General features: G+C 41.2%; 7 protein-coding genes, 1 long non-coding RNA gene and 2 pseudogenes across 21 annotated transcripts; 7 read left to right on the top strand and 3 right to left on the bottom strand.

Moving 5' to 3' along the window:
- Positions 1-54,115: 54,115 nt before the first annotated feature.
- Positions 54,116-59,925, bottom strand: LOC121828862 (uncharacterized). Its single transcript, XR_006071491.2, has 3 exons — positions 59,567-59,925; positions 58,909-59,157; positions 54,116-56,275 (listed from the first exon to the last, which is right to left on the bottom strand). It is a non-coding gene; the product is annotated as an uncharacterized LOC121828862 (long non-coding RNA).
- Positions 59,926-226,644: 166,719 nt separating this feature from the next.
- On the bottom strand, positions 226,645-237,254 carry LOC121828861 (uncharacterized). The gene is made up of 3 exons (XM_076568423.1): positions 237,042-237,254; positions 233,027-236,854; positions 226,645-226,791 (listed from the first exon to the last, which is right to left on the bottom strand). Exons 1-2 carry the CDS (start codon positions 237,252-237,254, stop codon positions 236,126-236,128), a joined length of 942 nt encoding a protein of 313 aa, XP_076424538.1. The 3' UTR covers positions 226,645-226,791; positions 233,027-236,125.
- Positions 237,159-296,783, top strand: Jag1 (jagged canonical Notch ligand 1). Of its 3 annotated transcripts, XR_013050788.1 has the most exons (28): positions 237,159-237,754; positions 238,189-238,494; positions 246,900-246,951; positions 251,889-252,143; positions 253,708-253,768; positions 257,456-257,586; positions 257,926-258,045; positions 258,868-258,981; positions 260,160-260,273; positions 260,892-261,005; positions 261,773-261,819; positions 262,116-262,289; positions 262,747-262,897; positions 263,878-264,042; positions 264,473-264,586; positions 265,114-265,227; positions 265,321-265,434; positions 265,601-265,717; positions 266,189-266,216; positions 266,670-266,755; positions 267,849-267,962; positions 268,554-268,663; positions 268,754-268,987; positions 269,196-269,327; positions 269,481-269,631; positions 270,486-270,966; positions 293,783-294,050; positions 296,609-296,783. XR_013050788.1 is itself a non-coding variant. In XM_076570717.1 (27 exons), the coding sequence occupies exons 1-26, from the start codon at positions 237,674-237,676 to the stop codon at positions 270,941-270,943; spliced, it is 3,657 nt and encodes a 1,218-aa protein (XP_076426832.1). In that variant the 5' UTR covers positions 237,159-237,673; the 3' UTR covers positions 270,944-270,966; positions 282,296-282,451. The 3 variants fall into 3 exon arrangements, 2 of the variants coding, with proteins under 2 accessions (XP_076426832.1, XP_015857720.1); XM_076570717.1 differs by lacking the exons at positions 293,783-294,050; positions 296,609-296,783 and adding an exon at positions 282,296-282,451; XM_016002234.3 differs by lacking the exons at positions 293,783-294,050; positions 296,609-296,783 and having other exon boundaries at positions 270,486-272,745.
- Positions 271,602-461,299, bottom strand: Slx4ip (SLX4 interacting protein). Of its 9 annotated transcripts, XM_076570724.1 has the most exons (11): positions 460,302-460,470; positions 456,879-456,977; positions 441,775-441,832; positions 425,997-426,203; positions 347,419-347,508; positions 344,522-344,602; positions 342,727-342,847; positions 315,716-315,793; positions 312,832-312,920; positions 288,313-288,413; positions 284,025-286,804 (listed from the first exon to the last, which is right to left on the bottom strand). In XM_076570724.1, the coding sequence occupies exons 7-11, from the start codon at positions 342,788-342,790 to the stop codon at positions 286,060-286,062; spliced, it is 1,077 nt and encodes a 358-aa protein (XP_076426839.1). In that variant the 5' UTR covers positions 342,791-342,847; positions 344,522-344,602; positions 347,419-347,508; positions 425,997-426,203; positions 441,775-441,832; positions 456,879-456,977; positions 460,302-460,470; the 3' UTR covers positions 284,025-286,059. The 9 variants fall into 9 exon arrangements, with proteins under 9 accessions (XP_042132264.1, XP_076426839.1, XP_076426838.1 ...); XM_076570723.1 differs by lacking the exon at positions 344,522-344,602 and having other exon boundaries at positions 460,302-460,469; XM_076570722.1 differs by lacking the exons at positions 344,522-344,602; positions 425,997-426,203; positions 456,879-456,977 and adding an exon at positions 400,158-400,274 and having other exon boundaries at positions 460,302-460,471.
- A 193-nt stretch (positions 461,300-461,492) lies between these two features.
- Mkks (MKKS centrosomal shuttling protein) lies at positions 461,493-477,272 on the top strand. Of its 4 annotated transcripts, XM_076570718.1 has the most exons (7): positions 461,493-461,606; positions 467,625-467,852; positions 468,251-468,385; positions 470,482-470,580; positions 474,432-474,607; positions 476,072-476,182; positions 476,366-477,272. In XM_076570718.1, exons 6-7 carry the CDS (start codon positions 476,090-476,092, stop codon positions 476,804-476,806), a joined length of 534 nt encoding a protein of 177 aa, XP_076426833.1. In that variant the 5' UTR covers positions 461,493-461,606; positions 467,625-467,852; positions 468,251-468,385; positions 470,482-470,580; positions 474,432-474,607; positions 476,072-476,089; the 3' UTR covers positions 476,807-477,272. The 4 variants fall into 4 exon arrangements, with proteins under 4 accessions (XP_076426833.1, XP_076426834.1, XP_042132248.1 ...); XM_076570719.1 differs by lacking the exons at positions 461,493-461,606; positions 468,251-468,385 and having other exon boundaries at positions 467,813-467,852; XM_042276314.2 differs by lacking the exons at positions 461,493-461,606; positions 467,625-467,852; positions 470,482-470,580 and having other exon boundaries at positions 468,252-468,385.
- LOC143266731 (uncharacterized) lies at positions 467,646-467,852 on the top strand. The gene has a single exon (XM_076570726.1). It carries the CDS (start codon positions 467,646-467,648, stop codon positions 467,823-467,825), a length of 180 nt encoding a protein of 59 aa, XP_076426841.1. The 3' UTR covers positions 467,826-467,852.
- LOC121828857 (uncharacterized) lies at positions 470,524-470,873 on the top strand. The gene has a single exon (XM_042276316.2). It carries the CDS (start codon positions 470,524-470,526, stop codon positions 470,674-470,676), a length of 153 nt encoding a protein of 50 aa, XP_042132250.1. The 3' UTR covers positions 470,677-470,873.
- A 31,565-nt stretch (positions 477,273-508,837) lies between the features above and the next one.
- Positions 508,838-510,199, top strand: LOC143272652 (tripartite motif-containing protein 43 pseudogene; annotated as a pseudogene).
- Positions 510,200-514,962: 4,763 nt separating this feature from the next.
- On the top strand, positions 514,963-516,324 carry LOC143272651 (tripartite motif-containing protein 43 pseudogene; annotated as a pseudogene).
- A 23,041-nt stretch (positions 516,325-539,365) lies between these two features.
- Positions 539,366-540,730, top strand: LOC143272650 (tripartite motif-containing protein 43-like). Its single transcript, XM_076568422.1, has 2 exons — positions 539,366-540,022; positions 540,104-540,730. The coding sequence occupies exons 1-2, from the start codon at positions 539,366-539,368 to the stop codon at positions 540,728-540,730; spliced, it is 1,284 nt and encodes a 427-aa protein (XP_076424537.1).
- The last annotated feature ends 35,986 nt before the right edge of the window (positions 540,731-576,716 follow it).

The raw sequence follows: 576,716 nt of genomic DNA, 5'->3' as shown, positions 1-576,716 counted from the left end.
TACAGGACCAAGACAATTACCAGATGAATAGTAACCTCTCTGCCCACTCCCTGACAGGTAACAAGTATTAGCCTGGACCAGCTTGATTTCTGCTTCTCCCCTGTTTCTTCCAGGAGAATATGGCCTTGCCAAAGAGATATTTGGAGCTTACATGTTACAGAATTGAAACGCGTGGAGGGGGAGTTAGATATTCAAGCCAAGCCAAATTCAGAATCTTTAAATAAGGGACCCTGAGAAGAAAGGCACTTTTGGTATGCCAGGGAACATTAAAATTGTTAAAAGGAAATTTGAACTTATGTTCTTAGGATATATTTTCATACTCTTCACAGTACATAAGAAATGTAAATAACTTATTTCTAATTTTATTTTTTCTCCAGTTCTATTGAAGGATAACTAAGAAAATTAGTATGTGTTTATAGAGTATAATATCTGTTTGATATATTCGATTGTGAAATTAATACCATCTTCAAGCTAATTAACATATCTACTGCTTCACACAGTTACATGGTTTTATATGTATGAAGAGAGCACTTAATATCTATTATCTTAACAAATTTCTTCTGTAAAATGCAGGATTATTACTAGGGTCACCATATTATAGGATGCATGTTTCCTACATAGCTGATTGTTCAACTTCTCCCTTTTCTCCTACTCCCAATGCATGGTAACCACTCCTCTCCTCTCTGCTTCCATGAGCTGGACTTATTTAGATTCCACATATAAGGAAGATCATGCAGTATTTTTTCTTTCTGAGACTGGCTTAATATCTTCCTAGATGTTGTATGTTGTCATAAATGACCAACTTCTTTACTCTTAAAACTAATTATGTCTTCCAGTAATACCAGAAGCTACACTCACAAAGTCTCATCAACATAATCAAAACATAAACTGAACAAGGATGACCCTAATGGACATGCCAAAGTGGACAGGAAAAGCCCATGAGGCCTCAACCCTACACAAAGAACTACAGGTGTTAGAATTCCTAGCCACTCCCCCAGCTACATGACCTCACATGCACTGTCCATAGCCAAGCAAGAGGCTTAGTCATCCTAGGGCCTTATGTCCGATGTAATCTGTGCACTGCATGATCACATAATTTGTGTGTAGCATGATCATATAATCTATGAGCATGCATGGCATAGCTACATAAGCCCATATGCACATGAGCAGGGGAATCTATAAAAGCAAGTCCCCCATAACTCTCCCTCCTTCTTCCTGCACAATTATTCCCATAGGCCTAAGTACCCCCTTCTGTTCCCTTCCCTTAATAAACTCTTATAATGGGTTTTGTTGTACCTCATGGCTTTTCTCACAAGGTAAACAGCGCCACTTAATGAATGACATTGTGCCACTTAATAAATAACAATAGGCTACCGAGGAAAGCTGGGAGCAAGAAAGGTAACATCCCCAGGAAAAAGCACACCCACTGGCTGTTCAGTGCCAAATGGTCAGTCCTGAAAATACATGTAAAGTAATATTATATGGACTGAGCTAGTCATAGTTATAAATATATGTCGATATACATACATGCATGCAATAACAATAAATGAAAGAAGCCATGTATTTGAAAAAGAGCAGGTAGGGATGTATGGGAGGGTTTTGAGAGAGGGGAAAAGAAAGAAAGAAATATTGTAATTAAATTATGTTATAATCTCATATATATGTTAAATAATATTCCAACAATGTGATTTGTTATGTTTTCCTACATGTGTATTGTTGTATGCTGCTCAAATGATTCCCACTCTGGTGAATTTTCTTTACCCATTCATCCACTAACAGATACTCAGGCTGATTCTCTACCTTAACTATTGTAAATAACCCAATTTCGTCTTGAATACTAAAGTGTGTGTGTGTGTCTGTCTGTCTGTCTGTCTATCTGTGTGTGTGTGTTTGTGCATGCATGTGTACACATGCACCATAGTCTTATCCTAACCAGTATACCCATGGAGTACAGAAGTATGCATTCACTTTCCCTATTACTCAGAGCTATTAGGTATTAAGGTTTAAACTTACTAAGGTTTCTTGATCATTATTAATATCTTTCACTTTTAAATATATTCCAGTTTACATATTAAGTTCCCACTTATTCTCTATCAACTGTTTCTGTTGTTCTTGTTCTTTTTAATTTTAATCTGCAATTGAAGTTGTTGGTGCTACATCATCCAATCTGTGCTTGGAAAAAAATGTTTGTCATAGAGTTTTTTAGCAAATAAACTAGTACTTCAACAAATCAAAGCATCACAGAAACAACTTACTCTATAAATGCCAGCTTTGTGTGAATTTCTCTTCACCATGTGAGCCTCAGTGATTGATGAGCTCATCCTGCTCTCAGACAAGACTTCCAAAGAGTTTCCATGAATATGTCCTCTATATTCAAATTAGACAAAGGTCAGGTAGAAAACTTAGGACAAGTCATGTTTGTATTGTGGATATTGTGTCCTAAAGAACAGAGAAACTTAGGGTTGAGGATATAGCACAATGGTAGAGAACTCCTCTGACATGTCTAAGGCTCAGGATGTCCAGCACAAAAGAAATGGTAGGGAGAAGAATGAAATTTAACATGACAAAGTCATTACCCCTCTAGATCTTGAGACATAATATGTAAGCTAGTCACAAAAGCAGTGTCTTGGTGAAGATTAATTACCTATCATCCTCATTTTTTTTGCCTTGTGCTCCTCATATTCATCCAGAATTAGGATAGTCATAAGCCAAGCTAGACTAGTCTATGAGGGAAAAAAAGTAACAATAACATTCCAAATCAGAAATTGAGATACATGTAAACATCATGTAATATATGCTCATTTTGCTTTCTGAAAAATGCAAGGCATATAAGAATTTTAGTGGAAATATTTGCATTTTATGAGTAACATCCTAGGATACCAGGCAAAAATGGCTTGTCATGGGGTCTGGTCTTAAGTAGGGTTACTATTGCTGTGATGAAACACATGACCAAAGCAACTTGAGGGGGAAAAGGATTCATTTAGTTTACACTTTCACATCACTGTTCATCATTGAAAGAAATCAGGACAGGAACTCCAACAGGGCCATAACCTGGAGGCAGGAGCCTAGATGAGAAAAAGAACAATATTGACTCTATCCCATTGAGAGAACATGAAGAAGAGTCATGGGAATCGTGAAGGTATCCAGAAAAAGACAGGCCAGAACAGCTCCATCTTTCTCCTAGTAGGGAGAGGAGAAGCACAACCTCACCCCAAAAGTACCCAAGCAAAGATAACTCATAAAGCAAGCCCACAAGCCCACAATCTGAAAACCCAGTTGTGGGACTTGCTGAGATAGTAAGTTCTTCCCTAACAGGATCAACAATGCAGAGAAGTTTCATTTGCTCAGGCTTTATGAGTGAGAGGAATCACCTGGGCACAGTCTTAAGAATTCAAAACTGACATACTCCTGGGGGTCTGAGAGCAGAACATCTCAACAGGCCAGGAAATCTAGTATGGCTGACCACAGCCCAACAGTGAGGGAACAAGCAGGGAGGCAGGTTTGGAGGGCAGGAGGGAAGATGTGGAGGGAAGATGTTGGCAAGCCACAAGATGCAAGTAGCAAAAGACTTGGCTCCGGCTGGGAAGTGACTAGCGATGATGGGCCTGGCCATGTCTGTGAGCAGACCTTATCAACTGAGACTAACCTGAAATTTGATAGCTCTGAGCCTGACATCAGTGAATGGAACAATCTGAGAGTCACCTATCTGTCCATTGTGAGAACACTAAAGTTCTGGCGAGGCAAGTGACACCTGCAGCTGCACACCTCCAGAAGGTTGATTGACAACTAGAAGGTCTTGAAGGATCTCTACAGTACAGACCACAGTGCTCTCGTTGTGCTGACACACTCAGTGAACTTGAGAGAAGCAGAGCCCACCTGCCTAGAACACTGCTCATCCTAAGAAGCAGGACCTAGGGAAATCTCTAGAGGATGGGAGACTCTGCCCAGCCCAGACTGCAAAGTTAAGTGTAGAAAACAGAACCCCTTGGTATGCGAAGAAGGGATTCTACCAACAGGAAGAAAGATCTGGTGTATATCAGACTTGTCTAACAGCCTCAGTAATAGCATAAACCATAGGGAAATAGGAGTCCACATGTTCAACTGTCCCCCATCTGTAAATATAACTTCAGTCTCAATATTCCAGCACTCAAAAGGTGGCCACTCTAACATGTCATCCTTTTCATTTATTTTTGACCCTTGTAGTCCTTTCTTATCATTCTGACAGTATTTTTTTTTACATTTTTGTATTTTTAAAAAAAATTTAATTTACTGTATGTGTATGGCCGTTTTGCCTGCATGTATGTCTGTGTAACACATGTGTGAAATGCTCCCAGAGGCCAGAAAAAGGTGTCAGATCCTCTGGAACTGGAGTTACAGGCAGTTGTGAGCTGCCATGTGGGTTCTGGGTACCAAACCCAGGTTCTTTATAAGAACAACAAATGCCCTTAAGCATTTAGCCATCTCTTCATAATTTACTTCTTTATCTACTTTTGAATGTTTTTATTTTTTCCTTTTATACACCCGTCTAATATTATTTCCTTCTATTTAGCAGTCTTTTTCCTTGTTTTTCTTTTTACCCTGTGATCACCCATACCCCAAATCTACACATTTTAATCCTCCCTCCTATACTTAGTAGTATTTTGATTTGATCTATTGACTTTCTTAAAACTCCCCCTTCTTATATTTTTTGAGCTTTTTATATCTTTTTTGAATTTCTTGCTTATTTCCTTCCCCCTCTGTCATATTCTTCTCTATTCCTCTCTTTCCTTATTTTGTTGAACTTTGTTTTTCTTCTGTTTCTCTCCTTTCCCTAACTGCTTCCTTTCTCTCATTCAGTTGCTAACTCAACACTTAACTCTAAATAATTTTTATGTTCATTACACATTCTATAATAGTTTTGTCAGTTTCTATTTTATGAATTTTGGTGTTATATTAGAAGAAATACAAATGTCCCATAAACACTTGAAAAGGTGTTCAATATCCTTAGCCATAAGGAAAATGTGAATTAAAACTGTTTTGAGATTGATTCCATCTCATCCTGGTCTGAATGGCCATTATCAAGAAATCAGAAAACAATCAATGCTGGCGAGTGTGTAGGGAAAGAAGAAGCCTTGCACACTGCTGGTGGGAATTTTAATTGGTCCAGCCACTGTTTAAACCAATATGGATGTTTCTCAAAAGGTTAAAACAAAAACTGCCATATGACAAAGCTTTATTATTCCTCAATATATATTGAAAGACTCTAAGTCAACATATCACAGATATACTGGGACATTGTGTTTATTGCTGCATTAGTCACAATAGCCAGAAAATGAAGCCAGTCTAGGTCCATTGCCAGATACATGGATAAAGACTCTGTATGTATATAGTAATGGAATACTACTCAACCATAAAGAAAAAAATAAAGTCATGGCATTGTAGGAAAACTGATAGAACTGGATAAGAATTGTGTTAAGCCATAATAAGCCAGACTCAGGAAGACAAATGGTGCATGTTTATTCCTCTCTGTGGCACTAATTTTAAAACTGTGGGGGTAGGATACTATGAGTATATGTATATGACACCTTCTAGGGGGTCTTGAACAGATGGAAGAGATCTTAAAGGATGGGGAAAATGAGAAAGGAAAAGGGACAATCTAGGTTTAGGGACCTGCTAGGTGGGAAGTAGATATGAACTGAACAGTGAGACTAAAGGATGAATTAGAGCAATGCATAAAAAAAATGACATGTGTATATGAACATGCCATAATGAAACACGTTACTTTGTGTGCTAGCTTTAAAAAATTAATAAAATTACCTTTTAGTGGAGATAAATGTAGATAAACATGGAAACAGGAAAATTTGGGGGTTTGCTAAATGACTTGTTGCACAGTTCAGGCCCCTGCAGTGTGTCTTTCCATTTCCCTGTCTCCTCCCTCTCCCTGGGATATCTAAGCCAACCCCTATGTAAAGTTTCCAAAATGTTTCTTTGACTTAGTTCACTAACACTGTCAATAAAATGTGCCGAGTACCTTGGGAGTATATCTGGCCATGCAGTTCCATACTCATATTCCTAGGTAATATGTCACTATTCATTTAATTGGACTTAGTGCTCAGCATGAGCTAAAAGAAGTTGTCCATGAAAGTGGTCAAGATGACATCATTCACCAGCTTTTCAATGTCTTCTCAGGAGACTTCTATTTCAATGACAAACAGAAAGTTACAAAAAAACCTAAAAATTTAAGCACCTCCAAAATATAAACATAACTCGGTTCAGGGATGCATGTTAAACAAGGAACTCAAAATACTTATTTGACTGGCACTGTCCTGGGGGAGGGGAGGGGTGGAGAAATCAAGAATAGGGCGAGCACTTCCCTGAAGGTATTAAGAAACAGGTAGCATATCACAGTGAAAGCAACTGCACAAGGCTGTGTGTGAAGACTGACAAGTTCCCTGTTCTGATGCCACATATGTGTTAGACATCATCAGACCTACGAAGCAGGGCAACCTATGAGCACACTCATTTGCAGGTCTACAGTTGCATTCATTTCTACATAAACTTTGTCAACTTGTGTTCATTTGTAGGTAAACCTTATATGATGGTTAGTTTTTGACAACTTGAAACAAACTAGAGTCGCCTGGGATTGATTGGTGTGGGAGGGCTCAGCCTCCTCTGGGTAGCACCACTCCAGAGCAAGTGATGCTGGTATGTGATGGGTAGCTGAATGTGAGCCTGAAAGCAAGTGAGTAAGCAGCGTCCCGTCATTGGTTTCTGCTTCAAGCTCCTGCCATGAGTTCTTGTCTTGGCTTCCCTCAGAGATGAACTGGGATGTGAATGTAAAGCCAAATAAACCCTTTCCTTTCCCTTTGCTTTTGGTCATGGTGTTTATGACAGCAATAAAGAGTAAACAGAACAATCTTGTTAAATTTAGTTTTGATTAAACTATTATCATATTTTCTACCATGTACATACTCTATTTTTAGAATCCTCATCCTAATATTTGGAAAACCATTCTTTTCTTTGCTAAGCTGAACTCTTCATTACATTTTTTTCTCTGTGTAATTTGTCTACCAAAACTTTAAAATAATTCTTGGGCTATTGTCATAAAATCATGTTCTCTACTTGTCCACCTCTGATTTTACCATTGTCCCCCCAACTCAGTGAAGAAGAAAAACTGGATCTGCATGCCAACCTCAGGAAATTAGCACAAAATCAAACTCTAAGACGGTGTGTGTGTGTGTGTGTGTGTGTGTGTGTGTGTGTGTGTGTGTGTGTGTGTGTGTAAAGGTAGCAATCTACCTTCAAGTTCTCTGTCGAAGCCACATGACTGCACATTTGCTTCAGTTTACCTTATGCTTCTGGAAAACTCCATGAGAGATGCTCACTGGATACTGCAAAAGGAGGAAACAAACACTGTGCCTCAGATTGGAATCAGCATAAACTCCTAGCACACATGAAGCCCAGCCTCAACATGGGTAGAAGGAAATAAAATTTCAAAGAGAAAAAAAAATACTTTCAAAAGAATTTTTAAAATGTAGTACTGCAGGGAAAAGGGCACGAGGAAAATTGCATGAGGGTGGGACCACAAATGGCAGATGGACAAAGTTAGGTGTGGCCGAGAAATACAGCAAAGCCTTTATTAGCAGATTCAATGATACATAGATCTCATTGTTACATAAGACCCAAGGAATTTCTCCCATGCTTCACACCCTTCTTCATAATCACCCCAGTACCTGGCTAAGAAGCTTGTCTATGGGGGTTTCTCTGGATTTACAAGCATTCTGTGGTGAACATAACTTTGCTGGAAGCTATTTCCAGTTCCAGATATTTCTCAGTTCCAAATCCCTGCCCTGTGGTGGAAATTAAAACAGGATAAACTCCCTTTTGGTAATTACTTTGATAAGCAAACAATACCAGACTGTAAAACGTCACTGAGGTTCCAGACGAAGGTCAGAGGTAGCATGGGCACTCTCATCATTCACCTTTCCCTCCATGATGTCCATTAGACAAGGAAAAAAGAGAATCCTGGGGCCAAATCAGAAGAGTCCAGATACAGTGGCCATGAAAGCAAGCCCTTAGCTTGTGAGATTTGAGAAACTTAGCGAGGCCTTGCTGTTTATTATAATACCCTGTCTAGCTGCACTATGATTTAAAACATGTCATTCACAGAGACTCCAAAGGCAACCATTACAAAACTCCCAATTACTTGCAAAACCAGATAAATGAGTCCATCCAATTAATTTCTGCAATAGAAATATATTTTGAAACAAAAAGTAGAATCTGAATATCATTGGGATTTGCATGGCTGGTTTTGGTTTGAGCTAAAACATAACCACATGCACCATATTAAGATTGTCTGATTTTTAAGAGGCTTTTTCTTTTCAGTTTAAGGGAAACACTGTAAAGAAAAGCCATGTTCTTCTCCTCATCTGTGTCCCAAGGCTCCAGGAGGGCAGGGTTACACGAGTTACGAAAACTGCAAATGAAAGGCCTTGACTTTCCCAAGAAAGTTCCAAAATACAGTATAGCAATGGATATTTGTTCAGCAAAGCGTAAGCCATGGAATTTCAGGCAGGCAGTTAGGACTTGAGAGAAAACAAACAGGGCCAGCCCACAGCAGAGCAGTGGGGCCGTTTAAGCCCATCTTTGCCTCCCCATCCTTTCTTTCAGCTTTCATTCCTCGAAAGCAATTGGCACTCCCCAAACCTCTCAAAGATCTTAGACGGGAATGGCTGAATGCCCTTGAAAGTCACAGAAATGCGTCTGTGGTTGCATGAGGTCAGTTCTTGGGAAGTAGAACCCCAGATGGGGATTCTGATACAAGTGCTATGCTGAGCGAGAGCTCACTGGAGAAACCCACAAAGAATCAAAGGGAATCTGATGGGACAGGGGAGAATCAGGCAAAGTTGTGCCTTCATCCTGACCCTAGGCAGCTCTGAAGAGTATATGGGTCTCCCTTATTGAAGGAAGACATGGCAAGTGCTATTAGCAGCCTCTGCTTGAAGACCCATAAGACGAGTGCCCAGAATAGTGAAGTAAATCTACATGGGACACATAGAACATCTATCACAATATGTGTATGGTCAGCCATGTACAAGGATGGAACATCCTCAAAGAGTTTATTTTGCACAATCTTGACACTGTAATTATTTATTGGTATTGTTTCCTGTTGACAAAAATGGGGAGAGGCTTTTTGCATCAAGGAAAATTGTATCTTTAAGATTAAATAAATTTATTTATTTAATAAATGAATAAATTTATTTCTCTGTGGCCCAGGTTGCCACTAGGGCCCATACAGAGGCCCAGAATCTGAGCCAGAGCCTGTGGCTTGGTTAGAGTCCGGAGGCCACACCACAGCAGGGGCCATACAGATATGGGTGGCACATGCTACTACTACCCAAGGCCATGATGTCATTCAGGCCCAGACAGCTGCCAAGGGCCATATCTGGGTCTGTGGCCCTATAGCGGCCAGGGTCTGGATTGATGTAATGTGGCTCCTGTTGCCAACAAGTACCATGAAGAAGCCCAAGGTCAGATCAACTACCTGAGTCCAGCTTGTTGTCCAAGGACCAGGATGCATCTAGATCTGAGTGGCCTGCACTGCTTCTCAATGTCATGGTGATGTCTGGGCCAGAGCTGCAGCTGAGGGCCATGTCAGAGTCCCTGACCCTACTGCAGCTGAGGGTCATGTCAGGGTCCCTGGCCCTACAGCAGCTGAGGGCCATGTCAGGGTCCCTGGCCCTACTGCAGCCAGGGTCTGTGCTGATGTCTGATGCTCCTTTTTCTACTGAAGGCCGTGCAAGATAGAGGGTCATGTTGGTGTCTCAGGGCTACACTTCTGCCAGGGCAGTGGTGACATCCAAACCCAGCTGCCGCAGAGGTCCATGTCTGGATCCATGGTCCTACTTCAGCAGGGGACTGAACTGAAATCTGGTTCCTGCATTGCCACCAAAGGTCACATAGAGGCCCAAGGTTGAGGCTGCAACCTGAGGCCTTGGTGGCGTCCGTGGCCACCAAAAACATTCCCACCTGTGTGGCCATTCCTTCCACTCAGAGCCAGGATGTCATCTGGACCCAAGCTGCTACCAAGGGTCATGCCTGGGTCTGTGGTCCAGCAACAGCTAGGGTGTGTGCTAATGTTTGAAACCTATGTCACCTCAGGAGGTCTTAGGAACCATTTGAGATGGAATCAGAGGGTCCTGCTGAGCCAGCCCCAACCCTCATTGCTATGAAAAAGCTGGCCTTGCCTCTCGCTGGACACTACAGCAAGAGGGCTGGCCCCAGAACCCAGTAGAGGTGTTCCCCACCTCTCACCACAGGCAAGGGTGAACCAACCCTGAGGGCTGCATGCAGGGGAGCTGATTCTGCCACTCACCTGAGGCGGGTGATCCCAGTGGCTTGGACTGACTAGCTTGACTACCACCCAGGCCCACAGCCGGGCCTTGCGCTGACCCACCCTAGCATCTACCCCATCTAGGACTTGCTGGAGCTCGTGAAGGGAATTGTCCTGTGGAACGATACTCACAAGATCTCCAAGACTCGGGGTGGCCACAGGATATCCCAGATGAGTTCTGATGAGGATCCAGTGATGATGGTGTACCAGAAACCAGAGGCCTGGAACCAGATCAGTGACACCCTACAATGAATATTTGCCAGTAAAACTGATGGTACAAAAAGATAAACTCTATGGCACACTGAAGCCTCCAGTGCCACCAGAATGAATGAAAGGTTATGGAGAGGCAGGAAGGAAGGAGAAGTAAAGAGATTTTACTGTTGTTGGTGAGGGTTTTGTTTTGTGTTGTGTTTTTTCTTGGGGGGGGAGGGCTGCTTTTGTTTGCTTGCATGCTTACTTTCTTTTGTTTCCTTTTGTGGGGGGCACTGCAGGGGTGAAGGGAGGGTATGGGGGGACCAGGAGGTGAGTAGAGTTGGGGTGCATGATGTGAAACTCCCAAAGAGTAAATAGTGTCATTTTGTTCTTTTTAAAATAAAAAAAGTTTTATTTCAATCAGTTAATCATACCACATAATTCATTGAAATTTTTGTATTTCTTCTCTTCATATGAATGCCATGGAGTTCAGATGGATCCCACTCTCCAGTTTAAAGGATGACTATATAGCTTGTCAGTCAGAGCTGACATCCCTTTAGCTTCATGGATTGCTTGTCCAAGAGGATTTTCTGAGAGTGTTGCAGGCATGAATCCTGAGTGGTATGTACTACACAGTTGTTAGAGATGAACAGGGATGGTAGGCAGATCTGGCAGTATGCAATTATCACATAATATCATATACTAATTCAGCTGTTCATCCATTTAAAACATATTTATTGAAGTTTTACTCCGTAAGTCCCTCCAATGGGGCAATGAACAACCAGATAAGGTCTTAGCTAAATTAGGTTACCATATTTGTCTACAATTATGGCAAAGACAGAAGCAAACTAATAATGAGACTGATAATTTATATAGAGAAAATAGATTGTAGAATGAATGAAGCAGGGGTGGGCTCAGTGGTTGTCAGAGATGGGCACTTAACCAGAGACTAAGATGGCATGAAGAAGCAAGCCGCACAGGAATGTGAGAGCGACATCCAGGCACTTGTGGTCAACTTAGGCATTAAAAGCAAAAGGTGGGAAGTGGGATATGGTGCATAGGGATCCAACCTTATAAAAGGTTTGGTACATTTACAATCCATTTGTGGAAAGAATTCCTTAACCTGTGTTAAGATGGGTAAGATGGCAAGTTGTCAGGCATTGCCTTGGGTTTGCCTAACGTCCATTGGATGAAGATTTTGTTGTGCAGATTCATGGGAAAAACAAGGGAAAAAATTGAGACTGAAAGACAGCCCAGCTTTTCAAATTCCAGAAGCACTTCAGGTATTTGAACTAAGACATCTTATATGGTAATTATGGGAAATTTTCCTTGCTTTGTTAAAACATTCCCAAGATTTTAAAAGATACAGTTGGACTCAACCTTCCTTTGTCCTTGGCAATGTGATAAAACGGCATTTTTAGAAAAGAATGCAAGTTGGAATGGACCTTGACTCTACCCAGGAAGAGTTATCAAGGTCACATTTTTGTTAGTTTGTTTTACTGTATTTGGTATTAAAATGAGTCAAGAAGAAAATGGAGACCATGGCTTTCTTGTTCTATGTTCTGTCTTGGGTGCTGAGAGTAAGTCTTCGATGCTACTCTCTATCCCAACTGTTAGACATATGGTGACTTTCCTGATTCTTCTTTTATGGCACTAGAGAAGATGCCTTGCTTATCACAAACGTTGTTTTCTAACCTTTATTCTCAGAAGAGACAATACATACAAATCACTGCTCCTCCCAGAAATTGGTGAATGGAACCCAATGGAATGGTTTTGGAAAATGCAGAAAAATTGGATTTTCTGTCTGATGTATTAGGTCACTGTCAAAAATCAAGATTGGAGAACAACTGTCTAAACTATAGTAAATTTAACATTTCAAATTAGAATGAACTGAAATCTAAGTAGTACTTAAATTCTTTCTAAAAATGGGTTTTTCATATGGTTTTGATTTAACAAAGATTCCAAACCATTTCGACACACTGTTGTCTGTATCCACTCTTGCCCCTACCCACTATGAGAGCCCACGCTTAATTGAAGAAGAACTTAACCCACATGTTTCAGATTCATTTGTGTAGTGTTCTTTGGTAAGAGCTTTTTGGTGTCCAAAGAGTCTTATGGGAATGAATTCTAGTCAGGAAATCATATTTTCCAGCTTATAGTGCCTTCCATAATCAGAAAACCTTGAGAGGGCAGACATGTCTGCCTCTTTAGCACCAGGTAGGAACTATGCTAAGGTATCAGATGAATAACTCCTGCTCCAAAGGGGTGAAAAAGAGACCAAACTAGGGGAAGGCTTGGCCTTGCCATGTTTTTCCATTTTTAGAAGCGACCGTTGAAGTCCTATATGGTCCATAAAGTCAGATTCACTTCATGATGTGCCGCTGGACCAGATGATTTCTAGCTGGCATTGCACATCTTTGAGCAAAGCAGGGACTGCCAGGAAAGCTTTCAGATTCCTAAAGAGAAAAAAGTCTTCATTTATGAGCAACTTCACAGTTCAGTAGCCAAGCTTCCATTTCTGGAGAGCAAAAGAATTGCCAGTTTTGGAATTGAACAAGCAATGCCATGATGAACTTTGGGCTTTTTAGGGACAAGCAGACAACTGTGTCACAATATCTGTGAAAGTATTATGGTAACCTTTCTCCCAGATATACTGTGGTGTGTGTGTGTGTGTGTGTGTGTGTGTGTGTGTGTGTGTGTGTGTATGTGTACTGTTCATGTGAATGCATATTTGTATGCACATGTTGTGGAGGCCAGAGGTTATTATCTCTCTATATATAGCTCTCTACCTTGTGTGTGTGTGTGTGTGTGTGTGTGTGTGTGTGTGTGTGTGTGTGTGTGTGTGTGTATGTGTTGGGGGGGAGGGGCAGGTAGAGTTTCTCATTGGCCAGGAGCTCACCAAGTAAGGCTGGCCAGTAAGGCTGGGGGATCCTTTGTCTCCACCTTCCCAGCACTGAAATTATGGGCTTTTACTTCCCTAACCCATGTTTTCTTTTGGGTGCTAGGGACATGAACTTAAGCCTTTATACTTGTGAGGCAAGCATTTTGCTGACTGAACTGTCTTCTTAGTCCTCCAAACTTTTTTCTTTTGTAATTTCAACAAATATTGTATCTTAAATTTTTTTTCAGCTCAGTATATGAAAAGGTCATTTCCTCACAGAATCTTCATACATATCTTTATTTTATTTTACTCTTATTTGTTCCCTTTCCCCCTTGGTCCAACTCCTGGCACCAGTTCCCCAATCCATCTTACTTTAACCACTCTTTAAGGGCCCTTGATATCTCTGGGAAAGGATAGTTTATAAATCATAAAATATAAATTTTAAAACAATGAAATTAGCATTGTATAGATAGCCACCAGAAAATGATCACTGAGAGCCAAGAGCTAGAAATCATCATAGCTTGTGTGTATCTTACTCCTTTTGAACCATAAATGTGCTATGCTATCATAATGCCTTCCATCATGTTTCATCATTTTCATAGTGTGTCAATGTCCATCCATCCTGAAAAGCTTTCCAGTCCCACCAGATAGGAGTAAGATGGTTTATAAAGCAAGGGTAGAAATGAAACTCCTGTCTCAATAATTGCACTATGTACTTTTCCAAAGATGGAGAAAACAGTCAAGGATTCTTTTCTTTCAATGAAACAACAATCAGCACTTTTGTTTTTGTTTTTTGTTTGTTTGTTTTCATTGTAGTTGTTTTTGCTTCTCTGTTGTGGTTTTCAGGGCAGCAATGGTAGTATCACTGGAAAATTTATTTGAGATTCAGACTGAAGCATTAGAGTTGCTGTTCAGTAAACTTCCAGTGACCCATCTGCCTGTTGAAGTCTCAGAAACATTGCTGGACAAGATCTCCTCCCTCTGTGTGCAACACTTGCCTGGATTGTGTCATTTTCCCCAGCCCTTAGCTTTATCTTCCTCGAGTCTACTTCCAATTTAGTCACCAGAGTAGTCTTTGGGAAAGACAGGAAATATAGCAAACAGCAGAAAATAAACTCCATGGCTTTTAAAAACTCAGCAATATGTTACCTGTTACATAAACATGTCTTGCCATCACTTGAGAGACCTAGATGAAGGGGCCTCTACCACGCTTTCTGGTCTATTTCCCAAGCACACTAACCTTTCTGGATAACATGCATAGCGGAAGTTTTTCTTCTACCTGGTGTTCTTGGGAAATTTTTCTTTGCTCTTCCAGCCATTTTATTCTGTTTCATCACAAACATCACCCAGAAGGAACTACTCTTGTGCACTATATTAACGCATTTGTGCTGGTTCATAAAACAGCCAAGACTGCAAGATTCTAAAATTGAGATGTGCTTCCTCTCAGTTCTGGAGAGTGGAGCATCTAAAATCAAGGTGTCAGCAGTGTGGGTATCTGGTGAGGGCCTAAGGCTCTGCTTCCAACATGGCTGCTAATCATTATCATCCAGAGGGGGATCTCTGTGGATGGTGAATCCACATGCTGGGAGGGATGGAAAAGCTAATAGGAAATGCCTAAACTAGTTCCCTTCAGGCCTGTTAAACAGTAATACATAATTACCTCCCCAAATGCCTAAAGTCTTTTTACCCCTACAATATGGATTAAGTTTCAGAATGTGAATTTGGAGGGACATTCTAACTATAGTAACTACCAAACTTAAATCTATCTCTTATCTCTCTCTATTCTATTTTTATTTTATTTTTTAATGCTTTCTGTGCCATATGAAACGGCCTTGCTTCTTTATTAATGGGCTATTACCCAGAATGTCTACTCTGGGAAACAATTCCTCCTCATGTCAGCCAAAACTGACACATCTGGAACTTTACCAAGAATAGAAACACTTCATACATATTTGTTTAATAAATGAATCAATGATTTGATATCTATATAACCTCCACAAAACTAAGTATTTTGTCTCTCTTGTTTCTTCCTCTTTCTTTTCCTTTTCCTTTGAAAAGTATTTGTTAAGCATTTGATCTATTCCAGGTCTGATTAAGTGGGATGGAGAAGGATCAAACCTAGTCAATGTCCGAGGGGGACAGGGACAACACACTTAGAGGTGAAGGGGACTGATGTTACCAAACTCAGAGCAAGTGTCCTACTGAACACATGTGTTTTCCTAATCATCCCAAAGGAGCACCAAGAGCTGGAGGCTGAAAGGTGAATGTGTGCATGATCATCAGAGAATGAATCAAGTAGGAGGGGAGGGGTACTTTGTGTACGAAGATAGCGTATCTACAGGCAACACGGAGGAGCATCCAAAGGAACTCGAGGAGGAGAAGGAGGGCAGAGAGCAAGTGCTGGACCACAGGCAGGTAGACAGGCTGGTGGAACTGTTTGGTAGGGTGGGGTAGCAGGAAGCCTTGCCTTGTTTGAGGGAACAGCAGTTTATATAAGGGATCTGCTCCAACGATTAATTTCACTCGCCTTTATTCTCTACAGTGTCTTGGTTTGAATGATAAACCATGTGGTCAGTCTTACAGGCTGGCTCACAGGCATCTATCCTCAGAGGCTTACCACAAAGACTTGTGATTAAGAATGATGACTCTGAACCCAGTTTTTCTGGATTTAAGTAATGGTTTCTATTATTTACGTTTTAAATCCGTTGGCAAATTCCTAAACTCTGAGCCTTAGCTTCCTCATCAGTAGAACAGGCATTCAATGATTATTGTAGCCAAGTCAGAGGTTTAGTCAATCAATTTTGTAGCATACTTTTCTGACATATCATAACTATATAATAAGTGTGTGCTAGTTTATTATTGTTGTTAGTCTTTCTAATTTTTGTGTTTTGTGGATGTATTACACTGCTTCTTAATTATGGGGTAGGTATCACATGATAATTAAATGCATGTATAAATATGTAATGGTCAAACCAGGGCAGTTAGGATTTTTAATATATGAAGAATAATGGTAGCCTATAAAAGATATTTCAAATGGTTCACACGGAATTGTATTTTGTAAAAAAATTATTTAGACATTTTTGCTAAATAATGTTTAGAGGGAATAACTAAGGGGGTAAATGCTTATACAGTTCCTCCTAAAGCATTTGTACAATCTAAGTATTCAATAAATAGAAAAATGAGTAATAATCTACTAAAAGTAAAAACATTTATAAAAACTAACTATAGTTTTAAATATTTCCTAGCAATTTGTGTGGGGGCTGTCTTAGGGTATCTATTGCTGTGAAAAGAAACCATGATCACGGCAACTCTTATAAAGGAAGGAAATCCTTTCATTGGAGCTGGCTTACAGTTTCAGAGGTTTAGTCCATTATCATAATGGCAGGAAGCATGGCAGTGTGTAGGCAGACATGGTGCTGGAGGAGGAAATGGGAGTCCTACATCTTCATCTGCAGGTAGCAGGGAGCAGAAAAAAAAAAACTGTGTGCTGCTGAATTTGAGCTTAAGCATCTGAGACCTCAAAGCCCACCCCCACAGTGACACACTTCCTCCAACTATGCCACACCTACTCTAACGAGACCACATCTCCTAATGCCATCCCTATGGGCCAAGCATTCAAAGACATGAGTCTATGAGGGACATTCCTATTCAAACCACCACAGGGACCAAGCAATTATTTAGAATGTGAGCATCAACAGAAGTACTGTTTTAGAATTTATAGAAGTAGCAACAGAGTTGAGGGGGACCACCCAACTTACTCTCTCAAGTCAAAACCTATCCTGTAACACATCTCCCTTAGAGGGCTTAAACATCACAAAGTTTCCAAAATGTATGCTCTCCTTAGTATTCAGTGATATCTAGGGCCCAAAGTACTCAGCACCTTCAAGAAGGATTGGAAAACTTCAGTAAATTCCTCCCAGGAAGCCTTGATTTGCAATTCCCAGGTCTGGGATATCTCCTCCACAGCTCCTGGTTCCTATTATCCCAGAGGGGGAAGAAGTAATGAGAGCATAAAGGATGTTGGTGGAACATCCCTTCATAGTCACTTGTCACAGGAGTGTAGAAAAGTTCACGTTTCCTGGTGTGAGCAGAAGAGATTGGTTAGTCATCCAAAGACTTGAGGACTACAACTTTCTGACAAAACCTGAGGAAAGGGAAGGATTCACAGAGAAAATCCCTTCACATATGGCTGAGGAGCCTAAGCATTGTGGTAAAGTGTCAACTACTAGCTTAGCCCAGGACTCTTCCCAGTTGAATGTGGCATGCCCCTATTTTGAAGACAGCAGTACCATGCTCCAGGTGCCCACCTTGTAGACTGTATGTCAGAAGTCAGACTTACACAAAATTATTTGTTGATACAGTTTTGTCTAATTCATAAGTATATGAGACAAGTATTTATTTTTTTTAACTTTTATTCTTCTCTCATAAATTACATCCCAACTGTGGTTTCCCTTTTCTACCTCTCCAAGTCCTTCCCCCACCTTCCCTCTCCCCCAGATCCACTTCTCCACCATTTCTCTACAAAAAAAAAAAAAAAAAAAACAAGCAGTCTTCCCAGGTATATTCACCAAACATGGCCTAACAAGATGCAATAAGACTTGGCAAAAACCCTCACATCATGGCTGGATGAGGCAAACCAATAGGAGAAAAAGGGAAGAGTTGCACACACGCTCCCCTCCCCCAGCTCCCATTGTTGGGAGTCCCACAAAAACACCAAGCACCACAACCATAAGGTATATGAAGAGGACCTAGCTCAGATCCATGCAAGATCCGTGTTGGTCACTTCAGTCTCTATGAATCCCTATGAACCAGCCCTGCCTAGTTGATTCTGTGGGCCATGTTCTCATGGTAAAACAAAGATTAAAGGTATGAATGGAGAGAGAAACCCTTACCTCCAATTATCTCCTCCATTGATCATATTGCTCAATACAAGTATGGGAAATAATCTCTCTCTCTTCCTCCATCCCTCTCTCCTTCCTTTCTTTCTTCCCTCCTTTTCTCCTTTGTGGGAGCTCAAATTACTTGGGGTCAGAGAATCTGAGCTTGTTTTACCCTGTAGGGCTGCATAATGGATGATTTGGCCACAGGCATGTTTACCAGGTATTTGGAAGGGTCTACACTTGGTTGTACAGTGTGCTTTGATCTTGTAAGGGGGAAGTCTTTTGTCCTGCCCCTTGGCATATTATAAAGAGCCCTTTTGAATAAATGAAATGACTGTTGGTTATTGACCCAGGCCCTCCCAAAGCTATCCTGTGTCTCTGTCTTTTTCTTCATCATCTAGGTCTATCTTTCTATCTGATACTTTATTATCCCTCTCTCCTCCACCAAAGAACCCTTCAAAAGGTGGGAGCTGGACTCCCATAGATCCCAATAGATGGCTCCCTGAACATGAGGATTAGGTACAAAGGATAAAAGAGAGGGAGCACCATAAATTAAGAGGGCATGCCTGGTAATGAATTAAGTTGAAGCAGTGATATTCTATTCTTCAAGAGTAAAATTGTAAATATAAAGCAGAATAGTTCAAGTTAGGCTGCAACAAGTATCACTCTGTGTCTCTGTTTCTCTATTTCTTTCTCTCTCTCAATCTTTATCTATCTACTAAGTTAGGTCTAAAAGTGTAGTATAAGTAAATCATAGAGTTTGAGAAATGTAGGTTTAGTTATAGGGATATAGTGAAGGTATAATAGAAACTTAGAGTAGATTTTTCCCTAGCATGGGACCTGGGATGCATAAAGCAGCATCCAGTACTAAGCAACTACTGCAGACTTGGCAGTCTGAAAGAGTGGCTTCAGAAGTCCCCACCACAAGTTCAAGCAGCAGCAGGAGCAGCAGCTGACCCACAGGGCATCACTGTGTCATTGGCAACAATGAAACATACAAGGTCTGAGTCTCTAGCAGCAGCACTCTAAGCTGAACAGTGGAGACTCATTGGAGGCCAGCCTGTGCTCCCAGCGTCAGGGTAAAGCATAGGGCTGCCCTGAGGGCAGCAATTGGCCATGCAAACTCTGAGACCAGAGTGCTGAACACAGAGCTGTAGCTGGAAAGTTTTCTCTCCGGGTCCTGCCAAGCCCAGGCAGTCCAACAGCCTACTTATAAAATAAACACACAGATGCTATATTATTTAAACTGTTTGGCCTAATGGGTCAGGCTTCTAGCTATCTAGTTCTTACATCTTAAATTAATTCATTTCTATAAATCTATACCTTGACATGTGGCTTGTGGCTTACCGGCATCTTCACATGCTGCTTGTCATGGCGGCGGCTGGCAGTGTTTCCCTCCGCCTTCCTGTTCTCTTAATTCTTCTCTCTGGTAGTCCTGCCTATACTTCCTGCCTGGTTACTGGCCAATCAGTGTCTTATTTATTGACCAATCAGAGCAACACATTTGACATACAGACCATCCCACAGCACAGAGTCACCAGCAGGGCAGGTAATGGGACCGAAGAAGCCATAGCTCATAGCAGCTGGAAGGTAATTTGAGTCCTTGTGACTTGAGGTGGTTGAGAGCCTCATAGCCTCAGGATACAGGGTCTCTAGGCTGGCAGTCTGAAGATGAGAGCCAGACCAGGACTATAAAAAAAGTAGACTGGGAACCTGCAGCTGAAGTCATTGCAGCTTCTGTTTGCTGGTGGCAGACAAATGCATGGTTCCTTTAGGAGAAAGCTCCCTGGTTCAGCTAGCTAAAAGGAGAACTTTTTCAAGAGGACTCTGCAACCACTCAGCTAAGGTAACTAACACGGCCTTCATCCTAGAGCCAATTTCCTAGGGGAAGGCTAGAAAGCAAGTTGTAGCTGAAAGTTAACTTTTAGAGACTCTTGTTTGAACTGAATTGTTGCATTCAGGGAAACAGAAAAAAGGTTTTGGTTGTGAGTTTCTTAGTATTTGCAACTTTAAGATTGGTATCAGAAAGCTTTCAGTGGAACATTAAGACTGGTATCAGAACTGACTTTTTGAACTTTTCAGACTTAAATGGGATGGACAGGAGTGGTTCAATTGCAGTGGGACAATTTTTATTTCACCTATGTATATATGCTTTGTTAACTGTGGTGACTCACAAACTGTTTATGTAAAAATGGAACTGTTTGTGTAGAAATAGAGAAGTTTGTTTTTTCTGCCCAGGCTCAAGATGAAGTTTAAAAAATTATAATGGAAAGGGGGAGTTAATATTCCCAAGTCTCTTTAATTTTTTTTAAAAAAACAATATTTTCTTGTCCTTTGAGTGGATTGATATCAACTTGTGTTAATGTACCCTATGTTTTGTGTAGTTCTATTAAGAAATTGCTTGTGGATGTTTGCTAAAGTTTGTAAAGTGTAAATAATTCTATTGAGAGTTTGCTTTTGGATGTAAGTTTGAGAGAATTGTAATTATGCATAGTAATATTTATGTTAGAATTATGATGTTAACCTGTTAAATGTTAATGATAATGGTAATGCTAAGTTCTTAGATTTGATGCAGATGCATCAGGAGTTTGCTGATTTATTTGATGCACTTGCATCAAGAGTTAACGGATTTAAGAAAGGGCTTGGTGCAGCTAAGACTGCTATAGACATCTTAGACACATTCAAAAAGGCCATTGTATCTTTATCATCCTCTACTCCTTTACTAGGAGGTATAGTAGCCATAAGGAGCAGGAGTATTGCTGTAATTATTCCAGCTACTTGCAAGGTCTTAGTGGAAAGCTGATTCAGAGCTGCAAAAAGTTAAGCTATATACCCTCACTTAAATTTTTATATTATTAAGAAGGACAAATTTGCAGGAGCACAAATTACTCAGGGTCAGCGAATCTAAGCTTGCTTTACCCAGCAGGGTTGCATAATGGATGATTTGGCCACAGGTGTGTTTACCAGGTGTTTGGAAGGGTCTACATTTGGTTGTACAGTGTGCTTTGATCTTGCAAGGAGGAAGTCTTTTGCCTCTCCCCTTGGCATACTATAAAAAACCCTTTTGAATAAACAAAGGGGCTATTGGTTGTTGACATGGGCCCTCCTGAAGCTACCCTGTGTCTCTATCTTTCTCCTCATTGTCTAGGTCTACCTTTCTATCTGACATTTTCTTATCCCTCTCTCCTCCACCTGAGAACCCTTTAAAGGGTGGGAGCTGGACTCCCACAGACCCCAACACTCCTTTCCTTCCTCCCTCACTCTCTTCCTCCTCTTTTTCTTCCTCCCTCACTCCCTACCTCCCTTTCTTCCTTCCATTAATCCTCTCTTTCCTTGAATTCTTCCCTTTCTTCCTCCTCCTCCTCCTTTCTGCTCCTTTCTCTTGACACAGGGTCTTTGTTTGTAGCCTAGGCTAACCTTCAACTTCCTATCTTGTCTCAACCACCTAAGTGCTGAGATTACAGATGTTAGCCACCAAATCTGAACAGGATTCAGCTCTCAAAGCCCAAAACATTCTGGAATTTTCTTTCTTCTTTTCCCTCCCCTGCCTGTCTTTGTCCTTCCTTCCCAGACACCAAGCTTCTACTGAGAATGTGGCCTATTGCTTCAGGTTGCAATACTCTCCTTTCTAGTCCCCAACTCCAACAGGCAAACCCTCCAGCCAAGCCTGCCATAGAAGCTAGTAGGCCTGTGAAACTGGTAGATGAGCTTCAGATCTTCATTCTCCCTCCTGTCCTCCAAATCCAATCCCCAGTCTCATCCCCAGCTCTGTAGCAGACTACCAGTTGTGCCCTCTCCTCAATATCTTCCCCCATTGCCTGGAGAGTAAGCAGATTCTGATGGAATATCCTGTGTACATCTATCTATCTTTAGTCCATCCCTATTCTTAAGCATCAACTCCCAATACCTAGAAACCCATTTTACCTCTAACCTGCAATGGTCACACCTAGCAAATCTCATACTGGTAACTTAACTATACATCTGAAAGCTATAGAACAAAAAGAAGTCATATCCAAAAGAAGTAAGCAGCAAGAAATGATCAAAATCAGGACTGAAATTAATAAAACAGAAACAACAATAACAAAAAGAAAAAACAACCTAAAGAATCAATGAAACAAAAAGTTGTTTCTTTGAGAAAATCAATAAGATGACAATATAAACTTCTTAAAATTATACATACATGAAGGCAATCTAAATGACATTTCCCAAATAATGGGGGAGACAGAGCCCCAGATGGACATCTCTTGTCACCAAATGAAGCTTCCAGTACTGAGAATGGGCTACATTCAATGAATTTTTGGCCAAAAGGTACCCATAGAACTCCAAACAACCCAAGCTATTGCCAAGACTATAAGTTGCTCTCCACAAACTGACAGCAAGACCCTATTGCTGAAGAAAACACCTACACAAATCATTAAACATGGAAAAGTGAAGCTGATGCCTACAAAGAGCCTTCAACCCTACATTCTAGCATCTTTGGTACAGGAAGGTACTCTGCATGCTACAAAGGATGAAACATAAGCACAAATCCAACTACAAACCATTTTATCTACAGTGGTGACCTGCCTACAAGATAATGTTAATACAATGGTGGCACAAAGCTTGTAGGAATAAACAACCAATATCTGGCCCACTCTATAAGATGGAACTCATAATGGATACTGCTTGGGTGACCAAGAACCTGAGACTAAATAGCCTAGGGACCTAGGACAAAACCAAATATTACTGTTCTACTGAAAGAATATAAAAATAAAGTGACTCTTAAGTATATCTACCATACTTACATATCAGTGTTTTGCTCAGTCATAATAAAAAATTGTTTCCTCCTACAGCCGACGGGAACACATACAGAGACCCACAACCAGATATTATGCAGAGAGTGAGTGACATCGGAACACTAAGTCCTAAACAAGATGTCTCCATCAAATCATTCCCCTCAGGGTTCAGAGAATCCTGAAGAAAAGGATGCAAAGAGAATATAAGAGCCAAAGGGGGTTGAGGGCAAGGCTCTCTAAGTCAACAGGATCAAAGCACATATGAATTGACAGAAACTGAGGCAATGTGCACAGGGCCTGCATTCATCTGCACCAAATGTCATCCTAGACCTAAAAGGAGAAGTGGACACATACATACCCCATCTCTAAGCCAGAAGCTATTACCAATTGATAACCACTTATAAATGGAAATTTAGTTTTCTCCAAGGAAGTCTCACTGAGGAAACAAACTACTCTTTTTTTTCTTTCTATCAATTAATTTTTTTCATTTATTTTACACCCTGACTGCAGTTTCCCTTACTTCCTCTCTTTCCATTCTCTCCCCCACCTTACCTCCCCTCTGCCTGCCTGTTATCCTCCATTCCTCTGTTTCTGTTCAGAAAAGGGCAGGCCTGTCATGGGTGTCAACAAAACATGGCATATCAAGTTGAGACAGGACTTAGCTCCTCCCTTTGATTTAAAGCTTGGGGAGGCAACCCAGTATGGAGAATAGGTTCCCAAAAGCCAGCTCAAGTGTTAGGGACAAGCTTTGATCCCACTGCTAGTAGTTGCACAATACACCAAGCCACAGAACTGTCATTCATATGCAGAGGGCTGAGGTCAGCCCCATGCAGGCACCCTAGCTGTTGATCCAGACTCTGTGAGCTCCTATGAGCCCAGGTTAGTTGTTTCTGTGGATTCCCTTGTGATGACCCTGACCTTCCTGGCTCTTACAATCCTTCCTCCCTTTCTTTTTTTTATTTTTTTATTAATTTGAGGGAAGGGTTTATTTGGCTTATACTTCCACATTGCTGCTCATCACCAAAGGAAATTAGCATAGGAATTTAAATAGAGCAGGATCTTGAAGGCAGGAGCTGATGCAGAGGCCATGGCTAGGCTTACAACCAAAAATATAACAAACTGCTCTTAAGAGCAGCAGATGGCCAACAGAAAGTGAACTCAGGGGCATCTTTAGAGTTTCTTTGTCTCATTGCATCATGTCAGTTGTTTGGTTTTTTTTTTAATTTTTATTTTATTTATATTTTTTCTCTCTACTCTATCCTTTGGGTATATATTATGCATTCCAGTTAGTGTTTTTATTGGATTCCTGAGTGTGTGGACAAGGGCATCTCTGCATCTATATCTATTTCTTGTGCCTTTTCCTGACTTCTTTTCATCTTTGTTTTATCATATTCCAATATGTTAGTTTTTGTTTTATTGTATTATATTTTATTTTATGATTATCCCTCAGAAGTCTGTTTGTTTCCTAATGAGAGACAGAAAGGCAATGAATCAGATGGGAAGGAAAGGAGGGAGGAACTAAGGAGTAGCAGAAGAAACTATTTTCAACAATAGGAAAAAACAGCTTTTCTAGAATTCAAAAGAACTCAAGCAGAAACCTTCAAAATTGCAAAAATTTTTCTTCTGTGAGTCCTGAGAAGTTTTATAATTCTTTAGTAAAATACATTAAGCTAAAAGTAAAATAAAATAAAATCTAGTAAGTTAGAAAATCATTTGAACAACTGAGTAATATTGAAAACATACTAATACGGAAGACACTCACAGATGTGCCTGGGTGCTCACAGCCCAGGGGGGTAGAAGACACCCACAAGCCAACCTGGGTCCTCTCAGCCTGGGCTGGCTGAAAATATCCATAGGCCCACTGAGTGCCTTGAGAAGTCAGGTGGGTAAGCATCATTATGATGAGCAAATATATGGTACAGAAATAGAAGAGAAGGGACCAGTTCATGTGCTGTGGAAAGAGGTAGAACTAAAGAAGGGAAGGTGGTGAGGAACAGGCTGATGTGATGTGGGTGGTGTAGGCAGAGTTTCTCTGTGTCCCAGCAGCCACTCCCAAATAACCACACAGAGACTTATTATTAATTATAAATGCTTGGCCAAAAGCTCAGGCTTGTTACTAGCTAACACTTACATTTTAAATTAACCCGTATTTCTTATCTACAGCCTGCCACATGGCTTAATACCTTTTCTTGGTACAGTAAGTTCCTCTGTTTCTCTCTGCATCTCCTCATGATTCTCAAGACTCCTCCTCTTCACATTTTTTGTCTGCCAGGCCTACCTAACCTCTACCTGTTCAGCTATTGGTCAGTCAGCTTCTTTATTAAACCAATCAGAGTGACATATATTCATACAGTACAAAGGAATATTCCACAGGGTGGCCTGCTTTCCACCTGGGGCCATGGTGACATATGGGCCAAGGACCATGTCTGGGTCCATGATCCTACCCCAACCAGAGTATGTGTTGACATTCATGGCCCATGTTGCCACCTAAGGTCACACAGATGCCCAGGGTCTGGGCTGCCACCTGTGACCATGTTGGTGTCCAAGGCCTGTCCAGCCACCCAGTGGCATGGAGACATCTGGGCCTGAGCTGCAGCTGAGAGCCCTGTCTGGGTTCATGGCCCGACTGCAGCCAGCATCTGTGTTGATGCCCATTGTTCCTGTTACCACCAAAGGTTATGTCGATGCCCAGGGTCTGGCCATGTCGGTGTCCCAGAGCCATGCTGCTGCTGTGTCATACTAATCTGGGTGGCCTGTGCTACCTCATGTGGCCACAGTAACATCCAGGGTTGCGCTGCTGCTGGGTACATGGTCCAACCACAGCCAGGGTCTGTATTGTCATCCATGGCCCATGTTGCCGTCAAAGGTCACATGGATACCCAAGGTCTGGATAGACACCTGAGTTCATATTGGTGTCCAAGAGCCATGCTGCCACTAGGGCCAGGATGATCTGAGTGGCCTGTTCTGCCACCCAGGTCCATGGTGACAGTAACATCTGGTCCCAAGCTGCAGCCAAGGGCCATGCCTTGGTTCATGGCCCTACTGGAGCTAGGATCTGTGTTGATCTCTGTGCCTTCAGTTACCACTGAAGGCCATTCAGATGCCCAGGGTCTGGGTTGCTACCTGCAGCCCTGTTGGTGTCTGAGGGTCATGCTGTAGCCAGGGTCATATATATCTAAGTGACCTTCCCTGCTACTTGGGCCATGGTGACACCAGAGTCCAAGCTGTAGCTGAGGGCCATATCTGTGTCGGTGGCCCCACCAAAGTCAGGGTCTGTGTTGATGTTCATGGCTTCTATTACCATCAAAGGCCATGCAGATACCTGGGTCTATGATCCTGCTGCATTTGGGGGCGGTGTTATCTCTGTGGCCCATATTACCAAGCGGGGGCATAGGAACCATGCATTTTGAAATCCAAGGGCCATACTGTGCTGGCACTGTCCTTCCCTAGCCCTGCCCATCAATAGCCAGTGCAGCAGATCTGGTCCCACTCCTCATGGGAGAGCTGGCCCCACACTCAGGAAAGATGGCCCCATTCCTCACCATGGGTGTGGTAGAGCTAGCTCTCTGCCCCTCACCTGATGGGGGGGGGGCATTCCCAGTGGCCCAGGCTGACCAAATCAGCTCCCACCCAGACCTACATCCAGAACTTTGAGTTGGCCTACCCCAACATCTACCCCATTTTGACTTACCAGAATGCATGAAGGGATTCTGTGACTCAGGGCAACAGAAGGATATTCGAGAGTTTTGGTAAGGATCCAGTGTTAATGGTGCATCAGAATCCAGAGGCCTTGAACCAGACCAACAACTTATCGCAATGAACATTTGCAAGTAAAGCTGAATTTACAAAAGGGTATACTGTGTGACACACTGCAGCTTCCAACGCCACTAAGATGAATGAAGAGGTATTGGAAAGGTGAGAAAAATAGAGGAGGAAAATGGTCCTTTTTGTTTGTCTTGTTTTGTTTTTAATTAATATCGTTTATCTTCTTTTGTGAGGGATACTAAAGAAGTGAGGGCAGATATGTAGTAATTGGGAAATGAGTGGGATTGTAGTACATGATATGAAATTCCTGAAGAATCAATAAAAAAATCTGTTAAAAAATTACTAATATAAAGGTTAAGAAATGAGAATCCCCCTCCCCTTTATTTAAGTAATAAATCATGTGGCCACTGACTCAGTAAATATTTGTGGCTAACCCACTGTGCAAAAGGCACTAACTCTGGAACATAAACTTTCCTGAAAGAAGGTCTTCTCTCTGTCTTTTTGGTTGTAAGCCTAGCCTTTAATGGCTGAGCCATCTCTGTAGCCCAGGTCCTCCCATTAAAAAATTCTCATACGGCTAAAATGAGGTAAAGAAACAAAGCATTCTAATCGAAGCAATTGTATAAGGCTGGAAACAAGCAAGAGGCAGGAAAACCTTGGAGATAGGAGAAAACAGAACTCTAAAAGTATGAAATGGTCCCAGCAAATGAGGGTGATCAAAAAAACTTAGTCTAGACAGATATGTTGCCTCAGTCAAGTTAGAGCAGAGGAAAGGGCACATGATGCTGCCTGTCATTTCCACTCTGTCACGTGGCTTTTCACTTCAAATTCATCAGTCCTGTAGCCACCCACTTATATGTTAAGTAAACATAGACTCCAACTACTCACTGCCTTTATCATTCCGGGAGGCAATGGAACTTTTTAACATACATACATACATACATACATACATACATACATACATCTTAACATGTAGCCCAAAGTATAATAGAGTAATGTCTTGCCTACAGGTCTGTGGTGATACCATTCATTGAATATGAGCTTATGATTCTGGAGATAAGCCAGCATTTTTCTCTATGATGTAACCTTTACATTGGCTAATAAACACTGTGTGCAACATAGAAAGGCTTTGTTACCATATATACCTCACTGGTTTAAGATCTTATCTGGAGGCTTGAGGGGAAAGTAAGACATTCAGTAAGGAAGGCATGTATTGATTACATTTCATGCATCAAGAACAGTGCTGTGCACTGAGGACATAAAGATCACAGTTATACTTCAATTGAATCACACTTTCGGATCCCAAAGAAAACAATTAATTCCACCTCATAGTGCCAGGGAAGCCTTTGGAAAGAGCTGGTGCTGTTCTGCCAGGTCCTTAAAAGATAAGTAGGTGTAAGAAGAGATAAGGAATCCCTGGGAGCCAAAGGCCTGTGTGAAGATATGTGGCCTGGTTTGAAAGTTGTGAGACAATGAGTCAGGCTGAGAAGCGAGGTCTCCCAGCATTTTCTGCTTTTCACATGTCTAGGGCTACCATCCATTTACAAATTCGGTTTTGTGAATTGCATGTTCAAGTCTCCTGCCAATTTACTAATCGGGTCATTTGTTTTTATTCCTTTTTTGTTTACAGGTGCTCTTTATATACTCGAGGTAGGAGCACATAGAAATAGATACAAGTACAGATGTAAAATATTTTATCAATGGGGCCCTCTTTTACTTAGACAATCATTTATTTATTTATTTGTGGCATAATGCATATAATGCATACTGAATAAGTCTGCAACCACTGAGCTATATCCTACATCCTTTTCTTTCTTAATAGTGTCTCTGAAAAATAGGGATTCTTAATTTACCTTAGCGGATTTATCAACATTTCCCTTCATGGTAATCGTTTAGGGGTTCTAACAAATTTAGAGCAAAACTTTATATGAGTATACATTCACAGTTGCCCAAGGTTGGAGGTGACTCAGATGTCTATCAAGAGTAGAAACTAATATAGATGAAGTAAGCATAGTTGAATACACAGTCTATGATTCCATGTATTTAAAGTTCCAAGGGGTTACAAGTTAGGACAAATGACTACCCCTGTGAACTACTAGCTGAAAGGAATAGTGTTAGCTGTGTTCTGATCTATGTCACAGTGGCCATTTTGTTTGCATGTGACCTTCATGATCCATCGAACATCACATGCTTTCTTCTATATTTATCTTATACTCCATTCAAAAATTTATGTCTTAAAATATAAGACCAATGAAGGAATGGCAGTAGCCAAAAACTGAGCTGAGAGAAACAAATGTTCCACATCTAAAGATTCTCTACTCAGGACTTGGGGGAGTACTAAAATGTTTTAAAAGTCCGACTCTAGAAAGCCTAATTTTCTGTGAGGAGGACATATCTGAGAAGATGAGATGAGAAGCAAGGATTTGGAAGCTCTATAATTTTGCAAGCAAGAAATAAGGAGGCCTGGCTGGAGTTAGAGTCAATATGTAGAAATTACCTTACGCTTTCCAACCAATTGTTTCTTTAAAATCCAGTCAGCAGTGTCATAAGGACCAGAAGCACCTGCTGAAAGTGTGGGGGGCAAAGACCTACAAGTCTTTGACAGATGTTGAGTTTTCAAACAATACTAGGCCCTGATAAACAAACCTCTCTCCTGGATTTATTCAGTAGGAGCATTTTTGTCTGGATCTTGTCTTAGATGTTAGGAATGAGTGCTCATACAAATCCACATATGGATTAGTGGAAAGTTATAGAACTCACACAATACTGTTGGAAACATTTTTTCTTTCCTCCTTTCCCGGCCCTGCCGTGCACACAACTCATCTTGCTGGGTGGTTTCTACTTGTCTCCTTAATTCCCTCTTCTGTCTACACAGTCGTTAGGAGGAAGAGTAATTCCTGTCATTGGAAATGAAGAGCTCTGGAAAGCAGAGACTGTAAGGAAATTTAGGTAGGCAGCATGTTCCAAGACAGATCCTAGCCAAGACACCAGGCTCAGCCAATGCTTCAAAGTCTCCCATGAGCACAGAGTGAGGACCACATGGGTGTCACCTCCAACAGTCAGGAAGGGGTGAGGCTAACACCTTGCTGTCATCAGTGTGCCTTCATTATGTTCACCAGCAAATATTTATTGGGTATCTCTGGCTGAACCACCCACTCAACTGCATGCTTCATAGGAAAGGGCAGGAAGGAAACATGAACTCTATCCCATTGCTTACAGTGAAATGATGATCAAAAGAACCATTGCATACCCCCACTACATCCTGCCCCAGGCCTTGTGAAGGCAAGTTCTGCCTGATGAAGATTTCTTAAAGAAAAAGAGGGTAGACTGCAGTCACTTTAATTCAGTCTCTCTGAGAGCAGAACCATAAGCTAGGAAAAAGCAAAGACATCCAAGCCTACAGCAGAGTTTGGTTTTCTCATCTTTCCAAGGCCTCTCCTTGAACTTAATATCCTCACCCACATCCCACATCTGAATTATAGAAGATTTCCTATATACTTCTTCAAGGCTGTTCTATATCTGTGTTTTCCCTTACAAAAACCAGCTCCAAGATCATTTCCATGGGTTTTCTGGGTGACCCTTGCCTAGGAAGTCACAATGTCAAAAACAAATTCAATATGCCTGGGGACAGGGATTTGACTGACACTGGCTCAAAGTGAAGCTTCTATATCTGTCTTTTCTGAAGGCTCATGACCTGTGCACTCCATTTCTCAGCCTCAAGGTCTCCCATGCCTTTTGGGTGGAAATGTCGTTGCTTTCTTACAAGAAAAATTATCTGGCCCCTACTGACCTGACGTGATTCCTAAATCTAACTCAGGCCACACACTTCCAGTTCCAGCCCCTCCTCATGAGAAGATTCCCTCAGACCAGACTTAGTCTGTAAAGTCTCCAAAACAGAATGACATGTAATTCACTCCTAGGACAACAAACATTTCTGTTTCTTGATGAGAGCCACAAAAGCTACCAGTTACTTACTGGACATTGAAATGAGTCACATCTTGGAAGCAAGTTTTGAGGCGACAAACGTCTGATCTTCTACCAGTGGAGTTGGCCACCCCAGTGGTCTTATGAAATATATCAAACCAAACCATCTCATTTTGCTTGTCTCTTCACTCTTCCTGAGAACTGAGCAAAGCATTTTTAGAAGGATTGTGAGCTAATGACATAAACGTTAAAAGTTATTGGAATGTTGCTGCCATTAAAGGTTTTCCTCACGATTCCTCTTTCTTGCTGCATGTTTTGGGTGTTGCTATTGTCCATTTGTTTGTTGCCCATCCATTTTTCTCTAGGTTTCAAACCATTCTAAAATAATAGAGATAATAATTTGGAGTATTTTTTTCAGATACTCACACTAGAGTTGTCTTGTTAATATGAGAGGACACTGTACTAAACCAGAGGTATAAGACCCATATGACCCACCGTAGCCTCATATGACTTCTTTATCTCTAATTTATGTACAATTTATTTACCAGTCTAAGTTACAGTACCCTTTGACATACAAAATCAGTACTATTCTAAGTTAGGCTATTACTTTCAGTTGATGCTCTAAGAACCTGGACCAAGTTCTATTCCATGACAGCAAGAAGCAAAAGATGTACTGCATAAGGTCTTTGAAAGGAGAGCATAATGGTAAATGTTAACTAGCTTGTTGAATTACATTTACAGAAACATGATTATGAGATATCTTATAGAGACAGAAGTAAAAATGAATACATAGAAGTAGGACAGGAGATACCTTATAAACTTTCAGGGAGAAAGAAAACACTGAGAAAATTCTTCCCTCCCACCCCAGGAACTTCCGAATACCCTATGTCTTGGAACCAAGTGAATGGCTGGTTGTTTAGAATGTGAAAGACTAAATCTGGACTTATATGGCTTTACTTCCTATCTCTTTCTGAGACAGAGGACTGTGACCCAGCCATGGAAAACTTGTTCTGCACCTACCTGCCAATACCTCAATACCTCAGAGGAAACCAAATTCAGCATCTTAGTTCATTCCCAGAACTCTTCAGTGAATATGGGAAAAAAGTAACTATCACATTGTAAGAGAAATTTTCCAGATAGTCAGAAGTTGAGAGCATGTAGTTTAGGATGGAGAGCATCTTGGATGCTGAAGACCCCAAGTCTATTTGGTATTAACATTGTCATGTCATACTGTTCATCACAATCTATGCATGGGATTTATATTTCACCACAGGCCTATATGTGCTTGACACACAGACCTCAACAGCAGAGAGAGCCCATAGTTGCTAGTTCCTGTAAATGGTGATGCTTTCTGTCCTCTGCTCATCACAACTCTTAGTGTGTTACAGCAGCCTCTTTCCCCAAACAAAAACTTAGATGAAACAAGAACTACACCTACCTAAGGCACTTGGCCTGCTAGAAAGCCCATTGGTAATGTCCCCAACCACTATAGAATGGTTCATAATCAGTTTATATTTTCATTCTATCTAAGTAATGGGGGCATCAAAGTGGATCCTAATACAGAGATTCACTTGGTAGTGCATTTGTTTGTTCGTTTTGAGACAGGGTCTTGCTATGTAGTTGAGGGTCACCTTCAACTTGCTGTTCTCATGACTTACTTTTCTGGGTACTGAGATTACAAGTAAGTACACCATGCTTATCTAGAAAATCATTTGTTGATAACAAAAATAGGAGGGAAGAGGTCAGAGGGTAAGGGTGTGGTCTCTCCTGGAATCTAGCCTGAGTCAGATCCCATAGGGAGCTCTGAAGCATGGATTACACCCTGTGTAATCCCTCCCTTTTTGAGGCAAAGGGTGCTTTTGTGGCCCTGCATCAGCTAGTCATTGGCTATGAGCCACCTCCAGTGGCAGGGACATTGCAAAACTTCCTAGGCTAGGCAATTCCCCATTTGGTCAAGGGCAATTATCCAAAGGAAGAGGCAACTGTAAGGGCTTAACAGACAATGCTCCTAGCATATGGAGCTATGGAACCCCAGTTTGGTAAAGAGAATGTGGCAGGTTAACAAGAGCATCCCTACCCTTATCTGCCTAAGTCATCCCAAAACAGGTTCCATGGATGGTGTTTGGGCTCCTAATGCTTCCTTTAAGCCAATTCTAGTGGAAATGGAATATAACACATACTAATTCAGACTACTTCTTAAGAGTCTAGTGTATGCCAGGTACTTTTTAAAATGTATCATATTCAGATATTAATTATGAAGTAGACATTATTATCTACGTATTACCTATTATCATAACTTAACGAGTGGCAGAGCCAGAGCTAGAACCCATGTCGTTTTTAAAATTAATTTTATATTTAGAACTTATATTCTTTATGTGTATGAGTGTTTTGCTTACATGCATATGTGGACCACATGCCAGCCTGGTGTGCTTGGAAGTCAGAAGAAGTTGTTAGATGCCCTGCAACTGGAATTACAGATGTTCATGAGCTGCCATGTGGGGCCTAGGAAATATCAGCAAGTGCTCTTAACCTCTGAGCCACCTCCCCAGCTACATAGAATCCTACTTTCTTGACACTGCATTAAACTGCTTCTTTTATATTGCCAAGATGTATCTATCAATGAGAAAGAAACATAAGGTCAGAACTAAAATAAGTTTCTCATATAAGACACCACACCCACGTATGTGATGAAAAAAAAGGATATTGAATTCTGAATGTAAAAGCTTAAGGATATTTAATTCTTGTGTGTGTGTGTGTGTGTGTGTGTGTGTGTGTGTGTGTGTGTGTATCTGTCTGTGTCTGTATCTATGTGTGTCTCTGTATGTGTCTGTGTATGTGTGAATTTCAAAACATGTTCTAGTTTTCTCCAGTGAGTTGATGTTCACCATTTGAACTTTCATCACTTAAATCCCATGAAAGTGACATTGCCTAAGAGATAACTGTGCCAAATGAAATAGTATCTAACATTTGTTAACAGTTTCCATAGGTCAAGCAATGTTTTAAGCAGTTTCATGTTTAAGTAGGTATATCACACAAACCTCAGAACATACCATGAAGCAACGCCCTGGGGAAACTGAGGCACCAACAAAAGTGTCAGAGTTCTATTTCAGAGTGAGCTACTGATCTGTAGAAGTTGTATTCCCAGTTTCATTTCAATGCTATCAGATGAGGCCCAGATGTGTGGAGCAAGGAGTCATGCTGGGAACTCCAACTTTCCTGACTTAAAGATGAGGAAACTGAGGCCCCAAAAGTGCCAATGACGTTTTCAGGTGGCACAAATTCAGAACATTTAATCTTCCTATCAGTACTATCTATATTTTGACAAATACTGTCCGAAGAAAAACTATAAACTTCAATCAACATCATTTAGTTGATAGGAATTCAGGAGTGTGTGTAAATGTTTGGAGTCTCTTCTAGCAATCAAGGATTTCTAAGCATTATTGTTTGAGAAGGCAAGAAAGAAACACCAGTGTCCTGCCTCACATCAAGAGACATTATTAGAGAAGTTACTTCCCATATCTCCACGTGATTCTGACTTCCAGAAACATGAATATTGGTATAACGTGGCTGGAACCTACAAATCCCAATCTCGAAGCACATCTCTTTAGGTAAATGGTAGAAAGCTTAAACATCAGTATTTACTAAATATCCACTATATGTCAAACACATTGCCCATAGCTTTCTTCATACTATGCAAATTGTACATGAAGTTATTCTTGAAATGTGAATGTGTACCAGTTAGTATTTATTTGCTGTATGATAAATCTTCTGAAAATGTAATGGCTTAACATAAACATACGATCATCTGTTATTGGGTGTTTAGGTTACCTGGGTGTTTCTGCTGAGCCATAACAAATGAGTAATTCTTTTAAAAAGACACAGAAGAACGCAATATGTCCATGAATGGGACAACTTTATTCAAAGATTTTAAAATATATCCGATATTGGCTCAGAACAAATATAAACACAAGCAAAATGATAGAAAATCCAAAGGTAAAGCAAGAATATTGGCACAGTGCATCTTTATACCTTCTCTTGGCTCATACTAAGTTATCTTTACATGTTTCTAAAGATAGTATTGTCTATCTTGTTGTCTAGAAGAATCTGAGGCTAGACCCAGATCAGAGTCTATTTAATTTAAGGAAAGCACGTCAGAGCCAGATTAAAGCATAAGAGCAATGATATAATCACACCACCATATGGGAGAGAAAAACGTTTATCAAAATGAGTTCTAGTTGTGACTTTGCTTCTTGTCACTGTGCAAGTTTCCATAGCCCTTCCAGTCTCAAAAATGGGTGTAATATACACATATTGAGTTCATAGTGAAAATTAAGTGGGATACTATGTAATGCATCAGGACTAATAATTGGAACCCAGCCCAGGCTCCCTTGACTTCAGCTATATCAAAGGAAGTAAGGCAAGAAATGATTCTATATGTATATATTGTTATTTCTATTCTACACCAGGAACTATGTTCACTACTGAGTAGAAACAGGATAGGAACATGAGACACAAAGACAGGCCTTTTACATTTGAGGAAAATGGAGTCTACATTTGGAAATGAGGTAAATATGTATGAAATAAGTAACAGCTAAAGAGAACAGTGTAGAGAATTCTGAAGTGGACTCCATGCATGCCATGAGTCTAAGATCACGGCTTCCATTCTCTGCCAAAAGAAGAAATTGGTTTCTCACTCATGGTGACTGCTCCCTTTTCGAGGGATAGTTATTTGAAGTGACTTAACCATTGAAACTTGTTTCATTTTCGAACATTTTTATTTGTACTTGGAGGGTCACCAAATCATTTTGTCTATCAGATATAAAGAATGGGCCATTATGTAAGCTTTAAGCCCTCCCTGAGTCTCAAAAGAGACATGATCTACCAATATCTGAAGTACAGAGAAGAGGGCCACCACCTAGCATGTTGGTGCCATTGTGTACTTTCCATGTTATCATTATTGTCATGGGATATATATTGGACCTTCAATGAGATAGAATAAAAGCGACACCAGGCCAAGGTCTGATGCTTTCAAAATGTTCCCCTAGATGCCAATGCCTCTGAATAATCATCCTTTCTTTCCATTACAGAGATGTCATTATGCAGGAAAGCATGTTCCCAGTTGCCCACAGTAAGCTAGAGGCAGGAGAATACATTGTTCAAAGATAATTCATGTCCCATTAAATGTCAAAACTTGACTCACGTGATTGAGCCACTGCCTCACCCCATTGCAGGCTGGAAAATTCATCTGAGCTAGCACCTCTGTGAGTTGAATGGTGGGAAAAGATGGTGATCACCGAGCTCTACCACACAGCAGGAAACAATGACTGAGCCTTGAGGATGAAGACCTTTGTGAGGTCATAAAGCAGCAGTGATTGCAATTAATTGCTGATAAATATGAAAGAGCCTCTTGTTCCTGGAGGTGAGGCGCCAGGACAAAGTACAGAAGCAGCAGCTTGGAAAGACAAGTCTCTGAACTGTGCTTGTGAGATAGATTAGATGTTATGGGTGTCAGGAGGGAGAGAGGAAGTAAGAGTGCAAAAAGGATCATGAGAAAACCCCAAAGGTGGGTCACTGTCTCCAGGTGGGTGATCAGCATCCCTGGCTACTATTGTTCTTCTTCATCAGAAGATGCCTTGGGATGATTCCCCAATAAAACTGAAAATAAGAAAAGTAAAACAAAACAAAGGAGTAGTTTAAAATGAAAGCAGATTTCCCAGCTGTTTGATTATCACAAGTCTAAAAATAAACAAAAATAAAAGCAAAAACTCTACCAAATCTTTATGAAGTTATTATAACTAAACAGTCCTTGGAATATAGGTTTGGGGAATAAAGTATAGGTGTCATTCATTCCAAAATGGTCTTTAGGTCTTATTAATTCAAATACACAAAGAAAACGGTGAAAACAGATGGTAGTGAGTGCTTTTCTAGAAAGTGATTTCATGGTGTCTTGGATGTCAGCAGTATGTTTTCCCTAATTGCTCAGACTCAGGCTCTGAATATTAGTATATTAATGATGGGAGGATCATAACTGTTCTTCAGTCCACTGACCTCAATGGCTTTTGGAAGTGGTAAGAAATATACAAAAGATCCACAGACACTAGGAAAACAATTTAAAATAAAGGATAAGACTGAGATCATAAGAGATATAATTTAACATCCCTAAAGGACTTAGCAATGGTTTCAGAAGATCAGATATAAATAGAACAAATTAAATGTACAAAATGAAATAATTAAGATGTGTTAAAATATTAATTACCACATCAACTAATTGGAAACTCTGAGAAAGAGGTGAGAAACCTCAAAGTTTCCAGTTTCCACATGATTCTTTATTTTATGGTCTGTCAGAAAGTAAGTTCCTAATTAGGTCCTCTGCAGAAAAGCACACAGAACCTAGTAGTGACAGGGAGGGGAGTTCAGCTTCTAAGACGACATGTGTCCCTGTGTGCCTGTGTCCCTGTGTCCCATACCTTGTGGCACCAAGGGCAATCTGTGTAACAAAAGCACTGGCATCTCCTTGGAGACGGTAAGAAATACAGAATATCAAACCTGTTCTTACCTGTGGAGTCAGACAGGTAACACGTGTTAACAGGATTCCCCACATGGTTCCTGTGCACAAGAGCTTGGGAAGAACTGTCCAGGCCAAGTCACTCAGCCTCTCAGCTGTTTCATTTGGAAATGGTGTTCTTGAATCAGCTGGTCTCTTCCTCCTCCCGGCCCCAGTGCTGCATGCATGACGCCCATCATAGTGAAGGTGCACCAAGACAAGTTCAGATGTCTGAAAGAGAGATTCTGGGGTTAGATATGCACATTGGAACACACACATACACACACACACACACACACACACACATACACACACACACACACACACACACACACACACACACCAGAAACACTTTTAAAGAAACCAGTTAAATAACCAAATTCCAAAGCTTATAATATATACACTCTCACATGGCATGCTGCTCAACCCTGTCAGTTCCTTATTGGGGACAGGAAGCTGAGGGAGTGAAAAGGTTTGTAGATAGCCCTAACTTCCAAGCAAGTCTAGGCGAGGGGAAGCAGGAGATTCCAGGGGGAAGCAGGAGAATCCAGGTGTCTGCACTCCCATCCCTGGACCACCCTGTCTTGTTGTCTCAGCTGCTCTACAACTTTTTTTTAAAGAACAGAACATAATAACAAAAAAAAAAATAGCAAGTGTTTATAAGGGTGGTATACGGACATTTCTCCTTAGCCCCAACCTGGTGCCACGTTTATTCTCAGATTGTCATTCTAAAGTTGATAAAATTCACATGATTGGAATTTAACATTAGGGACCCTTCTTTTAATAATCATACTAATTCTATCCCTCTAACCAGTCCAATGTGCTTTCTCCTTAGGAAGCCAATGTCAAAGAGCTGTGCCTTGCTAGTTCCGGAAGTTGGATCTGTGAATCCTGACTGGCATTCTCTGCTTCTCATTCCAGATATGTTTTCTTTCAGGTTCCCTTCCAGATACTCTGAAAGTTTATTTCTTATTGCAGGAGTTCTACAACAGGAACTGGGGCATTTACACAAGAAGCTATACACCAAGAATCCAGCTCATCTTCATTGCATCATCTTTACAGATGTTGTATCCGCAATAAAATGTATGGAGACAGAGGCATATATACGTATAAGCATTCTTTCCTCTCATTTTTACCTAAATGGTAGTGTCCATGTTTATAGTTATCATCCTAGCTTGCTTGTTTCACTTAATGTATTTTCAAAATTCTCCCATTCCAATAGAAGAGTTTTCACAGTCTTTTTCATGTTGCAGTGTTTCACTATGTTGGTGACTGAAATGGTGTCATCAGTCCTTTCTCAATAAATATTACATCATCACTATCTTAGTAACTACTTCAGCACCAGCTTAGCATGTATGAGTTCCTGGGTTTTATCTCTAGTCTTGCATGTGTGTGTGCATTGTGTGTGTGTGTGTGTGTGTGTGTGTGTGCATTGTGTGTGTGTGTGTGTGTGCAAATGACAATTTTAGGATCAGCATTTAAACACTTGCCCATTTACATTCACACATTTATGTAAGTATAACTATGGGATTTTCTCTTGAATGTGGTGTTAAAAAAAATGTGACTCAAAGAGGACTTGGAACTTTTACAGATAACTGCCAAGTCAAATAGGAGTCAGAGTAATTATCCCATTGTTTTTTTAAAAATGGTATGAAATTAAATGTTTAACTTTTCAAGCTATAAGGTCTTTATTACATTTACTTTGATCTGCCATGATATCCTCAAAGTAGACACAGACCACTTTCTAAGGGTATAAAGACAGAATTTTGTGTAATTTATATGTGCCACAAATAGCTGCTTTTTTTCCCCTGGTGTTTTTGAGACAGCATATCATTAAGTAGCATAAACTGACCTCAAATGCGTTGGTCATCCTGCCTCAGTCAGTGCTGGAGTTACGGATATGCAACACCATATTCAACTTTAATCTTTTTTTATTTTACCATATATATATATATACATATATTATACATGTATATATATAGTGTGTATATATATATATAGTAAATGCATGATTTTTTGAGATACACACACACCAAGCAAGTGAACCTATCACCTCTACAGCTGCCATCAGCATGTGTGTGTGATAACAGCAACTAAAATCTATCCCCATAGTACATCAATGATAGATACAATGTGATTTTTTTTCTTCAACAATTTCAAATGTAAAGTAGAAACCATTAGGTCATGGAAAGCATGAAGTCCTGTGTCGAGCTGGACTTAAGTTTGCAGGCCATGGTGTGCTATGGCATTGCCGAAAGCAAGCACTACCAAACTGTTGAATCCTTGACAGTTTGACACTTGACCTTGAGCCTCAGTCGGCCTTTGCTTTGCAGATCTCCTTTGAAAATCAAAATAAATTATTTTTCCAGTAAAATGTCTTTATTGAAACTTACTATCATATTCATTGTTCATTACTTCTCTGATATGGGTATTATTAGCACTTTGTCAAATTGCAAACATCTTTCCTAGCTTGACACTGATCTATGTTGGTGGTTTTCTCCAGGTGGTGGTCTTCTCCCATCTTGTGTTTTATGACATGGAGAGTTTCTACAATGGTATGGAGATTTTCTGCTTAGTAATTGCATTTACTTATGTTTGATGATTCCTTATTAAATTCTAGGCATTTTATTTATTTCGATCTTGACACACCATCAGGTATGGTGTATTTTTCTGTCTGAACACCATCCATTGAGAATCTTCCCCCATGGATTTTTAGATGCAGCTTTCACCTTATATGAAATCCCTATATATGTGTGTATTTCTGGATTTTCTATTCTATTTCAATGGTGTCTATTTGCTTTGTGACATGATTGTGCTGCCTTAATTAACTGTCAGTTAATAACTTATAATTAATTAGTTCCTGTTACTACTGTTTTTCTCATGTTATTAATTGTTCTTAATTCTTACCTCCCATATCAACTTCAGTATCATTCTATATAATTTTAATATTATTATTTGAATAACATAAAGCTGAAAAATAAAAGAGAGATGCATATATATATATATATATATATATATATATATATATATATGATCACCCTTATTTTGTTTGTTTCTGTGACTATACCTGCACTAGTCAATGGACATATGTGCATCAGGCCCTAAGGCAGACTAAAGGAAAATGGTTTATTTAACTCATAGTTTTGAAAGTTCAAGAGCACAGCCTGGCATGCTAGTGATGGTCCCCTCATTGGCAGAATCCAAAGTCAGCACACAGTCTGTTCAGCAAGAGCTGAAGCACACATGTCTATGTCTAAACCCTATACCTTCCAAAGGCCCAGCCTCTGGACATTTTTAAGAGATTAGAGTCTGTCTGCTTTTACCATGAACACAGGAATTTGGATTGAATATTAACTCTTATATGAGTTCTATGTAGATAAACCACTTTCTAACCTTTCTATTTTCATTTTTATAGTTGCCATTGATATCATCCAACTCTTTATATCTACTCACAAAATTGTTCTCTATTCCCAGAATGTTTCACTTATGTCAACATATTTTTGTTTAAAACTTACTACCTAATGAGGGACGACACTAAAAAGGGGGGAAGCTGCTCTGTGACACATAGATACGAACCTTCATTACATATGGATAAATAATCTCTCACAGATGTTTGTAATAGAAAGTAAGTATTTGTCTCTGTTTCCCAGGAAGAGTGATTGGCAGGGATAGCACTTGGCATGAGAACAATCCCCAGCCATGTCGCTCTGTGTGACTGGCTTACCTAGCATGTGTGAGGCCTTGGATACAATTCCAAACACAGAAGGAAAACCAAAACTTCAAAGAAAGAACATTTCCCATGAATATTAAAGGAAGGAAGGAAGGAAAAATAGGTGGATGGAAGAATAGAGGAATGGATAACTACTACATCATTACATTACTGGGGGAACATGAATAACATTTTCGTTGTCTCTTCCTCACATGGTGCAAAACATTCGTTCAACTTGATATTGATGGAAAGGCAGGCCCATAAAAATGGCCTTTCAAGTGCTGGGCAGTGGTGGCACACACCTTTAATCCCAGCATTAGGGAAGCAGAGGCAGGCGGGTCTCTGAGTTTGAGACCAGCCTGGTCTATAGAGCAAGTTCCAGGACAGCCAGGTATTCACAGAGAAACCCTGTCTCAGAAAAAGGAAATGGTCTTTCAAGATTCCCATCAATTCCTGGATTCTGCAGTGGCCTATAGAAAAATAAATGTTAATTGAATTTCCTTCTTTAAGTCTTTCCTTTATTAACTGAGCAAAAAAAAACTGTTGTAAATTTTGAAAAACCAAATTTAGCGAGGAAAAAGAATGTTGTTTTTGAGTGCTGTCTCTACTGGGGATTCTCCCAAACTGATCTCTTTCCCAATGGACCATAGTTCAGTGGATGTAAAGCATGGCAATAGATGGTCACAAGAAGGAAATTATTTAGTTAAGCCACTGATTGAATTCATATTTTGAATCTATCCTATAGACATGCTGCATATTATGGGGGTCAGGGAAGGAAGTATTTCATAGGAATAAGGGTAGAGTAGATGATGGGTAAATATTTTGCTTGTGAAATTTTAATGAGAACATTTTGGTTTTCCTGTAGGGGGAAAATGATACTTGAATTCACTGATATATATTCTCCATAAAAACCTAGGGCTCGTCAGCCTTGAATCACTGCTCTAATCAATGGTCATTTCATATGTAGTCATCTACCCCAGATCTGCACTGGAAACTCCTTAGAATAGAAGGAAATCAGTTCAGATAAAATCCTATTACAAGCAGAACTCTTCTTGATGCTCCCGCTCACATCCTGTAACACGAATTGCTAAACAGTCTTATAATAAAAACCCAGAGTTTGATACTGAGGTGAAAGCTGAAAGATAAGAGAGTCAAAGGAAAAAGCCACTGTTATGTCTCACCTTGACAACTCCATGAATTCTCTGACTGAATGTCTCTGAGTCCTCAGCCAAAAGGGGTCCAGCAGAAAAAGCCTCCAGCTGAAAAAGATGCATCTGCTGAAAAGCCTTCTAGTTCCCGTCTCCTCATGCCTTATATACCTTTCTCCACCCAGCCATTAAAGGTGTGTGACTCCCGAGTACTGGGATTAAAGGTGTGTGCCACCACTGCCTTGGCTCTGTTTCTCTCCTAGACTGAATCAATCTCATGTAGTTCAGGGTGCCTTTGAACTCACAGAGATTCCAAACAGATCTCTGCCTCCTGAGTGCTAGGATTAAAGGTGTGTGCCACCACTGCCTTGGCTCTGTTTCTCTCCTAGACTGAATCAATCTCATGTAGTCCAGGGTGCCTTTGAACTCACAGAGATCCCAAACAGATCTTTGCCTCCTGAGTGCTAGGATTAAAGGTGTGTGCCACCATTGCCTGGCATCTACGTTTAATCTAGTGGCTTGTTCTGTTCTCTAATCTTCAGGCAAATTTATTAGAGTACACAATATATCACCACAACATCCTAAACTGTAAAGTCATCCTTCCAAAGACTGCACTGTCTCCAAGCAGACCCCATTCATGAATGGATGGAATATGAAGATCGAAGCACATATCCAGGGCCTGGGGCAGCCTGTGCTTCAGAAGAGCTTGTGATACAAGCTGAAACCTTCAGCCTAAAGATGTTGGCATCATTGGGTCCTTACTGAAAACACATAGACATTTTTGGACGTCTTTTCTGCAACCAAAGTATTAAGAAGTTGGAGTTATAGGAGCAGTAGCTCCCAGGAGCAAGGGAGATAGCTCAGTCCACAAAGTGCTTGCTGTACAAGCAGGAGTACCCGAGTTAACCATGTTTAAGAAACCTGTTGTAGTTTTGGTTTGTAATCCCAGCTCTGGGGAGGCAGAGACAGGTAGATCCCTGGGACCCATTGGCCAGTCAGTATAGCTCACCTTTGTGAGTTCCTAGTGAGCTCCATCCAGGTCTATGAGAGACCCTGTCTCAAAACACAAGGCAGATAGCATGTGAGGGATAACAACAGAGGAATATTGGCCCCTCTGGTCTACACACACAGGTACACACACACACACACACACACACACACCACACACACACACACACACACACACACGCACACGCACACGCACACGCACACGCACACGCACATGCACACGCACACGCACATACGAAGCCATTACCTAATAATTAATGGAAGGTGCACACATTCTTGAACTCCTTTGTCACTGACGTGAGCCCACTGTGCCCCACACTTTCCAATGAGCTTCACAGTTCCGCAGGACTCCATTCACAGAACATTACACTCCATTCACTCACTTCAGCAAATATCCTAGCAACAGATCCCTTACTGCTTCCCTTTACCTGTATCTAGGTTTCTACTTCCCTGCCACAGTTCCCAAGGATCATTTCCAAATAAGCAAGGCATCAAATTTTCCTAGTATCAAAGCCTACTTCTGGGGAGACAAAACCAAGACAGACTATGAAGTCAGTACACTACAGGCATACAAGTTTCTCCTAAAATCGTATAATTAGCAAATGAACAAAATAGGAACATTTAGTGTATATTTATAATAAAAGCTGAGACATAAATTCATTTGGGAGGGGCAGAGGAGTCCTGTGACCCCTCATATCTACCATTTTACTGTGCATCATTATATGTTCAAACTTCCTAATCAAGTCCAGATGTCACATGGAGATATGCATTCACACTTCTGTGTTCCTGTGCATACCATTTCCCACAGTGGGAATGACCTCTACACTCAATCAATATGTTCAAGTTGTACAAATCCTGCTGGCGACATAGCTCTGTAGTAGAGACTTAAGTAGCATGTAAGGAGTTCTGGGTTCAATTCCCAATACCACAAGAGAACAGATCTAACTCAAACTTGGCCTCCTTAGTGACATCTCTTATGTCATAACTAAGACAAACAGCACATGAAAAGCCTGTAATTCACAACTCAACACTTAATCATGGGCATTTGTGTACTCTCTAACTATTGTATGCATTGTAATCTTGTCTCTCTAATTAAATTTGACTCTCCTTCAGAATAATAATCACACCTTGTACCTCCATGGGCTTTCCAGGGCCCAAAACAGTATAGCACACACACTTCCTTTTCAGTGGATGATTTACACTTTTCAGTAATAAAGCACAGCCTGTGTATGGCCTGCAGTGATGAATCATCTTTAATGGTCTTCAGAAAGGTCTCTTCCCTCTGCAAACTGCCTGCAGACGGGGTTATCTGGAACATCCTTCTGGATGATCCTTTCCAGGCCTTCAGAAAAGGCAACTGGCCACAACAACACCTTGGTTTCTGCACACAATTTCCCTTCCTGGTTTTTGGGGAATAGTAAAACATAATGCTTCTCACTCGTAAGTAAAGAGAACTTACTTGTAATTTTGATGAAATGATCCGAGGAGTGACTGAAGTCTTTTTCTCTCTGCTGTGATTGTTACCATTATAAATAGACAACCATAAAAGGATCAAAGCAGGAAACCTTTTAAAGGCTTACCCCAAGGCCTGATACCCTCCCTTTATTTTTCTTAGCCTTAATGCTTAAGGAAAACAAACACTTATCAGTGTGTACTGATGATGTTTATCCCTCCATCTGCAGGAGGAGGGTGGCAGTCTTCCAAACCCTGAAGACAGTTCACTAGAGTGCCATGTGAACTAAGGTCAACTCCATCATCTACTGTACCCATCCAGTTGTCCCCAGGCCCAGTGTGGATCTCATTATTGCCACTTGGTTTGCCAGATCACAACTACCCTAACTCGCCTTTAAAAACAACCTATTTGAAGGCAATTATGAAGAAGCAGAGTACTTTCCACTTTGCTCAGGAACTGCCTCCTGGTTGCTCATGCCAGAGCTACTCCAGCAAGGATGGGACCAGGGAAACCTGCTGTGTGGCTGAGCCCTTTCTCCACCTCACCTTTCTCAGTAATGCGGGATGATGCCATGAACTCTACTCAAGGTTCCATTAGAAGGCTTTTCACTTTCTGACAAGGCATCCCTTACCAATGCAAAGTTTGATCACCCTGTTTAGTTTGGAGGTTCCTGAAAGGGCCCAAGGGAAGACATGAATACTTCCTCCTGGGTTTTTTTGTTTTTTTTTTTTTTTAAACATCGCTTCTCTAGAGTAAAACAGATAGAGGAAGTAGCTCCACTTTTTACCCACCTTCTCCTGACTTTCAGCATTTTTGGCACTTATACTGGATGGAGCACACACCCAGAGCAAGCATGTCTGTGGTAAGATTGTGCTTTGGTAGTGATCTGATTCTTAATAGTCTTAGTGTATCCACTGCCCAGTGCCTCTTAGAATCCAGTTACTGAAGCCTCCCGAATCCTTGACCATGGGCTACTTCCTGATGTAGTTCTACAGAACAAGCAGCAACTAGGGAATGGAATACAGACTCTCTTAGGCCAAAATAAACTTCTTAGGAAGGGCTTTTAGTAACTATGATGAGCATGGAACCAATTTCTATTTTTGCTAAAAATTATCTCAAAAGGCAAGAGTCATGAAGGGATAAGATTGAGGTTTTAAGTGCAATCATCCTTCTCATTTGTATAGATTGCTTTTCTTTTTAAAATTACCTTCCTATCCATTATGTAATTTGATTCCCAAAATAACAGAATGGTTTTGTAGTCAGAATGCTGGTTCTAGATGCCTGAGAAAATTCTGTTTTAAACATGCACTAATTTTAAAATTGGACAAATCATGTGCCCTCCACCATGTCTCCACTTTCCTATCTATAACATGTAGAAATTGTGTGTGTACCTCATACATCTGCATGTAAACATATGCATACTCATCATAGAGCACATATTGTGCACGTATAACGATATACAATATGAAAAACTATATCCAGTGTTAGCAAGTGTTAAAGAAATTATCATTCCAGTCTTAGAAGTAAGGAAACAGATTGACAGATTCCATAGCTGGCCTAATAAATTCCTGAAGGAAGCCAAGGCTAAATACAGTTCTTCCATAAAAGACCCTGTGACAAGCATTCTAGTAAAAGCAGTTCATGGGAAAGCTGAAAGAGCAGGGGAAAAAAATAAGATAATTAAAGCTTCATTTGTGAAGAGTGACTACTGTAGCCAAAAGTTTCCAAGAGAAGGTACCCTCTGAATGACTGTAGAACTCACCAAACATTACAGAATTTTCCATCAGAATTCATCCACCAACAGGGGAGTTTATCTGCCAGTTTTATCCTTCATTATTATTGATCACTTCTCATGGGCAGTGACTCCACAGCTATGATATCTAGAGCACCTCTAGGAGGAGCATCATTACTAGACCATATGCACACATGCTTAAAGATATTGGGATCCAAGACACAAGCAGCACATATGACACACAGGTGCATGTGGCCTCTTGGTGTGTCTAAAGGAATAGAAGCAAGTTAGCATTGTATGCATCTGTAGTTTAGTTTTTGTTTGTTTTTTGTTTGTTTGTTTGTTTTTAATCTTCGACCATCTCAAGCATTCAAGTGAATGAGCCTAGCCAGAGGAAATCAACTTCTGGGTAAGGGCACTGTGTCATATTTCCTAATAATTAATTTGAAAGTTTATCAAACTTTTCCACATCCTTACACACTACCTAAAACATATATATATATATATATATATATATATATACTTATATGTTTTGAAATATATATATTGCTTTGAAAAAGAAAAAAGAAAGAGCAAATTTAACAACATATTTTCATTAGTAAAATAAAAACAATCTAGCTAAACAGTAGTAGTAAACCCCCACTAGGAAATAAGGGCATAAGACCTCGACAGTAATAAGGCATTTTTTTTTGCTACATTTACAGTACCAAGCATGAAATCAATCTTGTAGAATGGGCCTCAAAGCCATTTAAAGAGTACTTGGTCACTCCCATAACAGTTGTGCCACTATCTTAAATGGCCTCAAAATGCTTATGTTTATGTTCATAGACAAACATTGCTCTCATTCTTAATCAGAGAAAGTTCTTTTTGCAGTGAAGGGCAATGAATGCAGAGATGTAAGTTGTTTGTGGTACTGATAGTGATAGTAGAGTGTTTAGCCCTTGTACTGGCTGGTTTTGTGTGTCAACTTGACACAAGCTAGAGTCATCAGAGGAAGAAACCTCAGTTGAGGAAATACTTCCATGAGATCCAGCTATAAGGCATTTTCTCAACTAGTGATCAGTAGGGGAGGGCCCAGCCCATTGTGGATGCTGCCATTCCTGGGCTGCTGGTCCTGGGTTCTAGAAGAAAGTGGGCTGAGCAAGCCATGATGAGCAAACTATAAACAGCATCCCTCCATGGCCTCTGCATTAACGCCTACATCAAGGATCCTGCCCTGTTTGAATTTTTGTCCTGACTTCCTTCAGTGATGAACAGCAATGTTGAAGTATAAGAAAATAAACCCTTTCCTCTCCAACTTGCTTTTTTGTCATGGTGTTTTGTCACAGTAATAGTAACCCTAACTAAGACAGCCACAAAAAAGGACATTCAAGACACCCCATTTAAGACTCAGAGATAATATGGTGTGGCAGAGAGAATGTGAGAATTAGAAGATAGAGCAAAGGGCTGGGAAACAAGGTTTGGGATATTACATAGCCAATGTAATAATAACCTCACAGCAGCAGAGGCTGCCTCCAACAGACCTGCACAAAATCGGGCCTGTCAGCAGTCAATATCAATTAAAAAGGGGCCCACATGGCCCTATCCATTTCTGCTGAATTAGGGGCTGTTGATGGATTCTGGGGAAGGGGCAGACATTCTTTTCAGTTGTACACCCACTGGTGAACCCACAGGACTCCTATGATTTGTTCCAAACCCATGGCCACACAGATAGTCCTAGTTAAATTAAGTTGGTCACAAAACAAAACAAAAAAGGCATAAATGCAGGAAAGAGACTTGCAGAGGAGAGGAGGGGAAATAGAGGTGGGAGGGAGCTAAGAGAGGGTGAAGGTGATTGCAATAAGGATGTATTATGTGTGCTGGCTAGTTTTGTGTCAGCATGATACATTAGAATTATTGGGAAGAGGAAATCTCAATTGAGAAAATGCCACTACCAGATGAGTTTGTGGCCAAGACTGTGGTACCTTTCCTTGACTGATGATTGATGTGGAAGAATCCAGCTCACTTTGGGCAGTGCCATCCCTGCATAGATAGTCCTGGGTGCTGTAAGGAAGTAGGCTGAACAAGCCATGAGGAGCAAGTCAGGAAGCAGAACTTCTCCTGTGACAGATCTGACCATGTGTTTTTTAAAAGGGTTGTGGTAGTGTTTGGAGCTGTGGCCTAGAAAAGCCATTGAGTGTTGAAGGCTTTGTGAGCTGTTGTTGAGGAATCTGGAAGATAATGATGCAAGCAATACAAATGATGAAGGCCTGGCTTGTGAAGTGTCAGAGGGACACAAAGACTCTACTGAGACCATTTATACAACATTTTGAGTTAAGAATCTGTGGTTCTTGCTGTGGGGTGTTCTCTGCGATGTGAATGTGTTGCTCTGTTTGGTTAATGAATAAAGTGCTGATTGGTCAGTAGCCAGGTAGGAAGTATAGGAGGGACAAAGAGAGAGGAGAATTCTGGGAAGTGGAAGGCTGAGGCAGGAGACACTGCACCTGCCGCCATGAGGAGCAGGATATAAAGTACCAGAAAGCCACAAGCCACGTGTCAGGGTATAGATTTATATAAATGGGTTAATTTAAGATATAAAAACTAGATAGCAAGAAACCTGAGCCACGCGACCATACAGTTGATAAATAATATAAGCATCTGTGTGTTTATTTGGGTCCAAGCAGCTTCAAGAATGGCAAGTAAGAGAGATTTGTCCTGACTGTGGACCAGGCAGGACCAGGAGATAACCCCAGCTACAGGTTCTGTTTATCTGGGGCTGAAGAATCAGCTGTGATTAACAAGAGATCAGCACCCCTGAAGTGAAACCTTTGCTTTATTGGAACAATTGATGCTAATTAGCTGGAGCTGAGAAATTAGTGGTGATTAAGAAAAGGTCAGCATATATCTAGGAGTATTTCTTCAAAATCAGCACACAGAAATAGTGGTCCAAATGGGATGAAGCTACTTCTCATGCTGGTAGCTGAACTGGGTACTCTAAGTGTCATCCAGATGGTACTGGTTTTGAAGGCATAAAGGGGTCGTGGAGCAGCTGAGGCTTGGCACTGTGTGACAGAGCTAAAGTCTCTGAAAAGAAGTTTGGAGAGGTCATTGGAGAAAGTGCAGCACAGCGGCAGTATAGATTCTAGCATTTTGAAAATGCCAGTACCATGGGACAACCATCAAGGACAGCAGGGGCCTTGGAGTGGAGCCAGCCTGAGCCTACAAGATGAGCTGTGTGTGTTGTGGCAAGTTCTTTGGAGTCTAGAAGATAGTGAATCCCAGAAGTCTGGAACTGAGCTTTAACTGTTGGACTTTGGTTTTGCCTTGATTTACTGTGATTGTTCCCTGTTCTTCTAAGGAAGAACTCAATTTATTTTTACTTTATAGGAGCCTACAGTTAAGAGAGTTTGAACTTTTGAAGAGACTGAAATTTTAGCAAAACTTTAAACTTTAGAGAGACTTTGAAATATTAGAAAGATTCTGAATAAAATCATAAAATAAGATTCTGGACTTTTAAGTATTAGAATTTTTAAAGACTGTGGTATCTATAAATGTTTGGAGTGTTTTGTGTTGCAGTATTAATATTAATATGAGAACTTGCAATGAACCAGGAAGGAACAGTTACGATTTAACATTGATGTGTTTTGTTAGTGTGTCAAGTTGATAAGGGGTCAGTCATACTGGCTAGCTTTATGCCAACTTGACACAAACTAGAGTCATCTGGAAAGAGGGACCCTCAGTTGAGAAAATGACACCACCAGACTGGCCTGTGGGCAAGCCCGTGATGCATTTTCTTAATTGATGATTGATGTGGAATGATCCAGCTCGCTGTGGGCAGTACCACCCCTGGGCTGGTGGTCCTGAATGCTATAAGGAAGCAAACTGAGAAAACTATGACGAGTCAGCCAGTAAGCAGCACTCTTCCACGGCCTCTATATCAATTCCTGCCTTTCAGGTTCCTATGCTGAGTTTCTGCTCTGATTTCCTTGGATGATAGACTTATAATATGTAAAGTGAAATAAACCCTTAAGTCAATTTTAGCCACCATGCTTTATCTCAGCAATAGAAACCCTAACTAAGACACTATATATGTATATACAAAATAGTCAAAAAACAAATTTAAGAGAAGATTTTTTAAAAAAGGTTTTAAAACAATATTTTTAAATAGGGGGAATGACATTACTTATCATCCTGCCAGACGATGTGAAAAGGTTCTATGAAATGAAAGTTTCCTATTCTAAAATGTGACCCTCTTTGAAATGCCTGCCTTCCAATAGGCTGGGCACATTGCATAGAAGCAGCTCCATACAGGTGATTCCTGGGACTGAGTTTTGGACAAATTAAAGTTTTGCAGAACCATATTCAAGACAAGATTACACTTGAAAGTCAGAATGTACACCTGAATGCCGTAGGGCACTCAACTGAAGTCCTCGACTTTTATTAAGTACTTTCCCTCCACTCTTCTCTATTCCTCAGGGAGATCTTTCATTTCATCTGTTCCCTTTCTTCCTGAAGGAAAATTTTTCTTTTCAAAATAAGTTTAAAACAGTGAGAACTCTTATCCACCATTCATTTCTAAATAAAGAAGAAAGGCATGCCAACGCAAAACAACCGAATCAGTCTTCATCTCTCTTTGAATTCTAGCCAAACCCTCTTAATGTGGACAAGATACAGTAAGTGACAAGGATATGGTACAATCTGGCTTTTATGTACTGTGCTGGTTAGGCCCATTTGCAAATAGGCATCTTTACATCTGTCTATGTGGAGAGCTTGTTTTCTCTATATTTGGGCAGAGACCACTTGAATCTCTACAAAACCACTACCTAGATGACGAACTGTGATGTAGACCAGAGAGTCTCAGCCAAGGTCACTGAGGACAGAGATCCACAATGAAACCACACTGTATTCTTTAATTTTTCAAACTTACACATTCTCCTGCACCCCTTTCATTGCATATGATTTATGTTTCGTTGATTCTGCTACAAGCCTGGAATGTTTACACAAAGGCTTAATAGACATTTACTTTGGAAGTTACATTGTGAGATAGAATCAAGGAATTGGCCCATTGCCGAAGTCAAAATGGGAGGCCACCTGGAAGTTAATGATCACTTTGCAAACACCAGAGGCATGGAACAGAAGGTTCCAGGAGAGTCAGACCTCATGTGATAACCATATTGCTCTCAGATTTATCTCTCTGGAACAACTAAGGAGAAAGTCATGTTCAACACAGACATCCAGATAACAATGCTCATGATACACACTCAATAGCTCGATATCTTAATACCATAATTTCATGTTGTGCTGTGCTTTACACAGTTTGTATCCGCTTTATGTGGCAGCTAAAATAATGCTTTACAAAAAAGTTCCTGAAACCTTAAATGCCAATAGTTCATGCTGAGCTCAGCTTGAAATACAAAAGAATTGTGAGTCTTATCTTATAGATGGGGGAACTGAAACAGAATCAGTAGTCCATTTACTCCATATTATGTGTTATGTAACTGGTTAAAAAAATGATAAGGGTTTCTAGAAGCAACTTCATCACTGTCCCTCAGATGTTTGAGGAAGCTACAGCCTTTTTTATGATTCAGCCAAACCCCAAAATATTTATTAAGCAATATTAATTAGTATTATAGAGCTGAGTGTAATAGATGATAAAAATAAATGTAACCTCTTTGAGATTCTAACCTAATTGGGAGAAAATTGTGCATCTTTATGCAGTTTATCTTTGTAGTCAGAGTAAGGAAAAGTTTTTCTAAGAAATTGCCTATATACACCGATATACACAAATAAACATATCCCTTTATGTGACAATCATCCACATGGCATCCCAAGAAGAGTGACTACTTCAAAGAAAACACTCAATGGAATCTTCAGGAATAAAACAATATTCCATGCCCACTTAAAGAGGTGATGCTAAGCTCACAGGCATCTGAGGAAAAGTAATGCTTCAAGAAAGTAAGCAAGAACTTGCAGAATAGAAAAGGCACAACTGAGCTGCTGTAGAAGGGCAACTGATGAAAAATGGAATGTGAAGGGGAGGAGCAAAGCAAACAGTGTGGCCACATAGAGTCTTAGAAGGCACAGGAAAGGGTTAGACTTGGAGCCTCTTCAAAAGGTCAGGAACATGGCCTTGCTTATGTTTCAAAAGGCATCTTTTGAAGTGAATGAAAGGTTAGAAGGCAGAAAGGTCTGCAGCAGGCTTCTGAGAAGGTGACAGTATTTAAAATGGTTGGATTCAAGAGAGTTTGTAGCTATGTCTTCCACTGGATTTTCCAGCAGATGGAAGTGCGAGAAAGGGATGCATCAAAGGGATTAAAAGGGATTTAATTTCTGCAGTTTGGACATCTGGAAGAATGAATTTACCACAATTTTACAGAAAAGACTAAGAGTAGAGCTTGTGAAAAAGTGACTTCTATAATCCTCCTAATGTGGGAGACTGGATGTTAGCAGGGTCATCCATTGAAGCTACAGTTTGGGTCTTTGCACATACTGTCAAGCTAGCCTAACACCCATTACATCTGTGGTCTTTATGGGAGTCTGAACCATGCTTCTTACTTCACTACATCTCTTGCTGGCTCAGAACACAGCAGGTGCACACACTGGGTAACAGAAAATGATAATTCCAGAAATGCAGTGAAGAAAGAGGTCATTCATCATCAAGCTTAACTGTTTGCTTGTTCTTTGGTGACTTTTCTTCCTGTTACTAATTATAAATAAGTTGACATCTTTTCTCCTTTATTTTTCAGGCTTCTGTTTCTGTAGTCATATTATATTTCATATCTAATAAAGTCCAGTTAGATTCTAAGCAAACAAAAAAAGGCATATGGAAGAAAGTTCATTGTGGCCTTAGTCATAATACCCCCCAAATGGGAATGACCTAGATGTCTTCCAGGAGAAAAGAAAACCAAAGCATGGCCCAGTCAAACAAAAGAAAAGTTCTCAGCAATGCAAAAGAATAAACTACTACTATACACAAAACATGGATAAATCTCCAAAGATATGAATGAATAGAAAAGATTAGGCACAAAAGAGGATTACTTTGTGATTCCATTGGTAGGAAGTACAAGAAAAGGAAAAACTACTCCATCAGAATGGAGGTCAGAGCATTGGTTTCCTCTGGATCAACCAGGCATGGTGTCAAAATGAACATTCTCAATATAAGTATTCTGAATTTGGCTGCAGATATTGGTTACACATGATGATGGATACATAAAAGTCCATCCAGTTATGTAGCCTCAAAGTTCACTATAATATTGAATCCAAATTATGTTGTAGAATATTATTTTAAGGTGTGTTACTTTTGTTAATGTTGCATTTGTTTAACTCTGTGAAGCTGTGTTACATGACTGTCCAAAACACCTGATGGTCTAATAAAGAACTGAACAGCCAATAGCAAGGCCAGAAAAAGGATAGGTGGGGCTGGCAGGCAGAAAGAGAAATATCTAGAAAGAGAAATCTGGGAGAAAAAGAGATTTAGGAGCAAGAGAAAGAGGAGGACATCAGGGGCCAGCCACCCAGCTACACAACCAGCAATGGAGTAACAAAGAAAGGTACACAGGAATAGAAAAGGAAAAACCTGGAGGCAAAAAAAAATAGATGAGGATAATTTAAATTAAGAAAGGCTGGCAAGAAACAGGCTAAGCTAAGGCCAGACATTCATAAATAAGAATACGCCTCTGTATGTGATTTATTTGGAAGCTGGGTTGCATACACACACACACACACACACACACAAAAAAAAAAAAAAAGAGTAAAGAAAACAACCAACAACAAAAGTATGCTTTAATACTGCAAACAAGAGATAGGGGCATTACACATTACAATGTTGCCTATCATACACCATAGCATGGAACAATTCTGGAATGAATATTTTGTACTTCAAAACTAGAAATAGGAAATGTACAGACTTGGTCTTCTGATCTCCGTAGCTGAATTTATGTCTATTTATGGCCCTTTCCACAGGGCCTTCTTTCATCCACCTCCCATCATGCTTATTCAATCCAAAGACTGGTTAGCACCAGCCCTTGGCCTGTTCTGCTTCATGTCTAGACCTGATACATCTCAGAGGAAACAGGAGCCATCACTGACCAAGCTGTATTTCTTTCAGCCCCTCTCTGCCATGTCCGCCTGTGACTGGACTGCCCCTTTCCACACTCCTTTTAACTTTGAGTGTCTTCTCTCTCTGAACTTGCAGAGCTCCTTACTTTTAATCTTTAGTCAGCTCTGGGTGTTCTAAACCCCTAATACCTTTCTTGACTCTCAAATCCCCACCACACACTCCTATTAGACTTCCCAGGGGAGTTATGGAAAGCCCTTCATGGGTAGAGTATTCTCTCTCTAAACCTTGTAAGTTAGGTAGGATTTGTCAGATAGCTAACCACTAGAGTAAATACTTCATTGCCAAGGTTAGGACCAGTCTAGTCTATCACAGAGTGGATGAGAGGGAGGGCTTTCTATAGTAAATAAGATGGCAAGTTGAAGACATATTTACCTTCAGGTGGAATTTGTGCCCAGTGGTTAATGGAAATTGTCTCCTGATTTGAATGACTAGCCTTCCTTCACTTCCAAACTTTTGTTGGAAAACAACCAAGAATATATACTCCATAGGAAATTTTGAAAGAAGTAACTTTGGGGCCAAAATTTAAAATTCCTTAAGTCCAGACATGTTGGCACATGCCTGTAACCCCAGCAATAAGGGGCTGAGGCAGAGAGATCATGAGTTCGAGGGCATTCTGGGCTACATAAATGAATGTCTCAAAACAACAACAAAAATACTTGTCTAGGAGCTTACATGTAATTCCCATGGGATGCAGCCAGGAGGCTGACTATAGTCTTGTCCTGCATACCAAGTCACTCCCAACTCTCTGTCCCCCTGGTTCCAGGGTGGTTATACATCAGAACAGTGGCATATTAAACTGACTTACTGTTCTTGCCATCATGAAATGACTAGTAATTTTGGAACAAGGGCCTCACACTGGGCTCTACAAGTTACATTGCCAATCCTGACTTTTTTTTTTCAGCTCAGTTAGCAAACTAACTCACTGCTTATTTTAAAACTCACTTCAAGTCTCTGCAGCAGATAGAAGCTGATCGACTAAGACACTGTCAAATCCCCATGGAGACTAATATTTTCAGTGCGTAACTGGAAGAAGGTTGGGTTTCTAGACCTGGACACTCTCCCAAACTGGAAAAGATAATGACCTCTCTAAAAATCAAAGACAAAGATCATGGATTTTTAAAAAGGTATTGAAAAAATAAGAATTTAATAGAGCTTTCATTCTGCTTTAGGGATGACATGAATTATATACTCATGACTGTAGAACTATCTCATCAGTCATAGTGTCAAGTTGTTGAGCAGCACCTGTTACCTGGAAGATTCCTCACTCCCCACTGATCATTCAAGAAGATGTGGTGATGCCGCTGGATGGGGCTACAAACCAGCTTTGAACTGAGGTTCACAGAAGTGAGAAGAGGAATTGGGGTACCCCAATGCATCATGGTGTCTCCCCATTCCTCTACAGCACTAAAGATATGTCACAGAGTCATTTGACCTCTGGCTACTCAACCAGGCTCCTCTCGTCTCCTCTCAAGCTCTGATCATTGCAATGTCATGTTCCCTGGATATTTCAAAGCAATTCATTTCCCCCTTTTCTATCTCCCCTCCTTTCACGCCTTTCAATGATCTCTCAGCATGTAATGTCCTCTCGCCCTTTGCCAGCAGCACAGTCAAAGGGGCTGGGCAGAGTGAACATGCAAAGTGGACCTTGGAAGCCAGAGGGCTAGGTGCCTGCCACCGCCCCTTTATCATTAATGGGGCCTTTATTCACAGCCTTCTCCGTTGTCTTCATTCTCCTCCAACTGTTTTCTTCCCTGCTTCTTTGCTCAGAGAGAGATGACCTCTCCACCTACTTCCCTGGGAAAATTGAGAACATCTGATGAGAACTCCCACAGTTTCCTCCCAAGCTCCTTCAGTTTTCTTTGGATCATCACCCAAACTTTCCTCCTTCCCTCTCATCTTGGAAGAAATGTTCCCTGCCACATGGACAGGTTAACCCCTTCACCTGCCTCCCACCATGCTGGGCTTCCCTTCAGAGACCATGGTCTCTCTTTTTTCTCTGCTGGTGACTTGTTCAGTGCAACAACATGGGCTCAAATCTTTTCATTCAAAGATAAACAAACATACTCCCACCAACAACGTTCCCCCCTCAGCTACACTCCATGCTAGCTTGTCCTTTTCTACCGGCCTCTTCATCGTTTCTGTCTCCTCTCCGTATGCTCTTGACAAAGCAAATCATTGTCAGATACCAAATTCATCACTAAATGTTGAAAGCATCAGATCAATGGGAAACCTACTTCTTGTTCTCCCTCACCTTGCTTCATTTTCTCTTCTGTTACACAAAATTGTCTTTTCAGAGGCCAAATCTGGTGGTGCATACCTATAATCCCAGGAGGCTGAGGCCAGAATATTGTAAGTTCAAGGCCAGCCTTAGTTATCTTGTGAGGTTGAAGACAGCCCATGTGATATAATAAGGCTCTGTCTCAAAAATAAATAAATAAATAAATAAATAAATAAATAAATAAATAAATAAATAAATAAATAAATAAATAAGAAAAAAGTCTCTTTTGGGTGACTACTACTTTATAAATACAATGTGGCTCTTCCATGTGATACCTTCAGCTTGGTTCCTTCTGTTCTGGATTGTCTTAAACATTCAGGCAGGGTATAGATCTGAGAATTTCAGAACCACAACTTATCTTATTTCTATGAAAACTGGTTGGAATTTTGACAGGGAGCGCACTAATTCTGTAAGTCTTTTAATGTACTACCGACATTTTAACCATGTTTATTGTTTCAATTCATAAGCACTCCGCATATTTCCTTAAGCTTTTTTTCTTTAATGCTTGCATAGATGTCTATGCAATGAAAGCCTCTCACATTAACCAATGAAACAGAAGAGTCCAGAGATGAATGCATAATCCCCACATTTTCAATCAATTGGTTATCAACAATGGTCTATGGACAGTTGAATGACCACATGCAGAAGAATGACATTTAGTTGCTGGGTTTTTGTTTGTTTGGTTGATTGGTTTTGGGTTTTTGTTTCTAGATTGGTTTTCTCTACTTATTTTTTTGTTGTTTCTCTTGTTTATTATTTGTCTGAAAAAGAGTCATACCATGGAGCCCAGGCTTGCCTGGAACCTGCAATCCTCCTACTTCAGCCCCTGCCCCCACCATATTGAAATTATAAACTTGTACTACCACACCCCTTAAAATCCAAATCTTATTTCCCACAATGTGCAAAACTCCTTTCAAAAGCTGAGCAGACCTAGGAGGGCCACCCACTCAGAAGTACCCCATCTCAAGATGAGGCCTTCCTTCCTCTTTTAGTGACGTTAGCTCCCTTCCAACTTCCCCTACTATTCATTTAAAGGGTCCTGCAGTGTCTTCTATATTCTTTGTCTGTAACAACAAAATTTATTCCCACAATACCTCATTGGCCTGCCCTCTGCTCTCCTCACTGTTGTTTATTCCATGGCTCGGTTCATTGGCTCCTACCCTCACCACCCCCACCACCCCCCGGTGCTATAGTTTACTTCTGGTATCAGCCCTAAATTCCTAACACCTGCTAAGTACCTTAGCCTGACATCTTCTGACCTCTTTATGGGTATGGCACACTGGTTCCTCTAGATATAACTAAGAGAATTAGTATGACTTTGATGCAAGGCACCTTGATGTGTGGCTTTAGGGGAGCTTCTATTCTAGCAGGGGCATGCACTGGCTCACCAAGTCTGTATACAAGGTTTCACCTGCTTGGAGCAAAAGCAGGAGGCAGGGGACTGACTCAAAGTAGCAAAGATTCACTTGCTCTGTGTTTGGCATGGTATGTATGTATGCCTCACAGTCCTCTTAAAAAACTACACTGTGCATGATATTGATAGCAGACAGTGACACTTCCTAAAATTAGATAAACATTGCTTGCACACCTAAAGATATAAAACTAATTAGTTACTTTGGCTTCGAGTCAAGGCGCAATGGTGTATGAAACAGGAAGTGATGGGGTGTCTGGCTTGGGCACTGTGGATCAAGAAAAGCTGTGACCTCTTTTCCACTTATTGTTCACACTGGAAATGCTTTCCTTCCATCAATTAAAAGACACATGTGCATTCTGTCCCTCCAATTATTTGTGTCTGTTAATTATCTCCCTCTGATTCAGAATTACTTTCCTTAGTTCAAATGCCTGGCTCTGCTTTCCTAATCACATATCCCCAAGTCCCTAGAAGCTCTGTGAGTGATGCATTTCTATAAGACTCTGCTGTTGCTATTCCCTTTCCCACATTAGGAAAGTTAGGAAGAGTTAAAAAATATTTGGCCATGTATGTGTCCTACCCTCCCACCAGAGGGGAAAATAGCTTTCTTGAACAAAGGAGAATTAAAGAAAGCTCCCTTCCTCCACCAGGAGGCTAGATTCCCATTCAGAGCCTCCAGCTCATTCCAAACCTCGCCCTGAAATCAGGGAGGCCTGTATGTACCCTTGGGATGCTCACCACCTTCTCGGCATGACCTGCAGCATTCACAGCTTCCGAGTATCCTAATCTATTCCATATTCCAGCAGGCCTTCAGAAAGGCAAAGTAATCTTTCTCACACGGTCACTCCACACTTGCTTTCCCACTCACATCCGCTTGGCTTTGAGAGCAACAGGCAAATTGAGTTCTGCTCTCCCTGGTGCTGTGTAGCTCCTCAGCCTTGGCTTAATCGAGGTACTTCTTTGGAAATAAGCCACGTACAAAACAGCCTGCCAAAAGAACAGGGGGAGCTATGGAATTGCCTTCTCCCAGATTAAGTGGAGTACCTAATCACAGCCATGCCACAGCTGTTAGAGAAATAAATATAAAGAGCAGAAAGCAATAAAAGGGCCTGTGTCTACACAATCAGATGCTGCTATTGCTTTCCTCTAATGACCACTGTGTGCCATTTTCAATCAAACTCCACTTCTTTCAAGCTCATCTGCCAATAAGGACATTGGACTTGAGAGTAGAGTACTGATCTGAGAAATTCCCAGGATACAGAGTGAAGCAAGCATTACTCATCAAATTGAGCCATTGGTGTGACTACCTGCTAATCCTGTATTTTTTAGCTATGCCTTACCAATTTATCAGGCCATCCCAACTCCACCTCTGCCATGTGTCCCCAGTCCTGCTTACCTCTACCTCCAAGACTATTTGAACTCAAGGCACTATCAGATTTTGCCTGGAATGTAAAAGTTGGTCAGTGGTTCTTAGTCAGATCTTTCTTTTCCTTATAGTTCGTTCTTCACATTGCAGCTGGAGAAAGCATTCTTGTGTCTAAATCATCGTCCAAAGTGTTCCCAATGCCTTTGGAAAAAGCTTTGTGTCCAGCCCACAGAACTTTCTTTAGGCTGTCCCTGTCTCCCCTCATTTATCCTTATCATAGGACACCATTTCACCCAGTCTGTTTCAGTCAGGCTAATGGCCCTTGTGCTGTTTTCTCATGATATCAGCATTTTCCCAACTGTCATAGCGCCCCTCCCCCGCCCAAGGCTGAGCCTGTAATGAGGATTCTTCTGTATGTGTAGTTTGTTGAAGCCTTACAGAACAAATGAATGAGTTAGGGAAACAAGAGAAAAAGGAGATACCAATAAAAGTTCCTACTAAAGATCATGCTCAACCTTGTAGTCTCATGGCCCTACTTGAAGCAAGAGACTGGCATATTATACCAATCCGCCTTTGGCTATGGTTCCTTCCTGACTCAGGCCTTTTCCTCCAGTGGAGGCAATTGCAATCATGAACAGAGAGCAGGCAACACTCAGAAGAGCTGGGGGTGGCAACTTGCTACAGCAAAGGGGATCTAAGACATCGACCTTTATACTAAATCCACTTTCAGAACTTCTTTTAGTTGCCTCTCTCACTGGAAACACTCTTGGCTCAGATCTTCCTATCTACCTTGTTTTTCATTATCATTTATATCATCTTATTTAAGCAGAAGAACCTGGCAATCCAGGGAAAGTAGCCACCACACTACACTGACCTCCTAGTTTGCCAGTCTCATTGTCTAATATCCCTTTGCACTCTCTGAAATAGGTCTTATTTAATTTTTAATTGACCATTTACTGACTGCCCTCCAGGACCCAGATTTGTAAATCTAACAGTAAAGTCACAAGGCTCTGGAATCAGACATCTTGGTTCATCTCTGAGTCTGGTTCAATTCTGAATCTATCATTTATAAGCTATATAATGTTAAGCCAGTTGATTCATTTCTTGTAATGCCAGATTAATCAGGTTATTAAAATGATTAAATGAACTGATTAAAGTACTTTGGGAAAGTGCCTGATGTATATAAAAATCCTTCCATAAAGGATAGCTTAGGGGGTGCCTAGCATATGAATGAAAGAATACATGAATGAATGGATGAATGAATGAATGATTTCTCTAGTAATTTAAACTATGATTATGGTGGTTTGAGTAGGAATGGCCTCTATAGGCTCCTATATTTGGATGCTAGGTCATTAGGGAGTAGTGCTACTTGAGAGGGATTAGAGGTGGTAGGGTCTTGTTGGAGGAAATGTATCATATCACTGTGTATGTGTGTGTGTGTGTGTGTGTGTGTGTGTGTGTGTGTGTGTGTGTGTGCGCGCGCGCGTGTTGGGGGGCGGTCAGAAGCCCAAGTGAGGCCCAGTGATTCTATTCTATTCCTCCTGCTGCCTGCAGATCTGAATGTAGCACCCTCATCTTCTCCAGCACCATGTCTGCCTGCCCGTCACCATGCTCCCTGCCATGAGGACAATGGACTAAACCTCTGAAACGGTAAGCCAGTCCCAACAAAATGCCTTCCTAAAGAGTTGCCATGCCCGTGAACAGGGGCCTATCTGAGGAGGTGAAAGCAGTGAGGAGCGAGCTGACATGGTAATGTCTGGGATGCAGCCAGAGCCCATGTCTGGGTTTATGATCACCAAAGGTAGAATAGAAGGGGCTGTGCAGAGTTGGCCCCGCCCCCTCACTGGCTACAACACTAATTGGTCCAATTGGTCCTGCCCCTCACTGGGCAAGGCACTCAGAAGAGCAGGTCCTACCCCTTATCTGGGCAGCACAATAGAGATGACCCTGTTCTCAGGAGCAGGGGCAAGCTGGTTTCAAGGGTGGGAAAATGAGAGAGCAGGTTGCTCCTGCCATGTGGTGTAAGAAAGATACCTCCCTCTTGCCCCTGGCCACCTGTAGCAGCTAGGGGATCTGATCCAACCCGTCAACAATTGCAGCACTCAGGAGAACAAATTCTCCACCTGGCCTGGGTAGCAGAGTAGAGTTGACCCTGTAGACAAAGGCATGGCTGTGCAAGTCCTGGGGGTGTGAGAGGGGCAGAGCTGGCCACATCCCCTTCATTTGTCATGTGGTGATAAGGATGAGGGAAAGGTGCCCTCCTGTCTGTACCCCTACCACCTGTGGTGGGTGAAGGAACTGACCCTCGCTCTTACCAGCTGCAGCACAATAGAAGTGGAAAGTGGACGCTGCACCTTGCCTGGGCAGCACAATAGAGCCAACCCCATTGGTGGAGGTATGGGCGAGCCAGCCTCAAAGTTGTGAGCATGGGAGAGCTGTCCCCATCAATCACCTGTCATGTGGCAGCATGGGCAGGGGAGAGATGCCCTCCCCCATCCCATCTGACCCCCACCCATCAATGCCTGAGGCAAGTGGGAGAGCAGGCACTGAGGTCATAAGAGTGCTCCTACTCTTATGTTCCTGCCCCTCTTCAGCTGCAGCACTCAGGAGAGTGGCCCCTATACCATGCCTGGGCAACACAGTACAGTTGGCCCTGAAGGAGTAGGCATTGGAGAACCAACCCTAAGGACTTGAAAGCAAGAGAACTGGCCCTGCCCCCTTGCTCTTCTCTGCAAGGGGTGAACTAGCCAGGACAATGCAGGAGAGCTCACCCCAGTGTTGAGAACAAGGGAGAGCTGGTGGACTGACCAACCCTGCAGACTTTAGGCCCAGAACCAGGGTTATGAGCTGGCTGGAACATGTGAAGGGACCAGTCCTGCAGACCCAAAGCCACAACATCTACACAACACAAGCCAACAACAGGATAACCAAGAGGAGTTCCAATGAGGGCTGAGCATCGATAGTATAATCGAAACCAGAGGCCTCAAACCAGACCAATAACTCTTTGCAGTGAACACTTGCATGTAAAGATACATGGAAGAAAGTGTTTACTGTTCACTGTGTCACACTACAGCTTCCATGATAAGATTGATTTTTCTTTTTTCCCCCCTTAAATTTTATTTTATTTTATTTAGGGAGGGGGTGCAAGGGCAAAGGTTAAATGCAAAGGGATGGGGAAATGAATGGGATGGAAATACGTGATGTGAAAGACACAAAGAATAAATAAAAAAGAAAGTTTAAAAAAGAGACATCACTTCAGCAAATATGTGTGTTCTTCCTGAGATATTCTTCACTGCCCAATAAATTAAAAAGCAGTGATACAAAAAGAAAGAAAAAAATGAATTGCCATGGTCATGGTGTCTCTTCACATGCAACATAACATTGGCTAAGGCAATGACTATGTTATCTATACAATGTAAAGCAAAGACCACTGGTACTTTTGGCTTTTTAACCTTCAAAGCTAGAGAAATTCTTATTTCCTTTCCAGCCATCAGTAGGCCTCCATACTAACTATCCTGGCTAGTGTTATGTCAACATGACATAAGCTAGGGTCATTAGAGAGGAGGGAGCCTCAGTTGAGAAAATGTCTCCATAAGATCAAGCTGTAGGCAAGCCTGTGGAGCATTTTATCAATTAGTGACTGATGTGGGAGGTCCCAGCCCATTGCAGGTGGTGCTATCCTGGGCTGGTTGGTCCTAGAGTCTATAAGAAAGCAGGCTGAACAAGCCCTGGGGAACAAGCCAGCAAGTAACACTCCTCCATGACCTCTGCATCAGCTCCTGCCTCCAGGTTCCTGGCCTGTTTGAACATCTGTCTTTATTTCCTTTGATAATAAACAGTGATGTGGAAGTGTAAGCCAAATAAACCCTTTCCTCCCCAAGTTTCTTTTGGTCATGGTGTTTCAACACAGCAATGATAGTGTCTGTGTTGAAAGGTCAAGCCAGACATGATAGCATACTTCTCTAATCCCACCACTTGAGAGGCAGAGGCAGGTGGATCTCTGTGAGCTCACTGTATAGTCAAGCCTGGTCTATATAGTAAGTTCCAGGACTGTCAGGTATACATTTTTTTTACACTTAGTTCATGTATGGGGGGCAGAGGATGACCTGTGCCATGGTGTGCATATGGTGATCATAGAACAACTTAGAAAAGAGTCTCTCCTACCATGTAGGTCCTGGGGGTTGAAACTAGGTCTTCAGCCTTGACAACAAGCATCTTTATCCACTGAGCCATCTCACTGTCTCCAAATGTTTGTTTTCTTTTGATGCTTAGAGTTTAGATTAAATATCCTGAAACAAGGCATTCTAAATTCTAAAGGAAATCTCCAAGACCCTCAGTTCCCATATCTCAGACATATGAATTCACTCTTGGAACAACTTTGTCCATGGCTACTATCAAATCAGACTTTGCCATGGTATTAAATGGGCTGCCTGTATCCTCAAGAGGGGAAGTTGTGCTGAGTTCCAGATACCATATGAGCTTCAGGTCTGTCTGCAGCCTGGATGAAATAGGCAGAGGATCTATCAGTTCAGTGGCCCTCAGAAAGACAGATTTTATTAGAAAGTAGAAAACAAAGGTGGCCTTTGAACAAATATAAACTGACCACTCTCTGAGAGCAGGCACTTTAGTGAACATAATGATAAATGATATCACAGTATAACATTAAAAAAAAATGAAAAGCCTGTGGGGAGAGCCAACTGCTCTGTGATTGGATTTGAGATACATTCCATGGGAGGGAATATACAACTGATCCTATAAATTTGTAAAAAGCATAGGGCTGGGAAGGGAATGGGTGGGGGATATACACTACCATTGTTTCCCTATACAAACATGTCAAACTGCATCCTAATAGTTATGTTTATACCCATAGACTGGTGGCTCTTAGCCTGGAAGAGAGAAGCTTCTTTTTGCAGGGAATGACAGTTAATGCAAAGACTCATATCTGATCAGAGTGCTGAGAATTAGTGGCTAATGGGTGTTCGGTGTTCAATGAGACACCTATTCCATAACTAGCCTCTGACAAGGTCCAGCATCGTAGAAAAGAGGATGGGAAGAATTGAAGAGTTGCCCTACAGGAAAGACTGTTGTAAAGCACTGCTTTTACAATATGGCATTGAAAGCCTGAGCACACAGCAGCTATGGATACTTGCAAAAGACCCTCAAACTTTCCATCACAGATGCAAGACTTGACCATGAGTTCCCATCTCTTCCTTATGAACTAGTTACTGTCAGTGGTTGCTAGAGGGGTGTGTGTCATTTTCTCTAATTGTATTGTCTCTGGAACACTAAGTAGGAAGAAATAGTTCAGAGAGAAAAGGAGGGGGACAATAGAGGGTTGTGGGGATGAATGTAATCAAAATACATTCTATAGATGTATGAATTTGTCAAAAACAAAGAAAAAACCAAAGGACTCAGTGCAAAAAACAGTTCTCACAAGAGACAGATAATTGTGTGTATGTGAAATTTTTGTAAGGGCACTTGCAACTGTTTGGATGGAAATACTGCATTCCGCAGCTCATTTAACAGCAAGGCCTGGTATAAGCAGAGCATTTGTGCCAAGCAGTGGAGTGTTTGTGTGCCTAGACCAACTAACTAGGACTGAGTCAGGGCCATGCCCACCCTAAAGGCCCAAGAAGGATATATATGAGCTAAAGGAGCCACTGGAGAAGTGCCCTTTGCCAGGGCTTGTGCCAAATGAATGCAGACCACACTCCAAGGGGATCGGGAGTGCTTCAAATGCTTGGGCAACATCTAGAGACCCTCAACTACAAGTGTTGTTTTCAGATCCCAAATGGCAGGAGATGCTCTAATTAACAATATGCCAAAATCTAAGATGGACCTTTCAAAGCACTGGCCGAAGTCTCAGAAATGCCCAGAGAAAGGTACATCGCTCCCAATGTGATCTCACTCACTTTCTTAATGCCAAATCCCGTGTAATACTTGGAAGAATCTTCAGCCTAGATACTCCTTGGAAACTCCAGACCTGCTGTGTTGCTTACAGTAGGCACAAATAACTGGTAACTATGGTGTGCTTGAAATAGAGCCAATAAAACTAAGTGAGTCCATTTTTATTATATTTCATTTTCATTATTCAGCAATGGTAGTGTTGTCACTGGAATCTTTCTAATTATGTTTGCAACAACTTGGGATGGAAATCTGGCTAAGCCGTGAAATTTTCAACTACAGGGGAAAAATTAGCACCCAAATTGGAATGAAGTTAATATGAAAAGGTGTCAAGATTTCATTTTGGACATATGAGGTTAAATTGAAGTATTAATTTCACCTGCTGTTTTTTTTTCATTTCTTTAATATGACTATGAGAACATTTAAAACTTCTAGATGGAGCTGTATGACTCCCACTTCCCTTGGGTCTTTCCCAAGTACCTGGAACAAGCATAGTCAATCTTAGACATTCTCTGTCCACCACCCCCACTGCCTCCCTGGTGTCTTCCCACTTCTGAATTCCTTAAATGCCCTTACTTACCAGATCACTCTGGAAAGATACTTGAGTTTTATCCTTGCTGCTTGCTTCAAAGTCAAGTGAGATGATCAACCTCATCCAGTGAGGGAAGGAGCTGTCTGGTTCTCAGTTGTATCTGCTCTCATCTCTGAGCCAAGGACAGTGTGGGATAAGCTCTCAGTAAAGACTTCCTAAATGAATGAATGTACCAATGAATGGATGACTCATCTTTGGCACGTTTGGGACCTCAGAGAAAACAGAGCAAGTAAAACTGAAAAGAGACTTTCTGGTGTGCTCACCTGAAGCCGCCTGCATTAGACTGCAAAGGAAGCAGAGTCCCACCTAGGAGGCCATGGAGTGGAAATGGGAAAAATGAGCCTCTATCTGCCTCCTGTGGAGGGGGACCTGGAGATAATCAGAGCAGTCAGGAACTTCTTGGTGGATTAAGGAGGTTTTGAGATGTTATAGCTGCTTCCTTAAACCACACCCTACTCAGCTTTGCTATGTGGCCTCGCTGCTGGAAAAGCTGGAAGAGGAATTGTAGAAACAAGAAATCTAGGTCAGCAGAAGCCATGGGAAGATTAAGGAAGGAATGATTTGCCTCTGAGTACCAATTAAGCCAAAGCAACTGCCAGTTAACAGGTCTAACTAAGGGATTAGCTGAAGAAAGTCAGGCCTATCCCAGAAAGGCGGGCCCAAACGCTATCTCACAGCACTATGAGCAGCATTAGCAGCGAGACCTGTCCAGGGTCACTTTAGATTCTCTCTCTCTCTCTCTTTCTCTCTCTCTCTGTCTCTGTATGTGTGTGTCTTTTTCTGTCTGTCTCTGTCTGTCTCTGTCTCTCTGCCACTTACTAACTTACGCAATCTTGCTTGCTCTCACCCTGCCTCTCCATATATATCTATATATGTATGCTTGCATATTGGTGATAAACCTTACAGCAACCACTAGAAACCCTTATCAACCTCATTTCATAGATGGGAAATGTGAGATATGACTGGGATGTGGGATTCAAACCCAGACCATCAGTCTCTAGATGTTGACCAAATTTTGGTTTTGCTATCAGTCAAAGGTCAGTAAAGGGAGGGATAAAGGCTATCCTGGCATACTAGGTAATGATTAGATTGATGGTCTAGCTTCCTATGCTCTATATAGACAGGTATGAAAGCTTTATTTAAGGAGCACATGTGAAACAAAGAAGAAAGGAATTGAGTCATTTGGAGAAAATAAATGAAACTAAAGATCATTATATTAAGTGAAATAAGACAGACCCAGAAAGAGAAACAGCACATTTTCCCTTATATTCAGAATCATTTTAGATAGAGAAGATAGATGACAGATAGATAATACATAGACAGATAGATGATAGATAGATAGATAGATAGATAGATAGATAGATAGATAGATAGATAGATGACAGAGACGACATGAAAGTAGAGGAGAACTAGTTGGGGGAAAGGACGAGCACTAGCAGGAAGGGGACAGGAAAGAGTAATGAGGATGAATGTGATCAAAGTACATATATGTGAATAAAGTTATCATTAAAAAATTCATCACTTTACACAATCAATACATTCTAACTAAACACTAATGAAAAAAAATTCACTCTCTGACCAGACATTACATGACCTTTACAATCTCACTCAAAATATGACTGACTCATCACAAGAAATAAACAAATCCAGTATCCCTCCCCATGGTGATCAAGTACTTCTCAGTGTTGAGGGGTGTACACTACCACTGTGTTGTTCTTCCTTCACAACCAATGTAACTGTCTGCAGTTGATTGTTTGTTTGTTTATTATAAACACCTAGAGAGGAAGACCTAAAATGAGGACTCTGGTTAGGCCACCATCTCCATATCAACCTTTGGAGGAAGGACACAAAAGACACTAAGAGCATTTGTAACTACCTGAAGGCAGAAATAGTGAAAGGGGCCAAGCGACTGCCGTCTTTCATTTATTCATCATATCAGCACAAGAATCAATGGAAGACTGGGTGAAGGAAGAAAATTCAGATCAATAAAGTGCAGTTTTTCCTAGGTATTGAAGCTGGTCAAAAATTAAAGCCCCAGTTCAAGGAAGTTATCATCCTCAAACAAAGATCCCAGAGTGCTGGAACTGAATTAATTTTGAAACTGTTGACCTCAGATGACCTCAGATATTCTGAATGTTACTGACATAGTTATATTAGTAAGGTTAGTATGTAATGCTAATTAGTTAGCATATACTCATATATTAATGCTAACATATTTATAATTCCATAAACCTTACCATATTAATAAAAAGTAAAATTTAATGATTTCTAGAAATCTGTAGAGTTGCATAACCATCCTTATTTAATTCTAAAATATTTTCTCCACTTCCAAAAGAAACTCCAAAACATTAGAAGCCACTCTTGATTCTCTGTCCATTGGCTCTTGGAAAACACTGTGGATGTGTCTCTTCTGGACATTTGATGTGAGTTATACAACACGTGTGTAGGGGGACTTCTGTCACTTAGCATAACATGCATCCATTCTATACCACAAATCAATATTTCATTTATTTTTATGGCTGAATAACCGTCCATTGTGTGGCCATACCATATATGAATTATTTATTCAGTTAGTGAGCATTCTGGTTGTTTTCATTTTTGAGCTCTTGGAAATAATAGAACTATAGACGTTTGTGTTCAGATTGTGTGTGTGTGTGTGTGTGTGTGTGTGTGTGTGTGAAGCTATGTTTTGGTTTCTTTGGGGGATATATCTATACGCGTAGTTACTGGAGTGTAGATATACTAGTAATTGTCCAAAAAACACACACAGCACTTCATATTCCTACCAGGAAAGCTTCAGGGTGCCAACTTCTCCAAACCCAGCCAGCAGTGACTGTTCCCTCTGTGATTACAGCCATCCTGGGTGTGCAACGATGACTCCTCTGCTTCCAGTTTGTGTGTCCTCGTGACTAATAAGGCAGAACACCTTTCTAGGTGCCTACTGGGCACTCACGCACCTTCTTATTTACCCAGACCCTTTGTTCACTTGTCAGTTGTAATCTCTTTTTGTTAAGTTATAATCATCCTATACCATCTGGGTGGGCAGGACCACATCTGACTTCCACTGAGAGTAACACCTGGAAATGCTAGTGAACATCAGAGAAAAGACGACAAGAGTAAAGGAATTTGAAGGAACCCAACATGAATGACCAAGAAGGAAATGACCACTTGCTTGTCTTCCCACCTCTACTACCTAAAACCCCATCAAGTTTAAGTCAGCTGGTTCCAAGGGGAAATTTTCAAACCTTCTTGAAAGGGATTATCTCTTATACAATATGTAACACACTCTAGACTAGATAAAGTTTCTTATTTGTTTATGGAGAAATCATAAATTGATACCAAAACCTAAGAAATAAACTAAGGAAAAAGTACAGAGAATTCTTAGCTATGAACCCCCCCCCAAAAAAAATTAATAAATGCAATTTTAATTCATTAATGCAAGTCAATTAACAAAATTAACAGAAAGAATAACTAAAACATAATGTATTCAAGAAAGACACTGAAAAGAAAAAGTATCTCTAAAATAAACCTCTCGAGGACCTGTGAATTAACAACATAGTAATGTTACCTTGTACCTCATAGCACCTGACATTCAAACATCTGAAACTACTTGTTTAAAACAAGAATGTTGGAAAACTGACGTTTCATAAACTCCTAGTGGGGGTTTAAATTGGTTGAATTATTTTGAAGAACAATTTGGAAGTATCTAAAAGACTCGATAACCTCTGTCCTACATGACTGAGAAATTTCTACTCCTGGGCATACATCCTAGAGAAATTTTTATACAATATACAAACAGACAGATCCAAGAGTTTCCAATGCAAAATTATTTAATGTAGGAAAAATTAAATTAAATCAAGAGGAGATTGAATAACATTTGGTATTTTCAAATATTGGAATCCTGTATAACTTTTTAAATAGTGTGGTTTTCTCAGTTCCTTCACATAATAGGCCTCCCCAAAAGAGACTAAGTAAAAAAAAAAATTAAGTTTCAGATAGTACATTCCTTGATATCTGTGCATAATTTCAAAACAAAAGAGCCATTTATATTAACAACACAATCATATACAAGTATATTAAAATGAGGTGAGGAACAGGCATACACATCTTCCTCTGGATTGCAGCAAGACCAGTACCACAGGAAGATACTGAGCTATTCTCTATAATACTTTATGTTTTCTTTAAGTGAACATGAAACAAAAAGAGTAAAATCCAAGGCAGGTATATGAATGGGTATCATTATTCATTGTATATTTGGATAATTGTTATTAAGTTTTCAAAACGAAAACATCCCCTTACAAAAATAAGAACAGAAGTTACCATATATGATAAAGAACATACTTTAAAATGGAAGCAAGCACCATTCATGGTAGTGAAACACCAGAAACGTTTGCATCAAAATAACAAAAAAATATTAGGACACACTTTTAACTGATGTGTCTAGAGACTCTAGCTATTAAATTGATAAAAGAAAGTAAAGTAACTATATAAATTTATAAGTATGTGTATGAGTGTGGAGATATGTGTATTAGTCGGGGTTCTCTAGAGAAAAAGAACACATAGAATATATATGTATATATTTATAACAAATAGACACACTTTCAACTTTTTAGAGACTCTAGTTATTAAATCAATAAAAAATGTAAAGTAATCTATAAGTATGTGTATGAGAGTGTATATATATATGTCTATTTTTCATGGTTCTCTAGAGAAAAAGAAGATATAGAATGAATATGTATATATATATATATGTATGTATGTATGTATACACACACACACACACACACACACACAAACACATGGAATTTATTAAAGTGGCTTGCAGGCAGTGGTCCAACTATTCCAACAGTGGCTGTCTCTGACTGAAAGTTCAAGAATTCAAAAGCGGTTTGGTCCATGAGGCTGGATGTCTCAACTGGTCTTTGGTTTATGCCAGAATCCCAAGGAAGTAGGCACTAATACCAGTGAAGGCATAAACTTGCCAAGCAAGAATGAAGGCGAACAGGTAATACATCTCTCACATGAGAAAGCACATAAGGCATGTTCTAAATGTGCTTACTTTGGATTTTGAAGTAGATTTTATGCTTATTAAAATGTGATCATGTGATATACTTTGTTTATAGTCTCCATAATACTAGCAGAATAATTTGAAATGGATCATCTACAGCACAACTCCTGAACCTAAGGGAAACAAAAGATAGAAAGATTTGTAAGAGCCAGAAAACCAGGAAATCTGTTGTGGTATGGTACCCCCTAGAAATGAGAGGGGAGTTTCATTCACATATGTATGTAATATGGCTGTCAAACAAGACCAAAGAAGAACCACACCAATAGATATGCTAAGGTGGAAGTGGAAAATCTCACGAGACGCTCTTCTAGACAAAGAACTACAAGCAACCAAGGATTGCGGAGAGCTGGAGAATTGTCTTCTCCAGAGATGAGCCCCCTAATTGTTTATCCAGTACCAACTGGTCGGTTCTGAAACCATATGTATGCAAGGAACAGTAAACAGACTCAACAAGTTTTTTTTTATATTTATGTATATATATGTAAAAAGAAAATGAGGCCATGAATTTGAGAGGGATCGGGGAAAACACTTGGGAGGAGTTGGAGAGCAGAAAGGAAAGGGATAACATGATATAATTAGGTTTAAGTTTGAAAAATAAAATTTACATTAAAAATAAATAACAGCAGAGGCTCAAGTGAGAGAAGCTAGAAGGGAGGGAACATATGATCAGTGTACAATATGGTGGGCTGGCCGGGCGGTGGTGGCGCACGCCTTTAATCCCAGCACTCAGGAGGCAGAGGCAGGCGGATCTCTGTGAGTTCGAGGCCAGCTTGGGCTACCAAATGAGTTCCACGAAAGGCACAAAGCTACACAGAGAAACCCTGTCTCGGAAAAACCAAAAAAAAAGAAAAAAGAAAAAAAAACCAATATGGTGGGCTGTTGAAAAGAAACAAATTCATTCATGCAATTCATGCATGTTGATTAAAGAAATAATTTTTAAAGAGTTTAAGTTGAGAATGATCTACCATTATTTCTACAAATTACGAAGGATCTGCATACCAAATTTCACAGCTAGTTTCTTGCTTAGTACAAGAAAGCTTATAGTGAGACTAAAAGGGGGGAACTGAAGCCAGAGAGCTGAGTTTAAAATATTGTTTTAAAACTATGTATAGACATATTATAGCAAAGATAGGATATTAAGAACTTGTAATCCTAAAACAAAAATCGAAATCAACAAAATTGAATAAGAAAGATAGAGATGTTATGTTATTTATGACCTCGGCACAGAGGACAAAAGAGAGTCGGTCAGGTGTAGTTGCTCCACTCCAGGCCACCGAGTATCTCATTCATTTGGAAGCAAGTAGCCTCTAAAGGCCATGAAGAGCTCCTCCTTGGATCTGTGTATCAGGAGAAAGATGGTGCTCGGTAACAGAGGTGACTCTCTGGTGCTATGTGGGGAAGCTGGAAACTCTCTGTTCCAACCCCCAACACAAGGGTGTGATCCAGAGAGAAGCGTCATGATTACCAAACCTGAGCAGAAATGTCTCACTGTCAAGGAGACACATTCATGGCTTTTGTTCTGCACACCAGCAAAGGCAGCCCAAGCAAGAGTCATCCAAAAGTAAGACTGACAAATTCCTAATAAAAGGAAAGGTTGCTTTCTCACTGTATTTTCCTTTCCCCTGGAGCCTGCGTCAGGCAGGAAAGCAACACCCAAAGGTCAGATCTCAGTCCAAGATGTGAGAGCTCCATTTAGGTTTAATACACTAGGTTCAAGGCACATACAGTCCAGATGGTCCATAAACCAGGAGCTCCACAGCAGCAAAAGGAACAGCTTACTCTCCAATATCAAGTGGCACATTTTAGCTCTTCCCTCTACCCAGTACACCAAGCTGTGATACTCCTGGGTGACTGGCTAAAAGAATCACACACGACAGGGGGAACTCCCACTTACTTCATTTACTTTGTGAATAATATTTTCCACTAATTGTAGACCATAAATTCACTCTCTTTTGATTTTTCTTTTTGCCAAAAAGTTATGCTGGCCACACTAAAAGTCCAAATGTCCCAGAATCTTTCTCAAGTGTGTTTGTTATTCTTCATTTTCTATGATAACTTTAATCACTTCTCTGGAAGAATACCCAACACTGATTAAATTAACTATGCTCACCAAACAATTCACTTCCTTTGACAGGCAAAGGGAGCAAAGTCACCTTCAAGAACTTTGGAAGGTTGTGGGCTTAAAATGAAACAAGTTATCTACTGTTACTCCAGGAACACAACCACTCATTTCAGAAAGTACGCCCCAGCCCCATCTTGTTCCACACCAAAGGGGAAGACAATCACATTATACCTGAGATACACTGACTATGTAGTTTGGAAATCATGAATTTTGCCATTGAAATCACATCTTTGCCATTGGTCCATGTTGAAAAAAAAAAAAAGAAAAGAAAAAAAAGTCATAAGTGTGTTAAATAGAAACCTAATAACCAGAGGGAGATAAGGAATATTCCAAACTTACTTTTTTATCAGAGGCCTGGTATATATATATATATATATATATATATATATATATATATATATATATATATATGTGTGTGTGTGTGTGTGTGTGTGTATGTATATGTATATGTGTATATATATGTATATATGTATATATATATATATCAGCTTTTGAAGAGTTGGGTATGTATAATGTGTGTTGCCTGTGTAGAAAATGGCTCACCACTTAAAACCTTTCTTAGCACATGACAATCCCAGAGCAAGACCTGAGGAATAGAGACACAACAGCATCATATTTTGCAGTTACACCCTAACATCCACTGGCAAAACTTGAGCAATAATCATGCCAGCAGCTCATTCCTATTTCTTATATTCTGTTATCATTTGTAACAACCACTGTGATGGAGACTGTAGCTAGAGTTTTCCTGCCTGGCCCACAGTCAGGACAAATCTCTCTCACCCGCCAGTCCCACAGCCGCTCAGACCCAACCAAGTAAACACAGAGAGTTATATTGCTTACAAACTGTATGGCCATGGCAGGCTTCTTGCTAACTGTTCTTATAGCTTAAATTAATCCATTTCTGCCCGGCGGTGGTGGCGCACGCCTTTAATCCCAGCACTCGGGAGGCAGAGGCAGGCGGATCTTTGTGAGTTCGAGGCCAGCCTGGTCTACAGAGCGAGATCCAGGAAAGGCGCAAAGCTACACAGAGAAACCCTGTCTCGAAAAAAAAAAAAAAATTAATCCATTTCCATAAATCTATACCTTGCCACGTGGCTCGTGGCTTACCAGCATCTTCACATGCTGCTTGTCCTGGTGGAGGCTGGCCGTGATTCCTTCTGCCTTCCTGTTCTTTCTTTTCTCCTCTCTGTTAGTCCCGTCTATACTTCCTGCCTAGCCACTGGCCAATCAGTGTTTTATTTATTGACCAATCAGAGCAACACATTTGCCATACAGAACATCCCACAGCAGAGACTAAGGAAAAGAAGACACAACTGATGAGGAAAAGGTATCTTCCAGCTAAATTAATCACCCAAAACCAACTACTAGAAGAAACTGCTGTTCAACACATTTGATGGCTACTAAGCTCACAGCTGAGATTTGGGTTGAGGGTGAAGAGCCACCATGGAGGAAGTAACATAAAATCACCATTTTATCTGAATTTGCTTCCTGTTGGTAGCTCTTTACAAAGTAGAAAAAAGAAAAGTATTTCTTTATCACCTGCCACACTTGCTGTATCTCTTGGAAAAAATGCATATAAAAATATGTATTTGTGCCCAGCTCAGTCTTCTTCCCATGTCATTCTTCTTCTGTTACCTCCTCATGTTAAGGCTTTGGATATCTATATCGATACTTTATACTTCCTATTTCAGGGACAGCAAGAATCCCCAACTTATGTGGCTCAGAACATTTCATGATATATTTCTTCCCATCCTATTTTTATTTATCCTGCATCTTTATACTGAAAACATATCTTTGATAATATTAATATTCTTTACTCTTTATCATATCTGTCAGTTTATGCCTTTTAACTTGAGTATCTATTAATGTTTATTATAATTATTTTCATTGTTATATAAACTCTTCGTTATTCTATTTCTTAATTTTCCTTTGTTCTTTTGCTTTTATTTTCATTCATTTAAACTAACTATATTTTATTATCTTTTTAATATGCTCTTCTGTTTTACTATTTGGCTATCTTCTTTAGTGGTTACTTTTGGAATTAAAATATATATTTATAATGTATCATCATATGACATAAATTAATACTAAATTCTTTCATATCTAATATTTAAATGTTACAACAGGTTTTTTCCTTCCATCTTTGTTTCACTTCCATCTGTTTGTGGTTGTATTATGTGTACATCCCAGAATATGTACCATATTGAAATAGTCAATGATCTTTTAAAAAAGAATTGGGGAATATTACATATTTACTATGTGTCTATAGTTTGTCAAGCACTTCATGTCTTCCTGTAGAGTTTTGAATTTCTTCTTCCATCCAACATTTGAGAGCTTTCAGTCCTTGAAATAAGCCCAAGAAGAGGTATGGCAGAAAGAGAATCCAGATCAGTGGTCCACTGAAGAACTCACATCAGCAATGCCCAACAGGCATGTGCATTAACCTGCTTGTGATCAGGAACACACTGAACATACAAACAACAGCAGAGATTTTGAGGATACTTGTTCTAAAGGAGAGAAAACACAAAAGCGATGGAATAAATCTCAGAAGACAATCAAGGTAAAGATATAAGCAATCTTTTCTGAAACGCTGAAGTAGGAACAAAGGTTTAGGAAATTTAGAAAATTATTTATACTCAAGATTTTAAAAAAAAAACAGAAAAGAAAAAAGGAAACTAAGTAGATTCAGCATGGAACCCTGAACATTCTCCATGACAGCATTATCTAACCTAAGGAGGCAGCAGAAACAGGGTTAAATATGAGCTCTAGTGTATGACTTCCAGGGTCTGATTCCTATCAGCAACATAACCTTGGACATGTTAATTAATTTTCTGGCATCATTTCCTTATCTGCAAAATGGGTGTGATAATATCGTGACCCATATAATGATGCACTTTATTGTTGAGAAGGGATCACTGGTAAACCACAAGGTGCATGCTCTCTTCTGAGTGTTCAGTAAACATTAGCTATTATTACCATGGTTACTAGATAACCCGACATCTTTCCCACCTCTAAGGATTCTATTTTTCTCAGAGCCTCACTTTTACTGTACTTTGAGTCCAGAGTAGAAATGGGATGTTTGTGTTTATCTTATTACATTCTTCTCTCATTCAACATCACCATACAATTAAGAAATTTTGTTCTATAATTTCTTTTGTTTAAGTTCCTATTTATAATACTAAAGGAATTACTTCCTTTATTGAAATAATTTACCAAGACTGTAGTGGTGACACAAACCCACCATGGGACATTCCTAAAATGATGAAAAACTAATACCCTGGATAGAAGCAGACTAACTTTATGATGTGTGTTCTTACAAAGTGATCTTTCAAAAGGGAAAGAAGATCTGATCTCAACATCATCAGAAAATAAAAACGAGAATGAGTTATTCTGGAGAAAATATTATACATTGGGCACACTTGGGAGATTTAAAGGTCTAACCCTTCTCCATGTAGGACCTACTAACCTCATTTTACAGATGTCAAGCTGAAGTTGGGAAAAGTTTATCACATATTCAAGTACACACAAATGTGTCTTCAACAGCCATACCTGAACTACCAAACCAAAAGCTACAGCATGTTCAGAAGCGATGGGGGGGGGGGGGAACACCTAGTACTTGTCAGGACCTGGAAGCCAAATAGAGGCTTAAATAGACACAGTTCATGGAGTGTGGAGCACTTTTCAGTGTCAGCAAGGTAAGGAAGGAGTGGAGGTTGAGGGGAGAAATCAAGAAGAAGCCATTGAAGTTTGAATCCCACCCCCCACCCCAAAAAGCAGATAGAGTTGAGGACTAAATTCTCTGGTGATTTGGAAGGTACAGAGTCAGTAGCAAGAGTCAAGGAGGCTTCATATAAGTTGGTGAGCTAGTGGCCACCTCAGGGAGAGCCGGTAAAAGTAAAATAGGACAAAGGAAAAGCTTTGGAAATCCACAAAGAAAATGAAGGAATGCCAAGAAAGAGCAGAAACAGAGATGCTCCGTGCAGATCAAGTCAGCCCAACACAGCCTCAGCCCTACAGGCCCCTGGCAGTGGGAGAAGACCCAGAAGCAACTTCCAAAGGTAAGTCTGATGAATGCTGAGCAGGCCTATCCTCGGAACAAGGCCACAGCCCTCATGAGCCACATATGCAGTCATAGCACTTGAGACAGCTTCCTCCAGCTGACAGGTCAACAGCAGAGAACAATCACATTTTGTTGTGCTTTATGCCTGGGAAGGCAGCAGGCAGATGCCATCTTGAAAGATAAGCTATTATTTGATATTGAGCTTTGTTTAGGTAACTGGAGGGAGACTATTTATGGATAACATTTATTTAGTATCATAGAAAAACTAATTCAACAATACTATAATGATAAACTATTCCAATACATCTGCAAATTTTGGCAAATATAAGTTTCATTTTTCTCTTATATGCAGAACCTAGGTTTTTTTTTTTTAAGACAATAAGGCAGGTGGGAGACTTTTGGGGAAAAGAAAAGAGTTAATTGGGTACAAAAGAGAATAATAAAAGGGTAAATGTAATCAAAATATACTATCTACATATATAAAAAATCATAATAAAAGCGGTTGTTTTATATAATTAATATACACTAATAAAAATAATACGAATTCTTCAAAAAAAAAATCAGGCACTTCAGGGACTGAAGATCAAGGAATATCTATAGATTGAAAAGGTTCTATTTGAAATGCTTCAGGGAAAGGAAAGGCCCAGAGAGGCTGTTGTGAAGAACAGAAGGGCCGGATACAGGCTGGGCAAAGGGTACATATGGTTTGAAAGAGCGTAAGAAAGGAACCCTGCCATCAGAGGAATAGGTCTAATCAACTAAAAATTTCCCAGTAGTTTGATTCTACAATGAACTCAAAGTTGAGGGGTGGGGAAGTGCATTATATCCATTCTGCAAAACACATTTGAAGACACCCATAAGCTAAAACAGCCATTCCAGTGGATGTGAAGTCAGGAGCATCTCAGAAGAATGAGACAGTCTGCCCAGCCCACAGAATTCCAAAAAGGAAAGTGGCTTCCATGAAGACATGGCCAACACGGACACTTGTACAGTGCAGACTCAACAGCAGCATGGCACAGTGGAAAGACAAGAGTCCACAGTGGTGCAGTCAGCATGGCCCTCCCTCCTATGCAGATAACCAGCAGTCTACAATTTTGAAGATCAAGAAATAAGCTGCTGTAACATCTTGTTCTTTCCTTTCCTTTCCTTTCCTTTCCTTTCCTTTCCTTTCCTTTCCTTTCCTTTCCTTTCCTTTCCTTTCCTTTCCTTTCCTTCCCTTCCCTTCCCTTCCCTTCCCTTCCCTCCCCTCCCCTCCCCTCCCCTTTCCTTCCCTTCCCTTCCCTTCCCTTCCCTTCCCTTCCCTTCCCTTTTCTCCTACTTTCTTTATACATTTAACAGAATTTTTACCGTATTGCACTTTTAAAATACTTTTATTCTTGATATATTCACCCAGTTTTATTTATGACTGTTTTCATCTGGTAGCGATGGGTTTTTGTTTTGGTTTGGTTTTGTATCTTTTTTTTTTCTTTCCATTTTTGTCCTGCATTTCCTACACTCCCACATCAGCATCACTCTGTACTTAATAATCCCTTGAATTTATCTTCTTGGCTCTTCTTTTTGATGCACTGGTGTTTTTATTTTTTATTATTCTTTTTATATACATCCAATTCACTTTTTCAAAAACTTCTTTTTGCCATTGTGGAAGCTATTTTGTTTTGTTTTCTTTCTTTTTTTCTCCTTCATTCTTCCATTTCTTCTAATCTCTTGCTCTTCCCTCTTCCCCTCCCTGCACCCTTCTCCATTTCCCTTCTTGTTCCATTTGTCTATTTTACCTTTTTTCCTTCCTTTTCTTCCCCTCTTCCCGTCTTCTTCGTTGATCTCATTCATTTACTACTTCCACACTAACCCTATATGTGTCAATTGTCTTGCTGATGTGACAGAACACATGATAAAAGCAAATTAAGGAAAGAGAAGTTTTATTGACTTGGAGTACAGACTGTCACATGGGGAAGGTATGGTGGCAAAAGCAGGAGATGGTCACATTGTGTCTGTAGTCACGAAGCAGAGAAATAAATGCTGTACTCAGCTTGCTCTCTTCTTATTATTCAGTTCAGGTCCCCTTACCCATCAAATATGCAGCAGAAAACCTGATGCACTTTATTTCATTTTTTTTAAATCTAATCCCAGGAAAACGAATGAACAAGTCAAACTGAGGGAATGAGTGGGGTCTGGGATCAAAGGGTGATTGAGGGCGGTAAAGCTATGGAAAGGCACTTGAGCTGTTACACATTGGTGAGAAGAATGCAATATGCTATGGCCACGTTAGAAAGCAATTTGACTGTTTTTCAGAAATTAAACGTATGCTAACATACAATCAAGCAAGCCTGCCCATAAGTGCTTATTCAGTAAAAGTGAAAATATACATGCATACAAAATGTACAGGCTCAATATTCACAGTTTGTCATGAATTTCATGTTTGTCAAAAACTCAAGCATAAATAAGCATCTTTCAACTCCAGAAAGAATCAACAGTGTTCTATAGCCTTACAGTAAAATACTGCTTAGAACAAAAAGAGATGAGTTGTTGATACATATAAGTACAGGTTATCCTCAGATGCAAAGTCGAAGTCCACACACTATGACTCTACTTATGGAACATATTAGAAAAGGCTAGGAGTGTGAGAGCAGGGGATTTTGTGAGTGATGGATTAAGAGTATCATGATTGTGCTAGTGGATACAAGGTCAGAGAGAGAGAAAGAGAAAACAAGGGAATTGTTCTCCACTACCAAGAAATTGTACAGTGTGTAATTTTTTAAGTGAGTCAATTAAATAAACAAAGCAGTGTTTGGTGCTGACAGCAACAGGGAACCTTTAAGTTAAAATCCAAACCCAAAGCATTGGACTCTAACAGATGCAGGGCTCCAGCTGTTGGCAGCGGACTCCTAGGCCCTGAGTGATTGAGATGGTCCATGGTTAAGACAAAATACTTGCAGACTAACAGCTTCTTTGAACTTCCATAAAACTACACCTCCAACTCTGTGACAGAGCCAAATCATGTGGATTGATTGTAGTCCAGGACCACAAAAATGATAATCATTCAGTGAGATAAATAACAAAATTTTAAAAGCAGAATATCAGGTTTTTGAAAGGATGGAAACATAACATCAGTCTCAGAGAATAGGAGTCACATGGATGGTAAAACTGTCTTTGATCGTACATGAAGTATTTAGGGTGGAGGAAGGAACATGGACTGTGGAACTGACAAAATTTCAGTATGAGCTCCAGGTCTACCCTGCTTGCCCCAGGACTGTGGCAGATTGAATTCCAGGCCAAAGTCCTCACTCTTCCCTGAACCGTTCATTTTGTTTGGTTTCAAAGTTGTTCCTCTTCAGTATGGCCACAATGCCCACCCCCAGTCTTTGAATTTGGGTTCAATGTAAAGTCATACTTTAGTTAACAGAATGTAGACGAGAGAGACAACACTGTGGTTCGAAGGATCTTCCTGAAGAGGCCCTGTGAGTTCCTGTTTGTCGTCTTGACCTTTGCCATCTGCATGAAGAGAACTTCTCTCACATAGCCACTGCCCCTACAGCTAGAACACAAAACAGAGCACAGTACTTAACTGTCTACCCTATGAGTGAGAACTGGTGGATTTTGCTTTGAGTGGTCGGGGCTGGTGATTCAGCGTTGCTGGGCCCGGTAGCTACCTGCTGCAATGACCTCGGGTCAGTAAACTTTCCTCCTAGTATCTGTTCATCAATTCGTCATTTATTTAGTATGCTCACAATATGAATAGATGTGAGCATGTTGAAGAGTCTTGCTATCACTGGCAAGTGTAGCCAGAAGACATGGCTTTGGCCAGTCCTAAATCTCCTATTGCTTATAGAGGTCCGGTCCTTTACGTGATTCCCACCAGATGTGTGCTCCCTGGCGCTGCACCATTCTCAAGTGCTCACAGTCTCTGCTCCACTGTGGCCCACTGCCCCGCCTCCATGGCCTTCCTCCCTCTGAACTTCCTTTCTAGGCTGTGCTAACTGTGGGGGTCCCCCAGCACTGCGGGTGCTGAAGCGTTTGGCTGTGATGGGGACTAGGGCCATGTGGCCACTGAAGAGACACTGAAATAACTTGAGATGCATTTAATAAATTTAATTAAAACTGTTTGATATAACTAATTTAAATTTAAACGGTTAAAATTCAGTGCCTCAATCATACTGTTTTTATTTCAAGTGTCCTCGGTGTTCTAGAAACACTACATGAGACAGTGTATAGGCCAGTCTTACCACACACAAATTTGACTGAGCTGTGTCAATTCAGATATGTGAGTGCCTTCTTCCAGTTTGCTCTGCTGTGTTTTTCCTCCTAAGGTTTCATAAATACTACCAGAGCATCACGGCAGCTTTCGGGGATAAAACCCAAACCAACAACAATGCAGCCCCTGTTGTGGTGTGTGCCTCCTCCCACCGTTTCCGTCTGTACTTGTTGGGGTCCCCAGAGTCCCTCCTTAAAGCTTGGCTGCCGCAATAACCTTCTTCCCTGCCAGATGCATTCCAGTTCAGTGATTATCCTTCTACAGGAAATTTCTAGAATTCCATGAAAATCAGTCAATAAACAGAGTAATATAGGGATGTGTTATCATCCAGATCATCCCTCTCCAAGACTACACAGAGGTAGGAATTACAATGAAAGCCGCTCTGCTCAGGTGTCAGGTGAGGAATGCGTGTGCATGCATCATGTCCCGTGTAGGACTCCGGCACAGACCAGACAAGCCTTTTCTCCTGCTTGTACCGCTTGCATTTGAACTGGGTATGTTTTTCTGAGGCCAGAGATGGGCTTACTCCATCACGGTTTACAATTAATTCCCACCCACACAAACTCATGAGTGATTGGAAATGATCTATCAAAACTCTCGCCAAAGGCCCATGATTGCCTCCCATTAACTACCCCAAGGCCACATCCTTTTGCCTCTGGGAGTGTAGAAACGAGATAAATTTCTGATTTAAGAACCTCACTGCACACAGTCTGTAAACCTTTCCAAATGGCTCCAGTCCTTCCTGTAGCTCACCAGTACCTATTTTTAGGAATATACTATAATTATAAAAAGAAAAAAATGCTGATATGTCATCAATGTCTGTATTGATTTTTCTACTTTACCCTCTTGGGGAATATTCATAATCTCAAGAGAAAAAAAGAAAACCAGACGGAGGCTTCACATCGGGAGCCTAGGTTAGTCTTGAAGGAAGAACAGTTAACCAAGAACAAAGCTGCAGAACTGTCTGGTGTTTTTTCCAAGCTCTTTGGAATTTTTGGTCTTGGACAGACAGAGCAGCACATCACATTTCTCCCAAGTTTCCAACCCCAAAATATTTTCTTAATTTTGAATCTTTGAAGAAGAAATGCTACATTTGCTCTGTGAATTTTTGATGGTTGAACGTGCTGCTAGCTTTTGCCTCTTGTCCCTCAAAAGAAGCGGGGGCCAATGGAAAACGCTGAGACGCTGCATATTTCTGCCCATCTGCTGAGATTTTTCAAAGTACACCACACCGAAAATAGCCCTGTTCAAGGAGCTCATCTTTGCTACCTATAGTGTGATAACTAAACAGAAAATACGTAATTCCAAAGTAAGTGAACTCTCTCTGTCCTCCCACGCAAGAGGCTAGATACTAAATACCTTCAGCTGTTCCCTCTTAAAGGGGCTGGCAGCATATATTTGCATTTCCCGTTCTCCAAGAAGCCTAATCACCATAGCAAACTCCTCTGAATAGGTCTTTCAGATGCCAAAGCATCTCCCAATGCTTTGTCTCAAACATCCCAAGAGCATTAAACTCATTTACCCTGCTTTTCTTCTCCTTCACTTCTTCTGATTTTGCATTTCACCATTTGATTTTGTACTTCATCCCATGGTTCTTTTGTTTTTTCCATTCCCTATACCTTCTCTCTCATTTTCTTCTGCCAGTGATATGCAAGATCTCTCATTATTCTTTGGTCTTAGCCATCTCAAGGAATTGTTAAAAAAAAAATAGAAAATAAAAATGAAAACCTGCCAAGAAGCTCGAGAGCTACTCAAATTTCCCTTGCTTTCGTGGCCAGCGTCCAATGTGTCAACATGGTTTGCTGAATTAGCTTAGAAAGTATTGCCAGAATTATGCATGACTAGATCCTGTATTCTACCACTAAGCTCCAAGCCAGCGCCACCTATGCAATGACCTGCTGATTGAGACCTCTGCCTCTCCTTTTATTCTTCTGCAAGCCATTCTTCCAAGGTTAGCTAGAGTGGTCTTCCTAAACACCTTAAGTTTCTTTCACATCCCTGCATAAACTCACCTACAGAAGCCACTGAGACTCAAGAAGCAAAAATCTCTTAAGCTCTTTAGCATGGTTCTGCTGCATCTGCCCTGTGCCTACATGCAACTGCATGCTCTGGGCTCTTTTCTTTCACTTTCCACTTACTCTCTGGGTTCCTACCTTTCCTCTCCACTTCGAAATTTTCAGCTTTCTTCTTGTCTTAGGATATTTCCATTAGCTATTCTGTCTGCTGTAACCAGCCTCTCCCCACATTTCTAATTTCAAACCAATATTTCTTGATCTTCAATAAGGAGTACCATCCAGGGATAATTTAGCTGACCAGTCAATCAAATACAGCTTCCCAGCCAATCTGAACCATGTCTGCCAACATCCACCTTTATAGTACTTATCACTAGCTAATATTCATCATCTTCCTTTCTAAGCTGATTGTCTCTTCTGTTCCATTAGAATATTAGCCCCACTGTGACAGCAAAAGTCTATTGTCTTACATTGGTTTCTGCTGCTGTAATGAACACCATGACCAAAAGCAAACTAGAAAAGAAAGAATTTATTTCATCTTTCAGGTCACAGTTCATAACTGAAAGAAGCTAAAGCAGGAACTCAAGCAGAGGCCACGGGGGAATGGTGCTTACTAGATTGACCCCTCTGGCTTGCTCGTCTGCCTTTCTTATATAACTTGGGCCCACCTGCCAAAAGATGGCATCACTCACAGTGTACTGGACCTGCCTACATCTATTATGAGAGAATGCCCCCCAGGCATGCTCACGGGATAATCAGGTGGAGACAATTCCCCAAAAGATACCTGTACCCAGGTATGTCTGGATTTGTATCAACTCCACAAAAATTAACCAGCATATTTATCTTGTTCACAACGATAGCCACAAGACTGAGAATTGTAGACTGAGTGCATGCCCTTAATCACGCACTCAGAAGGCAAAGGCAAATAAATCTCAGTGAGTTTAGCGTCAGCCTGGTCTACCTAACTAGTTCTAGGCCAGCCAGGGCACACAGTAGAGCTGTGTCTCAAATAAATAAACAACAATAAAAACCACCCTTGAAATTGTTATTAGCACACAGTAGGCACTAAAAGATATGTTTAGTGAATAAATAAATAATCCTACCAGCTTTAATCTTTTCTAATCTGGACTGGGCTGAGGTGGGTGGACAGATGCGATGTCTTTGAGATGACATGCTTCATCTCAAACCAGAAAGATGAAGTCACTCTTTGGGTCGGAAAGTTAACATCAATTTAGGACTTACTCGGAGTGACACAAGGCTTAATCCCTTAAACATGTCATATCATCTGATCTTTATAACACCCCTTTGAGTCATTAGTATTTGTGCTTTCTAAATAAAACTGAAATTACTATGGAAATCAGTAAGGAGGTTCCTCGAGTAACTAAAAATAGAACCCTGGATCCGGCTATACTGCTCCTAGCTATATCACCAAGCAATCAAGGGCAGCATAAAACAACAGTTACCTGCACACCCATATTTATCACAGCACTATTTATAACAGTCAAATCATGGAATTGACCTAGAGACCCATCGGTAGATAAATAGATAAAGAACATGTGGCACATATGCACAAAACCAGGTTTTCAGCCATGAAAAGGGTGTGATTGGAGGTTATTGTGTTAAGTGAAATAAGCCAGACTCAGAGAGACAAATACCATGGGATTATTTCCTTGTACACAAAAACTAGGTAAATCCTTTTTAAAGAAATGAAAGCACAAAGAGAATTATCTGAGGAAAGGATAAAAATGGGAACAAGAAGAAATAATGGGAAGGTGAATGTGATCAAGTTACATTATACGCATGTGAAAATATCACAATAAAACCCAGAATTCTGAAGAAATAATAATTTAATGACTAAAAAATAAAAAAAATAAAGTCAAGAGTCACCTTAGTAAGGGAAATTAAGAAAAATTATAAACTATCCAAATCTACAGAAAGCTATTAATAGATCATCTTGGCATACTTTTTATCCCTTCTGACATTAAAAAAAAAAAAAGGAAGGAGGTTCACATACCTACAGCTCACTGATGCCTCTTCAATGCTTGGGTGAGCCTGAAAATACCTCCTTTGATAGCATGGTTATCCTTTGGCCAAAAATTTATGACCATTATTCTTTTAACCCTAAAAAATTGCTCTTGTAGTTTTTTAAAAATAATATTCTTAGCCATATCTGTAAAAACTGAACTTTAGAGCAGGAATTCTTTTTCAAATCCAGATTGCTGGGCCTCAGCCTTAGAATTTCTGATTAAATAAGTCTGGGTTGAGGAGCAAGAGTTGGAGTGGGACACAGTTGGAGAATTAATGACTTAAAGGGAGTGTATGGTATTTCTAATACTCCAGTCCTTGTGTGTGTGAAGCACATGTTTCTGAGACTCCAAACCTTCTGTTTATACTCCTGCTTTTAATGACAGAATGGGAATTCTTGCCTATGTATAACTAGTTAGGCTAAGCCTGGCTCCTACTAGGTTACACGATTCAACTGTCATCATGTCTTCCCAGCTTCATTTTCAGTGATGTTATCTGGGTAACCTGAACTCAGCTATGGTAACAACATTTATATCATGAAAACTGACAGGCACTACAAACCAAGGCTTCAGGGTTGTTTTCTCCAAAAACTAGTTACTGTACTTTTACCAAAGTCTCATCAATCATAGTCATGCCTATATATTCCTAATTACTTTCCTTTTTCTCCAAAGGAATTCACCCATGAGCAGTGACGATGATAGTGGCTAGGAAGGAATCTCCATTAATACAGACATACAGATATTTATTACCAGTTTTCAAATAAATCTATTTATCTTCTTCTGTTTTTTCTTTAAGGGAAAAAATGGTCCATCCTGGAAATCATGTTCATTATACAACAGCTTCACTGTGAATACTTGACAAATTATGTGAAGTCATCTTGCTTATACTATGCCCTTAAGCATATTTTGAACAAACTTTTTTTTCGGTGTTTAGAGACAGAATTTCTCTGTGTGGCCCTGATTGTAGGCAGGGCTTTTTGTTGGGACTGCTGGCTCCCCAATATGTAGTGGGTAGCCATTCCAGCTTTGATCTGGAAGTTCCAACCCCCATTGAGGCTTCGGTAACTGTCTTGCCTACAAGGCGGGGCCAAGAGAGGACTCTGCCTCCAGAGTGCTAGGATTAAAGGTGTGTGCCACCACCTTCCATTCTTGAACAAACATTTTTTACAGGCACTAAATTAGAAAAAGAAGGTAGAGTTGAAAAGGCAGTGATAGGTTCTGTCCTTGGGAAGAAAATCATTATTTGGATGGGCTTAATGAAACACAATCAACATTTTCAGATAGATGAAATCAGAACCCTGTGGTAGTTTGTATGAGATGTGTCCCCAAATGGTACTGTTTGAGGAAGCTTGGGAGCTGTGGATTGTTGGAGGAAGTATGTCACTGGTGGTGGGCTTTAGGAGTTTAAGACTCATACATACCAGTTTGAATTTGTTCTCTCTGCTTCCTGTTTACTGTTGTAGAATATTATTTTAAGGTGTGTTACTTTTGTTTATGTTGCATTTGTTTAACTCTGTGAAGCTGTGTTATTGTGCCTGTCTAAAACACCTGATGGTCTAATAAAGACTGAATGGCCAGTAGCAAGGCAGGAGAAAGGATAGGCATGGCTGGCAGGCAGAGAGAATATATAGAAGGAGAAATCTGGGAGGAGAGATCGGGACCAGCTACTCAGCTACACAGCAAGCCACAGAGTTAGAGTAAGATTTACAGAAGCAAAAGAAAGGGAAAAGCCCAGATGCAAAAGGAAGATGGCATAATTTAAGGAAAGCAGGCAAGCAACAAGTCAAAATAAGGCCAGGCATTTCTAATTAAGAATAAGCCTCTGTGAGTGATTTATTTGGGAGCTAAGTAGAGGGCCTCCTGAAAGAGCCAAAAAAAAAATCCCAACAACGATTTACTATTTGGGATGTGAGCCCTAAGCTCTTAGCTTCCAGGGCCAGCCACCATTTCTGCATCCTGCTACTATGCTGCTCATATGATTGTGGACCCTACCCCTCTTGAAACATAACCTTAAATAAACCCTTTCTCTTATAAGTTGCCTTGGTCATGGTGTTTTATCACATTAACAGAAAAGTAGCTAATACAAGTCTTCATCTTAGTAAACAGCCTTTTACTAAGGCTAGATTTTATTTTTTACTGAGCAATGTATTTATGTGCAAGACATGGAATTCTAAAAGCACAAAAGAATACTGAAACATAAAACTTCCCAAAACAGTACCATTCGGGGACACATCTCATACAAACGACCACAGGATTCTTTCTTTTATCTTGTTGTACAAAACACACCCTTCCTTCCACCTTCACCGTGGTACATGTGTTTCTGTAGGATAAACTCCTAAGAGGAGAATTCTGGGTCTAAGGACATTTGAATTTTAGTGTCATTACTAGTTGTCTTCCTTACTATCTGTGCCAATTTATATAGCTATCAACCTTACAAAATAATTCCAGTTTGTTCTCATCTTCTCAACCAAATATATCATTAATGCCCACACATTTGCCAGTCTGGAAAGTGAAGAACTTATTACAGCTCTAGTGCAATGATTCTTATAGATAAGTGTGTTTTTCTTTTTTGCTATAGATGAGCATTCATTTGTATCTGTTTTCTAATAAACTGTGCAGTCAGATCTCTTGTGCATTTTTCTATAAGTTTTTTGTATACTATTTATATGTAGATATATACTATATATAAAATATAAAAATTCTGTTTATGTGATATTAATTTAAATTTTCACAAATTACTATTATAAACTAAAAAGCTGGTTAGCCACAGTAGCATCCTCTTTTACCCCCTGAAATAACCTTTATATTTAAACATACTGGGAACGAGTAAGGGCTTGGGTCTAGGAGCCACATAATATTAAATGCATACATCACCACTGAAAACCATAGACCTGTAAAACTGTAGCAAAGGCTAAAGTTCTAACCATCTGACATTAAGACACAGATCTCACTCCTGAACTAACATGGGAGATAATCTCAAAATGCCAGAGGTACTGGAGGGGGCCCAGCTTGAGAGGCTGGCTACCTCAGCAAGTGTCAGGGTTGTTGCAAATGTGTTTGTGAAGGCTTCTCCCTTTTTTGTTTTGAAATGGGTTTGGAGGAAATCCTAAATAAGAACAGACTGACCTATAGAGGCTTCTCCATTGGGGCTAGGGACTCATTAGGTCTTTACCATCACTTGTCTCCATCCAGAACATTTCCATACTGGGGAAGAAGACAGCATGAATCGTCTCTGCATATGAATGTGGGTGTCTGGGCTTACTTTTCATAGCAGCTTTCATTTGTGATTCAACAAATATGTCTCTTCAAAACAGACAACTTCCTGCTTCAACATGAGCTTGCTCACACAAGCTACCAGCTGACACCAGAGCTGTCTCAGCTCCCTCATTCCAAATTAGTACCTGCTGAAGCTCTGTTTGGAGGAGAAAAAGAGGCCATTCTGATAATCAAATCTTGCAACAACTTCTGGCTAACAACATACCACAAACAGGCTCCAAATCCCAATGAGACCCAGCAGGGGAAAAAAAAATACCAAGGAAAGAAGATAAAGCTTTCCACAGGCGCCAATGTCCTGGGGGCTCAGATCATCAGCTCAGCATGAAATCTACACTTCAAGGGGCTCAGAAATGGAACTTCCCATCTCTTGAAAAGTAGTCATGAGCCATCTTCTGGAAAATCCAGTAATCAAGCCCTCAACAGCTATGGAGAACACCTAAACATATATGTTGGATAGATGATCTGCTTTCTGCACAAATCCAGAGCCCAGAGAGTATAAATGGAAATAAATGCTAGGTTAAGCATGTGTTGTAAAAAAAAAAAAAAAAAAAAAAAAAAAAAAAAAAGTACACATTTAATTTGTTTACATTTATTCATTTATTTGAGTGTAATGTGGGTGCAAGCACCATGGCACGTGTGTGTGGAGGTCCGAGAATAATCCACAGGAAAGCATTCTCTCCTTTCACCCTGTGGGTCCCAGGAACTGAATTCAGCTTGTCAGGCTTGGTGGCAAGTGTCTTCACCTGTTGATCCATCTTGCCAACACTCCAAGGTCTGATTTAAGAAGAGGCTGGAGCCAGGCCTGGTGGTCTACACTGTAATCCCAGCACTTGAGTCTGAAGTGAAAGGATCAGGAGTGCAAGCCAGCCACGTTGTAAAACCCTGTCTTCAAAAAGAGAGAAGAGCTCCATACTTCACCCAAACCCAAGCTAACTCTTAGTTCCACACACACAATGTCACATTTGCTGCCTTTATGATTCTTCTCACAAAACAGAGTTCAGGAAGTCAAGAGTGACCACAAACATTCCATGAATATACATCTACCCTGTGCCTGGAGCTACTAGCCACTAGTTCTACCTATTTGGAACTCCCATGATAACTAGTTTATAGGTTGCTCTTTTTCTTCTCTTTTTTTTTTTGGTTTTTTTTTGTTTGTTTGTTTTTTGATTGCTTTTGTTTTGTTTATTTTGTCTGTTGTTTGTTTTTTGAGGTAGGATCTCTCTATTATGTAACGCTGGCTGTACTAAAACTCACTATGCAGACCTGACTGGGTGTAAACTCACAGGGCTCGGCTGCCTCTGCCTCCAGAAGAGTGTTGGAATTAAATGTGCGTGCATCATACCTAGCTTTATAGCTTTTATAGCCTACTTTCTGAAACATCTTCCTAGTAGTCTGCCCCCCATCTCCCTGCCCTAGTGTCTCAACAAGTTCAGAACTTAGCTGATAGTTCATTTTGTATAAAATTTAACAACTTCCTGTGGAAATCTTGATACAACAGCCATATAAGAAGCTTCTTGTGCAAAAGAACTTCTGTATTTACATTCCCTGGCAGCAGACAGAAAGATTAAACTTTTCTTCTGCATGTTCCAGGCTTTTCATGTTGTTCCCTCTGCTTCAAGCATCTGCTCCCTCCATCTTCATCTTTCAGATATCAGCTGCAGTGTTTTCCTCTAGGAAGTCTCCTCTAATGGCCTCTCTGGCCGTTGTCATCATGCCACACACAACTGCTGCCCCATCCACTGGCTGCCTCTCTATCAAGGAGCAATGGCCTACAGACCCCCCATGAAAAACACCAAGTCCAGTGGCTTCAAACACAAGGCCATGGGTGTTCCCAGCTGTGCTTGTTAAAGCATCCACAGTCAGTTGGATGAACACTAGCTGGTATAGGATGATCTTCATTGGCTTGATTCAGTTCTGGCCCACGTGCAGGTAGTCTCTCATCTTCCAGCAAGCTAGACTGAACTTGTCAAATGCAGCTGACTAAGGCTCTGGGAGAGATACAAGAGACTGAGGCGAGACTAGCAGAGACTGTGGAAATGTTTACTGAGGCTGTTTGGGATGTAGCTTGTCCCACCAAAGGCTTATGTGCTAAAATCTCACTCTCCAAAGGGAAAAAAAAAACCTATGTTGAATGGTATCCCATCTTGAAGAGATGGGGGCTAGTAGGAGTTAACGAAGTCATATGGCACCCTCAGAAGAAGTTAATAACCATCTTTCCAGAATGGGGTTAGATCTCCTGGGTCTGAGTTAGTTACTACTATAGTAAGTTTTTAACCAAGCAAGATCACCCCATGTGTTTGACCCCTTCCAGATGTACTACTCAGCCCCTTTTTGCATGCATTCCCATCCCATAGCACCTGCCATGTTATCATGTAGCGTACAATTCACACCAGATGTAGCCACACAAGCCGGGGTGTTTTTACTTTCCAGTACCATAAGCTAGCATGCACTTTTTTTTTCTTTATAAACACTCAGGCTTTGATATTTTCTTATAAGCAACACAATATGTGCCAAAAGCTGGTACAAGATTACCTTTGCCAGCTTCTATTTTCAAATCTAACCACCAATCCAGGTAAGATTTCAGAGTGAGGAAATGTAGTTCTCCTGATAAGAACTCCATCTAGTCACATAGCAAAGGGGCACAATATACACTGTAGTGAAGAGTCCAGTCAGGATAAGAGAGGGTGTGCTATATGTGATCTTTTACCATAGCTTTAGGAAATTGTTCATGAGTTCTGGAAGCCTTGAAAGCCAAAGTTTGTGGGGACCACTGAGATATCACAGGCTTTCCCAAAAAATGTCACTTGGTCCCAACTGATACATCTACAACACAACTCCTACATCTAAGACTTGGGGGAGCATTGTGGAAGAGAAAGCAAAAGGATTGTAAGAGCCAGAGGATCAAGAAATGTGCTGTGGGACTGTGTCTCCTAGAAATGTCAGAAAAGCTTCCCAAATGAAGGCTCATCCACATGGGTGCCCAAACATGACCTAACCAAGAAGAACACCAATAGGCATGCTTGGGTGGAATGGGGAAGCTCATGAGGCCTCAGCTTTAGACAATGGACTACAGGTAACTAAGGAATGCTGAGAATTAGAGACATACAGCCTTCCCCAGGGAAGAGGCCCTCAGTTGGTTATCTAAGACCATGTGGTCAGCCCTGAAATCATACATGTACAAATAATATTATGTGGCTAAGCAGTGGGGGGGTGTGAACACATGTTTGACAACAATGTAAAAATGGCCATGAATTTGAGAGTCAAGTGGGGCACATGAAAAAAGTTGGAAGGAAGGAAATGATGTTTTATATTATAATTTCAAAATTTTAAAAATTATTTTAAAATATCACTTTTTTAATAATGAAAAATTTATGCATCAGAACAAATCTATTTTCCTTTGACACATGCAATTTGACTCCAAAAGAGCACCATATCCTGGCCCCACATTCTCAGTTTTCCCACACGTGGAACCCATGTACATTCCAGGTAGAGTAGTGACGATCACAGAGAGCAAGGTGAAAAACAGCACTTGGTGAGGATCTAGAATAAAGGAATAGGATTTAACAGACTTTTATGGTCCCCAGACTACAGACCTGGACAAGGCTGCAGGCTCCTCTGAGTATCGCTTCAGACTGTAAAGAAGTCCCACACAGCTGAGAAAATGTCATCTGTGCTTTATAAATATTGATAGGTTCCTCATTCATCTTCTTTTCACTCATCTCCATAAAGCAGGAAGCTGCCTGCATGGTAGTGAAAGTGAGTTTCAGCTTCTGAAGCCTGGTTGGTGGGCTTGCTTGGTTTCCCAATTTGTAACTTCCCACCATTATTCTGAGGACACCAGCACCGAGCCGGTGAATAGCATTCTTCTTTATCTATGAGGTCCTACAATCCTAAATGGAACAAAGAAATGCTAGTAAGAGCCTTCGAGATAAGCCTAGAAGAAGGTCTTTTAGTGTCTAAAAAAATCAATCATGTTTTGGAGAATAAGAAACATTATTAAAGATGGTATACGGATTGACTTTTAGTATCACCCCATTATTATGATGTCTAGTTTTTAAAGAGTACCCTGTGTTTTATGGTCATAGAACAGGATACATTGCCAAAGGCTGAACCTCAACCCACAAACAGTGAATAGTTCAATAATCTAATATATTCTCATACTGTCAATCAGCTCTTTAACAGCCCAGTCCCAGGAGAACATTCTGTCTTTCCTTTTCCTCTTCAGAAAATATAATTAGCCCCAAGTTCAGATGTCAAGAATGTAAAACCTCTTTAGAAAAATAAATGGAGTCTATGGAAGAAGATTCACTACTAAATTTAGGCCCCTGCCCAGATGCACTTGAACAGGTTTCAAAGGTCTTTGCGGTTAAATTCTCCACCTTTCCCACCAGGATGGTCATTTAATGCTTGCCATATTTTCACCTAATACTATAAGCCCCGTACAGCCAGACACATCTATAATCTCAGCTTTATCATAAAAGCTCGAGAGGAATATGATCAGTGGTGAAGATTAAGGGAGCTTTGCAAGCAGAGGAAGGCATGTTCCATGCTAATTGCTAATCTGTTTTAGCCAATATGGCACCAGGGACAAAGGCAACAGCCTTATCTGACAAGAAGTGGATGGTGGTGCTTTTCTAAGGTACAATGTGTCTAAACGGAAAGCCACCCAACAACCCCAGGTGACTAATTTCTCTATAAATATATTATTGACATAATAGAGGCCTCTTTAATGGGATTATAACTACCCAGACAGCTGCTGTGCTAGTCAAGGAGAACATGGTTGACAAAAAAGATTTAAAGGAAAGAATAGAAGAAAACAGCAAACCCCCAGCCAGGCACACTTAAATGGACCCATTGCCTCTAAATAATAGGATCACGTTGCAGATATGAAAGGAAAAGCCAAGGTGCTTAAGGCAATCGCTTTTTGCACGCTCACTCTTCACCATGCCTCTCCCACTGCTCTGCTGGGTACCGCTCAACAACAGCAACCAACAGAGAAGCCAGAAGGCCTTGCAAGGAAGAGGCCACGTTATCTGGCCCACCTTCTTTATAGAAATTGTGTTTGCATTTAAAAGGTTTTAGGCTGGGTATGTTTTTACATCTATTGCTGGGCTAAAGTTTTTATAATTAATACAAAATACTTTTCAAATTTCCCTGAGACAAGAAATTTTCTTACATGTCTGCTATCCAAGAGGAATTTATATATATATATAGCTATATTATAAATAATTATATATTCAATATATAATATGTTGTATCATACATAATTATATAATGTATATTAAATTCATAAATTATTATGTAATATATAAATTATATATTATACCCTACATAATTATATGTGGTATATGTTTATATTATATTATACATAATTATATGACTATATATATATATTATATATATGCTGATCAGGAAAGAAAATTTGTTTTTAAAATAACTTCCCCAATTAGCTCTCCCTTGTATTTGAAAACAAGATCATTAAGTAAAGTATGTTTCTTTATTGCTTCCTACTAAGAACCAATTGTGAAAATAATATATCACTTACAGCCTTTAGGCATACAGAGAATATTGCCTTTGGATAAGATGAGAGAAGTTAGAGCTGGAAGCCTGGGCTTATATCCTAACAGAGGAATACCTTAAGTTCGATTCCCATACTACAGATCCTGAGAAGGAGAACCTATGTGGAGGGGAGGGATTAGCTGGATGTAGTTCAGTAGCAAGACACTTGGCTAGCATGCACAAGGTCCTGGGTTCCAGTCCCACTACTGAAGAATAAAATTGTTACAAGGAAGAACTGTCAGGTAAATCCTACAGAGGATGGAGGGACAGAACATAGAGCTGATGAAGGAGCAGATGAAGTTGTGTGTGAAGGACAGCTCAAAGGCAGAGTGCTGTTCCTTCCCAATTACTCCCTACTTCATAAGCACACAATCTTCTCTCAGTTCTTCTAGTGTTAGTCAAGGTCATAAAAATAACAAACCTAAAAATCTCAAGTGTGTTTTCTTGCTTGTATAATCATGCTACACAGGTTTTTTTGATCCAATAACTTTTTCAAGCTCGATTTGGAAACCTAGACTCTTTCTTGTTTCCTCATCATCTTCAAACACATAGAGGAAGCAGGTGGGAAAACCTAGCAGAGGATGCAGCTGGGAGATTGGAGGCCTGGAAGAAGGGCATATTGCTTCCACCCACATTCCCTCGGCCAAAAATCAATAAATGGCCATATTTAAATGCAAAGGAGCTAGGAAATGTCAATCAATTGTGCACATACCTCTGGAACATCTACACAATCCTCTCACTACACCTCTCTGACTATACTTACAGAAAATTGAAAGAATAGCATGCAAGTACCCTTAAGACAAATTTCCAACAGGTTCTGAGCACTGCTAACTGAACGTGTAGAGAGGAATCCATTGTCCATGGCAATCACTGCTGTCCTGGGGGTGAAAGAGAAAGTGAAAGAATGGGAATAGAGGAGGAAGGACCTGTGGAGCAGCATGGGCCTGGTGCTCTAATTTCCACTAACCTCATCTCAGTTCCCCCACCTACCTGGTAGAGAAAACCCAAGAGACATCTATTCCATACATCATGTGAAAATGTTCTGGAGAGTACAAGTAAGGAAACAAAGAACTTAATTCCATTTCAATTCAGAATTTAAGAGCTTTGGCCAAAGTCACAACTAATTAGTAATGTGCATAAACCTCCATGTAATTTTTCAAAACCAGAGTTGGGACTCTTCACTCTACTGTAATGTTTCTCCCAGAAAACCTGGAAGCTGTGAAAGAGGATAAATAATTGCCTGAGTGCAAGAGAGAATTGTTTGTGATTACACAGAAGTGGATGATCATCACTTTTCAGAAGGACATTTAGGGGTGCACTAATCAGTCTACAAAAGATAAATGATGTTATGCCACAGCCAGCTCCAGGACACTGTAATCAAGCTATCAGCTTATTTAATGGAGAATGCTGGTTTTCTATGAAGAAAACATCTCTTCCAAAATGAGTGTTTGCAGGTTGGAGTAAACAAGAGACAAAAATTGGGATCACCAAAGAGTAATATAAAATAAAAATATTTCCTAGACATTGGTATCAGTTCATCAATGGTACTCACCCTGGATGTATACATTAGCATTGCATGGAAGAACTTTATAAAATGTTGGTGCTTGAGTCCCACCTCAAGTGAAATAAATCATAATTTATTGAGTCTTTGATGTCTTTTTTAAAGCAGTCATGTAATTCACACACACACACACATTTGTAGGGTAAAGTATAAAACATCAATGATCAGGTTAGGATAATGGGCACAAGGATCACCTCAAATATCTGACACTTTAGTGTTGGGAAGATTCAAAAGCATCTCTACTAGCTATTTTGAAATATATAATTAGTTACTCTCAACCATAATTATCCTATAGTGCACTGGACATCATAATCATTTCTTCTATACAAATACACATTAATTATTCTTTCTCCACCTCTGGTAACCACTATTACCACCTTCTGAAGTTAACATTTTACTTTTATCTTTCACATACACATGTGTCATGTTTCTGTGCCTGACTTGTTCACTTAACATAAAGTTCTCTAGGCCCACCCTGTGTATCACAACTTACTCTTTGGGTACCCAGGCAAGAGTAGTTTTCAAAGTTTCCCAACCAAGTCTTCTATGCAGTCAAATCAGGTGGACCTTCATACCACACAGAGAAAGAATGAAGACTTTTGAAAAGAACTATGGACTTGGTGAGGCAAATAAGTTGGACAGAGTATAAGAACAGCTGGATGACAATGGGAAGGGAACAGACCCATGGAATGGCCACTAAAGCAGGGCAGGGCTCTGCATCCATGCCCTTTCTTTTGACGTTACCATATGCTGGCAACATTCCTAGGGCCATCTTCCATTCCCATGTCTGTTTGAGAAATATGTTATATAAATTATTTCTGAGCTACTATCACCAGCTTCAGTAAATGCAGTAAGAATTAACAACTGAGCACATGTTAGTTATCTGTGAAGCGTCGGCCAATAGAGCTTGCATGTGGTCCCTCACTTAGCTAAAATGACAATAGTAGAACAGGTATTAATACACCTGTTTTTACAAAGGTAAAACTGAGGTTGAAAACAGTCTATTCAATCCATCCAACTGATCTCAAGAGAACCTGGTTTTAAACATAGACTGTCCTCTTTCAAACTCCTGGCCAGTAACTGGCTATAGGGGCTTATTCACAACCACCCTTCAATGTTGCAACCCTATAAAGTAGAAAGATTTTTTTTAAGCAATGGAGAACTGAGATTATAAAAGCTAAATATTGCATAAATTCTAACACCGGAAAGTCAAAAGTAATATTGTTAATTTTTAAAAAATGTAAAGCCAATTGGTAATAATTCTCTTTTGCACTTATACCCAAAGCAATCACCCTTTTAAAAACTTTACTTTAAAATATGTAAAAAAGAGTACAGTATACATCCCCAAGAATTTTTTCACAAAGATAGTAGAAAACATAGGCCCAAAACTTACTGGCACATCACACACACACACACACACACACACACACACACACACACACACACACGGCAACCTAAATTCTGTAAAGTAAGATATTGTAAGTGAAAAAGACAAATTTTTAATTTTAAACAAATGATCCTAAATATTGCTTTATTTCTGTAGAAATTAGGGTTAATTTGAACAAGCCTCTATTAAAGGCGTGCTTATTCTTCCAGAGACTTGAGAACTAAATGGTCTACATTCTGACAAATCAAACCATTTGCATTGATATTAATTTTAGTATACTATGTATAATTCAACTGCATGTGCAATGGGGGAGGGAGAGCCTCGATTTTTTTCACTTTCCTCTGGTCCTTTATTTTAGGCCTTAAATAACTGTAGCACTCAACTCTTTGTTCCTGAACTCAGTCATGTGATTTATTTCAGCCAATGAAATATCAGCAAAGGTGACATGAACAAGGACTCAAAATGGGCTTATGTGTTTCCATTTCATCCCTGTTCCTCTTTTTCATGTGCAAGCATGCCTTAGCTAGTTTGCTCAAGGAAGAGATGTAGGAAGCAACCCCTATGCATCCCAGTCAAGATCTCATATGTGTAAGGACATCAGTCAAGCCTGTAAAGTTCTTGGGCAAACTGAAGTTGGTAGCAGCACATGAGCACACTCTCTGAAACCAGCGCAGAACCATGCAGTGAAACAAGAGGTTTGCAAGCAAAACTATTGTCCCATGCATGTGAAGTTTTGTGGCTACGTGGTATGTTGCATTCTTGTAGCAAGATACTTGATGCACAAATATAAATATATAGTGTGGAGAGTCTTCAAATACTACCGTCAACTGAAAATTCTAACAGAAGTTATCTTACCCCCTTCCCTACTCCTACTTTTCTTAACCTGCATCTCTCCCATCTATCAATTTGAGAATCAGATTTTTTCTTCTATGCCTTCTCTAAAGGAGATAATTGCTCAAAGCCATATCAACTTAAAAGCATGTGTTCTGTATTCCAGAAGATTGAAGTGACCTAAATTTTGTAGCTCTCCAGGTCCCACCAAGCCCCCGCAGTCCCACAACCCACGTATAAAATAATCACTCAGATGTTTATATTACTTATAATCTGTATGACCGTGGCAGGCTTCTTGTTATCTACTTCTTCTATCTTAAATTAACCCATTTCTATACATCTTTACCTTGCCACGTGGCTCGTGGCTTACTGGCATATTCACATGCTGCTTGTCTTGGTGGCAGCTAGCAGTGTCTCCCTGCCTCAGCCTTCCACTTCCCAGAATTCTCCTCTCTCCTTGTCTCGCCTATACTTCCTGCCTGGCTACTGGCCAACTAGTGTTTTATTTATACAGAGTGATATCCACAGCAAAATTTTCATTTGGGTCCTTTTCTTCTTCATACAACTAGAAGCTGAATTTTTCTACAGCAGTACGCACAGAGGAGACACAAAATTACTTAAATTCATGTATTAGTTATAAAGAATTGATCTTAAATAGTGGGAAACTCAAAGCACCTGAGGTTCTTTTGATTGACAGAAAACCCTAGTCAAGCTGGCTTCTACAGAAACAAGTGTTTCACTGGTTAAAAGAGTCTTTGCCATGGATGGCTGAAGCTAGGAATTTAAACAATGCCATCCCATGAAGACCTGGTTTCTCTTTGTATCATGACCCTATTTCTCACCTACTTGAGTTTTTTTTTCTCTAGCTCTTGTGAGTATTCCTAAAGCTACCATCCCTCCAGAGCAAAGAAAGAATGTTCCCATTACCTCTAGTAGCCCCTGAAAAGCCTTGGGCTGCTCTCTGGGCTCTGATTGTATGGCATGCCCTGTACATGAGCCAATTGCTTTGGGAAATGCAATGTTCTCAGTGGCCATGCTTTGAGTATGTAGGAGGCAGGAGAAGTGAATAGAGGTTACCCACAATGAAAGAAGATTCAAAAAAAAAAAAAACATTGATACTAAGTACATTTATGCTGTATCCCACCAGGTTTCAGAATCAACCAGATTAAACAGGAAAATATATATATGTAGTTATAATATACACACTGTCCCTGCCTTCTCTTGTGTCCCATCTACAATCTTTTACACTGACCCTTCCCACACAAGAGTGTCCAAGCCTTTAACACTGCAATACGATGTTGACATTTGTAAATGTGTCTGGTCACATTTATAGCTATCCTCACACACATGTGATCACTGGGCCACATGTGAAACGAGCTTGCTCCCAGATTCCTGCAGTAGCCAGATGCATGTGCTATAACAGAACAGCATTTCACATCACCTCCATTGTGGCCCTTTAGCTTTTCTGTCTGGGAATTTTTCTGTCACAGGCATAAAAAATGCTAGTAAGAATCCTACCAGTTGCCGTAACAGGTACAAACCTAAAAGGGTAAAGGTGTTAATGACTCATGTAACACCTCCATCATGAAATCTGAGAATCCATGGATAAATATTTCTTCTTCTCAGGAGACCATCCTACACAGTTTCTACAGACAGCAGACTGAGCTCAGCTGACACCAGGGACAACCAACTTAATAATACATCCTGGCATTGGCCTGATGCATTATCTCCAGTCTTTTGTTCCAACTACCCCATATCATTTCCAAAAATAAACTCCTACATATGAATCCTTGCTTTGGGCTATACTTTTAGTTGAAATCTAGGTCAATATGTACGTATATTCACTTATACACTCATGCATCTACACAGACATGCATACACACCACTTCCTGGTAGAGTCTAAAAAGTCAGTTCTCCTTTTACCCTGCTTTCAGCTTGAACTTTATCCCATCCATATCTTCCTGCCCCAAAACATTATGGAGATTTCATGAGAGAATAAAACTCCCCTGAGTTTCCCCCCTCAAGATCCTGTCTCTCAAATCAATCAAAGAGCTTTGGGATTGTTCATCAAAAGGAGCAACAAAAGAACACCAGAAAATTGGAGCAAAAGGCTATGAGTGACTTGAAAGGTAAGTAGAATTTCATGATGTCCCCCCAGAAACAAAGATAATGTCATCTTGGAACATCACCACTGAACTCCAAGAGTGTCCAGGGTCATCATGAAATAAGCAGTAATGGTATCTGAACCACATTGACCTGCCCACAAAGTACAAGCAAAACATCAGACAAACAAAAAAATATTCTTCCAAATTACAGAAAATATAAACAAAGATCCAAACATATGTAACACCTTTGTAATTATATAGTATCTAAGACAGATCAATATCTTATAAAGCACAAAACACTACATTAAATGAGTGAAGCAGGGGAAAGGATCCCAGTATGAACGTCAAATGAAATTGTCAAGCATGAAGATCAAACAGGAAGTCATTTTTCTATCAAAATAACATGAACATTTAAAATAACCATAACCCAGAGTGCCAACGCTATGTGTTGGATCTGTAAATCAATAGCTATCTGTCATTATTATCATGAAACTTAATTTCATTCTCTTTGATCTTACAGTTTCACCTGGGAGAATTTATGAGAAGGAAATAATCCTAGATGCAGTAAAAAAAATAGATATTAATTTATAATTATATTGCCAGCTTGCAGCATTATTATGATAAGGTATATGAAATATTATCTTCTAATAAGAGAATGACAAAGAAAATTACTCTCTGAATGGTAGAATATATTATATAATAATTTTTAATGAGATTTATCAAATTGCTGAAGACACTACATACTTCAGACATGAATCAAGCTGGAACTGACCTGGAAGCCTTCTCCCTAAGGACTAGCTCTCATAGCATCCAAAGCTGCCAAGAAAGAAAAGCAATTAACAGCACAAACCCAACAAATATAAAGCTTATGAACCACAACAATGACCAGCATGGTAAGATATCAAGATACCAAGAGTGCAATAGTGGCACTCATACTTTGGGGGTAACCAATGGTTGTCTAATTTAAAAGCCAACACACTAGGAGAGACTTCATGCCTGCTACTGTAAACTGAGCCATTGACCCACAATTGGAAAGATTATGGACCCTAGAATAGAAAATACTGTCACTTTCCTAAAGCAGTGTAATTTCTAACCACTTCTAAATACTTATCCTTATATCCACAGGTAAAGAAGCTTCCTTTTACAGCAGATGGAGACTATCATAGAAATCTACCTCTGATCAAAACTCAGACAACAATTGCCCATGTAGTACCTGGCCCCAAGAGAAATATCTATAAGACAACTTCTGTACCTAAGTCTCAGAGATCATTTTGGAAGAAGGGTAGAAAGATTTTAAGACACAGGGGACCACAACACCTGCTATGAGATAGTGTCTTCTATAAATGACATGGAGCTGAACCCAACAAATCTCAACAATGTGGTTTGTAAACAAAACCTACATAATGGCAATACCAGTTGACATGCCAAAGTGGATAGGGGAAATCTCATAAGACTCTACTCCTAGCTGAAGAGCTACAGGTCATTAATAGCTACTGTGAGAGGAAGAATCTGTCTTCTCCAGGGAGAGCCTTCTCTAGATTATCTTGTCCCAAGTGGTCAGCCCTAAATGTATAACACATACACATACAAGGAACACCAAATGGACTCAACAGGCTTTATAGATGTATTCCTCTGTGTGTGTGTGTGTGTGTGTGTGTGTGTGTGTGTGTGTGTGTGTGTGTATTAAAGAAGTCATGAATTTGAGAAGGAGTAGGGTACCATAGGAGCTGGAAGGACAGAAGGGGAGGTGGGAATGATATAAATACTATACACAAAATTCTCAAAAAATAAAATGAATTCTTAATATGATATTTATGGTTATTGACTAAAAACTAATCAGTCTTAAAAAATAATGTGAACTTTAAAGCAAAATAAAATCAAATATGCATTACAAGTAAAATTGCATATTAAGTAGCTGAGGAGATAGATTTGTGGGTCAAATGGTTGCTGCACAGGCATGAGGACCTTAGTTTGGGTGTCCAGCACCCACATAAAAAGCTGACTGTGGCTGCTTGTGTCAGTAACCCTAGTGCTGGGTGACAAGAGCAGGCAGATCCTGAGGGCTTTCTGGCCAGCCAGTCTATTAGAAGGGACAAGTTCCAAATTCAGTGAGCGAATCTTCCTCAAATACTAGGGTGAAAATTTACAGAGGAAAACATTGCATTCATGCAAAGAGCACAGACTTGCACATACACATACAATTGTAGCATAAAAAAGAAATAAAAATATAAAGAAATAGGCACAAAATATTAATAGGCATTGCCTTTGAATAAGAGTGTCATGGGTTAAACATCCCTAATCTGAAAACATAACATCTAAATTCTCCAAAATAGGGAATGTTTTGAGCATTGATATAAACACTAACAGAAATGCCAGTTTGGGAGCTGTTTGCATTTTGAATTTTCAGGTAAGGTGCTTGTCCAGAAATAATGTGAGGTAATATCAATATTTGTGGGAGGGAAAATGGCAAGAAAAGCATCTTCCTGGTCCTAATCGTTGCAGATATAAAACACTCAACTTGCACACTTTTCCGTGTTTTTAACATCCTGTGTTCTGTGCAAGTCTAATGTGAAATTTTAATTATCTATATTTAAAATATTATTCGTTAAAAATTTTTACCTCTGTAATGAAAATAAAAGTTATGCAAAAATACATATTCCTGTAGACCATTATTAGGAAAAATAAAACAGAAATAAAAAACAATTGTTGCATTTGAATCCTAGGATTAGGGTGACTTTTTCTCCTTTCTAATCAGTCTACATAACACTATCCCATCTGAACAGGCAACATTGGATTGATCTAAGTCAAGGATGAAATCTTGACCCCAGGAATTAGGGTAAGCCAGTGTTCTCTAAGGTAAAAATCAACCTGCACCCCTCTCAAGTCTCAACTAGGGACAGTACAGAAAACTTGAAGCTCCAACCATGATCAAAACGTGGGCTTTTCAGCTTTAAGACCCTGCTACACTGACAAAATCATCAGGATACACAGCCCAAGAAGAATCATCCCAACACGCAAGAACAGTCACATGGCAAACACATTTGTCTAAAGAAAAGAAGGTCAGATCTCTGTGTCTGCAGCAAGTATTTGGCCATCTTTAGAAACCTGGTCCTTCCTACCTTTGGATGCAGCTAAAGAGAAGTAGCTACTTTTAATTCCTGGATAACAAACAAAGTTTAAGCGCTACACTCCCTGCGACGAGCTTTTGGGAAAGAGGGAGCTTGGGTTAAGCCAAACTGCAGTTCAATTTACTGAAAGCTTCAAAATATTACCGACTCTCTGTTTGAAATGCGTCAGCAACGGGTCATTTTTTTTCTTTTTATCAAAACACATTTAGACTGTGGTGAATGACAGCATAAATCTTAAATAGAAAAGATACAGGGGAAAAAAGACCACCCGGGTAGAACATAACTGTAAATGTGTCCATAAAACTATATTTGAATTCTGATCTTATACACAGAAATGCATTTAACCTTCCCAGCAAGAGGCTTTCACCAACTTCCAAAGAAAGTGTTACCAATTACGCTAAAGAAACTTTAAGAGTCAATTTTAATTATGCTGAGAGATGCTCCAATCCCTTCCGAGCTCCAGTTGAAGTTTTTACTAGAGATGGCTGGAACCAATTTACGTGCTTTTATGTTGCGTCTAGACTTTAATAAGCGGTTTAAGCACGAAGCAAGCTGATGCCAGCCAGCATCAAGAAGGCTGCAGAGTGTGGGCATGTAGAAATACAATAGTACTCGGGTTGGCTCCCTCCCTCCATAGGCCCTTCCTGCTGCTATCAGAGAGTATCACCCTGCACAGCAGTACTGAAGGAACAGGATCCAGCCTTTGTGATAAACGTTTCAGCCTTTTTCTTTAACTTGATCCAAGATCTCCTCTCCCTTCTCAACACCAAATGTCTCAAAAGAGCATCCACTCTTGCCTCGATCTTCTGCTTACAAACAACTAGGGGAAATGGAGAGGGAGGATTTGGAGACAGGTGCACCTTCCAGTACAGGACACCTGGAGGCTGGAATTCTTGTGTGGCTGCCTAATAGAGTGACCTTAGTGTGTCTCCATTCCCGCATTTGTGAAATGAGAGTTCTATTGTAGAGAAAGGCACCAAGTAGGGGGTGGTGGGTCAGGAAAGGGAAGTCAAGCAAAGGTTGATAATCCCTGGCAAATTTCCAGCCTCTTCATAAACCCATGTAGAGCCTTAGAACATAAAATACAACCTCAGAGCGAGTCCTGCAACAAGGTGAAGGAGGTGGGCTCTTCACAGCCCTATCCCAAGCAGTCTTTGGAACTCACTCAGGCTGGGGAAGGAGAGGTGGAAATTCCCTAGATACAGCTCCTGGGGCAGCTCAGGCCATTGCAAATGCCTGGAGGCAAGCTTCTGAAGGTCACAGGTTCAAGCTGCTGGCACGAACAGCTTGGGTTAAGTTCACAGAGTAGGTAAAGGGAACAGAGCAGGGCACAATGAATGTGCCACTCTGCAAACTTTTCGGGAAGTTTCACACAAATAACTGTTTCAGACATTTTTTTGTATGCTTTCTTTTAGAAAGTTTTTGCATGCCTTAGCAAATTTTAAAGGCTCAATTCCTATCACCAGTGTACAGTTGGCAAGCTGAGGCTCAGAAGGACAAAGTAACTTGCTTACATCCAGTCCCCTAGAAGTAGGAAGGGTAGGCTGAGCACTCTACTCTATTTGTGTAAGACCATTGGCCAAAGCCAAGGTTCTTAGCTATTTTACCATTGTTCCCAAAGCATTGAAAACAAGAGCTGGTGCCTAACCCCAGCACTTCATGGAGGAAATGGACATCTTACTTGAGCTAAATAGAAACAACCACCATAATGAATTACTTGTGTCTGGTAGTCACATATGTACCACACATTGCTCACCCCTGATCTAAACTGTGAATGCTCAAGTCTTTGGTCTCTCTGGAGAAGACAATGAAACTGTGGTATATCTGAAAGTCCACCTCCATATGACACTAAGGTTTTGTCTGATTGGCTGTAAATGTGACCATATCCTATGTCATCACTGACTCTTAGTTGCCCAAAACTTTTGATTACAGAGACAGTTACATCAACCCAACAACACCAACCACTTTCCTTCCTTACTCACACAATAGCCCATGACTGCTCTCCTCATACTGCAGCCCACACCCACACTTTTGTGTTGTTCCAACAATATAATAATAGTATGTACTTCATATCATGCCCTTAAATAATCTCCCACCAAGTTGTGCCACATTACTATCTCCTGAATTTGTTACAGAAAAAAAAAAAATAATCATCATTCCACTTGAGACCAGAGCCATTGTGGAGGGTATTAGCTTGGAAATGAACTGTCAAGATAAATAGATAGATAGATAGATAGATAGATAGATAGATAGATAGATAGATAGATATGTATAAAGACCTATGTCTCCAAAACATATAAAATTGGTTAGTTTCTTTTACATACACATACAAAACTAGCAATTATTGGCATTTCCAGTTATTGAAGCCCATGACACATAAGCCATTAGGATGATACACCTGTCTAGTTCTTACAATTATGCAACTGAAATCAGGTGCATGTCTTGGGGACCTTATAATGCATTGTGATATGCCATGCATTGCAATTCCTCTATCAGCCAAAGTTCTGCCCACTCAGAGTTCACTGACAATACTTGACTGAAAGGACAATTTATAAGACTATAGGCAGAGTTAAGAGAACAAAGGAAGAGTGGTTAAGCACACAAAGGTCAGCAAAACTGGCAACCATTTCTACCTCTAGGTTTGGACAAGAGTACTACTACTAAAGTTCTAATGAACAGAGTCTGTGGACCCTAAACCACAGCCAACTAGTAGTCCTAGCTTCTCCCTCCTCCACCATCTTATCTCCTTCTAAGGTCTCTCATTGGCTACATGTAAAGTGACACAAACCAGCATTGGAGCACAAAAAAATGGTTTCTAGAAATCAGCCCATGTGATGTGCTGGTATACCAATAGGCTTGAGAAGGAAGAACTGATCTGGGAGTGAGGAGGTAAATAGAGATTGTCAAGCATAGTCCCTTAAACAGCCAAGCAGCCATATGTTTTGGTCACATGACCATGTTGGCCTGGCCATTGCCCATGATTCTGGAGATTAAATCCTGAGCCAAGGGCAACCATCCAGACTCTGAGCTAGGCTGAGGAAATCGAGCTCCCTGACCAATAGGGGGGTCCCCACTGGGTGGTGAACTCCTTGACTGAGATCTGGAAACCAAACAAGGTCAGGGAAACAGCTGTGGAAAGCAGAAGAGAGGGAAAGTCCGTGTCAGCTGCCTGTAGACAGGCACACCGATAGAGAAAAGAGACAGGAAGAAGCCCTGCCGTAAATATGCGGGGCTCCTTGGGAAGGGCTGCTGTATCCTGTGTGGTGATCATTTGGCACATTTCCTTAAGTGTCTGCATTACTGCAGTAATCCCCGATCACCAGTGTAACCGGAGCCTCTCTTTGATCTTTACAACCTGAAAGGATTCCACTGGCAAAGGGCAATTACTCCAATACTACAACCCAGCTAATTGAACAAGAATTAAAAATATACCCAAGGTGACACAGAGAAGAAGGCCACAAAGGAATCCAAACCTGGTTCTGTCTGTCATCATTCCATGGGCTTTTCACTGAGCCCAGTGGAAACAAAGACAGAGCTGCTCCATCAAATGAATTCAAAGGCCATTCTCTGATTTTCCCAAGGGGGAAACAAACCAATTGTTATAAAACACCCACCACTCTCAACTGATACAACTAGGCCTGGTTGATTCTTGGTGATTGGTGGGGGAGGAGGAGCTTGTTGTTTGGGTTTGGGTTGGGTTGGGTTTTGGTCTAAAGCTCCATCTTTTGAAAATCATTCATAATGGTCTTTAGGACTTAAAACTATTAAGAACATCCTCTCAGTAAGGTTGGCAGATGTTCCCCTGATGAAATAATTTTCTGGAATGTGAGAGAAAGATACTTCACACTGCTTCCATTTCCTCCCCTGGATTCCTGGAGGCTTGAATATGACCCAAGACATGCTTAAACACTTTGTGACATTGCCACAAGAAACAGTGCTTGTATTCAGGAAGGATGGTAACCATTTCAAATATACGCAGAATAAAATATTGCATATCCCCATTACAATATGCAGTGGAACTAACCAAACCATAACAGAGCAAATGTAAGGTTATGGTAGCAGCTGAGGACTGAAGTATGTGTGGAGAAGATGTCAAATGCTAGGAAAGCTTTTGGAGACCTCCAATCTCCTAAAGTCTTACATCCTAAGACACCGAAAGCATGTGTTTTGTGACATCCCCACAGTGAGCTCCTGATGGGCCTGTAATTAATTTGAAGGGCAAGTTCACTTCCACAGGACAAGCCTCATGGTGAACATCGAAAACCCAGTTGAGCAATGGAAAATGAAAACGCTCCAAATCTGTTTTCCACATTCAAACGAGGGCTTCCTTATCAAGTTCATCAAAGCTTTTATTTTATTTTATTTTTTTAGAAAAAAAAATGTAAATGTCTTACCAATTTGCCCAGGAAGAATAAATCTTCACAGCCACCTCAAAGGCTTGACAACTTTATTTTCATTGTGTGGAGCTGGGTGGGTCCCCTGCCCAGACTTCCTAAAGAGACCCAGCCCTTCTTGGCAGTTTCCAGGCCCGCCACTCCAGTGAGCATGATCAAAGGGGAAGGAAAACCGAGCCGCTGAGCCTCGAGGAATAAAGCTAAAACAACAGATTTGTTTCTTGGCTTCTCTCTTAAATACGTTCAGAGTGTTTAAAGCCCTGTAAGGAAACGCTCTGGGGCCCTGGATGTGAGAGGCCCATCTAAACCCTTTCCCAAGAGGAAATCTCTCGCCTCGGTGGGGTAAATTAGCTCATTAAGAGCAGCCAGAAGCAGGCAGGAAACCTGGGAAGTGGGAGCTTTAATTCAAAGCACAGAAAATTATAGATTTCTTTACACATTAAAAAAGCATTTATCTTGGCTAAAAATGAAACAACTTTTCAATGATCAACACATGGTTCAAATCTGCTTTACTAATTTATATCTATCCACCCGTCTGTCTAGTTCAACTACCAGGAAATTCAATTATATCTAAGAATTTTTTGTTGAGCACCTACTATGTGCCTCTGGCATATTTATGCATTATGTAAACACAAACAAATAATTGAAGGCAGGCATCTACTTGTTTAAGAGGTAAGTCACATGTATATCTAAAATTGAAAGAAAAACACCTACAAGCATAGTTTTGGTCTATTAAGCATTCAGCCTTGGTGGATACAATGCAAAATAGAATGCTAAAATGTGCTGCCTGCATCCCATAGGATCCAGTGCTAAGATTTATAAAGTGCTTGTGTGTAGCATGAATCTTAAAAGTTCTTATTAATAAAATCAAACCCGAGGCGAGTTATTGGGGTCCATGCTGGTAGATCAGAGAGACAGAACAAGCCACAGCTATCTCACCTCGCCGGATCCTCGTCTGGTCTTGCCTCCTCAGACTGGAGGCCTCTGAGTCCTCATCCGGAATGGGTCTCAGCTGAATTACTGCTCAAAAGCCTGAATGCTTAACCAGCCAAAATCTTCTAGTTTCTGGTCCTCACGCCTTATATATCTTTTTGCTTTCTACCACCACTCCCTGGGATTAAAGGCTGGCTTTCTGGGATTAAAGGTGTGTGTCACCATGCTTGGCTATTTCCAATGTGGCCTTGAACTCACAGAGATCCAGAGGGATTTCTGTCTCTGGAATGCTAGGATTAAAGGTGTGAGTGCCACCATTTTCTAGCCTTTGTATCTAGTGGCTGTCTGTTCTCTGACCCCAGATAAATTTATTAGAGTACACAATATTTTGGGGAACATAATACCACCACACTTGTGGGTCACAGGAAGCAGGGGACTGAACAGGTGGGTGACATTTCTATGGAAGGTGTGTGAAAAAATCCAGGACCTAAAGACTGAGCCCTGGAAGATCTGCCACTACTCAAGTCTCCTTCAGTTCTCTTGGTACTGATTTCCACCTCTAATATGAATGACTGGACAATAATTACTTCCTTGTTTATTTACACATTGTTTATTCCAGTTGTCATGCTAGAGGGTGGTGACTCTGGGGGGGGGGGATCAAATATGTCCCTTTTTTTCAGATTATTTGGAATATTTAAAAGACAGATCATAGGCCTTGGATGAGAACCTATTACAAACTATTATACTGCTAAATGGACATACTATTAAACTGACAAATAATGACTTACCATTATTGAAATGAATGATAAATGGCGCTGGTTACCAGCAGAAAGGTCACAGTCATGACAGAACCTGGTTGCTTAGTAGCAGAGAGCTTTATTAGGAGGAAGGGGAAGAGGGACAAAAGGACCAGGCCTGGGGAGGAGAGAGAAAGATGGTGGGTTGGGGGAAGAGAGAGCAGAGCAGAGAGAGAGGATGGGGTCTGTGTCCAACTTTTTAAGGGCTCCCAGTGAAGCAGGCTTATGGAGCTACACCATGCATGCACTGATTGTGTGACCACACCTCGAGGACATATTTGTCAGCACACACTGATGACGTAAGTCTCCAGACCCTTTGCTTAACTCCTGAACTGCCCATGTGTAGCTAGAGTAAGGGCAGAATTCTAACAATTATACCTGTAGATCAATGTATCTCTCAACCCTCATCTGGGAAGCTTCTATTTTCAGTAGAGAGTGATTAACATAGAGATCTACCACAAAGAGACCTACAATGTAGAGAATAATAGACTCCAGAATACTCAGTCCTAAAGGGAACATATATATGTGTGGGTGTGTGGGTGTGGGTGTTGGTACCGACACACACACACACATACACACACACACACACACACACACACACACACACACACACACACACACACAAACTTAGGGACCATCATGGAAGAGACACAAAAAGAGTATAAGAGCCAGATGACTGCAAGGAAACATTATCTTCTGGACAATGGCAGGGCAGCTGCACATATGAACTCGTAGAAATTGTGACAGTATGCATAAAACTTGTGAAAGACCAAGCCAGACCAAATCTCAACCTGGAAAGAGGAAATGGACCCACAATTCCACCCCTGGCTGTTTAGCTATTTGGCAATTGTTAGTGGCTGAGAAGGGGAAAACAGTCTTCTCTAAGAGTATAGGCCCTGGTAAATTCATCACATGCCAGTGAAAGATCACATACCCAATAATATATGAGCAGGAAAAATTGGTTGTGGGGGCAAAAAAAGCCACAAAGTTAGTTGGGTAGAGAAAGGGAAAATGGATCTGGTAAGAACTGTGGGGTAGGAGTGGGGATATATGAGTATGATCAAAACACACTGTAGGAAACTTGATGAACTAATAATACATATATTATATAGATAATAGGTAGATAGATGATAAATATTACAAAGGAAACCAATTATATTGAGATTTCTTCAAGTGCTACAAAAACAAATTTGTGGTTTAGAATCATAAACACATTATAAACACTTTAATGATACTTCAATAATAGCTTAATCATACAATTTCAAAGTAATGTTAATGGTACTTCAAGGGCTCCAGTAATATGGAGGTGTCTGTCATCTGTGTAGGTAACAGATCCTATTAAAACCACTTTTTGCTTCCCAAAGTGAAACAAGACAGAAATAAATGCTTTCAATAGAAATTTGTGGCAATAAGGATGTACATTTTTCCATGCATGTTCAGGGACCCTGTGTCTGCCATAACAAATTACCATAAACTTGTGGCTTAAGACAATAGAAATTGGGAGGGGAAAATATATTGAAAAGTTTTATGAAAATTTTAAGACAAAAGATATTCATTCTCTCTTAGATATTAAGGCAAAAGTGCAAAATAAAGGTATCAACACCACCCCCGAGACTCTGGAGAGAATCTTCTTTGGGTATCTACAGCACTCAGAGGTTGTGTGCAGATGTTCCTTAGCATTTAGACACACCATTTCAATCTCTGCCTTCATCTTCATAGGGCCTGCATCCTTGTACTCATTCTATCTCACTATCTCACTACCTCACTATCTATCTATCTCACTATCTCACTATCTATCTATCTATCTATCTATCTATCTATCTATCTATCTATCTATCTATCTATCTCTTCCTCTAGCATTTAAGAATATTTGTAAAGACATTTGAGGCTTATTTGAAAAATCAAATATGTACTCATTCTCTCAAATCCTTAACTCTATTACATTGTTCATCATGTAAGGTAACAATCACACTTTTCTTATGGGTTCTTGAGAACCCATAATTCTCAGAATTAGGAAATGAATATATCTTCAGGGAGATGTCCTATAGATGTCCACCCTAAAAATTCTACTCACAATCTTATGAGAATTTATGCACCCCATATGAAAACTACCTATCTTATATGGAGGCTATGCCAAGGTCACCAGAAATGCATGCATACATATAGATAAACATTAATAGAGATAGATAAAGAGATAGACAGAGATAGATGAGATGCAGACATACACATAGATGATCATGAGACAAACGGAGCCATCATAAATATAGACTTACAGACAGACAGAGACATATGTAGACAGAGATAGACAGAGGCATGGAGATAGATAAAGACATAGACACAGATAGAAATAGATACCCCTCACTGAGGAGCTATGGACAGTGAATGACTTTTGGGAGGGAGAGTCAGTAGGATATACCCTGGATAGATCAACCATATTCCTGTGGATCCCCTCATGAATATATGGGCAGTACCAATTGATCTTAGTGGATTATTAAAAATAACACGATAATACACAAAGTTGAGGTATGAAGCATAGTTGGGTGGGCCTGGAAGGAGGTAGGGGAGAGGAGGGGTTAATATTATCAAAACACATTGTATGAAATTCTCAAAGCGTTTATAAAAATTAAACTAAACAATAAATAAATAATCCTTATTTATTTGAGTCTCTTGCTCAGGAAGGCAATTTGTACAGTAGCTGTCTTGTTCTAATTCCCCAAGAGTCCTTGAGTAAAGGGCTCCTGAGTATAATAAGCTCACAGAATGTTGTGGGTTTAATTGTACCACCCAAAGATAAGTTCTAGTCCTTACTCCCAGCGCTTTTAACGGAGTCCGCCTTTGAAAACAAGATTCTTGCTGTATTAGTGACTTTTCTGTTGCTGTGATAAAGACCATGGCTGAAAACAGCATGAGGAAGAAAGGCTTCATTTTATCGTACACTTGCATGTGACAGTTTGTCACTGAGAGACGTTGGGACAGGAACTGAAAGCAAGAGGCAGGAGCTGAAGTAAACACCACAGAGGCATGCTGCTTACTGACTTTCTTCCCCTGGCTCATGCTCAGCTTGCTGTCCTGTACAACTCATGACCACATGCCCAGGGGTGTACCACCCACGGTGATCTGGCCCCTCCTGCATCAATCAACAGTTGAGGTAATTCTCGACGGTTGTGGCCACAGGCCAATCTGATCTGGGCAACCTCTCAACTGAGACTCCTTCTTCCCAGGCGACTCTTGGTTGTGTCAAACCAACAATAAAAACTAACTAAGGAGGACACAGACACATGAAGGTCTTTTAAATGAGGACACACTGATTTAGGAGGAGCCCTGAGTCAATAACTAATATCCTTATGAAGAAAATAATTTGGAAACAAAACCACACAGAGATGAGGCAACCATGTGAGACTGAGATAAATATTAGAGTGATGCAGATGCTCGGTAAACACAAGGACTCCTGGCTACCACCAGAAGCAAAGAAAAAGCAAGGAAGGATTTGCCTCTGAAGTCTTCAAAGGGAGCACAGCCATACTGATGCTTTGAGTTCAGGCCTCTACCCAGTAGAACTATGACAAAATAAATTTCTGGTGTTTTCAGTCACCTATTCATGGCTGCCTTAAGAAACTAATACAGAATATTTGCACGAGACAGAATAAGGCATGTGATAGCCAACCTGAGCCGTGGTCCCAGGCTCCAGGTTCTGCCACCTGGCTTGCCATGTTGTAGTCTATTCCCCATCCATGTTTATAGGAGGAGCACAAAGTTAGGTCTATGTTGTGAAATTGCTGAGAGAAATACACAGAGGAACATTTCAATGAGGAAAGATTTATTTGGGTTTATGGTCTCGGAGATTTCAGTCCATAATTGGCTGGCTCTGTTGCCCTGATCCGGAGGCAAGGAGAACATCATGGAGGGATGCGTATGGTAGAGAGAAGCTGCTCACTTCATTGTGGATCAGAAGCAAAGAGAGCTTAATAGAAGGGGGCCAATTTAAGATACAGCTCCCAAATACATGCTGCTACTAGTGATACACTTCACCCAACCAAGCCTTGCTGTCCACGGTTGCAACATTTCCCAATAATCTCTTCAAATTTTAAATCCATCAATAGATTAATCTAATCATGCATGCAAGTCCTCGTGACAAAAGTGCTTCTAAAAGCCTCTCTCCTGAGCACTGTATGCACTGTGATAAAAACCCTTTCCAAAGAAGCCTTAAGGATAGTTCAGAAACAAACCATCACACTGCTCAAATGCAAGATCCTCCTGACAGTCAGAGTCCTCCTAGACTCCCATAACCATTGTTTTGATATAAGATGTTAAAGAAAAGTTGTTTCTGTCCAATCTTAAACATGTACGATGTCATGACAAATTCTTATTATTGGCTTCTTATTGTTTGAACTTTTGAAGCTGTTTGGTTCAGTCTAGGGAATCCGGACACTGGATAAGCAAATCTTATTAGGGAAAAGGTCAGAGAACATGTAGAACATGAGGAATTGTAGGAGAAAGGTCATAGTGACTATGGGGCATCATGGTTTTCTGTATACTATCCAGATGAGGTGAGAGTGGGAATAAACACAAATGGGTTTTAACATCACACAAAAGCAGTGGGGTAGCTAGCTCAAAAGAATTTCAGTTTTCCTCCGAGGGAAAAGATTTGGTCTCCGTGAGGAAGGCCTGCTGCCTTGGACTGGATGACCAACAGATATAAAGCCAGAAACAAGAATTAGGCAGCCTGGGAGCTCTTCTCATCCCTGCCACTAGGTCACTTTGTCTACACTGCTATTGTTTGTTGCTCTGTACTTTTCCTATCACTTTAAACAAATGCAAACCAAGAGAAAACTTACACGAGCCGGTGTTCTGGATCACAGTTTAAGTGGATACATTCCATCACAACGGCAAAGTCATGGCAACTGGCCACAACGTGCATGTGCAGTCAAGAGTCAGAAAGAGATGGATGCTGGTGTCCTCCAGTCTTTCTCCCTTTTCCTCTTGCATTTACTCTGAGCCCCTCATCCATACTATGGTGTCAATCAAATTTAGAGTAGCTGTTTCTTTCTCAGTTACTACTTTGTGGAAATGCCTCACATGCACACTTTAAGATGTGTGGTCTGGGTAATTCTAAATCCAGTGAAGATGACAATGACCATTAACCATTGCATCTGCTGAGCCTCAGGCTCCCGATAAGAAAAACAGGGTCTGTAAAGCCTGTTAACATTTTCACCCTAAACACACATCTTGAAAATAACTGAGGAAAAGAAATCAAAATACACGGCATACTTGGCATGAGAGTCTATGTTCTTTTGCTATACCGAAACACCTGAGACTGGGTAATTTATAAGTAGTAGATGATTTTGCTCACAGTTAGTGAGGTCAGGATGTCTAAGATTAAGTGGTCATATCTGGCAAGGACATCATGCCACAGAAAGCACAGGGCAACTAGGCATGTGCAGAAGAGACAAAATACCAGGATCAGCCACAGTCTAGGTAACTAATCAAGTCCTTCAATAATTTACTCTCAGAGAATTCATTCCATAATAGCAGCATTAATCCCTTCATAAAGAAAGAGACTTCAAGACCCAAATACCTGCTAAGACCCCACTCTATTTCAACAATGTTGCACTGAGAACCAGACTTCAAATTGAGTTTGGGATGGGATGAGCCCCATTCAAACAGAGCACCCAGGACAGTAGTTTTGTGTGGCAGTTTTTATTTTCTTACCCCCAGATAGAGATGTATGTTGGTCACTGTGCCTGAACACAATACCTATCTCTTCAGAGACTAAACCGGGTGAGATTAGGAGTTCAAGAGCTTATTCTTTAGTAAAATTGGAGAAAATTCTCTATTTGAGAAAACACTCCATCAATTTTTATGTGAAGGTCCAGCACATCTCACACTGCTCACAAAAAGGCAAGACAGGCACATTTGTGTGGGGGGGGGGGCGGTTGCTGAGCCCAAGTGACTTTCACCATAATTAAATGTCTCACATTGTCTGCTGTGCTTTTGATTAAACAAAATAAAAAGTGTGAACATCTGACAAGTCTAAGCCACCGGCCCCTCCTGCTTGACACTCTATCCAGGCCATTGACGTCATTTCTGGATGCAAAATGAGTGGTAATCAAAGACATCCCATCCCAGTTTGACACAAACAGCATGGTGGTTTATAGAAAACTTCCTTTCTGCACCAACCCACAACCTAAACAAAAGGGCAGAGTCATTGGAGTGACTTCAGAACTGATGGTTTTGATGCAAGCCAGCAATGTGGTATGGATGGAAGCCCATGTGATTCCTTTGCAGGCTGCTGCACTAAGTAAACACCACAAACCCCTACTATTGTTTACTCTGATACTACAGTCAACACTTTAGAATCATTAGCTTTGAGCCTTTGGGTAAAGCTGCTTTTGAAGCTCTTCATTGTCAAGGTCACCGTCGACTGTGAGTAGATCCACGGCTCTGAAGGCCACATCCTCTCCTGGCACACACATGTTCAGCTCTCACAGGCCTCAGACCCAGAGGCTGGATGAAGGCTGCTGTCTCTTTCTTTCTTCTCGTACCTGAAGATTAAACGCTGAGGAGGAGGAGTTTGGGGTTAGCAAATATAAAACTCCAAAGCAAGCATACATCAGAGAGAACTAGAGGTGAAGCCCAGGTTTCCTATCAATGTTATGATACGAAACTGGAAACACGATAAAGCATCATCTGTCAAGATACAACACTTTCTGTTTCAGAAGTTGCTGGTTTATGAAGAATGCAACAGCCACATGTTACCAGTGGGTCTCACTAGTAACCATAATGCATAGCCCTCTTGGCTTCCATGTGCCATGAAAATCACCTAGATACCATCAGAGGAGTAGAGAGAATCCCTCAGCCCCAGTCAGCCATCCCCTGACACTACCTAGTGGGGTGATGTTCTCCTCATGTGTGCTTTCATTTCTTTTATAAAAACAATGTTCTAAAAAAGTGCTCAGAGCTCTCTAATCCTCTGATGTCTAGGAACCAAATGAGAAGATGTAATGGATAAGTCTGTAGCATGAAGAGAAAAAAACTATAAGCTTAAGTAAGTTCTCCTGAGTAGTATTAGGGCCAAATATGAAGCACAGAACATTAATCACCCTAATGATTAACATTGTACCACTTTCAAAGAAAGATAAATTGAGTAAGTACTAAGGTGGCTCTCTAGACAGCTATTAGCACCTGACTGGTACAATAACCATCCAAATAAATGAGTAGTTCACATCCAAGGCCAGCCAAACCTAAGATGTTTTGAATTAGGGAAGTAAGAGGACACATGTAAACAGGAAGCCTAGAATATTCCCAGCCACAGGTTTCACACCTCGGACTCCAGGATGGGGCCAATGTTTTGGGTTCATCTGCACAGCATATAGATGGTATAGTTAGCACAAACAACAGGTGTCCTGGCCAGTCCACAGAAACCCCTCCACACAGAGCACATACCTAAAATACAGTATACATCAGCTTAAGAATCACTTAACTGAGACTTAGCAAATGAAGTGGTTGGACTCTATAAGTCCCCTAAAGGCCCATGGGTCTCCATGTGTCTTGGAAGATGATAGAAGATTTAAGAGGTGAAATCTAGGGGAGGTTTAAGTCATTAGAAGGTTCTCTCTCTCTCTCTCTCTCTCTCTCTCTCTCTCTCTCTCTCTCTCTCTCTCTCTCTCTCCCTCCCTCCCTCCCTCCCTCCCTCCTTCCCTCCCTCCCAGCATTATGCTTGTTTGTTGGTGGCTGGGATTTTTGTTTATGGCCAGGAGTTGAGCAGTTTCACCATGCACTACCTCTATGACAGGCTGTTTTAACACAGGCCCAAAAGTATTAGGGTCAATCAATTGTGACCTGACACCTCTAAAACTGTGAGCCTAAACAAATCTTTTTCTCTTTGCAAGTTTATTTGTCTTGGTTAATTGTTATAACATCAGAAAGCTGACTAATGTGTAGACTATATATCAAAAATAGAGATAAGAAAAGAATGAAGGAAGGGAGGGAGGAAGAGAGAGAGGGAGGGAGGAAGGAAGGAAAAAACTTTCCATTGAAAAGCATCTTCATAAGAAAGCAGTACTTACTTGCTAGATAGAGAGATTTCCTTCATCCTCAGGTGCTGATTAAAGACAGACACAAATAACTTAACCAACATGATTAAGGCAGCACCCCATGGACTCTTCTGCCAATGACCCTTTTGACAGGAATAAATATTATGTGGACTAATCATCTGCCAAACCACGGCAGCAGCTACAGGTTGTGGCTCCATTCCAAGCATACACATTTCAGCATGCTAGTCACACTCTTTTTTTTTTTTTTTTTTTTTTTGATACAGGGTTTCTCTGTGTAGCTTTGCTCCTTTCCTAGAACTCACTTTGGAGACCAGGCTGGCCTCGAATGCACAGAGATCTGCCTGGCTCTGCCTCCCGAGTGCTGGGATTAAAGGCATGTGCGACCACCACCCGGCTCGTTCTTTTTAATGACTGGTTGCTTAGTTAATTATTTCAACTTTTATTTTGATTTTCTTTGTTCTACATAATTTTAACAAATGCTTTTTAGGAATTGCCTAGAGCACCTGAAATAAGACACACTTAAGAAATCAAGGTTGGTAGATAACAGCTATGCTGAAGAAGAGCTCATATATAAAGTCAATGAAGAACCCTAACAATTCTCTATCAAAAAATAATAAGCAAACCATTTTAGATACAATATGTTGTTAATTTTAGAGAATTTCATATATACATATAAAGTATTTTGATTATATTCAGCCCCCAACTCCTCTTATATCTATTCCTCATCTTCTCCCTACTTTTTCATAGCCCATGAACTTCAACTTGTGCTGCCTATATACTCATGGATTGTGGCAATCCACTGGATTATGGTCCATCTAGCAGGGGCCACACCCTTAAAGAAAACTAACTCTCCCTTCCCCAGATTCCATCAACTCTTAATAACTCCTGACTTAGGAATGGGACTTGTTAACTACTCCCCTTCTTTGTTGGAATGGGAGGACTTAACAGGCACTTTACAAATGTGTGTGTGTGTGTGTGTGTGTGTGTGTGTGTGTGTGTGTGTGTGTTTGTATGCAGCCAATATACACATGAAAAAATGCTTTAAAAGATTTGTATCAATGGGGTGCAAATTAAAGACACAGTGAGATGCTATTTCATGCTTATTGGGATGGCTAAAATAAAAGTGAGTGACAACAAGTCGTGAACCAATTGCAACTTTCATACATCACCAGTAGAACTATGAAATAATATAAACAGTAGAAATTATCTGACACGCTCTTTAAAACTTACCCTGTGACCAATTCCATTGATAGGCATTTCTTTAAGAAAAATGACAGTCTAGATTAACAAAACAAAAAAATAAAAAGTTGGACAAGAGCTTTCAGAGATGTCTTATTGATAATAGCTAAAAACTAGAAAAACACCAACTATCTATCCAGGAGACAATGGATAAACTGTGGTATAACATACAATAAAGTAATAACTCAGCAATAAAAATCAACAAATTATTGATAAATCTAATGATATAGGTGGATGAATCTCAAGGGGTATATTGAAAACAGGAAGACATACATGCTGAGTATGTGCTGTGTGATTTCATTATAAAGTTGTAAAATAGGCAACTTGAAGTTATAGTGACAGAAGCCACTATAAGGGAACTGACAGGGAGTCAAAGGAACTTTGTGAGGTGACAGAAATGTCTCAGGGCTAGATGTGGTTAAGCATTTGCAGAAATGGTTGACATTAGACTTAAGGTGTTTGCATTTCACTATAAGCAAGTTATATATAAATTAAGATGTCTGAAAAATAAATGATCCATCTTTGGGGAAAGATGATGACACTGAGATGAAAATGACAACATTCTAGTCTTCCACGACCTTCTAATGACGTGAGAGACATGGCCAGATGAAATGGTATGGGGAGGAAAAGATGGTTACTGAATACACTTGGGAGCACTTATACAGCTTCTATTTTTAAGGCCCTGGTGACTAAAAAGTCTTCAGTTAAAAAAAAAAAAAGTACTTGATATAGCAGCTTTATTAATAATAGCCAGAACCTGGAAACAACCTAGATGTCCCTCAACTGAAGAATGGATAAAGAAAATGTGGTACAATTACACAATGGAGTATTACTCAGCTGTTAAGAACAATGACATGAAATTTGGAATATCCTGAGTGAGGTAATCCAGACCCAGAAAAACAAGCATGCTATGTACTCATTTCTAAGTGAATATTAACTTCAAAGTAAAGGTTAACCATGCTACAATCTACAGACCCAGAGAGGGTAAGTAACAAGGCAGGCTCAACGCGGGTGATGCATGAATCTCACTGTGAAGGGGACATTCCCAGTGGATTGGAGGAGGGATCTGAAAGGGCAAATGGAGATGAGAACAGGAGGGATCAGGTGAGGTTAGGATGGTGGGAGAGTACCAGGAGAGACAATTGGAATCTGGGGGCATCTCTGGGATGAGCTAGAAACCTAGGGCAACCCAGGAATATGAGAGTGACCCTAGCTAAGATTCCTAGTAAGGTGGGATGCAGAGCTTCAACGGGTCCTTTCCTGTAACCAGGTAAGACTTCCAAACAGAGGGACTGGGACACCAACCCAGCCACAAACCCTTCAACCTACAATTTGTCCTGCCTAGAAGATGTGCTGGGGTAAAGATGGCACAGAAATTCTGGAACTGACCAACTAATGACTGCCATAGCTGGAGACCCATACCCTGAGAGGGAGCTCTCCCATGAGGGCCCGAACCCAGAAGTAGGACACCCCAGAGACCTAGGATAGAACCAAACACAAATGGGGAAAAAAGTCAGTGAAATGATTCCTAATGATATTTTACTATACTTATAGACTGTCGTCAGAGAGGTTTCACCCAGCAAACAGATGCAAAGACCCAAAGTCAAACATTAGGAGGATCTCAGGGAATCCTGCAGAAGACAGGGAAAAAGGATTGTGGAAAACAGAGGGGTCAAGGACACCACAAGAAAATCCACAGAACCAACTAACCTGGGGTCATAGGAACTCACAGAGACTGAACTGACAGCCAGGGAGGCTGCATGAGACTGGCCCTCTGCATGTATGTTATAGTTGTGTAGCTTGGTCCTCTTGTGGGACTCCTAACAGTGAGAGCAGGGGCTGTCTCTGAGTGTATTGTTTGCTTTTGGGACCCATTCTTCCTACAAGATTGCCTCATCCAGCCTTAATAGGAGAAGAAGTGCCTAGTCTCACTGGAACTTGATATACCTTGTCTGGCTGATAACCAACCATGCAAGACCTGACTATATCTGAGGAGAAACAGTGGAGAAGGAGTGGCTGGGTGATGGGGTAGAGAGAAGGTGTGGGGCAGGAACTGGAAAGAAGGAGTGGTTAGGATGTAAAATAAATAAATAAATATGCTGGTGGTGGTGGCACACGCCTTTAATCCCAGTACTTGGGAGGCAGAAGCAGGAGGATCTCTGTGAGTTTGAGGTCAGCCTGGGCTACAGAGCAAGTTCCAGGACAGCCAAGGATACATAGAGAAACTCAAAAAAAATAAATAAACAAAACACAACAAATGTGTGTGTGTGTGTGTGTGTGTGTGTGTGTGTGTGTGTGTGTGTATACAGATTATTATTTAAAGGCACTTGATAGATTGGAATGTCTTAGTACATAAGGTATTTGGTAAGGATCTGAATTCAGATCTCTGTTACTCATGTGAAAAAGCCACATGTGGCAGCATACATCTGTAATCACAATACTGGAGGGTAGGGACAGGTAGATCCCAGGGACTTACTCACCAGCCAGTCTAGACAAAACAATGTGTTCTAGATTCAATGAGAGACTCTGTCTCAAAATATAAGGTAAAGGGCAATAAAGGAAGACACCCAACATCAACCTCTGGCCTCTGCAAATGCACACAATGGCAAGTGTACACTTATATATCACACACACACACACACACACACACACACACACACAAAATCAATCAATCAATCAATCAATTGACTAGACAGTCCTTAGTTCCTTAGTGTATATTAGATGATGAAATGAAGAACTAATATGGATTTCACTGGACGGTTTTCACCAAGTTTGCACACTCCACCAACACCATTTTGATGAAGACCACTTAATAGATTGTGTCCTAAGGGCCTTCAGCTTTCAGATTCTCCATTGCACTGAGTTCAAGAAGTTCCATCAATCTCTCATGTAAGGTCCAACAATCTGCATGTGGCCTGAAGACCAGAAAAGTGTCTTCCCCACTGGCCTGTCTCCATATCCAAATGCCTCATCATAAATCCCTGTGAGTTGAAGTAGACATTTACACTTGAAGACTCAACACACCATATCGTACCACAGCCCACCTTAACACACAACTTCTGAAAATGTGTTCTTTCCTCCCTTGGGATGAATCTTCCTCAAATAACACCTTCCTATCCTCCCACAGGCTTTCTTCTGTTATGTTCTGTACACTTAAAGATATATTCAGGTATAAAGATCTATTGAATGATAAATTCAGCCCTCTTCCCAGAGATTGAAAGCAGGACACAAGATAGAGCCTAAAAAGTGAGGTTTGCTCTACCATGAACACCTAGAAACCAGGCTAAGGTAATCAGAGAGTGAGCCAAAAGGCCTAGAATGCTTAGATTCCTAAACTTGTAGATAATTCCCCTGCAGCCATTGTCTGTTGACCACTACTATGGCAGCACCCTCAGCACCCGCTGTGAAGGTTCAGAGTCATTGAGCACCCAGTCAAGCCATCCATCCGCCAGCCTTGCAGGTCATCCTGTCTTGATTCACACATAGCAACCAAGCAACCTGACCAACACAAACAAATGCACTTCAGCCCAACAGGAGATCTGAGAATGAGGCAAAGTTGTGCTTAGCCTTTTCACTAAATGAGGGGGTGGGAAGCAAACCTAAGACTATGTCTACCTGTAGGACCCTATCTCTGCTGAGGTCATCAAAATACCCTCTTCTGTATTTGCAAACAAGTTAGAAGCTGATGAAGGAGGCTGGCTAAGAGATGTTTTTCATGCCAACATTAATGGCTGATTTGTGGTCTAGGAAGGGAACAAGGAGCCTTCATACCTCAGCCAAAGGAAGCAAACCTGAGGAGGTGAGGCTGCTGATTTATGGGGCTGTGATGAGACTAATTGCAAGCTTATGGCTAAAGATAAGGGGAACAATGTTTGGGAGAAGCAAAGTAAAAGTGAGGGATAGCAAAGTACCCAGGGCAACGGTGTAATGAAGAGCATGGTACCTCAGGAACAGACAGCAGAAGCAAAGCAAGGTGATTAAGCCTGGATACCAAGAAAATCTGCTTGAAAACTCCCAGAAACCTTAAAGAAACTTGTATTCCTGCTGTTCAGATGAGGACTAAATGCTAAGTATGTGACTCTCAATTCTAAAGAATGGTCTTTATGTGACTGCCCATACCAACAGGCCAGTATTTCTATCCCAGCTCAACATCCAGATGAAGCAGCTTGCTCAGTGTCCCAGAACATTAGGGTGTTGAGTAGAAATTGTTACCCAGGACACAGCTTTCCCTCGGAAGGCCCTAGCTGCAACTGGTCACAGTGACTTCAGGAGTCAGCACAATGCTGTGTGCCAAACCTGGGCTGGAAGAACCAGAGCACCAAGAAGGGAAGACCTTTCTGTCAATGTGTTCCTGAGAGGAGTTCAGGCTGGAGATGCCAGGGTGACCTCTTCACACCACAGGAATTGTGTTGGCTAGGTCTCAGGAGGTCACAGAGCCCCATAGTAGATCAGGGGGGTCTGAGGGAGAGACCTGCCTGGCTTGCCTGGGCACAATCTTCTCTCTCCAGGAGAGCTGGCCACCATTTGAACTGAAACACATGCTACATTTATTGAAATAGTTCACTTTAGGTATAGGAAATAGGGGTCTGCCTAAAACACAGTGATGTTTTTCCTTCTCTCATTTAAAAGAAAAAAAAACATAAACAAAGGAATAGGCAGAGAGTGGATTCAAGAAGGAGGGGAAGAGAGGCAGGGTGAAAGAGAAAGAAAGGGGGAAAGCAACAAGGAGGAGGGAAGACAGAAAAAAAAAAACAGAAAGAGAGACAGAGAATGAAAAGCCAGGGAACAGGCAGCTGGTGTGAGAAGTAAGGGTCTATTCTCTTTTCCCCTGTCTTTTAATAAATCACTGGAGCAGCCTGTGACAGCTCTCTGTTGTCCCTAAATGCTCAAGCAAACAGCTTTTCTTTGAAAGCATTCAAGTGGCTGCCAGGGAGGCTGGAGCTGAGCAAGTCCAGCAGCCCTCGGATTGCCCCCCAGCCCTGTAATTCAGGTAGAAAAGCGAGCATGAAGTCAATATTCATTGCACAGGGAAGAATCAGAGCAACATAATGACATGGTAATGAGTCAGCTCACAATGAGTGAGCTGGATAATCAACGTTTAAGGAGGTGCAGTGACTATGGTGGCTGCCAGGGACTGGGAGGGTGGCCCAGACACAGCCCCCACCTGAGGAGTGACCCCCAGCTCCCACCATCTGCATGCACTGGCAGAAGGCTGGCTGGAAACCGAGGGATCCTGCCAGACCTTCTTCCTGGCAACTCCCATCTATGTTATCATGGGGAGAAACCTAAGATGTGAGGACAGAATCTCCCTTCACAGCCATTGCCCTTCTACTTGCTACTAGAGGAGTTGGGGAAAGGCTGACAGGCGGGGACATTGAAAATGTTGCAGCTGGATCTGGCGCATGTATGCTAATACACTTTGGGGATCATTTCTTGTCAAAGTCAGGACCCCTGAGCAGAAAGTCTTGACCAAAATCATAAAAACTAGTGTCCTCCGGGCTGGCATGTGAGGCTGAGTAGCTGCACCTGTTGGTTCAAATAGACAAGATTTTTACTTAATACACTTTCCTCTCAGTCACTTTTTTTTTTTTTTTTAGTTTTTAAAATTATTTCCTTAATCTTTTGAAATAATTACATAATTTCTTGTTGGGGGATATTTGATCACACTGTGAACCCTGAGTTTGCATTTGTGTTAATTAAATAAAATTAACCTTGGGTCAGGAGACTGCGTGAGCAACTAGTTGACAGAAAGCACTCATAGAGTATCAGAGGGCATCTTGAAGAGATAGAGAGATGTACCAGGAAGGAAGAAGAAGGGATCTGGAATGGCATAGCTTTTTTTTTGTTTGGCAGAGCAGAAGGATGCTCTCTTTGGGAGACGCCAGCAAGGAGAGAAGATTAGCTACTCAATCTCTGAGCTAGCAGGTTTTTGTCCCAACCTTTGAATCTCGAGTCTTATTTATCAATAGAACAATAGAGATTTAGGTAGAGCAACCTTTAGCAGCAGCAGCAGCAGAGTTGGTGCCTGAAGGAACAGAATTTCTGTCAGGCCACCAGAGAAGAAGGCAGTAACTGCAGAGTCACAATTGCTGGCTGAAATATCAGTAGATTAAGGCACAGCCACTGTGTCGAAGTTAAAACAACCATTTCTCCCTTCCATTTCCTCCTCCATACCTTCCCATATATCCCACCAGGCTCTCCTTCAAATTCATGGCCTTTTTTTTCATTAATTGTTGTTATATAAATATGTATGGATGATATTCCTAAATATATAAATACACCTGCTCAGTCTGTACAATGTTACTTGTATGTATGTGCTCGGGGCTGACTATCATCACTAATTGGTGTACTCTTCCCTAGGGAAGGTTATTTCTCCTGCTCTCAGCATTTCTTGGTTGTTGGTAGGTTTTTGAGGCTTCATAGGCTTTCCCCCATGCTTGGTCCAACTCATGTTTAGGCACTCATGTTGTTGAGATTTCACAGGTGAAGCTCCTGACATTACCAGGAGATAAACTCACAGCAAACTCCCTAGTCCTCCGGCTCTTAAAATCTTCCTGCCCTCTCTTCTGCACTGATCCCTGAGTCTTAGGTCCCAGAATTGTGCTGTGGATGTATCTGGTGGGACTGTGCTCCACAACTCTGCATTTTGACTGGGTGTGGTTTTACATAATAGCTTCCCTCTGGTTCAGCCAGGTTTTAAAATCTCTTCAATAAAGAGAAAATCCAAGAAAGGCCAAAGGAAGATGAAACCATCAGGCCAAGGGCCACATGCAAACTGAATTTAGAATGCTTTTGCTATGGGCATGTCCTGGAGTGATAGATGTTCCAACATTTGAAGGGAATCTTTTTTTTGTGGGGGGACTCCAATTTTGTTTAATTTCTGGTGTCTTCTACCAACATCTGTCTTGAGATTGATCCAAAGTTAGACAGTCTTTGGCAGTTTATAGAGTAAATCTGTGGGTTTGGGTAAGAGCAACACCATTCACTGTGGAGGTATGTACCTGCAGTCATTGTCAACTTACCTCACTGACCTGCAGACCTCCCCTCTGGAAAGCAAATGAAGTGCAATCCAAATAGGGGTGAGAGGAAAGTTCAAGGAAGAAATGAGATGCATGTGAGACTTTGTCTCCTGCCACAATTCTTAGCTTTCTAAGAAACATTCAAAGAGTGAAACTTCTCATTATAACCCCTGGGATTCTGATTTTCGTGGTCTGGAGGCATGGAGGAAGCCAGGCAACTTTTAAAAGGTCCCCAGTGTGGGGAACACAGAGCCATTGCCAGGAGATAATAATTCTTGATGTCCGCATGAAGGACATGGTGTAATTGGAACAAAATTCTCTCTGCAGCCCCTTCACACTGAGAACAACAAACCTGCCACATGAAGGTATGAATAAAGCATGGGAGATGAAGGGAGAGGAACAAGAATTCCAGGGGAAGAACTGGACAGAAAGAGAAGCACATAAGCAAATTATGGGTGTTGAGAAAGTGCTAAGAAAGCATAGACTATTGTGGAGGAATCCAGCAGGACGATAAAAACTGGACTGTGAGGAGTCTTGAGTGCCCTACTCACCATGACCATGAGGTGTTTGAGGCTTCAGTTTCCCTTTCAGTAAAAGAAGGTAAGGACAGTACGTACTGTGCATAAGTGACATTATGTAAAGTGTGTGAAGCATTGTACCAGATCATTACTACTATGGTATGAACACTCCTGTTCCCCCTCAAAAGAATTCATATGTTGAAATTCTAAGTCTCCAATGTGATGGCATTTTCTACTGAAGTTGGCCTTTGGGAAGTGATTGAGTCTGTGAGAGGAGAGATGTCATGAATGGGATTCGTGACCTTATAGAAGAAGGCTAAGAAAGCTCACCCCCCCCCCTTGGGTTATGTAGGCTGCAGTAAAAAAACAGCTGATATGGGGACATGCCCTTGCTAATCACAGAATCTGCTGTTGTCCTGAATCTGGACTCTCTCCTCCAGAAATGTTAGGAACACATTTCAGTTATTTACAAACTACCTAGTTTCCTTGTTACTACAGTTTAGTTACTGACAGTTGACTAAGGATATCACCATTAGTGTTACTATTTTCTATGCAACGAAAGCAAGAAAATAAAATTATTTTCATAATCACATTCCAGGTATGCTGACATGTTCACATATTATGGGCTTGATTCTGTGGGAGAATAACCCTTGAAGACTGTTCTAGAACTAAGCAGTCCAACACAGCATCCCCCCAGATACATATGACAACTTGAACTCAAATTAAATAAAATGTAACTAAAATCTAGGTTGTTTTTTTTTTTTTTTTTAAGTTCACTAGCCATGTACCTCTTACTTAATGGCCATCAGTGCCCGGTGGCAATGATGTTGGTCAGTGCAGATACAGAGCATTCCCACAATGACTGTTCTATTGGCCAACGGGTCTAATAGGGAAGACAGAGATACAGCAGGCTCACAGGGAAGCAGCGGAAGAACAAATGGAAAAATGAGACAGTGAGTAAGAACTAGGAACCCAGGCCATAGGAAGAAAACCAGGAGACACGGGTCCCAGCTCCACCATGGGCAAAAGCCCCACACAGAGCTAACAGGTACCCAAACCAATTACCTCTACAGCCCTGTATTTGTGCTCCCACATGGCCTGAAAAGGACATAGTTTTCTTACAGCCACAAACATGCCCTGAGTTTGGCCCTGCCCACAAAGGAACCTTGAGAAGGACAAATGAAGGCTTCAGCTAGGGAGGCAGAGGCCTAGAGGCTTTCTCTCCCTGCCTTCCCTCCAGAAAAGACTTTAAAATTGTATGCAAACAGAGAAGGCACACTCCTGCCCGTGCCAACACACACCTCAACAACAGGCCGCTGCCTGCATACCTACGCAACTTCCTGTTTGCTTGTGCAATTACTTCAAGTTCACATAAGAATGCATGTTCTGAGTGCAGCCTTTTCTGGCCCACACATGTATGTGCATATTTTGAAGGTGCAAATGAGGCACTGAGCATAGCTCTTTAGTGTAGCCCTAAGGGGTACATTATTCTGATCAGTGCTAACACAGCCGTCCTAAGCTAAGGCATCAGCTTTAGGTCCCACTAGAGGCCACAATGTTAAACAAGCAAACAAACCCAGTTTCCCCATGGCCTACAGCTTTCTCTTGCCCTTCACTCCTGTCTCCTCTTATTAAAGTCCTACTGACTGCAAAGTGCTCCCTTTATCCTAAAAGTAGCTCCAAATTCTTCTTCAGATTCCTGACTCACGCCCCACGATTCTGTATGCATGCCTCAGTGTCTTTCTCTACTTAATAATGACCTTGTCTTTTTAACCTGTCTTTTTAACTCCACAATATCACACATTAACTCCTTAAAACGTGTCCTGGTGTACAGTCTCCTGTATGAGTCCAGCCGGGTGTTCAACTAGGCACTTCCTCTTCCCCTCCTCCCCGCTCCTCTCCTCAGCACAAATGAATCCCATTTCCCAGCCTCCTGTATAGTTCTAGTCTGCCACGTAATCAAGTTCCAGCCATTGCAAAGGTGGGAAGTGACCTAGATTCATGCAGCTATGGCCCTCATCAGTGAAGCTTCTTTTTCCAGTAGACAGTGGTTAATATAGAGACTCACAGCTGATAATGAGGGGAATAAATAATGTAACATCTGTACCATATCCTCTCCCCTGAAGTTTCAGGGAACATGGCAGAAGAGGGGACAAAAAGGTTGTAAGAGGCAGAGGTTGGGAGGACTGCTGCTAAACAGTACCGTCTGGACATGACAGGGATGTTGCACTCATGAGCTCACAGCAGTTGTGATCACCTGTACAAGGCCTGCACAAGCTCAAGCCTGTCAATGTTTCACCATGGAGGGGGAAGGATGCATGAGCCCTCACCCCTAGCTGAGGAGTTATTGGTAGTAGTTGATTGTTAGAGTTAGGGGAGTCAGTTTTCTTCAGGGATGTGGTCCCTGGTAGGTTTCCCCACGTTCCACTGTTTGGCCCCTCACCCATGGCTACATTGGCAGTAGTAATTGTTTTAGTATATAAAAAGATTTAAAAAAAAAAAAAAAAAGACAGGAGACAGCCCTCTCCAGGGAATAGCACACCAATTGGTTGTCCAGTGACAAATAATCAGCTCTGAAAACACACACACACACACACACACACACACACACACACACACACACACACACACATTTATACATGTAATAACAGTTGAAAAAGAGGTTGCTATAGGATGGTCTGTATGTCAAATTGCTCTGATTGGTCAATAAATAAAACACTGATTGGCCAGTGGCCAGGCAGGAAGTATAGGCGGGACTAACAGAGAGGAGAAAAGAAAGAACAGGAAGGCAGGAGGAGTCACTGCCAGCCACCACTATGACAAGCAACAGGTGAAGACGCTGGTAAGCCACGAGCCACGTGGCAAGGTATAGATTTATAGAAATGGGTTAATTTAAGCTATAAGAACAGTTAGCAAAAAGCCTGCCACGGCCATACAGTTTGTAAGCAATATAAGTCTCTGTGTTTACTTGGTTGTGTCTGAGTGGCTGTGAGACTGGCGGGTGACAGAGATTTGTCCTGACTGTGGGCAAGGCAGGAAAACTCTAGCTACAAGAGGCCATGAATCTGAAAGAAAGAGGGGAGGAGTATATGGGTTGGGGACTAGAGAAAGAAAAGGGAAGGGAGAATGGTATAATTACAATACAATCTTAAAAATAAACAAACTAAAAAAAGAGGACAAAAAGTCAGGGGGTGGTACTAGAGGTCTAGGAAGTTAGAGGGGGCAGTAGGAGATAGATTTGGTCAAAATATCTTGTATACATGCATGAAATTCTCGAAGAATAAATAAAAATTTGTTAAAGGTAGATAGTAGTATTATGATACCTCTAGGTTGAAACCATTAAGAACAGGAAGAATAGGCATTCCTTTTATACAGCTGTTTTATATTTTCTCTCTCTCATGTGCTGGCTGGGAGCAGAAGAGCCAGTAAAAGGCTCCATGGTCTTAAGGCAGATGAACTGGATAGAAAAGACAGGAACTGAATGACCTTGTGGAGCAGAGGTTCTCAGACTTCCCTCCCATCTTTATTGAATGATGACAAGAAGAAATAAGCTTTAGTTTGATAAAATCCTAAGATCCTAGATTTGATTATCAAAGCAATGAGCCACAATGCTGTTGGGGTAAACTAAATACCGAATTACCAGTTATTTCTCTGCCATGCCGTGCATTTCTAACAACTCTCATCAAATGTAGAGGTCTGTTTTTCATCCTTTGGACAATGGCCTGGCTAAATAACCAACTTTAAGACATGGAATATAGAAGAATTGACAGTCTGCTCATTCCAAATACAAACCTCAAAAGATCTTACAGTCTTGGCTCATTCTGAGAATTCTATCTTAACCAGATGAACAAGCCAGGAAAGGAAGGGACATAGGGACAAGATACGCCATCCAAAGGTATACTCACCTTCTAAAGTTTCCACCAGCTCTGGATAAGTTAACTGCGAATTTATGAATGAGTTAATCCTTTGATGAAGCTAAGTCTCTCAACATCCAAACTCATCCTGAAGGTCCTGCCTCTAATGATGGCTGCAATGGAGACCAAGCTCACGGGCTCTTGAAAAACATTCCAAATCTAAACCCTAACAGTCACAAGGAGCCTTGTGGAAAAGTTTTCCAGTCCATAGTATTTGTATTTTTATTGAAGTCCTCAAGACTTAATAACAGTGGGGTTTTAAATAATATAATGAATGTCCTTGGCTAGGTATAGAGTTCAAGGGTAAAGCATTTGACTTTTGTGCACAAATTTCTGGCTTCCATCCACAGTAAAGCTTTATATGCATGAACACTTTCTCTTTTTGAGACATTATCTTGCTGTGTAGGCTCAGGCTAGCCTTGAACACTGATTCTGCCTGCTTCAGCCTCCTAAGTGCTGGGATTATAGATGGGTGTGTATGTACCATCCCACCCATCCCAAACACTCTTAAGTGTATCTGCTATATGTCTGTCTTTCATGAGTCCAGAGAGAACACGTGATAGCAGGTGTGGCAGTAAAAACTGGAGCAACTACTGGGCATTCCTGCTTCCTGCTCCCAATTTCTGTGCCTTAACAGCTTGTTTATTCTTCCATATGCTAGCTAATGGTAGGTAAAATTTCACCTGTTGTATTTTGATCTCATAAGGACATACAAACAACTGTAGAGAAGATTGATAACCTTAAATAGAGGAGCTTTGACCACTGGGAATAAGATTCTGAACTAGGATTTCTTCAATTCAAATTTGTGCTCTATATATATTAATTTTAACAAACAACTGAGTAGTCTTCCATGTGCCTATTGCTAATTATATTTATCGCTCATTTTAAGTGAAAGCTTACTTTGGCTTAAATATATTTAAGAAGAAATTCTATAACACTACCTGAAGTAGAAAACCACTGCCTTTTGTTAGAAAGACATTAATGTAAGTAATAACATACTTACAAATCAACCTTTGAATAAATATAATACTAGGCCAGCAAGATGGCTCTGTGAACAACGACATTTGCTTTTGAAGTCTGACAACCTCAGTTTGGCCCCTGGGACCCACATGGTGAAAGAAGAGAAATGATTCTCATAGGCTTTTCTCTAACATCTGCATGTGTACCATCACACACACACACACACACACACACACACACACACACACACAAGCACACAGGAGCATATACATACAAATTAATCAATAAATAATATAATTACATAAATGTAATTTAAAGTAAATGAAAACATGTACATCTGTATACCACCAGAAGTCACTTGTGTATCATCAGGAATACAGCTTTGACTCTTAAAGAAAGGAGAGTAGGGACATTTGTAAAAACATCTAGACTGTAAAAAGGAGGTCTCAACACGCCAAAACCTTCTTCAACATTGATTTAAACTGTTTATCATTTCACTGTCTGGCATGTCTGCAGGAAGGTGAAATTTCATCCACCTGCCCCCCACTAGGAGAGAGGTTGATACTTTTATCTACACTTTAGTATTGATAAGTTTGTGCAGAACATCAGCCTTGGGTTTAGGCTCATCCGTACGAGGTAAAGGAGGAGGCCCCACTCATTCCAGCTCCTCAAGGTCTTCTGCCTCTCCTTGCACTATAGCTTTTGTCTTGTACGTGTTTAGTTCTGGAGGATGAGAATTGCATGGGTTGAGTAGAAATCTCTTCCTAGCCACCTCCCCAGCCGGAGATGGCTTTGTGCAACTTCTGGGTGAGAGGCTCCTTCTCCATTGCAGGAAGCTACTGTTACAGAACCAGTGGTAAAGTGCAGCTCTAGTGAATATATATATATATGCTTTATACTTAAACTGCAAAGACCTGCAAGTGAAGGGTGATGTTTTCATTCTTTGATCATGTCATACATGCATATAATGCATTTTAGTCCTTTTCACTCCCCGTTACTTTCTCATCCTCCCCTGCTGCTCAGAGTTCCCTCCTGCTTTCAAGTCATTTATTTATCTGTCTATCTATCTGTCTGTCTGTCTGTCTGTCTGTCTATTTTTATTTCTTTTCTTTTTTGTTTTGTTTTGTTTTTGAGATAAGATTTCTCTGTATAACAGCTCTGGCTGTCCCAGAACTCACTTTGTAGACCAGACTGCCCTCCAACTCACAGAGTTCCTCTTGCTTCTGCCTCCCGACTTCTGAGATTAAAGGCCTGTGCCACCACTGCCCAGTTATTTTCAAGTCTTTTATGTATATGTGACCCACTGTGCTTCTCAGATCTTTGACACTGCCTTTTAAAGGTTTATTCTCTCTCTCTCTCTCTCTCTCTCTCTCTCTCTCTCTCTCTCTCTCTCTCTCTCTCTCTCTCTCCCTCCCTCCCTCCCTCCCTCCCTCCCTCCCACTCAGAAACAAAGTCTGACTCTGTAATCCAGTCTAGTCCATATGTAGCAGACTCTCAGTGATGCTCTTGCCTCAGCCTCTCTAGTGCTGGTATTATAACTGTGAGCTAACACCTGGCTCAAGTGTTTGTCTTTAGAAATTTAACTTCTCCCAATAAAATTTACTTAGTCCAGTTTTGTTTTACAAATAAGGCCTTCAACAGTCTTTTTGAAGGAAAAAGTGAAATGTCATCCTCATCCCTTATAAATATCTCAGAGTCTCCACCAAGAAAGGTTGATGATGTTTCAAAAACCATACTGACATTTACTTATGTGGGTTTTAGAACAAGAGAAGAAATTTGATGACTGAGATCTACTTGATATAAAAATCTTAAAATGTTGGGTATCTGGACAGGCTTAACCCACATGTATGTCCCTTCATGCAGTAAGGCAATGTATCAACACCAACAGCATCTTCAGATCCATTTATACTTGAAGAGAATCAAAGCCCATTGTTCTTTAAAGTTCCATGTTTGTTTCAATATTTACTCATGACACTAAGCATTATTTTAGATGAAGTACATTGTTGATTATTTGAATGACATCCAGTTTTACACTTGTCTGCAAGGTCTCCTGGAGCAATCTATTTTTGTTCAACAGGGTTTTTTTTGTTTTTTTTTTTTTTTAGTGGTTTCACTGAAGGAAGTATCCACTTGTTTCAAGCAGCACTTCTTGTCTGCATCAGCAACTCTTAAATTTAAATATACACACAAAACACTAGTGAGAGTATTAGAAAAATTGTAGCTCTGGAGGTTGGGCATATAGGTTAGTGTTAATTGAGTTTGTCTAACAGGTACAGGACCCCACCCAGGTTCAATCCCCAGGCTAGAGAGAGATTTCAGTGAGTAGGTAAGGACTAAGACTATTTTCTAGCACTCTTCAGTTAATATTGGGATTTTGGTTCCCAGAAGGGTCTAAAATGGGCTTATACCAAATTGTATTTTTTAACTTTAGAGTTTGACTTAGATAAAACAAGACAGTCATGTTAGAAGATAGGCAGTAGTTTATATACCTGTGATCACAGGCTGTATGCAAGCCTATGAAATGTCAAGGTGTTATCATCTGACTGTTCTAACTGGGGTCAAGACACCAATGGGTGCTGTCCCAGGGAATATATTTTGCATCTAAATAATTTTCTAAATAGGATCGACTGTCCAACTTCTCCCCATAATTCTCTTTACTTTCCTTGGCCAACCCTGCTACCAAGCTAGCATCTTGAAGATAGGCTAACCAAGACTAAAGAATGCACATGTCATTGACTGACCTATGCCTCATGAGAAGACCTGTGAAAGGTAGAATTTTAGTTACCTGATCCACCTTTTCTGCTGGATATATGCCTCTAGAGGCTGGCAAAACTGGGAGGTGTGCTATGCTCAATCAAGGACAGCATGTCTAGAGGCTAAAGCCTCTGGGAGTCTGCGGTTGGGCCCTCAATAGCTTTCATGGGCACCGTTAATTAAGTGGATTTCTATAATCATTCATCTGCCATCTCAGAAGCTTTGTTTCCCATATTTTGCTATAAAAAGTGTCTTCCAAACATGGCGTGGTGATATATCTATAGACAATCTATAGACAACTGGAATATCTAAGGCAAATGTATCATGAACTTGAGGCTAACCTAGTCTATATACTGAGACTCTGGTGCTTGGTTTGTGTGTGTGTGTGTGTGTGTGTGTGTGTGTGTGTGTGTGTGTGTGTTCCATACACTTGAGTGTGAGAGTGCCTGTGTCCATGCTCACATATATGAAGGCCAGAGCAGGATCTTGCATGCCTTCTTCTACCATTGCCTACCTTATTTCCTTGAGACAGGCTCTCTCCTGAACCAGAAGCTTCTAATTTCTTCTAGGTTGGCCCAGGTTTTAACATGAGTAAGTACAATTCAAATGCAGGTCCTCATGCTTGCAAAGCTGGCACTCTCCCTAGCCCAAGACTCCATGTAAGAAAATGTGCTTTGTGTATTGATAGAGAGATATAGGAATCAAATGTTAGGAAATAAAGTGTGACTCCAATCTGTCCTCTCAGCTGGAGGAGATGATGTAACTCATCTTGCCTCCTGGAGCTTCACTGAGTTTCTAGATCTGACTCTTCCACCATTGTAGACATCTCTTCACCAGAAACAACTGTAGATCAAAAGCTGCTCACAGCTAGGGAGCCACATAGGACCAACATCCCTGAAACCATACCCATTTATCCAGGTGGATCCTTGGCCACTGGATTTGAAGGCTGAGAGACATTCTACGCCAGCTATCTCATTTAGCAGAGAGGAAAACAAGGACCTTGGTATCAAGATAACTCCCCCAAGGTCACACAGCTCTTCAAGGACAGACTAGAGACAAGAGTCTGATTAGCAGTGCAATCTTCTGCACAGCTATACCTGGACTTGGGAAAGCCGGTTGGAGAAGTCATGCCAGTATGCACAGCTGCCCTTGTGTGCCAGTGACATGGAGCTCCTCATAGATCAGGAGCAGCTACACACACACAAATCCACAGAAAACACCACACACTCCATCTACCTTGAGCTTCATTGCAGTACCAGCACATAACAAGAGCTCTGTAAATGCCTAATTAAAAAAAAAAAAAATGATGGTCCTCTTGCACTCTCTTACTTCAGAGGAATATATGTAGGTGTTCAGTCTTGAGGAGTGTGGTGGGGGCTGCAGTGCTCTTCCCAAAATCCTTTAGAATTTACCTATAATATTCAGAATGTGCTTACAACTCACTTGAGACTCTGTTCCTTACAACTTTTTTTTCTGGACATAGTGCCATTATTATATGAGTATAAGGCATCCCAAAAGTGCTAGAAAAGTAAAGTCACTAGTGTGGCTCACAGTCAATGGTGGATGAGGAGTTATGGCCTTGGTACCTCAATTTCTTTGCTCTTTGGCTGATGTAGAGTCTACCATGTTTCAGGACATAGGAGACCCAAAGTTTGTGGCGCCTCTACAGGAATGGGAGCCAAAGAAAGCTATGCCTCCAAAGGATCAGGGGCCAATGAATCATAGTAGCAATTACTTTATGACCTTTCCCTATCTCACTTCTCTACTTCCTAACCAGTGTTTCCCCAAATCCCCTCCCAAATAAGCTCATTGTCCCCAAATCCTTCATTTAGGCATGTGTCTGATGAATTCAAACCAAGGTTTAGGATATCAACTTGGTAGTAAATAAAACTTGCAAAGGGCTCTAAGAATTCTCTGACATTGACAACTGAGTTTGTATCTGGCTCAGGCTTCTTTTGGGTTTCCTCCAAAGCAAGCCCTGACAAAAGGATTTGGGTGATGGTTAGTTTATTTGCAGAGTACCCCAGGGAGCAGATGTGAGACAGTGAAGTAATGAGACAGGAAACAGCAAGCAAATACAGAGTGTCTTCATGAGTCACCAAACACTGGGCACAATCCCATAAAGGACCCCTGAGGTTCCATTTGGAAGAGCCCCAAAACTGTCTACTAACAGACAAGAAACTTGGTGTCCATTCTCTGATTTCCCTATATCCCTATTGTGTCTTCCAGCAGGTGGGGGGGGGGGTGTCACTGAACACTCTCTGGCAAAGATGTCAATGTTTAGGGGAGGTGCAATCAAGAGACCACAGGGATCAGTAATATTTCCCTAAGTCCAAGTGCTGCTCTGTGTGACACATACTGCTCTTAATAGCCCTAGGAGATAACCTGGAGCCTCTCCGGTTCTGATCCTGTCTTGCTTTAGTTTCCTTGAATGGGACGCCTTAACTCCTTCCATCCACTCCCACTGCAAAGCGTCCAGGTAACTGAAAAGAAAGCAGAGTCAGAAATGCAACCAGTAGAAGAAAAACGACCCTGAGCCCTGTCTATCCCAGTCAGGCAACAAGCCTAACTAAACACTCAGTGGCCATGTCAGTCCCATGCCTGCCCTGTCTTCAACACCCTTGTCCGGCCGCCACATTTCACCCCAGAGGCCAAGCTGCTGTCAGGCTGGTGGGACCGCACAGGCCCTTTCTTTGATGCCTCCCTGTTCAGTGTCACTGAGACTGCCTGATCGGGGGTGGGGGTGCAGGGGGGCTAGGGGCCTGAGGTCAAGACACTATCAGGAGTAAGGTTTCTTAAGTGCCATGTGTGAGACACCATCTGACACTGTTTATAGATCGATTTAGCCCCTTATTGACCATGGGACAGAAGTTAAAAGCATTGCTTTTGGAACTCAAATGTGTTAACTTCTGAAGTGATGTTTGAATAAGGGTTAAGCAGAGCCCAAAGTTTTGATCTACTGATTAGAATGGGGGAGGGGGCAAAAAAAAAAAAAAAAAAAAAGAACAGAGGGGGGAAAAAAGGAAAGGATATGTACTTTTTTTTTTCCAGAAAGGAAGTCAGATTATTTTGACTAAAACCAAGAGACCAGCCTCTAATTAATTCATCAACTTTGGAGTTGACATAGGATGCCTACTGAAGTATGAGGCTTCTGTAGCCATCAGAATAGATTCTGTTAAAATGCAACTGTCAGGTCCTAGAGCAGACAGTGAAAGAAGCAATCTCCATATTCAACAGGCTAGGATTAGGAAGAAAGGCACCCACTAGAGTTAGACCCCAAATGACTGACTGTAATTTTGTCAAATGTAAATCCAATAAAGCAGAATATCTTGTCTAAAGTCAATTGTTAGTGGCAAAACCATTGCACAGTAAAAGGACACAAATACCCCCCAAAGTGAGGTTGTTGGAGTTAGGGGTGCAGTCCCTGAAACGGTTTGGGGTGCATAACACGAAGGAGCTAGAAAATAAATCCCCCTTAATTCTCTCTAAAGTGGGATAATATGTCTGGAATCTATGTGTTACACTGTGAGATAAACAAATTTTAGCTGATGTGTTTCTTATCTACCATGTGGTATTATAGGAAGGCAATTAAGATAATTAGATAGACGTGTTCCTCTTCTGATTAGGCCCAGAGACAGGGGAGGCTGGGTATCCAACAAGTAGGAATGGCATTTGGCAGGTATGAGTTTGTGCAGACAAATTTCTAGAGTGTAAAGATGGCCACTCTGTTAGTGATGGTGCTAGGACAGGGCAGGGCCTACTTCAGGAGGAGTAGGCTGAGATGTAGCTCCATGATAGGCTGGGACTGGTCTCCCAAGACTGAAAGACAATAGCAGAGAGGATCATGTCCACAGGTTTAAGAGCTTAATAAACTGTGTTGTGTTCTCTCTCTCTTAAATTTGATAAAGTAAATTAAACACGAGTTAGCTTTCAAGCTCAATATTTGTTGAAGAAAAAGCCCACCAGGGAAGTATTTCCTATGCAAATTACCAGCCCTGTAATAAATAGGCCAGAACCCCTACAAAATTAATAAAATGATTCTGTAACTAAAATATCCAGTAAGAAAATTATATGGACCAGGATGTACTCCAAGAGCTAAGATTAATGATTTAATGAACAAGACAAAATTACTTCTATCTGATGCTAGAGTTAAAGAAAACCTAAAAATTTTGCCAAGACAGGTGTGGTGGTAAACATCTGTAATCTCAGCACTTGGAAGGCTGGGCCATAAATATTCCAAGTCTGAGAACAAACTAGCTACCTAGTAAGATCATATCAGAAAATAATAATAATAGTAATAATAATAAATGGAAAGAAGAAAAGAGATAAAAAGAATGTACTCATGCAAGCATGTGGGTCTGAGAGACATAAAATCAGAAGGGGGACTCTGAGGGAAGAAAAGAAACTTGTGAGAAGGGAGGGCAAGAAGGGAGGGATTGATTTAAGCAAATTACAGTGATATTTATATGCTTGAAAAGTCACAAAACCTATTATTTGTATAACTAAAAATAAATTAATTAAAAAAATTAACTTGGTCCAACCTCAATATTCATTTCCTACATGTCCAGTCAAGGCAAACTCTCACTCATGTCTTCATAAGAGTCAAATTACTTTTGTATAAAGCTTTATCTTTTTACACTCACAGCAAACATTGGTAAGGGGGCATTTGTCAAATTAAAAATGTAAAAAAAATCTCAGCTACCATCACACTGGCATTGAATAATGGACTGTGGGATTTCTCCATCTTGACATGTTTGGGCTTAACCACCAAGGGCACTAACTCACTGTTCATTTGCTTAACTACTCACTCCCAAAGTACTGGTCAGTGATTGCCTGCCTGCCCCACAGGAAGGGAACCAGAACCTACCTATATGATTGAGGTGTTTGGGGTTGATTTTCAGATCAGCTTATGTTGATGCATAAACACAAAAGTGCAGGGCTCTGAATGTGAAGATGCAACTCGAGCAAAGAACAGGAAGCAGAAAGGAAACAGGAAAACACTAGGCCATACTTAACAGCTTTACTCGTTAAGGAAAAAACCAAAATTGTTCCAAGGTTGCTAGACAGAGATGTCAATGGCAAAGGAATGTTTTGAAGTGATAAAAAAAAATTCAAAATATATATCTAAACTCATCAAAGTCTGCTATCTTATTATATGGGATGTCTCACTCCACCCCACTCCCCAATGACAGAGCACTTAAGTCACCAGATCAGAGTTATAAGACAATTTATGTGGTCTTCCCTATCTGTATGGATTATATCTACATAGCCTGGTATAAAGAAAAGGCTACAAAAAAGCTCTGTAACTAAACAAGAAAAAGAATCAAGATTAAAATCAGATCAAAGCAAATACAATTACCCATTGTTCCACAAAACACAACAGTTTCTCATTAAGGAAAGTGCTGCTTCCCAATTTATTGTCTATGTGTGACATCATAGTCCTTAGTTAGCTCCTAATAAATGGACAAGCCACACAACCAGCTACAATCAAAGAGCAAGCCAATCTGTCAATGAGAAGATTGAGTTGTTTCTCCTTGTTTACTTCCAAGAACAGGGTCGTTTTGTAAACAAGACTGGCTGGAAACACATGCAAAGTTCCAATCAACACCTGTCTTTGAAAATTCAAAGGGTCTCTTGTCAACAGTCCAACCTCCAGGGTATCAGGTTCCTACTTACCTTTTTGAACATAGGCAATTAGATAGAAAGACAATCCTTCAGGACTCTATTCCACTACATCCTAGGAAGCAACAGCTTGGGTAGCTACTGACCTTGCTCTTAAAGGCTCCTGAAAATAATTGTTATCACACCTTCAAAATGTCTGTAGTGATGCTGGTTCCTCTAAAATTTAATTAACTAATTAAATAAACAGATTTTTTTAAGGTACTAAGGGTTAAATCTAGTATCTTGTATATTCATTCCATGCAGGTACAATATCCAAAGACTTCTTTCTACATTCTGTTTTGAGACAAGGTCTCACTAAGTCATGCAGGCTGGCCTTGAACGTGTGAACCTCTTGGGTCAGAGAGGATTGCAGGGATTAAGCTTTTCTTTTCTCTTACTTCCTGTGAATTATAATAAAAGACACTTTCCTGACATGTTGTCTATAGACAAAGAATGATGCTAATTCTTAATGCAATAACACCTGTCTACATAGTACTGTGTCCCCAAACACCAAGCATTTTCAGGAAGCAACAACTCTATCAAGTACTCAAATCATTGGCAAGATTAAAGCATATACGTAATCCTGATGTGCAGAGCAGGAAAACTGAGACATGCAGAGGTTAAGCCAAGTCTCTCGCTGCTTTTTCCAGCTGAAGAGGTCATGTACTCACTCACTGGGCTGTCCCTTCCAAATAAGGGTCTAAAAAAGCCCAGCATTGGTGGTACACACCTTTAATCCCAGTAGCTGGGAGGCAGAGGCAGGTGGATCTCTGTGAGATTAAGTCCAGCTTTGTCTACAGAGAGAGTTCCAGGACACCCAAGGCTACACAGAGAAACCCTGTGTCAAAAAATGGAAAAAGAAGAAGAAGAAGAAGAAGAAGAAGGAGGAGGAGGAGGAGGAGGAGGAGGAGGAGGAGGAGGAGAAGGAGAAGGAGAAGGAGAAGGAGAAGAAGAAGAAGGGTCTAAAACACAAATATATTCTGACTTTTTTTGGAAAGGAAGAATAATAATGGTTATCTAAGGTGGAAAGAAATAGGCACTGCAGTCACTCTTACCATCTCATCACCATATAATATACACTTTTTCATATCTTTATAAAGTGTCCAGGCAGGGACGGGGTGGGGGGGGGCGGGTGGACGGGACCCAATTATGGTCTGATTGTCTGACTGGGTGGAAGATCTGCTCTACAGTGGGAGGGGAAGGGAGAAACAATGACCCATACCTGGTACTGTGAGCTCAGCTAATAACCCAGGTCTCAGGACTTTGTATGCACAGATGAAGAACTTATTAATAATATCTAACTAAATCAACAAAGCAGCAAACTGCCTTTTAAGCATCTGTGACTGATACCCATTGTCTTAGGTTAGGGTTACTATTGCTGTGGTGAAACATCATAACCAACGGACCTTGGGGAGGAAAGGGTTTATTTAGCTTATACTTCCACATTACTGTTCATCATCAAAGGAAGTCAAGACAGGAACCCAAACAGGGCTAGAACCTAGAGTCATGAGCTGATGCAGAGGCCCAGGAGGGGTGCTGCTTACTGGCTTGTTTTCCAGGGCTTGCTCATCCTGCTTTCTTATAGAGCCCAGAACCACCAGCCCAGGAGTGGCACCACCCATAAAGGGCTGGGTCCATCCCCAACAATCACTAATTAAGAAAGTGCCCTACATAGCTTGCCTATAGCCTGTTCTTATAGAGGCATTTTCTCAACTGAGACTCCCTCCTCTCTGATGACTCTAGCTGTGTCATGTTGACATAAAACTACCCAGTACACTCAGACAAAAGCTTCTGGGGCTTTTCAGAAAAGCTGCTCCCTGAAATGAACAGGAAAAAATGACCAGTAGACTCATGGCTACAGAAGATACAGTAAAAGAAACTCTAAGCTGGGCGATGGTGGCTCACGTCTTTAATCCCAGCACTCGAGAGGCAGAGGCAGGCGGATCTTTGTGAGTTCGAGGCCAGACTGGTCTACAGAGCGAGATCCAGGAAAGGTTCAAAGCTACACAGAGAAAGCCTGTCTTGAAAAACAACAACAACAACAAAGAAACTCTAAACAAGATATTTTATACCACTCATCTAAGACTCAGCAAACATTGTAGAAAAGGGGAGAGAAGTGTGTAAGAGTTGGGAGGCAGGATAAAAGGCTGCAAAATGCCATTTACCAGACTCAAATCAACTATTGTAATTAATAACTCATAACAGCTATAGTTACCTGCACTGGGCCCATACAAGCAGGCCTAGCAACTCTTGTTGTGGACAAGCTGTGGTTCTTAAGACCCTACCCTTTACCTCTGAACCATTGGCTGTTGACAGACTCTGGGAAAGGGAGAAGCCCTGCTTTTGTTGTGTAGCAACTGCTGAACCCATCAGGCTCCAACAAAAAAGGTGAATACCTCCAAACCAATGGGAACACACAAAGCTCTGGTCCATCTCATGGGTCATAAAACGCAGTGAATAGGTGTGAGTGGGACAGAGAGATTTGTGGGGAGGATTTGGAGTTCACTAGAGTGGTAGGTATTTGGGGATGAGAGTGATAAGCATGTATTCTGTGCATGTGTGAAATTGCTTTACAAAACACGTGTAATTAGTAAAAATTGTGCTCACCTCCCTCCATTTCTATGTAAGACAGATCTTAGAGGCTCACCACGAATGTTAGGTAGGACAAGAGAGTTGGCAGGAAGAACAGAAAGAAAGAGATGTTTTAACACAACAGTGTTATCTCCAGCCTAGATACAGAAGCATCCATAAGCAACTCAAACTTAGGCAGCATTTTAGATACTGCATGATGCCTCATCATGACCCAGAGCAATCTAACCAGAACAGGACCTCTGTTTACGTGTGAAGAATATGTAGCTTGGGTAGGTAAGGGAAATAAACAAGGGCCCAGCCAAGAAGTGGCAAACTCTAGATGGTCCCACAAAAGAGGAGATTTACTGTTTCCAAAAGTCCTTATTAAAAAGAATATGCCTTTGGTTTCAAGTAAAGCTAAAAGAAAGAGTCCTGTGTAAGCCAATGTGAGTGCATATGTTAGATAAAACCATCAGAAATTGCTGATGTTGAACTACTAATAACCCACAAGATAGATATGGCACAGTGGATTCAGACCATTACTGCAAGAGTATTTCCCATGTGCTCCCGGGGGAAATACTGCTAAAGTCTGTGTACTAAGGGTAAGGTCAGAGCTGCCTTTGAAAACACAATACAGGGCTTTGATGAAAGAGGCCAGCAGATCCACAACTGTAATTTTAAAATGCACCAGTTCATAATAAGCTTAGTAAGAAAGGGTGTGTTCCCACCACTGGAGAAGAAAGTTTTTTTTTTCCCAAGCCCTTCTAGGACTTTGCATTCCCCATTCATCCTTTCTGATCAAATTCATCCTTTAAGTAAACACGGGAGGGATTAGAGACTTTTCATTGGTTTGGGGGAAGGAATGGTAATCTGAGATGCCTAGGCAGGAACTACCTTGTGTCTTGTGGGAGAGACGCTGGGAGAGAAAAGGAAATGTTTGCACCCTGACAGCCTGTTCCCAGCCGTATAGGACAGCATTCAAGAAGAGGCAAGACTGTGCAGTCATTCACTGAATTTGGCTATGAGCTACCCACATGCCATTTGGCTTTCTTCTTCCATACAAGCTCTCCATGTGTGGAATGGAGATGTTCAGTGGCAACCTGAAGCCTAAGCCAGTGGCTTTCGCATTTTGGCATGTGTCAGTACTACCTCAGGTGGTTGCTATACTCATCCCCAGAGAGTTTGATAGATTGGGTCTGTGGTAGGTCCTGAGGATTTGTGTTCCTAACAAGTTCCCAGGTAACACTGATGCTGTTGGTCAAGAAACAAGCTATAAAAACCAGTAGCCTTACTTCCAGCTGTGTGCAGCTGCATTGCATTTTCTCACTATGCAATGCAATTAACTGGGCTATGTCTGCATATAAAGAGGCCACATCTAACCCAAGGACACAAAGAGAACAGGAGTGAGAGAATGGTGTGCTAATTCTGGCTCTGATATAACCAAGCTACAACGCAATCAATTCTTTGGGATTAGTACTAATAACCTCCAACAGTTACTGGCTAGCTGGTATATGTTGAGAATATGCCATGTTTCTAACCTATATGATCTTGAGGTATATGTGTTGGTGTTATGCCTTTTTTATAAATGTAAACTCTGAACCTCATTAGATGAACCTGTGGTCATTTAACCAGAGACTGACTAGCTGGAAATAAACTCATGACTCTGTTTCAGCCACTGTGTGTTTTCTTCCCTGAATCCTAGAAACAACAGATCAGGAAGACAGGTCTCTCTTCAGTGTTACTTGGTGAGAAAATAAATATGCATGAATGGGAAGTCACAGCTTTTTCTTTACTCTGGGTCTTTATATCTTCTTGGGCAGCTCAATATTTTCTCTTAGCCTTATTCTCACCTTTCCATACCTGCTAAGTGTGAGGAAATGCTTAATGTGTTAAGTGCAGAAGGATGGGGAAGGGGATAATGCCCTGATACAGAGATCCTATCTAGTTTGTTTATCTTTCCCTAGTGAAACAAACACCCAGTTTCTCATGGGAACATCACCCACTGCTTGGCGACTCTGGCGTAGGAAATGATGTTAATGGTTTGGGGCTCTAGGAGAGTTGTTTGCAAGGAATGGGACAACTTGTCCAGGAAAGGACTCTTGAGTTTATGAGACAGAACTCTTTCATTGTCTGCCTTGTCTCTTTGATGTTGGTGGAAGAGAAACAGGAGGACAGAGCCACTGAGACACCGGGCTCTTATCTGAACAGGGGGTTATTTTCACTGTAACCAACCAGCTTTGATGAACTAGTTACTAGTCTCTTAACTTGTTCCTTCATCCTGAAGCTTCCAGCTTCACAGTCTGATCCAAGACCTAGCTTCCAAGAGACTTTTTCAGGACTATGTGTTCCCAGATTAAGTATTGATGGTACTTCCTCTCCATGGGAAGGTGATGAACCTTCTCCCCCCAAAAAATGGACACTTAACATTCAAATTTCATGGACCATATCAATGACTAGTCACTGGGTCTAGAAGAGTAATGCTTTATTCTTCCTCTGTCATAACTCACACCTTCACTTTGCTAGACTAGAGGACATGGATGAGTGGTTACACATGTGCACACATGTCCTATTTTCCCTAGTCAATAGCACTGAATTTCAACCATTCTCAAACTCACTCAGATAGCTCCACATTGAACAGCACTCACCCTTTGGGTCTGTCTTCTGACACTACAACAAAATCCCTAAGGAAAGAGCTTACAGAGAGAAAAGGTTGGCTTCAGATCAGTTTCGGAGTCTAAAGGTCACTGATTGGGGGTGGTGGTGAAACAGTCATAAGGGGACCACAATGCAAAGCTAACCAACTTGTGGTCAGTAAGCCAAAGAGACCAATGTGGGAACTGGGATTCCCAAATTCCCAATGACCTGAAGATTTCTCAAGGCTCCACCTCTTGAAGTTTCCACCACCTCCCCATAGTGTCACCCTGGGGGCCAAGCTTCAGCAAGGACCTTTGAGGAATATTCAATATCCAAATTATGGCACCAATTTAATCCAGACATATTTGGAGGTATTTATTCTACAGACACATCTGTACTTAGGTCAACAAAGAAGCATAGAATTGCCTGTGACATCAAAATATTGGAAACAACTGAATGTAATGAATGACCAATAAGGAACTACTTAAATAACTCAATGGAATACAATAGAAAAGCATATGGTCATTAAAGATGAGACAATATACTTGTGTTAATAGGAAACAAATCACTAAAATGTACCTTTAGGAAGAAGAAAAAGAGGCAAATATAGAATGTTAGTGTTTAGGTAGAAAAGCAGAGTATAAATGAAAAGAGTAAGCCTCCACAAAATCTCTGTAAGGAATCTTAAGAACATAGGAACACTGCTGGTCATTTCAGATAGGCATCACATGACACAAACTAAGTACAGGTTGGACACCCCTACTCCAAAATTTAAATCTGAAACCCAACATTCTTGGAATATCAATATTACGCTTTAAAAATCTTATTATACAACGTTTTATATTTTAATATTTTTAAGTTAGTGACACTCAACCAGTGAGGTTGGGGCAAACATTGCAAAATCTGACAGACTCCAAAACAGAAGTGGCACTCCTGAGCCCGTTTTAGATAGGGTACACACAACCTGACCAAGTGGCGTTTGCTTGGCCTTCCTGAGAGGCCTTGAGATGGAACATGGTCACAGTTCTATGTAGCCTGAAATAGACTCAAAAGGGGAAATGAAATTACATGGAACAAATCTTAGTTTATCTTTGCCTCCTTCCTGCCACAAATGGGACTCTTTATAGTTCTCACTCGGCAGTTTTTAACTACTACTGTACCTTGAAGAGTCTGATTCCATGTTTCTCCCTAGAGAGCATCTCAGCCAGCTGCCAGGTTTGTCTGGTGTCCAAGTTGGAAACCCTCAGTTGACTGCAAGAAGCAGGTGAAAGACTGGATAGCACTCTCATCCCACACCATCCCATTGTCTTCTGCTCTCCTTGCTTTGACAATGTAAAGTGGGGTCTTCAAACATGATAAATCCTACTTAGAGTCACAGGAACATCACAACATTGTCATTTCTGTGCTTCCTACCATGGGACCAACTTTTAAAAGAGCCTGCTTGAGAGTAAGCCTGTTTGGGGGCCTAAATAATGAAACCCATCCAACTGGACTCATATCATAGCAAACCCCCCTATAAATCAAACAAAAGGGAAAGTTCATAAACTGCAGACATTAATTTGTAAACAGATGTGTCCACAATACAATTTCGTTTTTCAAATAATCTAAATTATACTCTATAAATCTAATGCTATTTTTAATGTAGCTTAAGTTTTTACCATTTAATTCTAAAAAAAAAAAAAAAAGAGGATTCTATCTTGTCACATTCATTCATCACTATATACACAGGTAACAGTTTATGACAAGCAAAATTCACACATCACTTGCAGATAGGCCATGTCTAAGAGGGATGGTGAGAAAGGCCCCAAAACAAGAAGGAAAGTTTGCAGAAGACTTTCACTGCCAAACTGGAGAAAATGTTTCCTGCAGCCAATCAGATCCCAGTGAAGCAGCTCATGGAGCAAGGAGAAAATTTTGCTAAATCAAACAAATCCTAATTGAGGGACATTCCACAAAATTGCTGGCCTATATTCATCAAAAATACCATGAAACACAAAGCTCCAGAAATTCTTCCCGATTGAACACTAGACTGAAGACATGTCAGCTGAATACAGCACATGGTGCATCCAGAATTTCCTTCTGCAGCAGAGGATTGGGACAAATGGGAGAAACAGATACAAGTTGAAAATCAAACACCGATAATACGGCAATATTCATTTCTGCTTTAGGTAATGGTAGCATAGTTGATCTTTATTTTTAGAAAAATGTACAGTGAAACATTTATAAGTAAAAAATCATCTGGTCTATAATTTACTATTAAACAGTAGTTCTGGGGGGAAATGCATTTATGAATGTACACATGAAATAAACATATATGAAAAGGAGAGGAAATGAAAACAAGGAGAATTGGTTTTAAAAAAGGAAGAAAATTGTTAATGATATATAGGAACAGTACAACTCTTATGAATTTTCTGTGAGTTTAAAATTATGACGAAATGAAAAAGAGGATATTCTAACATAATGTAATAATTCTTGGTCATCTTAAGATTCTCAGTCATGTGGTCTTGGAACCTAACATATTTTTCTTTAAGACACATGCCAGTTAAAGTAACATTCAACAAATCCTCAGTTTTCTGAAGCATAAGACCTCCCTCTTGAAAGGGGCTTTGCCTCTGGTGCGCCTCTGCAGCTCTGACTCCTCCTAGGAGGATGGGGTTGGTTGTCTCCAAAGGACCCCCCTCACAAGTATTCTAAATGGAGACCACTCTTTCTAGAAGCATGAGCAATACTCAACATTCTCACTCGAAGCGTTGGCTGGGCCTGTTTAATTTGGCTTTCCTTTAGTTTTATTCTGCTATGCTTGGAAAGCTGCGTGGATCTATTTACAGCTTTTGCTGTTGTCTGAGAATGTAGCTTTGACATAGTATCGCAAGCCACTTCCAACATGGATACTAATAATGTCTTGATGATCTCTAGATCCATCCCCAGACCTCCCCCCCCTCACTTTTCCTGGAGGTCTTCTGTGCCATGAAACTTAGCCCAGTACTCTTCATCCCAGGCTGCTCACCCAGACTGCCATGATTGGTCTGCCTTTCAGCAGTTAGCGTGGTAAAATGCTTGACACGACCCTACTCAGGCTTGTCTGTGTGCCAAAATCAACATGCAATACGTACTTCTGAGCTTTATAGAGCTGACCCCAAAATATCTGTTTACCCAGATGTTGACATTCTCATGAGTAATGGGCAAAGCTCCTGGGACACAATGTTGGTGGCAGAGCAGATTTCAGAATTCCACTCAGAATTATAGGGCTGGCAAGAACATAGGTATCGTCACTCCTAAGCTTCGTGTTTTCAGATAAGGAAAATGGAACTGCAAGGGTGAATAACTTATCTAACAAACCTGGGATTAACATTCAGGTATTCTGTCTGCTGCATTGGTATCTCCGGACTTCATCAAAGGAATGAATGCACTTGTGTGAAACGGACTCAGTTGCCTGAATTATAAGGTGGATAGCAAGGAAGACACTCCCCCCATGCCCACAATATATACTTTGGTATTAGGGAGAACAACATTTCCAAATCCTTTTTTTCAGAATCATACACAAAGAAACCTCAAACCCAGGATTCCAGCCAAAAACAATGATTCTCAAGTTCCTATGAGATCCTGCGTGGATGTTTAACTAGGGAATGCACTGGCCGACTCTGATGGCAGATGGGAGCTTCACAGGGCTCCGGAGTTGACACTTCAAAGGGATGGGATGTGAGCTCTTGAGGCTGAGTCACCCTAGTAGGCCATTTGCTCCCATCAACAGGATGAGGAACACAGGGCAGCACAGAGGAAAGTTCTGAATGGCAGTGCAGAACACTTCTCCTCCAGCTTCATCCACATGCTCTTCCCAGCTTAATGAAAGGCTTCCTTAGAGGTTCAGGAAAATCTTCAAGGAAAGTATACGTGAAGCAGCATAGTCCTCTGAAGCCTAACACAAATAAAAAGAGAAAACTCTTAGCTCATTCATTTGTGTACTTCTTATTTATTCACTCACATGGCAAATGTCATCAATGTCTACTTTTTAGGAGGTGACACCCTGGATTACAGTGAGATCTTGCTCGCTAGGAACTCACACTCCTAATCTCCATAATATCTAAAGAGGTACAACAAACAAGAAGAAAAACACTACCACATTGAACCATAACCAAAAGATATTACCGTCTTTCACAGAAAGATGTTCACAGAAGAAGAAACGCAAAGGCTGGCTAAGCACATAAGAGGGTGGTCACCAGGCATTTGAGACACTGAATTAAGAGACACCATTCTTAAACATCATATCCACTGAACCTTAAAATGCTGAAAATATTAGTATCTTAATACTATGTGGATGCTGCTACATTCAGATACTGTAGGCACTGGCGGTGTGAGTTGAGGCAATATTGAGAAAACTATCCAAAATTTTAATGGGCACACCCCTTAACACTTTATTTCCCTCTTCAACTACTTTCCCCTTCCAGTGACAGAAGTAAGAATAGTCTGAGGAACCAATCTGGTCCCCACCCCCAAGGCCACATGGCAGGACAAGGAATGTGTGCCTAGGCTTGGCTAAGACAAGTATATCCCTGCCATAATAATCAATTCAGACATGGGGAAAGTTGCCATCTATCTTCCAGTGGACTTGGAGGTTTGAAGATGGAAGCCCAAAGATCCTGCAGCCATTTGCCACTGCAAAGAAAATGGAGCAATGGAGAACAGTAGAGAGAGCAATTCCCTGTGATAGCTCTTAAACCTTGGGCTGCTGGTCCTAAGTGTAGATCCATCCTCTTAACTACTAAATTTCTCTTTTGTATAAACTACTATAGGTTAACTTTTCTATTGATTACAACTGAAAGGCTGAAAGAGAAATGCTTATATCTACAGAAAGACTGCTGTGTACTCCGTGTGTCATATCACATTAACACTAGAAAACACATGAACTCTCTAGGTGTTCATGTGGAGAAGAAATATCTAAATGATTACAGATCATCACACCACATCACAGAACATAGGATAAGTCATGGTGTAGAATGTGTAATATGAACTCATTTGTTTGAAAAGGCCTAAATAAGTATGTATGACAGTTCATTTACCATGGAATGAACATAGTTCAGATGTATCTACATTTTAATGTACATAGACACATACTGCATACATATATACATATGCATATGTAGACATAATTTTAAGTGTGTAATCAATATCAAGAAAACCCTTGAGAATGCAGATACCAAACAATGGTTACTTCTGAAAATAAGAGATAGATGTTGCCAGATGCCAATATTAAAATTGTTTGTTTTTTTAAATGATGGTTTATAAAATGGAATTGGGCCACAAATTGGAAAACAATTAAGACAACTTGGAAGGGAATCCAGTCATCCATGTAACAAATGATAGCATTAAACTCATTCAGCATTTCCAAGTACTGGAGAGAAAAGATTAATATGAGCTGGCTAGTCTCCCTTTATTATTTTCCTTGCGGGATCCCTTTCGTCCCCATCTTTGCCTTTTCTGTGCCCTGGGAACTTGACTTCTGTGACTCATAGCACTGAACTCCTTTGCTATGTAGAGTTTTGGTTGCCCTTTTTCAACCAGAAGCACTGGCAGAGAGTTTGGAGAGTGGGAAAAGGGGAGTGGCCACAATGACTGTTTCCCAGGCTTACCCTGTCTACCAGCTTCACTCACCACCACTTCAGCCCCCACAGCTGGCCCCTTCTTGCATAGTTCCAAGCACATGACATTTTAAGGAAGTCCATATTGCTGTGGCTTCTGATTTTCTACAGTCATCCCTGGGTCTCTCATCACTTTCTTGGCTTCCCATACCTTCCTTCTGCCATCCAGCCTTTGAGTACTCAGCTTCCTGAATGAACTACAGTTTCTACAGAGAATAAAAGATCCTTTCGGAATATGCTTGGTTAGACTTCTTGATCGACTGGGTGAAGCATGAGGAGTTGGGGAGAGGAAGACAAAAGCTCCCCAGTCTCTGGTTGGAACTGCCAAGCAAAGTTGGCAGCATCAGGACAAGCCAGAATCTCATAGGAATAGGGAAGCTGAACTGTGTCAGGAAACAACAGTGGGTGGAGTCACTCAGGTGGGGGAACATCCTGGACTCAGTTTATCCTGAGACACACCCACTAGAATCCAGGAGTTGGAGTGGAGCAACATGAAGAACTGAGGTATTGAGAGATTCGGAAGAACTGAGAGCCATTAGGAACACAGTCAAGAGACTGAAGGTATAGATAGATCAGTGGTAGAGAACTTGCCTAGCATGGGGCCCTGGGTTTTCCCAGCAGCTCATAAAAGGAAGGGGAGAGGAAGGAGAGGAGGAGATGAAGGGAAAGAGGGAAAAGGTAGGGGAGAGAAGAAAGGGGAAATGGAAGGAAGGGAGGGATGAAAGAGATGGAAAGCAGTTGGAGGGGAGGGGAGGGAAGGAGGGAGCAAGGGAAGGGAGAAAGGGGAGGGAGGAGGGGGAGGTAGGGAGGGGGAGGGAGGAAGGAAGGGAAGGAAGTGACCTTGAGCAAAGCTTACCTGCCTCTGCCTCTCACTCAGCAACACTCCACTCCTTCTCTTAATCCCCAATTCCCTTCATCCCATGTAAGGGTACCCCTCTCCATGTCATAGTCCACATTTTAAAGCCTTTTCGTGCTATCATCAATTTTCTAATTTTATACCCCAAGAGCCTAAGCACTTTGACTTTTGCAAAATGACAGTGAACTCCTCCGATCAAGCAATCCATCCAATGAGCAAATGAATTCATGTATCACTGATGCAAGAGGGCATTTGTACATTCTCAGAGCCAATGGCTGAGCCACTTAATTGGACAGTGAGTGGAGACAGAACCCTCTTCCTCCTGGGGAGACAAGGCAGTTTTTGAAAAGTAGATCATGAAGACCATACAATTAGGGCCAACATCTGGACTTAGGATGAGTAACATTCTTTTTCTTAATGCACATTTGGTGTTTTCCCGGCATGTATGTCTATATGAGGGTGTCAGATCCCCTGGAACAGGAGGTATAGACAGTTATGAGCTGCCATGGGCATGCTGGGGATTGAACCTGGGTCCTCTATAAGAGCAGCCAGTGCTCTTAACCACTGAGCCATCTCTTCAGCCCCTAGCATTATTATTTTAAATAAAGCATAAACATACTATGGAAAGGAAGCAAAGCTCTGGCCAGTTTTAACATAAAACTGAAGCCGCCCAATTGCTTGTCAGAGGCTGATGCTGAACCTGACCTGGTAAAGGTTCTTGGCGGGAAAGTTGGGGCTAGGAGAGTCAGTAGTTTTCCCGGGACTGTCCTAAAAGCAGGGACTTCTGGACACTGAAAAATGAATATTTTAGAGCCAGCAAGTCTTATGATACCTCCATAAATCATGACTCTTAGGCCCACCCAGACACCATGACAATGTCTGTGCCTTAAGAAGGTTTCTTGCTTAGCTGTTTTCCCTAACTTTGGAACATGGTGCATAAAATACCTTTCAGATGATATAAATCCATCCACTATAAGCCTTTTGAAGGTTTTTCTGTTACATACTGTTTTAAGCATGACACAAGAAAATATATCTTGGTTCCAGAAACATCAGCCAGTGAGAAAAAGAATGCACTCATCAACTTCTTGAAGCATTTGGCACCCGCCACAGTCACCAGTAAATCTAAAGTAGACAGCCTGACATTTCCCACCCCAGGTCTCAAAGAATATATGTCCTAATGTGAAAAACGATCAAAGCCCAGCTCACAAAATGAGAAAACTTTTCTTTGTCTAACGGGAACAATAACAACAATAATAGTAATAATAATTATTCATTATTATTATTACATAATTGCTTACCTAAGCAATAATTTGAGCCATTTCTATACTTAGGACTGTTAAGGATTGGGTAAAAGGACATCAGTAATAACTATCAGTAATCTTCAAATTGGAAGAATGTTTACAATATCTCAACTCCTGATTTCCTGAACTTTACCTGTCCCCCAAAAGTACACTGAGATCTTTTTAGCCATTTTATGTAGAGGAGGGCTGTGGAACTGATCTCATCCTTTTCTACGTTGCAAAAACACAGTTGTCAGTTCTGGCCTCAGAAACAATCCAAGTTATAAACAATTTAATAGAGGTTTCCTGTCTCCTCCTTTCCCCTTTAACATGGAGCTTTCCTCCATTGTTTCCAGAGGAGACCTTCGCTTCCCCACCAGGCCCCCACTCCTGAAAACCCTCCTCCTTCACTCCATTCAAATGCTGCCAAGTTCTTCCAAAGGGAGGAAAGGATGTAATAGTCTCTGCCACTTTAACACTCTATCTAGCACTCCTGGAAGGGCTGAAGTCAGGGCCTCGACACCCTCTGAGCACTTTCATTCCATTTCAGCCACTTGGGGAATCTAGTAGGCCTTTGTGATAGCCTGGGGAGATAACCATCCATTGGAACATTGTTCTATAAGAAAAAAAAATGCATCCACAGTTCCAAGGGGCTTTGGGAGCAGAACATTTTCACAGGGTAGGATGTGATCTACACGGTATATTAGAGACTGATACATGATTTCCACACACCCACAATATTTCATGGGCATTTCCTAGCAATGTCACCAAAAATTAATCTAGGAGCCTTTGGAAAAGACTGTGCCAATTGTCTACTTGCCTAAATTATTGTAAGGAAAATGCAGGCCAAGAGTGCATTCTTTGAATGTGATTTTTGTTATTTCATAGAGCATCAAAAATAGTCTTGTTTGAAGAAATTACAATTGCCTTGGATTTCTCTTATGTATCGCATGGCTTGATATTATTATTTTACGTTCTATATGGGAAACCAAGCTTAAGCTAGCAATACTACACAGGCCTTGACACTAGACAGAAAAAAAAAAAGAATTCAACAGTTGTGCCAATACTAGCCTTGGCTTTGGCATCACCTGGCTAACATCAGGTATCCATTTTCTCATGAGTCAGGTTTGCCTAAGAATTTCTTTCAGCTTAACATTATATGATTCAAATCATTTCTCCCCTGTGCTCATACATGGTTCTTCAATGGGACTCTCTCTCTCTCTCTCTCTCTCTCTCTCTCTCTCTCTCTCTCTCTCTCTCTCTCTCTCTCTCTCTCGGTGGGTACCTATAGACTTCCTGGCTTACCTATAAACACAGCTATGCCTCCTGTTTCCATGTGTTGACTTTTCCAAAACCAAGCAAAGTGGCAGTTAACATGGAGACCTCAACAGATATCATCCACTGCTCAGCACACATTATCTGCAAAACATCCTGAGACTTCCTAGGAAATAATGTGAGACTCACAGAATCACAGGTTAGTATTCAGTACCATTGAAGTCCATCTACTGGCTACCAAACAGTAGGAAAAATTCTCCCAATACATTACAAGCCAGTGAGTGTTAATGTTGACATGACCTTTTATTTTAGGAAACAGATAGGAAGACATCTTGGGTTTTAAAAATGGAAAGGTTGGTGTCAGCAAGCTCTGTCAGTTGAGATAAAAAGGTTAAGTTAATGCCTTTTGCACACATGCACTTACTACCCCTCCACTGCCTGTCAAAGGTCTCCTTTCAACAGTCAAAGCATGTTGAGATTAATTCAAGTCTTAACTTTGCAGGGAGGTTTTAATTCCAAGGAACTTTAGATAAAACCACCTGCCGAGTCAAAACAGTTTGCACAAGCTTTGGAATCAGATGAAAATGGGTCAGCTAACTATGGCCTACAGGTCAAAGCTGATTCACCATCTGTTTGTAAGGGTACCTAAAACCACTCTTGATGTTTTCCAAGAGCTGGAATAGAATACCTACTTCTTTACATAATGTGCATGGCTCTCTGACACTCTACGAAATAGTTGAGGATTTATGACATAGGGTGTATTGCTCACAAAGACGAAATATTGACTATCGGCCCCTTTATAGGGCAAGTACCAACCTTAGAAAGTAGACCCATGCTTTCCCTTGATCCTGGCACTAAGCATGTCTCCTGCCCTCTGAGCTCAATTTTCTCAATCTAAATTAAGGAGGAAGATACCTAACTTGCAGGTGTCTCTGATGATGCCTGATATCACACAGGTTGGTTCTCTGTCCTGTCTTCTGCCATGTCTTTCTCTATGTGGCTCTCAGGGGCACCAAGCCAACACACACTGGCAAAGTTCTGATTTGTAACAGAACAGGGCAACTAAACCATATCTGGAACTCTGGGTCTATTTTAATAAACATTATTTTTGGCCAATGCCTGGATTTTCTACTATTTCCCTTTCAATTGAGGTAAAAGTGGCTATTAATTAGTTGGCATCTACGACTTTTTCTGTTCCTCCTGGGGAACTCTTGACCAAGAGCTAGGTATGTTTTAGTTATGAAATTGATAAACCAGATAAGTCAAAGAGTCTTCAAAGTTGGAGGGTCTTGGACATCTTTTCCCATGAAAATTGGAATTATTTATTCAACATGCAATTATTGTGATGCATAATAACTTCCACAGTGAGAACCCACATCACAAAGTCCTTTAAGAATTCCCTGTATTCTCTGGCTTTCTCTGCACCTTCATTCAAAAATTAGCTTACCACTAAGTCAAGTCAAGAGAGAATATAATATTCTCAAACCTCAAAAGGAAAGCATGATGTTTAGAAAATTAAAATAGAATTGGGTGTTTTTTGTTTGTTTGTTTGTTTTTTGTTTTTTTGTTTTTTTGTTTTTTTTTTTTTTGGCCTATGTAAAAGGAATACCTTCTTGCAGAGTGAACTGTGGAAGGGAGCTAGCCTGCTCAGATGTCACTGAGCCTGTACCTTTGTGACGTTGTCTATCTAGTTCTCTAGGCTTTTCAGTCACCATATCAGGGTAATGGGTGAAGTGATTTTTACCCCCAGGATGGATAGGGGTGACAGGAGGTAACTCATCTAGCACATTATGACCTGTCACAATGCCAGCACATAACACTTCTCAGTGATGGTTCAACAGTTTGTTCTTCAGTGCAGACCCAGACTCCAAATAAGGGTTTGGGCTTGCCATTTGGTTATACCTGGCAGCACATAAAAGATGTCAGGAAATATTTGCAAGTATGCTAACAGAATGATATTTCTAGCTTCAGCTTTTAGATGGAAATATTGATTAATCATCCAGAAATAATGATGTGAACATGTTCTTTTCTGTGGGAAATACATAACTCAATGCACTGGACAAGCTGTTTAACTGGTTGGCTCGGCTATCAGCTTCGTTACACAATAGTCACTAGCACTCTCTAGGTCTGGGAAATAATAGACATCTCGCCAATGTCTTTCTAAAAATGTGTTAATGAAATGAAACCTACTTTGCACACTTAAGCACACAGGTCTCTGAATTCTCATGAAGTGAACTCAGCCTCATAGTCAACACCCAGGGTGTGACTCACAGGACTAACTAGCTCTCAGTCATTCTTTCTTCTGGTTGCTACTCTCCCAAGTATAATCCCTCTTCTGGCTTCTAATAGCACAAATCAGTGGTGTTTGGATCTGCAATACATGTCACTCACTATATTCATGCAGTGAGTGATCTTCTATGCTCAGCTTCTTTGTTCATTGCTCTTTATAGGATTTATCTATATAGATTTATATCATTTAAAGTTAGATCATTCATAACCCATATAGTATAGCACCCCATTTTGTGAATATGTTACAAGGTATTTATCCACTCTTTTGCTGCCATATAGATACTTCAGTTATTCCATCTTAAGGACATTAGAACATTCTACATGTTTGTTCAGTAACTATTGCATGTGTTTCTGTTGAAAAAACATCCATAAGTGGCCATGCTGAGTACTAGGATAGCTTACATTTGGCTTTAGGAGATACTGTAAGCATTAGAGCTCAAATGGCAAGGTGTTCTGGCAGTTGGAGGGCAAGGAATACCACAAAGTCACACTGCACAGCAAACCTCATACAAGAGATTTATTGGGAGGGAAAGAATCAGGAGGGTAGCTGCCTCTGCCCAGGCAAGAAAGAGCCACAAACTGACAGGATACAGGGTTTATAGAGAGTTTCTTGGAACTTTTCAGGGTGGAGCTTTCCAGGGTGGAGATTGGTGGAATTTTATGTCCAGAGGTTGGGCTTTTTACTCTGTAGGGTGGGGGCAGAGTTCAGGGGCAGTTAGAGGATTTTGTGGATGGAACCTGGCAGTTAGAGGTCCTCAGGGGGATGGGATGGGCTACTCCTGTGGTTCAGGGGGCTTACAGATACACTAAACATTTCTCCAGAAAGTCTATCTTTTTTTTTATTCCTGCCAGTAGTGTGTCTGGTTTCAGCTGTCCCACAATGCTATTGTTTGAACATGTCCCCCAGTGTCCATGTGTTAGGAGTGTGATCCCCAGTGTGGAGGTGCTGAAAGGTGAAGACTTGTGTGGTCTGTGTCAGGAGGGATCTGCCCTGAAGAATACATTAATGTTATTATGGCAAAAGTAGGTCTATTACTGTCAGGGTGAGATACTTAGGGACAAGTCTGTCTACCTCTTGCCTGCTTGCTCTCCTTTCTCCCTATACACATGTATTGTCAATAACCAGAATAATAATCAAATTTTATTTGATTAATCAGTATAAACTCACATACAAACTAGACTAAGAAAAGCAAAGACAGACATGATTGCCAACCATCTGTATCCTCCATAACTTTTACTGTTCGTTATTCTGATAAATATCTGCATACATTTTCCTAGTCATAAAATATTCTGCTATAAGGATAAAAAAGAAGTAAATACAAAGAGGGCAAGTTAAAGACACATCACAAAGAGTCCACAAGAAACATAAGGGTCCTGAACATGTAACATCTCAATAGAAAGAATCATCATCAAATGCACGTGAAACTTAATTTATACCCTGGCTGACTCAATCCTTCCCCTTTCATTCCATATTTAGCAAAATTCTATAATGAATTACTATTTTCTCATAATCCCACATTTTTACCTCAGAATTGAATTTTCTTTGCACAGCTGCCTGAGTCTCCCAAGAGAAACTTAATGGAATTTGAGATATTGGCAAGGAACAAGTGGGAGAAACAGGTGAAGATTGGGCTCTAGACCCAGCAAGAATCAGTAAATATCAATGTGTGCTTCCCAATGTAAAGGAGTGAGCAGGAGAAGCCTGGACAGACTCAATATGTGTCATCCACAGGGACCATTAGTTGATACATGGAAATAAATACCTTGTATTTGTACAGATGTTTCCAGTTTATAAACTTCCATAGAAATCTATGGGACATCTAAAAAGAAGCAAGTCCTGTGAAAGAAGCATGCTGAAGGACTGCTGAATAGTTGGCCTCACACCAGAACTTGAACTATAGCAGTCAGGCAGGCCTTCCCTCTGTAAATGGGGGCTTATGACAATAGGAAGAAAGGCTTCACACTCTCTTTACTTAGTTTATGTATCTGTGTCAGAGACACCTCTGCTCTCCTTCCAAGACATTTACTATGCAACACAGATCCCTTTTTCTCACACCAACTCAAGGCAATTACAGTTTTCCTACAAAATGTTCTTAAGCACATGGCCTGTGCTTCATAATTCATAACAATAGCTGATAGTTATCCAACACCCACTTCATGCCAGGCAATGTGTTAAGTGAATTACATGCACTGTTTACCTTAATTTGGTTTAATCTCTTGAAATCAGAGTCACAAACACATAGCTCACTAGGCCTCATAAAACTCTAGGTCCATTCTCTCTGGCATCTGGAGCTCCTCTCATTTTGGCTACAGGATCCTGAAAATTTTTTTTCTTTACCATATCCATGCCTATTGACACTTAATGTTCCACAATTGAAACATTTTCCCTGTGCATTTGTCTTAGTTAGAGTTTTCTATTGTTGTGAAACGACACCGTGATCAGGGCAACTCTGATAAGGAAAACATTTCATTGAGGTGGGGAGCATGGTACAGGCAGAAACGGTGCTAGCTACACCTTGGCTTGCAGGCAACAGGAAGTCAACTGAAAGTCATATTGAAGAAAGCTTGAGCAAAAGAGACCTCAAAGCCCACCCCCAAAGGGACACACTTCCTCCAACAAGGCCACACCTCCTAATAGTGTCACTCCCTCTGGGAGCCATTTTCTTTCAAACCACTACAGTGTTTATGCATATCTGATGCATTCATGTTTAATGGTCTTATTATCAACCAATAACACCTCATTAAAAGGAAAAAAATCTTTTGTAACATGGAGACGAGAGATAATGGGTTTTTAAGAATGAACAGGCCATGAACTTCTAGGTAATGTTCTTTAACTTTTAGGGTTTTGTTTTTGTTTTGTAGATTTATTGCAACTACAGGCAATTCCCTGAGACTCTGAGGGAAAAACCAATGTAGTAAGATAAAGTAGATATCAAATTGTTCTTAAAGCTTCAACATAATGTCCAAGTAAGCACCTATTCCATTATTTATTACCTGAAACTAGGCTTAATTATATTATCTACAAAAGTACTGAGTATAAATGGGTGTGGCTAAGAAAATAACATAGATATATGCAAAGTTCTATATAATTCATTGAGACAGTGAGGATTCTTTCATTCCATCGTGGCCTTCTGAGTATATACATTGAGAGTTAACATCAGGAGAAATAAATGTCCATCACTGCCTTCCAGCTCTATTGCCACTGAGGTAGAAAGATCCCCACCATCTCTTTATTGATTCTCTGGTCTTACCCAACTCCAATCCTTTTTCCACACTCAGTCAGAGAGAACTTTCAAAATTGGAGTGTTCTATTCCCTTATATTGGCTACTCTTTGGCTATTCCCTGACTCCTGAGCTAAGTTCCAAATGCTTGATAGTTCCAACAAGGATTCGAGAAGTATGGTTTCCACCTGTTTCATTTGATTTATGTCTCCTCAGCCATGATGTCCATCACACCAGCATTCTTTTGGTTCCTCAAATACATATGAGCACTCACCCACAACTTCCCTATATAGCTCCACTATCTTAAAAATTAAATCAGCTTAGTTCTTATCCTATCTCACCTGATGAATTTAAACATACTCCTTGGACCTCGGGTTTGATTTCTGAAAAGACAAAAACAAAACCTGCTTTGTCAAGTCCTCAAATGTGTTTATACCCCAAGTCAACACCATGTACTAACCTAACTATTTTTCTGACCACAGCTGACTATTTTTTGTGTATCTCTTTGAATATTCTTTTACCACTGTTTCCTATATCTTACCATGAGCCTGGCACTCAATGGCTTCTAAAATATGTCTCCAGGTTAAATTAAATGACTAAGTTGGTCATTCAATGAAGATCATTTCTTTTAATCAAATAACAGTAGATCTCAGGGAAGCTTGCTATTCTCTTTGACATGAAAAGAAAGCTACACTCTGTGTCTTAGGGTTTCTGCTATGAAGAGACACCATGGTCACAGAAACTCTTATAAAGGAAAACATTTAATTGGGTGGCTTACAGTTCAGAGGTTTAGTCTATTATCATCATGGTGGAACATGGTGGCATGTAGGCAGATATGGTGCTGGAGAAGGAGCTGAGAGTCCTACATCTTTGATCTGCAGACAACAGGAAGTAAACTGAGACACTGGGCATATCTTGAGCATAGGAGATCTCAAAGCCCACCACCAGAGTGACACACTTCCCCTAACAAGACCATACCTACTCCAACAAACCCACACACCCTAATAGTGCCTCTCCCAATGATCTTATGGGGACTAATTACATTCAAACTAGCACACTCTGTAAAAGTAAATTAATTAATTCCACTTAGGCAACAAGTAAATATAGGATTAGGAGTCAACGGCTACAAAACTTTCCTTGGTATGTGCAGAATGCATGGTCTACTCCCAAATGGCTAATGTTTTTCCAGATTGCTTTTTTAGCTTATTTCAGAAGAAGGGGGAGAAGGAAAAGAAGCAGAAGGAAGAGGAGGAGAAGAGGAATAGAAAAAGAAGAAAGAGGAGGAGAAAGAGGAGAAGGAGGAGGAAGGAGGAGAAGGAGAAGAAAGAGGAGGAGGGAGGAGGAGGAGTAAGGAGGAAGAGAAGAGGAGAAGAGGAGGAGGAGGAAGAGAAAGAAGAAGGAGGAGGAGGAGAAGAAAAGGAGAAGGAGAAGGAGAAGGAGGAGGAGAAGGAGAAGGAGAAGGAGAAGGAGAAAAGAAGAAGAAGAGGAAGAAGAAGAAGAAGAAGAAGAAGAAGAAGAAGAAGAAGAAGAAGAAGAAGAAGAAGAAGAAGAAGAAGAAGAAGAAGAAGAAGAAGATGATTCAGGCACTCCCACAGAAGAAACCTGTTTTTCTGTCTGCGTTTATATATAAAAAAAAACTAGAAGGTCAAAGCTATACATCCTCAACACAGTCTCCCAAGAGCCTCAACATTGTGTATTTCCCACATGGTCTTCCTGGAGCTGCTGTGTTGTCTGTCCATTTAAGTTGTAGTTTGGTCCTCGTACAAAGCACTTCCTTTGTGGTTCATTTCCAGTCTTAAACTTTGTGTGTGACCACATAAAAGTCCTATAATCTCAAGACTTTTAAATCTCTGTGGCTTAAAGGCATGTGGCGAGTTGAAGGGAAAAGCTTGAGGGGCGGTTCTGGTCATTATAAGCAGTTTACACCCTGGTTCAATATTCTTCACAGCTTCAGGTCTTGCAGGGACAGCAGTATCCTCAAGATGTGGCTCCTGGCCCCTGGTTAATACTTGAGACTCAATAACAACAAGCATGAGGAAATCTCCAGCCTGCTCTTTTTAAAAGATTCTTGTGCAGATGCTGTGTCTGCTGGTTCACTGGCTCGGAAGTCAGAACTGAAAGATGAGAAATCAGCAAGGAGTCAGGACCCCAGAATATGCCTTTGTCCCACAGGAAGTTTTCCCAGGGTTCTCTGGCCCTGGCATAGCCTTCATTTCTACACATCACTGCAGAAAAGTAGGCACCATGGAAAAAGATATCACATCTTCTATTTTATGTTTGAATTTTGTTTTCCTCCAAAATAATTTCTTTGGCCTTGACCTCAGGGGATGATGTATCAAAAAAAATGTATGCTGTTTTAATTTGATGAAAAAAATATCACCCACTTTCCTATTCCAAAGTCATTAAGCTTTCTACACCCAAACACTGCACATATGTTTCCATTATACACATATTTTTTCATATGCATAAATTATTTGTTTTCTTAATGCCAAATTGTTCAGTGAAGTTCCTTTTTATTTTCACTAATCCTCTTTGACTTCTGTTTCTTTGTTTATTTTATTTGTTTTAGTTTTAAAATCCATGCTTCTGAAAGATTATATAAAAAAATAAGCAGCAGGTTTTAAGGCTTATTATAAAATAATAACTGAATAAAGAGGCACAAGATTTTACACACCAAGAAATCATATACCTAGGAGTTAGCTCAAGAACCCAGACCTGTACCCCTCCTCACCAGACCACTCACCATGTGTTCAGCTCTAGGCCTCCAACTTTCAGGTCAAGGACTTGCTTGCAGACAACTGAGTTCCCTCTTGAAAGACCACAGGGGCACTGTGGGAACAGTTGCATTTCCATCCACTCTGCATTTCCATCCACTCTGCATTTCCATCCACTCTGCATTTCCAGCTTGAGTTTATTTGCAGAAAAAACTTCCCAAGGTTTGGCTTTGCTTTTGTCATTTGCTTCCCCTCTGGCCTATATTTGTGCCAAGAGAACACTTCTGGCCCAAGAGAACAATTTTACAAATGGCCTTGCTCACTTTTACTTATAAGATATGAGTAAAACTAAGTTGTTATCACTGGAGTTTTTGTCAATCTTTAAATGAATTTGTTTGTCACCTAGAAATTGTGTCCATAATGTGTGACCATTCACTATAGCTAGTACATAGAACCAATTTAGATGCTCACAACAGGACAAATGCATTAGGAAAATGTGGTATACATTCACGATAGAACATTATTCTACCATGAAAAAGAATATCTGACCATTTTCAGCAAAACAGATCATGGAAATGAAGGATGTTTTATCAAGTAAAATAAGCCAGAGGCAAAAAAAAACAACAACAACAAAAAAAAAAAAACAGTGCTTATTTTCTTTAATGTGTTCATGCTAAAAATTCTATCTGAACGAACAGTAGTGATTACTGGGGGTTCATAAAGTGAGAGGACTGGCGGGAGATTGGATAAAGGGAAGCAAATACAGTTAGAGGTGATAAATTCTAGAGTTCTTAGACTAGTGGGGAAATAAAGCTCAGAAAAATCTGTACATGTGTTGCAAATAACAAGTAAAGGACTGTTTAAAAGGTAATGATGAGCCGGGCGGTGGTGGCGCACGCCTTTAATCCCAGCACTTGGGAGGCAGAGCCAGGCGGATCTCTGTGAGTTCGAGGCCAGCCTGGTCTACAGAGTGAGTTCCAGGAAAGGCGCAAAGCTACACAGAGAAACCCTGTCTCGAAAAAACCAAAAAAAAAAAAAAAAAAAAGGTAATGATGAAAAGATAGAAAAATTAATTACCCTGATCTGATCATTTATCTATCGTGTGTGTGCATTAATAGCATACTACATCCTATACAGGTATACAATGTGATAATAATTTTTAAATTTAAGGAGGAGCAAATGTTAACAACTCTCCATTGCTTGTTACATGATATGTATAAATTTATCACACTCTACATACACACTTTTAGATTTAAATAGCAATTGATTTTTAAAAGTTAAGTGTATGACCCAAAGAGAATTACAAGGAAATACCACTCAGTTTCACATTAAGGAACCTTTTTCCAAAATAAACATTGAAATTCAACATCAAAAATAAAAGATAGGAAACAGGCTAAAGAAATACTTCAGATTACCCAAAAGCAGTGAGCTGGTGTCTTTCTGGATAATGAAAATTGGATTCAGTAGTAGGAAAGGGACATTGGTGGAACAGTTGTTGAAATTTACATGAGACCTATCATTTAAATGATAAGATGACATGACCTTAAGTTTCTTCTGTAGTCATGAGAAACATTGATATAGGAGCAGGATGAGAGCATCTGGATATTTATGTTACATTTGTAAGTTTTATAAATCTAAAGAATTACATGCAAGATGAAGTTAAATTATGAAAAAGCTAAAGCTTCCAAAGAACACTGTGTTAATAAGTATTCCACCACAGATGATCCCTTAGAAAAGACAAAGGTTGAGAGACCATTAAAGGCTTGAGAGTTACTGTATAAAATTGTGGCCATCCTCTCCTTCAGTAAAGTTTATAATCCCATGAACTATGAAATTCAAACTACCACGTGTCAAGATTAACTGCTTTATAATAATTGGCTACCACATAAACCATCAAGAGAGAAAGTACAAAATCAAGCCTGGTGATGCATGCTGGAATCCCAGCACTGGGGGAGAGGGGGACTGATGCTAGGAGATGGAGAATTCAAGGTCAGCTTGGGTGTTTAGGAAGAAGGCAGAGAAGAGAAGGAAAAAGAGAGAGGAAATGTATTTGAAGTTCCCCCCAGGGATTCCCTATCAGCTAGCACATTTGTGTCTACTTGAAATGACTCATTTCTTGTCATTTCCACTAGCAGGAATATTCACACATGCTAGTGTAAATAATGTATGTGATTCTAGATAACACACAAGTCAGTGATCCAAATTACTCATGCTCATTCCAGCTCCAGCTGCTTGCTACCCAGCTGGCTTCCTACTGCTCACCAAAATGAGAGAGAGAGACCTGCTGGGAGGGTGGCAGGAATCAACACACAATGCACTAGGACTGCTGTAGACCCAGAGCACTTCACCTCCAAGTTAGCTTTTTAAAATAGCAAAAAGCACTTACCAAGTTCTACCATCTAAAAGGAAGGTAGAAAGTATATTTGAGTTTGAAAATCAATTATCTGGCTAAGATTAGCCCCTGGACCTGTTTATCATCTCTCATTTCTACACTTAAACGGCGTTGTTTTAAGGAGGAACTCACTGTTGTTTTTACAAAGGTTATTTTCTTCTCCTGCAGGCGCCTGTAATGGTGGGAACCAACTGGAGGCAGCACCCTGGGGTTCTGGTTTTTTCTCTGCCATTCACCAGACCTGCCTTGATTTCCTCTACTGTAAATAGAGAAGATTGGGCAAAAGAGGGGGTAGTCTTAACTATGTGTTATAGACTTATTTGGTACATATGACCTCTTAGGGAAATGTTTTTACATAGATAAGAAGATATATATTTTGCATATGTATGTGCATATGTATATATAATTATCACAAAACTAATAGTATAAAGTACCACATGTAACATAATTTTAAATGTGCAATACAGTCATACGTGCATTTTCATTCATAACACATTTGTATAAATTTTTTTTCAGTGAATCAAGTCAAATAACTACCACAATATCAAAGAATTGATGAGCAAAGCCAGTACTTTGAGAAATTTAGAATACTGCGTTGTGATTTGAAAATATCTCTGATTTCCATTGTATTAAAATCTCAATTATAGCCGGGCGTTGGTGGCGCACGCCTTTAATCCCAGCACTCGGGAGGCAGAGCCAGGCGGATCTCTGTGAGTTCGAGGCCAGCCTGGGCTACCAAGTGAGCTCCAGGAAAGGCGCAAAGCTACACAAAGAAACCCTGTCTCGAAAAAACCAAAAAAAAAAAAAAAAAAAAAAAAAAAAAAAAAAAAAAAATCTCAATTATAGCTGGTGTCCCAGGGTTTTGCTGTCCCCATTTGAAATAGTAATGGTAGGTTTAAATAATCGATTACTGGAAAATGGAAATGAATAATCTCCCCATCAAAGGGCTTAAACCACCTGAGATTCTATCCAAGTATCCTTTGCTTACATGAACCTCTGGACCAGTTGATCTCTAGGGCCCCTTGTAACTCCTGAAATCCTCTAGTCACCTGTATGGATCTGGTGGAACAGCATATGTCTGTATGTGAGAATGTCTTAGGGAATTCGAGTTTAACCAGATATCAAAATATTTCCTTTGCAAGTCTTGGCTCCTGCACAGCTCTGTGCACAGCTGAGCCGGTTTTCCTAGTTGAGAGTGGTCAGCACCAGGTTCATTTGTCTAGCATTTCACAGAATATTTTCCCACATTTGTCCAACTGCAGCTTTCAAGCTGTAAGTAACAATATAAATGTGCCCTACGGTGGAAAGTGTGACCCACTTCCCTGGGCAATCTCTGGGGTTGGTTATTCCCATGCAGATGCTCAGAGTCCAGGGATCTCCACAGATCTGGCTAATTATTCCCCAGACTTTCCCACCAGCAATAAAAATCCCATTTGTTGCAACTTGTTTGGAGAACAGCCCTCATTTCCACAGTGGCGGTATTAATTAGCAAAAACCTGTGAAAAGGACCAGCATTTATATGCTTTAAGGAGAGGGAGAAAAACGACCCCAAGTCACTTCTAAATATTCCTATAAATACCCTTATAGCAAACAGGGGCTAAAAGCCCACTTGTCTTAGACACTGTGATTTTTTAACAGTTGTGGCCCAAAGTGAGAACCAGCTGTTGTCTCCTGTTCCCATTAGAGTACTGACTTGAATAAATTCTGAATACAAAAGAAAATGTCCCTCATACCTATCACCATTTCCTACCTTTACTGAAGCTAGAAGGTGCTGGATGCATCAGGCTCAGAGGAAAGACCATGCCCTCCCATAAACACCCTCCCACCCCTGACCCCACAGCCTCACCCCAACCCACATGCGCACACACACACACCCCTACCCTTCACCCCTGCTTGGCCAGCCAGAAACAAATTTCTCTCCAGGGTTCTAAGAAGTATTCTAGATTTTGACGCTGGGGCTGGGGCTTTGGAGAGAGTAGGGTAGCCCTACCCAGCCTAGACTCTTAGAAAGATCTACAGACACACCAAGGTGGAAGCTGATGGAAGAGGCAGAATGGACTGGAATACATTTGCACCCAAGATCTTAACAAGTGTGTGTTTGGGGCCAGTTTTCTGTTTGTGCCTCTGTTGGTTGATGTCAGAACGCCCTATGTAATAATTCATCCACAAGATTTAAACGATCTGCCCTATTCTTAAAGCCAGGACTGAATCACTTTCTAAGCAAGTATGATTTTAGCTTTCCTTATGAAGAGTTAAGTGGCTAAAGGTTAATAAATCTTTCCTCTTTGCTTTCAGTGACTGCTTTAGAATATTTTACTCCCTAATATCTACCCTGAGCCAACAATCACTGCTGACTTTAGCTAGGAATTCTATTTTTTATTTTTTTATAGCTACAATGTGAGTTTCCCAGGCAGTTTTTATTAACTCTGTTTCATTGCAAGGCTTTGCAAGGAAAAAAAAAAAAAGCCCTTATTTTTATTTGAAGAAATCTATTTCAGTGACAATCTAGCCTCAGGGTAGCTATCTGTCAGTCTCTGCTTTTTTTTTCCCTGTTGAAACGAGCATGGGAAAGTTGCTAGACAAATGCCACACAGGGAAGGGCTGACAGAGGAGGCATACCACACACATCCTTGGTGAGCTCAACAGCAAGAGGTGAAAGAGAAGTGAGTGAAGGGGAAGTCCATCTGTGTAAGGTGCAAGAAAACACCTGTGTGTCCACCGGTATTTGTCTCCAAAAGACGCAAGGTCTTTTGTTCTCACTATGTGTCAACTTTTCCCAGAGATAATGTTATTATCTAAGATGGTCCTGGGGCCCTGGAGGTTAGTGCTTACAGGGGAAAAAATATCTTTAAAAGGCAAGGAGACAGGCTGCAGAGATGATTCAATGGTTAAGTGTCCTGCTCTTCCAGAGGACTAAGTGGAGTTCCCAGCATTCATAGTGTGACTCACAATTGCCTGTAACTCCAGCTCCAGGGGATACAATGCCTTCTTTTGGCCTCTGCAGGTACCTGCCTTTGGTACACACACCTGTGGACAACATGGACCACATTCTACACACCCGCACACACACATGCACATATGCACACGCAGCTTGACATCTGAATCCTCTGTTGCTTGACTGAAACCAGTGTTTTTATCTCTAACCATTAAAGGCCCAAAACACAAATAAAAAGGGAGGTATAAATATCTCTGAGTGAGCCAGATCTTTACATTATTTCACTTAGTCCTCCATCCACACTACCAAGAAGACATCATTTTCACCATTTGCCAGATGAAGATAAGGTTGACACGATAATTAGTAGTCAAGGAAGCATATGTAAAGCTTCTTCTATATCCTCATTGTCTGGCACAGCCAGGAGACAGCAAAGGTGGAAACCAGAGACTCTGGCTATAACACTCACTTTTTAGCTGATGAGTGATTGCTAGAGAAGGTACACATCCAACACACTAGTTGTTCTTATAAACCAGGTTTTATTTGAACATAGTCACATGTTCTCTTACAAACCACCTACGTGTTTCCAATACAAAGGGGGAAAATACATGATCACAAAACCTAAAGTATTTGCTATCTGCCCCGTAACAAAGTCATTTATGAAGCCCTGCTAGAGACTGTTTTGATGACAGACAATAGAGAGGTAGTGAGCTTTCCAAAATATCAACATCCTGCCTTTTCCCATGTATGATGTCTTCTTTCCCTGAAAGGCTTTCTACTTTCTAAAATTTTTTACTTTTCTAAAAAATTATTTATTTATTTTTATTTTATGTGCATTGCTGTTTTGCATGCATATATGTCTGTGTGAGGGTGTCAGATCTTGTAATTACAGACAGTTGAGCTGCCATGTGGGTGCTGGGAATTGAACGTGGGTCCTCTGGAAGAGCAATTAGCGCTCTTAATGGCTGAGTCATCTCTCTAGCCCTGGTTTCTACTTTTACTGTAAAAATTCTGCATGCTCTTGTTAGAGGTAAGTTTATGCTATTATGCTATTCTAAAGATTATTTGTCATTTTATTTTTCAATTAATCACACAAAATATACAAATACAGGTGACTTTGGATATCAAAATTCAGTATTGATCATGAAGAGACTTCAAACATTAGTTCTGGCATTTTTTTTTTTTTTTTGGTCCATTCCTTAGGCTTCTCAGTATAGACTGAGAGGTCACCTTTAAGTACAGGTTGTACTATTCCCATTAGTCTGTATGCCTGCCTTTACATCTCTTGTCTGTTGCAATACTGTGCCCCCAAAACAACGTCAGTAAAAGTGGTAGAGTGAATGCCTGTGGGAGTTTGAATGTTATCGGCCCCTATAATCTCATAGGGAGTGGCACTATTAGGAAGTGTGACTTTGTTGGAGTGGGTACGGCCTTGTTGGAGGAAGTGTGTCACTGTGGGAATGGGCTTTGAGGTTTCCTATGCTCAGGATACTGCCCAGTGTCTCAGTTGACTTCCTGTTGCCTGCAAGATGTAGAACTCTCAGCTATTCCTCCAGCACCATGTCTGCCTGCATGCTGCCATGCTCCCCACCATGATGATAATGGACCTCTGGACTGTAAGCTGCTACCTCAATTAAATATTTTTCTTTATAAGAGTTGCTGTGGTCATGGAGTCTCTTCACAGCAATAGCAACCCTAACTAAGACAGTGCTCTTGTCTTCTTCATAATCTTAAGGAACAAGGCTGTCCATGGTGTTAATTAAATTTCTTTCTCCTTTGATTGCATTGTCTTCTACCTGAGAAGCATTTCTTTACCTTCTAACAAAGTGATGTTTTGACAGAATGAATAAGTAAATGAAACTGAAGTAATGTGAGATGTAGTGTTGACTATAACATCTTCCTACATGTCCAAATGGGCAAGAGTGGACTTGCATGATAGAGAAAAAAGAGACAAAACAGAGGAAAAGCATTTCAAAAGTCCTCCTATTGCTGCTGGTCATTTGATGGAAAATATTAAATATAAGTGTAAAATTAAACAACTAGTTTAGAAAATCTGTGCCTTATTATAAAATGAAACCTAGACTTGTCCTCTGACTCAACAATGAATCTACTGGATATTTATATGGAGAAATGTGTATAGATGCCCTCGAAAGATCGATAAGTGAAACTTCTTGCCAACTTTACATGTAATGATCAAAAATTGAAACAATCCATATTTCCAGCAAGAATTTTTTTTTAGTTGTGGCATATGTCTACAATGATGTTCTATTTAGCACCAAAAAGGAAGAAATTCTTAGCAGACACAGAACACAGGTGAAACTATAGTAAATGAAAGAAACCAGGCCAAAAAGTTCACTTTGGATGGGCCCCTAGGACTTTTTTCACTTTGAATAAGCTCCTCTGGGATTTTTCTCACTTTGAATAAGTTCCTCTGTGAGTTTTCTTTTCCATCTGCCTGACCCTATAGGCTCCTGTCTTCCATCTCCTATCCTTGCCCATCAGTAGGCTCTGTTTCTTCCCATCCAACAGGCCTTCCATCTCTTCTGGGGTCTTGGTTCTCTGAGCTGATTAATAGCCATAACTCTGCCTCACCCTACTGGTTCCTCTGGTATCTACCTCCATGTGCTGCAAAGCTCCCAGCCACTCTAGGACCTTCCATATCCATGCCTGAGATTAAGCTTGCTCCCTCCCACCCGATAAGTTGCCTACTTGTCCAGGATATCACTTCTCAGTCTTCCTAGTACCTCACTTCCCAGCCCCACTCCTCCCTGATGAACATAAATGCAAATGTTCTCAGTAAAATCCCAGCAAATCAAATGTAAGATCATATCAACAAGATCATTCATCACAACCAAGCTCACTTTGTTGCAGAGATACAAGTCTGGTTTAACATACATAAATGAGTAAACGTTGTCTATCACATTAAATATACCTAAAAACAGACATCACATGATCACCTCATCATTTCAAAAGTTAAAAAGGCCTTTGAAAAAATTCAACATCCCTTCATGATAACGATCATAGAGAGGTATCATAGTTAATCTTTATTGTTTACTTGACACACCTGGAAACCTCACTTAAGGAATTATTTCCATCAGATTGAACTGTGTACTTGTCTATTGGGCATTCTCCTAGTTGGTAATAGATATAGGAGTCCTTAGTCCCACTGAGGTCAGTAAGTACCACCATTAGGCAGGTGGGCCTGAACTGTATAAGAAAAGCAGATAAAAATAATCCTGGGCAAAGTCAGTAAGCAGCTTTCCTCTATGGTTCCTACCTCTGCTCTTTCTTGAGTTCTTGCCCTGACTTCCTCATTGATGAGCTGTGACCTGGAAGCATAAGCCAAATAAACCTTTTCCTTCTCAAGTTGCTTTTGGTCATGGCAAACTAGACCAAGTGGCTAGGGATGAAGGGAGACTAGTATAACATAATAAATGTTAGGGCAAATCTATAGTCAACATCAGGCTAAATCGAGAAAAACTCAGTGTTCCCAGTAATATCAGGAACTAGACAAGAATGTCTACTCCTTTCATTTCTGTCCAATACAGTATTTGAAGTCTTAACTAGAGCAATAAGACAAGTTGAATTAATAAAAAAAGGGGGGCTGCAAATAGGAAAGGAAGAAATCAAAGCATCTCTGTTTTTGGATGATATGACTCTATATACAAGACACCCTAAAGACTTCACAAAAACACTCTTAGAAATGACACATTCTTTCATCAAAGAGGGAAGATGCAAAATTTAACATACAAAAATAAATAGCCTTCATATATACCAATGACAAACATGCTGAAAATAAATTCATGATAATCCCATTCATTATAAACACAAAGTAAAATAAAAGCCCTGGAAATATACCCAACCAAGAGTACAAAAGGCCTCTACGGTGAAGAGACTAAAGAAATTGAGGAAGACACCAAGAGATAGAAAGACCTCCCATACTCATGAATCTGAAGAATCAATGTTGTGAAATAAGCTAGCTATCAAAAGCAATCTACAGACTCAATGTAATCCCAATCAAAATGTCAAGAACTTTCTTCACAAAGACAGCAAAAGCAATCTCAAAATGTATGTAGAGAAACAAAAGACCAAGGATAGCCAAAGCCATTCTAACAAAACAAACACTGCACAGGGTATTACTACACCTTATTTCAAATTGTACTACAGAGCCATAGAAACTGAAATAGCATGATGCTGACAAAAAACAGAAACATAGATCTATGGAATAGAATAGAGGACCCAGATATAACTCTATATAACTACAGCTACTTGATCTTTGAAAAATATGTCAAAAGTATACAGTAGAGAAAAGAAAGCATCTTCAACAAATGGTACTGAGAGACCTGAATATCAACATGCTGAAAAAGAAACTAGAGCCTTACCTCCCCTCAAAAAATCTTTGCCAGCAATACATCATATAGAGTTGTCTAGAGTCTACAAAGAACTCAAAACAATAAACAATAAGAAAATAAACAACCCAATTTTAAAAATTAACCATGGAACTACTTTTAGCTGCTTTTATATTGCTGTGTTAAAACACCATGACCAAGACAACTTGAAAATAAAACATTTAAGTTGACTAACAGATTCAGATGGTTAGAGTCTATAATGGTGGATCAAAGGAACAGCTGAGGGCCCACATCTTTATCTACAATCATGAGGCACAGAGAGAGCACTGGGAATCACATGAGTTTTTTGGAGCCTCAAAGCTCACCCCTAGTGACATACCTCCTCCATACCTCTAATCCTTCCCAAATAGATCTACCAACTGGGGACCAAGTATTCAAATATTAGCCTATGGGGGCCATTCTCATTCAAACCACCACATTTGCCCACCATAACTAGATGGTGAGACCCTATTCTTGAAAACACTGCCCACTTTTAGTTGAAGAACACAGAAAAATCAATTTCAATCTGACTAGGAAACTCTCCCTGTTGGCTTGCTGTAATAGTACTGGGAGGTTAAGACAGGTAGGCCACTGTGGAAGAAAAGACATCAGAGGTCTTATCCAGTGCTGGCCTCTGCATGCTAAAATACTGACCAGCCAGGCAAACATAACCCCAGTGCAATAACAGCAAGCCTTGTTCATGAGGTTACCAACTTCTTTTTTTTAAAATTGGATTTGAGATATGGTCCACAAGAAGGAATTTATGCCTACTAGAATAAACAAAGACAAAAACCCACAGTAATGGAAGTCATAGGCCCTAGAGGAGAACCAATTGGTGTTATTTTTCTCAATGTTCTGGTTGTCAAATTTCCTTCTAAATATCTATGCTTATATCCATAGATTTGTTCTCTTCCAATTTTCATCAGAAAAGCTTCTTATTGCAGTGACTAATGGCTAATGCAGAGGTGCATTGCTGTTCAAAATGCTGAAAACAAGTGAGCATACGTATTCACTCATGAATGAGACAGCTATATGGACACCTTCCTCTCCCAACCAAGGCTCTGGGAACATCAAGAAAGAGGAGGAAAGAATGTAAGAGCCAGAGAATTGAAAGAGTTCTGTGAAATGCTCTCTTCTTGACATGGCATGACCACTGCATACATAAATTCTCAGCAACAGTAGTTACCTGTACAAGATCATGTCAGTCGAAAATTCTAGCATGAAGTAGGGAGGGGTTCCTAAAGCCTCTCACCATTAGCTAAGAAAATATTGGCAGTTAATGGCTGTTGGGGGAGAGTCACTATTCATTAAGAATGTGGAAGCTGCTAAGTTCCCTGTGCCCCACAGGATGACCCCATACACATGAGCATATGGACAGCATTAACTGAACTTAGTACATCAAAATAGTAAATAAATAAATAGATGGAAAATGAGGGCATGGCATTGGGAAGGAGATGAGCTGGGATGTAGGTCCTTGAGGGAATTAGACAGGCATAATAATGGGTGGATATGATCAAGATGCAGTTTATACATAGATGGAATTTTCAAAACTCAAAATGTTTAAAGTATACCTTGCTTGATTCTATTTGAATGAAGTTCTAGAAGAGGAAAAACTAACATATAATAGTAAAAACAATCATGTTACATGGGAAAGATGTGGGGGCTGAAATTGATTGTAAAGTGATTAAAAGGGGATTTCTAGGGAAATATGTTAACTCTTGATTGTGATGTATCTGTGGGAGACTATACATGTCACAATTCAAATTCTATGCCTAAGAGCTGTTCATGTAACTGATTTTATACTGAAATGCAAATTAGATTTAGGGGGAAACAATTGTATAATAAAACTGTAATAAATTACTTTCCAATGATGAAATGTTGGACACTGCACTACAGAGAGAGAGAGAGAGAGAGAGAGAGAGAGAGAGAGAGAGAGAGAGAGAGAGAGAGAGAGAGAGAGAGAGAACCAAGCAGAACATCTAACTGGTGCTCAGGAGCAGCACTGTCTGGGAGCTGGGCCCTGTGATCTCTACCAGTAGATTCCCTCAACCAATAAGTGCACTAGGTAAAGGAAGCTTCATGAGTAGTTAGTTACACACCCTTTCTGCCCTTAGATATCACAAGCCATGGACCTCACATCACCTGCAGCCAGTAGCCCGAAGTGAAGAGTCCCTTCCCATGATTGTAAAACCTAATCTGCCCTCAAAACCTCATGGACCCACAGTCTAAATAACTAGACTAATGGTTTAACTGAATCTACACATTCCTGACAACATACCTCTTCTACCAGAGTCAGAGACACCTCTTAGGAAACACTAGCACCACCCCTTGCTTTTCCACTCCTCTCTCCATCAGTCTCACTGGATACAGGGAGGTATTTGGAGGAACAGGCTCTTAGATAATTTTGGAAATGGGTTCTCAACTTTCTTCATTTCTTTTTTTTTTTTTTCCTTTCTTTTTTGGTTTTTCGAGACAGGGTTTCTCTGTGTAGCTTTGCGCCTTTCCTGGAACTCACTTGGTAGCCCAGGCTGGCCTCGAACTCATAGAGATCCGCCTGCCTCTGCCTCCTAAGTGCTGGGATTAAAGGCATGCACCACCACCGGCCAGCCAACTTTCTTCATTTCTTAATGCGTGATAGGAGGCACCCCAGGAAACAAGAGACCAGAGAACACAATTTCTCTCTAAGATGCTAAATCCTCACGCAGATTCACCAAACCCTAGAAGACCACTGTGGTTTCCAAACATTTTGTATTTAAACAAACCAGACGCAAGCTGAAAAACGATGCCTGTTACAAAGCACGCTATCTGTCAGACCACTATAACATGCTGCATCTTGCAGTAATTGTCCCCAGGACTTAACATAGAGCTATGCACTCAGCAGGTACTTACTAAATACTCTGACAAAATCTGTATTAAGATAAGGAATTGTTGGCTTACTTTTATGCTAGAAAGAAGCTTAAAATGTGCTATACAAATTCATTCACCTACATTATTAAAATTCATTGGATCATAAGAATTGTCTACTAGATTTTCCCCCTAAATGACAGTGCTTTGTTTCCTCTGGGTTACCTAAGGGAACACAGGTATCTGTGTCAAAATGTCTATTTTTACTTTCCATCCAAAAAAGTTACCTCACATAAATTTAGGAGCTGGCCTGCTCCAGCATGTCCCCTAGAACACATTACTTTAAATCACTGTCTACCTGAAGCTAATACTTCCCTGTATTTCACGATTATTGTGAAAACCTGAGACAGTGCCCAGTCCCATGTTTAGCAGAAAGTGAGTCTCAACAGTCACATGTGGTTTTATCCAGAGCAGAGCTTCTCTTCCTACAGGCACTTTAGGCAGGTGGCCCTAATCAGTCACCTTAGCCTCTCACTCCCCACCCCATTCCCAGTGCCCCCTTACACTTTCTAAAGCCAAAGTGCTGGTGTCATGTTCTGATCCAGATTACACTTAGGCCCCCAGGGAACAGTAGAAAAATGATGCTTTAAGAATCTGGAGCAAGTAAACAAAAGAGATGGCAGCCTGTGCTCAAAGTCCAAACCTGGACTGAGCAACAATTCTAAAACAGCCCGAAACTGGGACACGGTGAAGCATTATATAACCAGAACTCCTTTATTTATTCCATCGGCAAACATTTCCTGCTTGACTCTATATAAACACGGTGCAGAATTTCCTAGCAGCCATATCTTCGAGGGGGCCTGCTACCACCACTGGCTCATTTGGAAGGCAATCCTCATTGTTTCGGCTGCCCCCTTCTCCCACTCCCTCACACCGGATGCTTTTTTGGGTGAATCGTCTCTATTTAAGAGTCCAGTCTTCAGTTTAAAACCTCTGAGATAATAGCACAACAAGCCTTAGTTGTCCAACACAGCATCAGTAACATGAAAAGGCCCTTTCTGTCAGAGAACTAGGAGCTTGTATAATCCACAACTTTGCAGACAGGAAGATTCAAAGATATGTCGAGGTAGGGCTGAGCCTTGGTCAGACCACATGCATTTGGGACAATGTAGTAGCTCCTAAGCTACTCTAATATACTCATAAATAAATTACTGTTTTTAGATAGGAAATACATACAGAGAGGTATCATCTTATTCTCATTTTATAGACAGGAAACAGAGAATCAAGGTTACATGGTGAATCAATGATAAAACTCAAATTTAAATTGCACAAGGTGCACTCTAGATGGTGCAGCCTTATCTCCCATACCACATTTTAAATGCAGTTCCCCAAAATCAACATAGAACGTAGTTAAGTTGTGTCTCATGTTCCTGCCCTGGTGACATGTTTCCTTCTCATGACGAGACAATATTGGGCACCCCATGGGCTATAGTATGTACAGGATGCAGAATTTAATACAACATAGCTCTTGTTCTCTAGAACTAGAGATTGCAAAACATACTACGAGTCACAGTTAATTAACTGGCTTATAAATTAAATGTAAATAGTAACTGGTATATTAAGTAGTATTGATTTAACTCAATTAAATATGAATCTGTTGATGTAGAATATTTCACTGCAGAGAAAGTTCTATTGACCACCATGCTCTTAGCTCATCACTCAAAGAGGATTCCCTGAAGCAGCAGCATTGGCATCCTAAGGAGCTTTCTATAGATTCAGTCTTAGGACTTATATCAGGCCTATTGATCAGACTCTGTATCCCTGGAAGATGCATATTACCTTACAACTTAAAAAGTACTGCAGTCTAGAACATTTTTCTACTCTTCTGCTTTATCAATAATCCCAATAGCTTTTATTACACACACACACACACACACACACACACACACACACACACACACACACACACATCTCATTCCTTGCTAGAGTGTTCACTGATGATTTTCATGGTAACAAGTAAAGCAAATGGAATGCTTATCCCTGGAACATTTGCTCTATGTTAAACAATAAACTGAAGCTGTCCAGATGAAAGTAAAGAAGAGATAAATATTGGTGGGGCAGGCAGTGATGTTCCACTAGAATTGCACACCAAGAGTGTGGAGTTCCCACGGAGCTAGTGAGCAATGGAGGAAAGGGAGAAAGAACTGGTCTGGGGTGACTGCCATTCTGTGTAATGATGAGGAATGCTCTCACTCAGGCCTAAAGGAACACCCTCTGGAGCACAACTCAGAAAAGACTGGAGTACCATGGGAAGTATTCAGTGAGATGAATTGTTTCTCGGTGCTGGACTGATAACATTTGGGGCTTTAATTCTCATTCCTTCCTATTTTAAACTCTGCAGAGGGAGTCTGTAGCTCCTTTCCTAAATAGGCTGTTTTTTGCCCTTTTCCCCCCTTTGTTCCACTATGTAACCCCATAGTGCCCATCTCCTCTGCCTCTGAGAAGGGCCACAAATCTTATCTGAGCCAATAGAGAGAATCATAAATGACACTAATACAATTCCCAAGACTAGGTTTTAAGAGATCTGAATGCTTCTCCTTACTTTCTTGTGCCTTTACCATTGCCATGACAACATGCCTGGACTCTCAGCTGGGTGATTTGACACAGGTGTATCAGAGAGGCGCAGTCAAAGGCCAATCTGGACTAGCTAACAGGAGCTGACACCCAGGCATGGGACTGAGCTCAGTCAAGATCAGCAGAAGTAGCCAACTTATCCACAGCTGACCCGAGATGTATGAGTCACCAATGTTGAATATGGGAGGCAACTCATATCCTGTATTCTGACACATGTCTTATGTGGTAGAAAATAATGAACATGATCCTCAATAAAGCAAAATTATTGCATATTTGCAAATGCTTCATAGAGAAAGGCTTTGAACAAATCATTGTTACCCATTTCTACTTCAGTACTCACAACAGTCCTGCAATATTGCCTCTTATAAATAAGCAAATCAACCCTTTCAAAAAGTCATTGCCATTGGCCATCATCAAAGGTCGTGTTTATGTGTCAGGATTTGAATCAGACTGTCCAGTTCCAACTTAGAAACATATCTTAAATTCTTAGTGCTTTCTAAACACTGTATGATAGCATAAGAAACTAATCTAAACATCTGCAGTTCTTCCTACTTTAAAAAAATGGATGGGTTCAAGCACATGAATCCCTGGGTATCTATTCCTTCAACCATGGTAGAAGAAGAAGAAGCTGCTCATGTTTTTATTCTGTTACAGTGTTATAGTGCTTTATGTGACTGAGTCACATTTTTTTCAAATGTCTAGATTCTTTCTAGAGTGACCATGTCCAATCTCAGATCTGATAGTCTATGGACTCAGATCTAAATCTGTGAGCACTAAACTTCTGTTGGGATCTTCTCCAGACTTCACTTGAAGTTGGAAACTCAAGTGAACACAGACTCACATTGTTCTCTGGGACTTAAATTCAAAGGATCTGGGTAAGTCTCACTACCACCATGACTTCTGGGGGGGAAAAAGTTCTCTTAGGGCTATGCCAAGCCAGACAAGATAATAATGTCATGGTTGGCCAGGTGGTGGTGGCATACTTCTTTAATACCAACACTCAGCAGGCAGAGGCAGGTGGATCTTCATGAATTCAAGGCCAGCCTGGTCTATAGAGCAAGTTCTGAGACAACCAGGGCTACACGGAGAAACCCTGTCTTGAAAAAATAAAATAAAATAAAATAAAACCAAATGAACAAGCAAAAAGTTAATGTCATGAATGGGTAAGGCAGATGGAGAAAAGAAAGAAGGCTGAAAATAGCACAAAGCCAGACAGAAATGATACTAGTAAATACAATAACAGCCCAAATTTGCTTTGCTTTTCTAATTCAAAAATTGTATATGTTCATATGGAGCCAAGTTATATTTTGATAGATGTATACATTAATGTTCAAATTAGGGTAGAAAACATCTCTTTCCTCAAAATATTACCACTACTTTGTGCTAAAAAAAATCCCTTCTGCCTTAAAAAAATAAAATAGTGCTTTTCATTATCTACAGGCACCCTACTATATGACAGAGCCACAATTTATTCCCTTATCTAACAGTAACTTACGACTTAGAACTCCCTCTGCCCCAATTCCTTTCCTCTACAGCCTTGAGTAACCATGATTCTACTTTCTGTTTCTTTGGTATCAAATCTTGTAAATACACATTTGAGTGAAGGCAACCATTACTTATCTTATGCCTGGCTTATTGGACCTAACAAAATGCCTTCCAGTTACAATCATATTATTGTAAATAATCGAATACCATTCTTTTGTGGTTGTATTCTGCTCTATTGTGTTCTCTCTCTCTCTCTCTCTCTCTCTCTCTCTCTCTCTCTCTCTCTCTCTCTCAATTTTTTGTACAACATATTTCATTCATACTCTTCCCCTTCCCCCAACGCCCCAGCTAACTTCCACGTCGTACCCACCCAACTTCAGGTCCTTTCTTGCTTTCAAAAAATTATTTTTTACATGAAAGAAAAAACCCACCCAAACAAAACAAAACTGAAAAGTACAGAAAAACATGGAGACCATTTCATGCTGGCCAACTACCCCTGAGCATGAGGCTTGTCCTGAAGTCCAGTTGATTTGCCCACTGTCATTCACCTTATCTAAAGCCACATCAATGACTGATCTCAACAGAAAATGATAGTAGAATTGTTGGCCAGGCATAGACAGCTCAGGAAGACTGTGTTACCTTCAGAGTCTATGTCTTATTGGTTAAAACCTCACCAGACTTAAACCACAATTTGACTTCAATTTCCCAATCCCATATTTTAATTCTCTCAAGAGAATTAATCCTTAATAAACATTTGTATTCCAAACGCTGTCTTACAGTCTGCTTCTAACACACTAAGCCAAAGTTACTTTAAGAATCCGTGATCTTAGAAATACCTGGCTCAACCAATTAAAGTCTTATTTTAAAAATTAATAATAAATGAATAAAGAGAAGAAGAAAGGAAAACAGTAAATTCATAGGATCCAATCACTTCCTGAGATTGACAACTAAAAGCCACAGTCTTCAACAAATTGGACCACTCCAGCAGTAGCTGTTGGTAACTCCACCAGCATGGATGAGGATGACAAAAATAAGAGCTGATCTGTTCTGTACTCAGATTACTCACAGTCCTTCAGATTCCTCAAGAGGAAAAAAGTTAAAGTGGGTGGGGGGCTGGGAACAAGTGCCACATGAATCCCAATGTCTGAATGAACTCCCAAGTTCTTTCCTTTCAGTTTGTGGTACCATCTTTTTATGAGCAATAATAATAAGAGATATGTATTAGTCTGTTTCCAGCTAAGAGCTGCCTCTGGTTTACATCCATTATCACTCAGAGCAGCCCTTATGACAGTGACATGGGGATTATTGCTCACTCTCCCTTCTTCCTTCCATGGGAAATGTATAATTACTTACTATTTCATGTTGAATTTGGCTGTATGACTTGTTTGCCTAATAAAATGTGAGTGCAAGTGGAAACTCTGAAAGGGATTGTTAAATGGTTGGCTCATTCTCTTGTGTTTCTGACATCTACTCAGAGAACCACTGCACTTCGAGGCACCTACCAATAGAGTAGATCTGAGCCCAACTGTTGACTGAGATCAGAAGCCCAACAGCTGACCTACAGACATTCTAGGGAGAAAAACCCATCCATGATTATTCTACAGCATTGAAATGTAAAGGGGGTTACTTGTTACACAGCTTTTTCACAGTACTAAAAACTAATTGGCACAGACATGCTCAGTGCTAACTTCTACTTGCAGATGAAAAAGTTCAATTGCAGAAGAATTTATTAACTTAACTAAGCTCATGCACTTACAGTAGTTGTAAAGCTAGAGCTTAAAAAAAACCAATATAATTCTAAAGCAGAACCTCATCCCCCTTATATCACATACACAGTGTTTGGAAATAAACAGTTATGCAACACATGTGAAAGGTTATGAGAGCTTCAAATCCCACCTCAAACCAAGATTTTGTTGTTCTATTTCTTAGGACTTTTTTTTTTTTAGCATTCTTAGATGATACTGCCTATGAATGAGCCAACATTTAACAGGTGGCTACTGTGAATACTAGATAACCAAAGAAATTGCACTAAAATGTCCAATTATATCAAGGACTCAGGAACTATGCACACAGTTTTACAAAAGATAGTAAGTTATCATTGAAAAAAATACCTGATTTTCTTATCAATGGAGAACTCAGGGAAACTTCCAACTGCAAAAAAGATGAGGAGAATGTTGAGGCAGTCTTATATCTAAGCCTTTGCACATTAAGAAAAAAAAATACATGTGCAAGGACTGTACTTGCATTCAATTATACAATTAGCTGAATAATTATATATTTCTGGTTTTTTCCATCACAGTGATGGAGAAATTGTTCCTCTTCTTTTTCTACATTTACAAGCAAGGTTTTGCCCCACCATACTAAAATGTGAACAATTAAGTGAAATGATTTATATGAACACTCCCACCCCCCTACTTTGTCTTTGCTTTTACTGAATTTAGACTATGAGGAATTCCTGAGCCTTCCTGGGGAATATCAAGACCCAAAGAGAACTTCCATGCTCACCCTTCCTCAGGACAACGCCATCCATCACTCCTGCCATTGTGGCTGCTTTCACAGCCCTTGGAATAGATAAACTTATGACCCAGGCTAGGATGTTAGCACTGACTCTTGCTGAGCCGTTGAGCAATATAAAGGGCATCTGGCACTTTAATTTATTCCGTCAGACTTCCCACTGTCTCACATGAGGCTATTGCCACAGTCCTCCCTGCTCTTTCAACTTGAACCATTCATACACCTCACTAGAGAGACATAACTATAAAAGGTCCAAACCATTAGTCTAGATTCTTTCCAGGCCCATTCAGAAGGTATGCCCTAAAGACAATGCCATGTCGTAAATGACCTCAAAAGGAGCCTGCCACAGAATGCTTACTGGAAAGATGGCCAAGGGTGGAGGAGGCATAGCAAAGAGAGCATTTTAAGATTCTGCCTCTAATTGACTGAAATGCATTTTAGCTTGTTTAGTCTGTGAACACCATGAACATAAGGATGACATAATATTGTTCCGCTCATCTCTGTGTTGGATGAGCAAATGGCTCTTTTATGACTCTCTAAGGGTGTCATCAGTGACTTTCAAAAGACAGCTGAAAAGGTAAGGATGCATAGCTAGCTGCAAAGTCAAACAAAGCATCTACCATTTCTGGGCTCTTCTTATGAGGCCAGCTGTAAGCCTGACCCTGCCTGATTAATGATGGGAAACATACAATCATGATCTTTATCTCTTCCTTCAAGATGCTCACAAAGCTGGTGTTCATGCAGCAGATAACTGTGAACAGTGAATTCAAGGTGTGCCATAGTTCCTGAGAATGAATACAAGGCTAAGTCAGTCAATTATCTTGATTTCAAGAAGAGAGAATGTGGGGGGCGGGGGGGGGGGGGCTGGAGGATGGCTCCTTCAGTAATGTGCTTGCCATGCAGGCATGAGGACCTGAGTCCAACGGCCACCACCCATATTAAAAATCCAGGCTCTGTGGCATGTGCCTGTAATAGCAGTACTGAAGAGGTAGGAAGACAACCAGAGTTCACTGGAAGCCAGTATAGATGAACTGGCAAGCTCCAGGTTCAGTGAGAGATATTGACCAAAAAGTAAATAAAGTGGAGATGATTGAAGAAGACAACTGACATCAACTTCTGGCCTCCACACAAACACACACACACACACACACACACACACACACACACACACACATGACATGTGACCAAAAGAGGCCAAGGCCAAGGTCATGGCAGTTGGAGACTAGAGAGAAGAGAAGATGTTTAAGATTCAGGAGAAACCAGTTTGAGGCAGGAACTCTCCACCAAGAAAGCTTTTGAGGTGGGACTTAAAGCAAGATACAGACTTACGAAGGCGAGGGGAGAGCATTCTAAGCATGCATTGAATTCCATTCCAATGCAAAGAATAAAGGAAGGGGAAGCAGACAGGTACCATAACAAGGTCCCTGACCTAGGATTGTATGACATATTTTTCCAACATTCCAATGTTGCTAGAGCCCCATGCATTCAGCCACATTCTGCTTCGAATGTAGAGTTCTGATGCTCTCTGGAGTTTGCAATTCCTACCCTGCAACATGATCCCAAGTGTGAACCACCAACACATCATGTACTATGCTACTGAGCAGGGCTGTATGGCAGGTTACAATATCCAGTATTCAATGGATTTATCAGGATGTGAGCCCATCATAAGTCAGCCTTGGTATACAGAAATAACAGTTAAGTTTGACTCAACTGGAAGGAGCATAATTGCCCGTAATGGGCCATAAGATAAGTAAATTCCTGATGTCCATTACCAGAAGGTTCAGGAAAATGTCATTTATTGAGAAATCTGCTGTGCTCTGGGTGTTGTGAAGACAGAATGGGCAAGGATCCAGGATATTTTTCTGGTGTGACTGAAGTAGCTTGCTTTTATCTAGTTGTCATATTAAAGTTTCTGGGACAAGATTTCATTTGGGGACCAGATATGAAATTGTTGCTGTCAGCAAATGTGAGCTTTGCAACATTTTTCCAAGGATGCCTGACTCAGAAGATCAAATGCCAAAAGGTGAATCTGGTAGCAGTAGTGTGTAAGATGGATTAGAGGGAGAAAAGTAGAAACCAGAGAGATGGATGAGACACGATTGCAACATCCCCAGGTGCAGAATTCAAGGGCATCAGTATGGGAGACTTATTTTAAGCCCTACAAAAAGGTTAGCCTTTTGGGGCCTTAGGAAATAAGTGGAATATAGACAGAAATAGGGGTAGGACTGAGAGACAGCATATTGTCACTATAGATAAATAACACAGAACACAAGACAAGTATGGAAACTGAAAAGCCAACTTCAATTTGGGAAGTATAAAGTTTGAAATCCTGGCAGAATTTCCAGGTGGCAAACATCTTGGTGAAAATAGCTTTCAGCATCTTTCTGTCACTCACTATTACAGCCTCACCGAAAAGCCTGTGAGAGAAGACTGCCCCACCCAACCATGCAAAGATGAATTCATCTCCATCCTTGTCACTGGGTGGTATCTCCAAAGTTTCTTTGTATACACTGTCATCCCAGAAAAAAACAAAAAACAAACAAACAAAACATTACCACCATGATGAGTCACCATCCAAGTTCCCCATTGCTTCTCATTGTGGACAGAATAAAGCCAATGTTCTTAGCCCAGTTCAAGACCATCCATGAACTACCCATGGCCATTCATGATCATTCTTGGGTCATTCCAACAATGTGCCTTTCCACCATGCCTCTCTCTACCTCACTGCCCTGCTCTGCTCCAAGAACAGCCTGCACCTGACACACAAGCATACCTATCTTCTTCCAAGCCTCCCTCACTCACTGGTATTCCTCTGTTCTTTAAGAGAGCATCCCTCCCAGCCTTCACTTCAGCTTACCTGTTCCCATTCTCAAATCTGTGCTATTTCCTAAGCCTCTTATTTCCTTAACCTCTGCTTTGATCCCTCCAGGTCAGCAGCAGTGTTTCATCCCTAAGCAATCAGGACAATGTCGTCCTGTTTGCTCATATGTGATATGGGGATTCTAATTATGCCAATACCACAGAGTTGTTTTGAAAAATCGAGTAAGTGCCCAATAAATAATTATCATATTTTTTGATGTTAGGCTTTGGTCTGGACTATTAAAGAATAAGATGAAGTCCCTGATGTCAAAATCCAATATGGAGAAAAGACACATGAACTGGCCATCCTCTATAGTTCATTGGGGAAAATGGCAAATGATATGAAAATGCTCTGCTCTCTTCCCTGTATGTTCTAGAATGTCAGGCATGGCTCTTCCCATGAGCCCTGAACAAAGCAAAGATGCTACAACAGTTTCTAGTTCTTTAGAACATGTATGTACCTTACTCCCCATTTTTTATTCTTTTCACTTCTACCAGGATACTGTACTAATTAATAATATGTTCATAAACGAACACTTTTGCTCCAGGAGCTGAAAATTTTCTACTCATCTGATTACAATTCAAAATAGTATATTACACCTTCCAGTCACATCTTCATGCTTCTGTACCTGATATTACACACACACACACACACACACACACACACACACACACACACACACACACACACCTACCAAATGTACATATATTCAGAGATATGAAAAATGCACCAAATCTGTAGCCAAAAAATAAATAAATAAAAAACGAAGAAAGAAATTCTGGTCTCTGCTCTATGAGAACAGGGTGTTGTGAGGGAGCCATGCTGTTTCACCTTCTGCATGCTCACCAGAAGGGGCTCCCCGCCCTCCATGATTGTAAGATTTGCACCTGACGGGGTTGGCTTAAATGCATATTCCTGGCTGCCCACCCACCTTGTCAGAACTTGCACAGAGGAACCTGGAAACCTGTACCTCGTGTAATCACTCGCAGTGATTAGGACAATGGGCCACACTTGAGAATCTCCCCCTTCCTATGAGAGCCTGGGCTGGGAAACGCTAAGAACAAGGTCTTGCATCCTTGCTTTATGCTCAGACACTTTTCTTCCCCCACTTCCCAGCTGCGGTTTCTGATCAACATAAACATTCCAGCCATTTATGATTCTTTCACGATGGCAGCTACAAGCAAAGAAAATCTTTGATTATTTTGGTGCCTCTTAAAGGCCTTAAATCTAGCTTTGAACATGTGACACAAAATCTCCTTTATCAGACGAAGTCGTTACAGTTGCTGAATCGCTTGGATCCACTGTGGAGGCAGAACTGTTGCAGTTACCCAACTGGGCTATTTTTAAATCTTATGGGCTCTGGCCTGTTTACAGAAAGATTCATTTAAGGGATTATACTCAGTGTGACTTGCTTTGATGGAGCCTCTTCTATAAAATGTCATCTTGCTGGGGCTTTTGCTCAACTGATTTAAGAGGCGTGTTCCTCCCATCCTCCCAGCATAGCTTCAGGGCTCAGCTCGGCAAAACCCAGCATGGGAGCTTTCTAGACCAAAAAGAGTGTCTAGGAAAGCTTCAGAGAAGCTTCTAGACTCTGAACTAACTTTGTGAAATGCAACCACCCCTTGTATGAAACTCTAATGCATCCACACCCAACAAGAAACTAACTCTCAAGAAAGACATGGCCCTTCCTTCTCAAAAGTGCAGACAGAAGAAACCTGACACTGTGGGGCCCCATTTTCTTTTCTGGTTAAGGGCTCTCAGCCTCTGGCATCTGCCTGCCCCAACCTCAGCATTTGCTAGTTATATTCATTTAAGGTATTCACACTTTGCAGGGATCTCAGTTTCCCCACGTGAAAAAGTAATTCAACATTATCACGATGCTATGAGATTTAAACTAGATATTACATAAAAGCCTTAAATTAAATCATACCACAAGGTAAGTATTTTGTTAGTGTTAGCTACTATTACTTATCCTGAGGATTTAGGATTTGAGGCAAAATAAGTAAAAAGGAGTCCTGTGTTCCTTTTGACTTTATTGTGTTCCCCCCTACCTCAAAAGTTTCTTCACATCAATAAGCCTGCTCAACCAAGGGTTAGCCAGTGTGCCACCATCTCTTCCTCCGCCCCATACTAGAGCCCATTACCAGCTGGACCACTGCCCATTCAGATGATATCTTAATAATCCTTTCATTCCAACAAAACCGGCCTTTGCCTGAGCTCATCCTGTACTGTCACCTTTCTGGCAATTGGTAGGTCAGCATCAGTTGTCCTTGATAGCTGGACTCCAGTAGATACCCAACATGTGCATGGGGTTTCAGATCTGCTCTCCTATACCTCCCACTAAGCTCTCATGGTAACCTCTCTAAGACTGGCCTTCCAAAGGAGAAAAAGGTAAGGAGAAGAGAGTCCATTGCTGAGCCATGGATGAGCATGAAGTGACAGACATTTAAACTAAAATCCATGTGCCCTGAAAGCTGGACAGTTGATGGAGATGCAGAACTACAGAACCCTGAGTCACTTCTAGAAAGGGACAAGAGAGCCCTCCTAGCCTGGTGATGACTTACTTGGCAGAGGAGGCAGGTTGGAACCGGTTCTGCAACAGAAGACTTCGAACAGCATCAGCACTTTGGCCTTCAGCCTCGCAACCTCATTTCCTACTGAGAAAAATGATGCTGTGTGAAAGTCAAACCACACAGAAAGCTGACTGATGGTAAAGTTTCCAGAAAGAAAAAAATCTTAACACCAAGGCAAGCAAAACCTAGATTTCACTTATTTAAACTATGAGATTTTGAGAGTAGGATGATGTTCAGTGAAAAGCAGTTTGAAAGGCTGCTCCAAATTTATTTCAACTATACTTAATTCAGTTCAGCTTATGAGTTACTTTCCCTCAAGAGTTAAGAAACAGAAATCATTAGTAAAACATAATGTTCGAAGTATATGGCAGAGTTGGCTCTTTATGGAGTTTTTATTACATCCTGTTCACTGGAACACAAAAACTCAGTCTATTCCCAGAACCTATTATCTTGGTCAGAATTCTCCTATTCAGAAGAAATTGAGTGAACTTTCGATATTTAGTTCAAATCCAAGGGGAGGGGGCTGGGAACAAACAGTTCCACCCCTGAAAAAAATAATATGAATTATTCAGAACAAAATTCTCATAATGGCTTAATCTTCTCCATTTCCACATATTTATAACTGATGGAGGTTCAGGAAGTAGAGAAGTTACACCCATGCTAGTTCCAACTGAAGGGCCCCATGGCATTGTGGGAGTGGCTTGTTCTTATCAGTGTTACTTTAGAGAGGACAACAGCGCCTGGATAACCCAGTCCTGGGAAACCAGTGCCACTTTCCTACCCTAATGTAGGAGTTTCCTTGGTGAAAAAAAAAAAAATCTCCCAAATAATACATTCCATTTGTGTGAAGACATTAAAGGAGATAGCTTTTCAATCCCAGAACAGCCCAATGCAAAGGTCTTTTGTTTTTTTTTTTTTTGTTTTTTTTTTCTGTTGTCTGCTTTATTTGCTTGTTATTTATGTGTATTGAGGACTGAGCCCAGGGCCGTGGATGTGTTAAGTACATGATCTCCCACTGAGCAACCCCCAACCTGTGAAAGTGATTTTTGTTGTTAACAAAGATGGTATAGGCAGGAAGGGAAAAGATAAAAGAATGAGCATCTATTTATGCACAGGGTTTTGTTTTGCTCCATGCATACTCTTTGTTAAGTGTAAGCTATTTTCTAGACACCCCCACACAAAGAAAAGCAGCTGAGTATGATTGCACTCTGTCTGTTGTCTTTCTGCATGCTACTTGTGGCTCTCTCTGCCACAAAAACTGTGCTATCCAAGGAAGCCATGTATGTTCTTAGGCTGGGTAAATGAGGGAAAGTTGGCACATGGATAAAGTAACCATGGAAACATGAGCAGAAACATCATACAATTTTTTGCATGTAAACAAGGTTGCAGATATTCAAAGAACATATTAGCAGGAGATGAGAAAAAGCAAACTTGCTTACAGGTTGGGACAGAGCAAGGAAGAGAAATGGTTAAAAGGAACTGAGCTTGGCCCCTCAGGGTGGCTGAGTAATACATAGAGTGTTATTAGATCAAAGTTCTCTATCTCCAAGGAGAAAACAACCAAAAATTGGCTTTAAGTCAGTCCAGAAAGATGTCAGCTTAGCTTTTAGGATGAATTCTTGATGTATAAGTTGATAAGTATCAGATTGGGTTACAAAGAGAAGTCTGGAAATGTCTCTCCCAGGAGATGTATGAGACAGGAAAAGCCCAACACTATGCATGACCATTGCAAGTGGCCGGTCCACCCAGAGCCATAGGAACACACTGGAAGACTCTCTGGGGTCCTTAGGGGCTTGGGATTCTAATAATTCAACAAGCATAAAGCTGGAAAGTAACTGCTGCTCTGGTTTAAGTTCAGTGATTTTAGCAAATCCCAAATACTTCTCCTTCATACAAATGAGGTTAGCAACAAGAGCACATTTTACAAGGACATTTTACAACCAATCAGCACCTAATGGGATGAGATAAATGCATGCTTTTGGCTTAATATGGCAAGTGGCTGAACATAGTTTAAAATACAACCAGAGTGCATGGTGCAATTAAAAGAATTGGGGGGCAGGGAGCAGGAACCATGAGCCGGGCAACCATGCAAATGTGAGCATTTCAGGAAGAAAGCTGGTGAACACACACTGTTTGCATGGGGAAATGCCACTGGATTCCTGAACCAAAGTCAGTCTGCCTCTTTGAGAAAATACAGGGTCAGCTTTGGTACTTTTGGTCCCAAGGGAAAGTTATCTAAGCTGCCAGAACATGGGGAAAAAAACACCAAGAAGGAAAATGAATTCCTTTTCTAGTGCTGCTATGGATTCAGGGTGGAGAAGAAATGGATCCTCTGCAGAGGCCTGAACACTTCTCCTGTCGAAGGTTAGACTCACCCCTGCCACACTCAAAAGTTATCGTGGATCCAGGTGCTTACAATCAAAAGAAACTGAGACATAACACTGTCTCCTCCCCCTCCCCCTCTCATCTCCTTTTCCCTCCATCTAAGATCAGTGCTCCAAGAAACATTATTTCCTTTAGTCTCACAAGAAAGTCATACAATACAGTGGAGAAAACTCCCTGGCAGAGTGTCTTGTCTCATGAAGTCCCTATGATGGCCCAATCACCTCTGTCAGAAATGACATGTCCTAGCCGGGCGGTGGTGGCGCACGCCTTTAATCCCAGCACTCGGGAGGCAGAGGCAGGCGGATCTTTGTGAGTTCGAGGCCAGCTTGGGCTACCAAGTGAGTTCCAGGAAAGGCGCAAAGCTACACAGAGAAACCCTGTCTCGAAAAACCAAAAAAAAAAAAAAAAAAAAAAAAAGAAATGACATGTCCTGCTCCCCCTCCACCTGAGGGAAAAGCTGCATCCCAGTCTTCAGAAGAAAGTTCTCAGGTACCCACCTTAATGCCTTAATTACAGAGCTTCCAAACAGCTTGGGCTCCACCTCAACCGTGGCTTAAAAATCTCACACCCACACCTTGAAAATTTGAGTTCTAGCCATGGAATTTTTTAAGACAGTTAAATCAGAAGCCTTGGGCCCATATTATTCTGCCAAATAAGCCATGAACATAGAAGTCAAATTCCCTCCTAAAAAGCTTCAAGCTCTGGCTGGACGTGCCATTAACCCAGTCTCTTCTTTGTTATGCACAACAACTATGCATACAACGATGCTTTTTTTCTGGTTTCTTGACTCTTTTCCAGGTACTTAGTGACAAGCAGAGCTTTGCAATCCCCTACATCTATGACCTCCCTATAAAACAATTCCTATCATCACTAATAATGCTACTCACTGAAATAAAACAACAAAAAAAAAATACATTACTAAACCAAGACAGCAAAGGTGTCCCTCTCAAATGTTAATAAGAGACTTTGAGAAATTCTGCGCAGCTCTTTGAAAATTAGAAGCCCCCAACTTAGGACCTCATTCTTCTTTTGAAGCCAATTGCTTTGAAAGCCCAGAGTCCCCAACTGTCTCCATCTTACACTAAAGTTTTGACCTATGACACTGAAACAATTACAGTTGTAATCATATACACTTTGACTACATAGGCCCCTACATGCCATTTATATTTAAAGAAAAATTATTCTTAAACTATGTAAATAGAACAAAACAAAATGACCCCGAGTGTGACCCAATCCTACACAAGAGTCAGAGCTGAGAATGAAGCAACACTTTTAAGAAGGGAACAAGTATTCTGGAAAGCTCACAAAATTGGAAACAAGGAAAGTCAATAAAATTTCTTCCAAACCACCTTTCGCTGCCCCTGGAAAGCATTTTATGGGATAATGAAAAGCTCTTACAGGGAGCAATGTGATTAAGTAATAAAGGACTGAATTTTCCTTTCTATGTAACTCCACAGGGTGCATCCCGGAGAGTCGCAATGGTCTGTGTACAGTTAACTGTGTGTTGGTAAACCACCAGATTACAGGTGTGTGTTAAAAGAGATCCCACTGAGATTTTTCCCTAGACTGGTTAAACAACAGTTCCATTCTCTGGCAACCTAATTGGTTGGTTAGTAAGTCCTCCCCTCCCTGGGAAGCTCAGATGTACTGCCTAGCCTCAGCAGAAAAAGCAAATGTGCATACACGAAATCTTATGATTCACTGGTTAGTACTATCTGGTTGGAAGAGATTGCATGAAGAATCAACTTTCTCTACACATGCTCCCAAGAGATTGAGGGCCTCAGCCATAACAGCTACTCCAGGCCACTAAGTGAAGATATATGACCACCTGTCAGCTCTAGGAATCCGACACTTAAAGGATGGAGAGTGAACTCCTTCCTGGGTTTAATCTCATCTTGTTCCCTTCAGAAGGATGCTTAAGGGCACACAGGTTTGACCCAGACTGTTGCTCTGCAGGTTCCCAGTAACACAGAGGTTAAGCCAGCCAATAAATCAAGCACCTAGCCAGGGCTTCATCACCCTGCACCCTGGACTCTCAGAGCTTTGCAGCCATCTGATATTTCTTTAATGGGATTATTTTGATAGGCAGGGAATTTCTGGAGTCTGTCATTGTGAAAGGACTGCTTCTAAGAATATTTATGACACAATACTTTTATGGCTCTTCCTCATGTTTTCTCCCAATATTTGAGCTTTACACATTCCAAATTTTCTCTGAAAACCTTTTCATTGCAAAGTATACATGTATGTTGTAGGGAAGAGTTGTAAGGTTTATTTTTCAAGGTTTTCATCTTATTTTCAAATATATAAAAAAATTGCAAGAATCTTATAAATAAATTCCAATATTCTTTAAGTAAATTTACTAAGTTCATTTGCTTGTCTGCTTTGAGAAATGCTGAAAATAGAACCTAGGACCTAGTACATTCTAGACAAGCATTCTACCAGCATGCTAAATCTCTAGTCTCCAGACTTAAAAAAGCTTTACTGTTTTGCTAGATTTTTCTTAATATTAGTCCCTCTCTCTGTGTCTCTTTCTGTCTGTCTCTCTCTCCCTCTCTCTTTCACTCTGTGTATGTGTATTTACACATACACTCAAAGACAGTTATTTCTGAACTATATGACTATGACTAGGAGGCTGTATGCATTATGCCTTTCCTCTACAATATCTCAATGTACATTTTCTAAGAATTGTTATATAACCATAGCACAATTATCACATGGAAGAAATTTAACATTGAGAACATACTCTTATACTTTCATAATATACAGACCATGAAAATTTATCCTGTCTCCCCAGTAATTATTTTTCTAACAAGTTTCTGTCTAATAAAGGATTCAGCTGAGTTTACAATGCTCAGTTTTATCATCTCTCTGTAGAATCCTTTAACTGCAGAACACATGATAGCCACTTGCCTCTTTTCAGTGCTGGTGATTTCTGTCTGGATTAAGATATTGCCCCATTTCTTTACTGAACAGTGATTATTTGTCCTTGTTTGCTTTTGAATAATTTGAGATGCTATAAGTCTTCTCTTTCTTACTGAATGTACACTTTTGGGTTGAGCATTCATGAATGATTGCTGCCTGAATTATTTGTTACTCTGCTTGCCCTAGCTTGCTTCTTAAAGACAGATTTCAGGAAGTTAGTTCACTGACTACCACTACCGGGGTGGAAGGAAGGCTCATAAGATGCCCACCCTCCCTCCTTGAGGGGCTATTAGCAGGTAAAGATTGCTGGGACACACATTTTCCTCAATGGTGTAGCTACTGGTAAGTTGTCCATGCTGCTATAAATAGCCCATCACCTGTGCTCATGGAGGCAAACTTAGTTAAACTCAGACTCATTTCGAAGAAGTGAGGGATCCACCGGAGGAGGAAGGTGACAAAAGAAAGTAGTGAGGATAAATATGATGGAGATATACTGCATACATGTTTTCAAAATGTCATATAAACTCATTGTTAAATGCAATTAATATATGCTGATAAGGTCAAGAAAATTTAGAAGATACATTTCAGAAACTTTGTTCAGTGACTACCTCTACAGGGCAAAAGAAAACATCAGACTGCCTGAGCAATCACAGGCTTCCTCATTCCCAGGGTGACCACACTATAATGGGGGAGGGAAAGACAGGCTACAATGAGTGCCTTTAGCTACAATATGCTTTTCTTTTATCCTAGTTTCTTAGCTTCTTGAGGGTGGGGGCGGGGAGGGGGCCTGACCTCAGAGGTGAGAGTCGAAATCTGAAATCACGACACCATATTCCACGCCTTTGATTCAGTATGAAACGTTTTTTATTATGATTACAGGCAGTCTCTCATCCAGGGCATTTCCCCCCTTTTGTTTAAATTGTTTCTTGAATAAACATCTCAAAATTTAGGATGGCAGCCAACAGAAGATAATCTCCCAGGGGAAAATGCTGGAATCCTTACAATTTCCATCAGCAATAAGTGGAGGAAAATGAAAAGTTGCCATTCATTTCCAGAGAAATTGCACTCTACAATAAGGTCTTCCACCTTTCAATCCAAGAAATGAAAGGTAGTTTTAAAAAATGTTAGATTTTATAGGTGGCAACACAACCAGGCTATAACATTCCCAAGGAAACACACACACACACACACACACACACACACACACACACACACACACACACACACTTACCATGTTCATTTGCAAAAAGCTCCTTATCCTTGTATGAGGAGTTGAGCTTCTCAGAAACCTGATCTGTTAATTACCAATAGAATACTTTATGAAAGAAGTTGTAGCCTACTACTTAAGGGAATCTATCACCTACCCCCTGTGGGGTTTTTTAGCATGTTCACTAAAAATAAGCATATTTCCTTCAGGACAGATGGGAAATGTGAGGTGACAATTCATTCTCCATGAAAAAAATGCAAGTTCTCGAGAGGCAAATTCTCACCTGAAAGTGTGAATACCCACATGCATAAAAAAGAAAAATCAACTCAGAAATCTGTCAGCAAGAATGACTGCTGAAGAGGAATTATTCCAATAAAGCATCTTGATGGAAAAGAAAAGTAATTCAAAACCAAGTGATGAAGTCCAACCTACAGGTGCTACTATGGCCGATCACACCTTCCTTCCTGCTGTGTAGAATCCTGACAATGGGAGTGAGATTTATGTACCTGTTGTGGTCATATATACTGTGTAAACATAATTTATCAAACACTTGCAGCCCAGAAACATGAAAAAGACGATACATCTACACATGGAGCAAAACAAGTTTCATCATGCTGCAATGTCTTACATTACAGGCTTTATGTATCTTAGAGGTAGATTGTATTTAAGGTGATCTAATTTTGTACTCAATACCACATAAGCACAGTTTTAATTCATACTCATATAATCTATAGATGATTCCTTTAGGTCACCAGCCAGGTGCAGTAGTGCATATCTGTAATCTTGGAGGCTGAAACAGGGGGATCACAAGTTCAAGCTGAAAGAGTTTCAGGACTACTCAGATTGCATAGTAAGACCCTACCTGAAAAAAGTTATATACAAATGAATCATAGGAAATGTGGAAAACTATAGCATCTCATTTTAGGGCTTTTGCATTTTCACATATTGGTATCTTGGAACCAATCCCATATAGGATGACTAAAGATGCAATCCCTACCCTCACAAATACTGCAACATATGCATAGATTTTGTTATTATAACATCATAGTTTATTAAAAGCATTCATAAACATCAATAATGTCCATATAAATATATTATGAATTATTTATATAACTTTACTATATTGAATAGATATATTTATTTTAAATGTAAAAAGAAATAAGCAAAATTAATTTATATGATTAATGTTTCCCAATATGTCCAAAAAATTTTCAATACAAAAAATGATATAGTCATCAATAAAAGCTATTTTTGTTTTTTGTTTTGTAATATTGGACACTATAGTTAAGACTTCAGCATGCTAGACGAGCATTCTATCATTGAGCTATAGCCTCAGCCCTTATTGATATATTTACATTGCATTTTTTCATATTTAATCTTTAAAAGTTGAGGCATGTTTTACACTTCAGACATCTTGATTCAGGCGATAAATCATCATTGGAAATATTCTATTTACCTTTTTTATTTCATAAAAGCTTGTGGTTAAAAAAGATGGACAACAACTAGAGAAGTGCCTGAGCAGGTAAAATATTTTCTGTGTAAGAGTGAAGACTGGAGGAGCTGGAGAGATGGCTCAGTGGTGAAGCATGCATTGCTCCTGCAGAGGAGCCAGTTCAGTTCCCACAACCATGTCAGGTAGAACACAACTGCCTGTAACTCCAGCTCAAAGGAGATCTGAAACCTCTGGCCTCTTAATGCATTTGTACTCTTGAGCACACATAGACAGATTGAGAGAGAGAGATAGAGAGAGAGAAAGAGAGAGAGAGAGAGAGAGAGAGAGAGAGAGAGAGAGAGAGAGAGAGAGAGAGAGACAGAGAGAAAGGAGAGGAGAGGAGAGGGGAGGGGAGGGGAGGGGAGGGGAGGGGAGAGGAGAGGAGAGGAGAGGAGAGGAGAGGAGAGGAGAGGAGAGGAGAGGAGAGGAGAGAAGAGAAGAGAAGAGAAGAGAAGAGAAGAGAAGAGAAGAGAAGAGAAGAGAAGAGAAGAGAAGAGAAGAGAAGAGAAGGAGGGAAAGAGAGAGGGGAGGGAGGGAGGGAGGAAGGAGGAAAAAGAGAGAAAGAGGGAGACAGAGAGACAGGGAAAGGGAGGGAATTAAAACTAAATCTTTTTAAAATTGAGTGTACAGTTCAGATCCTAACACCCATATGGCAAGCCAGATGCATCCCAGTACACACCTGCAACCTCAAATCCTGGGAGTAGCAGAGACCAGAAGATGGCTGAAGTTGGCTAACTACCAGCCTAGCTGAACAGAACCCAGAAAAGTAAGGCAGCAAGTGATTGGGAAAGATACCTGAAGTTCTCCTCCACCCTGAAATATGCACAGGCAGAAATATACACCAAGCACCCACCACATTCACGCAGTATCTTTGGACAGATCCAAGTTGTGTCCAAAGAACAGTTTTTCAAAGAACTGAAGCGAGTAGGTATGACTACTAATCTGGGTTGTCAGCTTTATTACATCTGTAATCAATTAAAATCCAAATACCTGGGGCATGCCTGTGAAGGATTTTCTTGATTGGATCATTTGAGGTGGAACATCCCACCCTATAGCAGGGCCACACCTTCTGGTGGCAGCTCACATAAAAGTGCACAGAAGAAGGAAGCTTTTGCTTTTTGCCTGCTTGCCCTCACTCTTGCTGGCAACTTCGCCTATCATGCTGCTGATACATTCCTTCCCTCATATTAGAACCCATTCCTTCAGGTTCCCAGTATAGACTGAAGATGACTACTGACACCACAACCTGTAAGCCACTCTAACAAACCCCTTAAAATATAAGTACATTTTATATACATATGTATATATAACCCCATATACATATATATGTATATGTATATATACATATATTTATATATACATTATATCAGTTCTGTTCCTTTAAAGAACCCAAATACAATAATGAAGGACAATGAGAACATGGGACCAGTGGCTGTTGCATTGGTGGTATAGCTCTGAACACTGTCATTTCATAGGAAATAGAGGCACTAAGCAGGACACGCATGCCTGTCTATATTGTACATCTGAAAAACACACAGTTTGGGGCTACCACATGACACATCTATAGCACCTATATGCTTCTGCGCCACTGCAGGGAGTGGTGAAGTCAAACCTCAGTTCCAAGACTTCTACAGCTCAATAAGCTTACCTTTCTGTATTACACATGAATGTTTGGTCTTACTCTGTTCATAGCTCTATGTTAGTTCATAGAGAGCCTTAAATGCCTGGATTTTAAGTTTGGACTAAAACCAGCTCAGATTCACATCAAAGAGTTGACTCTCCCCATAGTCTTGTTCTGTTGGCCAAGTCCAAACTGTCTTTCATAAATCTGAAGTTGAGTGTTTCTCAGTAAAACATGTATGTTCTAGTTTTACTACATGCTCTACCACGCCCATCACATATGCCATAGCCATTCAGTTTCACTCACTCACAATTCTCTCCCAAACCTTAGATGCATTTGAACTTGCAAATTGTGATAAGAATGACTCTCATAGACTCATAGATTTGAATATGTGTTCTTCAGCTAGTGGAACTGTATGGGAAGGATTAGGAGATGATGTAGCCTTGCTGGAGGAGGTGTGTCACTTCAAAACCCCGCCGCGCCCCCCCCCCCCCCCGGCCCCTGCCACCCCAGTGAGCTCTCTGCCTTCTGCTTGCAGTTTGAGATGGGAATTCTCAGCTGTTCCTGCTGGGATGCTTTCTCTGTGCCTTCATGGACTCCAACCCTCTAAAACTCTACCCCCAGCTAAAATGTTTTCTTTCATAATTTGCCTTGGTCATGGTGTTTTATCATAGCAATAGAAAGTAACTAATACACAAATTTAGTGAAGCAGGAGGCACAATTAAGAATTTGCAAGCCAGGGATGACCATGAGCTAGTATTGCTTCCAGAAGCCAGCCTGTACTACCTCAGACCCAACTGGTAACAGTAGAGACTGATACCAAAGGGATTCCTTTAGTACTATCCTCTTCTAAGTCCATTTCCTTCTTTCAGATTTGTCTTCTAGTTCATATCTAAATCCTTTCTTTTTGGATTTGAATGTGCTTATAACTATTTATTAATTTTTAAATTAAAATAAAAATATAAAATATTTTTTTAATCACTAGACTGTCTTCTGGAAATTTTTAGCCAACGATTCCAGGAAGTTTCTAGTGTAATTGCGCCCCACCATTATAGATATAAGATCAAAAGAACAAAAGTAACTAAACAAATAAGCTGATTCTATCAGGATAAGTGTATTAATCTGATCTGGCTATGACACATTATAACTTAGGGGAAGGTAATAATTTGTTTGAAATAATTCCACGTACATATTTTATACTGATTTTTTAGGTGAGTATACAAAGTAATTTTATGGGTTAATTACAGAAATTTAACACATATGCCATTGTGCTTTGTTTTCATTCATATCTTCCCCCACTCCCTTACTATATTAGTTAGGTTCTCTAATAGAAAAGAACACATAGAATGAACTGTGTGTATTAAAAGGGTATTACAGTGGTTTTACAGGGTAGTCCAACAATGGCTGTCTCTCAATAGAAAGGCCAAGAACCTTGTAGATGTTTAGTCCACAAGACTGTTGTCTCAGCAGTCCTGATCTGGTGCCAGAGTCCTGGAGAATTCCTAGAGAGATACTCATCTTCAGTCTACGCTGGGAAGCCAAAAATATAGATTCTAATATGAGGGAAGGAATGTGTCAGCATCATGATAGGTGAAGTTGCCAGCAAGAGTGAGGGCGAGCAGGCAAAAAGCAAAATCTTCCTTCTTCTGTGCACTTTTATGTGAGCTACCAATATAAGGTGTGCCCCTGATATAGGGTGGGTCTTCCCACCTCAAATGATCCAATCAAGAAAATCCTTCACAAGCATGCCCAGGTGCTTGAGTTTTAGTTGATTACAGATGTAGTCAAGTTAACCAAAATTAACATGCACACACACACACACACACACACACACACACACACACACACACACACTTTACATATAGAATGACTGAAAACATCTGATGTTTGTTTTAGTGAGTCTGGCACATTTTGCCTAACATAATGACTTCTAGTTGAATTTATTTTTTCTAGAAACGTCATGATTTCATTTTCTTTATGATGGCCTAAAATTGTATATATCTACTGCAGTGGGATATTCTGTATGCTGTGAATATGTGTTGCTCTGATTGGTTGATAAATAAAGTGCTGATTGGCTGGTAGCCAGGCAAGAAGTATAGGCAGGATAAGCAGAGAAGAGAATTCTGGAAAGAGAAAGGCTGAGTCAGGAGATGCCAGCCCACTGTCTAGGGAGCAGCATTTAATGGCACACAGGTAAAGCCATGGAATACATGGCAACATATAGATTAACAGATATGGGCTGAGTTTAAGTGTAAGAGCTAGTCAGTGGTAGCTTAATTGGGTCTGAGCAGCTGGTGACTGGGTGAGACACAGGAAAACTTTTAGCTACAATGTACCTCTTTTTTTTTATCCCCTCTCTCTTTGATGAACATCTAAGGTGGATGTCATGAATGGTGCAACACTTGGAAAAGCAGGCATCTCAATGATTTGTTAACCTAGAGTACTTCTGGAATGAAGCCAAAAGTGCCATATCTGGGACATAGGCTAGCTTGATCATTAGTTTTTGAAAATTTTTCTGTGGTGATTTAAATAAGAATATTAAAATGACCCCCATATGCTTATAAGTTTGAATACTTGGTCTCCAGTTGGCAGAACTATTTGGGAAGGTTTGAGAAGTGTGATTCTTTCATTCGGTCCTGGGATTACTTCCCAAGCTGCGGAGTCCTTTTCAGAAACCCTTGCCAGCACCCATGTCTTGACATAGTTTCTCTAGCAGCTTCTAAGTGTTAAGTTTTGTATTGACTGTTTGGTGCATTTTAACTGATTTAATAATCCATGTATATTCGTATATATTTATAATTAATTTCAGTGTATTTTTAAAATATTAAACAAATGCTTGTTTGCTTGGACCTACATTTTTCAATGATTACCTTGAGTAGGAAAATGTAATACAGAGATTCTCAAACCTGAGCATCAAAATTGTAGAGTAGGGTGTGGAAAATGATTCCAAAGCAATAAATATTACTTACTTCGGCTACAAAATTTGGGGTAACTTGCATTGTAACAATGCTACCTGACATATAAGACTAATACTTTAACCTATGTGGTGATATTGTGTTCCCCAAGATATTGTACACCTTAATAAATTTATCTGGGGTCAGAGAACAGAACAGCCACCAGACAGACATAGAGGCCAGAAAATGGTGGCACACACACCTTTAATCCTATCACTTGGGAGGCAGAGATCCATCTGGATCTCTGTAAGTTTAAAGCCACACTGGAAACTGCCAGGCATGGTGACTCATGCCTTTAATCCCAGGAAATGAGCCTTTAATCCCAGGAAGTGATGGCGGAAAGCAGAAAGGGCGTGAGGACCAGAAACAAGCCTGGTTAAGCTTTTAGGCTTTTGAGCAGCAGTTCAGCTGAGATTCATTCTAGATGAGGACTCAGAGGCTTCTAGTCTGAGGAAACAGGATCAGCTGAGGAACTGGTGAGGTGAGGTGGCTGTGGCTTGTTCTGCTTCTCTGATCTTCCAGCGTATACCCCAATACCTGGCTTCAGATTTGTTTTTATTAATAAGACCTGTTAAGAATCATGCTACAAACCTCCATCTTTTCTTTCAGGCAAATTTAAACAGACAACAATCCCTACACAGGAGAGAACTGTTACTTTGACAGATGAACTCACAATTGGATACACACTATTTGACTTCAGTAGGTTTTACCATGGCCCTCATAGTTCTCCCAACATTAATGGATCAAGATGATGACCAAAGACACATCCTAAGATAAGGAGCAAAGCCAGATTCCAAGCAATTAAATAATTAAAATAACAGTATAAATGATATTATTTTCAATTTTATTTCATATCTATTTATTGTGGTTCACATGTATATAGATTTACATTTCATGGTGTTTATGTGGAGATTTAGTTCTCTCCTTCTACTTTGTGGGTTCCAGGTATTAAATTTAGATTATGAGACTTGGTGGCAAGCACCTTTATCTGCCGAGCCATCTCACCAGTCCTATGATTGTTATTATTTAAAAATCATCGCACAATTAAAAGATCTAAGTACAAAGTTAGTAGAGCCATTTTATCAGAGTTCCATCAGAGTCTAGTTCCTTGGTCATAAAAGGACAGAAAATATATGCAATCTATTTTTTTGAATGAGAAAGAAGATACATGTAATCTGGTATTTGTCATATTTCCTATAAAGCCCATCTGGCCCACTTATACTCCTCAAAAGCTCTAAAATATGGTCTGTCAATGCTTTCCAAGTGCGAAATCAAAATTAAGCTTTTGTAATAATTCACATGTATTTTTGTTGACTCTCACCACTGCTGAATCACTCTAAGCTGCACCATGTAATAGAATCAGAATACCAGAGAGGCTAGGTTTCATAAAGAAAGCGCATCTCTGTGCTCCTAGAATATTCATGGTTTTGGAATCAGCTGCATCACCCTCTGATTATAAAGCAGTGCCCATGGCATAGCTCTTAAGCAGTAGGCCATAGCAGAACACCATATGTTCAGCAGGGTGCCCCACAATGGCTGTAAGTCAAGGGTGATGCTTTGACTATGAATCTCTTTATAAACTCAGCTTAACATGAATGTTAATGTAACATGAATGGGTACATTACATTTACAGGGCAAAGGAGTTACTTCTTTTGTTTGACAGATAATTATTTCATGCATACAGAAGGAAGAACAAAGCCTGTCAAAACCTTGATCTTTCCTCATCATTGATCATGTCCAACACACAAAAAGAGAGATGAGCCTAAGAAGTCCATTTGCCCACTGGAGCAAATATTGGCCCCACTGGCCTCATAAGGTTTCCAAAGCTTTCTTAAAGACAGACTCTTTAAATACAAAATCAAAATGCCCTCCAAAAAGCCACAAGCTTAATTTTGATTTTACACTTGGAGAGCATAGACAGACCATATTTTAGAGCTTTTGAGGAGTATAAATGGGCCAGATGGGCTTTATAGGAAATATGACAAATATCAGATTACATGTATCTTCTTTCTCATTTAAAAAAACAGATTGCATATATTTTCTGTCCTTTTATGATGAAACTACATTCCATCATATTTCATACAATTATACAGAGGTTACAAGATGATCCTCTATTCCTTATAACCAATTTCCTACCAGGTATAGGTCCTACATCTTTAACATAATCCCCAAGCAAGAGAAGTCTCGTTGCACAATCCTCATATGTGAAAACAAATACCAAATCTATCCCTATACATACACGCTCACATTTGCAGAATATTCATAGCCATTTTAATATTAACCTAGAGTGCATCAGGATTTTTGATTGTACAAATCCTGACGTTAGGCTGTTTTACTAGAAGCTCAGGGACTTCAAGCTCAACTTGCCAACACCCTAACAGTGCCCTCTTAGTGTGAGCAGTCAGGGATGATTAACTGAAAAATATTTCCAAGTTAAACATTGATTTGCTTCTGCCTCCATTTATTCCTATCGTGGATGACCTTTCCATTTTTTTTTTTTTTTTTTTTTAAGAAAGCAGGCACCAGTAGCTTTGGATTTCTTAGTATGGAGCAGATTCTGCATTTGTTAGTTCATGTAGTTTTATCCTATAAAGAATGAATAAAGAAAGCTGAGGCAATTCAAGAGATGTTGTACACATTCACATACAGAGTCACACAAAAATACACCTAGAACATAGGCAAGCACAGATACACACATACGTCAAGATACACATACAAATGTAACATACACACAAAGAAAATACACACAGATAGCATGCATACATATCCCACATACACACCAGATAACACACACAGACAGCATACCCACAAACACATATCTTATTTACAACTTGAATGAAGCCCTTTCTACAGTCACATTTCAATTACTATGTTACTTCAGTATTCAGTTGCTTAATGTTTAAGTTAGTTTCATTATTTTCTTGTTTTCTTTTAATAAAAGGGCTGGGCATGCATTTTATGCCCTTTAAAGGGGCATATTATTTTTTATTAATGTTTTTAGTTAGCATTAAAGTAATGAGTTTACTCATTACATTTTATAAATTTGTTATTGTAATTTTGTTCATTTTTACTACTGTCAGTCTTTCTCCCCATTTTTTTCTCTTCTTCCTCTCAAATAATCTCCCCTCTGCTTCCATGCTATATATGTAGATGAAAGAGAAAAACAGAGAAACACACAACACTTGTTTTTCCTCTTCTCCACTGTCATCCCTCATCTCCCCATTAGAATTTGTGTGACTCCCCTTTTACTTTTATGTCATATGAATAGTGGGTGTCTATCTGTCTGTCTGTTTCCTCTCAAGACAAGTCTCACGTATGCCAGGCGGGCCTCAAACTCACTATGTAGCCAAGCTTCTGATGCTCCCTATACTTCCCAAGTGCCGAAATTACAGGTATGAGCAGCCATACCTGGGTTTTTTTTTTCCTCCTTCAGCCTGGGTGATATTTTAGATATGAACTCTCTATATCTCAAGCCATTATATGGATTCATCACCAAATCCTGCTGAGTTTGGATTTCAGACAAACTCCAAAGCCAACAGAGTGTTTCTTGTTGGTAGTGTTTTGTTTTTTGTTCATTTGTTTAGAGGGTTTGTTTTCATTTTAGATAACACCACACTGAGAGAGAGGGTGTGAAAGACAAGGCCAAGAAGGACCATGCTGAGAGGCAGCATCATTGGGGCTGTTTCCTTCTCTCCAATCCTCTGAACTATCCTCAGAATCTGATATAGAAAACAGCAGCATCTACAGAACACATATGAATATCTTTGCAAACTGACGCGTAGTATTACATCTACATTTCCCACACAAACATATTTTTCTGATTTTTAATCTCTTGAATAATATTTGGCACCAATTTATATAGCAGGAGGCAAGCAGCTCTGAAAATAAGGCTTTTGTGATCTAAAATCCTCTCAAATATACCATACGGAAAACTAAATCTAAAAACCAGGCCAGATCTTCACAAATTTTGATTATGAGAAATTTCATAAAATGACTATTTTGGTAGCAATTAAGGAATTATTGTTAATATTTTTTTAAACAGCGTTTTTTGTGTAGCTCTGGCTATCCTAGAACTAGCTTTGTAGACCAGGCTATCCTTGAACTCACAGAAATCCTTCTGCCTCTGCCTCCTGAGTGTTGGGATTAAATTTAGGCACATACCACCAACCCCAGGCTATTAATATTTCTAGACATGATAATGTTGAAGTTTTTTTGTTTTGTTTTGGTTTGACTAAAGAGTGTAATAGCAAGAAATGAAACCTGTTGGAGTCAGAGTTTGGCCCCTAGGAAGCAGGTTAGTGCCTTTAGCTGTAAGATTATTGAATCTGAGGGCAGGAAAATTTTGCATTTCTTCAAGTTTCTACATTAAATCAATACTTTTCTGTTTGTTAAAAACATTCCAAGTATGACACACTTGCTTCCTTTAAGATAAACCTCTTTCCACGTGACATTTCATAAATGTTTCCAAAGCTAAAGGCATGCCATGCAGAGGCTGGGTATTGTTTCTTGGGGTCTTTAAGCCAATTACCACCTTTTCCTGACAGATCTAGTGGGCTCGGTTATTTTGCTCCTCTTTCACACATTAACTTGAAGTTTCAACATCTACACATTAACTGCCACTGTCTTCCTCCACCCTGCGATCTTTCCTTGGCAATTATCTGGACACCCCTGTCTGGGCCACTCTCTCTGTATGTTTTTTCTGGGTAGTAGATTATGGAACAAGGCTTATGTTGATTTTGTGCAGCCCACATTCCTGGAATGTTCGTGCTGAGTACAGAATTTGACCTGTAGCACAGTGAAGAAAGAGTTCAAATGCAAACTCCAGAGATAGCCATCCCACAGAATAAATGCCAATAAGCAATTTCCTTTCCCAGCCTACTAGAGATTTTCGTCAGATAGCCCATAACAGACAGAACCTGTGCCAATATTTTATAACCCATAAAATTTCTGCAAGCAATTGTACAGATTTCCAGCCATCCTTTGATCAGTCTTTTGTAACAGCGACTCTGGGCCCTCGCCTCAAAAATGATTCCTAGATCTCGATATATATACACAATGGAAAAGATCTGGCCTTCAGAAAGCTTCTCATTAAAGCACTAATCTGTTCCACCACATTCTTCCAAGACACAGAGATCAGCATTGGAGCTGGCCTGAATGGCCAGTCCTAATAAGACTGATACAAACGGCTTAAGTAATTGGATTGCTATATGGGATTGAATGTCTGACAACAAAAGATAGCCATCTCTATTCGGCCACCAAAGCTTTGTGCCAGCAATGAATTCATTTAGCAATGCACTTAGAGGCTCCTGGACCCAGGGAGAAATGACAGACCTGAGACACAAAAACTGGGCCAGCTGATGAGCCCAGAGACAGAGGCTATGTGATTCCAAAGAGTTAATTACAGCAAACAAAGGCAGCAGACGATGACTTGTTGAATCATTACCATAATCACATTACTGTACTGGTCTCTGGGTCCCAGCCAAGGGTGGCATGGCTGCTTCTCATTCTGACCATGTACTCCCTACTAATCTTCCACCTGCAAGCTACTGTCTATGGCTCCTTGGCTGATACAGTCTTACTGAGGCATCCTGTTTGCATTTTCTAGACACTGTTTTCTTATTTAAATATGTTTGTGTATCAAAAGATCCTGAGAGTAGAAGGCACTAAAATAGCAAAAAATATTAGAGATGGTGATCGCTATGTGTAGACATGTATTTATGTAGTCATTATCTCAGTCTTAAAAATTTAAGTAATATAAAATCATTGACAATGAAATTATCTCATGTTTTCCTCAACTTTGGATTTGGAAGGCTTATTTCCCACTAAAATAGATTGCAGAATCAGATTCATATCTGGATCTATAACTTCAGATAGAGATCAGCAAGGTTTTATTAAATTATAACTTCAACTATGTCCAAGAAGATTTCCCATCAATCAGAGTATTAATGTCCAAATCCCACCCCAGGGTGAAAAGCAGCAAGAAATCTCCATGACCAGTGAGCATGGAGCATCTATGCTCAGCCACAGTTCCTCGAGGTTTTCATTTTTTTTTTTTTAACTACTGGGTATTTAGTTTCTCTTAGTGGTGTGACATAAATTATCTTCACATTTAACTTCTCTGAAACATATTTTTGTCTGTCTGGAAAGAGTATCAGTCAGCAAGTGAAGCATTTCATTTTATAATCAACAGAGATGTTGGCACAATAATCATAGCCAAAACCCTGACCCAAAAGCAATAACAGTAGTTAGGAGATGCAGCATTGTTACAAAATAACTATTTTAGAGATGCCAGTTTGGAGAGAAGATTCAATTTTTTTTCAAGATGAAGTTCTGTAAGAGGAATCAAGAAATATTCATTCTACATTAAAATGGAAAGAAATATGAAAGCCAGCTATCTTTGCTTTTGCAAACAGTGGCACCAAAGAAGCCCAAATACAAATGTCTTGACATCCAGTCCAATACTCCACAACTTTAAATAGCATCTTGTAGCCAGGATTCCTTGCCCAACTTGGCAAAGGAGTATAACCAACTTCGTGGTCCAAATTGTGCCTTTGGATCCAAACAGAAAGCACATGAGCACATGTTGTCCGAACATGGCAAGTTTCGCCTTCTCAACTTACCCTCCTGCCAAACGGAAAGTGTAGTATCAAGAACTTGGAACTGTAACCATGAAAAGAGTTGCAGGATTTGTAATATGGCTACAGATTACATCTTTATTTTAACACAAGTCACAAACAGAACCTTGAAAACATTGTACTCCATCCTTCTGAGCAGACGCATCTTGGGACTTCACTGATATCTAAGAATTTTGTTCAGTGGACAAACGTTTCTCACTTTCCCATAATGAGCAGCAAGGGTTTTTCTAGTCATCAGTCTCAAGAATACACCATCCCTATGAGCTTCACATTTCAGGAAACTGAAGTCCCTTTCACAAAATGGGCCCCAAATTCAACAAAGCATTCCAAACATCTGCTTTAAAATGCCTTGATTTATCTTCATTTTTCTCTGGCAAGTGAAGTAGTAATTACCTGTGTATCAGCTGAACAAGAACAGTATTTGCCCTACCCAAAGTCATGATTTCCGGGAAGAGAGAAATGGACCTTAGCTCTGACTCCAGTCTCCTCCCTCCTCCCCTCCAGGACTGCCCCTTCCACCCCCACCTTCCTTTCAGCATTCACTGTATCCTTCCTACATTACACTTGACTTCACTTTTTCTAGGATTATGTGTTTTAATTTTCTTTCTCCAGATCATAAACCCAAGGATGTGAACTAGTAGGCCTTGGATCAACCATTTCCCAACTCCTAGCCACACTGGCATTGCGTAAAGGTGCTACAGATCCACTAAGGTGGACGTGAAAACATGACACAGACAGAAGTCTTCTAACTTAGATACAATGTAAATATGTTGTCATACTGTGACTTCCAGGTCATCATCACTAGACCAAGAAAATAATGAGCTTTCAGTTCCAATGTTTGCTGTCTTTCTTAATCACCTAAGTACAAACCTCAAACCTTACAGCCACTCACAGGGTTAAAGGAAATGTATGTCTATGTGGTCTTAGAGCGGTAAATACTTAGGGCGCCTGTGACTAACAGTGAAATCACTTCTTTGCTGAGGCCTCACTTGGCTCCTTTCCCAGCAGCCCCTTGATGATGCCAGCAAGTACAACAGTGAAAGTCAGAATTGGATGCCCATCTCATAGTCATTTCACATTTCATTCTTTTTGTTGTTGTTGTTCATCCTTTTAAGCCTTGCCTCCTCCCCCTACATGGCATGGAAGGCTGTTTCTTTTCTGAAAATATATGGAAATCTCAGAGCAAAGTACCGTTCTCCATCTCCTTATGGCTGCTCTTTGGCCATGGAATGAGGTCAACGAGAAGCCCAGGCTAATGTCTACCCTTGGCCTTGACATTGAACACAAACTAGAGCCTGGTATTCACCTACAGAATATATGATTTCCTAGGCCTTTCCAACCTACATGAACCTGACCTACAAAGTAATTTCATAACCTAAAACCCACAAGTTACACTGGGTCCACAAATGGGTTTAATTATTCTTTATACTATGTATAGCTGGCTTGATGACTTGATTACCAAACATTTTTAACCAAAAATTTTTATCCATCAATTCAAATTATTATACTTTATTTAGAAATTAGATTTGGCCACCTCTGGTTGGGTGAAACAGAGAAATGAATGCTCTCTGACATAGAAGCAACATAGCATTTTCCACTGTCTCCATTGATCCTCATAATCTTATATGCAGACTATCTCCATTAATCCCCACGGTCTTACAACTGAACTTATCCCTCACCTCCGTGTACCAGCCATGGCCACAATTTGGTATAGTTCATAAACGTGGGTCTTCTTCTTTAATACATAAGACTATATCTCTTTATGTCTATACCCATGCTCAAAGCAGCATTATTCACAACAGTTATGATATAAAACAATCAAAGTATCTATTGATATCTGAATGGATAAACAAAATATAGTGTGTTATGTACAGTAGAATATTATCTGTCATAAACAGGTCAAGAAATTCTAACCAGGTATAGTGGCATGTGTCTATAATCCCAACACTCAACACTCAGAGGATTAAAGCAGGATAATCCAGTTTGAGGCCAGCCTGACTAATGAGTTTTTGCTTTATCTTAAATTTTATATTGTCATGTTTGGTTGTTATCTCTTAGAAGCCTGTTCTTTTCTAATAAGAGACAGAAAGGGGGTAGATCCGGAGTGGAAGGGAGGGGAAGGGGAGGAGAGAGGAGTGGGGAAGAACTGGAAGGAGTAGAGAGAGGGGAAACTCTAATCAGGATATATTGTATGAGGAAAAAAATCTGTTTTGGAGGGTATTGATTTTTTGAGACAGGGTTTCTCTATGTAATAAGCTGTCCTAGAACTAGCTTTACAAAGACCAGGCTGAGTCTACCAGGTCAACCCCGGTCCTCGGGGGAGACCTTGATCTGGAGGAGGTGGGAATGGGGGGTGGGCTGGGGGGAGGGGTGGGCGAGAGGGGGAGAACAGGGGATTCTGTGGCTATTGTGTTGAACTGAATGGTGTTGTAAAATAATAATAATAATAATAATAATAATAATAAAAAAACCAAAAAAAAAAAAAGGGAGGGAGAAGAGAAAAAGCAGAAGAGGGGGAAAGTAGCAATGGAAATAAATGATATTCTATTGTCTGAAAAAAAAAAAAAAACAAAGACCAGGCTGTACTTGAACAGATAGAGATCGCCTGCCTCTGCCTTCTGAGTGCTGGGATTAAAGGTATGAGCCACCAACCTTCTGGAAAGAATCTATTTTTTTATAAAGGGGATGGGGAGGAAGAAAACATGAAATTCTGACACATGCTATGATGTGTATGAACCTTGAGAACATTATTCTAAGAAAAAGAACCTCAACACCAAAGACATTTGTGTGGTTCATAGACAGGAGATACTTGATGCTATCAAGGTCACACAATATCAGGCACAACAGTAGTTATCAGTGCATGATGGACATGGGATAGGGCAGCAATTGCTCACTCAGCACAGAAATTCAGTTTTACAGTCTGAAAGTAGTTGTGGATATGGATGGTGTTAATATTGTACTACATTATGAATGTGTATAACACCATTGAAAACATAACATTGGTAAATTTTCTAAATATGGAACCAAAATAAAAAAATAAAAGATTTTTTTCCTCTCATCCAGCCATGTAATGAGGTATGGTCATATGACTGAGTTCTGACCTTACAATGTATATGGAAAAGATATGTGTTATTTTGCGGTCAGGGCCACAAAACTCCACACATGACATTCCCCATTCTCTTTTCTCCTCCAGCTGATGTAAGTAAAAATGAGTGTTGAAAATGGTAGAGCTGTCAGATGAAATAATCCTGGCTTAATATATCTACCCACTCACTCATGGAACCTTGCTATAGACTTTAAATAAACAAAAACAGAAAATACTTCTCTGAGCCTTTATGCATCTGAAATTTGTTTGTTACAGCAACTAGCATGATGTAAATACAGCTACCTTTGAGCTAGAAGATTCAATATCTTCTATCTGAGACCTTATCTTTAATCTGGGATCTTAGCCAAGAATGGAGGCATAATGACTGACATGGCAAGGCCCCTCTGCACATGATCTTTCATCTGCCAACAGGCTTGTCCAGGCTTGATCTCATAGTGGTGGATGCAGAGTCTTCAAGAGCCCAAGAGTATCAAGAAAGGCAAACACCAAAAGACAAGTATTTGTTGCTCATATCCACCCTTGCTATTCCACTGGCCAAAACAAGTCACATGGCCAATCCTAGCTGAGAAAAAAAAGAAGGAAGGAAGGAAGGGAGAGGGGGAGGGAGGGAGGGAGGGAGGGAGGGAGAGAGAGAGAGAGAGAGAGAGAGAGAGAGAGAGAGAGAGAGAGAGAGAGAGGAAGAAGGAAGGAAGGGAGAGAGGGGGGAAGAAAAGAAGGAAAGAAGAAAGGAAGGAAGGAAGGAAGGAAGGAAGGAAGGGAGGGAGGGAGGGAGGGAGGGAGGGAGGGAGGAAGGAAGGAAGGAAGGAAGGGAGTAGTGATATATTGTGTACCCTAATAAACTTGCCTGAGGATCAGAGGACAGAGTCAGCCACTAGATTAGACATAGAGGTTAGACAGTGGTGGCACACACTTTTAATCCCAGCACTTTTAATCAAAGGTCTCATGTTTTTGCTTGGGAAGGACACACACCTTTAATCCCAGGAAGTAATATGGCAGGGCAGAGAAAGGTATATAAGGCATGAGGAAACAGGAACTTACTTTCTTTAGGCTGAGGATTTCATAGAGGTAAGAACTAGTAGCTGGCTGTTCTGCTTCTCTGATCTCTCAGCTTTCACCCTGATATCTGGCTCTGGGTCTTTTATTAAAAGACCATCTAAGATTTGAACAACAGGAAGGAAGGAAATGATTTTGTGCATGTGTCTAATAGGATCTTACTATGTAGGTCAGGCTAGCCTCAAATTCAGGTTTCTCCTGCCACAATCTCCTACATCCTGGAATCACAAGTATGTACCAACCACCATGTCTAGCCAGAAATAGATTTCTTGTTTGGAATATCTTCAAAATGAAATTGCAAGGGATCATGTAGGTTAAGGTGGAAAGAATTTAGGCATATTTTCACTATTTCAAGTAACTTGTATTCTCCTATCTAACGTTTTCCTTCATACTTCTAAATAATATAAGGATGCCCTTTTTCCTCCAGTTTATTTTACCAGTATAAATTCTGATTCTTTTCAACATTTTGTGGTGCATTAAAAAAAATCCCAATAGACCTTCCACCCAAATTCTCTCTAACAGTTAACATTTTACCACTGTTTCTCAAGATCATTTGAGAATAAGTTGTAGCCATTATTTTCTTTTACTCCTAATATTTTTGTGCTTATTTCCCAAACCATGCCTTATATAATCACAGTAAACTATTAAAAAGTCAAGGAGTTGTCTTTATGATACTATTACCTGGTGCTGTTCAACATTACAGGCCTGTGCTACATGCAACTACTTACCCAAATAATTAAACATTTGGTTTCATGGTAATACTAGCCACACTTAAAATCAATGACTACATATGACTGGTAGCTACCATGTAGGATAGTGCACAGAATTTTGTGCCATAGAAAATACTACTAGGAAATGCTGGTCTATGCATTTCAAGCCCTGTTTGATATAGTTATAGATCTATAGAGATGAAATCCATACTAGCTATAAGAAGCCACAAGTTAATAATTATCACCTCTGTGTTCTAGATAGGGAGTCAAAATTAGAGATGTGACTGGTGCTCCATAATAAATCAATTCTGTAAGCAGAGATCTGAGCATATGTTTGATCATTTTAAAGGGTGTGTTTATTTTTTTTAACCATATCATTTTATCTCACATTTTAGGTTGGGTTTTTGGAAGCAGAGCCCAAGAGAAGAATTAATATATGAATGATTTATATTTTTACATGTTCCTAATAAAAACGTGTAAAGGAATGGAGGTCCCAGAACAGGGAACAAGGATTCAAGCCAGATGGCAATGTCAGGCAAAGTTCCACCCTGCAAAACACGTTAAGGACATGAATGGCACCCAAGAATCCAGCTGACTTGGAGATAAGGAAACTAGGCTTTCAGAAACACATACTAGTCAGTCCTGGGCTGCAGGCTTTAGCAGGAAGTCATGAACTCCCAGGTGCTTCTAGAAATCTGCTTGTTATATGGGCAAAGCAGCTGTAGTAGCCTAAGGGTCACCCTCTAAAAAAGATAGTCATTCATGATGCTAGAGTCCAAGTACAGAACATCTGGGCACAGCCTCCCAGAACCAGACAAGATGAATGTACAAACACCTGGAGGCCTCCCTAATGCAAATCATCACTGAATATCCCACCTTACTATGCTTCCTAAAATGTGGCCACCAAGCATCTCTCATACAGCTTTGTTGAACTAAAACTTTAAAATCTAGCTGTTTTTTATAATCAATGCTCATTTATTTGCCCTGGCCTACTTCCATGAGATATTTGCTCCAGTCTACAGTATCAGTTGAGGAATAATGGGTGGAGAGGGTGGGGCTACCCTTGATAAGGAACAGAAAATCAAAGGGCAGGAGCCATAGAATACAGATCCAAGAACATCCCAGTGCAAAGCAGCCTACTGGATAGACAAAAATCTGTCTTTTGAAGAAGAATTTTCTCCTGTCCCACAATCTACCTAGAGGACAGAAATACACACAATGTAAGTTAAGAAAAAGGGTATAGAGTATTTTATGGTGTAAGATTGTACCTTTTAACCTGATTAAAATGTCTAGTGGACATCAAAGATGGAGTGCCCTTAGAAACAAATGTGTATCTTTCCCTTTCTCATTCCTTTCTTTGCATGTATAATAGAGTATAGCATTTAGTTCCTCTAAAGACATGAACCAAAAGTGCCTGCCCTAGTCCAGGGCTCTACAGACTACACTGGCTTTATCATTCCTTTTGTTAATTAGTTAAAATTCTTGGTCAGAGCAGAATCTTATTAGCCCAAGTCCTATGTTAGGGTCTACCTCTGGTCTAGTGATCAGAGATCAAGGGAGAATAGAATTGCCTCCTATAAAGACTTTGATGGGTATCAAGACAATAGTTTGGCAGAGACTTTCCCCAAAAATTATCTACAGCAATATTTCTGATCTTGTCTACTCTTCAGAATCTTGCTCTGAGAAGTGGGACCTCTCATCTTAAACCTGGACTTTGACTTTTGACAGCTCTATGTAACTAGTAAGCTATGGAAGATGTGATTTTATATGACTTCCAAGGTTGCTGCATGCAGTTTCTGCTGAATGTTCCTTTCTCCTACTTATTTTCTCCATCCACTCACTCTTAGGAACCCAGCCATCATCCTGTGAGGAAACTCATGCTCTATGAAAAGGTTTCTTGTCAATATTCAGCCCCAGCTAAGCTATCACCTAAAAAACAGTGTCATCTATGTGACTTGCAAGTAAGGACAATTTCAGACCCCTCTAGCCCCAGCAAAATATATGTGCTAGTGTTGACTGATCTGTCTGCTCAGTGGTGAGTCATTTATTCCTTTGCTAGAGAAATATCTCAGGTGCTCTCATTTTCTTGTTCCTCATTGAGTGTGTGGCCCTTTGATTTTGCAGTCCAATGTTCTGCTTTTCTCTTCCGACCTCATCTCATAACTAACAAAGCCAAGCATGAATGAATACTGGAGATGTGTGGGAAAGCAGTTTTATTTATGGCGTATTCTGTTTTGCATTCTGCCAAAAGTGCTTTAGGATTAAGTCTCTTAGAATATTCAGGGCAGGGAAAAAAATACTGTTAAATGTATATGTGAGTAAAAAGTATGAAGATAAACCAAAGGTGAATTTGTTCAGCTTAGGCATGCTTTTGAGTTTTACTTTTTAGCTTGGCAAACTATACTGGAACATCCCCATCACATTTGTGCAACTATTGTGTCCGTGGGCACATGTTATCCATCCAGTAGTTGTTGCATCTTGTGGAGTTTACACATGGGTAGACTGTTGTTTACTTTTCTCCTCTGACAGCATGCAAAGCATGTCCTAGCATTATGAAAGCCAGCCAGTACAGTAGGGAAGAAGCTTCCAGATCAGTGCCAACTTGATTTCTCCATGTCCTATGACTTAGAGATAATAAATGAATGCAGTGACAGTCTCTTTCCGACACGACAGGGCTGGTACGTACGTGAGCTCGTGGCATCTGTGACTATGTACACAAGACCCACACAGGTTCAAGTCAGATAAAATCCCAGCATGAACCGGGGAGAGGGTCATGAATCCTCATCTATAGCTGAGGAACTATTGGCAGTTGATGGCTGATGGAAGAGGCAAACTTTGTTTTCTTCAGAGATACAGACCCAGAAGAACTGCCCACGCTCTAGTGGATGGCCTTCCACCCATGTATATACTAGCAGTGTTAAGTATATTCAGTGAGTATAAAAAAGAGTATGAAGTTGGGACAGGAACATAGTAGGGGAAGAAGGGAGGGGAATGGGGATGGATTTGATCAATGCCTATTGGTCCAGAAACTTTCAGAAGGAGCACATGCTATTCTTGAAGCTTACATGTGAACATACTGCAGGCACCATGTACTCTACACCAGGCCTCATTCAGCCTTCAAAACATTTCTAACTCAATAGTAATTGGGTTGATTTGGGGATACTATTTCTAAGGATCCCTGTAGTAGTCTGAAGAAAAGTCATTGGAAACAGGCCATTTTGTCCAGCTGAATCATTGTCAGAGTGTGGCCCTGGACCATATGAGACTAGCATCACATAATGAATATACTGAAAATAAAAATTACTGGTTCCATTCAGATCTATGGAATTAGAAGCTCTGGAGACAGGCCCAGCAATCTGTGTTTCCATGAGCCCTTGATCCTGATGGGAGATGTGGTATGAGAACCATCAGCCTAGTCAGGAGTTAGAAACCATACCAGTGACTAAATGAACATAATAGAAATATCTGGATAGAATATTTTAATTAATTCAAAGAGTATGAACAGGACCAAGTTAGCAAGGAGACAGAAATATCACTCAAAAGAAACAGTCTATCAAAGGGGAGAGATTAGAATTATTAAACTTGGATTCAGATGATGCTGTTCTTAAGGCTGAGTCACTTCTGGAGGCTGGAGCTGGGCCTCCAAGGAAAGGGAATGGGTAGCAGCCCTGAAGTGTGTTCACGGGGTAGTGGCTAAACTCGGACTGGAACCAATTTCTGTTACAAGAACTGGTACTGCCGTAAAGCTGGCCAGGTGACAGCTGAATCAAGCGGTTTCCCCTCTGTCCTCCAGGATTGCAGTCTCTGTCTAACAACCCCTACTGGCTGTGGGGGGCAATGTTGAAATGGGATAAATATGGTCTCCATCCCGGCCTCACAGAAAAGACTGTAAGAGGAGAATTAAGACATGACCTTAGAAATTGGTCAAGATACTTGAACTTACTGTTCTCAAGGAATCTTATGTGATCTCCAGACAAATCCTTTGGCTAGGCTGTCATTTAGAGCATAATGATTGGTTGACAGTGCCTCGTGCCCAGGACAGGGTTCTTCAGAAAGCAAGATAGACTCCTGTTGCCCTCTTCTCACACTGAGATGGTTAGGGATTCTTCTCCCTTCTACTGCAAATGAAAGCCAAACAAGAAAGCGGGAAATAGGATAGCTGAATGAGAAGGGGTTCAAAACGAAGGGAGGGACTAAAGGCTGGGAATGTCCACAGCTTCTATTTGGCTTTAAGAGTCAAACATCTAACAGAATTTTCTAACCTATCTCCCAGGAACAGTGGCATTCATAGGAAAAATGAGTTCCTTCTATTTCCCCTGAGCTTGCTTGGGCCTCATAAGTTCCACAGTTATTCCAGAGCACAGTCTCTTGGACTTTGGAAAGGGAAAATCACACCTAGTTGAGGCGTTCTCTAACAGTAGGCTGCCACAGCTCCGGTTCATGATGTTCATCCCACTTCAGTCCCTGTCAGCCCCGTCTTTCACCATCGAGACACAACTGCCAACAGGACTGAGATGTATCTCTTTCTTCCACAATCTGACTCTTCCAGGAAAGGAAATAAATGAAGCTTAGTGGAGAAAAGAACAAGCATAATTTGGAATGGAATTTTGAAAAAGAAACTTTGAAGGTGACAAAAATAAATTATTTCTCAGGCAACTGAAAATAATGAGAACTCCATGAGAATCGTGGATATCCAGAGGGAGGTGCCTTTCTATTTCCCCATGAATGCTAACCATTACTTTTTTTTTTTTTTTTTAAATTTTACAATACAATTCAGTTCTACATATCAGCCAAGGATTCCCTTGTTCTCCCTCCTCCCGCCCCCCTCCCCTCCCCCCAGCCCACCCCCCATTCCCACCTCCTCCAGGGCAAAGCCTCCCCAGAGGACTGAGATCAACCTGGTAGACTCAGTCCAGGCAGGTCTAGTCCCCTCCTCCGAGACTGAGCCAAGCGACCCTGCATAAGCCCCAGGTTTCAAACAGCCAACTCCATGCAATGAGCACAGGACCCGGTCCCACTGCCTGGATGCCTCCCAAACAGATCAAGTCAATCAACTGTCTCACCTATTCAGAGGGCCTGATCCAGTTGGGGGCCCCTCAGCCATTGGTTCATAGTTCATGTGTTTCCATTCGTTTGGCTATTTGTCCCTGTGCTTTATCCAACCTTGGTTTCAACAATTCTCACTCATATAAACTCTCCTCTTTGTCATTAATTAGACTCCTGGAGCTGCACCCGGGGTCTAGCTGTGGATCTCTGCATCCAGATCCCTCAGTCATTGGATGGGGTTTCTAGCACGACAATTAGGGTGTTTGGCCATCCCATCACCAGAGTACCTAACCATTACTTTTTACCATGTGACCTTAATTCCCACCATGAAGATGACTTTGAAAACCCCATATAATAACATCTTTTTGGAGTGAGAAAAGGATGACCAGTGGGCACTAAATAATATAAATACATCTAGTGAGTTATTACATGGTAGGGGGACTATACTTTGTAATTATGTACACCAGATTTTGAATGTTTATGAGAAAGTAGTTTGAAACTTTTCCAAGTAATGATACTTAAGTAATGATAACTGAAGGTAGAGATAATGCCTTACACCTGTAATTCTAGCACCAGGGAGACTGAGATAGGAGCTTTGGTGTGAGTTTACATCAGGCTACACACTGTGTTCCAGGCCATCCTGGGATACAGAATAAAATTCTCTCTCTCTCTCTCTCTCTCTCTCTCTCTCTCTCTCTCTCTCTCTCTCTCTCTCAAAGTTATAAGAAAATAACAGTGCTTGAAGCGGTATATTTAACTTGATTTGAACATTATTTGATTATGCGCATATTGTAACATCACACAATAACCTATTACATGCACAATGGGTTAGTTTGAAAATAAAATATAGCTATAACATCTGCCCCCCACCAAAAGCAAAGTGAGATACATTGTGTACTACATGTCTGGTCACCTGTCTTGGAAAGGTCTAAGAACCTCCAACTTGTCTTAATATTTGAGGTGGATTCCTTCTCTCTATCCTAGCTTTAGAACTTTTCTCCTATATGTCTCATTTCATGCAGAGCAAATGATCTACCTCAGCTCATACTCAGCTCTGAACCAAAATGAGTTTAAAAGATACAATGTAAGCCTGCTTGTCCTGCCCAACTGTCTCTTTGTGGAAAGGACTCAGTAGTCAACTACTAATGTTCAAGACATCCTCTAGCTTTGAAAAGACTTTCTAGAGAGCAGAAGACAAGGTATGAATCTTGATCCTGACATTCATGGCTCTCCATCATCCAGTCACAGTCTTCACTCTTACAGTACTCAATCCTCAGTTATCAAAATATATATGCATATGCTTTCTTCCTACTCATATATTTCAGCTACTGATAAAAATGCTACTGGACCTTTCATCCACCTCTTCTTGGGATCCTTCTCCATCTGAAGCAGTCTGTCTGTGGCTTCTTTCTGACTGTACACATCACCCATCAATTCACAATGGGAACAGCTGGCATGCTACCACAGAATGCCTATGTACTCCCATTGTTCTGCCTTTCTCTGTTTCCAGTGAGAATGTGAAAATCAAAGACAAAAACTATAATATATATTCCCTTTAACACTGAATACACTTAAAATCTGGGGCACAGATATGGAATGCACAAGTCAGTGTTATTGGTTGCCAAAAACAAAAGTTGAGGCAATAAAAAGATGCTATCTTGGAAAAATATAGGCAAGAATTCTATAAACAAATACTTCATTAAAAGGCTTTAATAAATAACTCCACAAGGCAGAATGCCATGTTTATAGGTGGGAAGATTTAAAATTACAAGAACTTCAATCTGCCAATTCAAAATAATTTTAACATAATTCCTATGAAAATGAAAAATGTCTGCAGAATTTTTCATAGAATTTGATTTCCAGATTACAAAATCTATATGAAAAAGAAAAGACCCAAATATAGCCAAGCCAACTTTAAAAAAAGAATGGGGATGAATGGGAAAACCAGTTCTACCAAATATCAATTATTTGTGTGTATTTGATACTGAGGCACAGTATAGTCTCAGCATAGGAACAAGCAAAGGTCAGAGGAACAGAATGGAGACCCCAGGGACAGACTCATTGATGCATGAAAGTGTGACAGGAAAGGAACTGTAGATAATTGGGGAAACAATGGATCAGGAATGAATGAGGCTGACAGGACAGCTTGTCACACTGCTCTCCATGCTCCATGTCACATTCAAGAATCCAGTCTAGGTAGCTGAAGAGCCTGTCACTAAGATATAGAGAACTCAGTTTATGATTTGAGGATAAGACAGATTGTCTTGAGCCAGCAATATAGCTCAGTGGGTAAAAACACCTGCCACCAAGCCTGATGACCTAAGTTCAGTCTTCACCCCCACATGGTAGGAGAATGACTCCCACAAGTTGTCTTCTGATCTCCAATGCATGCCATGGCACACGTGCTCCACATCCCATTCCACTACATACATAAATAAATAATTTAAAGGATTAGTTTATTTTTAATGTATGACCACATCATTTGCAAGAATATTATACAATAAGACAGAATTGTTCTATTGTAGCAGGAAGGCAAAGTGATGTGATTTCCAAAGAGAACAATTCAACAAGAGCCCATACACTTGAAGACAAATACATGTAGTGACCCAAAATGCCACCAGGAGAAACAGACCCAGGTAACAATGCTCTGAGGCCACTCACACTGTCTCAGAGACGTTACTGAAAATTACCTGAAAGTGAATGCACATGAGCTCAAAGTTCAATGCAATGTCCAAATAACACCTCCAGGTCTTTAAAAGAGAGGTCCGACACCACAAGTACTTGTCCCAGTGTTCCCAAAGAGGATAGAACACTTAGCAATGACAGTGATTCTGAGTTTGAATTAGAGAGCAATGGCATGCTTTGCTGTTCAGTAGCCACTCAGCACCTGCTAGCTACATAGATACGGGTTAAACAAGCCTAGTTCCCAAAGATGAAATACTCCAAGACTGGCTTTATATCTTGCTAACTATGATTCCCTTGAAAATTTAGCTCAAATACATTTTTACAGCTGGTGAAAGGATGTCCTGCAAACTAAAACATGATCATGTCAGCCATTTTAATTGTTTCTCACCCGGGACACTGATCAGTAGAACTGGGTTTCCAAGAATGAAAAAGGCTCAGCTTTTGATATGAAATGCTCACAGGCCAGGGCATTTCAGGCTCCACTTTTGCAGCCAGAACAGATTCATTATTCTGTCCAGTTCATACCAAGAGAGAGGCAGACAACTGTCAAAGGTAAAGGAGGCAAGGTTTCCAACAAGGGGCCTATCTTTTGTCTGCTGCTTTTAGTGGCTTCCAAAGTGACCTATTAAAGGTATACCCCCAGCCCCCCAAAAAGGGAAAAGAAACTATAGCTTTGTATTCCCAGCTCATGTATCTTCACTTGCAATCTTGCATTCAATTTCAGTGTAATATGAAGAGGCCTATTCTTTTACAAAAAGTTCCCTCTTCCCACCGGGCTTGTTTGTTATTTTATGTGTTTCTGCATCATTTGTAGACTTCTCTTTGATCTGCATTCCTCCTGGATGTGGGGTTTCCTTTTCAGCTACCAAAAGGAAAGCGGGTTTGTTTGAAAATCTGTTTATTTGGATTTTTTGCTAGCCTAAAGTTCCTATCTTTGTCAGGATGCTCAGAGCATTTGCATCGGCCAGTCTCAGACAGCGCTTGCTTTTCCCCAAGGAAAAGGCAAACTTAGAAAGAATGCAATTTGCCCGTTTGTATTTGGAATACTCTGGGAAAGGAGTTTCAGGGGGTTCCATTTAAAGCCTAAGATTCTTCACCAGACACAGCTCAGCAGCAACGGTTCTTTTATACTTATGCTGAAAAGAATAATTTCTTCCTTTCTCATGTTTACTTGTGTGTATAACTGAGTGTATCTACACCTGTCACCACGAACATGCACCCTCCCCAGAGAAAATAAAGGGGACAGGGTGATATCCCTGTCCTCACTAGGCCAGCATATATAACAGAGGAATAAAATAAATCATATAAAGGTGACAATAATAGCCCATTTCCATTTCAAGAATGTTTTCCATTGGAAAGTCAACTCTTGATTCAGAGTTGCAACTAGCATCCAGTTCTGACCAATGGGCAAAGGCTATGTGAAAGACACTGAACACACCAGGAATCCTTGGGAGAATGGAACCATGGTTACAACATGAAGGATGCTTCCTTGGCAAAGAATCACGTGGTACACATGGTGCATCATCCACTGGATGCATCTAGAAGCGTGTGGCTAGAAGCAGATAATGATGTGTTTCTGTGGGTGCAGTAGATTAGTTGTTGAATACAGTCCTGGATTCTTTAAAACAACTCTGGGGCTTACTGGGCATCTGTAAGTAGTGCTGGCTCTGGACCAACACCTCTTCCTAGGAACAGTTCTTAGGAAAACCAAAACTGGCTATAGACAAAACATAAGGAGGAAATAAAAGGCTCTCTGAATAGGGAAGACAGGAGACATTCTCCCACATCCTCCATACGCCTCTGTGACAGAGAAACAGGAAGTGTCCCCCAAGGACCTCACCAGACAGTCAACCTCATGGGGCAGTTATGGCCGGGACCCTCTCTTTGGAGACTAAGACAGAAGGATTCAATCTGGGAATCCAAACAAACTTAAGAAAACAATAGGCAGGACCAGGAAGGAATGGGAATTATTTGTCTGTTTTTAATAGAATCCTGCCTTGAAATTGCAGCTTTGTGCTAGGGGAAAAAAAAAATCACAGTTTTCTTTAAAGTTACACATGAACAGTTTCTGGCTTCAAAAGACAGAGATCAAAATAAACTCCAGCTGTTGCCTAAGAACCGCCCTTCTGTAGGACAGAAGAACCCAATGTAGGTACTGCAGGACTAGTGAGTTCCCAGCATAGGGCTGGAGAGGTAAGAGCAAAGTGCAATTGAGGCTTCTCGGTACCCAAGGACTTGCAAATTCCAACTGGAGCTAAGATGTGCTTGCTTATACCCAACACTGAGCTGCTTTGATTTCTCCACATGGCCATCCATAGGCATAGCCTCCAGTCACCAAAAAGCAACAACCTATCCTTATCTCTCTCCCCTTTGGTAACCAAACCTCAAAAAACTCAACTGCAGAACCTAAAAAGGACAGTGACGAAAGTGGCTTTGTTGGAACAGATCATTCAGATGGCAGGCTGCTCCTTGAAAAGATACCTGCACATGTTTCAAGTTCTATTTTGGGGGCCTAGAAAGAAGATGAGGTGGGTCCCTAACTAAATCCAACAGAATTTCATCTCAGAAGATGGAGGTGGGTCCCTAACTAAATCCAAAAGAATTTCATCTCAGAAAATGGAGAAGAAACAAAGGGATTCCTTGCTTGAAATGTCTGAAGACTCGAACTTCAAAGGAAGAACAACAGTGTGACAACAAGGTTGTCAAGAATGTCAGTAGGAAGGGAATGTCTTTCTTCCAAAATGTCCCCCAGGTACAAAACAACAGCAAAAGCAGAAAAGATGAGGAAAGAAAAAGCTTCACTGTAACATAGACTTGACATTTGCAAAGTCTTAATGATACATCTGACCCTTCATACACGGCTTACCCCTTCGTATCTCATGTACTCAGGTAAGACGTAAGAAGCAGTGGACCTTCTGGAAAGGACATGGACATTATATATTCTATTTTCCACTAAGTTGTCTCTAAAACAATGCTTGAGTCCTATCAAAGAGAAGCTACATCTTAGAATAGGACATCAACTAACATCACCTAGAGAATTTATTAAAGTTTAATCCTATCTCCCAAAAGAGAAACAGCAGTCCATCTTCAAGAATCCACAGCTGAGGGAGCTAGTAGGAAAGGGGAGACTAGGCTGGGACCCTTCAGAGTGTGGTCCTCTAAGCAGCAGCGGTGGTGGTGGTGGTGGCGGTGGCAGCGGCGGCGGTGGCCCCAGGAAAGGCCTTTTGCCAAGCATATTCCTGGGCCCTACCTAAGATTTGCTGAGTCAGACTCTTTGAGGGTCACCAATCCATGTACCAAATTCTCAAGGTGATTCCTGCTTAAGCTCTAATGCTTTGCAAAAGGATAAAAGGATTTTATGGAACTATCTAGCAGCTCTCTGAGAGGCCAGCACTGGAAGGACTTTGTAAATTATAGGAAGACCACTTGAAAGAGGGCTGGTTGAAGAGACTGGGTATCTTGGTCCTCAGAGTGAAATGAGAGGTTAGTAACTGCCTCCTGTGCCTTAGTCTGGAGACATAAAGCCCACAAGGATGCATGACCTTTGATCTCTGGAAAAACAATGGACTCTTCCTGCCACCCTTTTCATTTTTCCTGTGGCAGTGAAAGAATGGGCTCAAGGGCCTAAAGCAGGACCCAAGTAAGCAGAGAGACTCTTCACCGGCCTCCTTGCTGGAGACAATCTCTTGACTTTACCTCAGCTGCCCCCTCATTAGGATCTGCCTCACAACACACATACCAGGGTCCTCTTTCTCCTCACCCAACTCACTTCTGTTTCCTAGGTGCACTCAGTCAAGCCCAGAAATTAATTTTCATTGCCAAATCTAACCCCACCCCCATCCTTTCCCCTGTGGAAGCAAGTCTCTGTTACTCCTGTTCTAGATGCTTCCATTTCAATTCAAAATTAACCCAGTAAATCTTTTCATTGGACAATTATTGTATATATAAAACCTACTGCCCAAGCTTCTGGTTGAACTCTCTATCTCTCTATCTATCTATCTATCTATCTATCTATCTATCTATCTATCTATCTATCTATCTATCTATCTATCCATCTATCTATCCATGCCATATATGCAGCAGACTCTTTTCTCCATCAAGAGTCTCAGAGCTCAAATGCACCAATCATTATGAGGTTTATAAGAATTCCTTTTGGCTTATTTTCTTGGCTATTTTTCTGTATTTTCTTAGTTTTTTGCCTATGTGCTCTTGGAGGTCAAAGGAGAACATTAGGTGTTCTAGTTTATCTTTCTGCACTTTATCACTTTGAGGCAGGGTCTCTTAATGGAACCCAGAGGTAGGCTGGCAGATGCCAAGCCCCAGTGATTCTCATGTGTCCAGGTCCTACAGCAGTGGGGTTGCAGGCACATCTGGCTACACCCAGCTGTCTGACACAGGTGTTGGGATCTTACCACAGGTCATCAAGCTTTAGAGGACTCATACAGTGACCTAGCTTTCTAGACCAATTAACTTCTGTTCATTCTAAATAAACTTCACTCATTTCCCTTAACTGAGATTCATTTATAGGTCTCTATAGCATACTACTAACAACCACCATTAAGCTGATAAGGGGCATCTCAAACATGTAGAGAGCTTATGTGCCAAGAATCAAGTTAAGTTCTTTATTCACATTCCTTGATTTTGCTATCCACCATAAAAGGATGAGACTATCATTGTATCCATTGTGCAGATGGGAAAACAAAGGATAGAGAAACTATGGAGCTAATCAATGGTAGATCTGGAGTTTCCAATCAGGTCCAGTAAAATATTATTCTTATAGAACAATTGTAAGATGCTTTTGCACATGGAACATGTCCTTCTAAAGTGTCTCTCATTTGTTCTCATACCCCTAATATTCATTCCCATCCTACACATGCAAGAATGAGCGAGGCATTTTCTCAGTCCCTATCTTGGTACAATTCCACATCCCAGTGTGTTTATGAGTCCTAAAGCCTCTCTCATCCTACACTCCTGGGTGAGACACATTTTGGAGGGTCCCTTGTGTAAGAGAAGGTGCTGGTAAGGTCATCCTTCTTCTCACTTGTTTTGTGCAGCCAAGTGCCAGGAGTTTCCACTGTGGCTACACGTTGAAAGATGTGAAACATCCTCAGTGCTCAGGCTACAACCTGGACCAATTAAATCAGGATCTCTTGGGTGGGGCTGAGGCATCAGCAATTTTTAGAGTTCCCCAGGTGATTTTATTGTGTAGCTAAGGTTGTCTGTGATGACTACAGGTTTAATGTTCCTGGTACAATTCTGATACATTTTTTTACATGCCCTATAATTACAAAGTTTACATGGTTTTCTCCATATGCCTCCTGGGCCATCTAACATAAGGTAGAAGTTTAAAAAATATTACCCACAAAATGATAAAGATTTTTCATGGGGTTCATATAGTAATCTTCCTTATAAGGAACTCACCTTTAATTAGTCACTGGAGACCATTTATTCTCTGAATACTGCTTGGGTCCTGAAACAAGCCAAAAGGAATGTATTTTGTGTATGAAACTTCCTATGGTGTTTTGTTTTGCTGAAACTGTAGGAACTAGGGAACTCTTATAGGGAACTTCTTCCAAGTCTGCAAGGATGTGGCAGGAGAGTCTAAGAATGTGTTGCTAATGACACATATCAGTGATTCTGGAATATAAAGGATATATTTGATGCTAACAGTATCCTATATCCACATTTTCAAAAATTAAAGAATTCAGGTGGAAGCCAGCATAACAACGAGCTGGTCTGTACTCATAATCCCACTACTCTAGAGATTGAGGCAGGGAGATCTGGAGTTTGAAGTCAGTCTGGATTACATAATGAGTTTGAGATTAACCTGAACTATACATCCAGACCCTGTCAAAATAAAAACAAAAACATCACTAAAACCCTAAAAGAACTCAGTTGCTCACCTATAAGACCTTACCCAGTGGGTAATAGCAAGTTTGGAAGATAAGGAGTTCCCCTCAAGCCATCTCCAGTTTACCTCTGCTCCCTGACTCTCTTTTCAGAAATGAATGCACAGAAAAAAAAAATCCCAAGTGTCATTTTTCTCAGAAAAGTTTAGCACTGTTGAGCAGGGGTGAGGACTCATAGCTTCTAGATTAGAGAAGACTTGGTTTCTTGAATAGAGTGTCAAATCCTGTAACATTTCTCATCTCCTTTCTATAATACATGAATTAAGCCCAGGTTTACCTTGGCAGACAGTACTTCAGGGAGAGAAAGGGAGGGAGCAACAGGAGCATGAGAGGATTTTCATCTGGATTTAATGAAATGAGTAGCTTTCAGGTTGACACAGGGGCTGAGCTGGGACAGGGGACTGTCCCTGCAGCTGCCCAATGAAGGACAGAAGAACGAAATTGCTAGAGCTCTGTTAGTGGTATGTGTGCTGAGGATTGTTCTCAAAACATTTCAATCTTTTGGGGCGGGGAAGGAGCTGCTCTCAAAGTCATATTATCTGTCCACAAGCGTGTGTTTGAGGGGGGAGAGGTGGACTCACAGCCACCAGCAAGCAAGAGTCCATGCAGACCTCAACAGATAGAGCTAGAAGGGGTCTAGGGAAAGAGCTTTTCTAGCTTTCCTCAAACCTGTGACTTCAACATTCTCTTGGTTGGCTCTTGTTCATGGTAAATCCTCACTGAGGTCCCCAAAGTGAAATGTGCCCAGTGGTCAGAGGCCAAGAGAGCTCAGAAATAGCACTAATAATGTTGCTAGGATGAATGCTAAATGGTGTAGCCATTGGGAAAACAGTTTGTCATTTTCTTACATAGGGATCAAATAATTCCACTTCTTGATACTCATCTATGAGAAATAAAAATGTATGTTTAAGCAAAAATCTGTGCATAAGTGTTGCTAGCACCTGTATTCATTAAAAATAAAGGATTAAATGCAAAGATTTCTCAATTGGGGATAGACAAACTGTGGTATTAGCATATCATTCAGAAATTTAAAAGGATAGAACTTACTAACAAATGCAAAAAAAATATGTGAATCATAAGTACATTCTGCTGAGTCAAATAGTCTGACTCAAAATACCACCAATTTTGTGTTCTATTCATAGGACAGTCTAGAAAAGGTAGAGCTATAGAATCTAGAGGGCAGGACTGTTGCGTAGGAGCAACATGAGGTAATTGGGCATGATGGGAACGCCTTGTGTCTAGACTGCATTTGTCAAAACTCACAGAACACTACACCAAGAATTTCAGATGGGTCTGGTGGCAAAGGACTATTCTAGCAACTTGAGAGGCTGAAGCAGAAGGTCCTGCCTGAAGTACAGTGTGGATTCAAAGCTAGCCTGGGCAGTTTAGTGAGACCTTGTCATAAGAAGTTTTAAAAAAAAGGGACTAGAGAGCAGGATCTAGGTTTATACGATCAGGTAATGCCATTCCATAGTACTCAAGTTCCATTCCCAGTACCCATGTTGGGTGGCTATAACCAACTGTAACTCCAGCTCACAGACATCTGTCTGGACTCTGAGGGAAAACTGCCCTCACATATGTACACACACACAAACACACACACATTTTAAAGATAACAATTTTTTAAAAGACTTGGAATGTAGCTCAATAGTAAAACACTTGCTTATAGCACACATGAGGCTTTTGGTTCATTCAGCCACGCAGTACAGGAAAAATAACTACAATGGAAAGATTTATAGGCTTTCTTGTTTGTTTGTTTGGCTGGTTATTTTTTGAGACAAAGTCTCACTATGTATCCCCAACTGGAGTTCTTGAAAGAACACCAAAATAGCCTCCAACTCACCTTGAGCTACATGTATGTGCCTCCTAAGTGTTGCAATTAAAGGCCTGAACCACCAAACCCAGCTCAATGAGGAAAAATATTAACATGCAAAATTGGAAAATAAACCAGCAACAGGTTGGAAATTAGAAAAGATATATATATATATATATATATATATATATATATATATATATATATTAAAAAAAAAAAGAGTTTTAAAGCGTGTAGCCTTTACAGTGTTTTCACTCGAATTCCAGACCCCAGTTTGGTTTTGATGGTAATTAGGAGGATAAAGCAGATTCCTTTTGCATGCCTCTGAAGTGAACAGAGACTCACCTTCTCCCCTTTTCCCTGGAGATCATGGTAGCACATGCACAAGCAGGGTTTCTCACTCTAATGGTCTCAGCTCCATGAAGATTATATGGTCCTGGTGCACCTTTATGAATTCATTCTTTTGATATGAAATCTCTTTCTGTTCCCTGTTCAAACTGAAAAAGAAAGAAAGAAAGGCAAATTATCTTGTGTGTGTGTGATCTGATTAAAGTACTATTTAGGACCTCTGTTTTCTGCCAATAGACATCCAGGGTCTGCACTGGTGCTAATAGGATTGAGAACACCACTTTTACAAGCATGATCTCAGTATCACTGAGGAACTTGTGAAAAATGCAGAATCTAACCTTGAGCCTGCCCTCCTCCCATAGAATAAGAATCTGCATTTTAATAAGGTGTCCACAGGGTTTACCTGCAGATTAGAGTCTAAGAATTCTTGCTCTAGATTTAATTGTCCACTCTAATTGCATAATAATCTACAGCCTTCATAGCTACTATGAAAAAAATAAGGCCATTGACTCTCACTCAACCTACCATGACATTTACCCCACTGAGTATTAGCTATGTAACTCTATGGAAGCAAGTAGGTATACAACAGTATGTCCTTTCTGAACCTCAGCTTCCTGTCTGTAACATGGGTATAGTTATAGTGTTGCTGTGGGGTTAAATTAAGCAAGAAAACAACACTATTATACTTCACAACTGACCCAGGGTTACATGCCTCAGTTGTCTCACTTTATTCCTCAATGAACCCAGACTGCTGAAAACTGGTTGGGAGAACACTGAAGCCAAATCCCCAATCAGGTGAGCCATTTGAATGAGTTAAATGATCCAGGATGCGCATGGCCAGAGGAAGAGCCAAATGGCCTTGGCAATTGTCCACTTCGGGAATTAGTAGATTGGCAACTTTCAGAGATTGGTCTTTACAGTAAGACCTTGTTAGCAACGTAAATTCTAGGATGCTACCTCAGACTAACTAGAAATTCTGTACTTAAGCTTCATAATCACAAGCTTTCCCGATGACACTTCTACATGCTAGGAGGGCATTATCAATAATGGTAAACCACTGAATTGTCTGCTTTTATTTAAGGTCTTTTAAAAAGAAGCAATACTTAGAAAGATTTACTGAATTCCTAAGCCAGTCCTTCTGCTTCTAGGTTACTGGTTTTAAGTGTCAGTATTAAAACACATTGGTGTGTAAAAACATGTCTACTTTTGTTATGATGTATATTGCCAGCCATCTACAACAGATTCATTCAACAGCTGGTAATCGTGTTTCTGTTATATGTCAGGCACTGGTCCAGACTCCACTAACAGAATAAAACTCACTTAAGTGATACAATCATCACTTGTAATTGGTTTGTTAATCAAAAACACTGGCTAAAAATGGAATCATGAAAGATGATACACAAATGCTTCACTTCAACAGAAAACACGCAAATTGATATTTGTCTGCCCATTTTTTTAAGCTAAGATAATTTCTTTATTTACATTGGTAGGATTGCATGTAGTCATATAGATAACACATTGGTTTTTTTTTTTTTTTTTAGTATTCATTCCTTAAATTGCAAGGAAAGTTAGACCCATAGAAAACAGTCAGAATGCAAACTCTGATCTCTATTTTTAAGACATTTTCAAGTCAGTTAAAGTTGTCTTGGTCACGTTTATTCAACAAGAATCTACTTTTAGCTACTCATATTTGTTTTCCTCAAGTTATATTTGATTTAGTATGCATGGAAGCAACAGCTCTCTTTTGGCACACTTATTCCAATAGTTTATGTAACATTGCCTGGAATGATGTAATTACAATAACAAGTACAGGTTGGGAACCCACCCAACCGATGATTGGAAAGTTTACCATCCTACCCCTCTTTATAGGTGAATTGCACAAGAACATGAGAACTCAGTCTATTGACTGCAAGAGTTCTCCATGCTGTGGAAGAACACACACACAGCATGTATTACAGGAAGGACAGAGAGCTTTGGTCAATCACCTGATTAGTTTAAAACTTTGGTTACCAAAAGTTTAAGTCAAGATTTGTTGCAGGGAGGCCTGAAAATAACTTAGAGACACTGAGCAGAGCAAGTCTATAGTAATGACATTTTAACTCTTATTCCAGTTTGCTGAGTCAAGTAGAGGCTGCTGAGTTCAGTTTGGTTACCCTAAGCTGCATGTAGCTCTCAGAGGCTTATTAGTGACAATGATCTTTCTTTGGAAGGTTAAGAGCTGACACTTTGCAGCTCTGCTTGGTTTTGTTTGTTTGTTTCTTTCATTTTTCAAATTTCACCCACAGAGGAAGGATCTGTTTCCACAGTAATGCTACCCAACAAACCAGCTCTAAACTTATCTTAAAAGAACCAGTTGTTAATTCTCACAAGAGTATGGGTTGACTGGAAGTTCTGCTGACCAAGATCCATTCAGCTGACCTCAGCTGGGTTTGTTCATTTGTCTACAACTATCTTCCAGTTGAGAGAGAGAATGGCTGGTCATGGATGAGCTTTCTGTAGAAAGAGCAGTACAGTCAACCTAATTCTGGACATCTGTGCTCAATGTATGCTAGATTAGGACTTCTGAAACATTAATGTGCATACAAATCACACAAGGATCTTATATAATTGCAGGTTCTGATTTAGAGAATTCTGGAATAAAGACCTGAGATTTCCAAGATTCTGTGTGTGTGTGTGTGTGTGTGTGTGTGTGTGTGTGTGTGTGTGTGTTTTGGTTTTGTTTTGTTTGTTTGTTTGTTTCAGACAGGGTTAGAAACTCATTAGGTAGCCTGAACTAGTCTTGAACTCTTAATCCCTTTCTTGAGTCCCACAAAGCAGGGATTATAAGTAGATGTCAGGTATATGCCAATAGTGTTGATTCTAAGACTGCATTTAGAGGAGCAAGGGTAGAGTATGATAAAGCTTGCTGCTAGATACTCGTTGTCTGTGGACCTGATTCCTGAAATTCCCCAGCACGACCTCCCAGCCATGGAAGAGAATCTCTTGCTCTCCTCTTCTTTTTACAATAGTCCAGAGAAATCTCTGTCTGATTACCTTTGATGGCAAGGACTCACTGTATAGTGGCTGGTTACAGAAACAAATTTTGTCTTTCTATTGAGTTAAAAGTCAAATTCCATGCAACCTCCATCCACCAATCCCAATATGCCATTTGCAGCATTTCAAGTTGTCTCCTTACTTGTCAGTCTGTCTAATATAGTAGGGGGCCTCCTTTCCCCTCTTTCCTAGATGGACACTCTCCTAAGTCCTTTGGCTGCTCTACTTAAAGGTCTTCACATTAGGACCTTATGTTGCCCTTTCCCAGGCATGGCCCAGTAGGTTAGTATTACACTTAGACATGGTATCCAGTATATATCCAAAAGAATTGAAAATGGGGTTAAAATAAAGATACTTTTATACCCCCCCCCCCAAATAGAATTATTCAAAACAGTCAAATGGTAGACACAACTCAATTGTCCATCTCAAGAGAATGCAGCCGGGCAATGGTGGCACACACCTTTAAACCCAGCACTCAGAAGGCAGAGCCAGGCGGATCTCTGTGAGTTCAAGGCCAGCCTGGTCTCCAAAGCGAGTTCCAGGAAAGGAGCAAAGCTACACAGAGAAACCTTGTCTTGAAAAACCAAAAAAAAAAAAAAAAATGCATTTTTTTAAAAAAGCATAATTCAAACACACAATGGAATCAGCATTAAATTATAGAGAACAGGGGCTAGAGAGATGATTCAGTGAGTAAAGTGCAATTATGAGGACCTGAATTCAGAGCCTCATTACCCAGGTAAGGCCTAGATGTAGTGATACATGCCAATAACACCAACACTATGTAGGAAGACAGGAATCCCCAGACATGGAGACATGGATAGCCAATCTTGTTAAATCATGAATTAACCATTCAGTAAGAGATACTCTGTCTCAAAAATAAACTAGATATTTTTGGCACCCAGTATCAACTCCAGCCTCTGAATGTGTACATATGGGAACATGGAATTGCATGTTCTCTCTCTCTCTCTCTCTCTCTCTCTCACACACACACACACACACACACACACACACACACACACACACACACACTTTCTTTTAAAAAATGGAAATTAATTTTTCTTTGTTTTACAATAATTACCAGAATGGAACCTTTGTCTTTGTGTATGCTAAGCAGACATTCTACTGATGAGCTAGCTACACCCCAGTAGAGGAGGAGAATCCTAACACACACTGCAATGTGCATAGACCTTGGGGACATTTGCTAAGTGAAATCAGAGATAAACGCTGTATGCAGCCACTTTATGTGAAGTACCTAGAGACAGAGAGTTAAATGGTTGTTGCCAGGTGCCCAGGGGAAGAGGAAAGACAAAGGGAGTTATTTAATGGGTTGACTTTCAGTTTTGCAACATGGAAAGCTTTTAGAGATTATTGCACAACATCAATGCTCTAAACACCATCGAACTTAAAAATAGTTCAGTATGGTAAACTTGGTTATGAGTGCTTTACTACAGTTTAAAAAACAAAAATCTAGCTCCCAGACCAGAGACGAGTCTTCCAGAAATATTAAAAGGCTAGTAAAAAATATGCAGGGACTATGGGTGTTGCTTGCTTAACTGCCAACCCCCTATATTATTAGTAATGCAGCTCAGACCATGGGCAAATTGCACTATTAAAGCATGTTGCATGTGTGGTCTAGTAAAAAAAAGAAGCCTCTAAGTTCTTCTTCACAGAAATAGTTGATTTCTCTAGTTTCTAATTGGCTTTAAGAAAAATATTGTTACTTTAGTGCATAAAATAATAATCTTTTGGAAAGTAATTTCCTTTTCTGTTGTCATTTAATTTTTTTCTATGCTTTAACTTTATTGAACAAGGAAATAGGAATTTTGCCACTGTCCTGAAATAATTTCTGAATGATGCTTATAAAAAAAAATCTATGTATCAGCAAAGCTGTATTATGGCTAGCACTGACATAATGACTAGACATTTATAATGGGTCAATATTCCTATGCTTGCTACTATTTGTTTAACCATCCTTAAGCACTCTTGTAATAAAACAACCATAAAAATGATTTACCTTCCAAATGAACAAATTAAACATAAATGTTACAATCATCCAATTTTGATATTCTTAATAACTTCTAAATCGGAGCATATATCAGTTAAAGAGACCATTGGCTTGAGAACAGAAGTGTCAAACACAGACACAGAGTTGTAATTTATTGAGAAACATTAACCCAAACATGAAACACTGTGACCATTGGCAGGTGTAATCATTTTTCTTTGACACTCAAATTTACATGTTTTGGAAATTTTCCCAGATAACTCAATATATTCAAGTCTCTTGTTCTCAAGTTCCAACAACTTCCCTCTCTCCCTAACTCCCTTAGATGTCGAGGTAGATTTCATTCTGTACTTCTTTGGGAAAACTGCCTGCAATCGAGATGAAAACACTCTCCTAGCATTCACTGGGCTATGGCAATGTTCAAATGCTACCTGCTTCTGAAAGTGTAATTTTCTTTAGGTTCCTTTTAGGAAGCGCAAGGTTTGTAAGAGCATTTAAATTGGCAAGTCGCACCTATGGCTCAGTGTGTGAGCAAAGGACTCCAGAATTTCTATGAACCAAGTCATCGAGTCACTCAGGTGTCATCCACAGTCCAGGCATCTCCTTACATCAGTGCCACCGAGAGGACCAGTGAACATTTCTAGATGTTTTGTGAACATACAACTTGACAGCAACAGGATAGTTTCCCCTCAAAGACTCAATTTTAAGAAATAAAAAGTATACTTTATAAGCAGGACCATTTCTCCCCATAGCTCCAAAAGTTACTTTAGTGCATAAAATAATAATCTTTTGGAAAGTAATTTCCTATCACTAAGAACATTGGGTCCTAAGGAATGAAGTAGAGACATCAGTCCCATGCGGCCTAAGTTTTGCGTCTTAGGTTTAGAGTGATTTTCTGTGATTGGTTTGTTAAAAAAAAAAAAATGTGGAAACATAACTCTGTTCACCTTGACAGTGAGGGTGAGGTGCAAGTAGGCCAGGGCAGGCAAAATTATGATATCCACCTAAAGCCAGACCAAAACAAAGTTTCAAATAGCCTCATACTAAATTAGTCTTGATAATGCAACAGACTTACAGTTTGGGTTTTCAAAAGAAAATTAATTCAGCTTTTTTGTGTATGTGAAATGAAGCTTTGGAAAAATATGTTTGTGCTTAATTTATGCTTGAGGGGGTAAGCTCATGGCTTATTTATGATTGCTGTGGAAACTATTTTACTTTAACCTGACTTTTAATATTTCATGTGTGGTCCACCCTTAAGTGGTAGGGGGTTTTCTATGCACAATTCCTTGTAGTGAGGAAAAATGAGAATAATCCAGGAAGACAATCTTATATGGAGACGTTGTACTTACCTGGAGAACTGACTGGCAGAATTTCTAGGAGCCTTGACCAGGAGTCTGAAGCAGTAACCCATTATAGGACAAGAGGATCTTCCAGGACATATAAGTCTTCTTTGTCTCAATTGAAAAGGGACAGAGAGATATTATATCCATAGACTAGGACTTGAAAAGATGCATTAACTTTTCTGCAAACAGGGAGAGAGTGAACCTTGTGAGAGAGCTCAGCTGTTAAGATCATTTGTTGCTCTTTCAGAGCACCTGAGTTCAGTTCGTAGAATCCACAGTGTGGCTGACAAACATTCATAACTCTAGTTCCAGGGTATCTGATGTCATTTTATAACCTCTTCAGGCACTAGGCATGCATGTAGTACACACACACACACACACACACACACACACACACACAGAGAGAGAGAGAGAGAGAGAGAGAGAGAGAGAGAGAGAGAGAGAGAGGTTAACCAGACATATACATAAAACATATTTTAAAAACAAGATAAAAGATTTTAAAGGGCGCATTATATATTCCTCCTCTTTAATTCGGACTATTTACTGCAATGAAGAAAAGAATTAGAAAGACAAGTAATCAGGGAAAAGAGCCATGGGCTTGGGTTACTACCTCCATCTACACCACTTCTAAACCTTGAACATGAATGCTTTGCTCTACCCTGCTGAAGTCCAGGATTTGAGTGGTTTCTGCCATGTTCTTGGAACTTTGGATAACAACAGGTATATCAGCAACTATTTCCTCAGTGTTTTATAATTGATATTTCAAGGAGAAATGTGGAGGAATTTTACAGTGAACAAGTCTATTCCCTAGATTCATTGGTCCCCTTCTCCCACCCCCTCTCTTTTCATTCTTCTGTCTTGCTGAGATAGGATCTCAGGACATGCTGGCCTTGAACTCAAAGTCATCCTCCTCATTCCCAAGTGCTAGGCTCTAAGACTTTATTACTTTCTTTAGGCAGTATAGCTAGCCACCTAGCCATTCTCTACTTTTTATGCATTTAAAGTTACATTGTAGGTCTCATTTCAAATATCCCTAAATGCTTTTGTACTGATATAAGTAATGGGGGGGGGGGCAACTCTCAATCTTTCAATCTCTCTCTCTCTCTTTTTAAACAAATAATGAATGGCACTGGTTTCAAATGTGCTTGTTAGTGAAAGTTGATAATGCGCACACCTGTGTCACCCAACTCCCTATTAAGACACAGATAGTAGCCTTATCTCACACCCAGGAAAGCATCAAGCACATCAAATCTCCAACCACCCACCACCCTTCCCATACTTCATTTTTCACCTGAGACTAGTTTTTCCTGTTCTAGAGCTTTGTGTGAAGGAACTCATACATGTTGTACTCGTGGTGCCGGGCTTATTTCCCTTCACGTGTTGTTCTTTAGATCATCCCTGCTGCTGCATGCAACAATTACTTCTCAATAAATATTGATTAGCTGATTCTTATCAGTGTTGACTAAGGATTTCAGTTGATTAAACGGTTTAAAATACAATCATTATAACTTGAACGTCTCTTGGTAAGTCCTATGGGAAGTCAGTACTCTTCCTTGATGATTCAATAAAGGTGGGGTACATTTTGTGGAACAGAAATTGAGGCATCATCTTTAAAAAATTACAGAAGCTATCCAAACCCATGCAACGGGTCCTAGGGTAACTGGCTCTGAGCCCCTCCTTTCTCTCAGGGGTAAGGGTAATGGCTAAGTGGCATTTTTCATGGGAATGTTTTCTGGACTATTCATTTACAATTGGAAAACAAAGCCCAAAGGCAGGCTATGGCTTGGCAAGGGGAAATGTCCATATCTAAATTCTGTTTAGTAGTAGTTCCCCATTCTCTATGTTGGGGGCGGGTGATCAAGGAAGTAGAGGACAAAGCTTCCACCCAGAGTCCATTGCAGTAAACGTAACTAGCTTCTTGGGGGACTCCCGGCTCACTGGAAGAGCCCCAAGTGAAATTTTTCGAAAGAATCCCTTGTAAGTCACAACTGTCTTCCTCAAATATGCCTTCCCAGGCTCAGAAATGACTAGGGGCTCTGTGCTATTTGCTGTGAGAGTTTGGTATTTATTAGTGATTTGACATTCCTGCTAAGTTATATGGGTGCTTTTCACTACTCAAAACTACTATATTTCCTATTAAAGAAGGGAGCTAAACTCACCAGTGCCCAGGTACTGATCTCAGCTTTCATGAAGCCGAAATTGTTACTAGGAGGACAATTGTAATCCCAGGTAGCTCTTCAATGTAACTCAGGTGGCTGGCTCAAAAATTCTCAAGTAAATGCCTAACTCTACAGCCTCTTTCCAGGTGGCATGGACTATTGGATACAGCTTTAAACTTGAAGACAGCTTTAGACCTTAGGACCTCAAGGACGGTATGCTCTAAGACCACTCCAGCCTTTATGGGCTGTGCCGCTTTTTTTTTCACACCATCAACCCTTTGCTTTAAAACCATCATTGAGCATCCTAACTTGGTGAATAGAGGTGAAAGTGAGGAGTTGAGTGAGAAGTGGGGACTATTGTTTCTGGAAACTTTAGTGGGTAAAACCTGCATTGGATTAAGATTGGCAACTGGATGCTTTGCGTTAGTGATAATTGGTGGGAAAGGGGCTGGGGGGTATTGAGGAATGCTCAGGTGGCTGCCGCCTGGGCCAGGTGTTTCTATGACCAGTTGCAAACTCATTCTGATTTTGGCTATGTGCTTCCCAATTATGTATTAAGTTCCCCAGGAATGATCAAGATGGGGCTCACTGCCATTAAGAAATCACCGTTTTCCGGTGATTAAAACGCCCAAGATTGCTGAACTATCTTTGGTAGCCTTGAACCAATGTACTGATCAGCTTTCTTGACCTCACCAAAAGGTACCTGGTACTATCTATACTGGGCCTCTTTAAATGTAGATCGCCACAAATATCTATTTTTATGTTATCATAATTCAGCATGTTGGAAAGTATTTTTCCCTTGACCCATCAATGCCCTTTGTCTAACAGGAGGCGGGTTAGAGGGCAAGACTGATCCAGGAAAAGCCACACTTTTCTTCATGGCAGGCCCAATGCAAGGTATGAAACTCCATTCGTCCCTCAAGTCCTTTCATGGAAATCTGTATTCCTAAAGAGTTCCGTTTAGACTCAGCTGGAAAGAGGCTGGCAGAGACTTCAGCCAGACTGCGGGTTCCCTTTGACCTTGATTATGACCAGGAGTGTCGCTGCTAATTGCAAGGCCTAACTCAAGGTGGAAAATGGCATCGGTTTCCACATCACCCAGGAGAAGCCAAGTTCTGTGGCCCGCGACAGCGGCGAGGTTCTTTTCAGGCGGCTCCTCGCCACCCAGAGAGCAACACGGAGGCCGCCTACAGGTGCAATCCCGCCACTGCGCGGGAACCGGAGGCTGGCGCAGCCCTCGGCGACTCTGCAAGCCCTTCCCGAAGCCTGAGCAGAGCCCCCGGGTGCACGCCGCCCTCTCCCCCTGCTTCCCCACGCCTCTGCCCTGGCGCGGTCTGGAAAGGAAGCTGGGAGCCCTCTGAGGCTCCACGGACTGAGATTTGGGAAGGGATGGCGCGCGGCCGAGGCTTTCCCTCGAATTTGCGGCAAGTCTGGCTCCGGGAAAGTTTTTCAAAGTTCCCAGCAGCGTCTGCCTAGGTCGCCTCTGCGGGGCGAGCAGACGGCGACAAGCGCGCCAGTCTCGCCGCCGCCAGCACAGAACTCTGGGCTCGCTCGCTGGGAGCGGCCCGGGTTCCCGGCGGGCAGGCCCTCCTCCCCGGGCGAAAGCCGCAGCTGACGCAGGCGGCTCGGAAGGCGGAAGCCGCCCGCCCCAACTGCTCCGGCCGCACCGCGGCGCCTACACCTGGGGCTTGCCTGGGAGCTCAGGCCGCGCACCGAGGGGGCGGTCCGTCGGAGGCACTCCGGGCGTCCCGGAGCCACCGGCTCCTCCACGTTCCCCCCGGATCCTTCCTTCCTCCCGGCCCGAGGTCCCCAGGGCAGTGTTTTGCGTGTGGGGTCCCCCGGACGGCAACGCCACCCGGTACATCCCGCAGCCCCCCAACCCCTTCTAAGTTCCTCCCCTCCCCATCAACCGGGAGGAAAGGGGCGTGCCCGCTAGGGGACACGCCCCTTATGAATATTAACAATCGCGCATGCGCCTTGTTCCGCGTGCTGGGTAGAGGTGGCCAGCCTGAGTCGCGGCTCCCAGACGGGCTCTCCGGGTCCCTCTCTCCGAGAGCCAGGCGGGCACGCGTCATTGTGTTACCTGCAGCCGGCCGGCGAGCTAGGCTCAGGTTTTTTTTTTTCCCCTCCCTCCCCCGCGTTCCATGCAGCTGATCTGAAAGGGAATAAAAGGCTGCGCATAATCATAATAATAAAAGAAGGGGAGCGCGAGAGAAGGAAAGAAAGCCGAGAGGTGGAAGAGGAGGGGGAGCGCCTCAAAGAAGCAATCAGAATAATAAAAGGAGGCCAGCCTCTTTGCCTTCTGGAACGCGCTGTTCTTGAAAGGGCTTTTGAAAAGTGGTGTTGTTTTCCAGTCGTGCATGCTCCAATCCACGGAGTATATTAGAGCCGGGACGCGGCGGCCGCGGGGGCAGCGGCGACGGCAGCCTCGGCGGGAGCACCAGCGCTAGCAGCGGCGGCGGCGTCCGGAGTGCCCGCGGCGGGCGGCGCAGCGATGCGGTCCCCACGGACGCGCGGCCGGCCCGGGCGCCCCCTGAGCCTTCTGCTCGCCCTGCTCTGTGCCCTGCGAGCCAAGGTAGGAGTCTCTCTCGCTCTTTTTCCCCGGACTCTTCACCCTTCCCTCGTGGCGTCCTGGACGCGGGCGGCTGTGGCTCCTAGAGCAGGCTCCCGCCGAGTCCTTGGGCACCAGGCTCCCTGACCCTGACTTTTCATCCAAGAGGCTGCAGTGGGTCTGGGAACGCCGGCTCCCCAGATAAACTCCAGGAGGAGTAGAGTGCGTTCATTACGCTCTTGGCCCCTCGGGGCAGTTCTCCCATTTTTTTCCCTTCGCACTTAGTTTTTATGCCCCTGAATCAGGTCAAGCCCTGAACCTAGTTTTGCAAAATTATTTTCACTTGCCGCCGAGGAGTCTTCGCGGCTTGGGAGTGGGGGTGGGGGTCGCAGGGAGTCTCCACCTCCACCTCGAGAGAAAAACTTTCTCATGAATTGACCCTCCTTCCTCGCCGGCAGGTGTGCGGGGCCTCGGGTCAGTTTGAGCTGGAGATCCTGTCCATGCAGAACGTGAACGGAGAACTGCAGAATGGGAACTGCTGCGGCGGCGCCCGGAACCCCGGCGACCGCAAGTGCATCCGCGACGAGTGTGACACGTACTTCAAAGTGTGCCTCAAGGAGTATCAGTCCCGCGTCACAGCCGGCGGACCCTGCAGCTTCGGCTCAGGGTCCACTCCTGTCATTGGAGGCAACACCTTCAATCTCAAGGCCAGCCGTGGCAACGACCGTAATCGCATCGTGCTGCCTTTCAGTTTCGCCTGGCCGGTGAGTGAACGACTCCCGGACGGAGTCGAACGCGGGCGGAGCTCTGTATTCCCTTGAGAAGGATTTAATAGCCCCTGGCTTGAAACTTGGCGCTAAGTGGAGAGGCTTTTGAGGTGGCGAGTCTGAGAGCTCATGCTATAGCCAGACCTTGAACAAGATGGGCCCGGCAGGTCTTCCATCCTCGATGGTGTTTGCTTAGAAGCGTACTGAAGTGGGGACACTGAAGAGGATTGGAAGGAGGGGAATGCCCAAGGATGCTAGTTTTATACTTGCTACTTGCAATAGCCACCCCCAACCAGGAGGTAGTTGTATATGATCTCTTTGCTTAACTAATTAAAACTCAGAGCGCCCTGGAAGGCCACTGCGCACAGTCTGCCCTGCGAACGCTGTCCAAGTTGGCACCCTCCCCTTTCCCGTGAGCCGCCCCGAGGGCGGGTGTGTCCTTCCTGCAGGGTGTGGGGGAGCCCGTTTCCCGCGACTTCAGGGGAGATTTTGGTGTGTTGGAGGGCGCTCTCCCAGCCTGGGATGGCGGCTGCAGGGGTGTCTCCGGCTGATGTCCAGGCTTTAGTCTGTGAACCCCCGCCCCCTGCCGGCCCCTTCCTCCCGTCCCAGCTCGGCATAGCCTTGGCAGCCTTGCTCCCAGCGGTTCCCCAGCTCTGGAACAGCTGTGTTTGCAAACTTCTCTGGGAAGGGCGGGAACACACTCGTCCGGAGGGCACACAGCCTCCGCAAACCCTTCCGGGACTGTGGCAAGGCTTAGAAGGGGAGGCCCGCTGGAAGTAGTGTTTTCGGGTGCAAGTCCATGCACCCTCATCTCCCTTCTGGGCCCTCGGAACAGCTTGAGACCGGCGTACAGCTGGCCGACTCTGTAGCAAAGCCCTTGCAACATCCCAAAATGGGTGGAAGGAAGATGGGTGCGATTGCAGAAGGGGAGGAAAGGGAAATGGTGGGGGTGTGCCCGTTGTCCAGGAGGCGTGACTCGCTGCCAGGACTGGTGCTTGGCCAAGCTTGAGCTCCGAGGGTGGGTGGTAAGAAGGGGGAGCTCTGTGCCCCGGAGGATTGCTTTCCGCCACGTGCTCTGATGGGGTGCGCTCTGCTGCCTCCTACCCGCGGGTTTGGGCTGTGATTTGAAACTCAGAAGAGGGGCGGGAGAGGAGCCTGTCTGGCTCAGTCTGTGTGTGAAGCTGAGCTAACTGGCTCTTAAAGTCTGCGTTTACAGGAGTTGGCCTTTGCTGTGGGTTGCGATAAGACATTTATCAAAAACATGCTATTAGAAGGGTCTTATTTTGGCAGGGGACTGCTGCTGTAGGTGAAGTTCTCTTCAGATCTGCGGGCTGTGTCTGTTGTGGGATTTCACTTTTACAAAGAATGTTTGTCTTGTTTGTTAATCCCCTATTAGGGAGAACTTTAAGCTAAAGAGGTTGGCCACCTCTAAATCTGGCTGGGTCCAAGCTTAGGGTGAATACTGGCTGCCCTTGAACTGTGTTTAGAGTTTAGGAGGAAGGGGCCTGCAGGTGGTTCCACCCTCCCTAGGATCAGTCCGACCCCCTCGCTTTTCACAAGACCATAAAAGGAATCTTATTAGTGATGTGGAAAAAACGGCAGGCCTGGCTGAGGTTTATTTTGGAGAGAGGGGTCAGAGGGAGGATGGCTTGGATGAAAACAGACAGGCTTGTTCCGCTGGCTAGCTGGGGAAAAGTGACCTAGAAGTGTGGCTGTGCTTTCGACACCTGGCAGAGTCCTTCACAGACAAGGAGCTGAAATGGTGGGAGTGGCTAGCAGGTTGCCACCACTGACTTGCTGGTATTCTTCGGTGCCTTCAGGCCCCACGGGTCACCAACCGCGAAACAGACCCGACTTTTCTAGAAAGAGGGAGACCCACTGGGTCAGCACTGAGAATGTGGTTCTTTTGAAGCCGGGCCAAGTGCATGCATCACTCATAAACAAGTCTCCACCCTGCTGCCCCAAAAAAGGCCTCCTGTGAAATGCAAGCTTTACTTCCCAAGAGAAACTGAAGTTTGGGTGTATTGTTTTAGTTTATTTCCCTCAGTGTGGTTAGAGAAACGCTGCTGTCTGTAGCTTCCAAGAGTGACTCCAGGGTGAGTGTTAGCTTCAGTGAAAGCCTTAAGCTTCACAGTGTTAATGGATAGCACAGCTTCCTTCACTTGGGTAATTAACATTAGGAGCTTGTCATCCAAAACTGCTCTCCAGGGCTGGGGGTGTAGCTCTCTGGCAGAGTATATGCCTAGACCCCGGGTTTGACTCCAAGCACCACAAATTAAAAAAAAAATCCCTTGGGTAGTTAGAATGTGGTGCATAGATAATAGAATTGGAGAGACGTACATAGAGTTTAAAAAGCAAACAGAAACTCCAGGCTTCCTTGGCCTCTTAGCCACATAAGCTGCCAACCCCTAAGCAGGCACAGTTGTCATTTGGGCTAAGTCCTCCTAAATTGGCTTACAAGGGAAGGGAAACACTGTGGTTGGCAAAGCTGGGCCAGTGAAGAAGGTCATGTAATTCCTGTCTTTTGTTTGGTACTATGGCCCCCGTTCATGGTCTGCAGAGGAAGAAGAGGAATGATTTGGTCAGCTATGACACACAATCTACATTCCAGCAGCATGTGAGGCGCTCTGAAGTGGGCCTCCCTGCTAGATCACTATCACATTCGGTCATACCCATCTTGGGCTACATCCCACTTGGTATCAACTGCTCTGGTCTGAGAGTCCTGTAGCTTTGTGCCAGTGGCTTCTGATTGTGTTGTCATCCATGCTGCAAGGGAGCTCAACTTGCAGCTACTAGCTTGATTTATTATTCTCAATTTTGGGTACTAGGGTGATAAGATCATCATTATGACACATAATTGGGCTTAACAAGAAATGATTTGGGAATAACCATTAATAAATCACTGAAATGGTTAATTTGCACCTCCCCAAATTAGTTCAAAATCCCAGTAGTGCCTGCTCATTAAAAATGCATTACTGTAATTACTTCTGTTTTTGAAGACCTCAGTCATATAGCTGCATTGGTGGCCCTATATTGTAGAGACTGGGGTAAAACAAATGGAGTATCTGGATTTATCATTGAATACTTTTGACCCCATTCAGAGTCTTGCTGAGATGAATTATTTTAGGAAAAGCCAATGAAATGTGATTGTAACATAGCAGACGGATGCCAGCTTGAGCCCTTCTCACACTTACAGCCCGAGTAACTAAATAACAAGGGTTAGAGTCAAGTTGCCATCAGGTGGTTAATCACAGGGTATAAATTACCAGTCCTTGGGTATGTTTATGCCCTCTGACATCTTTCCTCTAGATGTGTGTGGACACAGGGAAGACAGAAGAATAAGGTTCTCTTCAAGTTAGCTTTTTCTGTACCTCACCTGCACGCTTACCCTGTGTGCAAACAGCATCCTGTGTATGTGCTCAGCGCAAGGAATGTTCCTTGCATGGAGAGAACAGTCTTTTGCTTTAAGAAATCTGCCCCAAACCTGTTTATGTTGCAGCAGTGGGTTTTGGGGGAACATTGAGGTAGGGTGGCTTATAAGCACAGTAGAATTGCTGTGATCTGCATGGACTCCTGTCCCCGGGTACTTATTTTGTTTCTAATAGTTTTCCTTCTCTTGCAGGTAGTATAACCCTCTGTTTTCTTCCCCCTTGTCTTGTTTCTTAGCAACTTGCTCAAATCTCCAGTATTTACAGGAATTTGCAACCCACCAGCTAGCTCCACATGCATAATTCTATAGGGACTCAGAACATTTGTAGAAAATGGTGAGGCTTTGGGCTCAATGCCTTTGGAAGCTGAATGGGTCAGAATAAGAGGCAGCAGCACTGTCGTTAGCTGCATAACTTCACAGAAAGCCTAACATCTTTACAAGTACCGGGACCTTCAGGGACACTGTACAGAGGACAAGTGGGAAATTTAGCATGGAGGGAAAAGGCTGTTTGTGAGAAAACAAGGCCAAGGCCATGAGGAGTCTTCATATTTTACATGTGAAAACAGGAATGCAAGCAGAAGTCTTGACTGGCCAGATTCAAAGCAGCCGCTGTTCCAGTTGAAGAAGGGCCAAACTTGGTCCCAGTGTCAGGCTTTCTGGATTACTTAACAACGTGAGGATGCATAAGCTGTGGGTGTGCATACAGCTAGCTTGATGATCCATAGTGACACATAGTCCTGAGAATTCTCCTTGGCAAAGTTCTAGAGACATCCCCCTAACCCAAGGTTTTGGGATTCAGGCTGCTCAGAAGTGCCATTTGACCCCGGTTTTTAAATATCCTTAAAAATTAATTAGAACAAAATAGACTTTAACCTTTTCTTCTAGGGGCTGGAGGATGCATTTGGTGGCATGAAAGTGAAGATTCTGACGTGGTGGGGAGGGAGGTGGGTCTTGGGTTCAGAAAGCTGCTGCTGGCTTCGGATTGCTGCTTGGCCCACAGCAGCTCCTTGGCCCTTATTCATGGTGTCAGTAACATCTCTTATTGGAGCAGCACATGTGTGGGGAAGACATTCCCAGGGTGGCTCCTAGTGGTTAAAGGGGGCATGTAAATAATCAGACTGAATCCTCCACCAGCTCAGCCCAGTTTTTATGCACTTTTGGTAAATAAGTAGAAAGGCTTCTTGTTCGGGCTTGCTCTGTGTGAACTGGATGGTTGTGCTTGGCTGGCTTCTTGGTATTCTATCTATTAACCTCACCACCCTTTTGTAACTGGTGCATTTAATTATCAGTGGGATGCCTTTCAAACAGGTAAGGGTAATGATGGGAAAGGGGCTAGGGGCCTCTCATTGAGAGTCTCAAATCTGGATATGAGCTCTGGGGCCCCTTGGTGAGCCTTTGAGGTGGGCTTTGATGAGAAAATCACCCTTTGTAACCAGATCACACTCTATTGACATGTCAAACCCTGCAGAAATGGTCGCTTTCTATGACTGGAGCCTCAGCTTGCATGCACTAGGGGAGTGATCTTTTCTTCACCCCTCACCTTGCCAAAACCCTAAAAGACAGGAATTGTGTGTGCCCACACATGGACTCTCTGAAACCTTTTTTGTTTCACATGTTTTGTGACTGGAATATTTTATACTCTGGCCACCCAGACGCAGGCAGGACAATAGGGTTGGCTGGACTGACTGAAGTGAGGATTACGGAGAAGAATAGGGCCTCTCCAGAAATACTGCTAATACAGGACAAGTGACAGGAAGCAACAGTTGAGTCAGCAGAGCGCATGCAGGGCCCCTGACAGACCCGGGGCCAGCAGGCTACCTACAATGGCTGTGTTGGCACTCGGGGCATTCCCAGGATGTGCATGCCTCTGGCGGGCCTGCCTGTCGCAGCGGTCTGGGGTTTTGGACTCCACACGCGTGCTGTTTGGATGGCGGTTTGTTTGTGTCCGTCAGCTTGGCAGGAGGGGAGGCAGCCACTTCTTAGGGCTTGGTTTGGCTGCCACTGTTGCCAGGAAAAGGAAGCTCCCAGCTGCCAACACAATCACCTTTGTTTCTTACATCCCCCCCTGCTTAATGTGGCAATTATGTGCTTACTGCTCTGCCCAGTGCCAAGGTAACCGCCATGGAGTAGGGCAGGACAAAGAATGAACCCTAGACCAGCGGCTCAAGTGTGGAGGGTAGGAGGAGGTGCCTGGTGACCGAGCCTTGGTAAGGCAACCTGGTGACTGTGGTATGCCTTGGGGACTCTGATGCCAAGACTCTTCTGTAGGTAAAATGGCTCGGAAATCTCCCAAAAGGCCATTCTGAAAGCTGACCAGTCTTTTTTAATGCTTCACAAGAATGGAAGTCAGCTGCCCTGTTGCCAGATGTTCTTGAGCCTGGGGCTGGGAAGGGCCAGATGGAAGATCTGGTAACTATCATGCCTCTTGTCCCGTCCCCCCCCCCTCCCCGCCAGACTACTGCTCTGGGGGAGACTAGGGACACAAGAAGAAATCCAGGTGACCGACCCCTCAAAGTCCTTTATTGTTTGAGCCCCAGCAAAACTCAGGATTTGCTTTTTGTTTGGTTTTGGGTGTGAAGTTAAGATTGAGCAAAACTTGCCTTGCTATGCCTCTTCCAAACCCAAAGTCCCCCCAGGACTGGCGACTTGGTCTCTGCTGGGTGGGGATGATTTGTAGCAGCCAGTCACATGTGGCTGATTTGCAGCTGGGTGTCTGCTTGAGTGGCAGGAGGTACACATGGTCTAGAATCTCAGGGTCCGGACATATAGTTGGGGATGTACAGAGGTCAAGCGTGGGCCTGGGAAAAAATTACAGCTCCCTAGCAACTAATAATCATTGCCAAATTATCTTGATTGTTGATCTATAGTGTGGGGATGGAGTGGGAGGGAAGAATGCCTCTTAATAAAAGCCTTGGAGGGAATCCTTTCTCTGAAGGCAGGGCACCCATGCCCCAGGAGACCTGGAACTCTAATCCAGGCTCGCAAGAGTGAGCGAAGTCCAGGCTTGACTACTGTCACTGCAAGCCCCTACCCTAATTTCTGGCCCCAAATTCCACCTCCCCAAAGGAAGGCACGTAGTTAAGGGATCATACCATCAGCCCCATGGGGCTGTGGTACAGTCCTTTCCCCTCTAGCGGGGGGAATGTTGGTCAGCAACTTTTGAATCCAAGATGAACCTGGCAGATGGCTTGATCTCACAAGTTCTTGTGCAAGGTCTAAGGATGCCTTCTGCCTTGAATGTGAAGCTGAGTTAATACTGCTGTGCCAGCTGGTTCTAAGGCACCCTCCTTTGCAGTGGTGTTTGTGGGTATTATGTGTGTTTAGTGCTTGTGCAAGTCTGTCAAAACTCTCGGTATCAATGCATTTAATCAGAGGATTAATTACAGCAATATTGTTGAAGTGAAGGATGTGGGCCTCAACGTGACCAACAAATGAAGGGCTTAATTATACAGAATCAGCCACACATCTGGCCTCATTTCGACTTGGCTCTCACCATGAATCAGTAGAGAAATATAATTTCTTGCTGCTCTTCGGGACGAGTCCTATAATTTGTAGGAAGTCCTAGGAAACTTAAAGAGGCTGTAAATAAGGTGTAACTTTCACTAATAAAATATTAACGACAATAACAATGTATTTGGACCCACAGCCACCAACAGGAGAGGGCTGGGTATGTGTCCCAGCTTGCCCGGTTTTGCTTGCTTTGTGAGCATTTTCCCACAGTTATCAGTGAACGAAATGGAATCCTGCTGTAAGTATGAAACATATTTCGGCTGAATTCCAAGGCAGGGTCTATCACGAGATATTTTTGTAGTCAGAGCAGACCTGCTGTGTCACTGAGAGAGTAATAAGCTGGCCTTGATTTATGAATGAAACCTCCTGCTTTTCTCCCATGCCTTTACCCTATCGGTGCCATCTCTTCCCCTGGCAGCCCTGTTTCTGGTGGCATTGTGGTTATCTGAACAACACAAGCATTGCATGGGTTCATGGCGGCGGCAGTGGCAGAGCAAGGCTACACACACACCCATCCTGTGCCTTTTCTCCACCGTGTGGTTCTGCAGTCCCTAGACAGGCTTCAGCAAGCTTCACCTCAGTGCCTATTGTGAGGGCAGATTTGGGTAAAAGTGGAAATTTGCTAATGGCTTGGGTCTTGGGGAGGAGAGGGGGAATTCAGAGACAAGCTTGGAGGATAGCAAGCGCTTCAGTAGACCGGCTGGCATCGGGCCAGTATCCAGCGAATTTGTTTAGTTACCTAACTGATTATTCCAGGAATGTTAGATCTTATTGACAGATACGTTCATCAATAAATATGACCCACGGGCGTGCGGTGGCTTCTCCTTTGTACTTTCTCCCACAGACTGCCGCAACCCACCCCACCACCCAAGCTAGGTTGCTGCCTTTGTCTCAAGTCTTTGAGCCTACCCCTCCTTCTTCCTAGAGTCACCTGATACTTGTGGGAGCTGGGATGGTCTCACACAGACAGGGCTTTCAAAGGGGTTCTGAAAAGGAAAAGGGGGCCTCCCTGGGGACTGCCCTCACCGGGGCCCAAAGCGTAACCCTAGCAGTTCTCTCTCCGCACAAATACCTGAGTAGGTTGGCTTGGGATAAATTCTTTGTGTGGGTTTTTTTTTTTTCTTTCTCTCATGCACTAGAACTAGGGACTGAATAGTTTTTGGGAAACCTATATGCTGTGTGTTCCCATATAGGGAGGTCCTGTTTTCTGATCAGGTCTTGGGGCTGCGTGCTTGCTTGCTTGATCTGAACCCCAGTGTGCCCCTGCCCGGGTGAACGGAGTTGTCAACCTGGGGTGAGTGCTGAAGAGAAAAGCAGAGGCTGGTCTGGCTTCACATATCCAGCTGCCTTTTTGGCTTTCTATTTTGGGTCGGCAGAACACACAGGGAGGCCCAGAGACTGCAGCAGCCTAGAGTTGACCCCCTCTGTCTCAATCACTGAACTTTGCTTATCTGTCTTGCAGAGGTCCTACACTTTGCTGGTGGAGGCATGGGATTCCAGTAACGACACTGTTCGTAAGTATCTCATCAGGGAATTCTTCTCTTAAATGCTTGCGAAGTGTAGTGCTTGGCAGATCTCCCCGAGGAAAAGTCCCCAGTGCCCCTCCCCCACCCGCTCCACATCCCCACCCTGGCTGAACCTGTCTGTGGAGCCTATTCCTTAACTTCCTAGAACTTTCATCTGAAATATTAAGTAGCCAGAATAGACTCCCAGTTTACTCAGTCCTTGCAAAAAAAGGGACCTAGATTATCTCTGGATGGAGATCTTAATGGTTTTACAACTTTAAAACCTTGTAGACTGCTAAAGGATCAAAGTAGTGACTTCTGAAAAGTCCTTTTAAACTTGAAGTGAGCATTTAATCTCTCATCAGAAAGATAAAGCTGTGGAGGGAGGTGCTGGGCTCTAAAGACCAACCTTAAATTTCACTTGGTGGGCAGGTGAGCCTCAAGCCAGTCTGAGTTTCCCACACTGCTCACCACAAACCTCCCATTGAAGCAGAATTTCAGAGCCCCTGAAGTCATGACCTGCCCTGTCCCTTCTGAAAGATGGCTCTGTTTTCTAGGCAGGTTGCTTTTCAGGCCTGCAGAGGGGTGTGTGGAGGGGTGGTGAGGCAGTGAAGGTGTGCTCTGGTGACAGTGGTCAACTGTAACTTAACGTGTTTTCTCTCACACCAAAATCACCAGAGCTGGGCTTGTCATTGGAAAACCTGATTCTGAAATTTTTTGTTCTGTTCAGGAAGAATCCACATTTTTACCTCTGCCCTATGCTCCCAGAATGTCTTGTGCCTTCTGATTCTCTGGCTTACCGGTTATTTCTTTTTCTTTTCTTTCTTTTTTTTTCCCACTACTAATAACATCTCTCTCCCTTGTCAACATCACTGTGCTTTTCTTCTGTAGCTGAAGGTAGTCAGCACCCAGATGGGCACAGTGATGACTGCATTTAAATTCAGTGGGCAGTTCAGCATGGCTGGATCCTTGGGCCTCTTAGGGTCACAGAATCCTTGCCCAGCCCTGATGTGAGACAGGCTGCCTGTCATTTGGGATGTCCTCTTGCTTTGGCATCCAGCTATTTAGACTGTAGCTCTGCCTAGGAAGGAGCCTGTGGAAGGCCAGGATCTGAGCTATCTTATTGTGAAGGACATTTATACTTTGACAGTGTTGGTAGGGCTCTTTGCTGGTCTTGCTTATGGTTGACGCCAGCCAAGGTCATGCATACCTGTCTGTTCTCCCCTCCACAAACAAGGAGCTCTTCTATCATTCTCCCTTATGTACAATGCAATGCACAGGGGAATAGAAGAAGTGGACCTTCTGTACACTGGTGCAGGGAGGGTATTGTACTGGTAGGTCAAATAATCCCATGGATGGATCAATGCCCATCCTTGACCAGGTCAGGTTGTCTGATAGGGACCTGAGAGAGGATTCCTTCCCCAGCATCTGTGGAACTTCTGCTATGCTGTCTGTCATCTCACACTCCAGAGCTGTGCCTCCAGGGACCTGCAGCACATCCACAGATCCCCACATTCATCCACATTTCTTGGCAATGGAAATCCCTACACTTTGGAAATCCTGGATATCTCTTCCTAGGCTAACTAGTCCCTGGACAGGAGACAAGGAAAAACTGAGATGAGAACAAAGTGCTTTCAGATCTCCCTCTCTAGGAAGAGCGGTTGACATAGTCGCAGATGCCCATTGCAGTTAAAGAAACTTGCGTTATGAGTTTGGTGGTTTATTTACTTTCCTGTTCACCCTCTTTATCTTTCGTCCATGTTTCCGAGGTATCACAAATTCAGCGGTCAGAGCCAAATTGGAGGTGTGTCCTCTCTAAGAGCACTCCCTTTTAATGGGCCCCTTTCTGGGTAACAAGCACTAGTATTTGGACCACTAGTGCCATAAGCACATCTGGAAAGCCCCTATGTTCTCTTTTATCATCCATATCTGCAGAGCCTCCAACTTCTGAACAGTCTTGTCCTTTTACTGTCCGTAGGAATCCAGCTGCCTCTTGCCATGTCTACTGCTGCTGCCCTGGTCCACATCATGGACTGCTTGTATCCAAGTTAGCATTGGCTCTGGTCAACATCCAATATCATCTCCATTCTTGTTCCATATTTATCTTATTTTTCTTGAGCATCACATTTGGCGGTCATCCTAATAGTAAAAGCCAACTGCTTAATGGCTTCTCATGGCTCTTGGGTCAGCTCTTGGTGTGCCTTTTCTTCCTTTTCCTGGTGGCTTGTCTTAACACACATGTCTACCGTGTCTATATCCTAGGCATTCTTTATCCATTTTTATCCTTGAGTATATCACATTTCTTTCTTGTCTCGGGACCTTGATGTGTGTACTGTTTGTTCTTCCCAGGATGTTTGGCTCCTTGTTTTCTTTACCCTCTGCCCTTCCAAAGGCTTTGAGGATGCCAAGGAGCCCAAATGGTATGGGCTGTCCTTTGGTAGCTCATCAAGTTGCAAACACCCTGGCTTTGGATGTAACTTCTAGGGAGATCCCTGAGTTTGGCGACAGAATTCCTTTTCACATCAGCTCTGCAATTAACCCTAATGAACAGAGTCTAGACCAGATTAAGCTCAGGTGCTTCTGAAGTTCCAAGGCTGGCTCCCACCCTCAGTCTTTCAGTCTTTTCTAATATGGATCAGGACTGTAGAATATAAAGATCCAAGTTTCTCTTATTCTCCCTGAGCAAATGATTTCAGTATATGGTAATGTTTAATTGATTGATGGGTAAGCATAACCAGGAATCCTTGAGACCAAGTTCTGCACACAGCTTAAGACTTCTCAGCTGAGGCCACTATCTAGGTTTTCCGGGTGGTCCGGAAAGAGCTGTGTTCTTCGTGTTCCCTCCTCCTTTCTTCTTGGTGTGCAAGGACACGTGTGTGCTTCATGATGCATCTTTATGCCGCTGAAATGTACTGGGATGTGTGCTAAGATTCCTTTCCAGTCCTAAGGCTGGGACTACCCCAGGTGAGCTGTCCCTGGGACCGGTACTTGGTGGCCTAAGCTAATGGGAGAGCTGAGTCAGGGGACAGTGTAGAATCATCCTGCAGTAAACTCAGACTCCGTAACTCAGACAGCGTAGAGCATGCCATATACTGCAGCCTCTTGCTTCAGTGGGTGTGAAGTTGTTTCCATAGCTTTGTTAGTCTCACTGAGGATTCCGAAGTTATCATCTTCACAGCATTTCCTGAAAGTAGGTAGAAAGTACGCTCAACTACACAGAGTTCCGCATCATTTAGCACTCTGGTCCTGACTTCTGGTCTGAATGATTGTTGATATCAGCCCGAAAGAAGCTAAGACACCTTTGCGACTTGGCTACTGTGTTTAACAGTTCCTTCATTAATCTCTTATAACCACACAGTAATAGCCCACTACGTTGCTGAACAGAACCTGCAAAACCAACAGGCAGTTAATGGAGAGGCATTTTTGCCATTCTTTGGCTGTGTATATTTGCAAAAACTCAAGTACAGTGCTGCTTGCACGTGGTTCTGTGTGTTGCTGGATGTAAGCCTGAAGGTACATGGGCTTGTTTAAGGCCTTTCCTGCCCACACCACACTCCAGACTGGCTGGGGCTGTGTTGGTTGTGTATGGAGCCACCCAAGAGTTCTTCCCCTGGTCACCTGTAGGGCTTGTCTAGCTTTGTCAAGGAGCACAGGCCCAAGGCCTAGAAAAACAGTGGTGTGGGTGTGCAAGAATCACAAAGACATTGCAAGTAGGTCCTAAGTTGCCTCTCCAAGGTGGCCTTGAATTTGACAAGGTGATGACTGGCAGGTTTAAGAAAACAAACATAGCACCAGGCTGAGTGCTGACTTAGAGCCCCGTTGTCTGCTCACATCCTTCTGCACCCCTTGCTCCTGGGGTTTGGAGCTATTTTAGTACCTGTCTCTTCTCTGAGACTAGATTGCAGGTGACCTCAGTGTAGAGGCCAGGTCTTATTGCTTCTGAGAACTGCTTGGACTCTAGACATTTACTTTGCCTAGCAGGCATTTTTAAGGAGCCTGACTTAAAACAGACACAAACATGATGATGCCTCAACCTACCTGTCTGCAGGCCGAATTACTCTCACATCTGCTGGCGTAAGCTTATGAGAAAAGTGAAAGGTTTTTGATGCTGCCAATGGAATGCCAGCTTGAGAGAGTTTATGAATGCTTTTGTTTGTTTTTCATGTATTGCAATCCACCCCTTGGCTTTCAGGGGAGAAAATAGAACTTTTCCAAGAGAAACTTGAAAGTAAAATGGAAATAAAGATCACTAACCTTACCTGGAATGGTAAAATTTCTTTAAAAGTAAAATTTGCTAAGGAGCACCCTTCTATAATATTTAGGAGTTTTTTCAAATAAGTGTGGCCAGCAATATGTTAGGAAAGTTGGCAAAGGACACAGCAGAGGAACAAATACAAATGGTCACTGTCACCGAAGGCCAGTTAAAACAGACACTGTTTTATCTATTGGGTGGAGATCAGACTATGGTACTGCTGCTGATGCAGTTCTTTGTGCTGGTGGAAGACAGACCCAAAAGGCTTTGCTGGCAGGTAGTTGGGGAATCATCCGTGGATTTACTGTTGTCTGTGTACATATTCCGAATCTGCACTAACGGTCTTAGGGTATTTCTTGCTGCTGGCATCCACAGTCATGAGTGGATGCATTCAACATGCTTGTTGCATCTCTGAATAGCAAGAGGCTAACTTCAATGACTTGAGTGCCTATAGATCAGGGATGAGTTGCATTGATTTAATGGTATTTCCAGGCAAGAAAATATATGAAGCATGTGGCAATGAGTTTAAGTGATGAATTGGCATACAGGGAAGAGGGTACAGCTTTTTCTATAACTGTTTTTTTTTTTTTTTTGTACTGTGTGTGTTTGTTTCTAGTCTGAAAGTAGCCAAAATTGTCAGAGCAGAAGGTGCTAATATGAACATTAATGAGTTTCATCTTTTTCCCCCCTCTAGAACCTGATAGCATAATTGAAAAGGCCTCTCACTCAGGCATGATAAACCCCAGCCGGCAATGGCAGACACTGAAACAAAATACGGGGATTGCCCACTTTGAATATCAGATCCGAGTGACCTGTGATGACCACTACTATGGCTTTGGCTGCAATAAGTTCTGTCGGCCTAGAGATGACTTCTTTGGACACTATGCCTGTGACCAGAATGGCAACAAAACCTGCATGGAAGGCTGGATGGGTCCTGAGTGTAACAAAGGTATGTGTGCCTGCCGCTGGGGGCATTGACAAATGCCATTGGCTTGTGTCACTTTTGGTGCCAAGTTCTCACCCTTACAGCAGTCAGGTGGCAGGGTGGGATGTTACTGTTATCTTGGACCAAAGCATGAAGATGCTGTGTGTAGAAGAGTCTGTTGGTGCCCTGTCCAGATCCCCTCTACCAGCTGGTGTCCCCATCCCCCAGCTGCTGTGACTGTTGGCTGCTAACAGCTCGCAGCTGCTCCTTCTCCAGGGAGTTGTCCTTGGCCAAGCGGGAGCCACTCTCTGCCCCATCCTTGCCTGGAACAGTTACTGAATGACTGACATGGGGAGGGGGTGTTACAAAGGCCGGCCCCTTTGCTTTAACCCTGTGGAATAAGATTCACACTCCAGGGGTTCCCCTGGGATCTCGCTGAAGTCAGACCCCAGCTGAGACCATACCCTTGCTCAACTCCTCCTTCAGTCTCATCTGCCTCCCCACTCCTCTCCCCTATTACCACATCTCCGCCTCAGACTGTTTCTGAGGAGCCTGATGCCAAACAGGAACAGGCTAGGCCAGTGATGGTTGAACAGACAATGCCATGGGGAATGACTGCCCCTGGACTCACGTGTCACTGCTGCAAGTTTCGCTGGGCATCTTTGAGGCTGTAGCACTAAGGTGGAGGAGCGGGGTGTGAGATGGTTACCTTGTACTTTCATATTCCTTACGATTGAACCCGTCCAAAGGAGTCTAGACCTTTAGAGTCCCTCACTGCCTTTTGTCCCTTATGCTACTAAAATTAAGTAATTCTAATTTCTAGCAAATAGAGTTGGGGATCCCAGGTCATATGCTGTGCCCTCACGGACATATAATGTACCTTGCTGATTTGCACAGTAATTAAATAAACTCCTTTGTTTATCTTTGAATTGTGAGGGAGGGGGCAGGAGAGGGCATAGGGCCTCTTGGGCAGTATGCCCTTCTTCAGTGCTGGTATGATAGTAGTTTCGTTTAAAGGATGGCACTTCCGGAACTGATGACAGAAGGAATTGCTCGATATAGTTTCAGTAATTGTATTTTAAAATTAAAAAGCAATTACTTAAATTCTCTAATGTCAGTGTTGTTGTTGTTTTTCCCCCGAAGTGTCTGCTTGATTTCTTTCTTTCCCATGAGTGAGTATAGAGTTGCTTTGTGAGGCTACTTGGCCACAAGATTAGCCTGCCCTGTCCTTTAGCCCTGGGGGATTGTTGAAACCAGGCATTTAGTGGGAGGCTCCCCCTGAAGATCCTGTGGTGGGACAGGGTCAAGGTGGGAAGGCAGGATGTCTTTATCTGTCTCTCGGTGAGGGGAACTGGGCCCAGGCAAGGCTCAAGGAATAGACATGAGAAGGGATTTCCCCCACCATCTATCTTCATTTTGTCTCCAAACAGTATTGTACTTTCAGGATCTGCTAACATGGCAGATTGACGTTTAAACCTGCCTTTGTTTATTTGGGTCCCCGATTTTATGCACTAAGCCATTCTCACGACAGTGGCCCGAAAGGCATAGGCAGTGCTGTGAACTAATGAAACTTTCTGGTTTTTTGCAGCTATCTGCCGACAGGGCTGCAGTCCCAAGCATGGTTCTTGCAAGCTTCCCGGTGACTGCAGGTAAATGACCAACTGATCTTCAGTAATTTCTCCTTTTTTTTTTTCCTTGTTTTCCTCTTGGATGCAACACAGAGACTGACTTCATTGTGAATGTGCCTCTTTTTCCTTGGAGGATGAAAAAGTTGGGTGGTGGGGGGTGTGCACAAAACAGGCACATCCCAAGCTTATTAAATCATACCAGCTGTTTGGTGGAATGCACTTCTCCTTTGGTGCAAAAAAAAAAAAAAACACCAAGACTTAATGGGCATAGCTGGCATCTTCCTGTATTAACTGTTCCGTAAATTGATAAGACATGTTTGTAAATCTTCCTTAAGTGCTGATGGACTGGACTGGGATGCAGCTTTGTTTCCTTGTGTCTCCTCCTCCACCCTGGCTTTTCCTCTGTCACCCTCCCCCACTTTTCCCATCAATAGGCGAAAGTCCAGCGTTCTTTAGAATGGGATTAGTACAATCTTCTGGCCCCTTTGCAGGCGGGAGCTGGGCCGGTGCTGAGAGGTTAATGGCTGTGCTGGAATCTGCTCAGTTGAGTCTGATGAATGTAGACTTCGCTGCTGGCCTTTGAAGTCTGTTCTTTATGGTCCGGGACAATACTGAAGCCAAGCGGAAACCTAGCCTGCCTGTTTCCCCTTCCGATGCCGGTTTGGGGGGCTTTTTGAAATGTACATTATGCCAATTTGGAAAGGCCTTGTTTCAGGAAATACCTTTGGTGTCTGTGGCGCTTTGACTGGCCTCACGCTTTATTCTCCCCCAAGCCTTTAAGAATTAGCAAATCCGATGAGACACTAAGTGGACCCCTCAGTCCTGTGGCCTTTGCTCTCGAAGGCTGCTCTGACTTGAGCCAAGGGCGGTTTCTGAACAGTCTAAAGGCACAAACTCATAGCACGAGGTACCCAATGCTCTCACTGAAATGTAGTTCTTGATTTTTGAGGGTGGTTATGTTGTACCCAAACTATAGAATTAATAAAGAACTGTTAGAAGTGTAGATTCCTGGCGCTACCCAACTGCCACTGACTTCCCAGCCCTTAGATGGGCCTAGGAGTGTGAATTTGACAACCTTACTGAGGGATTTCTCCCTTAGTAAACACCCAGGCTCCTGCTCTAACTGGTCACTTATAGGCTTGACCTTGATGACTCTTAAGTGCTCCCTGTGTTCTCTTCCTGAGCCATGGGAGGGCTGACTTGAGGCTGAAGAGAGATTCAAGGCAGCTGGAAGTAAACTCAGAACAGGCTGTCCAGGAGTTGTTTCTTCCTGCTTTCTGCAAGTTGATTTGCAGGAAGCGTGAACAGGATTTGCCCACTACAGATGTGCCTAGTCGCTGGTGACTGTGGCGTCTGCCTAACAGCCTCTCTGTCCTAGACCAAGCAGAACGCCACCTACAGTGACTCTGCTAATGGAGGTTGTTCTGGAGAAAGTAAGAGTGCCAGATATGCTCGGGCCCTGGAGCCTGCACCCTGCTCAGATGAGTATCAGCGAGCCGACTGAGAGATGTGTGCTACTGTCATCAGAATAAACACACGGCTGGGCAGGGGAGGTCCCTCCCAGCCAGAACAACAGGCTTTGTTTCCAGAATTGAGCCCTTTCTCTTTCCAAGTCTCACCTCCCACTCCCTGCCCAGACACGCACCAGTGCCCTTATTTACTCAAGGTGCAACTTTCCCACACGCCATTTGCATAGTCTCTCAGGCCAGTTCCTTCTCTCTGCCTTGAAAGAATATCAAAACAGAACCTTCCAGCTAAGGAAGTTCAGGTTGGGTCCTGCTCCAGAAATAGTTGCATGGCGAGTTACCTGTAAGTTGTCTTTTGGATTATGTATTACATGGACTTTTTTTTTTTTTCCTTGACTTCACTGGTTTTGTTGTGCCCAGTTAGACTCAGGTTGCCCCTTCCTGGGTGTACAGGCTGGTTTAGTGCCAGCCTGCCAAAAATATCAAACTTAATTATGAATCATCATCTCAGGAAAGTGTCTCAGTTTCTCATGAGAATGCTAATCATCTATCATTACACTGGAATAACTTGGTGGATGTCTCTGTTAGGGTCAGGATTTTTATTTGTTTTTGTTTGAAGTCCTCCATGGCCTCCTGTGGTTGCTTTTTTATGCTTGGGCATTGAACCTTCATTAATTAGGAGGTTAGGTTGGGTCCTCAGCTGTCCTGCTTGGTTTTATTAGACAAACTGAAGAAGCATAACCATCCTTCACTTGGGACATTGAGGGAAGACATCAGTTCTCTTATGTCTTCTAAGTTAAGAATACTGATCTGACAGAATGGCTTCCTACCCTCCTACCTCCCATTAACTTGGGTATCTGCTTCTGAAAATTATTCCCACTAAATGACATACTTTGTTCTTAGGTCAGTCTTTTAAATAGTCACCTGTCATTTCAACTGATGGTCTAGTTTACAGACAGCAGAAGCCTGTGTCTGATTAACTTTAAGCCCCACATTCTGGTGGCTGTCAGTGTTTGGGTGTGGATGGCTGTCTTGAGAAGTTAGGAAGTAGTCAGGATTCTCAAGGGTTCAGTGGCTTCTCAGCCTGGGTGATTAGCTAATAGCTAGATTTCTATAATTTTCCCATGACCAGGATTTGCTCTTTGCCTCCAGCTCTCTGGAACTGAAAGCCCTTCCTTCTGGTTGGGGAGGGAGGGAGGACCACCAGGGGGTGGTTTTTTTTTTTTTTTTCTTCCTCCAGAGTCACAGCTGAGAGGTTTATACAGAGTTGGATCTGACCCTGCATTTCCCTAGGCTCTGCTCTGGGCTGATTGTGCAGGACCTACATTTGCTCCATCTTCATGCTCCGGCTGCTTGTCGGCCCCTGCCTTTCCCCAGCTCCTTTGTTAGAGATTGATTCTGAGAGGGAGGTTCAAGTTGCAGAGGGCTTGGAGACCTTGCCCTCTGCTACCCCAGGTGAAGGTTTATGTTTGCGTTTCTGTTTGGGCATCAAAAGTTCCATGTGACCTCACAGGAGTCTGTTGAACAAGGTACTTATGAGGGAAACTCAACTCCCCCAAAACTACATAAACCAAGCTGACCCCCGTCTTCCCCCTCCCCCTCTTGTTTTCTAAAGTGAGAAATAACTATAAATCAGCATGCCTGGTCGGGGTAATGGGTCATGAATTATCTATGGGATTGTTTCCTAGCACTCTTGCCCCCGTCTCCTTCCTACAGAGATGGGTGTAGAGATCTCCGTCTTTGTAATGAGGTCGCTCTCCTTCCTTCCTGTTCGATTCCACAGAACCAGTGAGCTGCTTCCCTGCCACCCCCTTGTCTCACTGAGTTCTGTGCACTGGGGTTGTACGGAGGATGGAGTAGGGCTTCACGTGCAGCATTGCCGAGTTGTATGGCTGTGGTCGACAGAAGCTCCTTCCTCTTGTACAGTCTGTCCTGACTAGGACCTGGGATTGATTTATGCCAGTCCTTACCCCTTAGTTCATTCCTGGGAGCCTGAGAAGAGAATGGCTTTGTGGAGGGCACCCCATGCTGGCCGCTCCCCAGACAACTCTCCTTTTGTCAGGGGAGGCTGAGAGGACACCCTTTGTCCCAACTGTGAAAAGTGTTCATACAGAACTCCCTGCAAGTCTGAGAAGTCGGCTATCCTGTCCTTCCTGACAAAACAGAAACAGCTGTGTGTTACAATTATGTGCATCGCTGGCTGCTCAGAAGGCTAAGGGTGGGTTATGCTGTCTGTCTGCAGGTGCCAGTATGGTTGGCAGGGCCTGTACTGCGATAAGTGCATCCCGCACCCGGGATGTGTCCACGGCACATGCAATGAACCCTGGCAGTGCCTCTGTGAGACCAACTGGGGTGGACAGCTCTGTGACAAAGGTATGACCACTGTGGAGCCCTGGGGGTGGCGTGAGAACTTGACAGCAGTTGGGGGAGCTGAGGTTATGTGGTAGAACAACATTAGTACCACTTGTGGTTTTCTGGTGTTGCTGGAGCTAAACCCAGGGTCTTGCGGATGCTAGTGCCCTACTATTATAGGTACACCCCTGGCCCTGTTGAACTCTCTACAAGGCCTCTTATTAGGACTATTTGAATTTAAAGTTGTAGGTTGATTTTTTGGGGGTGAGCCATATCTTTAAAACTTGCATGGCCTAGAACTGGGACCAGTTAGCAGGTTTTTGTTTTGTTTTGTTTCATAATTTTCGGGTCTTTGGGCAGATCTGAATTACTGTGGAACTCATCAGCCCTGTCTCAACCGGGGAACTTGTAGCAACACTGGTCCTGACAAATACCAATGTTCCTGCCCTGAGGGCTACTCAGGACCCAACTGTGAAATTGGTAAGTGGCCCAAGCTGGGCAGGACCCCTTTGCCTTCATTTTCTGTCCACTTTGTTTAAAAATCAAATAGTTTTTTGTTTCATTCTTTTTTTTTTTTTAAAGACACAACATAGGGTAGGTAGGGAAGGGGGGTGGGTAGGGAAGGGGGTTTGGATTTGGGAGAATTTGGAGGAGGAGGTGAATATAATCAAAAGTATATAATAGGAAATTCTTAAAAAAAAATAAAATTTGGAGCTGAGAAGTGGTAGCTTGAGGTGTCAACATTGATGGTCACCAAAGGATTTTTTATTATTTGTAGCTAAACTCTGTGACGCAAATGCAGGACAGGGCTAGACAACTGATGAACAGAAGCTAGCTTATTTTGTTTAGAATTAGTTAGGATGGCATTGTTTTGATAATAGTCTTCACACATACTCATGGAGAACCATGACAAATCGAAAAATCCCCCCCCCCCAAATCAATACACTTAACACACCTGTAAAAAAGATGGAACAGCCCCTGTTATCCCAGCCCTTCTATGAGCCTGTGGAAGGTCTCCAAATCCCTAATGCTTTGAGGTGGTGTTGACAATGGAGGTTGCGGGATTTGAAATGAACCTTGGCTCTAGCAGGTATTGAAAATCTGACTTGAGACAGCTTAGTTGCAAAGTTTTTACCCTAGTCACCCCACAGCAGAGTTACGTCACAAACTTGCTTTTGTTGCTGTTGTTGTTATCTGCCTAGGCTAATCGCCAAGGCAGGAGACTGGATGGTAGCAGGAAGGGAAGGAATAAGGTGTGCCACATGCTTTACTCCCTCACTGACCCGCTTTCTCGTCTCACAGCTGAGCACGCTTGCCTCTCGGACCCCTGCCACAACAGAGGCAGCTGCAAGGAGACCGCCTTGGGTTTTGAGTGTGAGTGCTCTCCAGGCTGGACTGGGCCCACCTGTTCCACAAGTAAGTCAGTCCCAGGTTTTGTCACTCACGTGTCTGTTCTGAAAGACTGTGTTGAGAGGGTTTGTGGGAGAGACCTGGGCTTGTCCAATGTACATGTTAGTGGTGGGAGAGGAGTGGGTACATTCAACAGTTTGGTGCGTGGTCCAATAGCACTTGGACAATTCCCAGAATCCCCTTCCTAACCACTAAGGTGGCTGGTGATGTGTCTGTGATGGATAGAATAGATGGATAATGCATGTGAGTTTTGGACTTGTCTCCTCTAGTCCTGTGGTACAAGAATTCAGATCAGCCTTTGAATGTTGTCAGAGGGCTTTGAGAGCAGGAGTTGAGTTGCACCTTGGCTGTGAGGTTTGACCATGTTATTGGGGTGCTTCTCAGTGAAGAGCTCCGGTCACACACAATACTAGAATACTAGATTGCCACTAGGCAATCTGTGGTCTTTAATGAGTTCCTGGAGTATGAGGTTCAGCCAAGCCTGAAAACCACTGTCCTTGGCACCTTAGGAGCAGTATGTGGCATGGTTAAGGATGTGGGTTCTGGAGGTAGTAGGTGCCCCTGCCCTTGCCCTGACTTCTGAAGCCCCTGCAGTCCTTTCAACCTTTCCTGCGCCCTCTTTAACCGGGGCAGAAGCAGTTCTCCTCTGTGAGGGTTGTCAGGCAGAATCAGTGAGCAAATTTATAAATCAAGTGTGGCACACATTATAAATGAATGAGATCTCTGATGGGGCCTTTTGCAGCCTCTGTGTATGTGAGTTTTGAAAAAACTTGAAAGCAATTCACAGGAATAAGATTTTCCATGTGTAAGAAGGTTACATTTCCATGCCTCCTCTTTTTGATCTCTGAGCCAAGAAGGAAAGAGTTCTCTTAAAAGTAAAGATAAAGCAGATACGAATGTCCCTTGTCACCACTAAGTTGATGCTCTGTATGTCTCCAACTACATTTCTTTCCCTCGCTGCTTAGGGACGGATTAACTGAACTAGGGCAGTGGGGGATTTAAAGCTAAAATCAAGGCTTGGGCCTTTTCATTACCTTCCTTACTCATGGCTTTCCTTAGACTTGTAGCAGGCGTCTAGTTCCTAGGTGAAGGCTCTTCTTCTGGAGGGTGCTGCTGCATTATCTAATTGCCAAGTGGATCAAATGAAATTAAACTGCTGCCCCTCTCTTGTTCTGGTTGGACAGACATTGATGACTGTTCTCCAAATAACTGTTCCCATGGGGGCACCTGCCAGGATCTGGTGAATGGATTCAAGTGTGTATGCCCGCCCCAGTGGACTGGCAAGACATGTCAGTTAGGTAAGAAAACTCTTGTGACTGTAATTCTTAGCCAAGGTTGGCTCTGTTCATTAGAGCTGTGAGGAAAGATGAGCATGTGGCCAGCAGTGAGTGTGTGTGCATTTGCACTCCATCATACTAAGTAATTTATTATCAGGGTCTAATGGGCCTGGGAGAAATAACTTACATGCAAATGGCCTAGCATTTTTTAGGTCCTGTGGGAAAGTCCTGGGATTCCTTGAACCATGTCAATCGTCTGTCCTAGGAGTGTTCAGCTGGGTTCCCAACAGGGATGACCTCTTGAGGGATAAGCTGTCTGCATTCTCTTTGCCACATTTAAACCCCAGCAACTGCACTGGGTTTTGCCCAGAACTGCCTGGTGACTTTCTGCCATTCTGTTGGGGGCTGGTTGTTAGCCAGCAGCCCAAAGGAAAGTTATCAATTAGCATCTCTTATTGGATAATGGCTGGGGAGAGGGCTCTGATGCTCCAAATAGAGGACACCTACTCTTTCTTATTTAGCTAGCTTGTTAAAATGTCTCCTGTTTCAGAGCAGCTCTATGGTGTTTCTTTTCAAGGGGATGGTGGTGGTGGGGGTGCAAACCCCTGTTTGTCAGTGCTCACCCTTGCTTCTTTTCAGATGCAAATGAATGTGAGGCCAAACCTTGTGTAAATGCCAGATCCTGTAAGAATCTGATTGCCAGCTACTACTGTGATTGCCTGCCTGGCTGGATGGGTCAGAATTGTGACATAAGTGAGTGACTTTGTGTCTGTTTTGATTCTTTTCTTTCTTTCTTTCTTTCTTTCTTTCTTTCTTTCTTTCTTTCTTTCTTTCTTTCTTTCTTTCTTGCTTTCTTGCTTTCTTGCTTTCTTGCTTTCTTGCTTTCTTGCTTTCTTGCTTTCTTGCTTGCTTTCTTGCTTGCTTTCTTGCTTGCTTGCTTTCTTGCTTCTTTCTTGCGCTCTCTCTCTCTCTCTCTCTCTCTCTCTCTCTCTCTCTCTCTCTCTCTCTCTTTCTCTGAAACTTGGTCGATGGTGTCTCTTATCTATTTAGCCCCCTGCCATCCATTTGTCTAACAGAAATTCCCTAGTCAGTAGGGTGCTAGAGGATGTCAGAGGCCTAAGCACTAGAGTAGGGGAGGGATGGAACCCGCCGCCTGCCGTGTACGAGCTGTGTAGGCACTCTGGCTGAATAGAAGGAAAACCTTATATTATAGCGGGAAGGGGATGTTTGTGGAGAGGGAGTGGACAGGCTAGCAGAGCAAGGAAAACATACCATTCATCAGGCTTGTTAGCTGCTAAAATTGGGCATATTCTGATAAGGTGATTAAAACAATGATGTGAAGTTTCACTCCCTTGTCTGGGAGGATTAGGGAGGGTCCCCACCCAACGTAAAAACTTTATCTCACCGGAAGCACAGGGAAATCTGATTGAAACTTTTATCAGCCCTGTACTTTTCAGGTAAGCCCGATTGAATGTTATGAGCCTCTTTAACATGATGATTTGTTTATTTTTTTTTTTTAGATATTAATGACTGCCTTGGCCAGTGTCAGAATGACGCCTCCTGTCGGGTACGTAAGTCATTGCTTAAATGGGAACAATCTTAAGATTTGCATGTGATACTAGGAGAGCCTTGTCCCTGTGGGATTACAAATGCGGGTGAAGTGCTGAGCTTCTCACCAACCCTGGCCTTTGAGAGCCATTTAAAGGTGTGAATTCAGAACTGCTAGTCCACACCAGAGCTTAGCATGAGGCCATGTCAGCGAATTGCCAGAGCCACAGCCGTCACGATAAACCACTGATGTTCTGTGTTTTCGAATACGTAGAAAAACATGCATGTGTTTCTCTCGCCCTTCTCCTTTTCCAGGACTTGGTTAATGGCTATCGCTGCATCTGTCCACCTGGCTATGCAGGCGATCACTGTGAAAGGGACATCGACGAATGTGCTAGCAACCCCTGCTTGAATGGGGGCCACTGTCAGAACGAAATCAACAGATTCCAGTGCCTGTGTCCCACCGGTTTCTCTGGAAACCTCTGTCAGGTGAGTGGAGGCAAAAACTGCAGATAGCCAAGCTTTAACGTTGAAACCTTTTCTCCGCCACCCTCCCTTGCCCCCTCCCCACCCTCCCCAGTCCCCTGCCCTACTCTAGTGCTTAGGCCTCTGACATCCACTAGCACCCTACTGACCAGGGGATTTCTGTTAGACAAATGCGGGTGGACGCGGGTGTTGATGAGTGAGTTTCTTCCTGATGACTGTGGCCTGTGTGCTTGGCTTTGAGTTGCATTACACATAGCCCCGTTTCTGCTCTGTCACTCTGCCCTGTGATTTCATGATTTTCAGGGATACGGCAGGCCCTGAGGGTCATATAGGTCTGTTGTGTGTAGGGTGCCTCCGTGTAGAAGTGGTTGGGGGGGTCAGTTGTTTACTGCCCAGAGACGTGATGGTGACACCCCTGCTTTCCTCTGAACCTCTCCTCCCTACTCCTGTCCCTCGGCAGCTGGATGTTGATTACTGCGAGCCCAACCCTTGCCAGAATGGTGCCCAATGCTACAATCGTGCCAGTGACTACTTCTGCAAGTGCCCTGAGGACTATGAGGGCAAGAACTGCTCACACCTGAAAGACCACTGTCGCACGACCCCCTGTGAAGGTACCTCCCGTCCCCTGGACCTGTCTGCCTCTAGACTACCTCCTGCCACCTCCCCTTGAATAGTGGTTATGGGGAGGAGGAAGGCTTGCAGATGGGAAATACTTTGTCGGATCACTTAGGGAAACAAGAACATATGGAGCTAATCTGTCAGGCTGCCAGTTGGGAGACCCACGTGTATGAGTAGCCCAAGGGAGAGAATGTGAAATCCATTTGTCATTCCAGTTCAGAGGTGGCCGAGTTTGTGACAAAAAGAATTACTCCAAGGGGCACTGTCAGTGGCCCTCTGTCGCAGTGGGGGAAGTTTTGGGTTTGCATAGGTTACAGTAGCCATGGCAGGGTGTTGGCCGCTGACATTTAGAATGTCACTAGTGCTTGACACTTGTGTGTGTGTGTGTGTGTGTGTGTGTGTGTGTGTGTGTGTGTGTGTGTATGTAGTTCATTTAAAAATAAGTACATTGGCCTAGAGCTACTCTATTGGGTAGTATAACTTTAAACTTATGTAGGTTTGTCCTTTGGCTTTGCTAAGATAGAGAAGGAGAGCCAGGTAGTAGTGTTGCACACTTTTAAGTCCCACCACTCAGGAGGCAGAGGCAGGTGTTTCAAGGCCAGCCTGGTCTATGTGAGTGAGTTCCAGGACGGCCAGGGCTACGCAGTAAAACCCTGTCTCAGAAAAGCAAGAAAGAAAGAGATGAAGTGTGAAGGTGGTCTGTCTTCTTTGACAAGCATTTAACAAATCAGATGTTAAGGTGCGATGTACAAGTAACTTTAAAAAATATTCTGTCCACTCGGGACACTCGGGAGTCTTAATTTTACCTATCATAGGAACATTGTTGGGTTTTGGTCCCCAAGTACCTCTTGATATCTTAACTCATTAGCCCAAGAGTGGCCCTCTCCAATCAGGCAGGCATGGGCTAAGTCCTCTGCTTAGAAATGCTGTCTGTGGGTGTGCGGTTGGAGTCTGATCCCAAGCCTGTCTTCAGTGATTGACAGCTGCACTGTGGCCATGGCCGCCAACGATACGCCTGAAGGGGTGCGGTATATCTCCTCTAACGTCTGTGGTCCCCATGGGAAGTGCAAGAGCCAGTCGGGAGGCAAATTCACCTGCGACTGTAACAAAGGCTTCACCGGCACCTACTGCCATGAAAGTAAGACTCCACTGGGACCTGGGAGCCCAGTGGGTACCGAGCTTGGGGAGCATTTGTGTTTGAATTGCTTTAGTCAGAAACAAAGGTAGAGGAGACCAGTAAAGGTTTATTTAGGTATCATATGGCAGTGTTGTAGTCAATTGATAAGACCACCAATAGCCTCTTGAGCTTCCCAAGATGAATCTTACTTATTCGAGTGGTCCCTCTTTTCTGCAGAAGTTTCTTCCTCAGGCAGGCCTACCAAATGAGCCAATGTGTGAGGGTCTTAAAGAAAATGGGGGAGGTACCTTCTAGAAGTCTCTGGCTGGAAAGGGTGGTGGTGTTTCCAGGTGCATTCTCAGAAGGCAGCTGTGAAGGTCACCAGGTAGTGCTGGATGACATGATGATGATGTGCCCTTCCGCTCATTTTCCCTTGTGCTTCCTTTCACAGATATTAACGACTGTGAGAGCAACCCTTGTAAAAATGGTGGCACTTGCATCGATGGTGTTAACTCCTACAAGTGTATCTGCAGTGACGGCTGGGAGGGGGCCTTCTGTGAAACCAGTGAGTTGCTGCTGCCTTGGGGGACAGATGGCTCCAGGGTGAGGGATGAGGGTGGGTGGGGTGGAACGAGGTTACCACCTTCCCTTGGGAAGCCTTTCTTTGCGGTCTTTCTGAGATTTCCATTACGGTGGCTGTAATGGCCTCATCTCATGTATCTCCTTGGCATTTATTAAGGCTTTTCTGGACAACAGTGGGGAGGAACCACTGCTGGGGAATGATGGAAATAGATTGGTAGTTAGATTGAGTGCCTGGAAGGAACCTCTCTGATTTGATTGTAATTTCTGTACATCTTGATTTTAATTGCCATGGGCATTCCAGAAGATTGTATCCTGTCTTCATAACTTGTATTCATTCTTCCTACCTGGGAACTTCTTGAAAAGGGTGATTATATTGAAATCCTAGGACCAACTCACTTGTTCTTGGGAGGCAGCATAGATAGCCAGGGTGGGAGCTCACCATAGGAAAGGTGCCCCTTATTATCACGAATGGACTTGGAATCTTCTTCAGCTGTGTCTCTTTGGTTCTAGACATAAATGATTGCAGCCAGAACCCCTGTCACAATGGGGGTACATGTCGAGACCTGGTCAATGACTTTTACTGTGACTGCAAAAATGGATGGAAAGGAAAGACTTGCCATTCCCGTAAGTGTCGCTGCCAGGGTCCCCCTGTCTGTCTTCTGTGGGAGAGGAGCTCTCCAGCACAGACACTCATGCTCTAAGGTCTTCTTTCTTCAGGTGACAGCCAGTGTGACGAGGCCACATGCAACAATGGCGGTACCTGCTATGATGAAGGGGATGCATTTAAGTGCATGTGTCCTGGTGGCTGGGAAGGAACAACCTGCAACATAGGTAACCTTCTGCCTTAGGTGGGACTTGCTGTGTGCATGGCCATCGTCTGTGCTCACCTGCCACTAGGCTCCTGGGACTCAGTGATCATGCTCTTGGGTCTGGTTCTTGCCCTGTCAGACCATCTTGGATCCTCAGGAAGGGGTGGTCTTAACCTTTTGTCTTACAGCCAGAAACAGTAGCTGCCTGCCAAGCCCCTGTCATAATGGAGGCACCTGTGTGGTCAACGGCGAGTCCTTCACCTGTGTCTGCAAAGAAGGCTGGGAGGGACCTATTTGTACACAAAGTGAGTGGCCTCCCTTGAATTCTTCCTGGGCTACTGCAGCCTGTCCTTGACACTCATGGGGACTTGGAATCGAAACCAGAAACACTGCTGTTTGATGTCTGCTTCTGTATCACCTGGGTCCTTATTAATGACTTGATGGGATACAGCCCTGACCTGGCCATGAGAAAGTCACCCGTGAGATAAGTGGGGACAGATGGTTTCTCTGTTCCCAGCTCTGGGTCTGACCAGCAGCCTGCCTCCTTCCATTCCACCCCCGCCCCCTGCCCCCATTCCCTACCAGGGCCTCTTCCTGTGTACATGTATCCCACGGCAAATGAAACTGAGTATGATCCAGGCCTGCTTCCAATTTAGACTAGGTTTTCAACATATCTGACTGGTGTTAAGTGTGACTTTATCATTTGAGTGTTATGGAAATAAGCAAATGTGATTTTTACGGAGACCCCCAAAGTTAAGTTGTTTTTTTCTTTGCAGATACCAATGACTGCAGTCCTCATCCTTGGTAAGTGTGGCAACCGTTTAAGCTAGTACTTGGCTGTAAGGTGATGGGAATCTCCAGGGATGAAGTTGAAAATGTAGGTTCTGATTCTGGAGATCTGTGGTGTGGGGCTGTGTGTTTCTAACAAGCTCCCAGGTGACCCTGTCCTGCTGCTCTGTGGGCCACACTTTAATTATCCAGGTTGTGTCTTCATTCAGAGCAATGATTCTCAACCTTGGGCTGCACACGAGAATTACCTGGGGAGCTTTTAAAAGTCCCAGTGCCTGGGCTGCAACCGAGACCTAGAAAATTAGATTCTCAGGGGGGTGGGACCTAGGCATCAGGATCTTTAAGCGCCTCAGTCAGCAGCAGATATGGCCTGGGGTGAAAGCTGATGTCTGTGGCAGGCATGGCTTCATGTGATGGATGGGTTGTAGACCTGGATGTTGGTAACAAAGGTCACCTTTGATTTCCTAGTTACAACAGCGGGACCTGCGTGGATGGAGACAACTGGTATCGGTGTGAATGTGCCCCGGGTTTTGCTGGGCCGGACTGCAGGATAAGTAAGTACCACTGTGTCGCATTTTCCCATGGCTTTCCTCGTCCATCCTCCTCAGCATTCCAATCTCTCATCTTTAAGGACAATTAAGACCATGGTTCCAACTAGTCTCCTTCATCCAGCTTGGATTTAAATACCCCTGGCTGATATCCTCGCTGGTCATTCTCTGGGTGGCACAGCCTGCCTTGTTCTCAGGGAGCATGTCAGCCATAGAATGACAGCTAAGCTATGAGGGGGCCCCGAGGAAAGTGTTTGCTTCCCTCGTGACGAGCATGAAACCATGGTCAAGCTGTTGTCCACGAAGGCAGCTGGGTCTCTGGCTTCTAGAGACTGTTCTGTAGTCTAGGCCCGAGAGAACTGATTAGAATCAAAAAGTGAGAGAAAAACCGAATTCTGAGGGTTTTTTCTACTTTTAAAAACATCTCTCCTCTCCCTACACACATACACACACACACACACACACACACACACACACACACACACACACACACACAAGTGCAGAACTTGGTTGGTCTTTTTCTCATATTCTTTGAAATTTTAGTGGTATTTGCAGTCCCACAGTCTGAGATGGACTGGACTTCAGCGCTAGATGGATAGGTTGTATCTGCTTTGCCTTCTAAATCAGGCTTTGGCATAGGACTGTCGGGGGGCCACAGTGGTCCCACCTGTTTCTGTAAGTGAAGTTTTACTGGCACTTGGCTACACTTTTGTTCTTTCTCATTGTCTGCACCTACTTATAGCGTGCCACCAGAGTCCAGTCATTGGGACAGACTCTACGGCCTAATGGAGTTCAGATTCTCATTCTGACCCATGATCAGGGAGCAGTTGCCAGACTTGCTGTGAAGTGTACAGTCAGAAGAGAAAGAACCTAAGGAAAAAATGCTGCCTCTCCAAATGTTCTCAGCTTTAGAAGCCAGGACAGGGGTGGTCGTTGGGGGCCAGTGGCAAATAGAGGCTTTATGAGCGATGAGTGATCTGTTTGTTGGTGTATGTGGAAATTCGCCAAGCTTGTACTTAGGATCTGGATGCTTGTTCACGTTTGTCAAAAATAAAAACCTCTTTCCACTAAAGCCTGAACTTGAACCCATTTCTCCTAGACATCAATGAATGCCAGTCTTCCCCTTGTGCCTTTGGGGCCACCTGTGTGGACGAGATCAATGGCTACCAGTGCATCTGCCCTCCGGGACACAGTGGTGCCAAATGCCATGAAGGTAGGTGTGCTAGGGTCTGGCTGCCTGTGTGTCTTCTGAGTTGAGTGGGCATTGAAGTCACCATTTGACTTTTCACACTGAGGGCACCATGCTCAAGGAGGAAGGGAAAAGCAGGAAGGTAGCTGTTGATTTCTGTTGCCACAAAATCACTGTGTAGCAAACTTCCTTAACTCCTTAAAACCCAGTGGCTTGCAGTATCCATTTTTGTGGCTTATAGCATGATGGGTGAGCAGAGTAATGATTGCAGGTCCAGTTCTGACTGACTGATCATCAGCTCTCTCTGAGGCATGTACTTTTCACAATAGATGACAAGCACATTGGGGGAAGGGGGGTAGGAGGCAGTTCGACTGTGAAAGCTCCATTCAGGGGTCTCTCAGGTCACAAGTGCTGACACTGCTATGGTCACATGACCAAAAGTGAGCAGTCAGTGGGGATGGCCAGTGCCCGTGCCTGACATTGCAAGAGGAGCTGTCATCATGTGACAAAGGACATGGGTGTAACTATTTCTTAACAGGGAGGGGGTAAAAAGTTCAGAACTATGATCCAGTCTGTGGAAAAGGAAACTCCTCCTCAAGTGTCTCCACCTCTCAGTTTCAGGGAGATCTTGCATCACCATGGGGAGAGTGATACTTGATGGAACCAGGTGGGATGATGACTGTAACACCTGTCAGTGCCTGAATGGACGGATCGCCTGCTCCAAGGTAGGGCAATGGAAGTTGCTATAGTTCTCAAGTGTTAGTCATGGGTAGACATTCCTGCTAAGCCACTGGCTCCTGTTTTCTCCTCCACAGGTCTGGTGTGGCCCTAGACCTTGCCGGCTCCACAAAGGGCACAGCGAATGCCCCAGTGGTCAGAGCTGCATTCCAGTCCTCGATGACCAGTGCTTTGTGCACCCCTGCACTGGTGTGGGCGAATGCCGATCCTCCAGTCTCCAGCCAGTGAGGACCAAGTGCACGTCAGACTCCTATTACCAGGATAACTGTGCAAACATCACTTTCACTTTCAACAAAGAGATGATGTCTCCGGTATGTAACTTCTTTAACCGGGGATGGGAGTGTGTCTGCTTCTTTCAAAGCAGTATGGCAAATGAGGGGGTCCATCTACTTCTCTATAGCCATAAGTTGTCTCTTAGAATGAAGTGAGGCTTGAATCTAGACAGTTGAGGCCATGAGCCTTTTTTCTTCCATTGTTTTACACGAGTGTTTACATGTTTTTGTTTTTAAATCATTGCAGGGTCTTACCACCGAGCACATTTGCAGTGAATTGAGGAATCTGAATATTCTGAAGAATGTTTCTGCTGAATATTCAATCTATATAGCCTGTGAGCCTTCTCTGTCAGCAAACAATGAAATACATGTGGCCATTGTGAGTATAAGACCATTTCAGTGCTCATTATTTGATTACCAGGGAGTTAAGTTAGGCAGTATTAAACAGCAATTGCATCGAAAGCATCAGTTATCCTTGCTGTGGTGTTTTTTTGAGTGATGACTGCCATCTGATAATTCACTTTTTTTCTAGTCGGCGGAAGACATCCGGGATGATGGGAATCCTATCAAGGAAATTACTGATAAAATAATAGATCTTGTTAGTAAACGTGATGGAAACAGCTCACTTATTGCTGCTGTTGCAGAAGTCAGAGTTCAGAGGCGTCCTATGAAAAACAGAACAGGTGGGTGTCCATTTGGAACGTATCCTTTCCTGGTGGCTGTGAAATTGATTTGACCACATCGTCCAGGAAAGCCATCAGCTAGGAATGATGACAATCAGTCACCTATTGCATCTTAGAAGCCCCCTTTCTCGACTGAGGAAACTCAGATCCATCAATCTACTTGCCCAAGGTCACAAAACCTATGTTGGTATTGGCTGATGAAGGCAGAGAGATGCACCTGACCCTTCCCTGCCACTAGCATGCTGTATGTTCTCTCTTGTTGGCAAGCTCCCATGAAGGAGTGTGATCTGGATCCACTGCAAAGTCCTGGGGCAGAGAAGTACCTGCCCTGAGCTGTTGATGCTGCTCAAAGGCAGCTTTGGCTTTTTGATTCTAGCACAGCTAGTTGGTCCTGAGCACTTCGAGGCTGGATGGATGGCTTGATGGTCTGTCAGGATATTCAAATTCCCCTTTTGATGATCTGGAGTGCCACCATTCAGGATGATCAGAAACTAGGGCTTCTGACTCTGGGGGAATTTGCCTTGTTAATGCTTGTATTGGTTTTATTTTGACTCTGAAATTGGCTTTGATCCTGAGCCACCAAAGTAGCCAGACTCCCTGGGACCAGAAGCAACCCCTGTCCTGTGAAGTTGGGAGGGACCATAGGAGTGCCTCTCTGTTTAGCAGGTGCCTCTGCAGACAAATATCTTAGAGGGTTGTGAAGTGGCAGACTGTAGCTGCAGTTGTGAAAAGGGACTTGTCCCCACAGTGCCCCTCTCAGGAACTGAATACAGGAGAACCACTGTTGGTGTTCTTCCGTTCCCATGGTGATAGCTCTTCTTTCTGAGTTCATTGGTCTTTTGCCTATCTTACAGATTTCCTGGTTCCTCTGCTGAGCTCTGTCTTAACAGTGGCTTGGGTCTGTTGCTTGGTGACAGCCTTCTATTGGTGTGTTCGGAAGCGGCGGAAGCCCAACAGCCACACTCATTCTGCCTCCGAGGACAACACCACCAACAATGTGCGGGAGCAGCTGAACCAGATCAAAAACCCCATTGAGAAACATGGAGCCAACACAGTCCCCATTAAGGATTATGAGAACAAAAACTCCAAAATGTCCAAAATAAGGACACACAACTCCGAAGTGGAGGAGGATGACATGGATAAACACCAGCAGAAAGTCAGGTTTGCCAAACAGCCAGTGTACACACTGGTAGACAGGGAGGAGAAGGCCCCCAGTGGCACACCAACAAAACACCCGAACTGGACAAACAAACAGGACAACAGAGACTTGGAAAGTGCCCAGAGCTTGAACCGGATGGAGTACATCGTATAGCAGACAGTGGGCTGCCACCATAGGTAGAGTCTGAGGGCACCCCGGGGCTTGTAGTTTCTTTAAACTGTTGTCGTATTCCAGTCTGAGGCTGTTGACGTAGAATCCTGTGTTAATTTAAGTTTCGACAAGCTGGCTTCCACTGGCACTGGTAGTTTCTGTGGTTGGCTGGGAAATCGAGTGCAGCGCTCACGCTATGCAAAAACTAGTGAATGTGCCTGCGTGTACATTCCCCTGCAGCCGACAGACACATCGGGGCTCCCAGGAGCTGCCCAGCCCTAGCCAGGAGCTTCCACTTGTGCCAGCGGTCCTAATGGTGACGCAGCATTAGGATCATAGTTCTATTTATATTTATTGACTCTTGAGTTGTTTTTGTATATTGGTTTTATGATGACGTACAAGTAGTTCTGTATTTGAAAGTGCCTTTTTGCAAGCTCAGAACCACAGCAACTATCACAAATGACTTTATTATTTATTTTTTTTATTGTATTTTTGTTGTTGGGGGAGGGGGGCTTTGATGTCAGCAGTTGCTGGTAAAATGAAGAATTTAAAGAGGAAAAAATGTGTCAAAAGTAGAATTTTTGTATAGTTATGTAAATAATTTTTTTTATTAATCACTGTGTATATTTGATTTATTAACTTAATAATCAAGAGCCTTAAACCATCATTCCTTTTTATTTATACGTAATGTGTTTAGAACTGAAGGTTTTTGATAGTGTTGTAAGAATATGACTTTTTTCCTTTTTGGTGAACTTTTCTCATTACATGTTGCCTGTAAGCCAAAATTAAGGTGTTTTGGAATAGTAGTTTCTTTTGAAAGGATAAGATAGGCTTCTTCACCTGGGAATACTGATGGAATTTTTTCTTTCCGATGTCAGGTGTTCAAACACTTCCTTTAGAGCATCACTTTAAGACATGTTTTAAGGACTGACTGGGGCAGATTGAGAATTAGTCTAGAACAGGTTTTTTTTTCCTTTTCTTTTCTTTTTTTTTTTTTTTTTCCTGCTTTAGACTTGAAAAGAGACAGGCAGGTAATCTGCTACCGAGCAGTTTAAGGGAATGAGCTGAGCTATGATTTGCTGTAGCCAGAATGTGAGTGGTTGAATCTCATTCAAAATATCAAATTGTGTGAAGGCGGAAGCACACCAATCTTACTTTGTAAATTCTGATTCCTTTTCACCATTCGTATGTAACGCTGAACCACTTGTAGATTTGATTTCGTTGTTGTCTACTGCATTTAGGGAGTATTCTAATAAGCTAGTTGAATACTTGAACCATAAAATGTCCAGTTAGATCACTGTTTAGATTTACCATAGAGTACACTGCCTGCCTTAAGTGAGGATATCAAAGTGCTATTACCAAGTTCAAGATCAAAAAGGCTTATAAGACAGAGTAATCCTGGTTCACCGTTGAGACTGGGAAGATACTTTGTATTGTCCTATTAGTGTTATATGAACATAAAAAATGCATCTCTGATGTGTTGTTCCTGGCAATAAATTTTGAAAAGTAATATTTATTAAATTTTTTGTATGAAAACATGGAACAGTGTGGCCTCTTCTGAGCTTATGTAGTTCTTGCTGGCTTTTCCATCCCACTGTTTGGTGCTGGTCATTCAGTCTGATGGAGCATCTGGAAGGGGCCAGGGTGACGCACTTTTGGAGGCTTTCAAACAGCAAAGCTTATCTGAGTTCTTAAAAAGAAAATCTTGGGGCTGCTGTGAAGGCGGGAGCTATGGGATCCCTCGATTCCCTGGTTATTTGACAAGTGTGAATACTGCTTGAATAAATACCACTGGATTAATGGCTTGCAGTGTGGAGGTGAATTGTTTGGGAGCACTCATAGGGGATGCCCACTGCACTAACAGAGTTTTAGACAGTTTGGGATTGGTGTGGGATGAAGACAGAGACTTAGTGCTCTCTTGGGTTTTTTTTTTTTTTTTTTTTTTTTTTTTTTTCTCCTCCTAGCTGTTTGGGTTGGATTAATAATCATACCCTGCTGTCATTATGTAACACACCCTATGGCTTTATGTGTATGCCTATCCCTGGAGGTTCACTTTGCCACACGGTGGGTAGTCTGATGTTGGGGTCCATCTAGTTACCACCTTGACCCAGGGAGTGAGTATTGGGCTGCCTCAACATGCAGACTTTGGGTGACGGATATCTGACTTCCTGAGAATTTCTGTTATCAAACTCTCCTCCGTATCTGTAAAGGGCAAGAGCTGAGGCTCCTGGTGGCTCCAGGGGCCTTGTCTGTTCCCACACGGCAGGGTTCAGGAAGCTGGCCTCTGGTTCTTCAGCAAGGGATGAGTTGTGAAAGCCACATGGACACATTCCAGGGGCTGTGCAGAGTCACCAGGAATTCCCTGCTTCTGGGTAGGAAATCAAAGCTTACCTTTCTCAGAACACTCCCCGGCACCTAGCATTCAGGCTTGTCCACAAGCCCCTGAACTGAATGGTATAACACAAACGGGGTTAGCCGACGTTGAAAAGGCATGTTCTGTTTTTGTCCTTGGGAAGTTTTCTCTTTTTCTACCAGGCTAGGGATTATTTGCAGGTGAGCAACTCATTTTAGAATGGATGAAGGGTTTTAAGTGTCCCCTGAACCTCTGCATGAACAGAAACCATCAAAGGATTCAGTGTCTCTACCAGCTCTAAGAGTGCCTAACAGTGTTTTGTTTGGGTGCCTCATTGAGGTACTTCAGAAGGACCCAGATAGGGATGAGTTTAGATTCCCACGACATCTTGCCTTGATGAAGCAATACTTTGTCATTAATCTCTGTGGGTAGACAGCTGGTTTCTGCAAGGTGGGGTCAAAAAAAAAAGTAGGGACCCTATAAGCCAGAAGACAGTCTTGTTAAACAGCACCAGATTCAAATAGCAGTCTGAAGTAATACCTTGTTCTGGTGGTTTGTAAACTTGGATTCTGCAGGACTCCAGAATTCCTTGGATAGCTGCCAAGTAGTTTTGTGCCAAGAAAAAAAAAATTAATGAGCTTCTGCAGTTCTCCATTCCAGGAGAGAAGTGATCTTGAGATTCATGGGTGTTGCCTTGACGAGCCTTCGGTCCCGACACTGAGTAGTGGGAGGGCATAGGTCAGACTCCTGTGGGCACGGCCTAAAGCCAGGATTGCAGAGAGAAAAGGAAGCAAAGCAGGCCTGGTTATGCTGGGGTCAGGGGTAGAAAAGAGGACTGAGCTTCAATACTCCCAGAGATGTTCACAGCCCTCCTTAAAAAAGCATTGGGAGAGAAAAGTTCTAGTCCAGAATCTCACTAGCCCGAATCCTAAGGTTAGAATATACCATGAGACACCGGACGACACTTAACCTGAAGCGGGTAGCTTTACCTGAGAAACTAGCCCCAGATTCTAGACAACTGCGAAGTAGGAGGCAGGTGGACACTTTACTTAACTAAATGCAGGTGAGACTCTCAAGAAGCATGCCTCCCACTTTCTTCAGTGCAGAACTCCAGGCCCATCCCAAGACCCTGTAGGATCAGAACCCACCAAGGTAGGATCTTAGCAGCTACATTTCCAACAAGCTTCCGCCTCCGTCCCTTCCCCCTTTTGCTTACACACAGTAAAAATTGAGAACAACTCCACTGAAGTACTAAAGTATATGCTCTTCATTAATTACAATGTTTTTCCTCCTTGTTAAATGAAATTAAATAGCCTGGAAGCCAGTTTGTTGCTAAATTACCACCTGACATCATTTTTAAGTAAAATGATTACACTGCCCCTTAAGCAAGTTGTGGTCTATGTGATTCATCTTTATTAGCTGATCTGAGGGTCAGTGAGTCAAAGTTAACTTATTTAGTAATATTGCTTTGGTAGAAAGGAGCCAAAGAAAGAAGAACGTATGGTTCCCACCTTCCTAAATGTTATACCTGCTTGTTTCACAGTGAACAAGTAAGCTGCTAAATATCAGCTGCTTTTAAAGAAAAAACAAAACAAAATCTGTCCCAGAGGCCCTTCGGGGTTTGGACTTCAGCTGAACGAAGCTCCACCACTTCCGTTTTGACTGGGTTGCTTTCTTGCTTCTACTGGGAATAAGAAACAGGAGTTCAGAGGTTCCCGGGCTGGGAAGACATAAGCATGGGGTTATGGGAAGCCTTCTCCTGCTAATGTGTATTTATACTTTGTAAGCTCTGATTCATCCAAGCACTGGAACACAAATCTGCTTCCTGAGGTTCAGTTTTTAAATAGATAGTTTGCAAAAACAACAATTATTTTTCTTAACATTTTTCCCCCACTGCACAAGCAGCTAAACCTCCTGGCTCATACTATGTCAGACTCTAACAATGCCAACAAATGGCTTGGTTATCTAAGGTAGAATGGGGCCCCCTAGGCAGTTCTTTGAGGTTCTTGTCCCAGAAGCCTTAAAAACAAAGTTTAGAGGTCATTAGGACAATCTTGTTGCATCACTTCAATTTCATGCGATTGTTTCTCGGTGTACTAAAGGTAAGGAATTTTCCTTGGTGAGCAATTGCTTTCTGGTGGTCATGGAAAGGGCAAACAAGGTTGGGAGTGGGTGCTTGCAGGACTGTGGCAGTGTGGTCGCCTGGCAGTCAAGGGACCTGTATGGCATCCTCTGAGACCGTGTCAAAAGGGTGTGGCCCCCTTGCTTTGGACATAGATTCTAGCTGCACTACTTGCTCTTGCATGCCAGGTACAACCTTTCTGGCATAGAGTGTGTTTCTTTCAAGTCCAAAGCAGCTTTTACAAGTCTCAAATTATGTATCATTATGCACGGGTCCAGTATTAACCTGTGATATGCAAGTCAGGGAAATTATCTTACAGTAAAGGCTCTTAAATCCAGTAAGAACCTTGAATGGAAGTCTGCCCATAGCCTCCGCAACCCACCCCTCTGAAAATACCCACACCAGAGTACTAAGGGTTGAATTCTTGATCCACAGAGCAAAAGCAGACACCAGCAACTTGAAAGATGCAGCTTTGTTTTAAAGTCATATTGTCCTGGCAGGGCACGTGTGGCTCCTGGTGATTCCAGGGGAGGCACAGGTTTGCAGCTGCCCCTCTAATGACTACTCAGGTAGCCATACTGATTGTCCCCTCTGTGGTTAGCATAAGGAGGGTGAAAAGCTTCTTTGCTTCATCCTCACAGAGACATGTGAAAAGTTGAAAAGTCTTCATCACAGAGTTGCCGAACGCTAGTATAAGCAGTGATCTTCCCCATCAAAGGATCCCAGAAGGGCAAACTGAGGCCTCAAGAGGTTTGGGAATTGTTCAGACAGCAACAGCCAGGCCTAGAACTTGGGAGCCCTTCCTTCCCGGGCTGCTCCGTGTTGTGCTTCATCTGGGAACTTACCAGATTTATACCAGGATCTAGCCTTGGCTGAGATCTCCATGAAGCACTGTGATTTGTGCTAAACAGGAAATAAATACAAAAGCTCATGGAGCCTCCAGGGAGAAGACACCTGTGCCATACTTGAACTGCATTTACCTTGATAGTGGCATCTCTGAGTTGGGGAGAAATAGGTATTTTCTGAATCACAGATGAAGTCCTAGCCCTTTGGGGCTGTTGCTTTGTTCTTGGGAAGTTTTGGACTTCCTCTTTAGGTTCTGTTTCATAGAATTAGAAAATGAATTGCAGGAAAGGGGGTTCAGAAAGGAAACAGACAAGTCTCCATAGGTTTCACCCTTCCCTTGCTTGTGTGCACATGCAGTTCTATACATGTACACACACACACACACACACACACACACACACACACTCATAAAACTTCATGGGCATTTTCAAAACTGTAGTGTCACTACTGGGTCTGCTTGCTTCCTTGATGCAACCATCTTCTTGGGGTATCTGGTAGTAGTAGTTAATCAAGGCTCATCCCATGTTCCCTAAACATGCCTACATCATTGAGAAGACTCCTTCTATATTATAGTAGAAAAAAATCATCTGATCATTTATAATTACTAAAATCCAGATTGAATGAATGAGCCAAAAGTGGTTATGTGCACTGGGTATCTGGTCCCTACAGCTAGCTGCTACAGCTATGTCTTCACAACTGTCTGGTCACAGCTCTGCTTTCCCTCACTAAAACGCTACTCACTCCCTGTCTTCTCCCACTCAGGCTGATAAATTAGAATCACCCCCCTGAGTCATCTTTTACCTATCTGTCCCTATTTGCAATGTCAGTGTGGCCAGACCATCCCTCTGTACCAGGTACCCACGAAGGAATGGTTTGGATAAACTCCATCCTGTGGAGAGAAATATAAATCCTCCAAATTCAAGTTGGAACCCTCAAATACTCTCAGTGGGTTCCCTATGGCTTTGTAGTGTTGGAAATAAATTTTAGAAAGTTCATATCACAATGCAGCAGCATAGGGCAAATGTGGATGGCCTTCAGGTTTGAATAAAACTAAGGCAATGTGCCCCTGGGGTAAAGAAAAGGGAGCAGGATGGGATGAGATGGGAAGAGGGTCAGGTCTCATCACGCCCTCCTTTCTCCATCCACACCCAACTATCTCCAGCTTCCTGGGTGTTCTCATTTGAACAACGCTGGCTGTAGTACAGTTACCAGAGAGGTTCTAAAATATTTCTTCCAGCACTTCTGCTTCCACACTGGCCTGGCTCATCATTTGACTGTTACTTTCACCCTTTTGGTGTGCAAGCCAGACCGTATGTATGCTCAAAGGCAAGAGCTTTTGGGCCAGACTTCCTTGATTCCAGTAACAGCTCTTCCATCCACATTTCTGGTTTTGGAATTTTTTCCCACTAGGGCCTTGTTTTTGTGCTTTGGGTTTGGACCAACTTGGAGATTTCCACAATTCTTTGTGCCTCAATTGCTTTGCCATGCAGTATTGAAAACACTATAGGAAAAAGAAAATAGGCTGCTATTAGTTTTTCAATTGTGATATGATAAGATCCATTAAAAGATGAAGGTATTCAGTTAGATGGACACTTATCAAAGAAGAGGTACCGGCTGGAGGATCTAGTGGTAGGCCAAAATCTGTGATGGCCTTCAAGGATTCCTGGCCCCTTGTTATTGAACAAATACTGGTACTACAGTGATGGATGTTTGTAAATGTAATGTCTCACTTGGGTAGTCATTAAAATATAAATTTCCCAGGGACACCAGATAGTCACAATACCACAATAATGTTTTTTGTTTGTTTTTAGAAGAAAAATGTCTCTGGTCATGAAAGGAGATGTCAGTGAACTCAGTGTATGAGATATTCAAGGCAATGGAGGTGTCTCCATTAATGAGGTGGAGGAGGGCTCATGGCAAAGACTTAAGAATGGCTTCTAGGAGATTCTTGGCATAGCCAGCTGGGTGATGGGCACCCTTTACCTGCTGTTGCAAGGAAGGAGGTAGCAGTGCAAGGGAGTTCAGGGATGGACCTTTGCCTGGTTGAGCCTTCAAATGAGGATAAAATGTAACTAACATCCCAATTTCAGTGTTATAAGGCACTGAACAGAGGACCTGGCTAAAGGGTGTCATAAATGATGAGGTAATTGATTTATGCACTAAATCCATAGCAATTTGTTATACAGCAATGGAAAGCTACAACCCTCTTATAAAGAGGATTGACCCAGGCTGTGCTCACATCCAGACACTCTGGTGGTGACTATACAAAGGGTTGCCTTTTTCCTTGATCAGTTCAGTGCCTGCTACCAGTATAGCAGAAAGAAAAGCCCATTTAGGATGAGAATGAACTATAAGACTACAAGAAACAAAACAAACAAAACCAAGCAAACATACGAAAAACAACTTGGGGCCCCGTTAAAGTCCACACAACTGTGTGTTCTGCATGGATACATTGCTGACTATAGCCTTTGACTAAAGCAGTTCTTTCTCCATCCTCCCACTAAAATCAGTGCCCAGCTCAGGTGCCTGGCTTTGGGACATGGTATTGGATCAGTTTCCTATTGTTGTGAAAGGACCTGACATTTGACTACTTTTAAGCCGTTTTCAGTAGATTGGGCATTCTAGAAATACTTTTTGTAATAGTTCCTCCCCTATAGAGCTTTTCCCAACAATTATGTACACGCCATGCCTGTCACATTGCATAGTGGTCTTCTCCACCCCGCCCCCCACCTCTGGATAGAGAACAGACTAAATGTCAAGACCAACCTTCTCTCTCCCTTGTCTTGCTCTCATGTGCTGGGCAGCTGGTCTAGGCAGACATGCATAGCTGCTAGCAGAGCAGCCAAGGGATCTTGCAAATTCAGTGGGCATTCCTAAAATATTATAGGACTGTGGGATTAGACCTAACAAACATGTAAAACAAGAGCCTAATTCATGTACAACCAGGGTTCAAGAGAACATCAGATTTGATAAGAAATGTCATCTTCAAGGGAAAGCATGCTGTAGAAAGTTCATAGATGAACTTTCCAATTAGAGACTCTTTAGTTTCACAATAAAACTCTTAACAGTAGATACACTCCTCTGCCCCCTACTCCTTTACACAGAGAGGCCCTGGTTCCAGAGATACTTTTGGATGGACAGAGCCCTTCTCACTGGTGAGCCACTAGAGAAAGCTTTCCCACGTGTTTCTTGTGCATCTCCTACTGTGCAGAATGGCACAAGGAAAAGCTTACCAGGGTAGCATTTTAAGGGGGGAATATGTAAATAAAACCATGCTGCTGTTTCACAAGCTTCTGGCATCCTTAGAGGAAAGAGGCTTTTTCCAGGCTCCTCCTCCTGGGATATGTACCAAATGCCCAGCCCAACTCTGCTTTACCAACTCAACCTTCCTCTGACAAGAATGGATGAGCTGATATGAGCCCTCCCAGGCACCCACAGTGGCTTTGGGAAAGAAACCTGTGTTGTCACCAGACAGGCATGTTAAGGAGTCACTGGGCCTAGAAAAATTTCCAGTCATCCCATCACCTGCCTCCTCTGGAGAAGGGGCTGCCAATCTGCCCACTGCTTTGGGGGCAGGTGGAGAAAGGGTGTGAGGCATTTAGTAAGAGCTAAGTGTGTGTGTGTGTGTGTGTGTGTGTGTGTGGCGTGGTGAGTGTGCTGAGCACAGTGACAAGCAGCAACAGAAGAGCAGGCGAAAGGGCGTGGGAGACTGGGGACTCCTTTATAGCAGCTCTTCTGCCCTAAAGCAAGTCAAATCCCTGCTGTGGAGTTGCTTTCTCTTCCTCCCTTTTGAGTCTTCTGTGCTGAAGTGACCTCTTCCCCGTGGAGGTCAGCGCTCTGCTCACCCTGACACAGTCGCCTTCTGGGGCTTGATCGCCTTAGAGCCCCAGGAAAAGATGTCTCCAGCTAGTTTCTGAGAGAAAAGCTGTAGTAAATCTCCTGCAGAAGTTGGTTTTCTTTTTAAAGAAACCACAACACACACACACACACACACACACACACACACACACACACACACACACGTCTTCTGGGAACTCTACAAAAAGCAACAGACAAACGCAAACTGTACATCATTATAGAAGCCTCTCACAACTTACTTTACCCTCTAATATAAATCAGGCTGGTTAATGAATGAGGTTTTAAGAAATGTAACTGAACTTAAAACACAAGGTCAGTATCTCATCCTAGGTAATCCTTTGCAGGATGAGAAAGTCTCCCGGTTTTCCCACAGGGTTATTTCACATGCGCTTTCTGAGCCAAAGTATTTTAAAAGCATTCGTTCTTCCGTTGCTCTGCCAAATGCTAGCTTGAGATTCACATGTGCTTTTAGAGAGCCTATTAATGATATTAATGATCATGGATCAAAGGCAAACCCCAGAGGTTTATGTAGAAATTCCAGACAATTATTTAGGCACTTTGAAAACTCATCTTCCGAATGAGGGTAGCAGTATCTCAATGTGGGGAATGGTGTGTGTGTGGATGTGTAGGATCTAACACAAGAGAATAGAGGAGCCTCAGAAGTAAAGGAAACACATCCCTCTGATTAAAATGCATAGCTATTAATTGACACCTTGTCCCTAAAGACTTCGTTGTCTCATTTGTCTGAAAGCAGGTGTACTTTGGATTTGGAGGAAGCCCTCTTTTAAGGGATATTTGTCTCAGTCAACCCTGCCTCTCAACATCCAGGATTTACATACGTACAAATAGCCCATTTTGAAAAAGTAGTTCTTAACTATGGCATCACATGAGAATCATTGTTTGAGGGGCTTTAAAAATACAAAAATGCAGGCCCAACCAACCCCAGGGAGTTACACTGAGCTACAAGATACATAGGTGATTCCAACTAGGGTCCACTGTAGGGAAGCCTTTCTTTTTTCTTTTTTCTTTTTTGGTTTTTCGAGACAGGGTTTCTCTGCGTAGCTTTGCGCCTTTTCCTGGAACTCACTTGGTAGCCCAGGCTGGCCTCGAACTCAGAGATTCGCCTGCCTCTGCCTCCCGAGTGCTGGGATTAAAGGCGTGCGCCGCCGCCGCCGCCGCCGCCGCCGCCGCCGCCGCCACCGCCGCCGCCGCCGCCACCGCCGCCGCCGCCGCCGCCGCCACCGCCACCGCCCCCGCCCCCACCCCCTGGCGGGAAGCCTTTCTGAACAGATGGCTAAAATTAACATAAGGTTGTGGTATGCTTATTTCAGTACTTAAACGGCTTTGGGCTACACTTAAAATATTAGACAATTTTGACAGATGAAGGAACTGAAGCCTGAAAGGGCAGCCTATCTTTTGTGTGGGTTTTGCCACACAGTGTACCAAAACACTAAGAAATGGGATTACCCATTCAGTCATTCTTCACATTTCACATACAGCTCTCATTACTTCCCCCAAAGTGACACTGAAACACATGTGGAGGGACTGGTACAGGGGCCACCAGAGAACTCTATTTCCAAGTGACCAGAGGCCCAAGGGACTGAACGTCAAGGTGATGCAGAGAAAGAGGTGGTGCAGAACTTCAATCAGTCCTGAATCAGGACCAGATGCTCATGCAACATGTGAATGAGTTCACTTGGGAGCAGGACAGAGTTCTCTGAGAAGGTGTCAAGATCATGAAAAGCCCTTCCTAAGAGGTCCATTGAAACCCAGTGGGAACAGACTCATACTGTTAAGACAGCTCAGAACCTTAAGGGTCAATTTAATCTTAATGATTCTCACCAGGTTTCCTAAACCTAAATCTTTAAGGCTGGTGGTTCAAATGGTTCCTTTAACTTAACAAGATTTCCAAAACCCAAGAAATGCTCCTGGGAGGAAAGACATTCTTACAAGCAGAACATAATTGAAGAATAACATGTTCAGAAAAGGGTGCTTTGGATATGCATTATTTGAGCTTAATTCACTTGTTTTTGAACAGCATCTCTCTCCTCCTCCTCCTCCTCCTCCTCCTCCTCCTCCTCCTCCTCCTCCTTCTTCTCTCTCTCTCTCTCTCTCTCTCTCTCTCTCTCTCTCTCTCTCTCTCTCTCTCTCTCTCTCTCTCTCTCTCTCTCTGCAGAGGCAGGACCCAGACTTTGAGGTCAGTGGGAGCTACGTCGTGAGTTTGAACAAGGGGATATAGTGAGACCTGCCCCCGCCTCCTGCCCAAAGTAAGCAATTTGGAAGACAACACAAAACCCAAGTATTTATTCATAAAACAGGTACATTTTCACTACATAAGTGGTTTCATTCTCAGGACGGACTATTTAAGCTACTTAACTGAGAGGTCCAGGGTTCTCCTGGAGATTTGGCAGTGTCTAATTCCCCCTGGAAACTCATCCTGTGAATCTGTCAAATTACCACCTGTTAGCACCTACCAGCTGCTGTGGGGAGCCAAATGCATGGTTTGACTGCGTTTTGCTTCAATAAACTACAATTCACAATCTCCAGTAAGAATGGTGATGGAAACTTTGATGTAGCATGGTGATATTCTGCTGCTATTGAAACTTACCTGGCTGGCTGTACTTGAAGACCAGTCTGAATGAATCCACATGATAAAGAAAATTTCATCCACGCAAGGCCCTGTAATGCTACTTATTGACATACATTTGCTCCTTGTCACGTTAAATATATATATAGAAGCAAAATTAGAGGAGATTCTGCAGATTTCTGAGAATTTAATTATACCCTGGAACTGCAAGACTGGTGATATATATGATTAGATTTCTGTACTTGAGTTAACTTCATTTTACAATGCTTAATTTATTTTGTACTGTGGAAAGCTTTAAGCTATTTAAGAGAAACCAGTTTAATTTTGACTTTTTTTTTTAAACTTGCTCTAACATGTTTCAATTCATCACTGTTTCAATACTGGGGAATGAACTCTCTTGTCTTGACAAACCAAATGCAGTGATTTCCTCATAAGAGAAAAGAAGAAATTAAAACAATTTCCATATTCCAGTCTCAGCATGCTGCACAGCCAGGTTTTTGGCTCTTGAGAAGTTGCTTGTGATTCAGAGGGCCATTCACTACCGTTTTGTGGAAATGTTACAGTAAAGTCTGCCAAGGAGCTTAAGGAAACACAAATGCCGCCACTGATCCTAGGCCATTCTCTTGGGCATAGAAGTTTCCTTCCCTATGTGTCTGCCCCAACTGGGCTCTTTCTGAAGCCAAAGGCACAATCTCTGCTGGAATCCAAATAGGCCCTAAAACGCAAAACAGTTATACTGAGACCCCATCATCATCTCCAAGATACAATTTGAGAACGTTCATCCAGAGATAAACTACATTCTCCAGGAATCAAACTACATATTTTTTTGTGACTTTTTCCTTCTTATTTGTATCTTAGGGATCAAATCCAGAGTCCTACACATGCAAAGCACCCACTTCATTAAGAGCCCATGAGTCTTGTTTTTTAAAGAAGGAAATGCATTTCCATATTTCTTTAGCATGCAACAAGGGAGCAAAACCCTGTAGCCATTCCTCTATTCCCAGTGCCAAGTGACCCTTTACACTTAACGAGTCATATGCCTATCTGGGTGAGTTAACCTCCAGTGGCAAATAGAAGCAATTGTGCAAGAAAAATATCAGATTATTTCCACACTTTGTTTGTCTGTTTGTTTCTTTTGAGATAGGGTCTCACTATGTAGTTCTGGCTTTCCAGGAACTTACTATGTAGATGAGGCTGGCCTTGAACTCAGTGATCTGCCTGCCTTCCAAGTGCTAGGATAGAACCGGGCCCAGCCTTTCCCACAGGATTTTAAATGCCCCCCGTCCCGTGAGGAAAAAAAGAAAAAGACAAAAAGACCTAACCAACTGTCATTTATTAGAATGTCATTTGAAAGTACATAGAGGTGGCTTAGAATCCCAGATACTGAGAAAGTTCTTTAGTTATAATAACATCAATAGAATTGGATGGACATCTCCTTTAAGTGTCAGAATCACAGGGACCTGAATATAAATTTATTTTGAAGTATCAAGGGATTAAAGAACTTGTTTTTGACTATCAACACTGACAGGGTCTCAGACTTTCAAATGCCAAATTATTACAATTGTTAAGAATATAAAAACTCATATCATTCCCAACAGTAGAAAATATTTAATACCCCACCTGATAAGTAACAAAACACTTGGGATTACTTTTCCATTTGTACATATACTCATAAAGAATTGTAAAACCACTCAAGAAACAAGAGATGCATATGTGTTTCAGATACACTGAAGAAAAATGCTTAAAGGCAAAATTCCTTAAACATATGCCACAGTGTGGGAGCCCAGAGCCATTCCCTGCTAATCCTGTTAAAATCCATTGTGCATGAAGGCTGTGAAAAAGACCACATCTATGTACAACCCAAATATACTATTTTTTTTCTCCCCAGTCACAATAATCATTATTTCTTACAACAGAACAGATTTGAAAAACAAAACATTTCTTGAAAGCAAATCTTTCATTTAAGTACAAATAAGTGCTGAGTATGACCTTAATCATTAAACAATTAAAACCCTGTTTATTCCAGGTCAGAATATCTTGATTCTGGAGTGGGAAGCACCCATTATCTCATAAGACTGGCTTTGACTTTAGGATCTTTCTGAGTGATCTGCTTCTTGGTACATAATGGGGGCTGCTCATGCTTCCACTGAGGATTCAAACTGCTGGAAATCGGCTCTCAAGAAAAAAGCTGGGGGAAAGGAAAGGAACACCAGCAAGCAGTTTCTGGTCCTTTGAGGCTGGCATGGTCAGATGAAGCTTCCAGGTTGACAACTTAGGGCTTCTTGTCTTTCTTGAGAGCAGGCTATACAACCAAAGAGAATATTTTAATGCCCTCTGAATTTTTCCAAATTGGGAACTGGAATGGGCACTGAGCTCCCTTTGGGTTCTGGTCTGTCCTAACTGTAACTGCAATACTGGAGGCATGAACACGGACAAGGGCAGGCCTGGACCACACAGAACACACCTCTCCCATGTCTTCGCCTAAGGCTGAGATGTACATTTCTGGCAATGACAGCTCTCACAGCTCCCTAGGTGCTGTGTCCATCCTATAGGAGAACCTGGGAACTAAGTGACACACACACCAAACCCAATCTAAATGGTTCACAAGTCCAAGGGAGCACAGGGGTGTACATGTCCACGGGTGGCCCCGGTTGATGGAAGCCATGGTAGCCAGTCTGGAGGAAATAATTCCGAGGGAATCATCTTCAACGTTAGTGTTATTTCAGAATCACAGCTCCTCTCAAACTCCAATACTTGCATTTTGCACAGAACCACATACTGAGAACCACAAATGTATTCTCACTGTCAGGTACGCAGTTTGAGGAGCAGGGGGCCTGCAGCACACGGCACTGTCCCTCTGTATTCTATCAGGAGTTCTTCACAGTGATGGGGTGAGAATGCTCAACATTACTGACTGCTCCATGGGGTCCTATATACATGTTTTTCTCCTTGACAGGTGACTATCTGTCAATACAATATTTTCTGGAGACAGTTATAAACATGATGAGAAAGTAACAAGCTTATTAGAAAAACAGCCTCTAGGAGGTGACTGTGAAGTCTAATCCCAACACAAACAGTTTTTTAAAAAGACTTGTTTCATGTGTATGTGTGTTTTGCCTGCTTGTATGTATACATACCATGTGCAAGCCTGGTGCCCATGGGGGCCAAAAGTGGGTGTTGTGTCTCCGGGATCTGGGGTTCCTGATGGTTGTGAGTCACCTTGTGGATCCTTGAAACCCAACCTGGGTCCTCTGCAGGAACCACAAATGCTCTTAAAAGATGAGACATCCATCTAGCCTCTAAATATGTGTTTATTTAAAGTAATTACCCCAATTCTTTTCAAATCCCAGGAACTAGACACTCAAGCTTTTCTTGCCACTACATCCTCTGCTAGAACTTTGCAATTTCTTTCTCTTTTTGCTCGGGCCTCCTTGAACTGTAGCTAATCTTTCATCAGTTGCAGCTGAGACCGTTTGCTGCGCCTGCCCTGGGCTGTTTGTCATGAGGTGTCTGGAGGAGAGATTTTCCAAAGCATGCAGCTTGTCTTGAGCTGTGGCTTCTGCCAGATCTTGATTCAAAAGCAGCCCTGGATCTGACAGCTCTAACGCTGGCAAAACACCGACAGCTGTGCTCTTCTCCACCAGCACGTCTCCTGGGACGAACCCATCACTTCCAAGAGAAACTCTCCTGCGGTGGTCAGAGTCTTCGGCAGAGCCACAGTTCCTGCCTTTCTGTTGTGTCTTGGCTGCTCGTGGACTTTGCTTTGGACCTGGTGGTGCTGACTCATAGCTACACAGAGGGCTCCTGCTTAGAAGCCCCGACTTTAACCACTCCCCGGGATGAGGTTGTTGCCGGCTGCTAGTGTCTTCTGGCTGAATCTGAGAAACATTTTCCAGCTCTTGAACAGGAAGCCCCCGGTGGCTCTTGGCTGCTTTTATGTCATCCTGTGCTTGACCCATGGATTCTGACGGGAGAACGGCTGAGGCATCCCTCCTCCTTGGTACCACGGTAATGACTGAGTCACTAGATCTTCCAACAGGGTCCTTGCTGCTCTGTGATTTGCTCCCAGCACTGCTTTTTGCTTCAGTTCTTCTCACACTAAAAGGGACAATAATGACTGTATGGCATGTGAGATTCACAATGACATGAATTCCTCCAAACCTGTACCCCTTGGTTGTTACACCTGAGAACAAGGCAGGTGCCAGCCGGATTCTCAATACCCCAGCATATCTAGGAAATCCCCAAAGTGTATGTTGAATATAGATTGGATTAAGTAATAACCTCCACATTTTCCACTAAACTAGGGTATGTTCTAAGTTTTCATTGCTGGTTCATCAAAGGAATCATGATGGAATCACTTTAAAATGGAATCATTTTAACTAAAGCAAACAGGTATGCATTTTCAGATGTCAGAAGCAAATACTCCCTGGGGTTGATATACTGACTTTTACTAACAGGGAATGCTTAGATAACATTCAAAGCACTGGATGTGTGTGCACATCCACACATATTCACAAATATGCACACACACAGTTTATATTTGTGAGTAAATACTAACCTGAAAATTCCCTCATGACATGACATTTTAAGGTATTTCTCAGAAGGTGTCAGGTTTATTCATCAACCATATGGGAATAAGCCTCAGTTAAATGGACTTGGTCAGTCCAGGAAAATATTCAGAAAACTAACATTAAATAAAGTACAACCACGACAAGCAGTATATCTACCCGATCTGTCTATCTATAGATCTGTCTGTCTGTCTATCATCTATTTATGTATATATCTATTATGGATCTGTCTATTATCTATCTATCTATCTATCATCTATCTATCTATCGATCTATCTATCATCTATCTATCATCTAACTATCATCAATCTACTTATTTATTATTTATATATTATCTAACTATCCCATATCTATCTATCTATCTATCTATCTATCTATCTATCTATCTATCTATCTATCTATCTATCATCTATCTCCCTATCTCCCTCTTCTACAGGATACATAATAGACAAGACAAACTTTAACTACAAAACAAACTTCCAGGGCAGGACAGAAACTTCATAGGAAATTGAGAGACTAAAGCCCTTAATTTTGGCAAGGAGTTGACAACAGTACATTTACAAAGAGCAAGAAACTTCTTCAGCCACTAAATTTAAGCATTGAAGCTGGATTATTTACTTTGGCTAAGCTTTGTGGAAAAAAACCCATAAATATGTTGCAGTAAGGGGCCCAAGGACTGCCATAATTACACGAAAGTCAGCAAGCATCTCACAAAGGGAATGTAGTTTTTAGGTCTGTCTGCAGTTACCTCAAGAGCTGTGTGAAACACACCAGCAGCAGGTGCTTTTCATCTTCAAAGAGCTTGTAATTAATCACTCCTTGCGACACACACACCTGTGAAGCAAGGAGTCTATTCCCACTGTCCAGAAAACAAGAGCAACAGGAAGGTGGGAAGGACATGTATTAATATATGGCTGTGGGCCAGACCAATGGCAGAGGGGCTTCTTGATTAGGTTCCATACACTCTCATTAAGTTAGAGACTTCTGGTGTCTACACAGGCAGTCAGAGAATGAGAAAAGGAGACATGCTGGACTTACAGTTCTTGTAGAGCATTTCTCTTGAGCTTTGTACCAGGAGAAGGCGAACTCTCTGCACACTCAGCAAAATAGTCAGATACTCCGTGGACGGTTCTTTTTGTCTACTCCAAAAGATAACAAAGGTTAAACAGGAGTCTGTCAGCTGAACACCAGAGAAAACAGTTACAGGAGGAATGCTTTACTTCTGTCAATCCTAGGTAAAACAGACTACTATTTTAGGCCCTTTCAACTGCTTTCAGTTGGGATTTTCTGGTGTCACACTGGTTTTGTATTCTTCTCTACACAATTCATGCATTAGTATAGACCACAAACATACAAATCCATGATGTGAAACATTCGGATCCCAAGCTATCTAGAACAATACCTGGTCTCTCTGTGGCTCCAAAGGGCAGAATCCCTGAGCCAGCAGCACATGCTTATGAGAAGACAGTAGCCAGTATCCTGAGACTTCTGAGATTTCCTCCACATTCCCCTTAACTTTAACAATATAGTCTTTATTAGCCTTAAAACAGTATCATTAAACCTTTCAATATTGGTATTTTAAAAAATGGAGTTTTCCAATCTTGGTTACTAAAAAAAAACAAAACAAACAAACAAAAAAAAACAACAAATGAACAATAACCAAAAACCCTGGAGTCTCTGTCTTCTTATAGTAGTCATCACCATGATTTTATACACAAATTATCTACCTTTAAAAAATATACCCACAAAGCTTCATAAAGAGATAATTACAAAATTTAAAATTCTGCCAACCTTTGCCAGAGCTGACCCATGTCATGTTTTTGGAATTTCTTCCCTTAGGTTGGAAGCTGATAGTCTAGATAAGGTGTTATCTGTTCTTGTTTCCTGGGATACCAGGTATTCTTCCCCACCAGATTCCTATAAAATGCTGTGACCACGTGGAAGTTTGGTACCTATCCGTAGGTCTTTGTTTTATGTAGGCTTGCTCAGGACTGAACAGTGCTAGTGCTTGAGCCACTAGTAGATTCCACGGCATCTCTGACAGCTTGATCTAATCGGTGCGCACAACACTAAGTCAGGAGGGTTCTTGAGCTCTGGCCCATGCCTATGCTTCTGACCTGGGCCAAGCTCTTTCAAAGACATGTCCATTTGTAACCTGAATTGGTTTTAATTGTCAGTCAACATAGTATAACTGGCTATTCTTGGTTATATGGCATTGTAATGTGTCATTCTTTTAGTTTGTTGTTCTCTAAAATTAATTTTTGGAAAAGGAATACTTCAAGTTAAATCAGAGGGGGGAAGCAAAAGAGGGTAGGCTGAGAGAGATTGGGAGCGATGGAGATTTATGTGTGAAACACTTCTAAACATGTCCTGCATGCCCTGTAAATACAGTTGATTTTCCCCTCACAGCCACACCCTGTAAGTGCTGTATTTTCAGAGCTGAACAATTAACGTAAGGAGCATGAGTCAGGCTTTGAACAACTCTGTGGGAACCAGAAAGCCTTTTGCTATTAGGAATGATGTAAATTCCCCAAGGCTGGAAGAAGTCCACAATGGAAGGCAGACAGGGTCATAAATAACAACAATGGGCTCTGCACACACTGTATAAAGTATGATACGGTGACAGTGACAAGCTCTTCAAATCTCAATCTCAGCGTGGATTCAGCCACGGACTTAGTTATGTTTTAAAACCACATGTTTTTCCTCCGAGAACTTCAAAAACGTCTTTAAGAAATACAGCAGTCTATTCTTGTCTTAAAGCCCTCTGACAACGGGGTCAGGGATGTCTCTGGAAGAAAAGTGACAGGGGGAAATGTCCAGTTCAAAAAGTATAAAACCTGCAAAATTCAAAAAAGAAAGGGGCAGAAAAGGAGGGGGAGGGAAGAAGGGATGAGATGGGGTGAGGAAGGGGGGAGATAGACAGAGAGAGAGCACACAGATACAGACACACAGACAGACACACACACACACTCCTGAGGGGACATTCAGCAAGTCTGGTCTCTAGCTTATAAATTAAAACCACATTCAGCAACTTGTTGAAAGAGACATATTTACATTTGTATGAAGACTGGGTGGGCAGGAAAAAAAAAAGATTAGTCTGCTTCAGTCCTTGAACTGTCAGGACTCATTAGATGTCTCTTGTTCATGCATTTCTAGGGTCAGTTCACATCCCTTTGTTACCAAATCACAGCTCATGGTCTCTAGTGCTATGCCCCCACCTCACCTCAAAAATCCTAAAGCAGCAGCTATCACCTGGAAATAGGGTTCCCCAAAGGGATTTTCCCCTGATTACCGATTTTCTTATCTGGCATAAAAATAAAACCTGCCGCTTATCCAGAGACAAAACTCCTAAATGTAAATACATGGAGCACACTAGTAGGGACACACAGGGATGATACCACTACTTTAGATTTCATGTGAGAAATGAGCTGACCTTCTTCAAGAACACAAACAAATCTACCATCTTCAAAGTGGCTAGCATTTAACTCTGTTTTGTTTTGTTTTTGTTTGTTTGTTTGTTTTTGAGACAGGGTTTTCTGTATAGTTTTGGTGCCTGTCCTTGATCTCACTCTGTAGACCAGGCTGGCCTTGAACTCACAGAGATCTTTCTGGCTCTGCCTCCCAAGTTCTGGGATCAAAGGTGTGCACCACCACCACCTGGCCTAGCATTTAACTCTTAAGTCCACAATAAGCATGCTATGGAGGTCAGGTACTCAGGAAGTAGACTAACCAGGAGGTGGCTATTCTTTATAACCTGGAAGCTTGCTGTCCGTCTAGGCCAAGGATAAAGTTCTGTGAATATCATTTCTTGGCATACTCTGTTCTTAACCATTTGACCAATTCCTACCACTTCATTTTGTTTCAATTTTTGGTAATATTTTAAGGGTTCTGGTTTAAAGAGGTCTACCTGAGAAAGTACTAAAACAGAACTGGAACAAGGCTATTGACCCCAGAAGTCTAACCTAAGGGGATACCTTGCCTTCAGTAACTTGTGTAGCCCAGGTATGCCCCAGGGCAAAGGGGTCAGGCCTTCCACTATCTCTCTGGAGACCAGTGAATACACTTGAAGCTTGAAGCCAGTCCAAGCATGCCCCCTTCTGTGGATCCAAGGGGAAGGTTGATCTGGAGAACTGGACAAACACAATGAGGAAGGACAGTATGCCATGTTGTCTGCTCTGACCTGGGGAACATTAAATTCCTGGACAGAAATCTGGATGACAGAGGCATCCCCACCAAAACAAGATAGGCAGCCATGCCACAATTATTGCCTCCAATCAGAGAACACACAGGTTTAAGATGTCCATGTAACAGTGGCCAACATTCAGGCTGCAAAGGCACCTGGCAACTGTGACTACCCTCGGAGTTCATCCTACAGTGACTTGAGTTATAGAGCAGCAGTCTCGAACATTGTGGGACAGATGAAGGGACGGGTTTAAAATGACAAAGAAAACACCCACTTGCTCTTGAGTTAGGACCTCCTCATGGAGTCTGTAAGAACAGATGGGATTCTCAAAGGCCAGCAGAAGACTGCCTGCCTGCAGCAGGGGGACCAGGGGCAGTTTTTTTTTTTTTTTTTTTTTTTTTTTTAAATAGATTCCTAGGACTCATGGTGGAAGTTCTGATTCACAAGGTCTGAGGTGGGGCTAGGAGATCTATATTTAGGTTCCCAGGTGATTCACACTCTGCTGATATACAAGAAACAACACTCAAGATGGAAAGCCATAGAGAAAGAAATTAACCTGGTACAACGAGACAGTGAGACAAAACTTTGCAAAGTGGGCTTGCATTATCCAGCAAAATCACCGTGGGAGATTGTTAAGAAATGGGACAGATTCCACCCAGAATCTACTGCATTTGTTCCCTAGGGGCTGGGGTCAGGACAGGTATATTTTAGGCAAGCTCCCCAGTAATTCTTTTTTTTTTTTTAAATGATTCTGGTAATTTTATTACAGTACATTGTTATAATTGCTCCATTTTATTTTTGTTGTTAATCTCTGACTTTGCATAATTTATTAGTTGAACTTTAACAGGGGCATGCATTTATTTGTTTTTAATTATTTTTTTTTCTTTCCTTGTACATACCAATCCCCATTCCCCCTCCCTCCCCTTCTCCTGCTCCACCCCACCTACTCCCATCCCACCCTCATCCACTCCTCATAGAGGGTAAGGCCTCCTTCGATAGTCAACCCAGGCTGGCATACCATGTTGGGGACAGACCTAGCCCCTCCATCCTGTATCAAGGCTGAGTAAGGCATCACACCATAGGGCATGGGCTCTAAAAAGCCAGTTTGTGTACCTGAGATAAGTCCTGGTCCCATTGCCAGGGGACCCACAAACACTCAAGTCACACAACTTTCACACACATTCAGAGGGCCTAGTGTGGTCCCATGCAGGTTCCCCAGCTGTCAGTCCAGAGTCTATGAGCTCCCACTAGCTTGGGTCAGCTATCTCTGTGGTTTTTTCTATCATGATCCTGACCCCCTTGCTCCTATAATCCTTCCTCCCTCTCTTCAACTGAACTCCAGGATCTTGGCCAAGTGCTTGGCTGTAGGTCTCTGCATCTGCTTCCATCAGACACTGGATGTAGGGTCTATGATGGCAACTAGGGTAGACACCAATCTGAGTTCAGGCGAAGGTTAGTTCAAGCACCCTCTCCACCGCTGAGTCTTACCTGGGGACAATCTTATGAGTTCCCGGAGTTTCCCTAGCTGCAGATTTCTTCCCATTTCCTTAATGGTACACTCTGTCAAGATATCTCTTTCATTGCTCTCCCTCCCTGTCTCTCCCCGACCTTGGCCATCTCGAGCCCTCATGCTCCTCCCTCCCAGTTTACCCAGGAGATCTTAACCTTTTCCCCTTCCTGGGGTGATTCATGTGTGTCCCTCTTAACCTAGCTTCTCTTGGGTTGTGGATTGTAGCCTGGTTATTCTTTGCTTTGTGTCTAATATTACTCATTCATAAGTGAATCCCCAGTGATTCTTATACCCAGAAGAATTAGTGAACTGCTTTTAAAAGACATAGAACTGGTAACTGAGTAGAATCTAGTAGAATGGTCCAATTAGGTATCACTGAACTTTGGCAAGCTTAGCTTGGTGCGCTTAGTGAAAAGATGTAGACCAACAGAAAAAGACCTTGTTTCACTGAGCTTCTGTCAACAGGGGAAACAAACAAATATACGACATGGTTTGTGCCCCTCTCCCCCACAACATTCAGCTATTGCCAGTGTGAAACTAGTAAGAGGTAGAGCTTTGAAGAAGTGATTAAGTCATGAGGGTTTTGTTCTCGTGAGTGGCATCAGGTTCTCTTATAGAGCTTGGCAGCAGAAGTTCTTACTTGTCCTTCTGTCTTTCATCACATGAAGACCTATTCCCCCTTTCCTTCTGATGATGTAGCAGCAAAGTACCAACTTGACAGCAGAGATCAGACCTTCCTCAGACAGTGAACCTATTGGTCCTTGTTTGTGGATGGCTCAGCTTTTAATACACAGCAATCCATTTCTGTTCTTTAGCTACCAATGCAAAACGGGGAAAGTCTGCATATGGTGTCCAAAGCCACTCAGATGAGAGCTACAGAGGAACAAGTCTGGACAGAAAAAGCAGATGAAAAGATACTGAAGATGCAGAAAAAGGAGACAAAGGAACTGTTAAGGAAGGAGAACAAAAGTGTCCCCAAAGGCAAGAAAAAGAAGAGAAATGAAACATAATGAAAGTGATAAACATGGAATGCTGCCCTTAGAGCACAAGCAAAAAAAAAAAAAATCAAAGGATCCCTAGACAGTAAGTAGATGTTTTGGGTAGAGTGCTGAGACTTAAGCACTACCATAGGTGGAAGGAAATCAAGACAATAATAGACACCAGAACTCTCAAGTACAAATATAATGTGAGCTGAACAAGTAACCTAAAATTTCCTATAGTCTACTAAAGAAGTAAAAGGAAACTGGTGAAATTAAATTTCAATATGTACTACTTAACAATATCTACAAAGTATCATAATAACATGTAATCAATATAAAAATATTGAGCCATTTTATGCCCTGAGTCCACAGCAGCCAGTATGTACTTTACATAGAGTGTATAATTTCTGACTTGCCCTTCAAATGCTTATAGGCAGAATGCAGTCAATGGAAACCATGTTGGCCAGTACAGGCCTAAACAATACTTTGGAAGAATTTTTCATTAAGGAAAAGCAGGGAAATGGAGGCACACTTTACTGTTACTCCCAACATAGTTTAGTGAGGCAGGTTTTATGACTGTTACTACAGCCCCAATGCTGTTGGTCAGGAACTAATTCAACATGAACATATAGCACAAGGTGGTAATGCCAATGACTACATGACAGATGGAATTTCTTCTGGAAAAGTCTTAGAGCCAGTTCTCTAGCATTTACCTAGAGACACTAGGACTTCAACATTAGTTGAGGTTGGAATGGGGTAGAGATTTGGGAGGCCAGGTCAAGCCACTGAGCACTCCTGTGCAGGATGGACACACATAGCTTACTCCTTGCTAAATGGTACTCTTGGTATCTCTCACAGCCATGACTGTACAAGGGCTAGGTCACCAAACTGCTGTTTGTAAGACTGTAAAATATGTCACATGAAGACAGTACGATTTTTGCCCCCCAAGGCAGTTATTAATGTAGTAATATATTTTTGTCACCACCATCACCATCATCTTTTGAGAGCTGAACCCATTTTCTCATTATAATGCAGAGTTTGTTTTGTGCACCCCAAGTTAAAATGACAGTCCAACTATATTTTTAAAGGAGGGAATTCACCAAGTATTATGTGTCTACATCTGAGGCACACTCAGAAAGTCACTGTTTCTCATTTCTCATGATCACAGCTGCTGAGATGATCTGTCCGGGGCTTATCAGCAACTCAAATGGCAGAGAGCACAAAGCTGAAGGACAGGGCAGCACAAGGTCTCACACTCAGTGTTGGCTTGTCCCAGGGCTAGTTTTACAAGCCCCAGTGACTCACTTTCATTTTTGCGTGTGAGTAAGGAGAGGTGTATGAAGCCCTTTGGAACCTGAAAAATGTTACACTATTTTTCTTGACATTATTGGTTAAAACAAACAAACCAATAAAGAGACGTCTAGGTAAATGCTAGATGTCTTCTCAAATCATATGGAGTTTGTAAATAGGAAAAGATGCTCTCTACACCTATAGAAATTCACAGTTCCAAAAGCCCTTGCCCGACATCTCATCTGTAAGGGCCGCCCCAGGCAGCGCTTTCCCTTCTCTGCACAGTGGCCACATGTCATCTGCTGTCATGGTGGGATGGAGGTGTAGCAAGATGACTCTGAATCAGAAGTCCTTGGCTACAGTCCCTTCTAGTCATTATCTGGCTGAGAGATTTGGAAAACTGACTCATCTTTGTTGAGCATCCATTTCTTAATCTGTCACACACACACACACACACACACACACACACACACACACACACACACACACACGACAACATGGCTGTTGTCTTAGTTACGGTTTCTGTTACTGCACTAAAATATCATGGCCAAAGCACTTGGGGAGGAAAGGGTTTAGTGCATCTTACACTTTTATATCACAGTCCATCACGAAGTCAGGGCAGGAACAGAAGAAGCTATGGAGGAATGCTGCTTATTGGCTTCTTCCTCATGGTTTCCACAGCTAGTTTCCTTATAGCCCTCAGGACCACTAGCTGAGAGGTGGCATTGTCCACAATAAGGTGGACTGTCCCATATTGATCATCAATAAGAGAATGCACTACACTGCTTTCCCACAGGCCAATCTGGTAGCAGCATTTTCTCATTGAGGTTTCCTCTTCCAAAATGACTCGAGCTTGTGTCAAGTTGATATACAACTAGCCAGCACAGCTGTCTTGGGTAGAGGTCTGTTCTCTTTCTGCCTGGGAAGAAAAGATGCCAGGACCAACCACCATATACAGGCAGAGAACAGAGTCAGCAGAGGCTGGCAGAGCTAACAGTGGCAAGAAACTGAGTTTTCAGAATACTCTTTTTGTCTCTGATCAAGCTCTACTTAAAGTCTGGAGCTGTCAGGGATATCAGTAAAAACCTCATTTTCTCCCCTGTGCTAGTTGGAGTTATCCTGCCTGTCTGTAGAAAATGAAAAGGTTCAAAACTCAATGAATCTCTTCTAAGTCTGTTGTACTGAATAAGTTACTGTAGGTGCCAGGCCCCTGCACTCTGCCAACAACACCTTTTATAAACAATAAGAGCAGAGTAAAAGTATAATATATCATATTGGTTTATTTAGGGAACATGTAACAGTATTAAAACATAAAGCTGAGAGAATTAAAGTATATAACGTTCCTTTAGTGCACTGCCTTCTGATTTTCAGGCACATCTGGATTCTGAAGTGTGATCCAGTATGGGAAGCTGAGGCAGTCATAGAGAGGCAGCTGAAATGAAGCTTGTACATGAGAATGCATCATATCAGATGACAATGTGACATGGCCATCCCAATCACGTGTCCTAACAATGAGGAGGAAGCATCTTCCAAAGTTCATTTCTAATATTTTCTGAAATTATTCACTAATAAGCTAAAGAACTAATAGAAGGACAGACAGATGGAATAGGATCGTAACAAAGGATAGACACATCCAGGAGCATCATGTATCCCCTCAAAGGAACAGAAGCAAAATATAATAAAAGAAAAGGGAGGTGGCATCTGATGAATTCCACAAGACTGAAGTCATTTTTCTAAGGACAATGGAAGTAGACATGTGTTATGATACTTTAGGCAAAGCAGGCAGGCCAGGGGTCAGCTGCTGCTAAGTGAAGCTGTGTGAAGAAGCATGCTTTTTTCCATTTCAAAAGTTCTATTATGTCAAGTCATCTGCCCATTTCCCACAGTGAAGGTAGAGTCTTTCCCCCCTAAGCCTTTCACTCTTCTGCTTCCAGGAAAGGCTGGATCTCTAGGGAAGAGAGAACCAAGCTTGTGGAGGGAGTGTGCTGCCACCCAGGTTAGTCACAAATACTACTGATTTTTCCTTTAAAATAATGTAACAGTTTTCTTTCTGTAGGGCTGAGGCTATAATTCATTTTGGATAACGTGCTTGCCAAGAATTCACGAAGCCCTAGGCTTGAGCCCCAGCTGCTGTGGGATGGTCTGTATGTCAAATCTGTTGCTCTCATTGGTCAATAAATAAAACACTGATTGGCCAGTGGCCAGGCAGGAAGTAGGTGGGACAAGGAGAGAGAAGAATGCTGGGAAGCAGAAGGCTGAAGCGGAGAGACACTGCAGCCGCCGCCATGACCAGCAGCATGTGAAGATGCCGGTAAGCCACCAGCCACGTGGCAAGGTATAGATTTATGGAAATGGACTAATTTAAGCTATAAGCACAGGTAGCAAGAAGCCTGCCACGGCCATACAGTTTGTAAGCAATATAAGTCTCTGTGTTTACTTGGTTGGGTCTGAGCGGCTGTGGGACTGGCGGGTGACAAAGATTTGTCCTGACTGTGGGCAAGGCGGAAAACTCTAGCTACAAATGGCGCCCAACGTGTTGGCAAGAGTTTCCACCTAAAACTTGAGAAAAGATTCTAAAACGGAACTAAAAACAGTTCCTAATTGTCTCTCTCAAATGAGCAGCAGCTGCCGGTTTGAGCTACTGGCGGGCTCCTAGTGTGCAAGCTCGACCTGCAGTATGGTGGGAATGAGGCCTCTGCAAGTGGCACATTAAGCTGCGTGGTGGATTTAGCCTTTGCTAGTACAAAACAAAGAGAGGTTTCTGGGCTACACGCTGCCTTGATAGAAGCATAGACTCACTATTTCTGAGAGTTGATGGCTCCCAGAGCTGGCGGAAAACGTACCACCGCCATGTTGGGAAGCTGAAGTGGGCAGAGACAGAAGCCACAGCCCTGTTTCAGGCTTAAAAGGCTGCAGTTTAAAGCAATAGGCTCAAGGTAATATAAAACATAAGCCACGTAAAGATGGCTACCACACAGAGAATCTGGATTATGTTCTCTTTGTTATTCGTAACTGAAGAGAAACATTTGATTGCAAAAGCTGTTGAGTTATGCCAAAATGTGTGTTTTAAAGGTACCTTAACTTCAAAATTTGGATGTAAGGATATGTTGCTTTGGAAAGGAGTCTCTGCTTTTGTTTCCACAGAAAGCCAGAGGCTATGGATTTGTTCCAGATTAAGATACATCAGGTTTGACCAGCCAAGACCACCTGAAAGGTCTCTGATGACACCATGGCCCAGATGATCCAACATCCAGAATCGTTTCAAGGCAACTGGCTCAGAAGATACGGTCTCACGGACTACTCCATGATCCTAAAATTTTCTTTGTGTCCCCATAAGATACAGCGCCCCCCTCCAGCAGGAAGTAGTAAGAGAAGCTACGCCCAAATTCCCAAATATACCAAGCTGACTTTGGAGATGTGTAAAAGTTAAAACCTTCCTTTTAAAAAAAAGAAAGGGGAAGTGCTGTGGGATGGTCTGTATGTCAAATCTGTTGCTCTCATTGGTCAATAAATAAAACACTGATTGGCCAGTGGCCAGGCAGGAAGTAGGTGGGACAAGGAGAGAGAAGAATGCTGGGAAGCAGAAGGCTGAAGCGGAGAGACACTGCAGCCGCCGCCATGACCAGCAGCATGTGAAGATGCCGGTAAGCCACCAGCCACGTGGCAAGGTATAGATTTATGGAAATGGACTAATTTAAGCTATAAGCACAGGTAGCAAGAAGCCTGCCACGGCCATACAGTTTGTAAGCAATATAAGTCTCTGTGTTTACTTGGTTGGGTCTGAGCGGCTGTGGGACTGGCGGGTGACAAAGATTTGTCCTGACTGTGGGCAAGGCGGAAAACTCTAGCTACAAATGGCGCCCAACGTGTTGGCAAGAGTTTCCACCTAAAACTTGAGAAAAGATTCTAAAACGGAACTAAAAACAGTTCCTAATTGTCTCTCTCAAATGAGCAGCAGCTGCCGGTTTGAGCTACTGGCGGGCTCCTAGTGTGCAAGCTCGACCTGCAGTATGGTGGGAATGAGGCCTCTGCAAGTGGCACATTAAGCTGCGTGGTGGATTTAGCCTTTGCTAGTACAAAACAAAGAGAGGTTTCTGGGCTACACGCTGCCTTGATAGAAGCATAGACTCACTATTTCTGAGAGTTGATGGCTCCCAGAGCTGGCGGAAAACGTACCACCGCCATGTTGGGAAGCTGAAGTGGGCAGAGACAGAAGCCACAGCCCTGTTTCAGGCTTAAAAGGCTGCAGTTTAAAGCAATAGGCTCAAGGTAATATAAAACATAAGCCACGTAAAGATGGCTACCACACAGAGAATCTGGATTATGTTCTCTTTGTTATTCGTAACTGAAGAGAAACATTTGATTGCAAAAGCTGTTGAGTTATGCCAAAATGTGTGTTTTAAAGGTACCTTAACTTCAAAATTTGGATGTAAGGATATGTTGCTTTGGAAAGGAGTCTCTGCTTTTGTTTCCACAGAAAGCCAGAGGCTATGGATTTGTTCCAGATTAAGATACATCAGGTTTGACCAGCCAAGACCACCTGAAAGGTCTCTGATGACACCATGGCCCAGATGATCCAACATCCAGAATCGTTTCAAGGCAACTGGCTCAGAAGATACGGTCTCACGGACTACTCCATGATCCTAAAATTTTCTTTGTGTCCCCATAAGATACAGCGCCCCCCTCCAGCAGGAAGTAGTAAGAGAAGCTACGCCCAAATTCCCAAATATACCAAGCTGACTTTGGAGATGTGTAAAAGTTAAAACCTTCCTTTTAAAAAAAAGAAAGGGGAAGTGCTGTGGGATGGTCTGTATGTCAAATCTGTTGCTCTCCTTGGTCAATAAATAAAACACTGATTGGCCAGTGGCCAGGCAGGAAGTAGGTGGGACAAGGAGAGAGAAGAATGCTGGGAAGCAGAAGGCTGAAGCGGAGAGACACTGCAGCCGCCGCCATGACCAGCAGCATGTGAAGATGCCGGTAAGCCACCAGCCACGTGGCAAGGTATAGATTTATGGAAATGGACTAATTTAAGCTATAAGCACAGGTAGCAAGAAGCCTGCCACGGCCATACAGTTTGTAAGCAATATAAGTCTCTGTGTTTACTTGGTTGGGTCTGAGCGGCTGTGGGACTGGCGGGTGACAAAGATTTGTCCTGACTGTGGGCAAGGCGGAAAACTCTAGCTACAAATGGCGCCCAACGTGTTGGCAAGAGTTTCCACCTAAAACTTGAGAAAAGATTCTAAAACGGAACTAAAAACAGTTCCTAATTGTCTCTCTCAAATGAGCAGCAGCTGCCGGTTTGAGCTACTGGCGGGCTCCTAGTGTGCAAGCTCGACCTGCAGTATGGTGGGAATGAGGCCTCTGCAAGTGGCACATTAAGCTGCGTGGTGGATTTAGCCTTTGCTAGTACAAAACAAAGAGAGGTTTCTGGGCTACACGCTGCCTTGATAGAAGCATAGACTCACTATTTCTGAGAGTTGATGGCTCCCAGAGCTGGCGGAAAACGTACCACCGCCATGTTGGGAAGCTGAAGTGGGCAGAGACAGAAGCCACAGCCCTGTTTCAGGCTTAAAAGGCTGCAGTTTAAAGCAATAGGCTCAAGGTAATATAAAACATAAGCCACGTAAAGATGGCTACCACACAGAGAATCTGGATTATGTTCTCTTTGTTATTCGTAACTGAAGAGAAACATTTGATTGCAAAAGCTGTTGAGTTATGCCAAAATGTGTGTTTTAAAGGTACCTTAACTTCAAAATTTGGATGTAAGGATATGTTGCTTTGGAAAGGAGTCTCTGCTTTTGTTTCCACAGAAAGCCAGAGGCTATGGATTTGTTCCAGATTAAGATACATCAGGTTTGACCAGCCAAGACCACCTGAAAGGTCTCTGATGACACCATGGCCCAGATGATCCAACATCCAGAATCGTTTCAAGGCAACTGGCTCAGAAGATACGGTCTCACGGACTACTCCATGATCCTAAAATTTTCTTTGTGTCCCCATAAGATACAGCGCCCCCCTCCAGCAGGAAGTAGTAAGAGAAGCTACGCCCAAATTCCCAAATATACCAAGCTGACTTTGGAGATGTGTAAAAGTTAAAACCTTCCTTTTAAAAAAAAGAAAGGGGAAGTGCTGTGGGATGGTCTGTATGTCAAATCTGTTGCTCTCCTTGGTCAATAAATAAAACACTGATTGGCCAGTGGCCAGGCAGGAAGTAGGTGGGACAAGGAGAGAGAAGAATGCTGGGAAGCAGAAGGCTGAAGCGGAGAGACACTGCAGCCGCCGCCATGACCAGCAGCATGTGAAGATGCCGGTAAGCCACCAGCCACGTGGCAAGGTATAGATTTATGGAAATGGACTAATTTAAGCTATAAGCACAGGTAGCAAGAAGCCTGCCACGGCCATACAGTTTGTAAGCAATATAAGTCTCTGTGTTTACTTGGTTGGGTCTGAGCGGCTGTGGGACTGGCGGGTGACAAAGATTTGTCCTGACTGTGGGCAAGGCGGAAAACTCTAGCTACAAATGGCGCCCAACATTTGTAGCTAGAGTTTTCCGCCTTGCCCACAGTCAGGACAAATCTTTGTCACCCGCCAGTCCCACAGCCGCTCAGACCCAACCAAGTAAACACAGAGACTTATATTGCATACAAACTGTATGGCCGTGGCAGGCTTATTGCTAACTGTTCTTATAGCTTAAATTAATCCATTTCCATAAATCTATACCTTGCCACGTGGCTGGTGGCTTACCGGCATCTTCACATGCTGCTGGTCATGGCGGTGGCTGCAGTGTCTCTGCCTCAGCCTTCTGCTTCCCAGAATTCTCCTCTCTCCTTGTCCCACCTACTTCCTGCCTGGCCACTGGCCAACCAGTGTTTTATTTATTGACCAATCAGAGCATTTTGACATACAGACCGTCCCACAGCACTTCCCCTTTCTTTTTTTTTAAAAGGAAGGTTTTAACTTTTACACATCTCCAAAGTCAACTTGGTATATTTGGGAATTTGGGCGTAGCTTCTCTTACTACTTCCTGCTGGAGGGGGGCGCTGTATCTTATGGGGACACAAAGAAAATTTTAGGATCATGGAGTAGTCCGTGAGACCATATCGTCTGAGCCAGTTGCCTTGAAATGATTTTGGATGTTGGATCATCTGGGCCATGGTGTCATTGGAGACCTTTCAGGTGGTCTTGGCTGGTCAAACCTGATGTATCTTAATCTGGAACAAATCCATAGCCTCTGACTTTCTGTGGAAACAAAAGCAGAGCCTCCTTTCCAAAGCAACATATCCTTACATCCAAATTTTGAAGTTAAGGTACCTTTAAAACACACATTTTGGCATAACTCAACAGCTTTTGCAATCAAATGTTTCTCTTCAGTTATGAATATCAAAGAGAACATAATCCAGATTCTCTGTGTGGTGGCCATCTTTATGTGGCTTATTTTTTATATTACCTTGAGCCTATTGCTTTAAACTGCAGCCTTTTAAGCCTGAAATGGCTCTGTGGCTGCTGGCTCCACCCCCTTCAGCTTCCCAACATGGCGGTGGTACATTTTCCACCAGCTCTGGGAGCCATCGTGGGTCTATGCTTTTATCCAAGCAGTGTGTAGCCCAGAAACCTCTTTTTTTGTTTTGTACTAGGAAAGGCTAAATCTATCACGCAGCTTAATGTGCCACTTGCAGAGGCCTCATTTCCGCCATACTGCAGATCGAGCGCACACGCCAGGAACCCGCCAGTAACTCAAACCGGCAGCTGCTGCTCATTTGAGAGAGACAATTAGGAAGCTGTTTTTAGTTCCGTTTTAGAATCTTTTCTCAGGTTTTAGGTAGAAACTCTTGCCAACACGTTGGGCGCCATCTGTAGCTTGCTGACAAACATCATCCACAGATCAGCTTTGAACTACAAGATGCTCAGAGCAAATTTGAGATGACTAGCTGAGATGATCCAGTCTCAAAGACTACTTGAATAAGGACTTGAGATAAACCCTCAACTTTGGCATTATACACAGACTGGATAATGAAGGATATAGTTACCTCTCCTAGAATTTGACAATTAACCTAAAATTTTTCTTTCAGGATAAAGAAAACTTCGCCCATACCCAGCAGGAAGCAATTTTAAGAATACGACGCCCACATTCCCAAAGAGGTGGTGTGGGGCAGGTGGTTTTTTGGTCTTTTTAATGGGTTCTGGGTCTGGGATAATTTTCAGTATTTAGGGGGGTTGGTTACAAGTTATTGTCAAGGGTTAGGAAAAAGGCTAAGCAAAGGAGATTAGATTTAAGGTTCTTGTTTAAAAAAAAAAAAGAAAGAAAGAAAGAAAGAAAGAAAGAAAGAAAGAAAGAAAGAAAGAAAGAAAGAAAGAAAGAAAGAAAGAAAGAAAAAAAAAGAAAGAAAAGAGAAAGACAATTACTAGTTTTAAATACTTTACATTGGATTGAATTGTTTTATATTGTACACAAATTTGAAACTGATATTGTTAGAAAATGCTATATGTATATTTCTAATTGTATTTATTCCATCCATTTAACAATGTAATGCAAATTTCTGACCCTTGAATGTTATTATTATCAACTATTAGGATATAAAGAAATGAAAGCTAGTAGTTAGACATTATCATAGAACTTGTAGTCATATTGGATATGTTTTAAAAATTGAGCAGAGATGTTTTAGACAGGTCATCTTCAAACCCTTCAGAGATCTACAGAATATGGCATTTAAAATGTTTTAATAACTTAGAAAATTTTTCTTTTTTGAGACATGTCGGCTCCTGGCAGTACCAATCTACTTTAGAGAAAATATGGGCATTGAAGAAACTGCATATGGAGTCAACTTTCATTCTGGCAAAAGTTAGCCACTGGACAACAAAGTATCCTCGAATCAACAGGACAAAATGGACAGACAGATCACGAAACAAGGGACTACTGATTCTTGCCAAAACAAGTGTGGTTATGGCTTTATCAAAAGGCATCTTCTGAGGCCAGGACAATATGGCACCATCCCTGAAGTGGCCTTCGCATCCGGAAAAGGTACGGTGCCCTTTTCTTCGAAGGCAGCTTAACAGGCAGAGGGCCGATGGATTCTGTTGTACAATGGAACAGCAGCTGAAAGCTCATGCCTCTCAAAAGTAGACTGGCATTTAATAGAGGGATGTGGAGAAGAAGGGGATGCTGAGATGAAGCCATATATACACAGCCAAGAAGAATGGACAGCTGAATTAAAAAACTGTCAACAATTTCCAGAATTTAAAATCCTGAATCATGACAGGACACTAGTGGAATTCAGGTGTTTCTGGTACGTGGACTGCTCTCACCCAATGTGAGGTTGAACTGTTGACCTTGTGTACATCCTACTTCACAAATGAGTCTGTCAGATACACTAAGCCTATAGGCTGAAGATGATGCCCCAACACTGCGGAGAAACCTCAGGTGACTGCCCAGGCAGCTGGCTGTTTCTGTCAACTCACAAAATTTTTTTGGAAGTTGCTTGCATGCACTTCCTGTTTTTATTTTTGTTAGCTAATATTATTCCCTTCTTGGGTCTCTGAGGGAGTTGAAGATTAGTTAGTTATGGTTGAAGATTAGTTAGTTATAGTTGAAAATTAATTAGGATAGAAAGTACATTAGATACATCTTGGAATTATCAAAATAGGATAGATAATGGAATTATTTTCTCTGATTCGTCAAATACCTGTTTAGGTATTTATTACTTGTATATATTGTATATAGTTATTGTACTTTTGTATATAGTTTTTCTTTTGTTAGTCATAACCTTTTTCTTTTTTTTCTTTTTATTAAAATAGAAAAGGGGAAATGTGGTGGTAATCTAATTGTATTGAAATATTATTTTGATTTGTACTGAAATATTAATTTGATTGTATGTTAATAAATAAAGTTGTCTGGGGGTCAGAGCTATTAGAGCCATAGCAAGAGTGTGGCGGTGGTGGCACACGCCTTTAATCCCATAAGATCTCTGTGTGTTCAGGGATACAGCCAGCATTGGAGACATATGCCTTTAAGACCTAGGGGGCTGTACATTCAGACAGTGACGAGGCAGTCATGTGTTTGGGTTTACAACCAATGAGAAGGCAGAACAACATACTTTAAAAATACGAACCGACAGGAGGTAGGTCTCTTTTCGCGAAGCTGGGACAGCAGGAGGAAGGGTGAGATTTTAGCTCTGAGCTCTGACCTCTCGGCTTTCTCTTTTACATTGTTTCTGTGTTTCTTATTTAATAAGACGGTTGGTTACATCTACACCCAGCACTACATAATCTGGGCATGGTAGTACATGCTGGTAACCCCAGCACTGAGTAGCAGAAGCAGCAGAGTCGGGAAGTCAACATCATCCTCAGCTACAGAGTGAATCTGAGGCCAGCCTGGGACACATGAGATTCTGTATCGAGAAAGAAAAAAATAATTTTTCTCCTTTGAAGTTGTGACCAGGAAGCTGTTGTATACAAATCTAGGGAAATACCTGTAAGTAACTGCAAAGAATGTGGCCCTAAAATGGTATCTGTGAAAAATCAAGGAAGTTATCTTGTAGGAAGTGTACACACCACGGGGATTTTCCAGTTTACATTCACCTGCCCTTGAGAACCTAAAAATAAATCCTCACCAACCTTAGGTTACTGTTGAGTCTTGGGTACAGACAAGTATAACAAGACATGGTATTTTAAAGAACACATAGCTTTGGGGCTGTGGATGACATGAGGAGCTACTGACCACTATTAGAGTTGTATAAAATTTATCTAACTTTGATCAGATGAATATTAAAATACACTGTGAATTACCTTAGGGAAACTTGGCCTATCTCCAGATTCTCCTTGTTAAAAAGTATCTCTTCTACTGTATCTAGGGCTGCAAATTTGCCAGCAACTGCAGCAAGTAGCTGGCCTTTTACTCAGGGTTCAGACTGCTGTGACTTCTCGAGTGGTGGAGTTCAAGGCCTTGGACAGAAAGGGAGCGGAGGGTGCTGGTATGGCTACACTACACAGGTAGTATGGCTGGCTAAAGGATGGATTAAAGAGATCAGGATACTTAGTGGGGAAAAGGCAAAAGGCCAGAGAGAAGACATCACAGATGTCTGTCTCGTTTCAAATTTCTTTCTAGAGCTGGCCCTCTGCCTGGGGATATGGAAGAAATAGCTCTTGCTAGTTTCCTTGAGCACAGACAGTCAGGCCCCCTCTTTCCAAGACTCATATCTCCTGATAGGAACAGCTTTTATGGACTTGTCTGGGAACCTCATCTCTATCATGACATGTTTCCTTGGGAAAATGAGTGGTGCATTCTAAATCATCTGCTTATTAATGAATTTTCCAAACATAATCCATTCACACAATGAACTTTATCTGTGCTGTCCCTGTGGGTGTTCTGTGGAGCATGGACTCCTAGAAATTCAGGCCTGAGAAGTCTGCTATCCCAACTCCTAATACCTTAGAGAAATGATGGAGTTTCTCCCCCAAAGCTTCAGTTCTACAGGAGTCTACTGACAGCTGCGATAAATACAAGGTACTTAGAGGGACAGTCTATATTTTTTCCTTCTTTGCAATTGGTTAAAAGAGCTCCACATGACCAGCTGACTACATGGGGGCTTATCACTTAGCTTTTGCATCTTCAGTCTTTGTAGTTGCCAAATGCAGCTGAGATGAAAATTAGAGACACACAAAAACAAGGGCCTAACCTTCTTGGAAGAATACTATGTGCAGATGGATGGGTGTTACCAAGCATTACTCTCATTTCAATACCATGAAGGACATACAATCATTCACTAATCTAGCAGTATGGCATTTGTATGAACTCTTCTCTGGGGAAGAAGGAAATAATGGTGGTAACAATTATTATTCACAAGTGCTTTAGAGTTTATAAGCCACTTTAGTATTTATTATTTCACTTGACTGCTAAGAAAACTTAGCAAGGCTTACATAGCACATATCACATCTACCTCTGTGTACCAAGTCAGGGGTTGATTTTCTAAAGCCAAATGCTCCCTCTGTCTGAGGTCTTCTATCAAGTGATAGGGAATGCAGTTCAAGGCCGGTCTTTATATTTTAACTTCAATACCTTTCCCTCTGTTCTATTCCATATTGTTTTTTTCCTAATTAATCTGCATTATAATTGGTCACTGAGGAGAGACTGCATGTCTCTGAACATAGAAGGAACATTATGCAAAACAAGCACAGAGGATTAGAGGGCCAGATATGTCATTTTCTGTTACCCTGGCTAATTATCAGTCTTAGAGTCTAATTCAGTAGTGGGCAGGTTACCTTTTGGTGAGGAAGTACAACACATCTCATTTGCAATATTACTGTTTAAAAATTTGGGAGAGTTTTATTATTAGGAAAGGGGGATAAGACCTCAGATTACAGTAACAAGTATGCAATATTTAATCTTGAAAAATGATTCTTACTTGAGAAATGTTTTTCCTAATTTCCTGGGTCATAGTCTAGAAAAATAAAGCAACCAAGACCATCTTCACCGCCATCGCTAGCATTTTCATTAAGATCAGCCACCTGCCAGGCCTTTTAAGGGGAGCGGGGAAGGTGCTGCTAAGGCAAACTGTTCTACAGATGGCACTGTCCTAATCTGTCCCTTGACTATCTGTTGACCATGTTTTGATCCTGAGCCATGGCCCCAGCTACCTGGAGAAGGAACTGGCAGTCAGCCTCTGCAGGGGGCAAGCACTGTAAGAATTCTTTAACACTCAACAACAGTCTGCCTTAAGAGCTATATTCAACTCAGTGCTTACATCTTGTCTTTTGTCAGGATGTTCAAGCATTCCTTCTACCAAGACAATGCTATGGTGAGGACCTGTCCTCTGCAGCGAGCAGCTATTTTCATAGAACACCAATGCCACTGTATTTCTTTTGTTTTAAAAACATAAGGCCTAAAATCTTTTCTTAAAACTTTTATCTTTCCTAAAATAAAACATGACAGGATTCTGCAAGATTATTGTTGCATTTTTTTAAAATCTATCTTGTGTGAAAATCACATTAAAGTTCTCATTTAGTGTATTTTCATCTTTTTTTCCTGACTGAAATTCCATCTGAGAAAGGATTTTTGAGATAACTGGACACTTTCTTTCATATGGAGGAGCGCTCAGCCAGCAGAGGTTGGACTGCACATAACTGAGGAACATAAGACCTATGCTAAATATAACTCAGTCTACAATAGTTTATTGCTTAGACTAATTTTTACTTCATTCTTATATTTATAAACGAGAAGGGTTTTTTTTTTTTTTTCTTTTTAACAGTAGCCTGGCTTAGAGAAGTAGTCAACTTAAGTGTTTAGATGCTGCCGATTGTCAGGACCTCTTAATAATCTTTCTCTATAGTCCATGCTACAGAGAGGACCCTGCCATGATGGCTGGGGTTGTGTGCAATCATGACAGCTATTTTCATAGCTCAGCCACACCTCAGAGGAAGGACAAGATGGAAAACCCCCAAACCTTAATGCATGGATCTGCTTTTAGGCAGCTCTAACACTGTGTGTCACTTTCAAATTTCCAAAAGGATCTCAAACTTTGACACAGTACAGCTTTAAAAGAAAGAATGGAAGTCTAAAATTCTGGGCTTCCTTTTGGAATAGTAGAAAGGGTATGACTGATTTTAGGTGGCCAGGATACTCAGCAGTAGTGTCAATCTCCCAGACTATAAGCAGTTAGAAGGCAACAGTATTTTCCTATTTTTGTGTCACTGAAGCCCAGTAGAGATCCTGGTATAGAGCCAGCACCCAGAACATTCTGTTCCATGTAATGGTCAGAGCAGATGGGAACCGTGGTCTCCAGAGACAAGGAGTGGCTTGTAACTAACACACAATCAAACAGTAGCTTTGCAATGACCCTGAAATGTCCTAGATATATACAAAGGTCCATGGTTATTTACATAACTTCAATAAAGAAATCACAGAAACTAGTAAGTAACTTCAGATTTCTCCAAATCTCCAGGGCTTTACAACTGAAAAGGAACAGTTTCTACATAGGAGACTGTGTAGAGTTTGGGATAAAGGGGAAGAAAAAAAAAAAAAAGAAGAGGGAAGCCAATATTGTGGAATAGAACAAGTACAGTAAAATCTGACTTGATGTTCTTTATTGCGAAGGAAAAAGTAAACAGAGCAAGCAAAGGTAAAAACTGTCAGAAAGACTGGCTCCACATCCAGCACTAGGTCAAATCTGAGGCTCTAAGAGTTTTGAGATTTCTTATGAGAAACTCTAGTAAGAAAAATACAGTGACTCATTTCATAATAATGCCCTTGCTTCCCAAAGTACACAGCTCAGTTTCCACAACCCAAACATATGAACACTGTGCAGGGCTATTGCAACATGAGGACCTTCCTCTACTGTCTGTCCCACATGGACAGAGAGAGTTGACAGAGGGGAAATGGACTTCTTTGGCATGGTGGTAAAGGGACAGCAAGAACTGCTCGCCTCTCTGTGCTGCTGCTCATCTGGGACATGTTCTTTGGTGCCGCTATCTTGAAGAACTAGCGTGCCAAATGCTGCTGGCTTCCTAGTCTGAAGGCTGAAAGACTCCCTAGGCAAAGGGCAAAGTAGTTTTCAATAGATGCTCCAAGATTTCCTAACCAATTCTCACTTAAGACACAGATGACCCAGAGAGCACAGGAAACTAAAAGAAAACTCCCTAAGGGCTACAGTACCAGTGAGAGGTTGAGGCTGCTATCAGGAACAAGACCATTCCCCATCAATCCTGTGAATGTAAAACAGCGAGTTATAAACAATTATAAAAAAAATAGCTGTAGTTTATTGCCAATGTAGCTACATGGGGAGCCAAGTTCCCATGCCTTGCCTAATCAGGAGTTCCCTGAGAATGACTACCAGGAGAAAATGAGATGGATCCTGCCCTTCTGTCAATCTCAATATAAAATGAAAAGAAATCCAAATTCTTGGGTGTTGGGGGAGCTTGACACCGACAGGTTTGGATGTTTGGAGTACATCCTGAGAATGAATTTATTCTCTCTCTCTGGCAGGAAGCATCAGAGAGGGAAGGACTGTTTATTGATCCCTAAATAACTGAGACAGGTGCACTCTCAAGAGGTCAGATCTCAATGGTGGGAAGACTGTATAACTGGCTTGATGAGGGATTTGCAGGAGATGCCTAGATATTTCACGGCTTCTACAGATGCTATACCTGAGAGAGTGGTGGGCTGAAGGCCCTGAGAAGGGGAGGTGTTCAGCTGAGACCCGAGCACATGTGGCAATGGAGCTGTTTGGTGTACCAACTCTGTCCCCTGACTCTTGTCTGTGTCGCTGGGAACATGTATGTGAAGGGCAAGTGAGACATAACTAAAAAGAGTCACCAAAGATAACGAAAGAACTGTGTGATGTAAATGACTTTTTCTTATGAGCTAACACGGTCGAATTTGATAGTGTACCCACTAAAGATGAGGAAACTGAACTCCCCATGTAAAATGTTCAGCTGGGTTAATAAAATGAAGGACTGGTTCACAATGAAAGTTTTCAGTAATGAGGAAGTTCTCCGGATTGCAGGATTTATATAACAGCAGCTACAGAAAACTTACATCTGTATAAATACTAGAGCCCCCAAGGGGATAGTGTTTCATTTGTATTCAGATGCTTTAATTCCTCCTTAACAATTTAAGATATTAAGTATTAACATTACACATCAGATAGAAGATCTGATTTCTCCTGTATCCCATCTGCAAGCAATAACATTCTGGTAGAGTTAATAATTATTTTTTTAAACCACAGATCAATTCTTCCTTGCTCTGAAAAATCAGTTAAGCAATATTTATTAAAATATATGCCAATAAAATTACTTTAGTATTTATTAATTCACTAAGATAATGCAGTGTCCTGGAAATATTCCAAAAAAACAAACTTTTAATGCCTTTGGCCAAATTTGCTTCACTGATCTTATTTCATGTATATTCGTAGAGCATTGTTGATGGACGAAGAGGAAATAAAAGGGTTACAATGGCTTTTTTAAAAGGATCCTCTGCTCAAAACAAAGGAACCAAATGTAAGCATGAGTTTTCAGCTCTTTGCTTTTTCTGGGTCTCTATTGTCTCACAGAACCTCTGAAACATTTATGTATTTACTTAAGATGAGATAAGAAGCTGGTTTTATACTATGTGGGCCATACTTCAAATTTCATATGGGTTAAAAAATAATAAGCAACAGGGATAATCTAATATCCCCATAAATTATTTTAGAAGCATAATAATCATGTCATACTTTATGGCTGGGTTAATGTCTTCTATTTTTTTTTCCTGTTCATTGAAGGTTCAAGCCATAGACCTAAATTTTTTTATTTTTTTATTTTTTAAGGATAAGTTAAATAGACTGAGCTGAGACTGCAGCAAGATACATATACACACAACAAGGACACTGTGAAGAGTGCGTGTTAAGCTTAAAAACCACAGCTGTAAGCTACATTTTGAGTAGGTTTTCTACATTTATTTGTCTGAGTAGAGAACTCCAGTGAAACAGAAGGAGGCCCTAACAGAGCTCAAGCTTAGCATGAGAAAAAAAAGCAAGAGAAAATGAACCCTATTAGCCATGAAATAATACACTGGGGAGAAACACTAGTTCCCATGAAAAACGTCAGTGATTCACCATGGAATACAATGCAGAAGCCACTGACCCCAATGGAAACTTCTAGTGGAAGCATAGATTTTGCTTCTTTTCATTTCCATATCATCACAAACACCATCAAGGTTTTCCTGATGTGTTGTTGCCTCATTTAAAGTTGAAAGTAATGAGATATTATTTATCAAACTAAATATTCATGGTATTAGAGAGGAAAGAAACAAAAACCCAACACATTAATTACCAACTCATTAACTGATCAGTGTTACCAGGCAAAACAGGCATCTCTACCCTCTTAAAACACACTGAACAACTGATAATAGAAGGCAACCACCCGTCCCCCACACACACCACCACACATACCATTACCACCACCACACACACATTACCACCACCACCACACACAGCACCACACACACATTAATTACCACCATCACCACACATAGCACTGCACACACCATCATCACACACACATTACCACCACCATATACACACATTACCACCACCACACACACATTACCACCACCACATACACAACTACCATCACACACACATTACCACCACCACATACACAACCACCACCACACACACATTACCACCACCACATACACAACCACCACCACACACATTACTACCACCACCACACAATTACCACCACCACCACCACCACCACACACACACACCACCACCACACACACACACTACCACCACCACACACACATTACCACCACCACCACACACACTACCACTGCACACATATTACCACTACCACCACCACACACACACACCTCTACCACCACACACACATTACCACCACCACACACTAAACACACACACACACACACACACACACACACACACACACACACACCACTACCACCACCACACACACACACCACTACCACCATACACACCAGCACCACACCCACATCACCATCACCATCACCACCACCACCACCACCACCACTACCACCACCACCACCACCATCATTAATCAGCACTAAGAAGATTCTCTCACAGAATGTTTTTCATACATACCGACTTTTGATTCTGGCTTGTCCAAGTATCAGGACTGAATGCAAGCTGACTAACACAGACCACAAATCTTTCAGGAAATATACGAAGTTCTGTACAAAACAAAGAAGACCAAGTTACTAAAAGCATCAATACCATGCAAATAGAAATTCTTGTTCCCAGGTTCTTTGGTAATGTTTTGTTAAGGCAATATGCACATATATGTGACTGGGGTCTCTTCTGCCTTCTCTCTACAGGGTTTCAACCACCTAGGCAGAGTGAGTTCAAGGAAGTGCCAAGGGGTTGCAAACTGGTCTACCTCAGCCCCTGAACTATTAGAGCAGACTGAACCTCTAGGCAGGCTATTATAACTGTTGTTATATATATATATATATATATATATATATATATATATATATATATATATATATATATATATATATATATATATATATATATATATAACAGGACCCCTTCAGTCAGTGATTGGAACACAGCATATCTGTATTATCTCTTCTTTCACCTGACTTATCTAGCCATCTATACACCCACCAAACACCATCCAGCTGTGGGACCATGCCTGGAGTGATGTGTAACAGATACCAACAGTACCTGTCTAGACTGAATGGGTAGGATTCTTCATCTCTTGGTACTTGCTGCACTGTTCAAATCTTTTTTGCAACATATATATATATATATATATATATATATATATATATATATATATATATATATATTGCTACAAAACAGCCATTTTTCTAAAACAGAAGGATTCCTTTTCAGATGTGACTATATTTTTAAGACAGAATTATGAATTAGTTTAAGCTATGAATCAGGTAAGTGAACTCTTTCAATATTCTCCATGTGAGGTACTGAATAAGATAGTAATACACTTCCATTTGGTTCAACTGTTAGTTAATTACAAAGGTGTTAATTGCATAAACACACAACATGAACACAGGTAACATCTTACACTACTTGGCTAGGTCAGAGTGTACCAAAACACCTAAAGAGTTGATGTTCCTGGAGTGGTTCTCTCCTGAGCCCCCGGGCCATTGCTATTTCTTCGGTGACTACTGTTCTAAACCATGTATGTATCACAACAGGTCAGATGTTCTAACCAAAAGCTCCATCTGTCCTGCCTCACCTGGCTCCCACTACCTAACAAGGATGTGCCAAGCATTCAGACCCTCCATGACTTCAGCCCAATCTGCTGTTATGGTATCAGCCAACGGGGCCTCCCATAGGAAGGCTTTGTTGCAGGTGGAATCATGGGTGTGTCTAAATTTCAGCCCCACACAGAAGTTATATCTGAAGGGGAATATCAGATGGTTTCTGGAAAGTTCTAAGGAAAAAAAATTATGGAAACAGTTAATACTTATGTATTAATTCTTGAAATAAGTTATTGGGATTGAGATTAAGTGGTAAGGAGCCTCTGTTAAACTTTATGGATGGAAAACAAGTCATAGAATTCATTATTTGTCCTTTCTCTCCCCTATAAATAAACCAGACACTTAAAGTACAATGTTATTTAGGAGATGAGAATTAAAATTCAAAATTATCACTCCATCTATTTTGTATTTCTATTTTTTGTCTCAAAAATAAGAGAGATAGATTATGAATACTTTTGAATAAGATATGAATAGATTATGATAATCAAATCAATTCAGAAGTTTCTTTTGTATCACTTTACTTGATTATGTAATAATTGATTTGTGTTACTTTAATACTTAAAGATTTAAGCCGGGCGGTGGTGATGCACACCTTTAATGCCAGCATTTAGGAGGCAGAGGCAGGTGGATCTTTGTGAGTTCGAGGCCAGCCTGGTCTACAGAGCGAGATCCAAGAAAGGTGCAAAGCTACACAGAGAAACCCTGTCTTCAAAAACCAAAACCAAACCAAAAAATGATTTAAACATCAGTCCCTACCAGAATATATAGCTAGACTGCATTGTAAGAGATAAAAGGTTAACTTTTTTAGTAAGGTAAACAAAGTAGATGACTCCATTAAGAGGCTAATACAGGAGCTGGAGAGACGGCTCTGTGGTTAAAAGCACTGGTTGCTCTTCTAGAAGACCAGGGCTTGAGTCTTTGCACCCATCATGGTGGCTCACAATCATCTGTAACTCCAAGTCCAAGGATCCAATACCCATATCCAGCCTCCAAGGACTCTTAGCACACATATTGGACACACATATATGTGCATGCAGGCAGACCTCATACACAGAAGATAAAAATAATCTATTTTTTTTTTTAAAAAAGAGGGTAATATATTTCAGCAACATTCAAGAGTCAAGAAAGTACAGACAATCATGAATATTCCATGAGCAAACCTCCATGAAGGCAATTTCTAAGTTCCTATTTCATATCTTATATTCATAAGGACACTGTCCAAAATAGTTAATCTAAACTTTCTAATGTTCATATCTACACAGAAGGAATGGCCATTATCTTCTGACTTCATTGTGGTTGATTGGACATGACATCATTTTCTATATCATGACTTGCAGAAGTAAGGGTTAGGAGTTGGCCTCATTAACTACTTAAAGAAGGTTTGCTGGCTCTGGGCTGGGAAAGCACTTTCTTGAAACTCAGTTGCCCCTTTCCAAGCGCTATGGGGTGCATGTACCCTGACAAAATGATTCAAACAAACTTCACACGTTCATTGAATCACTTTTGGAACCCAATGAAAATGTTGTGATGCACCAAGAAAGTAAAGTGCACTGTGGTCCAGTTCTCTGTTTCCGTGGTCAGTAAGCACTATGAATGGAATATGAGGTATCACATATGCTTTGAAATACTAAATGACGTAGACACAGAGCAAATAGGAATATTTATTCTCTAATTTTCAATCCTCTTTTGGACAAATTGATTATGTAAATGCCTGATCCAAGAAATCGGATTCTTACCAGTATTCTGTGAGCTCTGAATACAGCGAAGGTGTATCCCTCTCTTGAGGAAATAGGCTGTGATCTGAAAGCCAAAACCTGTAATATGAAAGTGACATGATTAGATTATAAATCTGTCTGAATTCCAGAGACCCTGCCCAATTTGTGTCACACAATATGCCACTCAATAATTAACAAATAAAAGAATAAAGAAGTAACAGAGGCCTCACATGAGTGGAGAGAACAATATTATCATGCTGGCTCTTCTAAGAGGCCAGGACAAAACACCTGGCATGGTCCTAAGTCTGTGAAGTGGCTCAGTCACTTCATCTGTAAAAGGGAACAAATGAGGAGGTCTAACATGTCTGAAAATGAATGATTTCAGATGAATGATAAATTAAGTCTAAACTGATGCATAGATCTTGGCCACCTGCTAATGTCCACTACTTTTCATTAAAAGAATAGTTTATTTTTTTACTCAAAATGAGTGTACTTTGTAAATAAGTTACTCCTTAGTTCAAGTGCAGTCACATCTTTGTAAAGGATGAGACATAAGAAACACTGCATGAATTCAAAACAAAACAAAACACCAACAACGTGCATCCCGCTGAACTCCCAACTCACCAGAACAGACAGAAAAAAAGACTGCAAATACATGAGACAACTGGCAATCTCATTTGCTGTTGATAGAAGTACAAATGGGTACAGCCATTTTGAAAGAGTACTTAACACCTAATGCTGAACTTTCACAAATACGTGTATTTCCATTATAACATTCTTCAAAATGGTTTCAAACTGGAGCCAAAGTGGAGCTCCATCAAGAGTAGAACATTTTGAAATGATGATACACTGTGAAATATTCTATTTCCCTTAAGTGTGCAAGCTATAGCTACTGCATCAACTCTGCCCCAAACAGAGAATCTAATCTGTGAAGTGAAGCCATTGCCATGGATTCATCCGAGTTCTGAGCACTTGCCTGCCTTTCCCCTCCTTTCCTTGGTCCCTTTTCTCTAGTTTCCCTTGGGTCATAAAACACTGGGTTGACTTCTCCTGAAAAGGTCAATTAACAGTGCTTCACAGTCTTGAGAGAGGGTGAAAGTTTCCCGGCACTGAGACAGCCCAGAAAGCTGCTAAGCCTTCAAGACAGAGACTAAGAATCATTAAAACCTCCACAGGGAAATCAAGTACCTTCTATCTTTAACTTCATGACAAAGGTTTTCTGAAACCATGTGTATAGTTAAAACACAACCAAAGAAGTTTCCTCTTCTAGATTTACTGCCCATCCTACCACCCTGCAAGCAGGCTCAGGACACAGGAAAGCACAGACTTGATGTTCTGTCTAAACATGCAATGGCTTTGACAGCACAATTACTTCAGTCATGCAGATTGTGAAATGACAGCGACATCCATAAAAGGATAATTTCCAGATTTACAGCAATCAAATATATTTTCCCGACACAGTAAAAATCAGGTTGTATTTCAGTCATATTGCTTGCTTCTGCTAGGTTGTTAAAATGTTGTTAAAATATGTACAAGGTTGGCATTTCTCTGAGTGCTTTAAACAAGTGTTTCATACTTTAGGTCACTGAGAAGATAGATGTTACCTCCATATCTGTTTATTTGCCTTACTGTCAGTGGAGGAGTGGTTATAGGAGAGGAATTAGCAGCAATTTGGAACTCAAGAACACATTAAAATTTAGAAGTAAATTTTCACATAATTATTTATGAGTCTACAAAGGACTAAACAGGGAAGAGAATTAGCCTTTGCTAGTCTGCAGGTCTAAGCAATTAAGATGCTGATGGCATGTTCAAAGTTTCAAATTCTTCCTGACAAAAATCTGAGCAACAGAAAGTTATAGCCAGGAAGGAGCCAAATGTAAAGCTGATCATGAAAGCCACTGCTCTATGTTCATGAAGCCTGTTACCTGGAGGATAGCACCTAACTGATAAAGAAACTCACGCCAACCAATAAAGTTCCAATACAATGCCTCCTTCTACAGAAAATAATACAAGGCATATGCCAAGTGGTTTGTTCCCAAAATCACTAGGACAGAACCTGGCCCTATGCACCTGCATCTCCTAAGAGAGAATTATGTCCAGGAATTACTCCTAAAGTGGCTTGTATTATTAGTAGTCTTGGGAATTGCAGCCTAATAGTCCTTTAAAAGAAATGTTAAGTTTAACATGTTAAAAAAAAAAAGGAGAGAGAGATTTGCACCTGTTTAACGTAATTCCACTGGTTATATGAAACTGTTTTGTTTAAAGAGAGATTAAACACAAAAGGTACTTGTGTCAGTTCTTAAGGCAAACTGAACTTGATATATAAACACAGAAAATTACTGCCACTGAACATACTGAGCTGAAATGCTTTGGAGATGTATTGCATTTCCATAGATAACGCGGAGAGATAAACTACTACATTGTTATCTTTGTTCTTAATGAAATTGAGTTTACAGAGTTCAACTGGCCACTGAGGTTTTAAACTTACTCAGGGTTAAACCTGGGCTGCAATGCTGAAGATAACAGTAATATGACAGAGAATCCAGGGGGTCTCTTTCTTCCTTACTCGGCACCATCTCCCAGCTTCCTACACTTTGGTTGTAAATGCAGAAAATCATGTTAGGTTCTCAGTCTTTGTCAGAGAAGTTTCTCATTGCAGCAGGCTGTGATTCATGCAGAGACTCATAACTGGTAGAATTACCAAGAAGAGAGGATGGCAGAGTGCTTGGTCCTAAATGGGTCATTGATATCATCCTTTCCAAAGTTTAGAATTATGGAAGAGAGGAAGGAAAGACTGGAAGAGACGGAGGAAGGGTAAGTGCTTTGCAAAAAGGCATCTGGTCATGACATGGCTATGACACTCAGAAACACTCACTAGATCTGTGGTTACCTGTACAAGATTGAGCCAATCATCATTTTATCATGAAACGGGGAAGAGCAAATGAGGCCACACTCCTTCCTGAAAAATTACAAACACTTAGTAGTGTTGGGGGAAGGGCTGTCACCTTCTTCTGTGGTGTAGCCACTGGTAGGCTGTCCTATGCTCCAGAAAATAACTTTCTACCCATGCTCATGAGAGCAACTCTAACAAGCGCAGTGGGTAACACACACAGAAAAGAAATTGAAGTAGGAGGGGGACTTGCTGGGAAGGTTTTCACCTGAGAAAGGAGTTGGGGAAGACAGATGGTGGTGGGTGATGGTGTTGAAATGACAGAAATTCACTGTACAAACGAATGAAACTGCCAAAGAACAAAACATATAGATTAAAAAGCCCTGTCCAGAGACTGGAGAAGATACATAAGTGGAAACTGTGTTCTACTTCAAAACCATCTGGCAGTTATCCTCTAAGATCACTCACTAGGCACCAGAAAATCACACTGTGGTAGTCTGTTTTCTCGCTGGCTATTGTGACCTTCTTCTACTAGAGAGCATTGTCTTTAGATTTCGGAAGAACCAGGGGCTTGAGGGAAGGGGTTGCCTTTGTAGTGGAAGTCTCTTTCCATCATAAGTCCCTAGCTATGTCCATTCCTAGACATAATTTATATTTCTCAGTTAATTAATGCCATATGATTGTCCAATACTAGAAAGTACATTTTTCTCCACCTCTAGGCAGCTCCCAAGGACTTTAGTCTCCCACTTCTTGCATTTCATTCTTGATAAAGAACTGATGTACTTGTCTCTATCCTACAAATAGCATCCAACTCCCCACTGAAGGCTCAAATGAGGACCAGTTACTGCAAACTTTCTACTGGGCTTCACCGGTTGTTCACAAAGGTATACAGACTCTTAAGAAACAAGGATACTTTGTCTTAAACTGTTCCGTTACATCTTTATTAGAAATAAGGAGACTCAAGGATGAAGAGATGGTTCACAAAAATGGTCTCTAAGCCACTTGCTAATAACCTTGCTCTCTGAAAGTTCTTGAGCTGGGGCTCCGCAGTTCAAGCTGCCTTCAGCACTGTCTTCATGCTCATACAAACATGGCCCATTCAGCCCCACTTAAAACATCCGACTGCTTTTCTAATCCAATGTCCCCAAATCTTCCATATTCTTCCAACCAACAGCATGGGCAAGCCTGTAACAGCAATATGCCACTCCCTGTTAACAATTTCTATCTTAGTGACTGTTCTATTGCTGTGAAGAGACACCATGACCAAGGCAACTTATAAGAGAAAGCATTTAATTGGGGACTCACACTTTCATAGGTTTAGGCCATTATCATCACAGCAGAGAACATGGCAACATGCAGGAAGGCCTAGTGTTAGAGAAGTAGTTGAAACCTACATCCTGATTCACAGGAGTGAGTGTATCTGGTGGGGGGGGGGCACAGAGACAGACAGACACTGAGCAAGACTGAGCATGGGGGTGGGGTACATGCCATTTTATATATGGAGACTAGAGGACAACTTGCAAAGTAGATTCTTTCCTTCTCTTGTGTGGGTACCAGGTAACAAAGTCAGGTTTTCATCAGGATTGGCTGTAGGTACTTTATCTTTATCTTTATGGTTTTATTTAAGACTGCATCAAGTCTAGCAATGAACTCCAATGCTCTTACTGCCACCCCCCAATGCTGATATGCACAACTACACCTGCCTAACAATGTCCTTTAGGCAGTGGACAACAGGCAGTGACTATTGTATGTTTGTCTTGACATAAGTTCTTTCTAAGTAGTTCAGGCTGGATCATCTTACTATAATCATGCATGCCCTTTTTCTGCACTCCTTTACAATTACCTAAACTTTCTTTGTAGCAAGTTTTAATGTAGCAGAGCAAATTCTTCTATTGCTCCTCAGTATTATTTTCTTCTTTATCAATAATACTTGTTATTCCTGGCCTTCTGTCCTTTCATTTAGCTTGTCAAAATACATGAAAAAAAATCCATTTGGACACTTGATTTAAAAGACCCTAAGTCATACAAAGATCAATTTCAAGAAAACTAACATTTTTCCAATAAAATTTATTACAAATTTAACATGATAAAACTCCTGATCATTGTCAAGAGTTTTAATGTTTTTCCAAATAGGTGAAAACTAGTTTTGTGCAACTATTATACTGCTTTGATTAGTATAGAATTACTATGCCTAATAATGAACATTATTATGGAATACTCTGAGTATAGCATGACCATTGCAATCCTGAGTTTTCCGCAGCTTTCATCACCTACACAGATCCATACAACACCGACTAAGGTTTCATCACAGATGTGGGTACGGGCTCATACAGAACATTCTTCTCCAGGATATAATCATAATATTTACTGATAAACTTTTTAGTTCCATTGTTCTCAACTGTGGTTTTCATCCCTTGTCTTACTCTTGAGATTTCTAGTTGACCAATGAATATTGTTGCTAGCAGGCTTATATCTAACATTCTCAATTATGAAGTAAATACTTTATGTTAGCTTGAGACACTTTTATATAGTTCAGGCTAGCCTTGAATTTGAAATCCTCTTGCCTCAGGATCCCCAAAGCTAGGATTATAAACATATATATGTCATCATACCCAGATCCACATTGACTCCTTCCCCATGCCAATAAAAACTTTCAGTATTTTACCAAAGATACTCTTGCAGATTGTTCCTGTAAACAAATAAACAACAAATTTGCCTTAGATGCACTAATTCTAACTATTAATTTTTAATTGCATCTAATGCCAATTTCAGCAAGCCACATAACTGCTCTGTTAGATAATTGGAGGCTTTCCATTAAACTATACTTGTAGATAATGCCTACCTATAGCCTAATCCAGTACTTTCTTCAGTTTGAATGTTAAGCCTGTAAGAGCCAATTACTCTCACTGCTGAAGGAGGGCTTTCTGAACCACTTCTGATCTGGAGTACTATATCATTCAGGAATTAGTCTATGCTTAAATGAACTCCATTAAGTAGACTATTGTTTCAAGCTTTTAACAAAGCCAAGTGGAAGAAAGTGAGTTTCATCAGCACTCATAGGAAAATGACAAATGGACCCACATACAAGGGATACCAGACACAGAATAGGAGACAGGTCTGGTGATTAACTCAATATGTATAGAGGTATGGATGGTGATGAGAGTTTCACCTTTGTGAACACATCATAAATAAATCATAGTTTACTAGAAACATGAAGATTTGATAAGATAGCAAATAAAACTTTAGAGAAGAATTAATGAGTATTCTGGGAGACTCTATTTAGAAGGCAAAACAGAATAGATTTCAGGAGAGAAGTCACACTGGGGGATATACTGAGTAAAATCTGACCAAAAGGTAAGATGGATCCACAGCCAAGCACAAGAGGTATTTGGTAGTATTTCTTGACGTAGTTTCAGGGGAGAAGGTATGAAAGAGGATACCAGAGTGGCTCCAGAAAGGCAAACATCTGTGTCAGGAATTTAGTGGAGATGAGAAGCAGAACACACCCCTGGGCTTCGGGGAATCTCTAAACATAAAGGAAGGGCAGGCACAATGTGGTTCTTTCACACCACAGTTCCGTGTGCATTTCCTGGTCCTGGACCACTTGCTTTCTGACTTTCTCCTGCCATTTAGATAGTCTGTCTTCTCCCTTACATTTGCTCTTCAGCATCTGGCTGTTAAGAAGATGTCTCTCAATTCTATCACTGTCATTTAGATTTTCAATTCCATCTTAGGAGGTGTGGCGTCCTTTTCCTGGTCCTAATGCATTCACTGTTCAAATCATAGATAACACGACTAAACACTTCCCAAGTTGATCACCTCTTCTACTTTCTTTTCAGTTACTAAATAAACTATTATGACGTTCAGATAAGCATTTACTAGTCTAGAGTCTCTTCAGTTCCCAGTTGTGGGTCCATGGTGCCTATCTATATCACCTGTGGAATGTGAATTTTCATAGCAGATGAGGCATATATGGCATATGAGATATATAGCCAGGCAGCTATATATATATTTTTTAAAGAGCTCAAGGGAATTTAGATGCAGAGTCAGGTTGGAAGTCATCGAGTTCTAAATATTATCATGCTGATTTACAAGATGTCACAAATAAATTAATGAAAGTCTTGTTAGAGTAATGGTGGTACTTCACAGAATTCTTGGAAAATAAAAAAGATACAAGATCTGTCTGTGAAAATAAGAGATGCATTACCCTAATTCCTTAAATATACAAACAGATCTTTGGCAGGGCTTCTATAGCAAAGTGAAGGGGCACTAGGAGAAAGGCAATTTCTAAGGCGCCCAAGGCTCAAACTCCCCAGGGAACTCGGGAGACATTAATGCATATTAGCTTAGTTATCGCCACACCTCTTGACAATTTCTGCGAATGGGCCTCATACCTTCTTTGTTTTCCCTTCCTTTAAAAAAAAAGAAGAAATAAAATCCACAATTTTCAGTTTTATCTTCTACAAGTTCTTAAGAGTTCATATAAAATGTGTCATGATTATTTTAAGATTATAGACGCACAATGCCTTAAATCAGATCTCATGCAGATTCAGACTGATCAAGGAACTACGGCTTTTCTCCAAAGACTTATCTTAACCTTTTTTTTTTTTAAAAGACAAGGTCTTACTATGCAACCTTGGCTAGCCTAAATTCACTATGTAGACTAGGCTGGCCTTGAACTCACAGAGATATCTGCCTGTCTCTGCCTCCAGAGTGTCAGGATCAAAGGTGTCTATCACCATTCACAGCCTACTTTGATATTCCTATCTTAGCTACCTATTTACACAATTTTCAGAAAGAGTTATAAGGGTGTTGTTATAATTTTGTTTTGCTTAAACAGCATGGTCCATTAGCAATATAAATAAAAGTGAACAAATCTAAAATACTAATTAATAAAAAAATTATAGAGCAGAAACTTCATCTTCATTAAATACATTGTTAGAATGAAATTAAGAAGTGCTATTACCAGAAATCAGAGGTTGCTGGATGAGATACAATAGGAAAAGCTCCCCAACTACTACCCAGTATTCTTAATCAAGGATGGAGACCCAATGCCAACAGGACTTCAGTTTCATTTAGACTGTGGCACTGACTGTCAGTCAGTATACAACACCAGAATTGGGAAAATATGTCAGTATGCCACACTGACACAGATAGCCAAACCCAAACCTGAGAAATTGCAGGACATTAGACCTGCTTTCTTAGTAAATACATAAGGAAAAAAAAGAAAACTGGAAGAGGGATGGATATTAGAGAGGTTCATTTATTGCAAAGAGACACATCCAACTATACGGATAAATGGCTCAACTTTATTTGCATCTGGATTTCAATAATCCAACTCTGAAAGGATTGAGACATTCAGTAATCTGAAGATGGATGAGAGAGTAAAATTACAAACTTTGTGGGCTGTTTCATTTGCAGAAGGTTTTTCACATAGCATAGGCTGGCCTCAAGCTCCTTATGCAGCTGAAGTTGGCCTTGAACTCCCAACCCTCCTCCCACCACCTTCCAAGAGTGGGATTACAGGCATGCAGCACTGCACCCAGCTCAACTTCCTTTTGTAAAATTAGCACTTTGATCATTTTTGTTTGTTTTTTTAGAGCTATTTATGTTGAGTCATTTAGATATGAAAAATTATTCTAAGTCTTATATTAAAACAATCTCAAGGAGGGGAGGGAAAAGTAGAGGGGGTTATAAATGAAACGGAATTGTCTATATGAGAAAAAATGATTTAGATAGTAACTGGGGGTTTATTATATGATTCTTTTTTGTATACGACTGAAATTTTTGATAGGTTTAACAAATGAAAGAGGGTTTTAAATAACATCATGTGTTGAAAATATTCAAGGACTAAAGATGGTGTGTTTCTTCTAAGTATTTGTGTTCATAAAGCCCTCTCATTCAAAGTTTCAGAATATAAATCATGATTGAAACTTGCTTCTATGGGTAATTTTCTAAGACTGAAAATAGTATTTAGCAAGGAATGCACATGTATCTTTTACTCTATTGCAATTTTTTTTCTAAGTAGATAACAATAATCCCAAAGAAACATAAAAATGCTCTGAGAGGTAATTAAAAAGCTCCCACCTTCCATAAAGCCTCCAGTGAGGAAGCTACTGCGGGATAAGAATGGGACTTCAGCTTAGGTAAGTCTTCCAGAACTCATTCAGCTTCACCTGCAAATATTGACACCCAGGAGACTCATTAGTCACACCTGATACCTATGGGTAACTAATGCACATTTCTGCACAGGAAGACCCTGACTATAGCAAGGATCTCTTTCTCTGCACTGATTTGGCAAAAACAGAATAATCCAAATCAACAAACTTACAGAAGTTTTCATATAAGACCCTATAGGAACAGTTTTTTGTAAGACCAACAGCACTTTTCAAACTATTAAAACATTACTTGTTTATAACAATTTAAAATTACATTTTCAATGACCAGGTTAAAATAGACACTTTCTCTCTGTCTCTCTGTCTCTCTGTCTCTCTGTCTCTCTCTCTCTCTCTCTCTCTCTTTCTCACACGCACGCGCGCGCGCGCGTGTGTGTGAGAAAGAGAGAGAGAGAGATTTATGTATGCTATGTATGCTACATGTGCATACTCATGCACCAAAATAAAAACATTAAAAGGAAATGAATAACAAAGAGTTACTTAGGGGAATTAAACACACACACACACACAGAGAGAGAGAGAGAGAGAGAGAGAGAGAGAGAGAGAGAGAGAGAGAGAGAGAGAGAGAGAGAGAGTGAGTCTGTGGCCAGTGAGATGACTCATGAGGTAAAGAGGCTTAGTAATAAGGCTAGCAACCTGAGTTCAATTCTTGTAACCCACCTAGTGGAAGAAGAAAATTGACTCCTCTACAGGAGCTCCTGGCAGACACTCATCAACGTGTGTGCAAGTAGATGTGGCAGACAGAGAAGGACATCAGGTGTCCTACTCTATCACTCTCCCCCTTATTCCCCTGACACAGATCTCCCATTGGACCTGCAGCTGGGCTGGTAACCTACAAGCCTCAGTGATCCTACTGTCTTTGTCTCAAAGGAGACTTGGGTATTCAGATCCAACTCAGGTCCTCATGTTTACGGAGAGTCACCTCTCCAGACCCCAAACAGACTCTTGAGCTAACAGAAAACTGCAGTCTGACCCTGCTAGGAGGGAAAAAAGTCTTAAAAGAATGGAAAGAGTCTGTAAGAAGGCTCCGGCAGGTAAAGGCACTTGTTCATACACACCCCCCACCCCCGCTTCTGTGTGTGTTTTTTTCAAGCCTCTTTAAATGAATGGGAAGTTGATTTTATGGTAATTCTGTAATACAACCATGAATAAGTCAGTGTAATACTGGCAGGGTAGCTGCAAAGAAATCTAGACCAGAGTCCAGAAGCAAGCACATACATTTACTATCAATCGCTTTTCAATAAAGCAGTCAAGAATTAAATGAAGTTAGAATCATCTCTGTAAAAAGTGGTACTAAGATATCTGCATATCCATCTGCCAAAGGATGATGTATTGTTGGTTTTCTTCTTTCTCTGTGGGGGCCTGCCACCCAGCTCCCAAATAAATACATGGTCACTTATTCTTATTTATGAATGCCTGGCCTTAGCTTGGCTTATTTCTAGCCAGCTTTTCTAACTTAAATTACCCTGTTTCTCTTTAGCTACGTTTTTGCCTCTGGGCCTTTTATCTTTCTTTATTCTTTATATCTTTCTTTCCTTCTTACTCCATGGCTGGCTGTGTGGCTGGGTAACTGGTCTCTGGGGTCCTCCTCTCCTTTTCTCACTCCTCACTCTCTTCCCTAGATTTCTCCTCCTACTTATATTCTCAGCCTGGCAGCCCCGCCTATCCTTTCTCCTGCCTAGCTAATGGCTGGTTCAGCTCTTTATTAGATCAATCAGGTGTTTTAGGCAGGCAAAGTAACACAGCTTTACAGAGTTAAACAAATGCAACATAAAAGAATGCAACACATCTTTGCATCATTAAATGCATAAATGCAAATACTCTACAGCATAAATGAATGTAAAACATTCCACAACAATGTTAAATCCACCACTTCATACAAAATTCAGAATTAACTAAAGAGCTAAAAGACCCATTTACAAAAGGTAAACCTATAAAACAATTAGGAAAAAATAAAACTTTGTGACCTAGAACTATATAATATTCTTAGATATGAAGTCCACAGCCTGATAAAGAGAGAGTAACGTGAATGTAACCAAAGTTCAAAACTATGAAGAGAGAAGACAACTCAAAGAGACAAGGTTTCACATCATCTAAAAATGAGGGGAATATGGAAAGGTTTCCTTATAAGAGGATGATTTATAAAGTACACTTTGATTAAAATATATTTTATGAATGAAAGGGTAAATTCATACAATTACCTCCAAGGGAAGCTCCGAGCTTTTACTTCCAAACAGATGCTAAAGAGAAAGATTTGCTAACTATTTCAAAAATGTTTTCTATTTAAGAGAAACGTTTACAAGTCAATCTTGTAAATAATGAGAATGTTGTTCTCCCCAAGGGAGTTTTTCTACTTCAGTGTTTCTAAGAATACACAGGGTTAAAACCATGTAAAACAGATTTTCTCACAGTTGGGGAGAGCAAAACACCACAAATAGGAAACCAAACAGCTAGAGGGTCAAGACACTAGACTTCCAGGTCAGACTTCTGGTTGCAATTAAGCAAAATTCCTGCAAATATTTGTAAGGAAATAATATTTTGGGTGTCCACTTTCAAGGCTTACAACTTTAATTTTCTTTAGTAGTAACTTATATGGCAGATTCTACACATACATAAACATATTCATTGAATACAGAAACATAATTCATATATTTACTTGAACACACATTACCTATGACCGTAGGAACGTAATTTGATTGATCTTAGCTTAAAACTTAAAACATCTCTTCTAAGTAATCACCCGCTCCCTACCCATTTTGAGACAAGGTCTCATGTATCCTAGGCTGGTCTTGAACTCACTATGTAGCTAAGGATGACCTTGCATTTATCTTCCTATCTCCATCTCCTAAGTGCTAGGAAGATAAGCACATACCATCACACCTGGTATATGTAGCAGTGAGGACTGAGTCCAGGGCTTTCTTTATGCTAGACAAGTACTCTACCAGCTGAGCTATAGGCCGGTCCAGGAATTCACTTTTTCATGCTTGAGATTATGTTAAGTGTTTTTGCTGGTGTTCTTTGTTATTTTTCAATAACAATGTAGACAGAACTTTTCTAAGGTGGTTCACAAAATTAGACCAACTTTCCACCAGGTTATGGTTTATAATAAAATAGTTTTAAGAACTGGAAACTGATAGAAGTTCTGGCACTCGATGAAAACACAGTGGCAGAACAGCAAATGGGTTATTCTCATCTGCCGTGTAAAAGGAAAGAGTCACAGACCTTGCATCTAGTTGTCAGCATTAGAAATGGTGACATTTCTAGTTAATGATGGCTGTCACATGGCTACACATGCAGCTCAGTGGTACAGTACATGCCCAGCCTGTGTAAAGTACTAGTTGATCCTCAGCATGCCTAGACAGCCCTATCAAAATTAGAAATACAACAAAAAAAGGTCCCTAAATGAAAAGTTTTTTGTTTGGGGGTTTTGGTCCCATTTCTATGTCAATTTAAGAGCTGGAACCTTGCTCTTCCACTACGCTTGCTCACAATTTTAGCAGATATGAGTGCTAACCAGTTCAACTGACTCCTACGAGTGGCATGGCTTTGGAAAATCTAGTAATAAATCATTGGTCTGCATGGAGCTGGTAAAGGGCAGGCCTCTCAGCCAACTGTACAACTCCTCTGTAAACATTCTTAGAAACCAGTGTTTGACAAAAAAGAGCCTTGTAGCATCTAAGACTCATGGATGCTTTGGTAGAGTCACTGTGGATTTTCTAGTTCCAAGACATGTAGCAATTTAAGAGCAAAATTTCCAGTTATGTAAGTGATCAGATTTAAGCAGACACAAAAGTAACACGGGACTCATCACAAGAGCTCCAGCAAAAGTAACGCTGGACTTGAATCACTACAAACATCCCAGCAGGATTGGCACCACAACTTGAAACTCAGCAAAAGCAACATCAACTTTGTTTCAAAAAGTGTCTGTGATGCTCAGCCTGTGAGTCCAGGAAGGAAGGGCTGTGGGAGGGACAGCAGCAGTCCAGTCACTGGCCAGTGAGGTCATTCTAATAAAGTCTACACTGACAGCCATAGCACTGTCTCAAGTGGGACAATAAAGCATTCCACGTGTTGAAAAGAATACTGTTTTGTTCAGAGAATTTTCTTTGAGCATTTTTGTATTTTATTTTGTATAAAATGAAGTCAACAAAGGATAAGGCATCTGCAACTCTGCACTATCCCTCCCTATCAGGTGACTATAACAGGTGGGACTATTACTCTTCTGAGTTTCGTTTGCTTTCCATACATTATAGTAAGTGGTGAACACCATGTCCCCTGCCTTGAGAAGGCAAAGCATCTTGAGCTGTCAATGCTGCTTTAGCATGCTTTTAGTAAAATGTCTGAAACTTCAAGTTCTATAAATTGCCCATTCTTGGAAGAATAACCCTGCTGATGCTGCAGTAACATTCACGAGAGGGGTTATGGGCACTTACTTTCATTACTGTCCTTTTAAGTTTTTTTGTGTGTGGATGAAAGCTTAGAAAATGTTTTGATTGAGTACATTATAGGGAAAAATGTAAATAATAACCAAAGCTATTTAAACACATGTATAAAAAGAAAACATATGCTTCTATTATGTTCTATGACAGACTAGGGAAATTCATTTCAATCCTGAAGTGGCTGTGGACAGAAAAAACAATGTGTAAAAGTTGAGAATATTTAACAGAGCAGGTAACTGAAAATGTGCTGTTCTGGTTTATTATTCAGAAAACCACACAAGTGACCATTTCCTCCTTTTTCAGTCCTTCCTTGCTCATGAGAATCAGAAACTGCCTACACTCCCTCTGTCTGTGACTGAAGTGCACTTCCATTCCTGTTCTGGGTGTGCACTCAGAGCTCCACTGTGGGGGCTGAATCTCACAAGAATTGATGATAAAAATCATATCTATCAAAGTCCTGTGTTTGTTGAGATGTAGCAGTTGCTGGATGTATGATGTATAGTCTTTTTTAAAAATTGCTTTTAAAATCAAAGAGAAGCAGCAGCTGAAGGGAGGCATATAGGCAGTGTGCTACAGCACGTTTGCAGTCTTTCCTGAAAGTGCCAGGGTTATGTTGAGGAAGGGCTGGGCTCAGGGGAAACGGCTTTCACTTCCAAAATTTATTTTAATTAGGAAAAGGCTCTGTTTTCAATAGGCTGGGAAAATAAATACAAAACAAAATGCCACATACACATCTTCACTCACAGGGACTTCAGGGAGTAGAGCTCACCACAAGCCTGAGTCTGAACAGCAAGGAGAAAGCTTTCCTTGGCAGGGTCTTGTGTTGCATCAGGCACTGGGGAAGGGAGGGGAACATTTCTCAGACAGAGGGAAGAATAGGAAGAACTTGCTTGTTTTGGCCATTCTTGTCTTTTCTTCTCTTGTGTGAACACCCATTGACTCTAACACAGTAGTGATGTGCCCCAGCACCAAAGGCTATAAAGAAGGTAGGTGGAGAGGAGGAAGCCTGAGTCCTCCTGCCTTGGCCACTCACATACCATACCTGGGAGGATGCCACAAAAGGATGAGCAGATGGGTGTGCATTTTGGCTACAGAGTTAAGCTAAGATTTTTAGAGGAATATTCAACTAAGAACAGTCATGGAAAAAAACTTCGGCAGGCAGAAACCACAGTACCCAGGGAAATTTAATTTGTCTTATGACATTTTCTAAAGGGCTGGGTTTCTTAGATGTTAACTGAAAGAAAAGGTTATATAGAATAGAGTAATACGCAGTTAAAAAAAAACTCTTACTGCTCCACAAGCATAAATGGACTGCTGTCTATATAGACAAATTATTGCACCAAGTACTCTGAACTAGAAGATGAGCTATTGGGGGGGGGGGTCCTATCTTCCTGTCTCAAGACCAGAGACAGGAGATACAAAGTTCAAAACAAAGATTCACATATGGTAATTCAAGCAGAACACTGCTCCTAGGCCTGGGTGATTTATAAAGAACTGTGCTTTAATAACAACAAGATATTTTGATGTAAAGAAAGCATAAGTGCATACCACACTCCTTAAGGGAGTCACAAGACAGTCAGACATTAATGGCTGTACTTCACACAGCCACTGACATTTCATAGTTCCACGACCTTTGGACAAGTTACACAACTCCAAGCCTGGTTCTTAGCTTCAGAGGAAGGGTTAGGAATGATGGCTGTGGGCTGCAGTCACAGCCAAGCAGTAGAGCACTTGTGCAGTTGTAGAAAGCTTGAGTTTAATCCCCACCAATGGGGAAGAAAAGTGGCAAGAAATGCCTGTGTCCAGGGCTTGCCTTGGGTGTGTGTCAGATAGCTGTGCTAGTATCTGATGGGCTGACATTCAGTAATAGGCACTGACAGATGCTAAAGGACCGCCAGAGGGGATGGGTTAGAGGAAAGCATTTTCTGTCCCTTTGTACTGGGTGATTCCCATGTCCTGTAATCTTATACTTGGACAGGATGTGGTTCTGGAAAATGAAAGGCTACTTAATGATTTGTAACTCACAGGCCACCTCCACCTCTGCAGCAGTGGAAGCAGACCAGAAGCATCGTCAAGAAACAAGTGACCAACAAGTAGCCACAACTCTTCTATTTTTTTCCAACACTGTACTCCTCCTCAGTGTCTGATGGTACCACGACCCTGTGCTGGAATATTGAAAGTTTTCCTAGAGAAGTAGAAGCAACATGTATAAAAGCTGAGAGGTGAGAGAGCATTGTATTCTGGGACTACAGATTAATCAAGATAGAAGGACAAATTGAAGAATAGTCTGGGGAGCTCTCCAGGTATGCTGATCAAGGCCACTGGGGCACTTCCTTCTTGGGGAATAAGAACTTCCTGTAAGCTCTGTGTCTCATAGATCTCCCTGGGACCTTCCAAAGTCTACAGGACTAAGCGATTGGCTTACTCAGCATTCTTCTTAACAGTCAGATTTTATATTTACTTAACTTGGGATGGAAATGTTTGCCATCTCCATACCCAGAAGGTCACTCTCATGACTGTCCAATTAAAAAAGACAATTAAGAGAACTGGGCTCTTCTACCAGAACTCAGCTATAAGGTTCACTGAGTCAGACCCAGCCAAGCATAGCTTGCTAAAGGATGCTAAGAGAATGGCAATCTATGTGCCTGAAGATTTGCCTAAGAATGGTACCTCCTACCAAATGGTTTCCCCTATTCTCTCAGAATCCTCTGTAAAATAGTGACTGGCCAGTGTGGGAAGAGCACTGCCATAAAGTCCCTGAATGGACAGCCTCCTTTAGGGTTAGAGACAACCTCAGAGCATCAAGAGCTGGAAGGACTAATGATTAGAACAGATGGTGTCTGTGAACCACTAAAGCCCGAAAGTAGGAAGTCATGTGGTGACTAGATGGCTAAAAATACTGAGGCAATTAAAGGCCATAACTGAATAAGTCACTTAGTCAAAATGAGACAATGGATTGATAAAAGTCAATGGTCTTAAGTAAACAAACAATACTCAAATGTAGCTGGCCTTACATAACGATTAGGAGGTTTACTGAAAATTTAGTTAGAATGCAAAGCATAGTCCAGAACCTGATGGCATTGGGAAAAGCTTGTAAGCAATGGGATGCAGGTATACTCTGACCAGCAGAGCAATGTGTATTGCCCTGGCAGCAGAGGTGTGGAAGAATTAGAAGGTAGATCTGGAGGTGATGGTAGTAAGTCAGTGACTGGTTATGAGAAGAGAAGAAAAGAAAGAATGGAAGGAAAAAAGGAAGGAAGGAAGGAAGGAAGGAAGGGAGGGAGGGAGGGAGGGAGGGAGGGAGGGAGGGAGGGAGGGAGGGAGGGAAGGAGTGAAAAGAGGGAGGGAAGGAGGGAGAGGAGGGAGAGAGGGAGGGAGGGAGGGAAGAAGGGAGGGAGGGAGGGGAGACAATCCAATAGAAGGCCAAACTGTAAGCATACAGTTCAGTCAATGAACACATAAAAACATGAATGAAAATAAAAGAGCACAATTCTCCTGTTTGAGTTTTAGGCTGCTAGTCTGGCAAAGATTGAAGATGCTGGTAACACCCAATTCTTGTCAAGACTAGAGGAAAATGCTGAGGTGAAGCTAGTGGGAGTTGATGGTGACATCTTTTTGAAAACTTCCTCATGTCACTAACTTATACTGATCCTATTGAAATGGCTTTTCAGATGACTTACAAAGGATGAAGCTAATATCTATGTTATGTGGCTCACTGACTTTGTGAATAATCTTTGTGCTTTTTTTTTTTTAAATAAAATTAAGGAAATGGCCTCGGAGGAGCTTACACAGTTGTTGTAAAGAACACTCACAGAGCATGAATAATATTAATCTTATTAGAGCAATGAGCAAGGTTATGAGTTTGGAGACTTTAGCTTACTCAGGATTACATATTTAGTTCACATACCATGCTGAGGCATGTTACCCTGATATGTATCAGGAAATGGAAAAAAAGAAACTAGCCCACGGTGAACCTGTCAACTGAGAAGAGTGATCTGGTGGGTGAGAGAAGTGTGTAGCATTCATACCTTGGAAACAGCCTGTGAGGAGAGCAAGCACTCAAAAGACAATTCTCTGCAGCATGGCAATCTGGAAAGGAGCTCTAGGGGTGCCAGTCAGCCTTTCCCTCACAGGAAGGGAGAAGGCAGGTAAGCAGACTACAGCACAGTTAAGATACAGTATGGTGCAGGATATGTAAGTAGTAAATTCCAAATAACATGTGGTCAGAGAAGGGGGAAATGAGAAAACTGGTGAAAAACATCAAATTTGAGATGGGATTTCCTTTGTCAGTGGAGAAGCTATTAAAAGCGAAGACACAGAGTTAGAAATAAAGCAGGTTTGCAGAAAATGAGGAAGGCCAGGTAAGACACAGCAATTCTTAACCTTGTTGCCATGACAAGCAAGATATAAGGTACCGGTAAGCCATGAGCCACATGGTAACTTATAGATTAATAAAAATGGGTTAATTTAAGATAGAAGAAGTAGATAACAAGAAGCCTGCCATGGCCATACAGTTTATAAGTAATATAAGTGTCTGAGTGATTATTTTATACGTGGGTTGTAGGACTGCAGGGGCTTGGTGGGACCTGGAGAGAAGCTCTCCAGCTAGAAATGGCGCCCAACGTGGGGCAAGAGTTTCCACCTAAAACCTGAGAAAAAAGATTCTAAAATGGAGCTAAAAATAGTTCCTAGTTGTCTCTCTCAAGTTAGCAGCAGCCTGCATGTTTGAGCTACTATGGTGGATTCCTGGCATGTGCACTCGACCTGCAGTATGGTGGGAATGAGGCCTCTACAAGTGGCACATTATGCTGCCTGGTGGATTTAGCCTTTGCTGGTACAAAACAAAAACCAAAAAAAAAAAAAAAAAAAAAAAAAAGAGGTTTCTGGGCTACCAGCTGCTTTGATAGAATCATAGACCCACTATTTCTGAGAGTTGATGGCTTCCAGAGCTGGCAGAAAACGTACCACCGCCATGTTGGGAAGCTGAAGTGGGCGGAGCCAGCAGCCACAGCGCTGTTTCAGTCTTAGAATGCTGCAGTTTAAAACAATAGGTTCACAATAAGACTGATTCAGATGTAATAGTTTACAATGTATGTAAAAATGTACATAGGCTTGAAAGAGAGAGAAAAAGGAATATATGAAGTTATATAAACAAATGATAGTTTTTAAAAGTAAAGTCTTTAAAGAGACAGTAAAGGTAATATAAAAAATAAGCCACATAAAGATGGCTATCACACAGAAAATCTGGAATATGTTCTCTTTGATATTCATAACTGAAGAAAAACATCTGATTGTAAAAGCAGTTGAGTTATGCCAAAATGTATATTTTAAAGGTACCTTGACTTCAAAATTTGGATGTAAGGATATGTTGCTTTTAAAGGAGGCTCTGCTTTTGTTTCTACAGAAAGCCAGAGGTTATTGATTTGTTCCAGATTAAGATACATCAGGTTTGCCGGGTGGTGGTGGTGCACGCCTTTAATCCCAGCACTCGGGAGGCAGAGGTAGGCGGATCTCTGTGAGTTCGAGGCCAGCCTGGACTACCAAGTGAGTTCCAGGAGAGGCGCAAAGCTACACAGAGAAACCCTGTCTCGAAAAACCAAAAAAAAAAAAAAAAAAAAAAAAAAAGATACATCAGGTTTGACCAGCCAAGACCCCCTGAAAGGTCTCTGATGACACCATAGCCCAGATGATCCAACATCCAGATCAGATTCAAGATAACTGGCTCAGACGATACACCCTCATGGACTACTCCATGATCCTAAAATTTTCTTTGTGTCCCCATAAGATACAGCACACCGCCCCCCGCACCCCCCCCCAGCAGGAAGTAGTGAGAGAAGCTATGCCCAAATTCCCCAATATACCAAGCTGGCTTTAGAGATGGAATTGGCTCATTCCTTCTCTAAACCCAGACATATTGCTTTAAAAAAAAAAAAAAAAAAGAGATTCTTGTGTCCCAAATCAGAAGAGCCCTCTGATATGGTACAGAGAAAAACCAAGATTTTTATTTAAAACTGGTTGATTATAAATGCGATCTCTTTCTAAAAAAGAAAAGGGGATATGATATAGCTATATAGGATATAGAGATGATAGGATATAAGGGTAGATTAATGAATCTACTTTTTTTTGTTTGTTTTTTTGTTTTTTCGAGACAGGGTTTCTCTGTGTAGCTTTGCGCCTTTCCTGGAACTCACTTGGTAGCCCAGGCTGGCCTCGAACTCACAGAGATCCGCCTGCCTCTGCCTCCCAAGTGCTGGGATTAAAGGCGTGCGCCACCACCGCCCGGCAATGAATCTACTTTTAAAGAGCAACAACTTGTGTAAAATGTGTTACATTGATATAGATTTTAGTTTATGTTTAAAATGTTTTACATTGGTATAGATTTTAGTCTATTGATACAAGTTTAAACTTAATTTTGTTATAATATATATATATATATATATATATATATATATATATTTCTATTCTCATTTGAGGTATTATGTTTATGTAACTCATTTAGATTGTAAAGGATAATTAAGAAATACAGATTAATAATGAGTCTTCTATGGTAGTCAAACTTGTAACATGTTAGTTAAGTTTTCTAGGTATACATACGTATATTTCAGATAGATAGGTAATCTTCAAATACTTCAAAGACCCACAGAATATGGCATTTAAAATGTTTTAAAAATTTAGACTTTCTGGACAATGAGACATGTCTGCTCCTGGCAGCACCGATTTACTTCAGAGAAGAGGATGGGCATCAAAGACACTCCATATGGAGTTTATCTTCACCTTGACAAAAATAGCCACTTGGGCAAGAAACTGTTCTTGCTTGGACTGCTTGACTGACTGGACATGCAGGACCCATAGAAAGATGACTACTGAACTTTGCTTGACAAAATGGTCCTTCCGGTTCCTGCTTTGCAGAAGAAACTGCCAGACATTCTACAGGACACTGAAAAAAAATGACCGAGAGACTCTAGCCCTGTGGGCTGAAGACAGGTGCCCCAACTTTACAAAGGAACACTAGGTGACTGTCCAGGCTGCCAGCTGTCTCTGTCTACCCTGCAAGACTCCTGAAAGTTGCTTGCATCCTTCTCCCGTTTCTCAGGTAATATTAGATCCTTCTGAGGTCTTTGATGTAGTTGAAGCTAGATAGTTACAGTTTTCCTTAGTTATGATAAAAGATAAGTTAGATATAAAACCTTAGACTCACAAATATAAGATAGATAGGATATCTTCTTTAATTTTGCCAAATAAACTAGTTATTATAAATAGACTAGATATTATAACTATAATTCTTGCTTGATAATTGTTTTGTTATCTGTAATTTTACTATGTGAAAGTTAAAACCTTCCTTTTAGAAAAAAAAAGAAAAAGGAAAGTGCTGTGGGATGTTCTGTATGTTACATGTGTTGCTTGATTGAGTAATAAATACAACACTGATTGGTCAATAGGAAGGCAGGAAGTATAGGCGGGACAAACAGAAGAGAATTGGGGGAAGTAGAAGGCTGAGGGGGAGAGGCCTGCCAGCCACCACCATGACAAGCAAGATGTAAGGTACCGGTAAGCCACGAGCCATGTGGCAACTTATAGATTAATAGAAATGGGTTAACTTAAGATAAAAGAAGTAGATAACAAGAAGCCTGCCACCGCCATAGAGTTTATAAGCATCTGAGTGATTATTTTATACGTGGGTTGTGGGATTGTGGGGGCTTGGTGGGACCTGGAGAGAAGCTCTCCAGCTACAAAGGAAAACGTGGTACAAGCTGACAGGCAGTTCCTCCAGGGTCTTGGCCTTTATTTTAGAGACCCTGAGAATATCCTGAATGGCTTTCTACAGATCTGTACAAGGTCAGACCTGTGATTTTAAGGGATGGCCTGACTATGTATAAACAGAAGGTGGCACACTGACCACATGACAGGAAGCCAGAGTGGTACCTGCTACAGTTGTCCAGAAGTGGGAATCCAGACTGGCTGATGGCTACAGGGAAAGGGGCTGGCCATGGTGTGAACCTCAACAGATATGCTCAATGGTTTGAATGAGAGAAGAGACAAACATGGGGCTTTTCTAGAAAGTTTCCTTTCAAAGATGAATGTGTGTGTGTGTGTGTGTGTGTGTGTGTGTGTGTGTGTGTGTGTGTGTGTGCATGTGTGTATTATTTCTTCTGGTTATACTATCATTTCACCACACTAAATGCAACATTCATTCCACTAATGGTCACTAAAGGCTGCACAAAGCATACAGGGCCTGGTTTGTGGTTGTGCAACTAGATAAAGTCAAGAGCAGATAACAACAGGAAAATCATTTGCAGGGGACCTAGAGATGGCTCAGGGATTAAAGAGCACTTGTTGTACAAGCATGACCACTGGGGTTTTGATCCCCACAACGCACATAAATGTCACTGGGCACAGCCACTTGCCTATAATTCCTGCCTGGGAAGGTGGGGATGGGGGATCCCCTAGAGCAAGACTAGCTATATCAATGAGGTCCGGGTTCAACTGAGAACTGCCACAATGGATAAGGCAGAGTAGTCAGTGATAATTCCTGACATCATCAACCTGTGCCTCCACATGCATGTGGCACACATGTGTTTGCACACACACACATGTATACACAGACATATACCCACATATTCCAACACACATGCAGACATATGCCAATATTCTTAGAGAGCTCTTATAGGCAGGGTGTGTATTTCTAGTGCATGCTTGTAATTCTAGTATTGGGGGCAGGGTTAAGCAAGGATATCAAGTTTGGGGTTAGCAAGGACTCTGGACAACTCACGTAGACCCTGTTCCAAAAACAAAAAGTAAAAGAAAATGTTATAGCTCATATAGCCCACCAGTAGAACACTTTCAGAGTCTATGTGGCCACAAAACTATAAACATTAAATCCAACTCTGACAAATATGTGTATCACTAGAATGGTAACCATACTCTTCTTTAGAACTAACAGTATCAAATGCAATCCAAATTCCACCAATAAATTAAGATCACCAATGTTTAATGGAATACTGTGCAGTCATCAAAATAGCAATGTGGATCTGGACTAAGTCAAAACAATCTTGAAAAAGACTAACAAATTAAAAGACTAAAGACTAAAGCTTTCTGATTCCAAAACTTACCACAAAGCTATGGTATATCAAGAGGCTGCAGAACTGGTACCAGTGACAGATACAAACAACTAAAGCAGAATAGAAAGCTTAGAAATAAACCAGCATTGATGCTCAAATAATTATTGACAAGATTACCAAACCCATTCAATGTGAAAAGTAATCTTTTAACAAATAATACCAAGAAAACTGGACAACCATGTGAAAATGAGTTTTAACTTTAATTTACATATAAAACTAATTCAAATGGGATCAAGTTACTAAATAAAATGGTTAATTTTTAAAAATTCCATAGAACTTCTATTTTTACAAGAAAAGTTTCACAAGACAGGACTTGGCAATGACTTCCACAGGCATAACATCACAGCATTGGCAACAAAATAAGTGAGTGGCATTCTGGGTTTAGCACATTCAAAACCATCTATATAATAAGGTAAATCATCAAGAGAGGGAAAAGACAAATCACTGAATTTGAGAAAATATTTGTCAAATTCGGTTCAGTCCTTTCCTGACACCATGGAAGAAACTCCTTCTCAGAGCAATTAAGGAACCTAATGCCTCTTGTAATAAACCATACTGCTCGGGGTGTTAGAACAGCTACAGAAGAGAGAACAAAAAATTTGGGAAAAACCATAAAGTGAATTTTTTGGCAAATGTCTATAAATGAACAAAAAACAAAATTAAAATAACAAATAAATGACATAATTGAAGGTCTTGTTGACACAGATGTGGATGTAATAATAATTGCACTAGAATCTTGGCATCCAAATTGGCCTCTTCAGGAGGTAAATGTTCAACTTTTAGGGACTGGAACATTATCTCAAGTGAAACAGAAGGTGAGATGGGTCAAATGTATAGGGCCAGAAGGACAGAGAGGAAATTAAAGCCATATGTGGCTAATATAGCTATGAATCTATGGGGCCGTGATTTGTTAGCACAAAGGAATACCCATAATAACATTCCTCCAAAATCAGAAACAAACCATAAACTAACACGTTTCTGGGAAAAAATTAGAAGTTATTATACAGAACAGTCACCAACCATCTAGATTGCACAAGAACAGGGCATAACAGCTGCTGATCTTTCAAAGACATCAAAATCCCTACCTTTAAAATGATTAACAGAAAAGCCTGTGTGGGTTCAGCAATGGCCTTTTACAAAAGAAAAACTACAGGCCTTAGAACAGCTGGTATAAGAGCAGTAAAATGCTCAGCATATTGAAGAATCAACCAGCTCTTGGAATTCTCCTGTATTTGTTATTAAAAAAGGAATCTGGTGAGTAGAGAATAGAACAAGCCACTAGATTAAACATAGATGCCAGGCAGTGGTGGTATATACCTTTAATCCTAGCACTCAGGAGGCAGAGATCTATTTAGATCTCTGAATTCAAAGCTACCCTGGACTACATGAGATTGATTCAGTCTAGCAGAGAAACAGCCAGGCAATGGTGGCACACACCTTTAATACCAGTACTTGGGAGTCACATGCCTTTAATCCCAGCACTTGAGATCTCACACCTTTAATCCCAGTATTTGGGAAGCACACACACCATTAATCCCAGCACTAGAAAGGAAGTGATGGCTGGGTAGACAAAGGTATATAAAGCATGAGGAGACAGGAATTGAAGGCTTTGCAGGCTGAGGAGTCCTAGAGGTAAGACGTGTCAGTGGCTTGTTTCTTTGTCTCTGATCTTTCAGCATTTACCCCAAAATCTGGCTCCAGGTTTTTTTTTTTTTTTTAATTAAAAGATCATTTAAAATTTGAGCGACATGTTTGTCAATTATACAGTCAATAAGGAATTTATATGCATAATATATAAAGCCCTCCAAAAACAACCTTCCCTCAAAAAACTCCCAGTTAAAAATGGACTAGGCATATAGACATTTCTCCAAAGAAGATATATGAACAGCCAATGAATACATGAAAAGATGGCTGGCATCATTAATCACTAGGAAAATGGCAAAACAACAACAGCAACTACAAAACAAACCATAATTACAGATTGTTTCACATATATTAAGATGGCTATTATCAAAATATCAGGAAATACGGGTTGGCAAAGATGCAGACAAAACAAAACCCTCGTGCTGGTGAGGATGTAAAATGATGCAGTCATGGTGACAAAACATGTTAGTCTCTCAAAAACAAAAATCAAAAGAATTACCATGATCCAGAAATTTCTAAACATATATTCCAAAGAGCCAAAATCTTGAAAAGATAATTTGTATATCAGTGTTTGCAGCAACATTGTTCATAACAGCCAAAACATGGAAACAATCCACCAGTAGATGAATGAGCAGGCCATGTGACATATACTGGAAGATTACAAAATATGTGAAATTCTTATAAATGTCACTATAAGAATGCTAAAAATGTAACTGTAAAGGAAATAAGCCAGACAATAAAATGACAAATATTACATGACTCTACTCATATGAGGTACTGACAGTAGTAAGAACAGGGCCAGAAAGCAAGACTTCTGTTACAGGGGCACAGGCTGGAGGATAAGGACACATTATTCATGGCTAAAGTTCCAGATGGGACAAAGAAAAACTTCTGGAGATTGGTAAGGTAGTAACTGTATAAAAATGTGAGCATATTTATGCTGCCAAAAGTATACACTTGAAAGTTGTTAAATAGTAAATTTTATCTGCACTTTACAACAACAGTTTTTTATGGTGATATATGAAATTATTTTTACAATATATTAGGTGGGGAAAGGTTACAGAATTTTGTACGCAATAAGATCATTTTGTCTGTTTAAAAATCAACACAAACCTGAGGACATATTCTTGTCATCTTAGGACCAGAACTGTCTGTAAGAGAAGCTGGGTATTGAGTACTCAGTCTCAGCAGTCAGGGCTGGGATGGAAGGGAAAGGCTGGCTGGAGTACAGATCAAACCACCTACTATAAAAGCTGCACCAGAGACAGGAATCTTAGAATCCAGCTCCATTCTTTTTCCTGTTGCACCAGATAAAATGTGAGACAGGCCAGGTCTACTTAGGTATAATGTATACAAAAACCTATGGTTTTTCTCTGAATTTATAACAATACTGAGTGGCAATTCAGAGAGTGTCGTCTAAAGCCAGTTCTCAACCTTTGTAATTTCGTTAATACAGTTCTTCATGTTGTAGTGAACCCTCCCCCAACATAAAATTATCTTGTTGCTACTTTATAACAGTAATTTTGCTACTATTATGAATTGTAATTTAAATATCTGATATGTGACCCCTGTGAGGTCACAACCCATAGGTTAAAAGCCGCTGGAAAGCAACATTGCTTGGTTTAAAAATATCATTCTCTAAGCCTTTCACTTTGGGTAACAAAAGCTACTTGCTTATTTATCATCTACATAAGGTGAGCACTCTGGATCAAGGAAGGTTTCAGGAGTACATAATTCAGTATTTTCCCTAAACAGATGTTCTATTAGCATAGTGGGGTTCACCATAGTCTACCCACTGTAGTCTGATAATTACCATGCATTGACTGTATCTGTAACACAGGCTGATATGAAATGCTGATTTTAAGTAAGAAACAAACAAACAAAATAAAATAGAAAAACAAAGCAGAAGACTGGGGGAAAGAATAAACATTGGGGTGGAGGCCACAAGAGCTAGGTCTGGATTTGAGCTCCACCACTTATCTCTCACCAGAGTTCTCGCTCAGCATGTCACTACATCTCTATCACAGGCACCAAGGTAAGAACTGGGGACAGGATGAGGGGAAGGTACTAATAAGCCACAATCTTGATCCTGAGATGACCTTGTACTTGGTCAAGACACTTAATCTATAGACTTTCAGCTTCCTCACCTGCAACTCAAAGACAAATACATCACTGTGTCATCACAGGTAGAATCTCAATGTTGTGCCCTTCAGGTTTTGGAGCTAGTAGTCTGTTTATGAAGGGGCTGCTCTGTGTCCTGTGAATGTAGTGCCATCCCTGGCCTCTACTCACTACAGGCCAGCAGCACCCAATCCCTTGCCAGTAATGACAACCAAAACTCTCTGCACACATTTCCAAGTGTCCCCCAGGAAAAACATTGCTCCTGTTTGAGAACATCTGAAATAGTGACATACTGGAAAACATTTTTAAAAGCATAAGATACTGAATCAATTTATGTCAGTATTAATATAAATCCATTTGTAAGACTATTTGTCAAAAAAAAAACCCCAAAAACAAAAAAGACCTTTAAAATTTTACAGTTTCCTTAAGAATGTTTTATTTGCTATTTTTATATATTTTGCCTACCATTAAAAGCCCTTTAGGGCTTTTTGGTGCATTTTTGTTACTCAAACTCAGTATCTTCATTACAGCATATTTTTTTAATGTATCACTATGCTAACACGACAGAGTCAAATATAATTGCAATCTCTACAAAGCAGAAATTCTATTTTCTTTGTCCAAAATTGCAGTGCTTGTTGCCTACCTTTTAAGGACAAGGGACTGGATCTGGTGAATTCTGCATTTGATGGCCTGTGCTGTTTATACATGCCCACGTACTCCTTAACTCTGGAATCAATGGTTTCTTTTAACAGCAAGCAAACTTCCTAAAGTAAATTTAAAACATTAGACATTTCTAGTTTAATGCAATGCAAAGAAGAAAAGATTATACATGCTGAAAAAGCAAATGCTGGCATTTAGTTAGCTTTTGAACCTAGCTGTGAATGCTGTGCCATCTTCCAGGGTGCAGTGCACGTTAAATGTGCTGCCAAAGAGGGCTCCATGACTGATGTTGGCTCACTTTAGTTCCTCTCTGCCTCAGTTTCACAATTCCAAATGGAAGATCTAAAAGTTTACTTCAAAAGCGGGATGTGACTTCAGGAATGTTTTCATATAAGTATCAGTCCACCACACTATATGGAAAGAAGAGATAAATCACATGGAGCTGTCTACATAGGTTCAGCATGGGGCTTGGGGTACTTACAGAGGCAGAAAGGAGTGTAAGAACATTCCTATAGTCAGTACAGGTGGCTTGGGGACAGGTTACAGCTGCCACTGGCTCTGGCCCCTGTCTCACTGCACTATTGTCCTGCTTGCAGATACAGTGTTACCCGATGTTATTTATACAAGAAAAGCCAGAAACAGTGGAGTGGAACCTTTCATTTTCCAGCATGGTTCAAATTTATTTTTTATATTTTACTGTGGTGTAACCACCATCACTCATTGGTTTCTGGCCTTGGGTTTACAAACACAAGAGAGTCAGCATGTTGGCAAGAGGGTAATGTGATCTGCTTACCATTGTGATTATGCTCTAGACCCAACTACTTTTTAAAATCACATTCATATTCTTCATTCATAAATGATAAAAGTAGCTTCTCGTGTCTGTGGTTATTAGATAGCAGGACCAGGCTTGAATTCAATTTCAGCATGCCATATTATTAATAAATAATATTTAGTATCTAGAGATACTAGTTGGCATGTAATATTTGCAAAGGACAGCAACAAAAAATAACTCAGAAATCCAACCACATAATGTTTATTAATATTCTGTGTAGTGTTTCCTGCATTACCAAGAAAATGCAATTTACCATAGGAAATCAGAAGCTACATATAAAACTGGTAGTTAATGAGTGATAAATCCTAGATCAATTCTCAACAATTCTGCAGCAGATTCAGAGCTGTTCAGGTCACCTCAAACTTGTTCCACTTGTTTCTCGGAGAGCCATCAATCACAGGTTAATCGTTGAGACTCTTCGTAATTACAACATGAACCAGGTTTTTGGCTGCTTGTTCTTTTTTTTTTTTTTTTTTTTTTTTTTTTGCAAATACCCCTTAAACAATATATAAAACCCTTGATTTAACACAAACATAGACATTTCTACATAAAATACAAATGCCAGTCTCCTCTCTCTTGCTTTTTATTTGCAGCTAAAAGATGCAGTGCTTCGTAGAATATAAAGATATCCATTTACAGCTGAATGCTTTGGCACTGCTCACACTACACAAAGGCAGCCTTGCCTCATACTGTTGTTCTAGCAATTAAATAATTTTTGCTTCACATGCAGGGTTCAACTATGACTGAGCTAGAAAATATGTAGAAGACACACAAGGCAACAAGGATTGTTAAAATTTGGTCATAAATACCCTATAAGGCTAGAACTAAAAATAGTATGACAAAAATAGAGCCCATACACATGAAGTTTCTCACTATATTCTAGGCATTCTTTATGGGAATCAGGTTTCAGGAATTAAAAATGGGCAATGTCAGAGTAGACAGATACCTAAGAACTGATGTGCCAGGCTGGGTAAGGCATCTTCTTCAGACCCAGGGCAATGCAGGAGAAGAAAACAGCCAGCACTGTCTGAGAAGTAGATGAAGGACCAAGTAAAAATCCATGAGTGAGAGGGAGACAGGCGCAGCTTCCCTATGCTAACAGAGGCTCGGGTTTGCTTCCTCAAGGTTACAAATGAGACAATTTCAGTTTGTCTCTTTGAGTCCAAAGACAACTTGACCTGGACTCAAATGAAACATATGTTAAATATATGAACCCAGTCCTCTTTTTAATCAAAGTGACTGTTAAAATGCAATCAAACTGGTTGTTTATGAAACCCCAATCATGAGATGATCTAGAGATTAAAAAACAAGAAAGCATTGATCGAACATATGTAAAGTCAACCTTTCTTCAAGTCTCCTTCTGAAGACACGGACATAAATTATCTCTGACTAACTCCAATATCAGTGAACATATATTGCTTAATAGAGGCAGCAAACTATCAGTTTGCTTTGAGAGGAAAGCTCAACTTGGTAGAGTAAGCAGACCTCTTGCATTCACCACTGAAGCAGCTCTCTGTAGGTCCCATCATGCACCTCTGCTAAGTCATGCCTCATTGCTCTGGACTAGGCACTAGTTGGAACAATGCAGCTGGATGTGGCACCTTGACAAGAAATCTACGCTTGTGCTTTCCAGAGGAGGTGGTTCACATTATCTTGGCTCTAGAATATCCCATATCAACCATTCTTGGTCAAAACTGCCTAAGTATCAACGTTAAAGGTCTACAGCTTAAGTCTTCAAGCTGTGAGGGAACATGGGAAAGTTGGGGCCTGAAATGGTGGATCTGAGAACCTTTCAGAAGTCATAGGGTAGATTCCTTGTATGAAATATTACTTACTTTGGTGGAATGAATGTACTAATTTGAATCATATGGACGTATGTTAGTGGCCTAGAATTTGAGATTACAAGATGGAGAATAGAGGACAAAAGTCCTGACCTGTTAAATATAAAGTCTTCAAGAGAACAGTCCATAACTTTGTGTCTTCTTCTTAAAATTAGGTCACTAGGTATCCCTGCAAAATAATGACCACAAAGTACTGGTTGTGTTACCATTTGACTGAGTGGGTGGGTAGGTTAGTTTTAGGGACATGAACAAATGATCACAAACAGCAGGTTCCCCTCTCCTGTTACTCGTCTTATTACTATTCAACATTCCTGCTTAATACAATTTACTTTTCTTTACTCCTCTAAAAGTAATGGCAGCAGATAAACACTAGGAAGGAATGAAGAACAGTATGTTTTGAAGGTTTTTAAATTACATTTACTCATTTACTTGTAGTGTATATGTGTGTAGTTGTGTGGGCACACACATGACACTGTGTACCTGTGGAGGTCAGAGGACAACTTACAGGAGTTAGTTCTCTCCTCCCACCTTGCCTGTCCTGGGAATTGAACTCAGGTCAGCATTGGGTGGCAGACACCTTTACCCATGGAACCATCCAACTGGCCTATTTTGAACTGTTGAACAGGCCTCTGCCTCAGTATCTGTCCCTGATCTCTACAGAAGGAAACAAACAATGATTTCCCACCACAGGAACTCACAGAGAGGGTGTTGAAGCCACGGGAGACTGAGGTCTTATCTGGTCAAACTTATCCGGTCAAATTTGAAGACAGAAGAGGAGGAAGCTCTAGGGGAGGTCAAATATCAGACTCAACCCCTGCAAACCATGGGAGAGAAGCATAGGTGGAGACACGAGGATAATTCTTGACTCTCCTGTAACTTAACTACTAATAACTGGTTTTGAAGATTTTGATTTTGATATATGTGTGTATGCGTATGTGTGTGCTGGGAATTTATCTCAGCTCCCCAGGATGAGTCACTTCTTAAATAAATAGTTAACTATTGACTGGAAAGGCTTACTAATAAAAAATAATTAAATGAAACATTTTATATTTTAGATGCATTAACCATGGTTAAACAAATACTTAGGAATGGCAGAGATTTTTTTTTTTTTAACTCTGGCATGCAATTTAGTAGAAAGGCTAACTGCTCATGTGGCAACAGTAACGCATCAGTTTTAGGCTGACCATCACAACTGAGATCACTGAAAAGCTTAATCAACTGTAGCCAATTTTGGAAGTAAACAGTAAAATAATTACATCTTACTTAAACAATTTTCAATATTTCTAGGCTATGAAGTTCACCCACCAGCTTTTTTTCCCCAAAATTCTCCTAAAATTTCATGTATTAGCAGAGCAAAACTACATACTCCAAACTTGTGTTATTCAATCAATCCATCCATACGAACTATCTGCTTTACTGGCAGATGAGGAAGACTGAAGTTCCTCTTCACTTGTCAAAGGCCCATGACAGTGAAAAGAGGTGAACATGGAAGTCAGGATTAATACAGATGTGGATTAGCCTTGTGTGAATTCCACACCTGTTCCTGGTGCCGCTGGCCTTCTCAGATCAAAATCACTGCCTGCTTGGAGTAGTTTGGTTTCTTTTTCCTCCCTTTCTATTATAGAGAACCATTTTCCCCAAAGTAAAGGGGATTAGAATTTTTGGTATAAATAACAGAGCCTGAGATGAGGATATAGAGATGATGAGGTACCTACCAAACATGTAAAGGCCCTAGATTAAATCCCTAACACCAGATGCACACACACAGAGAACCAAGTCAACAACAGATTAGCATAAGAAACATATGGCTATGTCAGTTTCTCAAAGGCAGAGGTGGACACACATGTATATTTGTTACTAGGTATTGTCTTAATTTTCAGTAGTTAACTATCACTCAACTTTTTAAAGGAAAACATTAATGAAAATGAAACTGAGAAGAGCTGACATTTCTTTCAGCAGGTACAAAAAGAAACTGTTTAAAGAACAAAAATGTTTGTTGTACCTCTTTCTTCTGTTCAGAAAACCAACTGGAATCTTTGTTTGAACGTTGTGGCACTATATGAAGATCCACAAGGACAGCAAAATTTCCACACTGAAAGAGAAGGGGTGAATATTTATTAATGGCAGAATGTATCTGAAGCTCATGCACAGTAGATAACTACAGAGAATCTCACAAACTCCTCACACAAGAAAACAGCAACAAAATCACTCCTGGATAGAATCTCAGCATGGCTACTAACATTCATAAGTTCATATTTATAGTGGAAATGTTAAGAAGAAACATAGGCTTAACTAGGACAGAAATGACAAATAACTGTCTTTAGACTACATCTTGAAAAGGGCTCACCAGAAATCTTAATGGCAGCTGGAAGGCTGCCAAACAGAGAGAGAAGTTGAACACAGCAATCAATACTAGGTAGACTTCAGAAAAGATCAATTATATACAGAGCCAGGGACATCCTTTCTCTGCCATGGAATAATCCTTCTGTACACTGTGAATATGTATTACTCTCATTGGTTAATAAAAAACTGACTTGCTAGTAGCCAGGAAGGAAGTATAGGCAGGACAACCAAACTAAGGATGCTGGGATAAAGAAAGGTGGAGTCAGAGGAGTTGCCAGCAGACTCAGTGAGATGAACATGCTGTACTGAAAAAAGGTACTAAGCTATGCGGCTGAGTGTAGATAAGAAATATGGGTTAATTTAAATGTAAAAGATAGCCAGTAACAAGCCTGAGCTATTGGCCAAGCATTTATAATTAATATAAGTTTTGGTGTGCTTATTTGGTGAGACAGAAACTTCTGCCTACATTTCTCCTCAGTAGTAAAGAATCTATATAAGCTATTGTCTTTTGACAAGAAATTAGGTTGACCAAAGAGCTTGGACTAGAAATAAATACCCATTAAAAACAAGAAGAAAGAAAACCAGAGAATAAAGAAGGTAGACATTGGATGCCAGTTATCAAAACTAAGGAGAGTTTCAAATATGCTGTGAATTTTCAAAGCTTGTTTTCTTAATCTATTGGCTAGCTCATGCAGAACGTTAAGAGAAAAAAATGAAAATATTGTATGTCTGTATGGTACAATAGTGTAGCTAACTGAGTACTCAAAATATGACTACCATGGCTGAAAAGCTGACATTTTAATTTTATTTAAAGTAAATTTGATAGCCCCATGTAGCTAATGTCTCTACACTGGGCAGCAGGTAGATGGATCTCATGAACAGATGTAGCCAGGCTAGAGAGATGGCTTGGTGGGTAAAGTGTCTGCTATGCAAGCATGAGGACCAGCCCTGAGATGTACCTCAAGTCCCAGTGCTGGGAGGGCAGAGACAAGCAGATTCCAGAAAGCTTATTGGCCAGTCAGTCAAACTGAAATGGCAAGCTCCAGGTTCAATAAGAGACCCTGTCTCAAAAAAGAAAGTGAAGATCAATGCAGGAAGATGCTGACCTCTGGCCTCATGTAGGAACTCATGCAGGGGAACCTGTAGGGGTTCGTGCACAAACACATACACAGAGGCAGTAACTTTACAAATCTTCACACCTCATGAGTCATTTCTGAGATTACCAAGATAACAGTAAACAAACACTGTGGAAAGGAAAGAATGTATAACCAAGACCATAGGTTGGGGATGTCCAAAAGACACAGAGATTCAGTCAATAGACCTGTAGGAAAGTCACTTTTATAAATCTCTAAGAAGGCCTTTAATTTTCCTTTTTACACTTTTGTGAAAACATGATGAAAACAGATTTAACAAATGGTGCTAGAGCATCAGGTACAAACACAAAAAGAAAAATGAAACTCAAGTGGCATCTGCCTTACTACCAGACACAAAATTTATTTTGAGATGGATTACAGACTTAAGCATGAAAACCAAACACTATTAATCTCATCATAAGGGCAGGAAAATAATTCTTATGTATGATCTAGAAAATAAAAAACATTGCAGGAAAAATTGTTGATTAAACTTGATATCGTCAAAAGAAGAAATGTCTGTTCATCAGCAATACCACAAGTGGAATGCTATGTGTACTGCAAACTGGATAAAATATACTCAGAAATACGCATGTCTGACATGAAGGATTGGTATACAAAATGTGGAAACAACTTCTATGGGCTGATAGATGTTCTTAAAATCTAAGCTTAAATACATGGATGACTGCACATGAAAAAGTGTTCAACATCACTGTTCACCTGTCAAATTCAGTTCCCAATCAATAGCTACAGCCACAAAATGCATGAGAAGGAAGTACAAAGACCAATAGTACTTGGCACGGAGGAGATGAAGCAGCCACAGCTTACACACTGGTGGGAATGGAACTGGGCTGAACCACTTTGGCAAATGTTGCCAGTTTCCTACAAGTAGTCATGCACTTACTGTCTAGGCCAACAAGGCCGCCCTACAAGTTTACCTGAGCCTGAGAGCTCTGTTTACACTAACCCAAAATGAAGACAGACTCAAGGCTCATCAACAGGAGAATAATCTAGTTGTATTCTGGTCACACAATGGAATAGCATTCACCAAAATGTTGACACAGCCAAAATAGACTCATCTCAAAAACAGAATGAGCTAAAGAGGCCAGACCAATGGATGCTTACAATATGGCTCCATGACAGGAAGTCCTACAACAGTGAGAGCCATGTGTAGTGAAGTGCCAGGGCAGTTCCTGACAGGCATATGAAGAAGCCAAATGCAGTGACAGGAAGATGCTGGGTCCTGAAGGGGATCTTGGTTGTACACCTAATAGCAGTTCTTCTGTTCTCACCTAGTATAAATAATTGACCACTAATAAATAATTTTAAAATGTAAGTATGAGGTCTGAAACTGTGTGTATATTATATGGCCTCCTATGAGACCAGTATACCGTGGCCATCTAAATGCAACTTAGTATGATGCATCCAGAATTTATTTTAATTAAAGAGATCCAAGAGAATATTAGAAAGCCATAAAAAATATCAGTGTATCACATGGTAAAATTGAGAACTGCTTTGTGAAATGTAGGCTGTGTATGAGTTATGATGAAAGGCTAATTTCTTTTTGTGGGCTGCAGTAAAAAAAAAGTTTGAAAACCATATTCAAGTATATTGTTATGCTTAGAATTTCTTCCAAATTGTTGATTACAGATCTAACCTTTAAGGTGTATGCTGCCACCAGGTGGAGGTCATATGCCACAACTATAAGATATTAGCTGGGGGACAGTAACATTTTCTGTGCCATGTATCTCTCTTTAGCCAACTGAAAAATCTGATAAAATGTACTCAGAATGCTTTTTAAATACATAAAATATAATATATGGGATTAAAAAACTGACTATATTGAAGTAAATTTATCAAAATCTTTAAAAGCGGTCCCCAATGTGTGATACAGTAATAATGTGTGCGTGTTTTGCAGGCAATGATTTGTATCACAAACTGATGACCCAGTGATAACAGCACACTGAAGGCAGTGAAGTACATCTCTGGCATTTTCAGATATCTGCAAGAACTCTAACCACACAGAGCTGTGATTTCTAGTGGCCACAAGCACCCCCCCCCCCAAAAACAAAACACTGTATTGTGAATCCTACAGTCATAATAAAAAGAGGCCTGCCTTTATGAGAACTTGGTCAGAATCGAGCTCCAGCTTCCCCATCTAAGTCCAGTGAAGCTCCCAATGAAACACAAGGTTCAGTTTGGAGTTTTCTCACACCCCAGTCTATGCTTGATTATAGATTAATTAAATTTTTCTTTCTTTAAATAAATAAATCCTCAACTCTTTTTTTTTTTTGAGGGGGGAGGCTGGGGGACAGAAGGAGGGAAGAGGGGATCTTTGAATCTTTGATTGGTGTGTAAAATGAATGAAAATTTTTTCTTAATAAAAAAAAATCCTCAACTCTTACACTGGCATTGCAAGAGAGAACTTTCCTAAGTTTCTGGAAGATTCTGTGCTGGAAGGTTCTCCCCGGACAGCTAGCAAGCCTTCGTTCTCTGTGAAAGAAGCTTAGATATCTACACTAATCAGGAGTATTGTGCCTTCTAAAATTCTCTGCTCTCAAAACTCCACTCTTTTCTCTCATGAGTAACCTGAAGGGAACAAAATTGGATTCTGAGCACTGCAGGAGGCACAGCCTCCCTTTCTCCTCAGCCTTAATTAGGAGGTTGTTTCTACTCTCGGAACAAAAACTCTCCAGTTCTCTTCAGGACAGGAAACATATGAACCATTACTTCTTCCACAAGCCAGAGGCAGTCATTAGAAGTGAATCCAAGGGCTATGAGAAATAGCTCCACATCCCATGCACTGGGTTGTGCATACACAGGCCATGGCTCCCTCACTTTCACCCCTCCATTTAGAGGTGGCAGCCCAAACCCAGGGAGACACCCTGACATTGTCTTTCCCTAGTCCTCTTGAATAAGTCCCTCATCTTGTTTTATTTTTTGGATGAGTTCTCAGACAACCCTCCACTCTTGTTCTACTGTCCATATCATCCCCACTTACTACTCCACTCTTGTTCTACTGTCCATATCATCCCCACTACTCCACTCTTGTTCTACTGTCCATATCATCCCCACTTAGACTACTCCACTCTTGTTCTACTGTCCATATCATCCCCACTTAGACTATCAGAATCTTTCTTAGTATTCCTGATGTACCTGCAATATCATCAACAGGGCACTCCTACCCAAGCCTGGTAGTTCGAGCCTTTCACCTGTCCCCACTGCTGTTGTCCACTGCATGGTGGGCTCCTCCAGCACCCTCCAAGCCTACCACGCATAGCTCTAGGAAGCTTTTCTGAACAGTTTAATCTTCCTCCTCTGGATCAGATATATTTTTTAAAGTGTTCATAGACTTCTGCATTAAATGATTGGTCTGTGGAAGAGACATCCCTGCTAGAACATGAGCTCCAGTAGAAATGGGTCCTTAGGCATGTCAATCCTAAAGCCCTTCTGATTAGCATTCTAGCAGCCCATGAACATGCTTCACACTTAGTAGCAGGAAGAAAGAACACATGACCAAACAAATTACCCTGAGTTTTAGGCACATCATCAAGGAAAGGGCTCAAAAGCCCTTTTTAGGAAAAGGCCACTGCTATTGAGCCCAATGCACTGATAAACTAATACCTTCCTCTCTCTTTCTTCTGTAGAGATAATAACTCTCATCACCAATGGCAACAGTTATTTTTTCAAGGATCCTGAGACTACCTGGCCATAAACTCAATGCCAGACAAGCACATTGGTTATTTCACCTACTGCATTCCTAAGAATGTCAGAGATGTAACGCTATGTTGTGCTTTCTCTCTGAGTCTTCTGAGGGAAATCTTGTCTGCTGACTTTACAAAAGTATAACAAAAGTGAAAATGTTAGCATGTCTCACCATGAAAATCAATACAAGCCACAGAGGTAGAAGGGTGTGCACACTGTCTGAGTCCCTCATCAACAGAGGAGTACAGCCAACATAGTACTGCACACCCTCACGGCACCCACCCCCCATGGTGTTCACCCTAGGACCAGAGGCAACAGAGTGAAGACCCTGCCTGGGAGGTGCTGACTCAGTGAATCCCATAGAAGAGCAAGCTGTGGAGAAAAAACCAACCACAGCATTCAGAGAAAGAGGCCCCATTAGTTCGGTCTCCCAATGCAGACACACAACTCAATGTCAGCACATGATACTAATGGCAGGAAGCCCCAGGCTACAGAGGAGCCCTACAAGGGCAGAGGGAATAAAGGGCCTGGCAGGCTGGGAAGCTCTCCAAAGCAGGACAGAGCATGACAAGCAGTAGAAACCAGAGCCAGGCAGATGTGTTTAAACCCAACTGCACAAAGAAGACACAAGGCAAGGCCATCCTAAGGGGACAAGGGGATCTCTTAGGCATCAGTTTTCCTATGTGTGAAATAAGAGGATCCATCAGATCTTCAAAGAGACTTTCACTCTAAGATCCCACCTCCATGGTTGTCTATATACTTGTTCCCACCTGTACACATAATGTACATTCTTCTGCAACTGTCACCATGGAGACACACACAATATGGCAGCTTGTCCTATCATTCCATCATGGCCCATACAAAGACATTACGAAACCCCACATAATATAAAATGCCAATTACATGGCTAGAAATCACCATAGAACTACAGGAAATGTGGCTGGAGATGGCCAAGGGAAAGAGTTCTGCAAACAATATGACCTTCTCTGTGGTATTCCATGACACACCCGGGCAGGATTAAACTCAGTACTGACACAGCACTTCTTCCTGCCTCTGCTCTAAAGCTTACTGCCGTCAGCAAACACCTAACTATATCCATATCTGTCCCACTCAGAGTACTACATGAATATCTACTTTCTGTTACCTGGGGTTATCAATTCCCAGTACTGAGTATGACACATGGCTGGTAAAGAAGGGGATTTGTGAAATTAGGGAGAGCATCACTGGTGAAAATAGCTCACTGGCTTTGTTGCTCTAGGAGAGACCACTTCCCTTTCTTTCTTTTTTTTTTTCCTTAACATAAATCCAGCTACTCTGAACCTGCTAGAAGAGAAAGTAGGAAGTAGTCTTGAAGGCATTGGCATAGGAGATCATTTCCTAAATATAACACCAGTAGCACAGACACCGAGAGAAACAATCAATCAATGGGACCTCTTGAAACTGAGAAGCTTTTGTAGAGCAAAGGATACAGTCAACAAGGCAAATCGACAACCTACAGAATGGGAAAAGATCTTCACCAACCCCACATCTGACAGAGGACTGATAACCAGAATATATAAGGAACTCAAGAAATTAGACATCACAACGACCTACAGTCCAATTAAGAAATGGGCTATAGAACTAAACAGAGAATTCTCAACAGAGAAAACTCAAATGGCTGAAAGACATTTAAGGAATTGCTCAACATCCCTAATCATCAGGGAAATGCAAATCAAAACAACTCTGAGATACTACCTTACGCCTGTCAGAATGGCTAAGATCAAAAACATTGAAGACACCTTATGCTGGAGAGAACTAGGAGAACTCTCCTCCACTGCTGGTGGGAATGCAAGCTTGTACAACCACTTTGGAAATCAATATGGCACTTTCTTAGAAAATTGGGAATCAATCTCCCCCAAGATCCAGCTATACCACTCTTGGGCATATACCCAAGAAATGCTCAATCATACCACAAGAGCACTTGCTCAGCTATGTTCATATCAGCATTGTTTGTAATAGCCAAAATCTGGAAACAACCTAGATGCCACTTCCCTTTCTTTATATCCTATCCTCAAAACGAGGCTACAGAATCCAGCTCATACTTTACAAGTGAGACTACCTCACATACTCATGGAAATGGGCAACAATACCCACTGGTTAAAGCCAAGGGGCTACTTTCCCACCTTCAAATCAGTCAGTAGAACAAGATGCAAATCTAGGCTTTGTGAACCAGATCTATCAGAGGGATGTTCTTGGGTCAAGTCAACGGATGGCATAATCTTTCAGTTGAAGTTTTTCTAGTTGAAAGGGATGCAGAGAAGGGAGTGGTAAATATGAGACCAAAGGGAGTTGGGAGAAGAGAGCTGCTTTTTCCTACTTGTTCATTGTAGGGCTTCTAACTACATACAGGTCAGGGGTAAGCAATTTTCCAGTCATTCCAAAATTTACAGTAGATTCCTTACTAAGATTGGGGAAAGATTCCAGAGACAAAGAGCAAATCATAAAGAAATGAAGAAAGATGAGGGGAGAGGCAGAGTAAGTGGATTTGATGATAGCTTCTATAAAGAGAAAAGAGTAAGAGGCTGGTTGACGTCCTTTAGCAAACTGTTCCTGGTCTTCTACTCATGAAAGAGAAAGACTTTTGCTTTTTGGCTAGGGTAATGATAGGGCAACTTACAAACAAGGCTTGGGAAGGGACATACCATGATGATGGAAATGAAGCAGTGCCCACTGAAAGTGGTGTTAGTGAAGGGAAGCCTTAACTAGGACATACGCACATAACTAGAAACTCTATTCATCAGTGTGTACAGAGTGCAGTTAAGAACAGGCTTCCAGTCACTCACTGTTTTAGATCCTTTCCCTAGCAATTTCCAAATGTAATCTGTAGCCCTCTGACCTCAGTCACCTGGCCTGTGGCAGATTCAGAGCATGTATAGCAACAAGGGACACAATGGCCTAGGTGTAGGGCAGGTGATGTCAACCTCTCTCCTCCTCTCCAAAGGTAGTATTTGCTTTAAATTCCAGGACACTTTAGTTAGACTCTATATTATCAATTAAAAAAACCTTTACATATATGTAGTACACAAGTATTTACCTATCTATACTAAGATCTAATAAATGCCTCACAATTCTTTTGTAGCTTTACTCTAGCAACACATTGCTTCTTAGAAGAGCAAACAGATGGCTTATAATCATGCCAGATGGCAAAGTGAAAAATATAAATGCTGCTCTTCCACATTTCTGCTGCAGTGAACATGAAAGAAAAGATAACTACCCAGAAATTACTGTGGACTCCTGAGAGTCTCCGAAGGGCTGCAACGCAGGCACCATCCAGCGTTAGCAGCATGCAAGCTGGTCTGGGACATGACCGGGACCAATGATGGCATATGTACCCTGAAGTAGAGGAGTTTGGAAAACAAGAGTTCAGTCCCCTTATATTTCTATCATAGATCTCTCTCTCCCTCTCCCTGCTTCTGTGTGTGTGCGTGTATGTACATATGTGTATGTGTGTATATATGTATATATGTGTGTGTACATTAGAAAACACTCTTTTATACCCTGATGACAAACTAAAAGTTGGGTTAACTTGAGTAGAAGGAATTTATAAAATATTATTATGAGTCAAAGAAAAACCCTCTAAATATTTCCCTAGTGACCAATACCTAGACTGAAAAGTAATTTTGAATGTAAGGCAGTCTTAGAGGGAGGTTTGGGAATGATACAAATGAAGGTGGAAGGTTGGTAGCACAACTTTCTTACCTCCTTGGGTGGAACCAAGTACTTTAACCAAGAACTTGGGGATTTTCAATGATTTTGAGAAATCCCATTTCTTTGGTTAAATACAAAATAATGTAAAGAATACTCCCACAGCATTGTTCTTTTCTTCTACTTCAAAACAACAAAGAATTTGCCAAATAAAGTTAACTAGCACTTAACCCTATCAAGTTGTCATTTAATTTTTTCTGGGGTGGTAAATCTGTTCGAATACTACTCATACACAAGTGTGTGTGTGTGTGTGTGTGTGTGTGTGTGTGTGTGTGTGTGTGTGTGTGTGTACACATGTGTAGACACATACACGTGCATGCATTTTCAAATGGAGTGCCAAGGTTGGCAGGACAAAGACAAGGTTACACATTACTTATACAGAGAAAACAGATTCTAATTATGTGGCTGCAAACTGAGACACAACCTTAGAATAAAGACTTCCCAAGCACATTGAACACAAGAGGTTTGTACTTTTGCAGGGCTCGGGGTCAACAGAGCTAGAGAGGCCACAAAGAGAAATGTGCCAGGTGCATATGTGTCCTTGTCATACTCTTCCTCTTGGTTATCATTTTGGGGGAAGCTCTGTGTGTGTGTGTATAACCTGAAGGGTACTTATCACCACAGCCTTGTCTTGACCACTGGTTCTCAAAGTACCACATTTTCTGTAGCTAGTCTGAGTTGCAAATATGGCATCTCATGCAGATTGCCAGGATGGGGACGAGACTCTGTGTTTTACCAGACTATAGATGATTCTCATGGCTGCTGTAATTTAAGAAAGTCTGCTGTATGTCCCTATGAATCCCCGAAGACGATTCACAGCAATGTCAGTATGATATAAGAAGGATCTGACAAGCTTTCACCACATAATTCAATAGAAGGTGCTAGTTCACTAAAATAAGCAATTCCAAAACGCCTTTAGACACCACAATTTTGTCAAGATTATAAAAAAAAAAAAATTGCTCCTTTAGTTAGTATGAATTGTTGTCTTTAAAAAGAACAATAAAAACATCTCTGGAGGTCAATTGTGATGTGGAGCCAGGGATAAGAACCACAGATGAATGAAATAATGCTTTGTTGAACATCTAAAAAAATCACGTCTGGTTCACTTCCAAGTTTTGATACTAACATGAAATCAACTAGCACAGTACCATTCTCTGAAGTAGGATGATAAAGATGATGAAAATCAAAAAAGCTGTATCATGGCTTGTTGTTGTTTATTTTTGCTTTTTTAAGGGGCCTACCACCCAACTCCCAAATAAGTCACACATGGAAGCTTATTATGACTTATGAATGCCTGGCCTTTGCTTGGCTTGTTTCTTGCCAAGCTTTTCTTAACTTAAAATTATTCCATCTATCGTTTGCCTCCAGGCTTTTCCTTTTCTATTCCTATATACCTTTAAGTTTCTAACTCTGTGGCTCGCTGTGTAGCTGGTTAGCTGGCCCCTGGGTCTTCCTCCATCTCTCACTCCTTCTTCTTACTTTTTCTCCTCCCAGATTACTCCCTTTATATATTCTCTCTGCCTGCCAGCGCTGCCTATCCTTTCTCCTGCCTTGTTATTGGTCATTCAGTTTTTTATTAGACCATCATGTGTTTTAGGCAAGCACAGTAACACAGGTTCACAGAGATAAAACAAATGCAACATAAATAAAAGTAACATACCTTAAAATAACATTCCCCAATAATGGTTGACAAGTAGCAAGGACTAGTAAGGAAAGAACAGAAATGGAATGAAAGGGGGAGAAAGTCTAACCAGTGAGATTTTACAATAGTGCTTGAGTTCTTTAAAGAGTGGGAGTCCCTAGGCTCATGTGAGTCCATTCTAGGAACAGTGGAGTGGGAGTTGGTATTGTAGTGTACTGAGCACTGGTCACGGCACTGAATTCAGAACTGAGTGGTGACACAACATTGCATGTTTCCAAAGGGACAGAATGAGGCATTTCTTGTAATTCTTCATAGATTATGAGGGGGAATCAAGAAGAAAATTCCTATTATTAAAATCAAACCTCATTTTCTTCCTTGAAGGGTTTCTAAACTGCTATGACTACTAGAAAGTAGGGGGCAAAGCACACAGAAATGCCAGTCAGGAACTGGGCAGTGTCCTGTGTCCTTCACAATACACTACTAAAACAGCATCTATTACCAGTGGCCAAGAGCCCTCATTCAATGGTCCAGCTCTTGGATATTCTGTTACTTTACCTCTCAGTGACACCTAACAAAGTAGTTCACTCACTCTGTCCTCTCTTGATGTATGAGACAGCAGTAGCTCGCTTTCCTCGTTCCCTCCCCCCACTTGCTGCTCTTTCCCAGTGTTCTGTGCTAGCTTGTCCCCATCACACCGACCTTGTAAACAGGGGAGTACTTGACAGTCCAATCGTTGGAGCTCTCCTAGCATCACATACTCTCTCTCACAATTCAAGTTTCAGATATTGGGTAGTTGGACAGTTCAAAAGCTGATAGTATCTAATTTAATATTGTTGTTGTTGTTGTTGTTATTTGTAATAGCTTGGATCTCCTCCAACTCCAGATACATACATCTAGTTGCCAATTAATGACCATGTATTTGCACTTAGATATTGAACAAGCAGTTTAACAGATTTAAAACTACACTGTCTATATTTTACTCTGGAATCTGCTCCCACCAGGTTTAGCTGAGCTTGCTTGGCAAATGACAACTGTCTTCTTCCAGTTGTCCAGGTCAAAAACTTGGGATTTAATTTTGATGTGTCTCCTTTTCTCATTTTCCACATCAAATTTGTTAGCAAACCCTAACAATTCTACATTTTGAAGGGTCTGGATGAGGGTGGGAGCTCAACACATACTGACAAAATTAATCTAAAATGATGCAAAGGGTCTCAGTGAATTAAAAGGAATAAGAACCAGAGCAATGGAACAATTGGGTATGGATTAATAGTCAGTAAACAATCAAAGCCACAAGAGGCAGTAGATACATCCACATCTTACAAGAAATGGGAAGTTTTTCCTTGATTTCAGGCTCACTCTGCCTTTTTTAAAAGCACCTTTATTGACCAATATGGTGGAAGACACTGTGAACTGAACATGCTCATAAAATATGTAAATGATGCTAAGTAGAAATGAATAGTGAATATCTCAGGTAGCAAAAACTAGATCTTGTGAGGTAAGGAATCTTAAAATTGCATCACTGTGACTTGGAGGGATGAGATCAATCTAATTAGTTAATGGTTTTTATAAAAATAGACCTTTGTTACATGCTAAGGACAAATATTTGGCCTCTAGAACTCGAAGAGGCCCAGCAGAGCAGTATTCTTAGTCAAGAGTCAGGCTATAAATGGTAGTAAAATGTGGTGATCAAGGATATTAATTTCCTATTAGGCTACTTTGCCATTAGTAGCCAGAAAAAGTGGCAGGATGGCCCTGGCTTTATGCATTTAGTGACTAATTATTATACATTTTCAAACTGAGAGAAACTGTCATACAGTCAAGCAAGAGTGACCTCAAAGAAGCAGCAATACTTAAAATCATGTCACACAATTGAGTAAGAAAAGAAAAATAACCTCCAAACCAAGAAAATAGTCAGAATAAAATAGTAACACGGCTTTTAAAGGTAGATAAATACTCCTTTTCAGTTCTTTGGGGCCTTAAGGATAGAGAACTAGGCAAAGCAGAACAAACACAAGGAGACAGCTATATGTACCATGTAAGGAAGACTAGTAGACCAGAAGGGCTTTCCAGACAGGAAGTGATCTGCCACAGGAAGTGATCGCACCACCCAACCCAGAAGACCAAACTACTGACCCCAAACCCATAAAATTGGATGACTGAATGAATCACCACACTGGTACTATAGAACACAAGCCTTTTTCCTGTGAGAAATGAGGAAAACCACACAGGGGAGGATAGGCTGACTACCCTGCTGTATTTGTATCAGCCACTTCAAACACCCAGGCATGCACCAGTGGTTACTGGCTTTTATGTTTCTAAAATGTGTCTCTAAAGATGCAGGCTTACTAACCTCAAGAGTCAGAGAATGTATCTTCTGAGGGAAATTTTAACAAGGAAAGCATGGGCTTGAGAGTTGCATATATATCCCCTTTCCTAGAAGCCTTTGTATGCAAGTTCCTAAAGCTTGTCTGATTCTCAATCCCCTTATCTGTGAAATAGGGAGCAATAATGACAATGTAGAAAGCGAAGTGTTTACTGATAATAACTATATCATTCAATTGGTTATAAATTGAGAGGAGTTAACAAATAAATGACATCATTCTCACCAGTAACTCAACCAGTGAAGGTAAGAAAAATTGACCTCCACAGCCCAGTATCTTTCTGTGATGATGGGTGGGTTCTTTATCTATAGTATCTTGACTTATGTGTGAAGTGAGGACAAATGAGATTGATTAATTAGCAATTATTTATTAATTTCAAAACTTGCATGCGGCTATTGGCAAGCCATTGGACAGTATAATTATTTCCCCAAAGTGACTCCTTGCTGAAAAATCCTGGTTACATTACTTTAGTGAGAGACTGAAACCACAAACAATATCACGACCTCATAATAGGAAGTGCCCAGTGATATAAGGGGATTCCCATCCCACAGGGAATTCCAGAACAGCCCTCAGCACTGCCTGTGAGGGAAGGAGAGGGACTAACCTGGGAAATTTCTATGAACTTTACCAAAGAAGGTGTTAGCGCCAATAAAAGTTTTAAAGGTATTTTCCTTGTAAATAGAAGGTGAGCCAATAAAAATAATTACTTAGAAGTAGAGGATTAAGATTAAGCTCTCATTCATCTTTCACCCTGCTTTATCAAATCAAAAAGAAAAAAAAAGCCAAATTCCAAGTATGATTCCTAAAGTGACTGCAGTTCCTTGTCTAATCATCCCTTGATTTTGGTGGGAACGACCTTTAAAGTTTGGTGCTGAGTTCCCCTCTCTGTGTGTTCAACTTCTCCCAGCTAGGGAAACAATCTTATAACTACTTTCCACAAAAGGATCAAGAGTTCAAAGGGAATTTTCAATCAATTCCTGCCTAAGGCAGGAAACTGAAATCTAAACGGGACAAACGCGTGTTAGAAAAACAAGGCCAGGGCTCCCGGTCAGAACGAAGTTTTTCCTCCTCTGGCCCATTTTTAGAGAACTACAAAGAGGAATAAAGGGAGGTAGTTAATTGGTCACAGGACTTGTTGAGAGCCACCTCGACTTTCCTTTTCTAATTGACTGCTGGGAATAACACCCTCTTCAAGGAATGCTCAAAGGAGAAACATGCTGGGACAAGAGACCCCTGATGAAATGGCTTCACAAGCCACAGATCATTAATTAAGAATATTGAGAGAGAGAGGTTGAAAGCTTAGCTGAACTGAGTGGGAGGGACAACTCAGTATCAGCTGCCACCTACATATTAGCAATTAAGCCTTATAAAGGTTCTCAGTGGAAACTTACATCTCCCAGGCATCCTCCTCTTGGTAAGTGAAGAGTCTCCTGAGGCCACTGAACTCTGAAGAATACAGCATTCACTTTGGAGGAATGGTTACAAAATCGACTGTAAGATACTCCTGATTCTCAGGACCTGATCAATGGCTCCATGTCTCCATGGCTTAAAATACTGTTCCTCTAGCTTCCAAGAGTCTAAGAGTCACTGAAGATTGCTAAGGCTTGCCCTGAAGGGGGAGGGAGAACTGAGAATTGGTACTTCTAACAGGATTCCAGTAACCTTATGCAGCTGGGGGCCACACTCTGATAATCAATAACCTATGACAGTGGTGCGTGTCCCTGGACACACATAGAGATCACCTGCATGATCTCACCATTCATTCCTGGAGATGTTTCCTTGGTTGTTTATCTTTCTTTTCTTAGAAACCAAAACACAATGAGCATTTTGCACTGGTATTACCCCATGTATTCATTCCAATGCTGCCTGGGCTTCCCTGCCGACTCGCTGAGTAGAACAACTGGAGATACGGGGAACATGATAAATCTGTGCTCCTTTCAAACAGTGAGTGATGAACTCTGACCTGAGACTTCTAGAAGCTGAGCAGCAGGTAAGGACTCCAAAACATCCAAAATCTTCTGAGGTCCCTCCTGGATCTAGTCCCTGTGCAGCACACCCCTTTCCTTCTTTCGAGATCATAGTCCCTCCTCCTGACTCCTCTTAGCTGGAATTCTGCTTCTATCCTTCCCTCATTGCTTCTGCCTGAACACGGCTAGTACAGAAGTATTCTCATGAAATCAAGTTCTATGGTGCCTGTTTCTAATTTAACTGACAGAGGGACTAAATATTTTTCAGTGGTGGGGGAAAAAAGCAGCTAAATTATTTTTGGTATGTGCTTTCTGATTAACTCTGCCTTGGGCACTGGCCCTTAATAGAAAATCTTTGCCCCATCCTCAACTCCTCATCTTAAGGAAGCAGCAGGTTTTGTATGCCATACGTTGGCACCTATTGATGAAATGTGACAGTGCAGATTACCTCCCAATAATATAGTTAAAGGAAGATTCTAAAACTTTATTTAGGTTCTAAATTATGGGGGTAATTTTGCCCCCAATATACAGTTTTACTCCCACACACCATGTCTGGAAACATTTAGGGCTGCCACAACTGGCATCTAGTGGGCAGACAACAAGAGCTGCTGAGCATTCGACATGGCACAGGCCAGCCCCCACTACAAAAGATCATCTCGTTTATCCTGTCATTAGTGCCCACGTAAAGAAGCCCACGTAGAAGCTCCCACATGGAGCTGGCTGACTTCTCAGAGCTGGAGAATGTATAAGGATCAGAGGCTAGGAGGAGGAAGCAAAAGAGGGCAAATGGTCCAGAGTCAATGGAGTAAGAGCTTGGGTTGCTGTTCATCCTCTTAATGCCTAGAGCAAAGAAAAGATCTTCTAAGCCTCTGCCTTGACAGAGGTTATTGGTGAGGATTTTCATGGGGACACCATGTAACATGTTAGGAAAACTACTGTAGCCCGTGATTCACCAGCCCAACAACTGACAGACTACACCACTCCATAAAGCATTATTTACATCACTACTCACTTTTAACAATGAAGGAAGGAAAGAAGAACTGAATGAGGAGATACATTATAACAGATACTTTAGAAATGGACTATATTATGATAGTAACACCAATGTTCTTCCAGAATAACTGACCACTTTTATTTTAGGTAATTTATATAGAGCTCTATGTATAGGGATAGATGGAATATTATCTAAGGATTCTTCCATGCAACATAATTAATTTCACAATATGATTCATGGCATTAGATGCATTTCCTCTTGCTATTAAATTCCTAGAAAAATTTACCAATTAATTAATTAATTAATTAATTGTCAATATCAAATTGATCCAGCTGAAAAGATGAACATTATTGTCTTTATATCCTAATAAAATGAATAAGCGGGGCTGGAGAGATGGCTCAGAGGTTAAGAGCACCGACTGCTCTTCCAGGGGTCCTGAGTTCAATTCCCAGCAACCACAAGTTGGCTCACAACCATCTGTAATGAGATCTGGTGCCCTCTTCTGGTCATACATGCTGTATACAAAATAAATAAATAAATCTTAAAAAAAAAAAGAATAAGCATGATGGCTAGCTCTTATCTGTACTAGCCTTCAAGTTTAAGTGTCAAGTAGCTACTTAATGGGATAACTAAAACTCTCTATTTTAAAAGGGTTACATTAAAGAATTACTTAAATGCCTCGTAAAACATTATTTCCCTTATAAATGTTCACTATGGTTCCTCTATATGGCAAAGTCCATTCATTCACCTGAAAGTTATCTAACTTCTCTACTGGGAGGGAAAGAGAAGATGCCAAAACTAAAAAGAAAAGAATCAACTGCAGGGCCTGTTCTTGGAGTACTTATCCCACAAACAAGCATTGAAATCTCATATTCTCTCTGCCCCTTCCCAGTAGAGTCAGTTATTTCAGGGTAGTCAAAGTTTTACCATGTAACATGAAGTAATCTCTGAATTATAAAGCACATAAATATGTCACCAAGAAATAACAAGATACCCCTATGAACATGATTGTTTATCCCAGGCCCATAATATTCTCTACACTAATGCCTTCAGAGATATTAGATACTAAAACTGATTCAAGCCATATTCATTGCAATTGCTGCCATTATCAATGATGCAGATTCACATATGTGTTAGTAATGAAGCACACAGACTGGCTTTCTTAAGCAGAGAAGAAAAGCAAAAAAAAAAAAAAAAAAAAAAAATCACCAAAGAGAAAGTGGCTAAATGTAGAAAATGATAGGGATGTTCAAGGTAGTCCCCATAACCAAAAGTGTAAGTAAGGTTAGACTCTCACAGGGTTCTAAGGTCTGTGTATACATTATACTGTTTGAAGCAAACATTCATTTCATTATAGGGATTTGTGCCACCTGGCAGAGAACAACTGATTAAAGTGAAAACCGAGGTGAAAAATTCCTTCCTTGTAAAAACTCAGTGCATTTGTAGCATTAGCCCCTTACCAGAAGAGGGTAATGGTGGCCGTGCTGGCACTCCTCAGAGCACAAAGTTACCTGCCATGAAGGTAGCGCCTGCCACAGGACACAGACCTCATAAACACCTCCAGGAGCTGCTGGTTTCTAAGGGTCATGCATACAAAGACATAGGACTCTTCTTCTCTCTTGGATAAGTGAACAGCTGTCTAGAGGATCAAGCTCTTTCAGTATGTGTCCACCTCAAGAAACAGAAGCGCTATCCATTTGCAACCCACCTTCCACATGTTAATGCTGGCTCCACGCTCCATACTCCATACTCCATACTATTTTAAAAGCTGCTCTGAAGACCTTGTGGAGGAACTATTACAGGACATGTTTGCAAGCTACAGATACCATTCTAAACACAAACTAAGTTTCCCTGAAGTACTCTAGCTTTTCAGGCTTCTATGGGGGAGTCTCTGGGCTCCATCCTAGCTGCTTTTTCTTCTTGACTAGTGTTTCCAATTTCACATTCATAAATAGGCTGTTTGTAGCTCAGGGTCTTCCACCTTGCCAGAAGCAAAGACATTTCTAATCTCCTCTCTCATTGGACAAACCAGTTGTCCTGCTGTGCAGGCTCACTCAGCACCTGCTTTGCAAACACACTCATCTCTAAGGAAGGAAAGGGATTGTTTTCAGTTTACATTTCAGGCCTAAGTCAATAGTGAATAGGTAGGTAGAGGGGCAGAGGGCACAGGATAAAGAACATGAAGAATGCATAGGGTTACATCATTCTCTCAAGAAAACTTCTATATTCATACCTTCATTTTTCAACTTGCCTAAAACTACATTACCCACCCACCCCCATCTGCTTCCTCTCCAATTCTAGCTCAATGATACCATGGCTCTCTTCTAAGACCTGACACTCCCTTTTCCAGAAGCCACATACAACCCCCATCCTGGAGTCTCCACCTATAGTCCAAGCCATCACTCTGTCTTGCTTGGTCCCCTGCCTGCATCAGTCTTCTGTAATCCCTCCCTCACCTCACCTTCAGTCTATTCCCAGAGGGATTGAACAGTGGTAAGCCTTGACCCCAACCCCTACTCCACTAGAAGAATTTTGAGGGACTTTCTACAGTTCTCAGAGAAAAGACTAACTCGGTGAGAAGCTAACCAAACATCTCAGTTTGCCCAACTCAGCCACAGTTTATGTACCACTATCAGGATAACCATTGATAGCCAGCCTCTTCTCTCCACAATCTGCCTCAGTTCTTATGACAGCTACGTGGTCTGCTGTGAGCTGTACCCTGCCAGATGCCCCCGCCTCATAGAACTCTAGTGTCCCTGCACTCGGCAGTGCTCCGTCTCTGCTGGCCACTATTCACTTATTCATTTGTTATTCACTGATCATACACCAGCCCCATGTCAGAAGGCAAGTATAAAGCAGAAGACAGACCTTGGTTCTGATGAAAGGCACTTCCCACCTTGCCTCCACCACTTCCCTGTGGGTTTGACCCAAGGATTTCTGCATTTGGGGCTTGTGTTTTCTTCATAGAAACCTGCTACTACATACCAAGGTGAGACTCCCTTTATCTAGCTGGCAGCTTCATGATTCTCCTTTTCAAACACTGATTCAATACTTCAAATTCTCCAGCTGCTGTATGGTTGGTCGGCTAGCCAGATCCTTCCAAGAGGTGATAAGTTCTGCATTTAGTATTGTTATCTGTTGATGCTCCAAAGCAGCTTTGGAAGTCTGAGAGAAGGTACTCACAAGGTACCGTAGAAAGGAGAGGGACAGCAGATCTGCTCCCCACCTTGGGGCCAACTCTCCTTCCTGGTCCTCGTACAGCTCAGGTGGTACTCCATCAGCCCGACATTGGCTCGTGTTCCCTCTTATCCTCCAAGGCACAGGGCTGCTCTGGGGATCTGGCAGTAAAGAGAAACCACCTCTCCCCTCCATCACCTCACTGTCACTCTCCTTTACACCCAGTATGACACCTCTTCTTACTCCCTGAAAGGCACTAAAGGAAGACTCAGCTGAGAAACTATACCCAAAGGCAATGTGAGCATCTAACAAAACATTTCAAGGCCAAGAGATGCTCTACTTGAATACCATCAAGCTATCCAGAAGAAGCAAGTCAAACATTTCCTGGACTGAACAACTGTAACACTGTTGTGACTTAGCTCCAACTCTCCCCATTACACAGTGGGTCTCTGCTGTATCTGCACAAATAAAAGGCCCATTTAGACAGCATCCCCAAATAGGGTTCTGAAATACTGAGTTTCTCCTTGACAGAAATCTACTGGCTTATAAAGGTCCATTTTTCTTCAGATTCTATTCATAACATTAAAATCTCCCAGTCCAAACTTTAGCTTGAGTACAAACAACACAAGGCTGTGAGCCCTCATTCAGAGGGTTTAGTTTCTGTGGTGGGTACTTTGCCTAAACATATGTCTATGTGGCACTTGTGTGCCTGTTGCCACCGAGGCCCAACTGGGCATCTGCTCTTCTGGAACTGATGATGCAATTAGTTGTGAGCTTCCATGTGGGTGCTGAGTACTGAACCCAGATCCCCAGGAAGAGCAGACATTTCTGCAGCTCCTCAAGATGGTTATTTTTGTAACCATCCTATGCCACCAAGGAGTCTGGGGTAACGTGCAAACTAGACAAGCGTCATTTTTACAAAGTAAGTTATAAGGAGAACACGTTTTCCCATACAGCTGCACCATGATACCATGTGGCATTGTCCACATGGAGAAGAGATCCCCCTCTCTCCCTCAACTCAACTTTCTAAACTAAGGGCCCTCCATGCAACTGGTATATAAAGGTGCTAATACCAATTTCTTTATAATTAACTGGTATATACAATTACATATACTTTTAGTATTCATCACGGTGTTATATATAAGCACTGAGAAATGATTAAATCAGGCTTATTAAAATATTAATCTCCTCTCACACTTTTCTTTATAGAAATCACAAGCATTTCATTATGCTTGTGCATGTGTGCATGTGTTTGTGTCTATGTCTCAGTATGTGTGTGCCCATGTGTCTATGTGTGTATATTGTATGTGTGTGCATGGGTGTGTGTGTGTGTGTGTGTGTGTGTGTCTATGTGCCTGTGTTTCTGTGTGAGTGCATTTACATGAGGATGTATGTATCTGTGTGTACATGTACGCATCCGTTTGTATGTGTGCATGGATTTGTGTCTGGTGTGTGTGTGTGTGTGTATGTGTGTGTGTGTGTGTGTGTGTGTGTAAGTGTATGTATGTCATGTATGTGTCTGCATATGTATATGGGTCTCCATGTTTTAGTTACTATTCTATTACTGTGAAGAGACACCATGAAAGCTCTTAATTGGGGGCTTGCTTACAGTATCAGAGGGTTAGTCCATTATTACGATGGCGGGAAGCAGATATAAAAGAAAGCATTTAATTGGGGGCTTGCTTACAATTTCAGAGGGTTAGTCCATTATTATCATGGCGGGAGGCAGACAGGCATGGCACTGGAGCAGTAGCTGAGAACTTTACATTGTGATCCACAAGCAGCAGGCGGGGGTGGTGAATGGGGTGAGGGTAGACTTTTGAAACCTCAAAGTCCGCCCCCAGTGACAAAAGGCTCCAACAAGGCCACAGCTACTCCATCAAGGCCACATCTCCTAATACTTACCTAACAGCTCAACAACTGGGGACTGAACATGCAAATAAATGTCTACGGGGGCATTCTCATTCAAACCATCACAGTGACAGAACAGACACACAAACACACACACTGTATATGTAGCCCTGGAGACTGAATGCAGTGTTTCCTACATGCTAGGCAAGTACTCTGCAAATCAGAGACATCCCCAAACCTGATTAGGGTTATCATTATTATCATCATCATTATTATTATTATTAAATAAACTAAACATAGATAAATGCTGTTTTCCCACACCACAGTGGACCATTTAAGCCTCCTTTCTCACTTAGGAAAGTCACACCTTCAGGGACCACACGTCAGTCAAATACAGAAATGTCTGAACAGCCCAGAACAAGAAAGGCAAATCTTGCCAGAAAGCGCAAAGAAAACAATGTTTGGGGTATAATGTCACAAGAATCAAGTGAAAAGTAGGGCCTCAGTAATGATCTTCTACAAACTATGCATGAGAGCTCAGTGAACAGCACAGAAGGGCAGACGCAAAGCTGCTCCTCTGAAACAGCATCTTGCTTCTCATGCCTCTGTCCGAAGCTTCCTCTGCTAGAACCTTGCCTCCCAGATCCCCGGGGCAGAGCCTCCTTGGCTTTCAACTGCAATGTTCCACTGCAGAGTTCAGAGTTTGTCTGATTTTGGAATATTTGCAGACCTTGCCAGCTGAACTTCACTAATCCCCAAACCCCAAATCCAAGTCTCCTGAATTATAATGTCAACACAGAAACGTTTCTGATTTCAGACATACAGATCTGGCAACACTCAATCTGTATCTGAAATGGCCTTGCTTTGTGCACTGTCTTATGCTACCTTCAAGAGCCCAAAGGCCTTTGTGGTCTTTCAAACTGTGTTCCCAGGCTGAGAATTATTCCTGGCACACAGGAAAGAAGAGCTCCAGTTTATTAAGTAAGGTTCCACTTTTTAAGAGAAATATGAGAAACATAAGAGCAGCAGACAACTAAACCACTTGCCATCACGTGTCAGATCAAGGAGGCAAAATCAAACAGGCCTGCAGAAGACAGGTCATATATAATGCGAGTCTGCATGATATGTCTTAAACTCTACCCACTGAAAACAGAGAATACACAGCTTCTCAACAGCACGGGAAACTATCTATGCACCAAACTAAACCAGCTTTCCAAGTGACCCTGACCTGTAAGGCAGTGCAGACAGGAGGCAGGACTGAGGGCCTGATCCTTTAACCGAGTGGTTTTCAACCTTCCTAATGCTAGGACCCTTTAATACAGTACTTCAGGTTGTGGCGACCCCGAACCATAAAATAACTTTGTTGCTACTTCATAACGGTAATTTTGCTGTTATGAATCTGTAATGTGGATATCTGATATGAGACCCAAGAAGCATTGCTCTAACAGGACACAGCACCCAGGTGGAGGGCATCTGATCCCAAAACAAGCTGCTCAGCTAGTCAGGTCTGTCTACTGCATCACTCAGTCCTTGATTCTGCTCAGCAGACCATCCATGGGCAGTCTACCTCAGGAGATGATCTGAGGAACAAATGAGAACTGGAAAGTTTGTGTAAAGGTGAGGATTCCAGCAGGGTGTGACGGTGCACATCTGTAGGACCAGCTACGCAAGAAGTTGAGAGCATCTCTTGAGCCTAGGACTTTGAAACCAGGCTGTGCAACATAATGTATAACAAACAGCCTTGCTTTAAAATGAGGGTGGAGTGGGAAGAGGACTTCACACACACACATTCCAGTGCATGTGTGCGATCTGCTCATCAGGATCTGCCACTTACACTTTTATGGAGAGTTGAGCTGCCGCAGGGAATTAAAACCCACTTTCAAAAAAGATTTGCCTTTATACCAAAGCAGTTATTTTCTCTTTGTAATCCAAACTATTTTTAAAGAAAGATGAGAAAATGTCTCTATACCAAACCTTTATGCTCATGCTATAAATAATGTGCAAGTCAGTTGTTTCTCCAAGGCAGATTCAAATTCCCATTTTAATCAAAACTGATTTTGAAATGTATTTCTTGGTTTACATGTAGCCAAGGAACTTCTCACCATGTGAGCCCTCAGACTCCTTCATGGAAGCAGCACACTTTCCAAACTCCAAACATGAATAACCACTGGTAATTATTTTCTTCTATCCTCTGATGCTCTTAACTTCATCAAAGTTTAATAGCATGGTGGTAATTTCAGAGAGAAACCAAAACTAAAAGCCACAAAGCAGCCATGGTACTATGTTTACTGACTTTCCAAATGTGTTAACAGACTTCACAAGGAAAAAAGCTCAAAGATTCACTGAACTATGTAAACACACAAACTCATACCAGAAACATAAAGATTAACCAGTAACATGAAAGTAGGAGCCAGTGTGTGACTGTACTTCAGTCTCCAAAGTTTCACTGCTGGGACTACATTCCATTACTTTGAGAAGGGTGACACAGGTAAGCCTTTTTATGGTATTCATGCTTCCAAAAAGTCTTTATTTATCCTATTATACAACTCTACATCATTCTTCTAGTCTTTACAAATAGGAGTCCTTTTCATTATTACTTGATGTGCTATGAAGGTAGTATCCTCTGTTCACAGAATGGGTTCCCAAAACTGTGGTGAGGACTAGGCTTTTGTCTGAGTGCTGTCTGGGAAGCCAACTTCACTACAGACAGAATTAGAATCTGCACACACAGCCAGCTCTGCTGCTCAGCGCCCAACTCCCACTCTGTGGATGGGACCTCTGCAGACTGAACATGGTCTTGGATTCTGTCATTAACACAGAAATGAAACAATTGCCAGACTAAGGGCAGAGACTCAAAGGGCTTCCCGAACTCATGAAATTCTCTTGGCATAGAGATTATTGCTAATTTTGGCTTGTGCTCGTTTATATCCAGGGGGACTAGAATGAAAAGAACATTTTATTGATAGCAATTATGGCAAGAAAGTCAGTGAATTTTCCATGATTTTGGTGTTCTTCCTTTCTTAGAGACACTGGGATTATTAAGAAAAAGTGAGAGATGACGGTGATCACCCTGAACATAGATTTTTATCTCTTCTATAATATGGCTAAAGAGCAGAAAGTAAAATTAAATTATAAAAAGAAAATACCTCCTAATAGTTAGACAGGAAATTTCCATTTCATAAGCACTATTCTTAAAACAGCACTTTCCAAAGCGTTAAAGCAGAAGCAAACCAGGAATATGCTTTTGGATTGCTGGACACCATCCGAAATTTATTAAAAGCCAAATCCTGAGCCGGGCGTTGGTGGCGCACGCCTTTAATCCCAGCACTCGGGAGGCAGAGGCAGGCGGATCTCTGTGAGTTCGAGGCCAGCCTGGGCTACCAAGTGAGTTCCAGGAAAAGGCGCAAAGCTACACAGAGAAACCCTGTCTCGAAAAACCAAAAAAAAAAAAAAAAAAAAAAAAAAAGCCAAATCCTGAAAACAAATAGACTAAAACTCCCTCTAAACAAGCCATGAATGTATCAAAGTGTTTCTTTCCAAGCATAGGTTAAAATGAAATAATAAATGTTAGTCACATGAATAAAGGAAACTCTGGGTTTTCTCTACAGCCTCATGTGGGCTTCATTTAGTGTAGTGTGAGGGGTCTGAGATGTTTATATTCATGGTTAGGAAGGAAAAATCCCAAATCACAAACTTATCTAACCCGATCAGTCAAATTGGTAAGCCTAGGGAAATGTAACTAGTGGGAGGAATGCTGGCCAGCTACTCTGGGCAGGAGGTACAGGTTTTCACATGGGGTGCAATGATGTTCTCTTCAGGGAACTCAGACTGGGCAGAAAGACCTAGACACTGACCCCCTCTCCCAATCCTGGTCCCTAAGCAGATATTCAAAGGGCTAGTGTGGAAGAATGGCAACTCACTGCCAGGAAGTGGGAGGGAGAAGACAAGAAAAGAACAGAGAATGGGAGAAAAGATGAGATTTTCCCAAGAGTACTGTATAGCCAATGAAGCTTATTCCCCAAGAGCACTTGAGCTTCTAACTAAAATTAATTTGTCCATAAGCATTGAATTGTTACTTGTGTTATTGCTCATTGGTGTCAGATAACAGAGAGTAACTGGGGAAGGTACAAATTTTTCTTGAATGATTCATGTCACTATAAAAATTAATGTCATCTCAAAAATGATGACTAGATTTATCCATCCAATGTGAAGTTCCCACAAAGGATCAAAATTAACACACAGCTCCTCCTCTTCTTTTCCATTCTGAGATGCTGTTTTATTCTCTTATAACTTCAAATCATAGCAAATAGTAAAAAAGTTGGAAAACCTTTTGTTGTTGTTGTTTTGAGACAAGGGCATATGTAGTCCAGATTTAAACTTACTATATAGATAATGGTCTGGGATTTATGATCCTCCTGCCTCCAAAGTGCTGAGATTACAGGTATGCACCAGCATTCTAGGCAAAAACTTAAGTAATTTTTAAAAATTATTTTCTAAAACTGTATACTACTTTTATTAATTTAAAAAGTGAAATGCAAATTTAAAAATTAGGGCTAGCTAGATATCAGAGTGGGTAAAGGCCCTTGCCACACAAATCTGATAACGTGAGTTCTATACCCAGAACTTATATAAAGGTAAAAGAATAGATTCTATAAGTTGTCCTCTGTCACACATTGCAGCACGTGTCCCCTGAAATACATTATGTGTGTGCTTACACAAACAAGGTTTTTTCTAACCTAAAGTAAAATAAAAAATTCTACTCTTACTAATAAATGTTCAACACCCAAAGTGACTAATTAATTGTATAATTACTAGGTCTGTATCTATGCATATATACATTTGGGTGTGTGCATGGGTGGGTATATGTGTACATAATTTTTAAAGGATCATGCATGACAGAGGATGACATTTCTTTTCTTCTCCCAAGAATGTACAGAAAAGACAGGATTGGGGTTATGTATAATTACAGAGGCACCAGCTGTTCCCTCTACCCTTCACTTTCCCAAATGAAAAAGCAGAATGGAATGCAAATGATGAGGAGTAATTATAATAATAGGTAACTGTAAGTGTGTGCTGGTCTTTTCCCCTTTTGCCTTCTTTTTTGAATGGCAAAGAAGTCACAGAGAAATCCTGACACTTTCTAAGTGGTAAACAACTTACCTAAGGTACATGGAGAGGCAAAGGCAGCACTGTCTGAGAAAGCCCTAACGTGAGGATCTGGGGACTTACTAAATAAAGGGAGATGATGCTCTATAGGTGATTTCAAGTTAGCTGGCTCCTGATTGTATCATTAGGCCACCCTGCACACTCAAAGTCAGTTCGAATACTTCAGTGGGTGAATCATGAAAATTGAGTCTTGTCTTCTGCCTTATCCTCACATAACCTCTCCATGCCTCAGATTATCGACAGTTTCTCTTCATATGTTTGCCTCCTTATTTCTATGGTCATTCATGAACACAGACAATGTAGCCCTCATGAGAAACTGTCCTGTATGGGCACACTGACGTTATTGAGGGCCAGGATTTACATTTTATTGGCTTCTACACAGAACTTAAACAAAGGGCCTGGTTTATGGTATGATTCCCTATTAAGTGAAAGAATAAATCAACAAAATATCAATTGCTGTGTGATGATCGTGACCAGGTGAAAACATATTTTCTGATTAGGAGCAGAGACTTAACTTAAAGGGCCTCATGCTTTGGAAACTATTTTAGGGTTGGATGGTGGCTCCATTGTCTATGCCCTAATTCTAGAATGTGGGTTACCTTATTTAGAAAAGGGGTCATTATAGATATAACTAAGTTATAGGTTTTGAAGACAGCACCCTGAATTATCAAAATGGGCCCCAAATTCAATCCCAAGTGCCCTTAGAGAAGACACAGAGGAGACAGCCACACCAATGGAAAGGTAGTATAAAGATGGAGCAAACGGCTATGTTCACAAGACAATGAGACTGGCAACCAAAGAAGTTGGAACAAGCAAAAAAAGTAATTCTCCTCTAGAGTTGACAAAGCCTAGTCCAGCTGGCAACTTATTGCAGACTTTCAGCTTCCAGAACTGGGAAGGAACGGGTCTATCTGGTTTTCTAGCCATTTGTGGTAACTTGTTACAGTAGCCCAGGAAAGGGAGCTCGAATCTGAGGGCAGTCCCAACCCCAGGGCCCATTTCACATGGTTAGCACTTGTCAGCTGCCTCACTGTTTCTGAGGCTTCCTGTTATAATGAAAAATGTCTCCTTAAGGATATACTACTAATCTTATTTGTTAATGAATTATACTCTAGCTCACTCCAAAAAATATCAAACCATTTATAACCCAATCCCCACAATTCCCATGCATCTGCTTGAGAAAAGCTGCCTCTTATTACTTTGTTACACCTAAATTGACTAACAGCAGAGACCACATATCTGACGGACTCTCCTTCTCCATAGGACCTTCCTGCCCGAAAACATAGCTTGGTGACATGTCTTTATGCAGGTAGAAAGGTTGAGTGAGAGTCAACCAGCCTAAGGAAAAGGGGAAAAAATGCAGGGATAGCAAAGCCTGTCTCCACACTGAAACACAAAAAGACGGTATCATGGGGCAAATGAGGCTTGAAACAGACTAAGTCAAGCAGCAGGGACGAGGGCAGCAGTGGATGGTCCGTACCTCTAGACACATTCTTTCTCGGGAGATTGCTATAAGAATAAATAAAAGAATAAACTGAGAAAGACAGCATCATGCAGGAAAGAGCATCCTTCTGAAGGAGGAAGAAAGAAGTTGAGAATGACATCTGATATAACCAATCCTGAAAGCAGTGGCCCAAGTCTTCAGGCAGGCATGTGGTGATACATTCCTTGATGGGTTTGATGATTGGAGAGGGGGCTCTTTGGGAGAATTATGAAGCTCATTAGGATAGCTTGAGGGAAACAGTCACAGAAACAAAAAATACCAAATGAATTAATAAATAGGAATAACTCTAAATTCCTAGGGGGGAAAACCTACTCTATTTATAGCAATAAAGAAAATATAAGAAAATGGGATTCATGGTAGAAAGTTGGAAATCACCAGTGAAAACACGTAGCTATAAAAATAAACATAAATCAACACTGTAATATAACTATGGAAGCTAGAAAGACAGGCAGCTTCTCTGTGTATAGATAGGAAAATGGGAGGTTTAGGAGTACTCGATTCCCATCACAGATGTCAACAGGTTGTGTTAAAATTTGACAAAGCAAGAAGTTATACTCTAACTAAATAAATGAAGTATTTTCTGGGGTAGATGATTTGAGGATGGAGAACAGCATAGATAGGGATCTGCTACAGTGTTTTATCTGACATATTAATACATATATATATATGAGAATGATAACAATAATTATGAAAAAACCACATTTGCAAAGAATTAAAAGGCTGGCTACAGTAAAGAGATTTCATTTTCTTTAAATTTTATCTTCAATAATGTGCCATTGACTTTTTCGTCAGACAGGATTAACACATGAAACACAGGATCACCCTGGCTCCAAAAGACGATGAGAGCAGAGGGAAGAAACCAGATGTGGACACTAATTAAGAGGCTATTATGTCGTCCTGGCAACAAGAGGTAGAGTCAGCCTGAATCAAGAAATGACAAGGAGAAATGTCCAAGAAATACAGTGAGATGGGACAGGCAATCAGACCTTTGGGACAGACTCAGCTTCTGATGTGGGTAAGCATTGTCATTAACCCCAGTTTGGAGATCTGTAAACTGAGGCTCTGAAGAGATACAAACAAGTAGCAAGTAAGTGGCTGAAGCCCAGGCCAGCTCTGTGCTGTTTTCTGCACAGACATCATTTGGCTAACTAACACTACTGCCACCCTGCACCACACTGGTCAAATAAAACTTGAAAGTAACTCACAAAAATATTAATTATTTTAAACATCAAAGACATTTTTATATAGAGAGCAAACCGAATTTCCAATTAAACCTCTTGCCTATGAATGTTTTCTCCTCACCACTGAGTGGGCCCCTGGGAGCTCTGGTTTCTGACTTCATTGGAAGCCTGGACACAGCTGACGGAGCAATCATGGTTCTCAGAAACATGGAACTAAGGCAGGCTTGTGGTCAACAGTGTGTCCCTGCAATAGTCACTTCTCTAACATTCTAACATGCAAACCCGGACAGAGGGCCTGCAGTAGGACCTGAAGAGATCCGGAATGATTCCCAAAGAGAAGCAGCTGTGAGACATGCTGCACAGGGTACTCCGGCCCTGGAGTTCTGGGAGTTGTTCCCTGTAACTGCGGAACAGATTGCAAATGAATACAACTAGTCATTTAATCAAACAGCATGACCCTGGTGGCTTTCTTCCCTCCCACAGTCCTAGACCTAGTCCTACCTCAGGCCTGCTGCCACTGAGAGGCCTTCCTGCTCTCTCAACACCTACCAAACCAGTCTTCATGGCTTTGCTTAGTATGTGGAGCCTTAAGTATGAGTGTAGGCTCTGTACTGAAGCATGCAACCCAGCCTTCCCAGGGCTATGTCAAACAAGATGCAGACACCCACCAAATACCTTCACTTATGGACCCACTTCCTAAAAGTAACACTTTAACCACTATTTCACACCTGCAAGCAGACTTAGTATCTAACAGATTAAAAAAGAATTTAATTGCAGGTAAGTGATAATGTGCCTTAGATTATAAAAGTAACTTTTAATAAGACCTCTTTTCTGTGATTTTAAAACTTAACATGAGCTTTCCTCATAAGACATCCCCCAGAAGAGACCCAAATTACATCATCTCCTGCAATAAATCAATCATTCAGCCACCTATCCATCCATTCTTTCATTTATATCTGTTCATTTATTCATTCATTAATACTCACTGTGTTTGGTGCTATGCACCTTGCTAGGCTTAGGGAGGACATGAATTAGCTGTCATGGTCCCTGTTTTCCATGACACAGTTTCATTTTAGAAATAAAGAGTTTAATGAAAAAAAGGAAATTATTTATCATATAAATAATCTCTCTATATAATCTTGTCTCACAAATCAATTTTAAAAAGCACCTGACTGCATCAGCATACGAAGGAGGGAACATTTTAGTCAATCTGGTAACTGACAAAAACAAGTAAATAAGAAGACAGTTGTTGAGGGAGCCAAGGTGGTGAATTAGAAACACCAAGCACTTTGTAGCTTCTCAGCCTTTCAGAACTGGGAGGTGAAAAACAGGTTCTGAGTGAGGTGGAAGATGGTGTGTGTGTGTGTGTGTGTGTGTGTGTGTGTGTGTGTGTGTGTGTGTGTGTGTGTGTATGTGTGTGTGTGTGTGTGTGTGTGTGTTGGGGCAGGGCAAGGGATACAACAGGACTTCAGTTTAATACTGAACAGAGACTTAGACAAGCTATCAGAACACAGGCTGAGAAAACAGTGTGTCAGCAGTGGGTCCATGGCAGCTTGGTAGTGTACCAGAAGGGAGAGGGAGAAAAAAGAAAGGAAAGGAGAAAGGGGACAAATGTTATAGAGAAACATGAGGAACAGAAAGGCAGTGGGACTACAGCTGACCTGGAGCTGCATGGTGTACTGGTGTTGGAGAAGTGCTTTTCTCAACATAACAGCATGGCACCATCTTGGAAGGCACTCTGTGAAGACAGTACCTCAACTTGTTGTTCTGGGGACCTTAATTAAGTCACTATATTTCCCTTTAGTTTGGAATCATAGCAGTACTCTCAGCTATTTGGCCGGCACCTGCCTTGTGGCCTCATGTGACCCTACCCAAAAGTCAGCAAAACAAGTTCATTGAACAAATACGTGCCGTGGGATTCAGGTCTGAGTCACAAATGGAGTGAAACCCCCTTTGCTTTTGGATGACAGCTATCTCCAACAGCCAGCTAAAGAGCGTGCAGAGACTGAGCAGGGGTGTAGTCATGGAGTGGTGGGCCTTAGAAACCACAGTATGGAAGGTGGAAAGCACAGGACCAACCCTGACCATTCCCCCTTGAACATTTTGCCACCCTGCCCTCTGAGAAGACTTCAAAGGAATGCCTGAGATCAAAGTGAACAATACACTTTAGTTCTACCTGGCCTTTAGAGGTACATCAAACTAATATGCCTGAAAAAATACTCCATCCCATAAAATTTTGGTTCCTTGCTACCCTTCACTACCAAGTGAGTAAATAAAGCTATTCCAACTAACTCTGATCCCAAAACACTCTCACTGACCAGATAGTGAGGAACACAGAAAAAAAGAAAGGGGCACATATGCCCTGGCCTTTGCCTTCTTCAAGAGGTGCAGTAAACGAGAAGACAAGAAGAAACTCACATTGGCAGAGGTCCTGATACAGATTCTTGCTTACAGAACCACATCAGTCGAGACAATGTTTTTAGTTGTATACTTATATACTTCTTTTTGCATTAAGATCAATCCGTTTTTCCTTTTTCACTCTTTCTCTCCTTTCATCTGTCCCTCCCTCCCCTCCTCCCCTTTCTGTGTATAAGTATATATACATACACTCATTTGCATACCAATTTTCTTTTTAGTATTCTCCTTTGGTTTTTGTTAACTCTGTTTATCTCTTCTTTCAATACTCAAACTCTTTGATGTCTTTTCAAGTTTGTCTTGTAATTACAATCTTCACTTTCCACCTTTCTCACACTTTTTCTTCTGCATTTTTTTAATATTCTAACTTTTCTTTGGCTTTTAATCTTCCCTATTTTTCTTATTTTGTCCTTTTAATTATTATCTAAACATTCTTTATTATTATTATTATTATTATTATTATTATTATTACCTCTGCCTCTACCAATCCTACCGTAAGTTATAGATTTCATAGCTGATGCTTGGTTCCCACTTGATTCTTGTATGTGGTTCACTGTTATTTGTTGCTGTCATTCTTATTTCTTTGATCCTTTTAGGCAGTACTGGGATCAAGCATGACACTTTTCCAGTACTGTGTGTCAATGCTCTACTTCTGAACTACCCTCCTAGCCTGGATACACGTCAGCACAATTTATGCTACCCACAAAACACCCTAGCTTGAATATTAGTGAATATTTAATTCAAAATATAAGAGATTAAAAACACAAACTACCGACAAGGCTTCAAGATGTCATGGCTAGGTTGGATCTGAACACCCTATCCTGGCTATGCATCCCTGTGTTAACAGCAGAGAGAAATAACAAAAACACTACATACACAACACCTATGAGAGATCACAGCATAGACTGTTTCCATATTCCTTCAGACCACGTGCTGGTGCCAAGATTAGAGGAGTAATTACAAAGGATATACCTCATGGATTTCACTGTACAAAACACATCTGCCTGATTTATTAGCTACATGCAACTCTCGTAAGACCTACAAGGAAACAGGACCCTCAGGTTCCAACACAGTACAAACGATGTCAAAATACTAATGCCCCCAGAGAGATAAGAAGAAGCTGCACTAAAGCTACATAAAACCCAACTGGAAAGCTATTCAACATAATTAGTTATCCCAGGACATATCATCAAAAAAAGGATAGTCCCCACAAAGACTCATGTAAAACTGAAAAAAAAAAACTCATTAGAACTGATCTAAAATCTCAACATTAAAAATAAAAGAAATATGAGAAAACAACTGATTTGACTCCTCCAGAAGCTCACAATGCTCTACCAAATGACTTCAAAGATTCAACTGCAACCCATGGAATACTGGATGCAGCAATTAAAGGAATGCCTTTTTAAAAGGTCATTGGATGTCAGGAAAATAAAAGTAACTAAATGCTTTAAAGACAGCACCAGAAACTTGTATAATTGATAAATTCATCAGACTGTGGATACAAAATTGATAAACAAAAGTCAGTAGCTTTTTCATATACCAAAACCAGCAAACCAGCTAAAGGGGCAGGGGGAGGGGGGGACGGACCACAGACAGTCCTACTTTAAGAGCCTGAAAAATAAATACGTAAAAACAAAATCCAAGAGTAACCCTATGCAAGCAAGTGAAAGATCTCTATAAGGGAAACTTTAAAAAGGGGGAGAAATAACTTGAAAAAGACTCTTGAAAAAATGAAAAAGATCTCCATGTTCATTGTGAAATGACTGTGTTACCTAAGTGATGAAAAGACTCAATGAGCTCCCTGTCAAAATCCCAAGGCATTCTCACAGCAACAGAAAGAGCCGGTTGATGCTTAATATTGAATCACAAAAGACCCCAAAGTCAGTCAATCCTGAACAAAAGGTGTAAAACTAATTTAAATAAATACTGCAGAGCTACAGTAACAAAACAGTGTGGTACTTTCTGACTCACAAAATGATACACAGACCAACTGCACTGAAAAAAGGACACAGAAAAACGTGCACACATCTACAGCCATAATCATTCACTGGAGAAAAAGAGCATCTTTAACCGATGCACTCAGAAAACTGGATATCCACATGACACACACACAAAGAGAAGAGAGAGAGAGAGAGAGAGAGAGAGAGAGAGAGAGAGAGAGAGAGAGAGAGAAGAAGAAGAAGAAGAAGAAGAAGAAGAAGAAGAAGAAGAAGAAGAAGAAGAAGAAGAAGAAGAAAATAAACTATCCTTTACCCTGAAAAAAAATCAATTAAAAATTGATTCACATTTAACCTAATTCCTGAATCCCTGACATAACTAGAAGAAAACGTTGGAGAACACTTCAAAAATACCGATGCAGACAGTAAGTTTCTGAGCAGGACCCCACAAGCTCAGGAAATAACAGTGAGAACTGGCAAGTAGAACTCAATTAAATTGAAGAGTTTCTACACAGTAAAGAAGATAATTAACCTAGTAAAGAGACAGCATACATAATGGGGGAAATACGTTTGCCAGAAACTCATTCAAAAGAGAATTAATATCTAGAGTATATAATCAACTAAAAAAGTCAAACACTAAAAGAACAAATACCAATCAAGAAATGGATGCATGAACAGAACATATTTCAAAAGAAGAACAGTCAATAAATACAAGGAAATACAAATCAAAACTATATTGATATTAGACCATACATAGTATTAGTCAGCAAATAAGAAAAATGAAATTGTCATTCATGAGAAAATGGAGCAGAGATCATGTGAAGCAAAAGAAAATATTACTTTTCTCATGTTCTCTCATATATGGAAACGTGTGTGTGTGCACGCGCACATGTGTGTGTGTAGGAAAGGGAAAGAAATGAAAGTAGAAAAAGCATCTTTGGGAAGAGGAGGGGAATTGGGAAATTGAGAGAAGACAGATAATAGAGTGGGAGAATATGATCAAAGTATACCATCCTTTGTTTTATATATACATGCAAATATACATATATACATGTATTGAAACATCACATTATAATACAATATAAATACACAGAATTTTATGCTTTTATTGAAAAAATAAATTTCATTTAATACTAATACCTGCTGGGAACTAGGTTTAAAAACTTAATCCGCCTGCCTTATCTCTGAAAATACACTATAACAAGTGGTCTTACAAACAGCATTTATATCTCTAAAATTGCTTATGTCCAGTAGGTAGAAAAGTGTATGTGTGTGATGTGTGCACATATGAGTGGTATTTGGAAAACATCTTTTAACCTCTCTGGCATGTGTTTGTGTTACAACCCTGGCTTAAGTAGGCAGGCAGTCTAATGGAGCACAGAACGAATCCAGAAATGACAAGTTTTTATAATGTGAAATTACACTAAAAATGCTGTGTTAGGGCCCTGCTCTTAGTTTTGTTTTGTTTTTATTCCGAGTAAACCACATGATTATTTTGAACATTCAACTTTACAAAAAAACAGAGCACAAGTGACAGCCATTTGTCCTTTTTTGAACATAGAACTCTCATTGTTCTTCCCAGAAACTAAAGTAAGTGTGTGTATCTGTGTGTGTGTGTGTGTGTGTGTGTGTGTGTGTGTGAGAGAGAGAGAGAGAGAGAGAGAGAGAGAGAGAGAGAGAGAGAGAAAGTATGCATGTGTATATGTGCGGGAACATTAATCTATGGAGGTCAAACATTAACAATTGATGTCAGGATTTCTCCCACAGTCCCTTTTCACCTTATTTTTAAATTAAATAATAAATCTTAATTAATTAATAATTTTTTATTTTTATTTTGAGATTATATAATTACATTTCCACTTTCCCCCTCTAATCCCTTCCATATATCCCTCCTTGCTCTTTCAAACTCATAGCCACTTTTTTCATTAATTGTTAATTAGATATGCACATATGTATGTGTATAAGCATACACATTCCTAGTCTTTCCTTACTATACTCCCATTCTTAGCTTTTGGAATAGGAATATTTACTGTGTACCTCTATACATTACAAATATGCAGTAACTTCTTTAAAAATTTACTTTATAAAGGCTCACAGTTCAAGAGTTTGTCTTGAGTCTCAGATGAAACGGGTGTTTTGAGCTGTGCTGGGTGCTTAAAGACTATGCATATTTTTGCAGTTAGTTGAGTTGGATCCATTTTTCATTACTAGATGGACATGAAGCCCAAGGGTAGAAATCTTATGAGTTATAAGTAATATGTTTGGTTCAAACTGACAAAGGATTGACTTCTGATAGTTCGTCTTCATTGCCAACTTCACAAAACTTAAAATCGCCTAGGAGACACACCTTTGAGCATGTCATCAGAGTATTTCCAGAGAGGTTTAACTTAAGAGAGGACCCACCCTGGGCTGGAGAGATGGCTCAGAGGTTAAGAGCACTGGCTGTTCTTCCAGAGGTCCTGAGTTCAATTCCCAGCAACCACATGATGGTTTACAACCATCTGTAATGAAATCTGGTGCCTTCTTCTGGCCTGCACAGATGCAGGCAGAACATTGTATGCATAATAAATAAATAAATATTAAAAAAAAAAAAAAAAGAGAGGACCCACCCTAAATGTTGGTGGAACCACTCCATGGACTAGGCTACTAGCCACAATAAAAAGAGGATAGATGAGAAACTGAACAGTCATACTAGCATTCATCTTTCCTGATGGACAAAATATGACCAGCCTCACACTGGACACCAGAGCCAAGAGCCACCCTTGCTGCCACATCTTCCCTACTATGGTAGACTAGACCCTCAAACATTAGTCAAAACAAACCCTTCCTCCCTTAAGTTGTGTCATGCTATGTATTTTGTCATAGCATCAGCTCAGTAACTAATACACATAGCATACAGTACTCAACAATACTACAGAATTGCATTTTTACTAGTCTGTGATATAGTACATTTCAGACTTCTGCCAGCTCTCATAATTCCTAAACAAATCAATCACATCACCAAATAGGAACAAAAATATCTTACCTTCTAATACTACAGTTTCTCTCTTCACACAATCAGTTCTTTCTGCTGCCAAATGCAATTTCCATGTGCACACTTTACGTACCTACTTCCCTTGGCTATGACATATTGCTAATATTGCTAGCAATTAAAAAACTGTATATAAAAAGAGAAGCAGCCTCCAAATGAGGTATGAATGGTAAGGACAGCCCTTGAGCCTCAGTGGCTGTATTTGGGGATGTAGAACTACTTGGTCCTTTACACTATGACTTGCTTCTTGCTAAGTAACTCTCATCTTGATAAATAACACTGCCATTCTGAAAAGTGACTTGTTCTCCACTTAGCACTTAAATTTGTGTTCAGAAGGCTTGAACAGGAAAAGAAAATAAGATCTTAGGTAAAGTGCTTCACCAGTGTAAGCATCAGCTTCCTCGGGGTATATAATGCAAATGATCCCTGGTAGAAGCCTTCTGTAGGGCAGGGACGAGGGGAAGCCAAAGCAGACAGAGGGGCTTCTGTAAGTCAGCAACAGAGGGCAGCCATTCTGAAATGAACTACAAGAAAGACAGGAGTCCAGGAGAGAAGCCTCTCAACAAACATAGAGGGTCAAAGGAGAAAACTGAATAGAAAGATTATCTGCTAGGGGCAGGCACTAACAAGAAGGAAATGCAATCAGAATCTCTGCTTGGCTCAGCCATCATTAATATATATATAACTCTCATAATAATGAAAGGCCAGTAGAGCTTTATATAAAATGTGTCAAAATTAAATATACTGAATCCTAATTAATGTTGAAGAAACTGCTGCTCGGGCAGCAATTTCTTATATATGACAACCAATGCAAAACTGGCGAAGTAACAAACTGGTAAGTTAGGCTATCGACACTACAAACACTTATGCTTCAATGCATACCAACAAGAAAGCAAAGAAACAGAAAGATGAAAATCGCCCTCCTATATGGAACCTTGGCAAGCTGATTTCATGGAACCAGAGACTAGAACATCATTTACCAGAGGGCAGGGGGTGGATGGAGGAAGGGATGGGGGACAGTTGACTCATGAGTGCTAGGGTGGACAACAAGAAGTTTTAACATTCAGTCTGTTGCAAGAAGGATGAGAATTGTCAATATAAGGATAATCCTATTTCAAATAGCCAAAAGCAAGATTTTATTATAAATCATTGAGGTAATAGATGTATTAGCCCTGATTTAAACATTAACTAGTGTATAGCATGTAATGGCACAGCATTCTATTACTTTATACAGTTTCTATATTTCATATATCAGGTAAAAAATGAATTTAAAAATAAAGAAATAATCAGATTGAAGATAGGGCTTCTCTTCCAGAGGACCAAAGTTCAAATTCCAGGACCCATGTCAGGCAGCTCACAACTGCCTGTACCTCCAACACCAGGGGATCTGACACCTTTTTCTGGCCTCCCCCAAAATGTGTATTCATATACACATACCCCCACACAGACACATATATACACATAATTAAAAATAAAATATTTTTTAAAAAGGAAATGATCCACAAAATGGAAGAAAATATTTACCAATCAAAAATATGACCAGAGTATACAAAGGACCTTTAAAAGTCAACAAATAAGAGATAAATAACCTAATTTTATTTTTATTTTTATTTTTATTTATTTATTTATTTATTTATTTATTTATTTTTGGTTTTTCGAGACAGGGTTTCTCTGCGTAGCTTTGTGCCTTTCCTGGAGCTCACTTGGTAGCCCAGGCTGGCCTCAAACTCACAGAGATCCGCCTGGCTCTGCCTCCCGAGTGCTGGGATTAAAGGCGTGCACCACCACCACCCGGCAAATAACCTAATTTTAAAACAGGCATAAAAGTTCAACAGGCATTTCTCTGAAGAACTAAACAATGTCCAGTAAGTACCAAAACATCACCACTATCAAAAAATAAAAATTAAAAACATGACATACTATGTCATATCACCAAGATGTAAACAAGAAAGACCAAAAAAAAAAAAAACAACAAAAAAACAAAAAAAACCCCAAACTTTGGAGAAATTAGAATCCTCATATTTTCCCTGCTAGTAAGAATGTAAAACAGTTTGGCCACTATAAAAACAGTTCAACATTTTAAATCATCAAAAAGCTAAACAGAGTCACCATATGACTTGGGAATTCTATCTCCAGGTTATATGCACAAGACAGATGAAAACTAGGGAAATGAAAATTTGTAAAATGTTCAGGGCAGCATTAGCCACAATACTCCTAACATGGAAACAACCCAAGTTCCCACTGAATACATAAAAGGTAGTATATCCATGTAAGTAATACTATTTGATCACACAGAGGAATGAATACTGATAGGAACTACAGTATGGACAGACCTTGAAGACACATTGCCAAGTGAAAGAAACCACACAGAAGATCTTCTATCATTTCGTTTACATGAACTTTTCAAATTAGCAAACTTAGAGACAAAGTGAAGATGAATTAGGAATGGTGGCTAGGATGAGAGGAGGAATGGGTATGGAGCTTCTTTTGCAGATGATAAAAATGGCCTAAAATCAGGTTGTGGTGATGGATGAACAGCCCCGTGAACATACTGAAAGCTAGTGAGCTGTGTACTTTATATGGAAAAGGTATATGGCATATTTATATCACAATAAAACTGTTTTCAGAGGACTATAAGATGAAGTTCTTACCCTGATATAAATAGCTGTAAAATTTTATCCCACAGTACACTTACCAGGTATATTTTATCATATACTTATTATACTTAATACAGTATTTCTGTTTTTAAAAGATCTCCAATACATTGATTTTATTGCACTGAACCCACATAAGAAAATATTTTTAAAATGTTATTAAAATGTCATATAGGGGGACTCTAAAAAGAAGAACTAATTAAAAATTTGCAAATTTTAATATAGGATCCACAATGATTAAGTGTTCAGGGTTTGTAATATCTGTAATAGTGCCTAATCACTTCTTCCTAACTAGAATGTTACGTTCACTTTCTTCAGTACTATTAAGTACAATTAGATACTACATTATTTGTGTAAATAAAGCTAAATAAAGTGGACTTTGGGGGTATTACCAGAAAAAAAAAAAAAAGAAAATATAACAAGCAGGAAAAGGCATAAAACCGCACATAGTACACCATCTTTTTACAGCCAGGGCCAATCCTCTGTAACAGAGGCAACACAGTCTTTACTGGAAAAGTTTCAGTGCTGTTGAGAGAATGGCCTTCCGTCAGTGTGTCAAGATGAATTTCCAGGAGAAAAGCAACAATGTCGATTTAATTAACTTTTTCCTAAGATTCTTAGCAAGCATGCCTTATTACTTGAATATTTATTTTTCTAACAGAACTCTTAATTGTTAAAGTATTCATTCTTGTTTTGTGTCTTAGTCATTGTTCTATTGCTGGAAGAGATTCTATTACCAAGGCAACTCTTATAAAAGGAAACATTTAATTGGGGGCTCGCTTACAGTTTCAGAGGTTCAGTCCATTATCATCGTGGCGAGGAGCATGGCAGCATGCAGGCAGGGCGCTTGAGCAGTAGCTGGAAGCTACATCCTCATTAGTAGGCAAAGAGAGAGACTGGACCTGGCACAGGCTTTTGAAACCTCAAAGCCCACCCACCCCCATCCCCACCCCGTGACACACTTTTTCAAACAAGGCCATATCCACTCCAACAAGGCCACACCTCCTAATCCTTATAATCCTCTCAAACAGTTCCACTGCATGGTGACCAAGTATTCAAATATATGAGCCTATGAGGGCTTTATCCAAACTACCATAGTTTGCTTTTTACCTTAAAAACATAACCTTTACCTTAAAAACAAAATTTTCCTCTTTAAGACATTTGAACACAATCTCTTCTCTTGTAGAAGCTGAATTGGTAATGACCTGGAAAAGTAGGAAGACTTGCTTAGGATTATACTGATTATATGCTGATAAAGCCCTGTCTAGGAGTACCAGTCTGCTCACTTGTCAGTATCTTCAGAGGCAGCAGTCTCTGTTAGCAGGGATCAAGCACTTCCTTAATACTACCTAAACTTACTCCTCACATCTACTCCATGAAACAGGCCAATATTACCTGCCCCAATCTCTCAATGACAAATGGAAGGACTGCATGGTTAACAAATAGCCCTACAATCAAGAAGCTCAGAAGTGAGCTAGGAGTTCTTACAAGCCTGTCCATCCACCCGCCACCAGAAAAGGAATTTCAAACCAACAGACTATGCCCACTTCCATAAAGGAAGCATATTTCCTCTTTTAATAAATGTTGGCATTTACATTGATAACACACTGGAAAACTCACTCACACATCATCTTTATTAGAATGCCCTGCTCACCCTCAGACTTGCATAGAGCTCTGGCCTCTGCAGTTTCCAAGTTTGAATCTGGTCCTTCCTTGTGTATCTCTGCACTTCAAGGAATGATGTCTCAATACATGCTGTAACATGGATACCACATCACCCTGGTCCTTGACCATGCTGTGATTCACAAGTATAGCTTCCAGCACCAGAGGGCAGGTATTACAGAGACCCAGAAACAGATAATGGCATAAAGTTGAAAGACTGACTTAAAATCATTCACAAATTCTGAAGCTTTTTCAAACACAAAAACCCGATCACTTAAAATGATCTGAATGGACAAACAGCTCCTTTCAAGCTCTTTCAAACACCACAAGCTCTCAGTTAGCAGCTGCCTACACGATAATCCTGACCTGAAAATAAGTACATCAACTACTGAATAGACTGAAATGAAAAAAAAAAAAAAAAGGGAGGCTTCTCCGAGTATCAACGCCATATTTGGACCCTGAGATGTAAAACACAGACCAAATTACGGGCCACTTTAGAACAAAGCTGTAACTATCCACACATTTTTCATTCTGCTAAAAGGAAAGATGAATGAAAGCCAGGGGGGATAACTAAAGCCACTTTGAGATTTTCTTTGCTAATACCAGTAAATTCCTTCTTAGAAAGCAAGGCTTTTTTGTTTTTCCTTTTAGGACACTCACTGTCATTAGATGCTTGCATCACTGCTGTCCTTAAATGGAGTGAGCTGCTTGTTGCTGAAACTATCTTGATGAAGAAGGTCGGAGAGGAACAGACCTGTTTATTGTAAAGCATCCTGGAAGGGACATGTGCAAACAAAGCCACTCTTCAAAGGCAGAATGCCCTCCTGGGTGCAGCCAATGTGCAGTAACTTCTCCAACAGGCCCCAGAGCCAGCTCCTAAGCCTTACATGAAAACGAGCCTTGTTTTGGGGTCATACCTTCGCTTTGCCCAGTAATGCTAATGACTTGGTTTATCTATGACAGTCAACAGCCTGCTATTTTCTCTGAACTCGAAAACTAAACTTCCCTCAAAGAATAAAAACTGGCCCAGTATTTACAATTTGTGTGTGTTAATCATGTTAAAGCAATACTAGACCAGATACTGTGGCCTAGTACACTAGGGCAGACAAAAACAACATCAAGAATCAAGACAGAGAGATGATTACATAGCAAAATCAATGCAAAGCCTTTGTTTTCTCGAAAATATCAGTTTTATAACAGTATTCTAATACCTACCATGTAAACCATACTTCTGGTGATATATGCAATTTTTTTAAGTTTTCAACTAAAAAAGTATTTAAATTTTAAAGTTATCACCAATGTACAATGCTAGTGAGCTGATGGACTAGGCTTATGTCATGAATTTTATCCAGAAGACATCATTTCCTTGCAAATGCTTGAAAAATATCGGTTTCCTAAGTCCTTGGTGTATTCACGTTGTAACTCCAAGTGTTTTGACTGGATTATGTTTGGAGCAAGGAGCCAACCCTACTTGAAATAGGCCAAACAAAGTAAAACTGGTTATTGCACTAATGGACTCATCCTTGTTTTAACTACTTCTTTCTGAGTTTCAGAGAGCAACTGCATTGCTTCAAATGCACACCTGTTTCACCGGAGAAGAACTCTGGAAAACATTCAACTTAGAAATAAATGTGAATTCAATTTAACACAAAACACATTGTCCTTCAAAATTTTGCCTTCAATACTGCATGTTCTATTTTCTATAATACTTCAAAAAGGACCAAATTCAAACAGTTCACATTCCCAATCAAAGAACAAGGTCCTGAAGCCAGAGACCTGTGTTCCAAGAGTGGTTTAGCTGCCAACCCTACTCATGACTGCTTAGCCTGACACGCAGCAGATACACCAGAGCCCTGTGACGCTTCTCAACTCAAAAAGTATTAGACTGCAAAGAAATGTTCAGTCCTAGGTCAATGATCATCATAGTTTTACTGTCTCTTTCGACACAGAAACGACTTGAAGGAGATGCTACTTATTTGCCGGCTTATGAACCTCCAGTCCCTGAAAGCTGTTTCCAAGAATGTCTCTCAATTTGATGCAAGTTAACTTGACATGAAGAAACACGCTTTTCTTTTTTTTTTTTTAAACCACATTAAGGCTCCCATGTGGCCCATTAAAAGTGTTTGGGATTATTAGTACAGTTATTAAATGTTTAATGCATTATGCAGAGGGGGATCTTGCCGTGCTCCGAGAACTTGAACTTCGTCTGTTCGGACTGGAATGCTCAAACATGAAAGCTAACTGTTTGCAGATTTTTGCACTTGGTGCCCTAACATCAGTTAAAATGTAGAGTACAAGAGGAAAGAATTTAGCCAAGAGCTTAACAGAACAGAGAAAGGAGTTGGGGCAAGAGTCAGGCAAACAGGAAACATCCTCTCACTTGTCCTGGTGCCAGAATGAACTCAGACAGTTGTCCTGGGGCAATGCTCAGAATCTGGGAAAACATACCAGCTAGAATGTACCTTGAAGGATATACGCTGAAGAGCTGGGCTGGGAGAGCTACCCACTCATTCCACTTCCAGGAGAAGGAGTTTGTAACCAAAGCTACGGGCACCTTTCTCTGAGTGAGGAGTTGGCAAGAGCTCTAAATGACTGTCCTCACTGTGGCTAGGGTCACTGCTTTGGAAACCATACAAAAAAATACCACCCACAAATAATCAGAGCCATGGAAATTATTTTTAAAGATTTCCTTTTGGCACAGGTTTATCTAACACAGGCAACTCCCAATGGAAATTAGATACAAGCTGGTATTCTCTTTAAATCACTGAGCTAGAAAGATGAGAAAGCAATAAGAGTCCTGAATTAGTGTGGGCTGCTCTCCCTGCACTGGCCTCATTAGAAGGCACAGGTATCCCAGGAAAATGTGTGCCTCAATGGACAGGCAGATATATGCTGAACACAGACTTCTTCACTCTGCGGCAGAGGGTTGGTGGGTGGGAAGAAGACCTGGTGCTCCCGTCTTCCACGTCCTGTAGCCTAGTCAGCAAACCTCTGAGCTAACCAGAGCCTACACCCACACCTTAAGCCTTGTGATCCCTTAAATCTGTGGATGATAGACACACCTGACATATTCATGCTCCTCTTGGGCCTTGAAGCTCAATTCAACCAAAAGGCCTTCGACTTTGTTATTCCTTTGCTTCCACAGAAAGGTCCCACCTAACAGCCACCCTCTGCGATGTTTATGTCTAAGAGGGGTATGGAAGAAGGCAGTAGCAATCACCTCTGCCACTTCAACCTGTCTTCTAGTTGCATTTGACTGAGTTGTTAAATCCAATGACTTTATAATAATTGAAGGTAGGCTGTAGAGACAGACAGTCCTGAACTACAACCAAATCTAATTGCTTTGATTGCCTAGGTAAATTTCATGTGATAAAACATATAAAGCCCTTCATATAAAGGGCATTTATACATATATAAACCATATAAAGTCCACAGCAGGGACTACCAAAAAGATGAACGATGGACACTGTGGGAGGTCCCTCCCTAAATTTCTTCTTCTACTGTCGGGTTCTCTTATAAATTATCTATTGAAAAGTCACCTAAAACAGCAGCCCTGACTGTCACAATAAGCCAGTTTCTAGTTCTTCTCTGTCTCATTAAGAACTTTCAAGTATTATAACAATACAGCGATAATACATTCATTTTCTGAGCAGCACAGTTTTGGAATGGAAAAGGTATGTAATTATTAAATAATCATGCATAAACAAAAAAGACTGTCCTACTTAGTACCCTTTTGTAAAATTTTCATTATCAATAATAACACTACTAAGAAAAAAACTACGGTCCAGGTCATAACCCTGATCTTGCCTGTTTGTGCAAATAAAATCTTATTAGAACACAGGCATGCTAAATTTTTTGCATACTATTTATGTTTGGTTTCATGGAATAATTGCAGGATTGAAGGATTTTGTCCTTGTTTATTTTGGTTTTTCTAGGGATTTGTTGTTGTTGGTGGTGTTTTATCTCGAGAGACAGGATCTTTATACAAAGTCCAGGCTAGTCTCACAGTCCTCCTAATATATGCAAAGACTATACAACCTGCTTTATCTGAAAACATTTGCTAGCCCCTGAGGAAGTTTGCTCAAGTAATCTAGAGACAATCTTCCATTCTTAGAGCCTCAGATTTGTCCATCATTCTCCAACAAAAAAGAAAAGAAAAAAAGGGGAGGGTTTACTTCTATTGATAAGCATAAATTTTCACTTTTCGACAATTTCATATTTAAAATGAAACTAAAATTTACCAAAGTATAGCTTCCCCAAGGGCACCACATTTTCTGTCAAGTGAGAAAGGATCCAAAAAGGAAGGAAAAGCTGGGTGCAATGTTTAGAGCACGTGTGTGGAGTCTCCGGAAGAACTCAACTATTTAGATGGGAGAAGAAAAAGACCAAATTGGGAAAGACAAACTGTGGTTGCAGCAGGCAGCAAAGCTGTCACATGAGGAGCATGAGTCAGCACCGCAGTGACTTGGTGCTGACTCTGCAGGCCACCTACCTACCAGCAGACCTCCACCTGCTCTATGGAGAGCTGGACAAGTAACTCCTTCCCAACAGTGAGGGGACAGGCATTATGAGAAAGCCACTTTCCAGCTGCCACTTGTATTAATCACTGACACCGTGGCTATGAAGGAGTAGGTGAACACAACCTGACAAATTTAAAATAGCTTAAGGAGCCAGATGTGGTGACTCAGTCCACAATCTTAACACTAGGAAGGCTGATCGCTAAGACTTCAAGGCCAGTCTGAGCTACAGAGTGAGAGCTTATCTAAAAAACCAAGACCAACACCAAACAACAGCTCGATGTCGGTTTCAGGGAAGCAGATGTCAGTTCAGTATAAAACCTCACCTTCCTTCCACCTGGTCACCAGGTATGTGAGTCAGCTTTCCATTGCTGTGACCAAGTCTCCGAGATAAATCAAGTGAAAGGGGAAACATTTGTTTGGACTCACAATTCCACTGGATTCATTCCACATACATTTGACCCAGTTGGTTTGGTCATGTTTGATAAGGCAGAACGTCAGGAAGCCCATGGAAGAGCAAGTCTACTCACTTCCTGGTGCTCAGGAAGGTAGGGGTGCGGGTGGACACCAGGGGGAGTGAGAGCTTGTGTTCATAACAGTCTCTGCTCTAGAAACCATTAAGGTGTCAATCCACAAATGGATTCATCTAGTCAGGAGGTAGGATCATCTGATCCAGTCACCTCTAAGGACTGCTACAATGAGTACCAAACCTTCACCATGGGTTTCTGAGAAACATTTAAGATCCAAACAGAACAGCAGATGAGCACATGTAGTTCAACACCTCAGATGCATGTTTATTCCCACCAATATCCCCAGAGGCTTTATGACCCTGTGGCTGGAAGGAGGCAGAAGAGACTGAAAGAGTGTGACACGTTCCAGTGTTTTGTTTTTATTTGTTCCTCAGAGACTCTGATTAAGAAAGTTGTATCACAGGGAAATAAGATAAAGCAGATTAAATAGATCTTTCCAGACTGTGGAAACAACGAATTGCAAACATTTTAAGTTTTGAAGACTCATCAGCAACTCAAAACAGTAAGAAAACAAACTGGTTCCCTTTTGTCAGCCAGGTAAACAAAGGGACAAGAACATGGCATAATTCCAGAGTTGTGTGATGAGTGCACCTGGGAAGCAGCCAGAGGTTCTGCTTCAAACAACAGACACAGTGGTTTTGGATGACAGGATCCTGCCGAGGTACACTGTGCCCAATTCAAGCTGGGTCCATTCATGCTGGCCCATTAATAATTTGCCTGGTGCCCGAGGAGCTCCCTCTCACTGTAGCCTGCCTTATCATCGGGAGGGCTAGGCAAGCTCTAACAGGCAGGCTCTGTGCTGACACTGGCAGGCAAGGAAGAAGACAGTCACTGCATAATGGGGCTGAAGCCTGAGCTACAGCAATCTAGCTTGAAAGATAAATATGACCACAATATGTAGTTCTCATGGCTCATGGTATTTTAAAGGGATGAGAGTCATTAGTTCAAAGTCTAAATATAAATCAAGAGTCTGTCCCCTCTCTCAGCAGGAGAGAGGAGAAAACATGGGCTTGCTGTGGCAAATAGCTAGGACACTAAAAAGCCACTGAGGTTGTGAGTGCAATAAATGGATAAATGTACATTGTTCCTGTTGCTTTCTTACTGTGATAAACATCATAAGCAAAAGCACAATGGGGAGGAAAGGGTTTATTTACTTCAGCTTACACTTACAGGTCACAACCCACCACTGAGGGAAGTCAGGGCAGGAACTCAAGGCATGAGCCTGGAGCAGAAACCATGGTGGAGGGCTGCGTACTGGCTTATCCCTTGGCTCACTCCTTAGCTCACCTTTTTATGCAGCCCAGGCCTACTTGCCTTGGGCTGCTGCTATGTACTGTGGCTAGGTCCGCTCACATCAATCTTCAATCAAGACAATCACAAGCCAACTGAGATTCCCTCTTCCCAAGTGACTCTAGGTTTACATCAAGTTAACAACAACAACAAAAGACTATAAATGGACTACTAATGAATTATCGATATGAAATGGCTTTTCACATACATATTGAATCCCAGATGCTATCCAGTTCAAGACCTCACCTGTATTAAAAAGATGAGCTTTCCAGTACATAACACAAAGTTCTTCGCATGGTGTTTCAATTAGTCTAATGGTGAATTCTCACTTTTGCAGATAAGAACATTAAGACTCAAAAAATGTCACTTAGCCAAGGTCTCATACCTAAAGAGCCAAAAAAAATGAGAACACACCCTGCCAACTCAATGCTTTTTGATCACCTTACTAGACAACTTTCAAGTGCTGCAACCCTCAGCCGGAGGGATGGGGTGGGGGGGGGGGAGTAAAGTGGGAAAGTAAAGGATTCATTTTTCCTCAGACATCCATTCCTCATGCCATCTTCACATCCAGCCATGACAAGATCAAATCCCAGTTCATACAATGACTTGCTGAGAGCGAGCGAGTGTGACAGCATCAGGGAGGAGGACAGCAGAGGGATGAAGGAGATGCATCAGGGTGGGAGGATAGCAGAGGGATGAAGGAGATGCATCAGGGTGGGAGGACAGCGGAGGGATGAAGGAGATGGCTAGGAGGAAGCAGCACCTCGGGTGCATGTGGAGGACTGCAGCATGAAGAGGGAGAGGATGAGTCCCCAGGCTCCTATCTGAAAGCAGACATAGGAATATACAACCTCAGTGTTAGCAGTGGCTCTGACGGGAGGAAAAAAAGGATACATGATGAAACAAAGGAGCTTGGATGCTTCAGGAGCAAGTGATGCCTCTGCACCCCTAACATACCGAACCACTCCATTCTCAGTACCACCAAAGTGCTGCACTGACCTGCGGTGATATTTTATCTGTGTACCCCAATAAAGTTTATCAGAGGATGAAAAAGCCAGCCACTATAGTAAGCATAGAAGTCAGGCAATAGTAGCACATGCCTTTAATCCTATCACTCGGAAGGCAGAGATCTGGCTGGATCCCTGTGAGTTCAAGGCCACAACACTGGGAACAGTGCCAGGCATGGTGGTACATACCTTTAATCCCAGGACTAACCATAAAGGTCTGGAAGTGTGTACAGACAGACAGGAAGTGACAGAGCTGGGCAGGAAGAAGAAGTGATGTAGCTGGGCGGAGAGAGGAAATGAGTTGGCAGAACAGAAAGGCATATAGGTGTGGGTATACAGGAAGTAGGTCTCTTTTTGGAAGCTGCAGAGTTGGTGAGGTGAGGTTAGCTGTGGCTTTTCCTATTCCTCTGATCTCTCAGGTTTTAACCCCGATATCTAGCTCTGGGTTTTTTATTTAATAAGACCTTCAAAGATTCGTGTTGCACTGACCCCTCCCAATACTTTCCCTGCCTCTTATCAGCAGTTTCTAGAGGAAAAAAAAAAAAAGACAGGAGGGCACCAGGGTACAAAGTTCTAGAGATTTCTCAAGCCCAGTTCCACATCTGTCTTCTCTGCCCATTCATCTTCTGCCACTTCCAAGATCTCTACTGTGCATCCTAGCAACAGACAGCTGCTGTGCAGCAATACTCCCGAGGCCAGTGCTCTTCATGAGTGTGTGAGCTGCGTGCAGGTTCCACAGAAGGTGGACAGATGATCTGGGCTTTGACCCACCAGGTTTAGGTATAAATTCCAATTCAACCAGTGCTAGGTGAGTTACAGTGGCCTCCTTAGGAAAATATCGATAATGGTTCTAATCTTTTTATCATGTAGCTACAACAAAGAGTCAAGAAGGTGCAGCTGCTAGAACCAGTACTTTCCAGCACAGAATGGACAGACAGCAACTTCAACTGTCTCTGCTCTTTTCTTCTCACTTATTACTGGTGAGGTGGCCGGGCCAGGCATGACACAGGGTACAATCTTCTCCTTCCCACCCGGTACTTTTGTTAACTTTCTTTCTTCCAGAGACTTCAAATGGATGCCAGACAAACTGTATGAGGACAAAGATTATGTTTCAAGTACTCACTGGCTTGTAGCAACAATCATTTACTCTTTTGAAAAGGAAATAGAATATTTACTTAATTAGAATATTTACTTAATTATACTGCATTTCTTACTTTTTTTTTTTTTTTTTTTTTTGTTTTTTTTTTTTGTTTTTTTTTTGGTTTTTTGAGACAGGGTTTCTCTGTGTAGCTTTGCGCCTTTCCTGGAACTCACTTGGTAGCCCAGGCTGGCCTCGAACTCACAGAGATCCGCCTGGCTCTGCCTCCCGAGTGCTGGGATTAAAGGCGTGCGCCACCAACGCCCGGCGCATTTCTTACTTTTTACACATGCCTGATTTAGATAATGTTTCAAAATTAGGGTAAAAACAGCCAGTATCCTTGTCAATAATTTCATTATAAATAATTCTGTATATATAATTTTGTTCTACTTGAGTCAAATGAAATTCTATTTAATTTTACTCTATTAATATAGTCATGTCAAAATTTACTCATTAGTTCAATGACTTTTACTCCACTATCTCCAATTTTTAATTATTATTAATAATACTCAAATGAACATCTTTCAGTAAAAACATCTGTTCAATCACTGGAAGGTTCAGATACTTTTGAAAAAGATTTGCTTTTAAATCGGTTTTATGTGTATGGGTATAACAGGCCCACAGCAAGGCTGCCTCTAACCCTGGGAAAGCAATGAAGAATGGCAATTTGAAACCTTTAATGTTGGGACTTGGAGAGATGGCTCAGTTGTTAAGAGCACTGGCTGTTCTTCCAGCAGCCCTGAGTTCAATTCCCAATACTGTCTATAACTGCAGTCCCATGGGATCCCATGCCCTCTTCTGGTATGCAGACATGCATGCAGACAAAACATCCAAATATATAAAATAAATCTTTAAAAAAAAAACTTTAATGTTTATGTAGATACAGGTGTGATTATGGCTTAAAGGAGAGTACATATCTCTAGTTCTTAAATGTATACATAGAGAAAACTAAATTTTAGCGCTGGAAAAGTGGCTCAGCAGGTAAAAGCACTTACTTCGCATGCCTGACAACCTGTGCTCAATCTAAGTCCCACAGTGGAAGAAGAGAGCCAACTCCTGGAAGTTGTCTTTTGGTCTTCACAGTGCCCTGGCACATACACACTTGCACTCACACACATATATACATATACAAAGAGTAATAACAAATAAAATTTTTAAGATGAAACAAAGGTTTTAAAAACTAGAAGCAAATATCCCAAAATGCTAACTACTACATAACCTGGATAGTTAATACAAAGGTATTGGCTTGGTACTCTTCGGATTTTGCTATTGTATTTTCCAAATATCTGAAAAGATAACAGACTCATGTCTCCCCAGTCATACCACCAAATCATCTGTACATATGACCATCCTGTCAAACAGTGCAATCATGTCTACTTTTTGATACATGCATCCCACTACTAGAATTGTATAGTGAAAGAAGCAGGTTGATATCTGTCTACCTGCAGCATTTATATGCATGTTCAGCTTATCCTGCATGGTTTTCTCCTCTGACATCTTGTGAGAAGACCGAGTAGAAGACAGCATCACTCTATGAGTGGTTTCACCCAGGGCGGAGCCCCACCCCTACATCACAACTTCACTAGCATGATCCTTCTTTTTCTCCCACCTCATTTTCTCTCCCTTTCCACCCTTAGGACCTTTGGTCTTAGAGTTCCTCTGCCTGGAACACCAGATTGTTCATATAATAAGCTCCTGGTAACTTCTGGGTGTCAGTTCAAATTATCATGACCACATCAGAAGTCTTCCCGAACATCCACAACCACACAACTCAAGAGCTTTTTTCAAGCTGATTTACTCATCTGGGAGAATCCCCTACTTACGTTCCCTTATCTCCAACCCACCCAATTTGTCTCCTCACTTTTCAAACACACTGGTCTCCTACAGGTTTAGAACCAAGGAGATGGTGTGGAGCTAACTCTCCCACCTCTTCAGGTCCTCTCAGTGAGTTCCTACTGGTTGTCCTACTTAACTTCTCCTGAGATCTCCTGCCCTCTCTCTCTATATAGTAGCTGTGTGAGGTGAGAGAGCTGGTAAATACGACTGATAATCAAAGCATCTCAATGAGTACTGAAAATACAGAATGTTATTTGTTAATTGTGCCTTTATAAACTGGATAAATAAAAACAGAATCAAAACCAATCAGCTTCCCCTATGCCACTCTTGATACAGTTCACCTGCTTTACTTTTCTTGCTAGGCAAGACTTGCCACCTACCAGCTTCCATCATCTGAGCGTTTGTTTTGGTTACTGCTCATAGCCGGATCTCCTTACTCCAGTGTGAGTCCCATTAAGGGAAGAAATGTATGCTTTGTTCACCAACCTGAGGGTCTTAACAGTGTCTCAGGAAACATTTGATATGGAATAGACCCACTTCCTAGCAACTGCCAGTGCCCTCTGGCTTGCTTCCCTGAATGCTAATTTACTACCTGTTTTCCTCCAGTTGACCAGAGAGTGGGAACAAGCAAGAAGAGAAAACTGCCCATTTAATCCACATGCTCAGCAGGTAGTAACAAATCCAACACATCTCGGGATGTGTGCCACAGATACCTCAAAGACCCCACGGGGCTGGGTCTGATGTGGGGCCAAGAAGGAGCACCACAGCACTTGAACTCTCTGTTTCCTTCTGATTCTCTGAAAGAGTATTAGTCATCTGTAAAAGAATCCCTATTTACCTAGCATAACTACAATGCTAAGAAAATGTATTTCATTTATTTTGTATTCCACGTTTGGAAGTCTGCTTCAGACTGTAATTGCAGCCTAAATCCCAGTAGTAAACAAACCAGCTTGCATTTTATATGTTACCATGAGGCTCTCTCTCCAGGTTTGCTCTTCAGAGCCAAGGAAATGTTGACACAGTTGCACACCAAGTTTCAACATGCTGATCATGTTAAAATAGTGCACAAGAAATATTTTTCCACTTTATAAAAAGCCAGACTGTTTACATGCTTAAGTGGCCAGAGACTTTGCTATCTGTGTGTGGTCCTGAAGTTTCAATATCATAACCCTGAGTACAAAGTGAGGCAGCATGCAACACACTTGGCTATGAAGTTCCACAATCAAACTGGGAATCAAGATGTTACCACAGGAGAACTCACAAACAGGCAGGTTTAAAGTGGGTGGGGGTGGAGGATGCCTTCTTTATTTTAATACAGTTTGGGAGGAAAAATAATTGAAAAAGCTTGGTTATATGTCTGTGAACTTGTGTAGCAATGCATATTATTAAGCAGAGAAACAAGAAGGAGAGAGAGAACAGGAAAGGCTGACAAGGTTTTCAACCTATAGGTTTCTTACAAAATTACAGAAATATGCCGAGCACAGTCAGTGTTCAGTAACTCCAAGCCCAGAGTCATGTGATAGAAAAGATCTACAAAACAGTCACTGAGCACCGTTCTTAAAGACAAACAGGAGAACAAGAGACTTTACTTCAACTTGGCCCAGTGGCTCAACACAGGCCGTGGGCACCCTCCCAGAAAGCGCCAAGAGAGCAGAGGCCCCAAGTTCACAGCCAGGCCAAAGGAGAAGACAGACCCCATCCTCTGTGTCTTTGCCATTTTCCAAGCAGCACTGCTTTTGGCTGACAAGTTAGTGTTTCTTCAAGCTCGAAATAGAATTTACACAGAAGTTCCACCCTGTCCAGACAAGATAGAAGTGACAAGAGACCTCACAGAAAGAAAAATTATCTACATCCGTGTAACTGAAGACATGTTCACATTCCCAGAGTCTAGCGTTTAATGCTCGGGACAGTCTCTAGATTCTGGGCTGTTTGCACTTACCATTCCTCAAAGTCCCAAATGCCTCAGGTTAGTGAGCACTGCTGGTTCTCACGTTTTTTTTTTTTTTTTTTTTTTTTTTTTTTAATGGTTTTCAATTTGAAGGACCTTCATAGTACTCTGTGTGTAAACAAAAAAATAAATCTCGTAATGTGGGCAGGTTCATGCTGCAACGTGCGATGACCTTTCCCTTTTGGTTGCCAAATGCACACACTGTTACTCTCAGTTGACCGAATAAGTGAAAGAATGGTACTTCAGTGAATTTTTTTTCCTGGCATTATTACTTTTTCCTCCTACAGTTTCTTTTACAGAGTCTTCTGTGGCTATAGGTCAGAAGAGTTTTCCTGTTGCTATGAGAACAGTGTAAATAAGTGAACTTTAAAATTCACTTTGGGGGTAAGGAGCCGCCACACTTCTGGTTACCTAAGCCCTGCTGGATGTGTGTGTATTGCATACTCTTCCCTGCAGGAATAGAGCAAGGCCATCTAACATGACCTCCTCCATCACGGCTGCCATCTTTGGGGCCAGGAAAACCCCAGAAGCCTTGCAGAGGTCCTGTAACTGCTGGGATTTCTCCATATCTACTAATAGCTTCTTGTGCTCAGAGAGAAACTTAAGCTCAATGTTACATTTTCAAAGTACAGAAATGTTCCAGTCCCCTAGCCTCATCAAGCATCTGAAGTGCTCCCACCCCTGACACTGTCCCTGAGTATTGCAATGCTCCCACCTCTGACACTGCCCAAGTACTGCTTACCATGAAGAACCCTGGAGACACCTTGGGAAGGACAGGATTGAAAGCCAGATACAGCCTCTACATGTGGCAGATGTGGGTAACTTCCATGCCTTTTAAATTTGCCTCACTGGTGGACTTGGAGGGACCAGAGCAATTCCTTAAGTAGGGTGGTTCCTACTGTATTATCAAGGAATTCTCCATTCACAGCTAATCTCTCCATTCCTCTAGCACTACTGGGCTTCAGAGAGGAAGGAAAAAGGGGAGCACGTGACTTTACTTAACCACACTCTAGAATTTGAGGACCTGAATCCCCAATTCTAGGACAAGCCAGTTAATAAAGCCAACAATATTTAGGAAAGGTCAAAAGTACTTTCTACCCTTAACAAGCTATCTAGTCTCAAATTCAATGCCAAGGCCTAATCACAACAAAGATTACAAATTCATGAAATCTAAGCAAAATAACAATTTTGAAATGTTATTAGGACATATTAGTAAACACACCAAAGTCTTAAAATACACCAGAAATTGTTTTAGATATTAAGGACACACCAGGAAATAAATGAGGTTAAAAAGGAGGAGAAGGAGGAAGAAGAGGAGGTAAAGGAGGAGGAGGAAAGAGAGGGAGGGGAAAGGAGGAAAGGGATAGGGAAGGCAAGGCAAGACAAGGGTAAAGGGGAGGGAAGAGAAGGGAAGGCAAGGGTAAGGGAAGGGCAAAGGGAAGGGGAGGGGAGGGAAGGGAAGGGGAGGGGAAGAAAAAAAGAAACCCTGCCTTCGAGAAGTTTGTGCTATGATAAAGATGGAGGAGGGGAAGGTAAAATAGATGTCATGTTAGTAAACAGTTCATGTGCACTGGACAGGAACAAAGCAGAAAAGAGACCAGGAAATGGTAGAGATGCTCAGTCCAGGGGGTGGTCAAAGACAGGCTTCTGAGGAAAGATCACATGACAGGAAAGAAGGCATACTGTGAGCACCCTGGAGGAGTGTGACAAGCAGCAATAGCAAAGACAATGAGATGGAGCTGGAGTCTTCATGAATGGCAAGTAAGAAAGTCTTTGACAGCTCTGCCCACCAGTCTCTAGGAGGAAGTGCAGTGGCAAGCCATCCACAGGACTGAGTGCACTAGCAGCCCTCCACAGGACTAAATGCAATGGCAGCCCTCCACAGGACTAAGTGCAGTGGCAGCCCTCCACAGGACTAAATGCAGTGGCAGCCCTCCACAGGACTGAGTGCAGTGGCAGCCATTCACAGAACTAAGTGCAGTGACAGCCCTCCACAGGACTAAGTGCAGTGACAGCCCTCCACAGGACTGAGTGCAGTGGCAGCCATTCACAGAACTAAGTGCAGTGACAGCCCTCCACAGGACTAAGTGCAGTGGCAGCCCTCCACAGGACTAAGTGCAATGGCAGCCCTCCACAGGACTGAGTGCAGTGGCAGCCATTCACAGAACTAAGTGCAGTGACAGCCCTCCACAGGACTGAGTGCAGTGGCAGCCCTCCACAGGACTAAGTGCAGTGGCAGCCCTCCACAGGACTAAGTGCAGTGGCAGCCCTCCACAGGACTAAGTGCAGTGGCAGCCATCAAGAGGGAGGGAAACAAGGAGGCTTCTGTGGAGACTGAAGTATGTATGGTGAGGAGTCTGGCCACTGAAGTTAGGGTACCACTGCAGTATAAATGCTTCATACTGCCGCAGGTGTCAGCAAGTAGTTTGGTAAATGTGAACTGTCAGGGGTTACTTAAGTGAGGACAGATTTAATTCAGGGATAAAAGCAGCCTCTCTTCAAAGCAGCTCCAGCTCCTTTATCACTTACTAGCATCATTGCTGAAAGGACTGGTCTTAGGGGTTTAAAGAGAGTAAATGAAACTCAAATATAAATTGGAGTGATTTCCTCTGTAGCTTTAAAGGAGACCATTCTGTCCTAGCTAAGAGGACATCTGTGAAGTTAAAACAACTAGGGAAGGCATGGTGGCCGCCTGTTCTCAATGTTCTTCCCAGAAACAGAAGCAGCAGGGTGGTGATGTGAGTGTATGTAGGGAGAGCAAGGGAACAATTTAGTGCCTATCAATTCTGAAATCTGCCGGACAAACTAAGACGCTGGAGATAAAAGAGCTGTTGGTGTAAGCTTGGGCCTGAGGGCACTCAAAAGGCCAAACTCCTTTCTTGGGGTCCAAGCTTTAAGGCCATCCGATGAGTGGAAGAAGATTATGTGCTTTACTCAAGAGATAAAGTGTCTGGTCTGACTATGCTGCCCAGGCTGGTCTTAAACACCCAATCCTCAGGGTCATCATGCCTGGCTCTTAAATGTTCATTTCATATACATATGTATGTACCTTCTCAGCATCTCAACTGGAAGTAGGTCTAGATGAATAGCAACAGGATATAGTAGTCTAACAAAGTTCTTCCTGTTCAGAGAAGGTCACAAGACAGCAATTCTTGTCTGTGTCTTGTTTTTTAGCACTTGTGCAAAAGACTGCTGTTTACCATTGTCATTATTACCATTGTGGTAGGATATTATTTTAAGATGTGCTACATTTGTTTATGCTCTGGAACATTTGTTTAATGATGCAATGATGTATTGCATTCTTTTATGTTGCATTTGTTTAACTCTGTGAAGTTATGTTACTTTGCTGTTTAAAACACCTGATGGTCTAATAAAGAACTGAACAGCCAAAAGCAATGCAAGAGAAAGGATAGGCAGGGCAGTCAGGCAGAGAGAATATACAGAAGGAGAAATCTGAGAGGAACAAGAAGAAAGAAGGAGCAAGAGAAGGAGGAGGATGAAAGGGGCCAGCCACCCAGCCACACAGCCAGCCACAGAGTAAGAGTGAAAGTAAGATATACAGAAGTAAGAAAAGGAAAAAGCCTAGTTACAAAAGGTAGATGGGATGATTTAAAGTTAAGAAAAGCTGGCAAGCAACAAGCCAATCTAAAGGCTGGTCATTTATAATTAAAAATAAGCTTCCCTGTGTAATTTACTTAGGAGCTGGGTAGTAGGAAGATGCTAGATGTGGAACAAGGATGACTAGACTGCTACTCACATCACCAGTGAGGCTACCTGGAAAACGGGACCCCAAAACAAGACACGGAGAAATGGACAAGATCTACATGAATAGCCTGGTCATGAGTGGGAACAATGAAGGGCGACAGTCGAGGGAAAGAGTGGGAGATCCTAGCTGGATCAAGAAAAGAGAGGGAGAACAAGGAATAGGAGACCATGGTAAATGAAGACCACATGAGAAGGTGAGAAGGGGAGGAAGCAGAGAGCTAGGGAGGCCCACGGAGATCCACAAAGATACCCCCTCAAAAGACTGCTGGCAATGGTCGCGAGACGGCAGGAACTGACCTACTCTGGTGATGGAATGGCCAGACACCCAAATAGTGATGCCATAAACCCCATCCAAGGACTGAGGAATCTGAAGGCAGACATCCACGGCTGGGCCCCTGGTGGAGCACTGGGAGTCTAATTAGTGAGTATGAAGAGGATTTATATGAGCGAGAATTGTTGAAGCCAAGGTTGGATAAAGCACCGGGATAAATAACCAAATGAATGGAAGCACAGGATCTATGAACCAAAGGCTGAGGGGCCCCCAACTGGATCAGGCCACCTGAACGGGTGAGACAGTCAGTTGGCTTGATCTGTTTGGGAGGCAGCTGTGCATTGGTGCCAGGTCCTGGGCTCGTTGCATGAGTTGGCTGTTTGAATCCTGGGACTTATGCAGGGACACTTGGCTCGGTCTGGGAGGGGGGAATGGACCTGCCTGGACTGAGTCTACCAGGTCAACCCCGGTCCTCGGGGGAGACCTTGATCTGGAGGAGGTGGGAATGGGGGGTGGGCTGGGGGGAGGGGTGGGCGAGAGGGGGAGAACAGGGGATTCTGTGGCTATTATGTTGAACTGAATGGTGTTGTAAAATAATAATAATAATAATAATAATAAAAAAAAAATTAAAAAAAAAAAAAAAATAAGCTTCCCTGTGTAATTTACTTAGGAGCTGGGTAGTAGGCCTCCCAAAGAGCAAAAACAAACAACAACATTATTATAAACATGCATGTTTCTGCTACAGAGCAACTATAATATCTTCACCTGTTTTAGTGACCATCAATGTAAGCATATATAACCAAATTTGTACTTTGTATGGAACCTTTCATGATTTATTTTTAGGTATAATTCACATTTAAAAACCACCCATTGGTTTCATCCAACAGCATCAGGCCAGTGGAAAAGAAAGCTCTACCAAATGAACAGCTGGTACTTATGCACAATCCTGGTGTAAATACAGTCTTTATCTATGCTGGCCTCAAACATTCTACATTTGATGTCTGAGTTCAGAAGCATCCTCACCAAGGACTTTATCTCAAAACAGTGCTGGCTATAGAAGAAAATCCCAAAATAAGAACATGGGGTATAAGGAGTAGCAAAGGATGTAATAATGGTAGGTCTTACAAACATATATATATATATATATATTTAGCTGAAGGGAAAGAAAAAAGTCATAAACTCTTGATAGATAATATCATAAATGCAAAGTCTTCTCTTTGCTTTTTTTTGGGGGGGGAGGGTAATTTTGTTTTCTTGTTTGAGATAAGGTCTGACTATATAGCAAGGTTGGCTTCAAACTCATGACCCTGTCAATTTTAAGTTAATATAAAGAATATTCTAGAACTGAATAAAGCAAAGTATGCATCTATGTATCTGTTTCAAAACTGAATGTTATTTCCTAATCAAGATATTCACATTTTAACGATGAGTCACATTAAGGAATAGAGATGGCTTACTATCTGAAATATATACTTCATTTTTAGTTTTGATTCTCAGTGAGAACTTAGCATCTAATTGTTTATGTTCTTTTCTCTCACTTAGAAGAAAACAGGCAAGTGAGAATTGCTATTGTTATTGTCTAGACAGGGCAGCCGATGATAAAACTGTCTAAAGCAAAATTAAATATTGGATGATTTTCAAAAATAAATAGGTTTAATATGGACTTTTTAAAATTTGGACTCTGAGAACAATCCAAAACAGGATGTAATGGCAATACCAGTTGTGAATTCTGTTACAGAAATAAACTTGTTATAATTACCAAAGAGTCTACAATCAACATAATACATAGGTCCTTATTCTGAAGCATCCTTCTGGTCCTACTAAAAAATTTGAAACCATCTACAAATTACTGTAAGCATAAGATAAAACAAGGTTTAAAACTTAGAAAACTGAGCTGAGATACAGGTCAGTGATAAATAGTGTTTGCCTGGTACTCCAAAGGTAAAATGAAATAATGCAGAAAGTCGTCTCAGGGCCCAGAAATGGATTTGAAGTCAGCAGGGGACAAGGGAATACCAAGTACTTGGTAAATATCAACAGCCAATTCATTTTGTGCAAGTTGTTTAATGTTTAAGCAAGATGTGCTTAGTATAGGTTACATTATAGAAAGAACAGAAATACCAAATAACAAGAGTTGAAAAATTTGTGCACTAAATACATGTGAGAGATAGCTCTGTAGACAACGTGATCCCAATTCTCATTCTGAGTTTCTCCCTAGCCTCCTCCCAGCTACAGATAGTAAATGACACAGCTCTGGACCACAAAATGGATGTCTCTTGGCTAGTGTTCCTTTTCTAACAAAAAGGGACTTTTTAATGTATATATCTCTTCTCCCATTTGCCCTTTCCCAATCTCTTCCTGCCTGGTACACAGATGTACTATCTGAAAGTTAAATGGCCAGTCTGTAGCCATGAAACAAAACAAAGAGGTGAAGTCCATGGGTTAAGGAATGACAAGCTGAAAGACAGAGCCGAGTTGCTAATGGTAGGTCCTCCTCCAGCTTTTATACTCTACAAGAGATATAACATCTGTTAGCTTGTGGTTCTCAGAATGAATTTTCTTCTGCTTATAATCTTAGTTATACAATGAAATGAAAATATTACTCTCAAGTACTAGAATAACTGTACATGGATCCTAAAACAGAAAAGGGACTTCAGCATAGCAGGAAATACAAAACGTTTGGGTAAAATCAGAATACAGGAAAGGCACCCACACACATCAAACAAAATATATACTATAATAGAAAACAATGTTGTTTTATTACTATTTGCAATAAGTGCAACCTATGAATAAGTACAGACTATTACTCTATGCAAATAAATTAATAGATAGATAGATAGATAGGTAGATAGATAGATAGATAGATAGATAGATAGATAGATAGATAGATAGAATCCATTGTTCCTAAAGATGATAAATAGGAAAACTGGGGAAACAAATGCCTAACAAATTTTAATCAAAAAAGGTTCAAATCCATGAAAAGGTTTCATGTCACTAAGAATAAACACCTGATAATATAAACAGAAAATTCTATTAAGATGGTAATCATGAACTTAGATTTAGCATGCCAACTTTCAGAAACAGGAAGCAAAACTGATAAAATGTAATAAAAATGACATATAACTAGAAAAACTGTCAGAAGCCTAGAAATCAGATAAACTATTTAATGGCAAGCAAATAAAAATTGATCTGACAATAACATGGAATCTTGAATTCAATACATATAGAAAGTAAAATTATTTCAATTATACAATGACTACTGATCAAAAAAGAAACCTGACAGGGCTAGAAAATAGCTCAGCAGTTAGGAACACTTGCTTCTCTTCCAGAGGCCCCAAGTTCCAGTCTTGGTACCTGAGTCAGGTGACTCTCAACTGCCTGGAACTCCAGCCCCAGGATATCAGATGCCCACTTCTAGCTTCCAAAGGCACCCTCCATCACAGCACACATATATACACATATATAAGAACTAAAATAAATTAAAATTTAAAACTGACCACATACCAGGTCAGAAAAAAAACTTCAACAAATCACCTATCATACATATAAGTAGGCACTTAAATTAAAAAGTGTCGAATCTTTGTTTTGTTTTGTTTATCTTGCAGTGTTAGGGATCAAATTTCAAGGCATGCCCATGTTAGCCAAGTGTTCTACCAACCAACATTTCCAGTCACCAAAATGTCCTTAAAATGTACTTAAGAAATTTAAGATATGACCCTAAATAAATCAAAGAGGGACTAATAGTACAATCACAGAATATTTATAAATGAACTATGATTAAAGAATATTAAAACTTATCATGCTGAGTGAGATATAGTTTTACAGGCATATGTATTTATTATTTTAAGTTAACAAATAAATATTGAACATATTTATGGGGTACAATAGGATATTTTGATATAAAAAGGTGAATGAGTGAATCAAGCTAACTGGCATTCTGTAGCCATGGTATATGCCAGTATTTGTGGCAAAATATTTGAAATTCATTCCCATAAAGTCTGAAATGTATTTATTCACAACTTTAATACCATCTGTACAAAAGACATCAAAAATGTACTTCTATCTGAAACTTTGTATTTTATTACTATTTTCTAATTCTTTATCCTTCCCACCCTTTTTTGTGTGTATTTTCTGTAATACAAAATAGAAAAGAAAATGAACTCATTCAGTGTACAATAGACTAAAGGAAAGAAATCAAGGTAGACAGACAGATCACAGGGAGAAAGGAGAAGCAAGAGGAAAAGAAGACGAAAGCAGAATTTAAATAAATTCTGGTTCATTAGAAAAAAAATCTATGAATCAGAAAAACTCCCATCCTAGATAAATAATACTACATAAAAGGAAGGCATAACCTTAAATGTTTGGTTTTTTATTTTTTTTAAATCAGGAAAAAAAATTACAGCTCTTCTAATATCATTTGAAATATATCTGTATACATGAATGAAACTGATGGTTATAAAGAAAAGTATTAATTACTAACAAAGACTCAGGAGGAATATTAAAATACAAACCAATATTGTTGAAGAAACTGAAAAATTAGATCCTATGTTCTCATTCTCTACCAGCTTAGAGGATTTCACAGGAAAGTTGTATTCAGTTACAAGCTATTATCAATACTTAGAAGGGGAGGATTTGTCTTCTTTAATGAGACTAGTAACAAAAATGTCCATTAAAAAGACATAGAAACACAAACAATAAAGCTCATTCATAAAAAATAGCTTTAATAATTCTAAATTCTAATACTAGAAAATTACAGTAATGTTTATTTCCAGGAATACAAGGACTAACAAAAGCAGAACATTTACAAAGATAACACACCATAATAGACGTAACAAATAGGACAAAGTCTGGTGGCAAATAACTGTAATCCCAGCACTCGGGAGGCTAAAGTAGGAGGATCGTAAGTTCAAAGACAGCCTGGGCTACAAAGAGTGTCTTGCTCTTAAAACAAACAAAAACAAAACAAAACAAAAAAAAAACAGAAAGAAAAGGAAAGAAAAAAGAAAGAAAATAAAATGGATACTTAAGAACTGAACGAAAAAGCAATCTAATTAGTTTATGATGACATGTAAAGAGATGAAAGACAAAAACAGTTTATAAGTTGTCAGGCCTGGTGACATACACCTTTAATCACAACACTTGGGAAACAGAGGCAGGCAGATTTCTGTAAGTTCCAGGCCAGCCTCATCTACAGAGTGAGTTCCAGGACAACCTGGGCTATACAGCAAATCCCTGTCTTGAAATAAATAAAATAACTCAATGAAAAAGCAATCAAAAGAGTTTATGATGGCATGTGAAGAAATGAAAGACAAAAACAATATGTAAGTTATCAGGCCCAGGAAGGAGGGAAGAAAGGGGCTGGAGAGATATCGAGATGACACAGTAGAAAAAGTGCTTACTGCTCTTCCAGAGGACCCAAGTTCAGTTCCCAGTACCTATGTTTTATGGATCAAACCATCTGTAACTCCAGTTTTAGGGAACCTGACACCTTCTTTTGAATTCAGTGGGTAACTGCACTTATATGCTTATACCTACATAGTGACACATTCAGGGACACATAATTAAAAACAATAAAAATAAATCTTGCAAAAGAATATGTAAGTCAAGTATATCTATGTCTACTGGCATAATGAGACAGAAAAGCACTGCATATCTGTGGGGAAGAGTACGTTATTTGGGGACAACTAGTTCTCTTTGGAACAATTGGCTCTCCGCATGGCATTAAATAAAAGCAGACACGAATGTGAAGCCATGTACATACTAAACAGCTGTCCTCCTGGATCTGTGGGAATGGGATCCAGGACCACCTGAGGATATCAAAGCAAAACAGGGTTTCAGTAGAAGAGATACATTTAGGATTTGGGCTAGACAGATACTTTTTTTCAGTTAAACTTAAAAAGCACAAACCATAAAAGACTGGTAAACCAGATATTAAACTTTAAAATTTGTTCACAATAAGCATACAGACCAAGTACAAAGCCGAGTCACCAGCTAGGATTTTTGTAGTGGGAGCTGTTTGAGCCATTCCCTGAAGCACCGCCCCTAGTGAGGTGGCAGGTAACTGCTACACCTACTTTGAGGAACATGCCCCAGGACCCTTAAGACCTGGGATACACACTCTCACTTCTCAGACCTTCTTTTCTACTAGAGCCAATTCTTTCTCAGCTTCAGATGATAATTCTCTTGGACTATTTAAGTCCTTGTCCCCTTTTGGGGTATTAGGCAAATTTACTAGTCCAAATTTCGGTATTCCAATGATAGCCTGTAAGTTGGAAATGTTTCCTAACAATTTTTGAAAATCATTAAGAGTCTGCAATTGATCACTCCTGAGTTGTACCTTTTGGGGTCTAATTTTTTGGAGATTCTATATTAACTCATATAAAAGACACAGACCACTATGCAAAATAATGTCTCTATCAAAAGATAAAGGCAAGTCAGAGGAGGTACCATTCAGAAGGATGAAGCAATAAATTATGAAGTCTAGGCCAGTCAAGACAACCTAGCAAAGTGTAAGACTCAGCCTCAACAACAAAAAGAACAAAGAGATAAATAAAATAATCTGCAGGGGGAAAATTAGTGAAAATGAACCAACTATCAAGAGAAACAATAAAAATAAACCATATAATTTCATTTCTCACTCAGAAGACCAATAATGACAAAAAATGTGGCAATAACAAAAATTCTGAAGGACATAGAAATTATTACTATGGAAAACAAAGTACAGTGTCTAGTGTAGCTGGATTGAATGGTCCTCTCCAGTTTAGCAAATTCCAAAACTTCTATCCGGAGCTCCCTGTGTACACACATGTAAATGTCCATGGCAAATGGCTGAGAACAGCACAAAAATCAGGAAAAACTTAAACATTCTTTACAAAAGGTAAATAGACTATAGTTACAAGAGGGAAAACTATGTAACAGACTGATCACAGAGTTAAATGCATCCACATGCTGACTTCCCCAATCCTAACCTAACAATGAGTGGAAAAAGCAACTGCATAACACTACACACAGCACATACCAACTGTATTAAGTTTGAAAATGTCCAAAACAATTCCAAATGTTGTGTATGGACACACTGACTTATAGAAAAGGCATGAAACATACATAGGAATAATAACTACAAAATAAAAATGGTTATTTTTAGGCCAAAAGTTATAGACTGAAGAGACATACACAGGAGAATATAAATGCTTATAATTTTTAACCTAATAATACTGATAATGTATCAGCCATTGGCTTACACGATGACTTCTTGAAAATTTATTAATCAATTATGCATCGAATTGATATGTGTATACATAAGTATGTATATATATAACATATATGTGCATATTAAATTTTTAATCTTTCCTAACGTATGTTATACTAGGAAATATGTATAGTTGCTATATATTAGGAAAGATTGATGATTTAATCAAAGAAATCACTTCTGGAGTTAAAGAAGGAATGAAGGTAGGAAAGAAGTGAGTAGATGAATGAGTTCAATTCAGATAAAAAAAAGGTTTCAGGTAAACTAGTAAAGCAAAATTTCTTAAAACAGTGGTTCTCAACCTTCCTAATGCTATGACCCTTTAATACAGTTCCTCATGTTGTGGTGACCCAGAGTCATAAAATTTTTTTGCTGCTACTTCATAACTGCAATTTTGCTACTGTTGTGAATTGGAATGCAAATATCTGTGTTTTCTGAAGGTCTTAGATGACCCCTGTACAAGGGGTAGAGAGCCACAGGTTGAAAACCACTGACTTAAAAAGGTAGTTAGAAGCTGGGAATAGTGAATACACCTTTAATCTCAGTACTCAGGATGCAGAGGCAAGAGGATCTCTGTGAATTTGGGACCACCCTAGTCTACATAGAGTTCCAGACCAGCCAAAGCAACATAATCTCAAATTTTAAAAAAAAAGAAAAGAAAAGAAGAAAAAAAAAACAGATGGTGCAATAGTGGCATTAATATCTTGGGAGTAACCAAGAGCTGTTTACTTCAACTTAAGGCCCACTCAAAATGGACCCTAGAGGAGAACTCACTACTGCCACTTTCCTAAACCAATATAATTTCGAACTGTATTCTAAATACTTATTCTTCTGAACACAGAGAAGTACAGCTCTCACCCTCATTCTTTTGCAGCAGATGGAGACTGTTGCAGAAATTCCCTAACTGGTCAAATGTAGAGAACAACTGACCATGAGGTACCTGTGGTGGTTTGAATAGGAATGGTCCCCCAAAATTCCTAAGTTTGAATGCTTGGCCCGTAGGAAGCAGCACTATTAGGAAGTGTGGCCTTGTTGGAATAGGTGTGGATTTGTTGGAGGAGGTATGTCATTAGTGGGGTGAGCTTTGAGGTCTCACTCAGAAGCTGAAGCCTGGCCTGGTATATTTATTGTCTCCTTCTGCTGCCTGTAGATCCAGATGTAGAACTCCCAACTACCTCTCCATGTCTGCCTGCATGCCACCATGCTTCCCACCAAGCTCTGAACTATAAACCACCCCCAGTTAAATGTTTTCCTTTACATAACTTGCCATAGTCATGGTATCTCTTCAGAGCAATAGAAACTCTAACTATGAGTACCCAACCACTACTGATAAATCTACAATTCAACCTCTACACCTAAGGCTCAAGGAACACTGCAGAAAATGGCGTAGAAGACTTGAAGAGACAAATCCAAAGTTAAGCCCATGAGATCACAACAGTACCTACATAGTGACAATACCAGCTGGCATGTCAACATATGGAAAAAGGAATTCTTGTAAGGCCCCACAACAGATGAAGATCTACAGGCAGTCACTAGCTATTGAGAGACAGAGAGAGAGACAGAGAGAGAGAGAGAGAGAGAGAGAGAGAGAGAGAGAGAGAGAGAGAGAGAGAGAGAGAGAATATGAATATGAGTCTTCTCCAGGAAGAAGCCCCTTGATATATAAAAGTTAGTTGTCTTCAAACACAAGCCCCCTGATAAACTTGCCCATGTGGCCATCCCTATACCCATGTGCATTTATGCAACACTAATTGAACTCTACAGGACAGATCTCTCTCTCTCTCTCTCTCTCTCTCTCTCTCTCTCTCTCTCTCTCTCTCACACACACACACACACACACACACACACACACACACACACACACACACAGAGCACATAAATTTGAGAGGAATGTAAGGGGAAACAGAAAAAGCTGGAGGGGAAGAATATCCTCAAAATGCACTGTACTCATGTATGAAATTTGAAAGGAAGGAAGGAATGAAAGAATAAAAGAAGGAAGGATTAAGTAGCAAGGTGTGTAACAATGAGCCATTTACAGTGTGGAGCCAACTAAGAACAATGTGATAGAAATGCTGTCTTTCATTCACTTTCCACTGTATAGTCTCAAACGGGAGAAGGTAGAAGTGAACATGTAAGGAGAGTGAAAACCATCTGTGTTGCAGCAGAAAACAAGTAAGGAGCTACTGAATCACAGGATTCAAGTCAAAGCATGAACATAAATGGGCTCTTACCATCATAAGTCATGCTGTAGGAGAAAAGGGAGAAAAGATACCAAAGTACATGAACAAACAAGAATGAAAAAATCCTAAATCACTGTTTGAGCAGTAATTTCAAACTGCAGGTTCACTAAGTCTTTTCTATTTCTAATAACTAACACTAATATGGGTAGGTTGGGTTTTTAGTTCCTCTCTTAACTCAAGTTTCTCTGGAAAAAGTAAGAGGAAAGAATGCAACATCAGAACAACTAGTCACCAGAACAAAGGGTGCTGCTAGGTTTAGAAACATTCAAAACCTGGTGGCTCCTGGGCAATGTGATGTCCCAAGAGTCTATGAAACTTTGACTCCTAATCTAGAATCTATGAGGCTCTTTTGTTTATTTTTAATCCTGTCTTCATAGCTGGGATGGTCTGAATGAGAAAGGGACCCACAGAGTCTAGGGCATTGAATACTTGGTTCCCGGCTGGTGGTGGTGTTTGGGGAGTTTAGGGTGCAGCCTTGCCAGAGGAAGTGCATCCCTGGGGTGGGCTTTGAGAGTGTAAACTTGGGTCACTTCTAGCTTGCCTTCTGCTTTCTGCATGTGCTTCAAGAAAAGAGCTCTCGGATCCTGTTTCTGCCATGCAGCCTGCAAACTGTTACCATGTCTCCCTTCCATGATGGACTCATACCTCTCTAGAACCATAAGGCAAAATAATCTGTCTTCCATAAATTACTTTTGGTCATACAGTGTTTATCACAGCAATAAAAAAGTAACTAATACAAAACTGTAAGAAAAAAACTTTACAGGAAAACACATGGATCAAAATAAATGGAGTATTTCTCATTACCACTGCTCTGTTGATGTTTCTATGAAGACTCAGAACCTACAGAGGGCAAGAGCCACACGTAGACTCAGAAGTGAATGATTTCCATAAGTATCATGTATTCAAGAACAACATAAATTATAAATAGCATTATCAACTTTACATACTCATACAAAGAAAGTTATAACATTAAAAAATGTCTCACAATTTAAAAGTGTAAAAAAATTTCCTTTCAAAACACATGTTTTGTAGGTTTGCATGGTAGTGATTTTATCTGAAGACTTTTCACAGTGAGGGTACTTTTCCAAAGTGTTCATAACCACACAGACATACAAGTGACTCATCAAAGCCGCCTTAGAATTAGCTATTAACAATGACTTTTTAGGTCCTCAATTGACCTATAAAAGGTACATGAGTGGGTGAAACTTAAGCAGAAAACTTAAATCAGAGAAAATATTTAAACCACAAGTATTAGAAAAACTTCAGGAAGGCAGAACAGTAATCCTTTAAAAAAGCCAATAAGCTTTATTCAATTTAAACTTGGTTGCAGATAGTGAGTATGTCCTTACCTTCACCGCTTCTCTCCAGACTACAAAGAAAATAGCTGACCCACTGCCCTGTGAAATCTCTCCTCGGGCCTTACCTAGGCCCTTGGTTTCTGCATGGTGGCAGGCTGAGGGCAGGGGCATCCTAGCAGAGCAACAAGGTATGAATGGGTTCTGGGAAAATTGGGGAAGGGTCGTGATAAAAGAGCAAACTGAAACTTTTCATACTTTTTTTTTTTCCAATTCCCAGCCCCCATTTGGGGTAATTCACAGTCACCTGTAATTCCAGCTCCAGTGGGATCCAATGCCTCTGGCCTCAGTGGGCATTAGCAGTCAAGTACATACGCACACATGCTCGTGCACACACTCCCATACACACTTATGTGCATAATTTAAAATAATAAAAATCTTATAAAAAATTTGTACTTTGAATCAAATACATGATTTGATTTTTTTTTTTAGAATTAAGATAATTAATTAATGTCCTTTCCTTAATTTTTTTTTTAAATTTTATCCTGAAGTCCAGGGTACATTATTTCAGAGATATGGTGTGTGTTTCAGATTCCTAAGAAGAGCTACTGGTACAGAGGTGGGTGATTATTTCCTCCCAGTATCCCTCTGAGATAACACTGCCTACAAAGTCTTCATCTTGTATCACTGAACCACTTGCAACATGGACAAGCCAAGGAAGAAGGCCTCTCCATTTGAGCTGCCTAACTTAGGAGAAGTCTGATTACTCAATAGTGTAAGCATGCGTGTTGTTCTTCTGTTGGCTTAGCAGCCGCACCTGAATCTACCCATATTTTAACTACTGTCTGCACCCTATAGCCCACAGTCAGCACCCTATCGCTCAGACCACGGCCTAGTGGGATTTCCAGTCCTGCCAGCACCAGTTCTGCCGCAAATACAGGTTTTAACTAAGTCTCTATCATTCTATTTACCAATAAAGACTCAGGAGTCAGGTGTTGAGGTGAAAACCTGCTAGATCAGAGAAGCTGAGAAGCATCCAGTTGACCTTCCTTTTTGGCCAGAGACCCAGCAAGAGAAGCATCTCTCCACTCATCCTAAACCAAAAAGATATCATCATAGTCCCACTCTACTCCTTCCTGTGCATCTCTCTATCCATATCCCTGGGTCCTCCATACTCTCTCTATGGTTAATTTTTGTAAACTAGTCACTGGCTCCACCCCCTGACCCAAGGTTAATTGTATTAACACAGTCTCAGAGTTTTACAGTGTGATCAAATATCCCCTAACATTGCTGCTGCTAAAGTGAGGCTTCCAGCAAATAACCCAGTGGCTGCTTTGAGAACTCTAAAGTAGGCTTGTGGATGTTTGCAGTAAAATGTTCTAAGAGTACAGTGAAGAAAAGCTCACAAAATGACACCCAAGTTCCATTAGCCCCTAATCAGAAGAAAGCAGGTATATGGTTTTGAGTGCTAAGTTCTTAGGATACATAGTATACTCACATACAGACTAGACATGCTGTCATTGTTTAGTGTCAACTTGGAAGACACAGAATTGCCCAATCCTATAGCTTAGGGGAAGTGTCATCAATGACTCTTGAATGAAAAGAACAAAATTAGGAACTGAAAACAGCATGTTTATATATTTTAGTTACATTGAGAAATACAACTACAATTACTTTGCTGAAAACTGAGCACACTTTTTGAAGTTTAATCATCAAATGGCAGAACAGGAAGGTCCTGACATTATCTACTCTAAAAGTTGACTTTTCAAATTATGAAGCAGAAGTTCAAGTTGAGAAGTTTGTTCAAATGTTTTGCGGTTCTGTGTAATCAAGTTTGCACTTTCCTGAGGCCACCATAACAGTGCCAACAACTGGTGATTTAAACCATCAAAAGTTGCCCCAATTCCATGGCCATACATCTAAAGTTAAGGTGTTGGCATGGCTGGTTTCTCTGAGGGCTGTGAAGGACAATCTATTCCATTCCCCTCTTCAGGTTTCTAATGGCTTAGGTGCCCCATGGCTTGTTGAAGGAGTTCTTCAAAATATCACCATAGGAACCATATAAATGACTCTGTTGACCTCTTTCCAAACCATATTTCCATATAAGGTCACATTCTAAGTGCTTGCCATACAAGCCTGGTGACATTAGTTCAATTCCTAGAACCTAGTTAAAGGTGGAAATCAAGAACTGACTCCACAAAGTTATCTTCTGATCTCCCCAAGTTCATTATGACATCAGCAGCATGAGACACCAAATAACAATTAAAATAATAATGTAAAAACACAAGAAACAAAAAAGAATGTCAACACTTTTTTTTTTTTTAATATAAAAATAAACTCTTAAAAAAGAATTCTACTCGGGATCTAGGCAAAACCCAGACCTCCCAATTCAGGCCAATGGCCTTTTCTACTACAGATTTCTCTGCTCTTAGGGTACTGCAGGCTGCACAGGTAAGAGGCTCTATCTAAATTAAGACATGACTTCCACACAAAAGCTCATACTTTACAATGACCGTAGCACTCTAATAGCCCTGTACACAGAAGCTGTCACCTATCTGTGGTGATACTGTGTCCCCCAATATAGTATGCACCTTGATAAACGTATCTGGGGTCAGAGAACAGAACAGCCACTAAATAGACACAGAGGCTAGAAAATGGTGGCACACACACCTTTAATCCTATCACTTGGGAGGCAAAGATCCATCTTGATCTCTATGAGTTCAAAACCACACTGGAAATAGCCATGTATGGTGACACACATCTTTAATCCCAGGAAGTGATAGCAGGAAGCAGAAAGGTATATAAGGTGTGAGGATAAGAACTAGAGGCTTTTAAGCTTTTAGTCTTTTAGCAGCAGTTCAGCTGAGATCTATTCAGATGAGGACTGAGAGGAAATAGGATCGGCTGAGAAGTTGGCGAGGTGAGGTTATCTATGGCTTGTTCTCCTTCTCTGATCTTTCAGCATTCACCCCAATACCTGGCTCCGGATTTGCTTTTATTAATAAGACCTTTTAAGATTCATGTTACACCCATCTGGTCGCAAATGTTCGCCGATGTATTCTATTCTCCTTCCTTATAACCATGTCTGTAATGCACCTGCAATAGGTTTGCTACCATCTCTAAAATACCTAGTGTTCAGAGGGAGGTATAGGATGAAATCTGTGGAAGCACAAATCAAAGTTGTATTGTGCCCACGGCCTCCCTCCTCTGCAGCACAACCTTCCCAGAAAAGCCAAAGTGTGTAGGTTTCCATCAGTCAGAGAAAACACTGAAGTCCTGGAATTGCCAGCAGACTTTGATGTCACTCTGTCACTTAGCTGGCACACAGAGCATGCTCAGAGGCACTGAGGCCCACTGCACACAACAGGTCTTCAGCTTAGTAGCATTTTGAAATGGCCTCTGTTGGAACTATTCAATCATCACTCTCCCGGCTGCCTAAGTATTCTTGAGTCTAAAGATAATTGTCATATTGTCTCACTATTTTCCATTATAAATTAATGACATCTGTAATAGTGAGTCATAAAAACTCTGTCCAAAGAACCGTATTAAAAAATTACATGGAACTGATTTCTCTAAGTGGCCTCTTGACAAACACATTACCCACCGTTTTCCATTAAGGCCTTTAGAATCCTGATCTACAGCTGGCCTTGGAAAATTGGGCATTATGTTTAACTGCAGAAAATCTAACAAGTTAGTGCAGTTATTTTGTGATGTGAGGAGGACTGGACTAGATTTTGATTTTGTTGTTTTTGTTTTTAACCCTTCAAGAGCTAATGCATTTTCCATGGAGAGCAGAGACATGCAGAGCTGGAAGGGCATGCAATCTACTCTAACCCCAAACTCTGTTTACTGAGTAACATACTAAGGCCCAAAGAACCAAAAAAAAAAAAAAAAAAAAAAAAAAAGTAGATACAAATCAATTGAGCAAGCAAACTAACAGGCAACACTTACTCTTTTCTGACTATAGAAAAATGTATGCAGGGAGGGTCAGCATGAAGACCTGATTTTAATCCATAGTCCTAATGTAAAAAAAGTAGGGTGGGTCATAAACCTAAGCAGGGAATCAAAGACTGACATGTCAAACTGTCTTCTAAATACTTACGTTACACCCAAATCTGTGCTACTCTGGGTAGTAGCTCTTTTTGTAGTAAGCAGAGGTTAACCAGAGACCATAACTGATCAAAGTGCTGAAAATAAGTTACTGTTGAGTGCTTGGTCCTATATCACATATCTACATACATGCTCACGGATGTACAGGGAACACAGAGGAAGAGGGAGTAGAAAGAGCATGGGAACCATGGGACGGGAAGAAATGCTGCAAAACTGTCTTCTGGACACCACATGGCTGCTACATAAACTCACTGCAGCTGCAATTACCTGTACAAGAATAGAACCATCAACAGTCCATTACGCACCGGGTGGTAGTGGCACACGCCTTTAATCCCAGCACTAGGGAGGCAGAGCCAGGCGGATCTCTGTGAGTTCGAGGCCAGCCTGGGCTACCAAGTGAGTCCCAGGAAAGGCGCAAAGCTACACAGAGAAACCCTGTCTCGAAAAATCAAAAAAAAAAAAAAAAAAAGTCCATTACGCATAGGAGAAGGTTTATGAGCCACCACCCCCCCTTGAGGGTGTATGGGTAGTTAATGATTACTAAGGCAGGGGGTGTAATTTTCTTTAAGAGTGTAGCTACTGATAAGTTGCCCATGCTCTAGCAAATAACCCCTCAACTCATGCTCATGCAAGTAACTCTAATTCAACTCAGTGATGCTTCATTTTAAAAAGGCATCAAAATAGGAGGCAGGCTTATTGGGATGAAGCACATCTCCTATCAGGGGAGAAGAAGAGGGTGAGAACAGGTGAAGGGGGACAAAAATGGTCAAAATTCACTATATTCGTGTATAAAACTGTCAAAGAAAAAATTTAAAGGATACGTACATTTAAGTACAAACTATTTGCATTCTTTACTAAGATTAAAAAAAAATGTCTTCTAAGAAATAGAAAAAAGCAGGGTTTCAACAGTGGGCCTGAAATCACATCACTGCAGAGGCAGAGGCAGGAGGACCCTGGGGCTCACTAGTCAGCCTCTCTAGCAGGATTAGTAAACTCTAGGCTCAGTGGGTCTACAGACAACGATTGAGGGAGATAGAATATCAATCTCCAGCCTCCGTGCACAAATGTGCACACATACTCACACACACCACTTTTATTTTTTAAAGACAATTTAGAAAGCAGAAATTCAGACATTACTTTGTTCTAAGAAGAAAATGTTCTTTCAGACTACAATTCTTTCAAAAGAGTAATTTTTTAAGTCTTCAAAGAAATGCCAGAGTTTAAAGTTTAATGTACCTAGCTAACTTGATTCAAGTAATATATAAGACCATTCACATTACCTTAGATCTTGACATTTTGGTAACCAGGGACTGAGGTGCCCTGGATATATACTTGTTTAATCATCAACCCCAAGGAAGATAACATCACTGAGTCTTTTGTATGAATACAATGCCTTCCTATCAAAATTTCTTCTACAACCAAATTCATACAAACCCAGGACTTAAGATTTATACCCACATATGACAGCTCCCAAAGCCTCTTCCTCATCTGAAGATCACCACTTTTCCAGGGATATTTCAGGGACTATGAAATAAAGGAAAGTGCCTGGTACACAGACTATCTCTTCAACTCCAGGCTCAAGCAGAAAACAGTACCTTTTCTTCTCAACACTGGTAACATTCCATCCCTGCCTTTCTACCAGTTTAGCCACCCTGCATGGTACTTCTTCACTCCTGAACTCTTAGGAACATAACACATCCTCAGTGAATTCACGCATAAATACTTTAAAAAAAAAGGGTAAGGAGATGAACTAGTAAATAACCACTATCCTGAAAATTCTCACCAAGACTTCTTAACCTGGAAAAAAGTCCACTGAACAAATACAGATTTTCTGAAACTTCATCTATGAGCTAAGCATGGTGGTGAATACATGATCATGGTCTCAGCACCCAGAAGGCAGAGGCAGGAGGATGCTGTAAATTCTTGGTCAGGTGAGTCACAGGATAAACCCGTTTCTTAATAAAAATAACGGCTTTAGACTGGCTGTAGCCCAGTAGTAAGAGTATGTGTTCAGCATATATGAGGCTCTGAGTTTCTTCCTGTTTTTCTGAGGATTATGTCTGTTGGTTTGGGCTTTGGTGTTTTTGCTTTGAGACTGAATCCTGCAATGCAGCACAGGCTACCATGAACTACAGACAATCTTACTTAAGCCTGCTTGGTGTTGGGATGGCAGACATTTGCTGCTGGCAAGACTACTGGTTTGAACTTCTGTACCATAATAATAAATAAATAACAACAGCTTTATTAGCATACAATTGCATACCACAAATTTTGTATTTTACAAGTTTTAGTAAATGTATACAGTTGTATGGCTCTCTCCACAATCTAATTTTAAAGCACTTTCATCATTCCCAATCTATCCACCTACCTTGCAAATCAGTTTTCTTTCTTCTATGAACTGTGGAAAATGGCTATTTGGGAAGCAGAACTAACTATGGGGAGGGGAAGGTGCCCTAGCCTGGCCCTGCCATCCACAACAAGAAGCACACTCCAAACTGGAGATCCACCACAACCTTGGGAGAGCAGGATCCAGACATGATGGCAGAAAACTATCTCACCTCAGCTGAATTTTCCCTGCAGAGACAAACCAATGCTCAGTCCTCAAACTATAGCTTTAAGGAAAATCAAATCAGCATCAAATAGAGGGGAAGAATATAAACATTCATTTACACTACGCTGAGACGAACAGGATGTGTGAAAGAACCACACAAAACCAAGATTAAGGTTCACAGCACAGCTTTCATCCTGCTCCCATCAAAAGCACAACACAAGAAAAGAAACAAGCATGCAGAAGGCATGTGCCCAGCCCCCAAGAGAACACAACAAAGAAACAGGAATGCCAGATGCTACAAAGGAGGCTGGGGGCCCAGAACTGACCTTTGACCACCTCAGTCCCCAGTGCATCTAGTTCCCTAAAGGGCTTTTCTAAGGGCAGGGACAATGAAAAGAGGAGCCAGAGGAGCCAGGTGCCCTCTTGGAATTACACCTGCCCTCCTAGTTCCGAAAATAATGTGCTTTAGTATGGCTGGTAAAGGTGGTGTGGTTAGTAAACAGTTTTACATTATAAATCACCATAACGTAAGTAGTTGTCTTATTACTAGATGAAGCTGACTGGAAGTCAGTACCTTTCAACAAGATTACAGAGAGCAGTGTCAATCCCCACCTAAGCGCTCGGCTTTACATCAGAGAGCAGCTTGAAAACTGACTTAGTCTCTACTTCTGCCATGAGCGGGTGATTCGCTCTCTGCCTCGCACCTCTGTGGAGACTGGTCAATAACACGGCGGTGGAGTTCCAGTGGTGTGAGAGAGACATCAGGTGACATGAAGTATCTAGTTCAGTAAGTGGTTGGATAAGTGTCGGCTGCCTTCTTTTGCTTTTACAAAAGCTTTTATATGAAAGTTCGTTAAAAAAAAAAAAAAACCCACACACTATGCACCTGTGATCCCAGGACTTGAGAAGTGAAGTCAGGAGAACCAGGAGTTCAAGGCTAGCCTCAGACTCTGTCTCAAAAAATAAAATAAAATAAAACAAATATGAAAAGAAATATAAGACTCTTGAATTCACGTTTTAACCTGCTGGAATAAAATATCAATGAAGACGAAGAGAAACCTAAATAATCTTAAAACTGGTTCATTTCTAGATGATATTTTTAATTTGTTTACTGTGAAGGCTGGCTTAGAAAGCACTAATTACAAAGTACTGTGTCAGACATTATTTTGGTTTGAATAGAAAATATCTCCTATAGCAGTGGTTCTCAGTCTTCCTAATGCTGAGACATTTAATACAGGTCTTCATGTTGTGGTGACCTCCAATCATAAAATTATTTTCATTGCTACTTCATAACTGCAGTTTTGCTACTCTTATGAATTGTAATGTAAATATTTTTGGAGATAGAGGTTTGTCAAAGAGGTCATAACCCATAGGTTGAGAACCACTATCCTATAGACTCATGGATTAGAGGGTTGATCCCTAACTACTGGTGGGACTTTAAGAGGCACAGGAAACTTTAGGAGGCAGGGCCTCACTGGAGTGAAGTCACAAGAGCAAGTCCTCAGGAGCTTGATCTTGCCCCGTCAGTCAGTCTCTGATGTCTTGTCAGTGCTTATCTCTATGGCTGTCTGTGTTTCTGTCTTCCTCCATCTGTGTGTATATGCATACATACATATGTACACACATACACACACACACAGGTGCATGCATGCATATAGGTTGTGTCTGTTTTCTTCAATCCTAGAGACACAATCTAGAGCTCTGGTATGTTAGGCAAGCACTGAGGTATAACCCCAGCCCTTACATTTTTAGTAATATTTCTCAGGATTTAAGCTGAAGACTGAAGGAAGAAGAAAAGACATTTTTGACGTTACAGAGAAAACTGCTACTGGTACTGAGATCTGAAAAAAAATCCAGATCAAACACATGGGTGTTAACGTTCCATGGTACTTTTTTAAAATCAGCATTCAGACTGAATAACACTTAATTTAAAATTCCCCACAATGTTGAAAATGGATGCTGGTACATTAATGTTCATCACATTCCTCCCCTTTTGTGAAATTTTCCATAAAAGGTTTTCTTTAAAATCTACACATACATACCCTTCCCATGATCCCTGCTGCTCAAGGCTGATTAATGTAAATTTTACAAAACACACCCTTCTATGGATAATTTTAACTTTTCCTAAAAATAAACATTCTAGTCACCAACCCAAGGAGGGGGCAGTGGCTCAGGAATGCAATGTCATGGCAGATGGAGAATCAGTCATTGTGGGAAGTGAAAGAGATGCAGGCAGCATTGGAACTGACGCAGCAGTAGCAGCAGCAGCCTCGGACTCCTTGGACACCCAGGCAAACAGAAGCACTTCATCAATGGAGATGGTGAGCGGTTGCTAGTAAGCGGCACTCATCAGTGATGATTAAAAATGCTGAAGCTGCAGCACATTTTCAGTTCATCTGTGTATTGGAGGAAGTAGGCACTGAGTGCTGAGTCACAAGCAAATATGCAGACTCATAGATGACTAATGACTCTCTGGATTGCATTCAGGGCTCTAAATTTTAAGATTTAAGACCAGATTCACACTACTGAAGACACCTATAGAGTAGACATCCAGAAATTTTACTAGAATGACATGACATGCTCTTTTCTACTTTTCTCCAACAGTATGTTTAATCACCAGAATATATACACACTGAGGGTTGTGAATAACACTAACATGCCTCAACTTTCACACCAATAAGGAAACCAGTTGTAAACTACATAGAAAGCAATCATGATTGTCCTTACCCCAGGAACCCAGATAAATGCTCAAAGATCAGATTTATTACAGCTATCTCTTAAATGTCACTGAAGCCCCTCCACAAACACTCATTATTATGATCTGAAAGAATGTAAGTATATGTGATTGTCATGAGAAAAACAAAACAACAAGAAAACCCGGCAAACTTTACAGGCCTCTAACCTAGAGTTAGTCCTATAGAACTTCTAGAGGAACCTGTGCCTTGTGTTTGGACAACTGTCACGCCCGAGGGTGGGAGACAGGGACTCTGTATGCACTAAGAGGCACTGCTCTTGAACCACAGTTGAGGCAGCAATCTCCACACCTGTTCAACTAGCTTCCAGAAGTGTGGCAGAAGCACAGCACTCTTGCATGATATGTTGCTTGGGGAATGGGTCACTGTGTCCTCCAAAGTGCACTGGGGAGCAGACAGAGAGCAGCAGAGAGGGAGAGACATGGAAATGCAGAGACTACAGTCCTTCGCCAAGACAGGCCACAGTGCAGCTGCCTGGGAGTAGGGTCCTGGCAGCCAAAATCTGCCCCAGACCTTCACAAAGCTTGACAAGACTTTGTCAGTTCACTTTGAGTCACTCAGACTCCCAAGTCATAAATACCCTTCCCCAGTTCCATTTAAATTTGTGAGGATTTGCTATTTCCTTTAGCTGAGCCTTTACTAACCATTACACCAGGCCAGTGCACTTTTTATTGCCTCTAAGACATTAAGTTCTCCGGGCAACTTTTGAATTTCTTGACCTACTCTGCAGAGACTCTCATCTCATGCCTGAAAAAGCAAGAGGGAGACTATCCAGTATGCTCACTTGCCCTCCTCTGAGTTAACCTGTACAGGACCCCTGTGTACTCCACTGGCAGCAGCTAAGCCACTCAAGTTGAGGCAGAACAGAGATCCGGCTCAAGTCCTCAAGGACGGTAACACTTCCATGGAAGATGCAGCAACCCCTGGTGGGATGGCTCTGCCTCTGTATCCTAGCCTCCAAGTGAACAGTTAGCTTCACTTGAGCCACTCCACTCTTGTCCCAAGACAGCAAAAGGCAGGAGGATGTGGGGAGGACTCCTGTGGAGCACAGCAGGGAAGACAAGCCTTCCCACAGTGAACACACCTAAACCCACAACTTCCTGGAGGAAAGCAAAGGCAAAGGAAGGCATCCAGGCCTGAAGGCAGGTGCTAACAAGAAGCCAAAGCAAGTCAGGGCAAGGGCTCACTCAGCAGCAAGTGTCATCTCAAAAAGCACCCGCTGCTGCCTCTGAATCAGCAGGTCCTAAACACAGGTTAAACTGCTTCTCGCTTTGAGAGCTGGACTTAAAGAAGCAAAGAAGGCAGCCAGCAGAAGTGGAGAAGCCCAGGCTGGCTCAGGCACAGCAGCTGGGCCTAGATCTAGGACCCAGCTGGCCTTCCTTTTGGGGTTAACCATGGTCCTTATTTAACCACAAAAGAAAAAAGAGAAAACTCTACATGGAGAAGAGCGACTATGCTTGAACTGAAGAAGCAGGGGTCTGGAAAGAAGGATTCTTCAAAGCAAAGCCAGACTTCAGGCATTGTCTGGGGGAACTCATAAAATGACTGACACTGGTGATTCCAGCAAACACTCAGGCTTTGTGCATAACTACTCACTGCAGTTAACGTTCTTCCAACAGCAGCTTAAGACCAGCACCTTCAGAACCCTGGGCCTTCCTAAGAAAGGCCTGCAAACGTTGCTTACATGGGTCTTCTTTCATTAGACGCACAATACGGTCAGATCAACAGACCAGCCGCAAAATTTCCAGAACTCATCAGGACTCAGTGAAAGGAATTTCAAAATAAGCTACTTCACAAAATACCCTGCCAGAAAAATAGGAATCACAATGATTAAAATTATAGTGATAACTGTTATAGTCAATGCTGATACTTACTAAGATGGTTACCTAGCTGTATGCTAAACACTTTATATGCGTCATTTTATGTAACCCTCACATCAACAGATGACAAAAACACCACCTTTAGAGAAGGAGGTGTTGATGCTGCTGCCCCAGGGAACACACTTGGAGCACCAGTACTTCAGAGACTACACTCTTCCTCCAAGCCTGCTTCTCTGCCGAGCTCAGGTGGTTCTAACCACGTAGTGTCAGACCAGAGGCACAGGGCCCCAGTCTCAGGCATCAGGCCTGATCCACAGGCCCAGCACTATCACTGCCCTAGTAACCACACTGAATGCTGGCCATCCCACATAACTTTTTCTTTCTTCTCCCCAACAGTTACCTGAAATACCATGTTACTCAGACAATCACACACCAAAATGCATTTTCAAACCTGCACTTAATTTTAAACCTATTTTTAAAAAAATAGTTACACCGTTTTAGGGGAAATTTGTAACAGGAAAACTTGTTTGTCTTGCTTGAGTTCCTTATCTTAAAAGTATATATGCTAGTGCCTGTAAAACATGATTAAATACCCAAACATCTTTATATTAAACAACGTCAGAAACTTCAATCTGGGTTTTAAAAAACTAACTAATCCTATTTATGGGTTATTATTAATGCCCTTTTAATTAACCCTAATACTTAAGGATTTATTTTTATTTTTAATTGGGGGGGGGGAGGACAGTTGTAGACAAAGCGCTAACTCACATATGAGTATACATGCCCCTGAATTCAGAAGAGGGCATTGGATCGCCTGGCACTAGAATTACAGGTGGTTATGGCCACCCAATGTGGCGGCTCAGAACTGACCTCTTGCGTCCTCTGCAAGAGCAGTATATGCTCTTAACACTGACTCCTCCCTCCAGTCCTAACCCTAACATTCAACACATGGGTTCAAACACTCAACAATTTACCTTGCCGAAGTACAGGTTAGTAATAAGGCCTGACACCAGCTCAGCCCAAATTCCTTCCACCATGTCACAAAAATTTTAGTATTATGGAAATTTCAGGATATACATATATATATGGAGCCCAGTGACTCTCTAATTCAACACTTCATTTAATTAAAAATAAGAAAATCACGACAATCTCAAATACAGCTGATAATGTGAATCCCTCCCTCACCTTTGAAAACAGACACTGATTCTCCAGCAAGAAGCAAGGTCTCAGCCCACTCCTGGATGTGACACAACATAGTAGACATAACAGTGTGCCACTTCTAGAGAAGCCTCAGGAAGGCCAGCAGCTTACACTTTGCATGTGCCCTGAGGAAGTTACTGTTAACTTAGGCAAACAAAAGCCAGCCATCTAAATGAGAAGATGCCCTTTGAAAGCAGGAAGATATCCTGGAGAACTGAACAGGCAAGTGAGGTCTTGAGTTTTGCAGCCCACTTAATAACTATAAGCATCCCAATGAGTGACCCCAAAGATGCCATGTAAAGCAAGAACCATCCAGCTGGTTTTTTTCCCCACACTCACTGTACTGTGTAAGTTTGCTTAGTTCCAGAGACAACTACAGATAATGAAAGTTGCTTGCCTCGTCCCTAATCAGGAATCTCTATCAAGGACTAAAATCTAACTCTTCCAACTTCTAATCACAGCTGCCCACCACCGTGAGTAGCTCAGAGCATTAACTGACAAAGAGGACACTGAAGAGGCCGGCAGGCCACAGCAGCCCGCTCAGAAGCAGATCGGAACCGTGTCCTTCTTCAGCTTGGTCCTGACCAGGCTGCGCAGAGCGCACCGCGCTTCTGCTTCACTCCGCTGCTCTGGAAGTCTGACACCACGATACCTCACTGCGAACTCCCTGAGGATGGAGGCAGATCATCAGGCTTGCCTGGGTCTCAAATGCCTAACCAGGGCTTTGCAGGCAAAGACAAATAAAGACTTGGTAACTGAAACCTCACATATGAAAAGAATTAGACTAGTCCTCACTCCAAAGAATTATGAGACCAAGAACAAATAAGAAGTCAAGGCCAAGTTCCTCTGCTACACAGAACATCACTGTAAAACAATTACTGAGGGCTCCATGGCATGCACAGAATGTTATTTTTCCAAACAGTTTCATAGCATTATACCTTTCATTATTAATTTGATATTAAAAAAAAAACCAGTGAAACAGATAATACTGTTATTTCTATCTGTAGATAAGGAGATGGTTGTTCAGAGAATTAACATGATTTCATAGGTGTCATTTTATAAGTGAAACCACAAGATGAACTCAGGAATCCTGGATAAAACCTAATACTAGTTTCATATTCTAGCATTCTTTCCTCAAAAACCCAATGACCTAAATTTTAAGAAGTGACTGGGAGAAGACCCAGTGGATACTGTGCTTGACACCCAATAATGAGTGCCTGGGTCCAGACCCCTAGTATCCATGTAAAATCAGGTACAGTAGTGTGGTCTACAATCCTAGCACTTTCACAGCAAGACAAGAGACAGAGAACTGCTGTAATTCACAGGCCAGCTAGCCAGGTGTATGCAGTGCAAAACAAGAGACACTGTCATAAGCAAAGTGGAAGTTAAGGACCAAACTCCAAGTTTGTCCTCTCTGATCTCTGAATGTGTAGCATAGCATATGTACATAGCACGTTTCTGTGCAAGAACAAACACACACAAATAAATTAATATCAAACATGTGCTATAAAAAAAAACCCTACAGAAACAAGCACAAATGACAGAGAATCATAGAAATGGCATCATGAACAAGATGCCAATACTCATCCCTAACATATAATACATTTTTCAATAACAAGAACTGGAATGCTAGACCTGGTGTATGCTTCACCAGAATCTTTATGATGTTATTATATCTTTGTGAAACAAACAGCAGAACATTCTTTTCTAATGACACACAAAATATATCACATGTATGGATATACATATATGTGAATACACAGGGTTGCCAAATAACTGTATAAATAACAAGTAAAGTCTTGAGACCAAAGTATTGTCACATGTTACTCCCATGTGACAGAATGACACATGCAGAGACCTAAGTTCCTGTATTACTTAATAATGGATGTTCCAAAAGGTACTCCCAGAGAAGTATTTAAAAGAGGTTAGGTAAACGCTATGCATCTTCACAGTATGTGGGTAATGAGGAGATAGCTGTACACTTAAGACAATGTCATTGCCACATGACTATGAAATACAAGGACACGCAATACCTACCTCACTCCTAACTTCCTTAACCAAATACCTCCCAAACTGGCATTGACTAGAACAATGAGAAGAGGTGAGCGGAAGAGCAGTAACCAGAACAACACTTCTTGGTTCCTTTTGGCCCCTTCTAGACTCTACTGTGAGGACAGCCCCTAAGGCTTTCCAAAAACAAAGGGCATTCTTCCTCTCAGCACATCATTTCTAGATTCTTGAACCCAGAACAAAGCACACAACAGGTGGCCTCTGACACGCTCAGAATGATTTCTCAGAGGCTACTCTGGATAGGTCTGGTGGTTGTGATTGTTTCCACTGTAGTGGTCAGTGTGGTATATCCTGGTAAGTACATTCAGGCAGAAGCAATAAAACTACACATACATATACATAACAGACTCTGGATGTACATGTGTTACAACCAATGGGCAAAAAGACAGGCATTTTGGGTTGCGTGATAATCTGGTCCTGAGCCAACCATTTTAAAAAGCACTTCAGCTGTTCTACTTCCTTGGATCAGAGTATCTAAAGAAGTTACCTTGTGAAATATAGAACGATGATGCCCTCTACAGCCCTTAGAGAGAATCCATACAGTTGGTAAAAGATCCTGAGTCTATCTTTCTAGCAAAGATGTTTTTAACACTAGAAGATTAAAATAAAACACACACTTAATATGTACATCAGGAAAAATATCAAAGTATTACAGTTTAACACTGAAGAGTTAATTAAACATAATCTTGAATGACAGAAGCAAACTGTACATGCTGTCATTCTTGTTATCTGTTTAAGTAGAATTAATTAGGTAACTGTTGGTGTGCTAGGGAAATAGCTCAGAGTGTAAAGCACATGAGAACTGACTTTAATCCAAAACTGACAGCACTTATAATCCCGACACTGTGGAAACAGAGACAAATAGATCCCTGGAACTTACTAACTAGCCTGTCAAACTTATTTGCTGAGTTCCAGGCCATTGAGACACCCTACCACAAAAGAAAAGGCATAGATGGATGCTGAGGAATGACACCCAAAGTTGTTCTCTGGCCACACATATGTACACATGTGTACAACCAACTGCACACACATGCCAACGTGCATAAACACAAGTAAATAAACAAAGGCTGTCTGTAAAAGAATTATTTAAACTATGATCAAAGTTTAGGAAAAGACAGAACTATAAAAGTAAAAGTATACTACAAATTGAAGACTACAAATTAAAAAAAATCAGGAGGAAAGAAAGAAGGAAAGAGTGGTTTTGATGACCCCAGCAATACTCTAGAATACTCGGGGCCTGTGAATATATAGCAGAAGCAGAAGAGAATTCCTTCTAGGGGGTGTTCTAGGACAATGTGTGCAAGGTATGACAGTGAGCTGCACACACCGGGCACCACATAGAAAGTAAGACTATAATTAGCATAGAAAAGTTTGGCTTCTGTATCAAAGAAAACGAGATTCGTTCATCTGGCAAACCTGGAAGAGAATGACAAGTAGCATGAACTACAGAAGAAAAGGTGAGAAATAAGAAGAGGGAAAAAAAAAAATCACAGGCCTGGTGACCACGTGAAATACAAATCAATCAGTTCCAGGGGAACAGGTGGATCATTTTCCCAAGTTGCAAAATGAAAAATAAGACTTTATCAAGGAGGAAATGGACAGTAATCACCAGAGTGCCGTCTGAGAGTTGACATTAGGCCTGATTAAACAAAAGGAATTACTCAGTCATTTAATCAGGGAAACGGCACACAGATACTTGTCTAGATGAACAAAAAGTGGCAGCAGGGGGCAGGCAGAGAAGGATTGGCAGAGAAAAGACAAGAGAGGTCAGCAAAGGCTCCCACAGGTGCCCCAGGAGAGAGGAGCAACCTCAAGACACAGAGAGGGGGACACCTGAAGAGGTGGCAAGGACAAGAAGGATATCATGAGTAGGGCCACGGACCTGCGAATCCAAAGCCAGATCCGAGGAAAACTAAAGCTGGGCCCTGCCTTTGAGGTTATAGCAATGAACTCAGGTAGAAACTACTTAGAAACAAGTGGGAAGAGGATGAGAAGCCAAGGCTAGATTTAAACATTTTTCAGTTATAAAAACAAACAAACAAACAAACAAAAAGCTTATATTCCAAGGAAAAAGATTGTGGAAGGGAGGCCTGATAACTGATCTGGCCAGACAGAGAACACTTGGAAAAAGAAACTTGATTTCAAAACAAACAAACAAAATCTCTTGTTTCAAAGCACATATACTAGAGCATAAGAAGGCACCCCACATCTCTACAGCCATGGTAGAATTAACCGGTTGGTGTCAGTAAGCTGCTAGCAGTTCTGTTCCAGTTCCATCAAGTAATTAGCACACATTTAGCTGCACACATTTCCCAATCTGGGAACACAGCAATGCAGACCTGGTGAAAAACAGTAGCCAACATCAGCGGAGCACATCGCCAGCCATACACTACCCCCGTGTGTCGTCCAAAGAATAAAGCTCTTAAAAGAAACTGAACTAAAGAGGTCTGAAAGGTGGGGAATTTAAGAATCCGAAAAAGAAACACACAGGTCCTTCTTAGGCTTTGAAAATTTGGTAGAGATAAACATCCTTGTAAAAATGTTCTCAGGGCTACAGATCACTTTCCTTATAAACATTTATTTCTATTAAAGAACAGAATACTTAAAATGCTTTTGGTTATCCTTTAGGAGCACTTCCGTTTTATCTTTCTTAAAATTTAGATCAGTAAGTAGAACTCAACCTATGTGAGCTGAGTTAACCTATATTGAAGCAAAATTGGCTTCATTCTTGTTTTCAATGTGACACACCAGATCAATGCATCCATTTTCAAATAAGCAATGGTAACACAGTCAGTGGCACATTCCCCTTTAGGAACACCAAAAACCTAGGACACAGGATGCAAGTGATTCACAGAGGCAAGCTAGCAAGACAAAAGCCTAATGACAGCCCATCTGCTATTCAACAGTTTCTTTCTCTGAAAATGTAATGCATTAGTCTTCACATTCACTTTTACTATAGCAAGGAAATTTCATCAATTCTTGAGCATATTTAACTTTTTGTGGTGTTCTACAGAATGCAAAGTATTAACTGAGATTTAGATCTCAGCATAAAACTAAAATTGCTATCAAGGAGAAGAAAGAAAAAGCATAAATAGTAAGGATATAAAGAAATTCTTTAAATACAGTAAACTCTTATTTCTTTTTAAACATTAATAAACCTTTAGATCTCTTACTTAAAATTTAGAAAACAAGTCAGGCTTTCTAAACCAGTACCTCCCCACATACCCCAAAGAAAAAGTAGACAATGTTGAACAGCAAAAGTAGATGCTGTCAGTCTTCTGCAATGGTGGGAAGGGGCGAAGGGTCACTGCACATTCCCTGAAGAAGACAAAGCCAGATCCACATTCCAGGGAAATTTGGCTGGTCCAAGTTTTCCTTAAATACAGATTGGCCCGCCTGTCACTAAGCCAGGCTCTGTAATCTTCCCAGGCTGCCATTGCTAGGGAAGCCAGGAATCCCTTCTAATTAATCAACTCTCACAACAAAAATTTTCCCACCCACAAAAACGTTGTGGGGAGGGGAAGCGGCAAAGCAGTCTTCATGGCCAAAAGAATCTTAGACTTTGCTGTAATACCAAACTAATCCAAGAAAACAGATGCAGGAAGCAGAGGAAATGATCTACAGAGACAGACAATGAGCTTGGGAGCTTTTGCTGTACTGCTTCTCTGGAGCCCAAGTTAAACATGTTAAATCTTAAAATGTAATTACTGGGAATGAGGCCTGGCAACATTCTACACATCTTAAAGCCAGGAATGGGACCATGAACTTTCCCCAAGGCACATACCATATACGTTATTGGACATTTAAAGCAATAATTTATTGTTCTGGTTTCTTTTCTCTACCATTTTGTGTTTTAATGGATAAATATCTATGATTAATACCTGTGTGTTCATATCTACTTCTGTTTGCTTTGGGATTGCCTGATGCTTGCAGTCATTTTAACATAAGGTTAATTTCATTGAATGCTTACTCTGTCATGGTTTAAGCAGGCAAGAGCACCAAAGGATAGACATTTAAACCTGTTCTGTCAGGACCAGGAGTAACTCAAGGCTATAGCTCTTGTCTGGCATTCATGAGGCCCTAGCTTGGATGTATGTGTGTGTGTGTATGTGTGTGTGTGTGTGTGTGTGTGTGCGCGCGCGCGCGCGCGCGCGCTACTAGCCACCTGCAAACTACTGAGCATTTGATATATGGCTAGTAGAAACTGAGATGTTCTATAAGAAATATTTATACACATATTATGAAAATAAAACAAAGTATATATATATACATGTATGTACACTTTGCAGGCAGTGGTGCCTGTCTTTATTATAACTACTCAAATCAGCCCACTATAGAATAAAAGCAGCCAGAGACAACAGATTAACAGTAGAAATGGCTACATACAAATAAAACTTCATTTTCTAAAACAATTGGCTATCATATGTGCTGTAATTTGGTAACTCTGTCTAAAGCTGACCTTTGCTTGACTCTGAAAGTTTATGTAACTATGAATATTTTAACATACTGGGATGGGGCAAAGCCTTCAACTAAGATCACTACAGAAGCTTGGAGAGACATGTCCCTGCTGCTACCACTTCTATCAACTAGGATGAGTCACTGCAGCGTAGAACAGACCTCCCTGCTGTAGAATGCAGGGAGTTAGACATCAAGAGACCATGAAGGCTGCTGCTCCAAGGATTCCAGCCTTCGACAGTGCTGCCATTTCCTGGAAATCTGGACTGGGAGGGAGTTATACATGAGATTCCAAGTCCAAGGTCCCAAGAATTAGAAAAAAAAGCCCCCAAAACACTCAGATTAACAAAGGTCTGGAGAACAGCCTTCACTTTAAAAAGGAAAAGCTGTGAGTCGTAAAGAACCCAGACACAAAGGGCACGATATTTGATACCATTAGTTGATCTCCTACTTTTGAAAACATGATCTATCCAAGAATTTTTCAACTCAGGTTGTCAAAAAGTAGATGCATCTTTATGAAAACTCTGTATAAATTTATTTCATTAAAAGTTTATTTATTTACTTAGTTTCTGAATATTATGCAGGGGCAGATTAAAATGCCATATCAAAAATAAGCCCCGAAGCCAGGTGTGGTAGTGCACAACTTTAATCCCCACACTTGGAAGACAGAGGCAGGCAGATCTCTGTGAGTTCGAGGGCAGCCTGATCTACACAGAGAGTTCTAGGAGAGCCAGGGCTACACAAAGAAACCCTGCCTTGAAAAACAAAAAGAGCCCATTCTGGCCCCAACTGCCACCTACCAGAGGCAACAGGACTGAAAACTTAGCTCTTTAATCTGCTACTAACCATTGATTCTGTGTGAGCTACACTTCCTTACTACTGCACTCTATCCATCATCTGTGGACAATGAGGACACGATGCTTACAGCCACCACCCACACTTCTCCTTTCACCAGCCTTCTGAAATCCGGAGTTCACAATATCATGAAACGTAAGCTTTGCTCAATATCGAGCCATAGCTTATATTTACTCTATTTTACACAATTCTCTTTTTACTTAAGAGTTAAGAGTTACATCATTTTTCTTTTGTTAGTTTCCTAAATTCCTATGACTACATTACTCCCAAGCCCTGTGACAGATCAGAAAAAAAAAATTTTTCTTTATATATTTAAATGCACAAGGCCTCTTCCTACTTTCCATTTTTGGTTATTTGCAAGGAACCCTCCTTCCTATACAAACCGAAATGACTATACTCTGAACTTGATCCATAATGATCAGCATGAGATTTGTTTAGGCCCTGGCTGTTTTCATTCTCTATATCCAGGCTCTCACGTCTAACCCTCTGTTTATGCCCCGTTTTGGAGAACCACATCCTAAGACAGGGCACACAGAAAGCAAATTTCCCTGACCTTAGCTTCTCTGAAAAGGTCTCTACTCCACCATAATCTGTGCTTCAAAGTTGGACGGGGAAGAGAGTTCTTAGTGCTCGAACCTAAGGTATTACTATTCTTGTTGCCTCGTTGCTACTGTTGAGCAGGCAGGTCCTCATTCTTCACCTCTCTCTTCTGGGTTGTCCTTTCTCCTTCCTGCCCCCCTCCACTTCCCTCGCTCCCTCCCTCTACCTCCTCCTCCTCCCCACACCAAGTCTCTGCTGGGAAACTGTAGCATGACAGGCTCAGCACAACCCTTCTGCATTGGTTTTGCTGGATACTCACTCACCCTTTCCAACAGGAACTTTGTGTCCTCTGTGGTAAATTTTATTATCCTGTTTTTCACAGCGTTCCTTTCTACTACTTCTCGTTTTTTTTCTAGAAATTCAACTTTTGATATCAAGACCAAATTCTAATTTTCTTGGGTTTTTTTTCCTACATTTTTGAAACAATCTTTTGTTTTCATTTCTGAGCAATATTCCTTGAAATCATCAAAAAACTGTTTCTATCATGTTTTATAAGTACGCTTTCCTATTCTCAACAATTTCTCTGTTTGTATCAGCCTGATCTTGTTTCATCATTATAAGAGTTTCCTTTTGCTCTGAAAATAAAAATTAAACTCTCTAATTTTTATCCCTCCCTAAACTCTCTCTGACCTTCTGAGTTTTCAATCACTTTAGTCTCTATTTCTTATATTCTAAGTTTCCCTTAAACTTGTGCTGACGCTATTTTTCATTCATAATTAAAACAATGAAGTGGTATTGGAAGCATTGCACATATGACTGGGCTTGGCTAACTGAGACTCCCATAGGAGCCGATGTTTGATTAATGGATCCCAAATGTAGGTTACACTAATGTCACACAAAGAGACTATAATTTGAGAAGTATAATTAGAGATAAAAAGATATTTCAAAATTAAATTCAATAGATATAGTAACTGTAAATTTTTATGTATCTATGAATATAGTTTAAAACTTTAAGAAAATTCAAAGGAAAAATATATAAATTTTAAATCACAGTTGGATATTTTAATATATTTTTCAACTGATTGAACAAATGAACAACAATATTAGGAAATACATAGCAAACTGGTATAACACAACTGTTAAATTTGATTTGTTTTATATGTTTTATATATGTGTTTATTGTATATTACTATACCTGATGTTACATATGTGATATAAAATCATTCTAGATAATATCACATTTTTCAAATGTTTACAAAGCAGTATTTTATAAAAACAGAACTTCACTAAAGACCAATTTAAATATGATCAACAGAAATTCCCAAACAGAAGAGATTGCAATAACTAATATACCAAAATACATATCATAATGAAATTTATTAATTATTTGACCAAATGCCCACCTTAATTGCATCTACTGAGAAGAAAGCAATTAAGCAGGAAATGCTTTGACAGAACCGTATAGCTTTAAGTATAAGCAACAGAAGAAAAAAAAAGGGGGGGTTGATGGCAAAAGCTTAGGCTTCTGCCTTAAGAACTTGGCTTACGTAAAGAAAAGAAAGAATACAGATAAGAACCTGAAGAAACAGAAACAAGCTCACTGCAGACAGGAAAAGAAGGTGGCTCTCTGAAAATAACACTAAAAGCAACAAACCCCCACAGCTCTACCAATAACCATGGGTTTATGAGATACAAGCCTGGCTGTCAGGGATTCTAGAACCAGGATTAAGACAGGGGAAGATGGAGAGCTGGACTCATAATGCCCTAGGGGCACTGACAAAAAGGGGGGACTTAGAACTGAAGCCACTTCCTTTGCGCCTGGAATTAAGAAAACTTCCTGTGTGTAGATGTGTGTAACCTTCCATCACAGAATTCGGTGTTTAGCATACGAATACTCAATCCGTAGACATATCCGTAGACAATACTTCTAAGCTCAGTTTGTCTATAACTAAGGATATAAGTTTTCTGGGGTCAGAGCTATTCACTTCATTCCTTTGAGAAACAGTGACGGACATTTGTGAAAATGTAACTAAAACTGTTCTTCTCTGTATCTAGAAGTGACCAGTGAACAGTGGCTCCATCCATCTAGAACCTTGGAAACAGAGGGGGAGGAAAAAAACATCAAGGAAATAAATTATATCTGCAAAATAAAAATGAAAAATAAAAACCTTTCTACCCAACTCTGCTGTGGGTTCTAAATGTGTACTATCCACAGGTTAGTAGAACCCTGAGCCATGAAAGTAAACTAATAAAACGCCAATGGCCTCAGCAGAAATAAGGTTAAAATTACTCAACTGCTCTTCAGAGCACATCTTTCTACCCATGTATGTTGGGGGGAATATGTATACATGAATACATGTGTATAATGCTATATACAATATCAAAAACCACAAACATAATGTCAGCATTTCTGAGGCTGAGGTAAGAAGATCATGAGTTTTAGGTCAGCCTGGGTAATACAGAAAGGCCTCATCTTAGAATAGAAATATTAATGTCAGACAAACAATGCAGCAATTTAACTGACCCAGTTATTTCATACTTAGTATGTAATATTGTAAATAACAGAGAAACTTAAAAGCAATTATAAAATAAATTATTGTAGAATTATTACATTAAGATGAGAAAATGGGATCGTTTTAAAAATTGAGCAAGCATACAAGAACTAGTAGAATGTGAATTTTAAAAAATGAAAAATATAAATTTGTAAATAAAAATATCATTACTAAAATTAAAACAGCTATTATCCTTTTCAATTAACACCTTTTGGCTTGACCTCTTCCACACCAAAGTGTGAGTGTTTCTCTTTTACCCGCACATTAAATACAGATGAAAAGACTTTGGTTAAGTTGAAGAAGCATGATGAAAAAACACTCTGGAATTAAAAGTTGATATGCAGGCTGGAAAGGAAGGAGGGGCACGCTGAAAGAAGCATTGAGCTAATGGGAAGGACAAGTCGATGGCTGTGCATCATACGCACCTCCTGGACCTGTCCACAGCAGAAGGCATATGGTGACAGCACCAATGGCATGACACCCTGGGGCAGAGCAGAGCCACTTACTTTACAAGGGCTCTGTGTCAGACATTTAGAAAAGGAACCCAAGGGAATGGGCTGTGAGCTGCTAAACGCCATGGTTAGGGAACTAGATACTTGCATGTGTGATCAGAGGCAGGAGGAACATGATCACTATGGATTGGACCAGTTTCTGTAGCTAGTCTGCAAGCCTGAAACTCATGCTTATGGTAACACCCCTGACCTGGAAGCTGGGTTCCGAGGCTTTCAGACACAGCTGGGAGATGGAGTAATATGGTAGCAAAGTCAGCTGTGTCAGTGTGTACAGCAGGGGGGTCAGCATATCATCTCTGGACAGAATGAAAGCTCTAGGGTTGACATGTGACCAAAGTTAGGTGTCCTCCTGAGCCTCAGAAAGCTTCTGATGAACTCTGCAAAGAGCCTAGTCCATTTTAGAGCCCAGAGCTTGCTAAGGTACAGGCTTAGACAGGTCAATCTCATTCTTTCAACCTGTAAGCAAGTCATGACTTTACCCAGCAAACTTCAAATATAAATTGTAAAGAGAACAGAATCAATTAGGACATGCAATCCCAGGTAGAGAAATGGATGAGAATTTTTCAAAACTGAATGTATTATACTGCATTCCAACACCGATAAATCTATGCCTAGAAATTTGTCTCGAATTAAACTGCAGAATAGCAAAGACAGAAATAACATCTTAAGAGACAGCAGAGAAAAAGGACAAATACCAAAGAAAAGGATTGGTCCTATTAGGTCATCAAGAAAGAGACTGAACATACTAGGCTGTCAAGAGACTTCTGTGACAACTAGACTCTGGTGTAACCCAACATCTCTCCATTCTGGAGCTTCCCACATCACAAATCAAGTTCCCTCCTCTGGCCTGGTCCTTGTTCTGACTAACAGAATGCCAACTGGGATGGTAGCTGAGACTTAAATCCAGGCCTTTGAGAGTGAGCAAATTACACTGCTCCGTACTTATAACTCTTGTTTAGGGCTTCTGTACCTAGTCCCTATGCGAAGCCAAAGCCAACCACCATGGGGATAAAAAAAAAAAAAAACAGCAAACAACGAGCGCTTGCCATATGACGATGCCACACTTGATGTCCCTAATAACTGCAGTCCCAGCTAACATCAAAAGGAGAAACCACCTGTACAGAGTCAGGAAAGAAACACGAGATCATTTTAAGTTATTATTTTAAGCCAGTAATCTCAATCTCTCTCTCTCCCTCCCTCTACCCCCACCCCCAAACACAGGGTCTCACTATGCAGACCAGGATGGCTTTGAACTAACAGATATCCGTCCACCTGCCTCTACCTCCTGAGTGCTGAGATTAAAGGCATATATCACCGGATAATTGTATTTCCTTTTGTCCTTTGAGACAGAATCTTGCTACATAGTAAAATAATGTTCAAACTAGCATTCTAAAATCAATTTAATAGCGTTCTAGATTCTAGAAATCTAGACGAAGATCAAAATACATTTGATAGACAAACAGTGAATGTTCCCCACTTAGACACCCTTATGAAAGAAATACTCAAGAGTATATGCACACCAGAAGTAACTGTAAACAACAAAATTTATAAATAATAAGATAAAATGACATATTACACTGTTTCATAATCTGATTAACCAAATACTGGAATTTGAGCTGTTTTATTAACAATATTTTTATTGATTATTTGGAAATTTCACATAATTTCATTCACTTCCTGGTCCTTCCAGGTCCACCCCCCCACACCCTTGTGACAGTCCCCAAAACAAAAGAAAACAAGAAAAACAATATCAAGTCCAATTCATGTTGCCTATATACTCACTGGAGCATGGTCAAATTTGAAGTGGCCTGCCCCTTAAAAAAACTGAGTCCGGTGCCTGTGGTGTGACACCTTGCACAGCCTTGGTGCAGTGGAAAGGGGCTTGGACCTGCCTAGGCTCAGTGAGCTGGGCTCTGCTAACTCCCCATGGGAGACCTCGATTTGGGGGATGTGGGGATGCAGGGTGGCTTGCGAAAGAGGACTGGAGGGTGGGAGGAGGGAGGATGGGGGGGTCTGTAGATAGCATGAGAAGTAGAAAATTTCTTAAAGAAAAATAAAATAACAAAAACCTGAGTCCTTCCCTACCCCTACCCCTGCCAGAAGCCATCAACTGGGATGGCTTCCCTATCACAATTTTTAAGAGTTCTCTTCAATGGCTTTGATTATTACATGTATTTGTGTGTGTGCAAGGCAGGTGACCAGACAACTTGCAGGAATTGGTTCTCTCCTGCCACCATTGGGTCTTAGGAATACAACTAAGGATCAAACCCAGATAGTCAGGCATTGTGCCAAGTGCCTTTACCTGCTGAGCCATATCACTGGCCCTGCTTCTGTGTTTTTAATTGCTCTGGAAGATAGTGACAGTGTTACACAGAACTGACCAGGAGAACAGCCAACATAAAAGACAGTACCTCCAAGAGCTCACACAAGGTATTTATCAAGTCTTCTGCAGACCTTCTTCCACATAGAACCCTTTATCACTATACTCAAGAAGCTCTGAGCTCTACTATGAATGGATAGAGATGGCAAATTTATAAGAGGAAAATGAAAAAGTCAGTTGTTCTAGTTCCCTTTCTGTTACTGTGATAATGCATTGTCCAAAAGCAACTTGAGAGAGTAAAGGCTTCTTTCACAACTCCAGATCACAGCCCAACACTGAGGGAAGCCAGGGCCTGAACTCAAGTCAGGAGCTGAAAGCAGAAACAATGGAGGAACATCCCTTGCTGGCTCACCCATTAGCCTTCTCACAGGCTTATTCACATGCTCAAGCTTACCTCACTTCTTACCTCACTTTCTTAGCCCAGAACCACCTGCCTAGAAATAGAGAGCTGCCCATCATGGGCAAGGCTTCCCTTTATCAATAAATAAACAAGACAATCCCCGTCCCCTAGATATGTCCACAGGCCAATCTAATCTAGACAGCTCCTCACTGAGGCCTTCCTCAGATGACTCTACTCTGTAAAGCTGACAATGAGAGCTGAGGAGGCTGCAGGCAAGCAGGAGCGCTTTCTCAGCATGCACCCAGGGACAACAGCTTTGCCTGCCCCTTGACTTTGGCCTGTTTTGTCATCCTCAGAAGTCACACCATGGAGATGCAATGTGAATGATTAATATTAGCATTAGGGACAAAGTTACAACCAAACAGGATCCTACACAAAAGATTTGAAGCAAAGAATTCCTTATCATTTGAAAAATTATTAGGTTTCTCACCCATCTTTTCTTAAAATTTTGATGTTAACTAACCTAAATTTTCCATAATTGTACATTTAAAAAGTAGAGATCAACTTAAGAACTTCAACTTTTAATTAACACAGAACTCATATATGACAAAGAGAGTGACTTTTAAAGACAGCTGCTGAACATTACTTACTTTAATGGCAAATTTCTTAGATGCCATGGTTTACTGATTTCCAAACGAGCTACTGAACCTGCAGAGAAGAAAAAAGAAAGCTATAGTTAGATATATAAAAATATCTCTTTGGGGGATGTTATAAGGAACACCTGGCTTAATAAAATATCAGTAAGCAGTATGAGATAAAATTTTAATTCTAATTGTCTTTAACTAAATGATGTTAATGTAGTAACCTAAAAACTGACTAGAAGCAAATGTACAAGCTTAGATAGCTTCCCTACGGTACTCCACCAAATGTTTATAACCAAGTTATATTTACCCCAGGAATGCAAAGGTAGCTTAACATCTAAAAAGTAATCAATAAAATATGCCATCTAATTATAGGATTTGATTCCCAGAATCCACAATACAAGAAGAGAACCAACTCCTAGAACACACACAAACACACATACACACACACATCCCAAACAATAATAATAATTAATACAATACTTTAAAAGAGAAAAACCCACAGCTAAAATCATATATGATGAGTAAACATATCCTCCCACTACAATGAGCAAAGGGCAATGTCTTTCTCTTGCCACTTTTATTCAAAACTACTAAAAGGCAAATAGGTAAGGAAAAGAAGTGGGCATCCAGAAAAGAAAGAGATCAAACTACTTTATTCACAAATATCATGCTCTTGCATACAGAAAATTCTCCTCTCTCTTCCTCTTTTTTCTCTCTCATCTGTCTCCCATCCTCTCCTCTTTCATACCCACGCATACACAAAGAATCTATTACAATTAGTAAACAACTTTGGGAGAGCTGGTGGGATAATTGGACCATTGTTTTAAAATTCACTGTATTTTGACATGCCAGTAAAGAACAATACTAAAAGTGAAATTAATAAAAATAATTGCATTTCTGATAGCAGAAAGAAAATATGAAGGAATATAATTAACGAAGTATAATATTTGTATACTAAACACCATAAAACATTATTGAAAGAAATTAAACACTGAGCTAAGCAAATTAGCTCAGGGGCAGAGTGTTTGCCTAGCATGAGCAAGTCCCCACTGTTAATTACCAGTGCCATAAGTCAAAGAAAAATAAGCCTGTGTAAACAGGAATATACTTCATGTTTACACTCATGGATTAGGATACTTAATACCATTAAGATAGCAATATCCCCCAAACTGATTCTACCAATTCAATGCAATCTGTATCCAATCCCAACTCACTTCTCTATAAAAACTGAAAACATATCCTAAAATATCTGTGTAAATATAAGGCATATGAGTACACAAAACAATCTTGAAAAATCAACACAGAAGACTTATGTGTCCCCATTTAGAAACTTAATACAAAACTAAAGCAATCAACATAACATGGCATTGCATTAAAATGTACATACAGATCAACTGAATAAAATCAAGAATGCAAAAAACAGACTTTTACTTATGGCCACATGATTTTCTTTCTTTCTTTCTTTCTTTCTTTCTTTCTTTTTTTTTTTTTTCCGATGCCACACGATTTTCAAGAAGGGTGTCAAAAGAATTTGATGGAGAAGAAATTCTCCAACAATTGGTGGCAGGACAATATGCAGAGAGCAATAAACTTTGTCCCTTCCATCACACTTCATACAAAAATTAACTCAAAGTGCACCAAATACCTAAAGGTAAAAGCGAAAACTATAAAACTCTTAGAAAAAAACATAAATTATAAATTTTCATGATCATTTAGCTACTAATTTTTTACTTTGATTTTTTTATTGTTGATCTTCATGCTAATAATTTTTTATTTTGATTTTTTTATTGTTGATTTTCATGTGTAGTGTGTGTCCCCACTCCTCTGGGTATGTGCATGTGTGTGAGCATGCACATGTGGGTGTTGTGGAATATCAGTTTAAGATGTGTTATATTTGTTTATGCTGTGGAATATTTGCTTAACGACACAAAGATGTGTTGCATTCTTTCACATTGCACTTGTTTAACTCTGTGAAGCTGTGTTACTTTGCCTGCCTAAAACACCTGATTAGTCTACGAAAGAGCTGAAAAGGAGAAGGAGAGAAGGACTCCAGGGGCCAGCCATCCAGCCACACAGCCATCCATGGGGTAAGAAGGAAAGAAAGATATATAGAATAAAGAAAGGTAAAAGTGGTTTTGGGGCTTTAGCTCCGTGGTAGAGCGCCTGCCTAGCAAGCACAAGGCCCTGGGTTCGGTCCTCAGCTCTGGGGGCGGGGGGTAAAAGCTTAGAGGCAAAACGTAGTTAAAGAGAAACAGGATAATTTAAGTTAGAAAAGCTGTCTAGAAACAGGCCAATATAAGGCTGGGCAATCATAAGTAAAAATAAGGCTCTGGGTATTTATTTGGGAGCTGGGTGGCGGGCCCCCAAAGAGTAAAAAAATCAACTACATATGAGTACGTGAGTATGGAGGCCAGAAGTCTTGCAAGGAGTCTCCACTAATCCCTCTCTACCTTATCTTTTGAACACTCACTGGCCTGAGTTAACTGGTTCAACTAGTTTAGGCCAATGAGCTCTAAGCATCTATGTCTGCCTCCCCGGCACTGCGATTACAGATGTTGCCACCTCTACACCCAGTTTCTATAATGGTACCTAAGATACAAACTAAAGTCATGTCTGCATATCAAGTACTTTACGACTGAGCTATCTGCTTAAAACTAGACAGTACAAACTCACAGAATGAAAAAAAAAAAAACTGCTTATCATACATCTGATAAAGAAACTATGTTTATCATCATTAGCCATCAAGGAAATGAAAATTAAAACTACACTAAAGTGCCACTTTATATCCTTAGGGATGGCTAAAATCAAAACAAAAACAACATAAGGATCTCACAAAGAAAAACAATCCCTTTTATCCAATCCAAAGATCTCTAGTCTAGAAAATCACAAGCACATAGGGAGTGGAGGCTTTTTAAGTTCACGTGTCTCTATCCTACCTAGATGACCCAAATGAAGACTGAAACATTCCAGTTTGGGGAACTGAGCTGACATAAAACAGGAGGTCTAAAAATATAGACATCCAAGGTTCCCCAAGAACACAGCCAAGAGACCCCCAAAGATTCTAGTCATTTTAATGTTCCAGCTCAAACACAAACCAGAAATCACTCACCCTGATCCTATCATGAAAGAAAACCAAACCAAACAAAACCCTTCTAAATGAGAGAGAAGTTTTATAAAAAAACAAACCAAAACTATGATAGGTGAAATGAAAAAAAAAAAAATCACTGGAAGAGTGGGACAATCAAGTAAATTTCTCAGAAACCAGCAAAAATGGAAATGATGAAAAGAGAGAATTAAAGAGCCAAAACAGAGTAGCTAGCATATAAAAATTCAGATGAAAATGAACCCTTGCCTGGCATATTTCATAGTGAAATTTTAGGTAGAAAAAAAAAAGTCGGGACTAGGATACAGAATACAAAGAATTAATTAGGTGCCAGAATTTGATCCAAATTGTCCATACTAGCCCTAGAAGCTCTAAAACAAGGGAAAAATACCTTTTTTTTTTTTTTGTTTTTCGAGACAGGGTTTCTCTGTGTAGCTTTGCGCCTGTCCTGGAACTCACTTGGTAGCCCAGGCTGGCCTCGAACTCACAGAGATCCGCCTGGCTCTGCCTCCCGAGTGCTGGGATTAAAGGCGTGCGCCACCACCGCCCGGCGGGAAAAATACCTTTAATATTCTAAATTTATTTCCAAATTCCAATTGCATTTAAACATAAGGAAATAAATAAAACATATTTAGACATGCAAGGTCTTTAAAATTTGCTATGGTTCATGTATTCTTTCTCAGGAAACACTAAGATGCACTTTCCAAATGAGGAAATTAACCAAGAAAGAGGAAGAAGCAAGAAATGGAAAGTCAAGAAAGAAAGCTGAAGCAAGCTAAGGATCCTGAAAGGAGACAGATCCCTGTGTGACTACTAAACACATAAAGGGGAGCCACTACAAAAGACAGGCGGGTCTTGGGGCTCCAAGAACAGCACATCCTGTGTGATTCACACACATGGAGATGAATTTCAGACAAGTGGTAAAGAACATGAGACTGACTTAGGAGAGGCGTGTGAAAATCTAAGCAGCTGTGTAATTACTGATTCTAGCATAAACAAAACCTGTGCGAAAAAGAAAAGAGTACTTAACACGCACAGCTCAGTTATAACTAACATTACTAGTCATGACAGTAAACACTGAGTATTGACCTAAACAATATTTGCTGACCACAATTTTACAGAGATGGAAGGTGTAAGCATATATATGGATATATGTGCTGTTGAGGGAATAGAAGTCCCAGAGTGCAAAAGGTATTGCTGATGTTCATGAAATATTCCAAATATTCCAAAACCAAAGCCTAGTAACAGTCATAACACAGAAATACAATGGCAAGTTATTTACCAATATCAACCAATTCCTTAAGTGTTAAATTCTGCACCAACCTGAAGAGCACAGTACAGAGTTGATATAATGATGCAGGCAAGATTCTATCCATAAGCTCTGTGTGGGGGACTAGCTGTCTTTTGAAATTTTGTGCACAATACCTTTAGAACACTGCTGCTATCCAACAGAAATGCAATGTAAGCAACAAATGTAATTTAGAAGTTTCTAGTACCTGCATTTCATAAGCTCAAACAGAAACAGGTGAAATGGTTTCAACAATATATTTTGGTGCTGGGTAGATGGCTCAGTGGGTAAAAATGACTGCCACATAAGCATGAGTTCAAATCACCAGATCCCATATTTAAAAAAGAAAGAAGAGAGAGATGGGGGAGGGGGGAGAAAGAAGGAAGGAAAGAAAAGAAAGAAGAAAAAGAAAAGCTGTGTAGAATATTCCTTTACACTGTGTGAATATATGTTGCTGTGACTGGTTTAATAAAGAAGCTGACTGACTGGTCAATAGCTGGACAGGATAAGGTTAGGCAGAAGAGCCAAACTGAGATGCTGGAAAGAAGGAGGGCAGAGAGAGGGAGGCCCGAGCATATGCAGAAAAAAGCAAGATGGACATGCCATACTGAGAAAAGTTACCAAGCCACATGGCAAAGTATAGATAAAAATATGGGTTCATTAAAAATGTAATAGTTAGCTAGTAACAATCCTGAGCTATTGGTTGAGCATTTATAAGTAATATTAAGCCTCTGTGTGGTTACTTGGGAGCTGCACGCTGGACAAAAACTTCTGCCTACAAAGCTGATATGGCTTGCCCCTGTAACTCCAGCATCTTGAGGACAGAGAAGGTAAATTGGGGAGCTCGCTGGTCAGTCAGCATAGATGATACCCTGAGCTTCAGACTCAGGGAGGGACCGTGGCTCAGGGAATAAAGCAGAAAGGCCTCCTCTAGCCTCTGCATATTCTGCACCCCCATGCACATTCATAACACACACACACACACACACACACACACACACACACACACCACAATAAGTTATAAATATGTGGCCTCCAATGAGTGCTCATAATTACTACTACCTGATCACGAGTGTTATTTTTATGGATTTAATGACTTTTTTTTTAACCTGATCAACTTTGACTCTAATTGTTACGTAAACAAAAATATCTTTACCAACCTTTGAACTCATTTTAATTAATGGTGTCCTTTTTCTACTTTTTCAGATGAGATCTTGCTATGTAGTCCAAAATAACCACAAATTTACCATGTAACCCAAGGTAGCATCAAATTAGCTATGTAGCTGTCCTTAAACTCCTGCTCTTTGGGCTTCAGCCACAAGAGTACTAAAGTTTCAGGCATAAGCAGCTACAAGCAGCTTCATGTTCATTGTTCAAATAACAATGCCTATCGTCATTGTTATTTAACGTGGATGTAAATGGGGGGAAAAGAAAAGCTTTCTAGGGGTGAGGGGTTATACTGATTATTCTGAAGACTTTAGATTTTTGAGTTTTTATTATTTGAGCCTGATAAATACAAAATCAGTCCTCTAAAATACATTAATTCATGATTGAACAATGTAGCTAAAATCTTAAAAGAGCACCATTAGAAAGGTGCTTAAAAATAGTTCGATGGGTCATCTAGATGGAGAAAGGAAGCATTTCTGTCTCAACCAAGGATGAAGCATTTGTAGTTATTTTTCTAAATCTACATGGGCTTTCTCATCACACGAGGGTGCCCCACTTTCTGTCTTCTACCCCATAAGTACCTAAGATCTTTTAGTGAGATCACAAAAACTGAGGAACCATCAGCTGAAGGGAAGGGAGGTCAGGGCAAGATTGTGTGTGTGTGTGTGTGTGTGTGTGAGAGAGAGAGAGAGAGAGAGAGAGAGAGATGCAGCAGGCTTTCTTTTGGGCCACAAATCATGACACGGAGACTTATTGTTAATTATGAACGCTCAGCCTTAGCTTACGCTTGTCCTTCTAGCTCTTACAGCTTAATTTAACCTGTTTCTCTTCATCTACGTTTTTGCCTCAGGGCTTTTTACCTTTTGTTCATTCTGTATGTCCTACTCCATGTCTGGCTGGCTGGCAGCTGCCTGAGTGGCTGGCCCTGAGTGCCCCCCTCTCTTTATCCCTTCTTTCTTCTCTCTCCTAATTATTCTGTCTGCCAGCCTCACCTGTCCCTCTGCTGTCCAGCTACTGGCCGTTCAGCTTTTTAACTAGACCAATCAGGTGCCTTGAACAGGCAAAACAACACATCTTTACATCATTAAACAAATACAGCATAAACAAATGTAGCACACCTTTACATAATTAAAGTAATATTCTACAACAGAGATGGCTGCATGACGAGTTCATAGGACAACTGTCTGGACTCTGTTACTTCCTGCCACCTTGTGGGATCTAGGAAGTGACAGGCCTGTGCTTCAGCACCTCTACCCACTGAGGCAAGGCACGGGTCCCACATTTAAAGTTGTCTAAGAGTGAAAACTGTTGATTCACAGGACGGTAGACAATATCCCCTCTTTATGGAGGGTGACCCCTAAGGTCTGTCTCTTCTATTTCTAAGCCTCTGTCATCCTAAATTGAACAGTAGTTCAAGGAACAAATAATGCCAGAATACAAACTCTTTCAGGGAAGAGAGTCAGGAAAAGTATTCCACAGGTCATTTGATGGAGCCCCAGTAGGAACACCAGACAGAGGCAGTAGAAGCATGCTAAACCACAGTCAATTCTACATGCAACAGACACCCAAACAAACAAAAGCAATCTGAATATAGCAAACAACCAAACAACCAAAATAAATAAATAAATAAATAATAACCTGCAAGCTTGGTTTGACACCGGAGACCAAGGCAGACTACGGCACATTGCAGTCAAGACACTGTGTCAAATAAGTAAATAAAAATGAACAGATTCAGATGATCCTTTTTATTACAAATAGAAGAAAAATCGCTACAAACAGAAAGCAAATTTTTGTGGACAGAGGCAGGCACTGGCAAGACTGGGTCTCACTGTATAGTTATAGCTGACCAGCTGTAGCAGACCCTGAATTTGTTCTTCCTGAATTTGCCTCTGCAATTACAGGAATGCACCACTATGACAAAAGTTGGAAAAGAAAAAATAGTGTCTACAAAACACATAGCAAACATATAAAAGGATGAAGTACTAAAAGCAATTTCTTTGAAACACATTTTTAAAATAGCATTTAAGCCAGGCTCTCATGAATACAACAATCAAATAATTTGAGTAAGACATTTATGTGAGTGCACCTCACACTCAATAATAACTACACAGTTTGAACTACAATCTTGACAGGGAACCCAAGGAACAGCAACAAATATAGACATTTTCAGGAGGGAGAACATCTTCTCAGATGTGGTAAAGCTACACTATATTATGGCTGCAATGAACTGTATGTAGCCTTTTGACAGCAGACTAGATGGAGCCAATATGTTCACAGAAGTGACACACAACAAGAACAACACTCTAAGTTAGTGAAAACTGAAGAACCCCTTTGCTATGGGATGGTCCTTCTGTACACCGTGAATGTGTGTTGCTCTCACTGGCTAATAATAAAGCTGTTTTGGCCTATGACAAGGCAGGATAGGGTTGGGCAGAAAAAAACAAACTAAGGAGGGGATGAAGAAGAGTGGAATCAGAGAGAGATGCTGCAAGACACCCAAGGAAAAGGATGCTGGAGGACCGGTACGCCACGGACCACGTGACAATAAATAGATTAATAGGAATGAGTTAATTTAAATGTAAGAGCTAGCCATCGGCCAAACATTTATAATTAATATAAGCCTCTGAGCGATTATTTGGAAGTGCTGCGGGATGGGGAAGAACGGAGAAAAGCCTCCGTTTTACACCCCTTTATTAACAAGTAGTCAAACTTAGTCTCACTGGAGAAAATAAGTGAAATTGGATAAATTCAAGCTTCCATATGACACACAATGGGAATGCAGAACACACACTAAAGTTTAGGTTTGTTTTTATTAGAAAACGGTATTTATGGGATTGTTGTTTTATGAAAATAAAACATTTTTATTGAAAGAAATGAAAAAAAATTCATTTGGGGCCATAATCTCACACAACACAAAAATAAACTACAAATGTGATAAAAACAAACAAAATAAACTTCAATTTGGGAAACTAAAACTTGTTAAGAGAATTTTTTTTAAACACAGAATAAGGAAAGAGTTTTTAACTAAAATAAAAAAGGACTCTCCAACTAAAAGAATGGTAGTTTGGGTCCCATTAAAATTAAAACTTTCTGAGGCTGGACATGTAACTCATTTTAGCCTGGGTTTAACACTGTAACAATAAAAAGCAAATTTGAAACTTCTCTCCCGATTATGAGAAAGCATTTGCAATTCACATATCCAACAAAAAATATTTATATTTAGGAGTCATAAAGAACTCTCAATGCTCAACATCAAAAAATATCAAACAATCCTATCAGAAGTAAGAAAAGAACAATAAACATATTTCACCAAAGGCCAAGTCCACAGGCAGTCAGCATGTGAAACCACATTCAACATCATTAGCTATCAAGGAAATGAAACTAAAACCGTAAGAAATCCCTGCATGCTATGAGGACAGTAAATAAAAAAACACTCAGTAACAACACCAAATGCTAGAGATGACACAGTGAAGACACACATGCCACATCAGTGGTAGAGCGCTACTCTGGAAAAGAGGGTGGTAGTTTCTCACAAATCTAAGCACATATTTAACATACAACCCCAAATGGCACTCCTGAGACTGCATCTCAGAGAAATAGGCCCACATTAAGACAAAGGAAGAACCTGGGATCTATCTATAGTGGGTAAACGGCTAACAAACAGTGGTATAATATGCATGAGACTTTACTCAGCCATAGGAAGGAATGGGATACTAATATGCTTAAAAACCTGGATGAAAGCCAAGGAAGTTATGCTAAAAAAGAAACGAGTATAAAACATCCAGGTGTGATAGATAGTACATGCCTATAATCAATTCCAGCACTCAGAAGGATAAGACAGAAGCAGCTCAGGCCAGCCTGTATTACAGGCAAGACCCTGTCTTAAAACAAACAAACAAACAAAAAAACCTATATATGCTATAGAGTTCAACTTAACGTAGCAATTGAGAAATGACTTAACTATAGAGATGGAGAACAGACTGGTAGCTGCCAGGGCCTGTAGTGCTGGATACAGGAATGCACGTATGAATAAAAAATAAAATTGTACAAACTGAGCAGATATATATGAACCTGGTTAAATTAAAAAAAAAACTTTTAAAAGGAAACCAATGTCAAGTATATAGTTTTTATGTTTATAATATAGTTGGACAAGATACCACTAGAAGAAACTGAGTGAAGGGTACACATGACCTCCCCGCACATCTTTTTTTTAATAATTTCCTATCAATCTAAAATTACTTCAAAATAAGATTAAAAAACTTAAAGTACTTGTTCTCCACACGCACCAAAAGGAACTGGGGAGGAGTTACACACCAGGAAAAGAACATCCACAAGACATCCCACCAAAGGATCGATGTCCAAAATAAAAGAATCCAGCAGAAAAATGGGCAAAGGAAGAGCCCAGGGTTGGGAGAGGTATAGATGTTTGACAATCACTGTGTAACATCTAGTCTTCTCCTCCTTTGTACAGGTGGGGGACACAGGCCTCACGATTCTTTTACAAAACCTGAGAACAGTATCTCCTCACAGAGCATCGGAGCAGCACATGCTCTCCTCTCTTACGACAGACACAAAGCTTGTCATCATGGGCCTAACAGAAGACAATCACAGATGATATCATCTGCCTCCCACAAGGGCAAATGGTGCTAAGGCCTAAGTGCTGGTGGTACCACGAAAGCCATATGTTGGTACCTGAATCCCACTGTCACAGTATAAAGAGGTGAAGCTGTTGGGAAGGAATATAGCATGCGGGCTCTGTCCCTCTAAATGGGATTGATGCTCTCAATAAAAACAAATGTAATGAACATGCAGGGTCTTCTGTGTTGAGAACACTGCAGGAAGACACATCTAGAATTTTCACAAACTAGTTTTCTTCTCTCTTCAGTTGCCCCAGTTTATTTGTAAAATAAGTAAAATTTTGAATAAAATATAGTTAAAAAAAATAAAAGATACCATTTGAAGCAAATAGCAAGCCCTCATCAGACACCAAATCAGCTGGCACTTTGAGCTTAGATTTTCCAGCATCTAGAACCATGAGCATTAAATGTCTGATGCTCATACACTACCCAGTTTAGCACCAATATGGCATGAGCACATCTGTAATTGAGCCCTCGGGAGGTCGGAGACAGGAGGACTGAGAGGTGAGGTCATCCTTGACTATCTAGCATGTCTGAGGCTAGCCTGGACTACAGAGACCTTTTCTCAAAAATAAAATAAATGTTACCCAACATAAAGTGTTTTGTGATAGCAGCCCACACATACCAACACGTGTTAATGCCAAGAGTTCAAGATTCCCAAGAGTGTTAGCCTGAGGGGGCCCCACAATCACTGTCTCTTAAGAGTACTACTTGTTGCCTTCTTCTCAATTCTCAGTATCTAACACCATCACTAGAGGGATGTGACCAGGAAGCCTGTACTCAAAATGGTCACGCTTTGCACAGCATCAAAAGTCCTTGATTAGAATCCTTGCCCACCCTCCTTCCCAGAACCAACCTCCTTAACATCTACACTGACTTCACCCAAACAGCCCTTGGCAAAGGTCCTTGATTATGGATCTCTAGGTACTTCTACCTCCTCCCACACATACTGAGCTGATGTTCTCTTCTAAAGTATTCTATCATCCAACATCCACCAGCGGAGCCACCTGTTCCTTGGAGCCCTTCATGACTGTTCAGATTGAACTGTTCCTCTCTTGGCCAGTCACACTTACTCATACTCCACTTACTAGACTCCACATGATCCTGGTCCTCAGAGTCTCTTCTGCCTGACTGGAGGTTTCCTAGGACAAAGTCTTTTCAGGTCCTACTTAATAACTGAGCCATCACACAGGTATACAACAGAAGTTTGTTTAATCAACTTTACTGTCCTAACAGTCAGCTGCTATAAGCTATTAATATATTTTATATTTATATCCATTTATCCAATGAAACTGTATTGTCTCCAATCCCAAATTCTCCATGAAATCTTTCAAATGGAAGTAAAAGTATTCTGAACAGATGTTTAAAAACAAGCCATTTAAAAAATATTGAATTAATCAGACAAAGTTGAGAGCACTGTGATTCATATATAGATCTTAATGTTTTATGATGGGAATCATGTACAATGAGGCTGGGAATGTAACTTGGGGTTTTCCTCACATGTTCAAGTCTTTGGATTCAATCCTTAGCTCTAAAACATTGAACCACCACAAGTAAGTAAATAAGCAAATATACATTTAAAAATTAAATGGGTAACAGATCGGACATGTGGATGAAATTTAGTCCATTTCAGTGTAGCCTTTCACTGTTTTTTTTTTTTTTTCAGATTGCTTCTGTTGTTAAAACACTGACTTCTAACAGTCATTTGAATAGAAAAGATATTAACCTTGGAATTAAGTTTTAAATTTGGAAACAACTTTCCTGCAAGAGCAGCAAGCCCAATCAATGCTTAGGATTTCAAGCACTAATGTCAAAAAAAAAAAAAAAAAAAAAAAACCTTTGTTACAGAGCTATCTATTAAAGTCTAAAGTCTTTGGCATTTTTACTTTGTTGACTCGTTTTATGAAATCCAGGACAATCTCCAAAAAGATGTATTTTCCAAGTACATGAAAACCGTATACTTTACATAAGCCTGGAAAGGAGTTACAGCACACCATAAATCTTACAAATACGACCATCCTCTCTTCTGCATTCCTGGGCCCACTTTCTCTAAACTGAAAACAAGCATTCTTTCGCAAAAAGGATACTTGGATAACGTGTGACCCCACCAAAACTCATGTGCTTACATGTGTGTGCTGACAGGGAGGCAGGGAGGCTAAGCTTTTTAGGGAAATTAATTTGGGGAAGGAATAGAAGCAGATTAGACAATATCACATGATTTTCCTGTCATTTAACTACAGAGCAAAGATAAACTCAAATAAAGAAAGTCAGTGACCTTCTAGATTATTCTGTGGGAAAATCTAGGGCAATGTGAAATCCCCATTTGTCTTTCTTTCAGTATTTCTGGCCTGGCTGACAAGCTTTTGAAAGCAGCCACCCCAGTTTAAGAGGCCAAATATTAACTCTAGGCTTCTAACCTCTCCATTTCAATTTTTATCCAAGAAATTATTATGCTTCTATTTTCTCTCCAAAAAAGTTTCTAGCTATAGAAGTAGAACAGAAAAGAGTAAGGGCCGTAGGATTTCTGACATTACAACTGTAATTAAAATGTGAGAAATCATCACTGTTGCCCCCCAACACACTACTGTTATTATTAAACTGATACCCAGGAACAAACTTTTGTAAAAAGTCAATAAGTGACAGATGAGCAAAGGGGCTACTGGTGACAACTTAGATAAAGGTTAAAAGACAACCTCAGCATAAAAAAGAATTGGCTGTTCCTATGACTCAGGGGGCAACCTTGAGTGCCTAGTGTGCTTATAAAAACAGATCCAAACAAGCATCAACAATGGAAAAAGAATCATTCAAACAACAAAACTCTGACTTTTTCCCTTTCCTGTTATTAAATATAGACCAGATGTTGAAATGCTGTAACAGGATCAATCCCAAGTACTGATTCTACTTTTCTGTAACTCTGCTGTCACGCCAATCATATGACTCAAGACTCCTTCCTGCTGAGTTTCAAGCCAGCCAACCCTGCATGGGATGCTTCACTGACAGTCAACATCTATTTATCATGTAATACCTCATCAGAAGCACACATAGACATCCTCATGCAGTCTGATCATGTCTTCAGACTCTCAATTCTGCCTCTTCAGATAGCCTGAGCCTATTCAACTCCTCTGTGTCTGGTTCTCTTCTCCATGAAATAAGATAATCACTGGAATCTGAGGTCATATATGTCATTACTTGGCTCTGTGCCTGAATCTCAGTGGATGATTAGTAAGATTAGTCTTAAATATACCCATGAACATACAAGCAGACATCATGCAATTTACATTATAACCTAAAACCCATTCTCATAATTGCAATTTCCCAATCACCTTCCCAGAAAAATAATCAAACAAACAAAAGGTATCTGATTATCATTAACACATTCTTCTTAATATCTAATCTTTTTGGTACAAAAACAGTATCATTGGAGAATATATCATTGTTTCATTGGTTGCTAAGGGTTGAAGGACAGAGAGACGTAAGGGATAGCTGGAGAAATTGGGTGGGAGCTTGTGGATAGAGACAGAGGTTGATGATAGACCTGGTCCATATCCCAATTTCAGTGATAGTTACATAACTCCACATAAGTCAAAACTCAGAAAACTGAACCAAGAAAGATTTTATTCTTATGACATGCCAATTTAAAATATTTTAAATTACAAAACAGCAATCTTTTCTAGAGAATAAATCAAAACAGTCACATAAATTAACTTTTATATCTAAGATATTTTACAGCAGTATTTCGTATTACCCCCACAGCAACATAAATCAAATCCAATTTTAAACTTTTGACTTGTTCTAACATAATGCATCAGTACTACTAAAAGCAAACGATAAACCAGTTTTCTCTGACAGAAACACTAAACCTTAATATACAAGTGGTATTCTCCATCTTCTGACAAATGGGAGCTCTGGGATGTCTCTGGTTTGGCTTTATAACTCTCTCCTTTGCTATCTCATGAGTCTCTAATGTACACAGATTACTGTGCAAAATCCCTAAAGTAATATATTCATAGTAACCTTTAAAGATTTGAGGCAGATTAAATGATTAAAAAACAACAATCCTGGGGCTGGAGAGATGGCTCAGGAGTAAGAGTTTTTGTTGCTCTTGCATTGGACATAAGTCAGAAGGTCCAATGTCGGGCAGCTCACAACCATCTGGAACTCTGGCTCCAGAAGACCCAACATCCTCTTCAGAGCTCTAGAGGTACCTGCACTCACAAACACATACCCACACAGAGACATACATGTATACACACAATTTAAAATTATTAAAAATAAATAATCCAGGTGGGCAAAACCTGTGGTCCTAGCTACTCCAGAGACTGATAGAGAAGAATTTTAAGTTCAAAGTTAGTCTGGGCAACTTAGCAAGACTCTGATTCAAAACTGAAGTCCAAGAGGGGAGTAGCTAGAGTAATAGCTCAGTGATAGAGCATTTGCCTAGCAAGTGAAATGTTCAATCCTGAGAACTGAATTTTTTTTTTTTTTTTTTTTTTTGGTTTTTCGAGACAGGGTTTCTCTGTGTAGCTTTGCGCCTTTCCTGGAGCTCACTTGGTAGCCCAGGCTGGCCTCGAACTCACAGAGATCCGCCTGGCTCTGCCTCCCGAGTGCTGGGATTAAAGGCGTGCGCCACCACCGCCCGGCTCTGAATTTGTTTTTAAACGGTTTCATGTTAGACCCAGAACCTCATGAATGTTAGGCAAGAACTCTACCTCTGAGCTACATTTCCAGCACTACATTTTGCATTTTTAAAATGTCATATTTGATTCAGAAGAAGTTAAAGCATAAACTATACAAAAGAGCCAGGTGGTTGTAGTAGGAATCTTAAAAGTTCTTTTTACTAAAATCAAACCCAAGGCCAGTTATTGGGGTGAATGCTGGAAGATCAGAGAAGCAGAACAAGCCACAGCTACCTCACCTCGCCAGTTCCTCAGCTGATCCTGTTTCCTCAGACTGGAAGCCTCTGAGTCCTCATCCAAATGGATCTCAGCTGAACTGCTGCTCGAAAGCCTGAAAGCTTAACCAGACAAAAACTTCTAGTTTCTGGTCCTCACACCATATATATCTTTCTGCCATCACTCCCTGGGATTAAAGGCTCACTTTCTGGGATTAAAGGCGTGAGTCACCATGCCTGACTGTTTCCAATGTGGCCTTGAACTCACAGAGATCCAGAGGGATTTCTGTCTCTGGAATGCTAGGATTAAAGGCATGTGCTACCACTGCCTAACCTCTATGTTTAATATTGTGACTGTTCTGTTCTCTGAACCCTGATAAGTTTATTAGAGTGCACAATATTTTAGGGAACACAATACCACCACAGGTGGTGGTGGCACACACCTTTAATCCCAGCACTCAGGAGGCAGAGGCAGGTGGGTCTCTGTGAGTTGGAGACCAGCCTGGTCTACAGAGCTAGTTCCAGGACAGGTAGGTATGTTATACAGAGAAATCTTGTCTCAAAAACAAACAAAAACTATATAAAAGAAAGGTAAAACAACAACACAAAATGTTTTACCACCATCCTCTTCTGGTGTCGTTGTATACAGAAGGCACTAAATAACTAGTTTTTTTGTTTTTGTTTTTGTTTTTTTCAATTTAAACAAGCTAGTGGACAAAGCTAAGTGAAATTGGGAACCCTGAAAACAAAAATCCCAATGGTTATCAACTAGTGAATTATACAGATGATAATGTAGCCACACACTGATAAGTCAGTAATTCAAACAGGCTGAAGAGTCTGTGGGTATAGCTCTGGGATAAAGCACAAAGCCCTAACTTCAATCTCTAGCACCACAAAAGAAAAAAATGGAGGGGGAAAAAAAAAGAAAAGAAATGAGCTATCAATATAACAGCAAAAATGATACTCAAAATAACTACACATACCCCAAATAAAAACATGTATACAAGGTTCCTTTGAGATAACCATCTAGAAAATGCCTATTGCTTTATACTGATAGGTCAGCAGCTGCCTAGAAAAGAGCAGCTAGAGGAATTACTAGGAACAAGACCAAAATTTTGAGGGTCATGGATATGCTCATTATCTGATTGTGATGATGTTTCACCAGTGTATACATATAAAGCATACTATGTTGTATACTTGAAATAGATGTTGCTATTTGCACCACAAGTTTATCTCAATAAGGCTATGTTTAAGAGGTCTTTTAATTTTAAAAGTCATCTTCCTGGCCTGGGATAATGTATTTAGACCACCCTCTTTTTCAAATAGATGCACATAGTGAAAATCCAAAGAATTTCAGTCATCGGAAGGCATAAACAAAATCTGTAACAATACAAAGATTTAATTATAATATAATAAAAACAGCTAGTTAATATTTTCATAGCTGTTACTATGTGCCATTTACTCCTTTTAAAAAAATTATTTTTAATTACGTGTAAAGGTGTATGTCTGTGGGGGGGGGGTATGTTCATCTGAGGGTAGACACCCATAGCTGTCAGACACCTTGGATCCCCCAAGAAACTGGAGTTACAGGCAACAGTGAACTGCTTGACATAGGCACTGGGAATTAAACGTTAGAAGAGCACATAGCTCTTAACTGCTGAGCCATCTCTCCAGCCCGTGTCAGGTACTTTTAAAAAGCATGTTTCAGGTAGTAACTTATCTAGCTCTCACCTGAGTCCTACCTTACAAGCTACAAAACTGAAGCACAAGGGTAGGTAATGTCTATTAGATTCCAGAGCTTGGAGCTGGTAAGTGGAGGAGGCAGGATGTAAAGCCAGGCCAGACAGTTTCAGAGCTGATTTGCTTAACCACTCACATGATCACCACCCTCAATATACCATGCAGCATGTAAAACTGCAAACAATCAATACTGAAGTGTAATGTTTTCCTTCACAGTCAGAAACCATACATAGCCACAGTGGAAACATTCATGTGCGACTCACTAAAACAAGTGACTTCCATTCTTCTTTCTCACTTAATACATTGAGGTGGGGGGGGGGGGGAACGGACTGCAAAATAACCAGTAACTGCGAAGCTGATTGGTAAGGTAACCAATTACTGGGAAGCGGGTTCACCACACTCCCAATCTAATATTCCTCACTGTCTTCAAAATCCTAAGTAAAGCCACCAGAAAAAGGGAAAAAACAATCATACTCACAACAGCGTAAAAAGCATACGTCATTTTCAGTGCCATCAAATACCTTAGTAGCATCTCATTTCCTCCCAGAGTCTGGATTTCTGTCTAGAACTAGTCTGAAGTCTGGTTTAGAAGCTTCCCAGTTGACTATCATGGGCAGCCAAAATTAAGAACTCCTGATTTTGATTTCTCATTAAAGAAAGACACAGAAGCAAGCCTGGGGCTACAAAAAGCCACAGCCCAAAGTTTCCAAGTCAACATCATACTGTCCCCACATGCAACTTCTCATCATTCAAGTAAACTCGCAGATGATGCTGACCCAGCTGGTAGATAAGTACAATGAGCAACAAGGCCATAGTAACTCGAATATTAGCCAACTGGCTTACAATTATGGTTATATACAGTACCCAAGAAATAGGAGAAGTGAGAACCCGTGAAGTTGCTGGTCCAGCAGTGCTAAGAACCACAGAACACTGTGTTCCTGGTTCCAGCTTGGTACATGACAAGGGAATTGAATGAGAGCCCCTACAAAGGGATGAGTGATGGTTTTTTTTTTTTTTTTCTTGTTTTAAACTTTTCTTTGATATTTTATAACATAGAGCTAGTTAAATATTTAACAAAGGCACTGAGTAAATGAATGAACGAACGAACACAACCTATATCACATCTTAAAATATTCTGAGAATGCCGGGCGGTGCCTGTAATTACAACACTCGGGAGGCAGAAGCAAGCGGATGTCTGTGAGTTCGATCGAGGCCAAAGCGAGTTCCAGGACAGCCAGAGCTGTTACACAGTGAAACCACATCTTAGAGGGGAAAATATAATAATAATAATAATAATAATAATAATAATAATAATAATAATAATAAAATGAGGGGAAAATATAATCATCATCATCATCATCATCATCATCATCATCATCATCCTGAGGGTTATATTTACACCTCTGGATGTAGGCAGCCATAATTTGATACAAATTGCTGTCCCGTCCATTTGGCTCTCCTTTACTCGGGAGGAATTCTCTCAACATTATTTTAATTTTAAATCTCAGTCTTCCTGCACCCTGATGTTTAACAATTTTTCAGATCTGAGTGTTTTCAAAAAATAATGGAGCGAAAAGGAAAACCTAAGAGAAAGATTGTGGCAAGTCTCAAAATTCAAAACAAACACACGTAGTGGTACGGAAGATGGGCCAACAGTTCAGTCCAGCTGAGGGAACAGCTAGGTTGCCAGAAGTATCATGCTCTTACCTATGCTGGTGGCGGGAGGTGGGCTCGGGCTTTTTATGTTTTGTTACTGTCCAGGGTCACTGGCGGACCAGTACCTGGATGTGGAAACTCAGACCAAAAAGGCGGCAGGCAAAACCTCAGAGAGGCTTTGGCTCACTTCCCCTTTCCCAGGGTCGTCTCGCGCGTGTGAGATTGCAACCACCGCCCAAACACAAGATGGCGTATCCGGCTTCACATGCGCTGGAAGCCAGTGCCAGAACTTAAAATGGCGGCGAAACGCTAGGTGAAGTAGCGGGATAGCCGGAAGGATCTGCCCAAACAAAAAATGGCTCCCGTTACTGATCTCAACGCTTTATAAAGAGACCGAAATAAAAATGGCGGCAGAAGCGGACTGTTTAGAGGCCGGGAATGCCACGAATACGATTGGCAGATAACGAATCACTGTAATTCAATACGTAATGACGGACAAGGGGAAAAAAAAAAAGCCCGTAGTGTTTCCATGGTACCACGAAACTACTAGGGCAGGTGTGAAAAGTATTTTTGATAAAGAAGATAAAAAGATAGGTTGAAAAACAAAGATGGCTTTCACAAATGCCAGAGAAAAGCTAATTTAAAATGTGCTTCAACATGACTTCATAGTATTCCCGATGGTCCGAGAGAGCAAAAGACTTATCTCAGAAGCAGAAAAAAAAAATGGCAAGAACAAGGACATTAAACAATCAGTTCTGGCATGGAGCTGGGGACTCCCGACTTCTGCCTAACCCCCACCAAGACTGGGCGGAAGCTTCCTGCCCGGCGTCCTGCTCGGACTGCGCATGCCCGCGCCCCGACCTCCTTCTGGACGGTGAGGGGCGGTGGGGCGGAGCCACTTTCTACAGTTTTAGGCATCCTGAGAGGGGTGGGGCTTGAGCACTGAGTGACAAAAGGAGGCGCTTTGTGATTGGTCAGAGGCCGAAAGGCAGCCAAGAACGCTGGCTTCTTCATTCATTCCAGAAGTACCTATCAAGAGAGCAGAAGGTTGCAAGTTATGTCGCCTTCTGGATGTTGTGATGGGTGTTTAACCGTCTTCAGTCTCGGTAGTTTGCAAAGACACCTCGGTAGTTTGCAAACACCCCTCGGCGACGGCCGCCGTTCTCCTCAGCCGGAGCTTCCAGCCAATACCGGGAGAGAGGGCGGGGCGCGCGAGCAGCGCATGCGCCTTCCTGCCTCCCTGGGCCAAGGTGGCGGGACTCCGCAGCGTGTCCGCTGTGCTAGCTCGGTTCCTGGGCTCCGGTGGCGGTGGCGGCGACGGCGGCCTGGCCGCGAGGTGCAGCTGCTGGTGGGCAGGTGAGAGCGCCCGAGCCGCCAGTGGAGGAGCCAGCTTGCGGTCCCTCTGCGTCCCCACTCGCGAAGGTCGCGGGTGGCCTCGGCCAAGGGTGTTTGGGGGCGGAGATACGGAGGCATCTGGCCACCGGAGAGTCCCCAAGGCCGGCTTTGAAAGTAGTTTCAGGACGTGGCTATCTGATGGTTGTGTGAGTGTGGGTGGCCAGGAGTGTCCAGTACCAGGTGGAACTGGAATAAAGCTTCCCAAAGCCACCTGCGCGGTGAACTAGAGGGAGAAGTTTCCCTGGGAAATTGTCGGGATCACCTGCACTGTCGCTTTCCACCTGTAACCCGGAACTCCTCTAACTCCTTCAAGGGAAGGGTGCCGGTGCACCGGGGGCTGTCGAGTCATGGGGGCTTCCCTCGAAACGCGAAACTGGAGCATAGAGCTTCTGGCAGCATGATCGTGCCAACTTTGAGAAAGCAGAAACAGCACTCGGGCTTTTTGATTGTATAGTGGAGATCCAAGGACATCTGACATGAGGGGTGTCCCTGAGGTCATGTTCATATTCCTGGGTCATTTTTTGATGTTTCCGAGGAAAAAAGTTTTTTATTACTATCATCTGCTTTCTCGTTGTCACGTAGTTTGTGTGTAACACTATTTCATACATCAATGATCTAGACTGGCAGCAGCGTTCTTCCCGCCTGGAACTTGTAGTCTAGTAATAAGTCCTAGAAAATAATGAAGAGAGGAAAGCCAAGTTCTAGATTGAGTGCTCAGAGCAAGGCTCTGTGAATAAGGGACACCCGAAAGAAGAGCTGAAGCTCAAGAATTGTGAATGAAATGTCAGGCCCATAATATTACAAGTACCAGAAGTTGAATCTTTTTTGTTTCCTTTGGGTTTTTTGAGACAGAGTTTCTCTGTGTAGCCCTGGCTGTCCTGGAACTCTGTAGACCAGGCTGGCCTCAAACTAAGAGATTTTCCCACCTCTGCCTCCAGAGTGCTGGTATTAAAGCTGTGTGCCACCACCACCCAGCCAGAAATTGAATCTTTAAAGGTACACTTTAGAGTTGCTGGCTACTTGAGACAGCAGGGCATTGACTCCCTGGGGAAATAAAGGGCCTAAACTACTTAAAATGAGCACGAAGGCAGTTGTCATTCTAGAGCTCAGTCTTGACCCTCTGGTCAGGTGGCCCGCCAGTTTCTGAGATTTTTAGATCTCTTATCACCTCATTGTCTGGATGTCTGGACATCTAGACCCAGGCACTGCATGGAGCAGAGCATAGTTGGTGTCTGTTGATATCAACCCTGTACTCCTCCAGGGACCACCTGGCTTGGAGAATTAACTCCAAAAAAAAAAAAAAACAACCACAGTTTGTATGTGAGATGATGTGAAGGAGAGAACGAGGGAGAAGGAGAAGCCTGGGGCCAGCTAGACAGCTGCCAGCCAGACTTGGAGTAGGACACACAGAATGAAAGGTAAAAAGCCCCAAAGCAAAATGTAGATGACGAGAAACAGGTTAATTTATAAGTTATGAGTTAGTGGGACAAGCATAAGTTAAGGCAGAGCATTCATAATAAGTCTCATGATTTGGGACCTGATTGGTGGCCCAAAAGAAAGGCTGCTGCAGACTTGACTTAGTTCTTTGTTTTGACTCCTCTACAGTGTTCAGTCATGGATTATAGAGATCACCACCTTCTAAATTTGTTGTTGGCTCAGAGGACAAACACCATTCCTTATTCACCTTGGTGGTTTTCCTAATCTAATAAGATTGCCAGGATGTGTGAACAGTTAGTGGGGATTTGAATAAAAGTAACTCCACACATACCTTAAGTGAAAATTGACGTAAACACTAGGAACATTTGGAGCAATACAGTATTTTCCTAATTTTGTACCAAGAGATTAGCAGTGTAATCACATTGCTCAAGCAGGAGTTTCTGGAGGGGTCTGCTTTTATGTATTAGAAGTCATACATCTGTCCCAGTAACAGCTGCCATGCATTGAGCACTTACCCATCCTCACACTATAGTGTTCTAAATATGTATCATTTTTATAATGTGATAGTCTATGAGATTGCGGCAGGAACCGATTTCCCCAAGATGATAACTAGTTTGTGGTGGAGGTTAAAGTTGATTCTCGTGTTTGCTCAAAGGTTTTTTTCTTGTCCAACATTTCTGAAAGTGCAGATCAGGTATCAGAACTTTCAAATCTAATCACTTGGTAGCTATAACTTTATTAACTGTCATCAGAGAAGCGTATGTGACCTCTACTCAGTGTTTGCTGCTTTTCTGTGCCTTAGAAGTTTTCTTATTTCCTTCACAGCTTACCTGGCTTATACATCCGACTGTTAGCTATCTTTGTAACATCTTGTATTCTGACTATAGACACACACACACACACACACACACACACACACACACACACACCAAGCAAGAGCCCCCAAAACCACAAAACCCATTTCTTGAGAATCTGGATATTTTTATTTTTTGTCTAGCGTACTGAATTGGAGGCCAGCCTGGGGTTACATATGACCCTGTCTCAAAAAGGAAAAACATCTTCCCTTTCCAGATGACCAACTGGATGATAACTGATAGTTATCTGTCACTGAGTCCAGGCTGCTTCAGGTGTGTTAATTGCACAGCAGATTTTGATGTGGAAGCCATTATTACTCTTTTGCCATTGACCAGGAGAGTAAGTGTCTCAACTAAGGCAGTTCAGTTACAGAGAGGGTTCAAGTAACATTTGAAGCCCAGGGAGCAGGAATCCACAGCTCAGTCCCTTAAGTCACTGCCTTAGGATGCATTCTTATTAACCTGATTTACCCCAGTCTCTGAAAACTAGTCAGTAGAAGCAGTCTTGATGGCCTTTGAATATTATTATAAGATTAAACTTTCACTCTGCTGTCAAAAATGTCACTGTATCTTCCAGGCAAACCCACATGACTTCCCCTTCCTCTCTGTAAGTTCAGAGTACAGAGGCTGTTGGAGGTCACACAAACAGTAGCTCTCAAACTTCAGCTTTAGGGCTTCCTGTAGTCCTTTAGGACTTCATTGTAGTCAGTGTTTCTGGACAATGCCCTAGAGTTTCCTCTTCAGTGGTCAGGGCAGCCTGAGAATTTACATTTCTGCTAAGTTCCCAGGTGAATGACTCGTGCTAAAGATGATGAGGCCACAAAAGAAGTAAGTCATTTAGAGGTCATAAGTGTCTGAACTATGCTTTTTTTTTTTGGGGGGGGGGGGGGGGAGGGGAGTGCACACGTAATGGCAAGATGTGGCGGCTGGCTTGAAGAGTGAGGGAAAGGGCAGAATACATTATGTCCAGATCTCCGAGTTAACCAGCTTAGTCTAAGATATTTTTAATCTTATTTTGTTTTTAATTGTGTATACATGTTTTGTTTGTTGTAATTCGTTTTGAGATAGTTTCATGTAGCCCAGGCTATTAGCTATTTTGCCGAAGGATGGATGACCTTGAAGAATGCTGTCTCCTCAATAATTGTGTAATTCCTAGTCCTGAGATGATAGGCCTTGGTTCTTTTCAGTGGAGAAAATTGGTCACAGCATGCAGAGGAAGATGACCTTCAAAAGTGGTAGGTTGAAGATAGAAGAGGGGCCAATGGTGTTAGAACTGACAGGGTGTTGGCAAATGAGAATGGGCCATGGGTAACTGCTTCCTTATTTTAGACAGTAGGGAAGGTTAAGAGCTGGGATGAGTACATTTTTACAGTGTAGATAAGAAATTGAGAGTATTAATATCCCATAACTACCATTCTCTAGCTATTAGGTTATTTGCAAAAACAAAGGTAGAATAAAATGAAAATCTCAAAAATGGTGAAGGGTAGAAATTGGCCCTTTGAAAATTTAGAGCTGATTAGGGGCAGTTAAAAATCTCTGCTGTCATGCTGAGAGCCAAGCAACTGGACATTTATCTAGAACAATCTGCATGATTTACAGTCCCTCTCCCCCACCAGTACTAATGGCAGATGATAATCAAGATAATTATAACTCAGATATAATATCAGATGATAATCAGGAAAACTAAAAGGCCATGGGAGACCTCTGAGACATCTCCAAACCTCTATATCTTTTTCTGATGAGTCACAGACTGCCACTAGGCTGTCACTTCTCAGCCACTAATCAATTGTATTTTGGACTCCACAGTTAATGACATCCTCATACAAGTCTTGTAAGGGTTTCAGTATTATTTGCTTTTAATCATAAATACACTGAACTAACAGTAATGGTGTAACTGAACTAATGGTGAAGAATAGCAAAGACCATAAAATTTTCATAATGTATTGATTTTTAACATTTACTGACAACAGATAAATTTCCTGACTTAGATGTTGATTGAGCTATCCTTGAATGGTAAAGTAAGATGGTACAGGGTGGAAACTGTAGAATAGGAGTCAGTTTTAAACCATGGGTTCATCGGGAGTTGAAGTTTATTTAGTGTGTGTGTCTGTATTTATAAGTAGAAAAGTCTAACAAAATAGGTGCCACTTTAGGAGATATGTCTAGAAAATGTGCAGAAAAGGCAATCCAACGTTCTCTTTATCATGCTGGGCAGGTTAGGCATTCATTTTTTTAAAAACTGTACATATAAGGCGTCATGTGTTTTGATAACGTATATGTTGCATAATGATTAAATCAGGTTAAACATAACTATCTCTTCAAAAGTCAATTTTTTATGATGAAAACTTTCAGAATCCTTTCTTCTAGCCTTTTTTCAGTTGTACCTGGTGTCTATACTGAGGGCCAAGCTTGAACAGCTATTTAAATTGAAAATAACATGAACTATTTTTACAATGACTAAATTTTTAAAAGAACTATTAGAGGCAATGATTGGAATTCAGAAATAATGAATTCAGAAATATCCAACATCAACATTTTCATTAAAGGCATGAAGTTATAGTAAATATCAACCATCCTAAACATGAGATCTGGATCAATTAATTCTAACACCCTAGCTGATGTTCTCTTCATGACTGCGTTGCATTTTGTGCAAGTGTTGTTTCTCATATATTTTAAAAAGCAGAATGAACTCCTTACACTGTGCCTAAAGCACCAGCAGATGGCGCCCAGGAAACCTCAGAGGCAAACTATGAATCTCCTGTTTAAAAAAATAATAATAATAATAATAATAATAATAATAATAAAAACCTGTATTCAAATTGTTAGGGGAAAATAACCAAACAGTTATTTTAATTGACACTGTTACAGGAACAGGGTAATCTGATATCTAGAACCCAAGTGTTTGGGACTTTTTTCTCCCTCCACCTTAATGTCATTCTGCCACCAAGAAATCTTCTTTATGTAGAAATGAAGAGAGAGTAGTTGCCATCATAGATAGAAATGAAATAAATTTTAAAATACTTGTGGTCTGAAGTATGTATTTCACTGTTTTACTTTTGTGGCCCCTAGGTGTAATTACCCATGTTCTGTAACAAGGTAGAGGTATATCTGTTCATTCAGCCTTGCTGTTCTGTAGGAAGAACAAGCTAAAGTAAACATAACTAATCCAACTGAATGAATGATACAGACACCTGTGCTCTGATTTAGGGCAAGTAGCACGAGACCATTGTCAACCTCTGGAATCTGTGACAGGCTCACAACACTCTGAGGAGTTCATTATCATCGCATTCTGGAAATTCTAGGCCAGTGCCCCCAAGCAGGAGCTCAGTCTTAACTTTCGAGAAATTGCTTCATAATCAGCTTTTTTTACTGTGTATATTAGAGGTTGCTTTCATTAGATGTCTGTACTGCATGTGTGCCCAATGTCAGCAGAGACCTGGATGTTGGACCCCCTCGAATTGGAGTTACAGGTGGTTGTGAGCTGCTTTGTAGGTACTGGGAACTAAACCCAGGCACGCTAGAAGAGCAGCAAGTACTCTTAACCACTGAGCCATCTCTAGCCTGTAAGTGAACGTTATTGAAGTGCACTATACTGTTTGTGTTTGTAGGCATGATTTGAGACCATTTATGTTTAGGGGTTGGTTTAATTTTAATTTTTTTTCCTTTAAATGTAATTTTTTTTCCTTAGGTGTACTGATATCAACAGACTATGAACTTTCAGAACCTCTGGAGAGAATACAAAGTTCTGATTGTTATGGTACCTTTAATTGGGTTCATACATCTGGGGTGGCACGGAATCAAAAGCAGCCCTGTCTTCCAAATTCCTAAGGACGATACCACTGAACCAGATAGTCTGGCACTTGCAAGTCAACCGAAGAGCCAAACCTAGGAGAAGTAGCAGGCTTGCACTTTTCAGGTAAGTTTCATTAAATCTGGTCAGCCATTTGTTATTTTCCAGTAATGGGAACTTAGTTTTTATAGCACTCTGGCAAGAAAAAACAAAAAAAAAAAAAAAAAAACCTAAATTAAAAATTTATTGTTTTTGTTAAGATATACCCAAAACACTCATTATTTTTAAGAAAAAAATAGCTATGTTTACAGTTTCAAAATAATTTCTATGAGTAGAAATGACTGAATTCAAGAGGATGTGATTATATAGTTTAGCAGCAAAACTTGATTTTATCTGACATGAGGCAATTGGAAGTATTTCTTCCACGTAATCCTATACTTTAGATTCTCTGCAGAAATGCCTTTCCTTATGAGTGCTGTGTTGATTGTGGTATGCACTATCTTTTTTATTACATATTTACACAGTCCAAGAAATTCTAAAGTATGAAACTCACTGGCTCCAAGGGTTCCATGAAAAGAATTACAACTCTGTAATTATGTCACTCAAGCCGAAGCTGGGTCTAAAACTTAGAGGACTCCTCCTGTCTCGGCCTCCCAACTGTAAGTATGGATGTGAGCCATCATGTCAGCACATTTTTTTCTAATATGTCTTTTTTCGCCTTGAGTTGAGAAATGTGCTATAAATTCTGGCATTAGGTCAGTGGTTTTAGGAGAACCTCAGGGCAGCTTTACTCACTTAAAGAGGACTGATGTCCTAGCTTGCTATAAACTGATCATTGTGCCAGGCGTAGTAGTGCATGCCTTTAGTCCCAGCACTTGGGAGGCAGAGGCAGGTGGATCCCTGTGAGTTCAAGGCCAGCCAGGTCTACACACAGAGAAACCCTTTCTTGAAAACAACAACAACAACAAAAACTGATCATTGCTACCTATAATCTCAGCACTCTGGATTATGAGGCAGGGGGATCAGGAGTTGAGGGCAGCCTAGATGCATAGTGAGACCCTACCTCAACAATAGCAACAAAAATTTATTTCAGATCAAGATTTTATTTTTAAATGTTCATAAGGAGAAAAATAAAGTATGATTTAAAATATTAGTTAATTTTTTGCTATAAAAAGTTAAATAACAAAACAAAATATTAGAAACTTGACAACTTAAAATAATAGCCTTAGGGATAGTCGTTATATTATAAAATCTGTATATATTTAAAAGGATTTATGTGTGTGTGAAAGTTTGTGTCTGTGTGCACATGTGTGCATGCGTACCATTTGTGTGTGAGTGCCCGCAAAGGCCTAAGATGACAACCCCTGGAACTGGAGTTCCAGGTAACTTTGAACCACCAACTTGGGTACTGGGTACTGAACTTGGGTCCTCTGAAAAGAGCAGCAAGTCCCCTTGACCCTCTGCTAGGCAGAAAGACTTTTCCTGGGTAGGAAAAAGGAGTTAGATGTATTAGATGCTTGATGTTTATAGAGCAGTCCTTTCAGACTCTTTAAGACCATTATAGGGTGTGTGTGTAGAACTTTAGTTTTTGTCTCATGAGTTGAGAGGCCATGTATAGTCAGACTTGAAGAGAACAAACTTCCATGCTCAAAAATGAAGAACTAAAGCTGAAAAAAAGAATTTCCTAAAATACTAGGTGAACATAGTAAGACATTTTAGATGGCAATGAGCAATAGATGATTTTAGAGGGCCGGGTGTGGTAGTCCACACCTGTAATCCCAGGATTTAGGAGACTAAGGCAGGAGGATTGCAAGTTCAAAACCACCCAGTACTACATGGTAATATAACATTATCTCCAAAGAAATAAGAGAAACCAAATAAAATTGAAGCCAACACTGCCAGATAAGCAAAGAGAATTAAGTATTTCAATTGGCTTTGGATTGGTAGAAGTTAAAGCCAAGTTCAGAGTACACTAAACACTAATTCTAAATAAGCAAAGCTCATTGAAAAAAAGTTCTGTGTCAGTCTATTGGTACTTTTTATTTTGTAGAAAATTTCAAACATAAAACAAAAGGTAGAAACTGAACCCTCCTCCAACTACATATAAACACTTACCAGTATTAATTGTGAGTCTATCTTGGTTTGGGGGCAGTGCTAAGGGTTGAAACCAGTGCTTTGCATATGTTAGACGTGCTTTACCAATGAACTAGGTACCCTTTTCCTCATCCTTTTCTTTAACTGATAGAGAATTTAAAACCCCTATACATACATCCTTTCTGTGTGTATCTTTAATGGTAAGAGTAAACATTTATAGTACTACAATGGGACCAACATTTGTACTAACCACACTGAGAAAACTAACATGAACTCTTTACTGTGACTTCATAACCAGAGCCTGATCATATTTCTGAATTTTTATTTAAAATCAATAAAAACAAAATGTGCTATGAGATGTCATTCTGTATGTTGTGAATATGTGTTGCTCTGATTGGTTGATAAATAAAACACTGATTGGTCAGTAGCCAGGCAGGAAATATAGGCAGAGTAAGCAGACAAGGAGAATTCTAGGAAGAGGAAGGGCTGAGTCACGAGTCGCCAGCCAGACACAGAGGAAGCAAGATGTTTCTCATTTCCAGTATGCTTATGACAGTTAAAATCCTTTTTCTAAAAATGGAGCAGAATATTAAAATTATTAAACTTGCTGCCTATAAAATACTTCAGAATTATTCTTCTAAATTTTTTTAATTTCTTATAGAAAGAAGCAACTTTGAATCTGAACTTGATAATAAAAGAAGAAATGAGAAACCCCAGTTGGATTAGAAAGAACTGGCTTCTTGTGGCCGGAGTGACTTTCGTAGGTGTCCATCTTGGAACATACTTTATACAGAGAGCTGCAAAAGAGTCTGTGAGGTCTCAGTCCAGAGACAAACAAAAGAATATTGAAGAATGAAGCAAAATAAACACTTGAAATTAATGTCATTAAATTAATATATGCTGGTTATTGTCTGAAAACCACTTGATTTTATAGCTGATAATACTAAATATGCAGGCTTTCACCCATGAAGAATAGTTTTTAATGTTAAGACATGTGATGGTGCAATAAATGAAAAACATGTAAACAAAATAAAGCTGCCTGTACAAGTTCCACCTGAAGCAGGATGTCTCGTTTCGAAGCTAAGAAGCCATCATTGTGTAAAACTGAACCATTGACAAGTGAGAGAGTCAGGTCCACACTTTCTGTCTTGAAGGGAATCCTAGCCTCATGCTACGGCCCTTCAGGGAGGCTGAAGCAGCTGCACAATGGCTTGGGAGGTTGTGTGTGTACAACCTCACAGTCCTCAGCCCTGCTCCGAAACCTTTCAGTCACCCATCCAGTATTAAAGGTCCTAACAGCAGCTGTGCAGAATCATGTGACCTGCTTCAGTGACTGTGGCTTATTTACAGCCATTCTGTGCTGTAACCTGATTGAAAATGTTCAGAGAATAGGCTTGACACCCACGACAGCTATTAAGTTAAACAAATTCCTCCTGAGTTTCTGCACTGGTTATCTCAAGTCTGAAGCCTGTAGCTGTCGAATCCCAGTTGACTTCAGTAGTACACATATCTTCCTGGGCTTGGTACACAGTATCTTAACCAGCAAACCTGCCTGTATGCTCACCAGAAAGGAAACTGATCACATCAGTGCTTTGATCTTGAAAACTTTTTTGCTTACAATTCCAGAAAGTGCAGAAGACCGAATCATTTTAGGGAAAAGTATAGTTGTTCCCGTAAAGGGCCAAGGAGTTACAGATTCTACTGTATTACCTGGACTGCTTGTTGAAATGTCAGAAGTTCAATTAAGGAGATTATTACCCACCCAGAAGTCAAGTGCCCTCAAGGTGGCACTCTTCTGTGTGTCTTTATCCGGAGATTTTTCTAATGCTGGAGAAGGAACTCTGGTGGTCCCTTACCAAGTGTCCCTTGAGAATGCAGTTTTAGAGCAGTTGCTTAATCTGGGAAGGCAGCTAGTCAGTGACCATGTAGATCTTGTCCTGTGCCAAAAAGTTATACACCCATCTTTGAAACAGTTCCTCAGCAAGCATCACATTATTGCCATCGACAGAGTTGGAGTGGCTATAATGGAACCCCTGAGCAAAGTGACAGGTAAAAAGTTCTCTTGGCTTTTGCACATTAAAGCTAATATGTCACCCTCCCTTTTTGAGCAGAGAAGTTTGGTTTGTGTCACTATTAATACCTTAAAATTTTTTAGAAGCCACCAACCTTACAGCATTTGACTCATTCTGGCAGCAAACATTATTTGTGGGAAAGATCCCTTTGCCCAGTTACTAGAAACAAAATGGTGGTAGTTCAACTCCAAGTATAGTTTGTTATGATCTAGCCCTTAGTATTTTAAAGGCAGTTGAGAAGTCTAACATAATTATAAGGTCTTTAATATTATACACACAATTTTAAAATTTACAAAGCTTTTAAATCCTATTATATTCAGCTTCACGTTTATCATAACTCCAAGAAATGTCTGTACTTCTGCCCAAATAGTTATTCCTAATTTGGGAGGCAGGTATATGTATATATGTTTGACATTTACCAAGAATACTTGTGGCTGGGTTCTTGAGAACCAAGGGCACCTTTTACAGTCAAGACTTCTAACAGGCCTGGCCATCACACCTTTACAACCATCTGATGAATTGCTGTATAGAGTAACAATCACAAACTACAGTCTAAACAGATATACATGGTTAGGACAAAAGTAACTTGAAGAGTCCCTTATGTGAGCCACCTCTCAAATCAGTGTCCCTGTAACTGCACTGACAAACTTTCAGAAATTATCAGTTACATCCATATTGATTGCAATTGTTGCTTTTTGTTTAACAAGCTCCAGCTATGTTGTTGGGCTGGTCTCAAAGTGCTGGCCCTAAGGGAGCCTCCTTAGCCTCCCAGATAGCTAGAACAACATACTCCCCGCCTTGTGATTTACAACTCATTGAACTGTTATTAAAGTTCACTATTTAAAAACAGCATGTATGCCAGATGTTGGATACTGTCAGCCAAATGAACATCAAAATGAAATTTACTAGGAACATGGAAATAATTATTTGGAATTCATTTTTTGTACTGTAGGACAGATCTAAATTATCTACTAATTTGCATTGGTCTGGCTGTTTCCAGCTTATGTTCACTGGGTATTCTGGATTTGGTAAGTTAAAGTGTGGAACGTTTTCCCATAACACCAGTGTTATAAATGGGCACTGATTTTCTGCACTAGTCCAGGTTTGTTACTTAGCCCAGATACCTAGAACACAATTACGAAAATTTTGACTCCGTTAGTTTTCTGATCTCTGGACGTGGTGGCACATCCCTAATTGCAGCACTTGGGTGGAAGAGGTAGGAGGATCAAGGTCCTCAATCCTCACCTACATAGCAAGTTCAAGGACAGCCTGGAGTACATGAAAGTATCTTAAAAAAATCTGGCCTCCAAAAAAGTGAGTTGCTACAAGTTATAGTTTTGATACTCAAATGTTAAATGTTACTTCTTACAGAAGTTGGTATAGATTCCTATATTACAACTACATTTAGAGATTCTGCAAATTTTAACTTGTGATTTTTTGTATTTTTCCCCATGATAGTAGTGAAATAAGTATGTTATATTCTTTATTTTGGCACTTGCATGCCCAGTTATATTTTTTTTTTAAAAAGATCCTAGGCAAAGTGTGTGTGTGTGTGTGTGTGTGTGTGTGTGTGTGTGTGTGTGTGTGTGTGTATCCCCTATGTAGCTCTCCTAAAGAAACAAATGAATTTTTTAAAAAAGGACATTTCTCACCCTTTTTCAAAATTAATGAGGTTCTTAATGTGGCGTTTTTGATCTCTAAGTAGGCTTTCAGGAATTCTAGACTTCCTAAAAATACATGCAATTTTTTGTGTGCCTTTTTCTGAGAGTATAAAATAGGTTTTAACAGATTTTCAGATAGGTCTGTAAGATTGGGAATGTAGCTTAGTGGTAGAGCACATGTTGGGCATGACTCTGGGTTTAATTCCCAGCAATACACACACAATTAAATGAATAAATAATACCAGTCTGCCTGGTTACATTTATTGAACCAGAAAGACCTGACCACTGTGAGTGGCATTATTCCCTGGGCAGGAATTCCTAGGCGGTATAAAGTTGAGAAGACAAGCTAAGTACTAGGGTGTATACACACACATCCCTCTGTTTCCTGATTGTGGGTGTGGTAAGAATAGGTGCTTGAGCTCATGCTGCTGTGACTTCTCTACTGTAGTGAACTGTGACCTGGAACTGCGATCCAGAATGATCCTTTCTCCTTTTGATGAGCATTTTATCACAACAATAGAAAGGCAGCAATGACAAAAGTTCATAAACCAACAGCCTAAACAAGCAAAGATAGCCATGTGTTCATTTGTTATCCCAGCATTCAAGAAGCTGAAGTGGGAGGATTACCGCAAGTTCAAGACCAGCTTGGTCTACATGGTTAATTCTAGGCCAGCAGGAATATATCATTTAAATAGCAGAATGTGAATTTCAGAGATCTAAGAAGATGCATTTTATTTCTTTATTCTTTATTTCATATTTTAAATGATAAGCTTTGGTGGGGGATTTTATACTAGCTATGAATTTTATTGATATTTATTCATTTTAAGAGTTCCATCTTTGCTTATATGGTTTATATTTTCCATACTTTACAAAAATAGGAGCGACGCCTATTGGTTCCCTAAACACAATAGCTTCTTCTGCTTACGGAAGTATAAAAGACGTGTGCTCGGCAAGACTTGGCTCCAAACATTTTTTCCATCTTATTCCTAATGAGGCAACTGTCTGCAGCTTGCTCCTCTGCGGCCGAAATGACACTGCCTGGGAGGAGCTGAAGGTAGGTGGACTTCCAGGGCCTACAGCAGGGATGAAGCAACTCATGGCAGGTGCTGCAGGTTGAGGGCTGTGGTGTTTTTAGTTTTTCACATTTTCCGAGACTTTCCATAGTGATATAATAAGTAAAAACAAAAAGGGACAGAAATGGGGGCTAGAGATACAGCTCAAGAGTGGAGCGTGTGCTTGGTACATACAAGGTTCAATCCCAGCACCGAAGGAGGAAAGAGGAGAGGCAAAGGCTCAAGGAAGCTAATTTAATTGGCTGTTACAGTAAACTTGGAGGGTATTGTACCACTTATCATGATTTTTACAAGAAACCTAAAGGTTCTTGATGGGCAGTTTTTCTAAGAAATGACTTGAATTGCCTACCTCTTGACATGATACCACATTGCCATCTACAAACGTGCTGCTGCATTCGTAGCTATTCTGGGTGGCATATGACCTTTTGGGCAGCGCGTATGACCCAGACACCACAGGTTGAACATGCCTGGACTGTACTGTTCTAATGTGTATGAATAATTTACTCAAAGTGAATTCCCCAATCACCCACTTCTTAGAGTTATTGTTTTCTCAAGTTTTATATAAGCAAACTGACAATATATAGAATTGTGAGTTTAAAAATTAATATATGCTTAAAGATTCATCCTTAGTAAATCGGAGATTTGCATGTTTTTTACTTACTATTGCTTGGTGCTATCATTTCCAAACAGACTTTATGGTATTTGTACATCTTACTTGTTTAGACTTTGATTTTAATGGAAGGACCAGCAAGCCTCGTTATCGAAGATGTTTTTAGGCCATATGTTTGTGAGCAAAGTAGACATGAAAGAAAATATTAATTTAATTTTATGAAAACAGACTTATGGCTTACATGTCCCTCTTCATTCTCTAATCTTTATTGGAAATGCTATTAGTCAGTCACATTACTACTTTGATAAAACAGAGTTTTGTTCTTTCTGAATTAAAATCTGAACCTTTTGTGCTATGGAGATATCTGAGTGCCTAAAGGTACTGAATACCAGGCCTGATGACCCAAGTGCAATTCCCAGGAGTCATGTGGTGGAAGAAGAAAGCTGACTCCCACAAGTTGTCCTCTAACCTCTACACCTGTATCATAGCACATGTGCACACAGACTCCCTACACACACATACACACACACACACACACACACACACACACACACACACAGAAACAGCCTTTTTAGATTAAAGAAAAATCGGGGCACCTACCACCAAGCTGGATGACTTGGGTTCAATTCCTAGAACCCACACAGTAGAAAGAAAAATCAGACTCCCACAAGTTGCCCTCTGTCCTCTACTCGTGTGTCCTGGCATGCACCTTCCCCTGCCACACAGAGAGAAAGTTAAAAATAGGGCTCTGAGTTCACAGTCTAAGTTACTATGAGAGCATGGGACAGTTCACATACCACAGTGAGATCCTGATTCTAATTTGTTTCTTCCTTAGCTCACATGTCAAACAGCAATGCATGCCTTGCAGCTAACAATCAAGGAACCATGGGTTTTATTGGGAGGTGGCTGTACAGAAACACATTTGGCTGCTTATATCAGACACAAGGTAAGTTAGACATCCTGCTCACATTACTTAAATTTTCAGCAGTTTTTGTTTTGTGAGACAATGACCAAATCATAATACCCAAGAACCTTTGGTAATTAACTTTTTAAAATTCAGATAATGTTTTTCTGAAGCATTTTTATATTAGTTGATCTGTATGTTTTCACTTGTCTTATTCCTCTCTAGGTTCATAATGAGGCAGAAGATATTGTCAAAGAGGTTGGATATTCTCGAGCAGAACTCCAGATTGCTGCTGAAGCATTTTGCAGGGCTCTGGAGTCCGTTGCTGGCTCTTTGGAACACGATGGTGGTGAAATCCTCATTGACATGAAGTATGGCCACTTTTGGTCAGGTCAATCGGATTCTGCTTCTGTTGTTCACTGGCCAGATATGCTGTCACGATGTGGCTGTGGCTTATACAACAGCCAGGAAGGACTCAGCTGGTCTTTCTTGAAAAGCACTCATCATCCTTTTGCACCACAAACCTGCCTTTCCCAGACAGCTGTGGGCTCAGCCAGTAACCTGACTGTGGACTGTTTCACTGCCAAGCTTAGTGGCCTACAGGTGGCTGTAGAGACAGCCAATTTGATTTTAGATCTTTCATATGTCATTGAAGATAAAAACTAACATAATAGAATGGCATATTTATGTTATGAAACAAGCTAGTTCAGATGTCTAAGAAAAAATGGTTATATTGTTCTCTCCCAAAGGCCTGTTCTGCATAGGTGGACAGATGATTTATGAAAGTATAGACCTACCTACTTAAGGAAGGGTATGGATGTTAAATAGAAATTTATAGACTAATAACTCTTGATGCCCTTGTAATCATCACCATCACCCCACATTTGATGTATGTCCCCTAAGAATATTGGAATTGTCCTTCTACTTTCTTTCCAAGCTGCTCCAATAAGGGATGACCTGAACTTTTCCCATTGGCGAGATAGGAGTCTTCATTTTTTGTCATAGCCACTGTTCTTGAGTATTTAGCTTTCCATAAAACTTACTACTTTCTTGATGTAACATTGTTGCTCTCATTTTAACTATTATAGAAATTTGTTGAGATGTTTTAATAAAGTCATTTGTGTTCCCTAAACTTGTATGTAATCTTTACTAGACAATACTGGAAATGTAGCCTAAACATAGGCAACATGTTCTTGCAGTCTCAGCTACTCAGGAAGTTGAGCCAGGAGCAATGCTTAAGCCAAGCCTGAGGTCTGCCTAGACAATAGTAAGACCCTTCTCAGAAGTAGAAGACAACACTTCACTAATACTTGAAGAAAATTATCCAAATTCAGATGGTAAAACATGGCATGAGAATTCTTGATGAAAATAATTTCAGAGAAGCTCATTCTGGCAGAAATAAATGACAAAAAATAAATCATAAGCACATTGTTGTGATTAAAACTGAGGAGCAAGAAGGATGGCTTAGCAGTTAAGACCACTGGTTGCTCTTCCAGAGAACCTCTATCATCTTCATAAAATTGGTTTTAAGATTGTTTTCATGTGCTTCGGGTACGTTGGAATGTTCATTTCTTGCTGTAGTAGGATAGCTGGACTCTGGTGGTGCCATATTGCCCTTTCTGTTGTTGATTGTGTTCTCACACTGACATTTAGGCATCTGGGTTTGGGATGGTTATAGTCTAGGTGTAGATTCTTGCGTTTGTCTTTGTTTGATGGGTTAGTTTGATTCCTTAGTTTCTGTTTTCTCTCTGGTCTTCTGACCTAAGTAGCCTGGGATTCTGGTGACTAGTGAGTCTTCAGGTCCGGTAGGGTGTCTCTGCTAGGGTATTTGCAACCTTCAGGACCTCTGGGATTTGGGGTGCCAACTTTGCCTCTGTGGTTCAAGTACCTGTGTGGTCTCTGGGATAGTGAGTACTTGCTTGGTCTCTGGGATTCCGAGTACGCCGTGGCCTCCAGTAAAGCAGAAGTCTTCTTCTGAAGTTGTAGGCTGGAATATGGAGCCTAGGGGAGGGGATGCTCTGGGGGATGTTGGCAGGTTTTAAGGAGTGTTAGCAGGTGGTGTGTGGAGTCTGACCTCAGGTCTCTAGAACAGGTCTGGCCTCAGATAAAGCAGGTCTTCTGCTGAAATTGTGGGCTGGAATATGGAGCCCAGCAGAGAGGGTGCAGTCTGGGGCTGTTGGGCAGGCTTTAAAGAGTGTTTGCAGGCATTGAGGGTGTCTTACCTGGGGTCCCTAGGACCAGCCTGGCCTCCAGTAAAGCAATCGGAATTGTGGGATACACTATAATGTATTTCTATACCAACCGTCAAATTTTATATTATACTATTGAATCATTCTTTGAATGATTTGTAACTTAAATAAAACTGTTTGACATCACATAATTCATGAAGACTATTGTTGAAGAGTTTTGTGTATAAAATCTAAAAGAAGGGCATGTTAAAGTGTCACAGTGAGGTCTTCTTTCTGGTAATTTCTGGGGAATAGGCCCAATAGATCATTCCAGCTAAGAAAGTCTCTCCCTTAATCTGAAGAAAAAGGCAATGAATATCTGTTGCCTTCATTTTTTTATGTTGTTAAATGTTTATATTTGGCAATAACTGTATCCCACAATCCTTATCAACTTTTTGCCACTTGCCACTTACCTACAAATTTCAAATCTGGATGCTGCTAGCCCATCATCACCCTGTGTTTTGCATTGTAAATAAATTAATTTGTTCCTTTATTAATAATAATTCTCACAAAATACTATATAACCCTTGAAGACTGCTCCTGTATGTAGATCAAGCCTTTTGTTCAAGAGGAGATAAGTAGACTGGTGTGCTGAGAACGAGGGAATACTATAATCTGTGCTAGACTATGACTTGGGAGTTTGATAATTTGTTAAGGATATGCACAGAGGAAATAGTGATAATGACCATTCTAATTTTTCCTATAGCTTTTTTCTTGAAGTATTGTGATTTCATTTTTAAAAAAATTAATTGAGCTCTTTGCTTGCCAAGCACTATAGTTAATAGTCCTAGAGGGGGAAAAAACAAAGCAACAGAAAGAAACACAATATTTGTTCATAGTCCCTTGCCTCATGGAGCTGACCAGAAATGGATAGGTATTTTTTTATAAAGAAAAATGTAATTTTCATAATTATTGTAAGCATTATGGTGCTGCAAATATAGAAAATTTAGGAACTATAACCCAAAAGGAAAACAAAGCACAATCCCAGCTGTCATGCTTTTTATGTGAGGTTTTCTCCAAAATATCTCATGTGTGTTGAGACTAAGTTCCTAGAGTCACAAGCTCAGAAGTGGGGCTCCGGGTAAGTGAATGGATCTTGAGGGTTCCACCCTCAGCTCTGTCTTAATTCCTAGGTGGATACAAAGTAGAAGGGCATTATTAGGGGGTGGTACAAAATAGGCCCTGTCAGAGGAATTGAGTCACAGGAGGCATGCCCTGAGAAGATATATCTTCTTCCCTGCCCTTCCCCCAATTTCTCTCCCTGCTTCCTGTCTGCCATAAAATAAATTGCATTTTTTTTTAACATGTTCCTGGATATGTCCAGCTTTGCTTCATGCTCACAGCCATGGGCTCTGCAAACCATCAGCTGACCACTGAAACTGTCAGGGAAAGTAGGTCTTTCCTCCCTGAGCCCAGCACTGCAGTGTGCATCTGTAATCTAAGCACCTGGAGGTTGAGGCAGGACAACGATGAGCCCCAGGCCAGTAACCCAGAGTACATAGTGAGATCTCATCTCAAAACAAAACAAACAAACCTCTTTTTTAAAGATTTCTATATCAGAATTTCATCACAGTGATTAACCCATGTACTATTCTGAGATAGCCTCTGTTTATATTTCATCTGTATCTATTCAGTTTGTTTTCCATGGAGCTATTCAAAAAAAATGTGATTATGCAGTAGATGGTTTAATAATCTCCTTTCACTTAGCAAGTTATATCAGCTCACATTCTAGCCTCTAATACCTGAAGAATTACTCAATTCCAGACTATGCCGTAATGTGAGCTCAGTGTTAGTAAGTCTTTAAGCTGCTTTCCACTCTTGTTTTGCTAAAAATAACAATACGGTAAACACCATATCATATTATTTTCCCACATACTTGGTTAGAATTTCTAGGTGCATGGCTACTCAAAATAAGAAGGCTACCTGCCGGGCGGTGGTGGCACACGCCTTTAATCCCAGCACTTGGGAGGCAGAGGCAGGCGGATCTCTGTGAGTTCGAGGCCAGCCTGGTCTCCAAAGCGAGTTCCAGGAAAGGCGCAAAGCTACACAGAGAAACCCTGTCTCGAAAAACCAAAAAAAAAAAAAAAAAAAAAAAAAAGAAGGCTACCTATTTCTACCTTCATTAATAATTTAAAAAAGAAAGACACAGTTGTTGTTTTCCCAATATGCAATTAACATTGAAAAAGAACGTTATGAAATTTGATTTAATTACCATATCTTCTCTGTGCACCATGCTCTGTGCACCTAAGCTTGAAGCTCACAGTCTTGAAAGTTCAAGTAAATTAACACATGAGTTCTTGCTTTGGAAAACCTCCTTATATCCTCCTCCCTTATCTTGCTATGTAGCCAGACTGGCTTTGAACTTACTGGGCTTACAGGCATGACATATCTATTATTATTGTTATTGTTGTGTACAGAGGACTTTCAGTGGCAGGCAGTTGTGGGAGTCCAGCTCTGACCTGTCAAAGGGTTCTTGGTGGGAGGAGAGAGGAATGAGGAAGTATTAGAGAGAAAGACAGAGACACGGGATAACTTCGGGAGGACCCTAGGTCAATACCCAGTTGCCTCAAGATTTATTCTAATTGGCTTTTTATACACTACCAAAGGGAGAGGCAAAAGACCTCCCCCTTTCAAGATCAAAGCACACTGTACATCAAAGTGTAGACCCTTCAAAACACCTGGTAACCATACCCTTGGCCAAATCATCCTATTATACAGCCCTGCTGGGTAAAGCAAGTTCAGATTTTCTACCTTGAGTAAGGCCTTACGAGGGAGCCTCTGTGGGCCCCCACAGACAGTTAGGCTCCATCCAGACCATTATCTAAAATTTCCAATCATTTGAGAGAAGTATATCAAATGTACTCATGAAAACAGTTTCTTTCCTTTTTGAAAAGATTTATTCAAAAAAAATATTTTTAACTATGTGTTTGTCGGGGGAGGGGTACAACTAATGCTTGCACTGGAGTGCAGGTGCCTGTGGAGTCCAAAAGTGTTGGATGCCCTGATGCTGGAGTTGCAGGCAGTTGTGAGCTGCCTGATGTGGATGCTGGGAATCAAACTCTTCAAGAACTGTATGTATTCTTGTATATCTCTGAGCCAGCTCTGAGCCAGCTCTCTCGCTCCTAAAGTTGGCTACTTATCACTGGTTTTGGACACATCAATATTGGCGTACCAGAAGTTTGCCATAAAGAGCTGAGGGAGTAGCTCAGTAGTAGAAAAGCTCTGGGTTTGATCCCAGCACTGAAGGAATTCATGCCATGACATATATCTTTTCTCTTTTCTTTTCTTCCAAATCCAGTGGGATTCTATTCTGCTTCTGATGAGAACAGGACTTAAATACTGGCCAGGTCAGGAAGGGACCCAAAGCAGGTTTCCAAAAAAGTCCTTGCTGGTGGCTGCAATGCCAGGAAAGAGTTCTGTTGTCCATTTCTTTCTTAACTCTTAAGTAAGGCTACTATGACCAGTGACTGATACTGAGAGGAGACACCTGGACACCTTTAGGCCAACTGGGTGGACCATACCTCACCCCAGCTGCTGCCGTAAGTCCTTTAAAAAACCCCAGACTAGCAGCTTGATAGTACCCTATTTGCTGAGACCCCCTCTCTTTTATACTGGAACTCTGCTGTCCTCTTCGCTTCCTTCCTTCCTTTTAAGCTCCTACCTATTAACATATAATAAACTTTTCTAAAACTCACCCTCTGCGCTCTGTAAATCTTAATTCTTCAAATTTAAGAGTCAAGAACCCGAAAGCCATTGCCTTGGGTGGTTTTGATGCTGTCAAGTTTTCCAGGACCCCAGCTCCCCGAGGAAGGTTTTGCTGTCTCAAAGACACCCCAATATTCCTATATTATTTCCTTTCTAATATGTTCCATTTCATTCCCCATCTATCTCCTTGTCTATATCATGTGATGTGTAAAGGAAAGAGGTCTGTAGGCAGCTAGAAAGTTATTACTAAGTTTGAACTCTAAATGCTGGTTCTGATCTCTAGGTCAGCCTTTTGGATGAAAACATCCATGTTTAACTTTTGTGACTTTTACCAGTGGGTGAAGGTTGAAGAGGTTTCAGATAGAGGAGACTGAGATGTTGGCCCACAATTTCCTGATTCTTGTCATCACCAGAATTCAGAAATGGAGCAGAATAAGGAACTGGGAGGGAATTTGTTCAAGGGCAAAGTGCACACTCATGAGTGAGTATGGGCTCCTCAAGAAAGGCAGAGCTGGGACCTGAAGAGATGGCTCAACTGTTAAGAGCACTGGCTGCGTCTCCTGATGGCCTGGGTTCAATCCCCAGCACCCACATGGCAACTCACAACTCCCACTATTAACTATAGTTCCAGGGGTTCTGACACCGTCTTCTGGCCTCCTCAGGCACCAGGCATGCAAGTATTGCCCAGACATACATGCAGGCAAAACACTCGCAGGCATACATTTAAAAAAAAAAAAAAGAAAGAAAGAAAGGCATAGCTGAGATTTTGGATATCTTGTTTTATGAGAAAACTGTAATGGAGGAAAGGGTTGTTCAGGAGTTATGGTGGGAGTGGGGATGGAATGCAAGATGTGGGGATTCCAAGAGTGGAAGTAAGATTTGCACCACATTTCTGTCTTTAGATAAGATTTTTGAAAGTGGCCTGACATCAGATGAATGAAGAGAAAAGGCCATTTGCCAAGTCTAAAGCTATAGAGAGAGATGCCATTATAATGAAGCAAAGGTCAGTTAGAAGTCACTTCTATTGGCCATTTTGGTCCCAACTAGCTTCCAGTGTCCATATGACTTTATTGTTTGAATGATGGCACAATGTTCTGCTACAATATGATTGTCATTATGCTAGTATCTAAACCACCAGTTTTCCTATTTCTCCCCTATAGTCCTCTGGGATACCTCATTATGCCTTCAGAATATTGTTTAAATTTAACCCAGATCCCTCCAGCAGTCAAACAAATTCATCTCTACTCTTGAGGAAGAATTGTTGATTACGGCTCCACAGTCCCAGGTATGCTTTGGAAGTGAAAATTTTGTATTGTCGTTTGTAATTCAGCATACACATTGCACATCACATTCCAAGTCCAGGGGGAGCTAAAACTGCATTCTATAGCAAACGCATTTAAACCTCCACAGTGAGACACAAAAATTCTCAGTAAGTGAGATAAATAGACATTGCAAGCAGTCTGATAGCCTTGGCATTACATTTAAGAGAAAATTTCCAGTTTCAGTGCTCTCTCTACTTGGGCAGCATGGTTAGGAGGTTGCAAATTCAAACAGGGAGGTGGGGGTTACTGCTAACAAAAGAGAATGAAATGTGGACTGGGAGAAAGAAGTTAAACAGAAACAAATGAACAACAAAGGGTACATGCTGGAAAGGCTCATTTAATAGGTTTCTTCCCACAGCAAGCCAGATTTCCACGCTGATTGCCTGCCCCTTGGGGGTCAGGCTCAGAGCCCCAACCAGGACACTGCAATAAGGAAAAGAAAAAAGAAAAAACAAAACAACAACAACAACAACAACAAAAATGATTTGGATAGTGGTGGTTTGGGGAGAGGTGGAACCTGGGATCTAATAAAGAGCTTTGGGAGCATCTAGAAATGGCATCTTGTGTGTGAGCTAATTATTTTCAGGGCTGATTCATTTCCCCCAAGTAGTTCACAGCTGGCTCCTTTTTATTTTTCCCATTATAGTAATGCATCTGCATGGATGAATTAGCAATGGGTGGTTCAGGAGGCTTTGGCCAACCCTCTGATAGCCCTATTGTTCTGGTAGCCTGTTAGCAATCCCCTGACATCTCCTGAGCTCTTTTTATTTTGTTATCCTGAAACATGGGTCCTTCTGTGTCCTCGCTGCTTTTCTCTGAAGGGAAAGAAAAGAATCTCTTGAGTCTCCTGATGATTTAACTGGCCTTTTACTCAAGGATCATAACAGCTTCGAGAAAAGAAAATGGGAGCCAGGAGGCCATAGCCCTCTTACAAGAAACACATGCAGCTTTTTTCCTCAGCCTATTCCTGAGAATTTTTCTTTTGGTATTAGCCTTTAAAAACTGACTAGAAGCTGTGACGTGATAGATCAAAGCCAGGTTAAATATTCAAAAGCAAGTCACTTCTTCAGATATTTATCTGAATAGAAACTTTAAAGCTCTTCAGAAATTTAGTCATTCTTAAAAAATTTAGAGCAGGGAGGGGGCAGGTGAGATGGCTTTTTGGGTAAAAATGCTTGTCATCCGAGCCTGATGACCTGACTTGGATTTTCAGAACCCATGATGGAAGGAAAGAACTACTCCCATAGATTGATTGTCTTCAGATCTCTATATGTGGCTTGGCATGTGTACACATTCGTGAACACACACACACAATACACAGAATAAGATAAAATTTAAGTTAAAAAATAATGAAAATGGCAGAGATTCTTTACTAGGTAAATTTTACCTATGTATGTCATATAGACACAGAAGTACATGTACCACAAGAGAACTGATAAATGACTTGAATATAGTAAGAAATACATATTTGGTCACTGCCTGAAGTTCAAGAATTGGCTTCTAAAGCTTTTGTCATTTCCTGGTGAAGTGGGTGGGGGAAGGGAGAGGCTGAAAAGAGAATCTTTTGTTACAGGATTTGGTTTTGTTCCCAGGTTCCTAACACAAGAATTTCTAAGCCCTTTGAAATCTTTGGAATAAGGAAGAGTTTCTTCTTGCCTGCTAAAGAGATGACTGATGGCTGGAAATGCCTGGATGGTTTCAGGGCAGCGGGGTGGAGATTGCCTAAGGAACCAATCATGTGATTAGGCACAACTTTTGGCTCTACTTCATGACCTCCAGAGAGAGGTAGAGGTTAATCCCACTTCCTGATGACCGAAACCAATCTTTCCATCAAAATAGAAATTTAATAAAAACCAAAAATGATGGGGTTCAGAGTTTGGGGGTTGGGGAACATATGGACATGCTGGGAGGTGGTATACCTAAAAAGGCATGGAAACTCCATACTCTTCCTGAACCTTGTTCTGTGTGTCTCTTTACCCATCTATTCCTATCTGTCCTTAGTAATACCCTTCATCATAAATTTAAAAGTCTATGATAGCTGGGCCATGTGCACCATTTTAACAAATCAGAGAACCTGAGGAAGGGATCATGGGAACCTCTCATCTATAGCCAGTTGGTTTAAAAGTACATGTGTCAACTTGGACTTAAGTGAGGGGTAGTCTCGGAGGCCTTATATGGGATCCTGTGGGGGATGTGCTGACTCTGTGCAGTTAGAATCACAGTTACACTGTTGGTACTTTGTAAATACTCAGTTGGTGTTTGTAAAGAAATGGAGAGGTGCTGGGTGTGTGAAACCTGAAATTTTACTGTCAGCAATGTAGGGAGAATTTAGCAAGCCAAGCTAAGTGGCATCCTACACTGGCAATTCTAGCACGGGAGGCCAAGGCAGAGGAAGATGAGTTCCAGGAAGTTGGGTTGTATAGCACCTTTGCAGGGACAGTAGGAGAAAAGTTTGGTTTGGGGCTTTTTTTGTCTTTGTTTGTTTTTTCCCTTTTCATAACTTATCACAAAGTTACATACTCTGTAAGCCTAGATGAAGAAACAGAACCTAGCCAGCACCTCAGAAGGCTTTTCTGTGATCCACCTCAAGAGTGGCCATCATCTAAATGAAGACCATGGGTACATTTTATCTGTTTTTAGTTTTTACCTTTGGTTGTGCGTCTTTCCTTGACATTATATTTGTAAGATTCATTCAATTGTTGTCTAAGTTGAAGTTCAACTCTTTCCTTGCTTTCCTCTGCTGGATGAAATAAATGCCACTTAAACGTTCTACACTCCATCAAAGGAAAAAATTGTGATAATTTTATTGAAGGGTCTTAACTGGACTTTTCAATTCTAGAACCAGAAAACATTTCATTTCATAAGATGTGATGAGTGTTCCAATGAGCTGAGCAGAAGAGGTTGCGTTACCAAGGAAAACCTAAATAAGCTCTCTAGCTTCACATGTTCTTAGTTAAGTTAGAATTGAGTCATTTTCTTTGAGGCTGCACGTGTGGCACATACATTGTTTATCCCTGCTTGCTTTGTTGCAGAAGACTGTTGTGTGGGTTGCAATCACAGTTGTCTAGATTCCTATTCAAGGCCTTGAAGGTTTTGCTGAAGAAAACTACCTCTTGAATTGGCCTATAGATGTCTAATAGGCTGACAGGAATAAGAGGAAGAGTCCTTACATCTGTTTTCATGCCATGTCTGCCTCTGGGCTTGCTAGCTTTTTGTCAACTTGACATAAGCTGGAGTCATCTGAGAGAAGGGAACCTCAATTGAGAAAATGACTCCATACCATAACATTGCCCATAGGTAACCCTGTGGTGCATTTTTTTGATTAGTGATTGTTATGGGGGGGCCCAGCCCATTGTGGGAGGTGCTATCCCTAGGCAGGTGGTCCTGGATGGTATAAGAAAGCAAGCCATGAAGAGCAAGCTGGTAAGCAGCATTCCTCCACTGGAGTTTCTAGCTCCAAGTTCTGAACCTGCCTTGAGTTCCTGCCCTCAATGATGGATTGTGATCATGAGATGTAAGCCAAATAAATCCTCAAGTTAATTTTGGTCATGGTGTTTCATCACAGCAATAGAAACCCTAGCTAATACAGCCTCTTTTCCTATCTTAAACTTTTGGCTAAAGACAAATAACACCCTCTTTGACCGGAAACACCAGCAAAAATAAGGACCTGAGAAATAGCTTAGCACTTGCTGCCATGCCTGGTAACCTGGGTTTTCCTGGATCTCACATTGTGGAAGGGAAGAACAGATTTCTATACATTGTCCTCTGACTTCCATAAATGTATGATGGCAAAAAAAGAAGCAAAAGATTAGTACTGTAGAGATCTCATGATCAGCTGGAGTTACAGTTTCTAGGTAACTTTATCAAAGATTTGAGAAAATATGAACAATCAGCTGCTAGTGAAAAGGGTTTGTCTAAAAGAGAAAGAAACAGGAAAAGGAGGCATACTGGGAGGGAGAAGAATGATGGGGCAAGCTGCCTCCAGAGCTTGCATTCTTTTGGAGATTCTTTCACATGGCTTTAGACAGGGAGAGATGCTGATTTCCAGAGGTGAAAACTGGGTGGGTCCTTCCCTTGATTAACATGTGGGCTGTTATTGTAACTGGAGAATGTGCGTGTATGCAGGCCATTCATTCCATAATTTTAAGTGTGTATATGCCCCGTTGTACCTAACAGGTTTTTTCAAGAACAGACTTGCCCTCACTGTCCTTTTCCCAAATGCTGGCTGAAGTTGGACTTCTTACAAGGAAGTAGTTTTTCAAAAATTCAATGTAGGGAAGAGTTAGATGCCTTTTTTTTTTTCTTTTGGTTTGGTGCCTGTCCTGGATCTCACTCTGTAGACCAGGCTGGCCTTAAACTCATAGCTATCTGCCTGGCTCTGCCTCCAGAGTGCTGGGATTAAAGGCGTGCACCAACGCCTTTAATTCCCTTGGAAGGGGCTAAGCTGATCAGGCAGCTGATCTGGTTGATCGAGTTGAGTCCTCCAGATCTCTGGGTCTCTTTATGGAACTGACCTGAAGCTTTGTGGCAATTCCATTTGGAGTTGTTGAATCCTGGAAGAAATGAACTTTATATGCTTATTGAGATGAGGGAGGCTGAAGTCAAGAGAAACTAAGAACAGAAAAGTATCAACAGAGAAAAAAGTACCAAGATCCATGTTTTCCAACATAGTGTCCAGATGGTGTTACCCAAGGTTGGTGTCTTATTAGCTCTCTGAAGGGTATTTTGGACATTTTGTTGGACTTCTCCCCATTCCAACATAAAAACAGCATTTTTCTTTAAATTATATGCAGGCTCCCCCTTGCCAATTAATAAATAAGTCTAAGGCCCTTTTGTTTTGTTTGTTTTTTGTTTGTCTGTTGGGAGGGGGTTTGTTTATTTATTTATTTATTTATTTATTTATTTATTTATTTATTTATTTTTCTAGACAGGGTTTCTCTGTGTAGCCCTGGCTGTCCTGAACTCACTTTGTAGGCCAGGCTGGCATCAAATTCACTGGGATCTGCCTGCCTCTATCTCCTAAGTGCTGGGATTAAAGTGTGCGCCACCACCGCCCGGCTGGCCCTTCTGTTTTGAAGTTCCTCGCTGGAATTGATTTGGCCAGTTCAGCTGAAATGACATGGCTGATCTTGGAGTTGGCAAGACCCCGAGCTATTTCCCTAACAGCCTCAGTGGTCTCTGTTGATAGCTGCTATTAGATTCCCAGTGAGCCTCCGCCCAGGCTAGACTACCAGCCCCAAATGATCCACTCATGGCTTTACCAAGTGGCACCATCAGATGCTTACTTGCAAGTCACAAAACACATTTTTATATATAGGAAAAAATAAGGCAGCATTCTCCCTGACGGTGAAGGTGCCTAGTATCCCATATCAGAAAGATCAAGCTCCTCTCCAGAAAGAAGGTACTATTAGATAGGCCTTTCACCCCCAAATCCAACAGGGTCCTTGAGAATCTGGTAGTTTTGCTTATAGATAAGAAAAATAAAGAGCAGAAGGCTGAGGTCAGCATAAAGCCAGGAACCCTGATAAATTCCTAAATCTGGATCTCAGTAGATGACAGGGTCGTAATCCCAAGGCTTACCTTGTAAAGTTAATCTCTGAATCACTAAATGGGCCTCTCTCAAAGAGGGAAATCTTTTGGTTTGATGGTTAGGTTCGTTACCTAGTCTTTGCAAATACAAAAATGTCGATTTTAAAATTTTTTGTGGATCTCACAAGAGCTACAAAGATACAAAACTGGAGTGAGTAAGGGGAGAGCAACTCCCCTTAGTGGATTTTTGTAGGTAAGGGGCTTGAGTTCACCTGGAGGTGGGTGTTGCCTAGCAAGAGTAAAAACTAGATCTCATTCCAAAGAGTAGTTAGAGGAGGTAGGTGTGAAAGGCAACAAGGAATAAAGGTAGTTTTGAATAGAATTCTTATGGATATCTCTAAGATTAGTCACACCTTAGTAAATAAGTAGCTTTAGAATGTCCCACAGGAAATACACAAAAATAAGCATTTAAGTTTCCCACTCATGGTCTCGCACCCCCGTTCTTTATGTATACACTGAAGCTTTTATTACTGGACCAATAGTCACCATTCAGAAGAGGACTGGGGAGACTGGCCCTGCAGGTTTGCTTTGAAGTAAGTGTTTCCTAAAGACCACTCTTGAGCTAGTGGTGGTTGTATATAACCTCAGCCTCAAGTGGAGAAATATAGGCAGCAAGGATGGGTGAGATTTAAAAGAGAAATGGTTTGACTTCACTAGGCCATAAGCATTGGGTTTTTTTTTTTTTTTTTAAACATTTGCAACATGAGGGAGAACAGTAATACTGTGTTAAATAATAAAAGAGTCAAGAGAAATTTTTTTTTAGGGATGTTGAAAAGCAGAAGGAAAGTTCAGTTAAGGTTAGCTCTTGGAGGTGTAAGAGTGAATCCACCCTAAAATAAGTAATCAAGCTCTTATCTAGTATAAGAAGTATTCTCAGAGAAGTATGACCCAGAATCAAAATTGTCTCTAAGTGTCTGATCAATCATTCCTCATCTGTTTGGTTAGGGTATCTTCAAGAAGAGGAATTTTGGAAATTTGGAGCTGCTTCATAGTACATTTTTTTTTTCTATACTGGACTTTTCTGACACAGGAGCTCCTAGAGAGGCAGGTTTGACCCAAGAGATGCAAATCCAATTATCCATCCTTGTAAATTTTAAGGCTATGGTGGAGTGGCCAGGGGTTGTGCAGCAATTTCTACTGCATTGAAACACCCCATCCTAGAGGAAATTCATTCAGACTCAGGAAATAAACAATTCACAAGTTTCAGGAAGTCCCTGAAACTTCCCAGATTCAAGAGATCTTCTCCTCCCCATGGTTATATAAGTAGTAAGGATTGCTAAGGAAAGGAGGATTTTCAGCCTGCATTTTGACCTGAATACATATTGGATAGAAAGCTTCAGGATTCCAGTTTCCTTGTGTCCTCCCCCATTCTGGTTTGGGCTTCTGTTGATATAGCTGCCTTTGTGTCACCCATGTTCCTCTAATTAACCCCTTATCCATTTTTCTAAAAGTAACCCCAATAAACTCATTGGTTCAACAAGTTGGACTTGGTGGTATTATTATTTTGGTTTATTGTCAGCCCCATATCTGGAGTGAGCTGATATTTGTTCATCTCTCCCCAAGGATAGTATCAAATAACACAGCATACCAGTGTATTATCCCTTCTATTTAGTTGTTAATTTTTCAATAGAAATCTTTCTTTCCAGTTTTTTTTAAAATTTATTTCATTTTTTTTATTTTATGTGTCTGACTATTTTCCTGCTTGTATGTATGTATACCATGTACATGTCTGGTACCTGCAGCAGCCAGAAGAGGGTGTCATGTTCCCTAAAACTGGAGTTTAAGGTAATTGTGAGACTCCATGTGGGTGCTGGGACCTGAACTTAAGTCCTCTGCAAGAGCAGCAAGTGTTGTTAACCACTAAGTCATTTCCCTAGGCCCTCTTTCTGGGTTATTATTGAGACTTGTTCCCCTGATTTGTCCTTCAAAGATAGTAAGTTAGGATCTGGAGCCAGAATTGCTTAGGTCCTGTACCCCTGGATGGCTTTTTTGGAACTTACCAAAGTCAATGATGGGCACACGGGGTAGCTAATAACCTATGAAGATGCAATCTCCCATGCAATATTCAATAGTATATCTTCACTTTAGCCTATAGAGTTGTGATGGTTTAAAAGAAAATAGCCCCTAAAGGGAGTGGCATTATTAGGAGTTATAGCTTTGTTGGAGTCTTTGTAGTATTATTGGAGGAAGTGTGTCACTGTAGGGGCAGGCTTTGAGGTCTCTTTTGCTCAAGCTTCCCTCAGTGTTATACTGAGACCACTTCCTGTTGCCTGCAAGATATAGCTCTCTCAGCTCCAGCCCCGTCATGCTCCCCACCATGATGATAAAGGACTGAACCTCTGAACTGTAAATGAGCCACTCAATGAAATGTTTTCCTTTATAAGAGTTGCCGTGGTCATGGTGTCTCTTCACAGCAATAGAAACCCTAACTAAGACAAGAGTGTTTGCAATCTTCTTCAGAACTATTGGCACTTGGGATGAAGGAAGGTCTGGGGAACTTGGACCAATCAGGAAAACAGGGACTGGCCCTCCTTAACCCACTGGTTGTCCCTCACTTACCCACTCCCCAGTCTCCAGAGAACATTGCAAGCATTACAAACTGCTAAAAGCTGGCAGAGAGAATACTGTGGGCAGGTTGAATCAAGGAGAAGAGGAAAAAAAGCCTGGAAGTGAGAGGGCCCTTGCTAGCTTATAAATTGTCTGACCCAAAGTCCCTAGGGTGTCATGTCCCTAGGGTCTCAACTCTGGCGCCAATCTCATTCCATTGATGGAAACTGTTTATCTGTTCTAATAAAGTTCGTAGTTTTTGTTACTTGCATTATTTTTTATCTTTGTGGCTGGTGCTTCTCCATTCCTGTGTTAATCTGTAACTGTTACTTTCACTCAGGTGGCAGCCCCAGAATATCTGTCACTCTTGGGTGGTGGCTGCTTTCTCACATCTGTGGCCCTCTTGATCTGCCAGGACATACAATTCTTTGTCTGTCCCACAGAACAAACTTGGTAGTACCCTTAGATGGCAACTCCTCACCCAAGCACCTGGTAACAGGAAGAGCCATTTCCCCAAGGTTTCCTAGACTACATAGCCATGTACTTTTTAAAGTCTGATTGACCCTTTCTGTCTTTTCAGAGGACCGAGATCTCCAGGCAGAGTGTAAATAATACCTTTGCCCATGGCATTCACAGTCTTTTGAGTAAACTGAGAGGTAAAAGATGGTCCATTATCACCACACCAGGGAGTAATTTATATGAGGAGTTTAACTACCTCAGCTCAGGGGAAGTGGAAAAGGCTTCAGTCTATCCACTAGAGGTGTGAATAAACACTAAGAATTGTTTGAACGGGACTTCAGCGATTGTATTCTTGGCTCTAGCTGTTAACCTCATAAAGGAGACATGCCTGACACACCTGTTTGATGGTTGTAAAAAGACAAGGAGCCACAGTCCTAGTAACATTATGACTCATGCAGAAAGAGTTGTGTGGGATATGGATTGCTTTCCTTTGTCCTGATTTTAGTAGAATCAGTTTTCCTCCTTTAGCCACCAGTCCCCCCTTATGCCCCCCTTCATAACAGATTCTTCTTGTGGGATATCCCTCGGATTTTCCAGTGCCTCAGTGAAAGAAAACAGGGATGGAGCTAAAGGGTTCTCAATGCCTCAACTTTCAGCTGTTAGCCTTTTTATTTCACTCATAGATTGAACTGTGGTCCTTTTATGGATGGATGTCTATCTACAGCATATTGCTATCACCTTTTCTAGATGATTAGCAGTCTCTAGCAGCTGCAGAATATAGATTTCCTAGAGAAGTGCTCATCAGCCCCTTTTCCTTTCATATGTTTATGTTTTGCGTAGGTGTGTAATGCCATAAAGGCATTACAGGGTAAACATTCCAGTCGGGGGGATTATTTCAGCCCTTTGGCACATATCTCAAGTGATGGTGCCTGTGACTCAGCCAAACTCTCTAGAGACATATCCTGCCATCAGCATACTATTCTTCCTTCAGATGGATAGGTGTTGATCTATTATGTCAGTGCTGCTAACATAACTTTGAGAGATATTCACAAGAATATTCAGCTCCCTTGTCCAAGGGTACAAATGGGACAATATTAAAACATTATAACTTTTTGTGATAACCTGAGGCTTCTCCAGGGAAGTAGCCTGGTATCAAGTTATCTATTCCTCTGCCATGCAGCAGTATTGTTTGACTTCTATGATAGCTTGACCTAAGCAGATGGAGACTAAACCCCCAATGGCTGCTCCAGAGTTATCTTGGTAGCCTCTTCTTCCAAAGAAGTAGTTTCTGACACATTAAAACAGTTGGGGCATCTCTTTGCAGTTCCATCTAGGTTTCTGGCTTTTTTTTTAAATTTAAAAATTTTTTCATACAATATATTTTGATCATGCCCTCCCCCAGACTTCTACTGGATTTTCTCCACCTCTCTGCCTGCCCAACTTATGTTTCTCTCTCTTTCTTTCAAAATAAAAATAAAAAAGAAACAGAAGGAAGAAATAAAAAGAAAAGCATTTTTTAAAAAGCACCATGAAAATGAAAGTAAAAACAAGTAAAAGACCATTAAGACACACATACAAAAATTCGAAGACAAAGCAAAATGAAACAAAAAGTCCACAAAAATACCATTGGGTTCCTTTTGTGTTGGCCAACTACTTCGAAGCATGGGGCCTTTTTCTGGAGTGTGGTTGATATACCTAGTGACACACCATTGGAGAAAACTGACCTTTTTTTCCTCTTTGACAGTGACTATTAATTGCAGGTGACCTCATGTCCACTTCCTCTTTTCCGTGCTGGAACCTCATCTGTCTTGAACCCGTGTAGGCCTTCTGCATGCTGCCACAGTCTCTGTGAGTTCCTATGTGCATAATTCCTGTTGTGTCTGAAATACAGTTTCCCTGGAGTCATCCATCAGCCCTGGCTCTTACAATCTTTGCATTTCTTCTTCCACGTAGATCCCCAAGCCTTGAGGGAACAGCTTTCATGAATCTATTCCCTTAGGACTGAGTGCTCCAAAGTCTCTCAGACTTTGCACATTCTAATTGACTCCAGGCCCACTCTGCAGGAGGGAAATCATGTCTGGTGCTGGAAACCCACCACTCTTTTTGTGGCTAGTGAAGTTATGGATCTTAGAGGAGAACATACTACTGCCGCTTCCTTACACCAGTGTCATTCTTAACTGTGTTCTAAATATTAACCCTTACATAGACACAAATAAATGGAGCTCTCACCTCTCGTACAAGAAGCTCCTCCTTGCCCCAGACAGAGACCATTGCAGAAAGTCACAACTGATCAAAGTGCAGAAAACAACTGACCATGAGGCACCCAACCCCAATTCATATATAAACAATACAACTCCACACCGTGACGGTTATGATAAATGGCACTGGTGGCAGCGCTGGTTACCGCTGGAAAAGTCACAGGCCACAGCCACAGCTACCAAAGTTATAAAGAGCTTTATTAGAAAGAAAGAGAGGATAGGAGGGAGGAGAGCCAGGCCTGGACAGAAAGGAAGATGGCAGGAGCAGAGAGAGAACACAGAGAATATGGGGGTCTGCGTCTAGCTTTTTAAGGCGGGGATTGAGTGACCACACTGTGGGTACATAGTCGACAACGCCAGGCCCACTGATGATGTAAGACATAAGACACAGGACTCCGAGCTGCACATATACAGAATCCTAACATACTGAAGGCACAGGGAACATTGAATCAATGGGGGCAGAAATATTTCAGAACCAGGAAATAGGTTCTGAGATTGTGCCTTCTAGATACAACATGGGAGTCATACCCATCTCAATAATATGACCGCCTAAACAAGACCTGAACAATGTATTACATATACTAGTTGACATGCCAATGTAGTTGGAAGAAATCTCAGGGGGCCCCACCCCTAAATGAAGAGCTCTAGGCAATTACTGAGTGCTGAGAGAGGGAGAATTAATCCTTCCCATGGATGAGCCCCCTAACTGGTTATCCAATACTGATGGATACTGAGTGGTCATCCCTAAAATATAGCCATACAAGCAACATTAAATGGAGTCAGCTGTTGTATTTAATATATTTATTTATTACATTAATGTGTTACAATTCATTGAAATACAATTTTAGGAACATATTAGCATGTAAAAATAATAATGAAAGAAAAATGGAGTGGTTGATGGGAACATGAAAGGAGTTAGGAGTAGGGAGGAAATTATGAAAAAAAAATAATTGTCTTGGGTCACTGAAATTGTCCCTATTCTAACCTGCCTCAAGATGGCACTAGTGTTCCTGGAAGCTCTCCTACTTTTAGAAAATCATTCTGTTTTTTTTTTTTTTTTTTTTTTTTTTTTAAGACCACAGAATCTAAACCTTTACCTGCTTACAGCTTGTTTTATAGTCAGAGATGGTCTAAAGAAAGTGAGTATACAGACACAGACAAAGAGATGTGGCTTTATAACATCAGGTTATTTGAAGCTACTTGTCTGTGTAAAGACGGAGGTAGGAGGACCGTCAAGATGTTGTCAGTTGAGGGCTGGAGAGATGGCTCAGAGGTTAAGAGCACTGCTTGCTCTTCCAAAGGTCCTGAGTTCAATTCCCAGCAACCACATGGTGGCTCACAACCATCTGTAATGAGATCTAGCACCCTCTTCTGGCCTGCAGGGATACATGCAGGCAGAATATTGTATACATAATAAATAAATAAATCTTTAAAAAAAAAAAAAAAAAAAAAAGAATGCCTTAACTTTAAAAAAAAAAAAAAAAAAAAAAAGCCGGGCGTTGGTGGCGCACGCCTTTAATCCCAGCACTCGGGAGGCAGAGGCAGGCGGATCTTTGTGAGTTCGAGGCCAGCCTGGGCTACCAAGTGAGTTCCAGGAAAGGCGCAAAGCTACACAGAGAAACCCTGTCTCGAAAAACCAAAAAAAAAAAAAAAAAAAAGATGTTGTCAGTTGAAATTGGGATCTTTGGGAGATCTAGCTGTTACCTATTGCTCCTGATTTCTAGAAATGCCAGATAATATCTTAGTTTCAGCGTGCTAAGGTGGTCCTTAGCATAGTGACTACTTATATCTCTTAATACCAATTTCTGTATTAGTTACCTTTTGGTTGCTTTGATAAAATGCCATGACAAATGCCACTTATAGAAGGAAGAATTTATTTCAGCTTAGGGTTCCAGAAGGGGAGTTTGTCATGGTGGTAGAGTCAAGACAGCCGGATGCTAAAAAACCACAGCTATAAAATCACATGATCAAGAAAGAGAGTGAACTGGAAGTGGGGTGAGTCGAAGCATGATCCTAATTAGTCTTAACAATAAACACCTGGAGTCAGATATCAAGGGTGAAAACTGAAAGATCAGAGAAGCAGAGTAGCAATCACTAGAAACTTCTTATATCTATGAATCTTCAGACTGCATGGGAGCTAGATCCTGTTTCCACCCACCTTATATTCCTGTCTCCACCTCCCTAGTTCTGGGATTAAAGGTGTGCACCAACCAGCACCTGGCTCTGTTTCTCTTTTAGAGTGGTTCAATCTCATGTAGCCCAGGGAGGCCTTGAACTCCTGATCTTCCTGCTTCCTCCTTGAAAGTGCTGGGATTAAAGGTGTATGTCACCACTGCCTGGCCTCTATAGTTAACTAGTGGCTATCTCTGCCCTCTGATCTCCAGGCAAACTATTTGTCAGAACACAAACAAAATATCACACAACAATGAGTTGATGAACTTTCTAGACTACCCTCAGTGATGTTCTTCCTCCTATCAAGGCTTCCCCAACTCCCCAAACATTGCCAGCCACTGAAGACCAAGTGTTCAAATGCTTGAGCCTGTGGAGAACACTTCTCATTCAAACTACCGCAACTATTTTGGCTTAAAAAAAAAAGGTGAGCATTTTGGACTTTTACAGTTTTGGAATTTTACAGTTTTGGACTTTTACAGTTTTGGACTTTTACAGTTTTGGACTTTTACAGTTTTGGCTGACATTTTGTGCATCAAGGATTAGACAAGGTAGAACATGACAAATGAAAATTGGTTCTGCTCTTCAAAAACTGGGTACATCGGCCAGTAAATAATTAATTCCCCAGGTTATCCCACTGGAGCCCTGTGCTGTCAGAAACCATCACAGTCAAGGAATCCTGTAGGCATTTTGTGCTCATGACACAAGGAAGAGCAAATAACTCCTCTGTGCCCTATGACTTAGGTAAGACTGCTGTCCATTCTGTCCAGGAACTCCATCAGTCTTAAGGATTACTTCCTGATGTGCCTGTGACAAGTCTAAGAGCATACAGTCTCCAGAAGTATCACCCCCAGGCTCCTGTCCTTTGCCTCACGATTGATTGATTACCTGAGATTAAGGCTATCTGTACTCTTGACTTTAGTTATGCACACAGAGAGACATTTCCCCTTCGGCTAATAGAGACTTGACATGACTGCAAAATCTTGACTGTGTATCATCCCACCTTTCACTGTGAAAGCCTCCTTGTGAAAGTCTAAGCAGGCCCTGCCAAGACACTGCAGTGTTCTGTTTCAGTAGGCTGGAGAAAGTCCATGTCTTTACTTTGGCTTTTGGTAAAGCCTGTAGTCTTAGTCATTAGTGACTGTGGGTAGGAGTTAACTTGGCAAAAGTGAAGCTTGCTTTACTTATTACCTCTGAGGTTTGTTACAGGATAAGGAATGGCTATTCTTTTGAAACTTGCAGAATATTTTATTCCCACCTATCTCTCTTCTTCCCTTTGCTTTCATACATCTGCCTTACCATGTCTTCAAAGCTCTTTGGTTATGTGGATATCACTTGGGCCTGGCACTGGCCTGTCTTAAGATCACCCTTAGCAGTCTCAGTAGTCCCTATTACCTGCCAAAGTGCTGACAAGTGTTTGAAAAGTATAGCAATTCTTAAAACAGCAATCCTCTACATGTTTTAAAGATGCTGTGAGGTTGTAGCACTGATCTGACAAGTGTTAGGAGGCTTTGCTCTGCAGTAAGTCATACATTGCCCTCAACATTTGCATCTTACTCAGCAGGATTATTCTGTTTTTCTAAAAACCTTCCTATCCTCCCAATAAAGGTATTACGGAAGAAATATGTATTTGTTTCATTTCATTTGTCACAAGATTAAAAAAAAAAATCAACCGTATCTCTATACTATCCTAAAAGACATGCTTTATACAGAATAGAATTCTAGAAGTAACAAGGAAGGTTTCCTTTTATTTTGTTTTCTGTTCTAATTTTGCCACTCTAAAAGTAGTCTAAAGATTTAGAGACACTCTTATGTGTGCCCTTCATTGTATCACATCTATGTTGTGGATCCCACATTAATGATTAGGTAATGGGGAAAGAATAAGTAAAAAGAGACAAAGCATTAGGTCTCAAACCCAGGAGAAAAGGCTGACTCAAGTGCCTATTTAACATATCAAAGCCTACTTGGTGGCCTTTCTCCCAGCATCCCTCAGTCCCTACCTGTTAAGGGTATGGCTGGCCTACCCTGCCCCCAACCCTAAACTTCTCCAGCCCAGGGGCTAGGCTACTTTTCCCAGCTGCTCCTCTCTATACAATCTAGCCATTTTGGTACCTACCCCCCGCCCCCTTTATCTACCCTTTATTCCCCTGGCTCTTGCCTCTCCCCTCTCTGATCTCCTCAAAGCTTGGCTCAGGGTCATGTTCATTTTGGACTCTCCCAGATGTCCGATTCTGGCTATGCTCTCGATTTTATCTACAATAAACCTCCTCCACCTTACCTAGGAACAGTCAGATCCTTCCTTTTTATTTCCTTTTTTCATCCACATACCTCTTGACTAAATGGACTTAGGCCTGAATTTTTAAAATCCTGACAGTTAAATGTACTAAACATAGGTTCTATCTTAAATTCATTAAATAGGATATACATTTTATATGAAAAAATTAGAACCTATATTTAGGTTTGCCTAAAATCAGGACATCTGTAATAAGACATCTGTGGAGACAGAAAATGCCCGTCTGTTAATTACTGCTTCTGTAAAACCCTATAGAGCTATTATCAGCCTTCTTATAAACAAAGGTGTCAATGTATAAATACTTATGTTTATAGAACTTTCTCTGCACATAAAATTTGCAGATAGATCACCTACTTATTTCTCAGTCATCTCACTGCCCACCAACAACCTGTTTTCACTAACATCATAAGCTTTATTTTTGTATCCGTATTTTCTAGTTTCCCTTCAGAGCATAATTTGGCAGATATAACAGATATAACTGAAGATAATGAAGTAATTACAATAGATTTCAGAAGTAGAAAAAAAATGACATCAAGAGAAGCATAGAATAGAACTTATGCTTTGGCAACTGAATAGCTAGAACTTGACATAAAACAACTGCACCATTTTCATGGTACACAGTAGGTTATGGTTTGAATGTGAAACGTTCCCCCTAGGGGCATGTGATCAAACACTTGGTCCCTCATTGGTGTGGCTGGTTTTGAAGGTTGTGATATCTTTAGAAAGTGGAGCCTTGCTTGGGAAAGTGGGTCACTGGGGGTGGACCTGGTCTTGCCTTCTCTCCAATCTCTGCTTCCTGACTGGGTGACATGTATCCATTCCCCTTCCGCTCATGTTGCTGTGCCATCCCTGTCATGAGAAACTGTGTCCTGTGTTACTCTGTAAGCCAAAATAAACCTTTCTTCCCCTAAGTGGTTTTTGTTGAGTATTTGGTCACAGCTGTGAGCACATTAACTAATACATAGTTTAATGTGAAGTTATCTTTATGTGTGCATGAAGCAATCTCTTTTTTATGAATCAATGTGTATGATTTGAGACCATTGTTCATTCCCTTTTCTAAATGATTCATAGTCTGAGTTAAACTAATGTCAAAAGAGAAGCACCTCTATGAAACTTAAATAACTTAACTTATGTATTACCATAAAAGAGCTGTGTGAGCATACAGTCTTATTGTGATAATAACCTAACCAGGCAAATAAATGATTTAATCAAACATTTCTATGCTTTGCAAAATTAATGTAATTAATTTTTCGTTAATTGCAGGGGAGATGGGTGGGGCTTGAGATAGGTTCTTTTTATGTTCTCTAGGATGACCTGAACTCACAATGCCCCTGCCTCAGCCTGTCAACTGCTGGGATTGTGTGGGGAAGAGTTTTGGAGCCTTTAGGAGGTGGAGCCTTGCTGGAGAAAGTGCATCACTATGTCAGAAATGAATTGTTCGAGTCTATTCTGTATGGGAAGTGCATAAAGCTTATCAAAGAGTCACAGATAAACAGGAGGCACTAGGCTCCCCTTTCCCCTGGCTAGTGGCTAGCACCTGCTTGTCTCAGAATTAAGAGCTGAAAAATTGCAGGCTATCTGCTACATGACTAAGCCCACAATCAGGAAGAGAGGCTGTCTCAAGCCTAGGAATGTTCATTAGATCTGGCTTTGAGGCCTGAGAATTTGGGAAGGGGGCTGTGCTAGAAAAACATGAAGATTGTGAGTCCCTAAAGCACTGGCCTGCAGGGGGGAAAGGACAGGAATTTCCCAAGATTAGGGATTTTAAAAACCACTGTCCTGGACCAAATAAGCACACCAGCCAACTTTTTACTTTCCTCTGGGCTGGCATCCCTTTCTGCAAAGTGGTGTATTAAAAACTCATTCATTTCCATGACCTGGGAGTGGGCTTTGAGAGTTCATAACCTCATCTGACTTTTAGTTCACTTCACATGTATGACTAAAGATGGGCTCTTTCTGTTTCCTGCTCTGGCTGCCTGCTGCCATGCCACCCATGCTATTATAGACTCTCTCTCTAGAATCATTAGCCAAAATAAACTTCTTTTTTTCCATGAGTTGCTTTTGGTCATGCTGTTTATAACAACAACAAAGAAGAAACATACAGAAATTGCTACCAAAAGCCATGAGATTATTGCCATGAAGAACCTAGCCATGTTGGTTTCAGAGGAATGTAGGAAGCTTTGGAACTTTGGGCCAAAAAGGAAGTTGAATGCTATAAGGAGAGCTTAATGGGATATTCCATTAGGAGTCTGGAAGACAGTTATGTTGAGAGTAATGTGGAAGGTGTGGTTCAAAAGGCTCTGGAGGGGACCAATATTAGTAAATGGGCTAAAGGCCACTCATGTATGATATTTTGGCAAAGAAACAGGCTGTTCATTGGAAAAATAAGGTGGCTCTGGGGAAGACCCCTCTCAGCTAAACTTCCAACATGTGGAATAAAAATGCCTTAGGGTCACTTGCTCCTGGAAAGAGACTGCTTCAACACGCAGGAGCTGCTACTAATATGGTGGAAGGGGGCAGCAAAACTTGGCAGCCTCCTCCTCATGGTATTTCATGGCTTTAGAGACATGAAAGATAAAAGATCGAGAGGCTTGTGGATTCTCCTCTATGATTCCAGAGAGCCACTGAGGGCAGGCCGTATATGGCAGGGGAGTTTCTGAATGAAAGCCTGGAGAGGGCAGGAGCTTCTGAGAGACGGTTACACAAAGCTGTAAAGGTAAAGTCTTCATTACAGTGGAGACTCCAAGATGCTGGGGATTCCAGAGCCATGATTTATCTACTAAGGAGAGCTGCATGCAGGGAATAGAACTAGCCCGGGTGTGTTATAGGCAGCTGAAGGGCCAGTGGAGCCATCTAAGACTTGTGAAACTGTAGTCCAAAATACTGGGCATAGAGCTAGCCATAGGAGTTGATGTTTTTTGTCTATCATTTCCTCACTATGCCCCCATTCCTCTTTTTGGGAATGGAATGTATAGTGTGTGCCACTGAGCATTGGAAGTATGTAATCTTGTTATTTATTTTGCAGGGAGTGAGAGTTAGAGATTACTTGGAAGGCTTTGGACTCTGGGCTTTTAAACAGTGTTAAAATTGTAAAAGATGGCTGAGTGTGGTGGTACACACCTTTAATCCCAGCACCCAGGGGCAGAAGCAGTCAGATCTGGTTCCAGGCCAGCCTGGTCTGCAGAGAGAGTTAGAATTACAGGAAAGCCAGAATTACAAAGTCAAAACCTGTCTTGAACACCACCCCCAATCCAAACATACACACACAAAGATTGTTAAAGACTATTGGGACTTTTAAAGATTGAGTAAATGCATTTTGCATTATGATATAGCCATGATCCAGTGGAGGTGGCCAGGGAGTGGAATGCAGTAGTTTGAATAAGAAATGTCACCATTAGGTTCAAGTAGTTGAAAACTTGGTTCCCCATTGATTGTGCTATTTGAGGAGACAGTGCAGCCTTGCTAGAGGAGTATGTCACTGGGGGTGGGCTCTGAAATATTATAGCCTTGCAGAAGAGATGGCTCAGTGGTTAAGAGCACTAATTGCTTTTACAGAGGTTCAGAGGGTCTAGGTTCAAGTTTGGGTAGATCTGATGCCCTCTTCTGGCTTCTGTGGGCACTGCACATATGTGGTACAGGCAAAGTATGTGCACGCACGCACGCACAGAGACAGAGAGAGAGAGACAGACAGACAGAGTGCTTTTGGCTGTGCCTGCTCCCATCATGCCTCCTGCTTGAATCATGCCTCCCCATTCTCTGAATAACTAATACATTGGTATGTTCCTATGATCCTAACATTCTTGATTCTTAGAATTCTTTGAGTCCTTCAAGTGATGACTATATAATGAAAATGTAATACACATATATAATGGAGTTCCATTCAGCTGTAAAGAAAAATTAAATTATATTTGTGCGTAAATAGATGAAACTGAAAGATATACTGAGTAAGCAGCCCAGATCCAGAAAGACAAATCTCCTAGGTCCTTTTAGTCATTGCATTGTTATGAATGGAATGCCCAGGATGAGATATAGCTCTTTGAGGATGACGTACTGTGAGAGCTAAAGTTATGTTTTAAGTTTAGATTACTGTGCTTAAAACAAAAATGCCTCTAACCTATAAGCCCCACTTGCCCAAGGACAGGTAACTTCCTAAAATGCTGGGGGCTATTGTTCATTTAAGATAACAAACCACGTGTATCACTTCTGTAAACAAGGTTGGTTGCACTAACTGCATAGGGTGTAGGTATAGGTAGGAAGTATGAAGGCAAGAATTAAATCAGGATGTATGCTTACCCCTGATTGGATGAAGGCAGGAAGTACATAGCTTTGTGGATTTTGCCTTAAGCACCAGGCTGATGTAATTCGTGGTCATTCTCTGGGAATCCTGGGAATGGACCTGGCCAGTATCTATACTCCTGGTCAGTGCTTAATAAAGCTTGCTTCAAATTTGGCTCAAAAATTGTGGTAATAGCCTTATTCTCACTGAGTGGGATTAACAGTACATTTTGGGGTCAGGATTATCCAGAGTGCATCCTTTTTCAGCAATGATATGCATTACAAATCTACTTTCCAGATTTCCATTCACAATTTGTTGGGGCAATGACTCTCTTTAATGTCCAGGGAATCTACTTCTTCATATAAAAGACTGTAAGTATTGAAGAAGGATAGAAAAAGTATACATGAAAAGTGAAAAGAGCCATTTACCCCAGAATCTTGTTAAAGTTTCTGAGAGTGGAGAATTTCAGCACAATTAACAACATTTGCTGTGAGAATCACTATTGCTGAAATTATTAAGGCCACTCCACATAGTTAAAAGGGAGGTTTATTTAGTGGCGTAACTTACAAATGAATAATAGTCAGAACCTGAAAACAACCTAGATGCCACTCAACCAAAGAATGGGTAGTGAAAATGTGGTACATTTATACAATGTAGTATTACTCAGCAGTAAAAAATAATAATAATAATAATAATGACATCATGAAATTTGCAGGCAAATGGCTGGAACAAGAAAAAAAAAAAAACATCCTGAGTGAGGTAACCCAGAACCAGAAAAACAAACTTATAGTGGATATTAGATGTAAAGCAAAGGATAACCAGGCTATAATCCACAATCTCAGAGAAGCTAGGTAACAAGGAGGACCCGAAGAGGGACATGCATGGATCAGTCTGGGAAAAGAAAATAGATAAGATTTCCCAAGTAAATTAGAAAGGGGAAAAGAAAGAGGAAGGAGAACATGAGGATATGGGATGGTTGAATTGGGGGAGAGACAGAGAGGGAAAGCAAGGAAAGAGATATCTTGATGTTGTGTCTGCGTCTCGAGACCCCCAAGGACGACCACCACAGAGCCAATTTCTGATGCAAAACACATAGGGGTTTATTAAAACAAGCAAGACCGGGTTGGTGTCCAACACACTGGCTAGTCAGGTGAATGAGGACGGCCCTGAGCTCTCAGGATGAGGGGTTTTTAAAGGGAAACAGGGTGGTACAAACCTTTGCATCATATAATTGGGTGAGGGCATGTAACCTTTGAATTTACTGGTTGGAAGTTACAGTTATCATTTTGGGGCAGGCCTGGACAAGTCCCAGGCTCTGTCCTTGAGCTGCCATGGGGGTTGGCTGGCCTTGCACGTTCACATTGACCCATGCATATAGCTCTAAGTTGGTGAGGGGTCCCAGACAGTAAATAATTGACTGAACCTTGAGCAGTCAGAGTATGTGCAGAAAGGGAGCTACTGCAAGAACTACTATGTCTTTTGTTCATGGCCCTTCCATAAACTGCTTGCTCAAGTTTCAGGAAGCTGAAATTGAGGCCTGATCTCTGAGAGAAGACTGAGCAGCCTGTTATGACATCTGCTTGGTCCTTTCATTGATAGAGGGAGCCATTATGGGGTAAGGGAGAACCTGATGCTAAGGAAATTTCCAGGAATCCACAAGGATGACCCCAGATACGAATCCAAGCAATAGTGGAGAGGGTGCCTGAACTGGCCTTCCCCTGTAATCAGATTGGTGAATACCTTAATTGTCATCATAGAGCCTTCATCCAGTAAATGATGGAAGTAGTTGCAGAGATCCACAGCTAAGTAATGGGCTGAGCTGCTAGAGTCCAATTGAAGTGAAGGGGGAAGGATTATATGAGCAAAGGGGTCAAGATCATGAATGGGAAAACCCACAGAAACAACTGACCTGAGCTAGTGGGAGTCTCTGGATTGGGGGACCTGCACGGGAACAAAGTAGGACCTCTGAATTTGGGTGATAGTTTCATGGCTTCATCTGGTTGCGGGGCCCTTGGCAGTGAGACCAGGATTTATCCTGGGTGCGTGAACTGGATGATTTCAGAGCCCATTCCCTATGGTGGGATGCCTTGGTCAATCTTGGTGCAGGGAGAAAAGACTAGGTCCAGCTTCAATATGGTGTGTCAGACTTTGTTGACTCCCCAAGAGAGGTCCTACTATCACTGTGGAGTGGATGGAGGTAGGGAGAAGTGAGAGAAGAGGAGACAGGGGGAACCGTGATTGATAAGTAAAATGAAAAAATAATTAATTAAAAAAATGAAGAAATAAAAAAGAAGTAATAAACCATATAGGCAGATCCTCACAGAATACTACAATGGAGATTGCAAAACTAATGAAATCCCATAGATCTAAACACCATCAGATGCATCTATATCCTAGCTTCTGCATCACTGGCAGCAGATATATTGTGGAAGAGTTGTCAGAAAGATAGTAAGAGCCAAAATACTAGGAAATCTGCTGTGAAGCAGCCTCTCACGGAAATGGTTACATAGACAAGAGTAGAACAATGAATATGTTGATATGGATGTGGAAAAGTTTTAAGGAATAGTGAGGCGTATTCATGGTTGTCAATTTGACCACATGTGGAATTAACTAAAACTAAAGTGATATGTGTGGGAACCATTCTGAATCTAGAGTAAGAGAACTAAATGAATACTCAGGCACACATACAGAGAGATGGGGATGGGGAAGAGCAGAAAGGGGAGGGAAGAAGAGGGAGAGGGACAGGAGGAACGAGGGAGGGATATAGAACATTTGTTCACACCGCATGGCTGGATAGACTGCTTGAGTGTGGCAGTGCACAGCTGTCATCCTAGTACTCCAGTGACTGAGAAAAAAAAAATTGGGAAATTCCAGGGCAGCATGGGTTATACCTTTCTCATAAGAATGAAGCACATTAAAATTCTAATGTTTAGCAGAAGCAGTACAAATCCGCACAATCACTTTAGTAAACTAGCAAGATCTAAGAAAGCTAAACATGTACACACACTGGATGACTCAGTAATGTCATTTGTAGGTATCTGCATGCAAGAAATCTATACATTTATTCACCAAGAGACATGTATTAGAATAGTCTTAGGAGGGAAAAATGTTCATAGTAGTGCCTGGGGAGATGGCTCAGTGAGTAAGAGCATTTGCTGAGCAGACACAGAAATCTGAGTTCAAATCCTCAGCACCCCTATGAAAGCCAGGCAAGGCAGCTCATGCCTTTTACCCCAGCTTTGAGAGTTGGATACAAGCATGTCCTTGGATCATGCTGGTTAGGCCCCCAGCTAAAATGGAGTTTCGGGTTCAGTGAGAGACCCTTTATCAAGGGAATAAACTGGTGTGTAATAGAGCAGGATATCTGAAATCCTTCTCTGGCCTCACCCAAGCACACATTTACCCATGCCCATATGTACCGTACATACAAATAAAGTGTTCATCAAAACACCCAAAGTACAACTACAGTGCTCATCATCAATAGAATGAGAACTAACTGACAGCTGATTAAACATGGGACACTGTGGTGGTATATATTGCACCCCAACAAAATTTATCTGGGGATTAGAGAACAGAGCCAGCCACTTTATTAGACATAGGGCCTAGATAGTGATGGCACACACCCTTAATCCTATCATTCTGCAAACAGAGATCCCGGTGAGTTCAAGGCCACTTTGAGAACAGAGCTGGGCGAGATGGCACACACCTTTAATCCCAACACTTGAGATTGCATGCCTTGGCTTGGGAAGCACACACATCTTTAATCCCAGGAAGTAAGATGGCAGGGCAGAAAAAGTTCTTTAAGGCGTTGAAGAAACAGGAACTCACTGTCTTGAGACTGAAGATTTCAAAGAGGTTAGAATACTAGTTGTCTTGCTCTGCTTCTCTGAGCTTTCAATTTTGACCCCAATGTCCAGCTCTGGGTTTTTTGTTAATAAGACTTTGTAAGGTTTGTGTTACATAAAGGGACAGTATCATATAAACCGGAATATGAACAAATGGAGATTGATCCAGCTGAAGAATTCTGGACAACAACGTAGAATCCAAACAAGAGAGTGGAACGGTCTATTCACCTATCCCCACCCATTCTTTCTTAGAGTCTCTATCTGAAGGCAGGAAACTACTTCAATGAATAAATGATTTTTCCTAATTTTATATTTCCCTTGCTGTTATATTCACAATGGTTACAATGGCTCTAGGAATATTGTTGAAGAGGTGTCAGAAAAGATAGTAAGAGCCAGAATACTGGGAAATCTGCTGTGAAGCAGCCTCTCATAGAAATGGTTACATAGACAAGAGTAGAACAATGAATATGTTGATATGGATGTGGGGAAGTTTGAAGGAACAGTGATGGCTATTCCTGGTTGTCAATTGGACCACATGTGGAATTAACTAAAACCCAAGAGATAAGTGTGGTAACCACTCTGAATCTAGAGTAACAGAACTAAATGAATACTCAGGCACACACATACAGACAATGTGTGTGGGGGCGAGACAGAGAGAGAGACAGAGAGACAGAGAGAGACATAGAGAGACAAAGAGAGAGAGAGCATTTGTTCAGTCTGCAAGGCTGGATGTCTCAGCCGGTCTTCAGTGTACTTTGGAATCCCCTACCCAAAAAAAGGCTCTTATACCAGTGAAGGGATGAACTGGCCAGTGAGAGCAGGGCAAGAGGACAAAGAGAAAAGATGAAAGAGTTTCCTTCTGTCCTTCACAGAGGCTGCCACCAGAAGATGCAGATAAGATGTAGGTGTATTCTCACACCTCAAAATGTGTGAGTTTAGGTGGAGCTTTCCTACTTCAAATGATATTCAATCAAGAAATTTCCCTCAGGAGAGAAACATCTCAGCCTCTTGGGTTTTACTTCATTCTACATGGTGGTTTTTTTTTGGTTTTGTTTTGTTTTTTTTTTTTTTGTTTTTTTTTTTTGTTGTTGTTGTTTGTTTTCATTTTGTCTTTTGTTTTTGAGACAGGGTTTCTCTGTGTATCTTTGGAGCTTGTCTTGGAACTTACTCTGTAGAGCAGGCTGTCCTGGACCTCTCAGAGATCAGCCTGCCTCTACCTCCAGAGTGCTGGGATTAAAGGCATGAGCCACCACCACCCGGCTTCCCAAACATGTATTTTTAAAAAAAGAAACAAGAATAGAACAGAGAGTTCTAACAGTGGGTAGAGAAAGAGGATGAATCTCAAAGAAGTTGTAGTTGAAGTGAATATGATAAAAATAAGTTGACCAAAATTATCAAAGAACTAGTAAGAATCTTTTCATGTCGACATTTGCTAGAATCACAGATTGATATCATTATCTGTTAAATTGTAAAAGGAAAAGCAAAAATATAAGCACACCACAAAATATTTAGAAACAGTATAATATTGTAGCAAAATTACTCATTTTTTTTTTTTTTTTTTTTTTTTTTACACAAGTTCTCACTGTATAGGCTAGGCAGGCCTTGAACTAAACCTCCTCCCAATTCAGCAGGCCATTCCCTAGGATTCTCGGATTAAAGGTGTGAGCTACCACACCCAGCTAAGCAGTGACTAGGGAAACCTTGTGGAGATTTGCTTGTGGAACTTGGCCTCAGAGTTAATTCAGTCTTCCATCCATTTAGAACTCACCAATGGAAAGCGACTTGGGAAGAAGTGGGCGTGGTCTCTGGAGACTATAACAGGACACTCCAAGAGCCAGCCAGGTTCACTCTTCACCAGTCCTGACAGAGTGTGTTTCCAAACATTCTGGCTCCAGAGACTGCTAGATCTACCCACACCTACACCTTGAGGATTGGACCCCAGAGCTGAACTAATATTATTCTGTCCTGAGTCAAGATTGCTGAGCCCAGAGACAAGTTGTGGAGAAATGGAGTCAGACATGTCACAAGCCTTCCAGGAAGAACTCACCTGCTTCATCTGCCTCAACTGCCTTACAGACCCAGTCACCATAAGCTGTGGCCACAGCTTCTGTCAAGCCTGCCTCCACCTTTCTTGGGAAGACATCCAGCTTCCTGTCCATTGCCCTATGTGTAGGGAACCATCCGAGCAGAAGGACTTCAGAAGCAACACTGTTCTGAAGAAGCTGGTGTCCATTGCCAGACAAGCCAGCCTCATGAAGTACCTGAGCTCTGAGGAGCATAAATGTGTGACCCACAAGGAGACAAAGAGGATCTTCTGTGTTGAGAACAGGAGCTACCTCTGTCAACTCTGTTCTGACTCCCATGAGCACAGAGGTCACCAACACGGTCCCATCGAAGTAGCTGCTGAGGAGCAAATGGAAAGACTTTTACAGCAAATGGCATCTTTGTGGGAGAAGATCCAAGAAAATAAAGGGAATACAGAGGCAGAGAACAGAAGGATAACTCTGTGGACGGACTACTTGACACTGCGGGAGCAAATGGTCAGAGCAGAGTACAGGAGACTGTGTCCTGTCCAGAGTCAAGAGGAAGAGCAACATATTGAGTCTATGCAAAATGAAGGCCAACGTGTTTTAGAGAATCTCAGGAGAAGGGAAGCCATAATGGTCCAAAAGAGCCAAGAGCTGAGAGAAATGTATCAGGAGCTGATGGCAATGTCCCAGGAGCCACATGAGCTACTGCTCCAGGGTTTGGATGACATGTTCAGGAGGAGTGAGTCAATGCAGCAGCAGCTGAGCATGCCCCCGACACTGAATCTAGAGCTCAGCTCTCTACCCATCAGTGGACTGACTGAAAGGTACAGCCACTTCCGATTCAACTTTGTCTTTAAATATACAAGCATATGCCCTAACTATGTGAAGCTCTTCAATGTCATGAGAAGATGCAGCTTCAGACCTCACGGTAAGGATAGATCTGTGGATTCTGCTAGATCCTATTTGGCTTCCTGGGGATCAGACTGCTTCATCAAAGGGAAATATTACTGGGAGGTGAATTTGAACAATTTGTCCTCGGACTGGGCTGTGGGGGCCTGTAACGATTCCTTGATAAGCAACACAAACCAGCTCATTGATTCTGAGGGTGCCTTTCTTCTGGTGTGTGTGAAGGAGGGTGATTATCACAGTCTCCTCACCACATGCCCAGTATTCCAGCACTATATAGAGAGACCACTGGGCCGGATTGGTGTGTTCCTCGATTGTGAGGAGGGTAGTTTAACTTTCCTGAACGTTGCCAAGAGTTCTCTCATACACAAATATGCTCCTGGCACCGTCAATCCCTCTGTCAGGCCTTTCTTCTCCACTGGCCCCATGTGATCCTCGGAAGATGTAATGCCAGGACATTAGTGTTTTTATGTATTTCTTACTGTATTGTTACCTCATTTATTGTTGTTAAATATTATAATAATACGATTAAATGACAAAAAGTGCTCTCAGTATTTGTGCTACTGGTGTCATGTTTAGGAAGTGGTCTTCTGTGCCAATGTGTTCATGACCACTTCCAACTTTCTCTTCTATCAAGGTCAGTGTAACTGGATTTATGTTGAGGTCTTTGATCCACTTGGATTTGAGTTTTATGCATGGTGACAGATATGGATCTATTTGCAGTCTTCTGCATGTTGACATCCAGTCATGCTAGCACCATTTTTCTGACTGGTCTACTCGGGCGACAGTCTAGTGTATACCCTAGCTCTCATCACAGAGCCTTCATACAGTGACTGATGGAAGCAGATGCAGAGATCCACGGCCGGGGGCCAGGCTGAACTCTGGGCATGTGATCAAGGAGAGAGGTTAGGGGGTGAGGGGGCGTTCTGTGGGCAGGCAATGTCCAGCGGAAAATGTGCAGAGGTGACCAGCCAAACTTGTGGATACCCATGATCTGAGCACTAATAGCTGTGCAGCCCACATAGAACTAGACTAGGCCCTCTGGACACGGGAGGCAGTTGTTTAGTGTGAACTGTTTGGGGGGCCCCCACGTAGGGGGATCCGGATCTGTCCCTGGTGCATGGGTGGACTTTTTGAGCCCAGCGCCTAGGGTTTGACACTTTGCTCAGCCTTGGTGCAGGGGGGAGGGTCTTGGACATGGCTCAGCTCTTGGAGTGTGCCAGGCTCTGCTGACTCCCCAGGGGAGACCTTGATTGGGAAAATGTGGGGAAGTGGGTCGGTTGTGGGGGGAGCCTTGGGGTTGGGAAGAGGGAAGAGGAGGGATCTGTGATTGGTATGTAAAGTGAATAGAAAATTTCTTAATTAAAAAAAAAAGTGTATGGCAAAACTTAAAAGAACGACAAGCAAACAAACACACAAACAAAACAACAACCTTCAATTTTCTGTCCTCAGTCCCGGAGTGCAAATCCTGAACCTGATCAGTAGTTCTCTGTCTGGTCCCTTTTGTGCCAGGGTTCTTGTTGGTGGTGTTTTCTTTGTGCTCTAACAAGTAAAACTTGCCTGGGGATCCATCAAAGGAAAAAAGCCAGCCACTATATTAAACACAGTGGTCAGGCAGTGGTAGGTAGCACATGCCTTTAATCCTAGCATTCGGGAGGAAGAGATTCTTCCAGATCTCTGTGAGTTCCAGGCCCCACTGGGAGGGAAGAGAGCCAGGTGTGGTAGCACAGGCCTTTAATCCCAATACTAGTTAACCATAGAGGTCTGGAGGTCAATACAGACAACCAGCAAATGATACAGCTGGTCAGAAAGAGGAAGTGAGGTAGCTGGGCAGAGAGAGGAAGAAAGATGGCAGGGCACAGAAAGGTATAAATGACATGAGGGGGGAGGAACTAAAGAGCAGTTCAACTGAGACCCTCAGGGGTGAGGACTCAGAGGCTTTCAGTCTGAGGATTCATGGAAAAGGATTGCCTCAGGAGCTGGCCATGGCTTGTTCTGGTTCTCTGATCTTTCAGCTTTTATCCCAGTATCTGTCTCTGCGTTTTGTCTATTAATAAGACCATTTAAGATTTGTGTTACATGTTCTGGAGAACACCAGGAAAATCATGGACTATTGGCATTAAAAATAAATAGACTGCTTGAGTGTGGCAGTGCACAGCTGTCATCCTAGTACTCCAGTGACTGGGGAAAAAATTGGGAAATTCCAGGGCAGCTTGGGTTATACCTTTCTCACAAGAATGAAGCACATTAAAATTCTAATGTTTAGCAGAAGCTGTACAAATCGGCACAATCACTTTAGTAAACTAGCAAGATCTAAGAAAGCTAAGCATGTCCACACACTGGATGACTCAGTAATGTCATTTGTAGGTATCTGCATGCTAGAAAGCTATACTTTTATTCACCCAAAACCTGTATTAGAATAGTCTTAGGGGGGAAAAATGTTCATAGCAGTGCTTGGGGAGATGGCTCAGTGAGTAAGAGCATTTGCTGAGCAGACACAGATATTTGAGTTCAAATCCTCAGCACCCCTATGAAAGCCAGGCAAGGCAGCTCATGCCTTTTACCCCAGCTTTGAGAGTTGGATACAAGCATGTCCTTGGATCATGCTGGTTAGGCCCCCAGCTAAAATGGAGTTTCAGGTTCAGTGAGAGACCCTTTATCAAGGGAATAAACTGGTGTGTAATAGAGCAGGATATCTGAAATCCTTCTCTGGCCTCACCCAAGCACACATTTACCCATGCCCATATGTACCGTACATACAAATAAAGTGTTCATCAAAATAGCCAAAGTTCAACTACAGTGCTCATCATCAGTAGAATGAGAACTAAGTGACAGCGGATTAAACATGGGACACTGTGGTGGTATATATTGCACCCCAACAAAATTTATCTGGGGATTAGAGAACAGAGCCAGCCACTTTATTAGACATAGGGCCTAGATAGTGATGGCACACACCCTTAATCCTATCATTCTGCAAACAGAGATCCCGGTGAGTTCAAGGCCACTTTGAGAACAGAGCTGGGCGAGATGGCACACACCTTTAATCCCAACACTTGAGATTGCATGCCTTGGCTTGGGAAGCACACACATCTTTAATCCCAGGAAGTAAGATGGCAGGGCAGAAAAAGTTCTTTAAGGCGTGAGGAAACAGGAACTCACTGTCTTGAGACTGAAGATTTCAAAGAGGTTAGAATTTTAGTCGGCTTGCTCTGCTTCTCCGATCTTTCAGTTTTGACCCCAATGTCCAGCTCCGGGTTTTCTGTTAATAAGACTTTGTAAGGTTTGTGTTACATAAAGGGACAGTATCATATAAACTGCCATATGAACAACTAGAGATTGATCCAGCTGAAGAATTCTGGACAACAACGTAGAATCCAAACAAGAGAGTGGAGCTGTCTATTCACCCATCCCCACCCTTTCTTTCTTAGAGTCTCTATCTGAAGGCAGGAAACTACTTCAATGAATAAATGATTTTTCCTAATTTTATATTTCCCTTGCTGTTATATTCACAATGGTTACAATGGCTCTAGGAATATTGTTGAAGAGGTGTCAGAAAAGATAGTAAGAGCCAGAATACTGGGAAATCTGCTGTGAAGCAGCCTCTCATAGAAATGGTTACATAGACAAGAGTAGAACAATGAATATGTTGATATGGATGTGGGGAAGTTTGAAGGAACAGTGATGGCTATTCCTGGTTGTCAATTGGACCACATGTGGAATTAACTAAAACCCAAGAGATAAGTGTGGTAACCACTCTGAATCTAGAGTAACAGAACTAAATGAATACTCAGGCACACACATACAGACAATGTGTGTGGGGGCGAGACAGAGAGAGAGAGAGACAAAGAGAGAGAGACAGAGACAGAGACAGAGAGAGACATAGAGAGACACAGAGAGAGAGCATTTGTTCAGTCTGCAAGGCTGGATGTCTCAGCCGGTCTTCAGTGTACTTTGGAATCCCCAACCCCAAAAAAGGCTCTTATACCAGTGAAGGGATGAACTGGCCAGTGAGAGCAGGGCAAGAGGACAAAGAGAAAAGATGAAAGAGTTTCCTTCTGTCCTTCACAGAGGCTGCCACCAGAAGATGCAGATAAGATGTAGGTGTATTCTCACACCTCAAAATGTGTGAGTTTAGGTGGAGCTTTCCTACTTCAAATGATATTCAATCAAGAAATTTCCCTCAGGAGAGAAACATCTCAGCCTCTTGGGTTTTACTTCATTCTACATGGTGGTTTTTTTTTGTTTGTTTGTTTGTTTTTTTTTGGTTTTTGTTGTTGATGTTGTTTGTTTTCATTTTGTCTTTTGTTTTTGAGACAGGGTTTCTCTGTGTATCTTTGGAGCTTGTCTTGGAACTTACTCTGTAGAGCAGGCTGTCCTGGACCTCTCAGAGATCAGCCTGCCTCTACCTCCAGAGTGCTGGGATTAAAGGCATGAGCCACCACCACCCGGCTTCCCAAACATGTATTTTTAAAAAAAGAAACAAGAATAGAACAGAGAGTTCTAACAGTGGGTAGAGAAAGAGGATGAATCTCAAAGAAGTTGTAGTTGAAGTGAATATGATAAAAATAAGTTGACCAAAATTATCAAAGAACTAGTAAGAATCTTTTCATGTCGACATTTGCTAGAATCACAGATTGATATCATTATCTGTTAAATTGTAAAAGGAAAAGCAAAAATATAAGCACACCACAAAATATTTAGAAACAGTATAATATTGTAGCAAAATTACTCATTTTTTTTTTTTTTTTTTTTTTTTTTACACAAGTTCTCACTGTATAGGCTAGGCAGGCCTTGAACTAAACCTCCTCCCAATTCAGCAGGCCATTCCCTAGGATTCTCGGATTAAAGGTGTGAGCTACCACACCCAGCTAAGCAGTGACTAGGGAAACCTTGTGGAGATTTGCTTGTGGAACTTGGCCTCAGAGTTAATTCAGTCTTCCATCCATTTAGAACTCACCAATGGAAAGCGACTTGGGAAGAAGTGGGCGTGGTCTCTGGAGACTATAACAGGACACTCCAAGAGCCAGCCAGGTTCACTCTTCACCAGTCCTGACAGAGTGTGTTTCCAAACATTCTGGCTCCAGAGACTGCTAGATCTACCCACACCTACACCTTGAGGATTGGACCCCAGAGCTGAACTAATATTATTCTGTCCTGAGTCAAGATTGCTGAGCCCAGAGACAAGTTGTGGAGAAATGGAGTCAGACATGTCACAAGCCTTCCAGGAAGAACTCACCTGCTTCATCTGCCTCAACTGCCTTACAGACCCAGTCACCATAAGCTGTGGCCACAGCTTCTGTCAAGCCTGCCTCCACCTTTCTTGGGAAGACATCCAGCTTCCTGTCCATTGCCCTATGTGTAGGGAACCATCCGAGCAGAAGGACTTCAGAAGCAACACTGTTCTGAAGAAGCTGGTGTCCATTGCCAGACAAGCCAGCCTCATGAAGTACCTGAGCTCTGAGGAGCATAAATGTGTGACCCACAAGGAGACAAAGAGGATCTTCTGTGTTGAGAACAGGAGCTACCTCTGTCAACTCTGTTCTGACTCCCATGAGCACAGAGGTCACCAACACGGTCCCATCGAAGTAGCTGCTGAGGAGCAAATGGAAAGACTTTTACAGCAAATGGCATCTTTGTGGGAGAAGATCCAAGAAAATAAAGGGAATACAGAGGCAGAGAACAGAAGGATAACTCTGTGGACGGACTACTTGACACTGCGGGAGCAAATGGTCAGAGCAGAGTACAGGAGACTGTGTCCTGTCCAGAGTCAAGAGGAAGAGCAACATATTGAGTCTATGCAAAATGAAGGCCAACGTGTTTTAGAGAATCTCAGGAGAAGGGAAGCCATAATGGTCCAAAAGAGCCAAGAGCTGAGAGAAATGTATCAGGAGCTGATGGCAATGTCCCAGGAGCCACATGAGCTACTGCTCCAGGGTTTGGATGACATGTTCAGGAGGAGTGAGTCAATGCAGCAGCAGCTGAGCATGCCCCCGACACTGAATCTAGAGCTCAGCTCTCTACCCATCAGTGGACTGACTGAAAGGTACAGCCACTTCCGATTCAACTTTGTCTTTAAATATACAAGCATATGCCCTAACTATGTGAAGCTCTTCAATGTCATGAGAAGATGCAGCTTCAGACCTCACGGTAAGGATAGATCTGTGGATTCTGCTAGATCCTATTTGGCTTCCTGGGGATCAGACTGCTTCATCAAAGGGAAATATTACTGGGAGGTGAATTTGAACAATTTGTCCTCGGACTGGGCTGTGGGGGCCTGTAACGATTCCTTGATAAGCAACACAAACCAGCTCATTGATTCTGAGGGTGCCTTTCTTCTGGTGTGTGTGAAGGAGGGTGATTATCACAGTCTCCTCACCACATGCCCAGTATTCCAGCACTATATAGAGAGACCACTGGGCCGGATTGGTGTGTTCCTCGATTGTGAGGAGGGTAGTTTAACTTTCCTGAACGTTGCCAAGAGTTCTCTCATACACAAATATGCTCCTGGCACCGTCAATCCCTCTGTCAGGCCTTTCTTCTCCACTGGCCCCATGTGATCCTCGGAAGATGTAATGCCAGGACATTAGTGTTTTTATGTATTTCTTACTGTATTGTTACCTCATTTATTGTTGTTAAATATTATAATAATACGATTAAATGACAAAAAGTGCTCTCAGTATTTGTGCTACTGGTGTCATGTTTAGGAAGTGGTCTTCTGTGCCAATGTGTTCATGACCACTTCCAACTTTCTCTTCTATCAAGGTCAGTGTAACTGGATTTATGTTGAGGTCTTTGATCCACTTGGATTTGAGTTTTATGCATGGTGACAGATATGGATCTATTTGCAGTCTTCTGCATGTTGACATCCAGTCATGCTAGCACCATTTTTCTGACTGGTCTACTCGGGCGACAGTCTAGTGTATACCCTAGCTCTCATCACAGAGCCTTCATACAGTGACTGATGGAAGCAGATGCAGAGATCCACGGCCGGGGGCCAGGCTGAACTCTGGGCATGTGATCAAGGAGAGAGGTTAGGGGGTGAGGGGGCGTTCTGTGGGCAGGCAATGTCCAGCGGAAAATGTGCAGAGGTGACCAGCCAAACTTGTGGATACCCATGATCTGAGCACTAATAGCTGTGCAGCCCACATAGAACTAGACTAGGCCCTCTGGACACGGGAGGCAGTTGTTTAGTGTGAACTGTTTGGGGGGCCCCCACGTAGGGGGATCCGGATCTGTCCCTGGTGCATGGGTGGACTTTTTGAGCCCAGCGCCTAGGGTTTGACACTTTGCTCAGCCTTGGTGCAGGGGGGAGGGTCTTGGACATGGCTCAGCTCTTGGAGTGTGCCAGGCTCTGCTGACTCCCCAGGGGAGACCTTGATTGGGAAAATGTGGGGAAGTGGGTCGGTTGTGGGGGGAGGCTTGGGGTTGGGAAGAGGGAAGAGGAGGGATCTGTGATTGGTATGTAAAGTGAATAGAAAATTTCTTAATTAAAAAAAAAAAGTGTATGGCAAAACTTAAAAGAACAAACACACAAACAAAACAACAACTTTAATTTTCTGTCCTCAGTCCCGGAGTGCAAATCCTGAACCTGATCAGTAGTTCTCTGTCTGGTCCCTTTTGTGCCAGGGTTCTTGTTGGTGGTGTTTTCTTTGTGCTCTAACAAGTAAAACTTGCCTGGGGATCCATCAAAGGAAAAAAGCCAGCCACTATATTAAACACAGTGGTCAGGCAGTGGTAGGTAGCACATGCCTTTAATCCTAGCATCCGGGAGGAAGAGATTCTTCCAGATCTCTGTGAGTTCCAGGCCCCACTGGGAGGGAAGAGAGCCAGGTGTGGTAGCACAGGCCTTTAATCCCAATACTAGTTAACCATAGAGGTCTGGAGGTCAATACAGACAACCAGCAAGTGATACAGCTGGTCAGAAAGAGGAAGTGAGGTAGCTGGGCAGAGAGAGGAAGAAAGATGGCAGGGCACAGAAAGGTATAAATGACATGAGGGGGCAGGAACTAAAGAGCAGTTCAACTGAGACCCTCAGGGGTGAGGACTCAGAGGCTTTCAGTCTGAGGATTCATGGAAAAGGATTGCCTCAGGAGCTGGCCATGGCTTGTTCTGGTTCTCTGATCTTTCAGCTTTTATCCCAGTATCTGTCTCTGCGTTTTGTCTATTAATAAGACCATTTAAGATTTGTGTTACATGTTCTGGAGAACACCAGGAAAATCATGGACTATTGGCATTAAAAATAAATAGACTGCTTGAGTGTGGCAGTGCACAGCTGTCATCCTAGTACTCCAGTGACTGGGGAAAAAATTGGGAAATTCCAGGGCAGCTTGGGTTATACCTTTCTCACAAGAATGAAGCACATTAAAATTCTAATGTTTAGCAGAAGCTGTACAAATCGGCACAATCACTTTAGTAAACTAGCAAGATCTAAGAAAGCTAAGCATGTCCACACACTGGATGACTCAGTAATGTCATTTGTAGGTATCTGCATGCTAGAAAGCTATACTTTTATTCACCCAAAACCTGTATTAGAATAGTCTTAGGGGGGAAAAATGTTCATAGCAGTGCTTGGGGAGATGGCTCAGTGAGTAAGAGCATTTGCTGAGCAGACACAGATATTTGAGTTCAAATCCTCAGCACCCCTATGAAAGCCAGGCAAGGCAGCTCATGCCTTTTACCCCAGCTTTGAGAGTTGGATACAAGCATGTCCTTGGATCATGCTGGTTAGGCCCCCAGCTAAAATGGAGTTTCAGGTTCAGTGAGAGACCCTTTATCAAGGGAATAAACTGGTGTGTAATAGAGCAGGATATCTGAAATCCTTCTCTGGCCTCACCCAAGCACACATTTACCCATGCCCATATGTACCGTACATACAAATAAAGTGTTCATCAAAATAGCCAAAGTTCAACTACAGTGCTCATCATCAGTAGAATGAGAACTAAGTGACAGCGGATTAAACATGGGACACTGTGGTGGTATATATTGCACCCCAACAAAATTTATCTGGGGATTAGAGAACAGAGCCAGCCACTTTATTAGACATAGGGCCTAGATAGTGATGGCACACACCCTTAATCCTATCATTCTGCAAACAGAGATCCCGGTGAGTTCAAGGCCACTTTGAGAACAGAGCTGGGCGAGATGGCACACACCTTTAATCCCAACACTTGAGATTGCATGCCTTGGCTTGGGAAGCACACACATCTTTAATCCCAGGAAGTAAGATGGCAGGGCAGAAAAAGTTCTTTAAGGCGTGAGGAAACAGGAACTCACTGTCTTGAGACTGAAGATTTCAAAGAGGTTAGAATTTTAGTCGGCTTGCTCTGCTTCTCCGATCTTTCAGTTTTGACCCCAATGTCCAGCTCCGGGTTTTCTGTTAATAAGACTTTGTAAGGTTTGTGTTACATAAAGGGACAGTATCATATAAACTGCCATATGAACAACTAGAGATTGATCCAGCTGAAGAATTCTGGACAACAACGTAGAATCCAAACAAGAGAGTGGAGCTGTCTATTCACCCATCCCCACCCTTTCTTTCTTAGAGTCTCTATCTGAAGGCAGGAAACTACTTCAATGAATAAAGGATTTTTTCCTAATTTTATGTTTCCCTTGCTGTTATATTCACAGTATTTGCAATGGCTCTAGGAATATATTGAAGAGGTGTGAGAAAAGATAGTAAGAGCCAGAATACTGGGAAATCTGCTGTGAAGCAGTCTCTCATAGAAATGGTTACATAGACAAGAGTAGAACAATGAATATGTTGATATGGATGTGGGGAAGTTTGAAGGAACAGTGATGGCTATTCCTGGTTGTCAATTGGACCACATGTGGAATTAACTAAAACCCAAGAGATAAGTGTGGTAACCACTCTGAATCTAGAGTAACAGAACTAAATGAATACTCAGGCACACACATACAGACAATGTGTGTGGGGGCGAGACAGAGAGAGAGACAGAGAGACAGAGAGAGACATAGAGAGACAAAGAGAGAGAGAGCATTTGTTCAGTCTGCAAGGCTGGATGTCTCAGCCGGTCTTCAGTGTACTTTGGAATCCCCTACCCAAAAAAAGGCTCTTATACCAGTGAAGGGATAAACTGGCCAGTGAGAGCAGGGCAAGAGGACAAAGAGAAAAGATGAAAGAGTTTCCTTCTGTCCTTCATAGAGGCTGCCACCAGAAGATGCAGATAAGATGTAGGTGTATTCTCACACCTCAAAATGTGTGAGTTTAGGTGGAGCTTTCCTACTTCAAATGATATTCAATCAAGAAATTTCCCTCAGGAGAGAAACATCTCAGCCTCTTGGGTTTTACTTCATTCTACATGGTGGTTTTTTTTTTTTTTTTTTTGTTGTTGTTGTTGTTGTTTGTTTTCATTTTGTCTTTTGTTTTTGAGACAGGGTTTCTCTGTGTATCTTTGGAGCTTGTCTTGGAACTTACTCTGTAGAGCAGGCTGTCCTGGACCTCTCAGAGATCAGCCTGCCTCTACCTCCAGAGTGCTGGGATTAAAGGCATGAGCCACCACCACCCGGCTTCCCAAACATGTATTTTTAAAAAAAGAAACAAGAATAGAACAGAGAGTTCTAACAGTGGGTAGAGAAAGAGGATGAATCTCAAAGAAGTTGTAGTTGAAGTGAATATGATAAAAATAAGTTGACCAAAATTATCAAAGAACTAGTAAGAATCTTTTCATGTCGACATTTGCTAGAATCACAGATTGATATCATTATCTGTTAAATTGTAAAAGGAAAAGCAAAAATATAAGCACACCACAAAATATTTAGAAACAGTATAATATTGTAGCAAAATTACTCATTTTTTTTTTTTTTTTTTTTTTTTTACACAAGTTCTCACTGTATAGGCTAGGCAGGCCTTGAACTAAACCTCCTCCCAATTCAGCAGGCCATTCCCTAGGATTCTCGGATTAAAGGTGTGAGCTACCACACCCAGCTAAGCAGTGACTAGGGAAACCTTGTGGAGATTTGCTTGTGGAACTTGGCCTCAGAGTTAATTCAGTCTTCCATCCATTTAGAACTCACCAATGGAAAGCGACTTGGGAAGAAGTGGGCGTGGTCTCTGGAGACTATAACAGGACACTCCAAGAGCCAGCCAGGTTCACTCTTCACCAGTCCTGACAGAGTGTGTTTCCAAACATTCTGGCTCCAGAGACTGCTAGATCTACCCACACCTACACCTTGAGGATTGGACCCCAGAGCTGAACTAATATTATTCTGTCCTGAGTCAAGATTGCTGAGCCCAGAGACAAGTTGTGGAGAAATGGAGTCAGACATGTCACAAGCCTTCCAGGAAGAACTCACCTGCTTCATCTGCCTCAACTGCCTTACAGACCCAGTCACCATAAGCTGTGGCCACAGCTTCTGTCAAGCCTGCCTCCACCTTTCTTGGGAAGACATCCAGCTTCCTGTCCATTGCCCTATGTGTAGGGAACCATCCGAGCAGAAGGACTTCAGAAGCAACACTGTTCTGAAGAAGCTGGTGTCCATTGCCAGACAAGCCAGCCTCATGAAGTACCTGAGCTCTGAGGAGCATAAATGTGTGACCCACAAGGAGACAAAGAGGATCTTCTGTGTTGAGAACAGGAGCTACCTCTGTCAACTCTGCTCTGACTCCCATGAGCACAGAGGTCACCAACACGGTCCCATCGAAGTAGCTGCTGAGGAGCAAATGGAAAGACTTTTACAGCAAATGGCATCTTTGTGGGAGAAGATCCAAGAAAATAAAGGGAATACAGAGGCAGAGAACAGAAGGATAACTCTGTGGACGGACTACTTGACACTGCGGGAGCAAATGGTCAGAGCAGAGTACAGGAGACTGTGTCCTGTCCAGAGTCAAGAGGAAGAGCAACATATTGAGTCTATGCAAAATGAAGGCCAACGTGTTTTAGAGAATCTCAGGAGAAGGGAAGCCATAATGGTCCAAAAGAGCCAAGAGCTGAGAGAAATGTATCAGGAGCTGATGGCAATGTCCCAGGAGCCACATGAGCTACTGCTCCAGGGTTTGGATGACATGTTCAGGAGGAGTGAGTCAATGCAGCAGCAGCTGAGCATGCCCCAGACACTGAATCTAGAGCTCAGCTCTCTACCCATCAGTGGACTGACTGAAAGGTACAGCCACTTCCGATTCAACTTTGTCTTTAAATATACAAGCATATGCCCTAACTATGTGAAGCTCTTCAATGTCATGAGAAGATGCAGCTTCAGACCTCACGGTAAGGATAGATCTGTGGATTCTGCTAGATCCTATTTGGCTTCCTGGGGATCAGACTGCTTCATCAAAGGGAAATATTACTGGGAGGTGAATTTGAACAATTTGTCCTCGGACTGGGCTGTGGGGGCCTGTAACGATTCCTTGATAAGCAACACAAACCAGCTCATTGATTCTGAGGGTGCCTTTCTTCTGGTGTGTGTGAAGGAGGGTGATCATCACAGTCTCCTCACCACATGCCCAGTATTCCAGCACTATATAGAGAGACCACTGGGCCGGATTGGTGTGTTCCTCGATTGTGAGGAGGGTAGTTTAACTTTCCTGAACGTTGCCAAGAGTTCTCTCATACACAAATATGCTCCTGGCACCGTCAATCCCTCTGTCAGGCCTTTCTTCTCCACTGGCCCCATGTGATCCTCGGAAGATGTAATGCCAGGACATTAGTGTTTTTATGTATTTCTTACTGTATTGTTACCTCATTTATTGTTGTTAAATATTATAATAATACGATTAAACGACAAAAAGTGCTCTCAGTATTTGTGCTACTGGTGTCATGTTTAGGAAGTGGTCTTCTGTGCCAATGTGTTCATGACCACTTCCAACTTTCTCTTCTATCAAGGTCAGTGTAACTGGATTTATGTTGAGGTCTTTGATCCACTTGGATTTGAGTTTTATGCATGGTGACAGATATGGATCTATTTGCAGTCTTCTGCATGTTGACATCCAGTCATGCTAGCACCATTTTTCTGACTGGTCTACTCGGGCGACAGTCTAGTGTATACCCTAGCTCTCATCACAGAGCCTTCATACAGTGACTGATGGAAGCAGATGCAGAGATCCACGGCCGGGGGCCAGGCTGAACTCTGGGCATGTGATCAAGGAGAGAGGTTAGGGGGTGAGGGGGCGTTCTGTGGGCAGGCAATGTCCAGCGGAAAATGTGCAGAGGTGACCAGCCAAACTTGTGGATACCCATGATCTGAGCACTAATAGCTGTGCAGCCCACATAGAACTAGACTAGGCCCTCTGGACACGGGAGGCAGTTGTTTAGTGTGAACTGTTTGGGGGGCCCACACGTAGGGGGATCAGGATCTGTCCCTGGTGCATGGGTGGACTTTTTGAGCCCAGCGCCTAGGGTTTGACACCTTGCTCAGCCTTGGTGCAGGGGGGAGGGTCTTGGACATGGCTCAGCTCTTGGAGTGTGCCAGGCTCTGCTGACTCCCCAGGGGAGACCTTGATTGGGAAAATGTGGGGAAGTGGGTCAGTTGTGGGGGGAGCCTTGGGGTTGGGAAGAGGGAAGGGGAGGGATCTGTGATTGGTATGTAAAGTGAATAGAAAATTTCTTAATTAAAAAAAAAAAAGTGTATGGCAAAACTTAAAAGAACGACAAGCAAACAAACACACAAACAAAACAACAACCTTCAATTTTCTGTCCTCAGTCCCGGAGTGCAAAACCTGAACCTGATTAGTAGTTCTCTGTCTGGTCCCTTTTGTGCCAGGGTTCTTGTTGGTGGTGTTTTCTTTGTGCTCTAACAAGTAAAACTTGCCTGGGGATCCATCAAAGGAAAAAAGCCAGCCACTATATTAAACACAGTGGTCAGGCAGTGGTAGGTAGAGCATGCCTTTAATCCTAGCATTCGGGAGGAAGAGATTCTTCCAGATCTCTGTGAGTTCCAGGCCCCACTGGGAGGGAAGAGAGCCAGGTGTGGTAGCACAAGCCTTTAATCCCAATACTAGTTAACCATAGAGGTCTGGAGGTCAATACAGACAACCAGCAAGTGATACAGCTGGTCAGAAAGAGGAAGTGAGGTAGCTGGGCAGAGAGAGGAAGAAAGATGGCAGGGCACAGAAAGGTATAAATGACATGAGGGGGGAAGGAACTAAAGAGCAGTTCAACTGAGACCCTCAGGGGTGAGGACTCAGAGGCTTTCAGTCTGAGGATTCATGGAAAAGGATTGCCTCAGGAGCTGGCCATGGCTTGTTCTGGTTCTCTGATCTTTCAGCTTTTATCCCAGTATCTGTCTCTGCGTTTTGTCTATTAATAAGACCATTTAAGATTTGTGTTACATGTTCTGGAGAACACCAGGAGAATCATGGACTATTGGCATTAAAAATAAATAGACTGCTTGAGTGTGGCAGTGCACAGCTGTCATCCTAGTACTCCAGTGACTGGGGAAAAAATTGGGAAATTCCAGGGCAGCTTGGGTTATACCTTTCTCACAAGAATGAAGCACATTAAAATTCTAATGTTTAGCAGAAGCTGTACAAATCGGCACAATCACTTTAGTAAACTAGCAAGATCTAAGAAAGCTAAGCATGTCCACACACTGGATGACTCAGTAATGTCATTTGTAGGTATCTGCATGCTAGAAAGCTATACTTTTATTCACCCAAAGACCTGTAATAGAATAGTCTTAGGGGGGAAAAATGTTCATAGCAGTGCTTGGGGAGATGGCTCAGTGAGTAAGAGCATTTGCTGAGCAGACACAGATATCCGAGTTCAAATCCTCAGCACCCCTATGAAAGCCAGGCAAGGCAGCTCATGCCTTTTACCCCAGCTTTGAGAGTTGGATACAAGCATGTCCTTGGATCATGCTGGTTAGGCCCCCAGCTAAAATGGAATTTCAGGTTCAGTGAGAGACCCTTTATCAAGGGAATAAACTGGTGTGTAATAGAGCAGGATATCTGAAATCCTTCTCTGGCCTCACCCAAGCATACATTTACCCATGCCCATATGTACCGTACATACAAATAAAGTGTTCATCAAAATAGCCAAAGTTCAACTACAGTGCTCATCATCAGTAGAATGAGAACTAAGTGACAGCTGATTAAACATGGGACACTGTGGTGGTATATATTGCACCCCAACAAAATTTATCTGGGGATTAGAGAACAGAGCCAGCCACTTTATTAGACATAGGGCCTAGATAGTGATGGCACACACCCTTAATCCTATCATTCTGCAAACAGAGATCCCTGTGAGTTCAAGGCCACATTGAGAACAGAGCTGGGCGAGATGGCACACACCTTTAATCCCAACACTTGAGATTGCATGCCTTGGCTTGGGAAGCACACACATCTTTAATCCCAGGAAGTAAGATGGCAGGGCAGAAAAAGTTCTTTAAGGCGTGAGGAAACAGGAACTCACTGTCTTGAGACTGAAGATTTCAAAGAGGTTAGAATTTTAGTCGGCTTGCTCTGCTTCTCCGATCTTTCAGTTTTGACCCCAATGTCCAGCTCCGGGTTTTCTGTTAATAAGACTTTGTAAGGTTTGTGTTACATAAAGGGACAGTATCATATAGACCGCCATATGAACAACTAGAGATTGATCCAGCTGAAGAATTCTGGACAACAACGTAGAATCCAAACAAGAGAGTGGAGCTGTCTATTCACCCATCCCCACCCTTTCTTTCTTAGAGTCTCTATCTGAAGGCAGGAAACTACTTCAATGAATAAAGGATTTTTTCCTAATTTTATGTTTCCCTTGCTGTTATATTCACAGTATTTGCAATGGCTCTAGGAATATATTGAAGAGGTGTGAGAAAAGATAGTAAGAGCCAGAATACTGGGAAATCTGCTGTGAAGCAGTCTCTCATAGAAATGGTTACATAGACAAGAGTAGAACAATGAATATGTTGATATGGATGTGGGGAAGTTTGAAGGAACAGTGATGGCTATTCCTGGTTGTCAATTGGACCACATGTGGAATTAACTAAAACCCAAGAGATAAGTGTGGTAACCACTCTGAATCTAGAGTAACAGAACTAAATGAATACTCAGGCACACACATACAGACAATGTGTGTGGGGGCGAGACAGAGAGAGAGAGACAGAGAGACAGAGAGAGAGAGAGATAGAGACAGAGAGAGACATAGAGAGACACAGAGAGAGAGCATTTGTTCAGTCTGCAAGGCTGGATGTCTCAGCCGGTCTTCAGTGTACTTTGGAATCCCCTACCCAAAAAAAGGCTCTTATACCAGTGAAGGGATGAACTGGCCAGTGAGAGCAGGGCAAGAGGACAAAGAGAAAAGATGAAAGAGTTTCCTTCTATCCTTCATAGAGGCTGCCACCAGAAGATGCAGATAAGATGTAGGTGTATTCTCACACCTCAAAATGTGTGAGTTTAGGTGGAGCTTTCCTACTTCAAATGATATTCAATCAAGAAATTTCCCTCAGGAGAGAAACATCTCAGCCTCTTGGGTTTTACTTCATTCTACATGGTGGTTTTTTTTTTTTTTTTTTTTTTTTTTTTGTTGTTGTTGTTGTTGTTTGTTTTCATTTTGTCTTTTGTTTTTGAGACAGGGTTTCTCTGTGTATCTTTGGAGCTTGTCTTGGAACTTACTCTGTAGAGCAGGCTGTCCTGGACCTCTCAGAGATCAGCCTGCCTCTACCTCCAGAGTGCTGGGATTAAAGGCATGAGCCACCACCACCCGGCTTCCCAAACATGTATTTTTAAAAAAAGAAACAAGAATAGAACAGAGAGTTCTAACAGTGGGTAGAGAAAGAGGATGAATCTCAAAGAAGTTGTAGTTGAAGTGAATATGATAAAAATAAGTTGACCAAAATTATCAAAGAACTAGTAAGAATCTTTTCATGTCGACATTTGCTAGAATCACAGATTGATATCATTATCTGTTAAATTGTAAAAGGAAAAGCAAAAATATAAGCACACCACAAAATATTTAGAAACAGTATAATATTGTAGCAAAATTACTCATTTTTTTTTTTTTTTTTTTTTTTACACAAGTTCTCACTGTATAGGCTAGGCAGGCCTTGAACTAAACCTCCTCCCAATTCAGCAGGCCATTCCCTAGGATTCTCGGATTAAAGGTGTGAGCTACCACACCCAGCTAAGCAGTGACTAGGGAAACCTTGTGGAGATTTGCTTGTGGAACTTGGCCTCAGAGTTAATTCAGTCTTCCATCCATTTAGAACTCACCAATGGAAAGCGACTTGGGAAGAAGTGGGCGTGGTCTCTGGAGACTATAACAGGACACTCCAAGAGCCAGCCAGGTTCACTCTTCACCAGTCCTGACAGAGTGTGTTTCCAAACATTCTGGCTCCAGAGACTGCTAGATCTACCCACACCTACACCTTGAGGATTGGACCCCAGAGCTGAACTAATATTATTCTGTCCTGAGTCAAGATTGCTGAGCCCAGAGACAAGTTGTGGAGAAATGGAGTCAGACATGTCACAAGCCTTCCAGGAAGAACTCACCTGCTTCATCTGCCTCAACTGCCTTACAGACCCAGTCACCATAAGCTGTGGCCACAGCTTCTGTCAAGCCTGCCTCCACCTTTCTTGGGAAGACATCCAGCTTCCTGTCCATTGCCCTATGTGTAGGGAACCATCCGAGCAGAAGGACTTCAGAAGCAACACTGTTCTGAAGAAGCTGGTGTCCATTGCCAGACAAGCCAGCCTCATGAAGTACCTGAGCTCTGAGGAGCATAAATGTGTGACCCACAAGGAGACAAAGAGGATCTTCTGTGTTGAGAACAGGAGCTACCTCTGTCAACTCTGCTCTGACTCCCATGAGCACAGAGGTCACCAACACGGTCCCATCGAAGTAGCTGCTGAGGAGCAAATGGAAAGACTTTTACAGCAAATGGCATCTTTGTGGGAGAAGATCCAAGAAAATAAAGGGAATACAGAGGCAGAGAACAGAAGGATAACTCTGTGGACGGACTACTTGACACTGCGGGAGCAAATGGTCAGAGCAGAGTACAGGAGACTGTGTCCTGTCCAGAGTCAAGAGGAAGAGCAACATATTGAGTCTATGCAAAATGAAGGCCAACGTGTTTTAGAGAATCTCAGGAGAAGGGAAGCCATAATGGTCCAAAAGAGCCAAGAGCTGAGAGAAATGTATCAGGAGCTGATGGCAATGTCCCAGGAGCCACATGAGCTACTGCTCCAGGGTTTGGATGACATGTTCAGGAGGAGTGAGTCAATGCAGCAGCAGCTGAGCATGCCCCCGACACTGAATCTAGAGCTCAGCTCTCTACCCATCAGTGGACTGACTGAAAGGTACAGCCACTTCCGATTCAACTTTGTCTTTAAATATACAAGCATATGCCCTAACTATGTGAAGCTCTTCAATGTCATGAGAAGATGCAGCTTCAGACCTCACGGTAAGGATAGATCTGTGGATTCTGCTAGATCCTATTTGGCTTCCTGGGGATCAGACTGCTTCATCAAAGGGAAATATTACTGGGAGGTGAATTTGAACAATTTGTCCTCGGACTGGGCTGTGGGGGCCTGTAACGATTCCTTGATAAGCAACACAAACCAGCTCATTGATTCTGAGGGTGCCTTTCTTCTGGTGTGTGTGAAGGAGGGTGATTATCACAGTCTCCTCACCACATGCCCAGTATTCCAGCACTATATAGAGAGACCACTGGGCCGGATTGGTGTGTTCCTCGATTGTGAGGAGGGTAGTTTAACTTTCCTGAACGTTGCCAAGAGTTCTCTCATACACAAATATGCTCCTGGCACCGTCAATCCCTCTGTCAGGCCTTTCTTCTCCACTGGCCCCATGTGATCCTCGGAAGATGTAATGCCAGGACATTAGTGTTTTTATGTATTTCTTACTGTATTGTTACCTCATTTATTGTTGTTAAATATTATAATAATACGATTAAATGACAAAAAGTGCTCTCAGTATTTGTGCTACTGGTGTCATGTTTAGGAAGTGGTCTTCTGTGCCAATGTGTTCATGACCACTTCCAACTTTCTCTTCTATCAAGGTCAGTGTAACTGGATTTATGTTGAGGTCTTTGATCCACTTGGATTTGAGTTTTATGCATGGTGACAGATATGGATCTATTTGCAGTCTTCTGCATGTTGACATCCAGTCATGCTAGCACCATTTTTCTGACTGGTCTACTCGGGCGACAGTCTAGTGTATACCCTAGCTCTCATCACAGAGCCTTCATACAGTGACTGATGGAAGCAGATGCAGAGATCCACGGCCGGGGGCCAGGCTGAACTCTGGGCATGTGATCAAGGAGAGAGGTTAGGGGGTGAGGGGGCGTTCTGTGGGCAGGCAATGTCCAGCGGAAAATGTGCAGAGGTGACCAGCCAAACTTGTGGATACCCATGATCTGAGCACTAATAGCTGTGCAGCCCACATAGAACTAGACTAGGCCCTCTGGACACGGGAGGCAGTTGTTTAGTGTGAACTGTTTGGGGGGCCCCCACGTAGGGGGATCCGGATCTGTCCCTGGTGCATGGGTAGACTTTTTGAGCCCAGCGCCTAGGGTTTGACACCTTGCTCAGCCTTGGTGCAGGGGGGAGGGTCTTGGACATGGCTCAGCTCTTGGAGTGTGCCAGGCTCTGCTGACTCCCCAGGGGAGACCTTGATTGGGAAAATGTGGGGAAGTGGGTCGGTTGTGGGGGGAGCCTTGGGGTTGGGAAGAGGGAAGAGGAGGGATCTGTGATTGGTATGTAAAGTGAATAGAAAATTTCTTAATTAAAAAAAAAGTGTATGGCAAAACTTAAAAGAACGACAAGCAAACAAACACACAAACAAAACAACAACCTTCAATTTTCTGTCCTCAGTCCCGGAGTGCAAATCCTGAACCTGATCAGTAGTTCTCTGTCTGGTCCCTTTTGTGCCAGGGTTCTTGTTGGTGGTGTTTTCTTTGTGCTCTAACAAGTAAAACTTGCCTGGGGATCCATCAAAGGAAAAAAGCCAGCCACTATATTAAACACAGTGGTCAGGCACTGGTAGCGCATGCCTTTAATCCTAGCATTCGGGAGGAAGAGATTCTTCCAGATCTCTGTGAGTTCCAGGCCCCACTGGGAGGGAAGAGAGCCAGGTGTGGTAGCACAGGCCTTTAATCCCAATACTAGTTAACCATAGAGGTCTGGAGGTCAGTACAGACAGACAGGAAGTGATAGAGCTGGTCAGAAAGAGGAAGTGGTGTAGCTGGGCAGAGAGAGGAAGAAAGATGGCAGGGCACAGAAAGGTATAAATGGCATGAGGGGGGAGGAACTAAAGAGCAGTTCAACTGAGACCCTCAGGGGTGAGGACTCAGAGGCTTTCAGTCTGAGGATTCATGGAAAAGGATTGCCTCAGGAGCTGGCCATGGCTTGTTCTGGTTCTCTGATCTTTCAGCTTTTATCCCAGTATCTGTCTCTGCGTTTTGTCTATTAATAAGACCATTTAAGATTTGTGTTACATGTTCTGGAGAACACCAGGAGAATCATGGACTATTGGCATTAAAAATAAATAGACTGCTTGAGTGTGGCAGTGCACAGCTGTCATCCTAGTACTCCAGTGACTGGGGAAAAAATTGGGATATTCCAGGGCAGCTTGGGTTATACCTTTCTCACAAGAATGAAGCACATTAAAATTCTAATGTTTAGCAGAAGCAGTACAAATCGGCACAATCACTTTAGTAAACTAGCAAGATCTAAGAAAGCTAAGCATGTCCACACACTGGATGACTCAGTAATGTCATTTGTAGGTATCTGCATGCTAGAAAGCTATACTTTTATTCACCCAAAGACCTGTATTAGAATAGTCTTAGGGGGGAAAAATGTTCATAGCAGTGCTTGGGGAGATGGCTCAGTGAGTAAGAGCATTTGCTGAGCAGACACAGATATCCGAGTTCAAATCCTCAGCACCCCTATGAAAGCCAGGCAAGGCAGCTCATGCCTTTTACCCCAGCTTTGAGAGTTGGATACAAGCATGTCCTTGGATCATGCTGGTTAGGCCCCCAGCTAAAATGGAGTTTCAGGTTCAGTGAGAGACCCTTTATCAAGGGAATCAACTGGTGTGTAATAGAGCAGGATATCTGAAATCCTTCTCTGGCCTCACCCAAGCACACATTTACCCATGCCCATATGTACCGTACATACAAATAAAGTGTTCATCAAAATAGCCAAAGTTCAACTACAGTGCTCATCATCAGTAGAATGAGAACTAAGTGACAGCTGATTAAACATGGGACACTGTGGTGGTATATATTGCACCCCAACAAAATTTATCTGGGGATTAGAGAACAGAGCCAGCCACTTTATTAGACATAGGGCCTAGATAGTGATGGCACACACCCTTAATCCTATCATTCTGCAAACAGAGATCCCTGTGAGTTCAAGGCCACATTGAGAACGGAGCTGGGCGAGATGGCACACACCTTTAATCCCAACACTTGAGATTGCATGCCTTGGCTTGGGAAGCACACACATCTTTAATCCCAGGAAGTAAGATGGCAGGGCAGAAAAAGTTCTTTAAGGCGTGAGGATACAGGAACTCACTGTCTTGAGACTGAAGATTTCAAAGAGGTTAGAATACTAGTTGTCTTGCTCTAATTCTCTGAGCTTTCAGTTTTGACCCCAATGTCCAGCTCTGGGTTTTCTGTTAATAAGACTTTGTAAGGTTTGTGTTACATAAAGGGACAGTATCATATAAACCGCCATATGAACAAATGGAGATTGATCCAGCTGAAGAATTCTGGACAACAACGTAGAATCCAAACAAGAGAGTGGAGCTGTCTATTCACCCATCCCCACCCCTTCTTTCTTAGAGTCTCTATCTGAAGGCAGTAAATTACTTCAATGAATAAATGATTTTTCCTAATTTTATATTTCCCTTGCTGTTATATTCACAATACTTACAATGGCTCTAGGAATATTGTTGAAGAGGTGTCAGAAAAGATAGTAAGAGACTGAATACTGGGAAATCTGCTGTGAAGAAGCCTCTCATAGAAATGGTTACATAGACAAGAGTAGAACAATGAATATGTTGATATGGATGTGGGGAAGTTTGAAGGAACAGTGATGGCTATTCCTGGTTGTCAATTGGACCACATATGGAATTAACTAAAACCCAAGAGATAAGTGTGGTAACCACTCTGAATCTAGAGTAACAGAACTAAATGAATACTCAGGCACACACATACAGACAATGTGTGTTGGGGGGGGCGAGACAGAGAGAGAGAGAGAGACAGAGAGACAGAGAGAGAGAGACAGAGACAGAGAGAGAGAGAGATAGAGAGACACACAGAGAGAGCATTTGTTCAGTCTGCAAGGCTGGATGTCTCAGCCGGTCTTCAGTGTTCTTTGGAATCCCCTACCCAAAAAAAGGCTCTTATACCAGTGAAGGGATGAACTGGCCAGTGAGAGCAGGGCAAGAGGACAAAGAGAAAAGATGAAAGAGTTTCCTTCTATCCTTCATAGAGGCTGCCACCAGAAGATGCAGATAAGATGTAGGTGTATTCTCACACCTCAAAATGTGTGAGTTTAGGTGGAGCTTTCCTACTTCAAATGATATTCAATCAAGAAATTTCCCTCAGGAGAGAAACATCTCAGCCTCTTGGGTTTTACTTCATTCTACATGGTGGTTTTTTTTTTTTTTTTTTTTTTTTTTTTTTTTTTTTTTTTTTTTTTGTTGTTGTTGTTGTTTGTTTTCATTTTGTCTTTTGTTTTTGAGACAGGGTTTCTCTGTGTATCTTTGGAGCTTGTCTTGGAACTTACTCTGTAGAGCAGGCTGGCCTGGACCTCTCAGAGATCAGCCTGCCTCTACCTCCAGAGTGCTGGGATTAAAGGCATGAGCCACCACCACCCGGCTTCCCAAACATGTATTTTTAAAAAAAGAAAAAAGAATAGAACAGAGAGTTCTAACAGTGGGTAGAGAAAGAGGATGAATCTCAAAGAAGTTGTAGTTGAAGTGAATATGATAAAAATAAGTTGACCAAAATTATCAAAGAACTAGTAAGAATCTTTTCATGTCGACATTTGCTAGAATCACAGATTGATATCATTATCTGTTAAATTGTAAAAGGAAAAGCAAAAATATAAGCACACCACAAAATATTTAGAAACAGTATAATATTGTAGCAAAATTACCCATTTTTTTTTTTTTACACAAGTTCTCACTGTATAGGCTAGGCAGGCCTTGAACTAAACCTCCTCCCAATTCAGCAGGCCATTCCCTAGGATTCTCGGATTAAAGGTGTGAGCTACCACACCCAGCTAAGCAGTGACTAGGGAAACCTTGTGGAGATTTGCTTGTGGAACTTGGCCTCAGAGTTAATTCAGTCTTCCATCCATTTAGAACTCACCAATGGAAATTGACTTTGGAAGAAGTGGGCGTGGTCTCTGGAGACTATAACAGGACACTCCAAGAGCCAGCCAGGTTCACTCTTCACCAGTCCTGACAGAGTGTGTTTCCAAACATTCTGGCTCCAGAGACTGCTAGATCTACCCACACCTACACCTTGAGGATTGGACCCCAGAGCTGAACTAATATTATTCTGTCCTGAGTCAAGATTGCTGAGCCCAGAGACAAGTTGTGGAGAAATGGAGTCAGACATGTCACAAGCCTTCCGGGAAGAACTCACTTGCTTCATCTGCCTCAACTGCCTTACAGACCCAGTCACCATAAGCTGTGGCCACAGCTTCTGTCAAGCCTGCCTCCACCTTTCTTGGGAAGACATCCAGCTTCCTGTCCATTGCCCTATGTGTAGGGAACCATCCGAGCAGAAGGACTTCAGAAGCAACACTGTTCTGAAGAAGCTGGTGTCCATTGCCAGACAAGCCAGCCTCATGAAGTACCTGAGCTCTGAGGAGCATAAATGTGTGACCCACAAGGAGACAAAGAGGATCTTCTGTGTTGAGAACAGGAGCTACCTCTGTCAACTCTGCTCTGACTCCCAAGAGCACAGAGGTCACCAACACGGTCCCATCGAAGTAGCTGCTGAGGAGCAAATGGAAAGACTTTTACAGCAAATGGCATCTTTGTGGGAGAAGATCCAAGAAAATTAAGGGAATACAGAGGCAGAGAACAGAAGGACAACTCTGTGGACGGACTACTTGACACTGCGGGAGCAAATGGTCAGAGCAGAGTACAGGAGACTGTGTCCTGTCCAGAGTCAAGAGGAAGAGCAACATATTGAGTCTATGCAAAATGAAGGCCAACGTGTTTTAGAGAATCTCAGGAGAAGGGAAGCCATAATGGTCCAAAAGAGCCAAGAGCTGAGAGAAATGTATCAGGAGCTGATGGCAATGTCCCAGGAGCCACATGAGCTACTGCTCCAGGGTTTGGATGACATGTTCAAGGAGTGAGTCAATGCGGCAGCAGCTGAGCATGCCCCAGACACTGAATCTAGAGCTCAGCTCTCTACCCATCAGTGGACTGACTGAAAGGTACAGCCACTTCCGATTCAACTTTGTCTTTAAATATACAAGCATATGCCCTAACTATGTGAAGCTCTTCAATGTCATGAGAAGATGCAGCTTCAGACCTCACGGTAAGGATAGATCTGTGGATTCTGCTAGATCCTATTTGGCTTCCTGGGGATCAGACTGCTTCATCAAAGGGAAATATTACTGGGAGGTGAATTTGAACAATTCCTCCTCGGACTGGGCTGTGGGGGCCTGTAACGATTCCTTGATTAGCAACACAAACCAGCTCATTGAGTCTGAGGGTGCCTTTCTTCTGGTGTGTGTGAAGGAGGGTGATCATCACAGTCTCCTCACCACATGCCCAGTATTCCAGCACTATATAGAGAGACCACTGGGCCGGATTGGTGTGTTCCTCGATTGTGAGGAGGGTAGTTTAACTTTCCTGAACGTTGCCAAGAGTTCTCTCATACACAAATATGCTCCTGGCACCGTCAATCCCTCTGTCAGGCCTTTCTTCTCCACTGGCCCCATGTGATCCTCGGAAGATGTAATGCCAGGACATTAGTGTTTTTATGTATTTCTTACTGTATTGTTACCTCATTTATTGTTGTTAAATATTATAATAATACGATTAAATGACAAAAAGTGCTCTCAGTATTTGTGCTACTGGTGTCATGTTTAGGAAGTGGTCTTCTGTGCCAATGTGTTCATGACCACTTCCAACTTTCTCTTCTATCAAGGTCAGTGTAACTGGATTTATGTTGAGGTCTTTGATCCACTTGGATTTGAGTTTTATGCATGGTGACAGATATGGATCTATTTGCAGTCTTCTGCATGTTGACATCCAGTCATGCTAGCACCATTTTTCTGACTGGTCTACTCGGGCGACAGTCTAGTGTATACCCTAGCTCTCATCACAGAGCCTTCATACAGTGACTGATGGAAGCAGATGCAGAGATCCACGGCCGGGGACCAGGCTGAACTCTGGGCATGTGATCAAGGAGAGAGGTTAGGGGGTGAGGGGGCGTTCTGTAGGCAGGCAATGTCCAGCGGAAAATGTGCAGAGGTGACCAGCCAAACTTGTGGATACCCATGATCTGAGCACTAATAGCTGTGCAGCCCACATAGAACTAGACTAGGCCCTCTGGACACGGGAGGCAGTTGTTTAGTGTGAACTGTTTGGGGGGCCCACACGTAGGGGGATCAGGATCTGTCCCTGGTGCATGGGTGGACATTTTGAGCCCAGCGCCTAGGGTTTGACACCTTGCTCAGCCTTGGTGCAGGGGGGAGGGTCTTGGACATGGCTCAGCTCTTGGAGTGTGCCAGGCTCTGCTGACTCCCCAGGGGAGACCTTGATTGGGAAAATGTGGGGAAGTGGGTCGGTTGTGGGGGGAGCCTTGGGGTTGGGAAGAGGGAAGAGGAGGGATCTGTGATTGGTATGTAAAGTGAATAGAAAATTTCTTAATTAAAAAAAAAGTGTATGGCAAAACTTAAAAGAACGACAAGCAAACAAACACACAAACAAAACAACAACCTTCAATTTTCTGTCCTCAGTCCCGGAGTGCAAAACCTGACCCTGACCAGTAGTTCTCTGTCTGGTCCCTTTTGTGCCAGGGTTCTTGTTGGTGGTGTTTTCTTTGTGCTCTAACAAGTAAAACTTGCCTGGGGATCCATCAAAGGAAAAAAGCCAGCCACTGTATTAAACACAGTGGTCAGGCAGTGGTAGGTAGAGCATGCCTTTAATCCTAGCATTCGGGAGGAAGAGATTCTTCCAGATCTCTGTGAGTTCCAGGCCCCACTGGGAGGGAACAGAGCCAGGTGTGGTGGCACAGGTCTTTAATCCCAATACTAGTTAACCATAGAGGTCTGGAGGTCAGTACAGACAGACAGGAAGTGATAGAGCTGGTCAGAAAGAGGAAGTGGTGTAGCTGGGCAGAGAGAGGAAGAAAGATGGCAGGGCACAGAAAGGTATAAATGGCATGAGGGGGGAGGAACTAAAGAGCAGTTCAACTGAGACCCTCAGGGGTGAGGACTCAGAGGCTTTCAGTCTGAGGATTCATGGAAAAGGATTGCCTCAGGAGCTGGCCATGGCTTGTTCTGGTTCTCTGATCTTTCAGCTTTTATCCCAGTATCTGTCTCTGCGTTTTGTCTATTAATAAGACCATTTAAGATTTGTGTTACATGTTCTGGAGAACACCAGGAGAATCATGGACTATTGGTATTAAAAATAAATAGACTGCTTGAGTGTGGCAGTGCACAGCTGTCATCCTAGTACTCCAGTGACTGGGGAAAAAATTGGGAAATTCCAGGGCAGCTTGGGTTATACCTTTCTCACAAGAATGAAGCACATTAAAATTCTAATGTTTAGCAGAAGCTGTACAAATCGGCACAATCACTTTAGTAAACTAGCAAGATCTAAGAAAGCTAAGCATGTCCACACACTGGATGACTCAGTAATGTCATTTGTAGGTATCTGCATGCTAGAAATCTATGCTTTTATTCACCAAAAGACCTGTAGTAGAATAGTCTTAGGGGGGAAAAATGTTCATAGCAGTGCCTGGGGAGATGGCTCAGTGAGTAAGAGCATTTGCTGAGCAGACACAGATATCCGAGTTCAAATCCTCAGCACCCCTATGAAAGCCAGGCAAGGCAGCTCATGCCTTTTACCCCAGCTTTGAGAGTTGGATACAAGCATGTCCTTGGATCATGCTGGCTAGGCCCCCAGCTAAAATGGAGTTTCAGGTTCAGTGAGAGACCCTTTATCAAGGGAATCAACTGGTGTGTAATAGAGCAGGATATCTGAAATCCTTCTCTGGCCTCACCCAAGCACACATTTACCCATGCCCATATGTACCGTACATACAAATAAAGTGTTCATCAAAATAGCCAAAGTTCAACTACAGTGCTCATCATCAGTAGAATGAGAACTAAGTGACAGCTGATTAAACATGGGACACTGTGGTGGTATATATTGCACCCCAACAAAATTTATCTGGGGATTAGAGAACAGAGCCAGCCACTTTATTAGACATAGGGCCTAGATAGTGATGGCACACACCCTTAATCCTATCATTCTGCAAACAGAGATCCCTGTGAGTTCAAGGCCACATTGAGAACAGAGCTGGGCGAGATGGCACACACCTTTAATCCCAACACTTGAGATTGCATGCCTTGGCTTGGGAAGCACACACATCTTTAATCCCAGGAAGTAAGATGGCAGGGCAGAAAAAGTTCTTTAAGGCGTGAGGAAACAGGAACTCACTGTCTTGAGACTGAAGATTTCAAAGAGGTTAGAATTTTAGTCGGCTTGCTCTGCTTCTCCGATCTTTCAGTTTTGACCCCAATGTCCAGCTCCGGGTTTTCTGTTAATAAGACTTTGTAAGGTTTGTGTTACATAAAGGGACAGTATCATATAAACCGCCATATGAACAACTAGAGATTGATCCAGCTGAAGAATTCTGGACAACAACGTAGAATCCAAACAAGAGAGTGGAGCTGTCTATTCACCCATCCCCACCCATTCTTTCTTAGAGTCTCTATCTGAAGGCAGGAAACTAGTTCAATGAATAAAGGATTTTTTCCTAATTTTATATTTCCCTTGCTGTTATATTCACAATAGTTACAATGGCTCTAGGAATATTGTTGAAGAGGTGTCAGAAAAGATAGTAAGAGCCAGAATACTGGGAAATCTGCTGTGAAGAAGCCTCTCATAGAAATGGTTACATAGACAAGAGTAGAACAATGAATATGTTGATATGGATGTGGGAAAGTTTGAAGGAACAGTGATGGCTATTCCTGGTTGTCAATTGGACCACATGTGGAATTAACTAAAACCCAAGAGATAAGTGTGGTAACCACTCTGAATCTAGAGTAACAGAACTAAATGAATACTCAGGCACACACATACAGACAATGTGTGTGGGGGCGAGACAGAGAGAGAGAGAGACAGAGAGACAGAGAGAGAGAGACAGAGACAGAGAGAGACATAGAGAGACACACAGAGAGAGCATTTGTTCAGTCTGCAAGGCTGGATGTCTCAGCCGGTCTTCAGTGTACTTTGGAATCCCCTACCCAAAAAAGGCTCTTATACCAGTGAAGGGATGAACTGGCCAGTGAGAGCAGGGCAAGAGGACAAAGAGAAAAGATGAAAGAGTTTCCTTCTATCCTTCATAGAGGCTGCCACCAGAAGATGCAGATAAGATGTAGGTGTATTCTCACACCTCAAAATGTGTGAGTTTAGGTGGAGCTTTCCTACTTCAAATGATATTCAATCAAGAAATTTCCCTCAGGAGAGAAACATCTCAGCCTCTTGGGTTTTAGTTCATTCTACATGGTGGTTTTTTTTTTTTTTTTTTTTTTTTGTTTGTTTTCATTTTGTCTTTTGTTTTTGAGACAGGGTTTCTCTGTGTAGCTTTGGAGCTTGTCTTGGAACTTACTCTGTAGAGCAGGCTGGCCTGGACCTCTCAGAGATCAGCCTGCCTCTACCTCCAGAGTGCTGGGATTAAAGGCATGAGCCACCACCACCCGGCTTCCCAAACATGTATTTTTAAAAAAAGAAAAAAGAAAGGAACAGAGTTGAGTGGGTAGAGAAAGAGGATGAATCTCAAAGATGTTGCAGTTGAAATGAATATGATAAAAATAAGTTGACCAAAATTATCAAAGAACTAGTAAGAATCTTTTCATGTCGACATTTGCTAGAATCACAGATTGATATCATCTGTTAAATTGTAAAAGGAAAAGCAAAAATATAAGCACACCACAAAATATTTAGAAACAGTATAATATTGTAGCAAAATTACCCATTTTTTTTTTTTTACACAAGTTCTCACTGTATAGGCTAGGCAGGCCTTGAACTAAACCTCCTCCCAATTCAGCAGGCCATTCCCTAGGATTCTCGGATTAAAGGTGTGAGCTACCACACCCAGCTAAGCAGTGACTAGGGAAACCTTGTGGAGATTTGCTTGTGGAACTTGGCCTCAGAGTTAATTCAGTCTTCCATCCATTTAGAACTCACCAATGGAAATTGACTATGGAAGAAGTGGGCGTGGTCTCTGGAGACTATAACAGGACACTCCAAGAGCCAGCCAGGTTCACTCTTCACCAGTCCTGACAGAGTGTGTTTCCAAACATTCTGGCTCCAGAGACTGCTAGATCTACCCACACCTACACCTTGAGGATTGGACCCCAGAGCTGAACTAATATTATTCTGTCCTGAGTCAAGATTGCTGAGCCCAGAGACAAGTTGTGGAGAAATGGAGTCAGACATGTCACAAGCCTTCCAGGAAGAACTCACCTGCTTCATCTGCCTCAACTGCCTTACAGACCCAGTCACCATAAGCTGTGGCCACAGCTTCTGTCAAGCCTGCCTCCACCTTTCTTGGGAAGACATCCAGCTTCCTGTCCATTGCCCTATGTGTAGGGAACCATCCGAGCAGAAGGACTTCAGAAGCAACACTGTTCTGAAGAAGCTGGTGTCCATTGCCAGACAAGCCAGCCTCATGAAGTACCTGAGCTCTGAGGAGCATAAATGTGTGACCCACAAGGAGACAAAGAGGATCTTCTGTGTTGAGAACAGGAGCTACCTCTGTCAACTCTGCTCTGACTCCCAAGAGCACAGAGGTCACCAACACGGTCCCATCGAAGTAGCTGCTGAGGAGCAAATGGAAAGACTTTTACAGCAAATGGCATCTTTGTGGGAGAAGATCCAAGAAAATAAAGGGAATATAGAGGCAGAGAACAGAAGGACAACTCTGTGGACGGACTACTTGACACTGCGGGAGCAAATGGTCAGAGCAGAGTACAGGAGACTGTGTCCTGTCCAGGGTCAAGAGGAAGAGCAACATATTGAGTCTATGCAAAATGAAGGCCAACGTGTTTTAGAGAATCTCAGGAGAAGGGAAGCCATGATGGTCGAAAAGAGCCAACAGCTAAGAGAAATGTATCAGGAGCTGATGGCAATGTCCCAGGAGCCACATGAGCTACTGCTCCAGGGTTTGGATGACGTGTTCAGGAGGAGTGAGTCAATGCAGCAGCAGCTGAGCATGCCCCAGACTCTGAATCTAGAGCTCAGCTCTCTACCCATCAGTGGACTGACTGAAAGCTACAGCCACTTCCGATTCAACTTTGTCTTTAAATTTACAAGCATATGCCCTAACAATGTGAAGCAGCTCTTCAATGTCATGATCAGACGCAGCTTCAGACCTCACGGTGAGGATAGATCTGTGGATTCTGCTAGATCCTATTTGGCTTCCTGGGGATCAGACTGCTTCATCAAAGGTAAATATTACTGGGAGGTGAATTTGAACAATTCCTCCTCGGACTGGGCTGTGGGGGCCTGTAAGGATTCCTGGATAAGCAACAGAAACCAGCTCATTGAATCTGAGGGTGCCTTTCTTCTGGTGTGTGTGAACGAGGGTGATCATCACAGTCTCCTCACCACATGCCCAGTATTCCAGCACTATATAGAGAGACCACTGGGTCGGATTGGTGTGTTCCTCGATTGTGAGGAGGGTAGTTTAAATTTCCTGAACGTTGCCAAGAGTTCTCTCATACACAAATATGCTCCTGGCACCGTCAATCCCTCTGTCAGGCCTTTCTTCTCCACTGGCCCAATGTGATCCATGGAGGATGTAATCCCAGGACATTAGTGTTTTTATGGATTTCTTACTGTATTGTTACCTCATTTGTTGTTAAAAATTATAATAATACGATTAAACGACAAAAAGTGCTCTCAGTATTTGTGCTACTGGTGTCATGTTTAGGAAGTGGTCTTCTGTGCCAATGTGTTCAAGACCACTTCCAACTTTCTCTTCTATCAAGGTCAGTGTAACTGGATTTATGTTGAGGTCTTTGATCCACTTGGATTTGAGTTTTATGCATGGTGACAGATATGGATCTATTTGCAGTCTTCTGCATGTTGACATCCAGTCATGCTAGCACCACTTTTCTGACTGGTCTACTCGGGCGAATGTCTAGTGAATACCCTAGCTCTCATCACAGAGCCTTCATACAGTGACTGATGGAAGCAGGTGCAGAGATCCACGGCCGGGGGTGTGGTGGTATTCTAATTGTACTGAAATGTGATTTTGATTGTATGTTAATAAATAAAGTTGCCCGGGGGTCAGAGCTATTAGAGCCATAGACAGAGTGTGGCAGTGGTGACACACGCCTTTAATCCCATAGATCTCTGTGTGTTCAGGGATACAGCCAGCATTGGAGACATATGCCTTGAAGAACAAGGGCGCTGTACATTCAGACAGTGACAAGGCGGTCACGTGTTTGGGTTTACAACCAATGAGAAGGCAGAACAATAATACTATAAAAAAGACGTACAGACAGGATATAGCTCTCTTTCGGGAAGCTGGGTCAGCAGAAGGAAGGGTGAGATTTTAGCTCTGAGTTCTGACTTCTTGGCTTTCTTTTTTACATTGTTTCTGTGTTTCTTATTTAATAAGACGGTTGGTTACATCTACACGGGGGCCAGGCTGAACTCTGGGCATCTGATCAAGGAGAGAGGTGGGGGGCGGAGCGGGAGTGGGCGTTCTGTGGGCAGGCGATGTCCAGGGGAAAATGTGCAGAGGTGACCAGCCAAACTTGTGGATACCCATGATCTGAGCACTAATAGCTGTGCAGCCCACATAGAACTAGACTAGGCCCTCTGGACACGGGAGGCAGTTGTTAAGTGTGAACTGTTTGGGGGGCCCCCACGTAGGGGGATCGGGATCTGTCCCTGGTGCATGGGTGGACTTTTTGGAGCCCAGCGCCTAGGGTGTGACACCTTGCTCAGCCTTGGTGCAGGGGGGGAGGGTCTTGGACCTGCCTCAGCTCTTGGAATGTGCCAGGCTCTGCTGACTCCCCAGGGGAGACCTTGATTGGGAAAATGTGGGGAAGTGGGTGGGTTGTAGGTTGGGAAGTGGGTTGGGAAGAGGGAAGAGGAGGGATCTGTGATTGGTATGTAAAGTGAATAGACAATTAATTAATTAAAAAAAGTGTATGGCAAAACTTAAAAGAACAACAAGCAAACAAACACACAAACAAAACAACAACCTTCAATTTTCTGTCCTCAGTCCCGGAGTGCAAAACCTGAACCTGATCAGTAGTTCTCTGTCTGGTCCCTTTTGTGCCAGGGTTCTTGTTGGTGGTGTTTTGTGCTCTAACAAATAAAACTTGCCTGGGGATCCATCAAAGGAAAAAGCCAGCCACTGTATTAAACACAGTGGTCAGGCAGTGGTAGGTAGAGCATGCCTTTAATCCTAGCATTCGGGAGGAAGAGATTCTTCCAGATCTCTGTGAGTTCCAGGCCCCACTGGGAGGGAACAGAGCCAGGTGTGGTAGCACAGGTCTTTAATCCCAATACTAGTTAACCATAGAGGTCTGGAGGTCAGTACAGACAGACAGGAAGTGATAGAGCTGGTCAGAAAGAGGAAGTGGTGTAGCTGGGCAGAGAGAGGAAGAAAGATGGCAGGGCACAGAAAGGTATAAATGGCATGAGGGGGCAGGAACTAAAGAGCAGTTCAACTGAGACCCTCAGGGGTGAGGACTCAGAGGCTTTCAGTCTGAGGATTCATGGAAAAGGATTGCCTCAGGAGCTGGCCATGGCTTGTTCTGTTTCTCTGATCTTTCAGCTTTTATCCCATTATCTGTCTCTGCGTTTTGTCTATTAATAAGACCATTTAAGATTTGTGTTACATGTTATGGAGAACACCAGGAAAATCATGGACTATTGGCATTAAAAATAAATAGACTGCTTGAATGTGGCAGTGCACAGCTATCATCCTAGTACTCCAGTGACTGGGAAAAAAAAAATTGGGAAATTCCAGGGCAGCATGGGTTATATATTTCTTGTAGGAATGAAGGAATGAAGTACATTCAAATTCTAGTGTTTAGCAGAAGCAGTACAAATGGGCACAATCACTTTAGTAAACTAGCCAGATCTAACAAAGCTAAACATGTCCACACACTGGATGACTCAGTAATGTCATTTGTAGGTATCTGCATGCTAGAAATCTATGCTTTTATTCATCAAAAGATTTGTATTAGAGTAGTGGTAGGGGTGGGGGAAATATTCATAGCAGTGCCTGGGGAGATGGCTCAGTGAGTAAGAGCATTTGCTGAGCAGACACAGATATCCGAGTTCAAATCCTCAGCACCCCTATGAAAGCCAGGCAAGGCAGCTCATGCCTTTTACCCCAGCTTTGAGAGTTGGATACAAGCATGTCCTTGGATCATGCTGGTTAGGCCCCCAGCTAAAATGGAGTTCCAGGTTCAGTGAGAGACCCTTTATCAAGGGAATCAACTGGTGTGTAATAGAGCAGGACATCTTACATCCTTCTCTGTCCTCACTCTAACACAAGTATGCCCATATACATATGTATAACACCTATGAATAAAGTGTTCATCACAATAGCCAAAGTACAACTTCAGTGTTCACCACAATAGAATCACAAATAAATTACTGTTGATTAAACATGCAACACTTTGGTGACATATTGTGCACTCCAATAAAACTTATCTGGGGATCAGGGGTAACTTCCATCCACTTGATTCGACATAGGGGCAAGATAGTCATGGCCCACTAGCTTAATCTTATCATTTGGGTGACAGAGATTCTGGACCTCCTTGAGTTCAAGGCTACACTGGGGAACTGAGCAAGGCATAATGGCACACACCTTTAATCCCAGCACTTGAGATCTCATGACTTTTCTGGGAAGCACACATTTCTTTAATCCCAGGACATAAGATGGCAAGGCAGAAAGGTATACATGACAAGAGTAAGCAGGAGGTGTTGGTCTTGAGGCTAAGGATTTTGTAGAGGTAAAGAGGTCCAGCTTGTGATGGGGGGAGGATACCATCCCTGTGGGGCGTTTACCCACCACCCCCACAGCTTCCCAGAGTTTTCTTGAGTGCGATCAGCAGGAAATATTAGATAGAAGGATTTATAGCGGAGAATCTTGTGGAGATAAACAGATAGAAAATAAAGAATAGCCTCGAGAGGGCCTGGAACCTATTCCAATGGGCCCTGACTGTCTCTGCCCCAGGGTTTTTATAGAGACGCTAAGGGGGTGGAGAAAATGACCTCCTCCCCCAGCACAGCCAAGTGCAGACCATCTCAGACACCTGCACTCAGGCTCGTGGTCCTGATCATCCTCTATTCGGACCTGCTGGGTAAAGCCACGAGGAATCCCAGAACGGGCTCCCACAGGTCCCCCCTTCTTAATATATAAAAAAATAACTATTAATGGCTTACAGCAATCTCCATAGCTGTTACACCTCCTAGTATGGGAGTAGAGGATGATATAGATGGCATTTCTCTTTTGAAGTAGGTCCAAGGTGACCACAGCAGTCTTAGCTGCCTCAAGCCCTTTCTAAACCAAAACTCTTAAGGCGACTACAAACTTAAAGAATCCTTTAGCTTCATCATTACCATTAACAGGTTAACATAAATATTGCTATACATAGTCACAATTCTCTCAGTCTTACAACTCAAACTCTTAACAGAACCATTAGAATTAGCATATATGGTGCTATATATAGTTAACAATTTTCTCTGTCTTACAACTTTAACTCAGTCATTTGAATTTTCTTGTTAACAGAACATAGGAAAAACTTCGATGTATTCACATCAAACTTAAACATTTCCTCAATTCCACAAAGCCAGGGTGCATTAATATCAATAGGTTTCTGCGAACATAATTCAATCTCATAGCTCCTCCTTTTCTTTATAATTTTTAAACAAAAACTCAAACCTAGTTAGAGGAACCCAAACTTCTACAATTCCTACAAACCCATATTGAAAAGCAATATTTTCGATCTAACCATTAATACTTTGAAAACTTAGCAAAACATCCAAAAGCAGTTTCTTAATAAAACTCTTTACATACTTTAAAAGTAGTCTCTTAGTATACCCCATTTGCATTTCTTACTAACAAAACATGACATTAATCCATTCAAACAACAATTTAAATTAAATAGACTAAGGAATATTAACTCTCCCTTTTCTTTATAATTTTAAGCAAAATCTCAAGCCTAGTTAGAAAACCCAAACTTTTCTGTTTAAACAGTTCCATTTGTAACACAAAACCAGTTCCATAAGTAATTCCATTCTTACATAAACAGTTCCACAAAACAATTCATGAATCACCAGTAAATAAAGCATATACGCATACACAAAATTGCATCTTGATTCTAAGTAGAAATACATTTCTTCGTTTAAACAGTTCCATTTTTAACCCAGTTCCAGAAAACCATTCCTAGGTCATTACTCAAAACTGTCCCATTGCAATGAAATCTCTATGGTTTCATTTAAGTCTTAAAATTCAAATGATAAATTCTGGTACTAGCCTTCCAAATATGAGAAATCCATAACCAAAATCTTTTTGTAATTTTATCTCATTTTAAGTTCAAAAAGTTCAAACAAGAAATAAATTCTGGTATCAGGCTTTCACTTCCAAATATGAAGAGACGTTTTTCAACCAAAACTTTTTGCAGTTAATTGTTCAAACAAGCATCTCTGCAACTTTTCTCACAGACAGACCTTTTTAGTTATAGTAATATTTTAAACCGCACCGTTTTTGCTGTTAGCTCAGGTTTTTCTGTGCTGCGTTGATATTCCACGGATCTCAGCTGCGGATGCCTTGTGCTGGTTCTGGCGTCCGCCATTCTTAGCTTCTCAGCGGCTTCTGGAGATTTTGAAATCATTTAGACTGCCTACTTTGCAGTCTACTAGGACACTATCTCCTGTGTCTCAGGTGTTTTCACCATATACATTAATAGACTCACACTTAACATTTACACTTTTTCACAAACTCACATATAACATTTTTTTGCCTTGCAAAGCATTTAGACTCATATTCAACATTTACACATTTTTACAAACTCACATACAACATATTAACATCTACTTATTTATACTTTATAGAACTACTTTAGCAAATATATTTCCTATTAATTCTTATATACTTATATTCATTCCATCTTATTTCTTATTTAAACTTACATTTACAACTAGCATCTTACAAGCTTATTACTACATGTCTTAAGACTACCTTAGATACTTCTTACAAGCTTATATATATATTTTTTTTTTTTTTGCTTTCAAACCGCATGGCCGTGGCAGGCCTCTTGCCAACTGTCCTTATCTTGCTAACTGTGCTTTTATCTTAAATTGATCCATTTCCATACATCTATACCTTGCCATGTGGCTGGTGGCTTACTGGCGTCTTCACATGCTGCTGGTCATGGCAGCGGCTGCAACCTCTCTGGTCATTGCGGCGGCTGCAGCCTCTCTGGTCATTGCGGCGGCTGCAGCGTCTCCTTCTACAAGCTTATATTCTTAAAGGAACTCTATTGATCTATTTTACAAACTTATATAGGCTACCATTAGCATATATCTAACTTAGCAAACACCTCAAGATTTCTTAACACAGATCTAACAAGACAGAATTTTTACAAACTCACATATCTTATATTCGTCTTTCTACTTCTTACTCTTAATTATCATCACCATCTCTATCAGAAAGATTCTCTTAACTTGACAGGAAGTACGCACATCATTTCTAAAGTTTACAGTTTATAGTTAGCTTTGTTATAAAGCACTGGGATTTAGTGAGTGTTGTCATTATAGAGTTGTGATACTTGTTGCTAGGGGATTGTAACATTCTCAGGACAAAGCCACACCCCAAAGTTGCGAGTGGGCCTTTTCAAACCGGCAGAGATGCACTGTCAGCGGTAAACGGTTTTTAACTAGAGGCTGTCCCTTCACCCAAATTCATAATAGCTCCCCTAAGAACTTCAACTCAAACAAACGTTTCTATCACAGCAGTACTTTTGGTTTGTTCTACTGAAAAACTTTACACTGAGGGTGAAATTATCTTATTTAGCTGCTGTAAAGCTCGTCGTCAATACTTCACAGCTATTAGGTGATATAAGGTATTTTTCTAAAGAAGCTAGTAAAGCCAAAAGTGGCACAGCTCCGAACTCTTATTCCTCACTGTTTGCATTAAACCAGTGACAAAACCTCAGAAACACTAATCGAGCCACTTTCATTCCGCTTCCTTTATAGGAACATCATAGGAGCTGACTTTTCTTAGTTCCACGCTTCTTACAGTCATTGGAGCTGACTTTTCTTAGTTCCACGCTCCTTACCAGACGCTCCGGTAACCACTGAGCTTCATTCTCCTCTTGTGAAAAAACACAAACATGTCCTCGACCCCATATTAAAACAGGATCGGGACCCTTCCATAATCCCGAGCAGGGATCTTTCCATTTCACTTGAGCGAAAGTCGCTTGGGTGCCACTGTGCCAAAATCTATCTGCGGCAGACTGCTCACGGACATCCATATTCAAAAAGTTCAGAACAAAAAGAGCATGGTTTAATGCATTATGTGGTGATTGAGGGTAAATTTCTTCCTTTTTTATATTTATTTTTTGAAGTTTTATTTTAAGACTGCTATGAGCCCTTTCCACAATACCTTGTCCCTGAGGGTTATAAGGAATACCTGTTTTATGTACGATTTCCCATTGGGTACAAAATTGTTGAAATGCCTTACTACTATATCCAGAACCATTATCAGTTTTAATAATTTTGGTAAACCCATATACGAAAAACACTTCAAGCAGTGCATAATGACATGTTTTGTAGCTTCCCCAGGTTGTGCACTAGCCATTAAAAATCCTGAGTAAGTGTCAATGGTCACATGTACATATCTTAATTTGCCAAATTCTGCAATATGCGTAACATCCATTTGCCATAGAGGATTGGGAAGAAGACCTCGAGGGTTTACCCCTAAGTGAGGGACAGAAAAATATTTTGGACATACCCCACATCGTTTAACTATTTGACGAGCCGCTTCTTTGGTAAGATTGAATTGCTTTCTTAAACTTTTGCTATTTTGATGATGAAGAGCATGTGACTGTTGAGCCATTTCCACTTGGGATAATGCTACTAACTTTGTTAACTTATCGGCCATCGCATTACCCTCAGCTCAAGGACCAGGAAGATTGGAGTGAGCTCTAATATGGCCCACAAAGCATGGCAGCTTTCTTTTGTGAATAGCATCTTGAATTTGTAGAAACAACATTTGGACTTGGTTGTTATTAGTGCCAATATAGGGAACAGTTTCTATGACTTGAAGAGCTCTATAAATATATTGACTGTCTGTATATAAGTTCAACGATCTGTCTTCAAGAACCTGAAAAACCATGTTCACTGCCCGTAATTCCACTATCTGTGCAGAGGCTGGGGTTGTTTGTACTACATACCTTTTTCCATTAATAACATAAGCAGCCTTTCCTTTAGAAGATCCATCAGTGAAAACTAGCACAGCATCTTCTACGGGGTCTTTCATAACGATTTTAGGAAATACAAAGGAATGCATTTGAATGAATTGCAATAATGGATCAGCTGGGAATTGATTATCAATCCGGCCTGAAAACTGAGAAAAAGCAATTGCCCAAGAATCACTGTTTTGAAAAAGCCAATCAACTTGCTGCTTTGTAAAAGGAACATTAATTACCATAGGTTCTTTACCAAAGTAACGTCTAGACTCAATTCTGCTTTTTTGTACCAAGCAAGCTACAGACTCATAGTATGGATTTAACGCTTTGGCTGGTGAAACAGGAAGATGTAGCCATGAGAGGCTTGTTTTGCCATAATACTGCTGCTGTATGTCTAGTGGGCAAAATATGTGCATACCAAGGTAGGGCGTAATTAATGTAATGTACTTGCTGGTTTTGAATAGCCTTTTCAACTTGCAGAAGAACTTGTCTACCTTTTTCAGTTAACTTTCTGGGTGAATTAGGGTCATTTTCTCCTTTTAAAATATCACTTAGAGGTTTCAAATCACCAGTAAATACTTTTAAATAAGGGCGCAACCATTGAATCTCCCAATAATTTTTGAAAGTCATTTAAAGTTTTTAGCTCATCCTTTCTTATTTCCAATTTTTGAGGCTTTATCACCTTAGGGTATAATACATGTCCTAGATACTGAAAAGGCGAGTGTCTTTGCACTTTTTCTGGAGCGATAATTAACCCAGCACAGGTAAGGCAGTGCTGAAGCCGTCCAAAAGTGTCAAGCAAAATTTCTTCGTCTTTATGTGCAAGCAAAATATCATCCATGTAATGAATAATATAAGCCTGTTAAACTTGCTCTCTAACTCTCTGGATAGCTTGAGCTACGAATTTCTGACACAGTGTTGGGCTATTGACCATTCCTTGGGGCAAAACTTTCCAGTGGAATCTTTTCATGGGTTCTTTAAAGTTAACTGAGGGAACACTAAATGCAAATCTTTGACAGTCTTGAGGAGCTAAAGGAATGGTATAAAAACAATCCTTCAAATCCAAAATAATTTTATACGTATTTTCTGGTATAGCAGTAGGGATAGGCAATCCAGGCTGCAAAGCTCCCATAGGTTGTATGGTTTCATTAATCTTTCTCAAATCCTGTAATAATCTCCATTTCCCTGACTTCTTTTTGATGAGGAAAATAGGAGAATTCCAGGGAGAATTGGAAGGTTCAATGTGACCACTCTCCAGCTGCTCCTGTACTAACTGCTGGACAGCCTGTATTTTTTCTTCAGTTAGGGGCCATTGATCTATCCACACAGGCTGATCGGATTTCCAGGTTATAGGATCTGCATGGAGTACAGGCTGCTCAATGACCCTTCCTAAAAATGCTCCATAACGTTAGTTTTTTCTTTAGGAGATAAAGATGACATTTCCATTAACTTTTGGTCAGGAACTTTTTGTTCATAGCTAGTTGTATCGGGACTATATAAGTATACTCCCATACGGCTCATAACATCTCGACCCCACAAATTTACCGGCAAGTGAGGGACAATGTATGGCCGAAAAGTCCCTTCATGACCCTCCTCATCTCTCCAGGAGAGCTCATCACTGCTCTGCTCGGGACACTGAGTTTGACCAATCCCTTGCAGCTGTGTAATAGTCTCCATTTTGGGCCACATAGCAGGCCATTGACTAGCAGATATAACATAAATCTGGGCCTGTATCTAAAAGATCCGAGAAATTTCTCCCATTTATGACTAATGTAAGTTCTGGACGTTGTGGTCCTATGGCTTGTAGCCAATAGGCATCTGACGAACCGAATCCAGCCTCTCCTCTCTTATCTCTTTTAATTGGATTTTTTGTTTGTATTTGAGGAAGTAAGATTAACTGTGCAAGTCTCTGACCGATCTTTATTACTGAAATTCTTGTGGGTGAATGAGTCATCACCTTTATTTCTCCCATATAGTCAGCATCAATCACTCCAGGGGCAACTAGAATTCCTTGCATGGTAGTACAACTTCTGCCCAACAATAACCCCACAGAGCCCTGTGGCAAAGGTCCATAAACACCTGTAGGGAGGGCTTGCATTCCCATTTCAGGGGTCAAAACTGTATAGATGGAAGAACTGAGGTCTAATCCAGCACTACCTGGTGTTGCTCTACAGAGGTCTTGAATATATTTCTTTGCCGGAGGATTGACTGAATTACCCCAAAGGTCTATTTTGTCGGGGCCTGGGGCGGGCCCCTCCGTCCGTTTCCCTGAAACGGACTCTTCTGGGTATTTGTCCTTGACGTGCGTTCGCTAGCCTGGTGTTTCCCTCTCCTACATCTTGGACATAACCCAGGCTCTCTATTTGATCCGAAGCCCCTTCTCTTGCTAGGGCAACTTCTAATATAATGCCCCATCTGTCCACACCCAAAACAACTTCCAGGAGGTCCAATATCTTTCCCTTGTCTGGAATTAGGGCGTCTTTGCTGGTATAGAACATCCCTAACTGTTTTTCCTTGTAATGCTGCAGCCATGACTATCCCTTGATTGTATGATGGTCATATATCAGAACAAAGTCGGATATAGTCAGAAATGTTTCCCTTTTTTCTAAAAGGGCGTATCGCGGCCTGACATGCTGCATTGGCGTTTTCATATGCAAGTTGTTTTACAAGTAAAAGTCCAGCTTCGGAATCACTAATTAATCTGCTAGCCGTTTGCATTAATCTGGAAACAAAATCTTGAAATAACTCATCAGGCCCTTGCCTTATCTTGGACAAATCCTCAGTTTGTCTTCCTGATGATGGAAGCATATTCCAAGACCTTTTGGCAGCGGCCTGAACCTGAGCATACACCGCTATATCAAAGTTTAACTGTTGACCTGTTTCTCGATTCCAGCGAGCATATCAAAGGTGATAGGAATCTGTTGTGCCCGATTTATTTCAGCTGTGGCCTGACACTGTTCCACGAACTCACTTTTCCACAGCAGATAGTCACCTCCAGATAGACATGCTCGGGCCATTTGTTTCCAATCACCCGGGGGCAAAACTTCTAAAGCCAGGCTTTCTAGCAATGCTGTTGTAAAAGGAGCAGTTGGGCCATATTGACTACATGCTGTTTTTAACTCCTTAAGCTGTTTGAAAGGAATGGGAACATGCACTCTTATGATATTACCCTGACGGTCCTGCTCTTCCAGGACCGGAAACATTTGAAAGCCTTGAATTTCTTCCCCTTTACTAGCAGCTTCCCGGAGGCTAGCTTGAAGAGGAGATGTAGCTTTGACAGAGAGGGTTCGCATTGCCTCAGAGGATCTCTGTGCTATGGCAATTACAGGTGGCTTTTCCATTCTAAAAGACGCCTCCTCAGGTGAGTCTAGTTCCACCCCTACAGAGGGAAGAGGAGAGACTTGGTGAGTTTCTATTTTTTGAGTAAGAGAAGTCACTAGGCTTTTCAAGTTTTTCAGTTCCTCCCTTGTCTTATTCCAAGATTTTTGTTCCTTAAACTTATTGTCAAGGCCAAGAGAAACCGGACCCTGTTTAATCGGTGCTGTACAAGGGTTTTCAGGTTCTGCTGGCGGAGCAGAGGGTTTTGTCTCTACCTCCTCTGCCTTAGGGAAGGACCCCTCCTGCTTTTCAGGGTTAGGATCTAAATTATCCCAGATTAATGCCCACAGCCCAAGGACTTCCACAGGAACATTTTCTGGCCCCTGTTTTTCATAGTATTTTTGTATTTCAACCCTAACTCTCTCCCAGGAATCCTCATTCAGCTTCCCATACTCAGGAAACCAGGGACACAATTCCTCAACAAACTGTAAGAACCTCTGTACTTGTTGTAGCTCCACCTTAACGCCTTTGTTTAGTCTCTCTGCAAGTGACTCTTCAAAGTTCTGCTTACTATTTTCCTGCCCCATATTGATCAAGAGGTCTTTATTTTTTCTTAAAGCTACTCGCAGGTAATTCTCACACTAATATCCCCAGGTGATTCTAATTTTTGTCCTGAGAAAGTTAAAGGCTTTAGTTTTTAAGTTTAAGAGAGCTTTTGAGAAACATTAAGGTTTTTTAGAGAGATTTTTCCCCCCAAAATTTCCAAGAAGTGCTTTTAGTTTAAGAGAAAGATTTTTCCCCCCAGGAGAAAGACCAACTTTTCCCAAAACTTCCCAACTTTAAACTTTGACTTCTTACACCCCCATTTTTGCCTCAGGGAGAAATTACTTTCTCCTGCTGCTTGGATTTGGCATTTCAGCTGTCCCCAGGTCAAAAACTTCCATAGGAAACTTTTTCTTCCCCATAAGCTCAAAGAAGAGCTATTTTACTACCTGAAAAGCCCAAAGAAAGATTTTTTTTCCCCAGTTTGCTTTCAAAGCCCCCAAAGTTAGAAAATTGAAGAGTTTTTCTGCTAGTTGCCTTACTTATTTTTTCCTACACAATCTTACACTTCTAAGTTTTTCCTAAACTATATTACTACCCTATTCCTTACTTATTTTTCACAGATGGAATTTGAGAAAGGGATAGAAGATAGAAAATTTTGACAGAAGAGAATTTCGCTGCAGCATCGGACATCCTTCCAGTCCTCTTTCCTTTTCTCTCGAGGATAAAACCCCTGCCTCACCAAAAAATATGTATATAAAATATATTTTTTTTTCATAACACCGGCATGCCTTTCCACTGGCAGGGCTGACTCAGCACTTTCACCAAAAACTCTGTAATAAAACTATTATTTTCCAGCCGGGCGTTGGTGGCACACGCCTTTAATCCCAGCACTTGGGAGGCAGAGTCAGGCGGATCTCTGTGAGTTCGAGGCCAGCCTGGGCTACCAAGTGAGCTCCAGGAAAGGCGCAAAGCTACACAGAGAAACCCTGTCTCGAAAAACCAAAAAAAAAAAAAAAAAAAAAACCAAAAAACTATTATTTTCCTTTATCTTTAGTCCCTATTACTTTGTCTTTGTCTTTAGTCCCTGTTCATTTGTCTTTAGTCCCCCCCTTTTTTTTCTTTTTCTTTCGTCCCTTTTTTTTCCTTAGTCCCTTTTTTTTTCCTTTTTCTTTAGTCCCTTTTTTTTTTCTTTAGTCCCTGTTCACGGCGCCATTCTGTGGGGCGTTTACCCACCACCCCCACAGCTTCCCAGAGTTTTCTTGAGTGCGATCAGCAGGAAATATTAGATAGAAGGATTTATAGCGGAGAATCTTGTGGAGATAAACAGATAGAAAATAAAGGATAGCCTCGAGAGGGTCTGGAACCTATTCCAACGGCCCCGACTGTCTCTGGCCCAGGGTTTTTATAGAGACGCCAAGGGGGTGGAGCAAAAGACCTCCTCCCCCAGCACAGCCAAGTGCAGGCCATCTCAGACACCTGCACTCAGGCCCGTGATCCTGATCATCCTCTATTCGGACCTGCTGGGTAAAGCCACGAGGAACCCCAGAACGGGCTCCCACACATCCCTAGGCTGGTAGTTCTGGGTTTTATAATAAAGTAGACTGAGCACGCCAAGTGAAGCAAGTCAGAAGGCAGCACCTTTCTATGGCTTTTGCCTCAGCTCATGCCTCCACGTTTATTCCCTGTTTGAGTTCCTGTCCTGACTTCCTTTGATGATGAGCAGCAATATGGAAGTAAAATCCAAATAAACCCTTTTCACCCCACCTTGCTTTTTGGTTATGGTGTTTTTTCACAGCAGTAGAAACTCTAGACACTTTTAAATGCAATTCTCCTGAAAAACCCACATTTGTCTTTGGGTTGTATACTATCCTTTCCCTGGGTGCCTCTCTAGTCACCACCATACTTAAATCTGTGTTAAAACCCCTTTGTAATGAACTCCAAGTCTGCTTAATCACGGTTTTTCCTCACATTCTTGTCTGTAAGACAGTCAAAAACCTAGCTTGATCTGAGTGGGATCTCTGAATGGACCTAGGCTGCTGCAGTACAGAGCAAACTCCAGTTCACACTCTCCTGCTGTTGGCACCATCTATGTATTGCTATGATTCCTCTTTATTGGTGGTTATATAAATTATGTAAACCTTTCAACCATTTTTTCATAATGATTTAAAACCCCATCTTTCATAAAGTAGTTTCATAACTTTGTACCTCTCTAAGGACTGTCTCCCAATAAAGTCTGTTATCATTGATAGAGACTTTCCCTTGTCCTAGAGGAGTTATACTTTGTTTAATTAGGAATAATAAGTGAAGTGTTGATCAATCAAAACAAAATGACATATTACTTAAGGGCCTGGAAAATATGGTGCTATTTCTAGTAAAAATGATTGTCCTCTTGTTCAAGCACTAAATGTATTAAATGTAGAAATTTGTATGAAGAGTTTTCCTGTCCTGACCAGCTGCTTCCCACATACTTGAATTGGAGACTTAATATAAATTATACATGTTTGGCCAATATCTCAGGCTTATTACTAGCTCTTACAACTTAAATTATTTCATTTTCTATTAATCTGTGTATTGCCATGTGACTCATGGCTTTACCTGTTCTTTTCTTTTCTTTTCTTTTGAAACAGGGTGTCTCTGTGTAGCTTTGCACCTTTCCTGGGACTCACTTGGTAGCCCAGGCTGGCCTCGAACTCACAGAGATCCGCCTGGCTCTGCCTCCTAAGTGCTGGGATTAAAGGCATGCGCCCCCACCGCCCGGCCAGCTTTACCTGCTCTCCAGCATGTCTTGCTCCCTCTGTCCCTCTTGGTCACTTGCTCACTCTGCCCCTCTTCATCCCAGTATCCTAAGTTTGATTGTCCTGCCTAACTTTATCCTGTCTTGCTATAGGCCAATCAGGTTCTTTATTAACCAATGAGCATAATACATATTCACAGTGTACAGAAGGATTATTCCACAGCAGAAAGTAGACTCAGTAAATGTATCATGTGAATGAATCATTAATGCACTAGATAGGAAAACATTAGTTCAGAAAGAGCTCACAGCATTGCCTCTCCCACTCAGAACAGTTAGAAGAGTTAACGGCATTAAAATTTTTCCATCTTAATCCCCATGTAGTGGCCCAAGGTTGGCATCACAGCCCGGAAAGGAGGCAGGTGGCTGCAAGTTGGAAAATAACCAAGAGACCATGTTTCAACAATGCATGAGTGCGCGCGCGCACACACACACACACACACACACACACACACACACACACACACACGCAGACAAGCCCAGTCTTACTCTATTTTCTCAAATGTAGAACAATAATAATGAAGTCTTAAAAAAAAAAATCTCTTGAGGTGTAAAGTTCAAATGAAATGCTGCAAATGAATTTTGGTTTTGTGCTATTCTTACACTCTGCCTAGTCAGACCCAAGCTTCTTAAGTGAGGGTCAGGTGCACAGGTTGCAATCAGTGCTGAGATTCTGGGCCAGCATTCTGAATCCTTCAGCTTTCTTAGGGGAGAGGCTTGTTCTTCCTGCCTGAGGCTTCTTTTACATAGTGATGCCTATAGGAGAGACATGGCCCATGCTCATGTGGACAAGCCACCAGCTAATTTATTAAAGACAATCAGAGAAAGAAATCTCACTGGAGCCCAGAAACTGGCAACAGAACGTTTGATTTAAGCATTTTTATTAAGAATTTAGTAAGTGCTTTCCTCACCATTTGCAGTCCTAAGGTAGAGCTGCTGTAAACACCACTAGCTCCACCTCTAATAACTTGTCGCTTCACTTGGGTCTGATTTTTTACTTATTAGCAGAATGGCAAGGCATGTTCTTAAGGAGAAACCCCCAGTGAAGATTTATGTAGTTAGCTTCTGTTTGATTCAGAACACAGTTGGTTTTCATTCCAACTATCTTCTTGGCCCTCTTCACTTTAGTGATTTCAAAAATGTACATAATTTTCACCTTTTCCTCTTTATTTTACCTATTTCAACACAAGGTTTTGATGACCTGAATCGATCCTCCTTAGTTTATCAACTTCACATTCCACCTTTGTATGCTGACTTTGGGATCTTTCCTTCCTTCCTTTAATACAATTCATTCTTCAACAGATCTCCATAGCTCATCGCTACTGAGCAGAACACAGTCTAACACAAGACCCTCATAAACTTGATTGTGCTGCTGTGTGTGTGCTGTCCAGCAAAGATGAATTGTTCTTGGACCACACTTTTAACTCTCACCTCCAGAGATGAGTTACTGATGGTCTATTGGTTTAAATGTCTTATCCTCCCAAGAAAGGTTTAAATCCTACTAACCATGAGAGTGAAGCTTGCCTGTAAACACTTTCTTAAATCTCTGAATCCAGGGTTTATTATTCACTGGAATTTATTATTTATTAAATTCATTTGTTAACTTACTCAGGAACTTCCTCACAATATGACTTGGCCTGCTCTTTGGAACATTTATTTATCTTTCCTTCTAGTGAGTATCATGTTAATGTCATGTCTCTGCCTAGAATTTTAATGCCTTGAGAGCAAGAACTGTTGATGGCCTATCCAGACCTAGATAACCTCATTTTATTTAGTCCAGTGATTCAATTTAGAACATTCTAAGGCATGACTGCTTATATTTTGTATTTCAAACATCAGTAAAATAGAAACACTTTGTGCATATGTCAAGAAAAATTAAATTGAACTGTTGCTTCTTTACTTCCTATGATACTAAAAGTTTTTACAGTTTGCCCTTTTAAAAAAATTACTGAGACAGGATCTTACTGTATATCTTAAGCTGACCTCAGACTCCCAATCTTCCTGCCTCAGCCTCCCCTTGCAAAGATTATGTGGGTGCACTGTGATGTCTAACCCCATATTAACTCTTTAAATAAAAAAAAAAGAAAAACTAATAGAACAGTATAGGGTGTAGAGGGATGGAAATATGTGGAAGAGCTTCTCCAGCTTGAGAACAATGATTGTAGCAGTCAATATCTCTATGTATCACAATGTTGAATAATCTTAAAAAATGTGTTTGATCTTTGTCTGTAGTTCCTGGCAGAGTTTAGAATGTCCTCAGTGGTGGAAGTTGTTTTTTATAATAAATTAGTCCTTTTATTTTAAAAAAAAATTGAAAAAATGCTTGACAATTTCTGTAAGAGGCATGGAGGTCTCTGTGCTCCCAGATAAGCACTAGGGGAACCTGGAATGTTAGCATGGCAGGGTTGTTCTTCCAAAGAAAGGAATATAATATCTGTTATCTGCCCAGAAGGCTAGAAGTGGGTGTGAATTATAACTTGATGACCTTTGTCCTATCTGTGTGGCCAAAGACCACACTAGATGCTCCCCCAGACCCTTATCAAAAGCTTGTTTTTAATCAGTCAGTCTATAGACTCTATCCTTGTGGAAGGTATAATGTGTACTTTACAAAGAGTTTTGATGTGATCATGTCCAATCTTTAGCTTACTTTGTTCCTCAAAGTTATTTATAAATGCTTTATTGTGCACACAGGATTGAGTTGAAACTCAGAAAAGTTTTCATTAAATTGTGCTATGCTTAAATGTGTCTAAAATAAACTACTTGGGGCCAAACTTCCAAAGTTTGAACCAACACTGGCACTTTAGACATTTTGAACCAAATTGCCTTCTAGTCTTCCTCAGATACTCTGCTGGCCATGGAGGTTACAGAGACCTCTGCAAATTTCATGCATGTATGTAGTGTATTTTGGTTCTTTTTGTCCCCTATAACCTTATCTGACCCCGATCCCACTCTTGTTTATCATCTTTTTTCACTAAGTCCCCTTCCACTTTCACATCTTTGGGTTTTTTTTTTTCTGTTGTTGTTTTGGTTTTTTGATGTTGTTGTTATTGTTTGGTAATTGCATTTGCCTGAGTTCTGTGAGTCATTCTAGCCAATTACTGAACTTGGGGACATATAGGAAGCCCCGAAATTTTAGGCTGCTTAACAAAAATGCTGGCGGATTGTGGATCATAGGAGATTTGAAGCTAGTGTCCAGAGTGAAAGACAGTCTTGAGGGAGAGCAACTTAAGCTGTGGTGTCTGTGCTAACTTCAAGTAGCTAGAGTCAGAATCAGTTTGAGTTTGGGGCCATTCACCAAATGTATAAAAAGGCTGATTTTGATTTAATCTGCTAGCATGCTGGCTAGTTTATGTCAACTTGACACAAGTTGGAGTCACTGGAGAGGAAGGAGCCTCAATTGAAAAAAGTGCCTCAGTGAAATTGGGCTACAGGCAGGCTTGTAGGGCATTTTTAAAAATTAGTGATTGTTGACTGACATGGAGGGTCCAGCCCATTGTAGGTGGTGCCACCCCTGGGCAGATGGTCCTGAATTCTATAAGAAAGAAGACTGAGCAAGCCATTGGGAGCACCCTTCCATAGCTTCTGCATCAGCTCTTGCCTCCAGGTTCCTGCCCTGTTTGAGTTCCTGACCTGGCTTCCTTCAATGATGGACTGCAATGTAAAAGTGTAAACCAAGTAAACCCTTTGCTCTTCAACTTGATTTTTGGTGTTTCATCATAGCAATAGAAACCTTAACTAAGACACCTAGCCTGAGAGGTTTTATTTATTTATTTATTTATTTATTTATTTATTTATTTATTTATTTATTTATTTATTTATTGAGACAGGGTTTCTCTTTGTAACAGTCCTGGCTGTCCTGGAACTCACTTTGTAAACCAGGATGGCCTTGAACTCACCGAGACCCACCAGCCTCTGCCTTCCAAGTGCAGGGATTAAAGGCGTGTGCCACCACCACCTGGCTAACCTGAGAGTTTTATAGTTTCTCATTTCATCCTCACATCTATTCATAAGTCTGGTTACTATTTTCTGTTTATATAGGTTAGGACTTCTCTAAGGTAAAAGGCCTGATTTCTTGAGGTCAAAGTCCAATTATCTGATTGATGCTGTCACAGTGTTCTCAAATCTGTAAAGTTTCTTTAGCTAAAGGTAACCAACTTAGTAAGAAGTCTCAGAGACTCGGTGGAGAAGTAGAAGTATATTGACCAGCTCTTGTACTCATCTACCAAACATTTTTGTCCTGCCCCATACTCTCTGCCACTAGAGTAACAAGTTTAGGACATGCCTTGACCAGTTCTGAGGAGATCTATCTCACTTAGATCAGCCATGTCCAGTTTGTAGAAACACCCTTGGGAGCTGCTCAGCATCTGCACATGTGCATTGCAGATGAGTGCAGGGAACCCTTGGCTGTGAGAGATGGAAACCAGTGTGGGAGTAAATACTTTCCTCCTTTGTTCCTGAGATGTGCTTAATAAGATGCCAGTTGCTGATTTTACTGGCTCAGTCAGCAATACATCCCTGTTTTGTTTTCCCTCTTGCCCTGCTGCCCTTCTCTAATCACTAAAGGTTATTTTTCTAATAAGTAGCCTGCATTTCTCAGGCTATACTCTGCAGGAAAACCAGGCTAAAACAAAGTACTGTTAGCATTAGGCAGATGGATGCTGCTGTCACTGGAAGAAATTGGTTCTCAATTTCTGAACTCAATGCTTCTACACAATTCTGATTTCTAGTGAAAGAAAATACATTGAAACTAATTAAAATCATTTCATGTCATGAAACTTTTTGAAAAGAATGGCCTTGAAGTAAGTACTTGAGATCTATTGAATAATGGGGTAATTGAAAAATTAATATCGGTAATGACATTTTTATTAGAATTTACCAAAATAATTAACATGGAGAGGTTTCAGAGTAGATAAGACATATATATACATATGTATATTATAATTTATGACTGATGATTTAGAGTAAACTATATAAGTATCATCTGTTATGAAAGACCAGTGTCCATCCATACTATACTGTTTGTCTCCTCATTATTTGGGGTCTGGAACATATGTGTGTTGAGTGATTAGAGTTAAAATTGGTGAAAAGTGTTTTTGGTGGATGAAATTATTGAAACCAAACATATATATTCCAAGTTTTAGCTCAGGACACTCATGAATATGTTCCTATTTGGAAAGAGTATTTTTGTAGATGAGTGGCTGATCTCAAGATTAAATCACCCTGGACTGACCTTGTGAACCCTAAATTCAACAACAAATGTCCTTATAAGAAGACCAGAGAGTACCAAGTAAGGTGGTATACTTCTGAATCCCAACACAGAATATTACAACAGGAGGAAGGTATTCAGCATTTTATGACCTTCAGGTTAGTATTGAACTCTTGGGAAAGACTGAAATTATGTCCTTGGCTCTAAACAAATACTGATCTATGAGCAGCCCCAAGTATTCTGCAAAACAGAAAAGGATTCCAGTTTTGTTGGGGGGAGATCAAGGAAGCTTTCCCCATGCTTGTTCTTTAAGTAGTTTTCACATTGGGTCAGGTGTGGCTGCACATGAACACTAGAAGGCCAAGGCTTCCAAGTCTGGTCTACATAGTGAGTTTCAAGACAATCTGGACTACATAGTGAGAGTCTGCTTAAAAGAATTTTGCATTTCATTTACTTATTATTTGTGTGTGTGTGTGTGTGTGTGTGTGTACATGTACTCACATGCACATGCAAAAGAAGAAAAGGCTAGGAAACACTTGAAAAATGCTCAATGTCTTTAGTCATCAGGGAAATGGAAATTGAACCTACTTTAAAAGTCTATTTCTCTCCTGTCAGATTGCCATCATCAGGAGGACAACAAATGCTGAAGGTGAAATGGAAGCTCTTCTATACTGTTGTTAGGAGTGTAGACTAGTGCAGCCACTTTTGAAATCACACTGGAGGTTCCCCCCCCCCAAAAAAAAAAAAAAAAAAAAACAACTAGAACTAGAACTGCCATGTGATGAAGCTTTGACCGTCCTGGACATATACCCCTGAAGACTTTAAATCCTACTGTAGAGATACCTATACATCCCTGGTCACAGATGCTCAACAACAGATGGGAAAGGAACCAGCCTAAAAGTCCTTCTACAGATGAATGGATAACAAAAATGCAGTACATACACACTATGAAATTTTATTCATCATTTACAGGTAAATGGATGAAGTTGGAACAAAGTATATAGAATGGAGTATGTCTTAGTTAGGGTTTCCATTGCTGTGACGAGACACCATGACCACAGCAACTCTTAGAAAGGAAAACATTTAATTGGGTGGCTTACAGAGGTTCAGTTCATAATCATCATGGTAGGACATGGCAGCATGCAGGCAGACATGGTGCTGGAGAAGGAGCTGACAGTTTGACATTTTGACATGTAAGCAACAGGAAGTAGTCTGTCTCACTGGGTGTGGCTTGAGCATATATGACACCTCAAAGCCCGCCTGCACAGTGACAGTCTTCCTCCAACAAGTCTCCACCTCCTCATAGTGTCATTCCCTACGGGGCACATTTTCTTTCAAACCACCACAGGGTAATTCAGGCTCAGAAAGATAAATTCCACATTTTCTCTCTTATGTGGACATCCCAGTTTCGAATCTCTTGCTTTTTGTGTTTAACTTGAGTACAAGTAGAATCCAGGAGACTAGAAAAGGGCCTTTGGGTAATACAGTAAGAGTCAGAGATACTAGTTTACAGGTACATGAAAGTAGACAGGCAGAATACTAAGGACTGAAAAGCTTAAGCAGGGAGGAGTAAGAGACTGTGGAGGAAGTTTGAAGAGAGGGTGTAATACAAAAGAAAGGCATATGGAAGGCCGTATGGAAGCTTACTACCTCATCACCCAAGTAAAAATTATAATTGGAGGTGTGTAGAATGCATGTGCTATGGAAGAAGAGAGGGAAATACTTGGGCTTGAAGGGTTAATTGGAGATGAGGTGAAGGGATTGGAGAAAGGATAGAGTAGTGGATGGGTTAGTCAAATTTAGGCTACATGAAAAAACGTTATGGAAATCTACCAATTAGTAAGCCAATTCATATCAAGTCAAGACAGACAGCACTGTAACATGGAATGGAGGGGGGCACATGAGTGGAGCTATTGACAATTGATGACTACTAAGGAAGGGAGAGTCAGTTTTCCTTTTTGGTAGGAGTCATTTCCAGACAGGGTTTCTCTGTGTAATGGCCTTGGCTGTCTTGGAACTTGCTTTATAGACTAGGCTAGCCTCGAACTCATAGAGCTCCACTTGCCTCTGCCTCCCAAGTGCTGTGATTAAAGGCATACCTCTCTAGGCCTGCCCCGAGAGTCAGTTTTCTTAAGGTTGTGATTCGTGGTAGGCTAACTATGTTCCAGTAGATGGCTCCAAATCTATATACATATTGTCAGCACTAGCCAGACTCAATGAGTCATTTAAAGAAAAGTTTATAAAGTTGGGAGGGACATGAAGGTCATGGACTGGGGCATCTGGGAGAAGTTGGAAAGCATGAATTGGAGGTGAACATGGTCCCAGTACAGCGCATGTATGTATAAAATTTTCAAAGAATGAATACTATAATATTTTTTAAAATGACCCACAATCCATAGAGGTTCTCTATTTTTTCCTCCCACTCCCTCACTTTCCTTCTTGTCCTCCTCTTCCTCCCCTTTTTTCTCTTTCTATCCACCCTTCTCCTCTTCTTCCTTTTTTAAAAATGGAGTTTTCCTAAATAGCTGAGGCAGGCCTTGAACTTGCTATATGGCCCAAACTGGCTTCAAACTCTTGATTTTTCTGTCTCAGTCTCCTAGTGCTGAGATTACATGTGTGTACCACCATACCTGGATTTTCAACAGGTTTGTGAATCCTCAGTTCCCTAACTCTACAGACAGACAATACCTTCTACTCCTAACTTGACTGTGTAATCAACTCTGTTGACTACAAAAGAACATCTACTTGTTAATGACTTTAATAAAAACTTGTTTTCCACCCATTTTGAATGTATTTTAAAATTATTGACTTTTAAACATTTTGAAAATTATGCTTTAAGTATTATCTATTAAGATACTTTCCTAGGTGCTGAGGAGATGGCTTAGTTGTTAGAATGATTGTCATATAAGATGAGGACAGTTCAGATCACCTGAAATCCATATAAACACTGCATGGATGTGTTGGCTTTTTGGTATTTTCAGCCTCCACAGGTAGAGACAGAGTTCCCAAGATACGCTGGCTAACAAGGCTATCTAAAGTTCTGACTGAGAGGCTATGCCTCCACATGCATTAACACACATATATCCACATACATGTAAAAACATGCATGCACACATAAGCTACACACAGAAGACAAAAATAAAAGATATTTACCTGTTCTTGTTCTTCAATTTTATGAACAGGAAAGAAAAAATGTTCACTTAAGATTTTTTTCTTTTTGTATGTGTACTTGGTTGTTCTTTGGAGAAAGACTCTGGCTATGTAGCCTAGACTAGTCTTGAACCTGACGTCCTCCTGCCTCTACCCCTGACTGGCGAGAATACAGGTGTGTTCTGCTACAACCAGCAGAGGCTGAACCTTTGAACAACAGTTGAGTTCATGCCAAACAGCAGGCAGTGGCAAACTGAGATGGATTTTCTTTCCCTTTAGAGTAGTTGCTGTGATAGTGCCAAGCTGAAAAATATTGTTCATGTTGCTTTCATCGTCCTGTGTCACACTTGAAAGTCCAGCTGACTGTCAGAGATAAAAATGGCATGCAGATTATAGCTAGGTTGCTTTGGTTTTGGTGGAGATGTACACAGTTGAGACTTTTGTACAGGGTATGGAGAGGTCAGTTCAGATCTGCCATTCCCCAACCATCCCCTGCTATTCCTCATTCTGAGAGTAATTTACATTTTTCATGTTCAGTAGAAACTCCAGTCAGACTAATATACAGCCAGGCTCATTTAAGCTTAAAGAAAGCCACTTTACAAAAGTATTAAATGAGTTATTAAGGAAGAGATAAACCCTTGGTGCTTGCATACTTATAAAAGCAGATCCATGTCAAAGACTTAATTTAGCTCATTAATTAATCTAAAAAGAAGACACACATGCAGGCTACTAGGAATGCTGAAATGAAGAGAAGGAGAAGAGAATCCATTGAATCTTCAGGTTTATTTATATCTTTGTAAACAAGAATCATTCCAATTTTTAACATAGCAAAATTATTTATAATACTCAAAATATAGAAGCCACCAAAATGTTAACCAACTGATAAATGTGGCAAACAAAATGTGGCACATCCCAAGATAGGACACCATCTTACCCTGAATGGGGTACATGCATCTAGTCTCACTATAATATGGGTGAATTTGAAAATATTATCCCCTATAAAAGGAGCAAGGCACAGAAGGTTATGTATTCCATGGTCCCATTATGCAAACTGTCCATAGTAGGCAGACCATAGGCCCGATAGTAGATCAGAGGTTGAAGGAAAGTGGAAAGGCTGGTGATTGCTGATGACGCAGTATTTGACTTGAAGAGCTGAAAATGTTCTGGACTTAATAGTGAAAGCTGTGTAATTTTGAATCATTTTCATCTTTTCAGTTGTTTACAGCTTGCAGAACTGTAAAGGGCTCAAATAGAATGAAAGGTTATGACCCCATAAATTCACATGCCCTGGAAGGTTGTGTCAACAGAATGCCTGGTTTTCCATTGACAAGAGCCAATACTTTTCTGGTGTTTTAAGTCCTTTGCAGTTTTCTTCTTCTTCTTTTTTTTTCTACTGAAGGAAAAAAACCTGACAAACATTCTGATTGTGTCTCTAGGGTTATATAAAACAGAAAAGGCGACAGTGTTCTCCTCCTGCATCTGTTTGCCAAAAACAATGAAAAAATAGAACAACAGATGGGTCGAGCAGCAGACACTCTAAAGCCAGGGAAATTAAATGGAAGGAAGACTATGCTTTAAAAGACCCTTTGCTTACTCATTGTCCTTACAGCTTATTATGCTGTAGTCCACATTGTGGAAAATGTTGAGGGATAATTACTAAATGGACTGAACTGTTGTATACTCCTTTTTAAAATTTTACAACCTTTTCGACATTTTAGAATGCCAGCAAAAATGTCGTGAACTGAAGTGATGGAGTCTGATGTAAAGAAGACACGACCAGGTTCCATGGAAGTAGGAGCAGACACCACACTCTGTTCCATCCAGCATGCTTCCTATGAACCCACCGGCTACTACCTGCCCCCATCCCCCAATTCTACTTCTAGTAATGGTTCCAGGATCTTTTCTTGCTCCTCAGTTCTCTCAGTGTCTGCAATGGGGTGACTCATCTCCCTGCTCACCCCACATTTTCTCTTTGTTTTCATGAGTATTAATTCCACCTTCTCAGTTTCTTCAAGTTTTCCTTTCACTAAGAATTTCAGCCAGTCTTAGATGGCCATAGAAAGACCAAACAAAAAAAACTTGTAATCTGGTATCTTCTTTCATGCTTCATTTTATCTAAAACCAAACAATTGCATGTCTTTGCTACAAAACTTGAAATAGTACTAGCCACGTGGCTGAGTACGACGGCTAATGCCTGTAATCATAGACTCGACGTGCTGGGGCAGGAAGATTATGAGTTCCACATCAGTCTGGGCTACATGGTCAGGCCCTGCCCGACTGTGTTTTAGAAGAAAAGAAAAAAAAAGAAAGAGGAAAAAAGGAGAAGGAGAATAAGAGAAGGAGAAAAGGAGAAGGAGTTGCTATTACTTTAACTTTAGGAAGTAGTCATGCCCTGTAGTTTGTTGATTTTTTTTTTCAGTGATTGTAAGAAAGGAGTTTCATGTTTTCTACTCAATACTCCCATATGGAACGGCTTTGGAGGCTAGAAGTCTGAGTTAAAGAGGTGACAACATTGTCATCCTTTGAGCCAGCCTTCTCCCTATATGGGGCTGTGTCCTAACACCTTCTACAAATAAGGCTACCAGTCATATTGGATTGGGGCTTCCTTATCAAACTTATTTTAATATGCCAGTGCTGATTAGTTTTATGTCAACTTGACCCAAGCTAGGGTTGTACGAAAGGAGGGAACCTCAATTGAGAAAATGTATTCATAAGATCTGGCTGCAGGGCATTTACTTAATCAGTGATTGATGGGGGAGGGCTGTGGGAGCCTGTTCTCGGGTTCCTCGTGGCTTTCCCCAGCAGGTCCACATAGAGGGTGATTAGGGCCACAGGCCTGAGTGCAGGTGTCTGAAATGGTCTGCACTTGGCTGTGCTGGGGGAGGAGGTCTTTTGCTCCACCCCTTGGCGTCTCAATAAATACTCAGAGGCAGAGACAGTCAGGGCCCTTTGGAATAGGTTCCAGGTCCTCTCGAGGCTATTATTTATTTCATATCTGTTTATTTCCACAATCTAAATCCTTCTGATATTTTCTGCTGCTCGCACTCAAGAAAACTCTGGGGAGCTATGGGGTTGGTGGGTAAATGCCACACAGAATGGCACCATGAACAGGGACTAAAGAGAAAAAAGGGGGGAGCTAAAGAGAAAAAAGGGGGGCTAAAGACAAATGAACAGGGACTAAAGACAAATGAACAGGGACTAAAGACAAAGTAATAGGGACTAAAGAAAAAGGAAAATAATAGTTTGAATTTTTGGAATAAATGCTGAGTCAGCCCTTGTCAGTGGAAAGTGGCATGCCAGTGTTATGGAATATATATATATATATATATATATATATATATATATATATATATATGTATTATTGAGGGGCAGGGGTTTTATCCTCGAGAGAAAAGGAAAAACAGATTGGAAGAATGTCCAATGCTACAGTGCAAAATTTTCTTCTGTCAAAATTTTCTATCTTCTATCCCCTTTCTCAATTTCTATCTGTGAAAAGTATAAGGTATAGTGTAGTAATATAGTGTAGGAAAAACTTAGAAGTGTAAGATCGTGTAGAAAATAAGGCAACTAGACAGAAAAACTCTTCAATTTTCTAACTTTGGGGGCTATGAACGCAAACTGGGGGGGAAATCTTTCTTTGAGCTTTATAGGTAGTAAAAAAGCTCTTTTGAGCTTATGAGGAAGAAAAAGTTTCCTATGGAAGCTTTTGACATGGGGACAGCTGAAATGCTAAATCCAAGCTGCAGGAGAAAGTGATTTCTCCCTGAGGCAAAAATGTGAGTGTAAGAATTCAAAGTTTAAAGTTCAAATGTTTTGGGAAAAGTTGGTCTTTCTCTCTTGGGAAAACTTCCTTAAACTAAAAAGCTTTTCTTGGAAAATTTGGCGGGGGAAATCTCTCTAAAAAGCCTTAATCTTTCTCAAATGCTCTCTTAAACTTAAAAACTAAAGCCTTTAACTTTCTTCAGAAGAAAAATTAGAATCACCTGAAGTATGGGAATCACCTGTAATTACCTCTAAGGGAAAACAAACTTAAGACAGCAAAACCTAAGTTGTCTTTCAAGCTTTAAAAATCCTCTCTGCAATACAGGAGACAGGGATGGAGTTCCTAAAAACCTCTTCTAAACTCTCTCTCAAGCTAGTAAAAGGCAGTGGGTCAAAGTCCCCTGAAGGAAACGCTTGGGAGAGTGTGGGCAAAGAGCTACAGAGAGCCCAAAAGGGCAGGAAACTTTACCTGAGAAAAGCAAAAAAGCCAAGCTATTCAGTTACAGCAGAGCTGAGGCATCAAGGGTTTTGTTTCTGAGTGAGCTATGAAAAGATGCTCCTAATCATCCTAAGCAAAGATCCCCTGAAGCAGTGCAAACTGTTAGCATTGTATCCTCTCTTATGACCAAAAACCCAGAGGCAACTGGCCAGCATCTCTGAGTTGGAGTGCATTTCAGGGATACTAGGGTTCCTGCAGTTGTAAACTTCCTGGAGCACAGAGCTGAGGCAGGAAGGTGCAGGACCCAGGGGAAGATTGCTAATGAACAAACAAAGCTAAAGCCGGTGGGAACAGCACAGTTGTCTGCTTTCCTACAAGTCCGGGGTTGATAGGTCCACAGCTGCAAAAAGAAATCTGAGAAAAGCTTTCCTATCAGAGAAAGGACCTTTCTGGGAAAACAATAAAGCTGAACTGTGTCTGAAGCAGTTGTGCTGCTGAGTCAGAACACTGTCTGGGGAAAGAGCCCAGCCAGGGCAAAACAGAAGTATTCAGGAGTAAAGCTTTCTTTTCTGTCAGAGAAAGCATCTTTGAGAAAGCTTTGTTTCAACTGCCTCCCAGTGAGATGAGGGAGTGTAGCCCTAAGGGGTGATTGCCTCTGGCATAAGCTCTGTCCTTGAGCACCCAGACAAATAAATGCAACCCACTGGGGGACTGGGCCAGGTGAAGGCCTGATGAGGCAAAACACCTGAGCTTAGTGGTGGCAAACACCTTGCTTGTTAGATTTTCAGTCTGTACGCAAACTCAGACCCTGAAAACAAACGGACAAAAAGCCCCTACCTTCAGTAGCAGGGAAACCACCACTGTAGTGTCAGAATCTGTTTCTGGGATAGAGGGAATAAATTGAGACCAAATTTGGAACTGTCAGGGAAAAAGACTCTGAAGAAACAGAAGGGACAGATTCCTCCCCAGAAAATGCATGACCTGTGAAAGCTGCTAAGAGTTTGAGGCAGATTGGGGTGGGTGGGGGGAAGCCCCTACCTCCAAAGGCAGCTAGCAGAGGAACAGAGCAGCCTGAGATATCTGAAGCTCTGCATCTGGGGAGAAGGAACAAGCAAAATGAGAATAAAATCAGTGGGAGAAAATCTCTCTGAAGGAGCTATGGAAAAGCTGTTGTAAAGGTTTTGTTTTTTACTGACTGGCTGAGGTAAACACAAGCCCCGAGGGAAGTTGCTATCAGGAATGCCAGCCTCAATGCTAGCTAACAAGGCAGGTGCAGTTCTGATCCTGGGCCAGTGTCAAATGAAGGAAAGACACCTGTTAAATAAAGCCAGCTGAGGAGAGAATAGAAATCTCTCAATGTCCCATAATTGAAAACTTAACTCTTGGTTCAAATCTCTTGTTGCAAAAGCAAAAACTTCTAAAGCAAGTCCAGTAAAAGAACGGGAGGTTGACTCCCAGATCCAAAAAGAACATGGGAAATGGAGTCCATAAGCTAGCTCTTAATAGGGAGCTGATGAATAAAAATGCATTCTGGGAAATATAGTTTTTCAGCTAAAGTTGGCGATACTGTCCCAAAACTTTTCAGCTCAGAATGAAGTTTCTACTCAAAGCAATGCTAGAAAGCTTAATCTTACCTTTTGAGGACTCAGATCAGACAAAAAGCTACCCATAAGAGCAAACAAGCCACTTTAAAATCATTAAGAAAGCAAGAGAAAGAAGTTTATACACCGAGCATTGTTTTAGATATGAAGAAACTTACGGGAAAATAAGGCCATAAGTTTGACACTTTGCCTTTTGAACAAACAGCCAGCAATGAATGATTACTTTGCAAATCTAATAAGGAGACAAGGAAACAGGCATTCAAAAAGAAATGACTGCTTTATAGATGGGAACAAACTTCAGAAAAATCTAGCTGTCCTTAAAAAGTAGTTGCTTCACCTGAAAGTTCCTTGTAAGAAATCAATGCTAAATATCACAGCTGCTAATATCAGGAATTAAAGCAAATGAAGTGAAAATACTAAATCCTGAAAATGCGTTTTCTCAGAGTAAGCTAATGAAGGAAAATGTTTCAACAAATTCAAGACTCTATTCCACAAAAGAAAGCTGCCATGCTTTGTGGGCCATATTACAGCTTACTTCATTCTTCCTGGTCCTTTAGCTGAGGGTAATGCAATGGCTGATAAGTTAAAGATAATAGCATTATCTGTGATACCTCAGTAAACCCCACCACCACCACTCTATCCCCTACAAACAAAGAGAAGCTTAAACCAGGATTCCTAAATGTAGATAAGAACTTAGACCCCTTCTTCCCAGGTGGCTGTATCTGCAATAGGGACTTTGGAAAACACAAAGTCAGGATATTCGACCAATAGACTAAAAAAGGGAGGCGGGTTGAAATGAATTATATGGTCTGTGCCTTTAAGAACTAGCCTCACAAAGAAAGGGGAGTGCTCCTTCCAACCTCCCTGCTGTGATTTGGAAGAGCCTCCCTGCCCAGGAGGCTTGTAAACTTAGAATACACCTTGCTTTAGCATTCTGTACCTAAAGTCTCCAGTGGTGGCTTTGGGGAAACGATCTGGGCATAACACAGGCCAGTTTGGGCTATAGAGATCCTGTCTCAAGACCAAATGGGATAAAAATATGGTGGCACACGCCTTTAATCTCAGCACTAGAGATAAAGGACCCAGACACAGTTTCCCCAGAAACCCAAAAGAGCTGAAGAAAGAGATATCTTAAAAATGAGTCAGTTCCCCCTTCCTGGAGAGGGTGATGTCAGGTGTTTTCAAAAGAACAAAGTCAGGGTGTCTGATGGTAACCAATTAACCACGAGATGCCCCTCTCCGGAGATAACATGACCAGACCCCGGAGATGGGTTGTAAAACTCCGGACAGGGCAAACAGATAGGGTAGAATAAGATAAAATCCGGGAAAAACTGGACCAATCAAGGATGGACCCATACTAACCCCCTCCTCTCTAAGAAATTGTATGAGTTTTGCCTACAAAAACTAACTTCCCCAAGAAATAGTAACTCTTCCCTGCCTCACTGCCAGGGAGGGCTTGAGATGAGTTCCCTGTCATGACTTGCAGCAGAAGTAAACCTTGCTTTTGCATTCTGGTATGCTTATCCTTGGTGGTCTCTCTGGGGGTGACGATCTGGGCATAACATTATCCCAAGTGGAAATGGCTCAACAGTCACATGCTCTTCATCAAAATAGCAAAAGCTTAAGAAAGCAATTCAATCTTACCAAAGAAGCAGCTCGTCAAATAGTTAGACGATGTGGGATATGTCCAAAATATTTTTCCTGTCCCTCACCTACGGATAAACCCTTAGGGTCTTCTTCCTAATCATCTATGGCAAATGGATGTTACTCATATTGCAGAATTTGGCAAATTAAAATATGTGCATGTGACCACTGACATTTATTCAGGATTTTCTAATGGCTAGTGCACAATCTGGGGAAGCTACAAAACATGTCATTATGCACTGCTTGAAGTGTTTTTCGTGTATGGGTATACCAAAAATTAAAACTGATAATGGTTCTGGATATAGTAGTAAGACATTTCAACAATTTTGTACCCAATGGGAAATCGTACATAAAACAGGTATTCCTTATAATCCTCAGGGACAAGGTATTGTGGAAAGGGCTCATAGCAGTCTTAAAATAAAACTTCAAAAAATAAAAATAAAAAGAAATTTATCCTCAATCTCCACATAATACATTAAATCATGCTCTTTTCGTTCTGAACTTTTTGAATATGGATGTCTGTGATCAGTCTGCCGCAGGTAGATTTTGGCACAGTGGCATCCAAGCGACTTTTGTTCAAGTGAAATGGAAAGATTCCTGTTTGGGATTATGGAAGGGCCCTGATCCTGTTTTAATATGGGGTGGAGGACATGTTTGTGTTTTTTCACAAGAGGAGAATGAAGTTCGGTGGTTACTGGAGCATCTGGTAAGGAGCGTGGAACTAAGAAAAGTCAGCTCCAATGACGTTCCTATAAAGGAACCAGAATGAAAGTGGCTCAATTAGTGTTTCTGAGGTTTTGTCACTGGTTAATGCAAACAGTGAGAAAATAGAGTTCAGAGCTGTGCTGCTTTTGGCTTTACTAGCACCTTTAGAAAAATACCTTATATCACCTAATAGCTGTGCAGTATTTGGCGACGAGTTTTACAGCAGCTAAATACGGTAGTTTCACCCTCAGTGTGAAGTGAAGTTTTTCAGTAGAACAAATCAAAAGTACTACTGTAATAGAAATGTTTGTCTGAATTGAAGCACTTAGGGGAGCTATTATGAATCTGAGTGAAGGGTCAGCCTCTAGTTAAAAGCCGTTTACCACTGACAGTGCATCTCTGCAGGTTCCGGAAAGGCTGAGAGAACTCAGCAATTATGGGGTGTGGCTTTGTCCTGGGAAGGTTACAGTCCCCTAGCAACAAGTATCACAAATTTATAAGGACAACACTCACTAAATCCCAGTGTTGTATAGCAAAGCTGACTATAAACTCTGAACTTTAGAAATGATGTACGAACTTCCTGTCTAGTTAAGAGAATATTTCTAATAGAGATCGTGATAATTAAGAGTAAGAAGTAGAAAGACGAAAATAAGATGTGAGTTTGTAAAAATTATTCACTTGTTAGATCTGTGTTAAGAAATCTTTAGGTGTTTGCTGAGTTAAATATATGCTAATGGTAGCCCTATATAAGTTTGTAAAATAGATCTATAGAGTTCCTTTAAGAATATAAGCTTGCAAGAAGTATCTAAGGTAATAAGACATGTAGTAGTAATCTTATAAGAAGTAATGATGCTAGTTGTAAATGTAAGTTTAAATAAGAAATAAGATGGAATGAACATAAGTACATAAGAAGTAATGAGAAATATATTTGCTAAAGTAGTTCTGTAGTTTCCTTAAGGAGTATAAATAAGAAGATATTAATACATTATATATGAGTTTGTAAAAAAGTATAAATGTTGAATGTGAGTCTAAATGCTTTGCAAGGCAAAATATATGTGAGTTTGTAAAAAAGTGTAAATGTTAAGTGTGAGTCTATTAATGTATATGGTGAAAGAACCTGAGACACAGAAGGTAATGTCCTAGTAGACTGCAAAGCAGGCAGTCTGAATGGTTTCAAAAGCTCCAGAAGCCGCTAAGAAGCTAAGAATGGCCGATGCCAGATCCAGCACAACAAGGCATCCACAGCTGAGATCAGTGGGAAATCAACACAACACAGAAAAACCTGAGCTAACATCAAAAACGGTGCGGCTTAGAATACTACTGTAACTAAAAAGATCTCCATGAGGACAAAAGTTGCAGAGATGCTTGTTTGAACTAAAATTGTTAACTGCAAAATGTTGGTTGTAAAAAATCTCTTCATATTTGTAAGTGAAAGCCTGATACCAGAATTTACTTTTTGAACTTTTTGAACTTAAAATGAGATAAAACTACAAAAATTTTGGTTATGGATTTCTTCATATTTGGAAGGCTAGTACCAGAATTTATCATTTGAATTTTAGGACTTAAGAAATGAACAATAGTGATTTCATTGCAATGGGATAATTTTGAATTTACTTATAGTAATGAACTGGTAACTGTTTTCTAGAGTTATTTGTGTTACAAATCGAACTGTTTAAATGGAAGTTTGGGTTTTCTTACTAGGCTTGAGACTTTGCTTAAAAAATGATAAAGAAAAGGGAGAGTTAATACACAGTTTACTTAGTTTAAAAAATATTTTCTTGTTTGAGTGGATTAATGTCATGTTTTGTTAGTAAGAAATGCAAATGGGGTATATTAAGAGACTACTTTTAAAGTGTAAAGAGTTTTAGCAAAACATCCAAAAGCAGTTTCTTAATAAAAGTTTCAAAGTGCTAATGGTTAGATTGAGAATATTGCTTTCCAATATGGGTTTGTAGGAACTGTATAAGTTTGGGCTTTTTCTAACTAGGTTTGAGATTTTGTTTAAAATATAAAGAGGAGTTATGAGTGAATTAATGTTGAATGTATGTTTGCAGAAATTATGTTTAACCTATTGGTATTAATGCACCCTGGTTTTGTGGAGCTAAGGAAATAAGTTTCATGTGAATACATCAGAAGTTTTTCCTATGTTCTGTTAGCAAGAAAATTCAAATGATTAAGAGTTAAAGTTGTAAGACTGAGAAAATTGTTAGCATATATGGTACTACATGTATGCTAATTCAAATGGTTCTGTTAAGAGTTTGCTTTGAGTTGTAAGATTAGGAGAATTGTGACTATGTATAGCAATATTTATGTTAACCTGTTAATGGTAACAATGAAGTTAAGGGATTCTTTAAGTTTGCAATTGCATTAAGTTTTCAGTTTAGAAAGGGCTTGAGGCAGCTAAGACTGTTGTAGTCACCTTGGACCTAATCCAAAAGAGAAATGTCATTTATATCATACTCTACTTCCATACTGGGAGGTGTAACAGCTATGGAGATTGCTGTAAGCTATTAATGAGGTTTTTTATATGTTAAGAAAGAGGGACCTCCGTATTCAGGTTCCTCGATGGCTTCACCCAGCAGGTCTGCATAGATCATGATTGGGGCTATGGGCCTGAGTGCAGGTGTCTGAAATGGTCTGCACTTGGCTGTGCTGGAGAAGGAAGTCTTTTACTCCACCCCTTGGTGTCTCTATGAATACCCTGGGACAGAGATAGTCAGGGCCTGATGGAATAGGTTCCAGCCCTCTCGAGTTTATCCTTTATTTTCTGTTTATCTTCACAATCGAAATTCTTCTATCTAATATTTCCTGCTGCTCGCACTCAAGAAAACTCTGGGGAGCTGTGGGGTTGGTGGGTAAACGACCCACAGAGGGCCCAGCCCATTGTGGGTTGTGCCATTCTTGGGCTGGTGGTTTTGGGTTCTCTAAGAAAGCAGGATGAGCAAGCCATGAGGAGCAGGCCAGTAAGCAGAATCTCTCTATGGCCTCTGCATCAGTTCTTTGTTTCTGCCCTGCTTGAGTTCCTGGCCTGACTTCTTTGAAAGGTGATATGGAAATATAGCCAAATGAACCCTTTCCTCCCCAAATTGCTTTGGTCATGTGATAAACACATACAGAAATAATAACCCTAAGTCAATGGCTATCTCTTCAACACCCAGTATCCAAATAAAGTCACATGCTCAGGTCCAGGGAGTCAAGACTTCAATTTGTGGATTTTGCAGGGACTCGCATGGTCTCTTTCCTCTTCACATTACAAGAAGGATAACAAGCCCCCCAGGGATTAAAAAGAAAATCTCTGAACTGTCTGCCCAGGAGAGCAGCTAGCTTCTCTAATTGATACCCTGTCCTATGGATCTCTACAAACAAATTTAGAAAAGAAAAAGTTGTTCTAGTGCAGACCTTCTGTAGTTTCAGAGTTCGGCATATTAGAACAATACTAAAGAAAGCAATGATTTTATTTTTGTCTCCAAAGATAAATTCTAGACACATCCTTAATAGTTTCCTATGTTTTTAGGTAACCATAGTTGCTCTAAATACTCATATAAAAATACCTCAGTCATCCATATGTATATTTTGTGGGTTTTTTTTTTTTGATGGCTTGCTTTTTAACATTGCTGGGGGGCAAACCCAAGGCCTGGAATTCTAGGCATGCTCAATTGCTAAGATATATGATAGCACATTTGTGTGCTTTCTCACACCTTCATAGAAATATAACTTATAGATCATAAAAATCCATGAGTTCACAATGCCTAGGAATCAGGAGATTGGGTGTAGCTCAGTAGTATAGCACTTGCCTAATATACACAGGAGTCTGAGTTCAATCCCTACCCCACACATGTACACATTGTATACAATAATTTTAAGTATTTAGAACTGTATACAGAGTAGTATTTGTTTATTATTTTTGAGATACGTTTTCCATGTGTAGCCCTGGACATCCTCAAACTCACTCTGTAGTACAGGCTGTCCTTGAACTCACAGAAATATGCCTGCCTCTGCCTCCCGAGTGCTAGGATTAAAGGCATGTGCCAGCACACCATTTTAGAAAAGTATTTTATATTCTGTATATATTAATTACAATCTCTGTGATAACTCTACAAAGGGGATATTATTAGCATTCATTGCTGAGGTTATGAGCCTCAGAAGTGTAAATAGTCATAATCCACGCAGTTGATAAATAAAGAGCTGGTTATTCAGAGCCGTGATTGCCTTGCTCTAAAACCCAGTTTCCTCTTCCCAATGAGACTGCATGTCTGTCCCCACTTTTTATGTAAGTAAAACATGCTCAGTATGTAGGAATTCAAAAGCACATATAAAGAAAAACTAAAATAATCTATAATTTCATTACTCAAAGTTAGCTGCCTATAAGTCTTTTTTGACAGATACCCTTACAATTGTCTTTTTTAATTGAAAATGGATTTTTTTTTCATACAGTATATTCTGAATAGTTTCCTACCCCCAGCTCCTTCTAGATCCTCCTTCCTTCCCACCCAACTAAGTCCATACCCTGCTGTGGGATGTTAATGTATGTCCTGTGGGAGCCCTTCTTGGGTTCCTTGTGGTGTTACCCAGCAGGTCTGCATAGAGGATGATTAGGACCATGGGCCTGAGTGCAGGTGTCTGAGATGGTCTGCACTTGGCTGTATTGGGGGATGGTCTGTATGTCAAGTTGCTCTGATTGGTCAATAAATAAAACCTGATTGGTCGTGGCTAGGCAGGAAGTATAGGCGGCACTAACAGAGAGGAGAAATAAAAGAACAGGAAGGCAGAGAGAGACACTATAGCCGCCGCCATGACCAGCAGCATGTGAAGACGCCAGCAAGCCACCAGCCACGTGGCAAGGTATAGACTTATGGAAATGGATTAATTTAAGCTATAAGAAGAGTTAGCAAGAAGCCTGCCACGGCCATACAGTTTGTAAGCAATATAAGTCTCTGTGTTTACTTGGTTGGGTCTGAGCGGCTGTGGGACTGGCGAGTGACAGAGATTTGTCCTGACTGTGGGCAAGGCTGGAAAACTCTAGCTACAATACCCCCCCCCCTCTCTCTAATTGGAGTACAAGCAGGTATTGCTGTGGATACCACTCTATATAAATAAAACACTGATGGCCAGTGACCAGGCAGGAAGTATAGGCAGGACAAGGAGAGAGGAGAATTGGGGAAACAGG

Source organism: Peromyscus maniculatus, chromosome 4 (genome assembly GCF_049852395.1).
Source record: "Peromyscus maniculatus bairdii isolate BWxNUB_F1_BW_parent chromosome 4, HU_Pman_BW_mat_3.1, whole genome shotgun sequence".
NCBI classification, from domain to species: Eukaryota; Metazoa; Chordata; class Mammalia; order Rodentia; family Cricetidae; genus Peromyscus; species Peromyscus maniculatus.
This window is presented reverse-complemented; position numbering and strand designations above follow the sequence as displayed.

Bases quoted from the DNA above. Each gene is read 5' to 3' on its own strand.
- LOC121828861 (XM_076568423.1), bottom strand. From the start codon at position 237,254: ATGACGCGTGCCCGCCTGGCTCTCGGAGAGAGGGACCCGGAGAGCCCG. The intron at 236,855-237,041 runs GTACCGGGTGGC...CCCCAGGTGTAG, and splicing joins GGGTTGGGGGGCTGCGGGAT to GCGCCGCGGTGCGGCCGGAG.
- Jag1 (XM_076570717.1), top strand. From the start codon at position 237,674: ATGCGGTCCCCACGGACGCGCGGCCGGCCCGGGCGCCCCCTGAGCCTT. The intron at 262,290-262,746 runs GTGAGTGGAGGC...GTCCCTCGGCAG, and splicing joins TCTCTGGAAACCTCTGTCAG to CTGGATGTTGATTACTGCGA. The intron at 269,328-269,480 runs GTGAGTATAAGA...CTTTTTTTCTAG, and splicing joins ATGAAATACATGTGGCCATT to TCGGCGGAAGACATCCGGGA.
- Slx4ip (XM_076570721.1), bottom strand. From the start codon at position 441,801: ATGGCATCTAAGAAATTTGCCATTAAA. The intron at 347,509-441,774 runs GTAAGTAATGTT...CTTCTCTTTCAG, and splicing joins CTAAGAAATTTGCCATTAAA to TGTGGAAATTTTGCTGTCCT. The intron at 286,805-288,312 runs GTAAGTCCAGCA...TGTCCCTTTTAG, and splicing joins AGAAATGCTCTACAAGAACT to TGTGAGAAGAACTGAAGCAA.
- LOC143266731 (XM_076570726.1), top strand. From the start codon at position 467,646: ATGAACTTTCAGAACCTCTGGAGAGAATACAAAGTTCTGATTGTTATG.
- LOC121828857 (XM_042276316.2), top strand. From the start codon at position 470,524: ATGAGAAACCCCAGTTGGATTAGAAAGAACTGGCTTCTTGTGGCCGGA.
- Mkks (XM_006983671.4), top strand. From the start codon at position 470,885: ATGTCTCGTTTCGAAGCTAAGAAGCCATCATTGTGTAAAACTGAACCA. The intron at 474,608-476,071 runs GTAGGTGGACTT...TTTCTTCCTTAG, and splicing joins CTGCCTGGGAGGAGCTGAAG to CTCACATGTCAAACAGCAAT. The intron at 476,183-476,365 runs GTAAGTTAGACA...ATTCCTCTCTAG, and splicing joins CTGCTTATATCAGACACAAG to GTTCATAATGAGGCAGAAGA.
- LOC143272650 (XM_076568422.1), top strand. From the start codon at position 539,366: ATGGAGTCAGACATGTCACAAGCCTTCCAGGAAGAACTCACCTGCTTC. The intron at 540,023-540,103 runs GTCGAAAAGAGC...CTACTGCTCCAG, and splicing joins GGAGAAGGGAAGCCATGATG to GGTTTGGATGACGTGTTCAG.